This window comes from Ceratotherium simum, chromosome 3 (genome assembly GCF_057802395.1).
Source record: "Ceratotherium simum simum isolate JZ-2026a chromosome 3, ASM5780239v1, whole genome shotgun sequence".
NCBI classification, from domain to species: Eukaryota; Metazoa; Chordata; class Mammalia; order Perissodactyla; family Rhinocerotidae; genus Ceratotherium; species Ceratotherium simum.
In genome coordinates this window covers 14058355-14544605 of record NC_141902.1, presented here as the reverse complement: position 1 = coordinate 14544605, position 486251 = coordinate 14058355, and the positions used below count along the sequence as shown (strand labels likewise).

At 39.8% G+C, this 486251-nt stretch overlaps 7 protein-coding genes and 2 pseudogenes across 12 annotated transcripts; 4 read left to right on the top strand and 5 right to left on the bottom strand.

The window, feature by feature from the left end:
* Window positions 1-45891: 45891 nt before the first annotated feature.
* Window positions 45892-76164, bottom strand: LOC101392197 (uncharacterized). Of its 2 annotated transcripts, XM_087422641.1 has the most exons (9): window positions 75780-75868; window positions 67395-67469; window positions 61264-61385; window positions 59545-59683; window positions 57282-57403; window positions 55456-55566; window positions 51836-51942; window positions 48005-48095; window positions 45892-46192 (listed from the first exon to the last, which is right to left on the bottom strand). In XM_087422641.1, exons 3-9 carry the CDS (start codon window positions 61345-61347, stop codon window positions 46076-46078), a joined length of 771 nt encoding a protein of 256 aa, XP_087278767.1. In that variant the 5' UTR covers window positions 61348-61385; window positions 67395-67469; window positions 75780-75868; the 3' UTR covers window positions 45892-46075. The 2 variants fall into 2 exon arrangements, with proteins under 2 accessions (XP_087278767.1, XP_004436471.2); XM_004436414.3 differs by lacking the exon at window positions 67395-67469 and having other exon boundaries at window positions 75780-76164.
* Window positions 76165-76247: 83 nt separating this feature from the next.
* Window positions 76248-115689, top strand: SRP54 (signal recognition particle 54). Of its 2 annotated transcripts, XM_004436412.3 has the most exons (17): window positions 76248-76470; window positions 81386-81519; window positions 85729-85839; window positions 88223-88314; window positions 89294-89378; window positions 96232-96336; window positions 97076-97142; window positions 97221-97278; window positions 101261-101411; window positions 102488-102636; window positions 102929-103029; window positions 103524-103610; window positions 106698-106771; window positions 106987-107095; window positions 110643-110813; window positions 113916-114011; window positions 115167-115689. In XM_004436412.3, exons 3-17 carry the CDS (start codon window positions 85762-85764, stop codon window positions 115256-115258), a joined length of 1515 nt encoding a protein of 504 aa, XP_004436469.1. In that variant the 5' UTR covers window positions 76248-76470; window positions 81386-81519; window positions 85729-85761; the 3' UTR covers window positions 115259-115689. The 2 variants fall into 2 exon arrangements, with proteins under 2 accessions (XP_004436469.1, XP_004436468.1); XM_004436411.3 differs by lacking the exon at window positions 81386-81519.
* Window positions 115690-122740: 7051 nt separating this feature from the next.
* FAM177A1 (family with sequence similarity 177 member A1) lies at window positions 122741-161627 on the top strand. The gene is made up of 5 exons (XM_004436410.3): window positions 122741-122937; window positions 143535-143708; window positions 156515-156581; window positions 157685-157782; window positions 159592-161627. The coding sequence occupies exons 1-5, from the start codon at window positions 122773-122775 to the stop codon at window positions 159796-159798; spliced, it is 711 nt and encodes a 236-aa protein (XP_004436467.1). The 5' UTR covers window positions 122741-122772; the 3' UTR covers window positions 159799-161627.
* Window positions 161628-162091: 464 nt separating this feature from the next.
* Window positions 162092-186428, bottom strand: PPP2R3C (protein phosphatase 2 regulatory subunit B''gamma). Of its 2 annotated transcripts, none has more exons than XM_087422615.1 (13): window positions 186026-186428; window positions 180664-180791; window positions 177814-177918; window positions 177052-177140; window positions 176299-176396; window positions 175592-175662; window positions 171206-171338; window positions 169929-169984; window positions 169775-169850; window positions 168842-168978; window positions 166722-166859; window positions 164524-164583; window positions 162092-162572 (listed from the first exon to the last, which is right to left on the bottom strand). In XM_087422615.1, the coding sequence occupies exons 1-13, from the start codon at window positions 186081-186083 to the stop codon at window positions 162384-162386; spliced, it is 1338 nt and encodes a 445-aa protein (XP_087278741.1). In that variant the 5' UTR covers window positions 186084-186428; the 3' UTR covers window positions 162092-162383. The 2 variants fall into 2 exon arrangements, with proteins under 2 accessions (XP_087278741.1, XP_014647611.1); XM_014792125.2 differs by having other exon boundaries at window positions 177052-177164; window positions 186026-186413.
* A 163-nt stretch (window positions 186429-186591) lies between these two features.
* On the top strand, window positions 186592-316712 carry PRORP (protein only RNase P catalytic subunit). 2 transcript variants are annotated; one of them, XM_087422605.1, is made up of 8 exons: window positions 186592-186733; window positions 187062-188308; window positions 189894-189941; window positions 190420-190552; window positions 237269-237376; window positions 311217-311365; window positions 314814-315009; window positions 316392-316712. In XM_087422605.1, exons 2-8 carry the CDS (start codon window positions 187320-187322, stop codon window positions 316521-316523), a joined length of 1755 nt encoding a protein of 584 aa, XP_087278731.1. In that variant the 5' UTR covers window positions 186592-186733; window positions 187062-187319; the 3' UTR covers window positions 316524-316712. The 2 variants fall into 2 exon arrangements, with proteins under 2 accessions (XP_087278731.1, XP_004436464.1); XM_004436407.3 differs by lacking the exon at window positions 186592-186733 and adding an exon at window positions 186743-186823.
* Window positions 316713-333276: 16564 nt separating this feature from the next.
* On the top strand, window positions 333277-355302 carry PSMA6 (proteasome 20S subunit alpha 6). 2 transcript variants are annotated; one of them, XM_004436405.3, is made up of 7 exons: window positions 333277-333440; window positions 347017-347111; window positions 347571-347652; window positions 348370-348525; window positions 351502-351680; window positions 353160-353254; window positions 355077-355302. In XM_004436405.3, exons 1-7 carry the CDS (start codon window positions 333365-333367, stop codon window positions 355132-355134), a joined length of 741 nt encoding a protein of 246 aa, XP_004436462.1. In that variant the 5' UTR covers window positions 333277-333364; the 3' UTR covers window positions 355135-355302. The 2 variants fall into 2 exon arrangements, with proteins under 2 accessions (XP_004436462.1, XP_087278719.1); XM_087422593.1 differs by lacking the exon at window positions 333277-333440 and adding an exon at window positions 342398-342502.
* A 31351-nt stretch (window positions 355303-386653) lies between these two features.
* On the bottom strand, window positions 386654-386769 carry LOC147917420 (U2 spliceosomal RNA; annotated as a pseudogene).
* Window positions 386770-415223: 28454 nt separating this feature from the next.
* On the bottom strand, window positions 415224-418497 carry NFKBIA (NFKB inhibitor alpha). The gene is made up of 6 exons (XM_004436404.3): window positions 418143-418497; window positions 417444-417552; window positions 416899-417109; window positions 416544-416632; window positions 416154-416414; window positions 415224-415801 (listed from the first exon to the last, which is right to left on the bottom strand). The coding sequence occupies exons 1-6, from the start codon at window positions 418367-418369 to the stop codon at window positions 415754-415756; spliced, it is 945 nt and encodes a 314-aa protein (XP_004436461.1). The 5' UTR covers window positions 418370-418497; the 3' UTR covers window positions 415224-415753.
* Window positions 418498-437275: 18778 nt separating this feature from the next.
* Window positions 437276-444176, bottom strand: LOC101398543 (ferritin heavy chain pseudogene; annotated as a pseudogene).
* Window positions 444177-486251: the final 42075 nt, after the last annotated feature.

The following is a 486251-nucleotide window of genomic DNA, read 5'->3' as shown; positions in this document are numbered from 1 at the left end:
TGGGTTTTTTGTCTTTAACTGCTGCAGCTCAGTAATTTTTATGACAACCAGAAGACAATGCATCACACACACTTTATGGTAGTTCTGGGGAAAAGTGTTGCTTACAATACGTGATGAAACAGTTTGTCTTTGGCAATATAATTACATATGAAGAATACAAAATGCAAGTATGGATGCCCCCAAAACAACACCATCCCAGTCCCCGAAGTTTGGCTGATTGCGCCTACCTCCCCACTGTTCATTTAGGTAAAACAAACACAACTGAAATCACTTTCGTTCTCCCTTACAAGTCTTTCTTTCTGTTAACGAAATTGGCAATTTCATACAGAGAAACCCAAGAAAAATGGCTTTTGGAAAATTATTGCTCTAGTAAATTAATTTGATCATTAAGTCTATTGGCTAGCAAAGGTCAGCTGACCCTAAGCATTGATAATATATTTCTATCTTTTAATTGCTTGTTTTTATTGAGAAAGTTAATTGTTACCTTTCAGAGAAAGTGCTAAGCATAGTGTCTGCCCATAACAGGCACTTGGTATTATTCTCCCTTTCCCTTAAGCAGTATTCGTATGTATGATAAGAGTGTTTCTACACAGCAGCAAAATCAAAGTAGTCAATGTTTTTATTCACCCTCCCACCAAGAGTGGGACCGATCATGCCTTATCTCTACAACCTGAGAGACCTCTTTTCTACTTTTGGGCTTGGATGTTCATTTTAACTTGATTTTACCTTTTTAAAAATGCTAGGTGGGTGCCCAGTGCAACGCCATCTGGACTCCACACTCTCTATGAACTGTGCTAGCGTCCTCCCCTCAAAGTTACGGCCCGCCCGCACATTTCACCTCTATTCTTTTTTTTTTTTTTTTTGTGAGGAGGACTAGCCCTGAGCTAACATCAGATGCCAATTCTCCCCTTTTTTTTCTTGAGGAAGAGTGGCCCTGGGCTAACATCAGTCCCCATCTTCTACTTTATATGGGACTCCGCCACAGCATGGCTTACCAAGTGGCACCTGGGTGCGCCCCGGGATCTGGACCGGCGAACCCCAGGCCGCCAAAACGGAGCGCGCACACTGAACTGCTTGCACCACCGGGCCGGCTCCTCACCTGTATTCTTATGCTGTTTCTATTCTTCCCCCTGTTCACCAGTAGGCCGCCTGACCTAACTCACTACAAACGCCCCCTCTGATGCTTGTAAGCTACAGCAACAGCAACACTGAAGCAGCACTTGCTTTTCTAGTAAGGTCCCTGGGTCATATGGTGGCTTGATCTCACTCACTCCAAATGTAAGACTCTCTGGGACTTGCTATCTTTGGAGTAGTCTCTGTCTTTTCTAGGATTTAGCTTCCCAACAAAAAGCATATTCTCTCTGTTCTAATAAAGTAGCAAGTTTTGTTTTAGCCTAAATATTTCTTCTCTGGCTTTTGAATGGCTTCAGGCTTACAAATTGTCTAACAGATAACTTTCTATGCATGTCCTCAAGGATAGCCTAAAATTTAATTATGCTGTAACTTTGTTCTTCATAATAATGGGGTTGCACAACTAGGTAGGCCCCTGTATCCTCTGGAATCCACCCTTATTGTGTGCTTGGACCTTGGGAAGAACATTCAGGTGTTAAGATTCGCAAGAGGCAATCAACACACAGGGTTCCCAGCAACTTGCACTTATCTGTTTTTTGCATTATCTGAGTACAGTTTCAAGTTTGAAGCAAAGTAGCAGATCTAATAAAAAGCAAATTTTGAACTGTAGCATTTTGTGCTTTTGTTTGTCTTTAAATTTTACAAACACATTCCAAAGTTGTTGCAACCAGTCTGTTCAAGAACAAAAGCTCATTAGTATGTCTCAGCAGTCAGAGAAAACATAAATTGCAATAAGTAGGGCTAAAATTTCCAAAATAAGCAAGACCCAGGAAAACCTTAAGAAGTCCAAAAGTTCTTGCGTAACTTTAATTGGCCAGAATGAAAACTACTATTGCCCCAAAATTATATTTTGTACAAGTCAGATATAATTATATAGACCAAGCCATTGTTTTGCAAGTACAGGTTAAGAATACATATTATACTAAGCGCATGTCTTCTCAAGGAAGCACTTCCTGTATCCCCCGCCCCTAAACACCCCTAGCACTGAACACTTCTTTCTTGGTGACTTTACTCCCCTACATGGCTCCTATGCCACATGGCACCTATTTGTTTATATGTCAATAACCCTGGGATGGGAGTGGGCAGAGCCAGCTCCTGAGTGAATGAATGAATGAACGAATCACTGCTATGAAGAATCTGGATTGTATTTTTTGCATCTCCATCGTATGAATTTATAGAAATTTGAGATAGAGTTTCTCCTTTCTTGAATCATGAACAAGGTTGTAATAAATACACGTTAAAAGTGAGATGGAAAGACCACCAACGGCAGCCAGAAGATTTTATCTCTGCCATTAACTGTATTCACTAAACTTCTGGTGGTGGGGGGGACTCAGTTTTCTTAGTGGTGGGGTTAACATATCTATAAAATCAGAGGTTTAAATTAGGTGCTTGTCACAGAACAAGCCCATTCATAGATTTTGTGAGGTCCCTCATTATTTCATAGCACAGAAATATATCTTTGTGCTTTAGAAAAATTGGTATTATTAACCCAGTCTTTGGAGTGATTGTTATTAATTATAGTAAGGTCTTTTGCCTTTTTACATGCCATCGTCCTCGTGCATTAGTAGAATAGCACTTTTGTAAACACCTCTGTTATAGCACTTAAGAGTTTGTATTATAATTATTTGCTTCCTTGTTGGTTTCTCTCACTAGACAGCTAGCTCCTCGAGGACAAGAGCCAGCTCTGCCATATCTTAAGTACCATTGTATAACCACCTCTAGCACATGCCTGACGCATAGTGGGCCTCCAAAAATATTTTTTGAAGAATGAATTCATTTTTAATATTTTAGGTTCACCTTGAACTAGTTCAAGCATAAAGTTTCACATATTTCTAAAGGAGCTCTATTTTTAAATTTTGGAGTTTCGTGGTTATTTTAAACTCCTTTGTATTTCTCTGTGGCTTTGCCATCATTGTTATTTAAATTTTTAAATTTCATTTTAAATACCTAAGAGAACATATTAACTAGGAACTGATTCATACATCAAGTGGGTAGATCACAGAATTTAATTACTTATAAACTGTTTGTCAGAGGTGTTGTGAATTTTAATAGCTGTAAAGGCTTTTGCCATGCTGGGATAAAAGACATTCAGGAGTAATGCATCATTATCAACAGTGCAACCACAACCTGTATGCTCAACTTTAAAAGTACATCTGAAATAGTATTTCAAATTTTGTAAGAACTCATGCAAATAGGCCATATAATGGCTACCACCACAATTAGAAATAATTTAGATTTTTACTAACGCTTTTTATAGTTAATTATTTCTACCTAAAGTATTTCATCTTTGTTAATAGAACTTAATCTTGAACCACATTTTAGGACAGTTTTCGTTTTGTTTTATTGTTGTGGTGGTTGTTAAATAATTAGCTCCTAAATTACTTTATCTCTAAAGCATGACTGTATTTCATGGTAAAACCACTTCATTCTCTCTCTCTCTCTTTTTTTTTTTTGTGAGGAAGATGGGCCCTGAGCTAACATCTGCCAATCCTCCTCTTTTTTTGCTGAGGAAGACTGGCCCTGGGCTAACATCCATGCCCATCTTCCTCCACTTTATATGGGACGCGGCCACAGCATGGCTTGACAAGTGGTGCGTCAGTGCGCACCTGGGATCCAAACGAGGGAACCCCAGGCCACCACAGTGGAGCATGCGCACTTAACTGCTTGCGCCACCGGGCCGGTCCCTACTTTATTCTCTCTTAATTTCCATTATCTAATGCATAAAATTCCCTTTTTTCCTTTTGAATGTTACTCAGATCAGCTTAATTTTCCTACTATCACCATCCATATCTAAACCAATCATCTCTTGCCTGAAATAGTACCATAGCCTCTTAATCTACCTGTATTTACTCTTCCTTCTCTCTAGCAGCTCTTCATGCTAGAGTGTTTTGTTTTGTTTTGTTTTCTTGAATAAGATCTAATCATGTCACTTTCAACTTTAAAACCTTCAATGTCTTCCGAATTTTCCTAAAGCCCAAACTCAGCACAGCCTTCAAAACCCTGGACATTCTGGTCCCTCATCTATTCTTCAGGTTCCTTGACAATACACTCCTCTAGATTCCTTCTCCAGCCACACTCACCTTCTTTTGATCCCTGGTTCTCCTGATCCTTCCTGGTGCTGTTTTCTCCATCGGAAATGTTCTCCCCATTGTTTTTGGCTTGTTACCAGTACTCAACCTTCAGAGTTCATCTGTCTCTTCCTCGTGGAAGCCTAGTATGACTTTCTTGACTAGGTTAAATCCCTGTTTGCTATAATCTCCCATAGCACCGTGTGTCTCTCTTTCATAGACCTTACCACAAGTACAACTTTACATTTGTGTAATTATTTGATTATTCTGCTTCTCCCACTAGATTGTATACTCCATGAAGGCACAGACTTGTTTTTGCTCACCATTAGATCCCCAGCATCTAGAACAGTGCTCAGTAAATATTTGTTAATTCTGTTCTATTAATGCTTCATCTAGATTTACATAGGCACTAAAGTAATAAATAAAGATTTAAAAGAGGGAATTTAAAAAGCAGAATGGGGCCAGCCCCATGGCTTAGCGGTTAAGTGCGTGCTCTGCTACTGGCAGCCCAGGTTCGGATCCCTGGTGCGCACTGACGCACCGGTTCTCCAGCCATGCTGAGGCTGGGTGCCACATACAGCAACTGGAAGGATGTGCAACTATGACATACAACTATCTACTGGGGCTTTGGGGGAAGAAGAAAAGGAGGAGGATTGGCAATAGATGTTAGCTCAGAGCCGGTCCTCCTCAGCAAAAAGAGGAGGATTAGCATGGATGTTAGCTCAGGGCTGATCTTCCTCACAAAAAAGAAAGCATAAACAATGAAATCACTATTCAGAAATTATTTTTATTATTGAAATTACTAAATCTGATAATAGAGAATTACATGAGGGCCGGCCCCGTGGCTTAGCAGTTAAGTGCGCGCGCTCCGCTACTGGCAGCCCGGGTTCGGATCTTGGGTGTGCACTGACGCACTGCTTCTCCGGCCATGCTGAGGCCTCGTCCCACATACAGCCACTAGAAGGATGTGCAACTATGACATACAACTATCTACTGGGGCTTTGGGGGGGAAAAAAAAAAGGAGGAGGATTGACAATAGATGTTAGCTCAGAGCCGGTCTTCCTCAGCAAAAAGAGGAGGATTAGCATGGATGTTAGCTCAGGGCTGATCTTCCTCACAAAAAAAAAAAAAGAGAGAGAGAATTACATGAGATCAGAAGATTTATGTTATAAAATTTTTCACCAGCAATAACATTTTTACTAGCATCTATTGATGTCACTCTCTCTTTTGAACTGTTACTATGAAATAATAATAAAAACAACAGATGGCATTTATTGAATGCTTACTATGTGCAGGCACTGTGTGAAGTGCTATGCATGCATTATCTCATTCAATCCTCACAATACCCTTGAGGTAAGTATTATTAAACCCCTTTTACTCATGAGAAAATTGAGGCTCAGAGAATTTAAGTTGACTTGCTAAAAATCATACAACTACTAAGTGGTAGAGACAATATAGCTAATAATCAATCCAGATCTGTCTGACTCTTGACTCCCCTCCCCATCCTTACTTACCCATAATATTCGTATGCTAAGAGATACTAGACTATCATAGGCTTTGATGTTAGACAAGCTCTGAGTTTGAGACCCAGCTCTGGCAGAGACCAGCCATTCAATCTTAGGCAAATTACATTATCATCTCACTCCCACCCCTAAACCTCAGCTTCTGTAAGTATAAAATGGAAATAATAGCACCTATCTTGCAGAGTTGCTGTAAAAATTAGGCATACTATGTATAAAGTGCCTGACACACAGTGGATATTCAATAAATCAATAAATTTTTGTTATTGTTTTATACCATGTCCATTTTTTTCAAATAATTTGTATTTGGCAACATCATGTTTTAGATTGTTCAGGATAGTCCTCATTTCTATGATTCAGAAACACTGTCGCCAAAGATATATTTGTCAGAGCACGTGTCCTAGTTTTTGGTTTAGAAAATAGGATCATCATACACAAATATCATTTAGCCAAGTGCTAAGCTTATAAAAGATACCTAATAAATCCATGTTAAAGAACTGAACGATTATTGTACAGTAAATATATGAAGAATTCACAGGTAAACAGAAAAATCTACTTAAAATGAACCAGAAAGAATAAGCAGAGTTCATAAATTACCTCTGAGTTTTGTCTCTGATTTATTAAGTTCTGAAAATATAGGTCCAATTTAATTTTTACAATTTGATGCAATAATGAAAAAGCAATATCACTGTCTGCACATTTAAGTCTATAGTTACTGATTAGTCAAAAAGTTATGATTCACCGTTCATTCCTATGTGCAAAATAAATGAGAAAATATAGTGTTTGCTAAAATGATGCACAATATTTAATCACTCATAGGAAAATCTAGAAAAATTTTTATTTAATTGAAAGAAATACATATGATTCAAATTGTCCACAAAAGTACTGTAAATTAATTAAACTATCTGAATTATGGAAAACATCCAGGACCTTTCAACATAATTACTGAAAACAATTCTGCTTTCAAAGCTATGCCAATTTTTTCTCCAATTCTAAAACCTCAGTGAGAAGCCCAAATTAGATACTATAGTTTAAAAATAGAATCCATGATATCTGCAACTGAAACAGTCCTTGGGTTACACACTATGTATGAAATGAAAAATTATATCTCAGTTAATATCAATCAGCAGTATTGATTTATAACCTACAATTAGCACTGAGGTAAAGTGCCAATAGTTTTCTTATTTTATTCTGATTTGCTAAGTAGGGAAAAATTTCACACATACAAAAATGAAATTCTACAGCAAATTCATTTTGAGTGTTTTAATACTTCCAAAAGTTTTATCCATCCTGATTTAATATTTAAAAGAATTATTTCTCACACTTTTTAAATTATAAATTTATAATGCTATATTTAGACCTGTGTAATTTTATAAATAAATGGTAATATTGTAGAAAACCACAAGACTGACTTTAATATCATAATTATTATTTACTTGTTTTATATTTATAAACTAAAATAATCATTAATTTCTATGACATTTCTATGAAATATTACATTTTATTCCTATTTAATAATTGACTAATATAAAAAAGCATATAGGATATCCAGTAGCAACAAGGCTAGGAAAAAGATGAGTTTCTGTCACCTGATTTTGGAATTAGTCTCCTAATTCTCACTTTAACTCTGGATGTTAAAAAAAAATTCCCACGTGAGAGACACAATTAAATCTAAGCAGTAGCCCCCTTAAGAAAGAACTATTTTGTATTTAAACAATATAGTCTTTCCAAGTGGACAGTACTTGTCAATTAATTTGATTAGGAACAAGACCACTCTTGGAATAAGCTAATTAATCTGTTGCCCAGGTGGGATTTGAAAGCCACAGGGAGAGGCCTTTCTCAAAGCTCCTCCCCAAATTCCCAAGCAGCTGTCAGCCATTAATATGTTAGTCTGAATTAATCAGTTACCAACCTGTGTAGGACTTGTAGGAAACAGGTGCTCAGCACAGAAAGGGAAAGAAAGGCCCACTGCCAGGCTGGTGAATCTGCAGTGGAGACAGGAGGCGGTTTGGGGAGCAGCAGCAGGACACTGTCCCTGAAAGAATCGAGAATGCAGAAAGATCCACAGAAAAGGAGACAAAGGGTTCACAGAGAAAAACTTCACCTATTTCACAAGTTTTCAAATAATCTGAAATATTTAATTTATGCAGTTAATTCCAAGCAGTAGTCAAACAAAATAGTCCAATTTTAAATACTAAACGCAGTTACAGATAAAAGTTCTAAACAGCTAAGAAATATTTAAACAATTACCTTTTTTTGGTGTTGGAAAGTTATAGGCTGAATTTCATATTGCTGTGAATGTATCCTATTTATTCTACTGGCTTTTTTCCTTCTAGCAGTTAAAAACCAGTAACCTACAGGTAAACAGTAGTATAATCTCAATGTTCTATTAAAGTTGATCATAATCAGTAACTGAGCCAATACTGAAGTGGTAAGTTCATCTATTGTAATTTATAGTGAAGTAAAGATATGCATGTGTGTTTTCAATCTCTTTTATTAGAAAAGATGAGATTACTGAACATTTAAGTTATTGGAGAAAAACATATTCTCCTTCCTCAGTTCTTCTCTGTTCTGACATATGGGCTATAACCAGATGTTGAGTTCAAAATCTGAAAATGTAATACAAGACAAAGTGTTTGGGGGAGGGTCTATTCCATATTTCTGTCTGCTTCAGATATGTGCCCAAGACAGAACAGAAAGCATATATTCAAACAGGCCCTGTGGGCACCACTGAGTCCATGAACCTCTCCTCAAAGAGTAGAGCAGAGGGGCTAGAAAAGGACCATCCTTCCCTTTTTTTGTTTTCATATGTCCCTGAAGGAAAGCCGAGAGTTTTATTAAAAACATACAAACACCACCGCAGACACACAATAGAGATGGAATTAAGAAGAGATGAAATTGCTTAGTCAGCAGCTTCCAAGCAACATTTCAAGTTTGTCTTCAATATCCCACTGACAACTTGAAGGAAGGCGGGAAGGCAAGCTTTCCCCAACAGCGTAGCAGACGATAACAGCAGAAAAGAGAGCACTATGTATGGTGCTTCCTCACTATGCTCCGAAGTCAAGCAGGCTTGGGTTTGAATCCTATCTCTGGCACTTAATAGCTGCAACCAAACAATGTGTGTATGTGTCTGTTTCCTGATCCTGCGCCTACTTCCTGATCTGTAAGGGGAGTTAATAACAGTGCCTACCTCACAGGGTGGTTGTGAGGATCCAACAAGCTAGGTACCTGGCATGGAGTAAATGTTAGCTGTACTGTCAACATCATTAACTCTCTTCCCTACCACTGCTCTGAAGTTGGAAAAGATAGATTTTGAGGCAGATCATAAAATATATTACGAGTGACTTGTTGGTAAATATTTGAGCCAAATCTGCCTTTAGAACTCTGACTAAATGCCCAAAATACCAAATGTTTTTAATCTCTATCTTAATGCAAATTTCTTTCTATATCTTTCACCTGCAGACTTTCTTTAGGAGTTTGTGGGAGGAAATACTTCAAAAAAGAAATAGGCCTACTGCTTGAGAGAAATGGTGTGATTTTAGTAGCTGAAAAAAAGAGAGTTGGGCTACTTGATTACTATATTGCTTCCATCTTCTAAGCAAAAAAAAAATTTCAAGCTAGAAAAAAATCAAAATACTACTTGGAAACTGGTCTCCAGCCCCCCCAAGATAAAATTCTTAACATTATCTACACCCCCAGGACAAGCTTTAAAATCTGCAAATCCATAATATCAGTATTAGAAACTCAGAACTTTAAGACTGGCTACTTCCACACACAGAACTTCATCTACCCCATCCCATGCATTTCATTCACACAAGGGTGTGTATTGGTTGGGGACTTACATACGGCCACCCCCAAATGGAGAGTAAACTCTTTGATTATTCAACTTCATCCGAGTTCAGCACATCATGGTGCTCCATTTATGTGTATTAAATGAACAAACTGAAAGGTGGACTAGAAGCCCACAATCTGTGAAGAAATAAGAAGGATTATCCACTCATTTCAACAGAGTTCAAGACTCCAAGACCCCTGAGAATTACACCTTTAGATGCTGAAAGAATTTGCCCATTGATTTCAGAGTCAGTGTTAGTGCTAGCTCAGAAATAATGTAAAAAAAAAGGGATAGAGGTGAGCAGGTTTCTGGGAGACCGTAGACTGATAACTTGCCAAATTTTCAATAGTATATATTCCAATAATTACACAGTGGAAAGCTTGATTCTGAGATCCTGCAGCATTCTATAGCAGTTTATTAAACATTGGCTTATGAGCATTTATGGAAGTACATAGTGATCATTAAAAGCCAAGATGTGTTCTCTCATACTGTCATTCAAAATGAATCCCCTTTCCTCTTTTGTTAAAAGAGTCCACTTTTCCTCTTTTACTGGGTTGGTATGTCAGGGGAATTCTACAGCCTGCCTTCACTCATCACCATGGCTGAACAGTAAGATGAGCTGACCACTGTGAAGCTATATATGAGTATGGCATTTTAACTGTACAAGGAGTTAAAAATTTCCCAAAGCTGGAACTAGTAGGCAGAGATCAAATCATATCAGGTTCATGAAGAGCAATATTTAAGGCAGTAGGACAGAAACACAGGCAGGAACAAATCTGTGGCTCCTTATTAGACTAAGTAGACAAATCAGAAACCTTTACTGGGTGTCAGAAGAGAAAGACGAAGAAAAAGTGGTTATGTTATCAGGGAGCAAGAGTCATTTATCAAGAAAACTAAAGAGATGGTGAGGGATGGGCCGGCCCCATGTCTTAGCGGTTAAGTGCGTGCGCTCCACTGCTGGCGGCCCGGGTTCGGATCCTGGGTTTGCACTGACGCACCGCTTCTCCGGCCATGCTGAGACCGCGTCCCACGTACAGCAACTAGAAGGATGTGCAACTATGACATACAACTATCTACTGGGGCTTTGGGGGGAAAATAAATAAATAAATAAAAATTTATAAAAAAAAAAAAAAAGAAATGGTGAGGGGAAAAAGCCAAGCCAGGCAGGTGCAACAGCTAGGAAGTTCTGGGGATGCAAGTTGCATAGATAACTCTTTTGGATCATGGTTGTTTTTAAAGATTTTATTTATTTTATTTTTTCCCCCCAAAGCCCCAGTGGATAGTTGTATGTCGTAGCTGCACATCCTTCTAGTTGCTGTATGCGGGACTCGGCCTCAGGATGAACGGAGAAGTGGTGCCTCGATGCGCACCCGGGATCCGAACCCGGGCCACCAGCATCGCAGCGCGCGCGCACTTAACCACCAAGCCACAGGGCCGGCCCTCATGGTTGTTTTTAAATGACATCCCTCAGATGATAGAGGCATCCTTCCTGGTTTTTAAGCAACTGGAACACTAACAATGACAAGCTGTAATTCTAGAGGACTCTTTCTCAATCCTGGCTGCGATTAGGGGTTTTTAAAAGTACTAATGCCAAGGGTCCCAACCTCAGACGAATTAAATCCATCTCTAGGGGCGCAGCCCAGTCCTCAGTATTTTTTAAAAGCCCCCTCAGGTGAATTTAATGTGCAGTGAAGGTTGTGGATTACTATCCTAGACGGAAATCTCTATTGTGCACTGCTCTCAAACTTTTAATGTGCATACAAATCACTTGGAGAACTTTGTTAAAATGCAAATTTTGAATTAGTAAGTCTGGGTTGGGGCCTGAGATTCAGAATTTATAACAAGCTCCCAAGTAATATTGGTGGAGTTGGTCCATAGGCCATGCTTGGACTAATAAGGCTCTAGGACAATATTACAGCACTCTGTTTCTAGCCCTTTTCTGTTGAATTTTATATCGGATTAAGATCTATAGGCATGGTTATTAAATATGATGGTTATACAAAAAGAGAGATAGCAAACAGTTTATCTCAGAATTAAGATTCAAAAATATTTTCACAGGCTAAAATACCTAACATGAAATTTATTCCTTGAGAGGGACCATTTAATGTTTATCATCTAAGCTAATTCTGAAAACAAAGAAGATATTAAAATATATTGTAAAGCAATAATAATTTTACAGTGTGGTAATGGCTTATGAATAGACTAATTAAATTTAATAGTAAGTAGAGAAATACATTTTAAAACAAGAGAATTTGAAGAATAATGAAAGTGGCTATTAAACTTGGAGGAAGATTATTCAATTAATCAAATTGAAATAAAAGAAAAAAATAGCCATCCAGAAAAAAAAAGTAAGATCCATATTTCACACCTTACTCTAGAATAAATTCTGTGTGGATCAAGGATTTAAATGTAAAAAACAAAACCATGAAAGTATGAGCCAAAACCATGGAAGTATTTTTTTTTTCTGCTAATGTCTGAATGAGGAAACCCTTGTTTAACATGATGCAAAGCCAAAAAGCCATAAAAAACTGATAAATTAACAGGAAAAAAATTTGCATGGCAAAAACCTTCATATGGAAAGTCAAAAAACTAAGAACAAGCTGGGGAAAAGCATTTGTCACACGTAGCATAGACAAAGAATTAATTTTCCTAATATTAAAGAGTTCCTACAAAAGAATAAAAAAAGAAAAAGACCCCCAACCACCTAAGAAAAATGGGCAAAGTATATAACCAAACTGTTCACAGAAAATGACGCATAAACACTTCTCATGATTCCTATGCCAGTGTGTTTATTCAACTAAGCCATACTGGTAGCCAACTACTTGTCTATGGATATGCTTTGTATTATCTCTAAAGCTGGCAAATTCCCCTTATGCCTGGTAATTGAGCAGAGTCACAGAAAACGGAGGGAGCGATCAACAGAGTCAGATACTGATGAGAGGTCAAGTATGGAAAGTGCCCATTGGACCCATACATCTTTGGTCAATTGATTTCCACAAGGGTGCCAAGACAATTCAATGGGGAAAGAACAGTCTTCTCAACAAATGGTGTTGGGACAACTGAATATCCACAAGCAAAAAAGTGAATTTAAAGGGCTAGCCCAGTTGTCTAGTGGTTAAGTTCGGCACGTTTTGCTTTGGCAGCCTGGGTTTGGTTCCCAGGTGCAGACCTATACCACGTGTCAGCAGCCATGTGTGGCCGCGTCCCACATACAAAACAGAGGAAGATTGCCACAGATGTTACCTCAGGACAAATCCTCCTCAGCAAAAAAAAAAAAAAAAAAAAAAAAGAATTTGGACACCATATATAAAAATTTACTCAAAATGGATCAAAGACCTAAATGTAACAGCTAAAACTATAAAAGTCTTAGAGCAAACAATAGGTGTAAATCCTCATACAACAGGTGTAAATTTCTCATGACCTTGGATTAGACAATGGTTTCTATGGTATGACACCTAAAACACAAGCACCTAAAGAAAAAATAGATAAATTAGACTTCATTAAAATTAAAAACTTTTACATGTCAAAGGACACTATCAAAAAAGTGAAGAAACCACCCACAGAATGGGAGAAAATATTTGCAAGTCATATATCTGATAATGGTCTAGTATCCAGAATATACTGAGAACTGTTACAACTCAATAATAAAAAGATCACAAAAAAGTGAATTTAAGGGGCTGGCCCAGGGGTGTAGTGGTTAAGTTCACACATTCCACTTCAGTGCCACCTGGGGTTTGCAGGTTCGAATCCTGGGTGCAGACTGACACACTGCTCATCAAGTCATGCTGTGGCGGAGTCCCACATACAAAATAGAGGAAGAAAGGCACAGATGTTAGCTCAGAGCCAATCTTCCTTAGCAGAAAGAGGAAGATTGGCAACAGATGTTAGCTCAGAACCAATCTTCCTCACCAAAAAAAAAGGTAACCCAATTTAAAAATGGGCAAAGGATTTGAATAGATATTTCTCCACAAAAGATGTACAAATGGCCAAAAGAACATGAAAAGATGCTCAACATCATTAGTCACTGGGGAAATGCAAATCAAAACCACAATGAGATACTACTTCATAACCACTAGACAGCTAGACTCAAAAAATCAGATAATAACAAGAGTTAGAGAAATTGGAGCCCTCATATTTTGCTGGTGGGAATGTAAAATGGTGCAGCTGCTTTAGAAAACAGTTTGGCAGTTCCTCAAATAGTTAACCAGTTATCATATGACTCAGTAATTTCACTCATATGTACATATACAAGAGAATTGAAAACTTATGATCACACAAAAACTTGTACATGAATGTTCATAGAAACATTATTCATAATAGACAAAAAGTGGAATCAACACGAATGTCCATTAACTGAATAGATAAACATGAATAGATAAACAAAATGATATATCTATTCTATGGTATATCCATACTACAAATTTATTCAGCAATAAAAAGGAATGAAGTACTGATACATGCTCTAACATGGATGAACCTTGAAAATATTATGCTAAATGAAAAAAGCCAGTCACAAAAAGTCACATATTGTATGATTCCATGCATAGTAACTGTCCGGAATAGGCAAATCCACAGAGACAGAAAGTAGATGAATGGTTGACAAGGGCAACGGGGAAGAGGAAGTAGAAAGTGACTACTAATGGCTATCGGGTTTTTCTTTTGGGATAATGAAAATTTCCTGGAATTAGATAGGGGTAAACCTCGTGAATATACTAAAAATCACTGAATTGTACACTTCAAAATGGTGATTTTCTGGTATGTTAATTATATCTTTACAAAAGCGTTTATTGGATTTTTGAGATTAGGATGTCATTGGTGTCCTTGGCAAGAGTAGTTTTAGAAAGGTTGGTGGTCAAAGACAGATTGCAGTGGACCAAAGAATGAGTGTAAAGTGAGGAAGTACACATAGTGAGTACATGTACCTCTTTCAAGAAGGTTGGGTGAGAAAAGGAGAACAAAGGCAACAGCTGAGAGAGATGAAAGGTCAAAGATTATTTGGTTTTGGTTTTGGTTTTTATGATGGGAGAAGCTTGAGTAGATTAGAATGCTGAAGGAAAGATCTAGTTGAGAAGAAGTAGCTGAATATATTGAGGAGGAGGATGATAAATGATAGAATAATTAAGGGAGCAAAAAAGAGTAGGATGAATTCTAGAGCATAGATAACTATTAAATAGGAGGAAAGACATTGGGGGAAGTGAAATTATGTATACTGAAGTAGTCGAATTTGAGGGAATTAGGTATATTCACAACAGAGAGGCCGAAGTTACGGACCACGAAGAAGGAAGGAAATTAATACTAGCTAAAGATGAGGAATAGTGAGAGAGATGAAAAGACTGGAGACTGTGGTCATAGACTGGAGGATCCAAACCTTCTATTTTAGGAAAGAAGCATTTCCAAATGATGACAAGTACAAGATATGGACATAGGAGTCATTGAGATGAGCTCAAGGAACTGAGAGGCCAGAGTGTCGATGAATTGTCTCTATGGCTACTGATGTTATTCATGAAAATACAAGTTCATAGACATCATTTATACATTTCTCAAAATGTCCAGAAATGGTCACAATACCTCTATTTTTTACTTTTTATTCTTTTGGAGCCACACTTCTGTACTCTCATTCTTCTTTTGGTGTTTTATAAAAAGAAAAACCTAAAATATGCAATACTTTTGCAGCTGTCATACACCTTTTCCTGAAAACACAAAAAATTATTTATTGACTAATTGTATGTGGATGTGCATGTATACAGGCCCTGAATCTAACAAACCTGTTTAGAAAGAGCATATAATTTTCTCCTGGTTTTAGGGCCATGTAAGATTTAATTTAAATGTCCATACTTGACAAAGTGATCATGGTTAGCATGAACAGCATAGTACAGCGATTAAGAGGATGGACACTGGAGCCACACAGCCTGGGTTTAAACCCTAGTTCTGTGTAACTTTATACAAATTATTTATCTAGCTGAGCCTTAATTTCCTTAAATGTAAATGTTTACCAGTAAATAAATATAAAACATGTAAGATAGAAAAAAAAGATCTGTATTGGAATCTGATACTAGTACCAGAAATCCCAGTCATAACCACAAACTAATACTGTTGGCAAAAACAGTAACTTAGTCTCTAGTTCCTGATGATTTAGGTTCAGGGCATTTGATCTGGGCAATTGCCACTCTAATGTATCATTGGGGTTATCCTTAAATTCCAGAAAATCCCTAGGACAGAATAATTCTAGTGAACCCCAAACAACCCAGTTTGGTCCTGTTACTCCTTATGCCTATGCTAACTGGAACCTCCTGGTAGCACACACTTTCTGAAACTGATCAGAACTCCTCGGAGAATCCATAATGTCTCTGCCCTTTTGGGCATAAGATACCTCCACTTCCACTGCCTTGAGTCAGGGACCTCAGACCCATCCAACTCCTACTCTAAAGCCCTGGAACAACCCAGGATCCTGAAAAGATGGCTGGTAGTTTCTCACTAGTTTAGTGAAACTGAGTTGAGCTTCAGGCTTCAACTACTTTCCACTAATGTCTGAGTGGGACTAGGCCACAGGAACATCTTCTTGTAATTAAAATACTTTATTTTATTTCTATGCCTCCATCTTGTGTTAGACGTATATATATATATGCCTATGTCTTCCCCTCTTCACTGTAGTTTGTTTCTGTTTAAAACCATCTTTATAACAAAAATGACCACGATTTATAAATGACTAATACTTTCCAACTTTCCAAAACAATGATAGTGATGATATATTTTAATCACATAAGGGGCACTAGTTTTAATATATGTCTTTACCACTTTATTTAGTGCTTACTAAACAAATTTCCTTTCGCTAAGCATGATGAAATTTTTGTGTAGAATTATTGTTCAGGATCAAAATTCTACAATAAACCTCAGTATATGCCAATACTCACCAGGAACAAAAAATCCAGCTTGCTGATTCTTAAAACATTTAAAGCTAAACCCCAAGGAGGGGGGAAAGGTGGATAGAACATCCATAAAACAATCTGGTGCTGGGGCACTCCTGACCCTGAGGAGGAATTAAATGGGTCACTGGTCATGTGGCTGAGAAGCATTGCTAGTAGGAACTCTGTCAGCTACATTTCTTCCTTCAACCCATCTCCAGGTTAGAAGGTGAAGGAAGTTATTTGCAGCATCACTAGCAATTTCTTTTCTACCTCCCCCTGTGACAACCGAGGCACAGTAGTCTGAAGAAAGGAAGCAAAGAGGCCGTGACGCTTTTGTCAAATTAGTTAGAAGAATCATATTTAATGTAGACGAAACATCTATTGTCTACACACACACACACACACACACACACACACACAATTCCTTAACTAAATTCCCATTTGTTTCTGGTGTTCCCATGCTATAGTGGTTTATCGGTTCCCTCTGTACCAAAAACATGGAGGTCACAAGGGCTTCCAGTAATAAAGCTAAAGACTCACATTTCCTATGTTTTAAAAAATAATTTTTATTGTGGTAAAATACAAATAATATAAAATTTACTTTTTTTTTTCTTGTGAGGAAGATCAGCCCTGAGCTAACATTCATGCCAATCCTCCTCTTCTTGCTGAGGAAGACTGGCCCTGGGCTAACATCCGTGCCCATCTTCCTCCACTTTATGTGGGACGCCGCCACAGCATGGCTTGACAAGTGGTGCATCGGTGCGCGCCTGGGATCTGAACCCTGGCCGCCAGCAGTGGAGTGCGTGCACTTAACCACTACGCCATGGGGCTGGCCCCTAAAATTTACTGTTTTTAAGTATACTATTCAGTGACATTCAGTACATGCACAATGTTGTACAACCACCACCACTATCCATTTCCAGAACTTTTTTCATCATTCCAAACAAAAACTCTGTACCCGTTAAACAATAACTCCCCATTCCTTCCTCCCCCCAGCACCTGGTAACCTCTATTCTACTTTCTGTCTCTATGAATTTGTCTATTCTAGGTACCTCACATAAGTGGGATCATACAATATTTGGTCTTTTGTGTCTGGCATATTGCACTTAGCATGATGTTTTCAAGCTTCATCCATGTTGTGCCACGTATCAGAATTTAATTCATTTTTAGGCCAAATAATATTCCATTGTATGTATACACCACATTTTGTTTATCTATTCATCTATTGATGGTTGTTTCCACCTTTTGGCTATTGTGAATAATGCTGCTATGAAAACTGGTGTACAAGTATCTGTTTGACTTCCTGCTTTCAATTCTTTTAGGTGTATACCCAGAAGTGGAATTGCTGGACCACATGGTAATTCTGTTTCATTTTTTTGAGGAACTGCCATATTGTTTTCCAGTATGCACCATTTTACATTTCCACCAGACATACATGAGGGTTCCGATTTCTCCACATCCTCACCAACACTTATTTCCTTTTTTTTTTCATGATAGCCTTTCTAATGGGTGTGAAGAAGTATCTCATTGTGGTTTTGATTTGCGTTTCCCTAATAACTAGTGATGTTGAGCATCTTTTCATGTGCTTATCGACCATCGTATATCTTCTTTGGAGAAATGCCTATTTAAGTCCTTTGCCCACTTTTTAATTGGGTTGTGTTTTTTTGTTATTGAGTTGTAGGAGTTCTTTACATATCTGGATATTAATCCCTTATCAGATATGTGATTTGCAAATATTTTCTTTCATTTTATGGATTTTCTTTTCACTCTCTTGATAGTATCTTTTGATGTACAAAAGGTTTTAATTTTGATAAAGTCCAATGTATTTTTTTCTTTTGTTGCGCTTTTGCTGTCACATCTAAGACAACCTTGCCAAATCAAATGTCATAAAGATTTATCGCTATGTTTTCTTTTAAGACTTTTATAGTTTTAGCTCTTACATTTAGGGTTTTGACCCATTTTGAGTTAATTTTTGTAACGGTATAAGTTAAAGGCCCAACTTCATTCTTTTGCATGTAGATATTCCTATGCCTTTGGATTATATTAATTTTTCTCATTTATAAACTTAGAATTGTATTAGCTACATCCTATATTTTCTTTAAAAACTTATATATATAGTTATATTATTATTAAGATTCTACACTGTGGGCAATTTAAAAAGTAAATTTAATTCAATAAGACTTTGTTATTGATTGTATTTCATAGGCGCAGTATACTCTATATACTCTATACTGAGTACACTTTATATACACAGGGTTTTAGGGACCTATAAAGAAAGACATCAGGTTTGTGGAAAAGAGAACTGGACTAGGGGCTGCATTTAAAAAACAAAAAACGAGACTGTTAGGAAAAGGAGCCAGCCCTAGAGAGGAGCGCTGTGCTTCAGCAATGGGTTTGGGGAAAACTAGCGTCAAGACGCCTGCCCTGTTATACCGTTAAGGACTTTTTATAATTAGAAACTGAGTCTAGAAGGGCTTCTAATGCTGCTGTGGAATAAAGACATTTCTTGGTAGTTTACAGCAGATCATTTTGGTTTTCTGCCCACGTGAACCCTAGGACCCCGACTGCTCACCCAGGGTAGGCGGCGCGGCCGCCGTCCCGCGGGGCGCGCCCTCACCCCTCGCCTGCTCCCCGGTGCCTGCTGCTCCTCCGCGGGCCTTGCCGCCCTCCCCGCCCTGCCCGGAGCCGGCCGCTCCCCGTGCGCTGCGGGACTGGCGGTCCTCGCCGCCCTCCCTGCAGCCACCCCTCCTCCGCTGAGGCCAGCGGGCCAGCGGGACCCACCCAGGGGCAGTTCGCCGGGATGCACTCTTCCAGCCCCCGCCGGGCGAACCCTCAGGCCTGGGCCCTTGCCCTGGAAGGTGGCGGTGGGCCTGAAGGGACCTTCAGATCTCCTCAGATCACCGTGTGTATTTCAGCACAGGCTTTCTGCGGAAAATACTTTAAGTGCCTCTCGGCAAAAGCAAACCCAAACACTTGGGGGAAGACAGAGGCCTAACTCTGCCTCTCCCCCCAGCAGAGCTTCAGACCGGGGCAAATCGCTGGGTGAGCAAGGGAGGCTGGGCCGGTGCGGGGTTCGGGGTAGGCGGAAGCAGGAAGGACCCGCAAACATTGCACACCCAGCCGCTTGAGAGGTTATGAATCGTGGCATGGTCAGACGGTCATGACCTAGTCAGACAATTACCTGCCCCGTCGCCTACACAATACTGCCTTTGACTGAATGGTACCTTTTCAAAGCAGACGCTCAGGCTGTCTCAGTTAATAGGTACATGTGGGGCAGGTATCATACGTCATACACTTTAGTGAGAAGTAGGCTGATAGTAACTGAAAATTAAAAAGCAGAAAAGAACCTCAAAATGATTATGCCTAAAAGTCTACTAACAGACTGGTTGAAATTATTTAAAACATATCCTCTTCTTGAAGATTCCTAAGGATGGAGATTCTAAAAGCCTATTTAGATATCTAAGTTCTTCTATACATTTAAATGTAGCCCATGGACTAGTGAGGCAGTGTGATATAATGGGAAAAGCCCAGGACTTGGAATCAGGGCAAGGGAAATTGAGTCCTGGTTTTGCCTCTTTTTAAATGTGTAAACCTAACCTAGGGCAAGTTACCTGATCCTTCCCACCCTTAATTTCCTCATCTTTAAAACAGGAATAATAATAGTATCAATGTTATAATACTGTTACAAGGAATAAATAAGGTAGAGTGTATTAAAAAAGCACATGGTAAAGTGCTATATAAATGTTAATTTTTCAACAAACTTGTGTTTTGTACACAACTTGTACAAAAGATCATCCCTTCTATGGCCATTTATTCCCATAGCCATTTATTTCTATTTTTGATCTTTGTAATCAAATTGACACTTTTCCTTTTCTCTATATCATTGTATTGTTTACTGGACACCACTTTAAAATGGCTATTTGTTGTCGTGTTATAGATTTGATGTCAACCTTATGAAAGTGTATTATTTTCTGTGAGCCATTGTATTTACAATTCCAATACCACCAAGTGGATGGTGGTGCCTGGTTTTGGTTGCATGGGCTTACGGTCTAGTCTATTCTCTGATTTGGGTAAGAGAATGTAGATTAGTCCATAACCTAGCCAATTTTTTCAATCATATCTAGCTATTAAAAATAATGGTCCTAAAGTATGACCTATCTAATTACTAATGGTGTATGTTGGACATCATATTCAATCAGATTTAGAGAAGCACAAATGATGGTATACAAAGCACCTCCCTCACTCAATTTCAACTCCTTTTAATAACAACTTGCCAAAACCACGAAAGATTCTTTTGGAGCTTAATCAGAGCTGGAACGTTGCACCTATTAGCACGAGTGAAAGGTGAAGGCAGTAGAGGGCCACTGGAGTGGAGCGTTCCTGCAAGCCCTGAAGAACAGCTGGGTCAAGTCGCCAGGGTAGAGCGGGTAGGGTAGGAACCAGAAAGGAGTTGTGGTATGCTCAGAATTACTCAAGGGGATGTCAGGAAGAATATTGACATCCAGTCAGAACCAAAGTGAGCCAGGAATTAGAAAACCAAAAACAGATGCCTTACCAGGGCAGGAGTTAGGGACTAAGCTGAGTCAGGCTGCCATGGAAAAAGCCAATGTATCCTTGGGTTAAATCTTGTATGCAAACAAATGTCTCCTGGAAACTAGAATCTCCCTTTGGGTTGATGGTCAAGAGCTCTCCATAGTTGTCTTCTTTTTTAAAAATCTGATATTTCTTGAGCATTTGCCGTGTGTCATCACTGTTCTAGGTACTTTGCTTGTATTCTCTCTTTTAATTTTTACAACAACTCTAGGAAGTAGGTAATCTATTTATCTGAATTTTATAGAAGAAACTGAAGCAAAGGAGGTTAACTAGCTTGTCCAAAGTTACTCATCCAATAAATATCAGAGCTGTGGCTTTGATCTGGGCAGCCTGAGTCCAGAGTCTGCACTCAAAACCACTATGGTACATGGCTCCCTGGAGTTTTAACTCATGTTTATCACTTTATTATCTCACTGGGCTCAGCCTAGTCTTGAGAGAGATGGCTGGAGACACGTGGTTCAGGTCCAGATATCATTTACTTTAAGTTTTCTTGTTAAGAACATAATATTTAAGAACATTTTAAAGAAGTACAACTTAAGGGAAAAAATCTTTAACTTTATCCCCTTTGAGGTTAGAAAGCCTCTAGTTTGCCACACAAAAGCACTTGAAATTTTGTCGTCAGAATTCTTCATGGCTAATTTTGCTCAATCTTGGATCTGTTCATTTATAGAAGAGAAATTGGCTTTAATTTCCTCCTTCCACATTTACCTCTCTGCATTCTAAATTCTCACTCCCTGCATCTTTTCTCCTTGAGGGCATATTGGATTTAAAGGGATTTCAGGATGTCCAAGTGAAAATGTCAGCTAATGAGATATGTGGGATTAGAACTCAAGAAAAATTAGGGCTAGAAATACGAATTTGGGTGTTATTCATAAAAAGGTTATAGTTGAAGTTATAAGAAATACTTAATATCTCCAAGAAAAAACATTCAAAAAATGAAAAAAGAGGGCTCAGTCCAGGTGGAAAAGACTTCATAGATCATTCTAGTTCAATCCCTTACACAAATCTCAACTCCTCAGAATAAAATCATCCAGCTTTACTACTGTACCTGTGATGATGGACATTCATTACCTCCTGCATTAGTTTCCTCTTATCACTGTAACAAAGTACCACAAATTTAGTGGTTTAACCAACACAAAAATATAATCTTACGGTTCTGAAGTCAGAAGTCCAAAATGAGTTTCACTGAGCCAAAATCAAGGTGTTGGCAGGGCTGAATTCCCTCCAGAGGCTCTAGGGTAGAATCTGCTTCCTTGCCTTTTCCAGTATGTAGAGGCTGCCTACATTCCCTGGCTTATGACCCCTTTCTCCATCTTCAAAGCTAGCAACATAGCATCGTCATATCTCCCTTTTCTTCCATCATCATGTCTCCTTCTCTGATTCTTCTGCCTCCTTCTTCCATCTTTTAAAGACCATTGCAATTACCCTGGGCTCATCAGGTACTCTCCCTAAATTAAGATCCTTAAATTAATCACATCTACAAAGTCTCTGTTGCCATTTACAGCAACATGTTCAAGGGTTCCAGAGATTAAAACGTGGACATCTTTGAGGAGCCATTGGTCTGTCTACCATATCCCCCAAAGCATCCTACAATCTTAATGGTTAAAAGGTTCTTAGATTGAGCTAAACTTTGTGTGCATGTAGTTTCTATACATCGATCCTGGCTTTGTCCTCTGAAGTCACAGACAATAAGTTTAATATCTGCCACATAACTCTCCTTCAGATATTTGATGATATATGGACCCCCTCTTCCCCAGACAAAACCACTTCTTCAGCAGTTTCATAGGACATAGTTCTAAATTCCTATTATTCTGGTTGGCCTCCTGTGGATTCCTTTGGTTTATCAATGTTTTTCGAAAATGTGATGCGCTCTGATCAAGCGAGAATAGATAGGGCCAATGTTCCTCTGGTTCTAAGCACTGGATTTTAATTGATGAAGCCCAAGATTATAGTTACTAAAATTCTTCTTTCCAGATACTGCCGAAGGACATGTTTATGTGAACTATACTTGTAGAGTCAATTTTTTTTTTTTTAAGATTTTATTTATTTATTTATTTTCCCCCCAAAGCCCCAGTAGATTGTTGTATGTCATAGCTGCACATCCTTCTAGTTGCTGTGTGTGGGACGCGGCCTCAGCATGGCCGGAGAAGCGGTGCGTTGGTGCGCGCCCGGGATCCGAACCCGGGCCGCCAGCAGCGGAGCGCGCACACTTAACTGCTAAGCCACGGGGCCGGCCCTGTAGAGTCAATTTTTAACTGAAATGCTAGCTTTTACAGTTAGGTTTTATCCAATAACTCTTTAGTGTCAGTGAAAAAATTGGTAATCCTTAACTATATGTGGTCTACAAATTTAATTACGTGTGAGTTTCTATTCAAATCATTAATAAAAATGTGCAACGCAGCGCATGACAGACCCCTGCAGCAGAATATTTATCTGCTTCCTTGGTCCAAAGGCAATCAAGCAAGATCTAACTGCATTATAATCTGATCCACAGTTTTTCGTCTCGTCCACGAGGAGTTCAATGTTTTCTATTCTTCATATAGCATTCTCCTTGACTACAAATCTTCCAATATTATCTGAAAAGAAGTCAAGTTAGTGTGGCTTAACCTGTTTTTGATAAGCTCAGGCTGGCCTCAAGTGATCAATATCCTCTCCTTAAGTGCTCTCAAATCACCTATGAAAATCCATTCTTGACTTTTTCCTGGCACTAATGTTAAGTTCATCAGCATACAGTATGCAGAATATATCTCCCTTCCCTTGTTGAAAATCATGTTGTTCTGACTTTATAGTCTTTTCACCCCTCTCTTCTTCCTTGCAATTCTTCGACTATGAATCACTGTGATGTTGTACAGCAGGAGATGACCTCAGGGAAATTCTCTTGGCCCAGTTCTCTGGGGTCATGGAAATTCTCTTGGGTTGTGAGGGAGATTCAACTCTTTACAGACTGACAGCAACAAATGAAAAGAGCAGGTTCAGCATGTGAGAGGAATGGGGCAGGTGGCATATGTGGAAGCTGTAGCCATGATCATCAGGTAAGTACAAAATAAATTTCATTGTCTTCAATTTAGTTGTTTATTTACTTAAGGGCTTCCTGACAAGTCTACAAAGAATTTGGAAGGTGACTGGAGGAACAATAGGAACAGCTGCATAAATATTGTGCACATTTAAGAAAAGAATAGTGCTATGTAAATTTTATATGTGTATAAAATTAGTAAATATTTTTTGGTCTGTAGCCTTCTAAATGCCATTATTGTATTTATAGTTTAGAATTTATATCGTTTAGTTAATCCAGAAATTTGTTCAAGTTAGTCCTTTCGCACGTGTGTGCGCGTGCGTGCATATTTGCTCATGCAGATTTTGTTTTTGCTTTCATGTCAGGATTTCTCATTTGTCTCTGGCAGTCACAGATAATATTACTTCACAGAACCACTTTAGAAGGCAGTTTAGAATAATTACTCAGATTTATGGTCTTATAAAGCTAAATTTGTTTTTTGATAGAAGATATGTAATGTAAACTTTTCTCATTAAAGTCCTCCTAACGATAAAGAAAAGTAAATATTACCTACCCCAACCTTCCACAAAAGATCTGAAAGCCAATGTAGCCCTGAGACATTCACCTTTTTCAAATTCCATTTTTAACTTTAAAAATTCATGGACTATTTTGAGGAAATAGGTATATTCATTATCTTGGTCGTGGTATTGCTACAGGTGTATACATAGTCAAAACACATCAAATTGTACACTTTAAAATGTACAGTTATTGTATGTCGTATAACTTCAATAAAATTGTAAAGAAATTTGAAGCTCATGGAAGAATGAGTGAACAATAATTATATAAAACAACATAGATGGATGCCGCAAACATAATGTTTAGCAAAAGAAGCCAGATACAAAGGAGTACGTGATATATAATTCACTCTTAAGGGAGAACAATGACTGAGAAGGGCTGTAAGGAGGTCTTCTGAGATGTGGTGATTTTGTTTCTTGAACTGGGTTACATGGGTACATTTACTTCATGAAAATTCACTGACCTGTGCGTTTATGCACAGGATCTTTGTGGTGATAGAATAGTTCTGTATCTTGTTTATGGTGGTGGTGAAACAAATCTATAAAGATGTGATAAAATTGCATAGATTTTTATACACACATACAAATAAGCCCGTGTAAAAGTGGTGAAATCTGAATCAAGTCTGAGGATTGGAGCGATGTCAGTTTCCTGGTTTTGGTATTGTACTACAGTTATGTAAGATACTGCCACTGGGGGAAACTGTGTGGAACGTTTCTGTACTAATTTTTCAACTTCCTGTGACTCTATAATTATTTCAAAATTTAAAAAATACTATTGTGTAAAGTGGTATTTTAGTGTGAGATCATCTATTGGATTTTCTACTTATATTCCCTTTCTAGAAATTTTTCTCCTCTCTCTCCTCAGTATTGTGGTGAAAACTGTCATGTTCAATGTAAGTGGTCCCAAACCTCGATGACAGTTGATTAGTTCAGGGGTGGGCGTCTGTCCTAATGTGGGCCAATTAGAGCCTTTTCCTGGAGTATGGCATTTGGACTGAGAGAGAGTTATCTCTCTTCATGTATCTGGACTGTACCTTGTAAATTCAAGAGCTTACAAAGTGTCCCATTTTTCCATCATGTGGTCAGGGGGAGCAGAAGAACCTGGTCTACAGAGAGAAGGTGGAATGAAGCAGACGTACAAGGAGAGAAAGACACAGGAGAGGGAGAGTCTTTCGAACATTCACCTTCCTGGTTCTTCATGCGCAGCTGAATTTCTGTCCTTGAGTTCTGTGAGACACTTCTGTACCTTTGTAATAAATTCTCTTTCTTATCTAAACAAGATCCATTTGGATTTCTATTACTTGCCACCATAAAGAATCCTAAGCAATACATCTAGGATGATGCAATCATATTTATCCTGAGGCTCATACTTAGAATATGTTTTTTAAAATTAAGGAGATTATAAGGGGCTGGCCCAGTGGCATAATGGTTAAGTTCATGTGCTCTGCTTTGGGGGCCTGGGGTTCTCGGGTTCAGATCCCAGGTGTGGACCTACGCACTGCTCATCAAGCCAAGCTGTGGCAGCGTCCCATGTACAAAATAGAGGAAGATTGGCACAGATGTTAGCTCAGGGCCAATCTTCCTCACCAAAAAAAAAAAAAAAATTAAGGAGTATGACTTTATAGTAACAGATAAAGATTTCCATTTCCCCGTAGTACAATCACACAGGACGTACTAAAGATAATTTAACCCACCTCTCTCATTTTCAGGTGAGAAAACTGAAGCTAGGGAGGTTGGAGAACTTAGCCAAAGTCATACAGCCAGTTTCTAGAAGATCCAGAACCACCACCTTGTCACCTCCCTCACTTCAATATTACATGGTATGTCCTGAGGGAAGCACCAGGATGTTCTATTGAGGGTTTTATTTGCTTGTTTGTATGACAATGTATTAGCTGCCTAACTAATGGATCAGAATATGGTTAATAAAGACCTACTTGAGAGATGAAATGAATAAGGAATAGGGAATAGGGACCTAAATAGTGTTATAATTATAGGTACTTAATACTAAAAAAAAACTTTAACTTTTATCATTATTAGTCATAGAGATATTCCATTTGTCACTTAGAACAGATAAACTAGTCTTTTGAGACTCAAACGTAATTTCAGGAAAGATTACTCAAACATTTTAATTCAAATAGTGAGTATCTAGAATTGAGGAAAAAATTTAAGACTATATTAAACAGGATGTCAATACTCAGTTTGACGTAAACTTCCTGAGAGGCGGAGGTTTGCTCTGAAACTTCCTGCTTGGTCATAAAGGGGAACAAGGCAGCTGGAACACATTAGTCTTTTTCGATCTGGTCCTATGTGGTCGATTAAAAATGCTGATTTAGGATTGTTCTTAAAAAAACAAGAGTAGCCAAAGCACAGTCTTGTGTTGACTGTATTTCGGGAGGCACCTGTAAGGTGGGAAAGAAGTATTACCCAGTTTTTAAGTAAAGAGAAGGCTGATAAACACGTGACTTGCTGGAAAGCAAAGCACAGAATAGAAAACGTGTAATTTGCAGCTTTCAGTTTTATGTTCCCTTAATGGCAGTAGCTGCCCTTATCACTGCTAGTGCGTTGGACCCCGAAAGTTGTAGCTGTCTACTTTTTGATGAAAGTTGTCTGCCACTGTTGGCTATGCCCCAGCTCTCTCTGCTGGGGCTATGGACGATAACACAGTCCTGTGTTATGTGTACACGTAACTCTCACTACTCCGGTCCTCACCATCCCCACCAAGCCTGTGGAGTGTCTTATCCTTTTAGTAATTCCTTCTGTGGAGGGGCATCTTAATATTGATTTCCTGGGCATAGGGACCCCAGGTCTCTCACTGCCTCAGGTGCATATGCCATTGTCCTCAGTTTCCTGGAGCTGTGTTCTCCCACAGAGCAGGCACCCACTCGTTCACAGGCTTCAGACTCAAAACCTTTGGGCTAGAGGGAAAGAAAAAAACTTTTTTTCTCTGTACAGCTGCCAAAAAATAAAAAACTAAAAGAAAGCTAAGGGCCGGCCCAGTGGCGTAGTGGTTGAGTTCACACGCTCTGCTTCAGGGGCCCGGGATTCGAGGGTTCGGATCCCGGGCATGGACATACACACCACTCATCAAACCATACTGTGTAGGCATCCCACATACAAAGTGGAGGAGGATTGGCACAGATGTTAGCTCAGGGATAATCTTCCTCAAGCATGAAAAAAAAAGGAAGATTGGCAACAGACGTTAGCTCCGGGCCAATCTTCCTCACCAAAAAAAAAAAAAAAAAAAGAAAAAGAAAGAAAGCTAAAAAAGAAGGAAGAAAGGATGGAAAGAGTTAAAAAGAAAGAAAGAAAGACTTCCCAGTCCCTTAAGGTTTTTCTCTGGCGTAGGTTGGTAAGCAGGGCAGGAAAGGCTTTGTTGGCCCTAATCTCAAGGATATTTGTTCCAGAGTATAGCACAACACTTTCATGTTCAGTTGGCTTCCCAATGTCCCCACTCCTTTCTGGAACATTTTCTGTTTCTTCCTGGCCTGCAGCGTTGTGTCTTCATAATATTGTTTTGCAAAGAAATGTATCATGCCTGTGGCTTTGGTATTAATATTTGGCATAACCTTAATTTATATCCCCTCCAAGGCCCTATTACGTACAGTTCCACCTTGCAGCTCTGTCAGAGGCTAACAGAAGAATAAATATATTTAATTTAATTTAGCAAACACCTGTTAAACGAGAGATGTACTGAGATAAATTGGAAGCTCATAATCCTATAACTGTGAAACTATGATAAACATCAGACATTGACAGTTGATATTATAGAGGTACAGACAATAAATAGACACTCAGAAAGTGATGACAGGAGAGAGTAATTCCAGATGAGAATGATGGGGTTTTAGCAAAGTAGAACTTTGTTTTTAAAAAAAATTACTGTTTTTTTTTCTTTTTCTGAGGAAGTTTTGCCCTGAGCTAACATCTGTTGCCAACCTTCCTCCTTTTTTTTTCTTTTTTTTCTTGAGGAAGATTAGCCCAGAGCTAACATCCATGCCAATCCTCCTCTTTTTGCTGAGGAAGACCAGCTCTGAGCTAACATCTATTGCCAATCCTCCTCCTTTTTCTCCCCAAAGCCCCAGTAGATAGTTGTATGTCATAGTTGCACATCCTTCTACTTGCTGTATGTGGGACGCTGCCTCAGCATGGCCAGACAAGCAGTGCACGCCTGGGATCTGAACCCAGGCTGCCAGTAGCGGAGCGCATGCACTTAACTGCTAAGACACGGGGCCGGCCCCCTTCCTCTACTTTATATGTGGGTCACCACCACGGCATCGATAACAAGTGGTGTATGTCCACATCCAGGATCCGAACCTGCGAACCCCAGGCCACTAAAGTGGAGTGCGTGGAATTCAACCACTACGCTACAGGACCAGCCCCTACTGTTCTTTTCTTTGATGACAAAAGGAATACTGGCTTTTCATTCTTAAAAGTTTGAAAAACACAGAAACGCAGAAAGAAAAAAAAATCCACCCCTGAGATAATCACTGTTAACATTTTGGTATATACCTTTTAACATTTTAATTTATATATACATTTATACACACATATACATATAATTGAGATCTTATTCTATGTAACATCATTTTTTTAACCTAACAATATATATGAATGTTTACTCACATCCTGAAATATTCTCCTCTACCTGATTGTCAAGTCCAGAATAAGGATGCTCTGTACTTAATCAATTCCTGCTACTAGACATTTAGTTAGTTTATAATTTTTAACCATTATAAACCACACTGTAGTGACCTATCAGACATAAATCATTTTGTAAATATCAGACTATTTTCTTAAGTTCCTAGAAATTGGACTGCTTAGTAAAGGTATTTAAACATTTTAAGGCTTTAATGACACTCCTATCAGCAACATATGAGGATCTCCTATTCTGATGGGTAGAACTTTTCTAGAGGTGAGAACATCTCTTATTTGAAAGCTTGATTTGTCTTGAAGATGCAGAAAATTACATAACAGAGGTATTTCTCCCTGGCATGCCGTACCAGGAAAGAGACACAGTGCTCTATCCATTCTACCCTGCCAGCTTGGGGTTTGAGTTGGGAAGGGTAAGTTTAAGGTGGTGTCACACCCTTGTCATGTGAGACACAATATGTAGATCAAAGAAGAGAAAAGTTTTGGGAAGTTCTTTTCATCTCCAGCATTTTTTGCTAAATGCCTTCCACGCAGTATTAAGCAGTCTACTACAGGTGGACAGTATAGGTCTTTCTTACCTTAACCTTCTCTCCTTCAAAGGAGATAACTAATTTCATCATTTTCATTAAATATTCATGGACTGAAAGATCAGGTCTACTCAAAGATAGTTTCTTTTTGTATTTAATTGTAAACTAGATAATTTTTATTCAAAGAAAGAAAAAGAAAACCAAATGTCATCAACTTTGATTCGAGTATACGCGTGATGAGGATTAATCTCTCCGTTTCAATAAGTATGGTATGCAGTGTGTGTATCTCGATTTTTAATGCAGTGCAACCTATCATTGAGAAATTTGAAAGCTGTTATTTAAGATGTTGATTATATAATATAAAGATGTCAAAGGTATGTGGTTTAACCTGTTAAGATACACTTAGAAAAGGGAATATGAGTATGTTGTCACTTTATTACTAACATGTATGAGGAGATATATGGTAATATATAGGTGTATATATAGTGTATATAGTAATCGTTGAATAACAATAGGTCGTATGTTATTGAAAAATGTTATGTCCAGCAAAATTTCCATTGGTAATTTGTTTTACTTGTCTAGCATTCTCCACTCCCACCCCTCCCCCAAGGAGAAAATACACTCCATAAAGACTGCCAACTTGTCTGTCTTGTTCACTGCTGCATTCCTATCCTGAACAGTCCCAGATATGTAGTAAAAGGTCTAAAGATATTTGCTGAATGAATGAAAAATAGAGACGTAATTTAAAAAGAGTAAAAAACAGCATTGAATTTATAAAAACACTATAAACAAAAGTTCTAAAGGCATCCTGTTCTAAAACAAACCAGATTTGTCAACAGAGTGGCAAGTTTAACCTAATTCCAAACTTTTAAGTGGGAGCATGCGTGACTGGTTCGATGAATGATGTTGTAGTTACATTTCAGAATGAGCAGTAAAGGCATAGAGCGGTTCATAATACCAGCGTCACAGGTAGCCCTCAGGGTTCTGACTTCACAGTTGAGAAAGGGCAGAGCATCAGTCCATGTGGGCGGGTGTTTAAGCCTACGGAGGATGAAAAAGGAGGTAATGGCAGGAGCAATTTCTCTCTTTTTGACTTTTGTGGGCTTCTCTTCAACTTTTGTTTTTTCACCCTTTATCATCCAAAACTAAGGGATTAACTAACTCTGGAGGACCTGAGTAACTGATCTTCGGTAAATAGGTAACTTGCACAATTTTAGGAGAATTAATTAAAGCATGTTAAACTTGATGGAAGCTTAGAAAGCACTCTCTTTTTTCAGATGACTACCATATATACCCTTTAAAATTTGAACTTTTAACCAAAGTCTTAAATATCAGAATAAGGCAGAAAGCTTGTTTGATTTTTTAACTTCGTTTTTATTACGAAATGTATCATACACACTGAAAAGTGTATAAAACATAGATATAGATTTTAAAAAACAACTAAAGAAACAGCTACGTGCCCACCAGCTTGAGAATAATTTCTTTAATTAGCTATTTGTGAGAATTGTCAAGTTGATTGTTCTCCAGTTGGGCTTTCACAAAATGATGGCTGTTTAATTAAATAGATAGGTCTATTCAAATCCACAGCTCTGAAAATTTCTACTACAGAATACTTATTCCCAGAATTGACCATAGTTACTACAGAGCTAGGAGTATATTATTTTTCAGAATAGTGGAGAACTAATTAGGTATCTATGGTTTGTAAAAATAGAACCTCATGGTTTTTTAATGGAAAAGTATGACTGGAAACTACAAATCTTTAAGATTAATTTCTAAACTCAGAAGTGACATCATGACACAATCACTTGGCAGGTATCTAAGCTTTTTCTGGGCAATAACCACCTTGACTGGTAAAGAATAAATCTTCTCGGATGCATATTAATTTCTTCTTTAATTGAGTGACATTTGAGTTAGACATAAGTTAATGTTTATCAAATGGAATCTGTATTGTTATCTATTGCTGCATAACGAATTACCACATAGTGGCTTAAAGCAATAAACATTATCCCACAGAGTCTGTGGGTAAGGAGGCTGGACATGGCTTAATTGGGTCTTCTGACTCTGGGACTCTCACAAGGCTGCAATCAAGGTGTTTGCCATTGTTACAGTCTTCTTAATGCTTGACTGGAGGTGGATCCCCTTCTATCTCACTCAGGAGGATGTTGGTAGGATTTAGCTCCTCTCAGGGTGTTGCAATGAGGGCCTCAGTTCCTCACTGGCTATTCACTGGAGGCTGCCCTCTGTTCTTTGCCACCTACACCTATCCATTGGGCAGGTCACAACACGTCAGTCTCCTTCATCAGAATGAGCAACTGAGAGAGCAAAAGAGAGAGAGAGAAAGATGGATGTCACAGTCTTTTGTACTCTAATCGCAGATGTGACATTCTATCACTTTTGCCATATTCTGTTCATTAGAAACAGGTCACTAGGACCAGTCCACACACAACAGGAGGAAATTACACAAGGATGTGAAAGTCAAGAGCTGGGGATCATTGGGAGCCTAAAAAAGGCGCAGAAGATGCTTTATCCTTGGGCGATTAGTGGAGGACAATAACCGCATCCTCAGCCCACTGGCACCCTTACATAGTAACATTTCTCCTGTCCCTTCCTTTCTATCATAGGCAGCCTTCCGGGCTCACTCCATCCATTTGACAGGAATGCTGACAATACAGCTTTTAGGTGATTAGGGTCCAAGAATCCCGCCGGAGAGGTTGCTATATTACAACCCCTTTTCAGTTGCACTACCCTTTACGAAAACCGTGTGTTTGAAACTTTCCACATCTTTCGTTGGCCCAAAGGTGATTATTTTTCTGTTTGGAAAATGTGACATAACTCATCTGAGGTGATTTTTTTTTAATACTCATAGGGGAAAATATATTTATTATTTTCACTTTGAAAGTTTTCTTTTAAAAATAATTTCTTCTGAGTTGCTTTCCCTGCTCTGTCATTCTGTGACTTGTGCTGGAAAATGATCCTACTTGTTGTTGGCTTCATTAGAGTCACAACTGGTCACTTGACAATTAAGTTTTATGCTTAATGTCTTCCATAATTTTAAGCAAATTTCTCAGGTTTTACTTACGAGCAGAATTGCAGTGGAAGGGTGCGTTTTCAAGAAGCTGCTAGTGTCAGGATCTGTTTAATACTCGAAGCTGTAAAATCAAGAAATAAATGATTAAAGGAATTTTTGACATGTTTTTTAAAAGCTTTTGAGGTGTTATTACGTTTCTTAATTATTAGCTAGTACTACATTTTGGCAAAGTATGATTGTTTTTCTCTTTTCTTAATTGTTCGTTTTAGGCTTTTTTTTTCTCTCCCACCTTTTTAGCTTCCTCCATCTTGTGAAATGATTCAAAAACCTTAAATTTGGATTGTTTGTTTGACTAAGAAAATATTAGGAAATAAAAAATTTATGGTGTGAGTTCTCCTACCAGCAAGGATGGGGCCAGAATTAGTCTCTCACCTAAAATAATTTAAAAACTGGACAAAATGCATGAAGTAATAGTTTTCAGATATCAGATAGCCGGCAGTGCAGGACAGTGATTTCTCAGAGAAGGAAACAAACAAGGTGAGTCCTCGATTGCCCCTGGCTGCAGGAGGTTTTCTGGGCTGCAGCACAGGGAGGAGGAACCCAGACAGTGCTCAGTCACCTCTCTGAGTTGGGGAAACAGTCTGAAGATCCGGGAGGCGAAGGCATCAGAATGTGAGAGTGAAAACCAGAGGAAAGAGCTGCACAAATGAAGAGCTCAGCAGACTTCCTCTCGAGTCTTCAGCTGAGTGTGCTCAGTACCTGCATGTGAGAAAACTACAAAGGCTGGAGAAAGAATCACTGGAAAAGAACAAGCAGAACAAAACTTGGAGTCACGCAGGGCCAGGAATAATTTGTGTTCCAATCAAACAGATTGGAAAGACCTCCGAACAGGTAGTGCATTGAGTAGTGTCTTCAAAAGCTTATTGCCTCAGGGCCGGCCCCGTGGCTTAGCGGTTAAGTGCTCGCGCTCCGCTGCTGGCGGCCCGGGTTCGGATCCCGGGCGAGCACCGACGCACCGCTTCTCCGGCCATGCTGAGGCCGAGTCCCGCATACAGCAACTAGAAGGATGTGCAGCTACGACATACAACTATCCACTGGGGCTTTGGGGGGAAAAAATAAAATAAATAAAATCTTTAAAAAAAAAAAAAAAGCTTATTGCCTCAGTCGTTGGGCCAAATAAACCCTAAATTAAAGGCTCTTCTGGACCTGCCCACCAAAGCTTAAAAGTAAGCCTTGAAAGGATCAAACTGTTTCCAAGCAACTTAAATGCGTCCCAGAACAAAGCCCCAAAATATTTAAAGGAATACAAAAAACTCCAGCACAATGGTATCCAATCAAAAATTAGAAGGTATTCAAAAAAAGGAGGAAAATACAATCTGTAATGAGGAAAAAATTAATCAGTAGAGACAGTCCCAGATATGACACAGATGACAGAATTAGTTAAATTAGGGATATTAAAACAGTTATTATAACAATATTCCATATCTTCAAAAAGGTAGAGGAAAGTACGAGCATGATAAGAAGAGATAAGATATAAAAAGATCCAAATCAAACTTCTAGAGATAAAAAAGAATCAATGTCTAAAATGAACAATACTTTGAATGGGATAAACAGCAGATGGGCACTGTTGAAGAAAAGATAAGTAAAATTAAAGACATAGCAATAGAAATTATTCAAAATCAAATAGAGAAAGATAGACTGGGGAATAAAAAAAGCAAAGCATCATTGAACTGTGAGACATCATGCAGCCTAACATATGTGTAGTTAGAGTCTGAAAAGGGGAAGAGAAAGATGGAGAGATGGAATACACATTTGAAGAAATAAGGACCAAAAATTTTCCAAATTTGATGAAAAGTATAAACTCACAGATTCAAGAAGCTCCATAAATCCCCAGCAAAAGAAGCAGGAAATAAAACACACTAATACACGTAAAAATGAAATTGTTGAGGACCAGTCACAAAAACAAAATATTAAAAGAGAAACAAGGGGCCAGCCCAGTGGCGCAAGCAGTTAAGTGCGCGCACTCCACTGCGGTGGCCCGGGGTTCGCCGGTTCGGATCCCTGGCGTGCACCGAGGCACTGCTTTTCAAGCCATGCTGTGGCGGCATCCCATGTAAAGTAGAGGAAGATGGGCACAGATGTTAGCTCAGGGCCAGTCTTCCTCAGAAAAAAGAGGAGGATTGGCATCAGATGTTAGCTCAGGGCTGATCTTCCTCACAAAAAAAAAAAAGAGAGAGAGAGAGAGAGAAACAAGATACAAATACAGGGAAACAAAGATAAGAATCACAGAAGCAGTGCAAGCCAGAGTACATAGAGCAACATTACTGAAAGACAAAACCATCAACCTAGAATTCTAGATCCAGCAAAAACCTTTCAAAAATGAAGTCAAAATAAAGACATTTTCAGACATACAAAAGCTGGGAGATCATCACCAGCAGACCAGTTGAAGAAATGGAAAAGGAAGTTCTTCAGGCACAAGGGAAATGATAACCAGTTGAAAATGTGTATCTACACAAAGAAGTGAAGAGTGCCGGAGATGGTAAATATAAGACTTTTACTTTTAAAATAATGGTCTGTTTAAAAAAAATTAACAACAATGTATTGTGGGGTCTATAATATATGTGGAAGTAAATATGTATGACAACACTAGCACAAAGGCTGGATGAGGCAAAGGGAAGTATATAGTTATAAGTTCTTTATAATATATATGAATTGGTATAATATTACATAAGATAGACTGTGATGAGTTAAAGATGTATACTGTGAACTCTAGAGCAATCATTAAAAAAAACAAAGACATATCACTAATAAACAGATAAAATAAAATCATCAAAAGTATTCTGATTAATCCAAAAGAAGGTAGGACAAGAAAAAAAGCAAAGAACAGATGAGACAAATAGAAAAATGGTAAATTTAAATCATATAATAACCACAGTAAACGTAAATGGTCTAAACACACAATTTAAAGGCAGAAATTGTCAGAGGCAGGCATTAGCCTAACACCGAAACCAGACAAAAACATTTCAAGGAAACAACAACAACAACTGCACTCTACACACCAATATCCCTTATGAACATGGATTCAAGAATTCTAGCAAATCAAACCCAACAATTTACAAAAATGGTAATATGTCATGACCAAGTAGGGTTTATCCCAGGGATGCAACGTTGGTTAACGTTTAAAAATCAAACAACATAGTTCACAATTTTTACAGACTTAAAAAGAAAAATCATGAAATCGTCTCAATAAACGCAGAAAAATAATTTGAAAAAATTCAACATCCACTTATGCTAAAACTCATAGAAAACTAGGAATAGAAAGGATTTTCATTTAACTAATAAAGGGCATGTACAGAAAACTTATAGCTAATATCATACTTAAAGGTAAAGACTAAATGCTTTTTCCCCAAGATTGGAAACAAAACAAGAAGGTTGGTTCTTACCACTTCTGTTTAACATGTTACTGGAAGTCAAAGCTACTGTGACAAGGCAAGTAAAAGAAATATAAGTATATAGATTGGAGGGGAAGAAGTAAAACTTTTTCTGAAGAAATCAATAAGAAACTTACTAGAATTTATAAGTGAATTTAGTAAGATTGCAGAATATAGGTCAATACACAAAAACCAATTGTGTTTCTATATACTAGCAACAAACAATCAGAAATTGAAATTTAAAAATACCATTCATAAGAAACATTAAAAATATGAAATACTTAGGAATAAACTTAACAAAGGAAGTACAAGACTTGTACACTGAAAACTATAAAATATTGCTGACAAAAATTAAAGAAGACCTAAGTAAATGGAAAGATATACCTTGTTCATGGGTCAGAAGACTCAATGTTGTTAAGAAGTCAGTCTTCTCCAAATTGATCTATAGATTCAACGCAATCCCAATGAAAATCCAAGCAGGCTTTTCTATGGAAATTTACAAGAGGATTCTGAAATTTGTGTGGAAATGCAAAGGAGCTAGAATAGGCAAAACAATTTTGAAAGAAAAACGAAGTTGGAAGATCTACAATGCCTTATATCAAAACTTATTATAAAGCTATGGTAATCAAGATAGTGTGGTATTGGCATAAAAATAGAGGAATAGATCAGCAGAACAGAATAGAGTTCAGAATAGACACACATATATGGTGAATTGATTTTTGACAGAGGTTCCAAGGCGATTCAATGGAGGAAGGAATAATTGTCTCAAAAAATGGTATTTAATAATTGGATGTCTATATACAAAAAAAATGAACTAGTTACCTTATACTACGTTTATATGTAAGAGTTAAAAGTATAAAACTTCTAGAAGAAAACATAGGAGAAAATCTTAGTGATGTGGGGTTAGACAAAGACTTTTTAAATAGGAAGGACCACAAAAAACACAAACTGTAAAAGAAAAAATTGGGGGCCGGCCCCGTGGCTTAGCGGTTAAGTGTGTGTGCTCTGCTACTGGCGGCCCTGGTTCGGATCCCGGGCACACACCGATGCACTGCTTGTCCGGCCATGCTGAGGCAGCATCCCACATACAGCAACTAGAAGGATGTGCAACTATGACATACAACTATCTACTGGGGCTTTGGGGGATAAAAAGGAGGAGGATCGGCAATAGATGTTAGCTCAGAGCCGGTCTTCCTCAGCAAAAAGAGGAGGGTTAGCATGGATGTTAGCTCAGGGCTGATCTTCCTCACACACACAAAAATAAATAAAATAAATAAAAATGGGCAAAATATTTGAACAGACACCTCCCCCTAAAAAATATACAGATGGCAAATAAGCACATGAGAAGATGATCTACATCATTAGTCATTAGAGAAATGAAAATTAAAAGCAAAATGAGATATGTATACATATCCATTGGAATGCTTAAAATTAAAAAGACTGGCCATACTAAGAATTGGTCATGATGTGGAAGAATTGGAACTTTCATACACTGTTGTTTACAGTATAAAATGATTCGTTCAGTTTGGAAAGCAGTTTGTCAGTTATTTAAAAACTTAAACATATACTTCTCATATGACCCAGCCATTCTAGTCCTAGGTTTTCACCCAAGAGAAATGAGAGCATATAACCGCACAAAAACTTATATACAAACAATCATAGCAGCTTTATTTGTAATTGCCAAAACTGGAAACACCCAAAGTCCATCAACCGGTGAATGGATAGAAAATGGTAGTATATCCATACCATGGAACACTATTCATCAATAAAAAGGAACAAATTATGTATTGATATGTGAAACAACATGCATGGATATTAAAGTCCTTATGTTGAACGACAAAAGGTAGACAAAGTGTATGCAGTATGATTCCATTTATATAAAACAAATTAATCTCTCATGACAGAAATCAGATCAGTGTTTGCCTGCGGCAGGGGTCAAGAGAGGGATGGATGACAAAGTGAAAAGAGAAAACTCTACAACGGATGGACATGTTTACCATCTTGACTATGGTAATGGTTTCAAAGATGTATACATACGTTATGGTGTACTTACTTCACTTACTGTATGTTGATTATACCTCAATAAAGCTGTATGGTTTGATACCAATATTAACATTAGATGTAGTACTTAGAAGAACTAGTTAGAATTCTAAATGTGTATCTTAACAAAGCCCTGTGAAATGGTTTCTACAAATTGTTTTACCTGCAAAAATTGTAGTCCTTTTGCAGGGATCAAAGATATATTTTATCAGTGCCACATCTTTCCTACCTGAGTCATTCTGACCATTCAGTTTTGAATATATATACATCTCCTAGTCCTGGTACCTATGTTCACTTTCACAGCAAACTCATTCAATACAGAGAAAAAAGGACAGCATACTCCAATGATTTTAGGCCTGCTGCCTCACTGGTTTCAGGCAGCTTGTTTTCTTTTAGACCTTTGTCAGCCAGAGGTGTTCCAGATCTTGTTTCATGTCTACAGTCATTGAATGTAAAAGTTGTCTTTAGGGCTAAAAAATGAATGAAGGCTATGAAAATACTGGATACCCATCTAGGGTCCCCAGGGGACTTGCCTGAGAGGAGGAATAGATGACTACTGGTTTATAGTGTTTTCAGAGTTATAACTTTATGTCCACACATACATAAAATAGTAGGTGATAGTACAGTACTAAAATGATCTCCTTTCTTCTAATGAACCTACTGAGATTATATGTACATATTTTTATATAAAATATTTTTATATAAATATATATTTTTTATTTTGGTAAGGAAGATCAGCCCTGAGCTAACATCTGTTGCCAATCCTCTTTTTGCTAAGATTGGCCCTGAGCTAACATCTGTGCTCATCTTCCTCTACTTTATATGTGGGACGCCTGCCACAGCATGGCCTGAGAAGCGATGCATATTTCTGCGCCCAGGATCCGAACCTGCAAACCCTGGGCATCCAAGGCAGAGTGTGCGAACTTAACCACTATGCCACTGGGCTGGCCCCAAGATTATATAATTTTTAATACAATTATTTGCTTTCTGAAAATCAGGCATGTACATGTTAAACTAAGTACAGGTCATCTTCTCACTTTATGATTTAATGACATGAACACTGCTGTGCTAAATAATTACCCAACTGTTACAAGGATAAAGCCACAGATATTGTTTACAACCTAAGATAACTTTTTCTTCTGCCTCATCTTTTTTTTAAAACGGTTTTATTGAGATGTAATTCACATACCATACAATATACAATTCCAACCACTTAAAGTATGCAATCAGTGGTTCTTAGTATATTCACAGGGTTGTATGACTATCACCACAATCTAATTTGAGGCTATTTTTATCATCCCAAAAAGAAACTTCGTGTCTATTAGTAGTCACTTCCCATCCTCCTCCTGCCTCCCTCCTAGCCCTAAGCAACCACTAATCTACTTTCTGTCTCTATAGATTTGCCTATTCTGGACAGTTCATATAAATAGAATCATACAACATGTGATCTTTTGTGACTGGCTTCCTTCACTTAGCATTATGTTTTCAAGATTCATCCATGGGGTAGCATGTATCAATACTTCATTTCTTTTTATTCCATACAATGGAATTTTGTTTTATTTATCCATTCTTCAGTTAATGGATATTTGTTTCCCCTACTCCAATTTTTGGCTATTATAAATAATGTACTATTAACGTTGGTGGACTAGTTTTTATGTTGGACGTATGTTTTCCTTTGTCTTAGGTATGTATCTAGAAGTACAACTGCTACGTCATATGGTAACTCTATGTTTCACACTTTGGAGAACTACCAAACTATTTTCCAAAGCATCTGCACCATTTTATATTCTTACCAGCAATGTAGGAAGCTTCCAATTTCTCAACATCAACCTAAAGTAATTTTCAAGCTTCATTTTATTCCATAAATTGTAGGTACCATGTGGCCAGAATGCAGATATATTTTAAGGAAGTTGCTTTCTCCAACTTTTCAAAGAAGCTCCAAATGTGATTTTTTTTCCTCTAAGAAAATGGAGTTGAACTAGTTTATCCTAAGGTATCTTCTAACTCTAAAAGTCTATGCTTCTCTGAATTCTCTGTTTTCCAACAGAAAGAATGGCTCTTATTTGCACCTTGTTTATAATAATGCCTGTTTGGCAAGGAAAAATAAGCAAAGCTGGAGTCCAAAAACTGAGTCATTGTTCTATGTAAATCATTTATAGTCTCTACTAGTGTGCCCTTTCTGCCTGCAAGCCAAAATCTTGGCATATTTTCTGTCTTCAGTTGCTTTCGAAAAGTTCAGGTATTATTTTACAATGGATGAACAATTTAGTAAATGGGGGAAAAAATGGAACAGACTGAACCTACTTTCTATAGAGGTAACTTTCAATGTACAAATAGAATCACATGAATAATTTCCATCTAGGATATTATATTCATAGTATTAAGCAATACCAATTATAATATTAGAGTCATGCTGTACTTTTTATTCAAAAGCCACAAATTTTGAACTATGATGTAGTTGTCATCTTTTCTCTTGGCTTCAGCGCCCAACAGATTTATAAGTCACAGCTGTAGCTCATACTTTTGACGATTACTCAAGCAACTCTCATATTCATGAGGAATCCAAAGGGGGCTTCTCCCCATTAGAATCTGTTGATTTTGTGGTTAATATAAGGCTACGAAATTTAAAATATAGAGGCAGCATAACAAAAGAGCACAGGCTTTGGAATTCAGATAGAAAATAGAGTTGATAGCTATCAACTCCTAGGTCTCATACTTTTTTTCTGTATTTTCTGGCTTAAACAAGGATGGAATGTTCTGATCAATTAATCATTGTGTTTATAAAGTCCAAGATAAATAAACCTTCATTACGATAAAAAAATAGAGTTGAATCCTGGCTCTGCCATTCACTAGCCGTACAACTTTTGGAAAGTTTCTTATCTTGACTAAAACTCGGTTTACTCATCTGTTAAATGGGATTAATAGCGCCTACTTCATTGAGTTGTTGTCAGGATCAGTAGCTAATGCATCGTGTACAAAATACGTGTCAATAAATTTTAGGTGTTTTTTTGCCTGAAAGTCTTCCTGGAAGGCTCAGGATTTAAATATGTATCACCTTACTGGTCGAGGAGTCTGTCTTTGATTTAGGTCACTGAGGAAGTGTTTTAATAGAGTCTGCTTAAGAACTGATTTCATAGCTTGTGGTCTTTTCCTCCCATGAGATTCAGTTGAGATTTTTCATACATTTTTTTCTTTCTTAGTCTACAGGATTACATTTTCATTAATCCATATTCAATTTATTCCTAGGAGGTCATCTTGGGCATATTTTTCCTTTCCTCATCTCCCTCAAAGAAAGCAGAAATTTGAGAAAACCAAGAAGTTGCAGAGAATTTCACAGATGATTATTGTTGTTGGCAAAGAGCAACTTGAATTTGAATGCTCTTGGAAATGAGGATCCTTGATACAATTATGATTATTACACCTATCAATTTTCTTGGGACACTTCTTTAGAGAAAGAGACTAAAATCCATTCCAATTTGTATTCTATTTATGTGCAAGGAAATGAGGATCCTTGATACAATTAGGATTATTACAGCTATCAATTTTCTTGGGACACTTCTTTAGAGAAAGAGACTAAAATCCATTCCAGTTTGTATTCTATTTATGTGTGTATCTCAAGGTATTTATCTATCATTCGGTTAATGTATGTAATACTTCTGTGAACTCATGGTCCAAAAACATTAACTTATTTTACAAGTGGGTAAACTGTAGCCTAAAGTTGTTGGGTTGCTTAAGGCATCTGGACAAGTCTAGGGAAGTTAACAGCAGCTCAAGCGCACGACCTGTTTAATTAATATTGTATCCAGGAAGTGAGTTCCTCTTAAAAGCAGGAATCTTTTACTGAGCTAGCATGTCCCCAGTGAAACCCTTAAGGATTTTCTTTCCCTACTAGATTCTTATTTATTTACATGAAAAATGTTTGGAACTCTATGCCCCACCCAAATCCTTCTCTTCAATGTTAATATCTTTGTTTATCGTGTGTGTGTGTGTGTGTGTGTGTGTGTTTCACTCTTGGCAGGTTCCTTTTAAATCTATTGTGTTAATTTTTGCCTCCTTAGCATTCTTTTTTGGCCATATACTTAGTATTTAACTATTTTTATGCTGATAGTATAAGATTCTATTCAGTAGATTTCTTTTTTTTTTTTTTTTGAGGAAGACTGGCCCTGGGCTAACATATCTGTGCCCATCTTCCTCTCCTTTATATGGGAGGCCGCCACAGCATGGCTTAACAAGCGGTGCGTTGGTGCACAACCAGGATTCGAACAGGCGAACCCTGGGCCGCCGCAGCGGAGCGCGAGCACTTAACCGCTTGCACCACCAGGCTGGCCCCTCTTCCTATTATCTTTTGACTTATTTGCTGTAACGCCCCATTGATTTTCTTATGTATCTTCATAAATGTAATTTTTAAAATCTATTCACTTCTGGATTTATGTAGTCCCCAACAAAGTGCTGAGTCCTCCTAAATACCCCTTGACTCCTTTCTTTTCTCTCCATCCCCAGAGTCACTGCCTTAGTTCATTCCTACTGGGTTCACTGGACCACCATGATGGCTTCCTGACTTAGCCCCTTGCCTCTTGTTTTTCCCGATTAATCATCCTAGTGTCTCCAGAATTATATTTCTATAGTTTTATTCTGACCATATCAATATGCTGCTTAAAATCTTTTAATGGCTCATGTTGACTCTCAGAATAAAATGTGGTCTCCTTTGCTTGGCATACTGTGCCCTTCCTCATCTGACATCCGTCTACTTCACCAACCTCATGTAATCACACCCTGGGCTCTAGTCATACTACAACACTCACCATCCCCTATGCCTCTGCACACGCTCTTCCCTCCACCAGGAATATCTTTCCTTACCCTACATCTAAACTGTGTTCTTCTTCCTCCTTAGAGTAAGTTCCTTCAGGGTGGAGCCAAGTGTTCCATTTTCGCATCTGCAGAGGCTGGCAGAGTGCTAGACGTACGGTGTGAGCTGAATGCACTTTCGTGTGATTAGTTAGTACAATTGATAGTTGCATGGCTGTGGAATTCACCATCAATAGAAAATACCTTACAACGTCTACTGATGATGAAATTCTGGACTACTTAAGCTGTAGTATCCCAAAATAGGACCTGGTTGGGACCTCAAGGGCATGTGTGTTAGAGGAGGGGACTGGAGTTTAGATGAGGGAACGAGGTGACAAAACTTGGAGACGCTCTATGAAGTTTGGTAATTATAAAGGAATGCTGACAGAAAAAAGTTCTAAATTTCTAATAAGCAACTTTAGTTTGTTTTCTATCAATTTAACTCTTTCACCAAATTTGTCATGTATTTTGTGAGGTAAAGAGCTAAATAATTTGGACAGTTACTGTAATCTTAATGTTTTTAGGTGTTTGAGCACCAGTAATGCTATATGAAAAAATCATTTTTAGTTTTGTGTATTTTTCATTTGGCTGCTGAAATATGAAAATATCTTAACTCTATTACCCTCCTTTCCTCTGAGCCTTCTGAGACACACTATGTGGACATTAGAGGGTAGAGAGGGAGGCTGAGACTAAGGAGTGACAAACTCCAAGAAGACATGTTTAAAATTAAGTTAAATAATTCCACATACAGAATACTAATACTGGTAGAGGAATGTCTCCTCTATATATCCCATAGTTCCAACATTTGTCTCAGGCATTTATTTAAAAATGTGTTAAACATATATATATATCACAGAATACTTTCCAATATTTTAGACTGCTTATACCTTTTTTCCACTCCATCAACTAAAGATCCATAGTTTAACATATCTAAAATCATAGCAGTAACAACAGTATTTAAACACTTGTGCATTTTTCCTGTAACTTTAATCACATGTCTATGGAAACCACCTATAATCTGTATTGTTGACTATATTCCATTAATGATAGCCAAATACTTATTTTTATTTTACAGATGAGGGGCTCAATGACTTGAAACTAGGTTTACAAATAGACCTCTCCCTTCATGGTCCAGAGAGTTGCTAGTGTTCTCTCTCCTTCTGTCCTGTCCAGGGCATTCTAGAACATGAGTTCTGGCATTGACCCAGGGCCACAGCAGCAGATTTTGCTTTAGAGGTTCATGCTTCTGAGCAGTCAAATAAGCACTAGGGCAACCGGGATTCAGAGTTCAGGAAATATAGTTTCTATAGACATAGCATAAAGTGAAATTCAATAAATGTTATATGATTGTAATTATGTCATATTGCTAATAAACATTTTTTCATGGATGATTACTATTTGTGTCTTATGTATGCTTTCACTATTTGCTACAGTTTTGAAATTTACGTGCCTAAATGTAACTTATTACGATAAACCAATAAATATATTTAATTACATATAACACAATGAATATAAATACGAACAACAGCTACAAGCTATTTTAAAATACTTTTAATTAATTTTTCTCATTTTATAGAAATCTCTTTCCAAAATCGCAGAAAATCGGCACAGCCTCCTGGAAACATCCACCAATTGTTACTGAGAGATGCCATAAGTCGACAGGGACTTCCTAACTGTGCTTCAGCTGCTCTTTGGGTGACTAGCATGGTAAGAATGTTTAATGGGTAATGCCTCTATGGATAAGAAATTATTGGAATTACAGCATTTATTCTGATATTCAATATTATACCAGACCCTAAATATTAAGCTTATTAATGTCAATGGTAAAGTTCCAAACTTATCTTTTTGTTTTTAGCATTTCGTTTAGTCACTCACCAATAACTTCCTTTTAAAAGTTAGAATTGGGGCCGGCCTGTTGGCGCAAGCGGTTAAGTGCAGCGGCCTGGGGTTCGCTGGTTCGGATCCCGGGCGCGCACTGACGCACTGCTTGGCAAGCCATGCTGTGGCAGCGTCCCATATAAAGTGGAGGAAGATAGGCACGGATGTTAGCCCAGGGCCAGTCTTCCTCAGCAAAAAGAGGAGGATTGGCAGATGTTAGCTCAGGGCTGATCTTCCTCACAAACAAACAAAAAAAGTTAGAATTGACTGCCACTGCAAATTATTTTTCATAAGCAGGTAATGACAAAAAGTATAGTAGATAAATCCCTTTTAAAAGACATATCTCCAAAAGGTTCCATAATTCCAAAATGTGGGTTAGTTTGGTTCAAAAAAAGTAATTTAAATATAATGCTAAATAGGTTATTGGAACAAGTTAAGTGTACAAGTTTTGATGTTCCATTGTATTCTTGAAAAAAAAGTTTTGCTTTTCCTGATTTCAAAAAAAATACAGTCATAACAGAAAAAAAATACAAAAAAGCAAAAACAAATCACCAGTGATTGCTCTATCTAGATATAATCTCTATTTATATTTTGGAGGCTATCTTTCTAGCTTTGCTTTTTCCTAGCAACTGCAATTATTTTTTATTTTAGTCCTTGTGCTAGTCTCTTCAGATAAAGCTGTGAACAAGGAATCTTACAGAATAGAGGTCTAATAAACGAGACACAATGTAACCTACCTTTCCTTCCACCCTTCTCTCATGATAGAAGCTACTTCTGGTATTTTTTTGTCATATCTGGATTTTGTATACAGAGTTAGCAACAAAAAAAGACACATATTTATACTTTTAACAGAATAAAAGAAACCAGGGGAAAACCAAAATTTTTCAGATAAATATTTTAATCAAATTATCACACAAAGCTAACAAAGTTGTATATGTACATATATAACTACTTACAAATATGTAAACATAAATATGTGTTAGGGTTTTCGGGTTATGTTTTTTTTTCACTATTTTGCAATATACTCAACAAAACATTACACTGAGGTAGGACTATTTTAGTGCTAGAGAATCTTATATAAATGTATTTGTTCAAGAGCTTCCCTGTCAATATCCTTTTCCGAGTACACATCATAGTTCAGCGGTACCTCTTCAACCCAGGGAGATAACTGTATATTAACCTGGAAAAAAGAAAAGGTTATAAACAAACATGAAAATTGCAGAATGATCCTATTCTCCGGAATTTCAAGAAATTATGACTAAGTAATTGAACACAGATTTTTATTACAATGAGCAAGACTAAGCTCTACATGGTACTACATAAACAACTCTTTGTCACAGTAAATGGCAGGTCTGTGGATTCAGGGACTTAATTACTTTATTTTGATTTTGGAACTGGAAAGAATAAAGAAAATACAGAATAGAGTAATTGTTTTAACCTATCTAGTTTAGTAATTATCATTAAGCTTAAACAATAAAAGACTAAAATAACAACCAGAATACACAGAAAACACAGAAAAACTGTTCGTATATACACAGTGATGGTGCTAAGGGGTTGCATGAGTGGAGCTAATCTCCCTCCATAACCTTCCTCAGGCCTTTGCCTTCACGTTGCAAACTTGAGTCTCCATGACACAGAAATTCTAGGGCCACCAATGGATATTTCTGTTTAAAGAAGTGTCATTAAATAGGAAAGCAACAAAGTTATTCAAGACTTTATGTATAAGGACTCTTCCACAAATATTAATTTCCTGTGGTTATGTAGATAGCTTTGTGTATTTAGTGTGAAAGCTATTATTTTGGTAGTGAAAATCTCTGAATTATTTCAATATATATATAGAAATTATAAATTGGAGACCATATATTTTAAATCTTTTTTTTTTTAAATAACTTTATTTATCTATTTTTCCCCCAAAGCCCCAGCAGATAGTTGCACGTCATAGCTGCACATCCCTCCAGCCGCTGCAGGTGGGACGCGGCCCCAGCATGGCCAGACACGCAGTGCGTCGGCGTGCGCCCGGGATCCAACCTGGGCTGCCAACAGCAGAGCGCGTATACCTAACCACCAAGCCAAGGGGCCGGCCCGAGAGAGACCATATATTTTAAAAGATATGTTTTTATGAGTATGGAAAGTATGGTAGGATCACACCACTCATGGCTGGGGATCTCACGGGGAAGAATTAGGTGGGGGAAACTGGGGCGATTAACACCTTTTCTGTATATATCTCTGGATTATTTCCCTTGTTATGGCAAACATGAATTACTTCTGTAATTTAGATGATTGACAAAAATTTTTTAAGAAGGTATTATCGATGATTGTTTAGTATTTTAAAGGAAGAAATAGATACTTAAATTTGGCAGTGCTTACATGCAGGGAAAGCGCTACTAAAGAAAAGAATACTACTACTCTGTATTAAGAAATACAACAGTATCTTTCATCTAGGGATCTCAAAGAGCTTTACAAATACCAATTAACTCTTATATAAGGGTCAATTTATTTGGCTGAATCTTATTATTAAATATTGGCCTTACTTTATATGGAGAAACTGAGGAACAAAGAAGTGGTTTGTGCAAGATTTCACACTGACCTAGAAGCTAAACTGTGCATAGTATGTGGGCCGCCAATCTACTTATTTGATTCTAGAAGTCTTGAACAACTCTGTTCCTTTTGTTCTAAGGGAAACAGTTATGGTGTGGGTGTTCTAACCTTCTTACAAACATTTAATAGCATTTGTTAACCTAAAACTGTAACCCCACAGCTGCAAAAATTTAGTGGAGAAGCAAAAGAATCTACATCAAGGTAAGAATTACAATTTCAGAGCTCTTGAGGCCAGTGAACAAACCACAAACCAGTTCTTAAGCCATAAGGTCTTGCTATTCTATCATCTGTCACTATATTCAGACAGAACATTTCTAGAATTTTGTAATAGCTATCAGAAAGAACTAGGAGAAAAGTTTTGACAATAAAAATGCTGGGAAAGAGGCTTATTTACCTGAAGACCTGAGAGAGAATCTTCAAGACTTGGTACTGTTACTAATAATGATCCTTGTTTCCTTACATGACGGCTGATATACTCCCAGGCTCTACAACACATTACAAACTTAGATGTTAGGTTTTCCCAGACACTGGAAATCTTGGCAAAATTGTGAAGTTACAGTGTGGAAGAGATTTAACAAGCTGGAGATTCAGGCTACTGGAAGGCCAAAACTCAGTTCTCAGAACCAATACACAAGTCAGAGCTGGATCAGCAGTTAAAGCCCCTGAAATTCTTTATGAAGTGTGACAAAACTGGTTCTGCAGAATGGAACAGGGCTGAGGGGTAGACGTGGGGAAGTCATGGAAAAAGGCCATAGAAGCCAGAAACCAAGCAAAGACTAACAATAAGAGTATAACATGTAGATTAGATCTTTCAAAATAACATCAAGAGTGAAATCATACTTTGGCTGTCGGAAATATTCACTGGAAAGGCTTCTGGACAATATGGCACCTGAGAAGTTTAGTGGGATGAGCCAGGTTAAAGCACAATGGAATGCCATGTGCATGTGTCCAAAGGCAGTGTCTGACCAGTTCTGAGTGAACTTTAGGGTGGTCATGAACTGGATTTCCACACTGTGCATGAGTCTTGATAGGACACCCCACGACTGGGAAGCGATGGTCAAGCAAAGCAGGGATGTGCACCCATGGCAGTGGGGCAGTGGGCAGCATGTCATCTGCACTTATTTTAGTTGTAGCAATGGTTACTAGATTTGGTACATTCTGGAGTTTATTAGGCAAAATGATACAAATGTTCTTTTTCTCAGGCTAGAACTAAAATCATGTAGCAGAGTTTGATAATAAATATCACTGTGTTTGGGTTACAGCTGTTTGTTGTTTTGATACGGTTCCTTAAAAATGACATATTTTACAAGTTTATTTAATAAGCACGGAAGCTGAGTATCTTGGCGTGGCTCTCAAAACAGCACTTGCTGTTTCTGGTAAGCTGTCATTGTAGGAGTTGTATCTGTTTCACCTACTGAAAACACACATGGAGGCACCTTTTAAACTAACAATTACTCTACTAATCCGGGGTGTTAACCTGTGATGAGATCTAACTTATTCTGAAGCCCGAGCCTTTCCTGAGTACACATTTTCTGTGATTATATTTCTGTTTTCTCATACAACCTAACTCTTATAGGAACATTGTTCCACTGGTCCTCAGATTCTGAGTAAGATTACAAGTCTTTGGAGGCTAAAAGCTGTGCCATCTATTCTCTTTTACTTACTACAATATAGAATTAATATAGGTAAAGGATCAGTTTTGTCAGAATGATTCCAGTATTAGAATGCTTTACTATATCTTCTAAACTTTCTCCTGTATCCTGTCATTCATGATGGAGATAAGATAATTAACCGTGAGAGGCTATAACCTATCTATATTTAGAATTCATTGCGCTAGACTAATTTAGGAGAAATGACTGAACTAACACATGTGGCTAATACCTATTCGGTGAATCATGTAGAGTTTGTAAATGAATGTGCCAAGAAAGTTTTTTTTGCTGAGGAAGATTTGCCCCGAGCTAACATCCATGCCAATCTTCCCCTGTTTCATATGTGGGTCGCCGCCACAACATGGCTGCGGATGAGTGGTGTATGTCTGAACCAGGAACCAAACCCGGATGCCCAAGCAGAGTGCACTGAACTTAACCACTAGGCCATGGGCTGGCCCAAGAAAGTTTTTAAAACAACCCAAACATGCAGATTTCCAGTATCAAGTTCACCAGTAGCTTTTATCATTTTTCAGCATTCAAAATCTTTCTATAATAAATCTCCAAAGAGTTAAAGGTGTTTTTCTCTTTTAACTTTTTATACAACCTAAACCTAGTATATTTCATTCTCCAACAATTATGTAATTAACTTAAAAAGGTAAAAAGCTAACCACACTTTGTCCAGGGAAATTGAGCTTAAAGAGGGCACTATGATTAAAACACCTTTGCTCACGTTATGTTTCTGGTCTTTAGCCTGTGACCAAAAATCGTCACCCACTGTGGCTGAGCTTTGACTATGTGATTAGCTTTCTGTTAAACTAGTTTCTTTTCAAACTATTTAAATTGTTAATTCATAGTGACCTTAACCTAATACTAATGGCTACGGGTGTGTGTGTGTGTGAGAAAGTGGGGGAGGAGGGGAGTAGAGAAGGTGAGGGGGTGGCAGGATAGAGGTTTAGCCATTCAGGATTCCACTCAGGATTAACTGTTTATGGTTTGTAATTATATGCATTTTTGTTTCTCCACAGTAGAAACCTTACTGATACACTAGTCCAAACATTTGTGTAATTCCCTTTCACACATATGGAAAGGAGCTTGCCTGCATCTAGAGTACACTGATGCCATTATGATAAATAACTAGTCAGTAAGCCTAACTAGCCAGAAAATCTTCGTCTTAGACTACAGACTACAGGAAATTTCTAATTAGAGGAACCTATAGGTGCTGATGGGTCACAAAGCATCAAATTGTGGCGGAGAAGTCAGAAACGTGATCACAGGGCCGGCCCGTGGCTTAGCGGTTAAGTGCGCATGCTCCGCTACTGGTGGCCCGGGTTCGGATCCCGAGGGTGCACCGACGCACCGCTTCTCCGGCCATGCTGAGGCCGCATCCCACATACAGCAACTAGCAGATGTGCAACTATGACACACAACTATCTACTGGGGCTCTGGGGGAAGAAAAGGAGGAGGATTGGCAATAGATGTTAGCTCAGAGGCAGTCTTCCTCAGCAAAAAGAGGAGGATTAGCATGGATATTAGCTCAGGGCTGATCTTCCTCACAAAAAAAAAAAAAAAAAAAGAAAGAAACATGATCATAGATTTGCTAATTTTTCCATTACTTGAACAGTGGGATAAACTCCAGGAACCTACTGTTACCACCTTAAGAACATCTTTAAAGTTTGATAATTAATCACTATTTTGGTTAATATTCTTATATCTTGTTTTATATTCATTTATAGGCATTAGTTAAGTCCCATCATTTTGTGATAGGATAGCATATGACATGTTTTTTCAATCAAAAGCAAACTGAGACAGAAAAGAAGCACAAAGGCCACTGGGAAGTGACATCTTACTGCATCCCTGATGACTAAGCAAATGCTTGGCTCATGACATCATTTTATATCTGCCCCAAATTAGATGTAATATTTTATAACATTAGACCATCAGGGCCGGCCCTGTGGCTTAGCGGTTAAGCGCGCGAGCTCCGCTGCTGGCGGCCCGGGTTCGGATCCCGGGTGCGCACTGACGCACCACTTCTCCGGCCATGCTGAGGCCGCGTCCCACATGCAGCAGCTAGAAGGATGTGCAGCTATGACATACAACTATCTACTGGGGCTTTGGGAGGAAAAAAAATAAATAAATAGACCTTCAAAGTTTATTTTTATTTTTGTTTTATACATAACACATTTCCTTTTTAATATAATCTCCTCACAGTTGAGGTCATTTTTTTTTTTTTTTGTGAGGAGATCAGCCCTGTGCTAACATCTGCCAATCCTCCTCTTTTTTTGCTGAGGAAGACTGGCCCTGGGCTAACATCCGTAACCATCTTCCTCCACTTTATATGGGACGCCACCACAGCATGGCTTGTCAAGCAGTGCGTTGGTGCGCGCCTGGGATCTGAACCGGCGAACCCCGGGCCACCGCAGCGGAGCGTGGGCACTTAACTGCTTGCACCACCGGCCTGCCCCTGAGGTCATTTTAAAAAAAGTCTAATATGAAAACATTTCTACTTTACCAATCCCTTTTCATACTTTGCTGGATACATTTTAACAAGAGATTTCTTGCTTGAATAAATAACGTACCTGGCCTGTTCTGCCTCATCAAGAAAATATTCGAAGACATTATTCATTATAATCACGTCAGCATTTTGCAGAAGGGAACCCTGGGTACAGATGTCTGCATGAAGCACCTGAAGAAGAATGAGTTCATTTACGAGAACAAAGATACCATATGGGACGACTGCAGAAGAAATAGCTATTGGTTCAGTGATGTTGTGAGGCAACATGAGAAGTTAATGCTTCTTAAAATGGGAGAAAGAACAGCATATTTAATATTACCACCTATGGGAGATACTTAATATCTAATAAAAACTATCAACTTGTGAAAATTCAGTTGTTTTAGATGGAACTATTTATATAGTCATAATTACACTCTTTTGACTCCCAGTTCAGAGCCTTTTCCACTACAACTGTATCACTAGTTGTCAGAGTCAACGGACCTCGGTTTAGATCCTGATTCCATCATCAACTGACTGCATACTTACGCAGTCAGTATCCTCATCAATAAAACGGAATAATATCTGTCCTGATTCACAGAATCAAATGGGACCATATAAAAACATAAAAGTAATTCACAAATTGTAAAATGTTAAAACAATATATTAATTGGCCTTGTCTGACTCTTTACCTAAAATTCACTTGAATATATTATCTATCCAAAAAAGAAAACAATTTATTTAAAAATTATATACCTCAAAAAATTAACGTAGACCACAATCAATAAGTCTTACAGACCACAGGCAAGATAACAAGAGGAAATATTTATTTAGCTCAGGAGCAGAGCAAACAATTTTATTTTAAAAAGAGAAAAAGGTTAACTGCTTTGTATCATATGATTTCTTTCCAAATTAGCACTTGGTCTTACAAATATATAATATACTTATTCAGAATGTTGTGGGGTCTGATTTTTAAAATATTTTCTTCCTTTAAATTGGGTTAGAGCCTCTGAAACACAGCTTTGACATGTTCCTGAACAGAGAAAATAGTTAATCTCTGCAAACTTCCTAAACACATATCTTAGCTATGAAACAGGTATGTAAATTAACCTACTGATACACTATAGCTCTCACACAGTTCCCTCTTTTTCTTTCCCGTCTCTGTTCACTCTCCCCCCACACCCTACAGACAGGGTGAAAAAGAATCAGGTGGATCCATTAATTATGGCAACCAACAGAGGTACTCTAGAGGTCCCAGGGAGACCCCAAGGAACGGCTTTGGACAAACTGGAATGCTAACAATGCAGAGGCCACAAGGCAACCAAATCAATTTAACTAGTTTTTAATGGGCACCTCCCATGTACAAGATACCATGCAGGGAGATATGCCAGGATGAATAAGATACAATATCTGCTCTTAAATACGTTATAATCTAGTAATGGGATGAAACAGCTACGCTGACAACTTTACATAAGTGCTGTCAAAGGAATCAGCAAGATATGAATGAAGGAAAGTTTACCTTTAGCCTGGTGGAAAGGGAAGAAAGAAGAATTTAAATCAATGGGTCTTCCATGTAAAGATAGTGGATAAGACACAAGCACGTACTATTATAATAACTATTACAATAACAATACAGGTTTTTTAAAAAGAAGGTATATACCCACAAGGATGGGGAGAATGGGAAAGAAAATAACAGACATAAAAATTTGTAAGTTAGGAAAAAAAGGGGAAATAATAAGGAATTTAGGAGACCAGAGAAAATTGATTTCTAAGCTAGAAATATAGAAAGCTAAGACCCAAACTTGACTTATACTACAGAATCTCCAAAAGGCTCATAATTGGTTGTACCAGGTATCTCTGGGTGAAAAGCAGTAGGAAGAAATGCTAAAAATAAGGTAATTTGGTTGAAAGTCAGTTTATGAATCAGCTAGATTCCTGAGTACCTTTCTTCTACCCCAGCAAAAGAATTGAGGTTTATTTTCTTGAAAAGGTAAAACAGAAGGTCTCTGGGTCAGGGGACACTAGACCTAGTTGAAGGAAAAGGTAATGCACTGAAAACAAGGGAATTAAGGAAATAAGCAGATGGGATGCTAGAACCCTCTATCTCTCCAATTCTTTTCCTACCACTCAGTTCCCAGGATGTTGCTTGCCATTCAGTAAGGAGATTGGAAGAGTTTTCTCCGTGCAATCAGACCAGCCCAAAAGGAAAAATCTTAAGATACTTCATTAGACATTCCCCAGCTAACTAACTACCCAAGCAAGGTCACTCAACAGTAAGGTGTGCAGTGCTCAGAATCCCCACTCAAGTGCTCAGAACTTCAATCAGCTTTGTTGTTTCTCACTCTTAAGTATGAACAGACAACCAAGGATTCCCAGACTTCTGAGGAAAGCCCTGTTAAAAAGGACCAACAAGAACAAAAACAAAACAAAAATGCAAAAACTGAGCCTTGAAGGTCAGTTAGATTTCAACAGATACTATCAAAAATAATCCTAAAATTCCTTGCTGTTGATCTTATGGCCCCTCAAATCCAACATTTGTCTTTCGCTTCAAGGAAGGAAAGTTAAGGTTGCCGATGAGATGTATAAAAACAGCTTTCTACCACTGGGTTGCTAATGGCCACAGAAGCCACAAGCCAGGAAAGTATGTGGGTGGGCGGGTGTCCACATCTACTCCTTTGAAAAGCAAGGGGTAAAAATCTTTTAAAGTTTATATAAATATATAGTTCATACACCTTTATCATGTTCTTTAAAAAAATATAACAAAAATAACAAAAAAAATAACAAAAATTGGTTATCCATTTATAAACTATGATTCTTAAGAGGTCCTAATTTTTAAATCTCATTTCCAATTAAATCAATATTCCTGTTAGTTATGTGATCTTTTTTATGCAAGAGCGGTGTGTTTCTCTTCCCTAAATATGGAATAGTGAGAAAAACTCACGAATTTATTATGGGACAATGAATTTGCTTTGATCATTTGCCTCTCTATTTCTAAGATGCAAGAGAGGGAGAAAGAAAGGATGGAAGGAGGGAGAGCATTAAAAAATTTCCTTCTATAAAAAAGGGGGAAGGCTAGATCCTTAATCTGAGATATGTCTTTCAACATTAGATTGCACTTAACACCAGAGATCCTTAGATACTCAATATTTCTCTACATTTCCATTAGAAGTGTAGGATTGTTAGGGAAATGATAAAGATTAACAGAAAAATTTCCTTTCCCTTTTTCTGGTTATTTTTCCCCCTACATACAGAAAAAAGAGAAAACTTCTGTCACAGCCCTACCCAAGGCATCATTCCCCCCAATAAACTTCTATTCTGTGGCATCCACAATTCCTCCTGAAAGCTTAGAAAAAGAACATAAAGAACTGAGAGCATTACTTAACCTTTTTGCTTACTTTCAACATTCAGAGTTTAATAAAACACTCTTCTGACCAACATCTGGAGATTTAAAAATGCTGCTACTAAAACTATAGCCGATATGAAAAAAATAGTCTTCTTTCTAATAAAATTGGGGAGGAAGAGAAATATGTGAGTGGAATGTAATTATAATAATTTATCTTTACTAATATTTTAAAATACTAAGTCAATTCAATCCGTTTCTACACAACAGCAAGCAAGAAAAGATTCAAAAAGATTTTCCAACTCCAGAAGAAATTTGGCTAAATTATGCTATCCAGTGGAAAACAGGATATATATTTAAAAGGGTACCTTTATTCTGTCAGTGAACTGGTATTTTTTTATGACCATTTCCTGCAACTGGCAAAAGTCTCCATTCAATTCTACTCCATATAGTTGCAATGCTGAACTGTAAAGATAACCCTAAAAGATGAAGACACATTATGATGCAAATGAATGAACTTTTAATTATGGGTTTATTTCTACTCGAAATTTAAAAAGTCAAACTTTAAAAAATAGAATTCAATAAGGTAAAAATAAAATGAAAGGTAACATCCATCCTATAGTTTATGTAAACTTACAACTTCAAGAACTTAAAGACTCTTATTGATCAAGACTTTGACTGTAGTTTATTAATTTTCATTATTTAAAAGTAATTATATTTTTAAAGACTGATTTATTACTTTTCCTGATAAAACTGTGCATTCAACAAAGTTGGAAATGAGAAAAGTGATCACATACAGATTCTCTGTTTGGTACCCTATTTCTGTAATTTCTTGGGAAGTTACATCCAGGGAAAGAAAGAAAGGAGGTAACCTGTGGGGAATATAATAGAAAATCATGCATAGTCTGACACTACAGGAAGGTGGCCAGAGATGTGTCCTGCTTGGCTTAGGAAAGTCAGCCTGGTGTCTGGCAATCTGCCAAAGATAATCGACCAATTAGTTAACAAAGATAATCAAGAATTGGCTATATTGCTATGTATCTATTTTTGGTTGCAATAACAAAAAAATAATCTGGAATGAGGTCAAATCATATTGTGAAGATCAATTTACATCAACCAGCACCTATGTGCAAACCAAATTTGTATTTATCACTCATCATGGATTTTTAGAATATGTCCAACAGAGCATATGCGGACTCCGAATCAGAACATCATTTTGTTGACTGAATCAGTGACCTAATATGGAGAAAAGTGACAATATGTTTAAATTTATTAATGCTGCCACATACCAGTATAGCCACAATTATTTCAGCTATATACTTTTCTAACAAATCAGAAAACTGACAAGAGTGGACAAAATACGTTAAATGATCATAATCTCTAATGTTCTCCAAACAAAAACCACCTGACAAACTGTGTATTTTCTATTACGGCTCTCTTTCCTAATTGGAATAAAAGTCTTAATACGAAAAATAAATTAAGCATTAAAGAGTTAACTAGTTCTGTTTGGAGCAGGCAGTGATGTTGGGAACTGATAGTGCCTGTTTCTGGCATGAGTCTCTACTGCTGTTGGCCACATGTTTTAACAAGTCTGCTAATGACAACCAGAAACCACATTTCAGTTTTTTGATAAACAATTTAAGTACATTAGAAAGACTCACAATTTGAAATTTTAAAAAAGCCACACTGAAGTGATATTTCAGAAACAAATGTCTACATTCAAACTTTGAATCACAGAAAATTGGAGCAAGATGTATCCTTGGATATCATTTAGTTATCTCGTTTACAGGTGAGGCACTCGAGGCCCAGAAGTGTTAAGTGACTTGCTTATGGCCATATGCAATCTCCTAGGTCAAGTAAATCTGTCAGTTCTAAAGAGCTCTTATGAAAGCTCACTATATTATTTTAGCACAGTTCAATGAAAATGGAGTTAGAAGGTCAAAGTGTTATGAGGCGTCACCTGCTCATGTTTTGTTGATATGCCAGCATTTGTGTCACAGAGACAACCTACCAAAGGAAATCAGAGAGCTGGCCTTTGAAATTTCAAATTCAATACACTATTTTAACCTTGTTACTCTATTACTCTAATAAGTAAAGCCAAGCTGTCACCTTGGATGGTGGCAGGCAAAACTGTTGCTAGCAGGAGAAGAAAGTATTTTCCAAATGTTGAGTATGTCCACAAGCTGGACTTTACCCCATAAAGGACTGTGCCAAGCCTGGAGCCAACGTCAACCAAGACCTTTCCCGACAGATCAGGGAGTACGTGCTGATAAATGAACTTCAATTCCATGAGAGAGAAGGAGTGAGAAATAAATCCTGGAGAATTAGAACACAGTGAACATCAAATTTTGCTTGGGTATTAACAATTCCATTCTGTATTTCTAATTCTTTCATCTGTATTTATAAAGTATATTTCATGTTTTTCTTTTCTTAATCAATGAAAGCCATTCAATGGTTATTTAGAAAAAATTAATGTGATAATTTTGCACTGTGAGCTGTCTTAGAGAATAAATATGAAGTCTCTGACATTTAAAAGGCCTCTAGGGAACAGCTACCCAGCTGCCTGTCCCTATTCCTGTGCCCCTCATGTCCTTCAGGCTGCTGCTTAGGATGTCCTTGGTTTTTCCCTTCTTCTTTTTCTATGACTTGCTGTTCCCTGGGACTGCTTCCTAATGCCCATACCATCTGGCTTTCTTACCTTACCCCAAAGCCAACCACAGAACTGCTATGTATTGCTGCACAGTCTGTAGACTACCAAATGAATGACCATCTCTGGAGCTGCACAACATGGCAGCCTGGCCAACCTAAAACGTGTTCTGGAGTGCAGGAGAGGGATGGTATGGAAGGCGGTTAAGGTACTCCCATAAATTGTTCTTATTTCCCTTAGTTTAAATGCTACAGTTTCTAGCCTCCTGACCCATCTTCTCACTCCATTATTTCTGTAATGAAATATTTGGGAGAGCTTGAGTCTTTTTTTCTGATATGGAGGTAACCCAAAGACTTACTATATTATGTTCTACATAATATAATCGTCAAGGAGGGCAGAAACTTAGGTCACAACTAATAGATGGTGGCAAAGAAAATGGAAGCAGGCAGGCTAATCCCTTGGAAGAAAATATAGGGTGTTGACTAGGCCTCAGAAGTAAGTCTTAGGGGGTGGGCTTTGACAGCATAGTCCTTATCTCCCTAGGATCCCCATTCTCACTACCCTCTTGGCCACATTATGCTTCTGCCCTGAGCTACAGCGTCATCATTAGTGTCTGGCAGCTAGACAAGCCCCTTATCATATAGCGAAGGAGTGTCCCACAGGGTGATAGCCTTTTGAGATTCATAATAGTTATCTGGGCTGGCCTGGGTACCCACTCACTATTTACAATCTGATTTTTATGGGAAAATGCATCCTAATCTTCAAATTTTTATTTGTTGAACATAGCTCTTCTATAAATCAGACCTGATATGGTGTTATACTTATAATTCACTCTTTAGTTTTCCCTCTATTTTTCTAAGTCCTTTTCTATTCTGTGAATTTCAACTACCTCAAATGGAATCCTTAGTACTATCTAAAAACAGAATCTTAAACCAGTAAATCAGAGAAGTTTAATCCCTAATTATAATATAGGTACAATATATTTGTATTAGCAACATCTTACAAATTTGGTAGTAGTTAACTTTTGAGAATGATATTACCTAAGAACAGTAATATGAGCACAAGATTAGTTACCTGGAGGGGTAGCCCATTCTAAGCAATAACTCTAAATCTAAGTGAGCAGGGAGACTGAAATAGCATGTCTAAAGTAATAGCCTAGACATTCATATCCAGTTTGAACAAAGACTATATTAACAGAAGAGCTGACATATTAGCAGCACAGAGTCAGTGTAGCTTCCCATTTGGGACACGGGTACCGCATCTGAGGGGCAGAGATGCAGGAGACTTTCTGTGACTAGAGCTGTTCTCTGTCATGGACCAGAGATGCTCCACTAGGTCATATCGTGGCCTGAATAAACTCTTTCTCAAGATTATCTATCTCTGTTCTCTGAGTCCATGCCCATCCAACAATATCTGAATACATCTGACTTTCTAAGTAGATGTTTTTAGAGGGAGAACATTTCAGCCCCCTTGACGCTTATATTTCTCACTGTAAATAAATCAGCATTATGGTTTATTACAAATCTCTTTTGAGTGTGGAAAGTATAAGTCAGTTTCCCTGTACTCAGTCACTTCTGATTAGTTTCTACGAAAAGCAGAGATACCCTCCAGGGAGACATTAAATGGCTTAGCTTCCCTAGACAATATTTCTATTTAGTTTCCCTAACTGCAGTAAGTGGTAATGGCTATGCTGCAAGTTGGCCTTTTGCCTTCAAAAAACATTGAATGACTTGGTCAAGAATTTGCATACTCACGCCATGGAAGGAAAAGTACACACAAAGCCATCAGGTTTGCGTACTTGAGTGCCTACCTAAAGGTGCCGTCTGGTGTGAGCCACACACCATACAGTAGTTTCTGCTCATTTTTCCTTCCTCACATAATGAATCAATAAAGTCTTCATCATAAAGGAATGCATCAACGTGAACTGTGGGTTCCGGCTGCTGCTGTATCTGGTGGAGAGAAGAAAAACATCAAAAGAAACAAAGTACAAAGAAGTCTCTTTTTACTGCTAAATAAGGCAAAACATCAGTGGTTCATAGGCTAAAATTCTGAGAGCAAATATAAGGCACAGAAAGACAAGTTTCACTTATTGAAGTCAGCAACTCTGCTGTCTTTCGTTTATTTCTGAGACACTAGCAACTTTTTATTTGACCTGTAATGATATAAAACATGGCTATGAGAAATATGTAAAATTTAGTTGAAAAGAGTATTTTGATACCATCTTGTCCAGCCTAAGTAGTATATTTTACAAATAAAGAAACTGATACCGAGATTTCTCCAAGCAAAGGACACTAGTCAGCATGGGGGAAGAGCTGAACCTAATTCCAGGTCTTCTGAGTCCCACGTGTCAGTGACTTACCCATCAAAATACTTAGCAAGTAATCTTTGCCCAGAGGCAAAGTTTTCAAACAATAAAAATGTTAGTAAAACTTCTTGCTTACAAATAATAGCCCTTTATTAATACTGGTGGAACATGATATAATAGAAGCGGCTACAAAGAAAAAAATGCTAATTCCTTCCACCTTAACTATATTAAAGAATCAACCTATGTGCTTGGAAACCTATAAAATTCTATCTATATCTACACACAAAAAATTTGTACTATAAGTATGTAAAATGTATGAATGTGCACAGGGACCAGAAGGAAACAAAGGAATATCAAAATAGTTTGTTAGGATAGGGGATTGTGGGTTGACGATTAACATGCAATGAATACTTTTCCATGATTTGATATATTGTGATATTGATAAGATCTCTTTGATATTGATAAGACTGTTCTATGAATAACATCCAAACTGTACTATAAACATTCCTCTCAGTTTTATACTATCACTGTTTTCCTCCTTTGAGAATCTACATTGAATGACTGGACCTTGACTAAGATTTGCTAAGTGTTCGCGATGTGCACAGCACTGTTAAAAATGTACAGGAGTTAGTTCCTCTGCTCAGGAATTTACACACTGAAAAACCACACGAGGGTTGCTGTTTTCAGATTAGTGGGAGAAGAAATTATTACTATTACTTTGCTTTAGAAACAGTATTCATGGCATATGGATCCCATAAGAGCTGGCATTTGAAGAGACTGGAATGAGGGGTTTGTTCGGAGAAGAAAAATGAGAACTAATTCTAGGAATAAGGGAACAGAAGAATAAGCGAGAATTGTGCAATGCAAAAGCAGGGGCAGGAAACAAAGAGGTGAACTTCACCCTTGATGAAGTGAGGGAAATGGCACAGGGAAGAGAAAACCAGGACCATGATGTAGGCAGGGCCAGATTACCTTTGGGCCTTGATTTTTTGAGGGGTTTGAGTGCTTGGCAAACAGGACACTCTCAAAACAGATTTGTTGACTGAATGGTACTGGAGAGCCACAGGGTTACAGACTCAAAAGAATCGGGGCTGTGGTTGAAGCACCAAATGAAAAACTGTTTAAAGCAGAATTCAGGACTAATTAGACTGAGAGGCTACGGGCTTAGGGAGGAAGAAGAGAATCCTTAAGTAGCAATAAGAGTGATTAATTTAATGTATTTACTTTTTGGAGGGCTAGATGTTCTGAGGAAAGCATGGTGTCTAGAGGTAAGGAATTCCGAAGGTCTTCTGCTATGTTTTTCAACATAATGTCATTATTATCTTGAGTGAATTCATCAAAATCTCCTAGAAAAAGAAAAGGAAAGAAATAGCTTTTATGACTGTAGTCATACCTAGAGTAAATGATTACGATGGACATATTTTCCATCAGATAGCACCCATTTATAACAATAAATAAACCTCTAACCAATGGAATATTCAAATTCTAACAAGTGTCCCATTTAAAACATTGAGTTCTTCCTTTTTCCAAACTGCTTGAAAATATAAAACTTGACTCTTTCAGCCTGTTACAGAAAATAAAGGCATTTAAAAAATATGTAGTGTTTGGCTCTAAAAAAGTATAATTTCTAGGCATCTTGTATGTAATTTTAAATAGAATGTGACTAAACTGGAAGTAAAATGCTCTTAAAGGTAGCTTCTGTCTAGGAGGCCAAATGTAGACTGGAAAGGACTAGTAATGAACATATTTTACCTTTCTCTTAAAAGACTTTCTTATATTGAATTCTTGCTAGAGTGAAAGGACCCCAAGGAGACTGTGTCTTTCTTACAGTTGTAAAATAGTTGTAGAAGGAAAACAAGGAGATCCTGCAGGAAATGTCATCCATCTCCACATCTCCTGCTCCCCTAAATCTTTGGGTGTTTTTAAGTAACCTCATGATTTCCTTCTTAAACATAAAATAATTCTTGTGTTGGTTCTGAATGCTATTTTCGTATCAAATAACAACTGCAATTTGGATAGTATTTCATCATTTACAAAGTTCTTTCACATAGAAACTAGGTCATTTAACTACTATAACATCCATGTGAGGAAGACAAAGCAAGATTACATTCCCCGATTCACAGATGAGGTAACTGAGTCTTCCAAGGTTAAATGACTTGTGAAAAGTTACAAAGCAGGCCAACAGCAGCATAAAGAAATAAACCTAGGTTTTCTGCCTCTAAATAAAGTACTTTCTTTTTCACTATACCACTCTGTTTCCCTACATACAAAGGTTCTTGCTCTGCCTAACTTCCCTTTGAGCAATAGTAGTTAATACGAAGATATACTCTTTGGCTCTCTGAACAGATGTGGGAAGGCCTTTTAGCTCTTTTTTTCTTTCCTCACCTATCTAGTATAATGTTCTAAGCTGTTGCTTCAAATTATTTCTAGGAGGCAGAATATAAATTACAGAGAAACAAAAATACTACTAAGATTCATTCCAAATTGTTTTAGGTGGAACTTAACATCTGTGATGCATTTTTTTTTAAAAACTGGACTTTTTCACTGTATTCTTAAAATCTAATTAAATTTTCTCAAGGTGCTAATTAATACCTAACATCTGCTTAGCTTACCTCCATAGTCAGAACACTGCCTGGAAGCCTCCCGACTCACATTTAATTCTAATAATATCACTCACACCAGTGGTTCTTAGCAAGTTCTCTCAATTTGTCAATAGCATAACTACAAAAGCCAATAAAAACTTCATTATGTTAAACTAAGATATTTCATAGCCCAAATTCTTTGGACTTAGTTCTGTAACATAAACAACCATGTTAATAAAACATAGTTTCCATGTGGGTCTGCCTTATAAAACAAGAGTCTTACAGTGGGAAGGGAACTTACACGATGACCTATTATCAAGCGGCAGAACCCACCTATGCATCTCTGACATGATAGTTGTTCGGTCTTTGCTTGAACACATGCAGGGACATCATTGCTTCCTCATGCTGAGCCGGAATCTGCCTCTCTATAACATTAACTCATTTTTCCAATTTCACCTGGGAGGAGTCGTCATCTTTAATGCTATGCGACATTTATTGAATGAGCACTTAAGGCACGTGAGACTCCGTGCAGTGCTTTTCAAACATTATCATTTAATCCTAAGAATCCAAGAGGTGGTACTATTATCATTTCTATTTTATAACTAAAACAGAATCTGAGGTCAGAAGTTAAGTTACTTGCCTCAGGTCATATTGGCCAGAAAGCGGTGGAGTTGGGATTTGAATGCAGGTCTACCTCTCAACTCTTATCACTACACTACACAGCCTCTCTCAAGTGGCAAAGAAGGCGGCTGGCTAGTAACAGTGCTCCTGTTACTACCTTCATCTTCCTCCTCCCTAGCCCTGACCACGGTTCTTCAGATGATGTGGTAGCCGTATCCTCCGCCATCTGACTGCTTCTTCCGCACTTGTTCAACAGCCCCTTCAAATGTAGCCCTGGAACTGAACACAATTTGGCAATCTAGTTCTCTAATCCATGACTCCCTCAGCTTATTCCCTTTTTCTGTCACTTTGTAGCATCCAAGGCCCGGATCACTACTATTACTGGGTTATTAACAGATTTGGAAGGGATGGTGGTGGCAGTGGAGGCCAAACATCTTAAATAATCATATGTGAAGATCTGGGGAGCCGGAAAAATGAAAGATAGGAATGGCTGCAAGTTCTGAACCATCACAGTGGATTTCCAGTTATCTCCCTAGTCAAATATGTTTACTTGGGAGTCAATCTCCCAATTAATGCAAGCATCACCGGTCAAGATGAGAGATACTATGAAATTGTGTATTGAATCACTCAGTCATTTTTAAAACGCAGTATTAAATGCAGACTGCATTTGTTTTACCTCAATACCAAGGATACCAGGTGAACATGAGAACTGGCACCTATTACCCTGGACAACAAACTCTCATTCAACCACAGTCAAGGGTAAAAAGAAATTTCTTTAGTTACAGCAGGGATTCTTCACCACGGCCCTAGTTAAGAGGATCCACACATGGGCCCAGAAAAGGCCACATAAAGTTGTATGCTTGGTTGTATACTTAAATATGTATACTTTTCTAGGAAGAACGTTCTTAAGAGATCTTTAATATTAATAGCTAATATTTATTGAGTACCATATGTAAGGCACCGTGGAAATTTTTAGCTCAAGAAGGCTAAAATTAGTTTTTTTATGTGTAGTGGTTGGCAAACAACTTCTGAAAAGAAGAGCTAGACATTTTTGCCCTAATAATGGCTGTAAAACAGATCAAAAAGGCATGATAGGATATAACTGAAGAGTGTAAAACTAGAATTCACATTATAAATATTTACTCTGTTATTAAAATTAAATTCCTTAAAACATTATTTTTAAAGGCTGTATAATATTCCATCATGTGTATATTTCTTTAACCATTCACTCCTACTACTACACATTTATAGATAGATATAACTGTGAAAAACCGGGAACACTGCAACTAACATTTTGGCATCCATCATCTCTCTGCATTTCTTATTATTTCCTTACTATAAATTCTTAGAAGTGGTACTTAAACAAAGGCTTTTGCTACATATTGTCAAATTTCTTTCCTGAAAGATACCAATTTACTCTAACACAAAAGAATATGTGTCTTGGTAAACCTGTACAGCATTGAATATTACCATAAAAACAAACTGTGTTGTTTTAATTTAGATTTCTTTAATTACTAGTGAGGCTGAACATCTTTTAACACGTATAATAGCTACTTCAGAATGTGTGGTAACAGTATGTCGCTTCGAAAAAGATTAAAGAAAGGTGTTACTCAGTTGCCTAAGGACAGTAAAGTTTTTCTCAAATTACAAGTGTAGGTGGGAAGGGAGGAGAGGAAGAAGAGCTTCTCTAAAGGGCGAAATTAAGTCTTTAAAAATTTCCTATTTATATTTAATTAAATACATGGGGAAAGAGAAGTCACCAAAGCTGACAGTCTGTGAATCAAACCTCACTTTTTATATCTAGTCAGGTGTCCAGTGCCCCACCACTTTTTCTTTTGAATATTTCTTCCTCTTTATTCCCACTTCAACTACTCACAGCCACAGTCATACCTCACACTTAGAATACCATTACAAACTCAGAAATAGCTCCTCGATAGCTTCTCCCCACTATAAGATACCTTGCACACTTATTTTAAACTAATATGCCTAAGCCTCCCTTTCATGTCACTCCCTCTCCTTACGATTTTTGGATGGTTTTCTATTTTTTAACACGTCAAGTCTCATTCTAGACTTTTTTTTTTTTTTTTTTGTGAGGAAGATCAGCCCTGAGCTAACCTCCGTGCTAATCCTCCTCTTTTTGCTGAGGAAGACTGGCTCTGAGCTAACATCTATTGCCAATCCTCCTCCTTTTTTTTTTCCCCCAAAGCCCCAGTGGATAGTTGTATGTCATAGTTGCACATCCTTCTAGTTGCTGTATGTGGGACGCGGCCTCAGCATGGCCGGAGAAGTCACTCTAGACTTTTAAGGCCTCCTATATCACCACAGTCTAACCATCCTATTTTCTAGTCTAATTACTCCTTACCATAATTTTTGCCCAAGAGAGGCAAATCTCCTTGGTTGTTTTCCATATTCCTTCCTGTTCATCCTGTTCCTTTCAACTGTAAAACCTTGCTTTCTGCAATAAGGCCCTATCCAAGTTACTTTGTCTTCATGAAGTCTTACCCTCGACCTCTAGCCTTCACTCACCCATATCCTTACCTCTAATGACTTACAATGCATAATTAAATATTGGGTTATATATCACCTATTATTCATTCATATCATATATTACTCTGAAGTCCCTATTCAAATTTTAAAATTTTATTGACGGGACTTCTGGTCTCAGACAAGATGGCAACTTCCCTCACTTTCCCCCGCTCCTCCCCTCTAAAAACAACTAAATACCCCAGAAATAACTTAAGGCAATCATAAGGGACTCTGAAAGCTAGCAAGAAGGAGATGAACTGTTTAGGGACTTCAGGGCTTAAGGAAGGTCAGCACGGTGAGTTCCCTGGGTTTTCTTTTTATCTTCCATGGAACCTGGACTGGGCACTGGAGAGGCCTGCATCCCAGAACCACCAACAGGCATAGACAAAAAAAAAAGGACAGAGAAAAGCCTGCTCTCTCTTGCCAAAGACCGGTAAAGGGGAAGAGCAACAGAGACCTACTGGGGAGCCCTAATCCCCAGTCCACAGGCTATCTGGTAACATCAGAGGAGTCTGCTATCTCCAGGCCCTCTACCCAGTGGCATAAGAGGCCCAGGCCTGGCATCTCCCAGCCTTCTGCCCAGTGGCAGAAAGCAAATCAGGCCCTGTATTGTTGACCCCCTACTCCTACCAGTGGAAGGCAGCTCAGTGACACGAGGTGGTCCAGGAAATTGTCTTTCCTCATGCAGGTGACACCAGCATAGATTGAGCGGGAGCCCCAGCAGTGTCAAAGAACAAAGCAGACCTGAATAGTACTGCAAGTGCACTGGAAACTAAATGAACTATAGCCTACAAAACTATAGCCTACAAAAGTAGGCCAGAACCAACAGATTAAACCTGAGCACGGCAAATGCCTGCTATGATAGAAGATTACAATAGGATCAAGAGTCTTAGCAATAATATCCAAAATATCCAGGATACAATTGAAATTATTCTAGCATAATATCCAAAATACCCAGGATACAATAAAAAAAATCACTTACCATACCAAGAACAGGAAAAATCATAATTTGAAACATAATTTGAATCTGGTAATCCAGATGTAATATCCAAATGAACCCAAATTTGGATTATCAGACAAGGATTTTAAAGCAGCCATCATAAAAATGCTTCAATAAGCAATTATGAATTCTCTTGTAACAAATGAAAAAAATAGAAAATCTCAGCAAAAAAATAGAAGTTATAAAAAAAGAATGAAATGGAAATTATAGAACTGAAAAATACAATAATCAGAATAAAACAACTTGTTAGATGGGCTCAAATCAGTGAACTTGAGGACAGATCAATAAAATTTACTCCATCTGAACAACAGAGAGGAAATAGACTGAAAAAAAATTGAACAGAGCCTCAGGGATCTGTGGGACAGCAAGAAAAGATCTAACATTAGTATCAGAGTTCCAGTAGTGGGAGAAAGAATGTGGGGCTGAAAAGTATTTGAAGAAATATAGCTAAAAACTTCCCAAATTTGGTGAAAGACATAAAGCTACAGATTTAAGAAGTTGAGCAAACTCCAAATAGGACAGACGCAAAGAAATCCACACAAGGACATATCATAATTAACCTTCTGAAAACAAAAGACAAAGAACAAATCTTAAAAGCAACCAGAGAGAAATGATTCATTACTTACAGAATACCAATTGGAACAGCAGCAAATTTTCATCTGAAACCATGGGAGTCAGAAGGAGGTTACATTTTTCAAGTGCTGGGAAAAAATGAATGCAAACTGTAAATTTTATATCTGGTGAAATTATCCTTCAGGAATTAAGGAGAAATAAGGACATCCTCAGATGAAGGAAAACTAGGAGAATGTGTTGCTAGCAGACCTATCCTTAAAGAATGGCTATAGGAAGCTCTCCAATAGAAAGGAAATAGCAGACAAAGCCTTGGAACTTCAGAAAGGAAAGAACAATAGAATGGCTAAAAATAGAGCAAATATAATAGACTATCTTTCTCCTCCTTAATTTCTTAAACCATATTTGATGGTTAAATCAAAATTTATTAAACTATCTGATATAGTGCTCAATGCATATAGAGGAAACACATAAAACAGTGATATTTAAAAAGTGGAAGAGGGTAAAGGGACCTAAATGGAACTAAGATTTCAATACTTCACTCAAGTGATAAAACACTGATACCAGTAGATGGTGATAAGTTACATATGTATACTGTATTACTCAGAGCAACCACAAAGAAAACTATACAAAGAGAGACACCCAGAAACCCTATCAACAAGAACAGAATTCTAAAACTGTTCTAGTAACCCACAGGAAGGCAAGAGGAAATAAAAACAGGTTGAGAAATAGAAGGAACAAACAGAAAACAAACAATAAAATGCCAGACTTAAGCTCTAACATACCAATAATTACTTTAAATGTAAATGATCTAAACACATCAATTAAAAGACAGAGACTGGCAAAGTAGATTTAAAATACATAACCCAACTATATGCTGTCAATAGAAACTCACTTCAAACATAATGACATAGCAAGAGCGAATGTAAAAGGATGGAAAAAAACATATTGTGCAAATATTAGTTAAAAAAATAGAAGTGGCTACATTAATATGAGATAAAGTAGACTTTAAAGGAAAGAAAATTATTAGAGACAAAGAGGAATATTATGTTACATAAAGATAAAAGGATCAATCTATCAAGAAGACATAGTGATCCTAAATGTGCATACACCAAACAACAGAGCTTCAAAATACATGAAACAAAAACTGATAGAGCCGAAAAGAGAAATAGACAAATCCACAATTATAGCTGGGAACTTCAACACCCCAGTCTCAGCAACTGATAGAACTACTAGGCAGAAAATCAGCAAAGATGGAGAAGAACTGAAAAATATCATCAACCAACAAGACCCAATAGATACTTATAGAATACTCCACTAAACAAAAGTAGAACACACTGTTTTTCCCAAGTACCCACAGAACATTCACCAAGATAAACCATATCCTGGGTCATAAAACAAATATCAAAAAATTTAAAAGAACTGAAATCATACAGAGTATCTTCTCTGACCATAATGGAGCCAAACTAGAAATCAGTAACAGAAACACAACAGGCAAATCTCCAAACACTTGGAAATTAAACAACACTCTTTAAACAATAATAGCCACAGTAATCAAGACAGTGTGGTACTGGTCAGGGAGAGGTACATAAATCAATGGAATGGAATAGAGGACTCAGAAATAGATGCACACGAAAATGCCCAGCTGATTTTCAAAGCCAAAATCAATTTAAAGGAGAAAGAACAGCCTATTCAACAAATGGTGCTGGAGCAAATGGGCATCTGTAGGGGTAAAAAATAAACTTCAACCTAAACTTCACTCCTTATACAAAAATTAACTTGGATCAAAGAATTAAATGTCAAACATAAAACCACAATTCTTTTAGTAAAAAAAAGGACCTGAAACTAATATAGTTTTGTATAATTTTTAAATAAAGAGAAAAAACATGGGGGAAAATCTTTGGAATATAGGGCTAAACAAAGAGTTCTTAAATTTGACATCAAAAAAGGAAAAATGGTGGCCGGCCCTGTGGCACAGTGATTAAGTGCGCACGCTCCACTGCTGGCGGCCCGGGTTCGGATCCCGGGCGCACACAGACACACACTTGTCAAGCCATGCCGTGGCGGCGTCCCCTTTAAGTGGAGGAAGATGGGCACGGATTTAGCCCAGAGCCAGTCTTCCTCAGCAAAAAAAAAGAGGAGGATTGGCATGGATGTTAGCTCAGGGCTGATCTTCCTCACACACACAAAAAAGGAAAAATGGATAAATTGGGTCTCATAAAAATTAAAAACTTTTGTTCAGCAAAGACTCTGTTAGGAGGATGAACAAATTACAGACTCGGAGAAAATATCTGCAAACCATCTATCTCATAAAGGACTTATATCTACAGTATATAGAGAACTCTCTAAATGACAGCATAAAAAATACAATTAGAGGGGCCGGCCCCGTGGCTTAGTGGTTAAGTGCGTGCGCTCCGCTACTGGCGGCCCGGGTTCGGATCCCGGGCGCGCACCGACGCACCGCTTCTCCGGCCATGCTGAGGCCGCGTCCCACATACAGCAACTAGAAGCATGTGCAACTATGACACACAACTATCCACTGGGGCTTTGGAGAGAAAGAGGGAAAAAAAGGAGGGGGATGGGCAATAGATGTTAGCTCAGAGCCAGTATTCCTCAGCAAAAAGAGGAGGATTAGTACAATGTTAGCTCAGGGCTGATCTTCCTCACAAAAAAAAAAAATAAAGAAGACCAAAAAAAATACAATTAGAAAATGGGCAAAAGACATGAATAGACATTTCATCAAAGAGGATACACAAATGGCAAATAAACACATGAAAAAATGTTCAACATCATTAGCGAAATGGAAATTAAAACCCAATGATTATTACTACACAACTATCAGAATGGCTAAAAAAAATACTGATAATACCAAATATTAGCAAGGATGCAGGGAAACTGGATTACTCATGCATCGCTGGTGAAAATGTAAAATGGTAGAGCTACTCTGGAAAACAGTTTGGCAGTTTCTATAAAATGAAAAATACACTTGACCCAGCAATCACACTCCTGAACATTATCACAGAAAAATGAAAACTTATGTTAACACCAAAATCTGCACATGAATGTCCACAGCAACACTACTTGTCATAAAGGTTTGAGTGGGCTGGATATCTCAGATGGTTTCTTTACTCACAGGTCTGGTGCCTAGGCTAGGATGGCAGGAACAGTTACAGGCTGGCTGGGCACCTTGCTCTCCACAGGCTAGCTGGGGCTTGCTGACAGTATGACAATCTCAGGGTAGTCAGACTATATCCATGATGGCTAGCTTCTTCCAGAGCAAGAAGTCCAAGCAACAGGAAGTAGAAGTTGCCAGCTTCTTAAGTCCTGGGTCTGGAACTGGCATAGTGTCACTTCTGCCATATTCTATTGGCCAAAGCTGTCACAGAACCCACCCAGATTCAAGGGGAGAGACACAGACCTGACCTCTCATGGAAGGAGAGTCAAAGAACTTGTGGCCATTTTTTAAAAACAGCTTTAGAGAGGTAGAATTGACATACAATAAACTGTACATATTTAAAGTGTACAATTATGTAAGTTTTGACATATACATGTATATATATACACATACAGCCATGAAACCATCACTACAATCAAGACAGTGAACATATCTATCATCCCCAAATGTTTCCTCATGCCCATTTGTAATCCTTCCTTCTCTTCCCCCCATGCACAAAGCCCCCAGAGATCTACTTTCTATCCCTATAGATTAGTTTGCATTTTCTAGAGTTTTACATAAATGGAATCATATAGTATGCCGTCTCTTCTTACTATGGCTTCTTTCGCTTAGCATAATTTATCCATGTTGTTGTGCATATAAAACTTCATTCCATTTATTTGCCGGGCAGTATTCCATTATAAAGACATACCACAATTTATCTATTCACCTGTTTCTAATTGAGATGCCTCCCTCTTCCCCTTTTTCTTGCCATATTGTACTGGCCAGAAGCTTTACTATGATGCACAGGAAGAGATGTTGGATATCGTCAAATGCTTGTTTTTATGTCTACTGAGATAATCATATACTTTTTCTTTTTAGTCAAAATGGTGAATTACATTGATTGATTCTCTAATGTTAAACCAGCAGTGCATTCCTGGGATAAACCCACTTATTTATGATGTATATTATTTTTATGTATCAATGGCTATTTGTAACATACAACAAATGCGATAGAGAGAAAAGTACAATTATTTTTATTTGATAGAAAAATTTTGTTTAAGAGGTACCCATTTGCTCAGTACACCTTTTAAGTTTTTGGAAAAACAATCTATTTTTATTACCTTATATACTTGGTAACTTCCACAAATTCATATGGTTTCAATAAAGATTGGAAAATCTTTAAAGTTATATGGATACTTCCTCATACTTCCTGTATGGAAATACAATATAGAACTGGAGCAGTATGCGGTCTGACAAATGTAACGAGATCCCAGGCGTTGCTCTTTAGATTTGTGGGAATTTCAAAAAACCTCTAGTAGCTCTGTAGCTGCTGCTCAGCAACACGTCCAATTCTGCTCAGCGAAGATGTATTTAAAATATAGGATAGGAGCCAGCCCAGTGGTGTGGCGGTTAAGTTCACGAGCTCTGGTTTGGCGGCCCGGGTTCGCAGGTTCGGATCCTGGGCGCAGACTGACGCACTGCTTGTCAAGCCATGCTGTGCCTGCGCCCCATATAAAGTAGAGGAAGATGGGCATGGATGTTAGCCCAGGGCCAATCTTCCTCAGCAAAAAGAGGAGGATTGGCAACGGATGTTAGCTCAGAGCTAATCTTCCTCACACACACACACACACAAACAAATATAGGATACAGAGAAGCTTCTAAAAGCTTCTAGTCACCTACTGTTATCTTCCTTAAGCATTTGAATATTTTCTTGATGGTTTTGTTAATTTTCTTATAGCAAACCCTAATTTTCTATCCTTTGTAACTTGATTTTTAATAGAAACTCTTATGGGCTGCTGGTTTGACTTCCTCATTTGTATTTGCACATCCAGGAAAAATTCAGAGGCTTCAGGATAGTGTTTGTTAACAGCTGTTCCAATGTGTTTTTTCATATGCTTACTGGGGACCCCACCTGCAGTTCTGGCTCTTACCTCCCGTCACTTAACGGACTGCAGTCACTCTCTTCTACTTTGCAATCTAGATCAAGAGCCCACTCTACACACATACAGGAAATAGAAGAGAACAGATGCTCTGCCACAAGATCAGAATCAATGAGCTGAGGTTCTGCTGTATTTTTCACTCCTTTTCTTTTTCTTTTTCTTTTTTTGGGGGGTGGGTTATCTTTGTGTGCTTTGCCCCTCCGACTTGGTTCATCCTTCCTGTCCTGGTGCTCATTTGTTTCCTGGATCGTTGGCCTAAGCTGCACCAAGATAAAATGTAGGCTCCCACCTTTATTTCTTCTATATCTTCAGTTTACACCAGATATTGACATGTGCTTGGCTCTGCCCTGGCCAAGCTTCTGGTTATATTAGCCTGATAATAAATGACCCCAGGTCTTGGTATGATAATATTCCTTCAGAGACCAAGAATATTATTCTTCCTTTTGTATACTTAAAATTATTGTGATTTTAGGGGCTGGCCGGGTGGCTCAAGCGGTTAAGTGTGTGCGCTCCCTTTCAGCGGCCCGGGGTGCACGTGTTCGGATCCCTGGTGTGCACTGACGCACCGCTTGTCACACCATGCTGTCTCAGCGTCCCATATAAAGTAGGGGAAGATGGCCGCGGATGTTAGCTCAGGGCCAATCTTCCTCGGCAAAAAAAGAGGAGGATCAGCATAGGATGTTAGCTCAGGGCTGATCTTCCTCACCAAAAAAAAAAAAAAAAAATTATTGTGATTTTACTTGTTAGCTACATGTAGATATTTTTTAGTTTCAATAAACTCTTCGACATTCAAACCAAAGTCAGACTCAATGCCTATTACTGTCTCTAGCTCTTCCATTAAATGGCATAAAAATTCAAGGAGAGTTATAATTATTAAAAGTCTAAGCAAATGTCATACAAGTAACATATTATGAAAATGATTTAATACTAGAGATAAAAAAATATTTTTTTTTCCTAGAAGAGGGAAATCAATTAGGAAAATGAAAAATAGTTGATTGGAAGAATCTTTTGTGCTATATTTAGAGCCATTTCATAGAAAGGTATAAGAGTTTTAGTTTGGGAAGATGAGAAAGTTCTGGAGATGGATGGTGGTAACGGTTGAACAATGTGAATACTTAATGCCACTGAACTGTACACTTAAAAATGGTTAAAATGGTAAACTTTATGTATATTTTACCACCAAAAAAATGGTATACTATTAAACTACACTACTTTTTTTTGGTGAGAAAGATTAGCCCTGAGCTAACATCTGTTGCCAATCTTCCTCTTTTTGCTGAGGAAGATCGGCCCTGAGCTAACATTTGTGCCCATCTTCCTCTATTTTATGTGGGATGACTGCCAAGCATAGCTTGATAAGCGGTGCGGAGGTCTGCGCCCTGGGAGCCGGGGGCTGCCGAATCGGAGCACGCAAACTTAACCACTATGCCACGGGGCCGGACCCTAAATTACACTACTTTTTAAGATTTATATTAAAAGACACTCCTTCATCTTAAGCAGTGACACTCTCATTTCATAAAATATTCATGTTAATAAACATTCTTCAGAAACTCAGGTTGTTTTCTAAATTGTTTAACAAATTGTTTAAGCTTTTCTGACTACATGGTCTCTTGGAGAAAGACACAGAAAGTGCTTCTTTTTTTAAAATTAATTTTATTTATTTTTCTGGTGAGGAAGACTGTCCCTGAGCTAACATCTGTTGCCATTCTTCCTCTTTTTCCTTGAGGAAGATTGTCCCTGAGCTAACATTTGTGCCCGTCTTCCTCTGTTCTGTATATGGGACACTGCCACAGCATGGCCTGATGAGCGGTGTGTAGGTCCGTATCCGGGGTCTGAACCTGTGAACCCTGGCCCCAAAGTGGAGGTGAACTTAACCACCACACCACTGGGCTGCCCCAGAAAATGCTTTTAAAAAAAGGAAAAATGTATTTTTTAGCCCATGATGCTGGGTATTCTTGTGTACAAAATTATCATCCAAAACATGCTTTCAAGTGTTCCTGATTTTGAAAAATGGAGTCTCAACTGATTCCTCTAAAACTGTACATTTAGATTACAAATGGTTCCACAAAATTGAAATCTTGAGGGCAAGGATGTTTTAGTAATTGTGCAATTGCTAGAACCAGGCAGCAGGTGGCATTTTTGTAGGCACCCGAGGCTTTTGGAATAAAAGATCTTGTCCTTAGGAATATAGGAAACAACAAACAGAAATTAGCACTGTTAATTATAAACAATTGGGATATAAGTAAAATGGTAATACAGAGCTTAAGTGAAGTGACAGGAGACTCAGCATATTTTAGAAATTCCTATGTTGAATCTTACATGTGTGTATAAATATGAAGCTACCTCTCTGATTTTCTCTACTTTCCAGGCCACACCTAGTATCAGATGTCCAAGTTAATTTTACTTTGGCATCTTATCTAAAATGATCCCCCAAAATGTGTAATAATAATAATACCCAAACCTACTGACTGACTCTAACATCACAAAGAGAGAAGTAGTCAGGGTTTGAAGTGTAAAATTGGCAGTCATCAGGAAATAGGAATATTTCAAGTCATGAGTCTGGATGAAAACAAAAATGGGAATCAACGTTTAGAAGTATAGAGGAACACTATGGTTTGGCAGAGTTCTCAAACAAAGAATATCCTATTTTCTCTACTTTCACTAGCCTTCGCTTTGCCAAAACAGATCTATCTCATTCTTCAATAACTACACCTAATTACCACATTTCCTCGATTCTAATTTGTGCTTTTTATTATTACTATTATTAATTTTGTTAACAGTTTAAAATTAAAAAAAAAAAAGACTTTAAAAGTCTTTTTTCCCCCCTTTCTTTCTCCCTCCCCCCACCCTGGAAAAACAGCTATTAAATTGACGGTCCATTTTACAAATGAGAAAATAAATGCACTAGCTGCAGGTGATTTTGCCTGTAGAGTAAAAGCTTCCAGCTCTACAGCCTAAAACTTTTCTCGCAAAGTGCTTTTTCAGGTAGTACCCTACTGGTCGTCACAAGTTAGTGGGAGTAACGGGAGGTGAGGGCTAACCTCTCTCTCCCTTTTTTGTTTTCCCTTCAGAATAGGGGTTAGGCACAAGGAGGCTCTAGCGGTTTTTCTGAAGTCTGCGGCGCGATCACGACAAACAACCCAGAGCGAGAACTTCCTGCACCCAATCCCAAACTGGACTCTGAACCTGCCAAGGTTTGACATGCGCCCGCATCAACCTGCGCCGTAGCAGAGCAGAGAGCAGCAGAGTGACCCCATCGACGGCTTTTGGTCTCATCATAAATTCCCGACGTCAGCCCCACAGCATATCCTTGCCCCAACCGCCTGCCTCTGCCTCTGGTCGCTTACGGGTAGTTCGCATCCACTCGAGCAGCGCTGCGAGGTCCGCCGGAGCCACCCTACGGAGCAGCTGCAGGATTGCTCGCTGCGCGGAGCGGAATTCCATGTTGCAGCACAAAGCAGCGCAGGGCAAGGTTCGCATTGCGCACGCGCAAGCCGAGACGGGCCCCGACACACGAACCGACCCTCGGTGGAACCCGCCTCCCTTGGCTGCAACAGCCCTAAGCCCCGCCCCCTTTTGGAGTTTCCCACGTGCGCCCGGGAAGCCCTACACTCAATCGCACGCCCATCTCTCATCATTCCCATCTTAGCTGGCAGTGCTCAGCAAAGTCACTTTTTCTTAAACTGGCTCCTGGAGGCCGGAATTCTTTCTAAACCCTTTCGGTGAACGCATTGCAGGAACGCGGCAGGTGCCCCGGAAGCGGAAGTGGACTTCTTCGTGGAAGGCTGGGCTACGCCGAGTGGTGACGTTTCCTCATTGGGCGGAAGGTTCGGTGGCAGTCGTCGGTCTTCCAGCTGGTGGGAGTTGGCGTCGCGGAGCTGGGCGCTGGGACCCTAGCTTACATAGTTTGGGAAGCCGGGCTGTGGGGTCGCACCGGTCTGTCTGATCTCTGCTTTCCTTGGTTTCCTCCCACGGCGTGGGGCCTCGCGAAGGAATCCCCGGCCCCTTTGGGCCACGGCGGTAGCGGTGCCTTTTTCGGTAAGTGTCTGCTTTTTCCCGCCCCAGACTACGGACTGGCAGCTAGGGGTAGCCCCAGCTGTGCTCAGCGGGCTGGAGTCCCCGGAGGGAGTCGGCTTCCCTGGCCGCCGGCTGTGGTCACTGAGACTGAGATGCTCTGGCCCTTGTTCATTTCGTGTTCCTCGTCAGAAGTTTTATTAAAAGATGCGCTGTGACCCCTTTAAGTTGTCTTCAGATGTACCCGAGCCAAATTAGATGTAGGCAGTTGCAGGCCTGACTCTTTGTTATGGTCTCCTGATCAAGAATTTAGATGTGGCTACTCTCCCGAAAACCTTTTGACGTGTACCAGATTTTATTTTTCCGTGTTGTGCTTAACACAGTGTCCTGCGTATATTAGGCATTCAATAAATGAGTAAGGGGTATCAGTTCAATGCCAATGATGACTTAAGATACACTGATGGCTCTCTTTGTAGCATTTGACGCTGCTGACTATCCGTTTCTTGAAACTCTTTCCCCTATTGGCTGTCTTGATGTTACTCTTACCTAGTTCTTTCATATGCTTAATTCAACAAAATATTTACTCATTCTTAGCTATAGGAATACAGAAATGAATGACACAATCCCTGTCATTGAGGAGCTAACAGTACAATGAGAGGCACATAAATATACATTATATCAAGATGAGTAATGAGAAACTCTACTAAGGTGTTGTAAAGAGCCATGAGAGTTATGGGAACACGGATGAGAGTTAGTGTGCTTCTTAGGAGATTTGCGACCCTGAACAAGTTGCTGTTCCAATCTAGCCTCAGTTTCCTCATCTACCTGATAAGCTTATTATGAGGATGACGATTAGGTAACATGTTTGGTATGTGTCTAGAACATAGCAGTGGTGATGCCAAGGGGGAGGGGAAAGATTTCTCTTAAACTTTTTTCCCTTGACTTTTTGATATGGTCAATTAGTATTTTCTAACTTAATATAATGTACTATGCAAAAGCATCTTCAAGCCCTCCTTCAAACAGATTACACCCATCTGGAAATTCTGGACCTTCCCCTGGAATATAGTGAGATAACCATAAATGGTAGCTTTTTTTAAAAAAATTGATTTTCTTCTGTATGCCTTTGGAGAGGGAAAGGGAATTAGTAAAAGCTTCTATCCTGTTGATTATTCTCAGTCTTAGTTGACTCTCTCCTTGTAGTTGGCTCTCTGCTATCACTATAATCCAAATGGTCTTCCACAGGCTCTCCTTGAGAGTTCTGACCTAGATCCATGGCTTCCATGGTGTTATTGTTGTATGCCAACCATTTCCAAATCTTTTCTCTAGCTTCTGTCTCACAAGTGATATAGTTCTTTGGTTCCTGCAAATTCAATAGGTCCAAAACCACATTTGCCATCTTCACCTTCCTTTTTTTCCCGTTTTTTCTTTAGTACATATATCGTACATATAAAAATGTATAAAAGCAGTGATTCCCAGTGTGTTTTGAGTTTTGACCCTTTGTTTCTAGTTGAATTTCGTAATATTTGTATGTTCAATTTAAAAAAGGATAATAAAATGCACACCTATATACTCAATATCCAACTTAAGGAGTAGAACATCACAAATAAACCTTTAAAGCCCCTTGAACCTTTTCTCTATTAATTCTTTACCTTTCAAACCAGCTTTTCTTTTTGCCTTCCATTCATTGGTTAATGTCATCACTAGCCATCTGGTTATTCAAACCAGAGACCTTGGAGTCATTTTTGCCTTCTGTTTCTCCTTCATTCTCCCCAGCCATTTGGTCATCCGGTCCTATAGATTCTGCTTTACGGGTAGCCCTTGACTTGAGCCCCTTCTCCCTATTTTGCCTTCTGCTTCCCTAGTTCAAGCCTACCTCTCTCGACTAGACTTTTGGAGTATGATTATTGTGTGTAGTCTCTTTGCTCTCAAGTTTTTCTTCCCCCAGTGTATTTGCTACATTGTCTCTAATTTTTAAATTATAGAACAAATTTTTCATTCCCTTGTTTCCTTTGAGTAGTATTGCTTCATACAGTGATTATTAACCCTGGCTGCACATCAGTATAATCAGTGAAGTTTTTCAAAATATAGATGCCTTGTTTTGCTCTCCTAATCAAGAATTTTGATGAGGCCACTTCCCTGAAAACCTTTCAGTGTTACTATCCCTGGAGATTCTGATTGAGTATTTAATTTTTAGCTGATAGGTGTTAGCTAAATGTCATCAAAATAACCCTTTGCTTGGGCATATGTGTCTTATCCCTGCTCCTCCATATTTTCAGTCTATGTTATTTTCAACTTCAAGGCAAACTATTTCCAAGGAATTCTTTTGACTTTGTATTAATTTTCCTCTTGGTAGCAGTTTACATAAAGATTCTTTTTATGATTGACTTGACAGCCAAAAAGTATCTTAAGAAAGTGAGTCACAGTGTTCTTGAGTTATTACCCTTCTTGCTAATTGAATTTTTGGTATGCCTTTCTGCTATTAAAGTATGAAGTGTTGCAGTGGTTTTATTTTTAATACTAAAATGAGTTTTAAAATTTGAAAACAATTATTTTAATGAAAGAATTTCCTGATACTTCTTGACATAACTGAATATAACCTTTGGTGCAAAATTAAGACAGAGAAGTTCACTGGTGGTATGATGCATAATTTATCTTCTGAAGTTAACGGAGGAGTCTTGTATGTGTTAAATTGATGTAAGTAATTGATTTGGAGTTAGAACTTTTCTCATGCTCTGACAGTTCCTGGAGCACATAGGAAGTGTTTAATGAATGAATAAATGAATACAAGTGGCAAGTCTGTCTCAACCTCTAGTATAATATCACTCTAATTCTCACAAGAAACACTTCAAAAAATAATTAATTTTCCCCTGGCTTAAAAATAATAAATACTCTTAGTCATTACCAAAAATTTGAAAGTCACAAAAAGATATAAATAAGAAAATAAAAATTACTAGTTATTCACCATCCAGAGATGACAAATATTATTATTTTCTAACAGTTTTACTCAAAATTCACATACCATACACTTCATGTAAAGTGTACAATTCGGTGGTTTTCAGTGTATTTACAGAGTTGTGCAACCATCACCACAATCAATTTTAGAACATTTTCATTACTCTTTAAAGAAACCGCATAGCCATTAACAGTCACTCCTCATTTTCCCCCAGCTCCCAAGCTTTAAGCAACTATTAATCCACTTTCTGTCTCTATAGATTTGCCCCTTCTGGACATTTCATATAAATGGAATCATATAATATGTGGTCTTTTGTCACTGGTTTCTTTCATTTAGCATAATGTTTTCAAGATTCATCCATGTTGTAGCATGTATCAGCACTTCATTTCTTTTTATTATCAAATAATATTCCCTTTTATGGGTATGCATTTGACTTATCCACTCATCAGTTGAGGAATATTTGGATTGTCTCTGCTTTTTGGCTAGTATACAAATAGCTGCTAATGACCATTCATGTACAAGTTTTTGTGTGGTTGTGTGTCTTCCTTTCTCTTGGATGTACCTAAGAGAAGAATTGGTGGGTCATATAGTAACTCTGTGTTTTACATTTTGAGTAACTGCCAAGCTATTTTCCAAAGGGCTGCGCCGTTTTACGTTCCCACCAGCCGTGTGTGAGCATCCTGATTTCTCCATATTCTCACCGATGCTTGTTATTATCTGTCTTTTTAGTTATAGCCATCCTAGTGTGTGTGAAGTGGTATCTGATTGTGCCTTTGATTTACATTTCCCTGGTGGCTAATGCCTTTTTTTGATATTTGTTCATAGACAAAATATGGACTATGCAATATATGCAGTTTGTATTTTGCCTTTTGCATTTAAGCATATTTTTAGCATTAACAAGCATATTTAAAAAAGAATTCTCTCATTTCTGCTTCCCTCTTCACTCCCCCCAAAACCGTAATTTTTGTGAAAACCTGCCTAAAATATATGTATAGAAAATAAAATCTATAGGAATGTATGCCAAATTATTAATTGGTGGTTATCAGGGGACAAGAGGGGTTAGGATTAGGAGAATTATATTTTCTATCTTTAATATTTCTGTAATGTTTGAATTTTTACAATGACCACGTATCCTCTTATAATCACAAAACATAAAGGTGAATTATTTCCTTGGAGACTAAGTAGCTTCAGAATGAAAAAATATTCCTAAATTTAAAAATCATAATTAACATTATAATGTTAGTTATTCAAATATATAATTTTATCAAATAAAATACCTATAGGCCACTTTGTTAAATAAGTTTACTTTTCTGTGGTCCTAGACTATGAACACATATGCTATGCAGAATTAAAATATATATATATAGATTTAGTAATATATTCAGGAAAGCAAGTGTTGATTTGGGCTATTGACCAGTTTGTAGAAAAATATATAATGTAGAAGTGGTTTTTCTAAAGATACTTAGTACTGATAATATATTTGTATATTTAGTTCTTTAGTCTAATATTGATCCAATAAGTTAATCACTGACTAGGGCTTGGAAGAACTTTTTTATAGGGATTTTTGTTATAATAGGATTTGAAATCAATAATCATTAGGATTTTTTACGTAATCTCAGATCAGGCGGGGTTCTGGCAGGAATATTTATAATTCTTTATGTAAAGAAAAGTGGTGATTTGGACATTGCAGCTTCTATTGAATAATAACCAAGTACGTGTAATTGGCGCTGAATGTTAAAGATTCCAGGAGTGGCTCCTTTGTAATGGGACAGGCACTTTAGTAGGGTTATTCAAAAAACTTCCAGTTTACTCACACTTCAGATAATATTGTAGGGAGTGCCAGTTGATATCATTCAAGAAAGGAAGTTGGTTAGTAGTTAATACACTAGGCACTTGCAGACAGTTTTATACATATTGTCTCATTTGTTCCTTACAACAGCCCGTCAGGGTAACTACGTTGATAATGGTGTTATCTCCGTTTTGCAGGTGAGGAAAGTGAGGCTCAGAGAGGTTAAGTAACTTGCCCAAAGTAACAGCCAATATGTAACAGAGCTGGGATTTGAATCAAGTCTGTCAGACTCCAAAGCCTATGCTCTTTCCAGTACTTCACACTGCAGCAGGTAAGTGTGATACTGGGCCTGTGCCTGCCTTGCTTAGGGCGCCCCAAACTGGAGCCTGTTTCCATCACCTCACTGCCCGGCTCCTAGTCACACTCCTGTGAGAGGAACGTGCCACTTGGGCCAGCTCAGTCCTTGTACATCCTGATTGCAGTTGTGCTGATCAGTTCTTTCTGAACGTTGCAATTACTCTTCCATGAAGAGGACTGTGCATCTTTGCTTTCAAAATATGATTTCCTCTCTTGTAGTACAGCAGCATAATTTGTCCCTGGAGTTTGCCGGCAGGGGTATTCAACCCTGTTGTTTAAAGCATCATTCATGCTCTAGGACGTGAGGCTCTGTAGCCAAGAGACTGGAAAGTCTTTTTGCTTTTCTTGTAGGGAATGGCTGTTCCGTTCACTAACCTGCTTATGTCATAAAATTGTTGTGAGGGTAGAATGAGATAATAGATGTTAAACTGTGTGAAGTACTATATACAGGAATCCTTACTTTTCCAACAGCCACATCTAAGTAGAGATTTCTCTTCTGTGAAATTCAAGTATACACAGATTTGCTTCTATAAATCTTTTTAGTTAGCCAAGAGAATTTTGAGTGAGCGTGCTTGAATTGTAAATTATTCCAATTTGAGTTATAGGATTAGCTATTAATGTTAAAAAAGATGTTTTGCATTTTAGTGTGCATATTAGAACAAGGTCAAGTTAATTTTTAAAAATCTTGTTGAAATTCTTTTTAGGAAAATTCTGAAAAGTTATAATAAGTAATGGCAAATGAATATTAATTGTACAATATCAGTTACCTAGGTCATTGATTTTATTTTGATTTGTCATGTTATCTCCATTGCTTTATTTTAGTGGTCTTTAAGAGATATTTATAAGGCCTTTCATGGCTTTGCTTCTCTAGTCTTGCTTTTGCCTTATGGTCTTAAGTACATCATTCATTCATAAAGTTGATTTTTACTGAGGCCTTACTATATAAGACTGAGGACAGATAAAGCAGTGAGCTCACAGGGGAGAGCAAAAGAGGAAAAATCCCTGCCCTCAAGCATCTTACATATCAGTTGGGGGATATAGACAATATATAAGTAAATATATAATGTAAGTAAATCATATGTTAGTTGGTAATAGAGCAATGAGAAAAAATAAAGAGAAGGGAGGTTGCAATTTTAAACAAGTGATTAGGGAAGGCCTCATTGAGAAATTGCATCTGGACCGTGATCTAAAGGAGATGAGGGAGGGAGCTGTATTGTCAGCCAGGGGAAGAGCCTGCTCTGCCAGCTGGTCCTAAGGCCCTGAGGTGGAAATGTGCAGCATCAACAGCCAGGAGGTCAGTGTGATTAAAATCAAGTGTGTGTGTGTGTGTGTGTGTGTGTGTGTGTGTGTGTTTGGGAGTGCCTTACCGTCTGTTCTGAGGACTTTACCTCTGCATGAAATGGAAGGTCGTTGAGGTTTTGAGAATTCCAACACCAAAGTTTTCAGAAACACACGCTTGGAAATTGCTGAAGAAACACTGTCTAAATAAAAGATATTAATAGATATTATTATTCCTCTACTGAAGTGCAGGTTTTTATAGTCAGGCAAATATATGTAAAAATATGCTGCCATAAGTACGTACACAAGGAAAAATGTATTGGAATACTTCACAGTTTTTTTTAATTTAAGAGAGCCGGTCAACATGGGAAGAGAAGTTTATTTTTAAGAGAACTAGTATAGCTTTTTAAAATGGAGAATGATCTGTTTATGACATGATCTCTGAAAAAGTTAACTATGGTGTCATAATTAGGATTATATCACTCCTGGTAGCACAGTGGTAAAGGAGATGAATGGAAACATCTGAATCTTGTTTCTTACCTGAAGACTATTTACTTAAGTAATAATAATTCAGTATAATAAGTATGGGACAAGAAATAAAAAGTTCCGGATCTTTTCTATGAAGTAGTTTCTCTTTCAGGTTAAGTAACCATGTATTGTAAAAAATTTTACGGTAAGCACATTTTTTCAATTCCGTCAGTGTTGGTAGTAATTTTTTAGGTTCTAAATTACCAACTTTTACCTGAGTGGAAGTGTAATGTTTAATGTAGAGCTCAGCCTGGAATGTCTCTGCCAGTGATCAGTCCTTGAGTGCATTTCCCTTTCTGCTGCTTTTGGCTCTCCATCTCTCCCACGTTCTCTACGTGGGATGAGTCAGCTCTTTTGTCCTCCTCTTTCTCTTATTTTTAATCTCCTGTATACTCTATAGATAGGATCTAGTCTAGATCATCTTGTTTGACTAATTTAGACTAGATTAGCTTGGAAGAGTTACTAAAAGAGTTGTTTTGAACAATGAACTTTTTTGCCAATATTGCTTATATTGGACAATTGATATTTCTTAACCTGGTTTTCAGAGCCCTTTACAACCTGTATCTGCTTCTAACTATATAGCCCTGTGTCCCAACCAGAATATTTTATTTACTGTCCCCCAAATAATACTCAATAATCTGTAAGTACAATGCATATATGAGGTATAAGTATGTCCCAGGCTTTTCCATGTCTACATTTCTGCTTATGCCATTTCACCTTCTTCAAATTCCCTTTTGTCCTCTTCTCCACCTATCCAAATTCTATCCATGTTTTAGGATCAAATTCGTATTCAACCTTCTCAATAAAGCCTATTCTGTCTACTTAAGCCTGTTTTTTTTTTCCCTTTGAATTTTTACAGAAATAATCATTGGTGGTTGATCATAAACTTTTTTTTGTGTGTGTGTGAGGAAGATCAGCCCTGAGCTAACATCCGTGCTAATCCTCCTCTTTTTGCTGAGGAAGACAGGCTCTGCGCTAACATCTATTGCCAATCCTCCTCCTTTTTTGTTCCCCCAAAGCCCCAGTAGATAGTTGTATGTCATAGCTGCACATCCTTCTAGTTGCTGTATGTGGGACGCGGCCTCAGCATGGCCGGAGAAGCAGTGCGTCGGTGCGTGCCCGGGATCTGAACCCGGGCCGCCAGTAGCGGAGCGCGCGCACTTAACCGCTAAGCCACGGGCCCGGCCCCCAATCATAAACTTTTATTGCTAGCTTTGAACTAGTAATTTACTGGTGTTAGTCAAGGTTCTCCACAGAAACAGAACCAATAAGATGTGTGCATATATATACATATATGCATATATTGGTGTGTGTATACATATATAAAGAGATTTATTATAAGGAATTGGCTCACATGATCATGGAGGCTGACAAGTTCCAAGATGCACAGGGTGAGTCGGCAAGCTGGAGACCCAGGAGAGCCAAGCTGATGGTTTATTTCCAGTCCGAAGGCTGGCAGGCTTGAGACCCAGGAAGAGCTGATGTTTCAGTTTGAGTTTGAAGTCGGGAAAAAGCCGATGTCCCCGTTAGAAGGGAGTTGGACAAGAGGAATTTTTTCTTAATATTTACTCTATTTTGCTGTTCATTCGTGTGCCTCATCTTGCCAGCTAGTAGATAAGCTACTTGAGGGCAGGGGCTATGAGTCATATTTGCTTACTCACCATCCATGAGTCTTTGCATCCTGACTTACATGTAGTAGATACGTCTATATACTTTATAAAACCATAACGTTTTAGAGCTGAAGAGGACCTCTGGGGTTATCTTGTTTAGAGTTGGGGACTCAAGAACAGCTTTAAAATGGGAAGATTAATAACATACCTCTTTCCTTGGTTGTTGGAAGAGTAAAACGAGGTAATGTAATGTGTGTGAAAAGTTAGGTGATTTATTAATTAAAACCTTTTTTTTTTTGCTTAGAGCATGAATCAAAATAGTTTTCAAAGTCCTTTATTATGGTAAATTAGACAGTATTCCTGGGTGGAGATTTCACCTTTTTCTTTCTCTGTTTTCATTTGAAACTGTACATGATACATCAGTCAGTCACTCATATTCACAAGTATGTCCAAAATAAGAACAAGTTAATTTGAGGTCATGTCATCATTTCCTGAAAGCATGTTATCTGATATGTTAAATTTGCTGGTTCATGTAGAATATTCCAATTAGCTATTCAAACATAAGGCATCGTAACCAAGTGGTAGCTTTAGCTTTTGGACCTGGCTGTATTGGAGCTGCAGGTTGAGGCTATAGAAGTTGAAGTTACAGTATCTAAACACTAGAGTACTTTAATTTGAACTTAAATACTCTTCTTTAGAAGTCTTCAATTATGAGAACTGGTATTGATTGTTTTCAGATGTTTTTATTTAATTTTTTTCCTTGCTAGATTTTCTTGTGATCACGTCTTAAAGCCTTCAAGATGGTACTAGCAGACCTTGGACGAAAGATAACATCAGCATTACGCTCATTGAGCAATGCCACCATTATCAATGAAGAGGTATGTAAAATATGTGACATACGTATGATTGCACATCATCACTAGCATTGAGGAGATGGATTATTAGTGATCTCTATGTTTATATTTATTTTAATGTAGATTTAATACCTACATAAAAACCTAAAACTGGATACACTAGATAGTGTTTTTACTGAGAAGTCAACTATCTTACTATTAATTTCAACTTTCTATAAAGAATTAGAAAAAAACAAAGAAAACCCCAAAACCTTACCTTATTTGTAAAAATGACATAAATTTTATATTTTGAAAATGGCTTAGATCTGGAAATATACTTTTGCTTTCTCTCTTGACATAAGCATAAAACTTCTTTCTTCTTGGCTAGGCATGTGCCTATCTGACATTTTCTCCTTGACTTTTGTTAGCATTCTTATAAAAGGCTACTATTTTCATCTTGTGTATTTTGATTCATTTTCTCTGAAATCCTCATTCAGTTTTTTGGAGATTTTGTAAGCTGACTCCTTATGTGATATCTGAAATACTCTTTCTCCTGGCTTTATTGTTTAAGATATTTCTTTCTCCTATTTTTTTCCCACACATTGTATCTTAATGGTTTGTCAGTTGGAAAAAGATGATTATAGTCCACAACTATACTTTATATTTTGTGGTACCCATGGAAAAGTACTGAGTTTGGTTTTAGAAGACCTTGTTTAGTGTCCCCCTTAGTAGCTGTGTGATAGAAATTTGGGCAAGTCAACTTAAGATTCTTCAATGTCGGGCCGGCCCCGTGGCTTAGCGGTTAAGTGCGTGCGCTCCGCTGCCGGCGGCCCGGGTTCGGATCCCGGGTGCGCACCGAGGCACCACTCCTCCAGCCATGCTGAGGCCGCGTCCCACATACAACAACTAGAAGGATGTGCAGCTATGACAGACAACTATGTACTGGGGCTTTGGGGGAAAAATAAATAAATAAAATCTTTAAAAAAAAAAAAAAAAAAAAAGATTCTTCAATGTCTAAAATGAGAAAATAGCATTTACCTTACGAGATGGTTTTAAGAATCAAATAAAATAATAAATAAAAAGTACTTTCTAACTTGGAGGTTTGAAAAAAAATTTTAATATAGAATTTGATATCAACACTTTAATAAGCTAATGGAATTAAATAACTTTGGGACCATCTTTGAGCTCAGCTAGTCCAGCCTCTCATTTAACAGCAAGAGAAAGTCAGTTTCACATGTTTATTGGAAGAACCAGGATTAGAATCTTTTTTCTAATTCCTCATTCAGGGCTTTTTCTAATAATTATAATAAATCATAACTTAAACCATTGTTTAGTCTTTGGAATTCAGAACAAATAAAACAGCAGCTTTCCGAACAGTTTTCCCTGTTGTGTAACCCGTATGCTGTTTGTATTGATAGTAGAGAAAAAAGAAACCAAGGAGAAGAGCTTGGTGGGAAGTAGAGTAACAGCTGTTGTTTGAATTGGCAGCTTCTGTGTTCCTGGTACTTTGCTGCTAGGGAATTAGCAAGGAGAAATCCCTCTAATGAGAAAGATCAGTTCCATTTTTATCAGACCCCTTTAAGGAGGGGTAGAGAAATCTAATAAGTCTCTGTAGGACATATGAAATGAGTTGAAGATGAGAATTCATTCAGGAAGTATTTGACGACCGACATTTTTGCAGACCTTTTTGCTGGCACCAGGGATATAGCAGTGAACAAAACAGGCTAAAATCCCTGCCCTCGTGGAGCTTACATTCTAGTGTGTAAACACTTATTTACATGAGCAGCAAAAGCCTCATCTTTTCTTAAGAATTTATAGTTTATGACCTTTAACCACAGTGCCTTGCAACTCAACAAATATGTGATGAGAGTGAGTTATTAGTGGAGGATAGTTTCTTTTCACCTTTGTTCCTCTGTTCTGAGTGGAAACAGTAAGGCTGCTAGGTCAGACTGGGTCATTTTCTTTTGTTACATTTTCTTCTATGGAAGTCCAATCAAGCAGATATTGTGAATATAAGTGCTGTGTATCAGCAACAGGGGGTGTTCAACAACACAGAAAACTTTAGTGCAACATCTATTGTGTAGTAACTTTCTTTGGCTTGTATAGTGTCTTTACTATTATTACTTTTCACTTGATCTTAGCCAAAAGACTGAGAAGCGATTCCTATTATTACTTTAATATAGGAATAAAATTGTGATAATTAATACTTGGTTGAATAAAACTAAATGGAATGTCTTATTTTGACAAAACAACTAGACATTTAAAAAGATTATCTCTCTAAGGCTAACTGGGAAATGTTCTCCCCCCCCCAATAGTATAGTATTGTTTTTATGAAGCTATGGTAGTGTATGATGACTGATCAACCATTGTTTTTATATGATTGAAATGAAATGCTGGGCATTTTAAATTTTTATTTATTTATTTGCAGGTATTAAATGCTATGCTAAAAGAAGTATGTACAGCATTACTGGAAGCAGATGTTAATATTAAACTAGTGAAGCAGCTAAGAGAAAATGTAAAGTAAGTTAAATTAATCAGGTAAAAACCAGGCAAAACTAAATATAGTTTACTGGGATGAGGAGCTAACTAGAAAAGTCTGCTATATCGTGAAACATTTCTGCTATAGAGCACTGGAAAAGAGTAGAACTCATATGTTGGAAAACTGCACGTATAGTATGTTTCCATAATGATGGTTCAAAGAATAAACTACGTGTGGCTTTCATTTAGTTGTGGATTTCTTTCTGTTTTACTACTGCTTTATTTGGATGCATCCAATCATATACTATGTAGTATTTTAATATAAAAGCCTTTAGCTTTTAGAATTCAGATTCTTCATAGAAAAGAGGTGCCATTTTGTGCTCTTCAGGCATAAGATGACATTAATCAGCCTCCTTCATTATTGGAGAATTGTGTCCTTCTTTGTTCCCCTTTGGTTTTTCTGTCCATATTTGAATGAAGGCATAATGTGTGTGGTTTGAGTTATTGTGTTCTTTGGGAGAGGCACTTACTGGGGCAGGGCACACAGAATAATATAGGCATCTCAGTTAGCTGCCTGAATCCTAGCCCTTGTCATGCTCAGGCCATTCCTTCTTTTTATATTGTTAGACTGGCTAATAAATGTGGAACTACTAGCATTTAAGCACGTAGAACTAGAGAAAGTAGTCCTATTTTCTGCTAGGTATAAAGATGTATAAGATATGTATGGTGCAAGAAAAATACATAGAATTAATACTTTGTAGTGATATATGGCCAAACTAATATTTAGACTTTCAAAAAAAAAAAAGCCTTAAAAAACTAACCAAAGTCTTGCATCTAATTTTTCATGGTAAATTGTTTATGGTATAGACTTATGAATCTATAGTAATTATATTCATGTTAATTAGAAAACTGTTAATATAAATGATTACATATTCTTACATTCTTTGGGGCAGAAACTTCTTTTTTAGAGTGTCTTAACTGGCTTTTATCCCTCCTACCCCCAAATACCATCATCGTGAAGATCTGCTATTGATCTTGAAGAGATGGCATCTGGTCTTAACAAAAGAAAAATGATTCAGCATGCTGTATTTAAAGAACTTGTGAAGGTAAAAGTATATCAAGATTATGCTGTGATTCTCCACAGACTCAATGAGTAAGAACACATTAGCACTGCCTATATAGGAATACTATTTTGGAATACTTTTTTATGCTTTTATAGAATATTCATCTGTATTAAAAATATCAATTGAAGGATTATTAACTTTTCTAAAGTGGCCTATTTTTATTATAGACTTTTCTGAATATAAAATTCTGAGTACAGATGTGAAGGCAAGTACTATTCCTGCAAAAAATGCCAAAGCCAAGTTACAAAAGTAAAACTTCACTGCATATTAATTGATGGAAGGGCTTCGCTGAGTTTATCCTCTTTTAATATCAAGTTTTGCCTATTGAAGGTCCTCGTTTTGTCCAGAAAGTCACTCTTGGCAAGTGCTCTTTTGTACACTGTTCCTTGTGTACAAAATTCCCTTTAAAAAGACCAAATGTCTCAGCTCTTGCCTACATTATGTGCAGTTTTGAATTAGTGAAGTTGTATTTTGCAAGTAGTAAATGTAGCCTATTGCCCTGTCTCACCTCAGAACTGATATTGCTGCTGCTGTGATGAAAAGTGTGGTGAAAATCTTAGAGCTTTAAAAAATATGTGTGGTAGGTATGGTCCAATGGTAGGGGAAAGAAAAAGGAACAAAAAAAATTGTTTTTAGAGCGACAGATGTCTGCTGATAATCTCCTAGTGTTTTTCTCTATATTGTGTGAATTGTTTCATTTACTCCTTTGGTTCCACTAGAGCTCACTGGTACTTTGAAAAAGTTTAGTGTCTCGGATGGTTTTGTCATTTCAGTTTAGTCCTGTAGACTAATTGATAAAAAACGAAATTCAGACCTAAAAGAGGTCAGAGAATTTATCCAGTCGTGCTTCTCAGTTTGCAGTTGAGAAAAGTGAGACAGCTAGTTAGTTGCAGACCCAGGTCTGATCTCCAAACTCCTTATGTAGGACTCCTCGCATTATTTCCAGATTGCTTTTCATCTAGCATGTGAGGTCAGCACAGAGTGAGTGAAAATTTTTGTTTTTAGGGTTGCCATCTATAGGCAATTCTGGAGCATCAAAGTGCTTCGTTAAGAAGCATTTGTGGAGTACCTGCTTTATTCCGGTAGTACGCCAAGTGCTGTGATTACAGAATGAATAAGACTGGTCCTTATACTCAGAAGCTATGATCAGGAGCAGTGGTATACGAAGCAAGGTCAAAACTCTTTTCATAATAATACTGAGACATTATTTGCCTTTTTTGCCCTTTTTACCATGTTAATATTTGCACTGCTAGTTCTAAAGCAATGGTGGGTAAAACTCCCTAGCATGAATCAAGGCAGTGGTACGAAACTATACTAATAGTCCTTGTACTCTTTATGACCACACACTTGCAGTGAAAAAAAACAATGCCAGTTTCACTTACGCATCTTCTTGATGGAGCAGTAGAAATTATTAGTTGAATTAAATCTTGACCCTTGAGTATATGCATCTTTATAAGATTTTGTGTGATGAAATGGGAAGTATGTAAAAGGACCTTTTGCTGCATACTGAAATTTGATGGTTGTCTTGAGGAAAACACGTGTGATTATTTGATTGTAAACTGAGCTAGCCGCTTCTTTCATAGAACACCATTTTTACATGAATAAACAACAGACAGATAATCTGTGGTGATTCAGACTTGGGCATTTGGCAGACGTTTTCTCTAAAGTAAATAAAATGAGCCTGTCACTTTAAGGCAAATAACTAACAATATTGTGGCCAGTGATAAAATTTGACATTTCAGGTGAAAACTAGAAACTTGTATCTCCACCATAAGTGTGACAGTGTCCCAATACTTACTTTTCTGGTGAGATCAGTATTGATATTAATAAATACAATTTTTTGATGTTATATAGTAAAATGTATCAACAATAGGAGATATGTATAACTCAAAAAACCAATATTTTCTAAATGACTGATGTATGATGTTAAAAAATCATGCACCAGTTTAAGATCCGTTCAGAGTACCAGATAGAATAACAGATTTTAATGTAACAGAGTATGAAAGTTTATATGGTTTCAGATTTCACATTGCAACTAACCTTTACAAACTACCGTGTTTATAAAGGAGTCCTGAGACTGAAAAGTTCAGTATTGCTGTTACAGGGTAGAGGAAGAAGAGAAGATAGATTTATAAAATAATTATTCAGTAAAACATATATGTTCCAGATAACAGGTTCATAGAGAGCTGAGTGATTCTGCTGTGAGATATAGAGAATGGAGGTGAATGTAGGGTAGCATCAGTGTTCTGAAAGGATCTAGGAGGAAGGGGAGTGAATGTAGGGTAGGTAGATTTTGCCTATTTCAGAAATTTGCTTAAGGCTAGGCCTATGCCTGGGAAAGAGATAACAAAATGTGTTTTTTACCCTTCCTTCTCTACCACATGGCTTTCCTTGAAATTCAGGTATCATATGCATTATGTGACCTTTATGGTATTGTTTAGCCTGGGCTTGGCAAATTTTTTCTGAAGGACTTGATAGTTTACGCTTTGTGGGCCATTTGGTCTCTGTTACAACTACAGTTATGTGCCACATAACAATGTTTTAGTTGACGATGGACTGCATATATGATGTGGTCCCATAAGATTATAGTGGAGCTGAAAAATTCCTATTGCCTAGTGATGTCATAGCTATCGTAATGTCATAGTGCAACACACTAGTCAAGTGTTTGTGGTGATGCTAGTATAAACAAACGTGCTGCGCTGCCAGTCGTATAAAAGTATAGCACATAAAATTATGTACAGTACATAATACTTGATAATGATGATAAGCGACTGTTACTGTTTATGTATTTATTATACTTTTCATCATTATTTGAGAGTGTACTCTTTCTACTTATATAAAAAAAAGTTTACTGTAGAACAGTATACATGTTACACCAGCAGCAGCCTTGTACATCTCACGTTTACCGAGTCTCTTGATTGCATCATTTTCTCTCGTGCTTGACTTAATCTTTTGTTGTTTTGTTCATCATGGCCCCTAAGAATACAAAATCCACTGCTAGTGTTGCCATTAAGAGCCCACATCAAATAGTTGACCTGGAAATGAAATTAAAAGTGATAAAGGGGTATGAAGATGGGAAGTCAGTGATGGTTATTGCTTATCAGTCAGGCATGTCCGCTTCCACCACAGCTATGATCTTGAAGAACAAGAACAGGGGCCGGCCCCGTGGCTTAGCGGTTAAGTGCGCGCGCTCGGCTACTGGCGGCCCGGGTTCGGATTCCGGGCGTGTATCGACGCACCGCTTCTCTGGCCATGCCAAGCCTGCGTCCCACATACAGCAACTAGAAGGATGTGCAACTATGACATACAACTATCTACTGGGGCTTTGGGGGGAAAAAAAACAAGGAGGAGGATTGGCAATAGATGTTAGCTCAGAGCCGGTCTTCCTCAGTAAAAAAAAAAGAGGAGGATTAGCATGGATGTTAGCTCAGGGCTGATCTTCCTCACACACACACACACAAAAACAAAAAAGAACAAGAACAAAGTGATGGAGGCTGTTGAAGGATCTGCTTCATTGAAGGTAACAAGACAAACAAAAATTTGAGAATTTTATCAGATATGAAGAAACTGCTGATTAACTGGATTGAAGACCAGATGCAGAAGCACGTCCCACTCAGCACCATGACGATCACGGCCAAAGCAAAATGTTTGCGATGTTGAAAGAAAAGGCTGGACCGGACCACGATGTTGAATTTACTGCTAGCTCTAAGTGGTTTAAATGATTCAAGAATGATTGTTCATTACATAAAGTGAAAGTGAGTGGTGAGTATGAGAGTGCTGATGTGAAGGCAGCTGAAGAATTTTTGGAAACTGTAGATAAGCTGATTGTAGAGGAAAATTACTTTCCAGAGCAAATATTCAGTATGGATGAAACTGCCCTATTCTGGAAACGGATGCCTGAAAGGACTTTCATCCATAAGGAGGCAAAGTCACTGCCAGGTTTCAAGACTTTTAAGGACAGGATAACATTGTTGCTTGGGGGCAATGTTGCAGGCTACAAATTGAAACCTTTTGATCTGGCACAGTGAGAACTCCAGGGCCTTCAAGCATTTCAGTAAGCACACACTGCCTGTGTACTGCAGGAGCAATAAGAAGTCCTGGATGACCCAACTCCTCTTCCAAGATGCCCTCCAGAATTGCTGTGCCAGCAAAATGGAGATGTACTGTTTGGAGAATAGCATACCTTTCAAGATTTTGCTTGTTTTTGATAATGCTACTGGACATCCTTCTTTTATTGGTGATCTTCATCCCAATATCAAAGCAGTGTTTCTCCCTCCAAACACCACCTCTTTCATCCAACCAATGGATCAAGGAGTTATAGCAGCTTTTAAGGCCTACTACCTGAGGAAGACCTTTGCCTAGGCTATTGCTGCAACTGAGGAAGACAGAAGACACCGATGCAATTCTGGGAGGATTACAACATCTATGACTGCATCAAGAACCTTGCTTGGGCTTGAGGTGATGTCACCAAGGAGTGTATGAATGGCATCTGGAAGAAGACACTCAAGAGGTTCATCTGTGACTTTGGTGGATTTGCCAAGGGTGAGGAGGTTGCAAAAATCAACAGCGCTGTGGTTGAGATGGCAAACAACTTTAACCTGGGTGTGGATGAGGATGACATGGAGGAGCTCCTAGAGGTGGTTCCTGAGGAATGGACTAATGAAGAGTTGTTGGAACTAGAACAGGAGTACATGGCTGAAGAAGAGGCAAGAAAAAGGGAAAATGCAAGAGAAGAAAAAGAACCCCCAAGAGAATTCACAGTGAAGGGTTTAGCAGAAGCTTTTGCAGACTTCAACAAGCTCCTTAAAAAGTTTGAAAACATGAAACACCAAAAGGTTTTCGTTAATAGAGAGGAATGTTCACTATGATGAAAAAAAGAAACAAACCAAGCAAACCATCATGGACATATTTCTGAAAAGAGTGACAAGCCTCAGGCAGGTCCTTCAGGAGGTATTCCCTAAGAAGGTTATCATTGGAGATGACAGCTCCATGCGTATTATTGCCCCTGAAGACCTTCCAGTGGGACAAAATGTGGAGGTGGGAGACAGTGATATTGATGTTCCTGACGTTGTGTAGGCCTAGGCTAATGTGTATGTTTGTGTCTTAGTTTTTAACAAAAAAGTTTAAAAAGAAAAAAAAATAGAAAATTTAAAAAATAGAAAATAAGGTTATAGAATGAGGATGTAAAGAAAGGAAATATTTTTGTACAACTGTACAATGTGTTTTAAGCTAAGTGTTATTACAAAAGAGTGAAAAGTTAAAAATTAAAAGTTTATAAAATAAAGTTACAGTAAGCTAAGGTTAATTTATTATTGAAGAAAGAAAAATATTTTTTTATAAATTTAGTGTAGCCTAAGTGTACAGTGTTTATAAAGTCTACAGTAGTGTACAGTCATGTCCTAGGCCTTCACACTTACCGCTCACTCACTGACTCACCCAGAGCAGCTTCCCAAAGTTGCTCCATTCATGGTAAATGCCCTATACAGGTGTACTATTTTTTAATCTTTTATACAATATTTTTACTGTACCTTTTCTATGTTTAGATCACAAATACCATTGTGTTACAGTTGCCTACAGTATTCAATACAGTAACATGGAGCTTTATAGCCTAGGAGCAATAGGCTATATACCATGCAGCCTAGGTGTGTAGTAGGCTATACCATCTAGGTTTCTGTAAGTACACTGTGATGTTTGCACAGCAATGAAATCGCCTAATGATGTATTTCTCAGAACATATCCTGGTCTTTAGTGACACATGAGTGTATTCATCTCTGCTGTTGTAGCACAAAAGCAGTAAATGAATGGGTGTGGCTACGTTCCATAAAACCTTATTTACACATAGTTTGGCAACCTCTGGTCTAGGACCTTAACTACTGTTATGGCTTTATTATCATATGGAGATACATGTTTCAAGCTCCAAACAACTGACTCACAAATGAATTATTTTTTTAAATGAACTTTAAAAATGCCTCATGCCTCTTAGTTTGGGGACTGTCCATATATGAACCTTAATTTTCCACTGACTGTCATTATAAAATTGGTGATTATTTTTTACTAGCCGTCTACATATAATAACTTTATAGAATGGTATATCTTTGACATTGCAGAGTTTGACATTTGACTGACCTAGAAAGTCTTTCACATGTAATTTGTAGTTTTGCTCATACATAAACATTTGTCAAATTGAACATGAAGATGTATGCTGTCCCAATTTGGTAGCCTCTAGCCACATGTGGTTATTGAACACTTGTAATGTGGCTAGTCCAAATTGAGATGTACTTTAAATATGAAACGTATGAAACATATTCCAAATTCGAAGACCTAGTATGGGAAAGGGGAATATAAAAATCTCAGTAATTTTTCAATATAAATTACATGTTGAAATGATAATATATCAGGTTAAATAAAGTATTAAGATTAATATCACTTGTTTTAAAATTTTTTAATGTCACTACTAGAAATTTAAAAGTTCATATGTGGTCTGCACATATATTTTTATATTTCTGCAGTGCTGATGCAGATTGCTTCTTTGCCTCAAACTTGGTCTCACATTTTATTCACACCCCAGCTTCTTCTAAAATATGTTTTGAGATTTTTACTCTGAATTGATTTGGGAATATAGGCTTGCTTGTGACTTCACAATGCATTATTTTAAATTCTGAAATTTCAGTATGTGTGTACAAAGGGAAATAGTAGAGTTGGATTAATCTGGTAGGATTATGATTTGCCTTTTATACCAAAACGTCCTTAAATTATTTTTACAATTTAAAAGAGGGGTTTTGAATGTAAGCATATGTTAACCTGATTTTATTTTTATTTTATTTTTGACATGTAGCTTGTGGACCCTGGAGTTAAAGCATGGACACCCACTAAAGGAAAACAGAATGTGATCATGTTTGTTGGCTTGCAAGGGAGTGGTAAAACAACAACATGTTCAAAGGTAAATTATACTTAATTTAAAAAGAACGTCATAGAGAAGATGTTTGTATAAATCAAGTTTTATGCTAAGGCCAAGCTTTATAGTATTTTTGCTTTACAATTTTGTGTTACTTGATGTATCTATTGTGTTTTTGTAATAGCTTTTTGTAGGATAAGAAGAAAGAGTCCCATAGTCTCTGTTGTGATTGCTTTTTGTAAGAATGGTAGACTTCTGTATAACTAGGCTATTCCTTTTACCAAAAAGACTGTTCCTATCCTTTAAGGAGGTGAGGATATGATTTTTGGAGAAGAGAACATGGAAAGTTTACCTTATCTCCTATGGCTCAAGACTGCCTTTTTACAGTGTCCCACCCAGCATAATTTAGATCTTCATTTCGCAGATCCTTATGCTAATTTTTAATTCATTGTACCATCCCTTCCTCCAAAATTGGGTGCCTCAACTTTGTTGCCAGATTATGTGATTGTTTGTTTTTGCTAAATTAACATTAATAGTAGTTCACATTTTTTACTATGGTCATTTGTTGCTTGATCATTTTGTACCCTTTGATTGTGACTGTATGGCAGTTAGAATTTAAACTCTTTAGGAAATTTGTTGTATTGAAAAATTTAATAGTATTATTTTCAGGAGAATATGAGCAATTTTACTTTACTCCTTAAGTAAATAACAAGGGTAAACAAAAAAAAATATGTATAATAATTTGTATTTATTGATACTATATTTTTTAATCTTCCTTTCCCAGTTGGCATATTATTACCAGAGGAAAGGTTGGAAGACCTGTTTGATATGTGCAGACACATTCAGAGCAGGTAACCTGTTGAAATTTGAAAAATTTTCTATAATTCTTATTTTCAAGTTGGAGGACTCATTAACTCATTATATTGTAGGGGCTTTTGACCAACTAAAACAGAATGCTACCAAAGCAAGAATTCCGTTCTATGGAAGGTGAGTTTCTGTTTTTTATTTTGATACTCATGAGCCTTATCTTGTCTGTCTGACTTTTTATGTTATGCTCTCTGGTCACATTTTAATGTAAACTTATAAGCTTAAATCCTTTCTGGAACAAACTGGGGCATAGTTAATAAATTGTTATCTTTTATTATTAAAACATGACTCCTCTGATGTAGCCTGGTAGATTGGAGTGGACATTGTTTAGTTTATAATTCTGCCTGTACTTACCATCCTGCCTTGCATGCTTTTCTACCGCCTTCTGCTTCTCTATTCCTGTTTCTTTTATGACCTGTCTGAAGCATTCCTCGATTAACCACGCACTGGTGAATTCCATACTGTCTGTTTCTTTAGTACTACATCATTTTAAAAAGTTTGTGTTTGATTATCCTAAAATGGCTTATAATCTTTAGTGATTTCAGGTAGAGATTTCTGATTATTGCTATCCTTCATTTGATACATTGCTATTCAGTTAGGTAGTTTGTGTATGTTAGAATGAGTAATTAAAAGAATCAAGTCTAGATTCAATTTAGAAGGACTTATTTGAAGGATTAGCATTTTTCTTAACATTGTTAATGTAAATGGTCTATTGTACCCTCAGGAAGAAAGTTTCAAGAAGCTAAAATTTGAGGTAGTTAAATGCATGATATCATTTTGTTAGTCATTTCCTTCTACTCTTTGGCCAGAAAAACTGGTGAACTTTGGCTATGGTGTGTTCTTTATTTAAAATTTTTTTCTTTTAGTTATTTTTTTATGATAAATTCTAACAGGTAGATTAAAGAATAATGTTAGGAATTTTGTTTATTTATTTTTTAGGTTTTCTGTTTAATTTTATTTTTGTTGGTATCATAATAGTTTGCCACATTGTGAAATTTCAGTTGTACATTTTTATTTGTCAGTCAACATATATATGTGCCCCTTTACTCCCTCTGCCCACCCCCCATCCCTCTTCCCCTCTGGTAACCACTAATCTGTTCTCTTTGTCCGTGTATTTGTTTATCTTCCACATGACTGAAATCATATGGTGTTTGTCTTTCTCTGGCTTATCTCACTTAAGATAATACCTCAAGTTCTATCCATGTTGTTGCAAATGGGACGGTTTTGTCTTTTTTATGGCTGAGTAGTATTCCATTATATATATATATATATATATATATATATATATATATATATATATATACCACATCTTCTTTACCCATTCATTAGTCGATGGGCGCCTGGGTTGCTTCCACATGTTGGCTGTTGGGAATAATGCTGCAGTAAACATAGGGGTGCATAAGTCTCTCTGAATTGTTGATTCAAGTTCTTTGGATAAATACCCAGTGTGGTATAGCTGGGTCATGTGGTATGTCAGTTTTTAGTTTTTTGAGAAATCTCCATACTGTTTTCCATAGTGGCTGAACCAGTTTGCATTCCCACCAACAGTGTATGAGGGTTCCTTTTTCTCCTCATCCTCTCCAACATTTGTTGTTTTTTGTCCTGGTAATTATAGCCATTCTAATAGATGTAAGGTGATATCTCATTATAGTTTTGATTTGCATTTCCCTGATGATTAGTGATGTTGAACATCTTTTCTTGTGCCTGTTGGACATCCATATATCTTCTTTGGAAAAGTGTCTGTTCATATGCTCTGCCCATTTTTTGATCGGGTTGTTTGTTTTTTTGTTGTTGAGTTCTATGAGTTCTTTATATATTTTGGAGATTAACCCCTTGTCAGATATATGATTTGCAAATATTTTCTCCCAATTGGTGGGTTGTCTTTTTGTTTTGTTCATAGTTTCCTTTGCCTTGCAGAAGCTCTTTAGTCTGATGAAGTCCCATTTGTTTATTTTTTCTTTTGTTTCCCTTGCCTGAGTAGATATGGCATTTGAAAAAATCCCTCTAAGACTGATGTCAAAGAGTATACTGCCTATATTTTCTTCTAGGAGTTTTATGGTTTCACCTCTTACCTTCAAGTCTTTAATCCATTTTGAGTTAATTTTTGTGTATTTTTGTGAAACTTTTGAAAAGTTTGTGTAACTTTTGTGAAAGATAATGGTCTACCTTCATTCTTTTGCATGTGGCTGTCCAGTTTTCCCAGCACCATTTATCGAAGAGACTTTCCTTTCTCCATTGTATGTTCTTAGCTCCTTTGTCGAAGATTAGCTGTCTGTATATGTGTGGTTTTATTTCTGAACTTTGAATAAGAACTGTTTCTGATACAGATTTTAAAATCAAAGGATAATGAATAGTTTGTCTTTAGGGATTACAATTTGCAAATGATATAATTTAGGTGATAATTACTTGAACCACCAGCCAAAGCCAAAGTTAGTTTTTAGCCAGTATTCTCAATACCATTTATTAAATAATCTCTCTTTTGCTGATGTAAACTTAGAAAACATATTATGTATGTGGAGTGAAGTATTAGTGATCATTGTTTCCTCTGGGAGAGATGAAGGGAATGGGATTGGGGAGGGACTTGAACTGTAGCTCCAGTGTTAAATTAATTTATGGGAGAACTGATATCTTTACTATATTTGTGTAGTTCCATTTAGAAACTTGCTGTGTCTTTTTTGTTAAAAACTTTTATGTCCCTAAGTATAGTAAATTTCTTCATTTAAATCACACATATATTCTTATTAAGTGTATTCCTACCTGATTTTTGTTAACTTTTATTGATTTGGGGAAAAAACTTTTTTGTTAACATTATATGTCTTTTCATTTGGCAGTATTGATCTGTATAAAAAGTTGCCACTATTCAAAAGAATACAAATTAAAATGCAATCTCATTTCTTGATTTTCAAGTTGAAAAGATTTTTCAGAATTGTGAAAATGTAGTGAAATAGAAATGAAATTAAATTTTTATTGAGGACATTTTCCTTTTAAAAATCAAAAGCCTACTGGGGCCGGCCCGGTGGCTCAAGCGGTTAGGTGCGCGCGCTCCGCTGCGGCGGCCCAGGGTTCGCCGGTTCGGATCCCGGGCATGCACTGACACACCGCTTGTTAGGCCATGCTGTGGCGGTGTCCCATATAAAGTAGAGGAAGATGGACATGGATGTTAGCCCAGGGCCAGTCGTCCTCAGCAAAAGCGAGGATTGGCATTGGATGTTAGCTCAGGGCTGGTCCCTCTCACATGGGAAAAAAAAAAAAAAATCAAAAGCCTAAATGATCAGAGTGTTTGCTCCAAATTCAACTTGTAGGAGTGTGTCATAATAATTTCAAAGAAACAACATTATGTACTGTCCATATTGGCTATATTTTTAATACCAAGAAATTGGAAAAACCTTAAATGGCCAACAGTAGGGCATTTATTTAATAAGTGATAGCATAGCCATCTAATGGAATGCTGTATAGCCTAAAAGTCATGTTTTACAAGACTATTTACTGGTTTTATAAAATGCTTACAAAAGAGTGTTAAATGGAAAAGCATATGTAAAACACTATGTAACTCAAGTTCAATTATTAAAGAAAATGTAAAAAAAATTTGAGGGAAACACAACTCATTCAGAAAAGACATTCAGCAGAATCATACAGGTTTTGTAACTGGAAAACTGGATACTGCTTCATGCTGCTCTAGAATTAGGTTGCTATGTTTGATACTTATTAGATTTTATTCTTCTAAATTGAAATTGTGATCATTATGACTTTCTCTTTTTTTTTTTGTATAATTTTATTTATTTATTTTTCCCCCAAAGCCCCAGTAGATAGTTGCATGTCATAGGTGCACATCCTTCTAGTTGCTGTATGTGGGACGCGGCCTCAGCATGGCCGGACAAGCGGTGCGTCGGTGCGCACCTGGGACCCGAACCCAGGCCGCCAGTAGCGGAGTGCGTGCACCTAACCGCTAAGCCACGGGGCCGGCCCAATTATGACTTTTTCTAGTCATAATGTCTAGTCTAATCTAGAATAGATTGAAGGTACACTAACAGTTTACAAATTATTAGTATTTGGAAGTTTTGCTGTTGTGGTTGTCATTAAACCATTTGTCGTTATTAAATAGCTATACAGAAATGGATCCTGTTATCATTGCCTCGGAAGGAGTGGAGAAATTCAAAAATGAAAATTTTGAAATTATTATTGTTGATACAAGTGGTCGCCATAAACAAGAAGACTCTTTGTTTGAAGAAATGCTTCAAGTTGCTAATGCTATAGTAAGTAGCTTTCAATTTAACATTATAAGGACTTTGGGTAATTTAATTACTAGCCCTGATTGAGTTTTTGATCCATATAAATTATTTTTTGCTTGTAAGACAGATTCCAAGTAATTTAATTCTATTTTTGGCACCTGTGTCTGTATGATAAGGACTGAATCTTCTCTACATTTAATATGAAATTTTCATGAGTAGGTATCAAAAAATATTTCCTTTCTCACTTAATCATCATATTAGGATGTATAAGAAAAAGTAACAAAAAAATAAAGAATTAACCTTTGATACCTGTTGAATTTCCTTTCTGTAAATTATTTAAATTAAATTGGAAACATTTACTTTCGATGAATTTTGAAAGATTTTGAAAATGAAGCATTTAAAAATATCATTTACTATCTCTTTAAAATTGTGATGGAAATAACTTGGGGAGAAGAAGCAGTTTATAGGTAATCTGTAGCAGATATTAAGAACCCATGTTTTGTCATTGGCGTGTTGCCAGTAATTCTTTGGTTAATGGTTAATGCTAATAAATTTCTTTTTAGTTATGCCATTATTTTGACCTAGTTTAGCAGAGCTAAGGGACGTAAGCTCACCTCTGTTTTATTTATTTTGGTTTCAGTACATACTCTTCTACTTTTTGTTTTTCTCTGATTTATTTCTGCTATTCCCTTTGCCTAGAATGTTCCTCCAGATCTTTGCATAACTTTTTCTTCTTTATTCAGACCTCAGCTCAAATGTTACCTCCAGAGAGGCCTTCCCTGACTATGTACCTAAAGAATCCTCCCATGCCTCAAAACTGATACTCTCTACCCCATTTTAATTGTTGTACATCTGTAATGTTTATTTGCCTTTTAGTGTCTGTCTCCTCTGACTAGAATGTAAGTCCCACAAGGACAAGGATTTTCTTATTCATCTCTTGGTCTCAGGACCTAAATGGTGTCTACAACGTAGTACTCCCTCAATAAATATTTAGTGATTGAATGAATAATTACTTATAATATATATTTTTCTACAGTTTCTAATGAGGAAATTTGCTTAAGATCAGTAAAAATATGTGTCTCTCTATTTAAATTTTCTAGCAACCTGATAACATTGTTTATGTGATGGATGCTTCCATTGGGCAGGCTTGTGAAGCTCAGGCTAAGGCTTTTAAAGATAAAGTAGATGTAGCCTCAGTAATAGTGACAAAACTCGATGGCCATGCAAAAGGAGGTGGTGCACTCAGTGCGTAAGTATCATTGGTGCTTTTGTCCTATGCCTTGGTCTTATATGGGGGGGAGTGTGTGTGTATTTATGGATTTCTTATTGATCATTTAAAATATATTCCAATAGTGGACCTAATATGATCTATAAAAGAAGTTTAAATGGAAACAGAATTTTGGAGTCTCTCTGATGTAGTTCTATTTTAACTAGTGGAAAGAAACTTGAGCTATGTACCTTTGTCTGATTAGCTTTGAAATCTGCTAGAAATTTGTTTTCCATTTGGAGGTTATTTTATGTTTTCTTTTTTTTTTTTGCAGAGTTGCTGCCACAAAAAGTCCAATTATTTTCATTGGTACAGGGGAACATATAGATGACTTTGAACCTTTCAAAACACAGCCTTTCATCAGCAAACTTCTTGGTATGTACAGTGGTGGGGATATAGAAAAATCTCCAAGAATTAGCATGGATCTTTAGGACAGATTAGGCTTTTAGTCCTACCCTGTCACTAACTAGTTCAGGAAAATCATTTCCTTCTGTAAAATAGGGATGATGGTTATCTGCTTCCTGTGGTTAGAGTGGTAGAACGAGCTATTAGATGGAAAGTTCTTTGGAAAAGATTTAGAGCACAATACAAAAATGTGTGATTGTAGTAACAGCGGTGGTAGTGGCAGTGAAACTTGCGCAATATCTCCAGGTATTGTAGTTGGAGAGTGTGGAATTTGGCATTTCACCCTGGGCTGGAGTCCCTGCTTTGTCTTAGCCTGTGCAGCTTTGGTTTTCTCACCTGTAAAGTGTAGTAGGAACGCCTGACCTGCCTGTCTCACAGGCTTTTATGTGTGTATGTGTGTATTTTGTATAATGTAAAGCAGGGTATACTCTTAGTTGTTAATTTTTCTTCTTTGGGTCTTCTAGGTATGGGTGACATTGAAGGACTGATAGATAAAGTCAACGAGTTGAAGTTGGATGACAATGAAGCACTTATAGAGAAGTTGAAACATGGTATATGAGAGGCGAAAAGCTTTTGATCTTAGATGTCTTCCCTTGAATTCTTTTTGATAAAGCCACTATTTGTTTTAAATGATAAATGTGTTATTAAAGTCAATTCTTTAAATTTTTATTTTTTTTAATGATTTATATGCAAATCCTTTTAAATCTCAGACATCTGAGCAATTGTAGAATTGAATGTTTTTCTTTCTTTTAATCAAATTGCCTTAAGGTTAAAATTGAGGCTTACATTCGGTTCCTTGAAGTAAAACAGGTTAAAGGTAAATTAGAATGCTCTCTTCTAATCTGTGTTTACTTATGAATTATGTATATACCTAATAAAATATATAAAAAGAAATTTAAAAGAATGAGATTAAATACACACACACACATATTTTTTTCACTCCACATTGAAGACCACTCCTATAGAGAAGTATATCGTTGTGATGAAGACCTCAGCTTCTTAAATCTAACATACCTGAATTTGTACCTGATCTATTTTTATCCATATAACTTTTTCAAATTACTTAACCTCAGTTTCCTTATCTGTAAAAAGTAGATAATACTAAGTATCTTATTCATAGAGTTGTGAAGATGAAATTAGCTGATGTATGTAAAATGTCCAGAATATCAGAAGCATTCAACATATATTATTATTGCCCATTTCTGTTTTTCTCAAAATGGTCTTACTCTTAATTTCCATGGCCACATACTGTCCTGCCTCTTCTTCTCCTCACTCGTCTTGTCAGCTACTGTGTCTTTACCCCTCTCTTAAATGTTGGTGTTTTTCAGGGGTCATTCTAGGCCGTTTTCTTTCTTTGGAGCTTCAAACTCAGATCTTTATGTTTATTAGACTATTCTTGGATGTTTCATAGACACTTCAACATATCCTTATCTTCCCATCCCAACCTCCCACCCCATTGTTATCATCAATGAATGTTAACATCATTTGTCTTGTTGCCAGTCAGAAACTTGGGTGTTGTCATTGACTTTTATCCCTTCCTCACTCTGCCCACCCCTTTTCCCATCAGTCAATTAGTCCTAGTGATTCTACTTCCTAAGTATCTCCATTCCATCCTCTCTCTCCAGCTCCTGCAACCATACAAGTTCATCTCTTGCCTCGATTGTTTATTCTGTCTTTTAACAGCTATTCCAGTTTCTTGGGCTCTTCCCCTTGAATCTATTTTTATACTGCAGCCAAAATGATCTTTAAGAAATGCAAATCTGATCCCGTTACTGCCTTTCTTTAAATCTTTCAGCAGCTTCCCATTACCTTGGAATATTTTTAAATGACTCTACCATTTAGCTCTTATCTTTCGTGTCATGTTTTGACACTGTTCTTAGCATTCCATGTGCCTGTCGTGCTGCATTTCTCTCAGTTTCTCAAATGTACCTGGCCATCTACCACCTCTGGGCCCTTGCTCTTGCTAGTCCCTTTGCCTGTTAGACAGCTATCCCCTCTTCTTCCTACTTCTGCCCTCTTCTCTCCAAGCCAAACTGGCTAACTCTTTCTCCTACTTCAGCTCCTTCCTTAAATGTCCTCCTGCAGGGACATTTTGCGTGATCCCTAGACTAAGTTAGAACCCTCTGCTTCCATGTTTCCATTGCACCCTGTAATTGTTGTATTATTGTATTATTGTAGTGTTATCACAATTACTTGATGTCTGTTTTTCCTGCTTGAAGGTGAAGGTAGGTTTCGTAGCTGTGTTTTTCATCTTTTATGTTCACAGTATCTTGCACAGTTTCTGGCACTGAGTGTGTCTTTAGTAAATATTTGCTGAATGAATGAATCTATCTTTCATTGCCTGCTTCTTTCCCCTGCCTTCCTCTAACTTGAATAGCCCTACCACTACTTCTTCTACCACACTAAAGTAGGTAATATATTCCTAGTCAGTCTGCTTTCTGACTCCTAGGTCTCTCCTTATGTCGCTGCATTTTGCTTCTGCTCCTAACATTCTACTCATTTCTGAGGTCACCATGGGCCTCCTAATTTCCAAATGTGATGATCTTTCTCTTTTTCCTTGGTTCCCAGTATTTAACAGTGTTACCTGCCTTTTCTGTTTTCAAACTCTTCACTTGGGTTCCATGACAGTGGATTTCCTATATTGTCATAGTTTCCGTTGTCACTTCTGAAAAATGGCCAAAGATGTATTTGAGCCTTAACCTTCTTTACCAGTTTAATTCTGCATTTCTAGCCGCCTGCTATATTTCTTTTAAAACATTATAAGGCCACTTCAAATTCAGAATGCCTAAACCCAAATACCTATTCTGTTTATATCTTTTTTTAGGACATAAATAGAAAATGCTTTTTCTCCTTTGTCTTATTCCTTCTCTGTTTTTTTTTCTTTTAATTGAAGTTAATTTACGTATAATGAAATGCTCGGATCCTAAGGATATCATTCCATCAATTTTGACAAACGCGCAGTAACCAGACTCCATCAGGAAACAGAATATTTCCATTACTCTAGAAAGTTTGGTTATTCCCCTTTGGGGTAAATACTTCATATTAGAGGAATCCTAGAGTATGTCCTCTTTTCCCCTACCTGGTTTCTTTGACTCAGCATAATGTGTTTGACATTCACCCATATAGTGGTACTTACCTGTAGCTTGTTCTTTTACTGCTGAGTAGTATTTCATCCACAGTCGATCCATTTTCCAGTTCATGGACAGCTAAGCTGTTTAAGAAACTCCAAATAATCTTCTACAGTGTTGTTGCCATTTTACATTCTCACCAGCAATATATGAGAGTTCTGCTTGCACCGCATCCTCTTTACCTTTTGGTGTTGTCAGGCTTTTTAATTTTAGTCATCCTAGTGGGTATAGTTTGTCTGCTGTGTTTTCAAGTTTCTTGTGTGTTTGTTTCTGTCCTTTCTCTTTGGTAGAAGGTAAGCATCTCTAGGACAGAATCTGTCTGTGTATCTGTATATTCTCTACTGCATGCATCCTGTGACCTTGCACATAGTAACTGCTCAGTGAATATTAATCGATTGGGTATTTGGTAAGTGTGCTTCAAGATGAACCTGTGATTAAGGAAAAGATTAGTTTTATTGAATGGAAATGTACATTCTCTAATATATCTGAATCATTTATGTTGTATTTCAGGTCAGTTTACGTTGCGAGACATGTATGAACAATTTCAAAATATCATGAAAATGGGCCCGTTCAGTCAGATCTTGGTTAGTTATCCTAAAAGGTTTTTTTTCTATCTTCTTTTATTTTTCATTAAAATGTCTAAGAATAGATGCACTTGCTTTAATTATTTTTACTATTTGGGCAAAAATAGATACTTTAAAAACTTAGTGTCATTATTAAAGCCAGTAGTTAAATGTGAACATTCTGAACAGTTAATCGTTAGCTATATTGATTTTATGTTTAAATATGTCTGTTTTAGGGGATGATCCCTGGTTTTGGAACAGATTTTATGAGCAAAGGCAATGAACAGGAGTCAATGGCAAGGCTAAAGAAATTAATGACGATAATGGACAGTATGAATGATCAAGGTAAGATGGCAGATTACTTGACTTGGAGGACAATGTTTTGAGTATCAGCAGGTTAAAAGTTTCACTGTGTTCTCGTGGACAAGATGGGGAATAATTTAGACTGAGGGATTATTGTTAGGTAGATTTGTCGCTGCTTGAAAGCTCTTACTCAAAGGATTGTGATTATTGGATTGACTTTATCATTGAGAGAAATGTCTAGAACAGTGCTTCTCCAAATGAGGTCCATGATAAAAACACTAGTTCCTCATGATGTTGATAGAAATAACTTGAAAGGGGAGTTCTGTAGGCAAATAAATTTGCGGGAATGCTGGGTTAAAAAAACTAATAAGCTTATTTATTCTAAGTCTCCTCAGAGCTCTAATATGCTAATATGAGTTGGGAATCTGTAAGAGGGATAGTTTAAGCAGTGTTTACAAACTTATTGTGCTCTGATGCTTTCAAGGTTTCAGTATTACAGAAGTACACTGCTCTGTCTCTGTAATCCTGTGTTGTCACTACCTCCTATATTTCCAGGTCTGTTATCTGGTCCTTAGTCCATTAGCATTTCTAGTCTCATGACCCCTTTATCTTTCTCCCAGTTTTTTAGCACCCTTTCTGATTCAACCTAGCAAGTGTATGCCAAACATTTATCACCCATTTTTCAGCCTTCTGCTCTGCCACTTGACCTCTGTCCTCATTTACCAAGAAATACAGGCTTTTGGCATAGAATTCCTTCAACCTTTGGCTTTGGCTGACTTAACCTATAAGGTTATGACAGCCACCAACCATTCTTCAAGCTTTTTCAAGGACCTCTCTCCACCAATAAAATCCTTTCCTATATCTCCAGTTTCTCCTTACCTACTGACTTTTTTCGCATCAGCATATAAACATTCTTAAGTTCACATTTTCTGGGCTTTACGTCTCCCTCCTGCTTTTACTCTGTCTCTTTTCAGCTGAGTTTCTTAAAAGAACAGTTTGTATTCTTCTCAAACTACTGCAATCTGACTTCTGTCCCCACCATTACCCTGAAACAGATTATACAGAGATCTCCAGTAACCTTCTGGTCTACTACAGTGGATGCTTTGCAGTCTTTGTCTTACTTCACAATTTTGGATGTTGGTAGTCACCTTTTTTCCTTGGTTTCCATGATGCCATCTCCCCACTTTCACCCTTACCTTTCTTGTTAACTCAGTCTCTTTCTCAGCCCACCTCTTAAGTGAATGTATACTACAGGGGTCTGTCCTCAGTTGGTGTTTCTTCTCATTCTGCTCATTTTCTTCGAATAATTCATCCACATCTGTGCTTTTTCTACTACCTGATTGTTTTTTGTAGTCACTACCTCTTTCCTGAGCTCTAGGAAGAGCTATGAGTTTCGTGTCAACAGCATGTAATTGGGTTATGTTCTTTTCTTTTAATACATTCTGATAATCTCTTTTATCTGATATATTATTGATATATTAGGATTTAGTTCTGCCATTTTATTATTTGTTTCCTCTGATTTTTGTTCTTCTGTTTTCTCTTTCCTATTTTCCTATGGGTTACTTGAACATTACTTAATATTCTATTTTAATGTACCTATAGTGTTTTTTGACTATATCTCTTTGAATAGTTGTCTTAGTGGTTGCTCTAGGTATTACGATATACATACATATTTAACTTACCACAGTCTACTTGTATCAGTATTTTGCTACTTCAAGTGGAATATGGAAACCTTAACATCACCTCAGATTTAGTGAGTTCTACTTCCTAAATATTTCTTGTATCTTCCCGCTTCTCTTCATCCCTATATCCCCTGCATTAGTTCATACACTCATCGTTTCTTACCTGGATTGCTACAGTAGCCTCCTAACATTCCCCTTTCTATTTTTTGACTCCTCTTTTCAATCTGTCTTCCTCACTGCCACAAGAATGGTCTTTCTAAACATAAATAGTTCTGGGATCAAAATCTTTCAGTGGCTCTTTATTGTCATCATGATGAATTCCAAACTCCTAAGCCTGGCACACAAGTTCTGTTATAATCTTGTCCTTACCTACTTTTGCATCCTCTTAAATCTCTCAGCTCTTATCCATGCTTGGTTCCTTCTACGCAAAACTATTTTCATTTATTCTAGGAATTTACATTCTGCTTCCTGGAATGTCCCTTGCTCCTTTCTCTTCTTTACATATCTCATACTTGTCCTTCAGAACTACTCAGTTAAGGAGAAACCACCAGCATGGAGCCTGTCCTGACTTCCTTTTCTCTCTAAATTATGTCTCCCTCTGCTATTTGCTTAATTCCATCATATTGCTTACCATGATGTGCTGTTACTAGCTTATTTTCTTTCTTTCACTCCATTTGAGCTCTTGGAAGGAATACGATACATATTTCCTAAATATTTTGTAGTGAATATGTGGCTTAAAAGCTGTGTTTATGAAATGGATTTAGAGGTTTTAATGGACTGTGAAGTTTATTGTGAGATAATTTGATCTTTATTTGTATTTCATTGGTAATCAAACCTCACCTGGATTTCACTTCACTTCTGGACAATATGCTTAGAGGGCATAGACAAATTAAAAGATGTATTTAGGAAATCAGGTTAATAAATGGGGTTCTAAACCATGTTATAAGAGGAACAGTCAAAAGAATTGGATATTTTTCACCTAGAGAAAATTCCCAGGAGTCATGGTGGCTCTCAAATATTTGAAAGCCTTATTCTTTGTGCCTGGCAAGGAGACATAAGCAAACAGGAACAAGTGCCATGCAAACTTATTTCATTTTTCATTTTAATATGTGAAAAGATTTTCCATAATTACAGGTATAGTAGAATGGCATAGATTGCCTTATTTTAGATAGTGGGTCATCTCTCCTGGGGATATTAAGACTGAGGCTAGATGACCACTTCTTGGGGGATGTTGTAGAGAGATTGCAGACATAATAGAAATTTTGACTAAAGTCCGTCCTGTTCCTGAGATTATATGCAACTAAAGCCAGAAGAAAGGCACCTCATATTCTAAGAGTTATCAAAACACTAGAGGGAATTAACTCCTTCTTTAGGTTACAGAAAGGATTAAAATACTAGTAGTAATTACTTGATTATAGGAAATATAACAATTATTCTGCTGATTATAGATAGAACCTACCTACTTCTGCTTACTTATATGCCTAAATTTATGATTTAAAGGTTAATACTTATTTAGAGCTAAGGTGAGCACTTTTGTTCTTTGAAATATACCTTATACCTCTGGTGTATGCTCTGAGGAGCGGTTGGATATGAGTTATGTAAAAGGTGGACATGGGTTTCAAAGGTTTTCAGAATGTTCTGTTTTACTTAAACTGTAGGATGAGTACATGTGTATTTGTTCTATTGTTTTTATAGCTTATGAATATTATAAATATTCTTTTGAATATATTCCATGTTTAATTTTTAAAAATCATATGGAAACATGGCAGATGATGATAACATTTGTTAAATCTAGTGGTGGTTTGACCATTATATTTGTTTTTCTGTGTGTAAGATATTTGCATATAACTGCTTTGATAATGAATGTTAATTGTATGTAAGTGAAAGTAATTGACCCTTGCCTACAGAACTTGACAGTACCGATGGTGCCAAGGTTTTTAGTAAGCAACCAGGAAGAATCCAAAGAGTAGCAAGAGGATCAGGTGTGTCAACGAGAGATGTTCAAGAACTTTTGACACAATATACCAAGTTTGCACAGATGGTAAAAAAGATGGGAGGTATCAAAGGACTTTTCAAAGGTAAGAAAAAGAGCAAGCTCATCATTAGTTAACACACTGAAAGGGAAGAAAGAAGTTGAGAAACTAAAAATTAAAGCAAGGGAGTACAGCCAGTATTGGAAAATATATTGCTGAATTTCATGTTACATATTCAGGTACTTCCAGGGTTTATAATGTCATTGGTGATTTGTCTGTTTTCAGATTCCAGATAATAAACACTAATAGTTAAAAAAAACATACTTAATGATTTTATTTTTATGAAGATGTAATATATATTAAAGAAAACTTAGAGAATATAAAAAAGTATAAGAAAAACATTCAAAATACACATTACCTTTAGTTGCCAGAGAATCCCTTGGGTCTTATCGCAAATAAAATTTGATACAACTAGTGCTTTCTTCTGATACAGCATGACTATTTTTCCATGTTGTCAAATATTCTTTAAAATATAACTTTTAACTACTGAATGCTATTCCAGTTATGTGGGTATCTTTGTTTAGTGCAGTGCCTCTTCATTGGCTATTTGGGCTGATTCATCTACTTCTATATTGGTATCAGTTCTTGCCTCAGTTTCTGTGCAGTCTTCCATGAAGCCAAGGATTTTGTCTCTTTTGATGAGAAACACAGTAGGTGCTGAATAAATTTTATAATAATTTAATATTTCCAATTTAGTGGTCAAATGATTTTTCAATATATGTTTTTTTAGATTACTATGCAAATTTAACATTTCTTCATACATTTATTGGTTTGAATTTCCTTTATGAATCACCTCTTAGTTTCCTGGTCTGTATGTTCCATTTTTTTCCCCTTATTGCTTTGTAACAACTCTTTAAAATCCTTGGTTTATGTCTGCAAATGTTTTTCAGTTTTTCATTTGCCTTTTATTTTTATTTTTTAATGAACAGAAGTTTTCATTTTTAATATAGTCAAGCCTATTTACCATTTCCTTTGAGTTCTTCTGTGCTCATAAAAGCCTTTCCCGTGTTGATACTATAGTAGTCACCTGTATTTTCTTCTACTTGTTTTGATTTTATTTTTAAGGTTTTTTAATCCCATCTGGAATTTATTTTGCCATGTATTGTATAAAGAAAAAATTGATAATTTTTTTTTTCAAAGAGTTAATTAACTGTCCCAGCCCTCTCTTAAATTTTTTTCTATATTATAAACACTATTAAAGTGAATATATTATTTCAAAAAATATTGATTAGGCAAGTTCCAAAAATGAACAATACCACTGCACAGCTTTCTAAAAAGGATGAATATTTACAGACATTTTTATCACCTTTTGTCTGGGGCACTTTCCTTATTTTCCTTGCTTGCTATATCCTATTTTCTTTTTTGTGACAAAGAAGAAAAGTTAGACAAAAATGTTTAAAATTGGTTGTAATTCCTAACATCACATGCTATTTCAGATAGTGATTAATAAACACATTATGTCAATTTAACATCTTTCTGAAATGACCTGTACTATTCTTTTTTTTTTTTTTTTTTAATTTTTTGGTTTTCTGTTTTTTATTTTATTTTATTTGTTTATTTTTCTGGTGAGGAAGATCAGCCCTGAGCTAACATCCAGGCCAATCCTCCTCTTTTAGCTGAGGAAGACTGGCCCTGGGCTAACATCCATGCCCATCTTCCTCCACTTTATATGGGAAGCGGCCACAGCATGGCCTGACAAGCAGTGCCTCGGTGCACGCCCGGGATCCGAACCCAGGCCACCAGCAGCAGAGCGCGAGCACTTAACCGTTATGCCATGGGGCTGGCCCACCTGTACTATTCTTGATAGAACTGCTGCAGATCCATCAGTCAGATCTTATCTAAACACTGATTACTCAGTAAAGGCACAACCAAGATGAAATGGGCAGTGGGTATGGCACACATCCTTGTCACACCAAACTTACTATTTTTTAGAAGTTTTAAGTCCTCAGAAGCAAACTCTTACAATAAATCACCAATGGATATAGAATGCACATCTTACACATATTTATTAATTATGAAATTTTTCACAGATTTTATCATGTTTTATAAAAACATATCTTCTCCTTCATTCATAGTTTTTTTGTTTTGTTTTGTTTTTATAATTTTATTTATTTTTATTATTTATTTTTCCCCCAAAGCCCCAGTAGATAGTTGTATGTCATAGCTGCACATCCTTCTAGTTGCTGTATGTGGGACGTGGCCTCAGCATGGCCGGAGAAGCGGTGCATTGGTGCACGCTGGGGATCCGAACCCGGGCCGCCAGCAGCGGAGCACGTGCACTCAACCGCTAAGCCACGGGGCCGGCCCTCATTCATAGTTCTTAATTCATATAATTTATTCAGATTAGCCAGCTTTAGCCAGAGAATCAGGGGCAGCTTTGATTTTCATTTTCATAAATGCTCCTGAGAAGTACCAGAGTTAATATTCCTTTGAAATAATTTTGCTGAAGCAACTCTACTTATGCACTGCTGTTGCATTGATGATCTCTTTTGCTTCCTGTCTCTTAAGAGCACAGCAGCTGTTCTCTAAAGGATGCTCTCCTCTCTTTCGTGGGCTGCCTTTTTTACTGTGGAGCTTGGACTAAGTGTGTGGCAAGTCAACTAAGTGTGTGGAAAGTCATTGATAAATGGAGTTGAATTATCTGTCTTTCTGTTCTCTGAAGCCTTTTATTATTTTTAATAGCTTCTTAAATATATACAAATCTTCAGGTTCTCTCAGACTCGTTCTTTCATATTTGTTTACCAGAATCAAGTCTCTTTCCCGATTAACCCATATCTTTAAACTCAGGTTTCTGTTGAGCATTCTCCCATATCACTACTAAACAGCTGTTGTTAAAGCTTACTGTTAATAACCACTGGGTACAGTTTTGCTTTTAGTGGCTCATTCACAGGTATAACTAAAAGTATTAACAAAGATTGTAGCCCTTAAGCAAGTCCCTCAAATGTCCCTTAATATAGAATGTTACTTGTTCTTTCTCAAAAGTATATATATAATTGAGATAAAAGTTAGAAAGGAATATGTACAAATATGTATTAGAGTGATAAAATTATAGGTGGTTTTTTCCCTTTTATTTACTCAATTCCTTAAACTTTCTATGATACCTTGATTATATTACATTCTGTATGGACTCAAAACCTTTTTTTTCAGGTGGTGACATGTCTAAGAATGTGAGCCAGTCGCAGATGGCAAAATTGAATCAACAAATGGCCAAAATGATGGATCCAAGAGTTCTTCATCACATGGGTAAGTACAAAATTGTTGTCAGTTGCTAATACCTAGTTTAATTTATAAGGGTTGAGTTTTAATAAGCCTTCTGTTGTGATATTATGAAAATCTGTTCAAAAGATGTGTGATATGAGGGAAATGGCCATCTGATTTCTAAGTTGAATGGTTGTAGTAGTACTATATAAGCTGAGGTTTTATTCACTCCTCTGCTGCCATCTGTGTGAGTTTTGAGCAAGCTACTTAATCATCTTTTGCTAATGCTTGTTCTGGTGACCTTTTGTCCTAGTGTAGAATGTGGATATTTTCAATGATAAGACTTTGAAATTATATAAAGATTTTGAGGGGACTAGCCCGGTGGTGCAAGCGGTTAAGTGCGCGTGTTCCGCTGCATCAGCCTGGGGTTCACCGGTTCGGATCCCGGGCGCGCACCGATGCACTGCTTGGCAAGCCATGCTGTGGCGGCGTCCCATATAAAGTGGAGGAAGATGGGCACGGATGTTAGCCCAGGGCCAGTCTTCCTCAGCAAAAAAAGAGGAGGATTGGCAGATGTTAGCATAGGGCTGATCTCCTCACAAAAAAAAAACAGATTTTGAAACCCGTTTCCACTTTTACTGTATAACCTATGAAAATTTCCTTAAACTTTCTGAACCTCATTTTCCCCTCCTGTAAAATCACAGATAATATCTCCTCAGGAAATTGTGACAATTAAATGAATTCATATATATGAAAGCATTTAGTACAGTTCTAGGCATATAGTAGATGTTCAATAAATGGTGAATTCTTTTCTTCTGGTAAGTGCTATGAAATAACTCCTCTTCCTCCCCCCAAATTGATTACTATTTACAATAAGACTCTTTTGGACTTCCCAGAAAACAAATTTTTATTTAGATTTATTGACTCCCTACTGTGCAATAGATTCTGTTCTGAGATCTCTTCATGTATTATCTCATTTATTCCTCACAACTTGACAAGGTAGGTTATTCATTCTCTTTTCTAGATGAGGATACTGGTGATAATACAAAATTTTAATTGGTATGTTCTTTAAGGCTGATGACCAACTTGCAGTCAGAACCCAGTATACTTTTTAGAAGTTAAAGTATTTATTAGGCAAAAGTAACAAATGTTTCAAGTTCTACTTAATAATGACCTGATTTTACTCTCCTTTCACTCCAGGTGGTATGGCAGGACTTCAGTCAATGATGAGGCAGTTTCAACAGGGTGCTGCTGGCAATATGAAAGGCATGATGGGATTCAATAATATGTAAAGAAGATGCCTTAATATAAACAGACTCGGTTGATTACATTATTTGCTGAGACCTCAGAGTTTCCCTCCTTTTTGCAAACGGGAAAAAAAAGTATTTTTCTTGCCTGTCTTGCCCTCTTTCTTTCTCTTCAAGAGTCTTTGTTCCCCCCTCCTTTTCTTTTTTCTTCTTTCCTTCTTCTCTCCCTCCCTTTGATATAAGGGAGGAATATACGGTTTTGGTGGAAATCATTACATTTTTGCCTTAGATTTTCTTCTGTTAGTTTTCACTGTTATAACACTTCTTAAGTTAAACAAATCATGATGTAAAATTTTAGTACTTAAAAGTTTTTAATTGTCTCCGAGGCCAAGCATTATATTTGTAAACAGTCCTGGTCAGTAGTTACATGATGTCTCAATAAAAGAGCTGTAAAATAAACTTCAAAGTCATTATAAGTTAAGGGGTTGCTAACTTTCTTTATGGTTTAAAATTATCAGTGTATCACTTTAAAAGGCACACAGAAAAGCCAATAGCTACTTGTCATTTAAAAGTATTCCTAGAGGTATACCATTGATGGGAAATATGGTAGAGTAACTTAACCATTAGTATTAGAAATTTTTGTTTAACTTAGAATAATTAAGATAATTTTGCCATAGACAATCTTAGCTCTGCCATTTAAATTGAAATTGTGAATTTGGTTACAATTGACAATATGATGTTTTATATATAACTTGCATTTTTTTTACCCCATTTTTGAAGCCTTAATGGCAATATTTGATTTTTTTGAAAAGCTAATTTTGTTATATTTCTTACATATCAAAAATCTTCTTGAAGATATTGTTATACTTTGATTATAATAACTAATGTACAGACCTCCTAATGTATAGACCTCCTATTTGCAATGGGATAATTGCAAATAGTAGGCTGTCACTATTACACATTAAAAATAATAAGACCATGACAAGGTTGATCTGGTTGGTTACTTTGGATTGTTGCACAGTTTATTTAGAATAATGGCTTTTAAATAATTTATAGAATTAATTAAAAGTACTAGAATAATTATTATACCTATTCATTATTGACATCATGAAGATCACAGATATGTTGGAGCAGTGTATTTTGAACTAGGATGAACTGATCTTCAGCAAAGGATTGATTTAGTGGGAGAGAGTGAAAGAAATAGCTAGTTTTTATAGTATTAATTTTTTATGACTCAGGTGTTTTAAAAAGATCTTATAAGCCAAAGTGTCTTTAAAAAATAATTACATAAAGAATGCAACTGATTTTCTTGTTTACTTGGGCAAAGATTTTATATCCCACTAAATTATTTTCACCAGCTAAAAACTAGAATATCCCTATAGAACATTGTATACCCTGTAAAAATGACATATCTTGTGTTTTGCAGAAATGTCATTGCAAGGTCCAGGTATAGAAATTTGACAATAGAGAAAATATTGTTCTCCAAATTAGTTTCTAATTAAATTGATGCATACCACCTTTTCTGGGCATGCATTTTTGTGATTTCTATCCTCAGGGTACCACTTGTGCATTTTGACCAAAAAAGAAAGTGAGACACCTGGCCAGACTTTATGGCTTCAGGCATTGTTTTAAGTATTTTTGTGTCTGATGCAAATTATATTTTTCAGAAGCAAAAATAACAATGGCAGAGGACAACTAAAGGTCCAGAACACCTAGTTCAGCTTCCGTTTCTCCTTGCTCTTACGTAAAATGAGGGAATTGGAGATGCTGTCTAAAATTCTGATTCCATTAATTCCTCAACCTGGCATCTTTAGTTACAAAAGCTATCCTTCAGTTCTCACAGTTTTTATCAAGGTACTGCTTTTTGACAGCATAAGTACTATATACTAAAATCAAATCCTTTAATAATTTGAACAGATTTCCTTTTATTTTCACTGTTGTTAAAATTGGTTCCTTAGCTTTTTGTTATCTGTTATATTCCCAACTTAGACCACTAGCTAGATCTAATATTGTACAACATTGGATTCTTCCTGAATTTTATTATGTTACTTAAATATGTACAAACATAAAACTAGGTATAATTCCTTAGGCTTACAATGCTTATGTAATTAGAAAACAAAAACAAACTCAGAAATTAATTATCAACAAACTACAATACCAAGAAAGGGCAAATCAACAATTTAATGTGATGGATATCAATGTTCTCCAGGAAGTATCATATTTACTGGCATATAAGATATAAGGTGTACGTATACACAATGCATTGCAATTTTATGGAGGAGGTTTTTGGAAAAAATTAAGTACTTTTCATCATGTAGTAAGAGTGATTTTAAAGTGTGTTACATAAACCATTATTTTGTTCAAATAATTATAGTACCTTATAATGTGAGATGTGCTAAGTTCTGATATGCAGCAATATTTACTAACCTTGAATAGACGTATACTGTCACATACCTAAAAGGGAATGTAATATTATCAATAAATACTGATACAGAGAAGACAACAAAACCAGGAAATTTACTATGGCTAAAGTCTCATCATGCATAGTAATGTAGGTAAAATTACTATAATATGAATACCTTATGTCAGTGAATGTAGGGTGTCTAAAAAGTAAATCATAATATAAAATAAAGTTGAATGGATTTCTTTTACAGGTAGCTCTAGTGCCTATAAACAAATATTTCAGTAAAAAATGGAACAGTGTTTAAAACAAACGTGAAAGAATTTCAACTAGATGCTTGTGTATGCAGTAAAAGCAAGTATTTTACTATTTGAATACAGAGAGCAACCAGGGAATTTGAATAAGCTCTAATAAAAACTATGTCAGTGAGAACCATGGCTCAATAACAAGTAAATGTAAGTAAATTTTAGTCTTCCTTAAAACTTAATAATTATTAATAAAGCCAAGTAAGTAATCATATCCAAAACTGGAAAGCTGTCATCACAGCTCAAATCTAGATGATTTTGTTCATTGCTGGCATTCACTGGATTAGACACTGAGTCATCTTCAAAGTTCTGCTCTAAATTCCAGTCACCACGTTCTGAACATTAAACTATCAAGGTTGAACCTAATACCTGTTTTGGTTTTGAGCCATAAGTTACAGGAACGATGAATTTACATCTCAGATGTTGGGGGATTAATGTGAATTTTACTGCTAGATCAGTTATGTAGTCTGTGGCTCGTTATTTTTGTCAAGTAGTTAACTGAGGTGATGTGAAACTTTGCCGTTAGGGGTAGGTAACAATTTACTTGTGCTCAGTGTTGAGTACTCTAGGCCCGATCCCTCTCGGCTGACCTCTTCTCTGTAATACGAGCATATTGAGTAGAAGGTAATTTTTGGGTACTTGTAAAGTGAAAATATACCTTGTAAGCTGGTAATTATGGCACATTTCCTTTGATAATATTAATGTGCCACACAAGTTCTTTTGACTTTTGCATGCCTATGCTATTCTTTCATTACTTTTCTCTCTCTTCATTTGAAAACATCATTTGAAGAGCATGTTATATCTTTTAGCTTCACTTAGCTTTAAAAGTTTCTCTCATTAGCCTAAAATAATGCACTTCTCAGTACCAGTTGGATCATAAATGGAAAAACAGTCAAGAAGTTGCACAGCAGTAGCTGCTTATAAAAGGAATAATTCAGATGAGCCTGACACTAAGAAAATCCCCTACCTGGGGCCTGAGATTCCTGTGACACAGCTGCATAAAGGCTTTTCTTTCTTATGGGAAGTGAAAGGAAGCAATATCCTGTGACTGTGGTCTCTTGTTCTTTTTTTTTTTTTTTTTTTTGGTGAGGAAGATCGGCCCTGAGCTAACATCCGACACCAATCTTCCTCTTTTTTCTTGAGAAGGAGTGGCTCTGAGCCAACATCTGTGCTGATCTTCCTCTATTTTGTATGTGGGTTGCCCCCACAGCATGGCTTGATGAGTGGTGTGTAGGTCTGCACCGGGGATCTGAACCTGTGAACTCCAGGCCGTGGAAGTGGAGTGTGTGAACTTAACCACTATGCCACTGGGCTGGCCTCAGTGGTCTCTTTTTTGTTTATACCAAAGTTTTGTGAGCCTCTTTCCAGAAAAAGGTCCTATATCTGCATCAAGTGAGGAGAACATGTAATGTGTGCATATCTGCATGATTTAGGAATCATGCTTGCTTGCTTTTTATGATTTTATTATAGAATGAGGGAAATGTGCTCCTCACTGACCCAAAAGAGGTAAGAGTTGTTATTGGTTATATTCATGGGCCTGTAATTTCTGACTTTGGGAAATCAGTCAAAGGGTTCAGAATTTTGTTTCTGGCAGAAGTGCAAGAAATATCCGCCTGTTTCCTGACACTGCATTTGATGGGAAACACAGGGAGTGTGAGACCCTGCAGTTGACGTGCATCCCTTGTTTTTCTGCAATTTCCTCTTATTGTGTTAAAAGAAACAATGGATCATTTTTCCCTGAGAGGAAAGGCATCCTTAATTGTGGCAATCCTTATTATATCTTTATACTTGTTTTTTGGATTATTATCAGAAGACTCCTAGGATTCTACAGACATTCAGATTAAGGTGTACAGCTCTTCAATTTGAGATTACTGCATTTAGGCATCGCGTACAAAGAAACTAATATTATATGACTAATGCCATATAAAAAATTCTGGTAGTTGAATATCAATAGTATATTCTCATGACATAAAAAAATCTGACCAGGGCCGGCCCCGTGGCTTAGCGGTTAAGGGCATGCGTTCCGATGCAGGCGGCCGGGGTTCGGATCCCGGGCGCGCACAGACGCACTGCTTCTCCGGCCATGCTGAGGCCGCGTCCCACATACAGCAACTAGAAGAATGTGCAACTATGACATACAACTATCTACTGAGGCTTTGGGGGAAAAATAAATAAATAAATAAAATTATAAAAAATCTGACCAAATTTCCATTAAAACCACTGTGTTCACATAGCATCAAATAAAACAAGTTCACTTGGTATTTTCATTTGTTTCTTACATATAAGGCCTTGAAGCTTACGAATGGCTGTATTTTATAAGAGACTTCAAAAAAGATGCACTTGAGTAATTTCCACCCAAATCTTTCCAAATACCACACTCACCTTTGGTCTAGGAATTTTCTGCCCTCCTAATAGCCTATTTTCTGACATTTTCATTCTCAGAGGGGAGATTGGCTACGAGTGTAGGCCATGGAATCAGATTGCCTAGGTTTGAATCTTTGCTCTGCTGCTTGCTTACCAGCTGTGTCCTTCAGCAAGTTACTTAACCTCTCTGAGCTTTTGTTTCCTCATCTGTAAAATGTTGGTAATTATACTAGTACCTCAGAGTTGTGAGGAAGAGTTAATATAAGGAAAGCCCTTAGCACTGCACCTGGTATATCAGGTTCCATAAGTGAAGCCACTACTGCGATTTAACAATTTCTTTATCTTCATGCTTAAAATCAACCTAAAGTGTATTTTAATTTTTACCACCTTATTTTTCCTTGTGCATCATTGATGATGAAAATATATTGAGGGATGGGATAACCTTAAAAAGACTCTCTACCAAAATATATATATGTAGCTATGTTAAAACCATAAGAAAGTCTTGTTTTTTTATTTGATGGACATTCCTGTTTATCGAATTTTATTCAGCTTTGTTTTCCCAGCCTTTCACAGAAATAGGTGGCTCCAAATTTACCTTCTTAGCTCTCTATGGATCATTAAATGATAAATTTAGACTACAGTTATGTTTTCAAGTAGATAAATTATAATAATACCTGGATTTATTTTTTGTCATAGTGACAATACAATTTATACTACAATGTGAAAGAGCGAAAGATTTGGCATGTTGCTTTGTTGCCTACTTTTAGTTGAGCTATGACAGTCCAGAAGTAATGACAAAAATGTAAATCCTCAAAATGAAACCGTTAGAATTTCTATGCTTTTCTGTTGCTATGAGTTGTTCATTTGTAATAGACTGCTCTTCAGTTGCATATTTGTGGTAAAAACTCTTCTGAGGAAATAATTCTAGTTCATGTTGGAATGTGACTTGCATTTTGAATTTTCAGTAAACTAAGAAATATAACACTTGTTAACCATGAAAATAAGTTCTGCTTCAGCAGTGAAAATTGTAATTTGATGTTTAGTTGCCAGTTTTCAAAATAAAATCATGCATTTATAAACACTCCACAAATTTTTAATAATAAAGATTGTTACCCTTCTTGTCAGTAAGAGGAAAGGGATTTTGAATACATGTAATGTTAGAACTGTCTTTGTTTATGAAAGTCAATTCATGAAAGTCTTTAACAATTGGCTCTTTTCTTTCCAATTTATTGCAGAATTTGTTTTTGTTGTTTTGGACTGTCTCAACCCCATGCATGCTAATGCCACTAGACAGCATCAGATAATGTTACTAAAATTTGTTTTCCTCAGCAACAAGCTAATTGGATTTTATTACTGGACTATAGATTATGAATTTCCAACCAATTTTTTAAATGTAGATGGTTTTCAAATGATCAACTTTTGTTTTTCAGGCCCTGATTTGGTTTTTAGGTTGTCATAGTTATATGCAGGATAGAAAGTGTACAGGAAGATTAAGCAGAGAGTAAGGGAAAAGGACTTTTTGCACAGGAGAGAAAGGAATATTTAAAGTTGTAGGGGTGTTGGGCCATGCTGAATAACAGATGTACTAGGCCATAACTTTGGGGAGCATTTCTGAAGTTTGACTTGCATGAAAACGAAATTTAAAGTATCAAATGAAGCCCCCCCGCCCTGGCCAAAATAATGTATTTTACTTTTGACCTCCACAATTCGTGAAAAGTTTCATACTAAAACTACAACAGAATACCATTTACCTGGAAATGCTCCAACTAGTTTGTTCAAGTAATGCAGTAATCATTGCAATCATGACTTTCTAATTTGATCGAACATTGGGAAAAATGGGAATAATCTGGTATGCGCGTGCGCGCACACACCCTTAAAACAGATAATAAATTATTCCTCACATTTGTCGAAATGGAAGCTTGCCGCTGCCCTTTGCTCTCCTTGAGGTCTCACTTAGTTCTTCGGAGATACCTCAAAGTATTTCAGACAAGTGTAAGCAAAATTAACCTTTGAGGCTCTTATTTCAAGGGTATTTTGCCTAAACTGTCATCCATGTTAGAAATGGAATATGTAACCTGAGCCATACATTTTAAAACATATTTTCAGCAACCACATGTCATCACAAGCCTTTGAAGCACAGTACGCAGCTATTCTCGTTTTACAAGTGCAGTAACCAAGGTCTGGGAGGGTGATTGCCCAGGATGCAGCTGGCGAGCGGCTGTGGCGAGAGCGCGAAGCCAAGTTCTGGGCGCAGGTACGAGGCGTGACGTCACGGGTGGTGCCACGCTGCGGCTCCGCGCGCTCCGGCCCCGCCCCGCGGGAGCGGGTGGTTGCACCTCCCAGGCCGCGGGCAGCCGGGCCGGCCCCGCCCCCAGGGCTGCGCGTCCCTCCCGCCGTGGCGTGGCCGGGCGCGGCGCGGGGTGGGCCCTGCCGGTGAGTCCCAGTTCCCGACAGTGGGCTCGGTCCGCGACGGGGCGGGGAGGCGGAGGATGGAAGTGAGCTTATCGGCCATTACGTTCTATCTCGCCAGCGCCAGCAGCCCTGTGGCGGCGACAGCGATGGACCGGGAGCCAGGGAGCCGTGCGGAAGGGGGAGAAGCAGTCGCAAACTCGGGGGCTGCGGCGGCCGCGGTGTTCAGGGAATCGGCGCTGCAGGTAGGGGGGCCGCCCAGGGGAGCAGCGGCGCCGAGGCCGAGGTCGGGGGAGCCCAGCCTCCTCGCCGCCTGTCCGCCGGCTGCCCTTTTGGCCTGCCCGGCCTTCCTCCGAACAGGCCGCCCGCCGGAGGGGCGTTTCGGGGCTCCTCCTCACGGTGTCACCGCTTCTGCCCAGAGACGCCGGCTTGGGGGCAACGGGCGGTCGCCTCTGCCGCCGGGGGCCTCTCACCGACCCCTCCGCTGGCTGCGCCGCCCACTCTGGGCCGCCGCGGGTTTCCAGGGGCGATATGCCAGCTTCGCGTCTGCAAAGGAGAGAAGGAGGGCGTGTCCCCGAGAGGCTGTCCTTAGATAGCTAGAAGCCAGGTGACGCCGGCTTCAGTCTCTTCTCGGCCTCTTGGCGGCTGCCCTTTGGTTAGCTAATAGCAGCTATGTGCGAGCGTTTACAGGCTCATTTTCACTTAATCCTTATAACTTCTGCGCGAGGTGGACGTTATCCCCGTCTCTCCAGGTCAACAAATGAGAAGCATAAACTGCAAGAGAAGCAGAAAGTTTGTTTGAGGTCTCAAGAATTGCAATTTGGGAGACGTAGAGTCCAGTAGAAACTCAAATGTGCTCCAGTTACAAGAGAGGGGCTAGGGATTTTACGGAGAAAAGGGAGGAAGATGAGGTAAGTTGTACTAAGGAAGAGTTCATTGGTGCTAGATGAGGTATGGCTCGGTTTGTGCTTCATAGATTGGCCTGAGATTCGTGCTAGATGAGGTATGGCTCGGTTTGTGCTTCATAGATTGGCCTGAGATTCGTGCTAGATGAGGTATGGCTCGGTTTGTGCTTCATAGATTGGCCTGAGATTCGGTCATCGGGCAAAAGGCAAGACATACCTCATTGGTTAGGTGATTCGGACATCAGCAAAGTCCAGTTTTATGAGACCTTACAAACAAGATATTCTTGTCCTTATTGACTTCTTGGAATGTTGGCGGATTGCTCCGGTTTAGAAGATAAAGAAAACAAAATGTGCAAGGCAATTGCTCAGAAATGGCTGCTGTGGCTCTATTTTAATATTGTTCCCGTCATGTCATCTTTCACATTTCTGCCCTTTGATCAAGATCTTTCTCCGAAAGCATTGCTGATCAAACACTGGAAAGCATTGCTGATTGACTATTGGGAAGGATTGCTGATCAGCCATCAAAACATCTTTGGTCCCTTGTCACCAGGAAGGCTTATTCCCAGTATGTCCTGTCCCATGTGGGGGAGAAATTGGTTTCCTTAGAAACCTGTAGGCGGCACTGGAGCAACAAGAGCACCAGAGCAGAGGAAGGCTCTACCGTCAAGTCGTTTTAAGGGTAAACATCTTTTGCAGTTCCTTTAAGTTGCTCATGTGAAGTTTCAGGTGAAGCCTTAGTAATCATTTCAAAGTGCTGAACAACCATTATCCAGGTGGTGTTTTTATAACGTTGAGCTGTGCAGAGGGGAAAAAGTTTTACAACAACTAGAATTCCTGTAATAACAAACAAACTGCTAAGTCCAAACTGGAGAAGAGACCTGAACCAGGAGTCAGTGCCTGAGGGCACCTAGCGAAAGAGATCAAAGACCCATGGGATGTCAGTGGCCATTGCATTTAACCATTGGCTTGTGCCAGAATTCTGTAGGGTTCTGTCTCTACTTTCCCAGAGGTGTTTATCCAAGTAAAACAAGAGGTATTTACAACAAATACAAATGTTACCTCTTAAATCTCTGGAAATTTGATTGGTTAGGCAAGAAATTCTAGACACTTAGTGCAATGAATTAGGGGAGGAATGGTGGAGAGATTGGTAGTTAAATGTGCTAAAGCATTCTCTAGATTCATGTACAGAATGGGGCTTCTGATGACAAACCCAATAGTCAGAAAGATTTCCACCTTTTGTAATAGATTGGGAGATGTGGATAAGGTTATTGTCTCTACAAGAAAGAGAGAAAATAAGAAGCAAGAGCAGGTAAAAGGTGTACAGGCCTGATCTGGCCATCTTGGGAGAGCTGTCTGCCTCAGATGTTGGCTGCTTCTGTTCCTAGGCAATTTGATTTGCAGGTCTCCAGCGTTTGTACAGGACCAGATGCCAGGTGGAGCCTTCTTTAGCTATGAGTTGTATCTCCAAAGTTCAGTGCCATCTAGTTCTGCAGCAGTGTCAGTGGTTGGGAGCACTTGGTAAGATCCTTTTCGGTGGGGCTCAAAGGCTGTCTTTCTCTGATGATGCTTCCAGAATACCAGGCTCTAGACCATGACTGATAGGATCCTTTAAATTGGAATCTGGGAAAGCACCTTTAACCTGTTATTGATAGACACAAGCATAAGACATTAGAGACTTACAGTAGCTGGTCGTATTAGCATAAGACAACAAGGGATCAGCAGAAGATTATATACCAACAGACACTGATCTGCCAATGACCATCCCATGTGGAGTCAGTTCATGTTTTCCAAAGAGGTTATTGCAAACAGTCAGACCAAAAGCAATACCTTAGGCCAGGAGAGTCCAGTCTATAGGTGTGCAAGAAAACCTCAAAGACAATTAACAGGACTAGAATCCGTTATCTACAAAGGTGCAAACATAATTTTTTCTCTCTACAATTGCCCTCATTTAAAAAAATGTTTTTTTTTTTTGATTAAGAAGCTAAATTTTATTTCTGACTATATTATAGTGATAAAATGTTTCCCAAAGTGTTCATTTTTATCCAGCAATGGCATCATTCTGAGAAAAACTCATTTCTGGTCTTAAGAGTTTGTTGTCGCATTTATGTGAGGCATTGGATCTAGAAACCTATTCAATAGTCTGAAATTCTTCTCCTTAAACAAGGCATATTCTTGTTCCCACCTCCATGAATCATTCCAACGAGATCTGAAAATCTCTTGATGTGTTGTTGTTAATTTTTCTGCTCTTTGGAAAGGTCCAGGGTCCAGGAGAGTACGCTTGTGGAGATTTGGATAAATGTTTTTTTTTTTTTTTTTATTGATGTTTTAATGGTTTCTAACATTGTGAAATTTTGGGTTGTACATTTTTGTTTGTCCATCACCATATATATGACTCCCTTCACCCCTTGTGCCCACCCCCCACCCCCACTGCCCCTGGTAACCACAGTCCAGTTTTCTCTGTCCATGTGTTGGTTTATATTCCACATATGAGTGAGATCATACAGTGTTTGTATTTCTCTTTCTGGCTTATTTCACTTAACATAATACGCTCCAGGCCCATCCATGTTGTTGCAAATGGGATGATTTTGTCTTTTTTTATGGCTGAGTAGTATTCCATTGTATATATATATATACCACATTTTCTTAATCCAGTCGTCTGTCGAGGGACACTTAGGTTGCTTCCACTTCTTGGCTATGGTGAATAATGCTGCAATGAACATGGGGGTGCATAAGCTTCTTTGGATTGTTGATTTCAGGTGCATTGGATAGATTCCCAGTAGTGGGATGGCTGGATCATAGGGCATCTCTATTTTTAATTCTTTGAGGAATCTCCATACCGTTTTCCATAGAGGCTGCACCAATTTGCATTCCCACCAGCTGTGTATGAGGGTTCCTGTTTCTCCACATCCTCTCCAACATTTGTTGTTTTTTGTCTTGGTGATAATAGCCATTCTAACAGGCGTGAGGTGGTATCTTAGTGTTGTTTTGATTTGCATTTCCCTGATGATTAGTGATGTTGAGCATCTTTTCATGTGCCTATTGGCCATCTGTATATCTTCCTTGGAGAAGTGTCTGTTCATTTCCTCTGCCCATTTTTTGATCGGGTTGTTTGATTTTTTGTTGTTCAATTGTGGGAGTTCTTTATATATTATGGAGATCAACCCCTTGTCAGATGTATGTTTTGCAAATATTCTCTCCCAGCTGGTTGGTTGTCTGTTCATCTTGATTCTGGTTTCATTTGTCTTATAAAAGCTCTTTAATCTGATAAAGTCCCACTTGTTTATTTTTTCTTTAGTTTCCCTAGTCTGGGTAGGCATGTCGTCTGAAAAGATTCCTTTAAAACCAATGTCAAATAGTGTGTTGCCTATATTTTCTTCTATGAGTTTTATAGTTTCAGGTCTCACCTTCAGGTCTTTGATCCATTTTGAGTTAATTTTTGTGGATGGCGATAGCACATGGTCCACTTTCATTCTTTTGCATGAGGCTGTCCAGTTTTCCCAATACCATTTATTGAAGAGACTTTCCTTTCTCCATTGCATGTTCTTAGCACCTTTGTCGAAAATTAGCTGTCCGTATATGTGTAGTTTTATTTCTGGGCTTTCAAAGATTACCAAAGATAATCACAGTAAAACTAGTTTATGTTAAAAACTTGGCCTGATTATGTATACAAGTGAAAATAAGAATACTCACTGAGAGTTTCTGAATTCTGGAAGGATCAGGTAGGGAGAAAAAGTAAATGTTTCATTTTCGTTCACAAAAGTATCTTTTACCAAATTGTTGATAGCTTAAGAGAAAAGATTTTTTTTAATTTAGAAAAACAGAACATTAGAGCATCTTCCTCAGTTCATGTAGTCCCATGTAATTTATTATTTCCTCTGCTTGAATCCAGTTTTTCCATTAGTTTTCTCAACTTTGCCTGATGATTGAGAATGATAGGAACAGTGATAATTGCAAGAAGTTTGAAGGGTTTTTGTTAAGGGTTTTTGTTTTGTTTTGTATGATTTGCCCAGTCAAGTGGGTGCCTTGATCACTGGAGACTGTGAAAGGTACACCCCAAGAAGGGAATACATTTTCTAACAGTTTTGTTGTCATTGTGAGGGCATCAGCTTTGTGTCAAGGGAGGGCTTTAACCCATCCGGAAACCATACATACAATAACAATATAATGATAACCCATACTAAGTGACAGTTGAATGAAATTTGGCTGCAGGTGCTTAAAGGACCCAAAGGAAGGAGTTTGAGGCTTCTGGGGACAGAAATAGTTTTTCTTAATGTACCGTGGTGGGTGAAGGAATGTAAAAGTGAAAAATGGGAGCCAGCCCTGATGGCCTAGTGGTTAAAGTTCAGCACGCTCCAGTTTGGCAGCCTGGGTCTGGTTCCCGGGCATGGAACCACACCACTTGTCTGTCAGTAGCCATGCTGTGGCAGCGGCTCACATAGAAGAACTAGAAGGACTTACAGTTAGAATATACAACTGTGTACTGGGGCTTTGGGGAAGAAAAAGAGAGGAAGATTGGCAACAGATGTCAGCTCAGGGCGAATCTTTCCCAGCAAAAAAAAAAAATATATATATAGCAGTGTAGGCCATAGCTTAGTGTTTAAAGAAAAAGAAATGAAAAATGGGGTTTGCCAGGGAGCTGAGAAGAGCCAAGTGGCCATCTTGGATTTCCGATGGCCCTGACTGTTCATTTAATTTACAGCCACTGTTTACCCATCTTAATTCTTCTGATTCAGGAGCAGACTGTTGCAGTGTTACAAGGACATCAGGATGGCAAACGTCTGGCGGTGAGGGGTTAGTTTTTTTTGCAGAAGCAGAATGGACTTCATCCACGTGTCATAACCTTTATAGATTCTGTAGTTGCTGCCTTTGTTTGAAATTCAGCTAAGGCACTTTCCTAATATTTAGTGTGAGCCTCAATTTTGATGACAGACAACATTTTATACCAGGACATATTAGATTTCCAGGAATTTCACATAATTTCTGTAACTCTTATATAAAGACATATCATAAAGAAGGCTTAACGTTTATTTCTTATTTAACAATGCTTCCTATGTAATTTAATGTATCAGATAAGCCTAATTAACTTCATATCCCTCTTTTTATAAGGAGAAAGAACAAATCTTTTGAGATGTTTTGGGGATCCTCTGAAAAATGCCAAAGTTAGAGGTCAAAAAAGACATCATTTAGAATCTGATTTTGGGAAGTTTGTCAAAAAGTTTGTTTAAAACATTTGCCTAAATAGGATCACAGATCATTTTGAAACTTAATATTTAATTATCTAACCAAAGTGACAAAAAGATTTCAAAGACAATATAAAAGGTTGCATAGCCGCAAAACCTTAGCTCTTTTAACAGAAAAGACTCAGCTTTTCTAAGTAATTGAGAAAGATGAAACACAGAGTCTGTTTCCTAGGCAGATAACATTAAAGGTAAAGAAACTTTGTTTATAATTTCTTTTTAAGAGCAGACCAGTAATCTGAGAAGACTTTTTCCTTTAATAAAGAAAAGAACCAAATTCTGATTTTGCCCCAGTATACTTTTGATATTACAACTCATTTAATTAAAATTCATTCCAATCTTAGCCAGGTTGACCATGCGTAAACTCTTTTCTCAGAGTTCCTCTTCCACAAACCTTCTATAACTTTTTTTTTTACATTCAGAATTTGTCCTTTCTTCTTTCCTATAAACAATTTTACTTTAGGACAAATTTACTTTCTTAACAAAAATATCTTCATTCCTTATACCTTTTACTGAAAACATAACATTTTCTCATAGCATAATTGTTTTTTAATGTGGCACAAGACATGTTTGCTAATAGATCCAAACATCTTTTAGTTTTTCTGTAATAAGAGGCCAAAAGTAGGTAAACTTAGACTTGTTTAGCAATTAATGTTTCAGTATTTTATCCTAGTTGAAAATGATCTAGATATTCAATGGATTTTCCATCATTTAATTTCACTTAGTAAAACTCTAAGGTTTCAAGTTACCAAAGAGATTTTGGAAGCTATTTTTAAGTACATATACCAGAACACACAATTATTGTTAAAAAGTTCATCTAAAAACCTTTTTATTTTACTTACATCTATTTAGTTCACTTATTCCCAATAATTATGTTTAGATTACCCGCAAAAACTTCATGAGACATTAGACAAAGTCAGCCATCAGTTTTTTGCTGCCAGATTTTGTGACAGAGATAACATGAATTTGTTTGACTTTTAGTAAACCTGGGTATAACAAAAATTTTATCATGTTAACTTGAAAAACAATTGGGTTAGTTTCTGTTATATTTAGAAATACTTTATATAAGGACTTACTTTAAGTCAATTAAATAGACGTCTTTTAGAAATTATACCATCCAGAGGTCGAAAAATATCACATGTTTACAACATACGTACATATTTATAGACACACGTACATAGAGACCCCGTAGCAGTTGTTCTAAAATTACTGCTATGAATCAGGTACAGTAATACAAACCCACTAGTTATGAAAGAATAATTGGATTCAAATTTTGTTTCTGGCAAGTGGAATAAATTAAGGTTATGTGCTTAGATGGCTAACGCTTTTTCTACTAATATTTCTGGAGAAGACACTTACAAGGCTAGATTTTGGGCAAGGGTGCTTCTGTGGTCGTTTGCCTCTTTTTTCGCTTTTTTTCCTTCAGTGTTAGAAATTGGTGATGATCTAGATAACAGTTGGGTGAGAGGGTACAAGATAAATGGGGGAGGTTTGGGAGATGGGTGGAAGGGAATGGGGGGAATCTGAACTGCCTCTAAACGTGCATTTCCAGTTTTGCAAAGATTTGTAAGATAAAGACAGTGGCTCTCAATTCCTCACAAATTAAATTGTAACTTAAATGACATCATAGGTTGGTTTACCTGTCCAACTACATCATCCCGAATTTGCTTCTTTCCCTCTGAGTACATAGTTTTATTCTAATTTATGGACGAAGGCCTATAAAAAAAGTTCCCATCAGGCTACGAATATCAGCTTCCAATTTGGCCAAATTTCGGATCACAGGTTACTAAATCCTTTCAAATATCTTGTCAGGTTTCAGCCGGGACAAACAGTAAATATTTCTGGCAGTATTAAACAGTTGCATTAATTTTTAATTTTAGTTTCCTCCTGACTGTTTAAGGGAGTAATGTAGCAGTTTGCCAGAAAATCTCTCAGTCTCGTTAACTCTGGGAGGGGCCCATATCAGGCCCTCCTTTGAAAGTAGATATGGTGGTGTCTGTAAAGGCCTTAACTTAATGGACTTTTGTATTGTCTTTTCTTTTAGGTACCTCTTATATCTTAATTTTTCATTAGCTTTTTGCAATGACACTTTCAATAAGGAATTTCAAAGCGTTTACTTTTAAGTACACTTCTTAAATGATCTTATCTAATTGGAACGTTCCTTCTAATGGTCACTGTAACTCCCCTGAGGCTGAGACTGGCGGCAGTTTGGTAGAACCCTAGCTGAAAGTAGAGTCCAACCCACGTTTCTGTCCAGCCATATTTTGGCTCCCAACCTGATACTTACTAAGCCAAGCTCTCAGAACATGACAAGCTTAGTAAGATTTTGCTGTTCTTTGTAAATATTTACAGCTTCCCGGACCATAGGTTTTAAGCACGTGTGCCAGAAGGTGGCATGCTTGAATCTTTAGAAACTAAAGATTGCATTCAATTTGTCTGGTCCCTGGTCCTCAAATCTAGTGCACAAAAAGAAAAGTTTTGAAAGCTCAAAGGAGCCCCAAAGTGGCCACTGTAATTTTAAATCATCTTTAGTATTATCAGTCCACTGGGCAAAAATTTATAAGAGGAAGGACCATAGTTCTTAAACATAAACCCAGCTGGAGTTCCTGAGGGAGGAACTCCTCAGGGACTTTTGTGTGTGTGTGTGTCAGGAAGATTAGCCCTGAGCTAACATTCGATGCCAATCCTCCTCTTTTTGATGAGGAAGATTGGCTCTGGGCTAATATCTGTGCCCATCGTCCTCTACTTTATATGGGACGCCGCCACAGCATGGCTTGACAAGTCGTGTGTAGGTCCGTGCCCCGAATCTGAACCTGCGAACCCCAGGCTGCTGAAGCGGAGGGCGTGAACTTAACTTCTACACCACCGGGCCAGCCCCTCTCAGGAACTTTCAGAAGATCAAATTCCCATGTTAAAGCACAACTGGACAAAGAGACTAAGAGATGCCAGTTGCAAGCCCCTGATTGTTACCTGTGCTTCTGATCCACTGGCTATAGCTGTTTGGACAAACCACGTAAAAAACAGAGTTTGAGGGGCCGGCCTGGTGGTGCAAGCGGTTGGGTGCGCACGCTCTGGTGCGGCGGCCTGGGGTTTGCTGGTTCGGATCCTGGGCGTGCACCGACGCACTGTTTGTCAAGCCATGCTGCGGTGGCATCCCATATAAAGTGGAGGAAAGTGGGCACGGATGTTAGCCTACGACCAGTCTTCCTCAGCAAAAAAAAAGGGGGGGGGATGGGCAGATGTTAGCTCCGGGCTGGTCTTCCTCACAAAAAAAAAAAAAGAGCGTTTGAGCACTCACGAGATCGGGGAGTAAACCCTCAGATGGCAGCAGCTGTAGCTGGCTCCCACAGAGAAGCCCTTCCAGTTGGCAGTAGCTTGGACACAGTTGTCTCCTGGGGCGTTTACATTTTAAAGACATAGTAAAATTTACAACTTCAAAGGACAGAGAGGAAAATGCAATTTTTTTTTTTTCCCCAGAGTTTCAGGTAATTGCAACTTAAAACCTTCCTTCAGTCTTAGGAATTGAATGTGGGTGGAGGAGGAGCAGAGACAGTGACAGTTGCAAAAGAAGTGTCTGCTGACTTTTCTCACTTTGCAGGCCTTTGAGAGACGACTGAATTGGCCTGGTGAGTTGAGCATTAATAGCTTGCAGGGAAGCAACTTTTTCCGCGTTTCATTTAGAGACCTCAAGATACCATTTGAGATAAGCTTCCCATTCAGTTTGTTTGGTTTGATAACATTTTTCCCAATTGAGCACACAAGTAAACCAATTTAGGAATTTCAAAGGACCCCCATTTAGGCCAGTGAAGCCTCAAATCATCCCAGTAATGTGAATCTGGCAGGTCAAAAATCTACATTTAGAAGGCTGTATTCTTTAAACATAAAACCAGCAGGAGTCCCAGAAGGGGGGCTGCTCTTTGGCAGTCTCCTTAGAAAATGTCTTTCCATTTGTAAGTACTTACCAGAGAAACAAAGGCCCAATGAAGCAAGAAAACAAACAGAAGTTCCTTAACAAAGCCAACAACCAAGGGACGGCCAGAACTGGTATCAGAGGACACTCAAATAAAGAGCTTGAACCTCTGTGAGGGGCCGGTCCCAGGAGGACTTACCACCGGGAGCCGGAGCCGCCAGGAGGAGGTGATAGAGCACGAAGGACTTGTTGCAGGTGCCTTACTCATGTCCACACAGCAGCACTGGAATTAGAGGTCAGTCGCTGTGGGTCCCACTTCTGACACTATGTGATGTCAACAAATAAGAAGCATAAACTGCAGAAGTAAAAAGTTATTTGGGGTCTCAAGAATTGCAATTCGGGAGACACAGACACGAGTAGAAACTCAAATGTGCTCCAATTACAGGAGAGGGGCTCAGGGTTTTTATGGGAAAAAGGGAGGAAGATGAGGTAAGTTGTATTAAGGAAGGGTTCATTGGTGCTGGATGAGGTAGGGCTGGGTTTGTACTTCATGGATTGGTTTGAGATTTGGTCATCAGGCAAAAGGCTAGACTTATACTTCACTGATTGGTTAGCAGTTTGGTCATCAGCAAAGTCCGGTTTCATCAGTCCTTACAAACATGATATTCTTGTTCTTACTGACTTCTTGGAATGTTGGCGGAATGTTGGCGGTTTGGTCCAGTGTGGAAGATAAAGAAAATAAGACCTGCAAGGCAATTCCTCTAAAATGACTGCTTTGGCTCTATTTTAGTAGGCTCCACTCATGTCATCGTTCACAGCAGAGAGGTAACTAAGGCTCAGAGCTGCGCTGTCCCATAGAAATATAATTCGAGCTGCATTGTGAATTGTACATTGTCTAGTAGCCACACTAAAAAAGTAAAAAGAAACCAGTGAAATTAATTTTAATATTTTATTAACCCAATTTTTCAAAAACCTTTCAACATGTAATTAATATGAAAGTTATCAATGAAATGTTTTGCATTCTCTCTTTGGTACTAGTCTTTGAAATCCTGTACGTATTTTACACCTACTGCACATCTCAGTTTGAACTAGCCACATTTCAAGTGAGCATTAGCCACATGTGGCTAGTTGTTACTGTGTTGGACAGCATAAGTTCAGCGAGTTAGGTAAGGCTTGGAGGTTTGGATTTGGTAGCTTAAAGTAGTAGTTTAGGATTTGGTAGTTTACAGTAGTAGTTTAGAATCTTTGGCCAAGTAAAACTAGTGAAGAAATTGTTTTAACTGAAACCAGCTCAGGAGTGTGTACAGTTTTGGCCATCAAAAACCTCAAGTTGCTCTTGTGTGGAAATCTTCCAACCCTTAGTGAAAATGAAGCTTTTTCAGTATTTTTGAGACTACCTACCCTAACGTTAGTTAGTAAGACATTTTCCCCCAGACTACAGATTCCTAGAGAATGGTGCCTCAATGTGAGTGTAGCTCTTATAATTTGCCTTAACAAAAACTTTTCCACCTACTGGTCTTTATATGGAATTTCTTGTTTTTTCTCCTACTTAAGAAGGAGGACTTAATGTGCAAGAAGGAATTCAGTGGCAACACTAATTGATTAGGAAGCCACTTTTCATTTTCAGTTGAGTGAGACCTGTTGTTGACAGGTACACTTGAACTGAACCTTTAAGTCCATAGTACTTGACGTGCTTTCCATTTGATTTTTGCTTCTTTTTTTTTTTTTTTTGATGAGGAAGATTAGCCCTGAGCTAACATCCATTGCCAATCCTCCTCTTTTTGCTAAGGAACATTGGCTGTGGGCTAACATCTGTGCCCATCTTCCTGTACTTTATCTGTGGGACGCCTGCCATAGCATGGCTTGATGAGTGGTGCATAGGTCCGTGCCCGGGATCCAAACCTGTGAACCCAGGGCCACCGAAGCGGAGCGTGCGAACTTGACCGATATGCCACCAGGCCAGCCCCAATTTTTCCTTCTTTTGCTATAACTGTTTTCATCACTGCTTGAGCTTTGAATCTCTCTGATAGCAAAGTAAACATACCTGTACTGATTTAACAGATAAATGTTGTTTGAAGAGACGCTCTTTGTTTTGGCTTAGTGATATTAAGTTATTTTCATATTTTTGGTTAAAAAATAATAAAATTATTGAGGATTTTCGCATCGATGTTCATCAGTGATATTGGCCTGTAATTTTCTTTTTTTGTGTTGTCCTTGTCTGGTTTTGGTATCAGGGTAATGTCAGCTTCGTAGAATGAGTTAGGGAGCTTCCCCCCCTCCTCAATTTTTTGGAAGAGTTTGAGAAGGATAGGTATTAAGTCTTCTTTGAATGTTTGGTAGAATTCACCAGGGAAGCCGTCTGGTCCTGGACTTTTATTTTTGGGGAGGTTTTTGATTACTGTTTCGATCTCCTTACTGGTGATTGGTCTATTCAAATTCTCTACTTTTTTTTTTTTTTTTTTTTTGTGAGGAAGATCAGCCCTGTGCTAACATCTGCCAATCCTCCTCTTTTTTTGCTGAGGAAGACTGGCCCTGGGCTAACATCTGTGCCCATCTTCCTCCACTTTATATGGGAGACATCTGTGCCCATCTTCCTCCACTTTATATGGGACGCCGCCACAGCATGACTTGCCAAGCGGTGTGTTGGTGCGCACCCGGGATCCGAACTGGCGAACCCCGGGCTGCTGCAGGGGAGCACACGCACTTAACCACTTGCGCCACCTCTCTACTTCTTCTTGATCCAGTTTTGGAAGGTTGTATGATTCTAAGAATTTATCCATTTCTTCCAGATTGTCGAATTGGTTGGCATATAGCTTTTCATAGTATTCTCTTATAATCTTTTGTATTTCTGAGGTGTCTGTTGTAACCTCTCCTCTTTCATTTCTGATTTTACTTATTCGTGCCTTCTCTCTTTTTTTCTTGGTGAGTCTAGCTAAAGGTTTGTCTATTTTGTTGATCTTTTCAAAGAACCAGCTCTTGGTTTTATTAATTTTTTCCATTTTTTTTTGGTCTCTATTTCATTTATTTCTGCTCTGATTTTTATTATTTCCCTTCTTCTACTGATTTTGGGCTTTGTTTGTTCTTCTTTTTCTAGTTCCTTTAGGTGCATTGTTAGATTGTTTATTTGAGATTTTTCTTGTTAGTTGAGATAGGCCTGTATCGCTATAAACTTCCCTCTTAGAACTGCTTTTGCTGTATCCCATAAATTCTGGCATGTCGTATTTTCATTTTCATTTGTCTCCAGGTATTTTTTGATTTCTTCTTTGATTTCTTCATTAACCCAGTCGTTGTTCAGTAGCATTTTGTTTAATCTCCATGTATTTGTGGCTTTTCTGATTTTCTTCCTATAGTTGATTTCTAGTTTCATACCGTTGTGGTCAGAAAAGATGCTTGGTATTATTTCAATCTTCTTAAATTTATGGAGACTTGTTTTGTGGCCTAATATGTGATCAATCCTGGAGAATGTTCCATGTGCATTTGAAAAGAACGTGTATTCTTCGGTTTTTGGATGGAATGCTCTGTATGTATCTACTAGGTCCATCTGTTGTAGTGTGTCGTTAAAGGCCAATGTTTCCTTATTGATCTTCTGTTTGGATGATCTATCCGTTGGTGTAAGTGGAGTGTTAAAGTCCCCTACTATTATTGTGTTACTGTCTATTTCTCTTTTTATGTCTGTTAATAATTGCTTTATATATTTAGGTGCACCTACATTGGGTGCGTAGATATTTACAAGTGTTAAATCCTCTTGTTGGGTTGTTCCCTTGATCATTATGTAATGCCCTTCTTTGTCTCTTTTTACAGTTTTTGTTTTAAAGTCTATTTTGTCTGATATGAGTACTGCTACCCCAGCTTTCTTTTCATTGCCATTTGCGTGGAGTATCTTTTTCCATCCCTTCACTTTCAGTTTGTGAGTGTCTTTAGGTCTGAAGTGTGTCTCTTGTATGCAGCATATATATGGGTCTTGTTTTTTTATCCAGTCAGCCACCCTATGCCTTTTAATTGGATGCGAAAATCCTCAACAAAATACTAGCAAATCGCCTACAACAATACGTTAAAAAGATTATACACCATGATCAAGTGGGATTTATTCCAGGGATGCAGGGATGGTTTAACATTTGCAAATCAATCAATGTAATACACCACATTAATAAAATGAAGAAAAAAATCACATGATCATCTCAATAGATGCAGAGAAAGCATTTGACAAGATACAGCATCCATTTATGATAAAAACTCTGAATAAAATGGGTATAGAAGGAAAGTACCTCAACATAATAAAGACCATATATGAGAAACCCACAGCTAATATCATCCTCAATGGTGGAAAACTGAAAGCTATCCCTCTAAGAACAGGAACCAGACAAGGATGCCCACTGTCACCACTTCTATTTAACATAGTATTGGAAGTCCTAGCCAGAGCAATCAGGCAAGGGAAAGAAATAAAAGGGATCCAAATTGGAAAGGAAGAAGTGAAACTGTCACTATTTGCAGATGACATGATTTTATATATAGAAAACCCTAAAGAATCCACCAGAAAACTTTTAGAAGTAATAATCGAATATGGGAAAGTTGCAGGATACAAAATCAACATACAAAAATCAGTTGCATTTCTGTACACTAACAACGAAGTAGCAGAAAGAGAAATTAAGAATACCATCCCATTTACAATTGCCAAAAAAAAGAATAAAATACCTAGCAATAAACTTAACCAAAGAGGTGAAAGATCTGTACACCGAAAACTATAAAACATTTCTGAAAGAAATTGAAGAAGACACAAAGAAATGGAAAGCTATTCCGTGCTCTTGGATTGGAAGAATTAACATAGTTAAGATGTCCATACTTCTAAAGCCATCTATAGATTCAGTGCAATCCCTATCAAAGTTCCAACAACATTTTTCACAGAAATAGAACAAAGAATCCTAAAATTTATATGGAACAACAAAAGACCCCGAATAGCTAAAGGAATCCTGAGAAAAAAGAACAAAGCTGGAGGTATCACACTCCCTGATTTCAAAATATAGTACAAAGCTATAGTAACCAAAACAGCATGGTACTGGCACAAAAACAGACACACAGATCAATGGAATAGACTTGAAAGCCCAGAAATAAACCCACACATCTATGGACAGCTAATCTTTGACAAAGGAGCCAAGAACATACAATGGGGAAAACAAAGTCTCTTCAACAAATGGTGTTGGGAAAACTGGATAGCCACATGCAAAAAAATGAAAGTAGACCCTTACCTTACACCATGCACAAAAATTAACTCCAAATGGATTAAAGACTTGAATGTAAGACCTGAAACTATGAAACTTCTAGAAGAAAACATAGGCAGTTCGCTCTTCCACATCGGTCTTAGCAACATCTTTTCAAACACCACATCTGACCAGGCAAGAGAAACAATAGAAAAAATAAACAAATGGGACTACATCAAACTAAAAAGCTTCTGCACAGCAAAGGAAACCATCAACAAAACGAAAAGACTACCTAACAATTGGGAGAAGATATTTGCAAACCATACATCTGATAAGGGCTTAATCTCCAAAATATATAAAGAACTCATGCATCTCAACAACAAAAAAACTACCAACCCAATTAAAAAATGGGCAAAAGACCTGAACAGACATTTCTCCAAAGAAGATATACAGATGGCCAACAGACACATGAAAAGATGTTCAAAATCACTAACTATCAGGGAAATGCAAATCAAAACTACAATGAGATATCACCTCACGCCCGTCAGAATGGCTATAATTAACAAGACAGGAAACAATATGTGTTGGAGAGGATGTGGAGAAAAGGGAACTCTCATACACTGCTGGTGGGAGTGCAAACTGGTGCAGCCACTATGGAAAACAGTATGGAGATTCCTCAAAAAATCAAGGCTAGAACTACCATATGATCCAGCTATTCCACTGCTGGGTATTTATCCAAAGAACTTGAAAACACCAATTTGCAAAGGTACATGCACCCCTGTGTTCATTGCAGCGTTATTCACAATAGCCAAGACTTGGAAGCAACCTAAGTGCCCATCAAGGGACGAATGAATAAAGAAGCTGTGGTATATATACACAATGGAATACTACTCAGCCATAAGAAACGATGAAATCCAGGCATTTGTGACAACATGGATGGACATTGAGGGTATAATGCAAAGTGAAATAAGTCAGAGGGAGAAGGTCAAATACCGTATGATTTCCTTCATTAAGTAGTAGATAATAACAACAATAAACAAACACATAGGGACAGAGAGTGGATTGGTGGTTACCAGAGGGGAAGGGGGGAGGGAGGAGGGTGAAAGGGATAATTTGGCACATGTGTGTGGTGATGGGTTGTAATTAGTATTTTGGTGGTGAACATGATGTAGTCCATGCAGAAATAGAAGTACAATGATGTACACCTGAAATTTTTACAATGTTATAAACCAATGTTACTGCAATAAACAAAAAATTAAAAAAATAAAATAAAATAAAGTAAATTGAACACACACAAAAAAATAATAATAATAATAAAATTAATATTTAAACAGTAAAGAAGACCATAGAGCAAAAAGTGAAAGTCATAGGCATACTCCTATCACCCGTTCCTCATATTCACAATCCGCAAAAGTAACTGTTAAGTTTCTGATGTATTCTTTATGGTATTTCCTATGAATATATAACCTTCCTTGTTAAACACAAGTGGGTTCATGCTATGCAAACTGTTTTCTGACTTTCCCTTTTTGCTCTCTCATGCGCATTCCTGAAGCAGAAACGTCTCTGGGAACTCCAGATCTATGCCTAGGGGTTTGACCACAGTAAAAGGGAAGAGGCCAGTGAAGTGGTGGAAGGAGAGGCTGCCGTTCTATACTCTTTCATCAGTTTGTCAGAACTGAGAAATCCCAAGTGCCATGTAGGGAGAGAGTAAGAGATAGGAGCTTAGGTCTGTGCTTAGAATTAGGCCTCAAACCAGGCCACCCAGCAGCTTCTCTGACTAGACTTTTAAGCAGAATCTCAGCCTCAGTATCATTAAAGGCATTAAAATTTCAGTGCTACTCATTAATTTCTTTATTTAGCACCTCTGCTGCCAGGCAGTTACAATGTGCCAGGAGCTATAGGCTGAAGGGTATAGCAGTGACGGATACACACTCTGCCTCCTCCTGTGTTGCTAACCACCTAGGTGGGGAAGGTGACATAGAATAAATTCCAAGTGTAGTACATGTTTTAAAGAAGTTCTGGGTGCTGTGGGAGTATATAAAAAGAAAATTGCCATTAAAAACAGGCCCTGAGGAACAAAGCAGATTTACAGTCTGGTTAACCATAAAATGAACTGTAATAAAATGTTAATTAGCATTGCATCTCATAATTTCTTGGTGTTAGGAAACTATCTTTTCAGACCTTTGGAATTTGTTAAAATGGAATTTGTATAATTGACAGTGAAAATTTTCTTACTTGCAGGTTTACTTTTTTTTTTTTTTTTTTTTGTGAGGAGATCAGCCCTGTGCTAACATCCACCAATCCTCCTCTTTTTTTGCTGAGGAAGACGGCCCTGGGCTAACATCTGTGCCCATCTTCCTCCACTTTATATGGGACGCCGCCACAGCATGGCTTGACAAGCAGTGCGTCGGTGCGCGCCCGGGATCCGAACCAGCGAACCCCGGGCCGCCGCAGCGGAGCGCGCGCACGTTTTAACCGCTTGCGCCACCGGGCCGGCCCCTGCAGGTTTACTTTTGTCTAGCATAAAAATGAAATGTTTGCAAAATTCAGAGAATAATTTTCGTTTATAATTGTTGGAAATCTTGTACCAAATTATTTTCTAGTTGGTTTTACCCATCAATACTTCCCTTAACTGACTCCCCCTTCTCCCTCTGCAAGTAGAGGTTGGAATCACATGTCATATTGTCTTTCACAGATTTTTTGCTTGCCAATCTGATTCCTTAAGATGAAGTGTTGACAAACTATCGCCTATGGGCCAGATCTCTCCAGCAACTGATTTATATAAAGTTTTATTGGAACACAGCCATGTGCATTCATTATGTACTGTCCATGGCTGCTTTCACAGAGTTCAGTAGTTGTGACAGAGACTATATGGCCCACAAAGCCTAAAATATTTACTATCTGGCCTTTACAGAAAAAGTTTGCTCGTTCCTACTTAAGATGATAAACCTAAAACTTGGGTTTTACTGTGTTAAAAATTAATATCAAGCTTTTTAAAGAAAGCCCTTAAAGTCTCTTTAATAAAAATCTTTATATGAAGTGTGATGATTAGAGCAAATAAAATGCCATTTTTAATTACATATTGTGTATAGAGAATATTACTCAAAGTTCTGTTTATACTTAACTATCTTTGGTATTGGAATGAAAAATATGAATCATGTTACAGCCTTCCCCTTTGTAGATTTTTTCTTAACCTTTTGGAAAGAATATAGCCAGGAGTCAGAGTTAATGGGATAGTAGCTAAGTTTATACTAGTTGTTATGACCCAGCCAGAATATTTTGATTTATTAAAGTCGTCTAAGGAAGATAAAGTAGTTGCGCCAATGAGAGACACCCCTTCTCCTTTGCTTGTGTCTTAGAAAAGAAAAATTAAGCCAATGAGAGATTGCTAGAGGGAGCAATGAGAAGCTACTTCTGCTCTCATGGGGGTGGATGGAGGTGGAATGGGTCAGGGTGATGTACTGTGAAAGGTCTCAGCTCTATCCACTGACTGGGATTATTGCTTTGGCATCGATCCATCCAGTTAGTATGATGACTGGAGATCTAACTCTGCACCTCTGACTTTCCCTTGTCTATAAAGGAATCCAAAAAGTCATGGTCCAGAGGAGACACTGATGTCAGGACAACCATAAACGCAATCTTATATCAAGGAGAAAGATGAGATGGGGTAGGAATGGCTCACCATGTCTAGGGACTGGGGATAAAAGAAAGGTGGCTTAGGTGGACCATTTGTTGGCCATTCTGTTAATGGACACAATAAATGGGCTGGTCTTCCTTTATGAAGGTCTGGGATTTGTTTGGACCCTCAGGACAGGCTAGGGAGAATTATGGTTTTTGTTATTTCAGGTTAATCCATAGATAGTCCATGCTGTCACGGTTTTCATGATCTCAGTTTGCTATACATTAGTTCTAGTTGCTGTCAGTGATGTCCGTGTGTGTCACGGAACCATACGTATGTTCTTTGGGTTGGACATATCTGGATTCAAATACTGGTAATGACTAAACTTACCTTTGGGAAATGAAGGTAATCGAGAAGAACTATTATCTCTTTTCTAAGAAGGCCCTTAGAGGATTAGGAGGATACACTGCATAAAAATAAAGTTACTTAAACTTGCATGACTGGTTAACTCTAGTCCACTTTTTGTCAGTACAATCCCATTTCTGCAAATGCAGTTCAGAGAACTTTTCTAGCGGTAGAACAATAGTCGTGGGTTTAAGTTATGTTTGGTCATATCTACAAGTGTAAGAATCTTTACAGAGGGCAAAATTTTTGAACTCTGGACTATTCTAGAGAATCCCACTGACATGGCCTCTAATCGTGGCAGTCCTATAGTCCTGTTTCATTGTGCTTTGGGTTAGTTTTAAAATTGTACCAGTAATATAGGAACATGTTCTCATCACAAAAACAAAACAAAACAACAATGAAATATAAAAAGGATAAAGCCCCTGTGACCAGTCCCTTACCTGTTCCTCCTCCCGCATCTTCCTCCCTATCCCCAGGGGAAACCACTGTTGCCAGATTTTTCTCACAATTACTTGTACTGTGCCTTTTTGAAATCTTCTAGTAAGCAGATGCAATAAAAGCTTTCTTAGGAGTTTAAACTTGAGGCAAGATGACAGGGAAAAGCTCTTCAACTTCTCTCACAATATGCATTTACTCCAAGTTTGGAACATGGCTATATATATGTATGAGGTAAAATTAGGATTTCCCTAGGATTGAAATTTGGAAATTAGAACTCCATAGACTATGACAGTTTTAAAATTTGTAGAATCTTTTTACTGTCAGGAAAATTCTGTTATCACTTATATATTATTGACTAAGAAATCTGGAAGTTCAGAGAAAGAACCTACAGTGATGGCCTGCTTTCCAGATCTGGCTTACAAATGAGTTTTATTTGGCCTGCACAGTGCTTTAAAATTTTTTTCAATTTAAATGTCTTTAGTTGGGGCATGCTTTCTCCAAACGGTCTGCCCTTTCATCTATAGCTTTGCTCATTTTTGGGACCTGCTTGGCCCTAAGAGACATTTGAATTTGAGACTCCTGTTTTGAGAAAAGGAGAGGTTCAAAGTTAAGCTGAACTGTTTTTGTTTTGCTCACACATGGCTAAGCTCAAATCTGAAGACTTAGGAGAGTTCCCTAATATAAACTATTTTATGTATCTAGCATATGTGTGTGTGCATCTATATGATTTTCCTTTGATTTTATACATTAATCCTTCCATAATTAGGTATTATTCTTTAAAATGATTGATGACCAGCATGTCTTCACATATTATACAGCTTTGAAATTGTTATGACTTGAAGTATGGTGCTTGATTTCTTAGCTCTTGACTTAAAAAGTTTAATTGGTTAAGTTCTATTTTTTAACCTCGGTGGTGAGTATGCAGTTGTTTGCTTTATTATTCATTAAACTCTTCGTATATGCTATTGATACTGTCTTGTGTGTGTAATCTGTTTTATTTTTTTAAAAACTGTTTAAGGATTGGCTTATGTTTCTTTATTCCCTGAAATAAAGCAACCAAAAAATTTTTTTGTCATATGAAAGAAAATTAATCTCACTTAACTCTCATTTTCTTAATTTATTATTGACATTAGGTGAGTAATGAAAGAGGCTTTGAAAATGTAGAACTGGGAGTCATAGGAAAAAAGAAGAAAGTCCCGAGGAGAGTCATCCACTTTGTTAGTGGTGAAACCATGGAAGAATACAGCACAGATGAAGATGAAGTCGATGGCCTGGAGAAGAAAGATGTTTTGCCTACTGTTGATCCCGTAGGTTTGATACTAATGATCCTTTTGCCAATGGGTTTTGTTTTGATTGGTTTTTTCCCCCTTAAATATTGAACGGAAAAGGGGCCTTTGGAGGTTTAAATCAACTATATTCTGATTATAAAATTATGCATTATGGTTTTGTTAGAAAATAATATTTTTACAGAATATGGCTGAAAATATGTCCTGCGTTTCAATAGTTTGAAATAGTTTATTTTTGAGTGTCAGAGTTCTTTGTCAGTGTGGATATGTTTCTTTAAGACTTATCTTACTAAATAGTGCTTGGATTTCAGTCTCTCTTAATTAAGGATTGTATTACCGTTATAGTTTCTCCCCAAACTTAGGAATTGTCAGTTCTTTTTATTTGCCTAAAGTTTTGATTCGAAGATAGGAGTATACAGTTTTTAACTTTATGTGACTCACCAGGTAAATTTAATGATTTCTAAATTATAAAAGATGTGGCTGTAAAATTATAAGATAGCCGTACATTTTTTAAAAAGGAGTGATGCCCTTCTAAGAAGTCATTTTGAGAGTTCAGTTGATCAAATATTTTGACTTTCTAACAGGTATTGTTTTAGGTGCTGGTGGTACGGCAATGGGCAATATAAATTTCTGCTCATATATGCTAGTGGGCAGACAGGCAAAAAACAAATATATACTGTAATTATCAGACTATGAAAAGTGCTATGAAGAAAATAAAGCGAAGTAGCAGGATAGAGAATTATTAATTTATATTTGATTTTAAAAATGTTAGATTACTAGTTTTTCATCAGATTTGACTCTGAATAAATTTAGCTTATTAAAAAAAGAATCAGATCCAGATTCTCTACTATAGAAAATAGTCAAAGGACTGTGCACTGTACTCTGAAGACAATTCCAAATGCATGCAGAATATTGCAGAGCGTTGCATGCAATGGAAGAATTGTTGAAATAAATGTTTTTCTTTTAAATTAATTTGAAGGGGCTCTTATTTGTATAAATTTGTGTTATATATGTATGCTTTTAAAAGTCATCGTCTCAGAAGTTGCTCTCTAATTACATAGAAACTGATAATAAAGGCATTGCATAGAAAAAATACATCCTTCCTACTTCCCTAAAAATTTACTCTTTCTTTAAAGCTTTATTGAGATACAGTTCACCTAGCATACAGTTCACCAATTTAAAGTTTACATTTCTGTGGTTTTTAGTATATTCACTGAAATGCCTAACCATTACCATGGTCAATTTAAGTATTTTTGCATCACCTCAAAAAGAAACTTAGTACCCTCTAGCTATCACTCCCTATCCTCTATCTCCCTAGCCCCTGACAACTGCTAATCTACTTTCTGTCTATAAATTTCCCTGTTATGGACATTTTATATGAATGAACTCATATGTGGTCTTTTGTGATTAGCTTCTTTCACTTAGCACAATGTTTTCAAGGTCCATCCATGTTATACAGCATGTGTCAGAACTTCAGTCCTTTTTGATATGCCACATTTGTCAGTTCATGGGCATTTGGATTGTTTCCACCTTTTGGCTGTTATGAATAATGCTGAACATTTGTGTACAGGTTTCTGTGTGGATATATGTTTTCATTTCTCTTGGGTGTATACCTATGAGTGGAATTGCCAGGTCACATGGTACCTCTATATTTAATCATTTGAGGAACTGCCAAACTATTTTCTGAAATGGGTGCACCATTTTAAATTCCTGACAGCATTATATGAGGGTTCTGATTTCTCCACATCCTCATCAACACTTACTATCTTTTTCATTGTAGCCATCCTAGTGGGTGTGAAGTAGTATCTCATTGTGGTTTTGATTTGCGTTTCCTTGATGGTCAGTGATATTGAGCATATTTTCATGTGTTTATTGGCCATTTTCTATATCATCCTTAGAGAAATGTCTATTCAGATCTTTTGCCCATTTTTAAACTGGGTTATTTATCTTTTTATTATTGAATTGTAAAAGTTCTTTATATATTCTAGGTACAAGTCCTTTATCAAATAGATGACTTGCAAGTATTTTCTCCCATTCTGTGGGTTGTCTTGCACTTTCTTGATAATGCCCTTTGAAATACAAAAGTTTTTAACTTTGATGAAAGTCTAAGTTATCTATATTTTGTTGTTGTTACTTGTGCTTTTAATGTCTTATCTAAAACTCCTTTGCCAAATCTGAGGTTATGAAGATTTATCTCTATGTTTTCTTTTAAGTTTTATAGGTTTAGCTCTTTTTTTTTTTTTTCTTTTTAAAGATTTTATTTATTTATTTTACCCCCAAAGTCCCAGTAGATAGTTGTCTGTCATAGCTGCACATCCTTCTAGTTGCTGTATGTGGGACATGGCCTCAGCATGGCCGGAGGAGCGGTGCGTCAGTGCGCACCCGGGATCCGAACCCGGGCCGCCAGCAGCGGAGCATGCGCACTTAACCGCTAAGCCACAGGGCTGGCCCAATAGTTTTAGCTCTTATGTTTAGGTCTTTGATCATTTTGGATTAATTTTTGTATATCGTGTGAGGTAAGGGTCCAACTTCATTCTTTTGCATGCGGTTTTCCATTTGTCCTATTCTTTTCCTGTTGGATGGTCTTGGCATCCTTGTCAAAAATCATTTGACCATAGAACATGGTTTTATTTCTAGACCTTTAATTCTACTCCACTGATGTATATATATTTATCCTTGTGCCAGTACGACACTATCGTGATTATTGTTGCTTTGTAGTAAATTTTGAGATTGAGAAGTGTGAGTTCCACTTTTTTCTTCTTTTTCAAGATTGTTTTGGCTATTCTGGGCCCCTTGCAATTTCATATGAAACTTAGAATCAGCTTGTCAGTTTCTGCAAAGAAGCCAGCTGGGAATTGTATTGAATCTGTAGATAAATTTGGAAGTATTGCCATGTTAATAATAAGTCTTCTGATTCATGAATCTTTTAATTTATTTAGGTCTCTTTAATTTCCTTCTATAATGTTTTGTGGTTTTCAGAGTATAAATTTTGCATTTCTTTTTAAAATTTATTTGTAAATGTTTTATTCTTTTTGATGCTATTGTAAATGGAATTGTTTTCTTAATTTTATTTTCAGATCGTTCATTGCTAGTACATAGAATTACAATTGCCTTTTATATATTGATATTGTATTCTGCAATCTTGATGAACTTGTTTATTCTAAGAATTTTTTAGTGGATTCCTTAGGATTTTCTATGTGCAAGATCATGTCTTGTGCAAATAGAGGTAGTTTTATTCTTCTCTTTCAGTCTGGATGCCTTTTATTTCATTTTCTTGCCTAATTACCCTAGCTAGAACTCCATTACAATGTTAAATAGAAGTGGTGAGAGTGGACATTTTGTCGTCTTCTAAATCTCAGGGGAAGACTGTTCAGACTTTTACCATTAAGTATGATGTAGCTGTGAGTATTCTGTAGGTGCCCTTTATCAGTTTGAAGAACTTCCGTTCTATTCGTAGGTTGACTTTTCATCAGTTGAGATGATTATGTGGTTTTGGTTCTGTATTCTATTGATATGGTGACATTAGTTAATTTTTGGATATTAAGCCAACCTTGCATTTCTAGGATAAAACCCACTTGATAACAGTATATAATGCTTTTTATATGTTGCTGGATTTGGTTTGCTAGTATTTTGTTGAAGATTTTTGCATCCACATTCATAAGAAATATAGGTCTGTAATTTTTTTGTGATGTGTTCGTATGGTTTTGATACCAGAGTAATACTGGCCTCATAAAATGAGTTGGGAATGTTCCTCCTTCTTCTGTTTTTTTGGGAGAGTTTGTGAAGAATTGCTATAATTCTTCTTTAAATGTTTAGTAGACTTCAGCTGTGAAGCCACCTTTTCTTTGTGCGTAGTATTTTTTTTTTAAGAATCTATTCAATTTATTCTTTTTTTTCTTTTTTTGGTGAGGAAGATCAGCCCTGAGCTAACATCCATGCTAATCCTCCTCTTTTTGCTGAGGAAGACTGGCCCTGACATCTGTTGCCAATCCTTCTCCTTTTTTTTCCCCAAAGCCCCAGTAGATAGTTGTATGTCATAGTTGCACATCCTTCTAGTTGCTGTATGTGGGACACGGCCTCAGCATGGCCGGAGAAGCGGTGTGTTGGTGCATGCCTGGGATCCGAATCCGGGCCGCCAGCAGCAGAGCGCACACACTTAACCGCTAAGCCACGGAGCCGGCCCCTGTGCGTAGTATTTTAATTACTCATTGTCTATTTGTTTCTTGAGTCAGTTTCAGTAGTTTTATGTCTTTCTAGAAATTTGTCTATTTCATGTGTTAACTAATTGATTGGCATGTAATTGGTCATAGTATTCCTTTATAATCCTTTTTATTTTCTTTTTCATTTCTTTTTTTTTTTTTTTAATAATTTTATTTATTTTTTTTCCCCCAAAGCCCCAGTAGATAGTTGTATGTCATAGCTGCACATCCTTCTAGTTGCTGTATGTGGGACACGGCCTCAGCATGGCCGGAGAAGCGGTGCGTCAGTGTGCGCCCGGGATCCGAACTCGGGCCGCCAGCAGCAGAGCGCGCGCACTTAACCGCTAAGCCACCGGGCTGGCCCCACTTTTTCATTTCTGATTCTAGTAATTTGGGTCTTCTTTTTTTTTGGTCAGTCTAGCTAAAGGTTTGTCAATTTTGTTGATCTTTTCTAAGAACCATCTTTTGGTTTCATTGATTTTTCTCTATTGTTTTTCTTTTCTCCATTTCATTAATCTCCACTCTAGTCTTTAATATTTCCTTCCGTTTGCTTTAGGTCTGGTTTACACACCTTTTTGTAGTGTCTTGAGCTGGAAGGTTAGGTTGTCTTTCTTCTTTCATAATTAGCTATGAATTTCCCTTTAAGCACTGCTTTAGTTGCCTCTCATAAGTTTTTGTATATTAGATCTTCCTTTCCATTCATCTCAAGGTATTTTCTCTTTTCTCTTTTAATTTTTTCTTTGACGTATTGGTTATTTAAGAGTATATTGTTTATTTCCCACATATTTGTGAGTTTCTCACATTTTTTTTTTCTGTTATTGATTTCTAACTTCACTCCATTGTGGTTGGAGAACATACTTTATATTATTTCTGTCCTTTTAAATTTACTGAGGTTTGTTTTATGGCCTAGTGTATGGTCTGTCTTGGAGAATGTTCCATGTGTACTTGAAAAGAATGTATATTTTGTTGTTAGGTGGAGTATTCTGTAAATGTCTGTTAGGTCTAGTTGGTTTATAGTGTTGTTCAAGTCTTCTGTTTCCTTGTTGATCTTCTGCTTAGTTGTCCTATTCATTATTGAAAGTGGGGTATTGAGCCAGCCCTGATGGTCTAGTGGTTAAAATTTGGTGCTCTCACCACTTTGGCAGCCTGGGTTCATTTCCCAGTCATGGAACCACACCGCCCGTCTGTCAGTTGCCATGCTGTGGTAGCAGCTCACATAGAAGAACCAGAAGGACTTACAACTAGGATATACAACCATACACTGAGGCTTTGGGGAGGGAAAAAAAAGAAAGATTGGCAACAGATGTTAGTTCAGGGAGAATCTTTCAAAAAAGAACAGAAAGTGGGATATTGAAATCTCCAGCTATTATTATTGAATTGTCTATTTCTCCCTTCATTTCTGTCAATTTTTGTTCTGTTGAACCCCTCCTATTGAATTTTTCATTTCAGTTATTGTGCATTTCAACTCCAGAATTTCCATTTGGTTTTATTTTATAATTTCTGTGTCTTTGTTGATATTCTCTATTTGATGCAACATTGTCATCATACTTTCCTTTATTTCTTTAATTATCCTTTCCTTAATTCTTATAAAAGCCACTTTGAAGTTTTTTCTGTTAAATCCATCATCTGGTCGCTTTCACAAGTAGTTTCTATTGCCTGCTTTTTCTCCCGCTGTATGGGTCGTACTTTCCTGTTTGTTTTTATATCTCATAGTTTTTTTGTTGAAAACTGGACATTTTAGATAATATGTTGTAGCAACTCTAGGCACTTCCCCCTGCGTTCCCCACTCCCCCCAGCGTCTTGATATTGTTATTTGCTTATTTATTTGTTTAGTGACTGCTGGATTATTTTAGTGAAGTCTGTTTCCTTCCCACCTACTGTTTTTTGCTACCAACTAGCTGGCCTATAGTTTAGCCTGTATCTTCAGAGACTCTAGAAATTTCCTCCCAATTACCTTTTACCACAGTCTCCACTGATTTTGGGAGCACCCTAGACTGTTTCACATCTGTTGCAAATAAAGTCAGTTCATTTGGGAAGAGATTAGGAGCTATCTGTTTTATGGCCTGCTTTTCCCCCTGGGCAAAATCTCTTAGCCAGAACTCTGAATGAAGTTGGGGGGTAGGGACAGTGGTGCATTTCTCTCTGAGTGACACTCCTACTTTAGGAGCTGAGCACTCAGTGGAGGTGGGGAGCAGTATCCTTAGGTCTTCTTGGATTGCCTCTTCTGGCATGGAACCACTGCCTTACGAACTGGGGTAAGGGTGATCAGTGCCCCAGTATTCTCAGTGGCACCATGCCAAAGGTAGAGCCTCCATTCTGTGAGTGGGGGCTGATGGAAGAAGGGAGCCCTCACCTGTCAACCGCCCTCACCTGGAAATTAGTCTCTGTAATAAGTAGCTGAGGGGCAGAATGAGAAATGCTGATTGATGTCCTGTTCCTCCTGGGAAGAAAGCCATCCAACTGGAAGCTGGGAGTAGAGGGAGCCCTGTGTTCTTGGCTGTATCAGTCTGGAGTTGAGTTTCCACCGCACTTTGCTTGGAAGGCAGTGGGGGTGGGGAGTGATCTTGGTTCAGTTACCACACACTCTTGGCTTTTCTTATCAAATTTTCATATATTTTCTTGAACAGATGTTTCTTCATATATCATATGCCCTTAGGATCATTTCCAGAGGCTTTAAATGTTTGTTTTTAATAATTTTCACCAGTTTCACTGGGAAGTGGGTCCGCAAAGTTCCTCACACTATTATGCTGGAAGTCCATATCCACTCTTTTTTTTGTGTGTGTGAGGAAGATCAGCCCTGTGCTAACATCTGCCAATCCTCTTTTTTTTGCTGAGGAAGACTGGCCCTGGGCTAACATCCATGCCCATCTTCCTCCACTTTATACGGGACGCCGCCACAGCGTGGCTTGACAAGCAGTGCATCGGTGTGCGCCCAGGATCTGAACCGGCGAACCCCGAGCCACTGTAGCGGAGCGCACACACTTAACCACTTGCGCCACCTTGCCGGCCCCCCCATATCCACTCTTAAAATCTTTAATTACCTTGTATATAGCGTGTTGCGTTAGAATTTATTTGAATTCTCAGGCGTAAACTAACAGGTCACTGGGTAATAAGAAACCTCTCTACATTTCCTTTACTGGAGGCAGCATGGGTAGTCAGAACTTTGGTTTTTAGTTCTGGCTCAGTCCTGTTGTAATCAGTTGCTTTGACAAAGACTTGACTCCTCCCATTGTACTTCAGCTTCCGTGATTATACAAAAAAGGTAACATTTGCCCCATCTACATTCAGAGTTGGTTTTGAAGATTAAATGAGATAATATATATGAAAACTCACTGAAAAATGGCTTAGAACTGTATACCTGTTAGGTTGTATTAGTGAACAAAGCAAATAGTAGATAGCACAAGAAATCTTACTCAAGAGGTCATTGTAGAACTCCATTGGTATTTGAAAACCCCTGCCTAATTTTTAAATTTTCCCTGTAGTTCTTACTCAAGATTCATTTTAGAGTTTATGAAATTAGTCTGATGGCTCCATTCCTGAAATATTCATTCTGAAATTTTAAAGTTATGTTTTCCTTGGTGGTAGTTCATTTCTTCTAGACTACAATCATTTTCAGGCAAATAGAAGCTGCTATTATATTATATATTAATATAATATAACATAATATTATGTATAATATATTATGCTGCTAGTAGGAAACTTATAAACTCAGCCTGAAGCTGAGATCTGACATTTTACTTCTAAATAAAATTTTCACAAAAACAATCTAGTACAATTCTTGAAGAATTTATAAATAGCAAATAGGACTGTCCGTGTTGATGAAGTTAAACAGGACAAAACAATAGCAATTACTTAAATCTTTTTCTAAACAAGATACAATTCATTTTTTTGACATTTTTCTTAGCTGCCTGAACTGCAGATGTCTTTGGCTTATTATTTATGCATGCACATATTCATATTAGTCTGTCACCATTTTTTTTTTTAATGCTGTAGCTTAATATAGACTTCTGGTCATAAAACAAACTTGCAAATAGTTTTTTTCCCCCTAAATAACTTAAGTATTTTTTGGAGGGAAATTTTATTTTATTTTATTTTTTTTTAAAGATTTTATTTATTTTTATTTTTTCCCCCCAAAGCCCCAGTAGATAGTTGTATGTCATAGCTGCACATCCTTCTAGTTGCTGTATGTGGGACGCGGCCTCAGCACGGCCGGAGAAGCGGTGTGTCGGTGCGCACCCGGGATACGAACCCCGGGCCCCCAGCAGCGGAGCGCGCGCACTTAACCGCTAAGCAACAGGGCCGGCCCTGGAGGGAAATTTTAAACGTTAATAGGTTAAAAGCATTATAGTTTAATTCAGCCACTTAAAGGATTTGTCCACTGAATCTTTTTTTTTTTGGCCAGAATTAACTTCCTTTGTGATTTCCATTTCAAAAAAAGATTTTTAAAGTTTATAGCCAACGAAGACTTCCCCCTGCATAGCTTTTTCAATTTTTTTCTGGCAAAATAAGCACATCTTAAATGTCATATTTAACTTTTTTTTAAATCTTCAACAGGCAGAATTTAATTACATGTTGGATTTCAAGAAATCTACCTATAAAATCTCTTTTCCTCTCTTAAACTTCTCTCACAACGTCCATCTTTTTTTAAAAAATTGTGATAACACAACATAAGAGCTACCCTCTTAACAAATTTTTAAGTGTACAATACAGTATTGTTAACTATAGGCACAGTGTGGTACAGCAGATCTCTAGAATTTAATCATCTTGCATAACTGAAACTTTATACCCGTTGAATAACAACTCCTCATTTCCCCCCTCCTCCTAGCCCCTGGCAACCACCATTCTACTCTCTTCTATGTCTTGCATTATTTTAGATACTTCATATAAGTGAAATTCTGCAGTATTTATCTTTCTATGACTGGCTTATTTCACTTAGCATAATGTCTTCAAGGGTCATCCATCTTGTTGCATATGGCAGGATTCCCTTTTTTTTAAAAAGGCTGAATAATATTCCATTGTATGTATATACTACATTTTCTTTATCCATTCATTTGTCCCTGGACATTTCCACATCTTGTCTATTTTGAATAATGCTGCAGTGAACATGGGAGTAGAAATACCTCTTTGAGATACTGATTTCAGTTCTTTTCAATAAGTGGCCAGAAGTAGGATTGCTGGATCATATGATATTTTTAGTTTTAATTTTTTTTTGTTTGTTTGTTTTGTGAGGAAGATCAGCCCTGAGGTAACATCTGTGCTAATCCTCCTCTTTTTGCTGAGGAAGACCGGATCTGAGCTAACATCTATTGCCAATCCTCCTCCTTTTTTTCCCCCAAAGCCCCAGTAGATAGTTGTATGTCATAGTTGCACATCCTTCTAGTTGCTGTATGTGGGACGTGGCCTCAGCATGGCTGGAGAAGCGGTGCATCGGTGCGCGCCCGGGATCCGGACCCGGGCCACCAGTAGTGGAGGGCGCGCACTTAACCGCTAAGCCACGGGGCCGGCCCCATGGTTTTAATTTTTTGAGGAATCTCCATACTGTTTTCTATAACGGCTGCTCTATTTTACATTCCTACCAACAGTGTACAAGGGTTCCAATTTCTCTACATCCTTGCCAACTTGCTATCTTTGTGGGGTTTTGTTTTTTTTTTTTAATAATTAACAGGTGTTAATAACTGTAGACAGACCTGGCTTCAATGTGAAGATCACTTTCCATTTTCTGTTTGCTTCTAATGCATCATAAATCTGATAGGACAAAGGAATTTTGAAAAGATTGTCCTATATTTACATAGTAGATTTGTAAAACAGACCCAATTCAAAAAAAAACCCTGATATTTAAAATAAAGGTTTAAGAATAATACTCCAGGCATATGATACTTGAGAGAAAATAAGAAGTGGAGACCTAGATCTTTTTACAATCTTATGGTAATTATTTCCCTTAGATTTTAGCTTAGATGTGCCTTAAGAGTAAACGTGTTTCCTGTAATTCCTTTAACCGTTGATTTAGTCAATTAAGGTTCCTCAAATATGTGTATATGTGTGTATATAAGCATATATATTTTAAAATTTTGATTTTGCACAATTGTTACCTATATAAATGGACTGATGCCTTTTGTAATATAGTCAGAACTCAAAATTATCTGGACTCATTTTTCACCTGTCAAATTTTAAAAACAGAAAAGGATAGTATACTGTGGTGAGGGTACAAAAAAAATGGACAGTTCTATACATTGCTGCTGAATATTTAGGTAAATTTTGGTGTGAAGTTTTGCAGTGTGAAGGAAGAGCTTTCCAAATGATTATATTTTGGGCCTAGTTATTCCACCTTCAGAAATTTAAGCATTTGGGAAATATGCTTAATATTTCAATATAGTAAATGGCAGAAACAAAAGGATAGAGAAAGTACAACAATGTTCTGAAACACGTACATACTTAGGAAAATAAACTAAGATGTTAATAAGTATGAGTGGTGGAAAAATGAATGACTTAAATTTTCTTTATACTTTGCTCCATTTTTTAAGTGTTCTACAATAAATAAGCATTACTTTTATAATCTAAAAATAAGTTGTTTGAAAACGAAGGTAAAAGATAGCAAGTCTTAATAGTTCGCTATTAAGGACGAGATGGATACTTAATTATTCAGGAAGAAATGATACTTAAATTTTTGGAGAAAAAAATGAATCAACTTGAGTTTGCACCATAAACTGGAAGTCTTGAAGACTCAAGGTCTTATCTCAGTTCTATTACTGGGATGGTGGCAGGGTTCCCATGTAGGCTCTTGAGCCGCCTATCCTTTTGATGCAGTAAGGTCATTGTCTAAACAAAGGGCCCCATAGATTCGTTCTGTATAGTTGTGTGTTGTAGTGATGGATGTTCTTCAGGAGTCCTGATCCAGTTCCTTAGCCGTGGAGCAGGTTTGCCTCTTTGGTAGTCACAGCCTGGATATTAACAATTATTCTTTCTAGAGACAACCCCAGGAGAATTGGTCCATTGAGAAATAGATGTTTTCCTCCAAAAGCATGCTCAGTCCTTTCCTAAGTAGTTCCTTGGCCCTGTCATTTCTCTTGGGTTATAGAAATTGGTTCCATTCCCTGTATTTCTGCATTGTTGCATTTGCTATAAAAACCATAAGGTAAACACTGAGGTCAGAGCATCTTAAACAGAGCCCCTAAAGTAACCCTTATCCCCACATAAGAGACGCCTCCTGTTCTGAATATAGAAGATATAGCAGATCTGATCAGGCAGAGAAATATACAATATTTTCTTAGTTGAATGTATTTGTTTGCTTGGATATTCTTGCGTAAGTGGAGACTAAGGAGTGAGCTTCCTTGTGTGTCTTTTCAGGATGCTGTCACAGAAATTGGCACACCTGCTTTTCATGGGAAGGCTGTGTTTTGTGTCTCCTCCTCTCTACTTTAGCCCATCTGCCCAGTCTTATAGATAGTGTTTTTTTTTAATATTTAAAATATACAACTTTATTTTTAAATTAATTTGAATAAAGAGAAGTTGATAAGACAGACAGTGGCCACTCAAAAGGACTGAAACCCTCAGGTAAAGAATTTTCCCTCTCAACCAAGAAGAAAAGGAAATAACAGTAAAATTGACAACCTCGTCAGCTTTAGATATCAGGAAAGGAAGATACTTCATTTCACCAACAGAGAAGAAAGAGTTGTTGCCAGTGTCTGCAGTTTTCAGTCTTATAGATATTCTTGTATTTGCTTTTTTAATGCCCTTGTTAGCATTACCATATCTTAGCTAAGAAGATTATGGACAAGTTTATCTTTTTCTCCCTTCCCAGAACCAATATTAAAACAATTATTAATGTATTTGCTTGATGGCAGGCTGTGTAGTATGTTTTCTTTTGATAAAACAAAAATATTGGTACAGTGAAGCATGTTTGTATTACTGATTTCATCCACAGAGGCAAACTCATCTATATGGCAAGCTTCACAAAAGTATTCTGTGGAATTACAGCACCAGGATTAACTATGGAGGTATGCAGTATGGACTGCATTCTGCCAGTGGTCCTGGCCTACCAGATATACACGAGCTTGTTTTAGGTTATATGGTCTAATCCCTTTTTAATCCTTAAAGAAACAAAAAACTCATCTTGCCACTTATCGGTTACTTATTTTCCCACCATTAAGAGCTCATTTGATATGCCTCTACTTACCCTGCTTAATTTCTCTGAACCTTAATTTCCCCACTATACCATAAGTATGTTGTACTGTGTGGTTTGTTGAGGTCCCTTTCCGTTGACTGCACACTCTGTCTGATGTGCTTATGAAATGAAGACAAAAAAAGCAGCAAGACAGGAGAAAGGAAGCCTCTGGATTTTCAAATCATAAATAATCAAGACTATGACTTACCAACTCCATTTCAGTGGCAACTCCTTTTTTTGGTTATTCCATGGTCTTAAGGTGGGGGTAGTTATATGAGTGAATGTAAAATGTCTTTGTGGAATTCTATCTATAAAGCTTTTAAATTTTTTTATTGGGTTGTAGTATGTTTGTAGTACTGTCTATAGAATATTCTGTATGCCCCCCAAGTATCTGACTACTTCATTCTGGCCTAAATATATAGAATGAGTTTAGATATGAATGTTGCTAACCTGACTTCTTGTTGCAGACAAAACTTAACTGGGGCCCCTACTTATGGTTTTACATGCTTCGTGCGGCCACATCAACCCTCTCAGGTATTACTTTTCTATTTGAATATTGTATAACTACTATAATGTGTTTGAAGAATAGGAGCTTTGCCAAAGGGAGTGGGAGTGGGGGTGTTTCAAAAAGGAAGGAGAAAAAATAGAGAGTTAACCACTCTTTTCTCAGCAGCTAGCTAGCTAGCTTTGAAGATACTGATCTAACTTGTACTTTACTTAAAACATTCTCCAGCTTCTGATTGTGTTTTTTAAAAAAAAGGAATGAAAAATGGCTATATTAATTTACATATGATTTTCATGTTCTTGAACGTTTTCTCTTAGCAACTATTTTGCCATTTGGTTCCCTACTGATATTGTTCTTATTCTGTTTGACTGCTTATTCTGAAGCCTGTAGTTATAATTCATTTATGTTTTATTTCATTAATATTTCATTTCTTAAATTGAGATGTAACTAAGTCATATTTGAAAGAAATGAATTATCAACTTATGACTTAATCATACTAACTTTATAAATATAGTTTTTAAATCATAAAGCTTTCCTCTGCTTCCAATTTTAACTCTGTCATAGCTTCTATCACTTTCTGCTTTTTGTTGGATCTAAGTTTGAATAGTAATTCATTCAACAAACATTTACTGAGCACTCAATATAAGCTGGATAGTCTGGTGTAGTGAAAAGAACATGAGCTTTACGTTCAGACCTGGGTTTGATTTTGGATCTGCTTTGTCAGCTTGGGCAAGTTCTTCAGCCTGAGTCTAACCTTTCATGGTGCCTGGCATGTGACAGGCACTCAGTAAATGTTGTAGTACAAGCTATTCCTCTCCTCCAGCCCAATGGTATCCCAACCCTCTAAGAGTACACATTTTTCTTGAAGAAATAGACATGTAACAGATAATTATAATACCTGGAGATGTGTTACAATAAGAGGTATGAACAGAGTGTTATTGGGAGCCCAGAAGGAGCCACTAGTGCTTCTTGGGGAAATCAAGGTGGATATAAAGAAGAGATGTACTGAATGTTCATAATCTCCCTGAGGGCAGGGACTGTAACTTTTGTATTTCTACAGTGCCTTGCACATAGAAAGTGCTCAAGAAATGTTTATTGAATTGTGTAAGCCATTTAACTTTTGTATCTTTAGTGTGTGACTTTCTTGGAGAGAAGATTGCCTCTGCTTTGGGCATCAGCACCCCAAAATACCAGTATGCCATTGATGAGTATTACCGGATGAAGAAGGAGGTGTGTCGTCTTTTTATATTTTCTTGATGCGGTTTAGTTTGCTGTGGACTTGACGGGTTACATAATGAACACATGTATTCTCTAACTGCCCAAAGGGTAGCTCCCTTATCCTGGGTATTTCATTCTACAGTCATTAATTTCTTTATTAAATCAGCAAACATTTTAGAATTTTTTAATACTGACATTTCCCTAGGATCTGTGTACAAAACTGAGCTAGATTTCATTGTGCTAGGTGCTATGTAAGGTGCCTTATATATGTTAACTTATTTGACCTTTACATGCCTGTCTTTGGATGATTATTCCAATTTTAAGATGAGGAAACAAGACCTAGTCTCTGTACTTAGGACACATAGACAGGATGGAGGAGAAGTGGAGTGGGTTTGACACACAGAAAATTACACGTACTAGAAATGTGTAAGTGCCAGTGGTTTGGGCACAAAGATGTGAGGCGATTCTGTCTGCAGATGTAGTGACGTCTTAGGGTGGGGTGAAATGAGTTTAGTCTTAAAGAATAAAAAAGCTTTAATGCTTAAGAGCGTGGGCTAAAGAACCAAAGGGTCTGAATTCAAATTCTGGCTCTGCCACTTCCAACTCTGTAACCTTGGGCAAGGTACTTAACCCTTGTAAGCCTCAGTCCCTCAGCTTTCTAATGAGGAGGATTGCAGCAGAGAGTCTGTGCTCTAAGGATTAAGTGAGTTAATATGTAAAATGCCAAGAACAGCACCTAGTGTATATTGGTGAGCATGAAATAAAGATTAGAATCTTTTATTATTCTCCTTCAAGCAAATGAGGAAGGCAGTTCAGGTAAATGCCATGAAGATACATTATGTGTTTGGGGAAAATGACAAGAATAGGACTTTATTGTCACTGGAGCATAGAGTACAATGGGGGAGTGGCTGGAGATGAATCTGGAAAAGTCAGCTGACTTTATGTGGTCTCAAAAATATTTTATGAACAAATGAGTGGTTTTTTTTGTTTTTTTTTTAAACACTATCAGCCTTGTTTAGAGCCTCATTACCTTATCTGGACTATTATAATGCCTCCTAAATGGTCTCTCTTTCTCATTCACTCTCAAACAAGCTCTAGATTAATCTTCCTGACAGGTTACTCACTCTGTACTGACTAGTCCTACTGCAGAGACCAATACAAATGCTACCTCCTCCATCAATTTAGTAGTTCTGAAACTAGAAGTTATTTATTTTTTCTAAATCTCTATAGTGCTCATTCCTTTCTGTCTTAATACTGTTTTTACATGTCTTAACTTCCCTCCTAGATTGTAAACTTCTTGAGGGCGGGCTCTGCCTTATTTGTATACTAGGTGCTTATGAGAACCTAAGCATGCTATACCATCTAGTGAATTGACCACCCTATTCCACTGAATAGGCTGAAACCCTGTAATGGAAATGATATAGTATTAGCTAATTTTTTATTTAGATTAGACTTAATCTGAAGAGATGTAGCCCATTCCAAAGTTAATTCAGGTCTCATCTAAGCTAAGCAGTGCTGTATGATGTTTTAAAAATAACTTCACTTTCCTTAAAATGTCATACAGTAGTTTTCATTTCAATTTGGGAACAGGGGAAAAGGAAGCATGTCTTGTCTTAATTAGACCAAACTGAATTGGACATGACACTAATGTGTTTTTTTTTTTAAATTGAGGTCATATTGGTTTATAACATTACATAAATTTCAGGAGCACTGATATTTTGATTAGGGAAAAAAAAAGCACTAGCAACTGACAGAAGAGAGCAAATACTATTCCTTTTGGACACTTACATTTCAACTATTCTTGATATTTCCTCTTTTTAGGAAGAAGAAGAAGAAGAAGAAAACAGGATGTCTGAAGAAGCAGAAAGAGAATACCAACAGAATAAGCTGCAGGCTGATTCCATTGTTCAGACAGATCAACCAGAAACACTGGTATCCAGTTCATTTGTGAATCTCAATTTTGAAATGGAGGGAGATTGTGAAGTAATTATGGAAAGCAAACAAAATCCAGTCTCTGTCCCACCATAGAATGAAATGACTATCAAACTTCAAACTCTAACGTGGTTTTTATATCAGGAACTTTCACATTCTCTATTCAGTGGGACTTAATACAGTTATTTATATTTTAAATTATTAAGTTATCTGGAAAGGGAAAAATGTGTCTTCATTCTTAGGCTCTATGTAGCAAGAGCCATATCTGAAATGTGAATATTTGTACTATGCTTTTACTGTGTGTCAAATTAGTGCTTTGGTTTTAAAATGATCTTTAAAAAAAGTTAAGGACATTGTAGAGCCCTAACCACCAATTAAGAACTAAATTATGAAGCTTGTCTTTTATTTGTGTTTGTAAGGAAAAAAATAGGTAAGTTGCTGATTAAGGCTGATTGGAGCTGATATTCCTAGTCTCTGATTAAAATGAGGATGTTTTCCCCCTACATTTTCTCACGTTATGTCCTACATTTATATAACCATTAATTTCATACTAAGGATGGTTCACTGAGTGTGTAATAAAAGGAGCAAGATGAAAGCACATTGAATTTTCTTTCCTTGACAATAACTTTATTTTATGGAAAAGTGATTGAGTTTATAAAAACACCAAATTTTAAGATAGGTTTCCATTTTTTAATGCAGGTTATTTACTCTTATATTCTTTTTCAGTAGTTATTCAAATTAAATAACTAGCTTTAAACATAATGTTGAAAACCCTAGACCCTAGTTATGGAATGAATGTATTAGTATTCAAGTGGTAATACCTAGTGATTATCCACATGGCATCCTGGCTCTGTCACTCATTCAGCCCTGAATGCCTCCTATAGGCCAAGTAGTTGCGGGGATGGGGGTGGGACTGGGGGACAGATGAAGACTTAACCCTCAGGGGCTCACTGCTAAATATTGTACAAGGTGCAGTGGTAGCATAATGAAGTTACCTGTCACTCACCACGTCAAAGTAACAACAGTAAAGTGGACAGTTTACTTGACCCAGGTTGGCCATCTCTTTACCCATTGTGCCATAAGCAAACCTCACAGAAGTATAATATGAAAGTAATTTTGAAAATATTCCAAATATGTATTCAGAATCTTGTATGTGTATGACTTGGATTTGTAACTTAATGTAGGTAAGGAAAAATGTGGAGTATTTCAGATATGCTGCTCTTAAAAAGCCTATTCACAAACGTCTAGCTTTTAGATTAATGGTTGTTAATAGCCTTCTAAACAGCATTAAGCTTTCAATCTTAAATATAGATATATCTATATAAAATATGGCTTCAAAGAAACTCACAAGATAGGTACAGTGGGCCTGTAATGGAAATGTTATCAATGAACATGAACATCTGGCCACTAAATTCAATTTGAAGGATTAGGAAAGATAAGTTTCCTCATTAGGAATCTTAGTTACATGGATTCATGGTATGGTGGTTCATGGCATGTGATGGTAATTAGTCATGGGTGTAAACTCTATATAATTTAGTGCTTAAAGCATTAATCTTCAGATTTAATTAATGTCACCATAAATTATAGTTTACCAATAGTTCTAAAACATGCTAACCTGACATTTTAACTTTGTTTGAGATAGTACTTCCAAGACAGATATTTATTTAGTTATCTAGTGAAGGCATCTCTTCCTAGAAGCACTAGATCTAAGAGTTTACCTAGAAGCTTCTGTGATTGTAGTAGCAGGAAGATAATGACTTATGAAGGTTTTACGTTTCTTGAATTTTACTTTCTCTACTTGTCCAACAGTGGCCAGTTTGTAATGTTAATATAGTTATTTACTGTGCCTTAAATTTTTATTCTTTTTATTTATGCAAACTATAAAATTTACCATAAATGCATTAAATGGTTTGTCTTATTTTTAAGCCTCTTTCACTTTTTCTTCCCTTTCAACCCTTTTAATAATTACTATTCCCTCTGGATCATAGTTCATGATATTCTACCCTCTTCTAATCTTTCATCCCATAAAAAATAAACAGTATAATTGAGAACTTTTACAGTGAATTAAAAAATACTCTAACAAAAATCCTTAACAAAATGAAGTTTTGTAAAATGTAACCCTGGTACTGGTTAATAAAGACAAATTTTTTATGATTTTAATTAAAGTAAAATATTAACTTGAATACTTTTTATTGAAACATCCTGTTAAAAGCAGCATCATGTTCAAACATTTCTAACCCAGAAATGAAATGGCTCCACTCTAATGAATGGGGAAGTCTGTAATCATGGATATACATAGTACTTGAGAAGACGACGCAAGGTTAAATGACCACATTATAACTGAAACTGTCCTTCAGGTATTCAAATGTAATGACTAATGTCATAAATGTTCCAAGAAAACTTCCTTTATTTCTAAAGATTATATGGATTTAAAGTGGACTCCTACCTTCACCAAGTCACACTTGCCACATGTGAGCCAAGTGGAACCAGAATTCGCTACCTCCTGATTTGGTCCTATTGCTTCCAAACTATTGCAACAAAAACTCCAATAAACCAGAACATTTGCTGTGTTCTATAGGCATAGGAACTATTTTATTTAGACCATTTCTAAGGATTCTGCCTCAGGTTTTACATGCAGGATTCAAGTTTATCGTAATGAATACAGTCTAGTCTTTGAGAGATCATGTCTCATCAAGGTCTGTAGAGTTTTCACTGTCGTTTGCAACAAGGGCTTCTCTGTTCTCATAAGTCCAGAAGCCATTCAGATCGATTAGAATGGTGGTGACTGTGTCTCCTTGATTACTGTTGATTAAATCCTGAAGAGAGATTTTCAAAGGATCCTTTGGTTTTACCATGTCAAAGATTTCATCCTGCAAGAGAGAAAAAAATACAGTGAAATCTGGTATCTGATTCACTTAATTTCTATCACACAGTGATCTACAATTCAGCACAGGCACATGAGCTTACATAAAATTCTTTGTTCCAGTTTTTTCTTTGCCATTTAACAGATAGGAATCTCCTTTTCACTATGTACAATCACAGAATTTTATTGGAAGATTCCTTAGGTATGTGATAGCTATCCCTCATAGAGGAAGAAACAGACTCAGAGTTTAATCCAAGCTACATAGCTGAGTAGTGGCAAAACTAACACTTAGTTCTTTGAATACATGTTAACTACTTATAATTTTCTGTTGTCTTTTTTTTTTTTGGTGAGGAAGATCAGCCCTGAGCTAACATCTGCCAATCCTCCTCTTTGCTGAGGAAGACTGGCTCTGGGCTAACATCCGTGCCCATCTTCTTCCACTTTATAGACACCGCCACAGCATGGCCTGACAACGGGTGCATCGGTGCGCGCCCAGGATTCGAACCGGGAAACCCGGGCCGCCGCAGTGGAGCGCGAGCACTTAACCGCTTGCGCCACCAGGCCGGCCCCTCTGTTGTCTGCTAATTGGTGGTAAAGCAAGGCCTTGATTTAAGTGCAAACAGCTCAAAGTAAAAACTTAAATGCTTCAGAGCTAAGACAGTGACAAAGTTTCATTTCCAAAAATTGATGTCAACATTTTACTCTGGACCATGGATTGGTGGGTTGGGGGGAGTTCAGTATTAAAAAATTAGTCATCCAGAATGACAATAAACTGCTAAAATTTACTGGAATAGATGAAAGAACCTCTTCTATATTATGAAGTATACTATATGAATACTTATAAGGAGTTACTATGTGTTTTCTAAATTTTTGTAGTAAAATTAGAGTATTTTATAACATTTAAGGAGGCAAATTACATTTTTAAAAGAGTAGAAAAATTCAGGTAAATGAAGCTTATGAAATTTATTTATTTATTTTTTTTTTTGAGGAAGATCAGCCCTGAGCCAACATCATGCTAATCCTCCTCTTTTTGCTGAGGAAGACCGGCTCTGTGATAACATCTATTCCCAATCCTCCTCCTTTTTTCCCCCAAAGCCCCAGTAGATAGTTGTATGTCATAGCTGCACATCCTTCTAGTTGCTGTATGTGGGACGTGGCCTCAGCATGGCTGGAGAAGCAGTGTGTTGGTGCACGCCCGGGATCCGAACCCGGGCCGCCAGTAGTGGAGCGTGCGCACTTAACCGCTAAGCCACGGGGCTCGCCCTGACTTTTATTCTTGTATGTTTGTGAAAGTTCCTTTTCTAGGTTGGTAGCAACTTAAAATTATTAGTTCTTAAGTTGCCTGTTGCATAGTTTCGAATTGGTCTCATTTACATTAAATTAAAATAGCCCTTTATCTTACACTTGGTTAAGGTTAGCTTAGACGTGTTATTTTATTACATTACTCAACCTAAACTTGAATTGATACTGGATGCTCCATGTTTTTCATAGCTGGTAAAAGTCTGATTACTAAAATGCTAACTAGCAGCATCTATTTCAAATAGTGGTAGTTTCCATATTATAGGATTAACGTCTCCTTAATAATACCAAAGCAAGCCAGCCCTCTGAAGTAGCAGACTAAAAAAGTGCCTGAACCTAAACAGTTCCCAAGTTAAAAATTCAGTTTACAGTGAAATAGGCTGCCAAAAGATGCAGGCTATATTGATTCTCTTAATTTTCAATCAAAATGAATGACTGCTTCCAATGAGAACACAAAGCTGACGATGCTAAAATCATAAACTACACAAATTAGCCCAAGTGTAGTCTCAGTTTCTAATGATTTAAATATCAATTCCGAACAAATAACAGCAAATACTTGATTTGGTTCAGTACTTCACTGTTCATAAGCTGCTCTGATATAAAATTTCATTTAATACAAATGATTATCTGGTGTTATGTAAATTAAAGGAAAGAGTAACCTTGACGTCTTGAAATGAAACAGGATCTTGTCCATGGATTTTCATTAGTTCCTGTATGGCCTGTATTTAGTAGAAATAAATCTGTAAATAAAAAATAAAATACACAACAGCCCCCGCCTTCTGTCCCACGGCCCCTTTTTAGTTCCAATTCCTTTCCTATCAGACCACAAGCCTCATCATTTCAGGCACTCTTGCCAATATTCTCAACTTCCTTGACCTTGTCTCACATCTATTCAGCAGAACCTAAACGCTGGATCAATATAACCATCAACCTTTCTAGGCCTACACTTTAATTATTAAGAACTTAAGAAAAAAGTATACAAGACTACAGATTATTGCTACTACAGAGGAATGGCCTCCAACCTCAGATGGGCCTTTAACGTGGCCTAGCAATTATTCCGTTGTGACCTGTTCCTCCCATTTTCCAGAAATGCTGTTCATACCTTCACCATTCTTTGAGACACTCAATCCACCACCTCCTCTCCAACCCTACACTTTGCCTTCTACTTGACAGAAAAAAAATAGAGGTAAACTTCCCCTGAACTCTTTTATAACCTTTAACAAAAAAATACTGACTGAAGAAACTACTGTGATCCAGTTGGACTAATAAATATTTTAGGTGAGAGTCATTCATTGGAAAATGTGAAGCTTACAATTCCTGGTAAATAGTCAACTAAATATTCCAAATACCTACTCTATGTGGTGCCACTGATGGCGTGTGCACAGGGAATGTCTTTGAAGTAGATGAGAATCTCTTGAGTACACTCTCAGCTACTAGAATAGTGGACCTGGATAGGATGATCTAGAGTGCACCATCCAGGGCCAGTTTTATCACTAGGATATTGATGTACAAGGCTCTACGAACAGCCCAGGATTGCAGGGCTCAGCACCAGTAACTTCTTACCTTAGCCCATACAACAAAGCCTAAATAAACTTGGATAAAATAGATGCATGTATGAACTATTTTCGTGTATTTATTAAATAAAATTTAGTATTCTAGGAGTACAAGATACTATAAAGAAATCTTTATGAAAAGGGGTTGAGTGTTTAATTTCTAAAAGATATGTTTACTGTTTTCCTAAAACTGACTTTTCATTTACTAGGTCTGTCTATAGTGGGGGCATCCCTATGATGGAGTGCTATTATCTTCTCGGATTAGCCATTGATTTAAGCCCATGCAGCATTTAATTTTTAAAAAATGCATCCTAATCCAGGAATTGTAATTTATCCTTCTAATATTTTCAGTAATTACTACCGATAAAATCATAAATGGAAAGCTTCTAAGGGAATTTAACATGAAATTATGAAATATATACGATAAAACTCAGAAACCAAAGTTATTTTAAAAGTACCAAAAATTTTTTAAATGGAAAAGAAAAAGCCTCTGGGGGGAAATGGTTTATGACAAAGATGTGAAAATGTCATTTTTATTGTTCTAAAAAACCCCATTTCTTCCTATTATTGATCTTAAACATCTAAAAATCACCTGGTCTTCTAAAAACCAGCTACAGAAATGTAGTGATGGAGTGGGCTACTAACTGTACAAAACTATTCCATCAAGGAGAAAAGTCACCATTCAAATGAAAGAATGATTTGTCTTACAAGGACAGACATTCCTATTTTTACACCTGCTGTATTTGAATGCTTATCAGATACTTCAGAGCTCATCATGTTATTGTCTGAGACCAAATAAGGCATAAAATAAGTACTTCAAAAATCTGTTTCACAATGAAATGCAGCACACAGTTCTAGCCAGTTTTAAAATAACTTTATTTTTTGTAGCACATCAATTAAAAGAATCTACAACTACCAAAGTCTGCAAAACTTCTGTGGAAAGGAGCTACCTTTTCTGAGCTGTTTAAAGCTTCTATAGGATTTTACACACTAGTTTTTGATCACCAAGAGCACAGAATTTCTGATGCATGTTTATGTCTCCACTGGCTAGTATAGCCCAACGTATATTTACACACTTATTTTAGTATTTTACATCTAATCAAATCAGTATTGATTTAGCCCATTTATATTTTTTAATAGAAAAAAAAAAAACTAAAAACAGACTTGATTTCCTTCTGAAATCTGTTATGTAAACCCTTTTGTTAAATTTAAACATCATAAGTTAGATAAAATTGTCAGTGAGTAAACCAAATGCTATAACATAATTTAAGGAACAATGACTCATTTACATACATGAGACTTACCCTAAAGAAATAATTAAGGGAAAAGACATTCAGATATCCCTTGTTCTCAATATCAAGCAATTTGAAGATATACTGCAGAGCTGCAGGTTCTTTTCTGTTTTCTAATGCAAGAACAAAATCCAGGTAGGTCTTATAGTCCTATAGAAAAAAAAGTGACTTTCATTAGACACTTTATTTGGAATTAACTTTTAAAGTAAATATCTGATGATCTGACACTATTTTGCAATCAAAAGTAGCATTTTTGGGGCCGGCCCTGTGGCGTAGCGGTTAAGTGCTCGCGCTCCACTGCTGACGCCCAGGGTGCACCGACGCACCACTTGTCAGGCCATGCTGTGGTGGTGTCCCATATAAAGTAGAGGAAGATGGGCACAGATTAGCCCAGGGCCAGTCTTCCTCAGCAAAAAAAAGAGGAGGATTAGCATGGATGTTAGCTCAGGGCTGATCTTCCTCTCACACACACACAAAAAGTGGCTTTTTTTAATATGAAATGAGAAATCCATTTGTATACTTAACGTTGGTTTCTACAAATTCTGCATAGCATTTAATCTGTTCAGGACAGTTTTGGAGATTTGGCTCATTTTCTTATGAGAGAGATTTGCTATGTTAGACCATAATTTCTTTCCATTATGCTTTTGAAATGGACAAGACAGGAATTAAGCTATCGTACATTGCCAATAAATTTATACCTTCATTTCAGTGTGGTCATTTTGAAAAAAAAGTTTATCTGGAATGAACAGAACAGTATATTTACATAGCTGTTTTGAAATATTGTTTAAAAATTTTAAATCAGATGAGTTCCAATAAGAAGCCACCTTAAAACTGCTAGATGTTCTACAGTGAACGGACACTGTTCTCATCTATAAAAAAAGGCAAAAGAGTATAAATAAAGACTGGAAAGACATGAAAAGAACAGAAAGCTTTCTTTACGAAGAAGGGATAGTCACAGATTACTTTTTTTGCATGGTGAAAAGTAGTAAAATACCTGGGAGATTCTCACTTAGAAAACAATTTTATACTCTTGGAACAGATGTTCTTGGGCTAAGATTAAGAATTACTTTTTGCATAAATTGCAGTATAAAGAGCTGGAGAGCTGCAGCCTCGTTGTGGTCTAACTCCAGCACAGCTGTAGCCTCTGACTTTCTTTATTCCCTAGAAGTCATCAGTAACCACGAGCTCTTCACTGGCCACTGTAGACAGCTGTGGAGTCACGCAGCAGAGTTTCTGCGCCTCTTTCCTCTTTTCCTTTGCAGTTGGCTCACAGTGGTGTTACTTAGAAAACTTACTAAAGCTAAATGATAAAACCTAAAATGCTGATTCTCTTCTGACAATATGACCATTTCTTAAGCATCACTGGTTTGGGAAATTTATCAGATCCATGCTTTTAATAGCAAGAATGGTGATTTTAAAATGCTATTTAGAATTTTCTTAAGTATTTTGCATTGTTGTGATAAAAGGACAGGTACAGGTTAGTCAATCTTTAGCTACTAATACAGCCACTTATAGAGAGTAACACAGCCTGATTCTTAGCTTTAAATTATGGCATATGTGGTACTATCTAGCTGGTAATTTAATGAATGAATCATCTATAGTCATGTGCCACAGAAGATGTTTTGGTCAATGACAGACTGCATATAGCACAGTGGCCCCATAAGATTAGTACCCTAGAGCCTAGGTGTATAGTAGGCTATACCATCCATCTTGGTTTGTGTAAGAACACTCTATGATGTTCACACGACTAAACTGCCTAACGACGCATTTCACAGAACATGTCCCCATCATTAAGCAATGCACGAATGCAAAAAAAATAGTCAACCGGATTTGCCAATTTTTCAGATTTTTTTACTAGTCCACTCTCCTCTACAACAGGTGCACTGAGAATGAAATGAACAAAATATTAAAAATTTGTATTTGCCCTGAGTCCATAAAGGAAGTAATATTTTTAAGCAAATTTACCGTAAGATCAAAGGCTCCAAATCTCAAGTAATTTGATCAGTTCATACTTTTTACAGATACTGTTAATGCACTGATATAAAAATAATGCTGTATCACAACAAGAAAAAGTCTTTTGGAAATGGTGAGAGCCTAAATTTTTAAAACTTATCAGAGATTTAAACTACTACCATTTCTCCATCATAAGTGAGACACTCCTGGAAAACACGGTCTAAGAAGACGTTGGTCATAGTTGCTGTTCCGTAGCGGGAGAGTTCTTCTTTACTGAGCATGCCATTGTGATCCTTATCAAGATTCAAATACTGGCCTTGGGAATAAAGATGATAAAAAGACACTTATGACCAAAATAAAATTCTAATTAAAAGATAAAAGAATAAACACTAACAAAAAGTTCAAACTGGTTAGTATTTTGCTTTTCAAATGAATTATAGTTATGAACTATGTTATAGTGCTCTAACATCAGCTATCCCTGTAACCTCTATCAGAACAACCGTTAAGCCAGAACTGGTCAAAGAAAACCCATTATGAAGGTCATGGCCTTTGGGCTATCTCACTTACATCATTATTTGTTTTCAGTTTGCAACTTTTAGGACTTTCCTAGGTTTCTAAATTAGATGGAGGTAGGGATCAACAAAAACCTCTGAAATGTTGGCACTTGAACGCAGAGGTCAAGGATGCCAAAATGAGTCAGAAGACCACCCAGCAGAACAATGTAACGGACTAATGAAATTCAAGAAAAGAGCAAGCAGGCCCTAGAACACCTCCCTCTGTGAACCCTGAGAGTATCGTTTTATCACAAGGCTCACAATGCAAGACCATAGCTGATGTTCCTAATGATGCTCCAGAGTCAATAAGAAAGGATTGAATTTCATTCTCTATGTTCTACTATAGAGTTAGAAAGTGCAGTCATTTCAAAAGAGTTACAAAAATTTAAAAGGTTGATATTTAAACAAGTAAATTTTAGCAATCTAGAATACTAGCTCTTAAGCTAATTAGAATACTTTGATCTTGAGGTAAATAAGCCTATGTATGAAACTGTCCTTTGAACACCAATTAACTGAGGAACGGATAAGTCAAATTTTAGCATTATGATAGGAACATACCATAAACCCTTAGGGCAGAAGGAGCAGAAAACCAATTTGTTTCTTGACTCTCCTTGGACAGTTCCTCATCCCTTAACTAAATGAACACAGAGATATAATTAAAAGATAGCAAATGTCAAGTGATATAATTAAGTGATTTAAAAAACATATTTACCTCCAATAAATCATCTAGGAAGCTGCATGCTAAAATATCTTGAATTTTTATCTTCCCTTTAAAGAACATAAAGACACACAATTTCATTTTAAAACAAGAGCAACTCAATTTTATAAAGCTATTATTTTAGAACAGCAACCACTCAATTGATATTTTACAGCTTCTTAGCTCTTATGCTCCAAAGTCCTTATTATACAGAAGAGGGAAATCTGCAAAGCACATTTAGTAAAATCTCTAACTCATATCTACTTGTATACCCCCAACCATATAAATCCAATCAATAAATTCTTTCCAAAATTACATTGATATCAGATTCCCAAAAAAGTTACGTTGAGTATTTGTGGATATGGATATAATACTGCAAGTAAGGGAACAAGGAGACTGTCCATTTTTCTTCGGCAGGTTCTCTAATAGGAAGCAATGTAGAGGTTAAGAGGTAGATGAGATAGATGAGAATTTAAATCCACTTCTAGATATGTAATCTAGCTAAGTCTCAGTGGCCTCACACACAAAATGTGGATAATAATAAAGCCTGCCTTTGGAGTTACAAGAAGGAAATGAAAGAATCCATGTAAAATGCTTAGCAGAATAACTGGTATACTATCAACAGTCAAACTGTTGGCTATCATTATTTTGTAAACTTTGAAGGGAAAAGATGTGTAAGTGCCTATAACGGAGGCGTTTAAAACAGACTGTCAGCTACCGTGTACTATGATGGACTCACAGCTGGATTTTCGAGGACAGGAGGAGAATCAAGGACTTTGATTTGGGCCTTCTGTCCCTTCCTCTGCCCCAGTTACATGTATTTAAGTCTAGCAGATTAGAACAGTCAATAAACTGGACTGTAAGTGAGGCCAAATTTACTAATCTGATCCTCATATAGGATAGTTAACTTGAGAAAGAGAAAAACACATCGTGGCTAAATGGTTCTCCTATCTCCCAATTCATATTTTTCATCAATAAGAACAATTCTCCATTACATTACAGATCAGGGATAGCAAATTATATCAGAATAACTGGCTTCTTGGAACTGAAAAGAGCCACAGATTACCCAGTTCATACTTTTATAGATGAAGAAACTGTAAGATGTTAGGTGACATGCCCACTGTCACATAGCTGGTTATAGTCAGTGCAAGTAAATCATAAACAATCTTTATATATTAATGGCAACAACATGGTAGGAAAATAAATAAATGACATTTTCAAGACTTTAGTTATTAAGATTTAGAAGTAATAATATCCTTGTAACATCTAAGTTATATAGGATTTTCTTTTACCTGTTCTTAGAGGGTCTAAAAAGAAGAAGAACTTCCTAACTGCTGTACAAACATAAAAAGAATAAAAAGATTTTTCCAGCCCATCTAATTGTGGCAAAGTCGGGATAAGCTCCAATATGTAGTTTTCTAAATCCTGAAAGAACAAAACAAAATAAAACTTTAAAGTGTTAAAATGTCTGATCTTGTTTCTTCACTACACACTGGAATAGAATTTCAGGCCAAAAAATTATTCAGCATTAATACTCTATTAATGATGAAATAAATTCATAACTATGTTAGTGGTGAAACTATTTTATATTAAATTTGTTTCTACTAATTTACTTCTTTCTAAATTTTAACATTTTTGAATAGGTAATATATTCTACACAGTTCCAAATCCGAAACGAACAAAAAAGTATTCATTGAAAAGTCTCCCTCTCACCTATTTCCTCTCCCCAGAGGTAACCTATATCATCAACTTCTGATGTATCTTTCCAAAGATAATTGATGCACATGCAGGCCAATACATATATACATATTCTCCTCCTCTCTTTACACAGGATGTAGCAGCATACCATGCAAATTCTCCTGTATCTTGCTTTTATCACTTAAGAATATACTCTGCAGTCAATCCACATTAGCTCTCAAAGAGCTTCTACTTTTTTTTAAATAGCTATGTATTATTTCATTGTATGGAAGTACCATAATCTAGCCAGTATTCTACTGATGGACATTTAGGTTTGTTCTAATTCTTTGCTACACTAAAAACAACACTATAGGGGCTAAGCTAATTTTTCATTGATAGCTATTATGGGAGAATATAGGATATAATTTCTGTAAGTGGAATTGCTGGGTCAAACCATATGCACATTTATAATTTTGATAGACATTGGCAAACCTCCCACCTCCCCATAAAGGCCATATCCATTTTACACTCCCACCAGCAACGTGAAGGCTATATCAACACTTCCTAAATTATGCCCCAGAAGTGCTACAGTAAACTTACAGGGGTGCAGCAGGATATTTTATATTTTTGAGGGAAACGTGTGAGACACTGCACGACAGATGTCGCTATGAGCTAGAGCTATGAGCTCAAGGTAGTTCACATTTTCAACATTAGATCGAAATATCTTCCTTTTGATGACATCAATTTTTGCAAAGCTAGGTTTTTGGTGGTTGCTGTGATAAAGGAAGTACCACATGAAAATTAGTGTGGAAGAGGAATTGAGGGTGACTGTGTCCAATCTAATTCCCAGGTCTGAGTAGCTGTACAGTGCCCCATGGGCACACACATTCCGTTAGTAATTGTTATATAAGAATAACATAAAAATATTATTTTCTTTTAATTATGTGTATTACAAATGGCTAATAGGATAATAAGTTTAATGGATACTTTTTAAATTGTTTAGAACTAACTGGTTAATAAATGGAACTATTAACTATTTCCTTTGGCCTTGAGCCACTATGAAAAAATTACTGAGCTAATAAGGGCAATGTGAACTGAAAAAGTTTGGGAAACCTTGGCCTATTAGACATTCTTTCATTAAAAGTATTATCAAACTTTTTTTTTTGCTGAGGAAGATTCACCCTGAGCTAACATTTGTGCCAATCTTCCTCTATTTTGTATGTGGGTCACCACCACAGCATGGCTGCCGACAAGTGGTGTAGGTCTGTGGCTGGGAACTGAACCCAGGCCACTGAAGCAGAGCACACCGAACTTAACCACTAGGCCATGGGGCTGACCCCCCAAACTTTTTGATCTTTGTCAGTCTGGTGGTGTAGATCTATTTGGCATTTCTCTTATTATGTGAACTTAACATTTTTTGTCTGATTAAGAAGCATTTGTATTTTGCTTTCTGCAAACTATTTACATCCTTTGCCCAGTTTTCTATTGGGTTAGCAGCCATTTTCTTCTTCATCTTTAGGAGCTTTTTATACATTAGGATAATTGGCCATTTGTCTGTGACTGCATTCAGTTATTTTTCCTGGCTTGTTGTTTTCTCTTAACTTTGTTTATGATGGTCTTGGCTCTACAGATTTTTTTTTTTAATTTAGCTGAATTTATTCATTGTTTTTCAGACTTCTGAGTTTTGTCATACTTAGAAAGGCTTTCCCTATTCCAAGATTATATATTTAAAAGTCTCATGGTTTCTTATATTTATTTTAACAATTTATTACTTTTGCTTTAGCCATTGTAAAGTATAGTGTTTCCAGTTGATCTGAGATACTTTATAATTTAAGTTGTAGAACAAACAGATGGCATCTCAAACTTGATGTGTCCAAAATGGGAATCTTCCCATCCCCAACCCTGGTCCTCAACCATTTTTCCCTATCCCAGCAGCTGTTCAAAACAAACATTTAAAACTCATCTTTGGTTCCTACCTTAACTTCACTAAGGCCCCTCCTGCTTACCCCCAACAGCTAATTCAGCAGCAAATTTTTGGGGGGCGTGGGTGTCCAAAAGATATTGAATTAATCTATTACTGGCTTTTTCTATAGCCATCAGCCTGATCTGGGCCACTATCATCTCTCACTTGGACTACTGCAGTAGACTCCTAACTATTCCTTCTTTTCTTGTAGGCTCCTTACAATCCATTCTCCACACAACATCCAGAGTGATCTTTTAAAAGGTAGACCATATATCCTGACAGATTCAGCTTAAAACTTCTAATGGCTTCCCATTAATTTCAAAATAAAATCCAAACTCCTTCCCATGGGCTAATAGGCCCTACAGGTGGACCCTGCCTACTTCTCCAACTTCATCTCCTGTCTCTCTAACCTTTGCTCATGTGCTCTAGCTACAATGGCTTCCTTCTGTTCCTAAAACAGGTCAGCTTTAACTTTGCCTTGGGGACACTGAATTGCTGTTCCCTCTATACTACATCTTCACAAGGCTAGCTTCTTTCCTCAAAGAGGCACCCCTTCCATCTTATCTAAAATAGCCCCCGACCCCATCATATGCTTTCCCATTACTCTATTGTCTCCATAGAACCTGTCACTATTTGAAACTATCTTGCTTATAATTTAGTGTCTGCCTCCCCACTCTGCTAGGAAAAAAGCTCCCTGAGAGTAAAGCTCCGAACAGTATCTGGCACAAAGTAAGTATCTGATAAGTGCTTATTTAATAAAACTTAGTAAGCGAATGAAAGTTTGCCTACACTACTCAAATTATTGAAGTTGGCTCTGGAAATCACTTCTTTTCAATAAGGAAGACACAAAGTCTGGTTTCAAAAGGCAAAGTGCCAATGTTAGGAGAAATAACTTCTTTTCTTTGAGAGAAATGTTTTCTTTCATTAAGAGAAAGGAAAACTACTCCATTTGAAACATACTACAGAGATAAACTGTTGCTTTTCTCTCTTCTTCCCCTATCCCTCTTTCAATTTTTGTTCTCATTCATGGAAAGAGGCAAGACAAGCAATAGAGGGGAAGTGTGTTTTGTAAACCAGCTGCTGACAAGAATTCTCAGAGCTATAGACACAGTCCAGTATCTGACCTGAATAAGTATCAACAGGTGGCTAATATGTCTTCCTTGCTAGAGAGAGATGGATACAAGCAAGAACCTTTTACTGTCAAGTTGATCTGAACCTTAAAGGATGAGAATGGTACTCTGTCCCTAGAAAGGTTTTTAAGTGTAAATGTTCAGTATGAGCTAACAGATTCTATCTACAGAAATCTGGATAAAACAGACTGCAACAAATTATAACAAAAAACAAACTATAACAGGGAATTTTCATTTCTTTAAATTACATATTCAAATATTTAAGTGATTAATTAACCTGGTTCATATTTATGCCTAACTCCCTTTCCCATTTCCCCACTACCCTAAAAAGGACTCCATATTTGGGAAAAAAGTGTGTGCTGAAAAGAAGCACATGTATATAATTTAGATATCCACAGTGACAAGAAGCATAGTTATTTGGATCATCAGGCTATAATTCTCTGTTGATAACTTGGCCTAACTACATTAGTACCTAATGGGAAATAAAAAGCCTCTTGGTAACTGGCCTTACAACTCAAACCTACAGGTGGGAATGTAGTCACATTATTTTTCTCTTATATTTCCTAAAAAAGGAAAAATTTCTGGCCCTTACATTTTAAAATAGTCATACATTGATAACACTCATGAATAAGCAAAAGGTTTTCACTATTTCTTCAATGATTTTTAATCCTATTAAACCACTACATTCTTATTTTCTCCTCTAAAAGGCTTTTAAGGTTGGAGAAAAGAATCTAAAAAGGAATTTTTGTGGTCAATATACATTTTAAAAGTTTTTTAGTAAAATGTTATCTGTAAAAACAAACAAAAACAGAGAAACAAAATAAGAATCACTGTAATCCCAACACCCAATGGTAACACTGTTGACATTCTGACATCTACTGTAGTTATGAAAGTAGGGTAATACTTACTGATTCCCGAAGATACCCTTGTCCAGCAACATCATATAAACTGAGTCCTATTCTTGTTTGATGAAGCCAAACTTATAATAAACGAGAAAATAAAATATAAGTATTAAGATCTCTCCTTTAGCATATAAATGGACAAAAGGAGATAAAGAGCTAGATTAGACGGACCAGCTAATCTAATAACTCTATAAACACATTTCTTCTCACACATACTACTTACTCATTAACCCAAAAATTGTTCAAAACAAAACAAACATACCATAGAATTAATGGCACATATCAACAGTTCTACCATGCCTACAGCGACAACGTCGATACCCTCGAGGATATCGTTCTTTACCTATTAAATTTGTGTTCTACCAAACAGGGACAGTGAGTGTAATGTTATGCCTTCATCGAAGCTGCTTTTATTCTACTGAGGTTAATTACTGCAACCAAATATTAGTTAAAGATGGAACACACAGGACTTCACAGATCATTATGGAACTTACAGGAATCATAACTACTCCAAGTTGTTTAAGAAAATCTCAGCTCTAGTACGTTCCAGGAGAGAATCACAATAATAGGAAAACAAATCTTGGTCAAAAGAAATAAATTCTGCTATTCAAACGTACTAAGAGAGCTGTCTGACCTGGAAGGGATACCATAAAAGCATGGACCAAACCCTCCCTGACTCCCAGACAGGAGGAGTGCAAGCACAGTGAAATCACCTTTTCTCATGACATAATTAAAGAACTGCATGATGGAAATTCTTCCGTAAGAATCTGTGTGAAGGAGTTTAGCAAAGACTTTTGCTGTGAAAAATTGCCTAAGGAAAGGAAATAAAGATTAAAATCATTTGTCAACATAATATAAAAATGACTTCTATGAATTAGCAAACAACAGCATAAATTCAAACAATTAAAAATCAAAGTGATAAAAAAACCAAAGTGAGAACTATAGTTCAAAACTTAAAATATTGTCATACATCTTTGCATTCTATTGTCTTAAGAATGGGGCCGGCCCAGCAGCATAGTGGTTAAGTGCTCGCGTTCCACTTTGGTGGCCCGGGGGTCCCAGGTTCAGATCCCGGGCATGCACCAAGGCACCGCTCGTCAAGCCATGCTGTGGCGGTGTCCCATATAAAGTAGAGGAAGATGGGCACGGATGTTAGCCCAGGGCCAATCTTCCTCAGCAAAAAAAAAAAAAAAAAAAAGGATTAGCATCGGATGCTAGCTCAGGGCTTATCTTCCTCAAAAAAACAAAAAAACAAATGAAGGCCTATAGTGTTGTAAATAAACTATTTCTTTTAATAACTTCATACCAATGTAATTTTCTTGACTAAATAATTTTATTAAACTTCATTAGTAACTCAAATTGACTCAAATTGTCATACTATTGACTTAAGTTTTCATTAACATTTATTTGAGGCATTTAAAACGCTTAATGTAACATACTCCTTTGTTAATTATATTTATTCTTACTTGCACTTTGGTCCAGCTTTTTCACCAACCTTCAAAAAATTTTCATAATTAATCATTGCTTCCTCTCCAATCACAGGTGGTGTCTGGTGCTTATCCAACAAAAACCATAAGTTCTTAGAAGAATTGCAGAAATGAAGATGTTATAATTAACAGAATAAAATTTAAAAACGTAGTTAAATGTGTTATTTCCATTAAAATGATAGTCTGATAGCAGAGAGTTAATACTAAGATGAATCTCATCCCCTATTAGCCTTTTGATTACCTAATAAAATAAATAATAAAAATAATAGCTATAATAAATAAAAATAGCTCAATAAAAATAGCTAGCATTTATTGAGTGCTTACTAAGTTCTAAGGTTTTCATATATAGTGCCTCTTGAATCCACATAACTGTATGATGTAGATAGTGTTATCCCTACCTTACAGAGGAGAACTGAAGCACAGAAATGTTAAGTCCATTGCCCAAGAGCACAGAGATTTGAACTGGGATTTGAACCCCTGCAGACTGACCCTACAGTGACGGTTCTCAACTTTGGCCTCACATTAGTATCATCTAGGGACTTAAAAAAAATGAAACAAAACCATCCTTGGGAAACGGGCCCACGCAAGCCCTGCAGCTGGTTCTGGCGGAACCATCGCTCCAGAGCCTGTGCGTTCACCCACTCTGCAGCACTGGCTCCATCAAGGCACCCGGAGATGCTGCATGACGTAAGAGAACTAAGAAACAGCTAACATCATAGCAACCTTTTATTCCATTCTTACCTGTAATTCTTCATTATCCAGCAGTTCTCTGCTTTTCCTTTGCAGGAAGACAGCTCTGGATTCCTCTCTCAATTTCTGCAGTAAGACTTCATCTTCAGCTGGCAGCTAAAAATACACTGTAGAGTTAATTTCTACACTTGAATTCTAGACTATTGGGTTATAGAAAATGTACTTGGCCTCATAAAATAACTATTTACGCCACTGCCTCAAATTACTTTTTGTATCTCAATTTTGCTTAACTTCAAATCATTCATTGAAAAAGCTCATTTAACAAAAAGAGATCCACAGAGAATTCAGTGATCAGTAAGGCCAGATTCTTGCCTGGAAAAAGCTAATAGTCTAGCCCAAGTTTCATTTTATATTCTTAGAGCACTGTTTCCACTGTAACCTAAGATTGATATAGAACTAAATTAGGACTAGCTGAAGATTGACAGTCTTAGCAAAGTATGCCTTTTGAGACTGGATCACCTTACCTCTTGGAGACAGTAAAGCCAGTGTCTATTATGTTGGCCTCCAAGGCAGAGGGTCTGCTCACTGGGGTGATTTCCATAAGCAAGGCTTTAAAATGACTCATTCCAACTCGACTTCAAACAATTTGCTTTGATGATTTCTTCTTCCTTTTTTACATCTTTGTCTCATTAAATGTACCTAAGTAACTTATAGTCCAAATTAGGGGTTATGGTTTTCCCTTTTCATTTCCAAGAACTAAGACACCATCCCTCCCATCAAAAGGAATGGAGAAGGAAGAAGCATTAGGAGGTGAGGCTGGGGCTGAGACTGGGATTGTGCTCCAGTGGCTGGTCAACCAGCTAATCAGCTAAGGAGAGAAGTGGTGGCCAAAGATGACAGGTGGTTTCCCTGAAGCAGTGGAGGGGAAGAGGAAGAAGAGACAAGGGAAAGAATGTCCCCTAAATCCACATCTGCAGACCAGAAACCACCTGGGATCTGGGAGAGGTCACAGAGGGAAGGAAGAGAGAGAAATGTGGGAGAAAGGGATTCCCTCAGGAACCAAAAGGTTGGTACTGGGAATATAAGCAAGTTGAGTCCTAGCCTCAGGAGTGGGGTCACATCCACATCTCAGGGCTGTTCCTGGGTTAGGGAGATACTGTGTTTCATAATCCTGATTAAATGAAATGATGAATACTATCTGAAGTGCTCTTAAGTATGTGGGCACTCAGTAAATGCCAATTCCCTTCCCTCTCCCCAAGACTATCAAAAATCTTCAGTTATCTACTTGCCTCTGTTTAAGAAAGTGTAAAATGCAAAAAAACAGGAAAAGTATGTATGATGTGATCCCATTTTCGTTAAACACACACACGTCTCACAGAAATATGTAGAAGGATTTATGTAAAAATGTTTGTTTACATCTCTGGGCAATGTTATGGGAAAATATCATCTAGTTTAGCTTTTCTCCCCCTTTTCCATGACAAACGTGGACTAGTCATATAATTCTTAAAAGACTGGGAGACATATGGTATTACACAAAGGTTGCCAATAAAAATGGTTCACATGGCGGGCTGGCCCGGTGGCACAGTGGTTGGGTTCATGCGCTCTGCCTTGGCGGCCTGGGGTTCATGGGTTCGGACCTGTGCACTGCTTATCAAGCCATGCTGTGGCAGGCGTCCCATATGTAAAGTAGAGGAAGATGGGCACGGATCTTAGCCCAGGGCCAATCTTCCTCAGCAAAAAGAGGAGGATTGGCAATGGATGTTAGCTCAGGGCTAGTCTTCCTCACCAAAAACAAAAAAAAAATTTAAAAAAAAATGCTTCAGATGAAAAAAGTTTGTACTTGAAGAAATAAGTTACAATTATATAGATAATTCACTTTTTTAATACTTCAGTCCTTAACGCAAGTAAAACAAAATGTTTACTTTCTTTGCAAATAATATTATAATTAACTGAGTTTAGAAGGTAACAGATTTAAGACACAGTCAGCAAAATGTCCAAAGTTAACTTTTCTATAGTGGTTACATTTTACATAATAATAAATTGGTCTTATTCTTTTAGGTAGCCTTCAATTTCAGGTATAAATAGCTTTCTTAAGGTCCTACTGTTTTATCTATAACCCTCTTCAAAGACTTCCTTTTAAAGTTAAGTATAACTCAGGGCCAGCCCCGTGGCTTAGTGGTTAAGGGCATGCGCTCCGCTACTGGCGGCCCGGGGTTCGGATCCTGGGCGTGCACTGACGCACCGCTTCTCCAGCCATGCTGAGGCGGCGTCCCACATGCAGCAACAAGAAGGATGTGCAACTGTGACATACAACTATCTACTGAGGCTTTGGGGAGAAAAAGGAGGAGGACTGGCAATAGATGTTAGCCCAGGGCTGGTCTTCCTCAGCAAAAAGAGGAGGATTGGCATGGATGTTAGCTCAGGGCTGATCTTCCTCACAAAATAAATAAATAAAAAATAAAAAAAATAAAAAATAAAGTTAAGTATAACTCTTCAAATTTTCCATGCTCAATTTTTCAGTTTAGCCCGAAGCAAATGTTTTACACCTTATAACATGAGTAAAAGACAAAGTTAGAAACGGTGATCAGCCAAGTAAAACTAAGTCTTATAAGAGCCTGAGCAATATAAGCCAATAGAATACCTACTACTAATATCCATAATAAAAATGAGGAGAAAGAAAAAGCCTATAGCTTTTCTATAAAGGGGCAATTAACTTTGTGTTCTTATACCAATTACCAGGTCCAAGATAATGATAAGATCAGCTAGAATAAAAGGATAAATATATAAAATTTAACATATAATCCTCAATTTACTTATTTATAAAATATAACATTTTGATCCCCTTCTAAAATTACATTTCATTTATAAACTCTGCAAGACATTTGCTTTGATACCACTTACCCTATAATAAAACCGGGGAATGGTCTTATAGAATTCATTTGTGTTTTTTCTACCTCCTTTCCATTCTGAGTAGTATTTGGTAAATAAATCCATTTCTTCATCTTTTAATTCTTGTTCACTTTTTTTTTCTGTTAAAATAGATTGAGGGGGGAAAGCACTTTTAAAGTCAAACAATACTTTCCTCAGGTCATCTATATACTATAGTCTAATTACAGTGCAAAAAAGGCCTCACAACTGCTTAGACGCTGAACATCTATAGCAACTTTCTTAAAATACCCAGAATCACTATCTTCCACTGAAAGTCTCCCTTACATCTTTAACCTCTTCTCAGCGGCTCCTTCCGCTTTTTTTTATCACTATACTTGTCTCTTCCTCAAGTCACTCCCTCTCTTATAGACCTCTGGCATGTTCCTATTTCAGTCTATCAAAGTCTTTACTGAGCACCTACTGTGGACAGAGCACTGTACTAGACACTGGGGCTAGAGCGATGAGAAATCAGGCACAGCCCTTGACCTCTCGGAGTTTCAGCCTCATAATCACTGTTCCTCTACCTAATGCAAAACCCTTCCATCTGAAGCTCACACCTCAGGGTGCTCTTACCCTCCAATCCCCCTACTGCTGGCATTAGCTGTCTCATTTAGCCATTCCTCCACACTTATTTGAGGACATGGCAACTGGTGCACAGCATTCTGCATCTCAGTGTCCTGCAATCATCAAGGAAGAATAAACATTTATGTGGGTAACTGGGACCCCCTTAACTCTGAAGGCTTTCACCTCTACTCTGTCGCTTGGTTCCATGGCAAGACCACAAATCTTATCTGCTCCTCTTCTGGAATCTTAAACTCTAATATACTCTCAGATAATTTTTCTTTCCTTCTGGTTATTCAAAACCTCATTGCCATAATACCTGCACTTCAGCCTCACTGAGATCTTCAATTCTGTGATCTATTTTCTGAAAAGTTTATTTACCTCTTCCTGGTCTCACTTCCTTCCCAATATGCCTGTAGTTGTTCCCCTAAACTCCTCTCATGCCTGCATTTCTGCTGCATCTGCCATGTTAATTTTTTCTTTCTTTTTTTTGTGAGGAAGATTAGCCCTGAGCTAACATCTGATGCCAATCCTCCTCTTTTTTTGCTGAGGAAGACCGGCGGGGCTAACATCCGTGCCCATCTTCCTCTACTTTATACGGGACGCCGCCACAGCATGGCTTGATAAGTGGTGTGTCGGTCTGTGCCTGGGATCCGAACCTGCGAACACGAGCCACTGAAGCGGAGCATGCGAACTTAACCGCTATGCCACCAGGCCAGCCCCCTGCCATGTTAATTTTTAACCTTGGACCAATCTTATAATCTAATTTGTTTACTATGGCTCAATGCTGTTGGAGAAAATTGCAAAATTTTGCAAATTTTTGGTCCCACAAAGTTTTTTCATGGTTACTAATTAATAAGTCAGCCTCTCAAAAACAATAGTACATATTTTGTTTGCCCTTGATGTTCTCTTCGTGACTGATTACTCCAAACTTGCACTACATTCCTCAAGCCCCCCTCTGTGTTCACACTCAACAGATGACATTCCTTCCTGGTTCACCAAAAACTGAGTCTACTGGGCACGGACACTGATAAACACCTAAGTGGAGTGGGAGGGCAGGAAGGTATCAGATCTGCACCTTACCTTCTTCCTGCCAGATCCAGAGGAAGAGGTATCTCTTCTCTCACCCAAGGCTAACCCCTCATGCTACCTGAGCGCTTAACCTCAGCCTCTCCAATTCTGTTGTGTTCTTTCATCATTTATTCTTTCCTTCTCCCCACCTCCCTCTTCAGTACCTTCAATTTCTTCATCTTTACTGGCTTTTCTTTAACTTACAAATACACTGAGGTCTTTCCCATCACTCCAAAAAACTCCTTCCTTTCTACCTACTGTACACATGACTCCTTTTTTTTATTTTATTTTATTTATTTATTTATTTTTCCCCCCAAAGCTCCAGTAGATAGTTGTATGTCATAGCTGCACATCCTTCTAGTTGCTGTATGTGGGACGCGGCCTCAGTGTGGCCGGACAAGCGGTGCGTCGGTGTGCGCCCGGGATCCGAACCCAGGCCGCCAGCAGCGGAGTGCACACGCTTAACCGCTAAGCCACGGGGCCGGCCCTCATGACTCCTTTCTTTCTCATCCACTTTTTCAAATGAAAAGCCTATACTGGCTATCTTTACTTTCTCACCTCTCACTCTCTCTTCATGCAATTCTATTTCTGCTCTTACCACTCTACAGAAACTGTTCTTGCCAGGGCAACCAAGGACCCAATTGCTCAGTCTAATATACATTCGTGTCCTTGATTTCTCTGTAAAATTTGATACTGTTGATGAGTCTAACCTCTTCTTGGCTTTTATGAGACCACACTCTATTGATTCTATTTTCTGGCCATTTCTTCTTTTTTTGTTAACCCTTCTTCCTCTATCATTTCAACTTTCGTAGTTTAACTTCTAAGTCCCAAACCTATGTCAGTAACCCAGACATTGCTCTTGAACTCTAAACTCATCCATTCAAACAAAATATTTTCATCCTCATGCTGCAACATAGCTGAAATAATTCTCCCCATCCCTCACCTTACTACTCTTCTCTAATTCCATATTTCCATTTCAGTTAATGGTAGCACGATTCATCCAGTCACCCAAGCCCAAATCCCAAAAGTCATGTTCATTGTTTCATTCTCTTTCATTCAACTATTCTAGAGATACACAAGTAAATGTGTGAGTGGCTGTGTGCATGTGTGTCCATACATACATGCAGCTTTCAACAGAGTGTCAGGGAAAGCCTCACTGAGATGAAATTAAAAACTGAGGAAAAGGAGGAAGCACGCTATCCAGATATCCAGGGGGAAGTACATTCCAGGCAAAGGAAATAGCCAGTGCCAAGGCCCTAGGATGAGAGTGTGTCTGGTGTGTGCAGGGAAGAGGGAGGCAGCCAGTGTGACTGCAGCACAAGGAGCCATGGGGAGATTAGGGAGGGCAGACAATGGGGAGCCAGGCCACTAGGTGGTTGGAAAGACCTTGGCTTTTATTCTGGTGAGGGAGAGAGCCATCTGAAGTAATGAGGAGGCTAATGCTAATCCAGGTGACAGACGGTGGTGGCTTGGACCAGGGTGGCTGCAATGGAAGCGGTCAGGAGGAAATATACTCTGTATTTTCTTTTTAGTCCCAGGATTTGCTGACACACTGGATATGGGTATCAGAGAACGAGAGCAGTCAAAGATAACAAAGATATAACTAAAGGTTTTGACCAGAGATGGGGTTGCCAGTACCTAAGATGGGGAAAACTACAAGTGAGCAAGTTAGGAAGGAGAGCAGGAGTTCAGTTCTGGAAAAGTTAAGATTAAGATATCTATCAGATCCAAGTGGCAATGTCAAGTAGGCAATTAGATATATGAATCTGGCATTTGGGAAGAGGTCCAGGCTAGAGATAAAAATTTAGGAGACAATACGAATAGATAATATTTAAAGCCATATGACTGGATAACTTCACCATGAAGGTGAGTGTAGACAGAGAATAGAAGCTGACCACGGACTTAGCCTTGGGCATTTCAACGTTAAGTTGTTGGGTAGAAGAGGAAGAAAAAGCAAAGACTAAGAAGGGATGCAGGTGAGGTAGGAGGAAAACTAAGAGAGTGTGTCTCCCAGAAACCAAGAGAAGAAAGTATGTGTAGGAGGAGAGAGTGAACTACTACGTTCCTGGCAGGGACTGCTGGCAGGTCAAGTAAAATGAGGACTGAAAACTGACCACTGGAACAACATGGAGATCACTGACCTTCTTGACAAACAGGAATTAGAGACGAGTACGGATTTAACCAACAATTCTTCTAACAAGTGTTGCTATAATGGGAGCAGAGAAATGAGGCATAGCTAGAGGCGGAAGTTAAGACAAGACAGTTTCTTTAAGATGGGAGAAATACCACCATATTCACATGCTGATGGGAATGACTGAGAAAGAAAAACTGATGATGCAGAAGAGAGGGGATGACTGGGGGAGCGCATCCTTGAGTAGGCAAAAACGGGATGGAATCTAGCACACTGATGAAGGAAACAGCATTAACCAGAAGTTGTGCAACCAAATGACTCATTTTGTTTATCATCTCTCCCAACACTAAAGCATGATCTACAAGGACAAAGATTTTTGTCTGTTTTGTTTACTGTTATAACCTACAACAGTACCTGACACATAACACATGCAATGGAGTGGCTTTAAGAGTGAAGAGGAGGAGAAGGCACAAGTATAGGTAACTTTTTCGAGACGTTTTCCTATAAGGGGTGCAGAGAAATGCAGCAAAAGCTGGAGGCGGATGTGAGATCAAATGATTTTTTTTTTTAAGATGGGGGATATTACAGCATGTTTGTCACAGCTGATGAAAACGATCCAGTAGAGACACAAAATTTGATGATGCCTGAGAGAGAGGATAAGCTCAGAGTGAAGGCAGTGAATAAAAGAAAGGGAACACGATCTAGTGTTGGAGTGCAGGGACTGTCTCACATAGCAGCTTGGACAGTTCTTCATTTTAACCGTGAAGACAGAGTGTATGCGCACCTATGGGGGGCTGACAATGGTAAATGGGAACACGTGACGTTCTTCTTTGATTGCTTCTACTTTCTCAAATACATATACATACATACGTAAGTCCATCAGCTGACGGTAAGGAATAGGAAGGACATACTGGAGGATCGGAAGTTTGGGAGATGAGAAGAACTGCCTTAGACTGTGGGAGAGTGAATGTCTAGGGAAACACGGAAGGAGTGTAAATGAATGGCTGAAAACACCTACTTTAGGTGAGTGGACGCGAATTAAAAGTGAGACAATTCACCCTGGTTCCTTTTTTCTCCAACCACTTTCAGCTGCTCCGGGTGCAGGTGTGGAATACGAAAGACAGTTTTAACCAGATTGGTTAGCAAGCAAGTGTGAAGGAAGGGCGAAAGGGACAAGGAAGAATGGATTATGAAACCTAAATGTTATCCATTTTAGATGGATAAGGAGGGAAGTGAAAAGTGTGCTGGTAACAAGGCGGTAGGATCAATGGACCATAGGTTCTGGAAGGACCGAAGAGTTGTTGGAGCCGGGGTTCTCAATTTTCCCTCACAGTCTGGGTCAAGACCATGTAAGTGAGAAGCTAAGGAAGCTTTTCATTCCCGCAAATCCTTTCCCCGGGAAGTGTGGGTCACACCTCCCCGGATCCCTAAACCAGTCCACTCTGCCTCCTTTGTCGGGCGGTTCTCGAGGAGCGGAAAGCGCGGCTCGCGTCGCTGCTCCTCCCCGCTCCCCCCCAACCTCTAGGAGTTTAGCGCCGGCCTGGCTCTGCGGGCGGCCCCTCCCAAACTCACTGTTTGGACCGGTGTCGGGCGTCGCTAGCCGCCGGCGAAGAACTTCTTTCCAGTCCATGGCTGACTCCCGCGCAGCGGGTCCTGCATTCGCTGTTTACTGCCCGCTCCACCCCCTCCCAGCTCCGACGTCACACGCCGTCCAGCCCCGCGAAGGTTAGGGAGGCCGCTCAGCCGCCATCTTGGGCACGGGCGGAAGGTGGCTAAAGAGGCAAAAACGATTCCTCTACACTGCAGAGACTACGGCGATCACACTGACAGCGGAGAAACCGACGTGAAAGAGGTGGAAAATGACCCTCCTGAAGGCGGCGTCCCAACTTCACCAAGCCCGATTTTAAAGGCGCAGGATAAGGGAGCCCGCGCTGTTATTTCTTCATCTTGGGCCTTTGGCGCTTGTGCACCACGTGACTCAGGGGTCCTCAAGCTTTTCCGGCTCGAGGGAAGAACTTTCTTCCTTCACAATTTCTTTTCATTGTTCACTGCGGATATATGGATGTCCTAAATGTCCCCTAAACTTAGTAGTCGCCTTCCGCCGCCGCCTCTGCCCCCTTCTGCCACTAAAAGCTTCAGAATCGCCTTTTTCTCGCTGCCAGGCCCGGCGGAACGCCCGCGCCCTGCTCGGTCCCGCCCCCTTGCCCGGGGTCGCCGCGGTGCATTGTGGACGCGGTAGTTTCCGCTGCGTTCATGGTTGCGTTTAGCGTGAGTGCTGCGGTGAGTTGTTGAATGAAGTGGAATTGGTTTGCGTTGGGTCCGTACCCGGTAGGCGGTGCCCTTCGCGGATCTCCCTTCCTTGCCTGTGTGGTAGGCTCGCCCCCCTCCCATTCCCCCCGTTTACGAGTTTGGCGCCTGGGGAGACTGGGATACAGGACCAGGGCCGCTATCCTTGCTGCTGTGGGTCTGGGGTCGTCGGCTCCTGGGCGCGGTTTTCCACTTTACGCCCCTTGTTCAGCAAGGCTCCCATGAGATCTTGCCCCTTTTCAAGGACAGTTGTGATCCACGTGAGTCGAATTGGGCGGTCCTCCTTGTGCTTTCTCTTCAGGTTCACGGACTGGAATATAACAGGCACCGGAGGGTCCCTGCCGAGTCACCTGGGTCTGGGGTTTCCGACGGAGGTTAGATGTCCCATATCGTTGTTTAATGGAGAGAACTCACCAGGCTTCTTTGCTGTTTAATAGCCCCCAAAGCAGAACCTTGATTTGTGTGTGAGAGACTGAAAGTCATCTTTTAAAAAGTTGTGCTGTAAAAGTAGGGCTTGTTGAACATCTCTCTCACTACCTGGTGCTGATCTCACTGCATAATGGCGTTCTGTTTCACCGGTGTTCGAAGCTTTCCTAAGCTTTGGAAGAGCAACCCATACCTTGGGCTAGGCCCAGGACACTCTTACCTCTCTCTCTTTCTCAAAGACTATTATGGCATCAGGAACCAACAGAAGTGGATTTCTCTTAAAACAGTGTCTCCACAAAATACTAAAGCAGTGAATCTGCTCATTGCCAAGGCCAGATATCCCAGGAAAGGGGATGAGGGCAGTAAGAAGCAAGTTTCTTCTGATTCTCCTCATCTTTTTGCAGCTGGAGCGGCTAAGAAGAGATCACAGATGAATCCTCAGAGTAAAGATCATGCCTTGTCACCCGTCAGGGACACTATTCAACTTCCAACAAAACCTTTGAATTCAGAGGAGTGGGATAAACTTAAGGAAGATTTCAAAGGAAAGGCTAATTTTGAAAATTGGATCAGTTCACAAATGACTCATTGCCATAGCTCTGTAGATGTGGCTAAATCTCTGCTAGCCTGGGTAGCTGCAAAAAACAGTGGTGTTATAGGCTATGATTTGCTGGTCAAGTATTTGTATCTTTGTGTCTTTCATAATCAGACATCAGAAGTTATTGACGTCTACGAAATCATGAAAGCCAGATACAAGAGTTTAGAATCTGGAGGGAACACTCTTCTCATCCGGGGATTAATCCATTCAGACAGATGGAGAGAGGCCTTGCTGCTGTTAGAGGACATCAAAAAAGTAATGGTCCCTTCAAAAAAGAACTATCATGACTGTATCCAGGGAGCCCTGCTTCATCAAGATGTGAACATAGCTTGGGATTTGTATCAGGAGTTGTTAGGCCATGGTGTTATTCCTATGTTGGAAACTTTAAAAGCCTTCTTTGATTTTGGAAAAGATGTAAAAGATGATCAGTATTCAAACAAACTACTAGACATTCTTTTGTATCTAAGAAATAATCAGCTGTATCCTGGGGAATCATTTGCACACAGTATAAAAACATGGTTTGAGAGGTAATTTTGATTTTTCTTTGTATGTATGTTTTTATTTTAATACCTATACCTAAAAGAAGCCTCCTCTTTTTTATTAGTTGCTGAGAATTACTCTACTCAGATTATACTTTTTTCCATCTTAGTAAGATTTAAGACAAAATTTTCTTTCTCTTTAAAAAAAATAGTGGCATAAACAAGTTGTGCTAATCTCTTCTCATCACATAAAAGGAAAATTATAGAGCACTTGTAGATTTTATGTGTCTTTTCCTTTTAGAAGGATCATTTATTTGGTTTTCTGAGGTGTCTAGTATTATGTGAGTAGTTACCAATAGCACTGGTGGCTGGAGTTCCTAGCAAGTAAACTGGAGCTGTCTTTGGGTCATTTTAGTATTTTCAGAAGTTCTGAAACCTAGTAACTGGTATAACATGCATACATACTGGTTTAATCTATGCATTTTATCAAATTGATGGGTAGAACAGAATGGACAGGGGATCCTGATCAAACCTGATATGCAGGTGTTAAAATAGAAAATCTTCGTCTTTCCTGTTCATTTGTGATCTTTCCATCATTCGACTGCTCTCTCCAAGGCTTTCTCCTTTGCTTTTAGTTATTGGCTACCTGCCTATTTATTGCTGCAGTCTTTTATTCTCTTATTTCTTCACAACTAATGTGCTTCAGGCTCTTTCCTAAAAATTAATTCCTTTTCTCTTGCTTTTCTACTATATATTATCTTTATAGAGCTTTGAAGTAGCAATCATGCTTAGTTATCTTATTTAATGAATTTATTGAATATCAACGGAGGAGCTAGATTGTGAAAATCTTTGAAGATTTTGGGTTTTATTTTGTTATCAAGAGTGCTCATCCCACAGTGGATTTTTAGAAAGGTACTGCCAAAACAGTGCGAAAAGAAGATTGGAAAGAGATTAAGATTGGAAACAGGGAGATCTGTTTGGAGGGAACTATAGGTTTGAATGAGAGATGATGATATCTTGAATTAAGAACTAGGGAAGGAGAGAAGGCAATAGAATCAATAGGAATTGATGGTAATATGTGTAGGAGGAAAGAAGAAAGGATAAGTTGGTTGAGCAAATAAATCAATAAGTTTTGAATGCCTCCAATTAGGCTAGGCACTGAGAATGTTTTGTGATATAAGAGCTATTATGACAGCATTCATAACCTAAATGGGAATATGATACTTGACCGTTAAATAATAGTGGTGTATAACATGATAGTATAAGAGAAGAAGTTGTTCTGGGCAGGAACAATCTCTGGTAGCTTTATGGAGAGGGTTAGAGTTGAGTTTGATTTAGAGGTTACAGTACTAATAGCTGCTTTCTGTACAAGTCCTGTGAAGGTAGATTTCGAGTTGAAGATGAGGGTCGGATGACTGGAGGAGAAGCAAAGGGAAGGAGATCCAGAGTAGGGTACCATCAGCTCCTTAGTCCCATCGTGGTGTATCAACTACTCTTGTAATTTAACCATTCTTGGGAAGTATCCGGAACTTTTCAGAGCTCTTGCCTACTGTGTTTCTAAATACAATGACTATCTTTCAGTTCAGTAGGCACCTGACCTTCTGATGATTTGATTTTGCAATCTTTTTTGTAGTGTTCCTGGAGAACAATGGAAAGGACAATTCACCACAGTCCAAAAAAGGTAAAGGCCAATATTTAATTTTTAACTTGTTTGATTCAGGTTTAGTAGGTTTTGTTGCTACTGACTTAAAAATTTTTAAGAATATTCTAGAGATAGGATAATTAAGAGTTAGAGTACCCAGGGAAAAAGCCATGTTTTGCATATGGAGAAGTTGCAGTGTTCAAAATGTTTTTTCTATAGGTGCTGTGAGCCTGGTGTGAAGCCTCAGAGATGTTTTGCCCTAGAGATTTGGGACCTAGTTGTGTTTTAGGAATGACTTTAAAAACTTGATCTGGATGCCCAGCAGTGTATTCTTAGGTTTTCTGGCACACTAATGTGTGATACTATCAGGTTTACAAAAAATCAGATGCATGTGATGATCACAAACGTATAATGCTCTTTTTAAATTACCTTTCAATTTCCTCATGTCCTAGGATTATTCATTTTAGAAAAAGTTCTTTTCTAGGACACTATTTAACACAAACAATTGTAATTACAGTGGTCAGTGTTTGGGCTGTGGAAAAACCATAGAGTCTATTCACCTGAGTCCGGAAGAGTATGAATTTCTCAAGGGAAAAATCATGAGGGATGTGATAGATGGAGGTGACCAATACAGAAAGACGACACCTCAGGTGAGTCTGAAACAGGTTTTATTGCATTCTTGGATTGCTTGTTTAGAGCAGGGGTCGGCAATTCGGCATTTTTTTTCTGTAAAAGGCCAGATAGTAAATATTTTAGGCTTTGGGGGCCATACGGTCTCTGTTGCAACTTTTCTACTCTGCTGGAAACAGCCACAGAAAATTCGTGAGCGTGGTTGTGTTCCAGTAAAACTGTATTCATGGAAAGAAGTGGTGGGCTGGATTTAGCCCGCTGGCCATAGTTGTCAACCTTTAGGAGAGATGGCTTTAGAATTTCATGGAGTAATTGGGTTAGACTATCATCCATCTGTTGAAGTCAGTCCTATTTCATCTGGGCACAAGTGCACTTAAGCCAAAAAGATAGATGCTTATTCTTTGTCTAAATGCTCTCGGAAAGCTGTGTTCAGTAAACTCCCATGAAAACATTATGGTTTCTCACAACTTTTCTAGTCAAGAGAGTTTAAGGCAACTTAACAAAATTATTTCCAAGTTTTCTTAGTATTGAATTTGATTCTCTAAGTCATTTTTGCTTTATTTTGCTGATCTTCAGTACTTTATGCTGGTTTACTAAGATTAAGTTGAAGAAGTAAGATGCTTTTACCTTCAGGAGAGGTCATCCTTGGGGAGAGGCTGCCCGTCATCTCACTGAAGGCTTTTTCTTCAAGGTACCAAATAAAAACAGGAAGTGAAAATTGTTCTGCCTTCTCACCTTGGCTTAAGGTGAGACCTTTAATCCTCAAAATAAAGTCAAAATCTGGTCCATAAAAACGTTATCTCCATTTTATGGAATACATTTTAGCTGACTTTATTGATAAAATTATAGTTAACATTTATTGTGATGCTAAGTACTTTACATTCATTCTCTTATATCTTATTTAATCCTTACAACCACCCTCTAAGGTACTATTTTATTTCTGTTTTACAGATAGAGAGATTGAGGCTTTGGGAGATTAAATCCGCCCAAGGACACCTCACTAATAAAATCTAGGTCTGACTGACCCCCAAACCTTTGCCATTACACTGTACTGCCTCCGATGGAATGAAAAGTTATAGTGACAGTTCATAGTTCCATGTTGTGGCAGCCAGCTGGTTGTAGCGGCTCTTAATGCCTTAGGAATTTCTGCCAGCCAAACTATGATTTAAACAAATAAATTTCCTTTTTCTCATCAAACATTGAACACTTATGTGTATCTTCTGAAGTAGGTGTTAAGATAGATATAAGGTTGCATGAATCATGCTGTTTGCTACCAACGACTTACCATTTCTGTTGCGGGCTGATTGAATATTCTTCCTACTTTCCAACTTTTTATTTAATAAAATTTTCAACCTAAAGAAAAAGTGAAAAAATAGCACAATAGACACCTCCATACTCTTCATCTAGAGTAACCAGTTGTTGTTATGTCACATAGGTTTTCTCTCTATATATGTGTTTTTATGAACCATTTAAAAGTAAGTTGTAGACGTGTTATCTTAAATATTTCAGCATGTGTCTTTTAAGAATGAGAAAATTTTATGTAATTAAATACCATTATCACATTTAGGAATCTTAACGTTAATTCAGTGTCATTTAATACAAAGCACATATTCAGATTTTCCCAGTTGTTCCCCCAAAATGTATTTTATAACTTTTTTCCCTCCGATCCAGGATTCAATCAAGGGTCACTCATTGCTTTTGGTTGTTGTGTCTCTCTAAATCCGGAACAGTTCCCCCTGCCTTTTTTTTGTTTTTATGACATTGATTTTTTGAAAAGTCTGGGTGATTTGTCTTGTATAGGGCTTCTCATACTTTGTACCTAGGAATCACTTGAGGATCTGGTTAAAATGCAAATTATGATTCAGTTGTCTGGAGTGAGGCCTGAGATTCTGTATTTTGAACAAGCTCCCTGGTGAAGTGATTCTGGCGTTTGGACCACATTTTGAGTAGCAAGACTGTGGACTAATTGTCTGATTGTTTTCTCTTCGTTAATTTAGTATAAAAGCTTTTTGGTAGACCACGTGGGTGATGCTGTGTGCTTCTTATTGTCTCACACCAGCCACATAGTAGTATCAGGTTGTTCTCACTATTGCTGTTGCTAAGTTTGATCACCTGATTAAGAGGACGACTCCCAGATATTGCCATTGTAAGGGTACGTTTTTTGTTTTGTAATTGAAAATTAAATAATCTGTGGAGTAATACTTCAAGATTATGCAGATATCCTGCCACCCATTAACTCTTCACTCAATGTTTTTTGCAGCATGGAGATGATCTTTAACTCTGGAAGTTGCAAAGTGGTGATTTTCTAGTTATTTCATTCCTTCTACATTTATTAGCTGATATTCTATAAAAATTTTCTCTTTCTCCCTCTTTCTTTTTTTTTTAATTATCTGTGTACATATAAGGACTTTTTAAAAATTAACTACATTGGAATCCATTACCATCATTATTCTTTTTGATGCTCAAATTGTCCGAAATTTGGCCTGTGGGAGCCCCTTCAAACCGACTCCTGTGTCTTTTTGACATCCTCTCCTTGAGTTCCCCCACCTCCCCCCATCAGTTTTTGAGTACTTCTATGCTTTCTGGCACAAGATGTCCCAGGCTCTCACCTTGAAGTGCTCCTGCCCCAGTCATGGAATGGCTAATTGAATATTTTTGTTTAACACTTTTAATGACTAAATATTGCTGTAATTCTTTTGTAGTGAGTATCACTCTAATTCTGAATTAATAGAGGGAAGATTTGTTAGTTTTCTCTACTGAGAAAGACTTAGAACCCAGAGCAAATCTTCCCCTTGGAGAGTGGGAAGTCTGCAAGAGGAGTTCCAGGTTCCAGACTATGGTGAGAATAGCCAAGAGTAGTCATACATTTAATTACCACAATTCACAAAGCAACTGAATAAATCCACAGAAGGATTGGGACATTTTATGGCAAGGGAAATTATTTTCTCCTTTTCTCTTTCCAGGTATCCTTCCCCTTTCCCCCTGCAGCTCCCCAATCCTATATCCCCTTTCTTGTCATCTGCCTTTCACCTTTAAGCTATTAACGTAATGTAACAATTGCTACTATTAATTGAATTATTACTGTATGTCAGGAACTTCTAGGCCTGTTCCACTCACAACAATCTTGCAAGGATATCACCAGTTTGAAGATGGGGGAGCTCAGGATAAGAAATGTATCCATGATTAAAGAGCAGCATAGAGAGGTCTGTGGTTGGATTGGTTCAGGGTTTCGTTTTTGTAGTGTTGGTGAGGCAGAAGGGGCAGGGATTGATCCAGAGCCCTGCTGGTGGGCGGAAGTAGAACCAGCTCTTTTTCTGGGACTAGAGGGAAGGAATTAAGGATAGTGGATAAGTTAAGTGTGTAGGTGCAGCAAAGAGTTTAGAGCATTTATTCAGCCCTCTAGTTTCTCTGAAGACCCCAGGCAAATTGGTCACTTGAAGATGAGAGAAAGTATGATAGCCTGAGGGACCTGGAGGCGAGTTTTAAACCTTGGAAGTTGGGAATATTTGTGAGAGGATTCGGGAAAGTATGGCTGGGTGTTGCTGAAGCCCCAGCTGAGTCACAGAGCCTCTGTTTGTAATGGCATTGATCTCTGAGCCATTTGCCGCAGTCCTGGGCCGTCCAGGTACATGAACAGAGAAGGCAGGTGGATGGGATGGTACAGGATTTTGCTAGTCTGCTACAGTTGAGGGAAAACAGAAGTTGAGGATGTAGGTGAGAGGGTGGCTCAATTAATAGACCATGAGATCAAGGTTGATGGGAAGGAAGTAAAGATGGGTGAGAGCTCATGGATTAGGAGACAGTAGAGATAAAAGTGGACTGAAGGCTCATTGAGGTTGAAGAGCAAGCATAAAGGGACTGAGAGTGACAATGAGGAGGTTTCTTCAGTGTATATTGGAGTTTAGACTTCAGAGATAGAGTGCTCTGGATGATGACAAAGTCCAGGGTATGAGAGTCAAGAATGATGAAGAAACTGAGAGACTAAAGTGCTAGATGGTCATCCACAGAGCTATTGAGAGTGTCCACATGATAATTTTTTAAAACAATAATTACAACCACATTTATGGAATGCTTACCACATGCCAGGCATTGAGCTTTGCCACTTAGGTTGGTGATGAAGACTGTGAGTCAAGTATGAAATTCTTGATAAATGTAGAGGTGCCTAAGATGACACAAGGTGATAGCAAAGAGGAGGAGTCAGCAAACCATGGCCCGCAGTCCAAATCCAGCCCACCGCTTGTTTTTGTTTTTGTTTTATGGACTGGGTACCACTCATTCCTTCTTTTTTTTTTTTGGTGAGGAAGATCAGCCCTGAGCTAACATCCATGCTAATCCTCCTCTTTTTGCTGAGGAAGACCGGCTCTGAGCTAACATCTATTGCCAATCCTCCTCCTTTTTTCCCCCAAAGCCCCAGTAGATAGTTGTATGTCATAGTTGCGCATCCTTCTAGTTGCTGTATGTGGGATGCGGCCTCAGCATGGCCAGAGAAGCGGTGTGTCGGTGTGCCCCTGGGATCCGAACCCCGGGCCGCCAGTAGCGGAGCGCGCGCACTTAACCACTAAGCCACGGGGCCGGCCCCCACCCAACCACTTGTTTTTGTAAATAAAGTTTTATTGGAACAAACACATTATTTATGCATTGTCCATGACTGCTTTTGCCCTGCAGAGTTGTATAGGTACAAAAGAGACCATGTGACCCACAAAACCTAAACTGTTTACCATCTGGCCCTTTATAGAAGAAATTTGCTGACCCCTGGTATAGATGAATATCATAAGCCTCAGTTGAGGTGGGGAGTGGAGAAGTAGTGATTTTGAAGGAGCACTGGGGACTAGGGGGGCCTCTCCTTTCTCCTTGGTCCCATGCCATACTTTGAGAGAATGAGCGGCTACTACTTAAGAATTAAGTAACTAAGAAGTCATTGATGACTTTAGGAAAAGCAGGTTCAACAGTACACTGGGGGCCAAAGCCAGCCTGGTTATAGTTACTGAGTGAGCACACATTGAATGTAAACTCTTTTTTTGAGAAGTTTGGATGAAGATAAGAAGAAAGAAATGGGATGGTGGTGGCTGGAGGATGGTAGAGGTGAGGGAGGGTGTAGGGAGATGGGAGAGCTGTGCATGTTCATAGGATGAAGAAAGTGTGTTGGTAAAGATAACAATATTGAATAAGCAGGAGAAGCAGGAGAGAGAGTGGATGACAGATGAGCGAGGTTCAGTGGTAGGAGGGCTGCCGAAAAGAGCACAAATGGGGAGGTTAGAAATGAGAGAAAGCTCATTTGAGACTGTAGGAAAAGTGAGGGTGGGTGTGGGTATAGGTAAATATGTGGGTAGAAGGAGAGAAGGTTGAGGGAAATGACATCTGCTATGTGAGATGGGATGCAAGGCGAGAGCTGGGAGTCAAGTGGAGGACGAGACGGGGTGAAGAAGGCTTGGAATGGTTCTGGAGAAGAAGGGTGGAGATACTACCTCAAGGCAGAAGGATTGTGTTGGGGGTAGGGGGTGCTGAGATTTGAATCAGTGAATTTGTAGGCATTTCTCTGTGTGAAGGTGTGATTTAATATTTTTCCTGTGACTCACTTAGGGTGGTAGTAGTGAAGACCAAGTGTAGCCTTGGTTCAGATTTTGGGTTTTGTTGGTTAGATGTGGCAACATGATAGGGAGCAGGGGAAGGTAGTTCTGACAGAGTAGTTAACATGGTCACCACAGGGCCCAGACGAGCTAGGGAAGGAAGGCAGGCCAGAGAGCATTGTCTGGAAGGGTTCAAGGGACTAGTAGTCTCAATGTGTAGAGAAAAAGTATAGTAACAGTAGGGGAATGAAAACTGGAAGGCTGAGATCAGAGAGCGGGTGAAATATTTGAGGCTAAGATTTCAGAGGAAGAGCCATTCAGGCCCTGGCCAGATCCGGGGTCAGGCTATCCGGGTTTGGCATGTGCCCAGGGTAAAGTTTAGCTCCAGAGAGTCATTTCCCGAAGATTTTCATCTTGTGTGCTTTTTTGCTCACCGTTTGTATTAATTTGCGAGGGCTGCCACTACAAAATACCACAGACTAGGTGGTTTAAACAACAGAAATTTATTTTCGCACAGTTCTGGAGGCTGGAAGTCCAAGATGAAGGTGTCGGCAGGTTTGGTTTCCCCTGAGCTTGCAGATGGTCCTCCTCTTGCTTTGTCCTCGTAAAGCCTTCCTCTGTGCTTGAACATTCCAGGTGTCTCTCTGTGTGTCCAAATTTTCTTTTTATATGAGGACACCAATCATATTGGATTGTCTTGTCTTATGACCTCATTTTACCTTTATCACCTCTTTAAAGGCCTTATCTCCAAATACAGTCACATTCTGAGGGACTGGGGATTAGGACTTCAACATATGAATTCTAGGGTGGCCACAATTCAGTCCATAACACCATTCATTGCAAATATGTAGTATTAAAACTGTATTGTGTTCAGCATTTTAAATTATTTTGTACTGGGAACAAATAGCTGGAACTGCTTTCAATATTGCTTTCTAAAGCTCGCATGTAATTTGGGAATGTGAAGTATAAAGTGAGGAGTAAGTACTAAATCCATGTTGAGTTTCTTTGTCTACTTAAAAAAAATTGTGATGTCAGCAGACCTCCATAAGCACCTAAAATGAGTGTTACCAAAATTGTTTCAGGCTTATGTGGTTTCACCAAACAGAACTCTTCTGTTCAAAACAAAGTAAATGAGATGGCACCCTCTAATGAAGCGGTTCTCAACCTTGGCTGCTGGTTAGAATACTTTGGAGGATGTTTAAAAATTACTGATACCTGGACCCCACTCCCTAGAGATTTTGGTTTTAAGTGTACAGTTCAGTGGTATTAAATACATTTACATTGTTGTACAACCATCAACACCATCCATCCCCATAACTCTTTTCATCTTCTGAAACTCTATACCCGTTAAACAATAACTCCCCATTTCTCCCTCCTCCCAGCTCCTGGCAACCACCATTATACTGTCTGTCTTTATGATTTTGACTTCTGTAAGTACCTCATATAAAGGGAATCATATGGTATTTGTCTTTTTGACTGGCTTATTTCACTTAGCATGATGTCCTCAAGATTCATCGATGTTGTAGCCTATTGCAGAATTTCCTTCCTTTTTAAGGCTAAGTAATATTCCATTGTATGCATGTACCACATTTTGTTATCATTCATCCATCAATGGACAATTGAGTTGCTTCTATGTTTTAGCTATTGTGAATAATACTGTTATGAACACGGATGTACAGATAACTCCTCAGGACACGGCTTGCAGTTCTTTTGGGTATATATCCAGAAGTGGAATTGCTGGATCACATGCTAAATCTGTTTTTAATTTTTTGAGGAACTGTGTTCCACAGTGGCTGTACCACTTTGCATTCACACCAGTAGTGCTCAAGGGTTCCTGTTTCTCCACTTACTTAACTCTTGTTGTTTTGTTTTTTTCATAGTAGTCATCCTAATGGGTGTGAGGTGGTATCTCATTGTAGTTTTCACTTGCATTTCCCTAATGATTAATGTAATCTTTTCATGTGCTTATTGGCCATTCATATATCTTTTTGGAGAAATGTCTATTCCAGTCCTTTACCCGTTTTTGAATCAAGTTTTTGGTTTTTTTATTTTTCAGTTTTAGGTGTTCTCTATATATTCTGGATATTAATCTTTTATCAGATGTATGATTTGCAAATATTTTCTCCCATTCTGTGGGTTGCCTTTTTACTCTGTTGATAGTGTCTTTTGATGCGCAAAATTTTTTAATTATCATGAAGTCCAATTTGTTTATTTTCTCTTTTGTTACTGTGTGCCTTTGGTGTCATATCCAGGAAAATCATTGCCAAATCCAACATTGTGAAGTTTTTGTTCTGTGTTTTCTTCTAAGAGTTTTATTGTTTTAAGATCCTTGATCCATTTTGAGTTAATTTTGGTATATGGTGTTAGGTAAGGGTCCAACTTAATTTTTCTGCATGTGGAAATCCAGTTTTTCCAACACCATTTGTTGAAAAGACTGTCCTTTCCCCATTGAATGGTCTTGGCACCCTTGTCAAAAATCATTTGACCATATATGAGAAGATATGGGTTTATTTCTATTCCATTGGGCTATATGTCTGTCTCTGTGCCAATACCACACTGTTTTGATTACTGTAGCTTTGTAGTAAGTTTTGAAATCAGGAAGTGTGAGGCTTCTAGTTTTGTTCTTCTTTTTCAAGATTGTTTTGGCTATTCAGGGACCCTCGAGATTCCATATGAATTTTAGGATGGGTTTTCCTATTTTTGCAAAAAATGTCATTGAGATTTTAATAGGGATTGTGTTGAATCTGTAGATTGCTTTGCATAGTATTGACATTTTAACAATATTAAGTCTTCCAATCTGTGAACATGGGATATGTTTCCATTTACTTATATCTTTAATTTCTTTCAGCAACATTTCATAGTTTTCATTGTACAAGTTTTTCACCTCCTTGGTTAAGTTAATTCCTAAGTATTTCATTCTTTTTGATTCTATTGTAAATAGAATTGTTTTTGTAATGTGCTTTTTAGATTGTTCATTGTTAGTTTTTAGAAGTGCAACTGATTTTTGTGTGTTGACTTTGTATCCTGCTGCTTTGAATTGATTTAGTAGATCTAACAGTTTTTGTGGAATCTTTAGGATTTTCTGCATATAAGATCATATTATCTGCAAACAAAGATAAATTTACCTCTTCCTTTCCAATTTGGATTCCTTTTATTTCTTTTTCTTGCTTAATTGCTCTGGCTAGAACTTCAGTACTATATTAAATAGAAGTGATGAAAGTAGACATCTTTGCCTTGGTCCTGATCTTACAGGAAAAGCTTTTAGTCTTTCATCATTGAGTATGATGTTTGCTGTGGGTTTTTCATATATGGCTTTTACGTTGAGGTAGTTTTCCTCTATTTCTTGGGTGTTTTTATCATGAAAGTGTGTTGAATTTTGTCACATGCTTTTTCTGCATCAGTTAGATGATCATGTGTTTTTTTCCCTTCATTCTGTTGATGCGGCATATTACATCGATTGGTTTTCATATGCTAAACCTTCCTTGCATTCCAGGAGTAAATTCCACTTGGTCGTGGTGTATAACCTTTTTAATATGCTGCTAAATTCTGCTTGCTAGTATTTTGTTGAGGATTTTTGCATCGGTGTTCATAAGAGATATTGGTCTATAGTTTTCTTGTAGTATCTTTTTCTGACTTTGGTATCAGGGTAATGCTGGCCTCATAGAATGAGTTGGGAAGTGTTCCCTCCTGTTCAATTTTTTGGAAGTTTGAGAAGGGTTGGTATTAATTCTTCTTTAAACGTTTAGTAGAATTTGCCAGTGAGCCATCAGATCTGGGACTTGTTTTTGTTGGGAGATTTTTGATTACTGATTCAATCTCCTTACTAGGTATAGGTGTATTCAGATTTTCTTTTTCTTCATGATTATGCATCTTTTCACCTGTGTGATCAAAAGCAGCAATCAGCAATCAGAGCACAGATCTCTGATATTTGGAGAACAGGGTCCTTTTATCCACTCTGGCTCTTGTAAGCTGTGTGTGGGCTGCTCCAGGAACATGTGTACAGCTGCCTGCCATGTGGCTTCAGGTGAACAATAGGTAGCTGCTGTGCTTAGAGTTGAAACTGACTGAAATTAACCACAATTTATCATCCAAGGCTTTCCCTGGAAGTTGCAAATCTTCAACAGAAGCCAGAGTTCCGAAATAGTTACATCAGGCAGATTCTTTCAGTGCGATTGTTGTCTAGGTGGGAAGACAGATTCCTAGTGCTTCCTTTTCCGCCATCTTCCCCTCAACTTGGTGAGTTTTAACACTTGTATACACCTGTGGAACTGTCACCACAGTCAAGGTAATGAATATACCTATCATCCCCTGAATTTTCCTCTTGCCATTTTGTAATGACTCCCTCCTGTATCCCCCCTCACTTCTGTCCCCCCAGATAAACACCATGGAATTGTACAACATGTAGTCGTTTTTTGTCTGGCTACTTTTATTCAGCATAATTATTGTGAGATTTCATCCATGTTTTGTGTCTCAATCATACATTCATTTTTATTGCTGAGTAGTATTCTATCATGTGGATATACCACAATTTGTAAATTCATTCACCTGTTGTTGGACATTTGGGTTATTTCCAGTTTGAGGCTATTACAAATAAAGCTAATAAGAACATTCTTGTACAAGTCTTTGTATTCTGTGCTTTTGCGTTTGTTTCCTAGGGGTGCTATAATGAATTACTGCAAACTGGGTGGCTTAAAATGACAGCTATTTATTCTCTCACGGTTCTGGAAGCTAGAAGTCTGAAATCAAGATGTTGGCAGAGCCACGCTCCTTCTGAAGGCTTTAGGGAAGAATCCTTCTTTTCCTTTTCCTAGCTTCAGAAGCTCCTGGCTCCTGGCAATTCTTGGTGTTTCTTGGCTTTTAACTGCATCACTCCACTCTCTGCCTCCTCTTCTCTGTGCATCATCTCTTCTTCTTATAAGGACATCAGTCATTGGATTTAGGGCCTACCTTATTCCAGTATGGTTTCATCTTAACTAGTTACATCTGCATCCAGATAAGGTCACGTTCTGGTGGACATGAATTTTAGAGGGGATACTATTCAACCCACTACAACTTTTCTTTCTGTTGGGTATATATCTAGGAGTGGAATGACTGGATCTTATGGTGGGTGTGTGTAGCTTTTTAAGAAACTGCCAAATTGTTTTTCAAAGTGGTTGTCCCATTTTACATTTCTACCAGCGGTGTATGAGGAGTAGTGTCCAGTTGCTTCACATCCTAGTCAACACTTAATATGGTCGGTCTCTTTACTTTAGCCGTTCTAATGGATGTGAGGTAGTATCTCTTTGTGGTCTTAATTTACATTTTCCTAATGACTGATAATGTTGAGCATCTTTTTATATGTGATTAATTGCCATCCATGTATCTCCTTTGGTGAAGTGCCCGTTCAGATCTTTTGTCCATTTTTAAAATTCAGTTGTTTTCTTATTATTGAGGTATAAGAGTTGTTTATATATTCTAGGTACAAGTCCTGTGTCAGAAATATCTTTTGCAAATATTTTCTCTTAGTCTGTTGCCTGCCTTTCATTTTTTATAAAATAGAGATTCTGATTTAATTGCTCTGGTTTGGGGCCCAGGCATCAGGATTTTCAAAAGCTCCCAGATGATTTCCTAGGGTTGAGAACCACTGCTTCTAATGTGAGATTTTGAAGAACCCTAATGTATATATGACAGCTTCTTTTCTACAGGATAATTTTGGGAAAAAACCTCAGTCATAGGTAAATTTTTAGCTTTTCAATTCTAAACCTTTGTTTACTGTACTTAGACATCACAGCCAGAAGATGGCAATAGTGTGACATGTAAAAATTTTTCTAGGTTATATAGCCAGGTCAATTAGGTTAAAGGATCTGGTGAGCTGCTTTTATTATTAAATTGAAAGATAGCTATGTCATTTTTGTTTGTCAGGTTAGTGATAGTAGGTACAGATGGGAGCTGTATTTTAAGTGAACAAAGTGATTTTAAGTGATTTTAAGTGAACAAAGCAGAACTGCAAATAATATGCGTGTACTACTGATTTAACTATGTGAAACCAATTGAGAGCACATCAGTGAAGATCAAAACGTGAATTTGGAACCATGTGGACAGTGTTAGTTTAATATCAATAAGTTTTTTCCCTCTTATTTTCCTTCATTCTTAACAATAACATTAAATTACAGTCAGTTTTTTTTTTGTTTTCCATTTTCAACTGCTCAGGTATGACTTCAATTTTTTATTTAATCTTTTTATTAGGGAAAATTTCAAACATATGCAAAAGTGGGAGACTAGTCTAATAACCCCCTAGCTCAGTGATTCTTAACTCATGGCTGTTCTTGTTTCATTTATACTACCACCCATCATTCTCTTGCCCCTCAGATTATTGTGAAGCCAGTCTGAGCTTCATCATTTGTCCTGTAAATTATAAATTCCCTTTTAAGCAGCTTTATTTCTCTTGTCTTAAAAAATACTCCTTTGTAAAGTGATATTTTTCTTATAGAGTAAATAATACTTTAGAACAGCAATTCTCAAACTTTTTGGTCTCAAGACCCTTTTATGTTCTTAAAAATTAAGAACTCCTGAGAGGGTCTGGCCCCATGGCATAGCGGTTAAGTGCCCACGCTCTGCTGCTGGCGGCCGGGGTCCGGATCCCGGGCGCACACTGACACACCGCTTGTCAGGCCATGCTGTCTCGGCGTCCCATATAAAGTAGAGGAAGATGGGCAGGGATGTTAGCCCAGCGCCAGTCTTCCTCAGCAAAAAGAGGAGGATTGGCATGGATGTTAGCTCAGGGCTGATCATCTTCTTCAAAAAAGAACTCCTGAGATCTTTTGTTTATGTGGGATTATATCTATTAGTAATTACTGGATTAGAAATCAAAACTGAGAACTTTTAAAAATATGTATTAATTTATTTAAAATAACAACATAAAAACTGTTACATGTTAACATAAATAACATATCTTTTCTCAATAATAACTCTATCATCCAAAACAAAAAACAATATGTGAGAAGAGAGGCATTGTCTTACATATTTGTAAACCTCTCTAATTGTATGGTTTAATAGAAGACAGCTGAATTTTTATATCTGCTTCTGTATTCAATCTGTTGTGGTATGTTATTTTGGTTGAAGCATATGAAGAAAATGGAGGCTCATAGAGATATGTAGTTGGAAAAGAGAAGAGTATCTTACTGGTATTTTCAGATAATTGTGGTTATTCTTCTTTGATATGCCAAAATTCCGCTGCATGGTTGTAAGCAAATGCGAGTGAAAAGGGCTGATAACATCTTAGTATTATTATAAAAATAGTTTTTAACCTTACAGATTCCCTGAAAGGGTCCTAGGGATGCCCAAGCTTCCTTGAACCACAGTTTAAGAACGACTGTTCTAGAAATACTCTGCTTTAGATGGAGTTTCCTTTTTCTTTCCATTTGAAAAATTTAAGTAAAATTTATTTCCCTCAATTTTTTTTTTTTTTTGTGTGAGGAAGATCAGCCCTGTGCTAACATCTGCCAATCCTCCTCTTTTTTTGCTGAGGAAGACTGGCCCTGGCTAACATCCGTGCCCATCTTCCTCCACTTTATATGGGACGCCGCCACAGCATGGCTTGCCAAGCAGTGCATCTGTGCGGGCCCAGGATCCGAACCGGGGAACCCCGTCCCGCCGCAGCGGAGCGTGCGCTCTTAACCGCTTGTGCCGCCGGGCAGGCCCTCTCTCAATTTTATTATACAGACATATTAACAAAGGAAGTTAAAGCAGAACAAAGACAACAGTCTCTTTTCAGCATGTCTTCTAGTTTTTTCTATGCTCTTTTAGTTCTTATTGAGACTTATTTCATCATCTTTTTTCACTTTCAAAAATGGAAGTGTTTTTTTTTCTGATCATAAAAATGATATTTATTAATTATAAAAAAAGTCAGTGAAAATAGACAAAAGAAGAAAATAATAGCCCCTGTAGTCCTCTCATTTTGAACTTTGAATGAAACTTTTTTTGAACTTTTAATGAAACTTTAATCACAATAGCAGTCTCCCATAATCCTGTGGTTTAGAACTTCTTAAATAAAACTTTAATGACTTGGGATTCTGTTTTCTAAAATAGAAGTTGGAGGAACGCAGATTTCCTGTAGCACATTTAATTGAGTTTTTAGGGTTAAGTTTAAATCACACCATTTGTTCTGCTTGATAATATTTCTTCAGTTAATTGACAGAAGGGAGGCCTTCTGGTCTTCCTCTAACTACAGATTTAAGACCGCACATGTGACCCAGTGAAATGTCAGCATAAGAACTGATCTAATGTAGGTTTGTTTGTGTTTTTCTTAATTTGAGAGTGGCAGCTGCGAATTATGAAAGATGTGAACTAACTGAGCTCTTCATCACAGTCTGAGAACCTTCACTCTCCTCTCCTGTGGGTTTGAAGATCTGCTTATCTCTAAGATGAACTATGAGGTTTTTCTCCAGATTTAAAAAAAATGTTGAGTGGTAAATGGCAAACTTTGGGGGTTTGGTAGTTTAAAGAAAAAAAAAAACCTAAAAAAGAAATTTAATTGTCTGCGAAGTATAGTTTTAAAACCATGTGTTTTGAAGTCTATTTATAAAAGCCCGTTAATGAATAAATAGTCCTCAGCTTATGAATATATTGCCCAGTGCATACTTAATTAATCACTAATGCTGTTCCCCATTCCCTCTTCTTCAGCTCCACAATTAAAAACTGGAAAAAGGGCATGTGAGCTCTGGATCACCCAGGTGTGTTGGTGCAAGAACTGTGATAAAAAATGTGAAACTTCTAGGAAAATCAATGAGTTCAGAAGTACAGGAAGGGTAAAAACGTAAACATGAAGCAGGCTGACTCCTTGCAGTGGCCTTTTCAACATCAGATATTTCCCTTGTTTCTTCATTTGTCTTCATTTTCTCTTACATAGCACTTGCTGAAATTCTACCAACCACTTTCATGAGAATTAGCTTGAAGCTGTGCATTTCCTCATGATGCCTTGCTGACTTTGTTTGACAAGGGAATGAGGATTGGGTATGGCTGTGGGTGTTTGGTTGCTGCTGTTTTAGAGCTGGGGCGATTTTTAGACATGGAGAACGTTTTGGGAGGCCGATCTGCGGAGGATGCTAGAGTGGGAGGTTTCATGTAGATTACAGTGTAGAGGCAGAGGGATAAAGGCACCTTTAGTTTAGGAGGTTCAAATAAGGTGGGAATGTGCAAAGGAGAAACTTGACTGATTTTTTTCTTAGGCCAAGGGCAAGAAAGTCTGGTCTTTCTTACACCCGGTGATCTTTTCTCCCTCAGATTCAGGCTGGTACTATTATTGTTATAATGTAGCCCCATTATGTAGTTTGGCATCAAAAGCAAGTCATTTTTTATAAATTTGTATTTATGGGAAAAGTACTGTGAGTTCTAAATAGTCGTTTTATAAGTGATTTTTTAGAAGCAGTGTGTTGGAAGTGAGGCACTACCTAAAGTGACTACCTTTTAGTTTTCTTTTGCTTAGAAAATGCCGCCTCAGATTTCTGATTCCGTTTTTCTTTTGCTGTGGACTAAATGTATCGATTTTTATTGCCTTTTCCTTTGGTCTCCTTAGAGAACAGAATAGTGTAAATAAGATAGTGGATTAGAAACAGTACCCCACTGGTGCTCAAGACTGAGAGCTTACTTCTGAGGGAAGAGAAAACTACTAGTGTGAAAGGGCAGAGGCCCCTTCCGTTCTCCATAGCACCAAACTCCCGATCTTTATACAGATACCCCCTGCAGTCTTTACTTGAATAAATATAGCTTTCTCCTTCTGGTTATTCAGATATCAAAAATGTCAGTTGTCCTTGACTCCCCTCTTTCCTTCATACCCCACCTCTGATCTATCAGGAAATCCTGTTAATTTCCTTCAGAGTCTATCTGACCACTTCTCCTCACCTTCACTACTACCACATTTTGATCCAAGCCACCATCATCTCTAGACTAGACAGCTGCATTTGCCTGCCAACTAGTCTCCGTGTTTCCCAACACCCACATCTGTTTTCAGCCAGGGTGATCCTTTTAAATCCATGTCAGATCACATCACTCTTCTGCTTAAAACTCTCCAATAGCTTTCCATCTCACTCAGGCTGGAACTCAGAGTCTTTACAGTGACCTGGAAGGCCCTTTGCAATCTGGCTCCCCTTAGCCTCTCAGATCTTACTGCATTCCAGCCATACTGGACTCCTTGGTGTTTCTCGATCCTACCAGGTGTGCTGCTGCCTCAGGACCTTTGCACTTGCTATTTCCTCTTCCTCCAGATATCTGTATGATTATTCATCCACCTCTTTCAGCTCTTTTCTTAAATGTCTCCTTCTTAGAATAGTTCTTCTTGACCACCTATTTTAAATTGCATGTATACCCTCACCCTCACCCAAGCACTCCTATCTTCTGTCTCTGCTTTATTTTTCTCTGTAGCACTTATCACCATCTGATATACTATATACTTTATTTGCTTTTATTATCTATCTTTTCTCCATATTAGACTAGAAGTTCCATGAGAGTAGGAGTTTTTGTCTGTTTGAACTCTGGTATCCCTATACCTTAGAACAGTGCTTGGCATAAAGATGCTCAATTTGTTGAATTAATGAATAATAGTTGCCATTTACAAAATGCTTACTATGTGTCAGGCACTGTGCTAGGATCTTTGTTGTCTTTAATCCTTGTGATCATTCTGTAAGGAAGGCAGCATCTGTTTTTTGCCATGCCTCAGAGCGGTTAAATGACTTTGCCAAGCCAAGTTTGTTAGTGGCAGAGCTAAGATTAGAACCCAAGTCTGTCTCCAAAGTCTGAGTTCTGTTCATTATGCTTCCCTGTGTTCATCATGAAATACTGGGTCACTAAGGAATTTAATAAGATATTGTTTGGTATTCTTCATTTGATAAAAGAAAGTATGCAATGCATGTATAACAACAGTTTCCATCTTGGACTATCTTGACTTTAAAAGATTAAAATGGAATAAAATTGGATGTTTAAAGGAGCATGCCTCAGTTATCTGGAATGTTTACTTATATGTAGACAACACTGTTCCTCCAAAATGCAAAGTAGAAGGGAGTATGGTCTGTATTTTTATTGTTTTTTTTGCTGAGGAAGATTCACCCTGAGCTAACATCTGTGCCAGTCTTCCTCTATTTTGTATGTGGGTCACTGCCACAGCATGGCCGCTGATGAGTGCTATAGGTCCGAGTTTCCAGCTCAGAAACTGAACCCAGACTGCCAAAGCGGAGCATGCCCAACTTAACCACTAGGCCATGGGGCTGGCCCCTTGTTTGTATTCTTGAAGAAATCAAGATCTTTCAAATACTAATTCTGCTTTTTTTTTTCCCTGGTGGGGAAGAGTGGCCCAGAGCTAACATCTGATGCCAATCTTCCTCTTTTTGCTTGAGGAAGATTGTCCCTGAGCTAACATCTGTGCCAGTCTTCCTCTACTTTATATGCCACACCACCACAGCATGGCTTGATGAGCAGTGTGTAGGTCTGTGCCCAGGATCCGAACCTGCAAACCCTGAGCCGCCAAAGCAGAGTGTGCGAACTTAACCACTATGACACTGGGCTAGCCCCCTAGTTCTGCTTTTTAATTAGTTTTAACTGTGCTTTTTTAAAAAAGCAAACATTTATATAGGCTCATTATATGCTAGTCACTATTATGAGTACTTTACAACTATTACCTCGTTTAACATCATCTTTATAGTAACTGTGGGAAAGTTACTTCATTACTGTTGTTCTCTGTTTCCTGATGTTTAAGCAGAGAAGATTGGACTACATGATCTCCAGGGCCCTTTCCAGCTCTGAAATACTAAGATTTTCCAACTGTTACTAGGCAACCTAGTTCTGTGTTAAGATTAAGGTCATCTTTTCCTAGTGGGAGCAGATATGAGGGTGGAGCTCTGAAGACAGTGCAGAGAAGAGGAAGCTGTGATTTAGATGAATATAAGTGCAGAATCTGTAGCTAGCACAGTGTCAGTCTAGGAAGGAAGAAAGGGGGTGTCAAATCATTATTGAGGTTTTGCTGGTGTGAAGCTCGGTAGACTGCTTCACTGCCTTTCCTTAATGTCTTACGGTAGAAACTCGAAGTTGTCTTGAGCGGAGCACATGACACCTGCTTATTAGCCAGCACTACCTTTTAGCTATAGGTTGAAGCTTGGCCAGTGGTTCTTCTCCTGCAAGCTTTCAAGAAATAGGAAATAGAAGAGTTTAGAACTTGGTACATAAAAATATTAAACTTGAATCTGATCAATATTCTAGAGCCAACTACTAGAGCCAACTACTAATTTACAGGAAATGTAGGGGACTTATTATACCTCAAGGATACAATCACCAAATCCAGTCCATGGGAAACTATAAGACAAACAATCCATCTTCTTCTAGTAAATCAATTGCAAAGAGAGAGAGAGAGAACCTATAGATCAAAAGCAATTTGTGATATATCAACAATTTGCACTGTATGGTCTGTACTGGGCCTTTAATTCCTGATTTGAAAAATCAAAGAAATCTGAAGACCAATTGTTGGAGATATTAAGAAATTATTGTTGATCTTTTTCAGGTACAGTAATGCTGGTGAGTTGTATTTTAAAACTCTTTATATTTTAGAGCTACACACTGAAATATTTATAGATGAAATGATGTGATGTCTGAGATATGCTTCAAAAATAACCAGGAAAGAGGATAGAGTAGGTGGGGTTACATATAAAACAAGATTTGCCATGAGTTGGTAAAGTTAGTTTATGGGTTCCTTGGGATTTATTATATTATTCTATCTACTTTTGTATATTTGAAATTTCCATTGTAAAAATCTTTTTTAAAAAACTGGCATATTAAATAAAAACACATGCTTTCAGGATAGAAGCTGTGAAGAGGGAGATTTTAAAACAATGCATCTTTAGTGAATTTCATGCAGAGGCAACAAACATCTTGTAGTATTTTTCCCCAAACATATATTCGCTATAAAAGATGAAAGTAGTTCAGAAATGTCACTACAGAAAGTGAAAGTCCCCTTCCTTAATCAAATAATATTTTTAATATACTGAAAATTGTCATGTCATTTGCACATGGTAAGGACTATGGTAAGATAGTCCTTTTTCCATTTATGAAATGCATGAAGTGAAATTTAGATCAAGAGCTGGAGATTTCCTACTGAACCACATTGCTTTTGCTTTGCAAAAGGGTTTTTAATGTTTGTTCTGAAGTCTTAAAAAAAATCCTGTACAAGTTAATCCATTATGTAGTGAAAACTATAGCTAAGTGGCAATCTGGAATGCTCCAGTGCGAGTCTACCCCTGCCTTTAATGCAGGTGGCAACTACAGATTGATTCTGGTGTGGTTAGGCCTTCCATGCAGAGAAATTCGCACCTGAGAGCTTACGTCTTCTTCGGTGCTAATTGGGAGATGTGGAGTAAGGGGATTTCCACTCTTTGTTAATAAGATCTCCAGGCGCATTTCCTCTTTGTTTTTGCATTTTCCTCAGCTGTGAAGCAGCTGCAGGAAGTAAAATGTGATTTCCTCCGCTTAGGACTGCTGGCTTTTCTTCTGGAGGTGTATAATTGGAAGAGTGGAATGTGTATGGATTGAGCTACCTACACAGCTGATTTAAACACTAGTTTGTTTTTCTTCTAATTAGTTCGCTGCATTTGTGCCAGTGGTAGATTTGCTCAGATGATTTGAATTAGCAGATAACTCAGGTTGTCTCAAAGGCAGGCATCCCTCCTGACGGGCCACTGCTTTAATTAACAGTGTGATTCTTTGCAACCTGACTGAAAAACCGTGAATGGCAAAATTGCATTCTGCCGTATTAATAAAAACAGTATATTTCCTTTGCAGAATCATACTGTATAAATGCTTGTCTTTTTGGTTGAACTGATTATTTATTAAAATTCTCCAAAATGAAAAAAATGGACAGAAGGTATTTTTCAGGAAAATAGGGTAAGGCCATATCAAGTACTGTGTGAGGTGCACTGTCACTGGGAAGTGAAAAGAGCTTAGTAGAGTAGATGCTTAGGACCTGTTAAACATTAGGTGAAAGGTGAAGGGCCTTATCATAAATTAATACCTTTTCTGCAGTCATTGTCAATATCTCATGTCCTAATAACTTTGGTTCATTTTTTCAAAATATATTTAGGGGCCTGTACTATATCTAAACATGGGCCAGACCTTTGGAGATAGAAATTTTTGAAGTGAACTCTTCCCAAGTTGCTCACTATTGGGTTGATGGTACAAGGCTTCTGTGCCTGCAATCACAGAAAGCAATTATTATTAGAAATGATTATTTGAAAACAAGATTATTATTAGAAATATCATATCATAAGAAATATCATATGATTATTAGAAAACAAGAACAGATTATTATTGTTATTTTTAAATGTTTATGATTTTACTTTTCCAGTTTTATTGAGATAATTGATATATAACATTGTATTAGCTTAACATTGATATAATAACATTGTATTACGACATAATGATTTGATATATGTAAGGAACTTACTAAGTACCAAATAACCCAACAGATCATTTCCAAAACTAGCAGAGCTAAATGATCAGATCCAAAGCACAGCATTCTTTCTCCCTGAGTGTCAGCTGAGTTACTAGGGAAGCGAAACTACTGTCTAAATCCAAATGTTTACTTTTAATTTATTATTATTGTGTTGGAGTAAAACTTTTAGAGTAGAATACCCCTATAAGTAAAGGAATGATAATGGATTTTCGGGGGAGAGGAAAGGACCATAACTCTTCCTGGTGGTTTTCGGGTTCCATGGGATTCTGAACCCCCAGAAATTTTGGTAAAATTTTGTGTAAATATGTGTGCAGTGTTTCGGGACGGTTATAGACTAGTAGGTAGACACCACACGTACATCCACAGTAAAATCAGATTAAATTCCCAGTTTATATACCTAAGGACACGGAAATTTATCAGAAAGCGGCCGGGTAGAGAAGAAGCAGGTGCAGTGTATTTCAGCATAGTTTCCCCAGACCCCTGGCGTCCCTGATGGGGCTGAGCAGCCAGTGGCAGTGTCCACCCAAGGTGGGATCTCCCCATCTTAATTCACCTTGCATCACAGACCTTTTATTCCTAGGCTGACGCCACCATTCACAAAGATTTACACCCCAATCCGCGTGCTCATTTAGGAGGACTGTTATGAATATTGGTCTTTCCTGGACTCCGTGTCCTCTCATGAGAGGAGAAAACCCACGAGGGCTGCAGTAAGGGCGTGTGTTTTTCTCCTGGAAGAGGTTCCAGCCTTTATCAGTGTCCCTGATGGGATTTTTTCCTCAGCTTTAGTTCTGTCTCGTCCAAGTGACTCCCGAATTCTTTTCTTTAGTCCTGCTTACTCTTAAGTGCCAGGTCAATATAACCAGCTGCTTGTGAGATACTTCTGTGTGAGTATGCCATTACAAATTCAAATTTAACGTGTCAAAAATCAAAGTCTTCAGGGGCCAGCCTGGTGGCACAAGGGGTTAAGTGCGCGCGCTCCACTGCGGCAGCCCGGGGTTCACAGGTTCGGATCCCGGGCACGCACCGGCGCACCGCTTGTCAAGCCATGCTGTGGCGGTGTCCCATATAAAGTAGAGGAAGATGGGCACGGATGTTAGCCCAGGGCCAGTCTTCCTCAGCAAAAAGAGGAGGATTGGCAGATGTTAGCTCAGGGCCGATCCTCCTCAAAAAAAAAAAAAAAATCAAAGTCTTCATAAATGCTTCTTCCTTTCTAGCCTCTGATCCCACCATTGGGTTTCCTTTTGTGACTTTACTCTGCCACCCAGACGGAAGAGGTGAAAACTGATTTTGACTCTTGTCTTTCCCCTTTGTGTCTAATCAGTCACAAATCCTCTGTGCACATTTCTGTTATCTGCTTCTGCTACCTCCTTTCCACCACTTCCATCTTGTCTAGGCCTTGAGCATTTCAACCTCAACTTCCCTGTTACCTCTGAACTGGTTTTCCTGTGTCTTCACTTTCCTTCTTCCCTCTTTTTTTCACACTATTGCCAGACCGATCTTTCCAAACGCTGATTTAATCATATTCTTCCCTTGCCCCAAATCCTTCTGCAGTTTCCCATTCTTACCTTGAAAGCAACTCCTTCTCCACCATTTGGTTGCAAACTACTTTTCTTTTTTTAATATATATATATTTTTATTGATGTCATAATAGTTTGTAACATTGTGAACTTTTAGTTGTACATTATTGTTTGTCAGTCACCATATGAATGCATCCTTTCACCCCTTGTGCCCACCCCCCAACCCGCTTCCTCCTGGTAACCACTGAACTGTTCTCTCTGTCTGTGTGTTAGTTTATCTTCCACATATGAGTGAAATCATGCAGTGTTTGTCTTTCTCTGTCTGGCTTATTTCGCTTAACATAATACCCTCCAGGTCCATCCATGTTGTCGCAAAGGGGACGATTTTGTATTTTTTATGGCTGAGTAGTATTCCATTGTACGTATGTATACCACATCTTCTTTATCCAGTCATCAGTAGATGGACACTTAGGCTGCTTCCACTTCTTGTCTATAGTGAATAATGCTGCAATGAACATAGGGGTGCATAAGCCTCTTTGGATTGTTGATTTCAGGTTCTTTGGATAGATACCCAGTAGTGGGATAGCTGGATCGTAAGGTATTTCTATTTTTAATTTTTTGAGGAATCTACATACTATTTTCCATTGAGGCTGCACCAGTTTGCATTCCCACCAGCAGTGAATGAGGGTTCCTTTTTCTCACAACCTCTCCAACATTTGTTATTTTTTGTCTTGGTGATTATAGTCATTCTAACAGATGTAAGGTGATATCTTAGTGTTGTTTTGATTTGCATTTCCCTGATGATTAGTGATGTTGAACATCTTTTCATATGCCTATTGGCCATCTGTATATCTTCCTTGGAAAGATGTCTGTTTATATCCTCTGCCCATTTTTTAATTGGGTTGTTTGTTTTTTTGTTGTTCAGTTGTGTGAGTTCTTTATATATTATGGAGATTAACCCCTTGTCAGATATATGCTTTGCAAATACTTTCTCCCAGCTGGTGGGTTGTCTTTTCATTTTGATTCTGGTTTCATTTGCCTTGCAGAAACTCTTTAGTCTGATGAAGTCCCACTTGTTTATTTTTTCTTTTGTTTCCCTTGTCCATATAGACATGGAATTCAAAAAGATCCCTCTATGACCAATGTCAAAGAATGTACTGCCCGTATTTTCTTCCAGGAGTTTTATAGTTTCGGGTCTTACCTTCAAGTCTCTGATCCATTTTGAGTTAGTTTTTGTGTATGGCGAAAGTAGATGGTCTACTTTCATTCTTTTGCACGTGGCTGTCCAGTTTTCCCAGCACCATTTATTGAAGAGACTTTCCTTTCTCCACTGTTTGTTCTTAGCTCCTTTGTCAAAGATTAGCTGTCCATAGATGTGTGGTTTTATTTCTGGGCTTTCAGTTCTGTTCCATTGATCCGTGTGTCTGTTTTTGTACCAGTACCATGCTGTTTTAATTGTTATAGCTTTGTAGTATATTTTGAAGTCAGGGATTGTGATGCCTCCAGCTTTGTTCTTTTTTCTCAGGATTGCTTTGGCTATTTGGGGTCTTTTGTTGCCCCATATGAGTTTTGGTATTCTTTGTTCTATTTCCGTGAAGAATGTCATTGGGATTCTGATTGGGATTGCCTTGAATCTGTAGATTGGTTTAGGTAGTATAGTCATTTTAACCATGTTTATTCTTCCAATCCATGTCCGTGGGATGTCTTTCCATTTCTTTATGTCATCGTCGATTTCTTTCAATAATGTCTTATAGTTTTGATTGTATAGGTCTTTCACCTCCTTGGTTAAATATATTCCTAGATATTTTATTCTTTTTGTTGTGATTGTAAATGGGATTGTCTTCTTGAGTTCTCTTTCTGTTAGTTCATTATTAGAGTGTAGAAATGCAACTGATTTTTGTAAGTTGATTTTGTACCCTGCAACTTGGTGTAGTTGTTGATTATTTCTAATAGTTTTCTGGTGGATTCTTTCGGGTTTTCTATATATAGAATCACGTTGTCCACAAACAGTGAGAGTTTTACTTCTTCCTTCCCAATTTGGATCCCTTTTATTTCTTTTTATTGCCTAATTGCTCCAGCCAAAACCTCAAGCATTCTGTTGAATAAGAGTGGAGATAGTGGGCACCCTTGTCTTTTTCCTGTTCTCAGAGGGATGGCTTTCTGTTTTTCACCATTGAGTATGACGTTGGTCGTCACTTTGTCATTTATGGCCTTCATTATGTTGAAGTACTTTCCTTTCATACCCATTTTATTGAGGGTTTTTATCATAAATTGATGTTGGATCTTGTCAAATGCTTTCTCTGCATCTATTGAAATGATCATGTGATTTTTATTCCTCATTTTGCTAATGTGATTTATCACATTGATTGATTTGTAGATATTGAACCATCCCAGCGTCCCTGGTCTAAACCCCACTTGATCATGGTGTATGATTCTTTTAATGTATTGCTGTATTCGATTTGGCAATATTTTGTTGAGGATTTTTGCATCTATGTTCATCAGTGATATTGGCCTTCATTCTGTTGTCCTTGCCTGCTTTTGGTATCAGAGTAATGTTGGCTTCATGTAATGAGTTAGGAAGCATTCCATCTTCTTCATTTTTTGGAATAGTTTGAGAAGGATAGGTATTAAATCTTCTCTGAATGTTAGGTAGAATTCTTCAGAGAAGCCATCTTTCCTGGACTTTTGTCTTTGGGGAGGTTTTTGATCGCTGTTTCAATCTCTTTACTTGTGATTGGTCTATTCAGATTCTCTATTTCTTCTTGATTCAGTTTTGGGAGGTCGTATGAGTCTGAGAATTTATCCATTCCTCCTAGATTATCCAGTTTGTTGGCATATAGTTTTTCATAGTATTCTCTTATAATCCTTTGTATTTCTGTGGTATCCATTGTAATTTTTCCTCTCTCATTTCTCAAATGCCTTCTCTCCTTTTTTCTTGGTGAGTCTGGCTAAGGGTTTGTCAACCTTATTTATCTTCTCAAAGATCCAGCTTTTAGTTTCACTGATCCTTTCTATTGTTTTTTTAGTCTCTATTTCATTTATTTCTGCTGTAATTTTTATTATTTTCCTCTGGCTACTGACTTTGGGCTTTGCTTGTTTTTCTTTTTCTACTTCTGTTAGGTATAGTTTAAGATTACTTATTTGATATTTTTCTTCTTTGTTGGAGTAGGCCTGTATTGCTATGAATTTCTCTCTAAGCATTGCTTTTGCTGCATCCCATAAGAGTTGGTATGTTGTGTTTTCATTTTCATTTGTCTAGGTATTTTTTTTAAAGTTTTAACCTTTTATCTCTTTTTATTATTTATTTATTTATTTATTTATTTTGAGGAAGATTGGCCCTGTGCTAACATCTGTTGCCAATCTTCCTCTTTTTTTCTTTTTTTTCCTCCCCAAAGCCCCAGTACATAGTTGTATATCATAGTTGTAGAGTTGTAGCTCTTCTGTGTGGGACACCGCCTCAGCATGGCTTGATGAGCAGTGAGTAGGTCAGCGCCCAGGATCCGAACCAGCGAACCCTGGGCTGCCAAAGCAGAATGTGCGAACTTAACTGCTATGCCACCGGGCTGGCCCCTAGGTATTTTTTGATTTCTCCTTTGATTTCTTCATTGATCCAATGGTTGTTCAGTAGCATGTTGTTTAATCTCCACATATTTGTGAATTTCCTAGCCTTTTTGTTGTTGCTGATTTCTAGTTTCATAGCACTGTTGTCAGAAAAGATGCTTGATATGATTTCAGTCTTCTTAAATTTATTGAGACTTGCCTTGTTTCCCAATATATGGTGTATCTTTGAGAATGTTCCATGTGTACCTGAGAAGAATGTGTATTCTGCTGTTTTTGGATAGTATGTTCTGTATATATCTATTAAGTCCATCTGGTCTAGTATTTCATTTAAGGCCACTGTTTCCTTGTTGACTTTCTGTCTGGATGATTTATCCATTAATGTAAGTGGGGTGTTGACATCCCCTACTATTATTGTGTTGCTGTCAATTTCTCCCTTTAGATCTGTTAATAATTACTTTATATACTTTGGTGCTCCTATGTTAGGTGCATATATATTCATAAGTGTTATGTCCTCTGGTGGAATATCCTGTTTATCATTATATATTGCCCCTCATTATATATTGCCTCTCTTTGTCTTGCAGTGTCTTTTTTATCTTGAAGTCTGCTTTGTCTGATATAGGTATGGCAAAACTTGCTTTCTTTTGCTTGCCCCATTTGCTTGGAGTATCATCTTCCATCCCTTTACTCTGAGCCTATGTTTATCTTTAGAGCTGAGATTTGTTTCCTAGAGGCAGCATATTGTTGGGTCTTGTTTTTAATCCATCCAGCCACTCTGTGTCTTTTGATTGGAGAATTCAATCCATTTACATTCAGAGTGATTATTGATTTATGAGAGCTTAATACTTCCATTTTATCTCTTGTTTTCCAGTTGGTTTATATTTCCATTGCTTCTTTTCCCTTGTATTTCTGACTGCCATTTCAGCTTTGTGGTTTTCTGTGATGGTTTTCTCAGTTTTCTCTTTATGATTTGTGTCTCTGCTCTGATTTTTTGTTTACTCATCACCATGAGGTTTGTATAAAAGATCTCATAGATGAGATAATCCATTTTCTGATGACCTCTTATCTCCATTAGCCTAAGCAGGTTCCATCCCTTTCCCCTTCCCCTTTTGAGTTATTGTTGTCACAAATTGTTCTTTTCTGTGTTGTGAGTTTGTGACTAAATTGAAGTGTTTTTAGTTATTTTTGATGCTTTCTTTCCCTTTGTCTTTTATGTTATAATTAAAATGTTTACTAACCTATTCTGATATAGAGATGCAATATTCTGATTCTGTCTGTCTATTTATCTCCTTGCTCAAGGTTTTGTAAACTTTTGCTTTTTAGTTTCAGATGAGAGGGCTCCTTTTAATGTTTCTTGTAAGGCAGACCTAGTGGCGATGAACTCCCTCAGCTTTTGTTTATCGGCGAAAGTTTTTATTTCTCCATGGTATCTGAAGGATAATTTCACTGGATAGAGTATTCTTGGCTGAAAGTTTTTGTCTTTCAGTATTTTAAATATATCATTCCATTCTCTCCTAGCCTGTAAGGTTTCTGCTGAGAAATCCACTGAAAGCCTGATAGGGGTTTCGTTGTAGGTTATTTTCTTCTGCCTTGCTGTCCTTCATATTTTTTCTTTGTCATTGAGTTTTGCCATTTGCATTGATGTAATTAGGAGTTATATTGGCTTCATGTACTTGTAAGTCCAGTTCCTTCCCCAGGTTTGGGAAGTTCTCAGTATTATTTCCTTGAACAAGCTCTCTGCTCCTTTCTCCCTCTCTTCTCCCTCTTGATTACATATAATTCTTATGTTGCTTTTTGTAATTGAGTTGGATACTTCTTGAAGAATTTCTTCATTTTTAAAAAAATCTTAGTTCTCTGTCCTCCTCCACTTGAAGCATTTCTATATTTCTACCCTCTAAATCATTAATTCTGTCCTTCATAGTGTCAGCTCTATTTTTTATGGATTCTAGATTATTTTTATCTCATTAGTTGTGTTCTTCATATCCAGAATTTCTGTTTTTTTTTTTTTTTTAAGTTTCAGTCTCTTTGGTGAAGTATGCTTTCTGCTCATTAACTTTATTCCTGAGCTCATTGAACTGTCTTTATGAGTTTTCTTGTAATTCATTGAGTTTCTTTATGACAACTATTTTGAATTCTCTGTCATTTAGATTGTAAATTTCTGTGACTTCTAGATTGTGTTCTGGAGACTTGTCATTTTCCTTCTGCTCTGAAGTATTAATGTAGTTTTTCACGGTATTTGATGAATTGATCCTTTGCCGGCACATTTGTGGTAGTATCAGGTCACAGATTCCATCTGCCACAGCTGGGAGGAGCTAGGAGCTGTGTTTAATGATGCTGCCCAATCTGCTGGAAGTTGTGCCGGTAGGGCTGCTCTGTGGTTGCATTCTGGCTGCAGCTGCTTGGCAGGTCACACACGCATGTGCAGATGTAGCCTGTATCCTCTGCCGGCAGGTCACTCTGGTGCTGGTCTGCTGCGCTCAGCAGAGGACCAGCCTAGCTGGTGTGCTAGGCAGGAGGGGAGCGGCACTTTCTTTAGCATGTGTGCAGGCCAGCTCTGTGCTCATGGGCAGTTCGGCTGAGCTGCTGCCCTTGGTGGGGTTCCTTTCACGGGGGCTGAGCCATGCCACTCAGTGGGGAGTATTCCCATGGGCAGGGCCTCTGTGGCACAGTGGGCACTCCCGCAGGCTGGGCTACCATTCCAGAAGTTTTCACACGCAGGCCAGGCTGCCCCCGCCTCGACTTACTGTTGTGTGGCTGCTGTGTGAGGACCTGCGACCTAGATCGCTGCCACTGGGGCAGGGGAGCAGGAGGGGCCCACTCATCTAGTTCCTCTGCTTCCTGGGGATCCAGTCCTCCCACCTTCAGATGTATGGCTATGTGGATCTCTCAGACATCCTGTTGTGCTGTGTAGGGAATCCCCTGTTGTTTAATAAATGTCTGTTTAGTTGTAACTTAGAGGAGAGAGACAAAGGGAACAACTCACTCTTCCCTGATGCTAACGTCATTCCTGCAACCTACTTTTCAAGCCTCATCACTTGTTACTTTCTTCTACAAACTCCTGTTTCAGCCAGAGCCGGCTGCTCACTGCTTTGCTGTTTTCTCTCTCTGCTTTTTCCCTTCATCTCTAAATGTACCCCTATCTCCAAATCCTGTTTTTCCTTCAAGGCTTATCTCAAGTCCCTTTTGTGTACGAAGCCTTTCCTGACCTCTATAATCTGTATTCATCTTTTCTTCCTTTGAACTTGTAGCATGTATTAACTCTGGCACACATTTGGCTATTAATCCTATACCATGTGTTCTTGTTTTAGTGCTTAGTTTTTCACATCAGTATCTGTAGTCTTTTCAACCACATTATAAACTCTTTGAGGAAGAGGGCACCCTTCTTTGTATTCTCCACAATGCTTGGCATCTAGTAGGCATGCAATAAATATTGCTGTTTATACATTGTCATCCAGTATTTACATTCCTTATATCATAGCTACCATTTATTTAATTATATCGTTTAATCTTTACCATAACTTTGAGGAAAGGAGTATTTTGTATACTTTACAAGTGAGGAAACTGAGGCTCAGAGAAGTTCATGAACTTGCCAAAGCTACACAGTTTAAGTCATGAAGCCAGGATCCAAACCCAGATCTTTGGATTTAGTTACACACACTGTTTGCACTTTTTAGTAACTCTACCTCCTTATTAGTCTGATGTATGTTTTTGAGGGTGGAAGAGTGCTTAATACTTAACTTGCTATTACTTGCTGAATTAATGGCAGCAGAAGAAAAGGTGTGCAAACACAGAGTAGTGGTAATTGCTAGCGGGAATAATAAAACAGATGCAAACTGTGTCAGAGTTCACAGGAAAATAGAATTTCCCTTAATCTCGTTGATTACCGGTGGGATGACTCATCTTCCAGTTGTACATTGCTCTTAAGTTATTCAATATTGGTATAAGTTAGACCTGGGAGGGAAAACCACTGATGAGATGTACAAGACACGTCATTTGAGCCAGTGAGTGTTCCTGGGATATCCCCCAGATTTCTACCTGAGTAGTCTTGCCTCTCCCATTTACTATTTGACTCTTTCACCTTTTGGGTTTCTTTCAGAGTAAAATCACTTCCCATTTCCTTTCTGCCATTCACATGGACAGCTTCCTTAGGCTACTTTGTTACTGCTGCAATTCACTGTATGCCTATTTAACATTAGTTGGATTTAGTGTCATTTAACTGAGGAACTAGAAATTCCAGGAATTTAAAATTTTCCCTTCTCTAGTCTTGATTTTTTTCTTTAAAAGAGGACAACCCAAACTATTTTCTTTTTTAATTAGCAATAAAATTGAGTATAGATGATAGTGTATTCTGCGTCATACTGTGAGAAAATTTTAAACTTTTATGGCTTTGGCAGATATAACTGATAAATTTGTTGTTTCTGCTTTATAAACAAAAGAAATAGCTCATTCAGCTCTAAAGTAATGAGTTAAGTAGGAGTCAGAAATAGAGGTTCTGTATTTTTCATGTAGTTATTAACTTGGTCTTTTTTCCCTCGACCTGTCAGTTTTCTCCTAGGATTGTTTTGAGGATAGAATCAGAAAATACATGCACATTGTAAAGCATCAAGTAATCTACAAGAATGCACTACAGGCAATCTCCAGCAGAGAACACTTGATTTATGAATCATCTATACATGGGTACTGCAAGGGCAGTGAATGTAGTCGCAATCTAGAGCCCTTCTTAAGGGGATAGGCTGAATGGTCTCTTTGGCCTCTAAATCAGAACGCCTGGGAACAAATGAAACGTAGACATGCTTTTCTTATGCCTGTGGAGGCAGTTAGGTTACTGGTACTTACAGGGATCCATCTACTCTATGGCCATATGCAGACAGGAGCCCATTTCTGAGTCAGGAACAGGAAGCAGGGAAAGTTACTTTCCTGGTATCCTGTATTAAAATCCAAAGAGTTATAAATGGTGACAAACCATTGGTAAAACTTGTACAGTACGTTACCTAAAGCACATATAGAGGTAATATAGACCTTTTATAGTCAAATCGTTTCATTTTATTGAGTCCTGACAATAGCCTTCTGAAGTAGTTAGCCCCAGTTTATAGTTGAGGAACCTGAGGCCCAGAAAAGTGAAGTGACTTGACCAAAGTCTTATAAGCTAATGGCTGGCCTAGCTGAGAAGGTGCAAACCCAGGTTGGCTTATCACTAGTCCAGGCTCCTTCAGCACCCTCACAGCTCCTCTGAGGGCTTGTGCATGTAACTGAAGAGGATAATAATAATATGATATACAAACTTATTGTTAAAGGAAGCATTTTGATTTTGGTCACTTTTTCAGAGTGAACAATGAAAAATCTATAAGACTCTTAAAAAGAGCCTCGGGCAACTCCCTGTGTAATTGCTTTTCTCTGGAAATTCTTTTTGAGTTCTCATAGTTAAGTTCTATCTACATATAGTGCTCAATTTTTATTCAAGCCATTTCTCTCCCTTATTTGAAAAATGTGTTTACTTTCTGATTTCTTTTTAAAAAGTTTTTCAGTGAGTCTTATCTCTGCAACATTTTTATTTTGTTTTGTTTGCGGATCACCCAGTGAAAAGACTTAAATATTCTTCATGTTTGCTTCCAAGGAAGCAGGGAAGTTCAGCCCCACGTTGGTGCTTTAGAGCGGGTTCCTGGTTGGTTGTGCAGCAGAGGGGATTTCCAGGGTGTGTAAGCGTGGATGAACTCCTTGAACTGAAAGCAGAATTAAAAAAAAAAAAGTGGTTAACAGCATTTCTGGATTTGTAGGATCCAAGCCAGTTATTGCCTTTCCATGCCTCATTCGTTCATTCCTTTCTAATTTGGGAGCAAGATTCTGCGATGAAAAATACATTGTCTTTTTGCCTTTCTTTTAGCTATTCTCTGTAAGTCTGTTAGAATATGATATGAAAGGGAAGAAGAGTGGGATTAAAAAGAATATAGCTTTTTGTTCTGCCTAGAAATTTGATTTCTAAACTGTCTTTACCTGAATAAGAGCTATTTCCCAAAGCCCAGGCAAGAATTAAGAAATAACTTTATACTTGTGAGTAAATTCCATTCTGTCTGGGGTATTTAGTAGAAAAATCTGCTTGGAAATATACTTAGCTGCTAGAGAACATGTGTCTTTAACTCTTGATTCTAGATGGTTGAGAATTCTTTAGTGAAACCTTTTTAGTCCTTTATGTAATTGATAGTGGGCTATCACTTTGTATTTCAAGACAAAAAAATAGATTAACTTCTTCCTTCTTCCCACCACTCCTCTTCCTCCTCTCTTTTTTTCATTGTGTAGAATGACCATAATTTAGTTACTTAGTTAGCCTTCTCTTAATGAATATTTAGGTTATTTTAAGTCTTTTACTATTAAAAAAATGCCACAATGAATCATCTTACACATTCGTAATTTCTCACATATTCTAATATAGCTGTAAGATAGCTTCCTGCAAATTGAATTGCTGGGGCAATGGGGACGTACCAATTTTGATTGGCCTTCATGGAAATTTTATCAGTATACATGCATACTAAGCAACAGAGTGTGAGAATTCTTGTTTCTCCACACCTTTGTGTTCTGGTGTGCCGTCACACGTTTTGATCTCTGCCTATCTGAAGTGAAAATGGAATCTCAGTATAGGGTTAATTTACATTTTTCTTAATAAGTAAGTCGAGTATCTTTTCATGGGCTTAAAAGCCACTTGTATTTCTTTTCTGCAAACTGCTTGTTCTGTCCTCTGTCCTGCCCATTTTTTACTTGAATTATTGAGGGTTTTTTATTGATTTGGAGGGTCTCTTTATTTGAAAAATTGTTATTTGAATTATAATTTTTTGAGGCCTTTTTTTTTACTTGCAATTTTTTTTCCATGCACATTTTAATTTTTTTTATTTTTATTGTTATTTTTTTTGTGAGGAAGATTAGCCCTGAGCTAACATCCAATGCCAATACTCCTCTTTTTGCTGAGGAAGATTGGCCCTGGGCTAACATCCATGCCCATCTTCCTCTACTTTATATGTGACGCCGCCACAGCATGGCTTCACAAGCGCTGTGTCGGTGTGCGCCCAGGATCCCAACCTTCGAACCCCGAGCCACCAAAGCAGAGTGTGTGCGCTTAACCGCTATGCCACCAGGCTGGCCCCTCCATGCACATTTTTAAATAGTTAAATTTATCAAACTTTTCTTTTATGGCTCCTGAGTTTCATATTTAGAAAGGCCTTTTCCATTACAAGATTATGTGAGAACAAACAACAAAGACAAACAAAAAACCTCCTTTTCCCCCCTACTACTTGTTTTTCCTTTAAATTTTTGATCTATTTGGAATTTTTCTGGTGTAAATGAGGTATAGTTCCAACTTGATTTTTTTCCCAGCTAATTACCCAATTGTGTCAACACCTTTTATCTAAAAACCCATCTTTTCCCCCACTAGGTTGGAATGCCACTTTTAGCATATATTAAATTCCCATATATTTGGGTCTGTTTCTGGATTTTCTGTTCTGATTCATTAATCTGTGTGCATGACCACACCATTTTGGTTATTGTGGTTTTATAATATGTCTTACTATATAGAAGAGCTAATGTGTAGATCTGGGTTTTGGCCCTTTCTTTAATAAACTTTCAAGGGGCAAATATTATAGATCTATGATAAAATATATTAATAATGTTCCCTGGGGCAAAATCGTGTTTTGTATATGTGACAGAGTCCCATTACCAATGGCTTTTAAAAATTTTTAATCACAACTCAAGTACAAAATACATTTTATGTAACAACCCATTTTCTAACTGAAAAAAAAATTTTTACATACAAAAAATTACGTACCCTTGCTACGTGTTGCATTCTATTTTAATTGTTTACTTCCCCCCAAAATTCTGGTTGCAGCCTGTTAAATTGATTTCACAACCCAGTGGGTTGTAACCTACAGTTGAAAAATACCTCATTAGACTTCTATTCAGGTGAAATCCCATTCGTCCTTATTAGTCTTTTTTGGGGTGGGGAATGAGAGAAGGAGGGATCTCTCTCCCTAAATAAACTAGGGAGACCACATCAAAGCAAGCAGGATTTCTGAATAAAAGATCTCATGAAGGACATTTGCATTTCTCTTTCATTGTTTGCAAGTACCTTACAGGGGATGGCAGTAGTCTTGATTGGCATGCCTTGCTAAAGAACATAGGCCACAACTTAATAATATGTACTGTCCAGGAAGAAGGAAAAACTGTTACAAGGCAGATGCCAGGAGGCTCAGGCCCATGTAGGGACTACTCCACTAACTTCAAACAGTTGTTTTGTTGTCTTCTTGCTTTTGGGGTTCCCAGCTTGATTTTCGTTGCTCTGAGATGTAATAGAACAGATGAGAGCATGGACTTCTAGGTTTTGAATCCCACATCCACCACTTAGTAGTTATGTGACCTACTTAACTTCTCTGTGCTTTAGTCTCCTAATCTCTTAAGTGGGGAAAATGGTAATACCTATCTCATACCATTGGTAGAAAAACAAGAGAGTTAATAGATGGAAATCACGTAGAATTCTTGTTTTTGTATATTTTTGTGATCTACATGGCACATGGAAAGCTCTGTAAAAGTCTTGTGTTATTATTATTATTTGGCCTGGATATATATATATAGGATTTTTTTCTTCAACCCCAAAATTAAAAATTTTATGGGAAGAAAACTAGGTAAATTTTATCAAGTTTCCCTGAATCTCATGAGTCCTTAAAAACTTAGATATTTTTTAATCTTAGGAAAGATTTTTTTCTTTAATGATTAGTTCTCATCTTTTTGTTCTGATTTATTCCTTGGGAACACCCTTGTGAGGCTTAAGTTGGATCTCTACTCTCTGTCCTTCATATCTATAATGTTCTTTCTCTTAACATTCTCTTTTTGTTCTTTTCTTCTGCATTCTAGTAGAATTTCTCAGAGTTTGTGCTGCATTTCACAAAATCCATGTTCTAGTATATTACTTCCAATCTTTACAGCTTTCAGTGAAGACTTTAATTCTGCTCTTGCATTTCTATTTTATTTTTGCCAGATCTCTTTGTATCTCTTGCTGTTCTCCCCTGAAAGCTCATTGCTCTTTCTTCATAGATGCAACCAAGTTTGTCTTCTTATTTATTAAGAGGACAATAATAAAATATGTTCTCTGCCTATTGCCTAAGTTTTTGGTGTTTCCCAGGGCTCTGGTTTCCCAGGGCTTCCTTCCTCTTTTCCTACTCTACCCACTCTCCTCGTTCGTTTTCACCCACTTCTCTGGTGTTCTCTACCCCCTGTATGCCAGGGACTCACAGATGTGTATAGCTCCAGCCCTCGCATTCTCACAGAACCCCAAACTTCCTGCTGGACATTTTCCTGAATAATATTCTTTCAGTGACAGGCTAAGAGTGGTAAATTATTTTAGTCTTTCTCTGAAAATACCTACTTGAATCATAGTTTAACTATATAGAATTCAGTATTTTTCCTCAACACTTTGAAGATACAGGCCAGAAAACAATATAATACTATTTTAGTTACTATTGAGAAATTTGCTTTCGGTCCAATTTTTGTTCCATTTTAGATCTTCTCCCTTGTCCTCATTGCTCTGAAGATTTTTTTCTTCATTCTGCTGTTTCACTATGTTGTGTATGTATGGTTGCATTTATTTTTCCTTCTTGGGATTCACTGAGCTTCGTGAATCTCAGGTTTCAAGTCTTGAATCAATTCTGAATAATTCTCAGGCCTTATATCTTCAAATATTGCTTCTCCTGAAATTCCTATTAGACTTTTGTTGGACTCTTTCCCTCTCTCCTTCATGTCTCTTACTCCCTCTTTCATATATTTCATCTCTTTATCTCTGTGAATTGCATTCCGGGTAACTTCTTCAGATCTATTTTCTAGTTCACTATTTCTCACTTCAGATCTGTCTGTTCTTCTCTCTACTCATTCATTTAGGGGTTTTTCCCCTAATGTTGCAGTAATTTACGGACCATAACATTGACCCATTTTAAGTGTACAGTTCAATGATTTTGAGTAAATTTATACACTTGTGTGACATCACCCCAATTCAGTTTTCAAATACTTCTATCACCCCTAAAAGTTTCATCATGCCCTTTTGAGGTCACTTCCTGCTCCTGCTCCTAGCCCCAGCAACCACTGACCTGCTCTCTGTCTCTGTAGTTTTGCCTTCACTAAAAATTTCATATAATTTTTTGTTTTTCTTTCACTTAATATAATGTTGTTTGTTTTTACAATATATTAGATTTCATTTTAAATATAATTTTTTGAGTTTATTTTGTTACATGTATCAGTAGTTCCTTTTCATTGCCAAGTATGTTTCAGTGTCTGAATACACCACAATTTGTTTATTCACCAGCTGATGGATATTTGGATTTTACCCCATCCATTTAGTTTCAATTATTTTAGAATTTTAACTTTAGAACTTCTCTTTCAAATTCTCGTCTTCATTTTTTATAGTTTTTGTCTTTTTTTACAGTTCTGATTCTTCTTTTATGTTTTAATTATTTTTACATACTTATTTAATATTGTCTCAGAGTTTTCTATTATCCTTTATCCTGAGTTCTTTGGGCTCTAATCCTTCTGTTGTGTCAAGGGCTCTCACTCATGGTGGATTGTTTACTCTTGTGTTTTACAATTTTAAATTGGTGACTGCTGTTTTAGAAGGGCTTGCTCTTTCTATGAGAATCCCTTTGTTGCCTGGATTGTTGATAGTGTCTCTTCAGAGAGGTTTTGTGTTTGCTTCTGCCAAGAGCCCAAGGGGTATTACTAGACTAGAATCAGTCGTTATGTAATTTCTCAATGGAGCATGATGATTTTGTATCACACAGTTTGTCTGAATTTGTACTCCAGGCCTATTTAAGACATAAACCTGGAGTTTATTTTTCTTGAGATTTTTTTTCTTACTTATACCCCTGGTAGAGATAGAGAAGCTGGTGTATTCTGTTTTGACATCAATGTGTTCATTTGTAAAGGTTCCTCATTTATTCAGGAGTTTACTTGCAATCTCTCCCCTCATTTGGGCCCAACGTTTGATAGACCCTCAGTTCCCATGGCGGGTATCAAAAGCCAAGCCTTGTTTGCTAATACCCATCCCATTTTTCCTCATTACTTCTCTCCTGAACTGTATTAGCATCAACTCTTAGCTTTACCATTCTGATTTTCAGATCTGGCTTTATCTCTGGCACTTGGAGATTGATTACTCTTTCTTTTTTGCAAGTTCAACCATGCATTAAGTATTTTTGTTGTATTTTATCCAGCCTTTTTAGGTATTTGTAGCAAGAAGTTTTTTTATTTTTTGTTTATTTGTTTGTTTGTTTTTTCATCTTACTGAAATCAGAAAACTCAGTTGAGGTTATAAGTATTTTTAAATAGGATACTGCACTATAGTACTTATAACTATAATTACCAAATGAAAAACATCTCCTAAAATATAACTTGCTATTAAATGAGTATAAACTTTCTAAGATTATTAGTTGTTAGATTGCAGTGACATTTTTCAGACATGTGACTTCATTTTTCCCTGGCTATATTAAGGCAGTCATGTTCATGTTCTTTTTAATTAGGATTTATTTGGATCCCATGGTTTAAAGAAGGCACGCGAAGAAATTTGGCCATTAGATGCAGAGATGCATTTTTATTGTTGTTCCCATGTTAAGAGCGGTGCTTCCAACCAAAATAGCTGGTATTCCCCTATTTTTCCATATCCACGGTGACTAAAGCCAGTTGTTTTAATATTCCCTTCCTTCTGATCTTTGGAAAACATTATGCAGTAATTGGATATAATTAACATGTTAAGATCACTGCTTCTTTTATAATGTAAAGTTTTGAATATAATGTTATTGTAGTCCTCCTGTTTCTCCTTAGTTGGTATTCTAGAGTAGGAATTAACTAAATAAAATAAATGAGAGAGATCTATTTTGAATTTCCTGGTGAGACTTGTATCAAAGTCTCAGAATAGGTGTAAACCATCATAAACAAATGATCCATCATTCCAGAAAATTGAAGAGTTTTAACCTCTTCTAAGTGGAAAGGTACAAGTTTTAGCATCTCTTTGCATATCATTTGTTGAGAAAAATCAGTTGCTTAACCTGTTTGCTTTCTCATTCATAATGTAGGAGGAGTAATAAATAGAAGAGTCAAGTTCTTTCTTGCTGCACATCTTTGGATCATTTTGCTACTCATTTGTGATTAGGTTAACAACCACACAACAACAAATATCAGTTCTGCTTCATTGTTTCTAATAAGAGGTTAATAAATAAGATAGAGAATTTAAAACTTTTGATTAACTGTTTTAGAGTTGTTTTTACTTTTATTTACTCTTTCCCTTATTATACTCATAAGCAAGAGTTGATTTTTTAAAATTTAAACTCAAAGCATAATTACATAAAGACTTTATAAATTATTCTTTGAGCTTCCCAATTGCCTGGTTGTTAATCCTCAAACATGCAAAGCTCTTTGGTCTTTAGTAAGGGCCTTGGCAGTTCTTTCCTCAGCCTAGAAGGCTCTTCCCCCAGAGGGAGTGTGGTTTACTCCCTCACTACCTTCAGGTCTTTGTTCAAATATCACCTCATTAGAAAGGCCTTTCCCTTTCACCATATCTAAAATAGAGAGGGGCTAGAGAGAGTGGTGCCAACACCCGACCCTGCTTAATTTTCCTTCAAGGCACTTCTCTCTACCTGAAATTAAATATCTGTTACCTTGTATTGCTTGTCTCCTCCACTAATATATAAACTCCTTGAGGGCAGGACTTTTGTTCACCTTCTGTTCCTAGGAATTAGAACAGTATTTGGCACATCATAGGTGCTTAATGAAACTCTGTAGACTGACCAAGTGAATGTATTATAAACTTGTGGCCTGAGTGCGGAATCGAGCCCATATATGTTTTTTGTTTGAGCTTCTTTGTGTTTTACTCTTTAAAAAAGTTATTTGACATATTTCAAAATGCCAGATTTTTTTTTATTGATGCCATAATAGTTTATAACATTGTGAGATTCCAGTTGTACATTATTATTTGCCAGTCACCGTATAAATGCACCCCTTCACCCATTGTGCCCACCCGCCACCTCCCTTCCCCTGGTAACCACCAAACTGTTCTCTCTGTCCATGTGTTAGTTTATATTCCACATATGAGTGAAGTCATACAGTGTTTGTCTTTCTCTGTCTGGTTTATTTCACTTAACATAATACTCTCCAGGTCCATCCATGTTGTCGCAAATGGGACATCAAAATGCCAGATTTTTACTTTTCTTGAAAAATCAGATCTGCGAACCCTGGGTCTTTATTTTTGTGTAGCACCAATTAGTTGGACTGAGCACTAGGCTGCTTCCTTTTTAAGGCACCTGCGTTCTCCAGTTTGCCACAATCTTCACCTCTTTCTGTTGAATCTTAGACAATGAGACTTACTGCCATTTGCTGTTTATCATTTTGCCTGCTCCGTTATGTTTTCTTAGACTTGCCGCATTTTACTTATTTATGCTACCTGCCTGGTCCCTATAGGCAGTTAGTTAACAACCTCTGTTGCAAGTCATAGCATTTACAATTTCTGTGATGTTACACTTTTCAAATTTAAACTTAAAAGTATAAAGTGAGGAAAGATAATAGAAGTTGTGACTATTATTGAAGGAGATATACATTGAATTTATGAAGCCTATATGTCACAAAAATGAAGAACTCCCCTTAGGCCAATGAGCACATGAAAAGATGCTCAACATGATTAGTCATTAGGGAAGTGTACATCAAGACCACAATGAGATACCACTTCAAACCCATAAGCATGGCTCTAATCAGAAAGACAGATAATAAAAAGTGTTGGTGAGGATGGGGAGAAATTGGAAGCCTCATTCATTGCAGTTGGGAGTGTAAAATGGTGCAGCCACTTTGGAAAACATTCTGGTAGTTACTCAAAAAGTTAAACATAGAGTTACCATACAACCTGACAATTCCACTCTATTCCTATATACCTCTTCCACTAGGTATATACCCAAGAGAAATGAAAACAGACTTCCATGCAAAACTTGTACACAAATGTTCATAGCAGCATTATTCATAATAGCCAAAAAGTGGAAATAACCCAAATGTCTATCAACTGATAAATGGATAAATAAATGTGGTATATCCTTACAATAGAATATTATTCAGCAATAAAAAGGAATGAAAAACTGATTCATGCTACAACAGGGATGAACCTTGGAAACGTTATGCTGAGTGAAAGAAGTCAATCACAGAAGACCACGTATTTGTATGATTCAGTTTATGTGAAATGTCCAGAATAGGACGTTTAGATTAGGTAAATCTATAGATTTACCTAGACAGAAAGTAGATTAGTGGTTGCTGTGTGGTAGGGTGGGGATTGACTGCTGATGAGTACAGAGTTTCTTCTAGGAGGAACAAGAATGTTCTAAAATTAGATTGTGGTGATGTTGCACAACCTGTGAATTGAATTGTATACTTCAAACTAGTGAATTGCATGGTATGTGAATTATATCTCAATAAAATTTTTATAAAAAAAGAACTTCTTTTATTAATACTCAAGAAACAAATAATCAAAAGATTGGTGGATTTTCGTATACCAGATCATTAGCCAGTCTGTGATCAAGTACAATCACAGCAGTAGCCATAGAGAGAAATAATTGTTTTTCATTTAAATTTACCCTCCATTAAAACAGTTAAGCTTGCAGACCTGTAATGCCCTTTGCCATAGTTAGTGTGCTATCTCAGTAGGTCAGCTCTTGGTTGTGCCTTATCAGCATGGTCTACTCAGTGGCTTTTGTGTGCAATGACATAAATTTGTTTAGTTTGAAAAGTAAGATCTTGGGGGCCCATCAGAAGTATTACTAATCCCTGACTAGTAACACACTTAGTAAACAGAGCTTTAGTAATGGGGGAAAAAACCCAACCTGACATCTTGGATTTTTCTGTCTGTCTGTTAGAAGAGGTGGATGAGGAGGATCATCTTTGGAGGGGATTTTATTACACATCCTGTGATTGCACAGAGGCTCCTGAGACTCACCTTTCAAACAAACCATCTCAAGCATACCCTTTTCCATTCTGTGATTTTAAGGGATTTCCAGGTCTTGTTAACATAGAATATCAGAACTGGAAGGGGATTTTATAAGTTATCTAGTTTAACTCATGGTTTTTACAGATGTCCATTTTGCCAGTCATACTGAACTACCTTAGTTTGTCATTACTCCTGAGGTGAATATAATGTAGTACTAAGGGCAGCATCAAAATGGTAAATTGGAAGTGTAGTGGGAAATCGTTTCCATGTTAATTATTAGTGAACCTGAAATTTAGATATTTAATGCACTTGTTTTGTTTTCCTTGATTCATTCAGACTGAAACAAAAATGGTCATATTATGTGTAAACTGTTTTAATTCTCCTTGATAGCTTTATTTTCATTTATAAAAAATAGTCTCCCTGTTCCAACCAATATTTAGTTAATTTTGATATTAATCGGAACTTTGTAAACACTTTGTAGGAAATATATTTGAACAGAGAAATTTTAAAACAAAGTGTTTTGCTGAGTAGAAAGGAAAGAGGATGGTGCCACACAACTGTAGTTGGTGGGGATAGACAAGCTAAAGAAGTCAAATGAGAAATGAAAGCATGCATATGGATCAATGGTTATTTTAAAGATGAGATATATTATGTATAGTATTAGGATTTTCTCTTTTGTTTTTAAATCAGTTTTATTAAGGTATAGTTTACATATACTAAAATTTGCTAATGAATAATTCAGTGAGTTTTGACAAATGCATGCAGTTATGTAATAACCTCCATAATCAACATATGGGACATTTACATCACCTGCCAAAAGTTCCCTAGTGTTCTTTGCAGGCACTTCCCTCTCCCCACTCCCTAGAACCATTAATCTGCTTTCTCTTGGTATAGTTTTGCCTTAAATTTCATATAAATGGAATCAGACAGTATGTAAGTAGTCTTTGATCTCTACATTTTTTTCATTTAGAATAAAACTTTTGAGAATCATTCATGTTATTGTGTGTATCAACAGTATCTTTTTATTGATAATAGTATTCCATTGTCTGGGTATACCACATTTTTTCCATTCACTCACCAGTTAATGGACATTTGAATTGTTTCCAGTTTTTGGCAATTAGGAATAAAGTCATTATTAGCATTCAGGTATAAGTCTGTGTGGATGTAGGTTTTCATTTTTCTTCTATAAATATAAAGGTGGGATTGCTGAGTTGTACGTTAAATGTATGCTTAACTTTGTAAGAAACTTGCCAAATTGTTTTCCAAAAATGGTTGTACCATTTTGCATTCCCACCAGCAATGTTTGAAAGTTCCAGTTGCTCCACATACTTTCTATGGTCAGTCTTTTTAATTTTAGCCATTCTAGTGAGTGTATAATGATATCTCACTGTGGTTTTAAATTTGCATTTCCCTAATGATGAATTATGTTGAGTATCTTTTCATGTGCTTATTGGCCTAAAGAAAGTTCTTCATCTTTGTAACATTGATACAATAAAATTATTGATACTCAGGTTTTATTACTTGTCCCAATAATGTCCTTTATAAGCTTTTCCATCCCCAAACCCAATCTAGGATCACCCATTGGGTTTAGTTGTCATGTTTCCTTGGTCTCTTTTAACCCACAACAAAAATCTAAGTTTTCTTTGTCTTGCTTGGACTTCGACTTTTTTGAAAAAACTATAGGCCTATTATTTTGTAGAATGTCATTCATTTTGGGTTTATCTGATGTTTCCTTATGATTAGATTCAGGTTATGCATTTTTGACAAGCATATCACAAAAATGCTGCGGTATTCTTCTCAGAGGCATCATATCAAGAGGCACACTATGTGATGACTTTTGTGTTGCCCAAGAAATTCTTGCTCATCCTTATTGTGCAGATTCTATTTTCTTCTAGAATTTTCATAGTTTTGGCTTTTGGTTTATATTTATGACCTATTTCAAAATATTTTTAAGAGTGATGTGAGATAGGGATTGAGGTTGATCTTTTTCCCCCAACTTTTTCCCTTGTTAATTTTCTTGGTTTTTTTTTTTTTTTGAAGATTTTATTTATTTATTTATTTATTTTACCCCAAAGCCCCAGTAGATAGTTGTATGTCATAGCTGCACATCCTTCTAGTTGCTGTATGTGGGATGCGGCCTCAGCATGGCTGGAGAAGCGGTGCATCGGTGCGCGCCTGGGATCCGAACCTGGGCCGCCAGCAGCGGAGCACGCGCACTTAACCGCTAAGCCACAGGGCCGGCCCTAATTTTCTTGTTTTTCTCTTTTTTATTTCTTTGATTCTGTGCTTTATTATTCTACTTTCTTTGAAATTTAATTTGCTCTTTTTTTCCTAGCTTAAGGTGAAAACTTAGATTAATGATTTATTTAGACCTTTCTTCTTTTCATATAAGTGTTTAAAGCTATACATTTCTCTCTAGTATTGCTCTAATGCATCCCACGAATTTTGATATTTAATATTTTATCACTTAATTCAAAATATTTTCTAATTTCCTGTGTAATTCCTTTTTTGACCCATGGGTCATTTAGAAATATTTGGGACTTTTATAGACATCTTTCTGCTGTTGTTTTTTTATTTAATTGTGTGTGTGTGATCAGCAAACATACTCTTTCAGATTTTAATATTTTGAAATATATTAAGACTTGTTTTATGGCCTAGAGCTTGTGGGCTGTCTTGGTGTTCCATGTATACTTGAAAAGAGTAAATATTCTGCCACTGTTGGGTGTAATGTCCTTTCAAGTCAAAGTAGTTAATAGTGTAGTTTATGTCTTCTCCTTACTGATTTTTATCTACTTGTTCTATTATTATGGAGAGAGGTGTATTGAAATCTCCATCTATAATTATAGACTTATCTGTTCTTCCTTTCAGTTCTGTCAAGTTTTCTTCATGGATTTCAAAGCGCTCTTCTTATTTATGAGTATGACTTCCTGATATAATGATCTTGTCATTGTAACGTGTCCCTTTTTATTTTTTGTAATAGTCTTTTTCTTGAAGTCTATTTTGTCTACCATTAATGCTGCCACTCCAACTTTCTTAAGCTTACTGATGCATGGTATATATTTTCTCCCTGCTTTTCACTTTCAGCTTATCTGTATCTTTATATTTAAAGTACATCTATTATAAACAGTATTTTCGATAGGGTCAGATTTCAATATTTTATTTTGCTATTTGTTTTCTATTTAGCCAGTCTTTTTTTCTTTTTTTCTTTTTGGTCCCTCTGTTCCTTCTTTCATGTTTTTTTGGGTTAATGAAAATTTTTTTGGTATTTCATTTAATTCTTCTGCTGGCTTTTTGTCTATACCTTTTCTGCATTATTTTTTAATGTGTGACTTGGGATTACAACATGAATCCTTAACTTAATCCAGTTTGCTTAGAGTTTAGGTTGTACCGTTTCACAAAAAATGTAGGAACTTTGCAGCAGTAGAATTCCACTTACTGCTTCCTGGTCTTCATGCTATTATTGTTGTATATACCACATCTGCATATGTTTTAAACCCCGTAATACAGTGCTATGGTAATTTTTGCTTTAAGCAATCATGTCGTTCAAAGAAATTAAAAGAAGAAAAAAATATTCTTTTTAATAATTACCCATATATTTACCATTTCTGATGTTTTTAATTTCTTCTTCTACATCCTGGTTTCCATGTGATATTACTTCCCTTCAGCCTGAAGAAATTGCCTCAGGGTTTCTTATGATGCAGGCTTGCTGATGATGAATTCTCTTGGTTTTCGTTTACCTGAAAATATCTTTATTTCACCTTACTTTTTTACCTGAGTTTTTGAAGGATTTTTTGCTAGACATAGAATTCTGGGTTGACAGAGGTTTTTTGTTTGTTTCCTTTTGTCATCACTTCCTCTCATTGTCTTCTGGCCCCATTGTGTCTGATGAGAATTCAGCTGTCATTTGTATCATTTTTCTCTTGTATGTAGTGTATCTTTTTTTCTGACTGCTTTTAAGATTTTCTCTTTATCTTTGATTTTCAGCAGTTTTACTATGATGTGCCTAGTTCTGGTTTTAGTTATGGTTTTCTTTGCATTTATCCTGCTTTGAGTTTGCTCTGTTTCTTGGGTCTTTAAGGTATGTTTTTCACCAAATTTGGGGAAATGTTGGCCATAATTTAAACATTTTTTTCTACCTTTTCCTTTCTCTCCTCTTCTTCTGGAGTCTGATGACACATATGTTAGTCTGTTTGACATTGTTCCACATGTTACTGAGGCTCTATCCATCTTTTTCTTTCAATCTTTTTTTTCTTCAGATGGATAATTTCTGTTACTCTGCCATTCATGTTCACTCACTCACTTCTGCCATCTCCAATCTGCAGTTAAGTCCACCCTGTGAATATTTTATTTCATATGTGCTTTTTGGTTCTAGAATGTTCATTTTCATAGTTTCTATTTGTCTGTATTTTCCCTTCTTTGCGTTCATTTTAACTATTTTCCTTTAAATTCTTGGATGTATTTACAATAGCTGCTTTAAAGTTCTTCCCTGTTAATTCCAGCATTTGGACCTTAGATTAATATCTATTGACTTCCTTTTCTCTTGACTATGGGTCACATTTTCCTATTTCTTCTCATGTTAATTTTTTAATTGTATATTGGATATCATGAAGGACACATTGCAAAGGCTCTGGATTCTGTTATTTTTCTCTGGAGATTATTGATTTTTTGCGTTAGCAGGCTGTTAAACTTGGATAGACTCAGACTCTAGACTCTTGTCCCCTTTGCAGTGGATAGTAGCTGAAATCTCTGCTGAGGTCTTTCAAGTCTTTTGTCTGTTGCTTTTTTGCTGGCCTCGTTGGAGTCTCCTCCGTGCATGTACAGATCAAGTTAGCCAAGGATTTGGGCATATTTATGCACTGATTTTTGTGGTTCCCTCCTTTCTAGCATTCCCTCTCTTCTTTTCTTTTTTTTTTTTTTTTTAAGATTTTATTTATTTATTTTTTTCCCTCCAAAGCCCCAGTACATAGTTGTATGTCATAGCTGCACATCCTTCTAGTTGCTGTATGTGGGACGCGGCCCCAGCATGGGGGGAGAAGCAGTGCATCGGTGCGCGCCCGGGATCCGAACCCGGGCCGCCGGCAGCGGAGCACACGCACTTAACTGCTAAGCCACGGGGCCGGCCCTCCTCTCTTATTTTCTAGCCTTTGTAGCAGCCCCGAACTCTGTCTTCTGATTTCTCAAACCAGAGATAAGTCTGTAGCTTTCTGCTTGATTTCCAGCTGCGCCTGCCAACCATGCTGACTGGAGAATGCCCTCTGGCAAAAAGCCATTTACAGACAAATTTCACGTAGTGCAGTTCCCTTCTTTTCTGATTATCTATAGTTAGATGACAAACTACACCAAATGTAGTGGCATTAAGCAGAAGCAGTCATTTTTTACTATTATTATTATTATCTCTCATGGTTCTAGGGCTTCACTAGACTCGATTGGCTGGTTCTTGCTTGGGTCTCCCACTGTTGTAATCAAATGGGGGCTGAAGTCATCTTGAAATCTCCCTCTGTCTCATAGGTCTCGTGGTTGATCCTGGCTATTGCCTGGGGCTCAGGTGCACGGTGTCAGATGGAATACCTATATGTGGCCTCTGCGTGGGCTTTTTCATGATGGCTGGGTTCCAAGAGCAGGAATCCTAAGAAGGCGAACCAAGTGGAAGCTGTGTTGCTTTTTATTACCTAGCCTCGGAAGTCACATAGCGTCACTTCTGCCACATTCTGTTCATTGAGGCAGTCGCAAAAAAGAGCCCATATTCACGTGGAGGGGATTAGACTCCACTTTTTGAGGGGGGAGGAGTGTCAAAGAATTTTCAGACATGTTTTGAAACCACCAAACCTTCTTTCAAATTTTGTATTCCCTCCGATTTTTGCCTGCCTTTGGTCATTCTCTAGTGCCTTCAAATAGTTGTTTTTTATATAGAATTTATGTTATCATCTGGTAGTCCAATACAAACTACTCCATCATTACCAGAAGTGGAACTCCTTCTCCTTTTCTTTCCTCCATAGCACTCATCACACTTGACATTTAATATAATTTACTTATTTATTTGGTTTATTTTGTGTCTCCTCCCACTAAAATGCAAGCTCCATTAAGTTAGGGATTTTTGTCTCTTTGGTATCTGCTAGGCGCATTGTAGCTGCTCAACAAATATTTGTTGAATGCATGGATGAATCTTCAACTCTTCAAAACAGCCATAAGTAAACAAAAGCCTCTTAATGACAAAAGAGGAGCTACACATTAGAGAGCCTTCTTCTTTCAACACAGTTGCACTGGTAGTCTGGCGTATCTGAGGTTTACTTCTTCTTGGCTTACGGAACAGGACATAGAGATTTTGACATTTCATTCTCATCATGACTATCACGTGTGTCAATTAAGCAGACTAGATAGCTGGTTACAGATCAAATGAACTAGCATGGGAAAGTGCTTTGTGCAGTGTAAAGCACTATGAGATTATAAGGGGTATCAGATTGTTATATGTAGTTCCATCTATTAGGCTGGCTTTTTCAGATTTTATTTTCCAAGTATGTTTGTGTGTGTGTGTATGTTTAAAGGACGCATATTTTGAATTACCAAAACAATAATAGAAGTCCTAGCAGTGTGTTTATAATAAAGTCCTTACTAAGTTCTTATTAATATTTCGTCTGACTTTTTTTTTTTAGGAACTTAAGAGATTTCAGGACTTTGTGAAACACTGTCCTCCTTTTGATATTGTCATTGATGGGCTCAATGTTGCCAAAATGTTTCCTAAAGCTCGTGAATCTCAAGTTGTAAGTACAAGTTTTATTTTGCTATTCCAAATCTCTAGAAATATTTATTGTACCCATTTGTGATCTTCCTTGGGTCTCTTACCTCCCCATCTTTCCTTCCTCTAAAAATAAGCTCCTAAGGTGCCACAGTGACCAACTGCTCATCTAAGATTCACTGTTTTCATCTCGGGAAAGTAAGTGGCTCTTATAGGTGGGCAAGAATGAGAGATTAAAAAGTCCGTGTAAGAAAGGGCCAGGTCAGCCCTTTTTGTATAACCTCTGGCTGACTTTCTCTCTAGGTCTCTATTCTCTCTTTGGGGTTACTCTGTCATTTCCCTGTGGGTCACATCCCTCTATTTGAAAACTATCAACATCCACTATATCAAGAGATATTCATTGCTCACATTTGTTTTTTCCAAATATAGTATGTTCATAAACTAATTTAAAGTTATTTTTTTTGCAAGATAATCATTTGTTCTATCAATTTATAAATGCCCTAGTAGTTTCTGATAGGAATATCATGATTTTTTATAGCAGCAGTGTGCAATTATTTTAATCCCCATTTTACAAATTAGAAAATTGAGGTGAATTTTGTACAGTAAATCCTTAGAAAGCAGTCATAACATCAAAATTAGATTGTAGAGAGCTCTCCTGGGTTTCAGGCTTGTGGCTCTTATCCCTGGCAATCTATGGCCATTCATCTGTAGTTAAACTCTATTCTTTCTTAAAAATTGATGCCAACTTGGAAGGTTTTTCCTCAGAAAAACCTTTTTCCTTTGGCCATTTATACTCAGAAAAGCTTACAAGTACTAACAAAGGACAAGGTTGATTTACAGAAATTTATATATGCCTTTCCTTATGTTTGTGTCTACATTTTTATGGTCAAGTATGTACTTTTTTAATCCTTTATTTAAAAAAAAAAATCACGAAAGCAAGTTGAAAATATTTTGTCTCTTAGGTACGTGAAGGGGCCTTTGAGGCAGTAATACTGACAAAGGCAAAGCCAGAAAAGGAAGCATGACATTATTATGACTAATGCTGGGTAGAGCTCAGAATCAGAAGAGCTCGTTCTGAAAAGTTCTCCATCTAATCTGTGACGAAGAAAAAGTTCCGTATTTGTTTACCTTTTGTTTGACTTTCAGCTTCATGCAAAGCACTAAAAATTGGTTTGCCAGAAGTATACATCCCAAACTGGGCTAACTTTTTTTGGGAAAGTAACGTTGAAGATGATATAGTGGACACATCCCCCCAGTATTATGGGAGAAAAATGTGCACATTTTGAAAGATTTTAGCAGAGTTTGGCAAACCGAGAGGCAAAGAACAAAAGATCCACCAGGGAAATCATAGGCATTTGCCACTACAGTTAGCTTTTACTCTTAAAAGAATTTAATGTTAGCAACAGTTTATGTGACAAGTAATTGTTATTATCCAGCTCTTCAGAGCACTGTTATCTTGGGGCAATGCACTGGCATTAGATTTGGGAAACAGCTTGGGGACTCAGCTTAGAGACACCACCTGAGTAAGTAAGGAAAGAGAAAAAGAACTTCCTCCTGAAGTTTTTTCTCAAATCTCTGAAGCTAGAGGCTTGTGAAAAATAAATGGCATATCACATTTCCCATAGGCCGCTCTTTTTTTATTTTTTGGATAAATCTCACTCTCAGGCCCTTTTGTGGCTTAGTTCCATTCTTACACACTTACTAGGTTGTCAGAAGTAGCTTCCCAGTTTTTCTGTTACTCTTGTAAATAGCATTTTAGTTTAGAAGTTAAGAACAGGGACTCTGGAGCCAGACTCTTTGAATTCCAATCCTGGCTTTGCTACTTCATAGCTTCCATAGTTTGAGCAAGTGACTTAACCTCTCTGTGCCTTAGTTTCCCAGTCTGTAAAATGGAGATAATAATGTCTCATAAAGATGTTGTGAAGAATAATTGAGTTAATATGTGTCAGCACTTGGCACGTAGTGAGTACCTAATAGGTGTAACTGTTATTGTGATTACTGTTCAAATTTGCTTCCCAAATAGAACCATCAGTCTTGCTTTCAGCAGACCCTTATTTGGCAATTTAAGATTTTCTCCTGTCATGTCATCCGTATCAGTGGAGTTGAAAGAAAATACAAGGTTCTGCCTCAGTGTTAGACTCCATCTAGTCAGGAGCTCAAATAACACTTGATTGAGAATTGAAGCCAGTACCATCAAAAACTTAAGAAAAATTTTAAATATGTTGATTTTAAGAAATTTTGTTTTCTTCTGATTATCAAAGTAGTGCATGTTCATTGTAGAAAATTTGGAAATTACAGGAAAGAAAATTATATATAATCCTACCATTCAACAATAATCACTCAATATTTTATTTCCTTGCAGTATTTTTTGATTTTTTTACCTAGTTGAGCTCCAACTGTGTAAATAATTATATATCTACGTTTTAATTTACAGTTGTTGAAAGCTCTCAATAAAAATGAAATTATAAAAGGTGTAGAAGAAAACATATACTCTTTTAAATATTTGAGATGGAAGGACCTTCGAGGCATATGTAAAATACAGGAGCCGTAATGGTAAGAATAGAGAAATTTTCTAGGCAGTAAGAAACACTATAAACACTGTTAAAAGATAACAACAAACTGAAAAAATTGTTTACAACTCATGTAACAAAAGGCTAATTTCCTGAATATACCAAGGACTCTTATGCCTATAAGAAAAAGATGAATTATGAAGTAGAAAAGTGGATTAACCTTATTCATAATTACAGATATGCAAATTAAAATATTTATCTTCTGGATTGGCAGAGATTTTAAAGTTAGTAGTATTTAGTATTTTGAATGGTTTGGAGAGGTGGAGAGGGGGGTATCGTACAGTGTTTTTGGTGGGTGATTTGGCTATAACTTTGAACACCTAAAATGTTGAAATTCTACTTGTAGGGACTGATGTATTCACACTAGTACATAAAGTTATGTCTAAGTATTTTAGTTATACTATTGTTTATAAGCAGAAAAACTAATCAATCTAAATATCTATCAGTCAAGGACCTGATATATAGTGAAACATCCATCTAAAATGAATGAGATAGGTCTATATGTGCTAATATAGAACAACAGCCAAAATAAGTGTAAGAGGCAAGTTGAAGAACAGCATGCTTAATATGGCCCCACATATGTGTTAAAAACAAAACAAAAGATTACGCATATATAAATGTTTCTTAGATAAGTTTCTATATGCCTAAAAAATTTCTAGAAGTTACATGTATGTAAAAACTTAGCAACAGTTAACTTTAAGAATTGGGATAGAATATAAGAGAATGAAAGGATTTCAGGTTTTCATTTTTATTTTTTGAATTTTTTTTTTTTTTTTACAATGAGCATATATTACTTTAAAATAAAAAAAATACCACCAGGAAAAGAACAAAGCGAAAAGACATTCTTGATAAATATTCTACAATAACTATATAATACTCTGATCTTATAGATGTACTACAATTTTTTAATCCTTTCTCTGTTGGTGGGCTTTTTCAGTTGTTTCCATTTTTTACTATGGTAAGTAATGCTTGGAAGATCTTTGTGCATGTTTTCAGATGATTTCTTTAGAAGAGATTCCCAGAAATAGAACTCTGGAGTCAAAGGGTATGGATATTTTTAAAGGTCTCACTACATATTGCCAAATTGCTTTCCAAAATGATTGTAGCAATGTATACTCCCAACAGTGTATAAAAGTGCCCAAATAGAACACGTTTCTTTAAGGTTGCTTATTACATGATGGCTTCGACTGTTTAGTTACATTTGTGCCATGAATCTGCTAAGTGAAAAGAGCTGGACAGTTTTTCCCCCCATTTTTTAGGTCGAACATTTTTTAAATTTGTAAGTGAAGTTTAATAAAATAGCCCAGAAAGGAAATATTCTTGACTGTCTTATTTCGCCTCTTTCTGTCTCTCTTAAAACAATTGCCTGTAAGTGTACATAAAGGAAAGATTAGGAATCCTAATTCTGTGAGGCTTGAGTTTTTTCATCTTTGTGTGAAGTTTCCAGATCTTTTTCTGTAGAATAATGTACAGATCATTTATGTTCTTCCCATGAACTCTGCATAATATGTTACAAATTCTTCTTGGTCCTTTTCCATTAATGGTTACTTAGATGTCCAAAGTTGTTCTCTGTAAGCTCATGAATGAGAAAAGACCGTTTTTGTATTCATTATTTAGGGAGTAGCACCATGATCACATGTCTTGAGCTCAGAGCCTACAGCTTAGAGGTGACAGAGATTAAGAAGCTAAAAATAAGTTCTGGCCGTGAATTTATTTTATTTTCCTAATTTTCGTATGCATATTTTTTTATATATTACTTTTTTTGAAGCCAGAGTGTGTCTTATAATTGACGTCAGCAGAAACTTGCCAGCTACCATGTAGAGCTGAGACTTGGTGGTGGTCATTGTCTGGGTAGGCACAAATTGAGCTGTACACAGCGTATGTCTATTCATCCACTTGTCACCTCAGTTAAGTCAGTTGTATTGGCAGCTCCACATGCTGTTTAACCTAAATCTTAACTTTAAATATTTGTTGAAGGTTTTCTAACAAGGCAGTAAAAGGCAGTGGTAAGTAACGCATTTCTCAGACTAAAGTACAGATTTTAAAGCAAGGAGAGATTGTTGTAATTGATTTTTGCATTTTGAAAAGCTGTCACTCAGGCAGCAAACTTCTGTCTGCCGAAAGCTTCCCATCAACATTCAAGAGAAGTTGATTAATTTACAGAATGACATAGTTCACCTGAAAGAAAAAGCAATAATTGAATGCAAAATACAGGAAACACCCAGTATTCTTCAATCTGTCTTTGCTGTTGGTCCTAAAAATGATACAAAAGGAAAGCTGAAGAACATAGGTTCTAAGGAGAGTGGTACGTAACCTGTCACCACGAGGATGTACAGAGCTGCTATGGCCAAAAGTGATTCAGAAGAGCCTTAACCCAGATATGAAGGTGTAATATGGAACTGTATGGATTAATATATAATTTTGTTGGTTACTGAAAAAGAAAACTTATTTCGTTCATTTTTTGCTTAAAAGTTATTACTAAATCAGTGGTTCATCTTATAATTTCTGGTGTCTTAATACGATTACAGGATATTCTAAATGGAACTGGAGACTATAAAGTCCTTGACTAGGTTTCACTTTTGGCATAATGTAGGGTCTTGACCAAGTCATATCTCAGTTCTTTAGTATCTGCATTTGTTTTCTTTTTGTTTTATTGAGATATAATTTATAAACCATAACATTCACCCTTTTAACCTGTACAGTTCAGTGGTTTTTAGTATATTTACAAAGTTTCACAACCGTTACCACTATCTAATTCTAGAACATTTTAATTCCCCCCAAAGTAACCCCATACCCATTAGTAGTCACTCCCAATTCCTTCCTTCACTTAGTCCCTGGCAACCACTAATCTACTTTCTGTCTTTATGGATTTTCCTATTCTGGACATTTCATATTTTCACTTAGCATAATGTTTCCATAGTTTATCTGTATTATAGAATGAATCAGTGCCTTGTTACTTTTTATTGCCAAATAATATTCCATTGTATGGATATACTGAATTTTATTTATCCACTCATTAGTTCGTGGACATTTGAGTTTTTTCCACTTTTTGGCTATTAAGAATAATGCTGCTATGAACATTTCGTTTGTAAGTTTTTGTTTGGACATGTTTTCAGTTTTCTGGGGTATATACCTAGGAGTGGAATTGCCAGGTCATATGGTAACTCTTTGTTTAACCCTTTGAGGAAATTCCAAACTTCCAAAGCAGCTGCGCATTTTCCATTCCCATCAGCAGTGTATAAAAGTTCCAATTTCTCCGTATCCTCACTAACGCTTGTTCTTCTCAGTCTTATTGATTATAGCCATCCTAGTGGGTATGAAGTGGTATAGCATTGTCATTTTGATTTGCGTTTCTTTATGGTGCATGATGTTGAACATCTTTTCATGTGCTTATTGACCTTTTGTATATCTGCTTCAGAAAATGTCTATTCAAATCCTTTGCCCATTTTTTAATAGGGTTACTTGTCTTTTTATTGTTGAGTTGGAATTTTTTATGTATTCTGAATACTAGACCTTTATCAGATATATGATTTACAAATATTTTCTCCCATTTGGATTGTCTTTTCAATTTCTTGATGGTATCCTTTGAAGCACAAAAATTTTTAATTTTGATGAAGTCCAACTTATCTATCTTTTTTCTTTTGTTACCTGTCATTGTTGGTGTCATGTCTAAAGAATCATTGCCTAATCCAAGGTCATGAAGATTTATGTGTGTGTTTTCTTCTAAGTTTTATAGTTTTAGTTCTTGCACTTATAGTGTCTGCATTTTTAGGGAAACAGTTTTGGGTAGATGTCTAACCAACATAGTTTAGAGTATAGTAAGATTCAGATGGGACTAGCCTTGGCCCTTTCTAATTCTTTTATTTAACCTTCTGTAAATCTGGGCAAAATAAGACTTGCTACTGTCGCAGATCAAAATTGACCACCCTGAAATATGTCTCTTTACCTTGACTATTTTCTCTGACAGACATTTGACCTCCCCCAAACTGCCTAAAGAATTTAGCATAGAAGACCTGTTTCAGGAAGGAGCCAATACCATATGATGGCTGTAATATAATGTAAAATAGATGTTACAATAGGAAAGGCACCAACAAGCCCATCTTATCAAAAATTCTGTCTCTCCCAGGCCACATTCTCTAGGTGGCCCTGCAAAGAGTTGCCCGACAAACATTTACATTTATAAGGGAAATCTCCATTTGTAAAGGTATCTCCCTCTCTGTATTGGGAAGGGGGGGGATGGCCTTATCTGTGGAAACTCTTATCACATGGAAGGAGAGGACTTAAATCTGCATACCCTTGATTATTGCAATTTCTGGCTCCCTTCTGTCTCCCCCCACCACCATCAAGATCCTCCTTTGTCTTTAGCTGAAGATAGTATTTAAGAAGAGAATCTCTGCCATTTTTGTTGAGAAACTCAGTTTCTCTGGTTTCTCCCATGTATACATGTTGTTAAACTTGGTATTATTTTCTCCTGCTAAACCTGTCTTTTAATTATTTGGCCAGCCATAAGAACCTTAAGGAAAAGGGCAAAGGAGGATTCTCCCTCTTCCCCAACACTACCTACCTTGTAGATGTTTTTCAAGTGTACAGTGTATCCTGCTTAAAAAAATATTTATTTGGTTTCAAATTTTCAGAAGAAGAAAGGTTTTGGTTTGTATTTTTCTTTTTAGAAGAGGGAAGGGTTCTGAGTGACTAGCAGATTAATTATATAGCCTCCATTTTGAGGACAGTTAGAGCATCTTAGCATAGAATTATGATGTAGATTCAGTTACTGTTTATTCAGCACCTATTCCATGCCAAATACTTTTTTAAGAAGTGAGGCTATGGTTATAGGCCAACAATGGGAATGCTAGGAACATGATTAGGCTAATGGTTATGCTATCTAAACAAATTCTTAGTATATTGTGCATCTTGTTATCTGTTAACAATGATTCTTGTGTTTGTGTATGACTCTTTTCTTAGAAATTTACTTGGAATGTCAGAATGAAGAATGATATTTACCCAAAATACATGGGATAAGCATTTTTTTAAAAATAAGTATTGCAAAAACAGTTTTATAACATTCTCCAGAAAATCCCCCAGAAAGTGTTGTCATTTGGGAGAAACAATGACTAAATTAAAAAGTGTTAGGTATGAACCTTTGTAGAGCACTTGAGTCAGCCTTTATGTAGCACTTGATTGACACGTCTTTGTCATTCAGCACCTCCTGTAAGACATAGTGTTTTGGATTTTCTTGGATTGGATTTCTTTTCTTTTTTTTAATTTAATAAACTTCATTTTTTTAGAGCAGTTTTAAGTTCATGGATTTCTTTTTATGAATAGCAGTACTCTGAAAACATATTATTTTGACTCTAACAAGTACTTCTGGGGAAAAGCATTGAGTAGATAAGTGGAGGTAGAAATTAAATTGTATTCATTTTTTCAAGCTTAAGTGAGTGGGTAATTGGCACCACCATTCACCTAATTGCTCAAGCTAAAAACCAAGGATTCTAGCCACAATTACTCTTTTTCACTAGACCCACATCAAGTTGACTGACAAGTATTATAGGTCATAATCCCCAAATATATCCTGTAATCTAATTGCTACTTCTTTCCATATCCATTAACATTGTCTCTCACTTAAACTCCTAAGTAGTCTCCTTGCTTTTTCCCCCTTGCCTCAATGACTTTTCCATTATACTTAGAATAAAATCCAAGTTCCTTATCATGGAATATAGAACCTTTCAACGTCTGATCTTTACCTCTCTTTTCAGCCTCATCTCTGTTTTTTTAGCTTTGTCTTTCACTGATTTATAGACACACTAGAATGTTTCCTCTTCCTCAGACATACTGAACTTGTTCCTGCTTCAAGATCTATGTACTTGCTATTTTTTCAGCCTTTAATGTGCCATCTTCAAATGGCTGGATCATTATCAGCACCTCAGAGGTCTTCCCTGATTCTTCTCAAGTAACCCCATTCTGCTCACCCACCCTCTGCCTGTATTTTCGGTTACATCAACCTTAGTTGTTTCTGTGGTGGATTAAAAATGGCTGCAGATTCTTCGCAGTTACTCTCATCAGGAGATGGAGTCTATTTCCCCATCTCTTGAATCTGGTCTCGCATTATGACTTGCTTTGAACAGTAGAATGTGGCAGATGTGACATTGTGGGACTTTCAAGCAACGACTGAAGAGGCTATACAGCTTATACTATCACTGTTTAGGAACTACCACCTTGTGAATAAGCTCACGTTAGTCTCTTTAGGATGAGATCACATAGCGAGAGAGAGAGAGAGAGAGAGTGAGTGTGAGTAAGCGCACAGGCATCCCAACTAAGGCTCCATACTTGTGAATAAGGTCATCTGGGACCAGACAGCCTTTAGGCAGCCTGCCAACTAATTATGAACACATGAATGAGGCTAGCCAATTCTGTGTGGAACAGAATAACTGTCCAGTTGAGCCCAACCCAAATTGCCAACCCACTGTGTTGTGATAAAATAGTGCTTATTTTAACCCAAGTCTTGGAGTGGTTTATTACACAACAATAGATAACTGATTTAATTCCTACACAGCACTTAGTATCTACAGTTGCCTATGTATTTCTGTGTTTACTTGTCAGTCTCCTCCATTAGAATGTAAATGCCCTGAGATTGAAGACCGTATGTGTCTTGCTCACTGTTAGATCCTCAGGACTGAGAAAAGAGCCTTGAACATGATAAATACTCCGGAGATACCTAGTGCCTGAATGACAGAATGAACAAATGGGTGTACATTCAATTATATAACATGTTAGAGATAACAGCTGCTTGTCAGGCTTAGCTTTGAAAGACTTCTTGTGTTTTACTCTTGGCAAGTTACTTCCCTTGCTAGCTATGTGACCTAGGCTAAGTCACCTAACCTCTTGATGACTTATGTGAAGATTAAATGAGATACTCCTTGAAAAGCACTTATTGCAGTGCCTGGCATGCAGTCCAATAAATTTAAAAGGAAAAACAAAAACAACCTTGTGTGTGCATTTAGTTGCCCATGGTCTTAACTTTGAAGAAACAAAAGCATGGTAGTTTTTAAAGATGTGTTTAGTCTCCTGATTTAAATAACTGACAATCACTGTTAATTTTTTCAGTTTTGGGTCTTGATTCTTTTTGAACTGATGCTTAGAATATAACTTTGAGTCTCTAAATTAATCGCCAACTTCTCTGTAAAGTAACTGAATAAGAAATATATCAGCAGTATAGAGAAAATAAAAGACTGATTGTTTTAGTCAAGATAGGCTAGGTTATGCTGCAGTGATAAACCCAAAATTTCAATGGCTTAAAACCACAAATTATTTCTTGTTCATGCTACATGTCCATTGTAGGTCATCTGTGTCATCATCATCCTCATTCCAGGACTCAGAACAACTTTCTGAAATACTGCCAGTCACTGTGACAGAGGGAGAAGAGAAAGTGGTGAAGCACTCACTGGCTTGTAAAGCTTCTGCTCAGATGTGATACCCGTCACTTCTGCTCACATTTTATTAGCTAATACAAGTTACATAGCTACAGCTGAGTTCAGCAGGACAGAAAGGCAATCCTACCATGTGCAAGAGAATTAGTATTTTTGAATAGCTCTAATGACTGGGATTGGTCTTGCTTGTTACAATGGTCAAGTCTAGCCCAGGAGCTAGAAATGAGTTTCATCATGGCGATGCAAACTGTCTTTGCCTGGATTCTTTTTTTCAATATCACTTTCCTTCACTATAGTTTTATGTAGAAAGAGCTGTTGTTTTTGTTGATCATTTTTCCTAGAATGATCAGGTAGGAATTCTAAAGTCTCCATGACTCATACTTTACACATACTTTCACAACTTTCATTTTAAGATGGGTTTTTCTTTTGAGCCACCAAGTCATCATTAATAATTGTTGATGTGAGATCGCCTTGAGGGGACAGGGACAACATACTAACTTTTCACCTAGAAAACAAAAGGGTATAAAGTGGAAAGCTTCTTATCCTGCATTTTCTCTCTTGTTACCTCCCTTCCCTCCCCCTTCGAACACACCCACCCATGATTCAGTCCTAATGTTTTTGTTCCTTGCCCCTTTTGCAGCTTGCGTTTTGGATTTTCAGTTGTTCATAAGCTCCTCTAGTAGAGGGTGTATAGGGGGAAAAGTACATCATTTCAGTTAATCTTGCTAGCTATTCAAAACTCTGCTCTCTGTAGATAACGGAGAATTGGTTAAAATGGCTTCAACAGAATGACAATTTATGATGTAATTTAAAAAATTATGGCCAGACGTCAGCACTGAATGCTTTCACTCTTACAGCATGCTTGCGGCGTTGAATAGAAAATAGTTTGGCAGAAACACTGCAGAATTTGTTTTGATTACCATCTTAGTTGGGTTTACTACAGTGAGAGAAAAATGGCGGTAAGGGTGTTAGCCATTAAAGATCATGTGGCAGTAGCATTTACTTGGCAGTGAGTTCTCATTTTTTTCTGCCACCCAAGTTATTTTATTTCTTTCTGTTGATTTACATAACCTCTTGTAAATGTTTCAATACCATAAAGAACCTAAGATAGAATAAACTATGCTCAGTGTTTTTGTGTGTATATAATCCTGGACATATTTTTTTGCCTAAATTGTAGAAATTTTGTGGAGTTGGACACCAACTATGCTTGAAATTATGTTTCAATAATGTTAAAGTAGCAAGGTTAAAAGTGTAATGTAAAAGCAATGTTAAAGTGTAAATACCTCATTGTGTTTGCAATGGCAGATGTTAGATTAAGTATTGAAGTGGAATTTTTATTATACCTCCTTAACTTTTAAACACTCTTCTCCATATAGTTGTTCCTCCTGCTTGAAGACTAGCTCTTAAGGGCTGGCTTTAGAGGTAGAAGGCCTTGTTCCTTGGGTCTTTAAACTTGAGTGTCATGCTGCTGCTACTGCCGTCAAAGAACATACTGCCCCCATGTCTGCTCTGAGCAAGTGTTTGAGTAATTTTTTGCTAAATTGAAATCTAGAATCGAAAACTTGTCATTTTTCCCAGTTTACTTTCATAAGTTTTGTTGATTACTAATGATTGGAAATGATAAGTGATTGGAGATTACTTCTAAACATTTTCTTAATTTTAGTCAACTAGTTACCAATAGTTTCTTTCCAATGGAATTTAAAAAGTGGTTGGTTCTTTTAGTGTTTTTAAGGCTAGGAGTTACAGGAACAATTATTAATCCAGTTATTTCTGAGTTAAACTCCAATCCAGGAAGGGCCTTCACTTTTTACTTTATACAATTATATATTTTTACAAGTACTTTTTACATTTCTTTTTAAAAGCTCACATATTTTTAAAGATCAGAAACTTTAAAATAAAATTTTAAATTATAAACTTATCCACTGATGTTTCTGCTATATTGTAGAATACTGATTCTCAAACCTTAGTGCATCAGAATCACCTGGAGGGTTTGCTAAAACAGGATTGCTGGCCCTATACCCAGAGTTCCTCACTGAGAAAGTGTGGGGTGGGGCTGAGAGTTTACATTTCTAAAAAGTTCCTAGGTAATGCTGATGCTGCTGGTTTGGGGCACATTTTAAGAACAACTATTACATAAAAACAGTTTGTTAGAAGTACACTCATACTGCTTTACAAAAACAAGCAATTATAAAAGTCAAATACTCAAAATCATTAGAAGTCTTAATGAGTCTTAGATTGGAAATCTACTTTTTTAACTAAATATATGAAACTCATTTTAAGGTACTGAAACTTGGTCCTAAGAATAATATACTTCTTCCACTTTCAAAATAGAAGTTTGTCATGTTTCCATAACCAACAGTTATGTTTTCAAGTAGTTATATTAGCATTATGATGATGTATGTTACCTAGAGTATGATTTTTTAAAAAATATGTTAAGTAGCCCAAGGAGAAGGTGCTAATTGGGGAAAATTATAATTCCATAATTATGTGGAATATCAAACCAATGGAATTGCATGTTTTTCTCGAGGGCATCTGAAATAATCACCCAAATAAGTTACTGTTAGTAAGTATTCATAAACCTAAGATTAAAAAAAAAAGAAGCAGTAGAAAGCATAAACTTGGACTGTGACTCTTAAGGCAGCTAATCTGGTAGCAGCATTTAAGTCCTAGTTCAATAGGGTTTAAGAAGGGCTCTAATCTATAAACTTATTACATGCGGGAAACAAGTAGATCTAACCTTGACTCCTTATTTTTAAAATAGTTACATCTGGCTAGTCAAGGGTGATCTAAGTAACTTGGGGAAATAAATAGGCATTAATAGATGCCAATCCAGAATTCACTGAAGAACACAAAAAATGGTTCTTGGTTTTTTTCATACTATTCATCTCTCACGACCTCATAACTCAGGGCAGTCACATTGCCCTAGGTCAAATAAGGCCGGTCTGACTAGGTACTTCCTTCCGTCCGTGCGCCGTTCCACCCACTCCACCTGCTTGACACATGCAAGAGTTCTGTTTTGTCATGTGACTGCTGAAATAGTCTACACCACTCAGAATTATTCTTCCTTGTACCATCTGCTAATGAAGTGAATGATCAACTGTCAGATAGGTGGGTTTTAAGTGAAGTCATGAAGGAAATAAGTAGCAAGATGAATGAAGCCAGGCAAAGTTTCTATAATGAATTTGGCCTCATATCCCTTTTTTCCAAATATTCAAAAAAGGTATACTTTACATGGTGTTTGAAACAAAATTTCCCCAACTGCGTTAGTCAAGTGCTCGGGTATCTTAGAACAGCGCTGTTAGGAACACAGTGTTGCCAAGCTCCCATATCTGATTTCTCTCTGGCAAAATCATAATGGCAAGTTGATTCTCCTCTTGATGTGTCACAGATAATGTTTGTGTGATAACTATTTGGGGTGTGGTGAGATTGTCTTTATGAATCATTGTTGTGTGTACCTTGCTTCTATGACAGAATTTTAAAACACACTTCTCAGGAATGTGGTAGGTAGAGGCTTCCTATAAAAATAAAATATTCACTTTAACCAAAAAAATTTAAAATATTTATTAAATCTGTAAGATAAGCAGCAATTCCAGAGTGAGTAGTAAATTTACTTAACACATTTTTTTTTTTTTTTTTGTGAGGAGGACCAGCCCTGAGCTAACATCCAATGCCAATCCTCCTCTTTTTTGCTGAGGAAGACTGGCCCTGGGCTAACATCCATGCCCATCTTCCTCTACTTTTTATATGGGACGCCACCACAGCATGGCTTAACAAGCGGTGCGTCGGTGCGCACCCGGGATCCGAACCGGCAAACCCCGGGCCGCTGCAGCGGAACGTGCGCACTTAACCGCTTGCGCCACCGGGCTGGCCCCTTAACACATTTTTTAATCTATATAAATTATTCTTACCTAGTTATTATTTCAGTGGTAACACTTTATTAATCATTAATTTTGTGTTAATGTATTTATTTCAAGATAACTATTTTTTTCCTTTTAAAATAGTTTCTATTTCAGACTTTTCACTGTTGTAAAGGCTGATTTTTCTCCCAAATACAGTTAAGATCAATTAATTCAGATCTTAGGTTTTATTGCAGTGTTTCATTTAGACATGGGTTTTTCTAAATAGTGTTAGGAGGATATATAGTTCCTTCAAGTATTCATCCCCCCCAATGGATATTATTTATTTATAGATTATTTCTGCCCCACTTTGTTCTATAAGAGATATAAGATGGTTATAATAATGTACACAACGCAGAAAATAAAATAAACTTAAAATAAGTTAAAATAAAATAAAGTTTTAAAATAAGAAAAGAACACAAAGGGAAAATAAGCTTAGGAAAAATAAGAGGTTTGAGGTTGCTACAAAAATGCATACCATGGGGCCGGCCCCATGGCTTAGCGGTTAAGTGCGCGCACTCCACTACTGGCGGCCTGGGTTCGTATCCCGGGCGCGCACCGACGCACTGCTTGTCCGGCCATGCTGAGGTCGCGTCCCACGTACAGCAACTAGAAGGATGTGCAGCCATGACATACAACTATCTACTGGGGCTTTGGGGGGAAAAAAAGGAGGAGGATTGGCAATAGATGTTAGCTCAGAGCCAGTCTTCCTCAGCAAAAAAAGAGGAGGATTAGCACGGATGTTAGCTCAGGGCTGATCTTCCTCAAAAAAAAAAAAAAATGCATACCATGAAGTGCTCTATTAATTTGGCTGCCGACAAACTTGAGGATGAAAATATGATTGCCGAAGAGCAGGGGTTCATCTTTTTGTCTGCCTGCGCATCATTCATAAGCATCCTACACTCCTATTATAAACTTCTCTCCTTACCTAAAGAGATTCTCAGAGGAGCTGGGATGGAGGTGGGGAGAGTGGAGCAATATCGGCAAGTGGGGAAGTTGGAAAACATCCAGTTCTGGTGTACCTTCCAAGGAAGTTATTGCCCCTGTAAGATTCATTGATTTGGAGTATTCGCATAATTCATAAGATCAAATGGAAACAGATTTTTCAGGGAAAGTACCATTACTCATAATATTTAAACCAAAGAGATTTCTCTTGTGGGCCCTCGTGGTGCAGGGCCATCTGGGCACTCTGAGTGCTATTCACAACATCCTTCTTATGACCAGGCAAGTGGATTTTGTAAGCATCAGCAGTAAAGGAGTCAGAAGAACAGTGTATGAGCTGGAGAGAGGCCTCTCATGGTACTGAACAGGCTTCAACTCAGTATCACTAATGCTATCTCAACTTGGTCAGAAGGCCTGGTAGCAGGACTCATGCTTCTTGACCTCTTTGGAAAATGGGTAAGCTGATTTTTCACTTCAGATCCGCAGTAATCCACAACAGTACTAGACCTTGTTTTAAAAATTTATAATTTCACTGCAGTTCTTAAAAATCTGGTCAGAAAGCATATATCCCTAATATACCTCCTATGTAGTAGGCACTCTAAGATTTGAAGGTAGGTTAGAGTATCAGATTTGCCTTTGGTGTTTAAGTAATTATAGCAAGTACCCTTTCTTTAATGTGAAAAAAGAAGCTTGCAAACTTAACCTGACATCATTTAGTTTAATCAGCAGAGCTTTTTCTCAGTCTTGTCTAAACCATAAATGCCTAGAAATTACTTGTATATATAAAGTTATAGACTTAATCTAAATTGAAGCTTTCCAATTATAATATATCTCCCTCTCCAGAAAAAGATCTCCACATGTTATGGTATGAATGGCAAGAAAACCTCTTGAAAAATTTCTTATCTGTTTAGGAAAGAGATAATAGATAGGCCATCTTACTGGGTTTAAGTTTGGAACATAAATGAAAACCGCAGTTGCTCTTCAAATGGACCAAAATAACCCTGCAAAATATACGTAAAGTGTTTTATCAATATCAGTCTTTCACCAAAATAAGAACTTGAAAGTGAAAATCACAAAGCCACATAGTTCCATGGTTGTGAAAACATTTAAGTATACCAAATTCTTAATTACTTTCCAATATTTTGTTTTATCAATTCCATTTCAATGTCCATTACCTGGTTATCACTCTGACATGTCATCAGAGGGAAAAAATGACATATGGACATCATAACATTTGGTTCCTTACTCTTAGATTTCTAATTAAGTCCTAGCTTAAGTGAGTCACTTTGTGAAGGATGCCAGGCTGTGGGCATTAGCCAGATCCTCCTCAACCCCTACACACACACACACACACACACACACACTCGCACACACACTTGCACACTCACATACTCACTCAACCCCTACACACACACACACACATACTCTCACACACTCACGCACTCACTCAGTCTCATACTGTAGTGTCTTTTTTTTTTTTTTTTTTTTTTGAGGAAGATCAGCCCTGAGCTAACATCCATGCTAATTCTCCTCTTTTTGCTGAGGAAGACCAGCTCTGAGCTAACATCTATTGCCAATCCTCCTCCTTTTTTTTTTCCCCAAAGCCCCAGTAGATAGTTGTATGTCATAGTTGCACATCCTTCTAGTTACTGTATGTGGGACGTGGCCTCAGCATGGCCAGAGAAGCAGTGTGTCGGTGCACGCCCGGGATCTGAACCTGGGCCACCAGTAGCCGAGCGCGCACACTTAACCACTAAGTCATGGGGCCGGCCCTGTAGTGTCTTTAATCACAGGTTCTGTTCATGGTTTTAACCTGGTCATGGTTTAACATTGACTGTGGAGGTGAGAACCACGGGAGGGGGCAGCTAACATATTTTGAATTCTTTCTATGTGCTAAGAATTTTATTTGCATTATTTCACGTAATCTGCACAACTCCATAAGATAGGTACTATGATTATTTCCATTTTACAGTGAGGAAACTAAGGGCAAGAGAGATTGTTAGTTTGTCACATTGCTAATTAGTTGTGGGGTTAGTATTCATACTAGGCAGTCTGTTCCACAGCCTGCACTTATTCTGACTCTACTGTACTGCCATCCTGACTTGAGATCCAGCTTGGATCTCAAGCTACTAGATAATTCTGTTTAATGTATATTTTGAAAATGAAGAAATCGGTTACATAGCCTATTGGGAAGCTTAAGCTTATTGGGTGATAGAAAGTAAGAGTAGGTTATAGAAAATAGAAAAAATAAAGATTGGCTGTTTATTCATTCAACTCAGAAATATAGCACTGTCTTATATCTTATTTAAATAATGTACTTTTTGTTGGTATTACATTATTTTTATAGATAATATTTTATAGATATTAAATATATAAATAATAATATAACTATAAATATAAATATATTAAAAATAATATTATTCATATATCTATAAATAATAGATAATATTTTATAGAAAGAATTGACATTTTATGATATTTATTCTCTCTACCCAAGAAAATTATGTACTTTTCCTTTTTTGGATTTTTTAGTTTTTTTAAATAAAGTTTTATTTTAGAGTAGTTTTAGATTTACAGAATAGTTGCAAAGATAGTACAGAGAGTTCCTGCATACCCCATATCTCATTTTTCTGTCACTAACATCTTCCATTAGTATGGTACATTTGTCACAATTAATGAACCAATATGGATACATTATTATTCCCCAAAGTCCATAATTTATTCAGATTTCCTTAGTTTTTACCTACTGTCCTTTTTCTGTCCTGGGATTCCATCCAGGACACCACATTGCTTTTAGTCATCATGTCTCATTAGACTCCTCTTGGCTGTGACAGTTTCTCAGACCTTCTTTGACTTTGATGACCTTGACAGTTTTAAGGTACACTGGTCAGGTATTATGTAGGATGTCCCTCAGTTGGGATTTGTGTGATGTTTTTCTCATGATTAGACTGAGGTGTTGGCTTTTTGGGAGGAAGACCACAGAAGTAAAGTGCTGTTCCCATCACATCATATTAAAAGTACATCCTATCAACATGACTTATCACTGTTGATGTTAACTTTGATTACCTGGCTAAAGAAGCCTTTGTGAAGTTTCTCCACTGTGAAGTTATTCATTTTTCCCCCTTTCATACTGTGATCTTTGGAAGGAAGTCACTGTGTGCAGCCCACACTTAAAGAGGGGGAGTTGTGCTCCACCTCCTTGGGGGCAGAGTATTTACATAAATTATTTGGAACTCTTCTGCACGGGAAATTTGTCTATTCTCCCCCATATTTTTATTTATTTAATCCCTTATTTATAGCAGTATGGACTCATGGATATTTATTTTATACTTAAAGGGGTTATAATCTAATATTACTTTATTTTGATGCTGAAATTATTCTAGCTTTGGCCATTGCAAGCTTTTTGTTGGCTCCTGTGTCCCTGTGACATACCCCATCATTGTGGGGGTTTTCGAGTACTTCTTTACTTTCTGGCACTACAAAATGCCTCACTTGTCCAACATTCTTTTTTAAAAGCTACAAAACATAGATAATTAGGTAGGCTGCTTCAGTCTTCTTTGAAGGGAAAAATGCTATTGCCTTTTTGGATTATTAAGGACAATAAAAAGGAAAGGTTAGTATTTTTTCTACTTTTACTCCATTTTTCAAAATCAGTAATATTTGTTTCTGCCACTTAGTGTAACAATTTTGCCCAGTCACCTTTGATTTTTTTTTTTTTCTTTTTTTAGAAGCTAACTTGTTTGTGGTTGCCTGTTTTGGAGGATCAGCATGTATTTTGGATTTTCTTTTTCCTTTTCTGTTTCCTTTGCAGTGGAGTAGGAAGGGTAGAGGTAAAAGGAGAAATTGAAATAATTAGTATAAACTTGTTCAGAGCAGCTCCCCTATTACTGTCTCAAGTAGTCAAAAAGTGGTTGTTACCCAACTGATAACAAAAGCTACCTCCAAAGAGAAGAGTTATATAGAACACTGGTTTTCTATATTATGTATTTGTGTAGTGTTAGAATTGTTTTAGTAATGAGCTTATATTTCTTTTATAATCTGGAAAATAATACAGGTTTATTTTTAGAGTCAATGGAAATGCAAAGAAAAGAACTTACCCTTTCTGTGGTTTGAAATGCTTTAGAACTTGAGAACTTTTTTCCACACTTGATGCACTCAAAACTTTTGGTTATTTTGCATTAATTTTTTCTAGCTGTACCTGTGTTTTTCAGTAGTTTAGCTATACTAGTGGAATTGCCACATCTACCCAATTATTTTATGTAATTGCAGTGATCACTTTAGCATTTGAAGATTACTTGGGATTCCCTGACAATTGCTTCAAGTGTGTAAGACTTCTCTTTAACAAGGTTATAAATACATTGTAGGTAGAGACCACTTTTGTGTATTTCTCATAAAAAGACATACAGTTGTTTTGGTGTGTTGCTGTAGAAGGAATCAGTAGGAATCTTTCCCACTGTTTCTTTGTTCTGCTCCTTTTTCCATGCCGTCCTGAGACTTGATTGCTTTTTTTCCTTATATCCATTGGGTTTTCTGTTCTCTACCCACTGAGCCCAACACCCTGAGATTACTTATCTTTGTGTCCTTTCTCTCTCCTTTAACCCACTAAGTTGGACCTGCAACCCAAGGAAACCCCTCTCCAGATTTTCCCTGGTAGGTAGCATGGTCTCAAATGAGAGTGCCACTGTGGCCACTAACCTGTGTGTCCTCTAGCTCCAGTGGGAACAGCTCCGCTCTCTTTATTGCCCCACCGCCACTTCCCTCCACCCCCACCCAAAGAACCCCTAAAAGTTTAAGCTCCCAATCTTGCTATCCCGTTTAGAAATTAAGGATATTCTAAGATGTAATAGCAGAAGGAATAAATAAAACACTGATAGAGCTTTATTTACATTTCTTTGTGCTACTTTAGAAACCATAAAATATGTCCTTTTGTCCTCTCCATGTGTTCTTATTTTTTAGTACAACACACACAAAACAACCAAACATTGGTTTTATATAACTCAAAACCAAAAAGGTTTGGTTTTACTATAACATTGTGTTTGATGGGTTTAAATACAGCATAGTCACTTTCTAATAAAATCGATATCTTCTATAAATCAACAAAGATAAGTTTAATTATCTGTGCCCAAATTCAGTTCAACAAATATTAAATGAGTATTATGTGGTTCTGGAAATGGCCATATGGCCTTTGCCCTCAAGAAACTTACAACCTAGAAGAAGTGATAAGACATAAAAATAAGGGAGGAAACATACTAATACCATAAATGAGGTGCAGATAAGGAGATTAGGGAAAGGCTTTATGAACAAGGTGACATTTGAGATGAATTTCATCAAGCAGAGTTAGTGGGGAGGCTATTCTAAGCAGAGGTAATGATTTGAGCCATGAATGTTTGGAGACAGAACATAAAGGCAAATTTGAAGAACAGTGAGTAGACCACTAGTAGCTGGAGCATCGCTTACTTGTTTGGTAGTAGTGGGAGATGAGGTTGAAAGGGTTGGTTGTGGCCATGTTTTAGAGTACCTTAAATCTGTGTTGGAGGGTTAGAATTTTCTTTCAGTCGTTTGGCAGCTAGGTTGAGGATACAATGGTAAATAAAAATAGACATGATCATTGCCCCCATGGAGCTTATAGCCTGACATTAATATAATAATCATAGAAATACATATAAAATTGCAATTATATAAAATTAATTATAAGTGGTAACAAGCAGCAAACAAAAAAAGGTTCATGGTGCTATGAAGGCATTTAAGAAAAACAAGCTTGAGCTAGACAAGGAGATCAGGGAAGGTTTCCTTGAAGAAATGGCAAGTAGGTTGAGATCAGAGGGATGAGTAGGAATTAACTAAGTAAAGAAGGATAGAAAGAGTGTTTTAGGTAGAGAGAGTAGCATGTGTAGAGACCCTTGGGAGCGGGGGGAGAAACATGACAAGTATGAGGAACTGAAAGAAGGCCAGGGCAGTAGGAGCAGAAAGGGACCAGACCTTGTAGACTTCAAGGACTTGTGTCTTTATCCTAAGAGTGATAGGAAGCAGGGAATTGACATAATCAGATTTTCATTTTGAAAGTATAATTCTGGTTATAGTGTAAAAGTGGATCAGTGATTTCCAGTCAGAATGGTTCCATAAATTCATACTTTGATATACCACCTCTGCACCAAACATGTATCAATGATAGATGCAATATAGAAACAGAAAACCAAAAAGATATTGCCAAGCTCAAAAACAAATCAAAACATTAGAAACATAAAATCTTGAGTGGGGGCTGAAACCACAAGCCTACTTAGCTGAGTCCAAGAACAGGCATGGAGGCAGAGAATGCAACTCCTTTGGATTAGTAGAGACTAAAAGTGTGCCACGTGAGATGGGGGCAAAGCCATATTTATTGCTTAAAGCTGGGGCAAGAGTGAGGCTCCTTAAAGTGGCAGAGGAGGCTGGGGTAAGGAAAAAAACTTTTAATTACCATTTGAAGTTACAGCCTTTAAGAAGCTATAAGCCCCAGGAATGAAGACACAAGAAATAGCCTCGCAACCCACCAGTGACTGGATCTGTGATATTCCCAATCTTAACACAGGACTTAGGAACTAGGGAGGCAAGTAATTCCAAAACTTTTAGACAGGGATAGGATCAGCATAGAGCAAGTTAAGAAGAGAGAGAATACAGGGCTGCCCGGTAGCACAAGCTGTTAAGTGTGCATGCTCTGCTGCAGTGGCCAGGGGTTCGCCGGGTTGGGACCCCAGCTGCGCACCGACACACCGCTTGTCAAGCCATGCTGTGGCGGCGTCCGGTATAAAGTGGAGGAAGATGGGCACGGATGTTAGCCCAGGGCCAGTCTCCCTCAGCAAAAAAGAGGAGGATTGGCAGATGTTAGCACAGGCCTGATCTTCCTCACAAAAAAATAAGAGAGAATATGAAAGAGAGAAAGAACAAACAAAAACTCTAACTTGAAATGAAAATGAGTCTGCAAATCAAAATTCCAAAATGTGAAGAAATTTAACGCTAAGAAAGACAACAAAATCAACAATTAACACATAAATTTACAGGTGAAATTAGTTCTATGATGGTTTTAAAATTTTACAATAAGTATGTTTAATATGCTTAGATACAAATGAATATATTTCATTTAAGATGAGCAAGAAAATGTGAAACAAAATGGGCAGAAATGAAGCAGGAACAGATGGGTGTTTAAAAGAATCAGTTAGAAATCTTGAATAAAAAGTAGTCATTGAGATAATGAGATAATGAATTCAATAGACATGATAAACTCTAGACTGGCCACAGTAAAAGAGAGAATTTATAAATTGGAAGTTAGTACTGAGAAATTCACCCTGAATGCAGCACAGAAAGGCAGATTTAGAGAGGGAGAGACAAGTAGGAAGTGGATGAATCTTCTAATATTTAGGAAATAAAACAGAGAATTTGGTAATGAATTAGATGGGGATGTGTCATTTAGAGAAAGTGGCCAAGGATGACACCAAGTTATGGGTTTGTTTAACTGGTTGGACAGTGATGCCATTTACTTAGAGTGGCTGGAAGAGGTTTGGAGGGAAAATCATGAGTCTGGCTTTAAATGTGTTGAGTTTGACGCCTTTGGAAATCCAAAAGGAGATGTCTAATATGTAGTTGAGCATATAGGCCTGGAGTTCTGAAGAGGAGTCTGCGCAGAAAATAGAAATTTTTAATTCAAATGCCTATAGGTGATCATTGAAACTGTATGGAATGAGAAAAGAGAAATTCTAGGACCAAGCTTTAAGGAACTCCAATATATAAATCATGTATAGAAGAGGATAAGCTTGCAAAGGAGATGGAGTGGCTGCAGAGATTGAAGGTAAACTAGAAGAGTATGTTATTATGGTAGCCAAGGGAAGAGAGTGTTTCAAAAGGGAGGCAGAGGTTAATACTGTGAAATATTGCAGAACTATCTGTTATGAGAGGTTCGGGGATTCGATCGGAGACGTAAAAGACACTTTCCACTCCAAACAAATGGACTGACGGTATATTTTATTATATAGAGGATAGTAAAGGCGACAGTCTGCAAACTGATCCAAATAGGTCAAATATTAAGAGGGAAAAAACATCAGCCCGACTGGAAAGGGAAAACACCCACATCGGCTGAAGAGAAATGACACAAATCAACCGGAAAGAGAAACACCAGGTTGACCGAAAAGAGAACACATCAAATCAATTACTTCATATCAAATCAATTACTTCACATCAAATCAGTTACTCACAACATCCACGCCCCACTGCCGGGAGAGCCCTGTCAATCGACGCGGCTGGGCAAGGATCACACATCCTGGGCAAGGTGTCCCTTCCACAGGTGGAACTCGCACCGGGTCTCAGTTTCCAGCAGTTTTTATACCATCAGTGATTTTCAGAGTAAGCAATTACAGAGTTTGCAGAGCAAGCATTTAGTGTTTCCATGCACAAAATGGTTATCAGTGGCGTATGTGCACTGAGCCCCCTGGCTAACGTCCCAGCCCAGTAGTTGTGTACGTGCATTATTCTCTTTGGTTATCGTCCTAGCCCGGCACAGATGGCCAGTCCATCCCGTGCTACGGCGCTCCAAGAGCCTTGAAATGTTACAACTTGCAACTCTCTCTGTGGGGGAAGGGCCAGTTCCCACCACACAGAAAGCAGCTTGGTATTTCTGTTTGTGCTGGTGGCTGTAGGTCAATGGAGCGGCCAAACATGGCTGTACTCATGTCAAGACACTATCATGGGGAATGAGGATCAGGAAATGTCACTGGACATTGTGATGTGGAGATCATTGATGATCAGAGAGTGAGCTTTAGAGGTAGAGGGAAGGGACCAGCAGCCAGAATGGAGTGTATAGGAAAAACGCACTCCTGTGTGTCTCTCCTTTACTACTCATGCAGAACACTACACACTTCACTTCACTTCACTTCTGACAGCAGATATGTGGGTTTTTCACACATCAACCTGTTCTCTGTAACACCAGCTGGATGTCATACAATTGAATTCAGAACTGACACTAACCGGAATTAGTGCAGACCCCACAAGTTAAAGGCTCAGTCCCAGAAGACTCCTCATCCTCCTCAGATACCAGTTGCAAGTGCAGTTGTCACCTGTACTTACGACTGACCAGCTATAAATTGGAGGTTTCCGTGACTCCTCCTAGAGTTCCATCATTTGCTAGAATGGCTCACAGAACTCAGGGAAGTACTTAACTTATGACTATTGGTTTACTATACAATAAAGGATATGATAAAGGATCCAAATGAACAGCCAGATGAAGAGGTATGTAGGGCGAGGTCTGGAAGGGGCCTGAGTGCAGGGGCTTCCATCCCTGTGGAGTTGAGGTTTGGTACCCTCCTGGCATGTAGATGTGTTCACTAACCCTGAAGTGAACCCCATACTTTTAGGATTTTTATGGAGGCTTCATCACATGGGCATGATCAATCATTAACTCTATTTCTAGCCCCTCTTCCCTTCCTGGAGCATGGGGGGGTGGGGCTGAAAGATCCGAACTTCTAATCATGACTTGGTCTTTCTGGTGACCAGCCCCCATCTTGAAATTATCCAGGAGCCTACCAAGAGTTGCTACTTTAGAACAAAAGCCACTCCTATCACCCAGGAATTTCCAAGGGATTTAGGAGCTCAGTGTTAGGAATCGGGGTCAAAGACCGAATATGAGAACAAAAGATGCTCCTAGTGCTCTTATCACTTAGGAAATTCCAAAAGTTTTAGGAGCTCTGTGCCAGGAACCAGTGGCAGAGACCAATCTATATACTTTCTATTATTTCACAGGAAGTAAAGGAAATTGAGACAGTGAAGCCACGCAGATAGAAATAGGGCCACATCTGAAGGAGGATGAGGTATGTGGTCAAGTGAGAGAACATCCACCTGAGGCGTTGAAGCTGACTATGTAAGAGAAAAGGAGTGAATGATAGTGTAGAGTATCTGAGAAGCTGGAAAGCCATAGGATCCAAAGCATTAAGTGGAGGAATCAGCCAAAACAGGAGGTATGGAGGGAAGGAGAATGTGAGGTATGCAGATATTTTCCAAGAGAGGAGGTGTTATTTGACTATGGAACTTTTTTCACAGAGCATCTTGAAGGACATATTAGTTCCTCAAAATACCCTTGGGGAAATAGTGCCTATAAGCATAACTGTCTTCTGAACTAAGTCGTCAGAAACTGCATATTCACTTGTTACATGAGAAGCCATAACAGAAATTCAAAATTAATTGGGGTTTTTTTTAGTGATTTTTAACCCTGAATTCCTTTTAGAATAAATTAAAAGTAATTTTAGATAGTAAAATGCTCTTTGTACTTTCTTAAGATTAGTCTACAAGAGCAAAGAAATTATACAGTCGTGCGTTGCTTAACAATGTGATACATTCTGAGAAATGTGTCATTAGGAGATTTTGTCGTTGTGCGAACATCATAGAGTGTACTTACGCAAACCTAGATGGTATATATAGCCTATTACACACCTAGGCTATATGGTACCAGTCTTATGGGACCACTGTCATATATGCAGTCCATCGTTGACTGCAACACCATTATGCAGCACATGACTGTATATTAATGTAGATTTAAATCTTATTCATGCTTGATCTTGCCACTAATAACACCCAGACTTTAGTATAAGGGTGTTCTTTTGATAAAATTGATCATTTTGTTATTGTGCTGAGGCAAAAAAAAAAAAAAAATCTGCCTTGAAAATCAAGCAAGAACATCCTAAGGTTTTTTGTTGAATTGGTTCATTAAATTCTGAACCACTGAATATGTACACCTTATGTAGTTGTCTTGAGCTTTGTATTTCACAAATGCTATCTGTTATCTCTTTTAATCTGGCAACCACAAAAAACTTCCTGCAGAGCAACAGCTTGTATTTTTAGGTAATATTCTGCTTACTTACCTTTCTCCTTTTTAATTTTTTTTCTTCCACTTTAAGACTTGGTTGAAGGTGATACTTGTGTCACGTGGTCATGTTACTGGAAAGTAATGTTGGGAGAAAATTTGTGAGAGAAATGAGAAAAAAGTTTTTTCTGCTGAAAAAGAAATGGGTCAATGAGACCACAAGACCTAACATTTAATTTTGTGTGCTCAAATTGAAGGCGTATGTCAAGATTCCTGCCTACCTAGTCATAAAGTTATCTCTTAAGAAGAATACTGTTCAATTTCTTTAATAAATCCCATTTTAATCACTTTATGATTTTAGTATATTTTTGAGAGATATTGCTATGGTACAAAGATACCAAATTTATTTAGTCTCTTTCCACTGACCCCAACTACATTGATTGGAATGTTTTAATCATTTTATTCATCTGATATTTTCTGAGGGCCTTTTGCTGAGTGTATCAAAAGTACAAAGGCAAAAGGAGCATAGTCTCTACTCTCAAGGATTTTATCATCTCTTAGGAGAAATAAGAAAAAAAGATAACTGTCTACAATAGAACACAGAATATGATCAACATATTAATTGTACCAGTAACTCTGCACAGGAACTACAAGTAACATTTCTTAGATTTCTTATATTTTCCTGTAGTTCAAACTAGTCTTTCTGTCCAGTTGCTCAGAAATATTAAACGTTTATGGTGTTTCCAGTTAATTTCTTCATAGTGGCCCCAGCATCTTTTGTTTTTCTTAGTTTTAGCTAACATTTATTAAGAATTTCCCATGTGCCAGGGACTGTCCTGAGAACCTTATTTACATTATCCCGTTCTTACAACTGTCTTATAAGGTGTTATTTTTATTTTACAGATACAGAAACTGAGGATTAGAGAAGTCAAAAAATTTGCCCCTGATAAATTTACAGCTTTTAAGTAAATATCAGAATTGAGATTCAAACCGAGGCTCTCTGACACCAGAGGCTAAGCTTAATGATACTTTATTATATTCTCTCTCTCTATGGACTTTGCCAACTTGCATACATCTGCTTTATTAACAGGGAAAAGCAGCTTCAGAAGTGAAAGGAAAGCCATCAAAGGTGTTTGTGTTTGTCACAATTAGGTATTGACATGATCTTGATATAGAAAACACTCACGGTCTACCAAACAGTTCAAGCTTGTATTATCACCATAGTTTTGTGCCTTTGTACACGCAGCTTCTTTAGTATGGCTAATTTTTTCTTGACCTTCAGGGCTCAGCTTGGGAATCCTCTCTAGGAATTCTTCCCTAACTTCCTGCCCCACATTCCCCAGCCCGCCACAACCCCCCAGTCTTCTTCTGTCTGGGCAGTTGGCCCCTTCTGTGAGCTCTCCCAGCAGCCTACTCTCATCTCTGTTGTAGCACAGAGTGCTACACGACTGCAATTACCTAAGCTCCTTGGCAGCGGGGATCATTCTTCATTTTAGAACTCTCCATGTCCAGCACAGCGTCTGACATGTGGTAGGCATAGAAAAATGTAGAATGAACGTTTGGAAGTGTATTTTTAGACTTGCGGAATGTTTGGTGACTTTAGTCTGTGTTCTTGCTCTAGAAGCTACCACACATCGCTGTGATAGTGGTGATTATGATGGACAACGTACCTTTTGGTTCTCCATCTTTCTGGTGAATAAGGAGTGTTTTTCATATCCCTGAAGCCTTGAGGTCATCAGATGGGAGAGGAGCGAGGGAGTGCTATCAGTGAATTCCACGAGTCGGGTAGAGGACACTGGCGTAATGCTTCCTTCCCTCCCCTCTGAGAGAAGGGCCAAGCTTTAGAGTTAGGGGGAAGGTAGTGGCACTAACATGGAACCTCAGATCTATCAGTAGCTCACTGTGTAATGTTTGGGAACTCTGATTTAAGTACCTGCCAGGACTGCACTGTTCAGGCCCATAGCTATTTTATACAACTTTGTATTCCCACCAACCAGCATCAGGTTTAAGCTTTATAACTCAGAGTGATAGATCGTTTCTAAGTGTTGACCCCTAACCTGAAACCTGAAACCTTCTTCTCCATCCGAAGTCTATAGCTAGCAACACCATGGTATATCCGATGGCGGGAGAACTGCACCCCACCACCACCACTGTTTATTGACTGAGTGACCTTAGGTAAGAGAGTGAGCTTCTCTGCCTCAGTCATCTCTTTTCTAGAGTGGGAGTTGTAAGTTTTTATGTTCCTGAGACCATGGAACTAAGCCAGATTTTTTTTCAAGGTCCGATCCATTTCCCTTTTTTTTTTTTTTTGTGAGGAAGATGACCCCTAAGCTAACATCCATGCTAATCCTCCTCTTTTTACTGAGGAAGACCGGCTCTGGGCTAACATCTATTGCCAATCCTCCTCCTTTTTTCCCCCAAAGCCCCAGTAGATAGTTGTATGTCATAGTTGCACATCCTCCTAGTTGCTGTATGTGGGACGGGGCCTCAGCATGGCCGGAGAAGCGGTGCGTGGGTGCGCGCCCGGGATCCGAACCCGGGTCGCCAGTAGCGGAGCACGTGCACTTAACCGCTAAGCCACGGGGCTGGCCCCCATTTCCATTTTAAGATGTGTAATTTATATGAATTATTTACAGTGTCCCAGTGCTCATTGAGAAGGTGGATTAGGAGATTTCTTCTCTGCAGAGGTTATACATTTGTCATTTGTTTGTCATTTAGCAGGGTTGAAATTCTAACACATGAACTTATTGCATTCAATGTGTTGATTTTTTTTTTTTTTTTTTTAAAGATTTTATTTATTTTATTTTTTCCCCCCAAAGCCCCAGTAGATAGTTGTATGTCATAGCTGCACATCCTTCCAGTTGCTGTATGTGGGACTCGGCCTCAGGATGGACGGAGAAGTGGTGCCTTGATGTGCACCCGGGATCCGAACCTGGGCCACCAGCATTGCAGAGCGCGCACTTAACCACCAAGCCACAGGGCCGGCCCCAATGTGTTGATTTTTAATCCCTAAAATTTCCTGGTGTTAGGATTATTAGTGTCATGTGGAGGCCTCTCTTTTTGAATTTCTCTTCTCAAGGTGGTGTGTTTCTTTTAGTTTTTTCTTTAGGGGTAACAGCCTAATATGCTAAACAGATGTATACTGTAAGGCCATTTACCTAAGGGCGCCAGAGCCTTTTGGGCATGTGCATACATTTATATCAGTACATGAGATAAACGCTGAAATGTTTTTGCCTAGGCCCTTTGACTCTCTACTCTCAAAAGAAAGTTCTTGAATATAAAATAAAAGACCTTATAATTCTGCTTTATTAAAAGCGTTACTTCGTGAAGGCAGAAATCAGATAAAAAAAATTAAGAACTGTAGTAGTCAGAAAAAAGTATCTTCTTTGGGATTGCTACGAATACATTAATAGTTCATTACCGTGTTCTCCACCAAGAAACTGCAATATATACAACGTTTCAACAGTGAGGGTTTCTGTAACAGGCCTCCTAAATCCCCAGTTCAATCCTTATTCTGCTATTCCATGCTGCAACCTTCCTGTCTCCCTTTTTTTCCACATCTTATTATGAAAAATCTCAAAAGTACAGCAGTTTAAGAATTTTACAGTGAACAGCTGTACACCTATTTCCTAGATTGTACCATTAACATTGTACTCTGCTTGCTTCATCAGATATCTATTTCTCTCTCTCTCTCTTTCTATTCATTAATTCTTGTGGATTTTTTTATGTATTTCAAAGTGGATTGCAGAGATCAGTATCTATTCTCTTTCTATCAATGTTTATTTTTCTGCCAAAACTGACTGAACTCAAGTGTGCGGGCACAACACTCCTGACTGACTCATGCAGGGCTTAACCCAAATCACCAGCCTTGTTAGCACAGTGCGTCAGCCTGTACGGAGTGGTTTTCACAGAGTAGACCAGTGACATTCTAGATCAGCACTGTCCAATAAAATATCATGTTATTTTAAATCTTCCAGTAGCCACATTAAATAAGTTAAAAGAAATAGGTGAAATAGCTTTAGATTTTATTTAACCCAACATATCCAAAATGTCGTCCTTTTAACATGTAACTAATATTTTCAAAATTATTAATGAAATATTTTACATTCTATGTAAATAGTAATTTTCAAGGAAATCCAGTACATCTTAATTCTAATTAGTTATATTTCAAGTGCTCAGTAGTAACATGTAGCTAGTGGCTACCATATTGGACAGTGCAGTTCTAGACCTTCAAACTTAAGGAGGATATTCCTCCTCATAAATTTCCAATGTCTGAGTATACTGACTTAGCAGTCAAATTTCCTAACAAATGCTGAAGAAGTAGTGGTATTCATCACAGGAAACCCTGATTATACCCTTTCATGTTGAAGTCATTTTTATTCTTAGTTCCCTTGTCAGAAACTTCTTAGGTTTTTTTTTTCTTTCCTTTAATAATTTCTCTTGATTTCTTGGCATCTATACTCAGAGTTGAATTACATTCCCTATAGAAATATTGAGCGTATTTTATTACTTTTTGGCTGCCCTCCTTCTGGTCTCATGCTCCATCAGTTTATCTTCTCCCATTTTTGCTAGAGCACCCTCTCTAAAACAGATAAGATCTTTACATTTCAATTATAGAAATAAAAAATGCATGCTAGTGTTAAAATATTAACCAGCACAGAATTATAAAAATTAAAAATTAATTAATGGTGAAATTGTTCTGTATCCTGATTGTGGTGTTGATTAAAACTCAAAGAACTGCATGAGTGCACACACATACACACACACACACGTACTCACAAATGGAAAAAAAGAAGTTGATTAGGTGTTATGAATTGAAGTTTTTACTTTATTGACTAGAAGAAAGTTATTTAGTTATTTGGCTGAACAACTAGAAAAATGTTCCTGTTTATAAAGTATAGATGGATTCTCCCTTAATTATCTGTCAAAAGACATCTATATTCTTTCTTTCTCCACCAACAAAATGTTTGTTTAATTTTGGATCATGAGGATGCTTCATCTCAGTCTCTGCTTTCAACTGGTGTATTTCATCCAGAAAATGAATAAGGAAAAGACAGAAGTCGTATAAAATATATCTGATTTCAGATACATCTCCGTGGTTTTTATTTTTAACTATTAGCTTGTAGTGATGAATCATCACTAGCCCTTGGAGAAGACTTAGACTGGGAAGTCAGCAGGTATGGCAAGAATAGCTAAGATTCTGACAGTGGTGGAATTTTGCAAGAACAGGCTTGTGTTGATAAGTATCAATTATCTTGAAAATCGACACGTGACTAGATAGAAATACCTGAAATGTTGCCTAATTTAGATATTGGGTAAATAAATTAATTTAGATATCTGGAATACTAAGATATTCCTGCTGAGCTTCTGGAAAAAAGAACAAAACAGTTCACGTCCTCCGGTGTCTTTAGTAGAACAAGTCACTGTAGGCTTCATGCCCACCTCACATGGCATCGTAATGGACAATGATATATATATACATATATATATATATATATAGGATTGACTGGGATGCCACAGTGGAACTGATGAACATTTTTTTTATTGGGTATGTAACACTGTAAAGATTATTTTTAAGGTTTTTCTTAGATGAGGTTTTTCTTTTATTGTCTTCACACTTCACAATCACCTTGTTCATTTATTGGTTTTTGTTTACTGACAATTTCCCACCTCCCAAGAGTGTAAGTTCTATGAGAGCAGAGACCTTGCCTCTTTTAGTCACTGCTATATTCCCAGCACCTAAAACCATGCCTTGCAGATAATGGCTGCTCAGTAAATATTTGTCAAAAGAATGAATGATTCTTATCTTTACAGATTCATCAATAGATAACTATCAGCCAAGAATGAGCCCCAGTGCTTCTGTTCAGCATACTTTAAAAACTGTTAATCCTGATGATAAAAGCTGCACATTATTCTTTACTCATCACTTGTCAAAATGTCCATGTGTTTTGTTTTATCAGTCGTCCTTCAAATAAGAGGAAAACACAGGGTGTTCTTTCAAGAATACTATCTGTCAGGGCAGCAGGAGTACTACTCAGTTCTAGGAGTAGGAGAATGATAAAAGCAGAGATGGCAGTCTCTATGTTATTTTATATTTTTGGAAAAGAGTTATGTACTATTTCTTTCCTTTTATGAATAGCCATTCATAAATCAGCCTAAATAATGAAATTGTAGGACTTTACTCCAGAATAATATCCCAGGACGTTAGGTGAATTATTTGGTGACAGATTTTCTGAGTCTCTTCTCATTAAGATTTTGTTTTCTGGGGCCGGCCCAGTGGCGCAAGCGGTTAAGTGCGCGCGCTCCGCTGTGGCGGCCCAGGGTTCGCCGGTTCGGATCCCCAGCGCGCACCAACGCATGGCTTGTTAAGCCATGCTGTGGCAGTGTCCCATATAAAGTAGAGGAAAATGGGCACGGATGTTAGCCCAGGACCAGTCTTCCTCAGCAAAAAAGAGGTCCTCCTCACAAAAAAAAAAAAAAAGATTTTGTTTTCTAAAATTAAACAATGATTTTACTCTCTCATCTCTTGTTGCTTCTTTTTAAAGAAGGATGTGTTATTAATAGAGAAATGCAGAGGTTGCGAGGTTTTATAAATTCTTATTCTGATTAGTGTCAACCAACAGGCAAGAATAGACATGTCTTTCTAGAATAATACTTTCAAATGGCTGGATGCCTAGAGTGCCTTTTGAGTATAGGCCTTCATACTTACTAAAGATTGGAAGAGTGTTATTTTTTTAATCCTTAAAATATTTATTGAATAAAGAATGGGAAGATCAGAAAAAGTAAACTCTGGTTAGGATCTGCCGTGGGGCTCCATTCCCAGCTCCCGTGCTTCCTCCCTTTATGATCTTGGGTGGTCTCTTCTTTTTGAACCCCAATTTCCTTATTTATAAAATGAGGAGACCAGGCTTAATAATCTTTAAAGACTCTTTCAGCTCTAAAAACAGTGATTCCAGCAGGTTCCCTGTGAAGAACAATGCATTTCTTCCAAAAGAGGGTGCTGTGGTATTTCTGAGTGCTTTAGCATTTTCTTGAAAGGAACTGAATAGAGGTAGAACCTCAGCTTAATTTTGTCTCTTCAGACTCCTAACCTTTGAGAAATAGTGTCTGATTCTTTAAATTTATTTAGATGAGGTGATATAAACCAATTCTTGATGTTATTGATACTTTTAAAAGCTTTTTTTTTTTTTGGTGCCTGTTTATTTTAGAAAATCTGGCAAATAAGAAAGTTTCAAAGAAAAAAATAAAAAATACACATAATCTTACCACTCAGTATTAGCATTCTGGTGTATTTCTATTCTTTTTTCTTTTTTTGTTTCATTCAATTTTTTCCCATAAAGTATATATATATAGAGATAGAGAGAGAGATTGATTTTGATTGTTTTATTTTTGTCTTCTCACATCTGGTGAGACTTTTCTTATAGAATTAAATGTGTTTTGGAAACTATCATTTTTAATAATTACATAGCCATTTTCCTATTATTCAATATTTAGATTATTCCCATATTTTTAATATTAAAAATAATTCTGTGAAGAATATCTTGTATGTAAATCTATTACATAATATGTTCAGATTTCTGAGTCAAAAGCTATAAACATTTTAAGGTTCTTGATACATTTTATCAGATTGCTTTCCGGAAATATACCTGTTCTGATCAAATTGTGTATGGATGGAATGATGCAATATGCGGCTTTCTGTGTGTGGCTTCTTTTTTTTTTAATTGTGGTATAATTGACATATAACACTATATTAGTTTCAGGTGCACAACATAATGATTCGACACTTGTATATATTGCAAAATGATCACCACAATTGGTTTCTTTCAGTTAGCATAATGTTTTTGATGTTCATCCATGTTGTAGCATGTATCAGTACTTCATTTCTTTTTGTCACCAAATAATATTCCATTGAATGGATATACCACATTTGAGTTATCCATTCATCAGTTGGATTGTTTCCACTTTTTGGCTTTTATGAATAATGCCACTGTGAACATTCGTGTGCAAATTTTTTTGTGGACATATGTTTTTGTTTCTCTGGGGTATATACCTAGAATCAGAATTGCTGAGTCAAATGGTAACTCTTTGTTTAACCTTTTGAGGAACTACCAGACTGTTTTCCAAAGTGGAGAATTTCCAATTTCTCCATATCCTCACTCACACTTGTTATTATCTGTCTTTTTTATTATAGCCAGCTTAGTGGGTGTAAGTTATCTCACTGTGGCTTTGATTTACATTTCCCTGATGGCTAATGATGTTGATCACTTTTAATATGCTTATTAGCCATTTGTATATCTTCTTTGAAGAAATGGCCGTTCAGATCCTTTGCCCATTTTTATTTTTTTTATTTTTTTTTTTAAAGATTTTATTTCTTTTATTTTTTCCCCCCAAAGCCCCAGTAGATAGTTGTATGTCATAGCTGCACATCCTTCTAGTTGCTGTATGTGGGACTCGGCCTCAGGATGGACGGAGAAGTGGTGCCTCGATGCGCACCCGGGATCCGAACCCGGGCCACCAGCATTGCAGCGCGCGCACTTAACCACCAAGCCACAGGGCCGGCCCCCTTTGCCCATTTTTAAATTGGGTTAATTTCATTATAGAATTTTAAGAGTTTGGATACTGGACCTTTATTAGATACATGATTTGCAAAAATTTTCTTCCATTCTGTGGTTCTTTTTATTTTCTTGATGGTGTCCTTTGAAGCACAAAAGATTTTAGTGATGTCCAATTTATCAGTTTTTTTCTTTTGTTACTTTTGCTTTTGGTTTCATACCTTAAGAAACCATTGCCTAATCCAAGGTCACAAAGATTCACACCTTTTGTTTTCTAAGACTCTTACAATTTTAATTCTTACATTTACATCTTTGATCTATTTACGTTGATTTTTATATATGGTATAAGGTACGGGTCTAACTTCATTCTTTAGTGTATAGATATCTAGTTGTTTGGCACAATTTGTTGAAAAGACTATTATTTCCTCAATTGAATTGTCTTGGCATGCTTGTTAAAAATTAATAGACTGTAAATGTGAGGGTTTATTTCTGGACCCTTAGTTCTATTCCATTGATCTATATGTTTATCCTTCTGCCAATACCACACAGTCTTGATTACTGTAGCATCGTAGTAAGTTTTAAAATTAGAAAATGTGAGTCCTCCAACTTTGTTTTTCTTTTTCAGGATTATTTGGCTGTTCCAAGTCCCTTGAATTTCCATGTAAATTTTAGGATCAGCTTGTCAATTTCTACAAAGAAGTCAGCTGAGATTTTCATAGAGATTGCATTGAATCTAGGGTAGATTGTTTTTATTTCCATTTTCAAATAAGTAGTGAGACTGATATTTTTCACGTATTTGTTAACAGTTTCGATTTCTTCTGTGAATTCATGGCATTTCTGTAAGTTCATGTTTATGTTTTTTTCTGTTGGACTTAATATTTATTTTGTTTGCATTCTTTAAGTAGTAAGTATATTGGCCCTTATTATATTTATTGCAAATATTTTCCCAGTTTGCCTTTTACTGTTGTTTATGATCTTTGGTATACAGAAGTTTTGAGTTTTTGAGTGGCCAAATTATTTTTTTTCTTTGCTTTTTTTATTTGGAAAATCTTGCCCCTTACTAAATTCATTCTTCTTAGGAAATCAGATGAACCTTGGCCACCTTGGTCCAGAAAGTCAGGTTAGGTAAATTTAATTTAGAGGTAGATTTACTAAATTGTGTAAACTCATTCATTATTAAAATACATACAACAAAACTTGCATTAGTCCTAAAACAATTTTTTTAAATACTTTACAATACTTATATCACAGATATTCTCAGTCTATGTTAGTCCCTTGGTTGTTTTTTTGTTTGATTTTTTTGTTTTTTTTTTCACACTCCTCAGCAAAATACCTTGCTATAATTTGCTAGATTTACTTAGCATTAAAGACCTTTCCATGAATGTGCACGTCACCAGGTATTCAGTAGAACTGTGTTCCTTGTAGAACTTTAAGTTCCTTACATCTAGCCTCCTTTAGGAAGAGTTGTCTTGATTCCCCTGTTTCTACTTTTAATTCTGAGAAAGACTTTCATTTGCCTTCCTATGCTCTCTGTTCTTACCTCTTTCCATGTATCAGAAACTGTAAAAGAGTGGCTATTCTTTCTTTTTCTTTTCTTTCTTTCTTTCTTTCTTTCTTTCTTTTTTTTTAATGTTTCTCATTCTAATTAGCCAGCTTCAGGCTACAGAGTATCTTCTTCTCTGCTGAATTCTTCTCATCCTCTACCCCTTTCATCTTCTTTCTGAGTCACTCTCTGAAGTATAACATTCCTGGTTCTACCTTAACCAGGAGTGTTGAGACCAGATAGAATAGCCCATAGGTTCTTAATCTTGGCACTATTGACATTTTAGGCCAGATAATTGTTTGTTGTGGGGTTATGTTGTTCATTGTAGGATGTTTAGCAGGATCCCTGGCCTCTACCCACTTAGATGCCAGTAGCACTCCCTCCCCCCTTCCCCAGCTGTGAAAATCAAAAATGTCTCTAGGCATTGCCAGATGTCATGGGGGCAAAATCATCCCTGAGTTAAGAACCCTAGAACTGACAAAGACAAACCAACTATTCTAGTTCTAGGATGTAAAATTCCTATCCCAACCCTGTCTTCTTCGCTGCCTTTTTCGTCTCTACTCCCGAACCTAGAATCAAATAAAATTCTTCCTTTCCACCCACTGGATCTATAGCTTGATGCCATTTGAGAAGCATCCCTCATATTATCCGTAGCATATATTTTGGCATTATGTGCTATACCATGAGCCGTCATTTATTAATTGAGTGACCTTACATCTCTCTGATTACTTCATCTATAAAAGGAAGATAAATACCTACCCACTGGATTTTAGTGAGAATTAAATAAAAGAATGTGTTTTAAATGTTGACCACATCCTAAATGCTCAATTAAGAGTTGATGTTATATCATCATCATCATTGCCACTCCATTGCTCACCTCGTCTGTTGAGCTGACTCTGAGATATCACATAGGCACATCTCAAAAATCTTCCCTGGTTCCACCACTCTACTCTTATTTCAAGCTAAAAGTAGTCTCTTCCTCCTGGGAATTCCTATAATATTTTGTCTCTACTTTTCTTGTAGCACTTGCCACTCTTTACCTTACGTTATAGTTATTTATGTACACATCTTTTCTTCCCTCCTTGTCACTCTACTCCTTACTGTTCTCTGTGTGTTTTTCACTTTTGTAGTCCAACACGTTTTCACATCGTATACTTTTATTAAATGTTTTGAACAACTAAATAAATTTAGAAACTAGGGGACGAGCTCAGGGTAGCCTATTAACACCAATAAAATAATAACTTGGGAGACAGTATGACAGACTGGTTAAGAGCTTGGGAGCAAGGTGTCTGGGTTTGGAACTACCACTTATTATCTGTGTGCAACCCAAATCCATCACCCTTTGTGATCGTCAAGTAAAACTTTAACTGGAGGAGAAAAATCTTCCTTTTTTATTCAAAGTATTTTGTCTTATAAAAATAATTTAGAGATGTAAAAAAACACTGTGTGATACCATATATAGTCATGTGCCACATAACAACGCTTCAGTCAATGACAGACTGAATATCCGACGGTGATCCTATAAGATTAGTATCGTATAGCCTAGGTGTGTAGTAGGCTACACCATCCAGGTTTGTGTAAGTACACTCGGTGATGTTCACACAAAGATGAAATCGCCTAACGACAAATTTCTCAGAACACATCCCCATCGTTAAGCAACATGTGACTGTAGTCAAAATATATTCTTTTGTTTTAGTTGTACTATCCCCCTTTTCAATTAACAACAGCAACAACAAAAAGGTGTGAAGTTAGAACATCATTTTTTTGGGTATTCACATTTTCTTTAAAAGCTTATAAAGTACTCACAGATTTTCTAAGCCCATTTTATAAATTAATAGCAAGTTAAGTGTAGAGTGAGATGGACTTATGGAGACATTTTTTCTACAAAGGGACATACAGCACTTATGAAAGCTGGTGGCCTACATATGACAGTGTTTAGGCACTGAGGACTTGGAAAATATTTGGTAGCCACTCAAAAGAGCATGCCTTGCCTCTTACCTGCATACTTTAGATTAGCTGTCATTCCCTCAGTGACCATGACATCTGAATGGAGTCCACACCTAATGGCATTCTACGTCTTAGACACAGCTCCAATGCGTTTGTTCGAGGTAGGCTGGTGCTGTGAACTTTATAACATCACCAGTTGGTATGCCTACTTGCTTGTATCAAAATACATCTCCTCTTCTCTATTGCCTGGAGAATAGAGGTATCAGTTTCTGAAAACAGTTTCTGGAAACATTGCAGAAAAACTTTCCTAAGTGGTAGCTTTCCACATGGACTCTGTTATTTTTTTTCCACTAGGCAGGAAATGACTAGAAACAGAGATTCTTAGATTTAGAAGTTCTTACAAGTCTACTTATATAAATTCCCCCTGCCTTCATCTTCACGTGGCCACCTTCTCTGGGTCTCGTGGCTTCTCTCCTTCTGTCTTATATCTTGCAAGGTCGTTGGATTTAGGACTCAGTTGGGTAATCAGGGATGATCTCCTCTCGGAGATCCTTAACTTGATTACATCTGAAAAGACCCTTTTCTCTAATAAGGTCACTTTCACAGGTTCCAGGTGTTAGGACATGGATATATCTTTTTGAGGTTCACTGTTCACCACCACACCCCCAATCTCACTCCACTTTCTACCAGGTTCTCTTTGCAACACCCTGACAAGAAGTTGCAGGGTTTGTGGTCATGGCACATTCGTTATTTCACATGTCTACCCACTCTGTTTATGAACAGCTCTAAAGGTTAAAAATTCTTCGTTATATTGAGCCAAAACCTATCATAGGGATAATATTTAACAATGGGGTCTAGGTCTGTTCTGCAAAGCTATAGGGGATAAGAAAGACTGCTCCCCTAATTCTCAGGTTGAGAGAATAACACATGCACTGCTTCCCCACCATTCTGATACAGTATTCTCGGAGGTATGAGATCCTCTCCGGCATATGGACCACCACTACTCCCCCAGAAGTCCCAGACTTAATGAATAGTTAATGCCATTGTGAACCGGTTGTGATGGAAATGTAATGAATCCCCTCAGAGAGGGATGGGAGTGGACAAAAGATTGAGAAACAGCAATCTCAGCCCTCTTTCTCATGAAAGCCATTCAGATAGACGAGGACAGCTATTTATATTTCCCTGAGTCTGTTCTTTTCCAAGATCAACACTTTTAATTTCAGTTTTTCCCCTATGACGTGGCTTTCATGCCATTCATTCAGCAAATATTTATTGAAGGCTTAATATGTGCCAGGCACTCTGTTAATAGTGGTTAATTAGAGTGATGCAGGGACGAATATCCTAGAAACCATGTCATCTAAGATTGTAGTCTGGGGAGGATATAAACAAATAAATTGCAAAACACTGTGATTAGTATTTTGATAAGCTTAAGTATAGGATGCTAAGGGAGCTTGAGGAGGAATACCTAAACCAGTATTGAAGAAGTGATGTCTAACCCAAGACCTAAATATCAGGCAAGACAGATTTATGTTCCAGGCAGAGGGAGCAAGTAGATACAAATGCCCACAAGTTTGTAGTGAATATTGCTGGCTTCCAGGCCTGCACGCTCACTTCTTGGTTTAAAGCCATACCTCTCATGGAGGGGAATCAAAGATGGCTCCAGACAGTCCCTCTGGTTGCTCACGGGCAACTAGAGTGAGGAGAATGAGGCACTCACCTCAGCTGCAACATTTAAGGGAGTGCCAGAAACTCAGTAATTAAGATGAATATTTTAGTGCAATATTTTTTTAAAAATCACAATGGAAAAAAAATCCACGGTGAACAAAATATCAAAATTTTAAAGAAAGACAGGGTCAGTATTATTGATTTTCCCTTTTGCCTCAGGCTCCAATATAGCTTGGCTGGGCACTGTTATTGAGCCTTTCTTTAAATTTTGTTATGTTGTTCATCATGGATTTTTTTGGATTAATTTTGATTTTTAAAAATATTGCATTAAAATACTGTTTATCTTGATTAGTGAGTTTTTTGGCGCTCTTTTAAATTTTGGGCCCAAGGTGAGTGCCTTAGTCTCTTTACCGTGGTCCCAGCCCTGTAACTATGACTTACAAGATCCGTGCTCAGCCAGTTGGGCTCTCCCTCCTGGGGCTTTTACTCCGGAGGGTGTAAAGACACCGATGTGGTTAGAGACATTTCACAGTGACAGCAGTGGAGGTCAGTATCCTACCCTACTGTGACTGTTGGGGGTGTGTGTGTGTGTGTGTGTGTGTGTGTGTGTGTGTGTGTGAGTGAGTGTGTGGTGCCTGAGGGTCCAGTGGCAGGCCTCAGAAGCAGTGTCTAACTAGCTACTCCTGTGGCACGACCTTGGACATATACCTACTCTCTGGCCTCCCTTGGTCTTGCTCCTTTTCTGAGCTGGTGTTCTGATATTTAAGATCCATATTTCCTTCCTTTTTGAAAATCAGAGTCATGTTTGTTTATCTCTAGACTTCCATTCTCCGTTCTTTAGAGATAACCAGTAATGGTTGTATGATTATATATGCAAGTTTTCTTAGTATCTTAGGATGAAATTCATGCAGGCCTAGAAAAATGAACTAATTTGAAGTAACTTTTTTTCAGTCACCTCTCTTGTCTTGTGCTTCTTTTCTCATTCAATCTTTTGTCTGGCATTTCCAACTCAAAAATAATTTGAACATTTATTTTAATTATTTCTTAATATTACGCTAACTGCTCCAAACATAAATGATGAGACGTTTTTGTTGTCCATACCTTAAAAAATAGTACTATTACTAATAATAACCATAACTAGTCACTGGACCTGGACATGTGAACAGCAGAGATTGAAGGATGCCAGACTCAGAGGGTCTCACTAAAGGCAAGTGCCAGAGGCACCCATGGAGGAAATGAACCATGTTTACCAAAAAGCAGCTGGAGGATTTAGAGACACGGTTCAATCAGAACCCATGCCCAAACTCCAGTCTTGGGAAGAATGGCCGCAAAAATTGGCAATATATCCAACAGTACTACAGACTTGGTTCAACAATCTCAGAGCAAAACTCAAAAAACAAAAATGTAAGTATATTCAATGAAAGCAACAAGAAGCTCACCAAAAACAATTACCTGAGGGAGAAGTCAAGAAAAATATGAGCACACCACCCAGATCCACTGATGGGGCCAGTCTTCCCAATTTCTATAGATCATCTGGCGCTCTCAGTCCAAGTAGGATGTCCCAGTTTTAAGGGCCCTGCAGACCATTCTGTTGGCCATCAAATAGCCTATTTTGACTATTGCCGAGCCCCTAATATATACTGCCTGTTCCCCGTTAAGGACTCCCAAGTTCTTTTCCAGGCTGAGGTTCTAATTCTTTGGTCTCTCCACTCCTTGGTAGAACTTAACTAGGAGTTCTGACCTACAAAAGGAAAAAAAAAAAAAAGGTCAATGTGAGTAGGAAAAAAATATTTACCTCATTCTGGACGTTAACTTTCCTGATATTATAGTGAATTTGTACTACTCTTTGTATTCATCCTTGATTAAACACGTGTCTAGCTGTTTGGGTTTTTCTTTTCAGTTTCTTTCCTCCTTTTTTCCTCATCAGAGTCAATAATATTATACAGTTACGTGCCACATAATGACGGTGGTCCCATGAGACAGACTGCATATACGACGGTGGTCCCGTAAGATTAGTACCATATAGCCTAGGTGTGTTGTAGGCTATACCATCTAGGTTTGTGTAAGTACACTCTATGACGTGCACACAATAACGAAATCACCTAACGACCAATTTCTCAGAACATATCCCTGTTGTTAAGCGACACATGACTGTAATTTTGTTTTTAAAGCCTTACCTTCCATTTGTCTTAGGTTACACTCCCTGTTAGAGTTTCTGCCCTGGAATTACCCCCACCCTATCTCTGAACACTTTGAAATTTACTCTCTTAGGGTCTAGGGACCTCCCATGCGAAAAGTTCCTTCCTTTGCTATTACAAAGTCCAAGCTCGCAAGCGCTGTCTCTTCTTTTAAAGCTCCTGTCACTCCTGTGTCACCTACAGTTTCCTCCTTGTCAGTCAATACAGTCCTGAATAACCGTTCTCTTTGTTGTTTCCTCTACTTTCTGAGAAATGAAATCGTCACATGGTATCAATTTATCAGGTGCTCTACTTTCACCAGAATGAAACCTCTCTCCGATGCAGAGACAGGCGACGTTTCCCGTTACTACTGTATGTTGTGTCTGTATCTGTTTTGTAATCTGTGTTAGGAAAGTGTCACTGTGCATCGATCACAACAGCATCGTTAGAGTAGAACGTACCTTTCCAGTGGTGTGAGTCTCAGTGACACTTGCCTCCTCGTGTTAACCTTCCAGGTTACTTTTCTCATTATTCACGTTACGGAGAGTGTTATTAAGGATGAGGCCTTTAGTTTGCTCTTTATCTACTTGATTTTTCACTGATAAAGTATTGGAAGGCTGTACTCTATAATTTTTGGGTATCATACCAGCACTTCTATGTGGGAACTCTTCTCGATTTTGCATAATCTTAATGAGACTTCAAACTCCACCCCACCGTTGGCTTTAATGCTTACTGTCATATATCTAATAAGGGAAATGATACATTCCTCTTTTTCCCTCTCATTTCTTTAGGGGCATGGCAGATTTGGAGGAAATGAACACTTCTAAGAACCCTGAACAAGAGGGGTACTGTTTCCTGGATAACTGTCTTTTAATTGGCATTATAGAGGCAGAGTTAGAAACCATAGGGGAAAAAGGACAGAAAATAAAGTCAAAGCAGGGCTTCTTCAAACATAGAAAACCTTTTTTTTTTAAGTTCCACCTAGTGTCATCATAATATATACATCTGGAGATCTTCTCAATCATGGGAACCAAACTTTTTCATAAATCAGATGAACATCTAAACTGTTGAGGACAGATTTTATTTAGCAAAATATGTCCAAAGTGCTTTATAAACAATAAATTCATTTATTAATCATTTCTTCCTCATAACAAACAAAACCTCCTATCAGGTAGGAACTAGTGTTAGTTCCCATTTTACAGATGAGGAAACTGAGGCTTAGAGAGGTTAAGTAACATCCCTAAGGTCACACAACTAGTAAGTGAGAGAGCTGGAGTTTGAATTCAAGAAATCTGGCTGGAGGCTATGCCCTAAACACTATATTATGCAGCCTCTCCAATTTATTTTCTTCCTAAAGTTCCATTGGAGAAAAATGTTACAACCTATACCACAAAATACCTAATGAGTGTGAAACATTATTAAAAAAAGAAAAATAACTAATTAAGGACTTTGTCAGCTGTGTAGCACCTTGACCTTAGATATAACTTTCCCCAAAGCTGCCTAATTAAATTTGTTCCCTCCATGTTATTAATTATCTGCTTGGTTCTCCCACCCATTTCCCAGCTTTCAAATTACATGATTCGTACCTCGCTCTTGTTTGTGTATCTTTGGCCACAAGCTCCTTTTTGTTGGTTGTTGGATTGTGGAAAGTTTATTGATTGTGACCAGGGTTAGACTAATGAGGCCCTTTCATCTGTTTTTCTTTTAGCTTAATTTTAATTATTGCCTGCTAATCATTTCTCTGTGTCCATGTTCACATCCAATCTTCTCTTCCATGTAGGTTTTGCTAATATAAGAAATTAATTCTGGGGCCGGCCGGGTGGTGTAGTGGTTAAGTTCATGAGCTCTGCTTCGGCGGCCCGGGGTTCACAGGTTCGGATGCCAGGCACAGACTGACACACCGCTTGTCAAGCCATGCTATAGTGGAGTCCCATATAAAGTAGAGGGAAGATGGGCACGGATGTTAGCCCAGGGCCAATCTTCCTCAGCAAAAAAAGGGGAGGATTGGCAACAGATGGTAGCTCAGGGCTAATCTTCCTCACAAAAAAAAAAAAAAAGAAAGAAAGAAATTAATTCTTTTCCATGTCTCTGTGCTTCCTTTCTAAATGTATTGATCTTAATTGTTTTAATAGTGACTCTGTTGTAGTTAATTTCGTATAATATAGCATACCACATACATAAACTTACTAGGGACACTGAATAAATATACCAAGGGCTTGAATACTTGAATACTTTGGTAGGGCATTTTTCTACTGTAATGAAGGGAGCCCCAAGAAACTAAATCAGTAAACAAAGTTAAGGATTCTGTTTAATACCTGCCTTTCTTCTCAACATTTGGTATGTTTAAAATTTGTTTATACTTTCCTTTTTGGTAGTTATGACATCTCCCTGGGAACAGTACAACCTGTCTAATCTATAAACTACAGTAACAATTAGAAAAGAGCTTAAGAAGTTTAGCTTCTTGTAAGTCACATGCCTCTAGCCTAACCAAAGCTCTAAGAAGCTGTAACATTAAGTTGTCACTAGACTGCTGGTGACTTAATGACACTAATTATTACTCGCATAAAAACCATGAGCTGGGGCTGGCCCAGTGGCGTAGTAGTTAAGTTCGTGCGCTCCACTTCAGCGGCCTGGGGTTCGCAGGTTCGGATCCCGGGCATGGACCTGTGCACTGCTTATCAAGCCAAGCTGTGGCGGCGTCCCACATACAAAATACAGGAGGATGGGCACGGATGTTAGCTCAGGGCCAATCTTCCTCAGCAAAAACAGGAAGACTGGCAATAGACGTTAGCTCAGGGCCAGTCTTCCTCACAAAAGAACCATGAGCTGAAGTATGTATATTTTGCTGTAGTTGCCATAGATTCTAGCTTTCCTTGCCTAAGAAATATTTAACAAAGAGTCTTCTGTTGTTGATCTTTGTGCCATGCTGTTTCTCAGAAAAACTATTTGGTTTACTGAGTGACATGTAAACTTATAGATGTAAACATACGTTATTCATTAAATCTTGATTGACTTCCTACCCTGTGCCAGGCACTGTGCTATATACTACAGCAAATGCAAAGGTGAATAAAATGCAGTTCCTCTCTTTGTCAAGGAGTTTATAATCCTGTAAATACTTAAATTGTTAGTATGTAGAATATTTATAGGGGCCCTAACAAATGTTTAAGAAGGAGATAAAAAAATTTCATAGGCTAAGGAAAACTACTTCTAGCTAAGGAGGAATCAAAGAATTCTTTATGGAGACATCGACATCTAATTTGGGTCTTGACGAGTAGGTTAGGTTTTGATAACTAGAGGTGGGAGGTGGGAAAGAAGAGCTGCTGATTCCATATCCAGACGACACTGTTCAGATAGCATCATGTAGCAAAATAGTGCTTTGGAGGTAGGGAGTGAAGAGTGGGGGAAAGGTAATAAATATCGCCTAACTTTTTTTTTTCTTATTAAACATATGGCAACCTCAATGTGATGAGGTTTGGGAAGATGCAATTTAATACCCAGTTGAGAATAGTTTGTTAAACAAAACAGAAAAATTTTCATTGTCATCTTAATATTATTGATTATCTTTGGTTATCTCCAAAATAAAATTTCTTTTTTTTAATTCTAAAAAATAGTTTTAATAGATTCCACTTATTTACCTTAAAAGCATGTTATGACAACACAACACATTGATATAATGTCCTCTTGGGAGCGTGAAAATCATCTGCGGTCTAGGATACCTTCACTCAGGCTTTTCCAGCTTGCACCTATAAATCTGAGTCAGTGTGTTCGCTGTGATGTTCCTCCTCCTCTTCCATCCTGAATATCGCTAGGCTAACCCATTGGTTGGTAAAGAGGAATCTCACCAAAAATAAGAGATTCTTTTTACTTCTTACATGAACTCTCTGCTTCTTCTTGGAGAGTCCCAATTTGTTTCTTACAGCAAAATGAAATAAATGGGAATTGGGGCATATTAAAAACATTTCTTATAATTCTAGTTCAAAATTATAAATTATTTTTTCTTCATTGTTCATAGTTACATAACACGTAATTTAAAGACTTTAAATTGTAAGTTCTAGCTTTACAATATTAACTTTTAAAAGATAATAACCAGGCCGGCTCCGTGGCTTAGCGGTTAAGTGCGCGCGCTCTGATGCTGGCGGCCCAGGTTCGGATCCCGGGAGCGCCCCGAGGCACCACTTCTCCGTCCAACGCGAGGCCGAGTCCCACGTACAGCAACTAGAAGGATGTGAACCTATGACATACAACTATATACTGGGGCTTTGGGGGGAAAAACTGAATAAATAAAATCTTTAAAAAAAAAAAAAAAAGATAATAACCAGCCCATTGAGTATTATTGCCTTTCCTTATATGTGATAAAGAGAAAACATACTATGTAACTTTGATAAATGCATGCATTTAAAAGGGCATGAAGGCATTAGCCTATAATATGCCAGGCTTCTCATTTCAGTCATTTCCCCGCTGAAAAATACCTTGATTCCTTACATGTACTGTAGATGGCAGTACTTATATGGAAAATATAAGTTTATACAAGAGATTTGAGAATGATTAGCAGGTGGAGTCTTAAATGAGTAAGGTTCAATTGAAATGTTCTTTGTTAATTTTTCTCATTAACTGGATTTTTTTAAACAATCATAAACTTTCTTTTTCACTCATGATGTTTCCATTCAGTTTTCTTCCACCATCACCTGACCTCCCTCCCCAACCTACTTTTGTTTCAGAAATCACATGTTATACAACCATTTTCTCTTTAGATGGCAGTGATTGGAAACTAGGTGATTATGCACATGATAGGTTCCTGTGTGAAGTTCTGTGTAAGTATTTTCTCTCAAGCAGGTTGAGTGCCAGATGGCATTGCTGTAAGTTCTGATAGGGACAGAGAAAACGCTGTCATATATGTTTCAAATACACCTTCATTACAAATCTACAGTTCCAGGGTCGATCAAGTCTATCTTTGCCTGGAGGGAAGTAGCTCACTCAGACATACGAAAAGCTCTCTCGTTCTCCCTAGACATTGGGAATTTTGCTGTGGGATTCATTCAGTAAGTGTTTGTTGAATGCTAATTATATGTTAGACACTGTGCTGGGCAGGTACCCTGCATTATGTATGTGAAAGGATATGCTACCTACCCTTAGACACCCCTTCCCAAGTCTAATAAAGTGTGGTAATTCCTATAATAGAGGCATGTAGAAGATACAGGACAACATAGACCAGGAATAGATGGCTGTAGCAGATGTTACAAAACAATCACAACATTCCTTCTAAGTCTGCTGGCCTCAGACTCCTTCACAACACAGCACTTGAGGAAGCTGCTATTGTTCTATCAGAAGAGACATACAAGAAGCCTATTTCCTATCCATGGCATAGTGGGAGAAGTGCCTAAGAGTCTGCCTACAAGTGGAATACATTATGCCACCAATTGTATAAAGCAGGGGAAAGAAAACACACACACACTTGCTTGTTCATATTTCTCTAGAAGGCTACCCAAGAAATGGATAATAATGGTTGTCTCTGAGGAGAGGAGCTAGGTGGCTGGGGTAGGGTGGGAGAGAAACTTTTCACTGAATACCCTTTCGTTTCTTTTGGAGTTTGAACTATGTGAATTTATTACCCATGCAAAAATAAAGTTAAAGTAAAGCTTTATTTCCTTGGTTCATCACATTACCACGTCTGAGAAGAATATATACCAGTTGTCTTTTATTTGGTGGATTGTGTAACCTACTAAACCCTAAACATGTACTAGATAGGAGAAAAGGATGGCTAAGGATCACTTAAGTATCTGTAACACTTTTTGTTTTGGTTGCAGAGAACTTCCCACTCTATTTTTCACACCTCTCAACTATATATATCCTGATAAACCTCGAGTGGCTGTGAGTGGGAGTGGTTCCTCCCAAACAAGCCACCTATATATTTTTTTATATGATGAAGAGCTATGTGTTTTTGTTTTGGTTTGGTTTGTTTGGTTGTTTTAATGGAAATTACAGATGGTGTGTCCCAAAAAACTCTAAACAGAAAAAATATGGTTCAGTAAATCCCTTTGTATTGCTCAGAATTTGGAGCGACTCAGCAGATTTCCATGGCAAGATGAATTGTTTGTGATATGCCATTGGAGAAGTCATAATAGGTTATATAGAGGAGGCATCAACTCTCTTGAAATAAATTTTTGTAGCTGAAATAAAAAAAAATACTGGGAATGTGAAAAGAACCTTCATAGATCAGCCATAGCCCATGTCCTTAGGAATTCTATATATATTTATGGATGATGTAAAGATGATGTTGAGGGTTGTAAAGAAACAGAATTTTAGGTCTAGTTGAAACCTGATAAGTAGAACAGAATTAAAATCAAGTATACACAAAGAATAGTTAAGTTACCTGTTTTATATACATGCATATACATGAAAGCGCAAAATATGGTCAGTGGGCATAATTGGCTGGCTAATCTTTATGAACTCTGTTTCTATTAATTGGATAATAAAAACAGCTAGCATTATGGTAGCATATAACAGTTTACAGATCACTTCTGCAGTGTTTATCTCACTTGATCATGTGTTCAAGAATTTATTTTGGGGGGGTTCGTAATGAAAATCATATCTTTTTTCCACCTCCCTATATGGTTATGGCCATGTAGAAAAAAAGCAATTAAGTGAACTTTTCTTGACTCACTTAACTTGCTAACTAAGAAGAAAATCTCCCATCCATGTAACATGGTCTTTCCACCCCTCTTTATTGTGTAACCTGAGCTCACCCAATAAGTCCATGCCAGAGCACAGTAAAACCTGGCAAGACAGTCCTAACTGGTCCTATCACCCCTTCCTCCTCCTCTTTCATTACAGGTGGGAATTCCATTTCAAGGTTCTGGATTTTTTGACTCACTCAATCTCTTCCAGTAAGGAATCCTGCTCTAAGATACACTTCATTTCTCTTCTCTGCCCTCAGACTTCAGTTTTCCCTTTTTCTTTCGTTCATTAATTCATTCACCCATCCAAAAATATTTATTGATCATCTTACTCACCAGGCCCTACTCTTTGTACCAGGGACCCAGCAGTGAACAAAACAGAGAAAACTCCCTGCCCTCATGGAGCTCACCTTGTTTTTAATACGTGCCTGCCATCAGGGCTGCTGCAGTGCATAACACCACAGGGCGCCTCTCACCTGATAGTCCATGTCAATATTGCCCCTAGAGTTGTGCAGTGCACAGCCAGCTCAGCTCCACACAGCGGTCCTGTCTACTATGCTTAATTTAGATGTTTGTCAAAATTAATTTCATGTAGTAAAGTCAGTCAGTTGCAATGTTTCAGGATTAGCCAGAGCACAACCCCTTCCTTTCAGGAAAGTGTGCAGTCCCCTCCCATGGGGTTGAAGAGGATTTTGTGGAGAAACCAACCTTTGTCTTTCCTCAGACTCCCTCTGTTAAGCCACTCTAAAATTCACGTATTGCTTCTTTCTTTACCTTCAGTAGTAATTGAGGGATTTTTTTCTTTGCCTTTGAAAAGTTCTCTAATTTCTTTTTTTTTTTCCCTTGGCACAGCAAAACATGGGGTGTTTTTTCCAGTTTCTTTTCCCTCACAGTGATCACAGCATCATTTTTTTCTGAACTGTGCAGTGGTTCTTCCACCTTGATTTGTGGTCAGTTAAATGTGCAGTTGGTAAGAAGTCTGTGCCGTGTATTTTGAAGACAAAGTTGCATTTCATGTATTTATTAGGAAGAGAGATTTGGGAAAAGGATAGCATTGGATTCCATTATATCGTTATCTTGGCTTGTGATTCTGCTCAGTTCTAAATTCTTTAAAGCTCAGGTTTTCCTTGTGATCAAAATATGGAGCTGAAAACACTTATTAATAATACATCCCCCCCCAACGGCAATCTGGAAAATAACTTCGAATTTATCTAAGGAAGGTATCATGTCAAGTCTCATTATTAGAATGAAATGTGTGTTTGAAGAGAGTAATTCTTTGTGCATGTAAGGTTGGAAAAATTGAGAAGTATGTTTACTTGCACATCATTATAGTTAAAATCAGATGGAAAGGTTTAGAGATTGTGCAATTAGGGAATGTTTTCTGCCCACAAATTCCCTAGCTGTGTGCTTCGCATTCATTAACAATTAGGTCCAAGGATACTTGGATTCAGATCTGCTTTGGAAACTAATTTCCCCAAATATTGTGTTTCCTACATCTTTACTGAAATGATCAACAACGTCAGGCATCAGCTCCACCAACAACTTTCCTCCCTGAGGTGGCCTTGTTTGTCTTTTGATCTTTTCCATGTCCAGCCTCTTAAAACTTGATCTCTGTCGCAAATCTCATCCTTTATAGACCAATGAGGGACTTCTATTTCAAATAATTTGGGGGCGTATGCTAATCATATACAAGACATGAGGGCTCCTGCTCCCGTAGCCTTGCTTCCCTCTTGACACTTCACTTGCTTCACTCTTTTAGACTTCAGGCATGGTTAATTCTCTCAAACCCTTTCCTCTTTCAATTCTTATTCCCTATTTTTAGTATTTCATAACTGAATACCTTAACCCTGCACAACTTAACATACATCTTCACTGCTTAATTGAAATGAGACTCTTCAGTGTTACCAGTGTCTTCTGAGGGAAAACAGGAGCTATTATTTGTTGAGTACTTGCTGTGGACCAAGCAGAAGGTGCCTATGCTAGGCACTTTTATATGCAACATCTCATTTAATTCTCACAACAGTTACATAGGTAGTGGTATTCTCTTTTTAAAGATGAGGAAACTATGGCTCAGAAAGGGTTAAGTAACTTATCTCATATCTAGTAAGTGGCAAAGTCACAGGATTAGACATATCTCATTCCAAAATCCATGTTCTTCCTTCTATAACACACTGTTTTATCTTTATATTTCTACTTATTGATCTATTGATCTCCTCTTTCTTGAAATACCACTCTGGGCTCTCTGTGACATGCTTTTTTGATTCTCTGGTCTCTTGGGGCTCCATTGCTTTATTCATTAACTCTTTTTTTTTTTTTTTTTAAAGATTTTATTTATTCAGTTTTTTCCCCCCAAAGCCCCAGTAGATAGTTGTATGTCATAGGTTCACATCCTTCTAGTTGCTGTACGTGGGACTCGACCTCGCGTTGGACGGAGAAGTGGTGCCTCGGGGCGCTCCCGGGATCCGAACCCGGGCCGCCAGCATCAGAGCGCGTGCACCCAACCGCCAAGCCACGGAGCCGGCCCCTCATTAACTCTTAAACAGCTAGCTTGCTCTAGTCTCTCTCCTCCTTATCTAAACTTCCCAGAAGACTGGTATACAATTTCTTTCTTGCTACCCATTTATTCACTAACCCTACTGGGGTCTGGCTTAGCCTCCATCACTGCACTGAAACTGCTCTTGCTAAGGCCATCAGTAATTTCCTAATTGCCAATTCCAATGGACCTATTTTAGTTCTTGTCTTAGTCTGTCTGGGTTGCTGTAACAAGAATACCATAAACAACAAACATTTATTTCTCACAGTTCTGGAGGCTGGGAAGTCCAAGATCATGGTGCCACAGATTCAGTGTCTGGTGAGGGCTCGATCCTTCATTTATAGATGGCCATCTTTTCACTGTAACCACACGTGGCAGAAGGGGTGAGAGAGCTCACTTGGGCCTCTGTTATAAGGGCACTAACTCCATTCATGGGTGGGAGGTGGTCTGCCCTCATGACCTAATCACCTCCTAAAGGCCCCACCTTTTTACCATCACATACCACAGGTTTCAACATATGAATTTTGGGGTGACAAACATTCAGACCTTTTCTCTGCGTTTAATAACATTATTCTTCTTGAAACTATGTCTTTGAATTCTGAGTCTACACTCTTACCCTTCTCATTATGTTTTCTAACCATTCCTTGTCATCTCTGTCTTATTTTTGAGCTCTCCTTCCTCCTCTTCCCCTTAAATGTTGGTATTCCCTGAGGCTATGTCTCAGGCCCCATCTTGGTTGACCTCACCCTTTTATATGGTGTCAAGTTCCATTCTACAGCTCTACCCTATACATGTACTTCAAGCTAAGTATGTCCAAAACTGAACTCAACGTCTTTCTCCCAGATCTCTACACCCACAGATGGAACCACCATTTTTCCAGTCATCCAATCTAGAAACCTGAGAGTGATCTGTGACTCCTCCTTCTCCATAACCCACGTATCCAGTCATTCACCAAGTCTTGCCAATTTTACCTCCTAATTATTTCCCAAATCAATTCTCTTCTCTCCCTCTGTTCTGTAGCCTTCTCATCAGATTGTGCTTAGCATCTGCCTAAATACTTACTATACCCTCCTCACTGATTTCTCATCTCCAGTTTTGTTTCTTTCAAATCTATCCTCTTCCACAGGCAAAAATAACCACATAACTCTCCAACGTAAGTAGATTTACAGTTCAGCTGTAGATTTACATTTCACGTTTTGACCAGGGAGATATCTGAATATATTAAAAGATTTATTTTGGCAACTGATGTGAGTTTTTTGTTAAATAATTCCCCTTTCTAATTTAGTTATTTTATCTTCTTGAACTTTAAAATTAGATATAATATCTGCTTGTTAAGTGGAGCAAACAAAACTCTAAACATACAATGCACATAACCATTTTATTTTTATTAATACATCTTATTTTTCTATCTGTTTTGTGTGAAGGGACAGAAACTAAAATGTATTGTTTACTCTGTTAAAGGTAGACGCTGTGCTTAAGCAGCCCCATGAGTAAGCAATAAAATTCCCGTTTTACAAATGAGGAACCTGAGATGCAATTAAGTCACTTTTCAGCGAACATAAATACGAGTAACAGATCCAGAATTCGAATACCAATCTGACTCCAAATTCTGTGGTCTTCCCACCATGCCACACTACCATGCCCTGTAGTATAAAGTTGTTATTCCCAAACCCACATATCTAGCCCTGCCCTCACCAGGTAGTTCTCTGGATTTGTTTACGCCTGCAGGTTAGGACAGTTTACCAATCCCAGAAATTGGGATGATAAGGGAAATGACATGAAGAAAGCAACATTATAAGAAAAGTAACCATGGTCCAGGAGAAACCTGGACCAGTCCTCTGGATGGAAGACCAATCAGGAGACCTAATGACATCTTTAACTAAAGTGATGACAGTGGAACTAAGAAAGAAGAAATGGATGTGCATAAGGCAAGGAATTAAAGAATCTTTCGAGATATATATCAACTCAGTTTTCATGAAAACTTCTTAATTCTCTAAATTTTAATCTTTTAGAGTATATCAAAACTATATATAAATGTACCACATTTTTGTGCTTTCATAGCCTAACAATAATGATGTGTAGTCTTTTACAGCTTACTGAGCCTTTCATAGATATTATCTGATTTTATACTGACATATCCCTATGGAGTAAGTAGTTGTATTTTTGTCATTTTAGTAAAAAGTGAAAGATTTATACGATCTGAAGAGAAACCAGAGTATTTATTTTTGTCATTTTACATATGAGGGAACTGGCTCAGAAGCTAAGTAACTTGCCTAGAGGTAACAGCTCTCTAGTACTACACTAAATCCACATCCTGTGCTTTTTTCAGAGATGTTCTGCTTCCCTGAAAACAAACAGTATTTTTTCAAGGCAAATGATCACATTGGAGCCCCTTTTCTTCTCAGTATTTGAATACCAACTTGGCAGCATACTATGAGTTGGTTAGATCAGGCAGTGAATGGATGAAGAACAAGAAAAGACTATATGATTCATGCTATGGACTGAACTGTGTACCCCCTAAATTCATATGTTGAAGCCCTAACTCCCAATGTGATGGTATTTGGAATGGGGCCTTTGGGAGATGATTAGGTTTAGATGAGGTCATGAGGGTGGGGCACTCATGATGGGATTAGTGTCTTTATAAGAAAAGGAAGAGACATAGAGCTCTCTCTGTCATGTGAGGACCTATCGAGAAGGCAGCCATCTGTGAGCCAGGAAGAGAGCTCTCATCAGAACCCGACCATGTTGGCACCTTGATCTCAGACTTCCAGCCTCCAGAACTATGAGAAATAAATTTCTGTTGTTTAAGCCACTCAGTCTATGATATTTTGTTATGGCAGCCTGAGCTAAGACAGTCGGTAAAATTATTTTCTTATAACTCCCAAGTGCAATATATTCTAGAATTAGATCCTGGTCTACGTCTTACAAACAGGATTCTTGTCCCTTTTTTACAGGTGACAGATACAAGACACATTATTTCTTCTGCATTTCATACATTGCCTATTAGCAGTATGTACATAAAGCCATACCAGAGTCACGCCATCTTATTGGCATGTCACGTGGAAACAAGTCCCCACTCACATGAATTGCCCTACTAAAGAAAACCAAGGGTCTTCTGCTCTGGCCTCTATAAAAAAAGTTAGAAAAGTTTTTGAAACAGAGTGCTTGATAGGATTGTTGTATGGACTGGCATAGAGTTGGTGGTTCATAAATCATTTCCCTACTGCCAAAGTTATTACTTGAACAATTTCTTTGTGTTTTGCACACACACATTCTAATTTTAGCATGTGTGGCTATTGCTTCCTGGGTAGCGGTCAGCTTTTAAGCCATTCTTTTCTTTGTTTTAAAACTTCCCCAGGCGGGTTTTCTCGGTTTACCTGTTTCTATTTTGGAAAATCATTCCTTTGAAAACAGGTTATTTTCTTTGCTTGTTTATTCCCATTCATAGATACTTTTGTGTGCGTGTGTGCATGTGTGTGTGTAATCACAGCCATTTCTAGGGCAACCAATTGTGTTTTGAGACAGAAAATAATCTTAGGGACAGCTGTGATGCCACTCACCTTTTAGAGGTATCATTTTTCCTATTCCATATTACACATACAGGTGTTAGAGGAGAAACCAAAATTTAGTTCAAGTAAACATGCTTGAACTAGCATATAGAATCAGACCGGATCCCCTCACTTTTTAACTCTTCAACATATCAGAAGGTCTTAGTAATTTACTGACTATTAGATTATTCTTAGAAATTAATATCTTCACTTAGGGTATGGATATAATTTTTTTTTAATTTTATTTATTTTATTCCCCCAAAGCCCCAGTGGATAGTTGTATGTCATAGCTGCACATCCTTCTAGTTGCTGTATGTGGGACACGGCCTCAGCATGGCCGGAGAAGCAGTGCGTCGGTGCACGCCCGGGATCCGAACCTGGGCCGCCAGCAGGGGAGCTCGGGCACTTAACCGCTAAGCCACGGGGCCAGCCCAGGGTATGGATATAATTTTGATGAAATCTTAAAATCCCACTTCTTCCAAGCTAAGTGTTTATTTACAAAATAGTAAAGTGCCTTGAAAAGTGTATTTTTATATTAGATTTTTAAAATTAGAAACATTTCAAAAAATCTCTTATTTTCTTCTTCAAAAATATTGAAAATTATGGCTGTGCTATTAATGTGAAAAATTATTAATTTGGAGATGGAATGTACAGCTTCACATACTTGGATTTTTAAATTTTGTTTGTTGATGCATGTCAGTATGAAGGTATGAAAATAAAGGAAGACTTTGACCTTCTATGCCTCATCTTTCTTTTTGTTAAATCCCCACTCAGAGGAATCTTTAGGAAAGGCTTGGCATCAAAGAGATCTGGATCAAAATTCTGGCTCTGTCACATACTAGCTAGGTCATCTTGGGCAAATAACTTCATGCTCAGGCATTTCAAAGTTAACACTCAAAAACCAAACTTTCTGTCTCCTCCTTCCTCTTCCTTCAGACCTATTCTTCTTTCTATATCCTCTATTTGGTTTGCTGGTACCACTCTCCAGCCAGTTACCCAAGCCAGCAATTCCAGATATTTCTACCTCCTTATTCTCCACATTCACTAAGTCAACAAATCCTGCTAATATTGCCTCCTAAATCAATCCCTGTAGTCCTGCACTGTCTAATATGGTAGCCACTAGCCAGTGGGGCTGTTGAGCACTTGAAATGTGGCTAACCAAATTGATATGTACTGCAAGTGTGAAATACACACCAAATTTCAAAGACTTAGTATAAAAAAGGGATAGAAACTATCTCATTAATAATGTTTATATTAATTTCATGTTGAAATAATATCTTGATACAGTAGGTTAAATAAAATATATTATTAATATTTATTTCGTGTGTTTCTTTTTTATTTTCTTAATGTGGTCACCAAACTTATAGTCAACATTTGTGGCTCTCATTATATTTCACTTGGGCTGTACTGCTCCAGTCCGTCTTTTCCTCTCTGTCCTAATAAGACTCTCTTCATCTCTCACTATTGCTGAAGTCTGATAATTGACCTCCCTACGTTCGGAACCTCAGTGAGAATGCCCTTTCTGAAATGGACATCTGCAGTGTCACTACCCTGCCTCAGCCTTCAGAGGCTTCTCGTTACGTAAACCCAAGGTCCTGTGTGCAGTGCACAGTCTTGATTATTTGACCCCAATGTACCTTTTGGCCTGTCTCTCAACTTCTCAGCTTTTTCTTCCTCCCCCCTTGCACTGTACACTCCATGATCCTAAAATTCCTGTTTCCCCCTAAACATACCATGCTGTGTCATTCATCTGTGTCATCTGTGCCTTTGCATTTGCAGATTCTTTAATCTAGAATGCTCTCACCCTCCCCTATCTGACTGGGAGTTCCATTTTAGCTTTCAAAACTTTCCATAGGCCCCTCTTTTGTCTCTTCCTTATAGAGGTTCTACCAACACCTTGTATCTACTCTCACTGGGCTCTAAGCTCCTGAAGGGCAGGGAACATGTCTTGTTCACCTTTATGTCCACCTGTGCTTAGGACAGTACCTGGAGCAGAACAGGTACATTCATTTGGTAAATTTTTGTATTAGTTGTATTGCATTAGAATCATATATCTCACAGTGGTTTGTTTATATGTCTGTCTCCTATGGAATGAACTCTTTTAAGAAAAGAAGTGTCTTATTGATATAAGGATCTAAATATCCCACCCAGCACCTCAAGTAGTACCTGTCATAGAGTGGACGCCAAAATAAATATTTGTTGAGTTGAGTTGAATAAATTCAGGCAGAACCTACTCTGCATGGTTCTGCCAATTTTCAGAATGACTTTTAAGCTCAATCATTCAGTGAGTTACTGACTTGGAAGATCTCTAGGAATCCTTTTTTATCTTTGGTTTTTGGCATTACTGTGTGTTGTTGTTGTTGGGTTTTTTCCCCCAGTTTTATTGATATATAAATGACATATAACATTGTATAACTGAGGGGTACAACATAATTATTTTATATACGTATATACAGTCATGAGCCACATAATGACGTTTCCGTCAATGACAGACCACATATATCAGAGGTCCCAAAAGATTAGTACCATATAGCCAAGGTGTGTAGTAGGCTATACCATCTAGGTTTGTGTAGATACACTCTGTGATGTTCACACAATGATGAAATTGCCTAATGACGCATTTCTCAGAATGTATCCAGGTCGTTAAGCAACGTATGACTATATCGCAAAATGATTGCCACACTAAGTTTAGTTAGCACATCCATCACCTCACATAGTTACAATTTTTTTCTTGTGATGAGAACTTTTAAGATCTACTCTCTTAGCAACATTCAAATATACAATACAGTATTATTAATTATAGTCACCATGCTGTACATTACGTCCCCAGAACTTATTTATAACTGCAAGTTTGAACCTTTTGACCACTTTCACCCATTTCCCCTACCCTGTTGTTGCTGTTTTTTAACCTTTAGATGTTTTTCTTGCTTTACAAAGGTAGTGTACGTGTTTATTGGGAAAAAAGGCAGTAGCAAGTGATGGAAATTGAAAGTTCTCTCAGTCCTACTCACCAGAGGAAACCACTGATAACAGTTTAGTGTGTACCTTTCGAGACTGTTTTCACATATACATCCATAATTACTTTGTACAGAAATGCCATCGTTAAACATGTTGTTCTAAAATTTGCATTTTCCTTAACATATATATATCTCCAAATGCAGAGTTTTGGAAGGCCTTTGACCAGTCAGATTAGGGCCATGTTCCGTCTTGTGACTTTGTTCCTGGGCTGGGTGGAGTGCAGTGCTCAGCTGACTTACTGTACAATCCGGTGGTCAATCCTCACACTCCTTGCAGAGGAGAAAGAGCTCCTTTCCTCAAAGGTTGGAAGGTATGACTCTGCAAGTACAAAACGTCTTTGGAGTCTTATTTGTTTTATTTTAAAAGTTAGTACAGATCTTGCATTTGAAGATATCACAGCATCTCTATGTTTTCAAATTAAAAACAAGGAGATTCTCCCAAAAAATAAAACCTGAAGTAAAATTGTCACTCCAGGAGGATGTGCCTTGTTTATCGTATGGCTTCAAGGACCCCCAACATACTGCCAAGTACTACTTGTGTATACCCGTAGTGAGAAATATAGTGTTAGGCTTCCAAACAAAAGTCCCTAGGGATTTCCAACAACTCACTTAGGAAGGATGGGGCAGTAGATGCTACTGGAAAAATCATAGTCACAGTTAGCTGTAGAATAAGGGGCAGGATTAAGAAGGGAACATTTTGAAAAGAAAGGAGTTAGGATCAAGAGTTACAAAGTATAGGAAGAAGGTTACTGATGAAGAGCATGGGTTGAGGTTAGAATTACCTAGGTTTTAAACCCAGCTCTGCTGTTTACTGGCCTGTGACCTTGAGCTAGTTTCTTCATCTCACTGAGCCTCAGTTACCTCATATGTAAAAGGCATTAGGAGCAGGGTGGTAATAATGGTACCAAATTCATAGGGCATCTGTGAGGATGAAGTGATGATGTATATAAAAACGTTTAAAGTGCTTCTGACACATCATAATCGGAGAAAATTAGGAAGGAGAAAATTAGAAAAGATTCTTCTGTTTGGTTTACGTGAATTTTTAATCTATGTACCTGAAAAAAGAGCCTCAAAACAGCTCTTCTACCGAGAACCAAGTCAGTCCACTCATGTCTCTGCCTTGATTAGAGAAGAATGGTGAATACACTTATCTCATTTTATATCTAATTCCTCCTCTCACACCTCTCCCTCAAAACACATCCCCATTATTGCTTCCTGTCATTTCCAGTTTCTGTGTCCCCATTTCTGCTAAGAAAAGCAGAAGTGAGGGAAATGTGAGGGTTTGGGGATTTCTAAAAACTGTTCCTAAGTCCTCATTGTTACGTTATATTGAACTATAGTTATATGAATATAATATTTGCCAGATCCTTTCTCTGGGAAACACAAAGGAATTTCCCCATTAAAGTCTTACATTTTAACTTTTTAGAGGACAGAAATTATTGTATTGAGCATACACAATATGAGAGTTAACACAGTTATGAGTGTTCATTACGTTTAAGAAATCCTCTGCTGTTTTTTTTACTCCACATTTTGCATATGGGGAAACTTAGGCTCTTAACTTGCCTCAAGGGCACAAGGTACATTGCTGAGGCTGAACTAGATTTAAACATATGAAGTTGCTATTTTTGTACCTCAAAAATGGTAGTCTTGGCAACTTCATATGGTTCGCAATACAAAGCGTGTGTGTGTGTGTGTGTGTGTGTGTGTAAACCGTGTCATGTATAAAGAAGACTTTAAGTGTAAATATATAATGTAAAGAGTAATAATAAAACTAACACCTCTGTACCCACCACTTGGGTTAAGAAGCTCCCTATGTGCCCCATCTAACCTCTTCTCCTTTCCCCTCCTAACCTCTTCCTCCCCCTACCCCCATCCCCAGCCAGGTAACATCAACGTGACTATAGTGTAAATAATTTTCTTGCCTTTCATTGTTTAGGTTTGAAAAACTGAGTAGCAAGCTCAACCCCAGCTGTGTGAGAAAAGGGCAGTATTGTCACTATTAGATGACAGCTCCCTGGAGAAGGTGAACAGAGCCTTTGGTTCATGATCTGGCATTGACAACTCTGAGAGCTTATAAGAGCCCCTTCTGGAGAAGTCAGGGTTCAAGATCGTACTTGAGTCTTACGAAACAGAGGGTTAACCACAGTGAGGGCATCTGGCAGAGCTGTAGTTTGGACCAGGTACGTGACGTGCCACAGAAATACGGTTAACAGAATAGGCTCCTGTTTTCGTCCTCCAGAGTCACCATGGTTTTCCTTCAGCTTTCAGGAGTAGATCACAGCAAAAAATTTTTGCATTCTCAGTAAAATGCAAGTCTTCACTGATCCAGGCAGCAGGGCATGGAGGGGAGTATAGTAACTCCAGCCTGTCGTTAAGACAAGCCAAGTACAAGCTCACACAGGCATTCTATGCTTAGGTTAAAATAATGGTGTGCTGGCAGCGGGGATTATGATGCTGACTGTCCCCAGTGTGGCTATCTCTGGAGTCACTTTCCAATCTGGCCTGATTGCCGTCTGTGTCTAATTCATAGCCATCATCCTGGGATCTCTCTTCACCATCCTCCTGCAATTCCCATTGCCTCTCTCCTGTATTGGTTCTCCTGTTTCCTGTCCTCTTCTTTCTTGGGTTAGTCTCTTTAGTGTAAAACATTCTCCGGGAGCTTCTTAAGGAAGGGTGCATGGGACGTAAAATTTTTGAGAGCCTTCATGGCTGAGGATGTCTTTATGATAGAGTGGCTGAAAATAGATCTCTAGGTTAGAAATACTGTTCTTTCAGAATTTTGAAGACAATGCTTCATGTTTCCATGAAGTTGAAGTCTAAAGATATTCTGACTCCTGATCTTTCCTATATCTTCTGCTTTTTTCTCTCCGGAAGCTTTTGGAATTGTCTCTTTGTCTCTAGTGTTCTAAAATTTTACGGTAGTGTGACTTCATATGGTCTGTTTGCCATCCATTGAGTTGTATATGCAATGGACTGTTTCATTCTAGAAACTCGTATCTTTCTGTTTGGGGAAATGTTCTTTGGTTATTTTGTTTATGACTCCTTCCTCTCTGTTTTCCCTGTTCTCTCTCTCTCTGTTATTCAGTTGTCAGATCTCCCAGACTGGCCTTCTAAATTTCTTGTTTTTTATCTCTTTTCCTGGGAGGCTTCTTCAGTGTTCTTTTCCCGCCCTTCAATTGATTTTTTAAATTCATGGTTGCAGTCATGTTTTAATTCCCAAGAGCTCTTCTTTATTTTCTTACTTTAAAAAAAAATCTGCTTCACGAATGCATTATGTTATCTCATAGGATTTTAGTGAGAGGTTTTTGTGGGATTTTTGCTTCTCCCTTTACAGTCTTTGTTTTTTCAGTTTTTTGTTTTCCTTGTTTGTTTTGGACTCTTCCATTTCACAGGCTCTCCACAGCTGTCTGATCATTCTTTGCTATCTGCTTATGATTAAACATGATCTAAAGAGCAGATTGGAAGCTCTGAGTGTGTACGTGGGGCTTGTTGACTGTTGACTTTACAGTGGGGTGATCTGAGTGGGCCATTTGTTGGGGAATTCCCAGTAATCAGAATCTTTAGGGTTTTTTCCTCTTTTGCTGGTCAGATTCCCCAAAGGAGAGTTTCCAGTCTCTTGACTGCAGAGTAAAGGCCTTACTGCCGGTGTTCTGAGAGCCAAGTAGGGGAAGATGTTTGGGTTTCTCTGCATTCAATATGCACAAATTCACATAATCCGTATTCTAAATATGGTACTCACGCTGTCAAATGTGCTTGGTACTCCAGTCTAGAGACCCTCTGATTTACCACGTCCAAGTAATGAACCTTCAGACTTCCCTCCCCCACCCCAAAAGAAGCAATATGGATGGGTTGGAGGGGCGGGCTCAAATCCTGGAATCAGACGTTTCTTAAACGTCTTTCAACAGCTTCAGCTGAATCCTGTTAATTCCCCCTAGTTAAGCCACACACCTCCACACACTACTTTCAGTTCTGGAGTCTTTTGAGAAATTGGGTTGGTTCTTAGCTTACTCCTCTTCAAATTTGACTTTATTGGATCTGCAAGGTCAGTTACCACTTGTCCATCTGCTTTCCAGCTTCCAAATTTATTGCTGTTGTCTCCTTTCTTGTTCTCCAAGTTTTTGTGGGTTTGTCATTTTAGAAAGACTCTGTATTATGGTTTTAGTGAGATTCCAAGTGGGATTAAGATTAGATGCATGTGTTCCTTTTGCCTTCTTAACCTGAAAGCTTATGTTCTACTCTTAACAAGTGCTGACAGAGAGATTAACACAAAAATCATCCAAGTCTGTGATAATGCCAAAAGAATCTCTCTTTTCTTTTTCTTTTTTTGGCAGGGGCTGGGGGCGTTGGGAATACAGTGGGGCTTGGAGGTCTAAATTTACTGATACAGCTGTCTAATAATAGCTAATATTTATTTAGTACTTTTCTATGTGCTTTGTATCTACATGCATCTAAATTAATCCTCATAATAACCCAATTTGTATCTCCATTTTACCAATGATGAAACAGAGGCCCAAAGAGGAAATGTAACTTTCCCAAGGTCACACAGCTCTAACAGAGTGGAACCAGAATTTAAACCCAGGCAGCCTGACGCCAAAGCTTCTGCTCTTAATTACTATTACTATACTATTAAATAATAGATATAAATTGGAAAAGTCTCCTTTATGTCTCTGTCAGTTTCATTTACTGTGTAAGCCCTTCCACTGCAGAACTGTTTAGAAGGCTTGGAACATTAACTGGGGATATCCAAAGTATCTTTTTATATACCTAGGTCTTTTATATCTTTTGAGCTGATAAGATTGTTCCAAAAAACAAAATCAGTAGCCATAGTGTACAGTCGTGTATGGCTCTGTACCAAGACAAAAGCTATGAGAATCACTACAGCCATGGGGAGGTGACACAAATTTTCAAGCCTCCAGAGCCCTGCTCACCATATTCGTTCTCTTCTAGTCATTAAATGGTGCCTTATGAGCCTGAAGGTGTTTACTTACTTTCCCAGTGTGAGCAAATTATTCCCTGATCATTGACTGGATCTAGAACCCTGGGGGGGATTTTTAATAAACTTTTGAAGTGGAAATTAAAATTCATCAGAATAAGTTAATCTTCCTGAAATTAGTTTTCAGTCTTCAAAATACTGTCCTTTCCTGCCTCATAATGATAAAGGAAACACAAATATCTCACAGAGAAACTACAAAGACCAAAGAATGCATGTGAATGTTTGGAGAAAAGTCACACTATGAGTCAGGAGCCAAATCTTCTGTCTTCTAGACAGCTCTGACTCTCAGCTAGCTGGGAAAATCCATCCAAGCCAACAATGTAATCGTTTTCTAAAAGGCTGGATAACTGTGTGGGTGCTAATGGCATGGGAGAAGACCTGGTACACAGAAAACACATCCCACACTTGACAGGATGTTCCCAAGGCAGGAAGGGCATTTCTCTTCCTCAGTAGAATTGTTTCATTGACTAAAGACAACATGAGATCATTGAAATCTCCCGAAAATACCAAAGACTGTCAGAAGCAGGATATAGGACATAGTGAGTCTAATATAATAAACCAGGGGGGTCATTTATGATATCATAATAAAGTAATAGTATTTTGTGTATGTATATACTTTCTTCCAGGAGATTCAAAGAGCTTTATAGAATCAGTCAGTCATGAAAGTTTTAAATCTTCTGTGCCCCAAGCACCTGGTCCCAGAGATGGGAGCAGGACCCTGGCTCAGTCTCAGCCTTTCCTCTCTGCAGCTACACCACCAGGCTCATGAAGCTTCCGCTCCTGGAATACCACCCAGTGAAAGCTTCCCTCTTGCTTCTCAACCCAGCTTCTGCTGCTTCTCTAAGACACTTCCTTTTCTCATCTTCTTCCATCTCTCATTTTCATCAAGTGCTAATCTGTATCCTACATGGTATATAGCTCTTGAACAGTTCCAGCGAGGAAATATCATTAATCTTCCTTTAAATAAGTGATCTCTCTCTTGCTCTGCAAGCAGCAGCAGCTCTCAAAGGTAGAACTGATGCTGAGACAGCACCATGAGTAGCAGGCAAATGAAAACATGATGAGAAGCCTCGAGCCACAACCTTGGTGGGTTTCCTGCAGTCTCGTCCTTGGTGGTGTTTTCAGAGGTACACAGGAAAATGTTGAATATGTGTTTGTGATCTTCCAAGTCCGAGAACACTGCCTCCAGAGACTTCATCAGTCATTGACTGTGTCCGTGAAGTGGTTTCATGTTCTCTTAGTTTGTGGGAAATAATTTTCAAAATTAATTAATGCACATGAAAGAAAAGGATCCAAAGAATCTTTATTTACTTTTCTGGCTTTCTCTTGTCTGCTTTTGACTTAATTAACGCCATCATATCCTGAAATCCAGCCAGACTCAAAGAGGAAAACCCCCCCCATTCATCCCTGTTTCAGCCCCAAGTTACTGTGAGGTTGTGTTTAGTGAAGCTATAGCCTAAAAAGTGGACATGTACTTCCTGGCTTAGTCTCCCAAACAATTTGTGTAACCAGTATTAGAAATTGGTATTCTTTTATAGTGGAACAGTAGGCAGGCTATTTGTGGTTATTTTAAGAATTTCTCTTCTGTTTTTTTTGGAATTTTAAGTCTCTCCACTTATAAATAACTATACAAATAACTACAAATATTCTCTTTCACATCAACACTCTGTTTAAAATTAACCCGCTTTCCTTTTGCAGCTCAGATGCTGAACACTACAGCAGTGTGTATGTGTAAAGAGGAGGCAGGTCCAAGATGAAATCACTTCATGTCCTCCCTGGTGTGAGCACTTGCCTGGTTTATCTGAGAAAAGCGAGGCCTCCAAAAGCTTAGAGCCACCAAGTGCATGATGCCGTGCTCCTCAGCCACCTGCCCGCTCACAGTATGCACCTGTAACAGCTGCTGACCATTTTCAGAGAGACCAGTTTCTACTTTAATCAAGCTCCCCTCCTACATCAGATCCTTTAAAGAAACGATCCACAGCTGAGTGCAGGAATCTTTGAACTTTCTGTGGTTCCCGAAGAGCTGTTTACACCCATTCATTTCTCACATCGAATAACAGCGTCAGCAGCTGCCAGGGAATGACACCGGTGCATGATCCACGGAGTACTGGGCTCTAACTAGCGGAGTAGAATGGGGGCCTGCTCCTAACCAAGGCTAAGACAAGTACAGCTTCTCCTCACCATTCCCTCGTTGACTCATTACAGGTGGAAGGAAACGTACTTCAGCACTAACATGCGGCCTCCTGGGACCACCTTATCAAATAGGCCCCTAGTTGTGTTTCCTCAAGTCATGACCAAGGAGGAGACGTTGCCAGAAACAGCTTGCCCTGAAAGCCAGGTGGTTTTGAGATGCTTTCTCCAAAGATCTTTTCATATAGAAATTGTGTGTGAGTGATGACATTTTACATTTTTGTTGATGATGACTTGATAAATGATAACAGTTAAGGATGTGTGTGGGGGGGGCACCTTATTCACATTTTATAGATAAAGAGATCCGAGCAAATAAATAGGAATTTGGAATTCCTGACTCAGGTCAGAACCCAAAAGCATAGATCCTATAGTGATCTAAATATAAATTTGGAATATCTTTAATAGTAAATAGATAGGGAGAGTAATATTAGATGACTGATGGTTCGATTATGGTTCCACCTGAAATTGCCTTTTGACCAAATGTTAGCCTGAGCTAGGGGCGATTATTATCCGCACTGACTGTCTCACTGCATGCAGCCAGGATGCTGAGTGCTGTAAATCTCTCCATTGTGCCTGCTGCTGCTGCCTCTAGGCACTCCTGGCTCACACGTCTGCGGTGGGCTCCCACTCCTGTGTCTCATCTGCACTGCTGCCCTCAAGCCTCCTGCTCCACCCCCTCTGCCACCCCCCTGCCAGTGACTCACTTCCCATTGCACACAAAATAGAAGATATCACGAGGAACAACCTCACATGTCAACATATACACCACACACACTCATGCACCAACCACATAACCCAACCAACTTGTCTGTGCTTAGACCTGTCTCAGAGCAAGAGGTGTTCTCTCCATGTGTTCTCTCGATTCCCTCTGCCTGCTTTCTCAGAACCTTGTGCCACCACTTATCCCCTCCATGCCTGTATCTTCAGCCTCTGCCTTGCTACTGGCTTTTTCTGATCAGAATATAAATATTCTCAGGTGTCTTCCCTCTTTAAAAAAAACAAAACCAAAAACCTCTTCTCTTTACAGTGAAGCTTCTGGGAGGTTGGAGGTTTGGAAGAGGCCACACCACTCAGTATCTGAAATAAGCGTAATTGATTGTTATTTTTCATAAGCAAAATAGAGCCACGCTTGTAAGACAGTCTCTCTGGACAAAGCAAACTGCAGCCTTATTTAGAGTTTAGGGAACTGACTGAAATCTCACTCCTGCCCCCCAGGGCATCCTCCAAATGACTCCTCCGGGTTGCAGGCCACATTTTGGTGTGTCTGTGGCACTGACAGCCTCTCCTTCCTTCTTGAAATGTGCCTTGTAGTCTTTCTGAGGGGCCACTGTCTCTTGGTTTTTCTTCTCTCTCTCTGGCCATTCCTCAGCTTCCGTTAAAGTCTTGTCTTATCACTCTACCCTTTAAATAATAGTGTTCCTGAGGTTCCATCCTTGGCTTTCTTCCCTTCTAAGTCTGTATCCTAAGCTGTTCTACCTCATCTACTCGCTGACGGCTGCTGCCGCCCTGTGTTCCCTGATGACTCCACATCTTTATCTCCAGCCCAAAGCCCTCTCCTAAATGGTCAAGTCTCATAACTGGCTGCCCGCTGGACATCTCCCACCTAGGGGTGTCATGAGCTCCTCCTCTGATAGACCCTGTCTTGCTACCATCCGCTATCCAGTTGTCCAAATCTTCCTTGATTTATCCCGCTCCATATTTCCAATCAATGACTAAGTCTGGTAAGTTCTGCTTTGCTGTCAGAGGGCTCTCTCTCCTCTCCATCTTTACTGCCAATGCCTCAGTTCTGATTCTCTCTTACCTGAATTACTGCAGAAGCCCCCTGCTTGCTCTCCTTATTCGAGGCCCGTCTTCTTGCAACCCACAATTTTGACCTGTCTAAATTGGTAGTCATGTCACGCTCCTGTTTTAAATCCTTTGTTTTTCCCCCATTGCTTTCAGGGGGTAAAAGACTCCTTATCACGGCTTACCAGGCCCCTGTGATCTGACCCCTACATTCATTTCCCGCCTTATTTCTGGCACTCCCATCTCATCCTCCCACACGTATGCTTGAGCCACAGTTGACAATTTGCAGTTCCTTGAATTCAGCATGCTAATAGAGAGCCCTCACCTTCAACATGCTGCTCCTTGTCCTTGGAAACTCCCATTCTTTGCCTGGATAATTCATCTGCAGACTCAGCTCAGCTGTCATTTCCTCTGTGGAGACTTCCCTGACCACCCTTCCCACCAGTCTGATATAAGTGCCCATCCTTTGTGCTCCCTCTTGGCACTTATTACATTATATTACAGTCATTTGACTGCAAACTCCTGGAGGTTAGGGATAAATGTGTCTTTATATCTGTATCCCCTGTACCCCCTGCCTAGCAACTGACAGAGAAGGTTCTCATTAATGTTTGATGAATGAACTGGCCTTTTTACTTTACCAGGGCTGCAATTTTAAATATACACACGCAAACACGAGCACACACACACGCATCGTACATACAGATCAAAAAAACCCTTGAATCCGATCAAGTCTCTAGATCCACCTACCAATTTATAGGAAACATAGAGGACTGGAAAATACGTTACATGATACTATAGGGATGCTGTTAGCAAAATCTAAATGTGGGAAATTCCATAAGACAAACAGCCACGTTTCTTTAAGTACAGTCAAGCAGTTGCAATGTATGGAGCTTTTTTAGATCCCGATTTCTTTTCTCATCTTTACAAACTGAAACTCTGTACCCATTAAACAATAACTTCTCATTCTCCTCTCCCCAGGCCCTTGGCAACCGCCATTCTGTTTTCTATCTCTATGAATTTGACTACTCTAGGTACCTTGTGTAAATGGAATCATACAATATTTGTCCTTTTGTGTCTGGCTCATTTCACTTAATGTCTTTAATAAAGGTTCATCCATGTTGTAGCATGTATGAGAATTTTATTCCTTTTTAAGGCTGAATAATATTCCATCGTATGTATATAACACATTTTATTTATGTATTCATCTGTTGATGACTTTGGGTTTTTTCCAAAACTTTCTTCCCTGAAGGTATTCTATAATAAGTATTCTTATATATGAAGTATATTGATTATAGCTATCTTGCTGAATAACTGGCACAGAACTTCTAATATCTGTAGACATCAGATCCCAAAGGCTTTAGAGTTGTTGAAGATCTACAGTCCACACAACCCAGGAAGTGCCAGAGACTGCAGAGGGGGAGGTAAAAAGTTAAGAATAGAGAAAGGAAGTTACACTGCTGTTTAGGATTACTCAGAAAAGCTCTTGCTCTCCTTGGCCTCGTCCACCTCCCAGGCAGCGTTTCTGCTTCCTGAGCATCCCTACGCAGTTATTTCTAACACGTGTAGCCCTGCCAAATGTATTTTTACCCTAAGCTCAGGAACTCCCTTTAGCAATTTTATGCCAAAAGTAAGTGTGTCACTTAGGAGTGAAAAAAAAAAACCTCTTATCTGTTCCTACAGGAGATAAACCAAATTAGAATGGAAGCCAAACCAGAAAATGTTTGCACCAAATATTACGCTGAAATTTGTTCTTACTCTTCTGGGTTTTGGAGAATTATCCTTTAGACATCTTAAGGAGCAATGTGGGAGGACAGGGGAGGGGGAGTGAGATCTGATCCCAGGTTAACCTTGAGGTACTGGGCGCCTGGAGTTCTGGAATCAACTTGGAATTTTAGATATTCTCTAGAATGAGTTGTACTGATTATTTTGCTCCGCTATGTGGCCCAGATTCCATACCCTTTAGGCAAATCCAGAATTGTCCCCACCATCTCTGAGTTCTCCAGGTTGAGGACAGCCCAGAGTGGATCTCGTCTTCTCTGGTCAGGACTGCCCTGAGCTCAAGGATACTCTTCCCCACTCTCTCATTTAAACCTAATCCGTGTTTATAGTCTCAAGGAGAGGATTGTCTTTTGTGGGATATTGACCATTCTGTACACATTGGATATTTGTCACACACCCCTTTATCCTTCCTGTGAAGGCCCAGTTTGGTTTTGGTTTGAGGTTTTCTGGTTTGGGGGTGGTTTTTTTTTTTTTTTTTTTTTTGGCTCTTCTGTTTGTTTACTGTTTATTTTGAGATATTTATAGATTCATATGCAGAGGTAAGAAATAATAGAGAGATCCCATGTATCGTTCACCTAATTTCCCCCAATAATAACATCTTGCCAAACAATATTATAATATCACAACTAGGATATCGATATTGATATTGATATAGTCAAGATAGAGAGCATTTCTGTCACATGAATCCCTCATGTTGCCTTCTTATAGCCACACACACTTCCCTCCTGGCCCCATGCTTCCTTAACCCCTGGCCACCACTAATCTGTTCTCAGTCTTTATAATTTTCTCATTTCAGGAATGTTATATGACAGGAATCATACCTTTGATATATATAACCTTTGGTGTTTGGCTCTTTTCACTCAGTACAGTTCTGTGGAGATAATCTAAGTTGTTGCAATATCAATAGTTTGTTCCTTTTTGTTGTTGATTAATATTCTATGGTCTGGATGTACCAATTGTTTAACTGTTCACATGTTGAAGGACATCTGGATTGTTTGTAGTTTTTAGCTATTATGAATAAACCTAAGTAGGTAAACATTTGTGTACAAGTTTTTATGTGAACATAAGTCTTCATTTCTCTCTGATAAATGCCCAGAAGTGCAGTAACTCAATGGTGCGGTAGTTGCATGTTTCATTTCATAAGAAACTGCCAAACTGTTTTCCAGAGTGGCTGTACCATTTTAAATCCCACTAGCAACATATGAGTGATTTAGTTTCCCCACATCCTCATCAGCATTTGATATTATCACTATTTTTTATTTTAGTGAGACTGATAGGTATGTAGTGATACCTCATTGGGTTATAATTTGCTTTTCCCTGATGGCTAATAATGTTGGACATCTTTTCATGTGCTTATTTATCATCTGTATGTCTTCTTCGGTTATCATTTGTATATCTTCTTCAGTGAAAGATCTTTGCTCATGTTCCATTTGGATTGTTCGCTTTTTTTAACTGTTGAGTTTTGAGGGTTCTTTATATGTTCTAGATACTAGTTCTTTGTTGAATATGTGGTTTGAAAATATTTTCTCCCAGTCTGTAACTTGTCTTTTCATCCTTTTAACAGGGCCTTTCACAGAGCAAACATTTTTAAATTTAATGAAATCCATTTTATCAATTTTTCCTTTTATGGACTTTATTTTAGGTGTCAAGTCTAAGAACTCTGTCTAGCTCTGTGTCATGAAGATTTTTCTCCTAGTTTTTTTTTTCCTAAAACTTTATAGTTTACATTTTACATTTAAGTCCACGATCCATTTTGATTTAATTTTTTCTATAAGGTGTGAGATTTAGGTAGAGTTTCATTTTTTACTTATGGATGTTCAATTGCTCCAGCAACATTTATTGAAAAGGCTATCTTTCCTTGGCATATTTGTGTGGGTTTATTTCTGGATCATCTGTTCTGTTGACCTATATGTCTATCCCCCCACCAGTATCATAGAATTTAGATTACTGTATCTGTATAATAAGGCTTAAAATGAGGTAGACTGATTTTTCCCACTGTATTCTTCTTTTTCAAAATTGTTTTAGCTATTCTTATTCTTTTGCCTTTCCATATAGTTTTGGAATAATCTTGTCTGTATCTACAAAAAAATCTTGCTGGGATTTTGATAGGAATTGCATTAAATGCTTATGTCAATTTGGGGAGAACTGACACCTCGACTATTTTGAGTCTTCGAGTCCATGAACATGGATGGTGCTGTTGAGTTCTTCTATATACTTGCTAATTTTCTGTCTAATTCTTCTCTCAGTTATTGATAGAGGAGTGTTGAAGTCTTCAGTTATAATTGTGGATTTGTCTATTTCGAAATCCTTTCAGTTCTATCAGTTTTTGCTTCACATATTTTGAAACTCTATTGTTTGGTGCACACACATCTAGGATAGCTGTGTCTTCTTGGTGGAGTGACCCTTTTATCATTATATAATGTCCCTCTGTGTCTCTGGTAATTTTCTTTGCTCTGAAATCTATTTCATTTAATATTAATGTAGCCACTCCAGCTTTCCTTTGATGAATGTTTGCATGATATAATTTTTTCCATCCTTTTACTTTCCACCAGCTTATATTGTTATATTTGAAGTGAGTTGCTTTTTAGTAGCATATAGTAGTTGGGTCATGTTTTTTAATCCACTCTGCCAACCTCTGTCTCTTAATTAATGTATTAAAACCCTTTATATTTTGTGTTATTACTGATATGTTAGGGCTTATGCCTACCATTTTATTTTTTATTTTCCGCCATCTCTGTTTTTTTTTTCTCTGTTTTATTTTCCCTGCTTTCTTGTGGGCTACTTGAACCTTTTTTAGAATTTCATTTTTATGTATCTATAGTGGTTTTTTTGTTTTGTTTTATTTTTTAATCTATAGTATCTTTGAGTGTATCTCTTTGTATAGCGTTTTTAATGGTGCTCTAGGTATTACATATATATATAACATCACAGTCTGCTGGAATCATCATTTTAACGAGTTTTCTGTCTTGCTGGACAGCCTCTTTCCTGTTCCTTTGGCTAGAGAGAATAGGCCTTTGTTGGTCTTTTTTTGTCTACGTCCATTGGCATTTCCAGGTTGCTGGCTTCTTCAGTTCCAAGTCTAGGATATATGAGGCAAAAAGAAAATTGAAAGAACTCACCAATTTGTCATTCCTCATGTCCCAAGGGCCCTAGCCAGTCTGGCTTTTTCTTTCTACCTTTCAAGGTCTTCTTATGTTTGGTTTATATATCCTGTCTGGGGGGTTTTGTTGTACTTAGTGGGAGAGATAGGGAAAAGTACATCTACCCCATCTTCCCAGAAGTGGAAATTCCTCCCAGTTTTCATTTTTGATCTAACATAGAATTAAGGTGAATTTTCTTTTTCTTTACTATTTTGACTATACCTATGATTCTGACCCAGCCCACTGGATCTAGCCTTAGAATTTACCCCAGAGGAAGTGCGCTCATAGCTAGACCGTCACAGAGTTTCAGGCCAGTGCCTTTATTCTGTACACTCATCAGTCTCTCCTGTGTCTTTCCTTTATTCTCCTTTGTTTGCACCATTTTCAGAGAGCTGCTGCTAGTAGAGACTTCTCAGCCACAAGATGGTGCCCCAGAGTAGTTCAAGCTAAGCCTTTTCTGCCCTTCCTTGGGCCACTATCTTTAACTTAAATTAGTAAACTCAAGGCCATTTATCTAAACCAGGATATAGATATGAAGACCCAATTGTGTTTTTCTTTAAGCCGTGTCTTCCCAGTTGCATGGAAACTTAAGTAATCAGTATCAAAAATTGTTTTTGTTTGAAATTTTTTTTTGTATCTTTACAGTAGCTTTGTGGGAATTCATTGGAAATTTAAAAAAGTAATTGTCATTCCTCTTAATGAATCCAGTTGCCATTTTGTATCTGGGCTCATTGAAAATAATCTGTAATCTCAGCATAATTTTAACAAAGGAATGTTGTTATAAGTGCATTCTGAAGGAGATGCACTCTCAATGTCTTTTGAGGTGTTTTAATCCATGAACCAAACTGTCTTAGTGTAGATGTTTGCTTTGATTACTAGCCTAACTTTTAAAATAATAGCTTATGAGATTATATAAACATGCATAGACTAAAAAGACGTAAATACATGTTAACAATCTTCGGGTAGTGAGGTATGAGTGGTTTCTTCTTTCGTCTTTCTTCTTGTCTGTATTTTTCAAGTTTTCCATAATAGCTACTTTTATGATGGATAAAAATAGATGTGGACATATTCTTCAGCTAATCAGAAAATGTTTATTAACCATCCAGTATATGTAGAGCCAGCGTATATGTTTTCGTAGGCTTGATAGTTGGGTAAGAAAATTATTAGGCACTCCCTCACTAAAGGCAGGGACGATGTGTTTTAAAATTTTGTGGGCTGTGATACATACCATGTGCCTTATACATGGAGAGGCCTGAGAAATAACTGTTGAATAAACACAGAAGCCATTATTTCTAGCTTTGAAGGAAAGAATTATATTTTCCTGGTTGTAAAGCTTTGGGTTTAGAATCCTCACGCTGTTCTTGGTATACTTCTCTGCTTGAGTATTAGCTCACATTCAGTAGGCAAGTTGTGTCCATTCTGTGTCTTAATTCTAGAACTAATAATTAAGGATAATAAAACGAACAACTGTTTCCTAAAATAAGAAGATTAGTAATGGAGTGGAATGGATAAAAATATATATATATAAATCCAAAGCATTAAACAGTAATTAAAAAATTCAGCCCTTGCTAATTCATTATTAGATTGTCAGAGAGTCTACATGTATATTAGACATAACAGGTGCTAAAGCAATATTTGACAACTAACCAAATGAATGAAATTTTATTGATTAAAGAATTTTAAATAATATCCTGAAAATCTACATGGGAAGAAATCATGAGTAAGGGCAAGCTAGACTAAAATCAGTGCCTTTTCCAACCAAGACCCAAGAAAATTAAGGATCTCTTGAATGACTTTCAACTTGTGATTTTTGTAGTCCCAGCAATTCTTATAAATTAAAGAACTTTTATATTTCTGATACACTATTATATAACATAAATTTTAATTGGCTTTTTTTTTACTTAATATATCCATTTATAGCTTAGTTTAATAGGTTGTACATGAAAGTAATATGGACTTTTCCTTATGAAAGATTGAATGTAGGCAAGCTCACCAAAGTACTAGATTTACTAAAAATCCAAGTCTAGACTTTTGAGAGGAGTTCCTGTGCACACAAGACGTGGGAAGTGGAGAGAATGGGAGTAAATTCACTGATGAAATAGGCTACAGGATGGATAGTGACAGACCTTAGGGAGGAAAAAGTTCAATGAAGGGTAGCAGTATCAGCAGAATCATGACATGGAAAAGTTGGCCAAAAAGTCACTCTCTAGTCAGCGATTTACAAACTTTTTTAAAAAAAGAAGTAGAACGCTTTATTCAAATGAAAACTTATGCAGAATACCAGTATATAAATATATAAAAGCTGAGCTGTTTTGGTTGAAACCAGATTGGGAGTGTATAGAACCAAACCCCATACTCCTTAGCCTCCCTGTGTCTATCCCAGTGGGCTCTAGGGAACACAGTTTAAAAACAACTCATCTAGTCTATGCTTAGAAAACCCTTCTGGATCCAGAGTATCCTGACCAGTGGGCAGGTGTCACGCATTAATTTGAAATAAGGAAGCATTTTCCTCAGGCTTACAAAGATGGAAAATTATTTTAAGGAATGTTTTCTCACCTCTTACCAGAAAAAGAGTGTTTCACCATTGAGATTACCAGCTGCAAGAATCACTCCACTGACCTGAGGTTCTTCCCTTGACGCTCTTGGGGGCTGGCTTTGTGTTTTTTAGCTCTTGGGTGTGGTCTCTCAATTAGCCAAGCAGAATCTGCGACTACTGGTCCTGGGCCGGAAGCACATGCTAAGGCAGGGTTCCCGGTGGAGAAGGGATGAGATGGAAAAGCTGCAAAAGCAAGCCAGCTGTTTCTTTGCTGACAACATGTGAGTACTGAAGGTAATAGGTAAATTACACTAGGCTCCAGTCATCTGCTTGTTAGTACCTATTTTTACCATTTTTTAAATTGAATTATTTTATTGAGGTCATATTGGTTTATAACATTGTGTAATTGCAGGTGTACATTATTATATATCAGTTTCTGTGTAGACTACATCATGCTCACCACCAATAGTCTAGTTTTTATCCATCACCATACATGTGTGCCCCTTACCCCTTTTGCCCTCCCTGCCCCCTTCCCCTCTGGTAACCACTAATCTGTTCTCCTTATCCATGTGTTTATCTTCCACATATGAGTAAAATCATATGGTGTTTGTCTTTGTCTGGTTTATTTTCACCATTTTTAAAGTGCATGTGTATGTATGTATAGATACTCAGCCTCATTAAAAAAAATAAAAAGACTTGAGGCAGTTTACAAAAATACAGTTTCTACAGCAGGATAAACTTAAATAGATGAGGTTCAAGGAGAAATGAGGGGGAAGACGAAGTCAGAAGTGAGATTATATACGGAATGCATGTCATAAGGTCCTGAATAGATGATTTAACAAATACTTTACAGATATGAGCACCTTCTGTGTTCTTGGAGAGACAGCAGTAAACAAAAGCAAGTCCCTGCCCTCTCGGGACTGAAAATAAACAGGTAAACAAACGCACAGGTAGTGTAATTCCAGGCAGTGATCAGTGCTCTGAAGACAGCAAAGCTGAGCGAGTAGACAGAAAGGGATTAGGCAGGGGTGGGTCAGAGGGTAGTGGGTGGAGTGGTCAGGAATGGCCTTTGGGAGGGGGCAGATCTGAAGGGAAGGAGTGAGGCGTTTGAGAAAGGGGGAGAGGTGGTGAGAAGAACATACGAGGTAGGGGGAACAGCAAGTAGCAAGTGTTCAAAAAGCCCTGAGGCAGAAATGAGCTTGGCGTGTTTGAGGAAAGCAAGCGGGCCAGTGTAGGTGGGCTGTAGCAGCAAGAAGGAAAGTAGTAGCTTCTGAGGCAGAGGAAAGGCAGGAACCACATTACTGAGGCCCTCATAGGCTCTGGTGGGCAAGCAACGGGCCTGGATTTTATTCTAAATATAAACGGAATGGTGCTATGAACTACAGCTTCCCAGGGAGCCAAAGGAACATGGAAAACATGATCAGTGACAAATGTACAGTGTCTGTAAAGTAAGACGAAAGCAGCTAATCAGGAGGAGCACAGACCCGCAGCAGCACATATAAACAGGCATTTCGTTTTTCATGCTATTCCCCCCGCCCCCAAAGCCCCAGTAGATAGTTGTACGTCATAGCTGCACATCCTTCTAGTTGCTGTATGTGGGACGCGGCCTCAGCATGGCCGGAGAAGCGGTGTGTCGGTGCGTGCCCGGGATCCGAACCCGGGCCGCCAGCAGCAGAGCGCGCCCACTTAACCGCTAAGCCATGGGGCCGGCCCTTCATGCTATTTATGCTGACAAAAGTTTATTTCCCACTTTGCGTGGATAGTGTGTATGCCTCAGCCCCAAGTCTAGGTTTCATTAGGCTGAATGTGATAACTTGAAGATTTGTCAGTATTCCCCAAGTCATTTATTCTTTTTTTTTTTTTTTTTGTGAGGAAGATCAGCACTGAGCGAACATCCATGCCAATCCTCCTCTTTTTGCTGAGGAAGGCTGGCCCTGAGCCAACATCTATTGCCAATCCTCCTCCTTTTTTTTTTTTCCCCTTTTCTCCCCAGAGCTCCAGTAGATAGTTATATGTCATAGTTGCACATCCTTCTAGTTGCTGTATGTGGGACGCGGCCTCAGCATGGCCGGACAAGCAGTGCGTCAGTGCGCACCTGGGATCCGAACCCGGGCCGCCAGTAGCGGAGCGCGCGCACTTAACCGCTAAGCCACGGGGCCGGCCCCCAAGTCATTTATTCTTAAAAAGGTAAAATGGCTCTCGATGCATGAAGCAGAAGGCTAACCCCTCATTCAGATCCCAGACCAAATCCCTTTTTTGTTTAAGTCCATTTATTTATTCACGGGAGGGGGTGCTTCCATGTGTCCAAGAGTAGAAGACAATAATAATGCTCTTCACGCAATCACCTTAGACAACGTGCGGTAGACATTAGGAGCGCAAGCTTGGGAATTAGTCTACCCAGGTTGAGATCATGGCCCAGCCACTTTCTATCTAGGAAGGCGTTTCCCTTCTCTGCATCTTCTTTTCTTCATGCATAATCTTCATGGGGTTGTTGTGAAGATTAAATGAAATAATACCTGTAAATAATACATGTAAAACTCTTGGCACAGCACCAAGTACATGGAAAGCTTATATGTTAGTTGCTGTCATCATCATTGTTATTTTTCTTAGGTAGGAGAATTGGATAAATGCAAAGTGTTATAACCAAGAAGCCTGTTGGAAATTGATCTCATGCTTGGTTTGGGGCCTGTATTTATTGCATCCACTGACGTTCCAAACCTAGTTGTAAAGATTGATTCAGTGACCTTCTCTGGCTTTGGATTTGAATATTTAAATTTAACGTTAACTCTGTTTTCCACTAACGTGCCAAAGAAGCCACTTCAAACATACATTAGATAGAATAGTATAGTGAATCCCCATGTAACTGTCATCCAGTGACAACAATTACCATCGTTTTGCTAATCTTGTTCCATATAACCCCCCACATTTTTTCTTTTTTTCTTTCTCTCTCTTTTTCCTGGAGACTTTTAAGGTAGATTCTAGTCATTTTATCATTTCACTTGAAATACTCCAGTATAAGGTAAACTTTAAATGGTCCTACTTTGGGTCACTTGGATCAAGGCCTAAGGCCTATCACATGTTGCAGTCTGAATCTCCTGAGCCAGGGGAGCTACTGCCACTTTTACAGAACATGTACTCAAGTGGTGAGTGCTGATGTTGAGGGTCTATTGGAGACTCTGAGTCACTGGCTCTTCTCAAAGCAGGAGATGCCTTCAGGTGCTCATCGGTGTGACTTCCAGGAGCTGCTTTGAGATACCAGTTTCGACTTTGAGAGCAGCCCGTTATTTCTGGTGGCTTGCAAGAAAAGTGTCGTCCTGCCCTATTAGTATTATGAGTGTGTCTTGAATTTGAGTGAGGAAAAGGGAGACAATGTGTGCTATCTGGTATAAGAGGCAAATAGGAAAAATGCCCTGGGAACACAAAACCAACTTTAGAGTGTGAAGAGAGAATTATTTTTAGAATTTTTCATTCTAGTGGGAGAGCCTAGTTAAGCCGTTAAGAGTTAGCATTAGCATTTCCTTCCCCTTAGCTTTCCATCTGTGTTCTAGATAGTGTTGCCCACCAGCTAAGGGCTTGCAGGTGGTTCATAAGAATCGCTGAGATCATGTCGGTTAAGAATGTAGAGCACCTCTGAGGAAAGTAGACTGGAAGTGAAAAGCATGGTGACGAATGCTATCCTCTGCCTCCTGGGGGTGTGCTTGATGGTGTCCTTTCTTCTGCCTGGCTCAGCTCAGAGGATGATCCGTTCCTTCTGTATGCCGCACTGCACTCGGGGAACCACTGCAAGTTTATCACAAAAGACCTGATGCGGGATCACAAGGCCTGTCTACCGGATGCCAAGACCCAACGCCTGTTTTTTAAGTGGCAGCAGGGACACCAGCTGGCAATTATTAATTGGCTTCCAGGATCAAAAATAACCTTTCAGGTATGTTACCTGTTCTCTACATAATGTCAACAGAGTCAAGTATATAGTAAGAATATGGCATAGTCAAAGAATGTTGCAACTAATTGAAGGTTCTAAATGTTTGTTTTTCTCAGTTTTAGTTTGGTATTTGGAATTAGCCAGTTCCTGGAAACAGAAAGTCTGCCAGAGGAAAAGTTTTCATAGGCCAACCCCACATTAATTGACACATTGAAAACACCTAGGATGTCATCAATTGTGACTTCAATTATGTCATCAATTACAACTCTTCATACGTGTTTTTTATTTTCCTATTTATTTGCAGTAGCTAAAAATTCCTTATCCCTGATGGTTTGTCATACTTCTACTTCTGCTAAGTTACTCCATTTTCCTGTTTATTCCACTTCTATGGCACAGTCTCCTTTGACTCTAGTTTAGACACCTATAAATACAAGGAAGCCTCTTGTATGAAAGCAAGGGGAGAAACTCCAAAGGCAAGTTATTACAGAAAAATACACTAGCCAATGGTAGATATGGTCCAATGATCAAAAAATATACAAAACAATAAGTTTATAGGAAATATGGTATCAAATGATACTACAGAGATGCTGTCAGTAAAATCAAGACTGTGGGAAATGATACAGGGCAACTGACCTGGGTTCCTCAACAACAAGAAAATTGTAAGAAAAATAGAGATGGAAAGGGAAGCTCTAGATTAAAAGAGAGTTAAGAGGTAATTCAATTAGTCACAATGTAATAATAACCTTATTTCAATTCCTATTCAAACAAATAAACTGTAAAAGATATGTACACCCAATTAATAAGTAGAGAAATGTAAACAGTAGAAAATTGATAGTGTTAAGCAATTATTAATTCTTAAGTGTAATAATGGTATTGATCTTGTATTTACAAAATAGGTCCTTATCTTTTAGAGATACATACTGAATATTACAGAAGAAATGATATAATATCTGAGATTTGCTTCAGAATAATCTTGGCGATGGGAGGGCTGGGGAGAGGAAGTGGGTGGGGTATGGATGAAATAAGATTAGCCATGAGTTGATAATGATTGAAGCAGCGGGTACACAGGAGTTCATTATACTGTTTCTCTACTTTTCTCTCTCACATAAAAACCGATAAAGGCAACAAAAGAAATACTGTATCCTATAAATGTGATGCTCTTGTAGAGAATCTTTAACCTGAAAAATGAAACCCCTCAAAAAAGGAACTCCTAATACTAGGGTTTATCTTTGTAGAGCTAGCTGCTCTTTGAAAAAAATCCATTGTTAAGTAAGATAGAGAATACTCCTCTGAAGCAAAATGAGACATTGTCGAAAAAGAAAGGGAAATGGCCAGGTAACCGTTTAGTGTTGTTCTCAGTGTTTGGTTCCTTTTTAATTCAACAGCATATTCTCAGCCATGATACAGTGGTGCAAACAACTGGAGATTCGTGGCACATACCATATGATGAAGACCTGGTGGAAAGGTATTCCTATGAAGTACCAACCAAATGGCTTTGCCTTCACCGAAAGGCATAAAGACTCTTACCCCCAAGCTAAATTTGTGTTTGGGTGCCTTCCTGGTTGACATCAGAGCTCTTAAGTCTATGCTTGTTTAGAGCATTGCTTCATCCTGTTTGATCCAGTTTGTCCTGTTTGGTCCAGTTGGTTTGTATGTCAACAAATTGATTTTTTAATTAAATATGATATAATATCTTTTCATAACCAGTTGCATTTTTCCCCCTAACATTTGTTTTTGGAGGCTTATCCAGAGTTGGGGAACTCAGTGCAGAGGAAAGCCTACATTTCTCCTGTTGGGCCAGCCATTCCCCTTAGTTGGGCGACAGGTACTTCTGATATCCATTTTGCTACTCCTGACCTCACCTTCCAGGTCTACCAATAGCGGAACCAATCCATCTGGCCCTGGCCCCTGGGTTGTTTCTAACCTCCTTCTCCCATTTCTGATATCATCTCATCCTCTGCATATTATCTCCTACCCACACTGAATCAGTTATGGTCCTCTGTGATAAACCGGCCAAGATATCAAAGGCTTATTGTCAACTTTTACTTTTCACCCAATGATTTGGGTTGGAGGAAAGGGGGCAATTCTTTCTCTTTAGACTATGATTGTTTCTTCTTCATTCTATAATGGCTTTTCCAAATTGGTTCAACATTTTGTGAACACTATTAATTCCATCACTTGGTATGAGGGCTTTCTAAAGTATACAGATTTTTTCATTTAATCAAGTTTGACTTAGTTTAACAAAGTAATTAAGTTTTAATAGTTCCCTCTCTGTTTTACCCCCTTGCTAGACAGCTTACACCTCACCGGGCCTTGATTTTAGCTGAAAATATGCTTGTCTGCAACACTTTATGATAGTTCTTTCCTTACTTGTACATACTTTATGACTTAATATTCAAGAACAGGCAAAACCAATCTGTGGTGATAAAAATCAGAATAGTAGTTGCCTGAGGAAAGGGGCACAAGAGAACTTGCTGGGGATAATGGAAAGTTCTGGCTGATGCTAACATAGGGGTATGTATATATTAGTCAGAATTCATCACACTAAACAATTAAAATTGATGCATTTACAACAGTGTACCTCAAAAAAGTATGTTAGCATAAAACAAATGTTGGAGAGGATGTGGAGAAAAGGGAACTCTCATTCACTGCTGGTGGGAACACAAACTGGTGCAGCCTCTATGGAAAACAGTATGGAGATTCCTCAAAAAATTAAAAATATTTTTTGAGGAATATTTTTTGGCCGGCCCCATGGCTTAGTGGTTAAGTGCGCGCGCTCTGCTGCTGGCGGCCCGGGTTCAGATCCCGGGCGTGCACTGACGCACCGCTTCTCCAGCCATGCTGAGGCCGTGTCCCACATACAGCAACTAGAAGGATGTGCAACTATGACATACAACTATCTACTGGGGCTTTGGGGAAAAATAAATAAATAAATAAAAATTATAAAAAAAAAAAAAGAAATACCTTATGATCCAGCTATGCCACTTCTGGGTATTTATCCAAAGAACTTGAAATCAACAATCCAAAGAGGCATATGCCCCGCCCATGTTCATTCACTATATGCCCCGCAGCATTATTCACTATAGCCAAGAAGTGGAAGCAACCCAAGTGTCCATCAACAGATGATTGGATAAAGATGTCCATCGACAGATGGTTGGATAAAGAAGATGTGTTTGTGTGTGTGTGTGTATATATATATATACACACACACACTGGACTACTACTTAGCCATAAAAAAAGACAAAATCATCCCATTTGCAACAACATGGATGGACCTGGCGGGTATTATGTTAAGTGAAATAAACCAGACAGAGAAAGACAAATACTGTATGACTTCACTCATATGTGGAATATAAACTAACACACAGACAGAGAGAACCGTTTGGTGGTTACCAGGGGGAAGGGAGTTGGGGGGTGGGCACAAGGGGTGAAGGGGCGCATTTATATGGTGACTGACAAATAATGTACAACTAGAATCTCACAATGTTATAAACTATTATGACATCAATAAAAAAAAGTATGTTAGCATAAAAAAACAGTTATTTACATGAAACAAACAATGATCTCATTTACATAAAACCATATACATGGATGTAAGTAGAGTGCATACTACGCATAGAGACATAATCCAGGAAAAAGAGAGGAGGGGGTGTTTCCTCCCCTTATCCATTTACTGGATTCAAAACTGCTGCATGCCCAGATGAAAGAGGTCTCCAGGAAAGTGTTTAATAAATTGAGAACATTGAAAGATGCTGAGAATCAGAAAGTTCTCATAAATCCAATCTGCTTATTTTCTAAATTTCATAAACTACACACTTAGAAAACTGTGCTTTCAGTGAGCTATACTTTTTTTTTTTTAAGAACTATCCTATTTTTAAGAAAATTTTAAGAAAGAAAAAAGCATTTGTTAATCTTGTCTAAAAGCCTGATGCAAATTCCTCACAAGTTGCACATAGAGATAGGGGAGAATACAAAAAAAGAATACAAAAAGAATCCTAGAATTTTAGAGCAGGAGTGAACCTTGAAGAACATAAAGTCCAACAGTAGCATTTTACAGAGGAAGAACAGACCCTGAAAGATGAAATGGCTTCCCTGGATCCCACAGCTAGTTAGTGGAGACGTTTCAACCATAACCCACCTCTTCTGATTCCCAGCCACGTAGTCTTTCTTCTACTCTACCCTGATGGAGTCGTTCATCAAAACTCAGACAGACTGAATGGAAGAGCATTTGGTATTTAGATTTAGAAACTTTGTGATCCATTTAAGAGAAATGGGGGAGAAGGAGAGGAAAGGAACAAGGGAGTACCTCTTAGAGGGCCCACATTTCCAGAATGGCTCCTCAGCAAAGAAAATTGTGGTAGGGAAATTACCTTATTTTTGAACTCTTTAATACCAGTGAAAAACAAAACCCTAAAATTTCTGCTAATATAAATTGAGGTGCATCTGTCCTTTGTCCAGGAGCAGGGGAACCATTCTAGGACTGCTCAGAGTAAATCGCTCTGACACAGGACCCTGGGGAGTGCTGGTGCCAAACACTTAGGTTGACCTTTTGTCTTCTGATCACCTGAGTGAAACAGCTACCTGTCAAGCAAGGTCCAGGACACAATGAGAAGGAATTCTTTAAAAAGCTACTCTTGTGATTGATATTGACTTTCAAGTCAGCCATGAACAATGAAGGCTTTGAAAGGGCATTGACTCTGCCACTGAAAAATATTTCTAAAGAGCTGTGTGCTTCCCTCTGGCATGCTCCTGAATTTATACTGTCTTTTCTTCCTGCTGTCCTCAGACCCAATAAAGAGAAAATCTCACAGGAGAAGCCTGAGTTCATTCTCTCAGGGCTCCGTTGGGACTACCTCACCTCATGTGCCTTGTTCTTCACATTAAATTAATTTTTCTCTTCAAGTTTGTGCTTAAATATAATTACTGCTTCCTAGGTCCTCTAGCAAATTTCTCACTTTTTTAAGTGTCCCAAGGCACTATAAAATTAATCCTGTGTGTTCACATTAGATTTCTTTTTTCCTGATAGCTTCATTCTAAAAGAAGAATGGAAAGGAAGGGTGTGTTATGTAGGTCCCTGAATTCTGGTCCATCGTGGTCACTCTTATTTTCATTTGCTACAAATCAAAATTATCGGGGTCATTGAGGGCAAAGCTAAATGGAATCCAGAGCTGGTATTTGTCCACCTTCAGCGATTCGAAATTCACAGTGAAAAGCGTCTAACAGGGCCCTTGCGGGAACAACTGGGAGAACAGCAACATAGAGGACTGTGATGAAATGGTGGTATTTAGATTTGGGTATTCTCTCCGGGCTGGAACTTAAGCAGACAGCGTCTTAGGAAGAGGGACCAGGCAGCTGCTGGAGCCTCTCGTAGCCCACAGAGTGAGAGTAGGGTTGCCAGATGAAACACAGGACTCCTGGGTACATTTGAATTTCAGATAAATAACAATTTTTAGTATAAATATGTCCCAAGTATTGCAGGGGCATACTTACACTAAAAATATTCATTGTCTATCTGAAATTCACATGTAACAAGGCATCTTGTATTTCTACTTACTAAAGCCCAAAGCTCTAGGTGGGGATTATATGGGAGGGTGAGGGGTAGTAGGAAATGAGGCATTTATGTACAGCCCTGCAGCCCTACAGGAGGCAGAGGGGAACAAGGATAAGAAAGGAAGTGAGTAAAAGACACCTGGGAGGGGAAAGGAAGGCAAGAAGACCAGCTTTTCCCTGCCTTGTCCCAGCCAATGACAAGCAGTCTGCTTGAGTCTATACCATATAAACAAAAGGAGTTCCATTCCGAGATTTACTTACAAGAAGCTGTAGAAACCAGTGGGATGAAAGAAAATACAAGAGATAGGAACACCAATGAGTAAGTGCAGTAAATTTTGGAAAATGATTTTTAATTTTCTCTTATCATGTCTATTTTGTGGTGGTTCAAGATTCCCTGAAGCCTTCTCTCCCAAGTTTGTTCTTTGTTGGCAATATTTGATCTGACAGTACTTGCAGAGATTCTACATACACAACTTGCTTTCATCTGGGAATTGAAATAAATGACTGGGAATTGAAATAAACAGGAAGACAATTATCTAGTCAGTGATGGCAGCTAAAAATAGTTTGTTTTGCTACCCAGAGTACTCTCAGAAGTAGACTCTTATCAAATGGATTAAATTATTAAGATAACCATGATGATTTGTTTTAAATAGAGGTCTGAAGGTTTTTTGGTAGCCTCTGACAGGAAATTTGATAGAGAGTTCATTTCAACCACATTAAAATGACTACCCCAGTCATCTCTTTGGTGTTAGTTAAAATCCAGCCTAGAAGCAAGCAATACTTAAGAAATCATTGGTAGGGGCTTTAATTTCTAATATGGTAGAGACATACATTTGTTTTAAAGAGACCAGGTCAGATTGCCCTCTGTCTCAGCTGGACTGGAACATTACTAGGTATCAAGTTTAGTTCACATCTAAATGTTTCAAGTCCACTATTAAAACAGGTTTCTTGTGCTTTCTTTGACTGTATCAGAACAGAGAATGTCAGTGTCCTGATACATGCCAATAGAATTCCCTGACAATTCTGCTGTTCATTTGGCTCTCTGGGGCAGAGTGCTGTCCTGGCCTGGGAGCATAGAATGGGGCCTTCACCTCCATGAAACAAGTTCCTTTAGAAGTGGTTATGGCAGGTCTTCCAAAAGGTAAGTCCCTCACCCAGACTTGTTGCTTGAGAGGTATTGTATTACTAATTCTTTAAAAATAAAGCATTCTTGTATTTTCTTCCTCTTTTCAGTGACCTTGTTCTAGAGTCCAAAGCTGCATTTTTTTCTATCCTCTGCTCCAAGGCTGAGCAGTCTATGGCTATTAAGTTTTTATACATATATATGCCTATTATATATTTTTTTTAAAAGAAAAAGGATCATTCTGTGTAAACTCTTTTGTAACATTTTTTTTACCTGACAGAAAATGAAAACTTTTCCTTGTCCTTATAGTCTTCTACCACTTCTTCCTCATGTACTCTAATTATAATAATGTAAATTCATAAAGAGAGGCAGCCAGGTTAAGCTAGGGCATTGCTGTGTACCGTAAAATACTACTCAGCTGTATACAGTCATGTGTTGTTTAACAACGGGAATATGTTCTGAGAAATTCGTCATTAGGTGATTTCGTTGTGCAAACATCATCGAGTGTACTTAACACAAACCTAGATGGGATAGCCTACTACACACCTGGGCTATATGGTACTAATCTTACAGGACCACCATCCTATGTGCAATCCTTCACTGACTGAAACGTCGTCATGTGGCACGTGACTGTACTCATAAACTATTCCTCAAGGCTTCCTTGTGTTCAGAAGGAAATGTGTGAGAACAGGGAGCTGTCACCCTGATAATAGCTGTTGGCTCAAATTAATGGTCATGTCCTTTGGCATTTAGTCCTATTCTGGCAGGAGTAGTGAAATCCTTGAAGAAATGGGTCTTTTCCAAGTCAGGCCCTCTGATCTCCAACTCCTAAAGAAATAAACTCTGGTCAGACCAAGTTTTTGAAGAGAAGGTCTGAGGAAGGATTGCCGCTTTACACAGATAAAGAGCTTTTTATTTTCTAAAGCAAATCATGTGGCTCCTTTTGTTTGTTGACACACCAAGGGAAGTTTACTTGAGGAAATCAGTAGTGAACAGTTTGTGCCTTATAAATGTCTTAGATTTGTTTTTCCTCCCATTCCCACTGCCATTATCCCTAGAGCTTTCAACACTGTCCATATTTTGGTCTCATTGTTTCTTAACTTGTTAAACTCTGATTTTTGGCCCCTGTGAGATGGCCAACCTGGACCTTTTAAATTACTTAAAAGTGCCCCAGTTTCAGGATTTCAGACTTTCAAGTTCTTCCTTTTGACCACAACCTCCTTATCTGCCCCACTCCCTCATCCCAGCCACCAATTCCTTGGCCTGTTCTTAGGCCTATCCCTTCCTCACCTAGAGACCTCTGTTGTCCATCCCCATCTGGCTTCACTTGCTTCCTCCTCACACCACCCCACTCTTAAAGCATTCATCTCAGGGGTGGTTTCAGTAACACTACACATTCTTTCATTCATTTCCCCTGCTATTGTGTCCATCTTACCAATTCTAAACCTAATTTGGGGTAGTCCCAGACCATTCCACTTCCTCCACTCCTGTACACCATAGTATTGCTAGAAAAGTCGTGAAATTATTCTGTTGGAATTTCACTCCCATTTGAAGGTCCTTTCTTTCATCTTTCATTGAATTCCCATTAATTTCCTGAACCTTCCCAAGCTTTGCAGTCTTAACTTGAAAAACAGCTCATCTCCTGGAGCCTCCATTTCCTTTTCTGTAAAGTGGGGAAGATGGGCTACAGCTATTCTTCTCAAATTTTAATGGACAGAATCACCTGGCATCTTGTTTAAAATGCTGATTCTGATTCAGGCCTGGTGTGCCTGATGATGCCAGTGCTGCAGACCATATTTTGAGTAGTATTTTGAGTAGCCTCAGATGAGCTCCAAGGTTATTAAAAAATAATAATAATAATACAACAGTCATGACTCTAAGTCCTGAGTCACACCCTTGCCATTCCCACTCTCAGCAGATCACTTTACCAGGAACTAAAAGCCACCTGTTATAAGCCTCTTCAGCAATTTTTGCCCTTTCCAATAACTTTCTTATCCTGACCCTTTTCTCCTTTTTCTTTTCTAGTTTACTTTTTCTACCTGCCTCCATACTGTCCCTTCTTGCTCACTTGGGACCTTGTTCTCTTAATTAATCCCTGTCCACTAGCTCTTTTCCCATCTAACTACAAATACCTCAAGCTTCTAGCCTGACAAAACCGTGCTTCCTTTGGGATAGTTGAATAGCCAGACTTCTCAAAGGAAGGAGCCATCTCCACCGCTGGTTTCTTTCCAGTTCCACATTTGCAGTTGAGCATTTCCACCTGGGTAGTCTGTGGACCCTCAAACTCAACCACTTTGAAAACAACTCATCTTCACCCCAACAAAGCAACTTACTTTATTTTTTCCTGCTCATTGCCCACTCCTTGCATACCTAATCGATTAGCAAATCAGGTTGATTTTACCTTCAAAATGTCTGCTGCAGGCAAGTTATTCAACTCTTGACTACCTTTTCAGAGGAAATAATCCTTTTTAAAAAAGATTTGTACGTGAAGATATTTATAATAGTGTTATTGGTAATAAAATTGGAAATTAAATGTTCAAAACAAGGGAAGGAGGAAGTAAATAAAATTTTAAATGTTACAGTGATTAAAATGATACTTTGTGTGTCATAGATTAAAGCATCTACAAAATGGTATGTCTAGAATGATCCCATTTTTTAAATACGAAGGAAGGAAGGAAAGAGATCCTTGGAAATAACAGATACTGAAAGAAATAACGTTTTGTTGATTCCAAAATGTTAATAGGTATCTCTGGGTGTTGGGATTGTGGATGATTTTTACTTTCTTCTTTTCATCTTCTGCACAGTCTGAAATTGTTACGATATGTGTAGCAGAATGTTAGAATAGGACTCTTCCTGCCTCCATTTCCACTGAGGCACAAGTACCATAGATACCAAGATTCCCAGGTGAGTGTGAGGCAGACACCTCATATGCAGAATTTACAAAAAGCATACAGGAGAGTTGGCCTCACAACTCCTGGCCCCTCAGCCAGGCCAAAGATATAAAAGAGTCAGAAGAAGGAAAAGATAAAAGTGTTTCTTTGGAGGCAGCCATTGCCAGGCTCCCAGTCCCTTGGGTACCCTCTGACCCAGGACCCCAGGAAGACACCTCAAGAGGAGGACTTGGAGCTCCCCCTGTAGTATGGGGGACCCAGAGTGCAGGTGTATGAGAAAGCTGAAGCCTCTGTGGACAGGGCCTACTCTGCCTGCAAATCTAGAGAACGACAGAAGGGCTGACAGGGGGCATTGGAAAGAGAGCCAGAGACGGCTGCTGCCTTGGAATTGGCCTGCACTGCAGGGTCCCTGAGGGCCAGGTGGGAGCCAGACTGGTGGGGAGAGATCTGCCTTAGAGTTGTCTTGGGCTGGAGGGGAACTTCTGGATGCCCAGGGATTGAGGAAAGAGCTGTAAGTGGCCACCTACATGTAAAGATAGATGGGCCCAGCAGAGAACCACTGAAGAGCCTAGAAAAGTGGCCAGGAGGGGAAGCAGCAGCTTTACCCATCTGCCAGGCTCACCAGAGACACCAGCTTTGAACATCCACTAGGCCTAGAAAGCAGAAAGCCACCTACCCTTACCTCTCCTCCCCGTCCTAGCCCTCTACTGCCCGGCCTCCACTTTGGTGGGAGAGGGGGAGAATTGAGCCAGGAGTGATCAGGGAGAAAAAGCCAACCATGCGCCCGCCTTTCCACTGGAGGCTTCAGTCCGAAACCAACCTCAGCTGGCCCAGTAAAAATGATGCAATGCTGTTTGGAATTTTTATTGTTGTAGAACTGGATATTCTAATTTCTGAACTGAGGCTGCATGTGTTCCGTAAAGTGACCATAGCACTGCCTCTAGAGGCAGGAAAGATTAAAGGAAGAGGAGGAGAACAAAAACCAAATTGTAGTTTTATCACCATATGTTTGTCATGCTTGTTACCAGAACCCAGATGCCCCCTTGTGCCCACTTCCATCATTTCTTGCCCCCCCCAGAGGTAACCACTATCTAGTCTTCTAACAGTATAGATTTGTTTTGCCTGTTTTTGTACTTTATATAAATGGAATCATTCAGGATGTGCTCTTTTGTGGCTGGCTTCTTTCATTCAATATTATGTGAGGTTCATCCATATTGTTACATGTCATCGTATCTCATTCATTTTCATAATTACTTATGTTCTATGGTGTGATAATACCACAATTTTATCCATTCTACTGTCGAGAGGCATTTGGATGGCTTCTAGTTGTCTGCCTATCACAAATAGTGCTGCTATGAGAGGTGTATTACTTTTAATAATGAGGAGAGAGCTATTAAAAAATTTCTTGCAGATATTCTTTCATTTCCATTCCCATTACTACTGCCCCAGTTTAGGCCTTCAAAAACTTTCACTTGGACTATTAGCAATAGCCTCCTGATTGACATCCCCATCTATAGTTCATCATAAATACTGCCACCAGGTTTATCTTCCCAGAGCATAATTCTAATCATGCCACTTCCCTTACTCAAAAACATTCAATGTCTAAGTGCCTTCCAACCAGAGCATAAGGTCCTTAGGTTGGCATTCAAGGCCTCCTCCTTGCATTTTTATCCTAATCCAGAACAGCTTTGTGTCCTAGTCAAGCTAGGCCATTGCCATGCCCTAAACACAGGCTCTGTTTTTCCTTCCCCTGCTTCTCTGTTCGTGCCACTCCCACTCCATGTTGCCTCGTGGGGCCACCCACACTGCTCCTAACAACTAACACCCCTGTCAGAGTTCTTGTCCTCCCAAGCCGAGCTCAGATATACTTCCTCCAGCAGGCGGCTTATGTTCCCCATGGCCCGAGGTAATTTCCCATCTGCAGTGCTTTGTTGGACTCTCTCTCATGTATCCTGAGCTGCCTGGTGTCAGCGTTGCTTTCATTCATGTTTCCTCACCCCCACTGAACCCTGGTGTGGACCCCATCTGGTTCATCTGTGTGTCTCCAAGAGCACGCAGCCCAGCTTCTCACCCTTAGAAAGGGCTCAGTCAGTTTATGTTGAATTACTTTGGAGAAGTTGTTTGAAAATGTCTTCCTGATTTTTACCTCTGATTCCCACTTCTCCTTTGAGTGAATTCTCCTCTTGCTCCTTGGTATTTGTGTGTGAGCTGGCTAGCTCAGGAACATAGTCTTTGGTGTCTGATGCTTCAGCTGGCCCTCAAGAAATAATTCCTCAATGCCACCCTCTGTAACCATATCATTTAACCCCCCATGTCTTAAATAAATTAAATATTTATTTATTCAGCATCTACTATGTACATGGCACTGTGGTAACTCAAATAAAATTTGCTATGCACCTGTACGACATCATTTCAGAATTTTTAATCTGGAAATGTTTTAGAACTGTTGTCTGTGGTTGATTTTTGAAACTTGCCGTTGTTTCACCACTCTGGATGAAATGCACTCTGGGTGAAGTTCAAGGAACTCAGCTGAGGCCCGTCAATTCCTTGCAAAGCAAGTAGAAAATAAGACTGGAGCACTCTCTTGCTTTCCCATCTATAACTGGTTTCTCAAGAACTAGTTCCTAAATTAGTGACTGAAAATATTGGTTATAATGATCAGAAACCTCATTCATTTGCTCTCTCTCCCATTATCCCAAGAGAACTTGGCTCATTCTGAGCATCAGAGATGACTTAATTTTGTGGTAAGAAAATAGGAATTAGAGGAAGCCAATTAGGAAACCTCAAGGAAGAGGAAGTGTCTCTAGGCTGAAGGGCAGGCTGTTGAGTCTGATTTCCTCTCTGTTCTTGACTCATTCTCTTGGTGCCTAGCCAACCTCTGCACCTCCCTTTCCCCCAGACCAGAGGACTAGAGTGGGGGTGGGAGTAAGGGTGGGAGTGGTGAGCATAGTGAATAATAACATTGATAAAAACCCCAAGATAGAGAGAAGGACCATGGACGTGAAAATCTTCTCAGTGAACTGACTGATGCCTACAGTTCCCATCCCCCTGTCCACAGTCCTGGGGGAGGCTGCAGGTGTGTGGGACAAGGTAGGTAAGAATTGGCTGCTCTCCCAAGTTAAGAAAACAGACTGAGTTTCACTTCTGAACAACAGCAGAGTGCAGTGCACGTCGGCGCAGTACTTGGTTTCCTTCTGTACCAGGGATGGATCAAAGCAAGAGAGCCAACAATCCAGGTCTTATTCTCCAGTGCCCCCTCCTTTCACAAAGAGAGAAGCTGAGTCCAAGTCTACTAGTAGGTGGCTTATTTTCACTATAGTGGTTAACATTTCTTTCCTCTATGCTTTTCAGGTGGGTACAGCATGCTTACCCGTTTGAGAGAAGAAACCGAGGTCATGGTCACCAGGTAGTCTATGGCAAGGCTCAGATTCAAATCCAGTGCTTCTGACACTCAGAGCAGAGCCTGACCGTGTTTGAGATTCAGGCCCCTCCCTTCCCCATCTTATTTTTTGCTGGAACATTTGCTGTTCTCTCAAGCTCTGAAGGGCTTCCTGTGTTATCATGCCTAAGGGGAAGTTGCATGTTAAAAACCACCAACGGTTAAGCCCAAGCCAGCTGGGGTCTTCCACTGCTTCTTCCACTATTCTGGGGAGACCCATGAGAATTCTGTTTCTCAAAGTCCTTGGCTTCCAGAAACAAGAGATCAGTCAAGCCTTGGGTCTTGATTTAAGGGGAAATTTGGGAAAATGAGAGAAACACCAAAAGTTGTAAGAGGATAATACTGAAATTGTTATAACTAAAAATCAAGGGTGACCTGAAAGCTAAAGGTTTTGGCTCTATAGAAGGGGTTCCTGGATAGTTTCAGTAAATGTCCTTTGAGTTGAGCTGATACGTGTATTCCCTTTTAGATCAAAGGACAGCATTATCATTACTGGGGATGCCTGATAGAACCCAGGCACAGAATTATATTGGCTGGCAAGGAAAGGATGGAGCAGAAGGAAAATGACAGCTCTGTGACTGCTGTGTTGATAGACACCGTACTGTACCCACCTTTGTTATTGGAGGGTGAGAGACCCACAGTAGACGTATGGACAAGGCAGCCGGGGAGTGTTGCTTTACTGGAACCAGGTCAAGTGAGGGGTTTGAAGGGCTTTGGAGTAGCAGCATAACCAAGTGCCTCATGTAGGTCACAGAAGCACACTCCACCCCACATTTGGTGCCCCACTTATCCCTCTCCTTTGCCCGTAAATTATAGAACTGGAGTACAGAGAAATCACCCTTTTCCCCTTCTCCAAGACTCAGCCAGAATGACAACTCCTAGGGCACCAACCTGCTGGGGTGCAGGAAGAACTGCAGGACTGAGATTGGTGTGAGAAAGATACAAATAGAGCCAAGGTCTTGCCCTCAGTCTCCTGAGGAAGCACCTAATTGGTGAAAGTCTGGCTGGGGAGCTGGGCAGAGCTCTGTCTCCCTCCTGCTGGTCACCCAGGGCTGCGACATCCCTAGCTCGGTCCTGGCCACAGTTGCCCTTTGGGGCCTCTTAACATCGGGGAATCCTAACTCTCCAAAGATACTCTGTTACCAGTGTTCATGGCCAAATCGCAGGGCATGGTGTTTCAACACCTGCTAACATCACATGGAAACACAGATAAGCTTCATCTTTATATGCCCTGGCTCACTGAAACTGCCAGCACAGTATCTTCAACTAAGGGCTAACTTCTCATCTTGCCTTTAAACGCCATGTGATTCAGCATGTCTGCAGTCACGGGGAATCTACGCTGCCACTTTTTACCTTTGCCTTGTGGGTAACCCCTGCCTTCCACCTACCTCCACCCCCAGGGGAGAATGTGGGCCTTGCCAAATGGAGGCCCCCAGGAGATTTTCCAAGACTCACGAGATGTCAAGTCATCTCTAAAATTTTTCAAAAAACCAGAAAGTCATTTCAAAATTCTAACTTGGTGGCCCCGCAGAGAGGAAGATCAAACTTTCCACACAGACATAGCAAGTCTGCCCCCATAGGCCTGTGTTAAAGCTGCAGGAGCAGTGGTACCCAGACCTTGGTGAAAGCTCCCCAACCCAGGGGGAAGTCCACCTGGGTGGGTAGGTTAGCTGCTGCTTGGCACCCAGTGGCACATATTCAAGAAGTCTGCTTCCAGGGGATTTCCCTTAGCAATGGAATTGGCAAGGGGTTTGTCTTTCTGAAAGATTTCCCAGAGGAATTCATTTGTCTATGTAGAAAAATCTCAAATTCTAATATAAAATTTCTGACCTTTGAGGTTTTTGAGATTTAGATTTCTCGTTTATTCACAAATCTCTTTAAATAAGGAAAAACAGTTAAACATGATAGAAAACGCAAATAGTGAGAATGCATATTCAGTGAATGATCTGCTTGCTTATTTCTTGCTAGGCACTGTTTGGCATTGAGGATAGAGTGGGGAGCAAAACAGATGTGGCCACTGCCCTCAGGAGCCTGATGTTCTAATTCTAGCTTTCAGTTTGGGTTTGTATTGAAAATGAGGTCCATTCCTTCCAGGAAGTATCCTTAAGAGTATTAAATGTATATACCATCCAAAATCCTATGCCTCTTTCAGGGCCCAGCTCAAATGCAACCTCAAGAGGGGATCAGGATTTGTTTGAATGTGTGAAATAATTCTCACGGCCCGCAGTGTGTGGGATTTTAAAGATCCCATTGCTGCATGGCAGTGAATACCCAGAGGTGCTTTACAGCAGTCATGTCTATGTGGAAAGGAAAGGATTGCAGCCATGAAAACATTTCTCACTTGTTCCCTTTCTTTCTACAGTTTTCAGTTCAATTTAAAACAGTCATTTATTGAACTTTTATGAGCCGAGCCCCATGCCAGGGCTGGTAGAGGATACAGAGATGAAAAGTACCCAGCCTCTGCCCTGCTCATCTTTGGTGAAGCCCAGACACACAATTCTTTAAGTTAAACCATATAATTACCAATATTTACCCTTTTTTTTTTTTTTTAAAGATTTTATTTATTCAGTTTTTTTCCCCCCAAAGCCCCAGTAGATAGTTGCATGTCATAGATTCACATCTTTCTAGCTGCTGTACGTGGGACTCGGCCTCGCGTTGGACGGAGAAGCGGTGCCTCGGGGCGCTCCCGGGATCCGAACCCGGGTCGCCAGCATCAGAGCGCGCGCACTTAACCGCTAAGCCACAGAGCCGGCCCATTATATTTACCCTTCTGATCTACAAAAATGGCCATTTCATTTGGTTCAGGCTAATAATAGATTCCAATTACATGCACTAGGCATATAGGAGGAAAAGAGACAGATTGGTGGATTTGAGCTTCTTAGGAGAGGAGACGGGAATGAGTGGTGCTTACAGGAGGAATAGAGGTGTGGGAGGTGGAGAGCAGTGCTGTGGAGTGTAGCCCTGGAATAGAATCAAGTGGAAGAGAAGGCTGAAAAGATCGATACAGGTCAACTTGTAGAAAACTCGAACACTAAGCTGAAGACTGAATTTTAATCAGTAGCCCGAAGAAATCTAGGCAGAGAAGCAACCCAATGAGCTCTTGCTCAAGAAAAATGATTCCAAGAGTATGGATCAACAAGAAGAGACTCTACTGTGCCAGACCAGCAAACTGTAAAAAGAGTCTAAATTCAGAAGTGGCAGTGGGAATGAAAAGCAGACAGTCATCCCATAGGAATAAGCAACAGGCTTTGCTAACTGACCAGAAAGGAAGGCAATGATAACCGCTACGGCTTAGAGTGCTCATTATGTGCTAGGTTCTTTGTTCAGCACCTTACTTGCTTTCTCTCTTTTAATCCTCATAATAGCCCCCATTAAGTGGATCTTACCCAAATTTAACAGATAAGGGAATCCAGCTTTAGAGAGGTTGCATAAGGTCACATATCTAGTAAATCTCACAAATGGGATTTAAATTCAGGTTTAAATAGAAAGGGATGCACTTCTAACCCCTATGCTGTACAGGATTCATAATTCAACTAATATTTATTGAGCTATACTAGTGAACAAAACAAAGATTCTTGCCCTCACGGAGTTTAGACTGGGGGAGGGGAGACGATAAACAGTGAATAAAATTATGAATTATATAACAGAAAAAAGGAGAGCAGAATAAGAAGAATCAGGATTATATGGGGACAGAGGAGGAAGTTTTGGGAAAAGTTTTAGCTCTGAGGACTTGGAAAGTGTGGTATGAGGGGCAGGAATTGGTTTGGAAGGGAAGAGATGAGATGAAGAATTCTGTTTTAAACATGTTGGGTTTTGTGAAAAATATCCCATAGGCAATTCGACAAGACTCAGCACTAGAAAAGGGTCCAGCTAGAAACCTAGGTTTGGGAGATAGCAGCAGAGAGGGGGCTGCTGAGGCTGTGGGACTAAATGAGTTAGCCTTCCTAGCAGCCTTACAGAGAACTCTTTTTATCTATGACCATTCAGGCAAACTGGAGCAATTACAGTACACAAGGTTCGCTCAGAGTCTGAGAAAAAAAAAAGTAATCAAAAGATAGGAGGAGTTGGTTCTGAGGGTAGGGACCGGAACCAGAAACAAGGGACAACTGTTACAGTACACTTGGGAATTAGAGCTGGAAAGTACCCTGTGTGCCAGAGATGCTGTTTGCATGTTTCAGTTTTGGATTTTCTTTTTCAGGTTAATAAAACAGAAGTTTATTGTTAAAAAAAACATTCTTGAGAAATTGGAGCTTCCTTAAGAAACTCCTTAAGAGGTTCTTACAAATTTTTTTCTTTTAAATGGAAAGGGAGGTTAGGAGAAAATACATTAAAGAGCTAAGAATCTCTACTTAAGTATTACTTACAGCAGGCATTAAAGTGCCAGAAACCTGGGTGTATCTGGCCTTCCTGGTGCACAAACTATCTTTGGGGGGAGGTGGCGACACTAGCCTAACATCATGTTTTGCATTTTATATTCATTTAATAGGAGTGTGCCTTGAGGTAAAGGCAAAATAAGCACAATTTTACAATTTGAAAAGCCACCTGCTGTTCTCCCGGAGCTACCTCGCGGGCTTGGAATTACTCTCAGGCCATCCAACACCAGCCTGCTTTGAGCCCTGTCCCGCCTGTTCTTGTTCATTATCAATCACGGCCAGTTAACCTCATAATTCCTCCGTTACACCTATACTTCAACGTCAGTTCCACGTTCAAGACGAAACTCTCGGGGCTGCTGGCCACAGGAAGATCTTGTCTGGCCAGAAGAAAATTCTGCTCTGGCCAGTGGCTACCAGAACCCGCTCCCTCCTCTACCCAAAATTAACAGCTGCCACCGCAGCAAGTGCAACCCATTGCTCCCCGTAGCAGGAAGGAAAGTGGGTGGGTAAAGAGGTTAGGAAGAACGCCAGCAATCCAGACACAGGCTGGACATACAGCTGCCAAAACGAATGAGAGACTTGTTAAATACACGATCCATTTAGGTCACGCTGATAGGCAAATCACTATTCCGGGCCCCCAGAAACCTTTTCCGTTCTTGCTACAGTCAATTCATCCTCCAGTTGAAAGCTCTAAACCGCCACAACCCGAGTTTCACCTGGCATCTTCAAGCCGCTCAGAGGAGGGGCTGGCGCAAGCGCACACCGAAGATTTCCCTCCGCTCTCCCCACCCCTCACAGGGGCGGGGCCTCGGAGCTCTCCCCGCGCTCCAACTGTCGCTGGAGTCGTGAGTTCGGCGCGCAAGAGCGGATGAAGCCGGCTGGTGCCCCGGAAGCAGTCGCTGCAACTTCCGGAGGGGCTTGTGCGCTTGGTGTGGGAGCTACGGAGTTGGGCGGCTGTGCTTGAAGTAGTGGGAGCACCAACATGTCCCGAGGTTCCAGCGCTGGTTTTGACCGCCACATTACCATTTTTTCACCCGAGGGCCGGCTCTACCAAGTAGGTGAGTGAACCGGGTCCACCTTTGGGCCATCCGAATTGCTCTGTCATGCTACGGCCTGGAGCGGGCAGGAGCGGCCGGAGTTCAGTCTGGGGCTGAAGCATGGCGGGAGCTGGGACCAGAGAAGGGCCGGGGCCGGGTTGAGTCGCATGGTGTTCCCACCTCTATCTGGAGGGGGATCGGGGGCCCGCAGGCTGAAGCCCTCGGGCTGCAGGGTGAGCGGCCGCACCGCCTGGCCACAGTAAAGAGTAAAGGAAGGTAGGACCGTCATGCCTCACTTCGGCTTCCTGACGCCTCTGCACTTGTTACGTTTTGGCCTGAGCGAGCTCAACGTCTGTACTTTTCTGAAGGGTAATTGGTTCCTTAACCTCCCAATTAAAACGTCCCCTCTCCATTTTCCTTTGCAGCATGGACTTCCTTGTCCTGTGGTTAATTCCACACAGGCATTCAGAGCCTGCTATGTGCCAGACGCTGTGCTGGTCCTAGGGGATGCAAAGATATCACACCCTCTGTATACTGAAGCTCCAAGGGAGTGACAGATACGTAAACAAATGCATAAAAAGAAAAAGTACCAAATTACAAGTATCTACAGAGTTCAGGATATCTTTGGAAAACGGGTAGATAGAATGGGCTGTCAATTCTAGAGCTGTTCTTGAAACTAGCAGTCCCTTTTAACCCACATGTGTTTGAATGCTCCTATAATTTCAAAGCTGGTTCTGAATTGTAGATGAGATATGGTGAACTAGCTGTTTACTGAAGAACAGCTATAATGGAAATAAACCCTAAACTAGTTATCAGTTATTCAGTGTCACAATATATTTTGTTGGATTGAAATGGTGTCAGGATTTAGGTTATGATTATAACCCAGACCCTTAACCTCTTGCTGTAGAGAATTTAGTATCAGGAGAGCCTGATACATATTTGGTCTGTGATGGGTTCATTTTTGAGTGAGTTGAGCACTTCAGTGCCTTGGAGAGGACAGTAATATCATCTGTACTTGGAAATAATGAGAGTGTTAGCCTATAAATGAGGTTCTCTTCACCTGTAAATTTTAGAAATACTTAGAGTTAAAGATAACTTGGAATGAAACCAGTTCACTATATGGTTACATACTGTATATAATGTAGCAAGAAACAGCATCATACTGGGTAATTCAGTAACCCTTTTAACTCATCCCAGATAGAAAAATATGATCAAAGATAGAACTGAGAGATGATAACTGTATCCTCATGGAAGTTTCATTTTTAAAGTTTCATTCCTGCGTTTTAAAGAATTTTTCTATATTGGACTACTGCTTTGAATGTTGTATTTTGTGGTTTTTAATACGTGAACAGGATAAGTCACTTAGACCTATGCTTTGCTCTTGTATACTATGTTGTGAAATCCAGCCATAAAACATAGTCTTTAATTCTTCCCAGATTTGGTGAACAGAAAGGCTGAATATAGTGTCATTTTAATAGTTTAAAAAGATTTGGAGTAGAACATATTGTTCAAAACAAGTTTAATATCTAGACAGAATGATTTTAAGTTCTGCCTTGTTGAATAACACACTCCCTCTGCTATTCAGGGCACTAATTAGACATTGTTAGGAAAAGGAAAGTGAAAGAGTAGTTAGTATGAGCAAGCAGTATAGTGGTGAAGAGTCCAGGCCCTGGAGCCGTACCTGGACTCAGATCCCTGCTCTGCTCTATACTAGCCGACCTAAGCAAGTGATGTAACTTTAGCCTTAGTTTGGCTTTGCAAAGTTGGGCTGATAATTCCTTTCTTATGTGGTTGTTTTGAGGATTAAATAAGGTGATGTATGTAGAGTGCTTAGTACAGTATTAAGTGCTCAGTAAATATTGTTAGCTGCCTGTTTGATTCTTTGGCTCATTTTTTTAGTCTATTAGCTTAGTAGCTCTGTAGACATGGAATATTTCCCTTTTTATGGTCCATTCATGCTTGGTTCTCTAGTGAAATATATGTATATTGTAATACTGTAACTACTGTTTATTGGTTTTAAACTGTATAATCTACCTAAGATAAAACATATACGAATGATAGAGTACAAATTGTTAATCTTGATAGTGGAAAAATAATATAACAAAAATGGGGAGATGACAAGGGAAGGAAAGATTCATGCAAAGGTGTGTATGCTCCTCATCTTCCATAGTTGGGGCTCAAAAGATAAATGTTGTCGAAAGTTGATAAATCAAACGTTAGAGGTATAAATTTAAAGTTATAATGCTAGCCATAATTATAAACAAACTGTTGACAGTGTTTGTTCCCAGGGAGTTGGGAGAAAGATTTTTGATTATCATTTGTACCCTTTGGTAACTACTGAAAAGTTTCTCTTAACGGTGTATTCAGGGTGAGTGTGTGTGTAGGGGTGTGTGTGTGTTAAGAAAAACTGTAGAGCTGTATACAGAGCACCTAGCTTTGAAAACTAATTTCAGGAATTCTCCAAATGATCAGTAGGGAAATTAAGGCACAGATGGGGCAAAATAAGCCTGACTACTTTCAAGGCCTCCCTCTTCTGCTTGCTGATCCTTTGCTGGATAGGTCTGGCAAGGCAGGAGAGGAGCATTTGCTTGAATTTGCCTGCCAGGTGGATGTGAGCACTGCCTGGTTGCTTCTAAGAAGGGAGCATGCTGATAAGGACAGGAAAGAAGTGGACTAGTGGAGACAGACTAGAGAGGACAGTTTTCTGATCTAGATGTGGCATTATATTGAAGGCAGGATTCCTGGCTTCAAGTCCTTGCTCCACACTAACTATGAGAACTTTCTTCATGTGTAAAATAGAGATAATAATTCCACCTACCGGATAGGGCTCTAAAGGAGTTGATGAGTTAATAGATGTAAAGTACTTAGAACAGTGTCTGTCACATAGTAAGTGCTCAGTAAATGTTTCTATGAGGGATGTTGTCAGGAAGTAACAAGTGGCTGATTAAAATGGAATCAGGAGTTTCACAAATAAATGGACTGAGAAGTACTTACTGTTTGCCTCTTTTGCTGTTAAAAAAATATTCTTGTTTTAAAGTGGTGTTTCTCAACCCAGACTTCTCATGCTGCCCTTGAATCTGAATTAAATATATGTTTGTATGCATACATACATATGTGTATATATATAAATACATACATATTATAACTGCACAAATAAGTAATGAGATCAAACACTGCTATGTTTCCAAACTTCATATTCCCCCTCCCGCCACATGAATGCCAAAATTTCTAATGACGCCACCCACTTGAAGATCACCGTTTTAAAGAGTGTAATATTTGGAAGCACTATGAAGTGAGACACGCTCTGTTTAGGTTACAAGGTTAGGGAAAGATAGAATGAACAGTTTCAAAAAACATTAACAAAAAGTCCAGTCACACAGCACTGAAATTGAATATAAACATATCTTGCAGAACACCTGCCTTGCCCCAGTAGAATATCCCTTGTTTTTTTAATAACCAAACTTCATAGAATGTATGGATCTCTTAATTCATTTTTATTTTTCCAGCCCATGTTTATATGGAAAAAAAATGCTATGTATCTCCCAAAATTCGGTACAGCGTTTTAAACAAAATTATGCGTGGGAAAAATCTTGAGTTACATTCCTGTAGTTGGCAGAACCTCAGGATCACCTGTAGATGCTTTGCAAAGCTGATGAGTGTCCATAAAGGGGGTGTGCACCTCTGCTGCTGCTAGCATTGCACTGAGCAGGTCATCTGTGAGCCATTGCCACATTGTGGCATCTTGTGGTTGTCCTGAACATTTTGTCACAGTACCTTTTATATTTAGCCCATTTTTTCCTAGTATTATACAGATGAGTCCCAGAAAAGTTGGGAAAGTGTTGGGGAAAATTGTAGGGAAAGAGGCCAAGTGAATAAGAGACTACTGTGGAAAAGAGGTCTCTGTATACAAACCAGCTGTTCATTAACCATTTTGTTTGTGATCAAGGAAGCAATACATTCTAAACCTAATGGTTTGTTGTTAAGTTGAACCGTATGAAACTGCTGGTGTTGGACTGTTTTTTACTGATAAAAATGCCTGTTTCATGTGGTTCAACCTAATACTAATACTTATATATAGGTATTTACTATGTATTAAAGTTACAGTTTGAGAAATTGGGGGCTTGGGGTTGAGTGTAATCCATTATAATTTCTCCCATTTAAAAAATAGGGAATGAGCTGTCAGTTACCATTTTCCTGAATAAACTTGGACATTCAAGAACAGATTATTAAGATTAATGTAATAGTTTGCTAGTTTTGTAAGTTTCTGAAATATCCAAAAAACAAAATCTTTAGTGATGGAAATACAGTGTTTAAGTATTGTTTCTGACATGTGAATTCTGGCTTTAAAAAATAAATATGCCATGGGGGCCGGCCTGGTGGCGTAGTGGTTAAGTTCGTGTGCTCCGCTTCAGTGGCCCAGGGTTCACGGGTTCAGATCCCGGGCATGGACCTATGCACTGCTTATCAAGCCATGCTGCGGCAGGCATCCCATGTATGCAGTAAGGAAGATGGGCACGGATGTTAGCCCAGGGCCAATCTTCCTCAGCAAAAAGAGGAGGATTGGCAACGGATGTTAGCTCAGGGCTAATCTTCCTCACCAAAAAATAAAAAAATAAATATGCCTTGTAAATGCTGCCCATAAACTATTCTATTTTTTCTTAATTGGCCTTCATGCTCGCCTCTGCTGTAAATTGTGATATTACTTTTTACCCTACCAGTGTTTCATTTTTGTTGTTGTGGAGGAAGCTTGGCCCTGAGCTAACATCTATTGGCCAGTCTTCCTCCTTTTTTCCTTTTTGATCCCCAAAGCCCCAGTAGATAGTTGGATGTCATAATTGTACATCCTTCTAGTTGCTCTGTGTGGGACACCGCCTCAGCATGGCTTGATGAGCGGTGCGTAGGGCTGCACCCAGCATCCCAACTGGCGAACCCCGGGCCTGCAAAGAGAAGTGGGCAAACTTAACCGCCACAGGACTGGGCCAGCCCCCCTACCGGTGTTTCTTTAGAAGATACTCTTTAGTTATTAAGTTGTCTCTAGATTCTTTATTCTGGCAGTTTCCATTTTTCTGGAAATTATTATAAAAAATATATTTTATGGTGGTAGTGTTTGTAATGGGGATTCATTTATACAAAATTTTATTGAAAAATTACAATGCAGCATGGTGAGTACTAAAATAACAGTACACATAAGGGTACTTTTGGAAGTGACACTGCCAGGGAGAGCCAGGAAAGATTCCTCAAAGAAGATGAATTGATCTAGATGGAGGGTAGGTAAGGAAATTTGGGGGACCAGTGCATAGGTCAGTCAGTGTGGCTGGAGCATAGACAGTGACAACTGGAGGAGTAGACTGTAGCAAGATTTTGAAGAGATTTGAGTGCCATGCTAGGGGTTGGACTTTGTCCCGTGGGTTTTGGACATAGCTGGCAGAAGTCTTTAAGAATGACGAGATTATTAAGATAGCAGGAGACTTGAGTGTAGAATTAGAATTAGAGTGGACCCTTTGCTTAGCTTCATGAGTTGTCAGCATTTTGTCAATCTTGTTTTCTCTTTATCCCCTTTCCCATACACTTTCCCCCTCTCTGCTAGAGTGTTTTAAAGCAAATCATAGATATGTGTGGAAATTTCTCTGATGAGAAAGAAGAGGTGAAGAGTCAAGGATAGTACCCAGGTTTGTAGCTTGACAAACTGAGAGGTTGGTAATACCATTACTTGAGGGGGGTACTGTAAGATAAGAAGCAGGTTGTAGAGAAGAGGAGTTTATTTTCACACATGCCTGTGGGAGAAATAGGCATTTGCAAGTATGGGTTCAGAGCTAAAGATGACAGTTAATAGTGGTTATATAGGATAAAATCATCCAGGGATAGGGAGAAATGGTAGAATCCTGGGGAATACTCATATTTAAGGAACTGGCTGAGGAGATGGAAGCAGTGAATGAAACTGGGAAGGGAAGTTCAGAGAAGTAGGAGATGAATAGAGGGAATGATATTCTTAACTAAGAAATTTAAATTAAATAAAAAATTCAGTTCCTTAGTTGCATTAGCCACATTTCAGGTGCTCAATAGCCACAGGTAGCTAATGGCTTTTTATTGGACAGCACAAATATAGAACATTGCCATCATCATAGAAAGTTCTGTTGGACAGCACTTGTCTATGTAGAGAGAGAGAGAGAGAGAGGAGGAGGACCCCTTCGATGAATCCCAGCAAATTTACAGGTGCATTCTCTATTGCAAACCCTTTTTTTTTTTCTTGAGGAAGATTGGCCCTGAGCTAACATCTGTTGCCAATCTTCCCCTTTTTCTTTTTTCTCCCCATAGCCGCAGTACGTAGTTTTACATCCTAGTTGTAGGTCCTTCTAGTTCTTCTGTGTTGGGCACCGCCTCAGGATGGCTTGACGAGTGGTGCATAGGTCCGAGCCCAAGATCCGAGGGCCGCCAAAGCAGAACGCATGAACTTCACCACCACGCCACCAGGCCGGCACCAAGAAGCATTTTTTGTATGTAAAATATTTTTTATTTTGTGGGATGGAATTTTACTGAGTGGGGGGCAACTCTGTCTTTTGTGGGTTTTGTCTTTTGTATTATTTTGGCAGACCAGGTGTGTAATGCAAATGAGTGAAACAGACTGGGTGAGATATGACGAGGAGTGGTAGAAACTGTGGAAAACTGTAAAATGCATGCCAGCCCTAGTGATTTTTGCTGTGCAGGACAGTTGCTATGTGGGAATGAGGGTCAAGTGTTACCAGAATTTTTTTTCCCTAAGAAAACCTCATTTTATTTTATCTGACTTTTAGTTAATTAGAATCTTTCTAGAAAACCAACATTCTAAACCAACTTGAGTAAGCTGATTGGGCCCATGGCCAACCTTTGATTTAATAGCTACTGGTTGCAAATGTAATTTTAAATTTTCTTGCTTCCTACTTTCTTTGACTATTCAGTGTGGATATGGAGGGGTCCTTGAACACTTGAAAATGCTGCAGTTATGGGGCCAGCCCAGTGGCGCAAGCGGTTGAGTGCACGCACTCCGCTGCGGCGACCCGGGGTTCGCTGGTTCGGATGCGGGCGCGCACTGACGTACCACTTGTCAAGTCAAGCTGTGGTGGCGTCCCATATAAAGTAGAGGAAGATGAGCATGGATGTTAGCCCAGGGCCAGTCTTGCTCAGCAAAAAAAAAAAAAAAGAGGAGGATTGGCAGATGTTAGCTCAGGGCCGATCTTCCTCACAAAAATAAATAAATAAATAAATAAATAAATAGATAAGATAAGATAAGATATGAACTATTTGGGGCCGGCCCTGTGGCTTAGTGGTTGAGTGCATGCGCTCCGCTGCTGGCGGCCCGGGTTCACATCCCAGGCATGCACCAATGCAGCGCTTCTCCAGCCATGCTGAGGCCGCGTCCCACACACAGCAACTAGAAGGATGTGCAGCTATGACATACAACTATCTACTGGGGCTTTGGGGGGAAAATAAATAAATAAAATTAAAAAAAAAAAAGAAAATGCTGCAGTTAGTGGTGAAATAGGAAATGCTATGGGAATTCAGAGAAACAGTTGAAGAATGCCATTTGGGACAAAGAAAGAAAGTGTCTGTGGGAAATGGAAGAGGGTTGAGGAGGAAGGACAGGCTTTGGCTAGGTGGAGATAAGAGTGAGAGGGCAATCCAGGCAAGACCTGAAGAAGCAAAGACATAGGTATGGGAAAGATCAGGGTGTGTAAACAAAAGTGTAATGTTAAGAGGAGAGTTGGTAAATACTGCAAACTAATAGCCCTCTATAACCATAGGTGGAATATTTTTTAGGCCAAAATTGTGTTCTGAGCAATCGGGTAATAACAGACAGCAAGCAACTGAAAATGTGGTATTGAAATTAGGCAAGACCAAGCATAGTGACCCAGGTATTAGAATGATCTGTATAGAAGTGATTGTTCCTAATAGTTCCTTATCTGTAAGGATATATCACTGTAATATCTATAGCGATAACCCCCTTTTTATTCCTGATACTGGTAATTTATATTCTCTTATTTTCTTGGTTAGTCTAGCTAGGGGTTGGTATTAGTTTCCTGTGGCTGTTGTAACAAATTAACATAAACTTGATGTCTTAAAACAACAGAGATTTATACTTGCACAGTTCTGGAGGCCGGAAGTCCAAAATTAGTATCACTGGACCAAAATCAAGGTGTCAGGCAGGGCCATACTCTCTCTGGAAGCTCTAGGGGAGAATTCCTTGCCTCTTCCACTTCTAGAGGCTGCCAGCATTCCTTGGCTTGTGGCTGCATCACTCTAATCTTCAAGACCAGAATCTTCAAATCTCTCTCTGCTACCTCTTCATAGCACCTTCTCTTCTGTGTGTATAAAATCTCCCCCGCCTCTCTTTTGTAAGGATACATTTGGTCTTATTTAGGGCCCTCCAGGATAATCTCCTCATCTCGAGATCTTTAACTTAATCTCATCGGCAAAGATCCATTTTGGGGCCATGTAAGGTGATATCCACAGGTTCCAGGGATTAGGACATGGATATCATTTTGGGGCCATTTTTCAGCATACTAAAGGGTTTATAATTTTGTTGGGGTTTTTTGGTCAAAGAATATATTTTTGACTTTGCTGCTGTTTTTTCTTTGTCTATTTCATTGATTTCTGATTTGTATTATTTCTTTTCTTCTAATATGGGTTTACTTTGCCCTTTTCTAGCTTCTTAGGTTGTTGATTTTTAGACCTTTTCTGATATAAACAATTAAGGCTATTGTATTAGTTTGCTACGCTGCATAAAAATTACTACAAACTTAGCAGCTTAAAATAACATATTTATTATCTTACAGTTTCTGTAAGTCCAGTAGTCTGGGCAAAACTTAACTGGGTCCTCTGCTTAGGATCTCAAAATGCTGCAATCGTGGCGTTGTCCAGTCTCTCTTCTCATCTAGGGGCTCAACTGAGGAAGAATCTGCTTCCAAGCTTACTGCGGTTGTTGGCAGAATTCATTTCCTTGCAGTGTAGGACTGAGGACCCCAGCTACTTGCCGGCTGTTCGTGGGGGCCACCCGTGGTTCTTTGCCATCCTAGCCACTTACCAGGCCAGCAAGAAGAATCTCTAGAGTGAGTCTGCTAGCAAGACAGAGCCTTATATAATGTAATGTAATCAAGAGTGACACCCCATCACCCTCACCATATTCAGTTTGTTAGAAGCAAGTTACAGTCCCGCCCACATTCAAGGAGAGGGGATTGCACAAAGGTGGGAACACCAAGAGGCAGGGATTGTAGAGGGAAGGCCACCTGAGGGTGTTTCCATCATAGCCATAAAATTCCTTCTGAACACTGTTTTAGCTGCATCCTATAAATTTTGATATATTTTCATTACCATGCAGTTCAAAATATTTTAAAATTTCTCTCATGGTTACTTCTTTGACCCATATATTATTTGGAAGTATGTTTTTAAATTTTCAAATATTTAGGGATTTCAGTACTTTAAAATTTCCTGAGACTTGTTTTATGGCCTAACATATGATCTGTCTTGGTAAATGTACCATGTGCATTTGTACTATACCATTATATCATATGCATTTTTCAGTTGTTGCCAATAGTGTTCTATAGATACCAACTAGGTCAAGGTGGTTGATAGTGTGGTTCGTGTCATGTATGTCTACTTTTTTTGTGTATGTGTGTTGCTAGCAGTTGCTGGATGGCAATGTTAAAATCTTTAACTGAGTGGGATTGGCCATTCTGTATTTAATTTTGTCAATTTACCTTTCATGTGTTTTGAAGTACTCTTATAAGGTATGTATACACTTAGGACTGTTATGTCTGCTTGTGAATTCTTCTACCATTTTGAAACGTTCCTCTTTATCTCTGACAATGCTTTTTGTCTTGAAGTCTACTTTGTCTGATATTAATATAGTCCTGCCAACTTTCTGATGCTTACTGCTTATATGATAAAGTTTTTTTCATTCATTTATTAAAGTGTGTCTCTGGTAGACAGCATATATTTGAGTCTTGCTTTTTTATCCATTCTGACAATTTCTGCTTTTAATTGGAGTGTTTTGTTGATTAACATTTAATGCAGTTGTTGTCATGGTTAGATTTAAGTTTACCGTTTTATTATTATTTATTTCTGTTTGTCTTTGTTTTGTTTGTTTGCTTGTTCATTCCTCTGTACCTCCTTTCTTGCCTTTGGATTTTTTGAATAGTTTTTAGAATTTGATTTTAATCTCTTAGCTTTTTGGCTACATCTCTGCTTTTTTTCGTTTAGTGGTTGCTCTAAGGATTGTAATATGCAAGCTTAACTTCTAGTCTTCTTAGAGTTAATATTTACCACTTCACATAAAAGTACAAATCCCAAAACCTTATAGGTACATTTACTCCCTTTCTTTTTTATAAGTAATATATCTACATATTTTATAAACTCCAAAAAGTTATAATTTTTGTTATTTTTAAAGAATTAAAGAGGATAAAATAATCTTTCCTGTTTACCCAGATAGTCATCATTTTTGATGTTCCTCATTTCCAAAGATCAGGGTTTTCATTTAGAATCATTTTCCTTTAGCCCAGAGAACTTCCTTTAGCATTTCTTGTTGCAGTTCTGAAATCATCTTTATTTTGCCTTCATTCTTAAAGGATATTTGTGTTGGATATAGAATTCTGAATTGATGGTTTTTCTTTCCACACTTTAAGGATGTTCCACTGCCTTCAGGTAAAGTCTGCAGAATTCAAGTGATTGTTCTCTTGTATATAATCTGTTCTTTTTCTCTGTTTTCAAAATTTTCCCTATTTTTAGTTTTCAGAAAGTTGTCTGTAATGAGCGTAGGTATGGTTTTCTTTGTATTTATCCTGCTTGGAGTTTGCTTGATCTTTAGTCTGAAATTTTATGTCTTTTGCCATATTTGGAACATTTTTAGCTATTATTTCTTCAGATATTTTTTTGCTTCGTTCTTTCCTCTCATTATAGGACTCCAGTTATGTGTGTGTTACACCTTTGATGTTGACCCACAGACTCATTGTCTTTTTTAATCTGTTTTCTCTCTCTTCTTTAGAGTGGATAATTTGACTCATTTACATATTGACTCACCCTTTCCTTTATCATTTCTATTCTGGGGTTAAGTCCATTTGATGAATTTTTCTTAATTCCAAGTATTGTATTTTTTTCAATTCTACACTTTCTGTTTGGTTCTTTTTCACCTTATCTGCAGAGATTTCCTATCTCATTTCATTTTGAGAATATTTTCCATTATGTCATGAGCATAGTTTTAATAAGTTTGCCTGCTAATACGACATCTGGGTCATCTCAGGGTTGGTCTCTTGCACATGGATCACTTTTTCCTGTTTTTGGTTTGGTTTTGGTTTGTTAGTTTGTTTTGGTTTGTTTTCTTTTTTGGTATGTTGAGTAATTCTGGGTTGTATCCTGGACATTTGTGAATGTTAGCTTGTGAAGACTGGATTCTGTTATATTCCTCCAAAGGGTGTTGATTTGTTCTAGCGGGCAGTTAATTTGGGTGGCAGCTCAAATCTCACTTTAGTTCTTTTATCCTTAGCTTGGCTGCTTGGAGTCTGTCTTCTGCATGTGTGGTTGTTATGGCATCAGCCAGAGATTTGGGCAACATTTATATGTAGAAGTTGGGGCTCTCCCTCTCTGGCTTTCTCCTTTCTCTACCTCAATTTCCAGCAGCTGTGGTTATCTCCAGACTGTTCTCTAGTTCTTCAGGCCAAAAGGGCTGAGCTTTCTATGGGTGCTTAGCCCTGACTGAGGTCTGCATTCAGGCTATAAGCCATGAAAAAGGGAACCTCTACCCCATGCCGTTCTCTTCTTCCAAGCATTGACTCCCACTCTAAAATCTGCCTATTTGGGTCTGGTGTCTTCAGGTAGTTATTGTTTTGTCTAGAGTTTATAGTTTTTTATCTATGGAAGGTTGATCTGATAGAATCTTTATTGGCCATATGAGAAACAGAATTGAGCAACATTTTGAAATGTTATGTTTTAGAAGTTATTTGTGATGTAATGGGATGGTAAAAATAAACTATTATAATTAGCCAATTAAATCTAAGCTAGATTTAAGGATTTCCTTAAAGATGATTTTTCTAGAATCTTTTTCCTCTTTTGTTCTGTCTTCAATATATAGCCATTTAGAAATATTTGATAAGGGATTTTTATTACAACTCTTGTAAAAGGAAATTCTTTGGCGTTATAGGTAGTATCTTCCTCAGCTGGTGCTCATCACCAGTGGCCTTTTGAAGGAATGAGACTGGGCCTCAAACCCAGTGCCCGGAGTAATACTTGATAGAATTTTTAAAGCATCTATTATATGTCAGAACGTAGATAATGATTGAAGTTATGAGTAATTTTTTTCTTTTACATTATCTTCTATATTTTCTACAGTGAGCATATATTAGTTTCTGTTGCTATTTTCCTAATTACAAAATATGTTTATATTAAATTTAAATATTACAGAAATACATAACATAGAGATAGTCTTATCTGTAATTCTGCTCTCCAAAGGCAGTCATTCTCAACTAAACTGCGTGATGCCAAAGTAGTTTGGTTTTGTGTGTGTGTGTGTGTGTGTGTGTGAGGAAGATCAGCCCTGAGCTAATATCCAATGCCAATCCTCCTCTTTTTTTTTTTTTGCTGAGGAAGATTGTCCCTGAGCTAACATCCGTACCCATCTTCCTCCACTTTATATGGGATGTGGCCACAGCATGGCTTGACAAGTGGTGCGTCGGTGCACGCCCGGGATCCGAACGTGCGAAACCCGGGCCACCGAAGCGGAGCGCATGCATTTAACCACTTGCGCCACCAGGCGACTTGTGCCACCAGGCCAGTCCCCAAAGTAGTTTGTTTTTATGCTACCACTTTTTTTTTTTTTTTTTTTTTTTTTTTTTTTGCTGAGGAACATTTGCCCTGAGCTAACATCTGTGCCAATCTTCCTCTGTTTTGTATGTGGGTTGCTGCCTCAGCATAGCTGCTGACAAGTGGTGTAGGCCTGCGCCCAGGAACCAAACCCAGGCCGCTGAATATGCTACCACTTTGAGCTAGCTATTTTAACATGGGGAATGGTTTGAGAACAGCTAGAAGTGCACAAGCTGAAGCTTGTTCAGACAAACTAAAGAATCCTACGTTGTAGGTAACGTGAAAATTGCAAAAAACACGATCCAGAAAAATTTAACTTGGAGAAAAAAAAATGCAAAATAACAGCAGTTAAAGCTGCATATGGTCAAATTAGTTATTGACCAAAGTTAACAAAAATAGTAAATCTTGAGAAAATTTAGAGCAACTAAATTTGACCCAGGAAAACCAGACGTGGTAGAAATAATGGCCACAAAACAAACTTTTAAAATGATAAAACATAATTGATAAAGATTTGATATAAAAATTAATTAAATCTTTAGAAATTTGGTACTTAAGCCTGCTGAAAATGGTTTCAGTAAAATTAAAATGGAAAGACATAGGGTTGGTTTAACTGATTTATTATCATTATTATTATTTTGACTTTGCACATCTTAGATGGCATTCCGTGTTAGTTCATTTAGGTCTGTCTCTTTGTAATGACTGCTTATTATCCTACTGCATGAATCTATGATAATTTATTCTGCCTTTTAAAAAAAACTATTCTGTTTTCCAGAATATGCTTTTAAGGCTATTAACCAGGGTGGCCTTACATCAGTAGCTGTCAGAGGGAAAGACTGTGCAGTAATTGTCACACAGAAGAAAGTACCTGTAAGTAATACTGCCCAGATCGCCAGTTGTTACAGAATATAATGCAAGAATTTTTCACAAGTTTGTACAAAGGTATATTATTACCTATTTACGTTAACATTATTCTTGCTTTGACTCTGCTGTCTGTCATTTAAGAAGTAGTTCTGAGCAGCAGTGGACAGTTTAGCTGAGTAGACAGAATTAACATGTTAACTTTGTGGTGTGATTATAAGCACTATGGGATTTCTAGGTCTTTTATCTTCAGGGACCTTGAAACACACTTTGGTGAGCTATAGTTCTTGCCCACAAGAAATAAAAAAAGAAAACAGATCCCCCCCATGCTCTTTAATTGGTTTTAACTGTAAAATGAACAGAAAACATTTATTATATAGTTTATCGTTATAATTCCATAGTATTTTTTATCACTACACAGAGACCTGTGATTTTTTTTCAATGATCTTGATTTATTTTGTTCTTTAGGACAAATTATTGGATTCCAGCACAGTGACTCACTTATTCAAGGTAACCGAAAACATTGGCTGTGTGATGACAGGAATGACAGGTAATTGGCTTGATGTCTGCTTACGTTTGTTATTTTCTTCAAATTATTTTTGAGTTATATTAATTTTAAAAGGCTGCCTCATTGCCTGATTTTCAGGTGATATGAGTAGATTTGCAGTCTTCCAGGGCTAATGTCAGTATCTTCAGAGTATTGTGAGCTTTTTTGAAATCATAAGTGTAATAGATCTCTATGTTCCCGTCAGGGAAACTGGGCTGAGGCCCCACTCATGGATGATTTATTTCAGATATAGTTAATTGTTTAAGGGGACGTAAGTCAGTATATCTCAAACCTGGTAATAATGACACTGGTTAGAAGTAGGTGAGAATTATAAAAATTACTTTGCATTTCTGTTTTCTGAAATCAAGGGAACATTCAAGCCTACAAAAAATGGTTAAGAGAAACATTATTCTCTCTCCTTAAAACTTTTTCTTTTGGGAGTTGTTAGATACCTGAGAAACTTTTGACAGCTGATGTCAGCTGACAGCTCAGCATAAAAGGGCAGTGCTGCGTATAGAACTCCCATCTCTTAAAAGTTTTCCTTTTTGTCATGTACTTTTGCTGAGTCATTCACTATTCATTGGTGGGAGAAAAAGCCATAGTGGACCACTTCTGCTTTCCTTTAGTCATAATGGAGAGAGAGATATACAGGGAAAATTTTCTGGCTTTGAGGTTTATTCTTGCCTTCTAAAGAAGTAAACCTTTGTTTTTTATGCTCAGCTGACAGCAGATCCCAGGTACAGAGGGCACGCTATGAGGCAGCTAATTGGAAATACAAGTATGGCTATGAGATTCCTGTGGACATGCTGTGTAAAAGAATTGCTGATATTTCTCAGGTCTACACACAGAATGCTGAAATGAGGCCTCTTGGGTGTTGTAAGTATGCTAAAACGTCTCCCAAATAATTGATGAATTACATATATATGTGTCTGTGGGGGTTTTTTGGTGAGGAAGATTAACCCTGAGCTAACATCCATTGCCAATCCTCCTCTTTTTCCTGAGGAAGATTGGCCCTGAGCTACCATCTATGCCCATCTTCTTGTGTTTTATACGTGGAACACCTGCATGGCTTGATAAGCAATGGATAGGTCCGAGCCCAGGATCCAAACCCGAGAACCCCTGGCTGCCAAAGCAGAGTGCGTGAACTTAACCACTACGCCACCGGGCCAGTCCCTGAATTACAATTTTTTAAAGCAAGTTATTTCAGTAACACTTGGGTTCTGAACATGTGGTTTGGAAATTATATAAGGTGGGAAAATCTTTATAATAAATCAGCAATGAAGGATTGGTTTCGCAACAGTATTTTAGGCGTTATCTTTAAGCTTTAGATACTATTAGACTTTTTGTCAAAATATTTCTGTTTAGGGTGTGTGGTTTGAAAGATCCAAGTTGCTGTAATATTAAGCTGTTGTATTGGGAGTTCTGCAGCAATTCCAGATTACTAGTTCTACAGCAATGCCTAAATTAAGCATCTTTTTTTTTTTTTTAAATATAGTTTCACTCCATTTACATATATTTTATAATTTTATTTATTTATTTATTTTTCCCCCAAAGCCCCAGTAGATATTGTATGTCATAGTTGCACATCCTTCTAGTTGCTGTATGTGGGGCGTGGTCTCAGCATGGACGGAGAAGCGGTGCGTCGGTGCGTGCCCGGGATCCAAACCCGGGCCGCCAGCAGAGGAGTGTGCGCACTTAACTGCTAAGCCATGGGGCCAGCCCCTAAATTAAGCATCTTAATGTAGCTTTTTCTTTTGACCACCCTAAGGAATCAGGCCCACGCACATATTCCTGTGATTGGTATTTTTAGGATAAAAAAATTTTTTTTAAACAAGTAAAATTTTATTGGAAAAGGGATAAGATTTACTGATTTTAGATTTAATGTAATAAAGTAGCCTGAAAAATTCAACACATGTTTGTTTCTGACATTGTCCCATTCATTTATGAGAATTAAAGCAGTGAGTGTAATGATTTCTCTTTTTGGCATCTGACCCTATTTTTTGACCTCTCACTTAAAAATTCTCCCTTGATTTCTTCAGTGATACTCTCCTTAACGCATCCTCTTCTGCTGGTCCCTTAAATGTTGTTGCTCACCAGGTTTCTCTCCTTGGTCTTTCTCTCCCTCTTTGTTCTGTCTGGGTGATCTCACCCACTTGCATGTCTTCATTTACTGCCTGTATGCCAGTCACTCCCACATTCGCTTTAGCCCAAGCCCTTCCTCCATGTCTCGCAGATACTTCAAATTTGAAATCATTGCTGTTTTCCTACTTGATCCTCAACTTCTCTTTTCTACTCCCACCCCACCTTCCCTGGTCATCTGATTAGTCAGCAAGCGTTGCCTCAGAATATCTGTTCCTTCTTCATCTCCTCTGTCACTTCTTCATCGTCTGTTGCCTTAGCCACCTAATTTATCTGTTTCTTCTCTCTATTCTCACTCTTTCCTAGTCTGTCTTCCATATGCTGCATGAGTTATCATTTTAAAATCCAATTGTGATTGTTGCTCCCTTGGCAAAACTGACTCCTCATTGGCTATGGTATAAATTCCAAAACTCCTTAATATGATGTGCAAGGCCCCTTAAGTTTACTCCTGAGTAGCCTCTTTCTTGTACTGCTTTCTGTCCTCCCTCACCTGAAGCCCCTGTAGTACATGGATCTTTTTGTCATTCCCTGGGTGTACCCTGACCTTTCATGTCTCAGTGCCTCTGTGCATATTGTTCCTTTTGCCTTGATTGCCCTTCATGTCCTTATCACTTGTTAAACCCTGTTCCTCTTGCAGGACCCTGGAGTAAAGTGTTTCTTGTTTCCCCCCGGGCAGTAGGTGCATATCTCTTTTGTGTTGCCCTTGTATATATCAAATATAAAATGTAAAGAAAATTATAGGGTGACATAACATTCGAATAAAGCACATGTCTGATCACTGTCATAATGTTTGTCCATAAAATAAGGTTGAAAATTCCTCATTAGTAGACTCTACAAAACATCTATAAATGTGAATACGGTTATTGGTTAATACTGAATCTTATAATAGGCCACTATGTAAAAGAAGTTCAAATCTAGAATATAAGAAAGCAAGAATTAAGCCATTCTTTAAATGCTCTGTTGAGTAGAAAGAAGTTTGGTGGTGGTGTTTATTTTAATTGCATGTCATTGTAATAACATGATTAGATTTGCAATAACAAAGTTATTATGTACAGAATTTAGAATTTGGTTTATACTGACTACTAGGGGAATGTATACAAGCAATACCAAAGATGGGCAGTGTAAAGGTAGGCAAGTAGCCCCTAGGTGTATTTCACTTTGTGCCAGCATTCCCCAGGTGCGTTCCATACTTTTTTAGTTCCCTGGAACCTAAGTAGATAGTTCTTAAATTTTAAAAAAGGAAAGGGTATTCCTTGGACAAATAAATTTAAGAACTACTGAGTTAAAGTAGGTCTATCTACAACAGAACATTTTAGAACATTTAATATGTTATTGTTATTATTTTCTCTAAAAGAAGTATATGAAAAGTTTATTTTTCAAATTTATTTATCCAGGTAATATCTTGAGGGGTTAGGGTTCAAAAGAACATACTTTGGGTAATAGCAAGGATTAGAAAATTGTTTGTAAATTACATTGGTGATGATTCAAACTTTTTAAAAATCTGTGATAAAACCTTTTACAGACTAGAAATTTTCTGTTACTTAACTTACCTGTGGGGATAACCTGTATTTTATCAGTTTTCTCAAAGCAAAACACGTATCCTAAAATAGATGGCCAGAGTAATGATGAACAACAGCTATGTGACAATACCAAGAGAGAAGAAATTTTGTTGTATAAAGATATAAGATATTTAATGAGGGTCTTTCTTTTTAGGTATGATTTTAATTGGTATAGATGAAGAACAAGGCCCTCAGGTGTACAAGTGTGATCCTGCAGGTTACTACTGTGGGTTTAAAGCCACTGCAGCAGGAGTTAAACAAACTGAGTCAACCAGCTTCCTTGAAAAAAAAGTGAAGAAGAAATTTGATTGGACATTTGAACAAACAGTGGAAGTAAGTTAGCCAAAAGGAGCTGACTTTTTTTTATGCTATATAGAATAGTGAAGAGCATTGCATAATTGACAAGCTATACAGATTATTCCTGGGTTATATCTTGTAATTTTATTTATTTATTTATTTTTCCCCAAAAGCCCCAGTAGATAGTTGTATGTCATAGTTGCACATCCTTCTAGTTGCTGCATGTGGGACTCGGCCTCCGCATGGCCAGAGAAATGGTGCGTCGGTGCGCGCCCGGGATCCGAACCCGGGCCGCCAGCAGCGGAGCGCAAGCACTTAACTGCTAAGCCACCGGGCCGGCCCTCTGGGTTATATCTTGAGATCCAAGTTTTGTCAGCTTAATAGTAGAATTGGTGTCATTAAGCTGACATGGAAACCTTGAGGACTGCTTTTGTTTACCTCATTCCCTATCTCATTTCGTAATATATTTGAAACTGCTTTCAACAAAACACATGTAAAATGGGAAAACATAACTAATAGGAATCAAGCCAGGCCCAAAGACCTGTATGGTTGTGACTCAAATAGGCTTAAGCTTCCTGGTAGCAAGGTGAAAAAGTTGAGTCAGTGACGTTGCTCTTTTGGTCCTGAGGGAGAAACGACCACACACCAAATTCTCAGGGAAGCAAACATCTTCCGAGTAAAAGGATAAGCTCACAGGAAGACTTGGCAAAGAAATTATCTGGGGTGCAAAAGTAGAGCTAGCTTTATTCAGGGTTCTTGGGACTATTCATTATGGTTGGGAACTTTTAGATTGACAGGACGAACAAAAATTCTTATACAAATATTTAGTAACCTTAGATCAGAGAACCCTCTTACTGCCAATAGGTTAAAAACAAAGATTTTAGTAGATTTTAGAAATGAAAGTCTGGGATTCAGCCATTCTAAAGACTAACAACATGATTCTGATAAATGATAAAGGAAAAATTACCATCTAATACTTCATGTTTGGTTGGCAGTATTATTTATATTACCAGGAGATACAAACCTAGTTCTTTTCTAGGAGATACTGTGCCCTGTTTAAATGTTTCTTAAAGGTTTTTTTTTTTATTGCAATTCATAATTACCTAAGTAATCACATCAGATACAAAGCCACTTAGAACATTCTTAAATTGTTATTACTGTAAATTCCTTGAAGGAAGACGGTATTGTTCATCTTTATCCTCTCCCCATCTCACCCCAAGTGCTAAGCATAGTACCTGGCGTGTAGTGGTCATCAAGCAAATAGACTGTTTTGTGTCAATCATCCTGTTTGTTTGATGGACCCCTTTAATTTATGGCTCAACTTGGTATAAACAAGTTCGTCATTGGCAGGTGACATATTAAACAATCTGTTAGTAACGTGGCTGTAAAACTACATCACTGAAACACGGAGCAGAAACAAAGAGCTTATGGTTAACTCATGATTTAAGTAAGCTTGGAATGAGAAAATCTTGGAATCTGAAAAAAACTATATTTTAATGTTGATACTTTTTTCAGACTGCAATTACATGCCTGTCTACTGTTCTGTCAATTGATTTCAAACCTTCAGAAATAGAAGTTGGAGTAGTTACAGTTGAAAATCCTAAATTCAGGTGAGTTATGTCATCAGCCAGGTACTTACAGAAGTTTCCCAAGTGAAAAATTCTAGCCTAGAAGGCTAGAGGTGTGTGGGTCCATTTGTCCTATAACTTGGGGGAAAAAACATTTTTCTGAACTACAATTACAGATTTTTTCCTCAGCACCTGAGAGATCTGTTTTAAAACTTATTGGGTGTCTCTTTAAGACATGCGTAACTGTTTTTCTCATTTCAGAATGATTTTATATCTAATACCACAGGTGACATAAAATAACCTCCTTTATGTAAGGAGTAAAGTAAGCATAAGTATTTTCTTTTTTGGCTTAAGGCCAGTAGAAATTCAACTCCCAAAGTAGTAGTTTTCAGGTTTTTCAGGTGGAGTTTTGATTATTTCATGGTTAAGTGGAGCTTTGAAGAGCAATATGAAGTACTGATATATATCAGACCCTATCTGGAGATCTTTGGAAACCCCGAATTTTGAATATAGCTAATTGAATTGCAGATGCTGGATGCTTGTCTGCTCTTACTCACTAGGTGACTAACTCCCACAGATCAAACTTACAGCTTCCATGAGTCAAATCTATACTGGGTGCTTAACATATATCAGCCACTTAATCCCCCCAGCAACCCCATGAGGTGGTTTACTTACCATCAACCTGGATGCTCTTGTGAAGAGTGAAAAAGACCTCAGTTAATCCACAGATGCAAGGAACTGCTCTAAGACATGTTAACTGTAATATATATCTACCTTTAAGTCACAATTATAGGACACATGGTCATGTTTAGGGATAGGAAAAAAGCTTAACCAGGCCTTAAAGAGTTTTTTATTAGTATGCATTTTTTTTCTAATTTGTTTTTTTGTTGTTGTTGCCTGCAGTTAAGTGATATAAAAATGAAGGATTTAAGAAAAATTTATAAAATTAAAAAAAAATTGAATCTATCTTCTAGATAGGTTCCATTTTTTTTTTTCCAGTAGGAAACTGTTATCTTTTTTTTTTTTTTTTAAGCAGTAAAATTCCAGCAGGAGCAATTTACAAATCTCTCTAAAGGACCTACAGTTAGTTCTTGTTTTCTTTTCTATTCTGAGACCCTCCTATAACCTTTAAAATTTTTATTTTCATCTATTAGTTAAATAAATAAGAAACCAAAGATCTTGTGTCTTTTTGTGTCTTCAAAAAGCCCTTGTATCATTTATGAATGCTGTGATAGTAAGTATACTTAAATAACTAGACTGTATAACATGAGCATCAACAACTATACAAACTGCTTACATTGCCCCAATTTGCACTAAAAAAATGTCACTTTGACAAATTTCACTTTTTACAAGTCCAGCAGTAATAGGTCACATTAAAGGTTGCCAAGCAATTGATTTCTTTGGGGCAAACATCAGTTAGAAAATATATGTTCAACATGGAGTACCTTCTTCCCTCTCAAACTTGAATTATACTAGGTATAAAGGCATTTTGACATAGGAGCTAAAATAGAATATATTATGTATAGTTTAGCTTTATATTTAATTTAAGTATTTTCTATCACAGCTGCAACTAAAAGAGTTTTCTTTTCAAAAGACTTAATTCTGGATCTGATGGCAAAGAAGTAAACAGTTTTGTGTATAGTCAAAGTTGGTATGATGTCTAGGAATTTCTTCAAAATAATCTGAAGGGATGAGTGTATAGATTTTGAAAAGATTAGCTATAAATTGATAATTGTTGAAGTTGGGTGATAGATACACAGGAGTTATTACTGTCTATTCTACTTTTGTGTGGGTTTGGAATTTGCAAAATAAAAAGTTTTCAAAAAGTAAATAGTTGTGGGATTTTTTTCCCTTTGCCTTCCAGGATTCTCACAGAAGCAGAGATTGATGCTCACCTGGTTGCTCTAGCAGAGAGAGACTAAACATCCTAGTTAGTTTACCACATCCGTGACGCCACTTGCCTGTGTGTTTGGTAACAACAGACCAACATTTTGGAGGCCCCTGGATTGAAAAAGGAACCTCTCCCACTCCTTCTGCCACTGAAGTGGTTGGGACTCTATATAAATAAAAACAGTGCTTTTGGAAAATAATCGCATCCTGTCTTTTTTACCTCCAGTTTTAAGTATTAAGCCTTTAGTACATGCAGACTGTTAAATGTTCACCATCCTCATATTGTAACAAGCTTTATTGTTGACGAAGATGCAAGTTACTTTGGCTTAAGGAATAGCCAGAAACTTAAACTATAGCTATCTGCCATAATTAAGAAATAGCAGGGCCGGCCCTGTGGCTTGGTGGTTAAGTGCGCGCGCTGCGATGCTGGTGGCCCGGGTTCGGATCCCGGGTGCGCATCAAGGCACCACTTCTCCGTTCATCCTGAGGCCGAGTCCCACATACAGCAACTAGAAGGATGTGCAGCTACGACACGCAACTATCCACTGGGGCTTTGGGGGGAAAAATAAAATAAATAAAATCTTTAAAAAAAAAAAAAAAAAAAGAAATAGCAAACTAAAAACCTGGTTTCAAAACTCGGCTCTGGCTGTAAGTTGGCATGTGAGGCAAGGCCTTGGTGGGGTTTTTTTGTTTGTTTTTCTTTTTGAGGAAGATTAGCCCTGAGCTAACATCTGTTTCCAATCCTCCTCTTTTTTGCTGAGGAAGATTGGCCCTGGTGTAACATCCGTGCCCATCTTCCTCTACTTTATATGGGACACTGCCACAGCATGGCTTGATAAGCACTGTATAGGTCCGCATCCGGGATCCAAACCTGCAAACCCTGGGCTGCCGAAGCAGAGCACGTGAACTTAACTGCTATGCCACCCGGCCGGCCCCAAGGCCTTTGTTTTATAATTCCTCATTCATTCAAACGAGATATTCCTGAACCTGGACTCCAACTTCTGTTGGAGATTTTAACTATAGTAAAAAGATTAGCATTATTGCTTTTAAGTAGTTTTGAGATATACATTTATTCTATAGTCAGAACCAATATTTGTGTGTGTGTGTGTGTGTAAGATTAGCCCTGAGCTAACATCTGTCACCAATCCTCCTCTTTTTGCTGAGGAAGATTGGCCCTCAGCTAACATCCGTGCCCATCTTTCTCCACTTTATATGGGACGCTGCCACAGCATGGCTTGACAAGCGTCAAGTGCGTCCGTGCGCGCCCGGGATCCGAACCCTGGGCCACTGCAATGGAGCGCACGCCCTTAACTGCTGTGCCACTGGGCTGGCCCCAAGAACCAGTATTTTTAAGAGCAGAAATTGTAGTTACCTTTGAGAAACAATAGGGCTAGAAAAGTTGTAGCGTATGTGTATTTTCTATGCTGCCTTAAGATTAATTGTTTAAAGCAGACATTAAGGAGTTGGTCTGTAGTTAAGTAGAGATACCATCATAAACAATGTTAAGGGAAAAAGAAGAGCAAACTGTATATTCAGAATAATCGTTTGGTTTTTTTTCATGTACAATTAAGTTTTTAAAATTCCCAGAGTGAGTCCCTGGTGACCTGAACCACTAATTGTTGTAGATGATCCAAAAATCTTGGAATGTCTGAGGCCAATACATTTCACTTGCACATTTGCGCTGGGTGAGACTAGTGCTGTTACTTCATGCAGGTGAGCGTGGCTGCTGTTCTAATACCAATCCTCAGAGTCAGTTGCCCCTGTTTCTGCAACCACTAGGCCCACAAAAGGGGAGGCAATGTGAACTTGTGACCACGAGAAGCAGGAAACTTCACCCACCACATCCTCTTCAGAGCTGAGTCATGAGTTGTAAAGCATCCTAAAAGGGAAGCAGGGTTCTTCCAGTTCAGGGGCTGCTGCTCTGGGATTGCCCATCCAAATCCATGAGGTCCTGTAAAGGTGCTGCCATCATTTTGAAAGTGGGGTCTGTGTAGAAGGGCTACTCCCCTGAACAGACTCTGAACTTCTGTACCCCTAGAGCCTTGACTGACTTCACCCTTCTGGAATCATGGATGAGAGACTAGCAAATAACTCAGGTTTTCTGTAAGAAAATACCTTCTAGTGATAGAAAATGAAAATTCTCTTACAAAAATAGATTTTTACATTATAACGTAAAATCTAGACGAATTAGAAGTTAAGTATAAAATAGTTTTAAGTAAGTATATTAGATGGGTTAAATTATTTTTGCTTGAATTGGAAGAAGTAGAAAAGATCAGGGGCAGGCCCAGTGGCGCAAGCGGTTAAGCGCATGCGCTCCGCTGCGGTGGCCCCGGGTTCACAGGTTCGCATCCCGGGTGCGCACCGATACACAGCTTCTCAAGCCATGCTCTGGCGGCGTCCCATATAAAGTAGAGTAAGATGGGCACGGATGTTACCCCAGGGCCAATTTTCCTCAACAAAAAGAGGAGGATTGGCATTGGATGTTAGCTCAGGGCTGGTCTTCCTCACACACACACAAAAAAGATCAATTTAAGTTTGTGAACATTAAATACTGTTTTGGGTTTGTTGTTTTAACACAGTCTAGAATGGATACAGTTAATGCAGAAATCTTATGCAAATGCTAAGAAAAATATCTTAAAACTTTAAATATCTTCACCCAAAGGGCATTTTGATAAACTCCTAGTAAGAAATATAAGAATACAGTTGAACATTGGCATTCAGAGGGGTATGTCCAGACATTCATGAATGTGAAACTGGATGGACATCTGGCTTTCCTTCTCTTGGCACCCATTTTCATGAAGAAACAGCTTGTACCATTTAGGTTATAAGTGAACAACAAACCAGGTACTCGTCTCCCTCACTAGCCCCCAAATCCAAGATTCAGATTTGTGCTACAGCCAAATTACTACATTAAGGATCTTCAAGATATCCCTTAAAGAGTTAGAAATGCTGAGGTTAAATATGTTTCAACCATCTGCTGCATTTCCAAAATACAAGAAAAAAATCTTAACAGCTAACATCATAATGGTGAGTAGTGGTAAGCACTTCTATTGAAATCAGGAATGATCCCAGGATGACTGTTATCTCCGTTTATTTTACATTCCGGAAAATCTAGCTAATACAATAAAAAATGACGTGAATTAAGAGTTGTCGGAAGCGAACTATAATCTGCTGTTTAGATGGTTCACCTAAAAAAAGAAGAATCAGCTAATAAAGTATTAGCATTTGTTGGGACAGGCCCTACCTTATGTACAATACCGTTTAAACTGTTTAAAGGTTTCAATTCAGGCCTCCAATCTTTCTATAGTTCCAAAATTCAGGAAGCTCTTAAAACTCATTTAGCCTCAAAATCTGGCCTGAATTGTGAAGCCACTTATACTCAGTATTTATATCCCTTTATCTCTGCAGAAATTACACATTAAACACATTAACTGCTCTTAGACTCCAGTGGGAGAGTTATGTAATATATTACCATATTACCTCTCTAAATCCAAAATATATTAAATTTCAAATGAATCTGGCTTAAGGCTTTTGGATAAAGGATCACAGACCTATATTATTAATAGTCCCCTACTGCAGGTGAGAAAACAGCTCAGTAAATTAAGTAATTTGGCCTGGATCACACAACTAACAAGTGTCAATGACAGGAGTAGAACCCATAACTGACCCCAAGACACATCTTTGTCAGGGGATTATGAAATCGACAAGTCACTTGAGTCAAGTTCCCCCTCCCCACCATCATCAGGCAGCTAGATTCAAAATTCTGAAAGATACCATTCACTATACCAAGAAAACTGCTTCAAAAATAGAATAAACGTATACAGAGAGAGAGTGTGTGTTACAGCCACAATAGAAACAAAAAATATAAAATCCCTAGGAATAGTTCTCACTGGAAGTATTGACCTATGTGAAAGAAACTAAAAAACTTGACTGCAAGACATCCTGCTCCTGAATGGGAGTACTGAGTGTTGTCAAGTCAATTCTTTTCTAAAGTAATGTATAGGCTTAAAATAATTCGAGTCAAAATAGGAGAGGCAAGTTTTTTCAAACTTGTAGTTGCCCAGAAACAGACTTTAGTATATATAAGAATTTAATATATGATAAAATTAGCACCACAAATTAATGGGGAAACATTCTCCAAATGGTAAGCATTTTCTGAACAGAAACAGTAGCTAAAATCATGAAGGGAAAAAATCTATGTATTTCACTACATAAAAATGTAAAATTTTGCTAACAACAAAACATCCACCATAAACAAAGTTCAAGTAGTAAGAAAATAACAACACCAATTGAAAAATGTACTAACAACATAGGTCATGAAAATTTTCTAGTCAATAGACTTGAAAAAATGGTTAATCTCAATAGTTTTAAATGCAAATTACCAGACACCATACTTTCTATCAAGTTAGTGAAACATTTCAATTAAAACTATAATACTAATGTACTTGGTACATTGCAAGTACTCAATATTTGTTGTATGAAGGAATGATGAGGTACATTAGAAGTTAGCTACTCATTCTGCTGGTGGAAGGATAAACATTCACACTTTCTGGAAGGCAATTTGGGAATATATGGAAAACAACAAAAAAAGGTAATTCTACTTGTAAGAGTTTATCCTAGGGACGTAATTAGAGATGCAGAATTATTTCACAGTAATTTTTATGTTCAACAATAAATTACATTACATCCAATATTGTGCAATATTGTGCAGCCATTGAAATCACTGTTTTGAAGAATGTTTAATGGAAAATATTTACAATGTAATACTATGTAAGACATGGGATACAAAATATACAGTGTGATCCCTGCTGCAGACGCTTTTGGTACCCGTTTCATCCCCTCTGCCTAGACAGTTCCTGACTCTTGCCAACAGTTTCCCACCTTTAGTGCTCCATGTGTTTTTTTGCTTCCCTGTCTCAGGGGCTTTTCTGAAGCCTCAGGTCTTCTCTCAAGTCAGGAAAGCCTGCTCAGTGTGTGGAAGCCTAACACAACTGGAAGTGTGGTGGAAATAATGCCAACTGAATCTGGTAGGTAAATGTCCCAGCCTCTTGTGGGACATTTCTGGGATGGGCCATGGAAGTCCCTAGAACTCTGAATCTATGCAAAATTTAATGCATATCTTAATTTCTTGGGAAAGACCCAGAGCTTTCATCAGATATTCAAAGAAGTCTATTTCCCAAGAAAGGAGAACCGCTGGCAGAAAGGAAACAGTAGAAGGAAAACAATAGAATGTGAAGTGGTTATTTCTGGTGGAAATTATTCTGGTTATTTATGGTGGAATTATGAGCACATTTCATTTTTTTCCTTGTACTTTTCTGTATTTTTAATTAGGAATATTCATGAAGTTAAAGATGGATGTGTTAACTGTGTTAACTAATCATAGCTCAATAAAATATTTGCTGCCATTAAAAATGTTTTAAAAGAATTTAAAGTGACATTGAAAAATGCTTATGACATAATTGAGAGAAAAAATAGGATATAAGATTGTTTACACAGTCTATGACCTCAACAATGTAAACAATGCATACGGAAAAAAACACCTGGAACTAAGTGTTTATAGGAAGGTGGAAGGATACAGATTAATATACAAAAGTCAATTGCTTTCCTATATACTAGCAATGAATAATTAGAATTTGAAATTAAAAACTCAACAATACCACTTACATTAGCACCAAAAAAAATGAAATACTCAGGTATAAATTTAACAAAATGTGTACTAGATCTATGTGAGGAAAACTATAAAACTCTGATGACAGAAATCAAAGATCTAAATAAATGGATACATAGTCCGTGTTCACAGATAGGAAGAGTCAATATTATCAAGATGTCAGTTCTTCCCAACTAAATCTATAGATTCCATACAATTCCACTCAAAATCCCAGCAAGTTATTTTGTGGATATTGGCAGACTGATTCTAAAGTTTGGCAAAAGACCCAGAATACTCAACACAATACAGAAGAAGAAAAACAATGGTAGAGGACTGGTCCCTGACTTCAAGACTTACTACAGACCTACAGTAGTCAAGACAATATGGTATTGATGAAAGAATAGATATAGTGATAGAACAGAGTAGAGATCCTAGAAATAGAGCCACACAAGTATAATCAACCGATCTTTGAAAAAAAGAGCAACAGCAATTCAATGGAGAAAGAATAGTCTTTTTTGACAAGTGGTGCTGTAACAACTGGACATCTACATGCAAAAAGATGACTCTAGACACAGATATTCACCTATCATATAAAGTAACTGAAAATGGATCATAGACGTAATGTAAAACACCAAACTATAAAACTTCTAGACAATAACATAAAAGAAAATCCAGGTGACCTTGAGTTTGGCAATGAGCTTCTTAGATACAATACCAAAACACAATCTATGAGGAAAGAAGTTGAAGAAAAAACTAGAATTTATTAAAATTGACAACTTCTGGGGGCCGGCCCGGTGGTGCAAGCGGTTAAGTGCGTGCACTCCACTGAGGTGGCCCGGGGTTCGCCGGTTCGGATCCCGGGGATGCACCGACACAGCGCTTGTCAGGCCATGCTGTGGCGGCGTCCCATATAAAGTGGAGGAAGGTGGGCATGGATGTTAGCCCAGGGCCAGTCTTCCTCAGCCAAAAAAGAGGAGGATTGGCAGATGTTAGCTCAGGGCCAATCTTCTTCACACACACACAAAAAAATTGACAACTTGTGCTCTGTGAAGACACTTCAGAGAATGAAAAGACAAGCCACAGACTGGGAGAAAAATATTTGCAAACACATATATGATAAAGGACCAGTATCCAAAAATAGATAAAGAATTCTTAAAACTCAACAATGAGAAAACAAATACAAAACATTAGCAAAAGATCTTAACATACACCTCACTGAAGATGATATACAGATGGCAAATAAGCATATGAAAAGATGTCCATCATATGTCATCAGGAATTGCAAATTAAAACAACAAAGAGATACCACTACACATCTATTAGAATCGCTAAAATAAAAAAATCGACAATACGAAATGCTGATGAGAATGCGAAATGCTACAACCACTTTGAAAGACAGTTTGACAGTATCTTACAAAGGTAAACACAGTCTTACTGTAAGGTCCAGCTTATGGCCACACAAAAATCTGGGTACAAATCTTTGTAGCAGCTTTATTCATAATTTTGGAAGCAACCAAGATGTCCTTCAATAAGTGAATGGAAAACAAACTGTGGTACATCCAGACAATGGAATATTATCCAGCGATAAGAAGAAATGCGCTATCAAGCCACAAAAAGACATGAAGGAGCCTTAAATGCATATTGTAAGTGAAAGAAGCCAGTGTGGAACAGCCACATATTGTATGATTCCAACTATAAAACATTCTGGAGGAGGCAAAACTATAGAAACAGTAAAAAGATTAATGGTTGCCAGGAGTTTGGGACAGGAGTGAGGGAGAGTGGGGGAGGGTGGGGAGTGATGACTAGTGAAGCACAGGTTTAGGGCAGTGAAATCATTGTTTGATACTCTAGTGGTGGGTACACCACACTACACATTTGTCAAAACCCATAGAAATGCACAACACAAATGGTGGACCTTAATATAAACTATGGACTTTAGTTCATAATAATCTATCAATATTAGTTCATTCATTGTAACAAATGTACCACACTAATGCAAGATATTGGTAACAGGGAAAACTGATGTGTGTGGGGGAGGGTCTTATATGGGAACTCTCAGTACAATCTGCTCAATTTTTCTATAAATCTAAAACTGCTTAAAAAATTGCCCATTGGGGCTAGCCCAGTGGTGTAGCGGTTAAGTTTGTGCGCTCCGCTTCCGTGGCCTGGGGTTTGCAGGTTCGGATCCTGGACGAAGACTGATGCACCGCTTGTCAAGCCATGCTATGGCGGCGTCCCATATAAAGTAGAGGAAGATGGGCACGGATGTTAGCCCAGGGCCAGTCTTCCTCAGCAAAAAGAGGTGGATTGGCAACAGATGTTAGCTCACGGCTAATCTTCCTCAAAAAAAAGAGAAATTGCCTATTAATTTTTTAAATGCATGGGGAAAATTCAAGAGATAATCCAAAATGTTCATACTGGTTATGAATAATTTTTCTCATTTCTTATATTTTAACATATTTTCCAAATGTTGTTCAATGGATCAGGTATTAACTACTTAGAGAATCAGACAAAAATTAAGTCCTGAATTCCAAAAACCTACATTGAAAAGTGTGGAATTTTTTTAACCTGATTTAAGTTTTCAGTCTTTTTCTGAGCAAATAGGCCCAAATTTTCCCACTAAAATACCAAAAGTGAAGGCACGGATATTCTTACCCTCTTTTGAAGTGTTTGCACATCCTATGGTAGATTACCTGGAAAGGAGCCTTGCTCATCTGGTCACGTGCTTGTCAAGACCCCCCCTTCAAATCCTGAGGAGGGGCTTGCTTTGGTCAGTTCGGGACCACACACAAGCCCTAACCCAGGTGGCACAAACTCTGCGTGTGCATGAAGTGCGTTCACATTTCCCAGGGCAAAGCATCACCGCCACACACAGCACAAGTGCCCCGGAACGGGAAAGCAGCCTGCAACGTTCCCTGGTGCCGTCTCACGCAGCTCACCTGTCATCCATCTGATTGACCTCAGGTGTGAGCGGCTTCACCTCCAGCCCAGGAAGGGCCCCGCCTTAGCTGTAGATGAAAGCACGCCATCAGGTGCTATGCTTGCTTCTGACTCAAAGAGAGCCTCCTGGGTAGCGAAAAGCACTATTTGCCTGCTGACCCCTCTATGCAAGAAGGAAATCACTGAGCTCAGTGTGGTTTGAAATTCTCTGTAATACCACTTTTCTATGCCCAAATCTCGTGAGGGTAAGCAGTGAAGACTTTCAGACTGAAATGTGCTCGTTTAGTGGTTCTTCGCCAGGGTTTCACATCAGAACCACCAGGGGAAGTTTTTCTTATACAAGCCTGGCCCCCAGCCTTGATCTATCGACTCAGTGGCTCCCTGGATGCTGCTCTGGGCATGTGTAATTTTGAGGGCACTCCCCTGTCAGGTCTGGTGTTTGCTGCTGGTTAGGAAACATGGTGGGAGGTAACTGCAGGTGCATGATCATAGTCATGTGTACTGGGGGCTCATCCCACCTCTACTCCTCTACTGCTCGGTGGGCTGCTTACCAGTGTGCTGAGGAGTCAAGCGGGTTTCCAGGAAGTGACCTCTGTGCATTAGGTTCATGTCATCTGTGCCTTTGCTGACCCCATCGTTGACTTCTAAAGCTAGTCATGGGGACAAAAAATGCAAATGTCTAACAATAATTAACCCGTCTCAGCAGCCCAGCTCGTAGCAACCTCATCCTGATGCTCTGGGCTCCAGGCAGATCCACCGGGGCTTTCTGCAGACCCCTCTCAACAAGAGACCTCTCCCAAGTCCAGAGGGACATGAGGGAATACGGGGAAATACGCATTTAGGAGAAGGGAATGCAGCGTTGTCCCAGAAGGCGAGTGGTGTTGCAGAAACTTGAGTGAAGCTCTTGATGCCCCTTGTGAGCAGTTACCACAAGAAGATTGTCTGCATTAGAGGCATTTCACACAGAAATCATCATCTGACCTTACCGTAGGAGGTGACCTGCAAACCTCAAGGATAACCCGTTGTGTAGGTTTCACCGAGCTGTGGTGACTACGCCTCCACTGGTGACTGGAATGAGGATGGAAAGGAGAAGCAGAAGGAGAACAGGAAAGGCCTGGTTTCCCTGGGCAGAGCAGGGATGAACTGGGGGGAGCCCCAGCGAGCAGCTGCAGAGTGCCTGGCCTAGTGGGGGTTTTCCAGGGATGGAGGCCGAGGGCAGCACCTCAGTTATCAACTGGATCTAGCTGTCTAGTTGATAACCACCATCAGAGCCATGCTGGCCTGGGTCGGGGTAACTGGCGCCACTCCAGGGGCCTGGCGGGCAAATGTTTCGGGAGCTTATATAAGTTCTCACCAAGAGGGAAGGCAAAAGAAGCTTCCGTGAAGATGGCCACCCTGACATTTCTTTTTTGTGTGTGTGAGGAAGTTTGGTCCTGAGCTAACATCTGCCAATCCTCCTCTTTTTTTGCTGAAGAAGACTGGCCCTGGGCTAACTTTTCCTCCACTTTATATGGGACGCCTGCCACGGCATGGCCTGATAAGTGATGCGTCGGTGCGCGCCCAGGATCCGAACTGGCGAACCCCAGGCCGCCGCAGTGGAGGGTGCGCACTTAACCACTTGCGCCACCGGGTGGGCCCCCATGCTGACATTTCTTAAGTGGTAGTGGTCAAGCTCTAAGTTTTGGATAGACACAACATGGGACAAAATCATACCCTCCAAAAGAGTAGCTCACTGATCCTAATAGAATGGCTGTGGAGACCGTCACAGGGTGACCTGGAGTGGGCCACCCCCCTCTCTGTGCCTGTGTCCGGCAGCCACCTGAGAAAATGTGCTTCAAGAGAGATGCAGGGAGGAGAGCTGTTGTGCAGGGGCCCTGTTATTGCACGATCTCCTGTCAGCGTAGGAAAAGTTCTCTTAGTTCTTCTTATTGTCAGCAAATACTTTTGAGCCTCTCCTACAAGTCAGACCCGGCTTTTGGGCCTGGGGACCCAGTGATGCACAAGCAGCCTGGGCTAACTCTCTCTGGGGCCTGAGAATTTCGGCACTTGCGTCTCTTGCAGAGTTATCTCCCCCAAGTGAGCTGACACAGGGATATTTGTGGCAACTTCACATCCTCTCTGCATCGGCAGGGTGGGGGTTTGCCCCTTGGCAGAAGCAGACTGGGCATGAAGGCATCTTGTGCAAAACCAGCCTTCAGGCCTCCTTCCAGACGGGCTGTGTGAGGGGCACCCCCAAGGCCCGGCAGCGACCTGGCCGTGATCATTGAGAAGAGGCGTCTGACAACTCTGCAAATTAATACTCGTAGTACGTGCCTTTCCTGCCACAAACTATGTGGAGATCCCTGCTGAAGGGGTGGGGTTCTTTTCTTTTTTTTCTCTCTGTGTTCTTAAAAAACAAACCGTCATTGTAACACAGGGTATTGTGCAGTTTCTTTTGAAGCAGGAAGGGCTGCAGGTGCTCACAGCTGATTTCACGTTTCTGAAAAACCCCAGTCCCAGATGTCCCTTCCCTCACAAAATGAGGGGGAGCTAATGGCCTTGGAGGGAGGGGCTTTCCATGGAGGGGCGTAAATGGTCACGTGAACCCCTGTCCAGGCACTGGGACACCAGACAACACAGCAAAACAGGGCTTGGGGTGAACTCTGCTGAGAAGGTCATGGCCAACATCTCCTGATGGCTGCACACCCAGCACCCAAGTCCCAGCCCTGCATTTGCTCCATTTCACACTGGCCCTCAAGGAGACCCAGGCGACAGAGGGGCTGAGTGGGGAGGTGAGGACAGGGGCACTTGCACCTCCAGGCTGTCATCTCCTGGACTCAGAGCTAGGGACTTCAATCCTCCAACAGAGGGCCTCTGAACTCTCAATCCACAGCTGAGTACTTCATAGCCTCGGTTTTCTCTTCTGTAAAATGACGTAATCATAGGATCCATCTCAAAGGGATGCTATGAGAATTAAACAACATAGTGCATTTAAAGTGCTGAAAAGAAGAGTATATACTGTCTATCAACAGGGCATGGTGTAGCTCTTCCAGACGGCTCTTACATGCTTTCAAGTTTCTAAAGCCTCCTGATCTTCCAAAATATGATTTCCTGCGAAGACTTTCACTCAAGCAGTGGAGTCAGCAAGGCAGAAGCCAGCCTGCAGTTAAAAAGCCTTCCTCCCCAGCCAGGGTCCAGCAGGTGTGGCCCTGTGTAACCCGCACAAGGCTTGCGGTTCAGCCTGGGAGCCAACTTCCCGCTTCTTTCCTGGTGAAGAGGTTCCTTCCTGCGCCCTCCATCACTTGCTTGCTTACGACACCCACAGGCTGCAACTTTTCCCCATTGGGGTCCCTGGCCTTTCGGGCAAATCCTGCCCTGGCTAGAGCCTTTTCTTCCTGGATGAGCACACAAGATGGCCTCAGGAAGCAAGCTGCTTCCTATCCTCCCATGAACTGAAACAGTCTCCTGGAGCTCTGAGGGGAACGTGGGCTCAGGGCTCAGGTCCCACGTCCCCCTGCCCCTCTCCGCCCAGGGCCTACAGAGTCCGCAAGAGCCCTGGTTCAGCTGGACGTCAGCACAGAGCTATGAGGCCCTGGCCTGCACCCCGAGCCTGCCTTCCCAGGGGCTCCTCCCCCTGGGTGTCCTGGGGATGGGGCGGAGCAGATGGAGGGAGCCAGAGGGCAGGGGCCTCACCTAAGGAGTGTGTGAGTCAAGGCCAGCTGGGAGGGAGGGGCAGAAGTGGAGGGGCCCTAGGAGGCACAAGAAAGGGGAGGGGAGATGGGAAACTTCTTCTGTGCTATAAGCTCCTCTCTGTAGCTCTGGGCCAAGCCAGGGGGCCCTGAAGTGAGTCAGCCTCTCTGGAACATCCAGGACTCTTCTACCTTTTCTTCCTCTCCTTGTCAAAAGAGTGTGGCCTCCTGAAGCCTACTTGTGCAGCAGGAATTTTGCAACCTCATAGTGGCTTTTGTCACCTGTGGAAAACTACAGGTCAGCTAACAAACCAGCCTGCTTATCAGGTGATTGGAGCCAGGAAGACTGCAGGCCTTAGGATGGGGAAACCCTATCTTGCATGGCTTCCTTCCTTCCTCCCTCTGACTGGGCCCCACAGGGCGGGGGAGGACTTCCTGGGCTCGGCCGCCAGGCGGCTGGGCTCCCAGCCAAGTGTCCAGAGGACACTCCTCCTGATACCTGGATCCTTCTCGTCTTCCTGGGGCACAGAGACCGTGAGGCTCCTGCTCTGTAGACCGACTAAATGGAAAACACCTGCATTTCCAGGGCCTGGAAACAGCCTGCTCTAGCCTGGCTTCCTGGGAGAAACTGAGGAAGAACACTGGTCAGGAGCATTTCTGTCTTGCTTTGTATGCACCGCAATACATACAAAGGGGCTCTTACCAACCCAGGGTTGAACGAGGGGGTCTGTGTGAACCTGCCAGCACACAGCAGGTGCCCCCTGGACGTTCTTCCTCAAGGTCCCAGGCCCAGCAAAGTACTGCAGTGGGCCCTCCTCGTGCTGGGGTTCCACATCGGTGGATTCAACCAACCGAGAATCGTGTACTAAGTTTACGGAGGGCTGACTAAGGGACTTAAGCAGCCTGGATTTTGGTGGGGTGGGGTCCTGGAACCAATCCCCCGCAGACACTGAGGGACAATGGTATATTCATCAATATTGGTTGAACCTTAGAATGTCTGCACGTTTAAGAGCTTTAATAGTGATGTAAATTTAAAATCTTGATACACTTGTGGAATGCCGCTTGATTTGTATAAACCAACACGGCCCATTTTTTTCAGATCTCAGCCTATTTTGGAGGGTTGTTGGACCTTCTTTATACGCAGAAAGCAGGTCTCTCTTCTCTCATTTCCTAATGGCCTCCCCATCCCCGCCCAACACACACACCCACTAAGCCCATAGTCAGGCCAGTTCCCAAGACAAGTACAGAGAGAAAGGTCAAAGGCCAGGTCTCCATTCCCCTCCCCTTGAAGTTGTTCAGCTTCTGTTACCTCCAGTGTCGGCCCCGCCACCCCCTGAGGTGCCCCCCCCCGCCCCCCACAGTCAGGGCCTGAGTGGAGCACGTGCCCGTGTCCCCACCCCAGGTGCAGCCTCAGGTGCAGGAGCAACGTGGGAATTTTCCATCTTGCGCTGCAGCCTGGTCGGCCTCCTTAGATCATCATCGTGCTGCTGACACAGGCCTGGGCTGGGCAAGCTTTCCTGCAGGTCGGTGCGGGCGAGGGCAGCGCCTGGGCCTGCTGGGGACTTGGCTTCCCCCTGTGCAGCTCAGAAGGGCGGAGGAGGGGTGCAGGCTCCAGATATCCCTCAGCCCAGAGCCTCAGGCCAAGGCCGCCTTTCCTCCCCCTGGCCTCTGCCCAGACCTGTTTCCTCCAGCTTTCCTTCTGGGTGGCTCCCAGCTCTTCCAAAACCCCCCTCCAGGAAATTTGCTTATTGCCTCAAAATAATGTAAATGTGCTCCTGGGACTGCCCAGGCAGCGAGCAGTCTCTGTCTCTGGGAGACCCAGAAAGGAAGGGTGAGGCAGGCTTGCGTCCCTGAGTGCCCCCTCTGCAGCCCCCGCGACGGGGCAAGAACAAGCCACATCCACAGCAGGCCGAGGGGACCAGACAAAGCCTCAGCACATTGTGTCTGAGGGAACCCCGTTCAACCCAGAGAAAGGCCACACAAAACCCTCAGATGCTCCGAGGTCCTTTTCGTCTGTTTAATATACAAATACAGCTTGCATAAAGTTTCTGTTCATGTTTAGCATTTATCTCTGTTTATCTAATTTAAACTCCTTGCCCTGTCTGGTGCAGAAATTTGTCACCTGGACAAACCCCTCCAGCCCCACAGTCCAGGGTAGTGACAAATGCAGGGACACAAAGGAGGGCAGTAAATCCTGGCCGTGTGGCGGCCGGGCCCTGGCCTACGTCCCTCGGTCATAGCGGCCTGAGACCCTGGAACAAGGAGCTTGTGACCAGAGAAAGATCAAATGCAGCGCCCAGCTGGCTGCACCCTGCTGTGCCTCAGCGGCCCAGGGCAGGAGGTAGGGGTGAGGGTGAGATCCCCGAAGGTGGGCCGGAGGACTGCCATATCCAGAGGAGAATGGGGTCAGGGGACAGTGTAAACAGTGACCGACCCAGGCAGAACGGATTGATGCCCCAAACCCCTCGGCCATCTGATCCCTACAGCTCCTCCAACCCGTCCCGTCAGCACCACGCGTGGTCCCTGGGCTGAGGGTCTGATGAGAATGTCACTGGCTCCCCAGCTCTCCTCCTCTCTTGCTGCCGCTGCTGCCTCAATGATGGGGCCATGATTGCTCAGGAGAGGAATGGAATCCCCGGGGCTCTTGCTCCTCATTAAGTAGAGGTGGCAGGAGCACGCACTGACCGTCTACTTTGTACCTGGGATCAGTGCTTAAAATAAACACTACCTCTGTTGACTCTCTCAATAGCTATCCTGTGAGGCAGATATTTTCATGCCTATTTGACAGATGGGATTCTGAGGCTCAGAGAGATTAGTGACTCGTCCAAGATCACACAGATGGTGGGTGGTGATTCAAAGTCAAGTCTGTTTGGAGTTCAGTGGCCATGGAGTCTTTCCCGGTTACAGGGTTACTGTCGACCAGAACATGCAGCCCTCACTTTGTGCAATCCAGCACAGTTCATCCCCAGTCTCACTCAACTCAAGTCTCACAGCATCTTTGACCTACAAAAGGGAGCCCAGAGACTCCCTTGAGGCCCCTAGAAAACCCTCTAAATCCAGCTCAGCTTTCTGGATTGGCCTGGGAACCGACACTGACAGACAAGAAAGAGCAGGCGAAGCTTTCCTGTTTCACACTGAGCCCTCCAAATTAGGATGTCGACCAAATGAGGTATAACGCCTGATAAGAAGCAAGCCAAAGTAACTTTGCCTTATGACTTCAAAACAGAATTTGCTTCATGTTGGGTGGTGTTATCCAACTAAGTCTATTCATTTGGCCGGCTCTGTGGATCTCACCAGCCAGAAGCCAGGGAGGGTTCAGGGCTCTGGGGTCAAGCCTGTGGGCCCGTCTCGCACTGAGGCAGGGCAGCCCCTCCTAAACCCCCAAGGCAGCTCTTGTGAGAGGAAAGGCCATAGACCAGAGCTACGAATGGGTCTGGAAAGGGGAGAGAATTATCAGGGCAGAATCTCCGCCTCCCACAAAGGGTGTTGAAATACTGGTGCAGTTTGGCAGGTCCTAACACAGGCCTCCTTCTGCCCAGCCCCTCAGCGAGAGCCTTGGGGCAGCCCCACAGACGGGGCAACCCCATCCCACCCCTGGGCTGCAGTTCAGGACCTAGGAGACAGCAGGCTAGAGGTGAGAACGAATCTTAATTGAGGACTGAAAGCTTGTGCAATGAGGCCCATCTAACCCCAGACAAGTACTGTGCGCCTCTGCTCAGCCAGCCTTGACCCTGGAAAGAGATGGCAGGCTGAGGGCCACATCCCTGACCTGCCTGAGGTCCCCCTTGGGCCTCTCCATCCCCTTCTTTTTTTTTTTTTTTTTCTTTTTTTGTGAGAGAGGTCAGCCCTGAGCTAATATCCATGCTAATCCTCCTCTTTTTGCTGAGGAAGACCGGCTCTGAGCTAACGTCTATTGCCAATCCTCCTCCTTTTTTTTTCCTTCCCCAAAGCCCCAGTAGATAGTTGGATGTCATAGCTGCACATCCTTCTAGTTGCTGTATGTGGGATGCAGCCTCAGCATGGCCGGAGAAGTGGTGCATCGGTGCGCGCCTGGGATCCGAACCCGGGCCGCCAGTAGCGGAGCACGCGCACTTAACCCCTAAGCCACCGGGCCGGCCCCTCCATCCCCTTCTGACCTTCATCACCAAGCAGGATGTTTACCCCAGCCTGCCACATGTGTAGCCTAACAGCTGTGGGGGTGGGCAAAGAAGTTATGCCTTGATGCCTCCAGGTTCCTGGCAGCTGTGAGCTCCCTCTGTTGCTTGGTGGTTTCAAGCCTTTCTTCTGGAATGTTCATCTTTGTCCACTGACAACATCACCGTCAGCTGTGTGTGTTGAGGGACCGAGGACTGACATATAGGAGAAACACATTTCAGCCTTGGATCCCCAGACCCCAGGCCCCCACAAATCTTCACATCTGCTTTGTTCGGGCTGTGTTTTTGGTGGAAAAAACGTGATTCAAAGTATGGGGGAGGAGGCTCTCAAGACTCTAGTGTAGCCTTTGTCTGTCTGTTGGAGCACAGACGGAACAGGTGGGGATGCCAGTGAGAAGAAGACCCCCTCTGAGACCTTGTGGCAGAGCAGCAGGGTGGGGGGACCAAAGAAAAACTCCTGGGGTCTCTGGTGCTGCCATGCCCCACAGTGAGCCACCAGTTCCCAGCCTCCCTGGGGGCTTCTGTGCCACACAGCCCCGATTTCCAGGGCTCTGGACCCACCGGCCACCTGCATCAGAATCACCTGGGTGCTTGTTAAAATTGCATGTTCCTGGGTCCCATCCTAGACATCCTGATCTCAGAGGAGAGAAATGAAGGACAGGGAGTCTTCACGCTAACAGGCTCCTCTGCCCCCAGGTGACTCTTGTCCCCTCAGGTTTGAGAACCACTGTCCTGCCCACTCAGCCAGACCTAGACCAGGGGCAGCTCTATGCAAAGAGCCTGCTTCCTCTTCCCAGCCAGCTCCCCCACCCCTGAAATTCTGTGTTAATGGCCAGACATTCAGCAAGAGCAGCGTTTCTCAGGATCCTGGTGCTCTCTGCAGAGGAACGAGAGGCCAGGCTGAGGAGGAGCAGCCTGTCTTCCCAGGGCCCCCTCTCCAGAGCCCTCCTCCCCCATCACGCCAACAGGCCCTTGCCCTGGGGGACTCTGGCCAGGCTGACAGCATGGGAAAACCCCCTGGGAGCTGCAGAGGCGGGTGGGGGAGGTGCCACAGAGGGCTGGGAACCGGCCCACCTGGGGTGCTGTCTGAACCCCGGGCAGAGTCCTCAGGCACCCCATTCTAGCGCACCCACCTCCGCCTGTTCCCTCCCCTGCACTCCTGTGCCAGGTAGGCCTCCCCCTTGCCAGCCTGCAAATTTGGATTCACGCTTCAATACCAACCTCAGCTCCCTCACTTTTTCTATGAATCCTTCCTGCTACCATGACAGAGAACCCATCTCTCCCTCCTGCAGCGCCTGAGAGGTGGCACGTCCCTCACGTCCGTGGGCCCTCCCATCAGCAGGCAAAGCCTCCCGCAGGCCTCTCCTCTGGGAGCAGCGGCCGCTCAGAGTAGGTGTGCGGGGAAGTTGTTTCTTCATTTGGCTCTGTGGTCTGGAGGGCGTCAAGGCACATTTTTCCTCTGGTCATGACTTGGGTGGGTTTTCCATTATCTTATTTCAGAAGTGAAGCAAGACCAGCTCAGCCACACCTTCAACGCTTCAAGCAGGCCCATCTCTCTCTATTTTGGCATGCTATTTCCTCTCTCAAGCTTACTGCAATTTGCAATTTTTTTGTTTGCTTTCTTGGCTTTTTGGTCTGTTTTGCCCCCTAGAATGTGAGCGAGGACATGGTGCACTTGCTTCCCTGCTGGGTCTTCAGAGACGATGCTGAGTGAGACCCCGGTGGTCAATACAAGTTTGCTGGCTGAGTGAATAGGGCTTCAAGATTAGCTTTTGTAAATCTAAACATTCTTGTGAATTATGTAAGGATAGGGCTGAAATTAGATCATTGATCCTGTACCAATATACTCATTTGACATGTAATTTAGCCTCCTGGTCTATATTTTTCAGATCAAATGCAGGTACCGCGCTGACTCCTGGACTTGACTTCCTCAGGCTCAGGCCTCATTCTGATTCTGCCACTCAAGCCACATGGGATGAAATGTGATTGATCTAGAGGTGACCCTGCTACAGTGGCAGAGGTTAGTACACAGGCAGAGAAGGATGTGGAAGCAAATAGCCTAGGGAGAGGAAAGCTGTCTGGGCTTTCTCAGCCAGGAGCCCCAGGCTACTCTGCAAACCTGCTGGTCACCTCTGCAGGCTGAGAACTCAGCCCAGGAGCCTGAGGCACTGATGCACCACGTCACATGTGCTGTCCTGAAAGTGTCACCCCTTCCTCTGGAGAAGGAGTCCCCAGGCCAAAAGCTTCTCCACTGCACAGGGCTCATCTCTGATGAGCAACCCCCCCGAGCCCAGCCTGGTGGGCACTAGGTCCCGACTTGCACAGGGCCTTTCTGTGATTTGGAAAAAGTGACCCATCGTCCAGACAGATGTAGCCCAACACAGCTGGGTTAGCCCCCACTCACGCCTCAGCCCACACCTGCTTGGCTGTCCGCAGCAGCCCTGACCCCAGGAAAGTCCCCAAGATTTGTAGGAAAAGGAAAGGCGGACATAATACATTCTCCACCAGGCCCCTTCTCCGGGCCTTCCCCAAGCATTCCGTTCCATTCTGGCTCCACCATATCCCAGCTGGACGAATCTTGGGCCACTCACCCCCCTCAGTAGGACGCTAGACCCTGGACTCTGGACCCCGGACCCTGGAGGGGGCTGGACCTTGCCTCACATCCAGGGATTCAAAGTCAAGTTCCTAGCTGGAGCCAGGGATTGGCCGGGCTGCCCTACCTGGCTCCTGTTCAAGGCCCCTGCCCTCTGTCCCCACACCTCCCCACAGTGTTGACCACACAGAAGGAGGCCGGGTGAGCGGGCTGGGAAACTCCCTGCCGCACTGCTGCCAGCGGAGGATAATTAGCCCCCGCTCCCACAGAGGCGACTCTGTGTGCCTGCCAAGTCCCTGCCCTCTACTGCTTGTTGGCAGCTCCCAGGCTGCCTTCACTGGGGGAAAAGTGAGAGCAGAGAACAGAAGGAGAAGAGGGGAACAGAGCCAAGACGGGGAAGCCTGAGCTCGGGGCGGGCCGGAGCCCAGCAGAGGCCTTGGCATGGCCGTCTCCCCAGAGTCGCCTCCTAGTCCCTCAGCCCCCAAGCCCCTTGCCCTCAGCCGGCCTGGGCCCTGTGCAGGAGTGGGGGTGGGGAGATGCATCCCTGGGCATCTCCGGCCCCTGGCTGTCCTTTCTGGCCGGGGGTTTCTACCACAGAACCTCCTGGACTGTGGGGGGCTGGCCACAGGGGCCCAGCTGTCCCACATCATATGGTTCAAGTGGTTTTGCTTTTGAGGAACCTGCTGCCCAAGACTTCAAGGACCTCCCCGCCCCATGCACGTCCCAAGGCCTCCACTGGCCACAGCCCCGTTCCCCACACCCCCCTGGCTCCCACCCACTTGCTGCTGGTCCAGGGCTCCCATGGCTGAGGAGAGCTGGGCGGACATTGGCAGATGCACCGCCCTTGCCCCTGGAGTGATTCCAGGCTCTGCTGAAACTCTGAAGGCAGATGGAGCCAAGGGTCACTCTGAGGCCCTAGCCTCCGGCAACAGCCTGTCTCCCCAGCAGTGACCCACAACCTCCAGAGGCCCCCAGTGCACACCTCCCCACGTGTCCCCCCAAGGACCGTGCCCTGCTTAGAGAAACGCTGGCCCAACACTTCCTGGCTCCAACTAGGATCTTGACTAGCTTGTGACTTTGGGGCCTAAGCAGAAGGGAACAGGAGCAAACCCCTCTCACTGTTGGGGCAGCTGGGGACGGGCACGGGGTCCGTCTTGCTTCCAGCCGGGTTCTCTCCTCACATAGCCAGAGAAACCCACCCAGGAAGAATTGTCAAACCCCTGGAGGTAGGAGGAGTCACCACCATCCTCTTTCTCCTCTGGGGGCTCACAAGCCTCCCATTCCCCACCATCCAGCCTGAAAGTGAAGGCCCGTTGGAGGGCTGGGCTTGGCCACTCTTGACCTGGGAGCACTGTAAACCCTCAACAGTGTGTTGTTTCCTGCAGGGTTTCATTTAGAAACTTTAGTGCTAGAGGTCTAGACAGTTCTCACAGCTCACGAATGTCTCTTTTATATTCCCTGAACAAGCCCAGCTACGTCCCACCTCAGGGCCTTTGTACTTTCTGTTCCCCTACCTTCCTGGGTCATTACCTGGCTGGTGCCTTCGTCTCCTTCAGGTAAAATGCTGAGTCCTTGCCCATCATTTCTAGAGGACTCTCTGCACTCTATCATGACACCCTCTTCATTTCTCTCATTGCACACACCGCCATTTCAAATTACCGTAGATGTTTGCTTAGCAGGTCTCTTCTACCACTAGAATGTAAGTCCCATAAGGGTGGAGACCTTTTCTGTTCTGCTCACTGTTATTCCCCCACCCAGCACAATGCATGGCGCATAACAGGAGCTCCATAAATATGTGTTGAATGAATGAAATGCCAACGTGTCTTCAAGCCCATGGCTAGCCCTGTCTTCTCACCAGGAACAGGCATGGATCACTTGATCACTCCAGGAGGTTCATTTCAAAATTTGAAAATAGCCATTTGATTCCAGCGAGGGTCTTCTGACCATGGAGGCTGCTTCAGGCGAGGGACTTAACCCCTGCTCCCTCCTTTCACCGAGGTGTGAGGAGCAGCCTGGGGCTCACAGACATCATAAATCATCCATGTGACGCTGGAAGGGGCTGCTGACCCCTTGATCTATGTTCTTGCTAATAAAGATCCCACCTGCCCAGCACTGACCTGGCAGACAAGAATCAGAAGCTTCCGGTCTGTGGCCCCTTGGCCTCTTTCCCAGTATGCCTTTCTGTGTGCGTAAATGGGAGGGGCAGCCACTTCCTTTATGGTTTGGGTTACTTCTTCCTTAAGTCCAGTTCATTTCGAACTTTGACATTCAAGGCAGGACTGGAGAGAGCAAGGGAGAGATGATCTGGAATCTTCTGTTCTTAGTGCTATTTCAGCCCCTCAGGATTCAGCACAACAGGATGGTCCCAGGTGAGGTTATCCACTGGGTATCCTGGAAATACACTAAGGGATACAAAAACATGTCTGGATGAATCTTCTGGCCAGGGTCTCTCTGCTTGGGAGAAGTCTTGGGGACTGTAAGGAAGGACCTGATATCTCCCATCAGCCACTCGAGAGGGGACAGAACCTCGCCCTGGAAACAGGGCCAGAATCAGAGGCAGCGGTGGTGCTGTGGCCTTGGTGTCCTCCACTCTGGGGAACCGGGGAGACGTCCAGACTCAGACACAGGTCCTGACCTGAGAATGAATCTCAACACCTCCCCTGCCAGTGGGAGGCAGGTGGCATATCCACAACGCAGAGAAAAAAGGCTTCCTCCCCACGGCCAACTGCAAAAGGGCTTATCCCCAGCCCCTCCCTCTCCTGGGCCCCCAACTCGGGCACCTGCCAGCTCCCTTTACCACCTCTCAGGCTTCCTTGCCTTCCTTCCAGGCCCTCCTAAAGATACTGTCACCTCGAGCCCCCAAATGGTGACCCTGACGCCAGTCCTTTCTCTAACCTCTCCTCACCCCTTGGTGAGGTAAATCTTCCTTAAAGCCGGGGTTTCCTCACATCACTTTCCCGTCCAAAACCCCAGTGGGCACTGTACCACCTCTTGGGCAAAATCCTCTCTTCAGTCTTGTGTCAGAGCCTTTCCCATGTCACCTAAACTGTCTGCCCATCCTCGTTACCTGCGCCTCTCTACATTGGCCTGTTTGTCCTTCAGATACACCATTTGTCCATCCACGCATTCATTCACTCATCTTTACCCTGAACAGAGACTGATAGGGGTGAAAATCATCTTTCCTTCCGTGAAGAGGCAGGGACAGGAAGCGAGAAGGTGACCCATATACCCGTTGACAGGGGCTGACATGTGCGGTGGCCTTGGACTTTTAAAAAACTTTAAGTACTTATTAACTAAGAAATTGATTTTATTATATTAGTGGGCTTATAAAATAATGTGTTTAAAAACTATTTTCAAAAATAAAACCATTTTAAAAGATAACATGTACATTAAAGCAAATAAAAGCTTATTTATATTGATTATCCCAATATTTAAAAATAACAAAAGAAAATTATTATTCTTGGTACTTTAATCACTTTAATATTATTCTGTACTTATATCACTTTCTTAACCATATCTGTGTCTAAATACCATGCCACTGGTATTTTTCTGAAAAATACGTTACTTCCAACATAGGCTTAGCATATTTAATTTTTCATAAAATTGCCTGCAATCCCCTTTAAAGTTGTATTTTAAAGTTCATAAATTTGACATTTTTGACACTTTTAATTGACTCTTCTCCGTTTACTGTAGTATTTTTTTGTGTGTGTGTGTGAGGAGGATCAGCCCTGTGCTAACATCTGCCAATCCTCCTCTTTTTTTGCTGAGGAAGACTGGCCCTGGGCTAACATCCGTGCCCATCTTCCTGCACTTTATATGTGACGCCCCACAGCATGGCCTGACAAGCGGTGCTTCGGTGCGCGCCCGGGATCTGAACTGGCGAACCCCGGGCCGCCGCAGCAGAGCGCGCGCGCTTAACTGGTTGCGCCACCGGGCCAGCCCCCCACTGTAATATTTTTAAACGAGAATTTACCCTCTGCATAAGTGCTGAAGTACTTGGTAAGCTCAGAGAAAGTCTGTAAATAAAGGCTATTCTCAATTCTGATATCTTATATTGCAATTTGTAAATCCTTCACAGGCTCTGGGTTTCTAGAGGAACCCTCAGCAGCTGGGAGGGGTGTAGCAGTGAGAGCTCCGGTTAGGATAAGCCTTTTGCAGCCGTGTGGCCTTGGGCAGAGGCCTCCCCCTCTGAGCTTTAGTCTTCTCTCTGTAAGGTGCAAAGATCCCACCCAGCTGGCATCTGTGGTGAGGGTTACATGACAATGGACACAACAGGCCCAGCACAGCGCTGACACTTCGAGGTGCTCCGTTAACAGGTATTATTGTTGTTCCTAGGTGCCAGCCTCACCTGGACTCTCACTGCTGGTTCCCCCTCCTCCCTCTCAGCCTGGGCCTGCTCCTTTGCATCCTGCCCCGGAGAAGCCGTGGAAAGCTTCAGGTCTCACACAGCAGGCTATAATCAATAACAGTCATCGCTCTCGTGTCTAGTGTTTACCATGTGCCCAGCCCTGTTCTAAGCACTGTACGTGGATGTTAACAAATTTAATTCTCATAGCAGCCTCTAGGATAGGCACCCTGTGTTAGAGATCATGGTGCCCAAGGTGCCCAGGTAGCAAGTGGTGGACCTGGCTACCCGCCCAGGCATGCTGGCTCCTTGCCTTGCAAACTGTCTCAGAGATTGTCCCTTGGTCTCTTCAGTTCCTCTCTCCACCCTTTTCCACCCTGCGCAGTGTCCGGAGGAGGCCCACCCCTGTAACTGATCCGCACGGACCAGCGCCCTTGTCCTCTGGCTGCCTTTTGGCATTGGCCAATGGGGAGCCCAGGAGAAATCAAAGGGAGGGAAGAGGTGGAAGTCTGTCTTAATTCCTCTGACGCCCTCCCTGAAAGGTCACCCAGGCTGGCTGCGACCCTGGAAGGAAAGTCACAGCCTCTGTCAGGCAGCCTCTTCCACAGATTCTCTCCTCTGGGTTCCAGTAAGTAGCATGAGGCTGCGGCCACTGACCCCAGGGTGCTGCGCCCCCGCAGTGCCCTCCCTCCTGCTTTACATCTTTGTAAATGAACCAGCGCCACTGTGTGCTGCCTGCCAGCCGTCCACCCGCAAGGCTTAGCTAGTCCTCGGGCCTTATCAGTTTGCTGTTTTTTTTATTTTTCATTTTCCATACTTATTTTTTGAAAAGATTTCAATGGGTACAAAAGCATGTGCAGTAAAAAGTCTCCCTTCCTCTCTTTCTCGAACACCCAGTCAGCCAATGAAATGTTTTGGGGTTTTTTATTGTGGTTAAATATATATAATATAAAATTTACCATTTTAATCATTTTTAAGGGTACAGTTCTGTGGCAGTAACTATATTTACACTGTTACGCAACCATTACCACCATCCATCTCCAGAACTTTTTCATCTTCCCGAACTGAAACTTTGTCCCCATTAAACACAAACTCCCTGAAATGGTTTTCTGTGAATCCTTCCAGATATATTTTATGCATATTCAACCAAATATATATAAATAAAAACACAAATGATAGCCTATTTTATATACTGTATGCATCTTGCTTTTTTCATTTAATACATCTTGGATATTTCACATCGATACATATTACAATTTCTCATCCTTCTGCTCAGCCTTCTCTTGTATGGATACGCCCTAAATATTTAGGCCTCCCCACATGGGTGGAAACTGAAGGTGTTTTCAATCTTTTGCTGTACAGATCGCTATGGTTTGCTTCTAACCTCCTGTTTCCTCTCCTGGCTCATGACCCTGCATCTCCCAAGGCGCCTCCCTATGAGGGAGACCAACCATCACTGTGACTTCAGGGCCTTCTGGTCCTCTGGGTTCCCGACTTGCTGTCCCCTCTCAGGAGACTACCTGCCCCTTCACCCCTGGCTCGGCAGTGACCCTAGCCCATGTCTCCCTGGGACCCTGACTCCTGGGCCCAGTACCCTCCCTAGTGGCCTGTGTTTCAGATGTGAGAAACCACAGTGACATAAAGCGATTGAAGAGGGCATCGATAGCCTCATGGTGTCCATGGGTGGGGTTGCCTTCTAACACAAGCTCTTGGGGAGCGCCCACACGCACCTGCTGGGGCGTGAGGAGCTCGGCTTCCAAATTTTATTCAGTCCCAGCTGAATTTGCTGGCACCTGCTCTGGGACATAGGGCCGCCAGTAGCCTGGTTATGTTTCCATCCACCCCCTATACTGTTTTCCTCCCTAACACTGCCATCACCATCTCCACCTTCCAATTAAAAAAAGAAATGTAGAAAAAAGAGAAAGAAAATGGGAGAGAAAAGACCCCTTCCCCTCCAAAAAAATCTAAGTCTCAAGATTTATGCTAGATGGAGCAGGATCAATTGCAATGGAAGATGCTTTTCACATTATACACTACTAATAGATGGCACGTGTTTTATAAATACACACATGACGCCTGTGGAGCCCACTCCACCCTGCAAGGTACATACTGCTTGTTTCACCACTTTACTGATAAAGAAAGAGGCTCAGGGAATCGAGGGACCAGCCAGTCAATGCCAGAGGTGGGGCTGGACCCTCCTCCTGACTACAAATCTCCACGGATGCATAAATTTATTTCCCAGATGAGTCTGGCCTGCAGCCTGAGACAAGCCTCCTGGTGGATGGTGTTGCTCAGAGATGCTACTGAGAAGAGATTAATTAACATAAAAGACCTAAAGGCAGCAAGGCCCTGGGGTAACCAGCACAGATGTGGGGTAACGGGGCCAGCAAAACGAGGTCAGGTTGCAGGCTGAGCTCATGGAGGATGCTGGCAGGGATGACTAGAAATGGCTGGAGGGCTGGATACCAGCTCAAGATAGGTTTGTGCTGGCCTGAGAGCTGGCCCTGCCCAGGAAAGAGCAAGAGGGGCAGGCAGAGGGAGTCCTGAGTGGGGAGGACCCTCTCAGTGTGCAGGTGGCTGGATTATATTGCAATCTCCACTCCCAGGAAATGTGAGGTCTCGTAGAAAGGACCTTGTCCCTCACAACCAAAGGCTTAGAGGTGGAGCTTTGATTCAGCTGGAGGCAAAGTCAAGATGGGACCAGAGGTGCAGTAGGGATGGGGTGAAAACGTCATGAGGAACGAACTCAGTTGTGTTCAAACACGGAACCCACCCCCCCACCCCCCTTCCTGAGGTCGTTTTGTACCGTCCAGCCCCCTGGCCTGAAGACACACCAGCAAAGCGGGGCTGGGGGCTGGGGGAGACAAACAGGTGGGGAGGCCTCACCCACAGACAGTGCTCTCTGGAGAAGACCATTTTCCCCAGTTCCTTGCAGGTCAGCCGAGGAAAGCCTTCAGGAGAAACCCACAGTCCCCCTTCCCCGATGCCCCACCCTTCTTGGAGAGCGCCGAGGACACGGACAGTCTGGCTTGTTAAAACCAGCAGGTGCTTCAACGCCACACTCCCGACTGAGTGCCCAGATGTGCCAGGCCCATGGGCTAGGTGCCACAGAGGATAGCAGCCCCTGCCCACGGAGGCTTCCAGGGAAGGGGGCACCAGCAAGCAGGCAAACCGCAGCAGATGGCGTCAGACCGGGGCCTGAGGCAGCACAGCCTGGGCCAGCGAGGGCTGCGGCTGAGAGCTGTTGGAGAGGCCGTGGAAGCGCACAGGGTCTCGCGCCTGTCTGCTTTCCTCCTGGTGGCTCCTGATGAGCTTTGGCCTTGCCTCTCCCCAGAAACTGCACATGCGTGCATACACACACACACACACACACACAAACATTTGTGGCCACTCTGCGTGCACTGCCTCAGGGAAGGGATGTGACGACAGAAAGAGGAGAAAAAGTATAAAAAGAAAGTCTTCCTGACCTCTGAGAATTCCAACTCCTTAGAGGAAGGTAAGACACAGGCACGGATTTGGAAACCGCTTCATGAGGAACAGTGAAGCTTGCCAGCCTCTCCCACTAGACAGAGTCCCTGGGATTGGGCAGAGGGCAGAGTTGGGGGTGTCATGAGATGTACATAGAAGTGGGTGGCCCTGAGAAAGGGGCCCTGCCCAAGTTTCCTGGGATGAGCCCAGAGGAGGTGGCATAGGTCCAGGTTAGAAACAGCCATGTGGTGTCAGGCAGATGGGCTTCTGCATCACTGCGGGCGACAGAAAGAATCCTGTGTACTCGGTAATGCAGGGGCCTGGAGGAGAGAGCAGCCAAGGAGAGCCCTTGTGGACAAGAAGTGACAGCCCAGAAGTGACCAGATAGGGGATTCCAGGGGATGCCATATGGATGGCTGGCCTGGAGGATCAAATGAGCTCCAGCCTCCTCCTCTGTACTGAGTAAGCCCACCTGGACTCAGGACCATCCCAGGAACTTTGGGGGGACAAGGGGACCAGCTAGTCTCTGGATTGACAAGACGCAGTATCTGCCACCTCAGGGAAATAGGGACTGAAATACAGAAATGAGGATGAGGTACGAACATCAATTCTTGCACACCCAAACGTGTGTATTGAAATTCTAACCTGTTGTAAGATAGAAAACCAGAATCTATAAGGGCAACATCTATATGATAAAAGCCTACAAACAAAGACAAACAATAAACTGGGGGAAATTATTACACCCTACATAACAAAAATACTAAGTCCCTTCTTATATGAAGAACTCTTATAAATGAATAAGATAAAGACTGACAAGCAATAGGACAGTTCATAAAGGATATAAATAGGGTTCACAGAAGAAATACAAATGACTTCTTACCATTTGAAACATATTCCTCAGCCATAATTAGAGAAAATTAAGATTATAATGAGATACCATTTTTCCCCTATCACATGGGAGAAGGTTTGCACGTTTAACAAAGCCTGATGCTAGTGAGAGGACGGACAGGGAAACAGCCTCTCCCCATGACCGGTGATGGGAAGGTAAACCAGCAAGGCTTCTTTGGAGAGCACGTTGGCAACGTCTATCAAAATTAAAGTACACGTTTCCTTTGACCCTGTCGTTCCAGTCCTAGGAATTTACCCTGCAGGGACATTCCTACATGTCCACAAGGATGTTCACAGTAGCAGTGCTTGTAGTGGCAAAAAAATGGATACAACCTAAATGTCTATTAACAGGGAACTGGAGAAATAAATAAATAATGACATGTCAACGGAGTACCATGTGGCCATTCAAAATGAAGTAGATCTGCCTATGTTGACATGGAGAGATCTCAGAGATACATTGTTAATTTAAAAAAAAAATAGCAAGTTGCAGAACACAACATACAGCTGTCTGCCATTTGCAGTTTTAAAAACGAATCTATATGCAAATATATGCATGTTTATGCATGGACATTTCAAAAGAGGCACAGAGGTTAAACAAATGTCCACATATTCTCACGGGATAATTTTGTACTGTTTGAATGGTTCAGCATCTGTGGATTTTTTCTTTTTGTAAGAGCATTATGAGTCAAAGGGGAGAGCAGGAGCAAAGGAGCAGTGGCAGGAAGACGCAGAGAGTCCTCTGTTGGCCTAGGGCCAAGGGGGGTTGTGCACAGGGAATTAGTGGTTTCCACGTGGACAGCCTCAGATGCAGGGACAGGGGCTGAGTCACAACCATCCTGGACGCTGTGACAAAAGTCCACAAATTTCCAAAGGCAAGCATGCTGACGTGTTCCAGAACAGTTTATCCTTGAGGAAGGAGCACTGGAGGGGCTCCATGTGGGGCTAGGAAGGACTGAGGGGGGGTCTGCAGGGAGAGACGGAAAATTAGCCCTCTTGTCCCTGCTGGGCTGTGGTCACTCTGCCAAAACAGCTCCTGTTTCTCAGTGAAATCTACCTAGGCTCAAAGGTGAGATCGACAAAAAGTTTGAAAGAATTATTTTAGATTATTATTAGGAAAGATGCAAATGTTTGCACAAGATAAAAGAAGAAATTCAAAGCATAATAACGGATAAGCAATGAGGGAACTAGAAACATAAATTCAGACAAAGTCAATTCAAATTCAAACAGGGAGACCCCATTTTCATCCATCAGATTCGTAAAAATGTTGATTGCTGCCGTTCAGTGTTGATGAGGGTGTGGGAAAACAGGCCGCCTCAACTGGACAGAGTGAAGATCATCCCAATCTTTTCGGAGAATTAGGCAGTAGCAACATGTTAAATGTGGATTCACTCTGATCCAGAAATTCCTCTGATGGGAATCCACACTCTGGTATTCTCACACAAGGCATATACAAGGATGTTCACCACAGCATTGTTTATCTAGCAACATGTTGGAAACAACCTAAATGGCCATCAGTCAGAGACTGAATAAACAACTTACGGTACATCTATACCATGGAATCCTTAAAAGACTGAGGCAGATTTACATACGCTGACATGGAATGATCTCCAAGGCACATTGACAAGTGAAACTAGCAAGTCAAAAGTATGGCACGTTTAGTATAATATTTTTATTTAAAGTCCCTCCAAATCCTAATGTCACCGACTAGGTGCCTCAGGAAACTCAAAGGTGGATTTGGAAGCAATTAACTGTTTTTCCAGGTTGTTTCTTTTCCTTTTGTGTGTTAAGGAGGTGTACCCCAGCAGCCATCCTGAAACTGACCAAGCCTCACCTCAAGAGCTATGCCCATGACCTTTGCCTTATTTTTAATGCAAAGATCTCTCCAGGAGGAGCTTAGGCCTCATTATGTTGCTTCTCATATGGAGAAGCATGTTCTCCAACTGAGCCTGTGCAAGCAAATACCCGACTCTCCCTTTTGAATATTCATTCCTCAACCAAATAAAATTTCCTGCTTTCCTGTGTTCCAGGACACCATGACTTTGGAAATGATTCCCCATGGCCTCCTATTTGCTTTGCAAATACACTTTACTTCGTGAGACAACTTCCACTGGTGTGGAGTCTTGTTTAACTCACCAGGAGGCAAGCCCACTTGGTTCGGTAACACTAAGACTATCTCATACATAGAAGCAGGTCTAGAAGGATGTACACACACTATGCAGAGTGGTTACTTCTAGGGAGGAAAGGGGAATTGGTAGAGCAGTGACGAAGAGGGACTGTAAGTTTTACTACATACGTTTCTGTGTTGTTAGATTTTTATTTCTTTATTTTTAGACAATGACCCTGCACTAATGTATTACTTAGCAGCGGTATGCACAGCCACGTTTTGTGTAGACCCTGGCTTCGTTAGTTACCAGCTGTGTAAGAGGCAAAAAAACTAAACCTCGATGAGCCTCACTTTTTTTTTCTATAAAAACAGGGCTACCAGTAGGCTTGTTGGAAGGATTAAATAAGTTCATAAAAGCAAAATGCTTGGAAAAGAGCCCTACCCATGGGAAGAGCTCCAATTATTATTACTTGTGTAATTAAACATGAACTTGGTTTCACAAGTAGGCTGTGCCTGCGTGGATGGAGAATCCCACGCCAACAAGGCCGACTCACCTGAGTGTGGGCTTGAGCAGGGAGGGAGATGCCTGCTGTGTATGTTTGTGTTGAAAGGAGGCTCATGTCTCCTGGAGGGTGGGAAGCCAGATTAAGAAGACACAGAAGAGTCAACCATACTTCAATTAAAAAAAAAGAACACAGAAGACCCGTGTGCTGAGCAGCAGCGGGCTGGTGTGGACAGTTCTTCCTGTGGGACATCATCACGCTGGCTTGATTTGGTTTGAGATCACCAGGGTCATTGACCAAAGCAGGGGCAGCCCATCTGGTCCAAGACATGAGCTCTTCTAGGGAACCACTGAGGACATGTGACTTTGGAGGATGGACAGTGGTGTTCAGGATCCTCCCGTAGGTGCTGGTTAGGAGCTGCTGGCACTCTGCCAGCAGGGAGCTGCTGGGAGCAAAGTCACCCCGGGCCTCGGACCAGGAAAGTCATTTATGTAGCCCTTGTACTTTGGAGACTCATGCAGATTGCTATGTTTCCATCAGCAACAAATTCCACTGATAACTTTAAGGACATTTTAAATTTTTTGCAAATTGATGACGTTTTCCTCTCTCTGTTGATAGAAATTAGGCACAACTTTTTTTTCCCCTTCACAAACAATATACTTCTGAAAAGGAAATTCTTCAACAGGGGTGATCAGCCTTCCCTGGAATGAGAACTTAAAAATGCATGCCGAGTTGTAGTAAGAAGATAAGCAAAGCTAGAATGATCCATGTGGTACTGGATTAGCGCTGGAGGCATCAGTAAGAACGCATGTTTCACTTAGTATAGAAACAGATGGTTACATATAGAAATAGTTACACTGTAGGTGTGGATATATACATGTAGGCTAGTAAACACACATATATCTTTGCTCTGTCACCTGAGGGCCTGAGACATGACACCCTAGTTGACACCCAGATCTTGGTTTCTGGAACCATTCTCCAATAATAGAAACCAGGGCTCCTTGTAGAACAGACTGATTCTAGGACTGCAGTCGGAAATATACAAGATGAGCCTGGAGCATCTTGCAGTGCCAGAAGGTAAGGAAGTGCTCACAATACAAACACAGTGATGGAGTATGTCAAAGGGCACAGGAGCCGACTGAAAGAGCTCCCAATGGCCTGAGCTGGAACATTTTGAGCAATAAAGTAACGTAGAACTGGATTACAACCCAGAGTATAAATGAGTCCATATTGATATAAATAAATGATTGAATACATTAATAAATGGAGAGGAAGAGACATATCTTTGGTGCAGAACAATTTAAACTGATAAGAACAGATACTACACCTGATCTTAGCCAAAAGGCCGAGAAGCAATTGGCCGAGAATAATTTAAAAACAGAAATGCATGCAAAGTCCAGAAATGCTCAAGATAATGTCTTGGCATTTTCAGAAAAAGATATATATATTTGTGTTACTTGTCTATAAATATTTTGCTTGGAAAAGCTTCAAAAATCTCAGAGAGGTGCCATTTTTTAGAGCATTTAATTATGCAAATATAAATATGTATGTACATATATACAATATATGCTGTAAAATATACATTTAAATGCTATAAAATATATATATTATATATACATATACATGCTGTAACACCTCAATCCTGGCAAAGTTGCAAGAAACCTAGCACGTGCATCCCTTGCTGTGAGCAAGGTAAGTTCCTACACGCCTTTTGGACAGCACCTTGTTACTACCTATCAAGAACTAGAAAAACATTCAGGGGCGGGCCCCGTGGCTTAGCGGTTAAGTGCACGCGCTCCGCTACTGGCCGCCCGGGTTCGGATCCCGGGCGTGCACCGACGCACCGCTTCTCCGGCCATGCTGAGGCTGCGTCCCACATACAGCAACTAGAAGGATGTGCAACTATGACGTACAACTATCTACTGGGGCTTTGGGCCAAGGAGGAGGATTGGTAATAGATGTTAGCTCAGAGCCGGTCTTCCTCAGCAAAAAGAGGAGGATTAGCATGGATATTAGCTCAGGGCTGATCTTCCTCACACACACACACAAAAAAAACGAAAAACATTCATACCCTTGAACACAGGAGTTTCTTTCTTTTCTGAGAATTAATCATAAGGAAATATAAATCCAAAAGAAAAGACAGCAAAAAAAGCAAATTGCATTTTTGCTGCTATCTTATTTAAATGAGCAAAACTGGAAACTAAATGTTCCACAGAAGGTTACAAAATGACACAGTCACTTGGTGTAATATTACTTAATTACTAAAAAGGAGGATATGAGGACTATATAGGAACATGGAAAATGCTTATGAGCATTTATGAGAAGGAAGTATAGAGCAAAACATGTAACTATACTATAATATGACTTTATAAAAAGTACGCATACATGGCTGGAGGCCTGGGAAACTGAGCGGTTGACCGTGGACTTGACCGTGGACACCTGGACCCCGGTTGACCGTGGACTTGACCGTGGACACCTGGACCCTTCTCCACCGCCCCGGATGCCCAGCCTCTCCTCCCTCCTCCAGGGCCCATAGCTGCCTGCTGAATTCATCACCTGGTGTACTCCTGGGGAGCTTAATGCATATTTTTGAAAGAAATGTTTTGTTAGTGATGTTCTGATGGTCTGTGATGTTCTAAAAATTCTCCTAAATATTTACTGGCGAACCTGGATTCACATTTGAACAGTGTCTGCCAATGCCTAGTCCCACTGAGGCTAAACCAAAACCTCCCACGACTCACACATCCTATTCAAAGTTTCCGTTACTATCACACAGCCACCTACCAGCTCTCTCCAACGAGTGCAAGAAAGCCCCTGCTCGCCCTCATAGGAAGCAGAGGATTGTAAAAGGTCAAGCAGCACTCAAAAAAGAGCTGCTTAAAATGCGACAGGGCTTTCCAGGCTTCAATCTTATCTGAGAATCTAAGAATCAAGACACTCCATACCTGCCTGGGTTACTACAGTCCAGGGAAAGGGGCGGAGCTAAAGACCTCCAGGGTTTGGTGGGACCTAGAAGCGGGGCTGGGACCGGGGGCTGCACTGGCCACCCAGGGGCAACTACGTAAAGCAGTGAGCAGAGCTGCGTAGAAATGGAGTGCAGACCACAGATGTAATCATACATGTCCTAGGAGCCACATTAAAAAGAGTAAAAAATAGGTGACATTAATTTTAATATAGTTTGTTTAATCCAAAATCTCCAAAATATTATCATTTCAACATGTAATTGATAAAAATTATTGTTATTTAGTTTGCATTCTTTTTTTCATACTGAATCTTAGAAATCCAGCATGTTTTGTACTTGCAGCAGATCTCAATTCAGATCAGCTGTATTTCAAGCGCTCAGTAGTCCCATGTGAGCAGAAGCTACCATATCAAACAGCACACACCTAGAACTTGTATCCGTTTCCTTTTCTTTTCTTCTCCCATTCCTTCCTCTCCTCCTCTCTCTCTCCTCCCTCCCTTCCTTCCTTTGCTTAAAACAGATCGTTCTTTAGAAACTGAGACATATAGGGCTGGCCCCGTGACTTAGTGGTTAAGTGCGCGCGCTCCGCTGCTGGCAGCCCGGGTTCGGATCCCGGGCGCGCACTAACGCACCACTTCTCCGGCCATGCTGAGGCCGCGTCCCACATACAGCAACTAGAAGGCTGGGCAACTATGACATACAACTATCTACTGGGGCTTTGGGGGGAAAAATAAATAAATAAATAACATTAAAAAAAAAAAAGAATATCACGCCAGAAACAAATAAAAAAAAAAAAATAGAAACTGAGACATATGTCTACCTGCCTACAAAATTCATCCAGGCAGAGAATCCTGGGAAACCTCATTTTCCAGAATTCTCAGCTGTCCAGCGGCTGTTCTTCCTTGAGTGCTGCAGCACGCACGTGAGCAGACACCTTCTTTGGGCTTCTCGCAGCCCCCTGGTTAGACTCCCCTGGGCACCTCCAGCCCCCACCCACTCATCCTCCACGGTTGTAGGTAACCAAGATGAGCTGTCTCCCTCCTCGGAGTGATGGGGGCAGGCTTATGCAGGCCCTTCATTCTTTTCTGGCAGAGTCTTCAGTATTTGGCAAGACTCGCCACATCTTTTTCGTGACTGGAGTTGCACTTTGCATTGGAAGTTGGCTGGTGGCCAGAAGGCTCTTCTAGCCTGGAGCGTCCCTGCCTCCTCCTGCCGGAGGAAAACTTTGAGTGCCAAAGTAGGGGTCTTGCAGAATTAATTACAGATACTGTCGCATGCCCCTTAACAGTCCTGGAAAACTGCTCAGGGAAATAAGCTCCTGGAGACAGATCTTGAGAGGAGGACTTTTGAGGGGATGGGAGGGATAGGGAGTAGGAAGTCATCTTCTCAGCGTAATTTTACCAGAAGTCATTACTTCTTTATTTGCATTTCCTTTCATTATCAAAGTTAAAAAAAAAGCACACAATTGCAGTTATGCAACGGTTTCTGCAGTGGCTGTGCGCCCGAAAGCCCTCACTCGGCTGTGTGTGAGTCGGCACATCCCTGGCTTCCCGCACTCAGGGCAACAGGAGGCACTGGGAATTTCTCAAATGTTCACAAGAATGTTGAGAGGGAGTTCTGAGTAATCACAATTCCCTTGAACTTCTTGTGGGAAAATGCAGTCCCGATTTCCTTTTAGAGACAAAGGTCTTTGAAAGCTGCTTGCCATGAGCGTTTTTATTTGTTTATGCTGCAGGGAACGGTAAGAATGCACTTCTGTCGAAGGCCTGGCAAGTGAAAAATCCTGCAAGTGAAAAATCCTGCCACGGGGACGTCACGGCCCTGAGCACAGAGTCAACTCAAAATCTCCAGGCACCAACACCTGCTGTATTTCTGATCCACTCAGCTCTGGTGGCTTGGTTGTTAAAGTGATCAGCCAAATAAAACTGTCCATGTCCTTGTTACCTTTTCTCATAGGGACCCAACCCTTTACGTCTCCCCCCACCTCTGTTCTCTCCTGCCCTGTAGGTGTCTCCCGCTCAGAACCTCAGAAACCAAGTGTCCAGGGAGACAAGCAGGACCTGCCTACTGTGTGGGCAGCCAAGGAGCCGCACCTCGCCCAGCCCTGGCTGCAGAGCTCTCACCTCAATTGGAGTCTCTGTCCTGTGCTGCGTCCTCTCTGGCTTCCCATCCCCACCTGCCACATTGACAATTAGATTAAATAAGGAGAAGGCAAAGAAAGAAAAGGAAAGGAAAGGAAAAAAAGAAGCCAACCCAAGCCAAGATACCCAGGTCCCCTTTCTGCAGTGGGGGATAGCTCTGGTGGCAGCTGCTGTCTGACCCACAGGCGCAACTGAAGGTGGGGATTTGGAGACAAGAAGATGCTGTGGGGCTGATGGAGCCTGCAGTGTGGGAAGCGGTTCCACTCTGTTGAGGCAGCCTGACCAAGGCCCACAAGTGGCTGCTCACTCCTCCCAGCCTGGCCATGCTGGTCTAGCCTGAGCTCTCAGCACCTGTCACCAGGCTGTTGTTTTTTTTAAGGAGCACAATAATAAACTCTTTTGAGGGTCTCGGCCAACATAAACTTTATAATTCCGAAATAGCCCAGGTGCAGAGTGGCCTTATTCCCTCAAAGGGTTCTGGGCCAACTCCTACCTTTCCGGAGTGGTGCAGAGGGAGGGCCAGCCCATGGGGCGCATGGACCTCTTTGCCCCCAGCTGGCCGTCAGCTCACTCTGTGGTGGTCCAGGCTCCCTGTGGGGACCACATAAGCATCACTCCTCTTTGCTAAGAAGCAAGACTCCAGGGAACACCTACGTGGGAAAGCATGGGCTGTAAGTTTTTGCACCAGCTTCACTAAAGTTTTTCTGTTGTTCCTTCAGTCATCTAATCGACATTTACAGAAAGTCTAGGGGCTAGGGACATGGAACTGAACACCTTGCGGTCCTGGCTTTGAGGGGCCCCAACTGGACAGCTGGAAAGGCCCACCTCCTGCGTATCCCTGGTTTTCCCTCCCGGAGATGGAGAGACCGCACTGTGAAAAGTGCCTACAGAGCAGTTTCATCCCTCTGTGAATGAGCTTTGGCAAGCACTGGTCTGAGTCACAGTCTTGGTGACACAGAGCACGTGGCTTTAAATTGCCCAGAAATATGACTGGCACCCTAGCCCGTGCCTCCCCACCCTGAGGGGTTCTGAGTGAGCCACTGGCAGCTCAGAACAAGACATCCGAAGATTATCCTTCTTGATTTCTGAAAGCCAGCTGTTGAGTTTCAAGGCCTTGTCCGTACATGGTGAATTCCTTGAAGGCAGTTGAAGTAACCACTGATTTTTTTTTTTTTTTAACTCCCTAAGCTAAGCGTCTTTTTCTGAGAGGAGCAAATTCCCCTGCAGGTCTTCTGAGCTTGAGGGGAAGGTGGAGAATGTTCTTACTTGGAAGTTGTGTGGGACCCAGTTCAAACAGGTTTCTGGTGACACCTTGATTCCTGACCCTGGAAACTCATGGGGGCTGGCCGAGGGTCTGCCTCAGTCATGGTTCACTGCAGCCACACCCCAGAACTGGTCCCTGCTCCTGACCTGCTCTGGGTCTGGTGTGACCCACAGGGTATGTCTGCCTGACCATCCCTGGAGCCGCCCCACCTCTCCTAAGCAGGACAGAACAGAGATGGGAGAAGGCAGTGGGCAGCCACTCTGGTGTCCACCAAGCTGGCTGGAAGCCAGGCAGCTGGTGGCTTGTTAGCTACAGGCTGAGGCCTGACTCATGGCCCCGTCACAGCCCTTGGTGGAGGACTGACCTATAGAGGAAATTACACAGCACTCTGTGGCCCATGGTAGAGACAGGGGCTTTTCCAACTGCATCAACTGGGAAGCAGCCTTCACCCACGCCGGAATCTAAGGCTTGGGGACCCTCGCTAACTTCAGTCCTGGTGACTACGGGAAGGGGGTGGCCTATGCAAACCCCTTGCACAGTACCCCATTGGCTAGCAGGGCAATCACAACCCCCAACCATCTGTGACCGAGCTGCCATTCTCACCACGCCAGCCTTCCACACACAGTCCAGTCATAGCCATTCACGCAGAATCCACACAGGCCCCGGGAGCTCGCTGAGGGACCCTCAGTCAGAAAAGACAGCGCCTCCAATGGAGCCAAAGGGCCACTCTTCCTCTCAGGTAGCTGTTTGACCCTGAGCAACTAAATTAAACTTGCTGTATCTCAGTTTCCTTATCTGTAAAATGGGTCTAGAACCTCCCTCATAAAGTTGTGGTGAGGGTTAGGTGAGAATGTATGCAAACGGCCTGACACAGAGCCGGGCACATAATGGGTGCTGGATATACGTTCCTTGTTCTAAGCCGGCTCTGACGCAAAATTTAAATTGCACCAGCCCCCAGGGCTCAACTCTCAGTTATCTGTCTCCTTCCCCCCTATCCAGTCCCCCAACTCTTCATGCAAATGTGTGGCTGGAGGGGGAGACAAGCTCCCTCATCATAACCGAGGAGTTGGTTCCTCTGGGTGAAGGGTTGGCCTAGCTTGAGACGCCCACCCAAGGGGCAGACCACTGAGAAGGATCCTTTTCCACCCTCCCCTTGCACAACCCAGGGCCATCCTGCAGGAAGCAAGAGGTAGAGGGGACTGGCCACCTGCCCCCAAAGGTGGGGGAGAAGAGTGCCTGGAGCACGGGAGGGAAGACGTGATGGGTGGCACCCCAGGCCCCACACCTGGAGTTGGTCCTAGGAGCCGCCTCTAGGAGAACCTTCACCCCATGAGGACTCTGTGATGAGTTAGAATGTTCTGGAATCCAGAGGGCAGGGCTCTTTTGTAGATTCTTCCAGCCCACCTGTGCTGTCATCTGGGGCAAGGGCTGTACTGCAATCCCCTCCCATGACGGGGGCCCCATGCTGGGCTGACCTTGTGCAGTTATGGGGAGGCCTGAAGGGTGGCAAGGCCTGCAGGGTGGGGAGGCCAAGGTCCTGCCTCTCCAGGAAGTGCCAAGGAAATAGATCAAGAAAGTGGGTAACAAGGAAATACTGCCTGAGGACCCTCCCTCCGCCAAACTCTCGCTCCACAGTCATCCTGAAGCTCCCGCACCTCCTGCTGTGCCTGCTGTTCCCTCAGCCTGGAGACCAATGCACCAGCACCCCCAGCTCCGGATCCCCTCCTCAGGGCTCCTGTTAGGGCTCTGGTCCCCTCCTGGGCTCCAGTCTGTCTCAACCACCAGCCTGGGAGCTCCCAGAGGTCGAGGCCAGCTCTTGGGCCTGGTCCCCTGAACCTTGCACAACGCCCCGCAGATAGTAGGTCCTTGGTATTTGCAGAAAGTCTGTGGTGAAGCTGAATGCAGTTGTGCATAAGGGGAACAAATCCACTGTGCACCTACTATGTGCCAGGCCAGTGCTAGGCCGGCACTCAATGCTATCTCATTTAATCACTGTAGTTTGTGTGGTTGCTTCTGTGTAATTCCAGGGTGGCTTTTTTTGCAGACATTCTTCAGCTGCGGTGGGGGTGGGGAGAGCTCTGTTTCTATTTTTATCTCCCCCATTGAAGGGTGCTCTGTTCACAAGTCCCCTTAGCTCCCCTGGTACTTTCCCCTACATTCGGCTGCAACTAGAAGCTTCAGGTTTGCAAAAGGAACTTGTGGCTTCACCTCCAGCCACCTCACCCCCTCCCTCTGAGCCCTGTGGGCCCCAGGACCTGGGTCACCTCTTCCAGAAGGCTCCATCCCGGGCTGGATGGGGGCAGGATCCCTGCTTCCTCCTGGAACCTGGAAACCACCTGGGATGGGACATCTGCTCCCATCATTCCCTGTCCCCAGCAGTTCAAGGGTTCACTTGGGCCCCCCCCCAGCAGCAGCCTGGCAACGGGGGCAGACCAGGACTCTGCATGGCTAAGGAGCTCCCCTTGCACACCCACTGAGATTGGTTTATTTTAATCCATTCCATTCCCTGCTGAGCTTTAGAAAGAGAAGTTTGGGGTTGGAGGGGCAGTGGACACTCTGCGTTGTGACATTACATCTAAGAAGAGCTCGTAGTTACTCTGAATTTGATCATTACGACGACCCTGCATGTGGGTAGGGGGGTAGGGCAATTATTATCTCTAATTTACACATGGGAACCCTGAGGCCCAGAGACGAAGATCACTCGGCTGCTATACTGTCTTTTGAATCCCAACTCAGGGCCACTTTCCACCATCTAGTGCCTCGAAGCTGCAGTCTCCTGGGGTGGAAAACAGAGACTGTGCACCTATTCTGAGCTGGCATATAATAACAGCTGATAGTGAAGTGACACTTAGGTATCACTCTACTGTGCATCAGACACTGTTCAAGTTTTTTCCAGAGATGGACTCTTTAATCCTCACAAAACCCTAAAAGGCAGTATGATTATTCCCATTTTACAGATAAATAGATGGAGGCACTGAGAGGTTAAGAACTTGTCCAAGGTTACATCGCTAGGAAGTATCCAATAAATGTTACTTTTCTTCAACTCTTTTTAGACTATTAACTCTTTCTGGGCAGAAAATGAGACTGGTCCTTAAAGCTGTGCCCTGCACATGAGATCAAGTGTCCCCAATGTTTCTTCATTGCTCTGCTTACAAACAAAGGTGCACTTTTGCTTGCGAGGTACAGTCGTGGATGGTTTATTGGATTTTGTAAAAGCAATATTCCTTTCAACATTTTATGTTGTTGGGATACGAAGAATGTTTGTTTTCATTTTTAAGTAATATGCAGCCACGGGTGCTTTCCTTCAGCTGGCACTCTGCACAAGAGTGGGCCACAGAAGGGGCAGTGACTGAGCAACTCGAGTTTTGAATTGGTCCCCAGGATGGAACGAGGGATTCGGGGGCTTTTCTGGACAGACAGCCCGACCTGCTCTGCTCGGGCTTGCCGGTGGCAGCGACCATGGGGCCACCGCAGGGGACTGGCCACTGATCTGGTGGGAGGGAAGCCCACTCCTCCTCCACGAACAGGAGGCCGGGCGTTTGGGGGTGACTGTTTGACTCTTGAGACATCTGGATGCAGCTATTTTTATACGGTTTTCTCTAAACTGCAAAGACAAAACAAAACCAACTAACATTCGCTGGCAGTGCTGGACATCTGTCCCTCCGGCTCCTCTCGCCCTCCCGTGGGGACAGCGGCACTCCAGGCTGGGCTCAGCGCGGGCACGTGGCGGAGCTGGGCGGTGGGAGGCAGGGCGAGGCCGGCTGTTCCCTCGCCTCCCTGGGCTCGGCCCCCTGCGCCCTCTCGCCCGCCAGGCCTCGGGGGTCACGGCCGCTGCTGGAGCCTGGGGCCCTGCCCCTCACCATTCTACACAGTCCCTTTATTAAACTCTCCAAATTACGCCCTGTGCGGTGACAGCTGGTTCCCGCCTGTTCCCAGTGATGTGCACGACAGATAGTTGAGGCCCTCATCCAGGCCTCACTCCCACCGTATCCAGCCAAAACAGCCTCCACAAACGCCACCCTCCATCCTGGGGGCCCAGAGCCTGGAAGATCTCAGCTCCCCATATTTAAAGGAAATGAGGGGCCTGGTGTCTGGAAGCGTGAATACATCCTGGGGGGAGGTCCCTTAGGAAACTGACAGATGGATGTGCCGAGCACATTCCTCCCAAAGAGGTACCTCTGGAGGCACAGGGGTCGGTCCGGCCATCCACGGATCCCACCGAGACCCTCTCCGTGTCAGGGCCTGTGCTGTTGGCACCAGGGCGCACAGGACTCTCCAGGAGCTTCCAGGCTGCGAACTAATCCATCCTTCCCCCCACCAGCTCCACCAATGCGAGGGCAGGGACGAGCCTCCCAGCTCCTCTGGCAGTTTCCAGCAGCGGCACGAAGGCCACGCCCAGCGCTGTGAGGAACCGGGAGGCCGGAGCTGGGGGCCCTCAACAGTTGCTGGCCTCGGCTTGCGCTGCTCCTGGGATACTGATGGCGGTCAGCTTTCGCAGAAACAGGAAGCGCTCCCAGGCTGGTCCACCCTTCGCACTCAGGGTTTTTTCCAGGTCCAGAGAGCAATATGAAATAGGTCCTGTTCCTGTAACATGAGTCAGCTGAATCCTGTTGGGGCTTCTTCCCCAGGTGCACAGATGTATGGCTGGAGGGTGGGGGCAGGGACTGGAGAGCAAAAAGAGGGGAGGTTGGGGAGCTTCTGACCACCTAATCACCCTAATTACACAACAAGGAAGGGGCCTGGGTTGCAGAGGCAGGCTAGAACCCAGGAATCCCAGCTCGGAGTAGCACCCAACCCTGCTCTTCTCTTGCACTGAGCTGTTTTCTGAGCACTTTTTCTAAACCCCTTGCCAAAGACATAGAGGCTCAGGTCAGACACGTTGTTGAAAACTGGTTGTTCAGAAGCTGGGGAGGGACCATCCTGGCATGTTAAGGAAAGAAAGCCCACCTCCTGAAGCCTTTCCTGATGAGCCCTGTTGGAGTGATCGCTCTCTTCTCTGAAATCCTGTCTCCCAGGATCTCCCACAGTAGACTGTAAAGGTTAATGTTCATCTGTATCAACCCACGTGTCCCATGTGATGTCTGTGCTCCCTCCTCCTGCACCATCCTTTCTTCTCTGTAAGCAATTTTACACCTGAGGAGTGTGTGTTGAATTTGGATGGGCAGTCATTCTAGGAGAGAAGCCACAGAAATCCAAGGACCGGGACTGAAGAAGGTCTAAATGCAGCGCCTTCTGCAGCCCAGGCAGGGGTGAGGTCTGGGGTGGGGATGGGAGTTGGTGCCCGATTAACAGGGGCAGTTGCAACTGTTTTCTGAAGCAGCACAGATAAAAATACTTCCTATTCTCCCCACTACCCTACAACTAATATTAATGGGTGTGTTATTGAGAGCTTACCGTGCGTTAGGCATTTGGATTGCTTCTTTCAACCCTACAGGTAGGAACTATTGAAACCTCCAATTTAAAGATGAGAAAACTGAGGCACAGAAAGGTTAAGTGACATGCTCAAGGCCTCATGGCTGGCAAGTGGTGAGGCGAGGAGGCCGTCCTTAACCGCTATGCTCTACTGCCCGCTCTCTCTGAAGTGATTGGTGGTGGCCCCCTTGCCCTTGATGGGGTGTTGAGGGATCCTCTGAGCAGAGTCACAATGGCTGCCCAAGCAAGCTGTGTTCCAAGATCAAGGAGCTTTTTGTTGTCACCGTGAGGATTCCAACAGTTCCACAACCCCTGAGCTGTGAGAAGTCCTTGCCAGCCTACCCCCTTGGGTGCCCAGTGGGCGTTTGAGGTGAAAAGTGGGAATTAAGAGGACTCCATGAGGAATGCGTTCAGCCCAAGCCAGGCCCCACCCCTGGCACTGCCTACTAGGGGGTGGGTCACTGAACCCTCACCAGAGAGCCTGTTTATTCAGACAGTGATAAGGCTGGAAACCAAGCCAAGATGCAGGGCTAGGAAGCCAGAAAAAATAGGAAAGCTGCCTTCCCTTATCAAGACCACAGAGGCCCAGTTCACTGAGCAGCTGGAACAAAAGGTTCCAATGAAAATTCAAAGTAGCCATTGAAGGAGACAATTTGGAAGGAAAGTCAACACTGTGTAGCCAGTCCACTCCTTCCCAGGGCCAGGGCCAGGCCATCTTTGCTGCATCTGTGAGTGGAGCCCTCAGCAAACAGAAAGGGCACATTCCGTTTAGAACTCACTGAACCTGAAGCTGTCCTGGCTGTCAACACCGGTGTCTGTCTACCTTCAGTGACATTTACTAGGCTACTCATTGCACTAATTTCTTAATCAAGGAAAAATGAAATAAAAAAGGCTTGGGAAATCTAGGAAGCTCATCGCAGGAATACCTCATAAAGGTGACTCAGCACGTCTTCATTTCACAAAGAGGTTTCGCAAACACAATGTCATTCCCTCTAAATAAGTGGATCGATCAGGATCCTGACTCCTAAGCTTTTTGCTGAAGGCCCCGGCTCAGTTACAAGACTCTTGGTTGGCAGGAATGGCGCTCTTACCCTTTCGGAAATGGTTGAGTCCAGAAGGGCTGAGTGCGCCAGTGTGCTTCTGCAGAGGACCACAGACGGGTCTGGGTCCTGTAGCCAGGGTGTTCTTCTGAAACGCCAGGACATGTTGAACTATTAATCCATCTCATGAACCGGAAGCAACAGTGCCCGCAGAAAGTCTGCTTATGATTAGGACATGAGATCACAAGAGCAGGTCTCCAAAAAAGCTTTCCCTCACAGAATGAAGAATGGGTTCCCAGTTTTTTCATTAATATCCGTTTGCTCTTATAAACGTATCCTGTAAAACATATATGGAAATCAACTATAATTAGTCAAGAAATTGGAAGGATGGAAATAAAGTTTTACATTTTTGTGGTAGCCTCTTTTGCAAAATTCCTTAAGTGGTTTATTTGTAAAAAGTACTTTCCCACATGTCATTGCCTCCTTACCAATTCTGTGATTTTCCTAATTTCGCACAGGCCTCACATATGGTGTATTTCAGCCAACAAGGGTTCAATCACCTTTAGAACATCCCAGCTGTACAGGTTGCATCATGTCACCCACTTGCTGATGGCAACCACAGCGTGCTTTGGCCTGGAGCTGACTGGAAGAGTTGAGAGAGTTCAAGACTTGTCAGTGAGTCCCAAGAAGGTCCCTGAACCTGGGGACTGAGCCCAGCACTGCCCCAACCCCGGGGGCTCAGGACTGGGGGAGTTTTCTGAGGCTGGATTACTTCTTGCTTGTGTGTAAGTGCACACACATACACACGCACACATACACAATCATTTTGTTTCATAGTGGAGCCTCTTACTGAGAGCCACCTTTCTACGAAGAGAGGATATCAGTCGCTTCTCCAGGAAGCCACACTGGTGTTTTGCTGGCCCCAGAACGTCTCCCATTTGGCCAGTCCCTCTCTGGGCTGGGAGTCACAAGCATTGTTCCCAAGAGCTGCCTGGCTCTACTTTTCCCAAGGACTGGAAGTTCTTGAGAACAGGAGCCACAATAGAATTTTCGAAATTCCTTATGGCATTTTCAAGGAAATATATACTTAAAAAGTAACCTAATGAGTAGCAAACACTTTCTATCATTTTAAAGTGGCTTCTAATCCTGGTGTGTGGTATAGGCATGCACTCTTACATAGACTCGATTGATCACTGTGTGTTTCTTTTGTGTCTTACTTTCTGTTTTAACATCCTACAGTATATACTGCATATACATTTCCATGTGTTTCAGTGATACCGTGTTACAAACTACCCCCAAATTTAGTGGCTTAAAATGACCTTGATTTATTATTTCTCATGATCCTGTGGGTTGGCTGGGAAGTTTTTCTGCTCCATACGATATTACTCACGTGGCTGCATTCAGCTGGGCACCTCTGTTCTTCTCTATGAGCGGTCTCATTCTCCCCGGCATCTCCACGCTCCAGCTGGCTAGCCAGGACTTCTTTAAAGCACGGCAGCTGGGTTCTAAGAGGGAGTGTTCCAAGAGGACAGACCTAAAGCACAAGCACTTAGCAAGGCTGCTCTTGTGTCATGCCTCCTTAAAGTCCCATTGGCTGAAGCCCGGCACATGGCCAAGGCCAAAGCCCGTGTGGGCGGGAGGACACAGGGCATGGATTCTAGGAGGCGTGCTTCCTGGGCGGGCACAGTCTACTACAGTGTAACAGTCTACCACAACTTCCTTCTTGTTCCAGAACACTAGTAATAGTCATGGATTTGACATTTTCAGGCTCAACTATTTGAGAGCAAACCTGATGTCGGGATTGTGATTTTGCAAGGGTGACGTTAGGTCAATGCTAAAGTGGGAATCACTCACTGGTGAGTGAGCCTGGCTGTCTGCCCAGCACCTGACTCCTATCAAGGGTTGGATGGCCTCCACTCGTCTTGGTACAGGGTGGCTCTTATAAAGTGGGGGGCAGAAATCAACACTTTTTCTTTGTGGAAAAAAAGAGGACATCATGTGATAGATAAAGCTAATGATGGTTGAAAAGATACAAGAACAAGCAGAAGACACATAGGGGCTCTCTGTGAAGACATGGTTCAGGGGGTGAGGAGCTGGATGTTTCCCTATGTGTAAATTTGGAGATTGGCAATGGTCTTGAAACACATCCATTGCAAATGTCAGGTGACTACTGTATTAATATAATGTCTTTTGCTGATAGTAATAGAATTTAAATAGAAAGGGAAAATAACTCACCCAGGGGCATGCCTCCCATCTGCAGATCCCCTTTCTGAACACCTTTGAAGGAAGGGACACACAGCCAGGGGCCACCCACCTGCCCAGCAGCAGTCAGTAATTTATTCATAAGCCTGCCACTTGTGTCTTTTTCCCAGGCTGTGGTCATATGCCTGCATGACTTAACGTAAGCGTAAGCACAGAGTAGGTACATTTTGTATTCTTTTTAAAATTCATCGTACACTCCTTTCTTTTTCCTATTGTGTGCCACAGTTTGCTTCACTCTTCCTCTGCAGGTAGATATCTGGGCTTTCTACACTGTTGCTGTCATAAATAGTGCTGCTATGAACATCTCTGCCCATCTTTCATTTGCATTATTTCCTTGCAGGTATAACTGTAGAGTGGGTCAGCAAGTATAAATATAGCTCTTGTTGCATATTTCCAAACTGTTCCTAGATCCACCAAAATAAATTCCAGATGGATTGGCGTTAGATATTAAAAATAAACAAACAAAAACCATAAAATCCGAAGGAAAACAAAAGAGAACAAGTATATAATCGTTGGAGATGAAGAGACTAAGTTTAAAACAGAAATAATCATATAAGAAAAGATTGATAGATTTGATTAAAAAACATTTTAAGCCACACTCAGCTCAGCTGAGTAAAGACTATTTCCTATGGCAATGAGGGACAACACCTCTAAGCAAAGGCTGATGGCCTCTGCATCCCATTAAAATGTAGGCAATGAAATTCTGTCCCAGGAATATGAGAAGTAGCATGTACTATGTGGGACCAAATATACTCTGCTTGGAAAATAGCCTGAGAAAACACGTGGTATGCCTGAAAGGCAACAACAAGCCTAAACATTTCAACTCAGTCTAAAACTGTGATTATAAAGTTTTTAAAACTTAAAAGAAAATCTGGGGGCCGGCCGGGTGGCGTAGCGGTTAAGTTCAGTTAAGTTTATGCGCTCGGCTTCGGCGGCCTGGGGTTCGTAGGTTTGGATCCTGGGCGCCGACCGATGCACCACTTGTCAAGCCATGCTGTGGTGGCGTCCCATATAAAGTAGAGGAAGATGGGCACAGGTGTTAGCCCAGGGCCAGTCGTCCTCAGCAAAAAGAGGAGGATTGGCGTCGGATGTTAGCTCGGGGCTAATCTGCCTCACAAAAAAATAAATTAAAAAATTTAAAAAAGCAGAAAATCTGATAAAAGATATTGATAGACAAGGTGACAAAGTATTACAATTCTTACTGTATCATTAAATGGAAGAGAAAAATAATATTACTCCAAGAGAAATAAAAGATATGAGTAGACAAATCACAAATAAAGCACAATTGATTTTTAAGTAATTAAAAAAGGTAGAATAATCAAAGAGATGCACATTTAATATAGGATATATTTTCCATCTATCGAATTAGCCGACTTTGAAAATGTATAACATCAGAGTTAGAAAAAGTGCTGTTGTAGAACAAGTATTCTTACTCACCCACTGCTGCCAGGAGGGAGGCTGGTTCTCTGCTGGTGCTCTGATTTAGCAATGTGTGTTAGGAGCCTCAGCAAGCTCATGCCCTTTGGCCCAATACACACTCTTATGAAACACCATCCTAAGGCTATAACCTTATATACATAAGCAGCTCTATATTCAACATTATTTCTACTACTAAAAAAAAAAAATGGAAATAAACTAAATATCTAATATTAGAGAAGTGATTAGGTAAATTAGTCTTCACTTGGATACTTATTATGCAACCATTAGGACTTACGCTTAAATAACTTTTATAATATGGAAACTACTTATAATGTTACATTTTAAAATAGATTACAAAATTATACATACATGACTGTATAAAGAAAAAATTGCGTAAAGTCAGGAAAGAAATCATTCAAAATAGTAATTTTGAGAGCTACCTTATAGCTGAGTTTGCATTTGGGTAAGGACAGTCAAGTCGAGTTAGTTGAGTTTTTTCTACTTTTTTTTATTTAAGAAACATGCATTTTCTTTATAAAGAAAAAGAAGTGAACGTATAAAAAGGAAAACATTTGCAGCAGCACCAGGAAGGCCTCCTGGGCCCTCCCTCTCCATTGCTGGCATTTGGTCATCTGATTCATTCCTGCTGGCTGAGAGGGGTCATTTGTAGTCATTTGATTTTGTATTTCTCAAGATTTTGTTCAAATGTTCTCCAAAAGATCAACAGAACTGAAGATGTTGGATGGGGAATTAGGCGGGTGCAGGGAGTGGGTGCAGCGGCAGGATCAAGGCAGATTTAAAACTTAGAACCAAGAGAAGGTAGAGCTTGGTGGAGCCGGCAAGATGGGAAAGGAAGCAGCTGCTGTGACCTTACATTCTCAGTGGAATTAATGAAAATACCTCTTGAGCCATGTTTGAATATTCATATATTCACTCAAAAATATGTAGTGAGCACCTAATTGGGAATACAGAGTGGAAAAGGCCCAGGCTCTGTCCTCCAAGAAGGGAGACAAAGGGGTGGGAGGAAAATGGTTAGGACACAGTCTGCTGATTGCCATGACGACGTGAGTAGGAGGAGTGAAGACACGGAGTAACGCGAGCGGAGCGTGAGGACACTTACGTGAATGAGAATAAAGTCAACACCGCCAACGACCAACACCGAGCGCTGCTTATGGGTAAAGTAAGTATACAAAAGTATTCAAAATGGATCGGAAGGCTACCTAGCCAGTTCAGGAAAGTGTTACCCCTACGGAGAGGGGAGGAGAGAGGGGAATGAAGAGCTATTAGTTAAGGGGAATTTTTGTCTTACGTCCAAAGTCCCATTTCTTTCTGAAAGACAAAAAGTATTACAAGTAAACATCACAAAATGTGATATTTCTGGGAGGAAAATGCTTTGGTAGAGATATGTACCAATGTGGTGGGATCAAAGGAGGAGTGTTTAGGAATCCTGGGGAAGGCGGGGAAGGGGTTCTGCAGGCTGAAGAGGAGTTGGCCAGCCCCAGCCAGAAGTGTGGGCTGGTGAGTAGGGCTCAGAGGCCTTTCGGGCAGAGGGACCAGCAGAAGCAAGGGTGTACGGAGAGAATGTGGCAAGTGCGCATGGCAGACTGGGAGGTTGGGCAGGCAGGGCCAGCTCATAAACGGCCTCGTGTGCCACCAAAGGACCTTAAGCTTCATCACAAGGATGCTGGAAGGCTCGCTCTGGGGCTGTATGAAGGTGAACTGGGGGAGCCTAAGGAGCCAAGGACCATTCTGAGGAGTCCTGGAAGCCACGTGGTCAGCCCACCACTCACCCACCTGCCCACCAGCAGACGCTCCCCATCACCCGCAGGAGCATCAGAGGCAGCCCGGAAGTCACGGAGCACAGAGACACCGGAGAGGCCCTTATGGGAGCGGTGATCTTGGAAAGCAGTTTCAGGAGAGGAACAGTGCTGGTCAGAGGTCTCAGCAAGCTGGGGAATCAGTGCGATGGAAACAAGGGCCAGGTGGAGGCTAGCTGTTGTTTTGGGGGCGTCCAGCGGCCAATCCTAAGAGCACTCGGACCTCCTTTGGGCAGATCGCCTCATCCCTACTTCCCTCAAAGACAGGCAAGGGGGCCAAATCCTTCCCGCTCCACCCCTGCCCCACCCAGTCGGGACAGGAACGTGGCTTCCACCTGGCCGATTGGACGTTCTTGCCTAGGGCTTCGGATCCCGACAAGTGAGCGAGGACAGTGGGCGGTTAGAGGTCGTTGACACAAGCAGGTGCGGGCGGTGTGCTGCAGCCTCAGCGTCCTGCATGTGACCTCCTTCTGGCTCTCTAGGGCCCTCGGTTCCTATCTTTCCCAACCTGGTCTCCAGGATCTCTTGTCATTCTGTGAGCTCTCCAGCTCCCGTGGGCTTCCGTGACATTCTCCTTTACTTAAAACTAGCTGGAGCTGGTTTACAGCTCATGGACACAAGCAGTGGGCCTGAGTCAACCACTCATCTGACAAGTTGGCGGTGGGGAGCCAGTCGGAGTGGCCCCTACTTTTTTCCTCACAGTACGTCTTGTACCTAGTTCATCCCCCGTGACCTCCATCCAGGTCTGCATTTTCTCACTGCTGGGCACCTGCCGCAGCTTCCCAGCCAGGCTCCCTTACAGCTCACTGCATCCTAAACTCTGCTACCTGTCACCGTTGCCCTTTTCCACGTGACTTCCCTGCTCAAGAACTTAGTGTGGCTCCCTATTGCCCGTAGGTCAAGTCCAGATGTGCATAGCCTTCTGTACTCTGGTCCCGCCCCTGCCATCTGACTGTAGGAGCCCTGCATTCTCCTTGAGGGGCTCAGGTGGAAACCCACCGTGACATCTTCCCCTGCTGGAAAGCCTTGTGCCTTCTTGTCTGTCCAAACCCTGGCAAGAATCTGGGGCTGGGAGTTGGCTCCCTGGATCTGGTTCAGTGCTCCCAGGAGCTTGCTGTGGTTTGGGACAGTCACTGACTCTCCCTGGGGGCTGCTGCTGTCATCTACAGAAGGCCTGGGGTGAGTCAGGTGGTCGTTGGGGGTTCCTTATAGTTGAACCAATACTATGCAAAGCCCTCTGCCCCACTTTTGTTCACCCCTTTCCTTTGTGAGGCCCCAGCCCTGGCAGAGGTCATGGAGGTCTGTCCAAAGGCCCCCCTTTCTTTGCCTCCTTCCTTTGTCACTACGATCCTGTGAGCTGGGTGGGTGCAGTACGGCTTGCACTGTATGACCACAGAAAAAAGGAGACAGACATTGATCCCAGGTCCACAGAGGCACAGAGTTCACTGTCGGCTCCAGCCGCGTGGACTAAGGCCTGTCCAGTGTGCAGAGTCCGGGATTCAGTGATGCTGGAGTCCACAGGACTTTCCCCTGTGGGAGCTGTGGCCCAGGCCACCACCTGACCCCACCTCATGCTGCTCCGTGTGGCTTTCTAACTGTTGTCCGCACCCGGGACTTCTCCCCGAAACCAAGCTCTCTGCCGGCATAGACCCTGTGAGGTGGGCACCTGCTGGGCTGGCTTTCCAGCTCGCACTGACCCTCCTGCTGCTCACTGTCTTTGCGGTGCCCAGACCCATCCAGGGATGCAGTGCAGGCTCTCAAGGGCTAGCCAGGTCTTAAATGTGCCCCACTCTGGGATATAGTTAGACTGGTCTCAGTCCTCTCCCTGGGAGTGTGTGTGTGTATGTGTGTGTGTGAGCTAGAGAAAGGGCCAGGTTGCTGGAGGGGTTGGCCTGTCTCCGTTCTGTGCCTGTCACCCGTGAGCTTGGCAGCCACAGCCTGGCTCTCCTTCCGTGTGACAGGACACCCAGAGAGAAACAAGAAAGCGCGTCCCTAGAGAGGAGCAGAGATGGCGGCCCAGGTCATGTGTGGGGACCTGCAGCCTCACCTGTCCACTGTCCTCAGCTTCGGGGAGCCTCCGGAGCCCTTGCTCCAGGGGCTTCTGTTACTTGTGACCCAAACCATGCCCACTGTCACCCTGGGTTACGCTTCTGTGTCCCCTGACTGGCCTTTCTCCTCAGGACTGGGTTGGTGGGGCATGCTCGACTGTGAGGTAATGTTTTTGAGAACCAATTAAAAACGGGAATAGCTTTTATTTTTTTTCCTGATAATTAAAGTAATAGAGAAATGCACAAAGAAGAGAGTAAAGGAAATCTCTCTGAATTATTGTTAATTAGTTTTCTTTAGGGGTGATAATGGCATTAAAGTTATACGTTTAAAACATAGCCTTATCTGTTCTAGATAAGTACTAAGATATTTAAGGATGAACTTATAGGGCCGGCCCTGTGGCTTAGCGGTTAAGTGCACGCGCTCCACTACTGGCGGCCTGGGTTCGGATCCGGGGCGCGCGCTGACGCACCGCTTCTCCGGCCATGCTGAGGCTGCGTCCCACATACAGCAACTAGAAGGATGTGCAACTATGACATACAACTATCTACTGGGGCTTTGGGGGGAAAAAAAAGGAGAAGGATTGGCAGTAGATGTTAGCTCAGAGCCGGTATTCCTCAGCAAAAAGAGGAAGATTAGCATGGATGTTAGCTCAGGGCTGATCTTCCTCACAAAAAAAAAAAAAAAGGATGAACGTATACAATATGATGACTGGTGTTTACCTCGATATAAGCTGGGGGGAAGGGGTGGATGGAGGTGTAAAGGAAACAAAATTGCCCATGAGCTGATAACTGAAGCTGGAGATGGGGGTTCATTTTAATATTTTTTTCTACATTTGTATATGTTTGAAATTCTCCATAAATTACAAAAAAAAAACAAACAAAATACCCACCCTTTAATCCAACCACCCAGAGATAACCACTATTACATCTTAGGACATTTGTCACTCAAATTTGTCATCTGAATCCACTTCTTATGTTTGAGGGAAGCCCTAACTTGAAGCAAAAGTGCCAGCACTCGTGTTCCCAGGCTCCCTTGATCCGGCACATGAGCAAAGCTCTAGCAATCACACCCTCTGACCCGACCTTGAATCAGAGGCTAATAATGGCAAGGACTGTGTGGCATCCGATCCGGCCACAGTGGGTCATCCAGGCTGCAGGGAGGAGCTCAGCAGCTCTTCTCTCTGGCTCTCCAGCCCCCCTGGAGATTCTGAGGGCTCCCCAAAATCCTCCTCACAAATCTCTTTCTGCCTAAATTATCCGCAATTAGTTTCTTTCCCTCATAACTGAGAATCCTGGCAGGCAGAACATTTCAGTGTACTTTTTTGTTCATTATACTATGCAGACTGCTCTGTGAGGTGCTTTTTTTCCCCCACTTAACAGCATGTGGAGGGTGTCTGTGGGTATACAGACCTCCTCCTTCCTCCATTCTCTCAACTACAGTTAATGCTGCTGCAGGAGTGCAGGCTCTCTCCGCCCCTGCATTCCCATAGGCGGGCTGGTGGAAGGAAAGGAAGGGTCTCCATATAGAAGTTCACTTTCCTCATCATGAAGCAGGATGAGGGGCCTGGGCCGCCCGAGGGCGTGCCTGACCAGCTGCCCCCTAACAGTGGGCTCCTGGCAAGGCCCCGGGAGAGGGGTGTTCCTCACACTCTATAAGCAGGTTGTGCTTCTCCACCGAGACTCGTCTGCTGAGCGGCCTGCAGCCTGGCCCACTGCTGACCACAGGAGCAGAGGTTCACCTTCCACGGCTTCACGGGGCTGGTAGAGGGCAGGAGCCCCCAGGCCTGCACCCGGGCCGGGCCCATAACAACCTTCAGTTTCCCACCCTTGGTCCAGCGCCTCATGGATCCTGTCTCCTTGTCCAGCCCCATGGCAGCTCCTGCCGGTGGGGTCTGCACAAAACAGGCTCCCCCAACCATCTGGTCCCCCCATCAGGGGGCCACGCCTGGAGGACAAGATGGGCTGGGTGAGGGTGGAGCCCTGGGGCAAGGGACAAGGGCAGGGAGGGCACCAGGGAAGACCGGCTGCCCCAGTTTGTCCCCAGACGATCTGGTTCCTCAGGTCCTGGGCGACTCCGAGAGGTGGAAGAAGGAGTGCTGGTCGGAGGGGACGACGTGCCAAAGGAAGGGTTGTCGGATGCCTCTTAATGTCACTAAGAGGAATAATCCGAACAGCAGGAGCTGTCATGTACGGAGCCCCTGCTGTGTGGGGGGCACTTTGCTAGAGCTTCGCAGACACCATTCGTTAAGCATCACGGCAACTCCGCAAGGCAGCTGCACCGCCCCGCTTACAGATGAGAAGCAGAGAGGTTGAGCAACAAGCCCCGGGTCACACGATGTACAGATGAGGGCCCAGAGTGGGACCCAGGTTGGTCTGAACCTCAGATGGCTGGGCAGTCACTCCAGAGGTGCCTCTGGAGTGACAGCCAGCAGGAGTGGTGCCTGCTGGTCCTTTGAAAAGTGCCCCTTGAAGCGGCCTCCCCCAGGCCCCAGGATCCGCCACAGAGGGTCAGCGGAAATGTGGTCTAAACTTCATCACGAATTACCTTGAACAGGGTTTCCCCTCGGGCTCAGAGGAAGCGGAGTTTTCTCTCTCCTTTGCTGGTGGGTTCCTACCATTTGCTCTCAAAAACCCTTCCGGGACAGCCCCCGAGCTGGGACCAGAGGTATCTGGAGATTCTCTGTGGGTGGCCTCTCACCCACTGAAGCCCAGCGTCCAGGGCTGTGCTGTGCGGTGAGTCTCCTGTGCACTTACAGCAACTCGGTGAACTCCTACAAGGCACCTTTCCAACTTTTCCAAGAAGGAAATTTTATAAAATAGAAGTAGTAGCGAATGGCTTCTCAGAGTAAAATGGGTTTACATGGCACCCGAGCTCCTGAAGGTTCACACCAGCAGCAGTGGAAAATGGCAGTGGTTGAAGAGCTTCAAAAATCTTCAGCTAGGGCCGGCCCGGTGGTGCAAGCGGTTAAGTGCCTGCGCTCCGCTGCAGCGGCCTGGGGTTTGTTGGTTTGGATCGCGGGCTGGCACCCGACGCACTGTTTGTCAAGCCATGCGCACCCACGCACTGTCGAGCCATGGTGTGGTGGCGTCCCATATAAAGTAGAGGAAGATGGGCACAGATGTTAGCTCTGTTAGCTCAGGGCCAGTGTTCCTCAGGAAAAAAAAAATCTTCAGCAAATGAGGAGGCTCACTCTGCCAGCCTGATGAGAAAGAGCTTTGGAGGCAGAAGGGGGATGGTTTGAATCCCAGCTCTGCCACCTATCTTGGCTGTAGCACCTTAGACAAGTTACTAAACCTGTCTGAGCCTCAGTTTCCTCATCTGCAAAATGGGGATAATAATGCCTCCCCCACCCCATAGTGATCACATATGTAAAATGCCTGGCATACAAGCCACTGTTTGAGAAATGATACCTACTGTTATTATTCACCAGTAGCTAGATTAAATGAGTATTTTGCAGTGTGAATTTGCAATGTGAACTAATTAATGACAGAGATTGTAGCTAAGGCTTGTCAATTACTGAAATTATTCAACAGTAAAATTATTGAACAGGGTGAAATTATAGAACAGGTAAAATTTGGTTTTTGATCCCCCCTCACTTTCTCTGTGCTACCTGTGTACAGCTTTCTCTGTAAACTTCCAGTTAGTCCACCCCAACCCCGCACCCTCATTGTTTATGCGTTCATGTCCTGAATTTTTAATCTTTTTAATTTATCAAAATGTGCCTGTCATGTGTCCTCAAGTTCCTCAGGACCTTACTCTAGCCCTGATGACTAATCAGATTGAGGCTAAAACTACTCCCTCCTGCCCCCTGGTTTACTGTCTACACACATGACTTTGTTCTTCCATTGTTCATTACGATACCTTTACTATTACAAGACACTCTTGCCCAGGCAAATAACTTGATAGTTCATTGCAGGAATTTCCCGAAAGACCCATCAACTCTGTAATAGGAAGCATCAACAGACCGTTCACGCCTGGGACGCTTCAAACCCCTCGCCTTAAAATCCCCACCTGGCTTTTTCCAGCCCCAAACTGCTGCACCGTGAAATTTCCCCAATCCCAATCAAGTCCCTGCTTTGAAAGACCGGCTTTAAACCAAACTTGAAATTCTCATTGAAATTTGACCTTGCCTCTCCTCCCTCGGGGTGCCGTGGGGACAGCTGGTGGAGGGCCGTGAGCACAGAGCCCCTGGTGACCATCGCTGCTGCGTGCATTTCAAACCTGGGAGGTTCTGCATATACCCAAGACAGACCCTTCTGTGGTGAATCTGCCGGTGCTACGGTTATTCCCAGTTCTAGCCTCAAAAAGGTGAAAGTCTCTACTGAATTTGACTTGTAAATTACATGATATTTACATATCTATGGTTTAGGCCTCTCCTTCAAACCAGAGTTTACTCGGTGTTTTGTGGAAGAGAACAACTGAGTGAAGTGCAAATGCACATAAAGGTTTATGGAGCCCCGGCTGCCCTCTTGGCTAGGCCACCCACAGTGGGCCACGTGGCTGGGTCCTGCCCTGGGAGGTTGCCACCTGATGATGGGGGTGGGAAAGCATTCGAAGGAGAACTTTAAAAACCAACTTAAAACTGAATCAACACTAGAACATTCCACCTGAAAGAGGCTCTTTCATTAGTCCTTCAAAGTCGCATTTGCTTGTTTGTTTTGGGCTTCCCCGGAGATGAATATTAACAAACTGCAAAGTTTTAAGAAGTCTGACCAAAATGTTTAATGTGGTGACTTTGGGTAGATCTTGCCTCAATCAGAAGCAAACACAGACCACACAACTGGAAACTCCTGGAAGGAGAGATGTGCCTCATTTCCTTTTATTTAGAACCAGATGAAACTTGATGCTAAACATTCAGAGGAGATGAACTAGGATTCGGTCCAGCTCTGCCTGAGTCCCACACTGTCGTTCAGTTCACTGAGGTTTCCTAAGATCTTACGTCTTGCATTCTCTGCATTACTATATAGTTTCTACGAGACACTCCTCCGTTAAGATGACACATCAGAAATGCAAACCATCCTTAGGAATATTTACTCGATTTTGGTAGGATATCAGTAACAAATGTGTAAGAAACAGATTCAGAATGGATGCCCTGAAATCCTCTTGGTTAGTGGAATTCCCAGGCACACGTAGAGGCTGCTTCATACCACAAGCTGGGAACGTGGACCTGGAGCCCACCCCAGCCGGGCACTGCCACCCACCTAGCCTGAGAGTTTCTTAACTGGGCTGAGTTCAGCTTCCTTATAAAAAATATGAAAATAATAATAGTACCTACCTCACAGGGTAGTTTGAGGACCACAGGAGTCAATATTTGTAAACCACTTAGAATAGAGTCTGGCACATAGTAAGCACTATGTATGTGTTTAATAAATAAAAGGTAAATTTATTCTGTTATTTTATCCCATGACATATGTTATCATAGATCAGTTAAATAACATTTTGAATAAAATATTGTACAAAATGAAAATATGGCAACAAAAGTGTTTTGAAAACTTACCTTTCAGTAGCTGAATGGACTCAATAAATTTTTTAAATTAGGAAATATGAAATGATGGCAACATTTAAGGGGAAGTTATTCTTTACTTAAAGTTTTCCCTGTGCATTTTAGTGAAGTGCGTATTCAGGCTTCCCATATTCTGATAAGGATGCAGTGGGGACTTTGTCCTACGGAAGCGGCTCCCTCTCTCCTCCTTCCAGGTCGAGGCCTGGTCAGGGCCCCTCCCACAGGTCACAGCAGCCCCATACAAAGGTACAAATAAGCTCATTTTAAAACCAGCTTTTCATCTTCTTAATTAGCAAATGACCCTTCATGTGCAATTCCGTCGTGATTTTTGTTCCCTTCTTGGACCTCAGATGATTAAGCCTTTGGCCTTATACTGTGTCAGCTGCTTCCCTTGTTACACATACATGGTTTGATGGCAGGTTTGTGGGCCATGGCCCTATTCTGATGTCAGTGCTCAGGATCCAGCCCGGCTTTCCGAAGACTCAGGTTGCTTGATGCGGAATCACCCTTGTGAGCGGCTGCAGAAGGTCTTGTCCTGATTTGCAGTGGCGTCAAGGTGGGCGGCAGAGAGCGCTGGCTTTAAATAAATAAATCAAATAACATTTTATTTAAAATGTTGTTCAAAATGCTCTTCAAAGTGTGGTCCCCGGGACCAGCAGCACAGGTCTTGTCTGGGAACTTGTTAGAAATGCAAGTGTCAGGCCAGCCCTGGACCAACTGAATCGGAAACTACATTTCAACGAGATCTCTAGGCCATTTGAGCGCACATTGAGTTTGAGAAGCTCTGGCCTAAGGCATGCACGTCATTTGTCTTTAATTCAAAGACTAGCGGCAAACTGCTTTCAGGCTCAGGTCTGGAACCTAGGATCACACACAGATGCAAAAATGAACAGCGTAGCCTGCTGGGGATGGTAGATTGAATCCCAGCCCGGAAGTTAGTTTTGTTCCTAGCACAACTTCATTTCCTGCCACTTGTCAAAAGGGTGCCACTGGTCACTGGGGACATGGGATAAGAGAATAGATAGTACTGTCCTGGGGGCACATAGCTAATGAGTGGGTGGTCTCTTGATCCTCTCCCCCTTGCATTCCTGTTGGGGCCTTTGGTCTGAGCTCACAGCACGCTCGGTGCTTCATCTTACCGTCCTGTCCTGTATGTGCTCTTGGTCTCCCTCTCCACCTAAGCAGGGGCTCTTTGAGGCAGAGGCCATGACTGGTTCCTCTGTGTCTCTAGCCCCTGGCACAGGGCCTGGAGAGTAATAGTGCTTTATAATGTGAATGAATGGATGAGACTGAGTCCCACTTCTTTGGTAGGGAAACACACATGGGATATCCAGTTTCAGTTTCTGTAATGCTCCCTTAAAATGCGGAAACGACCTGGGATCTTCTTGTCCAAGAACCAGAGGGTGAGACATGCTTCTTGGGCATGTTTCTGACTGGAGTTCTGCTCTGACCTTTCTTGCCAAATGAAACTTCAACTACACCTAAGGCAAGTTGATGAAAATCGGGAGGAAAGGGGGCGCAGGAAGAACCCATCTCACTGAGTCAGTTCTAACTGTCACCACTTAATCACTTCCAGTAGTAATCGAAATTTCGATGCAAATACCCCCAAGCACCCAGCCTCTGGCATTTCCAGGCCCCACTTGAAGGTCTTCAGATTGCTCAGACTGGAGTGTGTTCCCTCTTTAAAGAAAAACCCTTCCTTCTCAAGGGAGGTGGTACATGTGACCTATAAAGGAAATTTATCCTGAGGATGAGGCAGGCAGAAGGAATCAAGGAACTAAATTCGAGGAAGTTGCTGACGTGACTTTTTATTTCCCCTTCGGGTCGCTTCCCTCTTTCCCAAGGCTCCCTTACTTCTATCTGTCCGGACAGGACCTTTAGCTTCTGGAGAAAATCAAGGGCATAAAAGGCTCTCAGTCTGCTGAACTGTTTTCTTTGAAAACTTTTGTTCTTGTTTGCTTAGAAATTTGAGGAAGACTTTCCACAAATTTGAGGAAGATTAGAATGTTCTAAAATTTTTCTTTAGGGAACTCCAGGCTCCAGCCACCCAACCAATGGCATGAAGGAAAGAAAGCAGGTTCAAAATAATAAAAAAGGAGATGGAGAAACCAGAAGAAGACCTGGAGAATAAGAAACTGGGGCCAACTTCGGTCCTTGACTAGGCCCAGCTACTTCGAGATTTCTGCAGATGATGGACTCCACTCTGAGGGTGGGGGTCCTGAAGAGCAGAAAAGCTGAAGCCTAGAAAGGTGGGAGGCTGGGTCAGAAAAGGCCCCTCCCAGCTGTGACCACGGAAGGTGATATCTCTACACAAATGCTGGTCACCAAGGAGGCTGAGGAAGAGTGGGCCTCATTCCTTTGTCCAGCCCTCTAGCACAGAACTGGAGGGACAAGGCACAAATTCAGCACCATCACAGGGGGAGAAAAGAGGCACGTCTGACTGGGAAGCATGCTAAGGGCGTCATTCCAAAATTGGGAGCCAAGTTTCCAAACAACCTTTGTTCTTTTGGATATGAGGTGACTATCCCTCCCCCTACCCCTCTTACCTCTTCTACTTATCAGCTGAGAGAGCTGAACCTAATCAACATTCATGCACCAGACCTTCTAACACCTGTGTTCAAGTGCTCTGGGAGGGACAAGGAATTTCAGTGATGGGCATGGAGCTCTTTGAGAGAAGACTGGTAGAGGGGCCACCACAGTGCTCAGCTCTAGACGACTTAAGCCGTAGGAAGGGGACAGAGCTGGCTTTGACCAGTCAGTGTGGTCTAGAGTAATACTCTTTCTATATAAAAGACCTACTAAACGTTGGCTCCTTTTTGGTCTGAGAGGCAGGTGATCATCATATTAACTTGCCTTGGACATCATTTGTGGATCAGGAAAGGGATAATGTAATGTCCTATTGTTTTCTTAGATGCAAGCCAAAGTACATGAATGGTGCATGTATTTATGCACTGTTCTGCATTTTCTAGAATGCCCTAAAATTTTCCTTTACTCCTCTTTCCACCTGGGCAAGAGATGCATTTTAGGGATGAAAATATTGATACAGAGCACCTAAACCCAAATTTCACAAGTTATTGATTTGTTGTGAAATCTTCTGTTTCTGTAGAATCATTCAGTAGTAGACTGACTGAGCTGATGAAGACCCTTCAAACCTTTCTTATCACTTTTATACCACAGCTGGTAACAAAATAGGTTGATTTAGAGGTGGAATGCATTTAAGCTGTTAACCACCTGAAAACAAGAGTATATTAAATAAGTTAGCCACCTGCCTGTCCTGCAGGTGACCCTGGACAGGACATTCTCTCTGGACTTGTTTCTTCCTGTGTGAAATACAGGATGTTATGCAATAGCTTGTATTTTTCTTTTGCACTATGTGCCTGGCACTCTGCTATGCTTTTTACATGGATTGTCGTGTAATCTTCCCAACAGCCCAGTTTATAAATGAGGAAATGAAGGCTCAGAGGTGGGCACCTGCTAACGAATATTAGTGCAGTCCCATTCCAGAGCCCATGTCCTCAGGAACTTCCAGTATTATAGGTTTCCAGCTAAATAAAACGTGAATTCAGCATACTCCTCTTGGCCAAAATAACTTCCTAGAGTGGAAGTAAGGGTCCTGGAATAGTTTAAGCCAAGAGGATGAGTCAATGACAATGGAGAGCCTTCCAGGTGTGGGGTGGCAGCAAGCCGCTCGCCCTAAGCCTGAGACTGGTGTTTCCTCTCATCTAGCAACAGCCTCCCCTCCCACGCACGGGGCCCTGGGGCTGCCTGCAAAGCCTGCTGGGGAGGCTGGTGTCTACAGTGTGAGAAGCTGCTCTCTGAAAGGGTTCCGTGGCTGGCTGTGGTAAGTGCTCCCACACAACTCTCCACCTCTACCTCCACCTGAGGATCGAATGACTCTCAGAAAAGGAGTCCCACGCAGCCTGAAGAAAATGATCAGGATAGTTCTGTTTGTAAAAATCTGTTTAATAAATATACATCTTAGAAGTACCAAAATAATTAGCAACAAAATACACTATGTACACCATTTACAGGAGGTGTTTACACAAACTTGGACAGGTAGTGGCTTTTAACCCGATACCACCAAAAGGTTCAACCATACACCTGATTGTTACATGTCACAGGAGACAACTGGGCTCAGCCACTGAATCCAGGTGGTTCAATCAAGAAGCACAATAAATAAAATGTATTCCTTTCATCAAATTTTGGACCACGTTCTCTAAAAGCCCCACAAAGGTGAGGTTTAAAAGGGGTTTTCTTGGGATTCCAGTGATCTTGCTTGTCCCCCTTCCAAAGTTCACAAAAATAACCAAATGAGAGCTGATCCACCACAGTAAAATGTTTCAGGCCAGGCAGTGTGGTTATAAGTAGTACACTCTTTTGATTTTTTTCTTTTTTCTTTTTTTTTTAGAAAAATAAAACTCTCTTTTTGTACAAATATACAAGTCCATGTTCTTTTAGACACTTCCTGAAGCTCATAACGTCAGGCGCTGGCCTCCAAGCACACAGTCATCATAGGGCAGCTAAAAACAAGAGGAAAAAAGGCACGTTAAACTTCAGAGCTTTGCCAAGGGGGCTGGGATGATGGTGGGTGGTGCTAGTGGGAATAACTCAGGTATTCTTGGACTGCATTCTCTATAACCCAAATATAAATTAACTTGACGGACTGAGGGAGTTTTCCTTTAATGCTCCTCTCCTTAAAAAGGGGCAAAAGAGAAAAGACACACTCGTGGGATACTAGTTATGCACAGGCAAGTTTGAGAACTTCACTATGTTGAGACCTTAGGGAAGAGTAGCTCTAGGGGCCTGGGAGGGTGCAGGGAGAATGGCCACTCTAACTGCTTTTTGCAGAGTGACAAAGAAGTTGAGATTCACCTCGTCCTCTGTGAACTCAGACTCCGTGTCGTAGCTCTCCTCATCCTCACTCTCTGGCAGCATCTGAAGGTTTTCTAGGGTCAGCTGGCCCAGCTGCTGCTGTATCCGGGTGCTTGGGCGGCCCCAGGTGAGCTGATAGGGGGAGTAGCCCTGGTAGGTGACCCTGTTGACGTCAGCCCCACACTTCAACAAGAGGGACACCAGGTCGGGATTCTGCAGGTCCACTGCGAGATGGAGGGCAGTTCGGCCATTACAGGGCTCCTGAAACCAAAAGGCATTTGAGATGTTTAGATGAGTCTGGAATTTCTGCTTGCAACAAGAGCACATAAAGTCTTGCTGAGGTGGGCCCTGGAGCCTGATGCACTCCACCTGGAGGCAGGAAGCACTCACCTGAGCATTGACATCAGCACCCAAGGACACCAAAAGCTCCACGATACCCAGGTAGCCATGGATAGAGGCTAGGTGCAGACACGTGTGGCCTGGAAGGACAAAATGAAAAAAGTATAACTATTTGTTTCAACTCGCACATCTCAAGCAGAACCTTTCACCTATTCCTTTAAGGGACAAACTTGAAGAAGCCAGGGTTCTGAACGAACTTTGTAAAGGCATCAGACAGGCCTTTTGCATACATATTAGCTCAACCTTTACGTGGTGATAATTTAAGCTCTTGCCTAGACTCCTTCAGTTGCCTGTCCCCCCTTCTCCATGTCACCTGCCCTCTGATGAGGAGGGCAGCCAGACGTACCATTGTAGTTGGTGGCCTGCAGGATGGAATGGAGGTGTTGGGCCCCGTAGGACTGAGTCAGGACTCCCACGCTGGCCAGGCAGCCCTGCTCACAGGCAAGGTGTAGGGGGGTATTTCCTCGAAAGTCTCGGAGCTCAGGATCACAGCCAGCTTCCAGAAGTGCCTTAGCAATTTCTGGCTGGTTGGTGATCACAGCCAAGTGGAGTGGAGTCTACAGACAGAAGAGGGAACACAAAGAGAATAAGCCACGGGCTAAACCCACAGTCTGAGTTCCCTTGAACCCCAGAGAAGTCCTGCTTGTGGGTGCTGCTCCTCCCAGACAGGTACAAGGGACAAAGCAAATAAACACCAGAGCCCCCAGGTGGGCTTCATAAAGGCCTCACCAAATCAATGAATTCTTTACTCTAGGATGTTGGCAGATTCCAACGTAAAAGGTCAGGGCAGACAATGACCAGTGACTGTTCATTTATAAAGGCTTGGGAGCAAGTGTGCTAGATCCAGCTCCCCCACGGGGTCAGAGGCACTGGGCTGAGCAAGGGGCGCACCTGCTGCAGGTTGTTCTGGAAGTTGAGGAAGGCCAGGTCTCCCTTCACTTGGCGGACCACTTCCATGGTCAAGGCCTTCTCTTCATGGATGATAGCCAAGTGCAGGAACCTGAGGGAAGAGAGGGAAAACCCCCCAGGGCTGGTGAGCGCATTGCGTGGGGCGCGGGGAGGCGCGGGCTGCGGGGGATTGCGCAAGGCCGGGGTTTCTGGAGGCCGCGGCCGCGGTGTTTTCCGCGAGGTTATTATGAGCTGAGTGTTCCTGGCAGGCGCCCAGGGACTTTCCGGGCCCCCCCGCGCCGGGCGCCGGCCAGCCCGCCCCGCCCTCCCGCCGGCCCGGAACGCCCTGTACTTCCCCTCCCGGCCGCGCGGCGCCCGCCAGCGGGCCAGGAACGCCCGCCCCCCTTATGCAAGCGGGGACTTCGCGTCCCCGCCGCCGCCCCGCCCCCGGCCCGAGGACAGGGACGGGGGGGGGGGGGTGGGGGGGTGTGCGCGGCTGCAAGGCAGAGCTGCGGAACCCCGGCCCCGGGAGCGACCCCCTAACCTTCTGCACCCCCCCTCCCCACCGGAGCCCTGCAGCTCTGCACCGTCTCGGGGACGGTGCATAAACCCCGGGTCCGAGGCCCCATCGCGGGCCCAGCGACTCGGGCTGCAGGCCCTTCGCCCCCACCCGGCCCCGCCACCCAGGCCTGCGACACTTACGAGTCTCCGTCCTCGGTGAGCTGCTGTTTCCAGGGCTCGGCGCCGCGCGGCGCCTCCTGCGGCTCCAGGCGGATCTCGCGCAGCTCCTTCACCATCTGCTCGTACTCCTCGTCCTTCATGGAGTCCAGGCCGCTGTCGTGGCGGTCGTCCAGCAGCCGCTCCTTCTTGAGCGCGTCCCGGGGCCCCTCCATGGCCCACTCCTGGCCGTGCTCGGCGGGCTGAAACATGGCGCGGAAAGGCTCGGCGCGGCTCCCCTGGTGCGCTCGGCCGCGGGCAGCGCTCGCTCTCTCGCAGCGTCGAGCGCGGGCGGGCGGGCGGGCGGACGGCGCGGCGGCTCCGGACTGTTGTGGGCTCGGCAGCGCCGCCGCGCCGCCCTATAAGCGCTGGCAGGGGATTTCTCCGGGGCGGGGTCAGGCGCGGGGAATTTCCAAGCCAGTCAGACCAGAAAAGAGAACTGGCCTCGTCCTCTGCTAGGGGAAAAAGAACTCTAAACCCTGAGCCGGAGTTCAGCAGAGAAACTCCCTGCGATGAGCCACTGGGGTCATGTACAGGGAACTTTTTGATGAAGGCTGAGTGGCTGGAAAGTCCTCCCGACCGGGCCCCCTCCCCCGGTACTTCCCTGCAGCCTGCACTCAGTAATCCTGTCCGTCTGCAAGAATCCTTCTTTCCCTGGGGTTTCCCACGATCGATTTGATTAGGGGTCCTCGGCTGCTGAGATTCCAAGGACGTCGACCTGCTGGGCGGTTCCTCTTTAGGGTTTGCCAACCTAACGGTCCTTTCCGATTTTTGATCTTTTGAAAACTCGAGTGGAAATGATGGCTCGGTGTAGGGATTCGCTTCCCTAAACGTCTGTCTGCCGAGAAGGACGCACTGGCGGTTAGAAGGTGGAGTGCGGGCTGCCTCTGTGTTCCTGCCAGCGCCAGGCTCTCGGCAGTGCAGGGAATGTGGCACCCCCCAGCCCCTCGCGTTAAAAGTGGAAATGCTTGGAGAACCCTCAAATCATTTCCTCGGGATTAACAATCTTGGTGACTGGGGGAGGGACAAGCACTGGGCCAGTATGCAGGAAAATGCTGAATATGACTGTATTTTTTTTTTTTTCAAGCAGAGCAAGGTGTTAATCTTGTCGTAGAAGTTGTAGATACCTTGCAGTAATGAAGTCATCACTGAGGTCGTGTTCTCTGATTTGCACTGTGCTGCTGCAAAGAATGGATCCTGAGCCTACCTCTGGCTGCCCAGCTGGGTGACTTTCCAGAAGCATTTGGAGAAGAAGGCTGAAGAATGGGTTGAGTAGTGTCTTATCCAGGATTGGGCCTTATGGATGGCTGGGAAAGTAACTGCTAGGCCACTGCAAGGCAGCCAGCCCTAACATTGCCCCCTCCTGCCCCTGCCTCCTCCTTGCTCTCCTGCGCTGGGGGAGGCAGTGGTGGAACCTATCGGTGCAAACGTGGGTAGTCGCTCCAGGCTCCCCATCCCCTGGTTTCACCTGCAGAGATAGAACTTATGCTCCCCACCCTACCCCCACCTCTTAGGCAACAAGCCACGGACTGAGTTCATCTACTTCTAGAATTGGTCCAGGCAAAATAAAGCAACTTTGGTCTAAGTTCTGCAGAATTAGCCCCAGGAGGCCTCTATAGTTTTGCAGAGATTTCTGCAATCATCTTTAACTTGATTGGCCGTGGACTAACCAACCTTTCTCTTCTCATCTCCCCCGCCCCCGATACCTGAATGTAGGGAACCTGGGTCCATGGGGGTGTGAGACAAAAGATGCGGAGGAAAGGTAAAATCAGGAAATAAAACCTTCGGGGTAGTGATGATCACATGTTAAAATGAAAACTTCCCAGGGATAGACCCCTTTGTATCTGCAGGCATATGATATTCAAATGTACGATTACCGGGGCAAGGTGGGAGAGCAACTACAGGCAGGAGATCTCCATTCCAGGCTCTACCTCGAATCAACTGCCTATTAAGTTGGAGAGATCAGTTAACTTTGCTGTGATATACCTGTTTTTATAATAATAAGATTGGACTTAATGCTATTTAGAGTTTTTTTCCAGCTTAAAAATTGGATTACTTGGTCACAAATGCATTTATAACTCTGCTTAAGGGGGCCATGTCTCTTGGAACTATCAGTGTAAATGTTTGGAAGAACTCCAGCACTTTATGTAGCACATTGTTAGTTCCCGAACTCATCTCGTAAGATAGGTATTACTCCTGCTTTCCTAAGAAGAAACTGAAATGCGGAGAAATTTAGCTAGGCACCCCGTGGCAGGTTATCTAATTTCTATTCCAACATATTAATCATTTGGCCAAAGCAGTCATAGTATTAACACTGTGAAAGCATATTGTGAAAATGAGAAAATAATTTGGAAGACATTCAAAGTGCTTTCTACTCCAATTGTTAGACAAAATGGAGGGTTGATGGCCTCCTATCTGGGGATAATCACGTCTGTAAAAAACATACACAAGCGTCGAACTCGGAATGCCTCACTTAGAAAGGATACTTTAGAAGAGAATTTTTAGCTGCAGGTTTACAAATGATCATTAAAAAGAAAATCATGCATAAGTAAAACGTTTCTCAGGAATAAGTGTCTTTGCACCTCCTTTTTTTGTTTTGTTTTTGTGTTCCTGAGGCTTTCAGGACCTGGTGGTGTTTATTCCTGGTTGTTTAGTGTGACACCTAGTGGTGAGATGCAGGCCCAGGCAGCCCAGATTTGTCACCTGCTATTGGAAATTTGGGGAGGTGCTGAGCCTTGATGACCTGTCCCCGTGGTGGGGATTCCCAAGGAGGTGCCTTTTGTTTCTCTGCAACCTGGGAGACAGTTTTGAGTAATGTAATCCAACAGGTTTTCTCTCTACCGTAAATAGCTCTGTTTGGTTTAGATCAACAAACATTACAACTTGGCCCATAAAGAACATACCTGGAAATCAGAGAGCATAAGCAGATGGGGCAGGAGAAGACGCCAAAACTGATTTTTGGTTTAGAAAGAACTTTATGGACTCAGAGACTTAGAATTCTCCCCACCTCATTGTCAAACATTTTAGCTAATCTTGACCATTTTAAAGATGTTAAAAAACTCATTTTTAGTGTCTTTTGGCATTTTTCTTTTTAATGCAAGAGGCAAAAGAATGAATAAGTTCACCTTGAAGCTGCTTTGTGTTTTAGCCCAGGATGCGGCCGTAGGGGATGACAGGATGGCCAGTGATGCTCACGCTCTTCTTGGCTGGGAAATGCCCAGTGTGGACCGAACCTACTGCCTGAAATGCCCAGTGGCCTGGCAGCGTGGGGGAGATTTTTCTGTAAGTTCAGCCAGCTGGTCCAACATACTTGGCTTTTCTTAACGTCATGGGCAGGGTGTCCTGTGCCAGTTGCCCTGGCCAATTAAACCAAAATTATTTTAGCCCCAGCAAACTGAACTCCTGAAAAAGGCTACCCATTGCTCAGTGCAGCCGGGCCTGGAGAGAGAGGGGCCATGACAGAGTCCTGAAGGGCAAGCAAGTCAGGCACACTGCTCATGGACAGCCCCACTGTGGAATTCTGAATTTATATCCTGCTTCCAATCCCAGGCTCAGTCTTCTTTCCTCCTGTGGTGGTTAGCAACCGCCTCCATTCATTCCCCTCGGAATGTAGAGCTCCCAAGCTCTGGATCTTTCTGCACAGAAAAACAGCTGTCAGGACCTTCATTTGTAGTGACTTAAAAATAAAACTGTCAAAGCCATCACGTGTTTCTTTTGCTACAAATTCTGCAATTTAATGGGGATCAAAGCTTTAAAGGGTCTAACTCAAATACTTAACCCATCAGGGCTGGACAGGTTTCACAGATGAGTGACGCCGGCCATGTGAGTCCAAGGGGAAGTGGTGGCGCCTCTCACAGTGTAGACCTGAGAGAACATGTCCCTCACACTCAGCTCAGATGAGTTTTTCCAGGTGGCACTTTGAGTACAGTACTCATATTCCATTGTTAACGAAAAAATCAGAAAATGGATTTTTTTTTTTTTTTGGTGAGGGAGATCAGCCCTGAGCTAACATTTATTGCCAATCCTCCTCCTTTTTTTTTTTCTTTTTCTTCCCCAAAGCCCCAGTAGATAGTTGTATGTCATAGTTGCACATCCTTCTAGTTGCTGTATGTGGCGGCCTCAGCATGGCCAGAGAAGCGGTGTGTCGGTGTGCGCCCGGGATCCGAACTCGGGCTGCCAGTAGTGGAGCGCGTGCACTTAACCGCTAAGCCACGGGGCCCGCCCAGAAAATGGATTTTGATGTGAAATTTTTCAACTTTTAAAACGTGTGAAAATCAGACAAGAATGCATTTCTGCATCTTTTGGTTAAATCAAAAGATTTAGGCCCTGAGTTTACAACCTCTTTTTCAGCTAAAGTATGATGTCTTCATGGTGCCTGGGGGAAGGCACCCACTTTCAGCTCCCTGGCATCGTGGGGTCTCGGCTCCTCCGGGTGACTGGAGGCTGGGGGTAGAGTGTGTCTGTCCAGGAAGGTCGGTCTGTCTCTGGCAGGCAGGGTTGGAATCAGAGGCTCTAAGCCCTGAAAAGAGAGTTATCCCTCCTCCAAAGGACTTTTAAACACTACACTGTAAAATAAGTGTAAGTAGCTCAACAGAGTTCTGATTTATCTCACAAGGACCACTTAGGTGTTTTTTTTTAACTCATTCTTTCAATAAACACCTCTTTGAGGTGTACCTGCTCTGCTGGTGCCCCAACCATGTGCCCAGTCTGCCTGTTGGGTAACCTGCTGCCAGGGAAGGAGAGGCCTGCAAGTGTCACCCCCGGCCAGAATTCCTGGCTCTCTCTTTCCACTGTTTGTTGGCAGTAACCAAGTCATATCTGTAGGTGTGTAGGGTTGATCATGTTCTGTTGTGTTCAGGGAGGAGCAGTTGGATCAGGAAGGGGGTGGAGGCTTAACAGCACATTGCTTCCTCTGCATACCAGTATATTTGCTATTTTCGGTGGGAGGGTGTAAATTCATTCTGAGTGTAGTCAGGGTATGAGGATACTTAGCACTGGCGCATTTCCACACAAAGGTCTGGTACTCCGCAGATATGGGACATAAATGATAGGAGGACCCTGCTCTTGGGCACCATAATCAGGTCAGGGGCTCATGATCCCTCAGCATCAGAGGCAAAATCTGCCACCAGAAACTATATGGGGCTGTGGACCATTTTTTTCCCTCTATGGTCTAAGGTCTTGGGAATGGTTTAGGACAAAGGTAAACAGAATCATAGCTGCTGAAAGATTTGCTTCAGATCACAAATAGAGTGAAGATTTAGGAACCTTCATCCTCAGCCCTTTCTCGTAATCACTGTGATAACGTCTTTCCCAAACCTCCTTTTAGAGTGCAGCTTACTTGGATTGGTATTAGAGATTGAGATGTGTCTTGGATTCTTATCTCTGAGGCTGTTAATGGGGGATACCAATAAAAAATTGATTCTGAAATTATTCTTAGGCTGATTTTTAAATACTGAAAGCAAATGACAGAGAAAGAAGGGTCGCAAACAGAAGCCATGAGCAGGGAGAAAGGGGGAGATTGGCCTGGAACATTTTTCCTTTGTTACCAGGTCTCAGCTGTCAGAGTCCAGTCCCATGACTGTGACATATTCCCTCTGGATAAGTCACTCAGCTCAGCTCAGGAATGCTCATCATTTCCTATATCCTAGGGCTGTTCATAGGCTACAGTTGAGGGATTATTTTACCAAGAACACGATTTTCAGAAAGTGAGGTAGATTAATGCATCACCAAATCCTTAGATGCTAATATTTGAAAATTGGTCCAATTTAGAAGAGAAGTCAAAGGGCGTGGGAGATAGCGAATGGGTTGCCCCTACATTCATTGATGGAAACTCAAGAGGCGAGGGGGATGCGGGCCAGGGTGACATGAGTATAATCTTGGTAATTAATCCATCTGAGCATGACGATGGAGAGAGAGCAGGGAAGCACACGTACAACCTATCACAACGTTGGCTCTGCTGCCTTGAGGGCTCAGATCCACGCCCAAGTGGCCAGGGCATCAGGGCAGGGAGGTAGAGGGAAGGATGACGATTCACAGGAGAAAGAGGCGGCTAAGTACAGGAAACGAGCATGCAGGAGGGGGAGTTAGGTAGGGAGCCGCAGTGGACTTATTCCTTCACAAACGGCAGAATCTAGACACCAAGATGAGGAGCACAGTATGGATGGTGCTGTCTGCAGCGACATCTTCAGGCCGTCTGTGGAATAACTGTTCTCCGAGGAATCACGTTTTCTTAAGGAGATTTCAGGAAAGTTGGGTTGAGGATGTGCCCCGACACTGGGTGTTGAGGTGTGATTGCAGTGCATCGTTTATCACAGTCCCGGGGGAGCTGGGAGTGTTCCCTCTCCTGAAGTCCCTCTTAGCCAATCAGTTCAGTTCATCCTGCTTTTGAAAGGACTCCAGCCCATCCCCTTCCCAGCTGCACTGTGCCCACATTAGTGCAGACCCTATTTTACTAGAGCAGCCTCGAAATTTGTTCTTTATACGTTTATTGAACAATTACCAGGGCCAGTGCTTGATAGGCTTTATCCTATTTAATCTTCACAACCATTCTGTTGGGCGGTATCATTATCTCTGTTTTAAAGGAATCTGAGGCTCAGACAGGTTCAGTCACTCAGAAGGCAGAAGCCAGCCTTCAAACCCACCGTGCTGCCCCTCCCAGTGTTCCTCTCCACACTACAACGCACGATGTGGCTTGACTGCTCCTAGCGTAGAAATTTTCAAAAGTATTGGCACAAATTATATGTTATATTTTCTATAGTATTAAAAATTAGTTGTTTTTCAATTGAAACATAATACTTGCATGTGGTTAAAAAATTCAAGTATGTTGTATAAAAGGATTACAATTATACAATTAAGTCTCCTTTCACTACTGTTTCTAACACGTTTTTGTCATGTCGTTTCCTGTAACAGACAGTCTAGTGACGTACCCTGGCCTGTAGGACAGAGTCTGAATTCCTCAGGCAGCACTAAAGCCCTCCAGAGTCAGCCTCCGCCCCGCTCGGCCACTCCTAGTCCCCATTTCTCCCCAGCACCAACGCTCTGCTCCAGCGGCCCTGGCCTTCTCCGGGGGGCGCCCTTTGCTCCCCCTCCCTGTCCAAGGACCAGCTTCTTTCCACTTCCTTGCCAGGACCCACCCTTTCCAAGAGTCCTTCCCCGTCTTCCTCTCCCTGGAAAGCTCTGCCCTCTTCTGAATCCTTCTAATTCGTGTGGTCTGTCTTGCACACTGGGCCTGTGGTCACACGTGGCCTTGTACTTGCTCATGCCCCCTTGTGACTCTAGTCAGACATGTAAGGATGTAGGATGGAATGGACACCGCTGGGTGGGGAAGAGAACGTTCATTTCTTCTGCATCTCCCTTTTCCAGTCCATGGTTTAAGGCACGAGGATCCTCTTTTTGTCAGACCTATCATAACTGTTCTTTGACTCTTCTTCTCTGTTAATACCTCACTCTCCATCCACTCAACTTTTCTTCTCTGTCTGGAAATTATCTCAAGAGCTCATCTGCTCCCACTTCTGCATGGAGTGAGTAAGGTGTTATCATTCCCATTTTACAAAAGAAGCCAGCATTGTGGAATAAAGGCTGTTAGGAGGGCAGGAGGGCAAATGGAGCCACCACAGGACTCAGCCCATCCGGGGATTGGAGCATTAGTAGGAGGCATGAAGAGAGTATAAACAGACCTAGATCATGCCCCCTTCTCTTCTTTCCTCTTCTGCTGCCTGAGATTAACCTCTAGGGTGGGGCCCAGGGAGAGGAAACCTCTCCTTCAGTACGGCAGTAGACGAGGTCCTGGAGGCTTGCCTATAGCTTAGTCCAGCTCCTAGGACAAGAGATCAAAAAGGAAATTGGGGCACAAGCTCTACTTTAGAGGAATAGATTAGCATTTGCTTAAGAGTATCGCGTGTGCCAAAAATCCTTTGAGGACATGGAATGAAGAGAAGAAGGCTGAATGAGAATCGGTCTGGTTGGTTGAGAGGTTGGCCGGCAGGACGATGCATCATCAGAACCCCCATCAATGGACTGCAAGTCTGAAGGCCATGGACACGGGACTGGCTGGACTGGCTGGACCCAGGGGAGGTGTAGCTGTTAAGGCCCAGCAGCTGCCTTCCAGGGTGATCTTTGATGGCTTTCAGAAGCAGCAGCATTTCCAACACAAAATATCATAGCTCAAGAGCTTGACCTAGTTTGACAAAGCGTACATACGCTAACCTAATCAGTATTTACATGAAAAGCCTACTGGTGTACCAAGAATGATGTGTGGTTTGTCATCTATCTGACTCTATCTATCTAGCGCAATTCATTTCCCAGGTAAGTGTCCCTTAAAGAGGACATCCTGGGGAGGAGGTTAGATTATCCAGTGTAGGCTCCACATCTTGGACTCTGATCACAGAGAACTTCATTCATAACCTTACATATGAAAGTAGCACAGGGAGGCTGTTAGATGTATGAGATGTCAGGGCATCTTTGCAACTTTCCACTGTTAAAGGCTTTACCTTCTCACTTCAGGTCTTTATTCTCACTTCAGGTCTAGCAATTTGTCAGGCCAGCGCTGGGTGATTCATCTTGGCAAACGCAAGATTGAAAATTAACACAGAGGTAGATGGAGGGCTGCTGTCTGCGGGGTGTTGAACTGAAGCTAAAAATAGGTGGGGGTTCCTGGGGCAGCCTCCTTCGTGGCCACAAGCCCCACAAAAGGAAAACTCACCGGGGAACTCTGCCCACAAGAGAGGACAAAAGCCCCCGCCTCTGTCACCCCTTTTGTCCCACTGAAAAAGCTCAAGGTGACAGTGAATTTGCTGCTTTCAAAATGTCATGGCTCCCACAGACAGGCTCTCGCTCGTTCCACCCCAGACCTCCGATCAGAGGCTTCCCCTCTGGGTAAGTTCACCTTCTTAATCCCTGCTCCACGATCAAGCACAGATGTCTCCCCTCACCACCTGTAGCTGTGTTTAGTCAAAGGACTGGTTAAGATGGAGAAAATGTGAAATATTGACACACATGGCTAATATGAAAAAGGAAATCTCTAAATAAAAAAGGTATTATATCTAAAGAAGAAATAAATGTTAGTTTGTCAAGCGTTTATTAAGCACTTATTTTGTGCCGGACGCTGTGCTGGGGTCTGGAGGTACAAAGAAGATAAAACAGAGCTCCTGCTCACAAGGAGCTTGTAGGCTGGGGGGAGATAGTCAGGAGAACGACTGATTCTAGTATGGAGGGAGGAGGGCTGTGGCTGAGGGGAGGACCAAGTGCTCTGGGAGCTGGAACAGGCAGCTCAGTCAGACTGGGAGGGTTGGTCAAGGATGGCTTGTAAGGGACAGGGAGGAGTCAGTTAGAAAGGGGGAAGAAGGACGTGCCAGGAGAAGGTCGAGTCTGGTGAAGTGCGGAGGAGCGAAACAAGCAGTGGCACGTGGCCTGGTGTGTGGTGGAGGGAGATGAGAGTGTCAGGCAGGAAGGGGATGGTGCACGGCCGTGTGACTGAGCAGAGAGGCTGGAACAGCCTCCTGAGAGCCACAGAGAGCCCCCGAGGAATGTTACAGGGTGGCTCTCATCAGTGAGGGTGTTAGAACTCAGGGGGGCAGATAGACTGGAGTGGGTGAGGCATGAAGCTGGTGACCAGTTAAAGGCAGTGACTGGAGAGTGAAGAAGAGAGATGGCTAAAGAGAGTCCGAGAGCAAGGGGCTGCAGGTCTCGGTTCTCGGTGATTGGATGAGAAGGAAGAAGAGAGGGCAGCATCTGGGAGCTTGCAGTTTCTGACTTGGGCTACTTAATGGGAAGACAGGAGGAAGAGTGGGTTGGGGGACAGACGAGGAGTTCTGTCTTGGACATGTTAATTTGAGGGGCCTGGTGGATGTAACAGGGGATTTAATGTGGGGAGTTCTAAGAGAATGAAACATTTGGAGGTCATCAGCTTATTTGAGAAATAGCTAAAGTCAGGGTGAGGACAAAGCCACCCAGGAATTGTGTGTAGAGTTCCAGGGACCAAGATGGGAAGGACAGCATTTAAGGAGTGCGCTGAGGCTGAGAAGCCAGCAAAGGAAGCTGAGAAAGAACATCTGAAGAGACAGGAGGGAACCCAGGAGATAGGGCCGTCTCAGAAGCTGAAAAGGTGGGAGGTAGCAGAAGACAGTCATTGTCAAAGTGTCAAGGACGGCAAGATTGTGTGTCTGTATGAATTGCTCACGAATTCAGGCGAACTTGAGAAGAAAAGGCCAGGCTGAGAGAAAAGACAGTTTTACCTAAGATATGCTGCTTCATGACTTGCAAACATACAATTACAAGGCTAACTCAAGGGGTCCTTCAGGGCTGTGATGGAGAGACTTCCCATGAGTCCATTAAAAGCATATCATAAAAATTTAGCATCTCTTTTATTTTGTAAGTGAACAGATAGAGGAAGCTGAGATTAAGGCATGTACCCAAGGTCACACCACTAAATAGATCAGGACCAGAATCCAGATCTCTGGATATTGAGCCCACTGCTCTTTCCTCTGCATCAGTGTTTGCTTTTCAGACTTCGGCTTGCATTAGAGTCACCTGGTGGACTCTTAAAACACAGATTGGTGAGCCCCATCCCCAGAAACTTAATTCACTGGGTCTGGGGTGGGCTTGAGCATGCATTTCTTACGAGTTCCGGGTTCGCTCTTCGTTCTATCCTGGGACCACACTCTGAGAAACATTGCTCTATACGCTTCTTTATCTCTAACGCCTTTTAGGACTTGAGGATTCTAGAAATCAGTTAGGTCTCCCAGGTTAATCATTCTCTAAGAAACCTTTATAGTATTAATTTGCTTAGAATATTTTCTTGATGTGAATTGGCATGTCCTTGTGGAAAGTATGAATATGGAACTGAACTGTATTCATTCAAAACTCTATTTCAGGCACTCGTACTGTTCTAGACACTCTTCCAGGCATTGGAGATATGGTCAAAACTCTGTGCTCAGGGAGCTGACACAAATATACTAGGTAAATGAATAAGATATATAATATGTTAGAGTGCTAAGGATAAAAATTAATCAGGGAAAAGGGATAGAAATGTCAGGGCAGGAGGACACATTGAAATTTTAAGTAGGGTGGCTGGGAAGACGAGAGGGCAACATTGAAGGGAAGATCTGAAGGAAGGGAGAGTGAGCTGTGCAGACATCCAGGGGAAGAAGGTGGGGCAGTATTCAGGGAGTGCAAAGGCCCTGCGGTGGGAGCACTCTTTGAGGAACAGCAGGGAGTCCTCGTGGGCGAAGTGGAGTGAATCGGGGAAGAGTAATAGGAAATGAAGTCAGAGATAACAGAAAGCCAGATCAATGCTGGGATCTTAAGAATTGATTTTTACAACATTTAGGAAATTCTTCCATAAAATGTCACTCCTTTTCTCTTGTCCTAAAATGTGCTATTTACTTCTGAGGAACGTTATGTCCCCAACTTGAGCTGGGGATCTCCCGACACTGAAGTGTTATAGACGTTCCCTCCACAGAGTGCCTGATGAGTCGGCTCAGCTGCTCATTTTCCCAAAATGATTGAAGACAGACTGGTGTGGAGAGACAGCTATAGAAGGAAATGTGTTTCTGCGGCCACCTTTTACGTCTACATGTGTACTACCTCATCACCCTCCTGATCCACACCCCATCCTCCCCACCCCCGCCTTCTTCACTAAATTCCAAGAGAATCGCCCTGGCAATGTCGGCCACATTTTTTCTGTATTACAAGTTACATTGTCTGCACTTCTGGGAAAAATTGACCCCACCCCTGTGAGTCGTGGGCGGTGGCTCAGACCTTCAGTTTGTCAGCCTACGTTCTTTCTATGGTCAGGCCTTTTGGGTCTTGGCCCACCCCACAACGACCTGTACTGGGGGAAAAAAAGACTCATTAATGCATTAAAGGACAGACTAGGATGATTGTCTTTCTGGAAGGTTACTGAATTTATATTCAAGCATATAGAAATCTTGAAAGTAACAGTTGCGCCACAGTCAAAGGCCAGCTACTAGGCTGGGCGGATCATTGTTTTCAGAAAGCTTTGCATTTTCTTCTGTTCTCAAGTGAACAATCTGACCTGGACTAGAATGGGGTCTATGGCAGAGTGAAGTGCCTCACAGTTGTCTGTGGAGCCTGGGGCTAGGTCCTGCACAAAAACCTAGGATGAAAAAGATACAGTCCTGGACTCTAAGAGGTTATGTCGTGGACTCTAAGAGGTTATGTCGTAGGCATCTGAGAATGTAGGGGTATTTATGAGGATTAATCTTTTTCACACTGGTACACAAGAAATATTTTCCAGCAGAACAAAAGAGAATTCTAAGCTTCCCTCACAACTTGGTTTTGCGTCTTTAGAGACCACATTTCTTTTCCTTGAACAGAATATAGTTTTCAAGCCATATTGTCAAGTTATCTGTGGGTAAAAATTATAAAGTATTGGTTTTAAAAGCACATGAGTTCTCCCTGATGACTTTTTTTCTTTCCAGACTTGAGTTAGCTCTCAGTGGCCCCATAGAATAGAGGGTGACTGTCTGTAGGTGAAGTTCTCCGCCTTTGTGTATTTTTCCGCCCAGAAAAATGCACCACAGGTGGGCAGCTCTGAGACCCTCGGCACCTGGTCCTGCTCCTAGGGTCCGAGGCCTCTTTGGGGCAGGGACGTTTGTTGTGGATCCCTAGAATCTTAGCCGGTAGGAGCTGAAGTGACCTTTAAGGTCATTTAATCCATACTCCTTTTATGCTTAAAGCATATCTCAATATCTTTACCAAGTGGTCTAGCAACTTTGGTAAAACACCTCTGCAGGAGGTGAGTTCTGATGGGGTTAATCCGTTCAAGTGAAATTCAGTTCCATTAAAAGAGAGGAAAAGGAGACGTGGCTAATGCCTCGTTTCTTTTGCCAAATGAAACAATACTGTGGCTGGAGAATCAAGAATATCTTTTCAGAAAACAGCTAAATGGCAAGCACCCTATGCTCGAATTTCCCTCCTAAGGAAAAAACAATCCTGAAGGCCAGACCACAATAGCAAAATGCTTAATAGTGCCCTGACCTCAATGAGCCGTAGTTCCTTGTCTCCACCAACAAAAACAAATGCTACGGCCTGGTCTTTACGTGAATCGCTCCGTGAAAATGATAGCAAATGTAATGACCCAGACAGCTGCAATTATCTAAATGTCTCCCTATTAGCCATTTGAATGGCTAAAGCCTTCTAATTAAATCAGAGTGAATGTTAATTGAAATCTAATAGAGCTTGCATCCGTGGGATTAGGTATCAAGATTCGATTCCAATATTGTTAAATTACAGACAAGGCCCATCAAGTCACAAGAAAAATAAATATTGTAACCTCAATGGCAAAAGGAGATGAATTCTTTCAATAAACAGGCGTCAAACTGGAACTGGTTTGTATGGTGTCACCGCCACCTGCTGGGACTTAGTGGAACTGCAGAGACAATCTTTGGAAGCGGGGTGCAGCTATTTGTTTGCCTAACCCAAGAAGTTTCTTGACAATCAAGCAAGAGAAACTGCCCAAATTTGTATATGGTTAAATATGATTATTGATCATGGAGAATACTAATAATGATCATTTCTGGAAGAAGCAGCCAAGAAGATTACAGCTGGGAGGGCATATGTGAGCAAGAACTAGAGATGAAATTGGATGGGCCCGTTGGGACCAGACAATGGAGCGATGCTGAGTGAGTGGCTGGAGAAATGAGCCATAACGCTCCCCACGTCCCAGGTGACTTCATCCCTCCCTAGTCTCTGCTACGGGAGATTCATTTACTGTTTGTAATACCTCTAGAATACATAATATTTGTTGAATCTCTACTACAGGATGGACACGGTCTCAAGATCCTGTTGAGTAATAAAAGTATAAAATGTGGCCCCTTCCTCAGGGAGTAAATAATCAGTTCTGTGGAGGAATTTGAGAAAAATATAAGATACCTTATGCTAGTAATTAAGGAATGACTTTTGTCACATACAGTCATGCCCCACATAACGACGTTTTGATCAACAATGGACCGCATATACTGTGGTGGTCCCATAGGATTATAATGGAGCTCAAAAATTCCTATTGCCTAGGGGCCGGCCCCATGGCCTAGTGGTTAAGTTCAGTCTGCTCTGCTTTGGCGGCCTGGGTTTTGTTCCCGGGCGGGGACTAAACACCACTCATTGGCGGCCATGCTGTGGCAGTGTCCCACATATAAAATAGAGGAAGATTGGCACAGATGTTAGCTCAGGGGAAATCTTCCTCAGCAAAAAAAAAATAAATTCTATTGCCTAATGATATTGTAGCTGTCATAACATTGTAGTGTAACCCATTACTCGTGTGTTTGTGGTGATGCTGGTGTGCTGCCAGGCGTATAAAAGCATAGCACATATAATTATGTACACTACATAATACTTGATAATGATCATAAACGACTGTTACTAATTTATGCACTTATTATACTATACTTTTTATCATTGTTTTAGCATGTACTCTTTCTACTTGTTAAAAAAAGTTTACAGTAAAACAGTATGCCATGTTACACTGGCAGCAGCCTCATGCATCTTACGTTTACCGTGTCTCTTTTTTTTTTTTTAAGACTTTATTTATTTATTTTTTTCCCCAAAGCCCCAGTAGATAGTTGTATGTCATAGCTGCACATCCCTCTAGTTGCTGTATGTGGGACACGGCCTCAGCACGGCCGGAGAAGCGGTGCGTCGGCACACGCCCGGGATCCGGGCCTGGGCCTCCAGCAGCGGAACGCGTGCACTTAACCGCTAAGCCACAGGGCCGGCCCTACCGTGTCTCTTGATTGCATCATTTTCTCTTGTGCTTGATTTAATCTCATGTTGTTTTGTTCATCATGGCCCCTAAGTGTACAAAATCCACTGCTAATGTTGCCAGTAAGAGGCCACATCAAGAGATTGACCTGGAAACAAAATTAAAAGTGATTAAGGACTACAAAAGTGGAAAATCAGTGATGATTGTTGCTCATCAGTAGTGCTTGTCCCCTTCCACTGTAGCTACGATCTTGAAGATCAAGAAAAAAAGGGATGGGAGCTATTAAAGAATCTGCTTCATTGAAGGCAACAAGACTAACAAAAGTTCGAGAAGGGCCTATATCAGACGTGGAAAAACTTCTAATGACCTCGATTGAAGACCAGACACAGAAACATATCCTGCTTGGCACCATGACAATCATGGCCAAAGCAAAAAGTTATTTGCGATATTGAAAGAAAAGGCTGGACCTGACTACGATGTTGAGTTTACTGCTAGCTCTGGGTGGTTTAAACAAGTCAGGAATGATTATTCGTTACATAAGGTGAAAGTGAGTGGTGAGGGCCGGCCCCATGGCTTAGCAGTTAAGTGTGCGCGCTCCGCTGCTGGCGGATCCCAGGCGCGCACTGGTTCGGATCCCAGGCGCGCACTGACGCTTCTCCGGCCATGCTGAGGCCGTGTCCCACATACAGCAACTAGAAGGATGTGCAACTATGACATACAACTATCTACTGGGGCTTTGGGGAAAAAAAGGAGGAGGATTGGCAATAGATGTTAGCTCAGAGCCGGTCTTCCTCAGCAAAAAGAGGAGGATTAGCATGGATGTTAGCTCAGGGCTGATCTTCCTCACAAAAAAAAAAAAAAAGAAAGAAAGTGAGTGGTGAGTCTGCAAGTGCTGATGTGAAGGCAGCTGAAGAATTTTTGGAAACTCTAGATAATCTGATTGTGGAGGAAAATTACTTGCCAGAGCAAATATTCAATGTGGATGAAACCTCCCTATTCTGGAAATGGATGCCTGAAAGGACTTTCATCCATAAGGAGGCAAAATCAATGCCAGATTTCAAGGCTTTTAAGGACAGGATAATGGTGTTGCTTGGGGGCCATGTTGCAGGCTACAAATTGAAACCCTTTGTGATCTGGCACAGTGAGAACCCCAGGGCCTTCAAGCATTTCAGTAAGCACACACTGCCAGTGTACTGCAGGAGCAATAGGAAGTCATGGATGACCCAGCTCCTCTTCCAAGATGCCCTCCTGAAATGCTGTGCCAGCAAAATGGAGATGTACTGTTTGGAGAATAACATGCCATTTAAGATTTCACTTATTGTTGATAATGCTCCCACACATCTTCCTTTTAGTGGTGATCTTCATCCCGATATCAAAGTGATGTTTCTCCCCCCAAACACCACCTCTTCAATCCAACCAATGGATCAAGGAGTTATAGCAGTTTTTAAGGCCTACTACCTGAGAAGGACCTTTGCCTGGGCTACTGCTACAACTGAGGAAGACACTGATGCAATTCTGGGAGGATTATAACATCTATGACAGCATCAAGAACCTTGCTTGGGCTTGGGGTGATATCATCAAGGAGTGTATGAATGGCATTGGAAGAAAACACTCAAGAGGTTCATCCATGACGTCAAAGGATTTGCCAAGGATGAGGAGGTTGCAAAAATCAACAGGGCTGTGGTTGAGATGGCAAACAACTTTAACCTGGGTGTGGATGAGGATGACATTGAGGAGCTCCTAGAGGTGGTTCCTGAGGAATGGACTAATGAGGCATCGTTGGAACTGGAACAGGCATGCAGAGCTGAAGAAGAGGCAAGAGAAAAGGAAACTGCAGGAGAAGGAAAAGAAGAACCCTCAAGAAAATTCACAGTGAAGAGTTTAGCAGGTTTTGTAGATCCCAACAAGCTCCTTAAAAAGTCTGAAAACATGGACTCCAACACTAAAAGGTTTTCATTAGTAAAGAGGAGTGTTTATGGTATATTATCTGCTTACAAGCAAATCTATGATGGAAAAAACAAAAAAGCAAATCACCATGGACATATTGCTGAAAAGAGCAACAACTCCTCAAAGAAGAGCCTCAGGTAGGTCCTTCTAGGTATTCTAGAAGAAGGCATTGTTATCATAGGAGATGACGGTTCCAGGCATGTTATTGCCCTGAAGACCTTCCAGTGGGACAAGAGGTGGAGGAGGAAGACGGTGATATTGATGATCCTGACCCTGTGTAGGCCTAGGCTAATGTGTGTGTTTGTCTCTTAGTTTTTAACAAAAAACTTAAAAAGAAAAAAATAAAAAAATTTAAAAGTAGAAAAAAGTTATAGAATAAGGATGTAAAGAAAAAATATTTTTGTACAGCTGTACAATGTGTTTGTGTTTTAAACTAAATGTTAATCTAAAGAGTCAAAAAGTTAGAAAAAAAGAAAAAGTTGATAAAGTAAAAAGTTACAGCAAGCTAAGATTAATTTATTATTGAAGAAATAAAAATATTTTTTAGAAATTTAGTGTGTCCTAAGTGTACAGTGTTTATCAAGTCTACAGTAGTGTACAGGAATGCCCTAGGCCTTCACATTCACTCACCACTCACTCACTGACTCTCCCAGAGCAAATTCCAGCCCTGCAAGCTCCATTCATGGTAAGTGCCCTATACAAGTGTACCATTTTTTATCTTTACACTGTATTTTTGCTGTACCTTTTCTATGTTTAGATATGTTTAGATACACAAATACTTACCGTTGTGTTGCAGTTGCCCACAGTATTCAGTACAGTAACTTGCTGTACAGGTTTGTAGCCTAGGAGCAATGGGCTATACCATATAGCCTAGGTGGGTAGTACCATCTAGATTTGTGTAAGTACCCTCTAATATTCACACAATTATGCAATCGTCTAACGACTCATTTCTCAGCATGTGTCCCCACTATAAAGTGATGCATGACTGTAGTGGTCTCCTAGAAAGAATGCTTGGGATGTAAATTTTATGAGCGCTTGCATGAATGACAAAAGGTTTATTTTACACTCATGCTGGAGACAGTTTGGCTAGATAAAGTATAATTTTCTCTCACTTGTTGAATGCATAGGGAAGCTTGACTGTAAAATATATGCCCCCGGAATGTCAGAGGTAGTAGAGAGGAGAGTAAGTCAAATTTGTTGCTTAATTTGCTAACTACATAGAAACGTAAGGTCTACATATCTGCCTACTGGATTTGGCCTGAATTGGTCCTGATTTTTTTTTCCAATTTTTTAAATTGTAAAATACACATAACAAATATTACCATCTTAACCAAGTTTAAGTATACAGTTCAGTGGTATTAATTACATTCCTATTGTTGAGCAACCATCATCATCCATCTCCAGAACTCTTTTCATCTTGCACTAACTGAAACTCTAGACCCATTAAGCAATAACTCCTTATTCTCTCTGGCCCCCAGCCCCTGGCAACCACCATTTTATTTTCTGTCTCTATGATTTTGACTACTCTAGGTACATCATATAAATGGAATCATACAGTATTAGTATTTTTGTGACTGGTTTATTTCACTTAGCATAATATCCTCAAGGTTCATCCATGTTGTAGCATATGTCAGAATTTCCTTCCTTTTCAAGGCTGAATAATATTCCATTATATGTATATACATACATTTTGTTTATCCACTTATCTGTTCATGGACCTTTGGGTTGCTTCTATGATTTAGCTATTGTGAATAATGCTGCTATGAACATGGGTGTACAAATATATCTTTGAGACCCTGTGTCAATTCTTTTGGGTATATAACCAGAAGTGGAATTGCTGGATCATATGCTAAATCTATTTTTAATTTTTTGGGGAACCGCCTTACTCTTTCCCACAGTGGCTGTACCATTTTACATTCACGTCAACGGTGCACAAGGGTTCCAATTTCTCCACATCCTTGCCAACACATTATTTTGGATTTTTTTGATCGTAGCCATCCTAATGGATATGAAGTGGTATCTCGTTGTGGTTGTGATTTGCATTTCCCTGACGATTAGTGATGTTCAGCAACTTCTCATGTGCTTATTGGCCATTTGAATATCTTCCCTGAAGAAATGTCTATTTCAAATCTTTTGACCATTTTGAATTGGGTTATTTGCAATTTAGTTTTAGGAGTTCTCTATATATTCTGGATATTAATTCCTTATCAGATATATGATTTGCAAATATTTTCTCCCATTCTGTGGGTTGCCTTTCCCCTCCAATGAAAATGTCCTTTTTTTGGGAGGGGGGTGTACCAAATTGCTTTATTTGAAGGACTGGTACAAATGAAAGAAATTAAGTATATGTTTTGGTACAACCTATAGAAAAGGTAAATTAACCCCAACATGTATGCACTGCCTTGGTGACCAGGGAAGTCACTCCCGTGGCTATGGGAAGCCAGCCTAAGGCTTAGCTCTCATTGTCACTGTATCCCAGCATGTGCTTGTCAAAGAGAAAATACTGTGTCATGCCAGATTCTGGGGCCCCCATCTTGTGCGTTGGTTATGTGGTCACCCAATTCTTTGATAGATCTCCCCTGCTCATTCAGGTAATGAGTCTCAATGGAGTCACATGGTGGGGGTTGTTTTTGTCAGTGGCCAGATTGTGAAGTTTCAGTAGTGATTGGTTCACACTTTCCAAGTGTAACACACACTCCTTTACACTCAGCCCGTTCTCCCAGTCCTCACAGTCTGGTTTCTTGATATCCTGAAGGAAGACTCAGTCACCCCGTTGGTCCTTCAGTTTCACTGGTTTCTCAGCATCTTCCCTCTCCTCATGAAATTGGTGAAGAAAATATTTGGCAAAGCTCTTCAAAGCCACATCTTTGTGGTCAAAGTTGTAAGCCATGGTTAGGTAGATGTAGGAGGCATAGAGCTCCAGGTTGATCTGGCAGTTGATGGTGGCCTCTGAGTCCTGGTGGTAGTCCTGGCCCACCAGTGAGTGGCACGCAGTTGTTATGGTGGGCGGCTGAGGGGAGGTGGTGGTGGCTGCCTAGAGCTTGATGGCAGCAGGGGCCTCAGGGCTGTCCGAGAGCCCTGTGAGGAGGTGGCCGAGGGCTGGCTCAGAGTGGCCAGCCAGCCAGGGGATTAGTGCCTGTTCTGTCCTAGCACTGTTGAAGCAGGAAACCATGGTGACTCTTGGAAAAGACTGTTGAAAGCATCCTTTGATGCACAAAAGCTTCTAATTATTGTGAAGTCCAGCTTGTCTCTTTTTTCTTTTGTTGCCTGCGCCTTTGATATCAGATCCAAGAAATCATTGCTAAATTCAATGTCCTGAAGCCTTTGCTATATATTTTCTTCTAAGAGTTTTATGTTTTAGATTTTATGTGTAGGTCTGTAATCCATTTTGAGTTAATTTTTGTATATGGTGTTATATGAGGGTCCAACTTCATTCTTTTGAATGTGGCTATCCAGTTTTCCCAGCACCATTTGTTGAAAAGACTGTCCTTTCCCCATTGAATGGTCTTGGTACCCTTGGTGAAAATCAATTGACTAGATACGTGAGGGTTTATTTCTGGGATCTCTATTCTACTCCATTGGTCTATATGTCTATCTTCATGCCTGTACCACACTGTTTTGATTACTATAGCTTTGTAGTAAGTTCTGAAATCAGAAACTATGAGACCTCCAACTTTGTTTGTCTTTTTCAAGATTGTTTTGACTATTCTGGGTCCCTTGAAATTCCATATGAATTTTAGGCTGGATTTTTCTATTTCTGCAAAAAATGTCATTGAGATTTTGATAGGGTTTGCATTGAATCTGTAGATTGTTTTGAGTAGTATGGACATTTTAACAATATAAATCTTTTAATTCATGAACATGGAATGTATTTCCATTTATTTATGTCTTTAATTTCTTTCAGCAATGTTTTTTTTTTTAATTTTATTTATTTATTTATTTTCCCCCAAATCCCCAGTAGATAGTTGTATGTCATAGCTGCACATCCTTCTAGTTGCTGTACGTGAGACGCGGCCTCAGCAAGGCCGGAGAAGCAGTGCGTCAGTGCGCGCCCGGGATCTGAACCTGGGCCGCCGGCAGCCGAGTGCATGCACTTAACCAATAAGCCACGGGGCTGGCCCTCAGCAGTGTTTTATGATTTTCATTGTATAAGTCTTTCACCTCCTTAGATAAGTTAATTTCTCCATATTTTATTCTTTTTGATGCTACTGTAAGTGGAACTGTTTTTAAAATTTCCTTTTCAGTTTGTTCATTATTAGTGTATAGAAATGCAACTGATTTTTGTGTGTTGACTTCGTATCCTGCTGCTTTGCTGAATTTGTTTATTAGTACCAAAGGTTTTTTGTATGTGGAATATTTAAGATTTTCTACATATAAGATCATATCATCTGTGAACAGAGATAATTTTACTTCTTCCTTTCCAATTTGGATGCCTTTTATTTGTTTTCTTTTCTTTTTTCTTTTTTGCCTGATTGTTCTGCCTAGGGCTTCTAGTACTAGATTGAATAGAAGTGGTGAAAGCAAGCGTCATTCCCTTGTTCCTAATCTTAGAGGAAAAGCTTTCAGTCTTTCACCATTGAGTATAATGTTCACTGTGGGTTTTTCATACATGGCATTTGTTATGTTGGGGTAGTTTCCTTCTACTCCTAGTTTTTTGAGGGTTTCTTTTATCGTGAAAGGGTGTTGAGTTTTGTCAAATGCTTTTTCTGTATCAACTGAGGTGATCATGAAGGTTTTTTCCCTTTATTCTGTTAATGTAGTTGATTAATATTGATCGATTTTTGTATGGTGAGCCCTCCTTGCATTCCAGGAATAAATCCCACTTGGTCATGATGTATGATCCTTTCAATATGCTCCTCAGTTTGGTTTGCTAGTATTTTGTTGAGGATTTTTGAATCAATGTTCACAACGGATATTGTTCTGTAGTTTTCTTTTCTTGCAGTGTCTTTGTCTGGCTTTGGTATTAGAGCAATGCTGATCTCGTAGAATGAGTTTGGAAGTGTTCTCTCCTCTTCAATTTTTTGGAAGAGTTTGAGAAGGATTGGTATTAGTTCTTCTTTAAATGTCTGGTAGAATTTCCCACTGAGCCTTCAAGTCTAGGGCTTTTATTTGTTGGGAGATTTTTGACTACTGATTCAATCTCCTTACTAGTTATAGGTATATTCAGATTTTCTGTGTCTTTATGATTCCAACTTCATAGGTTTTGTGTTTCTAGGAATTTTTTCCCTTTCATCTAGGTTATCCAATTTGTTGGCATACAATTGTTCATAGTACTTTCCTATAATCCTTTTTATTTCTGTAGATTCAGTTGTAATGTCCCCACATTCATTTATTTTAGTAAAATAAATTCTCTCTTTTTTCCTAGTCAATCTAGCTAAAGGTTTGTCAATTTGGTTCATGTTTTCAAAGAACCAACTTGTGGTTTCACTAATTTTCTCTGTCATTTTTCTATCCTCTATTGCATTTATCTCTGCTCTAATCTTTATTATTTCCTTTTTTCTGTTAGTGTCATGTTTATTTGTTTCTTCTTTTTCTAGTTTCTTAAGTTGTAAAGTTAGGTTGTTGATTTTTCTTGTTTTTTAATGTAAGCATTTATAGCTGTAAATTTCCCCCTTAGCACTGCTTTTGCTGCATCCCATAAGTTTTGACATGTTGTATTTTTGTTTTCATTAGTTTCTAAGTATTTTCTAATGTCCCTTGTGGTTTCTTCTATAATTCATTGGTTATTTAAGAATGTGTTGTTTAATTTCTACAAATTTACTAATTTTCCAGTTTTCCTTCTGTTATTGATTTCTAACTTCATCTTATTATAGTAAGAGAAGATATTTTGTATGATATCTATCTTTTTAAATCTATTTTGTGGCCTAACATATGGTTTATCCTGGTAATGTCCCATGTGCACTTGAGAAGAATGCATATGCTGTTGTTGTTGGGTAGAGTGTTCTGTATATGTCTCTTAGGTCTAGTTGGTTTATAGTGTTGTTCAAGTCCTCTCCTTACTTATCTTCTGTCTATTTATTCTATCCATTTTTAAGACTGGGTTATTGAAGTCTCCAACCATTAGTGTGCAACTGTTTATTTTTCCCTTCAATTCTGTCAGTTTTTGCTTCATATATTTTGATGGTCTGTTATTAGGTGCATAAATGTTTGTAATTAGTATATCTTTTTGCTCTATTCCACCACTAATTAATATATAATGTCTTTCTTTGACTCTTGCAAATTTGTTTGATTTAAAGTCTGTTTTGTCTGATGTTAGGCACCTCTGCTCTCTTTTGATTACTATTTGCATGGAATGTCTTTTTCCATCCTTTCACTTTCAACTCATTTGTGTCTTTGGATCTCAAGTGAGTCTCTTGTAGACAGCATACAGTTGGATCATTATTTTAAATCCATTCTGCCAATCTCTGTCATTTGATTAGAGAGTTTAATATATTTACATTTAAAGTAATTGATAAAGAGGGACATTTGTCATTTTAATATTTGTTTTCTATATGCCTTAGCTTTTTTTGTCCTTCATTTCCTGCATCGCTGTCTTCTTTTGTGTTTACTTGATTTTTTTGTAGTAAAAGTCTTAATCCCTTTCTCATTTCCTTTTATGAATATTCTGTAACTATTTTCTTTACTGTTACCATGGGGATTACATTTGACATCCTAAAGCTATAACATTCTAATTTGAATTCATACCAGCTTAAGTGCAATAACATACAGAAACTCTGCTCTTATACAGCTCTATCCCCATTTGTTTCAATTATTTTAAATTTTTTTAGGAGAAACTATTCTGTGTGCTTTTTTTTTTATTGAGGTAACTTTGGTTTATAACAATATGTAAATTTCAGATGTACATCATTATATTTCTACTTCTGTATACACTACATGGTGTTCACCACCAAAAAGTCTGGTTTCTGTTTAAATCATACAAATGTCCCCCGTTGCCCCTTTTGCCCTCCCCGCACCTCCTTTCTCTTCTGGTAACCACCAATCTGTTCCTGTATCTATGTGTTTGTTTGTTGTTGTTGTTGTTTTCCTATCTGCCACATCTGAGTAGAATCATATGGTATTTGTCTTTCTCTGTCTGACTTATTTTGCTGAGCATAATACCCACAAGGTCTATCTGTGTTGTTGCAAATGGCAATATTTCATCATTTTTTATGGCTGAGTAGTATTCCATTGTATATATATACCAGTCATTCATTCATTGATGGGCACTTAGATCATTTCCATGTCTTGGCTATTGTAAATAATGCTACAGTGAACATAACTGTGCATAAATCTTTTCAAATTCATGTTTTCATATTCTTTGGATAAATACTCAGAAGTGGAATAGCTGGATCAATGTAGTTCTATTTTTAATTTTTTGAGAAATCTCCATACTGTTTTCCATAGTGGCTGAACCAATTTACATTCTCACCAGTAGTATAGGAGGGTTCCCTTTTCTCCACCTCCTCTCCAACACTTGTTATTTCTTGTATTTTTAATAATAGCCATTCTGACAGGCTTGAGGTGATATCTCATTGTGGTTTTGGTTTGCATTTCCCTAATAATTAGTGATGCCGGACATCTTTTCATGTGCCTGTTGGCCATTTGTATATCTTCTTTGAAAAAAATATCTGTTCATCCTCTGACTAATTTTTAGTCAGGTTGTTTGTTTTTTTGTTGTTGAGTTGTATGAGTTCTTTGTGTATTTTGGATATTAATTCATTATCAGATATATGATTTGCAAATATCTTCTCCCTGTTGGTAGATTGTCTTTTCATTTTGTTGGTTTCCTTTGCTGTGCAGAAGCTTTTTGGTTTGGTGTAATCCCATTTGTTTATTTTTCCTTTTGTTTCCCTTGCCTGAGGAGACATATTCAAAAAGATACTGCTAAGGCCAATGTCAAAGAGTATACTGCTTATGTTTTCTTCTAGGAGCTTTATGGTTTCAGGTCTTACATTCAAGTCTTTCATCCATTTTGAGTTAATTTTTGTGTATGATGTAAGATAGTGGTTTAGTTTTGTTCTTTTGCATGTGGCTGTTTTCCCAACACCATTTATTGAAGAGACTGTCCTTTCTCCATTGTATGTTCTTGGCTCCTTTGTGAAAAATTAGTTGCCCATAGATGTGTGGGTTTACTTCTGATTTCTCAATTTTTTTCCATTGATCTGTGTGTCTTTTTCTGCCAGTACCATGCAGTTTTGATTACTATAGCTTGATAGTATACTTTGAAATGAGAGAGTGTGGTAACTCCAGCTTTGTTCTTTTTTCTCAGGATTTCTTTGACTATTTGGGGTCTTTTGTTGTTCCACATAAATTTTTGGATTCTTTGTTCTATTTCCGTGAAAAATGTCATTGGGCTTTTGATAGAGATTGCACTGAATCTGTAGATTGCTTTAGGTAATACGGACATTTTAGATATGTTAATTCTTCCAATCCATGGGCACAAAATATCTTTCCATTTCTTTGTGTTTTTGATTTCTTTAAAAAATGTCTTATAGTTTTCAGTGTACAGGTTTTTCACCTCTTTGAATAAATTTATTCCTAGGTATTTTATTTTTTTTGTTGTGATTTTAAATGGGATTGTTTTGTTGATTTCTCTTTCTGCTACTTAGTTGTTAATGTATAGAAACACAACTGATTTTTGTATGTTGATTTTGTACCCTGCAACTTTACTGTATTTGTTTATTATTTCTAATAGTTTTTTGGTGGATTTTTTAGAGTTTTCTATATATAAAATCATGTCATCCACGGATAGTGACAGTTTTACTTCTTCCTTTCCAATTTAGATACTTTTTATTTCTTTTTCTTGCCTAATTGCTCTGGCTCTATTTCCAGTGCTTTCTAATGCATTCTTCATCTTATTTATTGAGTTCTTCAGCTCCAGAATTTCTGTTTGGTTCTTTTTTAGAGTTTCACTCTCTTTGGTAAAGTATCTTTCTGTTCATTTATTTATTCCTGAGCTCATTGAACCACCTGTCTGAGTTTTCTTGTAGCTCATTGAGTTTCTTCATGACAGCTATTTCAAATTCTTTTATCAGTTAGATCACACTCTTCCATGACTTTATGTTTGGTTTATGAATCATTTTCTTTTGGTCATGCCCTGTTACTGTGGTTTTTCGTCATGCTTGCTGAGTTATTCCTCTGCTGGTGCATTTGTTGTAGTGAACACTTTTCTTATTCAGGCATAGCTTTGTTTGCTTTAATTCTAACTATTCAACTGGTTGGAGATTAGAGGCCTTTTGTTTTTCAGTAGGTGGCGCTATAGCACTAGTTTTTGGTTTCTCTTCCTGAGTTGCCTCTAGCTGTACTTGAAGATAGACTGTTCCACCCTCCACCGCCTCTATTAGGGGTGTTGCCAGTACTTTCATGGTCCCCATGTGCACCTCCAGGAGTCACTGATGCCTTGCTGTTGCCAACGTTGCTGCAGTTGCTGGCTTCGCCACTGGGGCTACAGGGATGGCTGATGCCTCCACTGTGTCTGAGATCACCTGGGTCATAAGCTCTGACAATATGGCAGCAGGGGGTGGAGATGGGAGATGAGGAGAGGAGCTGGGGTGGGGGTGCTCCACCTCTGCTGTTGCCTATTTCCTTGTGGCCCCAGGTGCTGCTGCGGTTGGGAAATTAGAGTTGTGTGCTCACCTCTGCTGCTGCTACCAGCCTCTGAGCATGGCCAGGGGGCCTGAGATCATAGAGTTCCACCTCCACTGCTGTTACACTCCCTATGGCTGCAGGTGCTGCCCCAGCTGGGAGGCTGGAGTTGCACACATGCCTCCACTGCTGCCCACCATGTTCTCTGGGGTTGGGGGTGGTTGGTTCAGCTGCTGTGGCTGGAAAGCCAGGATTCTAGGCACTGCCTCCACTATTCCCCTTGTTGGTCTCCTGTATGTGCTCCAATCCACCCACCTTTGTATGTAGCAATGTGTGGATCTCTGGCATCCTGGGTGTTGGGCAATGTAGCTTTTGTTGGATTATGGATGCTTTACTTGCTGTAGATTGAAAGGGAAAGACAAAGGGATCCTCTCATGCTGCCATGATGATGACATCTCTCCTTTCAGTTATTGATGTCACACAATTACATCTTTATACATTATGTGCCCAAAACCATAAAATAATAACTGTTACTTGTATTGCAGTGGTCACTTAAATTGTGTACAAAACAAAATGTAGAGTTACAAACCAAAGTTATAATAATACTAGCTTTTAGACTAATAATTGTTTTTTAAAAAATATATTACTCTCTGAAATCGTGTAGAAAACCAAAAGTAGTGTTACAAACCATTTTTACAATAATACTGGCTTTTGTAGTTGTCCATATGTTTACATTTACTGAAATCTTTATTTTTCCATATTACTTTGGGTTATAGTCTAGTGTCCTTTCATTTCAACCTGTAAGACTTTCTGTAGCATTTTCTTCAGCGCAGGTCTAGTGGTAACAAACTCCCTCAGCTTTTATTTATCTGAGAATGTCTTAATTTCTCTCTCACTTTTAAAGGACTGTTTTACCAGATATAGGATTCCTGGTTGACAGTTTTACTTTTAGCGCTTTGAATATATCAGTCCACTGCCTTCTGGCCTTCAAGGTTTCTGATGAGAAATCTGCAGGTGATCTTACTGAGGATCCCTTGTATGTGAGGTGTTGCTTCTCTATAGCTGCTTTCAAGATTCTCTCTTTGTCTTTCAACAGTTTGATCACAATGTGTCTTGGTGTGAGTCTCTGAGTTCATCCTACTTGGAATTCGTTGAGCTTCTTGGATGTTTATATTCACATCTGTCATCAAATGGGAAGTTTTCAGCTATCATTTCTTCAAATAATCTCTTCCTCTTTCGAGACTCACAATGTGTATGGTAGTTTGCTTGATGGTGTCCCACAGTTCCCTTAGGCTCTGTTGACTTTTCTTTAATCTTTTTTCTTTTTGTTCCTCAGACTTGATAATTTCCATTATCCTATCTTCAAGTTCACTGATTCTCTCTTCTGCCTGCTCAAATCTGCTTTTGAAATTTTCATTTTAGTTAGTGTACTTTTCAGCTCTAGAATTTCTTTTTGATTTCTTTTTTTTTTTAATGTTTTGTTTATTGTAGTAACATTGGTTTTTTTTTTTTTTGATTTCTTTTTAGGTTTTCTTTCTACTTATTGATATTTCCACTTTGTTCATATGTTGTTTTCTTGAAATTGTCTACATTTTCTTTTAGTTCTTTGAACATCTTTAAGACAGTTTTTAAAAAGTCTCTGTGTAGTAGGTCTGCCATTTGGTCTTTCTCTGGGACAGTTCTATTGATGTGTTTTTTTTCCCTTTGAATGGGCTAGATATTCCTAGTTCTTTGTATGACTTGTTATTTTTTGCTGAAAACATGAATCTTTGAATCTAATGATATGGTAACTCTGGAAATCAGATTCTCTCCCTTCCTCAAGGTTTGCTGGCTTTTGGTTTTGTTTCGTTTTACTTTTTACAAAGTTGTTGTGGGCTGTCTATGCCGAGGATCAGCCTGAGATGTAGACTTAAGGTCTTCTAGGGTCATTTTCGAGCTTCTGCATTTTCCTGGGCATGTGTGGCGACATCCTAATTTCCCCCATATATACAGTTGCTTTTGAATGTCCTAGTGTTTAATGTCTGCCTCCCAAAAAGGGGAAAAGAGAAGAAGAGGGGGAAGGAAGCTAGCCTCTTAAATCTCATAGAAGTTTCTTGAGTCAGACAAGGAGAGGCTTACAACAACATGGGGGAGGGGGCAATGCAACAATGGCTGCTTGTCTCATTGTCTGCATGACCATGATCAGACACAGAGCACAGTGCCCCAATTGGGCACAGAGCCCCAATATTTGGAGGACAGGATCCTTATTGCCAACCCTGGTTCCCACAAGCTGTGTGCAAGCTGCTCCAGGAATGCATGCACAGCTACCTGCCATGGGGCTGGGGGTGGGTGGGGGATGCGTAACTGCTGCTGAGCTGAGAGTTGAAATTGACCAAGATTAATCCCAATTTGCCATCCAGGCATTCCCCTGGAAGTTGCAAACCTTCAATAGACTGCAGAGTTCCAAAATAGTTGCATCAGATTCTGCCTGGGCAATTGTTGTCCAGGTGGGGAGACAGATTCTTGGTGCTTTTTATCTTCTATCTTCCCAGAATCCTCTCTTCAGCCTTGATTTTTTTAATTGTAATTTTCTATACCCTAGTACATATTCCTAAGATACACCAAATTGTTAAGAACAAGGTAGGAATATAAACATATGAATGAAAAAGTTTAGAATTGATAGGAAAAAAACCTGTCATCTTAAGTGATAAATAAAAAGATTATTTCAATGCCAACATTATGGCTTGTGGTAGGCAGAACAATGCTCTCCCCTCCCCCAAGATGTCCATGTCCTAATTCCCAGATCCCATGAAAATGTGAGGTGACATGGTAAAGGGGAATTAAGGTTGCACGTGGAATTAGTGTTGCTAATCAGATGACCTTGATTTGGGGAGATTATCCTGGATTATCTAGGTGGGCACAATGTAATGTAATCGCAAGGTGGGCAAATGGAAGAGGGAGGCAGAAGGTAGAGAACCAGATAGACGGCAACATGAAAAGACTTGGCCTGATGTTGCTGGCTTTGAAGATAGATGGATGAGGCCACAAGCCAAGGAGTACAGGCAGCCTCTAGAAGCTGAAGAGAGTTGAGGAAGTGGATTCTCCTCTAGGGCCTCCAGACGGAACACAGCCCTGCCAACACCTTGATTGCAGCCCAGTAGGACTTATTTTGGACTTCTGACTTTCAGAATTGTTAGATAATATATTTGTATTGTTTATGCCACTAAGTTTGTAGTAATTTATTATGGCAACAATAGAAAAACAAATACATGGATTGACAGGAAGGGAAGTGAGGAGGCAAGTAAAGATCAAGGCACTGTTATGTCAGGGCAAAAGCAGTAGACACATGAATCAGATGACCAGTTGAGGTCCCCAGTTCTGCCAATTACTACCTGTGTGACCCAGATCAAGTTACTTAACCTCTCTGAGTCTCAGTAGCTTCATGTGTAAAAAACAATAATAATACCTCCTCACATGGCTGTTGTGAGGATGAAATAAGGCAATCTATGAAGCCCTCAGCACAGTGCCTTTGGTGAGCCCTCATCTGTGTGAGCTGCTGTTGCTGCTGACACTGCTATCACCACTGCCTCAGCTTTTATATGGGTTTTCTTTTTATTCAGTGATTAGGTGTTTATTTACAAAATTACCTGTAAAACATACACATAGTTAGCCAAAATTCACTTTCCATGTGAAGTAATAGAGATTAAAATTACATTAGAATTTTGTATATAATAAGGTTTTTAAGAGAACATTCGATTAAACCCACCCCCTTCTAATCACATTTCAGGCTCAGTGACTCCTGCACAGCAGATGGCAGGGCTTGCCTTCCAGAGAGTAAAAACAGACCATTTCAGTGGAAGAGGTTATTCGTGAAACTCTGATTGGTAACTATAGCTCCAGGTTAGTAAAAGTAAATTTGTTTATTATTAATCACGATTATCAGGTACCAATTTAGAGCGTCACTCTTTCATTAAGTTTTTGGAATAATTCAGAATATGTAGATTTATAGAATATTAAATATGGCTCTAATGTGGGCAATTGAGGATCTTCCCAATGTAAATTTTTTATTTGATAGCCCTTCGAATTAAAAGTCAACCATTTTGTGTTGTATATGAAGCTCGTACAATTATATATAATTTAAACTTTTTATTTTGAAATAATTTTGTATTCACAAAAGTTGCAAAAATAGTATAGAGTTCTTGTGTGTTCTTCACTCAGCCTCCTCCAACAATCCATTATCAAAACCAGCAAATCGACGCTGGTACAATGCTAACAATAACTAACTCCAGATTTTATCCAGATTCCACAGTTCTTACATGGACTGGTTTTCTGTTTTCTGCTATACAGTTCTATGAAATTTTATCTACTGCATAGATTAATGTAACCGCTACCGCAATCAGGATACAGAACTGTTCCATTGCCACAAAGAAACTCCCTGTACTACCCTGACAGTCCCCCTCCCCCTGTCACCAGCCCCTGGCAATGACTGATCTCTTCTCCATCACTATAATTTTGTCATTTCGAGAATGTTATATAAATGGAATTATACAATATGTAAACCTTTGCAATTGGCTTTTTATTTATTTATTTATTTTTGTGAGGAAGATCGGCCCTGAGCTAACATCCATGCCAATCCTCCTCTTTTTTGCTGAGGAAGACTGGCCCTGGGCTAACATCCGTGCCCATCTTCTTCCACTTTATATGGGACACCGCCACAGCATGGCTTGCCAAGCAGTGTGTCGGTGCGTGCCTGGGATCCCAACGGGTGAACCCTGGGCAGTTGCAGTGGAGCGCGCGCACTTAACCGCTGGCGCCACTGGGCCGGCCCCAGAAATTGGCTTTTTAAATTCAGTATAATGCCCTTGAGACCCATCCAGGTCGTGCATGTGTTAATAGTTTGTTCCTTTTTGTTAATGAGTAGTATTCCATTTATATGGGTGTACCATAGTTTATTCATCCACCTGTTGAAGGGTATTTGGGTTCTTTCCTGTCTTTAGCTCTAACACATAAAACTGCTATAAGCATTCATGTACAGGTTTTTATGAACATAAGCTTCATTTCTCTAAGATAAATACCCAGTTTTGTAAGGTTCTAAGGGTTAAGTAAGATCTTTAATGTTAAAATACTTTGTAAATGGCAATGCTCAATTTAAATTTAAGATACATTATTCCAGGTTATATTAATAATAATAAACAGTGACAAAAGGCTGAAAAAAATTATAGGAAAAGAAGTGGTAAGAGTTGGTGGCAGATGGGATGTGAAGAGGAGACCTAATTTTGAGTTTTTTCTTCTGGAGAAAAAAAATGACTTTTCCTAGGTAACAGAGGGTGTGAGATTCTGGGGCAGCCTTTCATACAGTAGAAATGTGGTGTTGAATTAAAAACAAAAGATTGAAATATCTTGGTACATTGGCAGTGCACCAGCCTCTGGAGGATATCCCCAATTAGTAGAGAGAATATTAATAGGAGAAAAGAGGAACAGAGACAGAAGGAAGGCAGACTCATTCATTCATACATCCAGCAAATATTTACTGGGCCCACACTGTTTGCCATGCTTTATTCTAGGCTCTATATACACCAGTGATGTTCACTACCAGACAAGGTCCCTACATTATGAGGCTTATATGCTATAGAGAGAGACAAAAAACAAGTTAATATACAAGACAATGTCAGGTAGTGGTAAATACTATGAACAAATGTAAAGCAGGAAAAGGAATTGGAGGGAGATCGGAGATGCTATTTTAGAACGTATACAGTAGTTTCGCCTTATCTGTGGTTTCACTTTCCACGGTTTCAGTTACCCACGGTCAACGACAGTCTGAAAATATTAAATGGAAAATTAATTTAAAAGGAAGGTAAGAGTTATGTTAACAAGGTCTGTTTGTACAGAATTCTCTTGGTCTCAACTTCTCATCCTTGATGATAAGAATGTGCCTTTCTTTTTAGGGAGGACATCTTTCATATAGGAATTTCATCTCCTGCTTGTAAGAAAAAGAAAGAAGGGACCTCCCTGGTGGCTTGGCGGTTAAGTGCACGTGCTCTGCTACTGGCGGCCCGGGTTCGGATCCCGGGCGCGCACCAACGCACCGATGCTCCAGCCATGTTGAGGCTGTGTCCCACATACAGCAACTAGAAGGATGTGCAGCTATGACATACAACTATCTATTGGGGCTTTGGGGGTTAAAAAAAAGGAGAAGGATTGGCAATAGATGTTAGCTCAGAGCCGGTCTTCTTCAGCAAAAAGAGGAGGATTAGTGTGGATGTTAGCTCAGGGCTGATCTTCCTCACAAAAAAAAAAAAAGAAAAAGAAAGAAGGTCAGAGTCTTTTTCCTATATTCGCTGTTTTTCAGGTGACTTTAACTCAAAATAGTCAATATGCCAAAGCAGTATATTTTGGGATAACATGCTATGAACTCCCTCACATTCAAAGGAAGAAGGAAACTTTTTTTTTTTTTTGGTCAGAGCCCAAACCTGTGGTAGTCATTTCAAGGTGCGCTGCGTTTCTCTTACTTTATGTAACTGTCTTTCTGTTTTCTACTCCCAGTGGAACAGCTTGAAAGTGGAAAAGTACCATGGAAATATAAGTTGGTGTCATTATTAATGATTTTGTGGCTCCTACTGCGCCTCTCACACACCATGGTGATAAAATACATCCATTCTCTAAAGAGCGGCACAGTCCTTCTAACAAGTGCTGGTGTGAGTCTTTCTTTTTCTTTTCTATGGACCATCTCACTTTGTCACTGCCCTCTCTCTTTTCTGGGGTGGGGAGGAGGGAATTGCAAAGAAGTGAGCTCAGGGTCAACTTTAAAGAAACAAAATATACCAGATACAATTGAAGCTCCTTTTGAATCCCTTCTCAATCTCAATTCCCTTAATCCTTCGCTAATACGTATCCTTCCTATCCGTGTTTTCATACTTTGGGTACATATGAATGTTTCCCTAAACAATAGAAACGGTGTTAACATTTACGTAAATGCTATATTGAATGTATTCTTTTGCAACTTGCTTTTTCACTCACCATTTTGATTTGAGATTTATTCATATTGATATATGTTCTTCATTCATTTAAGTGCATTGCTTGAATATTCTACATTTATTTATCTGTTTCCTTATTGGAGGTTTCCAGTTTTTCACAATTGCAGACAATATTATGGCGAACATTTTTTTTTTTTTTTTGGTGAGGAAGATCAGCCCTGTGCTAACATCTTTGTTTGCTGAGAGGACTGGCCCTGGGCTAACATCCGTGCCCATCTTTCTCCACTTTATATGGGACGCCACCACAGCATGGTTTGCCAAGTGGTGCATCAGTGCGCGCCCGGGATCCGAACCGGCGAACCCTGGGCCACTGCAGCGGAACGCGCGCACTTAACCACTTGCGCCACTGGCTGGCCCCCTGTGGCGAACATTTTTATATGTGTCCCCTTAGGTACTTGTATGATGGTTTCTCTAGGGCAGTGACTCTCAAAATGTAATGCCTGAATCAGCAGCAGCAGCTTCAGTATCACCTGGAACTTGCTGGAAATGCAAATTCTAGGGCCTCACCTCAGGCTCACTAAACCAGAAACTTGGGGTGGGGCCCAGCAAACTGTATTTTAACAAGCTCTCCAGTGATTCTGATGCAAGCTACTGTAGAATTGCTGGGTTATAGGATATGTGTATTTCCAAATTTATGAGATTTAGACAAATCGCCTTGAAAGTAACTGTGCTAATTTACACTCCTAAATTTCATCTCGCAGTCTGTAGCTTTTCTTAACCTTTCGGTTAATGGTAACTATTGTCATTTAGAAACTTTATACTTTAAAGTAGTTGAATTTATAATACTTTTATGTTCTGTGTTTTGGGTCTTATTTGTGTCTGGATGTCAAAGAGTCCCCTAAATGGTCTTCTAATCATTTAAAATATTTACTTTTCCCATTTAGGTCTTTAAACCATCTGAAATTAATTCAAATATAGTAGTGCTTTTTTGTGACTTGTGCTTACGAAAGAGATAAGGCTCTTGACAACTTTCAAAACCTGAATATTTCCCTAAAAGATAAAACTGTCATTATAGGTACAGATTTGGTGGGAGTAGGGTGGAGGGTAGTAATGGAGAATATATGTATGTGGTAAAAAAAAAAAAATTAAAAAAGCCAAAGGGTTTGCCATAATGAAAAACACAAATTTATTTGAATTTACAATTACTGGGGGAGAAGTGGGCAGTGTATTTTTTACGATTGTTTTGTTTATAGTGCTGTGGATTTTGTGAGCTTAATTGTTATTATTTTTTTTGTGTGTGAGGAAGATCAGCCCTGAGCTAACATCCATGCCAATCCTCCTCTTTTTGCTGAGGAAGACTGGCCCTGGGCTAACATCCGTGCCCGTCTTCCTCCACTTTATATGGGATGCTACCACAGCATGGCTTGACAAACGGTGCGTCGGTGTGCGCCCGGGATCCGAACCCTGGGCCGCCACAGTGGAGCGCGTGCACTCAACTGCTACGCCACTCAACCGGGCCGGCCCCTGTGAGCTTAGTTATTTTAGTGCATCAAGGATGCCATTGCATATGGGTCCTGTTAAACACGCACACATGCTATGAAAATTGCGCTGTTTTAAAATACATTGCTTTCTGTCTGTATCTGGATACTTATGCCCTCAAATAACCCCCTAAATTAGTCAGCACAAATTACTAATTAACCATGTACTTGGTATCATGTTTTCTTTGATATGAGGTTCTTAATACAAATTCCAAATGGGGTTAATTTGTAGTTCATTGGGAAACAGCCTTCCGGTACTGTTAGCTGACCCCAGACGACTCCCCATTATAATCTCAGTGCCTGGAACCATGCCCAGCACATAGTAAGTGCTTTATAAATGTTGATTCACAGATTATTTATAGAGAGTGCTGAACTAGCCAAACTTTCTGTCTCTTTCTGTCTTCTACCTAGAAGTGCTAGTCCTGCAGAAGAAAAGCCTAGATCACAGTGTTCAGAGGTACCACAGAGCAACAAGTTATGGAGTCTGCTCACCTGCCATTTTAAGTATTTAAAAATTCCAACAAATCTGGTGCTTTGGAAAGATTTATTAGTGTATGATTTGTATATTAATATTGTTAGGCCCGGCCTAGATTTTAATATAAATTACTTTGTGTTAAGTTGAGTTCAAAAAATATTTTTGTGAACTTACTGTGTGCTGCACTAACCTCTAAGGGCATAATGATGAGTATGACACCGTCCCTGCCTTAACTTATTCAAGATGATGTCCCTTCGCTGTACTATAAATACGGCAAACCAAGTCTGTCTAATCTTAGTCCAACGCTACTATCTTTGGGGCTGGAGAAAATACCTTGCAAAATACGTTAGATTTAAAGAGGTAAAGTCCTCAATCATATGTCTAAGCTGACGACACGTAATTTCCTAGCAGGCCTAGAATTGGGTAAATGATTCAACAGGAGGCAAGCAATGCTTCAGAGGACAGAAATGAGCTGTGTGTTGGTTGGTGGTAGGAAATGGTGGGAAGCAATTATCACTCTAACTACACCATTCACATTCCGAAGCCTGGAAGAATTTCCTGACTAGAGAGCGGTGCAGGGCTCTCCTATCTACTGGTAATTGAGATGTGTTTAGGGTGGTCCATTGCCCTCTTTCCACTCCAGTGTGCACCAGCATCTGTCTGCCCACCAGGTCTCTATGTACTCTGTTTTGCTTTGTTTGGCTCAATTCAGGGCCTTGCAATATAATGCCTAGAGGTTCAGTTTTCTCACTGTAGAAATCAAATGAGCCTAGAGGTTATTTGGTTTTAATTATCATTCATTAAAACAATCAATGTAGAGGATTTAGTCATTCAAATGGTTAATGGTGGAACATTTAGGTAATTACAACTGCTGAATGTTCTCTCTTCTGGTAATTGTTTTTATTGAACAAGATTTATATCTAGGTCTTGAAAAGAAGTGATTGAAGCTGTGAGCATCACAGGCCAAAGTGGTGGAGGGAGATGTCCTGGGTCCTAAGCCTGATTCACTCTATATAGACTCTGCTTCAATCTCTTCGTATTCCAAAGACTAGATGTACAGTAAATAATCCCTTGAGGCTCAGGGAAAAGACCTAAGTCAGTTTCTCTCTATATTTGGGTACCTCAAGTGGCCCCCTAAATTAATCAGCAGTAGTTAATAATTAATCCATGTACTTAATACCATGTTTTCTTTGATAAACGGCCTAGCTTATATGTAGCTCTCCCTTTCTCAACTATTCTTCTCCATCCTTTCTAGCAATCCAGATCTTACCCTTTCTTCACAGGCTGATTTCAAAACCATTCATTCAAATTCATTCACTCTTTAGTCATTCATTCAAATTTATTATTTCAACCAACCAACCATGGACCAGGTCCTGTAGATGGCCCTGCAGATTACAAGATTGAGAAATTGAAAACAATTTTTAATTTGTTTCCTGACACTTCCTATGCTTTTGTTTATTGTGAAAAATTCTTCATGATACTAGTGTTATTGTCTTATTATGGTTGAATATTACCTGGCCTTTGTCTACAGTTATCAAACATAAAATGATGATAACAATGCCCAAATAAATCCTTACAAGTACTAAATGATAATAGCTGAGATTAGAAGTAGAATAAATTAAATATGAAATGTGGCTGAGATACTGATAGGAATTAACTCACAGAGACTATGCTGAAAGACCTGAAAAGACTGACCATTTTAAAGTCTCTTTTGTTTCCATGTGGTATTAAGTCCAGGTTTGGTCTTATAGACATTGAAACAGGCAAACAGTTAGCCATTGATGATTAGGCAGCTAGTAACTATGGGGCATCGGAATTGGCCACCTCAAAATATATCTTTGCCTGAAAGACACTTTGACTCCCACCCCCACTAACTGACCAAGAGTTTGGGATGGGAGGCCTGCCCCCAGAACAGGCCATCACCATAGACATCTCTGGGTATCTGGGAGGGTCCTTGCTAAGCCCATTCTTAGTTCTGGTTACCCTTTGTAAGAGACATTTACATTTGTAAAGGAAATCTCCATTTGTAAAGGTATCTTCTTCCCTGTACCAGGAAGAAGGGGTGGATGGCCTTACCTAGGAACTTATGAGAATGGAAGGCAAGGACTTAAATCTGCATGATAAACTTACCCATTGTTAACTGTGCTGTTTAGGCGATATGCTGTCTGACTCCTACTAGGTTCCTATAGGTAACATCTCCCTGGAGCTGGGGTCACCATGGTAGTGGGTATTTGAGCTGTTTTTTTCAGGAATTGGAACCTCTTGTCCACCTCAGGCCAGTTGAGACCACCCACACATTAACTGGGCCAATGCAGACGTATGTCCGATAAGTGACCTTTTGACGTCAAGAGGTTAAAACTCCACCCTCAGGGCATGCTAACACTGCCATTCTGTGAACATGCATCTTACGAAGAGGCGTGAAGCCTGACTGTGCTTGCACAGATCATCAATTACCTCATCTCTCCTTGCCTCCAGTCATTTCAGACCACCTTGCCCCCTACCCCATAAATATCCCAGAGTCCCTATTTTTGGGGAAGCAGATTTGAGATTCATTCTCCTGTTTCCTCACTTGGCTGCCTTGTGATTAATAAACTCACTCTCTGCTGCAATCTCATTGTCTTGGTGTTTGTCTTTCTGGGCAGCAGACAAAAACGAACCTGGTGCGATAACAACATATTCTTAGTTGTTATTCTAGACTCTATTTCCTTGATCACCATATCTCTGTATTACCATATCAGCAAGTCTCATCAATTCTACTACGTAATTATTTTTTGGAAAGAGCTCATCTCTCTTTTCCCTTCTTGGGGAGACTTCCTGGAGTGCCCCACTTTACTTCCCAAAAAACAATCTGGCTAATTTAGGTGGTCCAGTAAATCCTTGAACTTGTCTCTATCACACCCTATTGTAAATGTTTTGCCATTGATAGCCTTTATTAATCTGTGAGTTCCTTAAGAGTGGGCATCATGTCTTATTTATGTTTGTGTTCTCATCACCAGCCGAGTGCCTGGTACAAGATGAGTACTTAATAAAAGTTTGCTGAATTAACAAATGAATTTAATAAACCAAGGAACAGTTTCCTTAAAACTCACAAGGGGGCAGCAAGGAATACAATTCTTTTCTATTGTCTGCAAAATCACACATCTTTAGAACTAGAAGAAACACTCGATTAGTAGAATGAACTTTTCTTCTTCTTAGAAGGTTCAAACATTTCTTTAGAGAAGGACTTCACTGCGCTCGCAGGAACTCTGATAATGTCCTCTAAGCATAGTCTGTTGGCCGTCCTCACAAACAAGTATATTTGGCCACAGCTCTATGCTTAGTTGTAAACTCTCAAGATTGTATAAAATGATATGCACTGCCCTAAATGGAATTTTCTGAGTGTAGTATTTGTTTGGCTTTTTCTTTTAAAATTGTTTATTGAGGTCACATTGGTTTATAGCATTGTGTACGTTTCAGGTGTACTTCATCATATTTCGATTTGTTTGGCTTCTTGATGTTTTACATAATCTCATAATTTTACCACTCTAAGTTTTTAGCACCATCTCTCCATTGAGATGAAGAAATGGAGGCCTGAGGTTAAAGGATTGGCCTTTGTTCACACAGCAAATTAATGGGGGAACTGGAACCAGAATGCTGATCTTCTGACCCTGAGTCTGATACTTCCTGCTATTGTCTGAAGGTCAGGCCCCGGCAGATGCTTTGGTTGGAAACAGAGGCATAATTCAGGGCACTCAGACTTGAGTACCCAATTCCTTCTAGACAAGGAGTGTTTACATTTCAGTCCCAATGAAGGTTGGATTTTAGCATCTAACTATAGTGAACAAGGATTTGTACATGTTCTCCTTTGAATAAGGAAGTGCAAAACAAAAAATAAAATCTTTATAATCTCACAATTCTGAAATAATACGATTCCTGCTATAGGGGAGCAAAGAAGGAAGACCCTCTCAGGGTCCCTTGCTGAGTCTGAAAATTAAATTGACAGAGAGATTGACAGGAGAAAAGCATACAAGTTTTATTGAATTTTTACATATACGTGGGAGCCTTCACAAGAGAACGAAGACCCAAAGAAGTGACCAGAGCAGGAAGCTTTTCTACTTTTTGGACAATGAAACAATACATTTGTGAAGAATTGATAAGACAAAGAGTTCTGGGCTAGGGGTGAGTAAATGGTGAAGAAGTAACTAGGAAGATAAGGTTAGTTTAACAAAGTTTGTTTATACAGCCTGCTTAGCCCCAAATTCCCTGTCTCTGGTGATAAAATTGTCTTCTTTTCTCCTGGCACAGGGAGGGTCCCTTTTGCATGGGAGTTTTAGGACCTGTTTCAGGGGAGATGGTGGGAGAGGACATCAGAGTAACAACCTTCCTGCTTCTGCTGTTTTTTAAAAATTCCTTCAGCTTAAGATATTTAATATGCCAAGGTGCTGTATTTTGAGCCCCAACATCACTGAAATAGATATTTTGAAATATCTTTGAGGAAAGGAATTTTTTATTGTTCCCAAATAATCAAAACTTTGTTCTCTAGAAAAGGGTATACTTTTCAAGTGATTTAATATATATTTTTTCCAAATATTAAAGTTACAAATGCTCTTCTTCTAAAAATTCAAACATTAGAGACATATGCAACATGGATATTGACAATAGACCATGTCTGTCACCCTCAGAGATGATCACTATCAATTATTTGGTATCTCTCTCTCCAGGTTTTTTTCTGTGTACATGCTGATAGACATTACTGTTTTTCTCACAAAAAATGGGATTATGTTATTCATACTGTGTTTTTAAACTGAGGTAAAATTCATATAATGTAAATTCACCATTTTAACCATTTTAAATTGAACAATTTAGTGGTTTTTAGTACACTCACAGTGTTGTGCAATCATCACTACGATCTAATTCCAGAATATTTGCATCACTCCATAAAGAAACCCTGTACACTATTCATACTGTTTTGCATCTTGCTTTCTTACTTAATGCAGGCTATTATGTAAAGGTATGTCTCCTTCTTTATAATAGGTTTATCGTATTCCATTATAAGTACCATAGTTATTTACCAACTTCAAATAATGGACAGTTGGGTTGTTCTAGAATTTTAAAGTATTATAAACAATGCTATATTTAACAGCCTTGAACACTTGCACACTTCTGTGAGACAAATGATTAGAAAAAGAAATGTTGAGTCAAAGGAGACGAACATTAAAAGTATAATAAAATTGCTATATTTTCCTCCAAAAGAGTTGTACTAATTAACAATTCCAACAAGAGTATTTCCTCATTGTTACTTTCCTACCCTCTTGTCAACACTAAATATCATCAATTTTTAAATCTTTACCAATATGATTTGTTGAAATAATCACATTGTTTTAATTTTTATTTGATTAAGTATAAGGGAAGTGAAGCATCTTTTAATGTTTATTAGCAATTTTTTTGTACGTATGACTTGCCTGTTCATGTCTTTGCCTGTAGTTCTATTGAAGTGTTTTTCTTTTCTTGTTGATTTTTCGGTAGTCAGTATGAAATTTTTGGAAAGATCTTTTGCGTTCTCATTTTTGAATAAACTTTTTTCCTTCCCTGCCCTGGAAACACGTCCTCTCTGGTTCATCTGTGTTAAGAGCTTCCAGGCCATTTAGTTAATGTAACCTCTTCCTGCTGAAGAGGGCTTGGTCTGTGATCATCAAAAGGATGATAATACTTTATGTCCGTTTCCTTTAGAGCCACTGTCCTCTTTTTCTCTCACATTAATTGCTTTGCGTTCTCCCTGCTTGATGCATTTGACCTTAGGTTTTTCATGGAGTTCTTTCTTGCTAATACCCAGCTGCATTATATCAAAGGAAAATGAATTCCTTTGGAGTTTTGAGTACATTGTATAAGGAAACTTCATTGCGTTAGTATTCCTTTCAAGATGTGTCAAATTTTGGTCTCAACCAAAGAGTACCCTTTGACTTAAATGTTATTCTTTGGAGCCCACCTGTTCTAAATGCTTTTTGAACTTCCAGGGCAAGGACCTCACCTCAAAGCCAACGACGGCCATGATTTCTTTGTCCGGGTGAGAGTGCCTGACTATGTCCCAGGTTAACTGGTCACACGCAGTGTTCCTGAGCTCCCTGTAATGGGAATGCTCTTCTGTGTCTTAATTCCAGTGGCTGTCCTGGGTTTCGGGGTGCTCTCAGGTAGTGCTTTGCCCCAAAGCAGCAGCAGTGACCTCTGGGGCTAGCTTGAGACATTAATGAGGCGTTGAGGGGTCCTTTGCAAGAAGAGTTGGCGTAAACGGAGGTGTGTTCTATATGTTTCTCAGGGGAGTTGAAACACACCAAGGATGGAAAAATGCTGCCACAGCTGCTATCGCCTGTGAGTAATGTGAGGGTGAAGTGTTGACAACACACAGATCCCCAGAGAAAACCAGGGGGTGAGACAGTCACAATCCTGCAATGCTTTTCTCATGGTCTTAGCATTGATTTTCAAATAACGCATTCACTTTAAGCCCAGCCTGACCACCGTGTGATGTGGGATGGATTGGTTATGCGAGGCCCACAGCAGCTTGATCATCTCCACCACTGAGCATCAGTGGGGGAACAAAGCAGGGATTCTCCATCCTTTTCCGCTCCAAGCTCATAAATAAGCTTTATTTGAAGATGGGCTGAAAGAGGCAAGCCAAGAAGAATTTTCCCTTCTGTGTTTTTGACTATGAATAGAATGAAGTTTTGTTTCTATGAGTAAGCACAGTATTACTCAGTCAATTTTCTCTACTACCCCCCACCCACTTTCCAAAGGGAGAGCTCGTGTAATCACCTAGGTGGTAAAACATTAGCGCCCACCATTTATGGCTTCCTGAATGTTACTAAGGTCTTTAATTGGCATAATCTATTTCTCAAGGTCTTACAGTTATTTATTATATAACTAACTTTTCCTCAATTATATATATTATACATGTTGCTGATAAAAAATATAGCAAAGTATAAAAAAGAAAATTAAAATCAAACATTTTTATTATTAAAGATAACCACTATTAATATCTTGACGTATATCCTTCCATGTTGTATATACATGTACAGTTCTCGTTATTTGTGGTAGTTACATTCTATAAAGTCACTGCAAACAATGAATTAGTGAATACTGAATCACTGATCTTCGGAGAAGTACAGGGTTAGGTTCCTGTGAGCCTCTGGTCACAACATTTTCATCAGTTGGTCAATACATAACGTTTGTTTATGTGTGTTTCAGTTTGAAGACAGTTTATTTAAGATATGTTGTTGATTCATTGACACTGAACTCCTGGCCAACAGCACTAAGACTCATGCCTGAATGAACCTCATCTAACACGTGTATTTTCTCTGTAAGGCACATCATAGCCTTCTTGTGCTTAGGAACTCTAGACAGCACTTCAGCACCATGCTTGGGGGCCATAGTAAACATTTTAAACCACCAACAAAAAGCACAAAAATGTGAAATATATGGCAGCAAATAGACTGTAAAAAGGACACTTGTTTACAGTCTGAGAGCTGAAATGGGAAGGCGGAGTGTTGTTCAACCTTGTAGGAACGTGCTTGTCAGGAGACTCAAATTTTTTGCCACTTTGTGAAAGTCCACAAATGACCACAAAAGCATTGCCATTATTGACTTTTGGGGTTACAAATACATTTTCGAGAATAGGTGAGTTTGTGAATGCAGAATCCATGAATAATGAGCATTGATTATATATTGCAACATGTTTTTTTCACTTAACAATATCTGGATGTTAATAGATATAGTAGTGCAAAGGATGACTGTACCATGATTTATTTGACCATTTTCCTAGTCTTGGACATTAGTTTGTTTTCAAATTTTTGCGCTTTTACTCTCATCCTCGAATGTAGATCTTTATTCATACCTGTTATTTACTTGGATATATTCCTATAAGAGGAATTATGATTCTAGTCTTTAAAGACAGAGTATTACATAGTTATGTTTTCCATAGATAATCTAGTATATAGTCCATATTTTTATGTGCATGTGCAGTGAAGGGTTAACTCAGCAGGCTTAGGTGTCCAATTCCTGCGTATTCCAGAGGTCTTTAGGACTGACATTTGACAAGCTCCTGGGAGATATTTTAAGCCCTTGGAATATCCTGCTTGATAAGACCGTCTTTGTATAGTGACCCTAGGCCATGCCAGGTAGTTTATGTTAACAATGTGATTTATGGTGAACACCTGTTTTGGTTCACCTGGGGCCCTGGGCCACGGTATCAGTTAGACTTCTGGGGGGCTGGAGACTGACTAAGGTCAGCTTCATGTCTATGTGATTGACTCCCAATAAAAACCTTGGACACCAAGACTCAGGTGATTTTCCCTGGTTGGCAATACTTGGTACGTGTTGTCACACGTTGTTGCTGGGGAAATTAAACACTGTCTGTGTGACTTTGCTGAGAGAGGACAACTCGAAGCTCATGCTTGGTTTCTCCTGGATTCTGCTCTATAAAACTTTTCCTTTGCTGTAATAAACCATAACCACAAGTGTAACAGCTTTTCTGAGTTCTGAGTCCCCCTAGTGAATCACTGAAACTGAGGGTGGTCTTGGGGACACCCCCAACACAATCCATTATGTATTTGGATTCTTTCTACCAAATCATGTATACTGTATTTCATGGGAGAGTTAAGAAGTTTTCAAGAGTAATTGGCTATACTGTACTTGATTTTCACCTTTCGTTCTATTTTTAGAAATCAATCCTTATCAGCTGCAATTCCACTATTGAACATCTTTTCAAATGCTTATTGGCCATTTGAATTTCTCTCTCTGTGAATTGTCTATTCAGATTCTTTTTCTTGGCTGAGCTGTTCTTGAATTTAGAAAAGAGTAAGCACATTCACATATACACAAAAGAAATCAGATTTTATTTTCCTATTGGTGCATGAAGCTTGGTGCTTTCTATATAGTTAGTGACTTGCTTTATCTAAATAATCCCTAAAATTGCTTACCCCTCAGGAATACCAGCTTTCTCCAATATCTAGTTTTCTTACGCCCTGCCTCTATTTTTAAGTCATGTCACTCCCACCGGCAATCTCTCTTAGGCCTTCTTTTTCTCTGGGTAAAACTTTTATGCACTGAATTTGGTGATTTTTTTTCCCCAATGCCTTTAAAATATGCATCTTTCTTTACATTACCACCTTGCAAGTTTAGACTTTTAAACTCTCTTACATGATTATTTCAATACCCTTCCCATGAATTAAGCAACTTTTACCTTCAAACCCATCCTGCAGATGCCATATTAACTCTCTTAAAGCTCAGATTTCTTTGTACCACACTCTTGTTCAAAATCTCCCAAGACTTTCTTCAGTTCCCTTATTAGATGTTGAAACTTCTGGATGTGCTGAGCCTGCCCATTGGGTTTACTCGTGGAATCAACTTCCAAGAGAAAGGTCCTGAAATAGACAGAGGTCTGTTTCTGTGTGGTTGGTCTAGACTTACTGAGCCAGGAAGAAGGTAAGTTGTGACTGGGGACGCTGAAGTGGTGGGAGATTTCAAAGCCATTAAGGTGGTTAAAGCACCTTATGCTTAAGAATTATGCTATTTACTGGTAGAATCAAGCTTGAAACAGACTGAAAAGAGTGTGATCCATGATAACAGGATTGTATGTAGATGCCAGGTCCTAATTTTAGTCTGTCTTTACGTTTGGCCTTTGCTTCCAGAGGTGTCATTCCTGTTGTCTTTTACTCTTCCCTGTGAATTGTGGTGGACTCCAGGTTTCTGCAAGTTCTTTCAAGGGAAGCCTGCCAAAGGATTAGGAATATGGGTGAGGCCGGCTACAGGTCCTCTAGGCACTACCCTCAGGGATCTACTTATTCCTGTCTGTCTATATTTCACCTGGCACACATGTATAGACCCTGCAATGGCTGGAATGTTGTGGAATATGTAGGAATAATTCTTTTGCTGGAAGAACTAGTGGGCCAACTGTGCCCCCATTACCCTAGTCCAGACTTGACTCTGGACTTTAATGGTTAGGACATAAAAAACAATGTTGCTGCTTTAGGAGGCCTTAACGGCCCACAGAATCATATCAGACAAAGTGGCTGGAGAAGGCTGCGGGATGAATGCCCGCAGAACCAGATGGGGCCACGTTCCTGTGAAATCCCCAGCTGAGGTGATGCAGGTGCTGGGATCCCTGATATTCTGTTCTATAATCCACTTCTGGGTGAGGACCTATTTGCCTGACTGACTGTTTCCTTCAGAAAAAGATTTGAGACTGCATTAGACATAGATCCCTTGAAGAACAGAGCCAACTATGTCTGTTTTGACTCAACTTGCTGGAAGCCCAAATTCAGTGGAGATGTCTCAGATGTCATGGGTGCCAGGCCTCTCCCAGGTAGTGTTGAGGGCAGCCATCACTGTAGGAGCTCTTTTGCCCAAATGAGCTGGGCTTAGGGGTTAGACAAGAGATGCATTTACAGGAGAAGTATGTTTCGGCTATAAGAGCATTTGTCTAGAGCAGATTACCAGATCTCTTCCCGGAAATTATAATTGTTGATCTAGGTTTGGGCACAGAAATATGAGATTCTTACATTAAGGGAGGCTTGGAAAGCACTGGCCTAGAATTCATTTGTGAAAAAATAGCCCTGATTGAGGCTGGAAGTGTTGGCCTCTTCCAGGAACAGGCATTGTATGTTGGAAGGAGGTTAGCATTGTAGCATGGATGAAGTCCCTTTAATTTGCTGAATAGCTTGGATTTATCCATCCAGGCACTGGGTAAATCATAGCCCTCCTTTAATAGATTCATTCATCAATAGATTTCATCACTGATGAAATGTGGATGAACCCAAGGAACATCCTTGATGGTTGGGGAGATGGATGCCACTTTAGGGCTGTGGAGATTTTTGTTGGGATCAATCATCTAAACTTCTTGGGTTAGGAGACAATAAGCCCTAAGAACTTGCTCTCAAGTGTATTCCTAGAAGGAACAATCCTGGGTGGTGTCAACTGAGGGTTTGTATAAGATCACATCTGGAGAGTAAATGTGTCATCCAGAGGGGACAGGCAAGGCTGTGTTTGTATAAAAAAGCTTCACAAGTGATTTTGATGTTCTGGTTAAGAATTCTTGCTTTAGAGGAATCTGTGGCCTCAATTTGGGATTTATTATATCCTGGCTACTGACTCAGCCTTGCCTGGCTGCCTCATAATAGTTCTCTTTCTTTATCACTCTGACTTCCCGAGTGCTTTAGCAGTCTGGCATCTGGGCTGAATAAATTTCCTGACTCATGTCCTTCATCCACTATGACTTGCATGGGCCCTTCTGATCTTCCATTACTTTGGCTTGGCCTGGCAATCCTGCTAGGACTTGCTCTGAAACAAACTTGTCTGGAGCAGTTCAGCATCCTAGGCTTCTCCCGATTCTATTCTAGTGCCTAGAGGGTTAAATTGTCATTCAACGCCTTCATCAGGTCCTAGTTTCCCTTTCCGAGTTTCTCTCCCACCAACCTCTCGGGAGAACTCTTGGTATCAGCCAGATTGGCTCAGTGACTGCACCCAGACTACGTCTAGCCTATGGTGCTGTATTAAAGCTATGTTCCCTCCATCCCTTTGCTCCATATACTTGGAATGTTCCCTCCCTGTTTCTTAATCTATCTGACCTCCTCTGGTTTTTAGAGTAACTTTTTTTCTGATTATGAAGTTAATACATGTTTATTGTAGATAATTTGAAAAACATGGTAAATTATGAAGGGAAAAATAATCCACAGAAAAGATAACCCACTGCTGTTTCTTCTAACCTCTCTTTTCTTATGTGCACGAGTGCACACGTGGGATAACAGTTATTGATAATAGAAATAGCTTTGTATTTATGTCTTCTATTTGCTTTTCTTTTTTTTTTTTAAAGATTTTATTTATTTATTTTTTCCCCCCAAAGCCCCAGTAGATAGTTGCATGTCATAACTGCACATCCTTCTAGTTGCTGTATGTGGGACGCAGCCTCAGCATGGCCGGAGAAGTGGTGTGTCGGTGTGCGCCCGGGATCTGAACCCGGGCCGCCAGCAGCGGAGCACGCGCACTCAACCGCCAAGCCACAGGGCCGGCCCTGCTTTTCTACTTAATAGAAATTCCCTCTCTAGAACAACAAATTCCTCACTCAGTCTCATGCAAGGCATTTTACCTCTTTCCCTAGAACGCTGGGGGCCCCATCTTCCACTTCAAATACTTTGCAAAGAAAGTTTGTGTTTAAAAAAATTGTGATGCTAGCTCTTAAGAGAATAATAAACTTTACCTTGTAATAAGAGTACGGATGAGAAAAGTGATGCATGTATTTAAGAATATTTTTGATTATAGAATAATTGTATATTCATTAGGATCAACAATCAATGTTTTAATGTTGAGGAGAAGAAAAGGAAGAAAAAATCTATAAATGATCAAAATTTTGAAACTGTAGAAAAGTTTATACTGCATCTAATCCAAGAATCCAGGAATGTTGTTAATGTTTTGTATATATTCTGTGGTCTTTTTTGTATACATTTAAAAAATAGAATTGGAATTTTATCGCACAGTTTATATCCTTTTTTATTACTATTGTATCACTAACAAATAGTCTTTAAAAATGTAATTTTCATATATATGTAATTTAAGTCCTAAATATAATTAAATCATACAAATCAAGATGGATTTCTAACAATTTAACAACATCTGAATAAGCCATTTATTCTCTCCTCACCTCTGGCTTCTTAACAGTTCATCTCTCCAAGATCGTTTCTTCCCCATTCTGTTTTTGATGATGTACAGGTTGTATTTATCGAATGCAAGTATATATGGTTGAATGATACAAAATTGCAGATGCTTGACCATTTTTGACTACAAAGATGGCAATTTCACACCCACACGCAGAGAAGTCTTCAGTGTTTATCCTGGGTCATGCACTCTGAAGGCTCTCCCAGATAAGCAGTCTTCATTTGCTCCTCAGCCTGTGCCTCACCAATTATTTTTTACGCGATGTGACTGCTACCCCTCCTGTCACATGGTGCCCCCCTGGCACTCTCTGGGAACCGTGTCATCGTGAACTCAGCTCTTCATGGTGGTGGGGCTGCGGGGGGGGCGGTGTGTGTGTGTGGGGGAGGCAGAGGCGGAGCGAATCATGAGGGGAGCAGGATAAACTTCCTGAACCAGGCAGCCTTTGTGCTGTGGTCTGCTGTCACTCTGCGTTTGCTCACTCGAGTTTTCTGATGATAACCCCGACTGGCTTAGAAATGTCAGAGGCAGATGTGGTTGAATCAGACTGAATAGTGAGGGCCCTCTCAATGGCCTCTTTCTTGTTTTCCTCTGGGGAGACACACTTTAAATGTGCCTGAATTACGTTTTTTGGCAGATTGTTACAGTAGAATATTGACTCTCTGATCTGAAGCCAGGATTGTCTGCTTTTCTGAGAGCTAATAATGAGAATTGATCAATGGTGGTGGTGGCGGGGGGAGGTGGAGGGAGGAAGAAGAACAAACCCTGATCACTGTTCAGAGAACACCGAATCTGAAGCTGTTTGGCAGTTTATCTCTATTATTTTTCATTATTTTTTCTCATCAGAAATGAAGCAAGTTTTTAATAGACGTTTTATAACTGGACTAAAGCAAAGTAAAGCAAGCAAAGCAAATCTAAATGCTGTCCTTTTCTTTCTGTTAATTTCCCTGTTCTTTAGTTCTCATCACCACCATGTCCATGCAGGTCAAGTCTGTTACCACTAACCCCCTGGGGAATTACATCATTTTCAATGTAATGGAATTTCATTATTGCAATAGGAAGCCTGGGAGGGTGGAGGATTGGGTTCCAGTTCACCCCCTGGGGGCAGAAAGATAAATACCTACCCTTCTGATTAATCTTTATTCCTTGTCCTCAAAACAAACAGCCAAAGGAAATCCATCTGCATGAGGGGGGACAGGGTGGTGGAGACACAAGCCAATAATGATTTCTTTAAGTTGAAACTTCCTATTTTTTTGATAAGTGATCTCTTTCCTCTGATAGTTTGTCCAGTTTTACTTCATTTTAAAGCAATATTTTTCTACTTCTTGTCCACTTCAAGCCCCTTTGTTAAAGGTAACTGTCTGGTCCCATCTCTCCTGCTGCCCACCCCCCCAAATTCTGATGTGCCTCTTTAAAGTGGCACGTCCCCTGCTGGGCAGCACTGTATCCTCTGTGTCACCCCCAGGCAAGATAATTTCCTTGAGCTTTACTTTCTTTGTTTGCACTATGTGAACAATATGTTGTTTTCTTCCAGATGTAAAATGATATTATAATATTGTTGATTCAGTGTTTTTTCAGATTAGGTGTGCTTCTCTCCCTTGCTATCCCTCCGCACCCTAAAATGATGATAAGCCCTCCAAAATGCTTCTCAGAGGAAAATACTGACTTGAGAAAACTTTTTTCTTGTTTTTGAGTGTGTCTGTATGTGTATGACTCATAGACTAAGTTTCTGTTTTTATATTCCTTTATTTTTTGGTGAGGAAGCTTCAACCTGAGCCAACATCTGTTGCCAGTCTTCCTCTTTTTTTGCTTGAGGAAGATCAGCCCTGAGCTAACATCTGTGCCAGTTCTCCTACATTTTTTATGTGGGACACCGCCACAGCACGGCTTGACGAGTGGTGTAGGTCCGCACCCGGGATCCGAACCCACTAACCCGGGCCACTAAAGTGGAGTGCGCTGGACGTAACCCAGCCACGGGGCTGGCCCCTTTATATACCTTTTTTTCTTTTTAATGTTTTTAATTGAGATGTAAATTGACATTTAACATTATATTAGTTTCAGATGTACAACATAATGATTCAATATTTGTATATATTGTGAAATGATTTCCACGATAAGTCTAGTTAACATCCATAACCACACATAGTTACAAATTTCTTTTTCTTGTGATGAGAACTTTTAAGATTTACTCTCTTAGCAACTTTCAAATATACAATACAGTATTATTAACTATAGTCACTGTGCTGTACATTACATCCCCAGGATTTATTTATTTTATAACTGGAAGTTTGTACCTTTTGACCCCCTTCACCCATTTTGCCTCCCCCAGCCCCTCCCTACCTATCCACTGCTACCACCCCCCGCCCCGGCCTCTGGTAACCACTGATCTGTTCTGTGTATCTATGAATTCAGCTTTTTGTTTGTTTGTATTTAAGATTCCACATATAAGTGAGATTATACAGTATTTGTCTTTCTCTGTCTGACTTATTTCACTTAGCATAATGACTGCAAGGTTCATCCATATTGTCAAAAATGGCAGGATTTCCTTTTTTTATGGCTGAATAATATTCCATTGTATATATATACACCACATTTTCTTTATCCATGCATCAATTGATGGACACATAGGTTGCTTCCATATGTTGGCTGTTGTAAATAATGTTGCAATGAACATGGGAGTGCAGATATCTTTTTGAGTTAGTGTTTTCGCTTCCTTTGGAGATGTATATGGATATCTCCAGAAGTGGGATTGCTGGATCATATGGTAGTTCTATTTTTAATTTTTTGAGGAACGTCCATGCTGTTTTCCATAGTAGCTATACCAATTTACATTCCACCAACAGTGCACAAGTGTTCCCTTTTCTCCACATTCTTGCCAACACGTATTTCTTGTCTTTTTAATAATAGCCATTCTAACAGGAGTGATATCTCATTGTGGTTGTGATTTGCATTTCCCTGGTGATTAGTGATGTTGAGCACATTTTCATGTACCTGTTGGCCATCTGTATATCTTCTTTGGAAAAATGTCTGTTTAGATCTTCTGCATTTTTTTTTTTTTTTAATTTATTTTTTCCCCCAAAGCCCCAGCAGATAGCTGTACGTCATAGCTGCACATCCCTCTAGTTGCTGTATGTGGGACGCGGCCTCAGCATGGCCGGAGAAGCGGCGCGTCGGTGCACACCCGGGATCCGAACCCGGGCCGCCAGCAGCGGAGCGCGCGCACCCAACCGCTAAGCCACCGGGCCGGCCCTTCTGCATTTTTTAACCAGATTTTTTTTTCTTCTGCTATTGAGTTATATGAGTTCTTTATATATTTCGGATGTTAACCCCTTATCAGACATGTGATTTGCAAATATTTTCTCCCATTTGGTAGGTTGCTGTTTCATTTTGTTGATGGTTTCCTTTGCTGTGCAGAAGCTTTTTAGTTTGATGCAGTCCCACTTGTTTATTTTTGTTTTTATTTCCTTTGCTTTTGGTGTCAAATCCAAAAAATCATTGCCAAGACTGATGTCAAGGAGCTTACTGCCTATATTCTCTCCTAAGATTTTTATGGTTTCAGGTATAGTGTTTAAGTCTTTAATCCATTCTGAGCTAATTTTTGTGGATGGTGTAAGATAGTGGTCCAGTTTCATTCTTTCACATGTGAGTCCCCAGTTTTCCCAACACCACTTATTGAAGAGACTGTCCTTGCTCCGTTGTGTATTCTTGGCTCCTTTGTCATACATTAATTGACCATATATGTGTGGGTTTATTTCTGTGCTCTCTATTCTGTTCCATTGATCTATGTGTCTGTTTTTATGCCAATACCACATGATTACTATAGCTTTGTGATATGGTCTGAAACCAGGAGGCATGATGCCTCCAGCTTTGTTCTTCTTTCTCAGGATTGCTTTGGCTATTTGGGATCTTTTTTGGTTCCATACAAATTTTAGGAATGTTTGTTCTATTTCTGTAAAATTTGCCATTGTGTTCTTATATTCTTCCTTGGAGTCTATGCCAGAAAATCAAGTGGCATTTTTTCCCCTTTTTGTATATATATCCATCTATAATGATAATATTCAAAGCTTTTGGGGCACTTTCTATGTGCAGGCACTGAATGATTTAATTCTCAGAACCATCCTAGGGAGTAGGTACGATTATTATTATCCCCATCTTAAGATGAAGAAACAGAGCAGTCAGAAGTGAAGTCACTTACCTGAGATCGCACAGTTAGTGAGTGGTGAAGTCAGGACCTGAACCAGATTGCCTGAGCCTAGAGCCCGTGGTTTTGACCTCCCCGCTAGGGTACGTGATCCAAGACTGGGGAAAAATACATTGTGCTGACACTAATTGATATGGATCAAATCCAGTAGCACAAATAATATTAAAACAAAAATTTCTTTCTGATCAAATATTTCAAGCAATTATAATTACATACTACCGGTACAGAAAATATAATAAAATAGCTAGAAGTCTCTTGGAATTTCTTGTAATGGAATTTGGCTGTATGAATTATATTGTAACAATATTTATAAAAAGAAAAGCTTATCTGTTCTCTAATAAACTTTTTTTGAAGATCTGAGTATAGTAAAATTGTCTGTACTCATTTTAAAAAAGACCAAACTGTTCAGCATTATGGTATTCACTCTACTGGTATTTTTTTTTTATAAAAAACACAGTTGTTTAAGCCTAGAAACCTTAAAAATTTGAAAGATGAACAATTATTTTGGATTTAAATTTTTAAAATTTTATTAAAATTTTTAATTTTAATTATTTATTAATTAAATTTATTAATAAATTATCCATTTATTAAAAATGGATAAAATGATCATCAGAATTCATTGTAATTTATAACTTATAGTTAAGTGGTAGAAAGGATCACAGAAAGCATACGTATATATGGCTGAAGATTAAAAGGTACACATTAAAGAGTCACATTACGTATAGAGATGTAAATACACTTCTGAAATCTGGCCCCATCTGCCTGGTTCCCACCCCCACCATAATCACTGTTGTTAGTTTCCTCTGAATCTTTCCAGAGTTTCTACATACACAAGTAGTTATGAATATATATCCCCCCTTCTTTTTTTACAAAAAAAATAGCATTATTGTACACTTAAAAAACATCCTTCATGTATCTGGAGATTTTTTTCCCATGTCAATATACAGAGCTTTCTCACTTGTTTTCATATATCTGCAAAATAGTCCAACATATAGATGTAGCATAATTTAGTTAGCTAATTCTTAGTTGCTAGACACTTAGATTGTTTTCCAATCTTTTGCTATTACCATGTTTCAGTGAATAACCTATGCAACTATATCTATAGGGTACATTTCCAGCAATGGATTTGCTCAGTCAAGGACATAGACATTTGTAATTTGGGTAGATATTGCAAATTGCCTTCCATAGGAGCTGTGTTAATTTACACTTCCACCAGTAATGTATGAAAGTGCCTGTTTCCCCACGGCTTTGCCAACCAGTGTGCATTTCAGACTTTTGGATTTTTGCCAATTTAATAGCTGAGAAATGATATCGCAGTGTAGTTTTAATTTACATTTCTCTTGTCGTAAGTGAGGTTAGGTATCTTTTCTTGTGTTCAAAAAATATTTTTATTTCCTTTTCTGTGAACTGTTCCTACCTTTAGCTCATTTTACTGTTGAATTGGGTTGATGGTCTCTTTCCTTTTGTTTATAGGAGCTCCTTCTAGATGAGGGAGATTTGCCTTTTGTCTGTGGAAAGAATTACAAGCAATCCCTCCAATTTGTAATTTGTCTTTTGATATCACATATAGTTTTTTTTGCCATGTTGAATTAAAAAAATATTTTTATGTAGTTACATTTATCCATATTTTCTTTAATGACATCTAGATTTCAAGTCATAGTTAGAAAGGCCCTTCCCTATGCCAAGGTTATAAAGGAATTCTCCTTTCTTTTCATACTTTTATGGCTGGTTCTTTCTTTCTTTTCTGTCTTTTCTTACTTTCCTGTATGTTTTTTCTTTCTTCTTATCTTTTCCTTCCCCTTCTCTACTTCCTCCCTTCCTTCTTTCTTTCCTTCCTTCCTTTCTTCATTTAGCACTGAAATCTATGTGGAATATTCCTAGTCTATGGTATGAGGTATGGATAATATTTTGTGATATTGACTTGTTTTCATATCCATGTATTTTCTTTTTTACTTCCTCCATTTAAAGTAAATAGCTCGCTCAGGGTCTGTATGGGGCAGAAATCAGAGGTTTTATGCAAGACTTTTTGGCTTTTGTTTCCAAAAGCTTAAGCTCGTGGGAAAATTTAGAGAGTTTGTGGAGAAGGAAAAAGGGAGAAGGAGATTTTCAGGTCGAGATAGAATGTCCTGGAGAAGTGGGGTAGAAAGTGGGGCTTCTCCAGAACTCTAGGCATCCGAGATTTAGTTTTGAGGAAGATTCGAAGTATCAAATACGTTGAAGAGGTAGAAGAGAACCTCTGCTATTGAAGCCACCATCTACACAAGCCCGTGGAAGACTCAGTGGAAACCTGTGTACAGAGGGGATTGAGTGCAGGAACCAGTTCCACCCTAAAATGTAAAAGACCAGAATCTTGACACAACTCAGAAGCGATGAGAGAAAGGCTTTGAAAATAACTAATCTTAATTTTTCCACTAGCCCAGGAGATCAGAGGGGCTGGAGTCAGAAATTAAGTTTTTATATAAAATAAAGTGATATTTCTTGCTGCCTGAAATTTTGATCATACCTGCTATCTATGCATTAATTTAGGTATACACTCTTTGTTATATCTTATGCCTTATACCTTATAACTCACTAAACCTGCCAAAATTTCAAATAAAAGATTAGAGAATTCCAACTTTTGAGAAGTCATGACCTTAGTTCTAGCCTTGTAGAACTACCTGTACCAAGGTGTCCTTGAATGTAACTGGGCCACAGGTTTTCGTTTTGTTTTGTTCTGTTTCTGGTGGGGGTGGGGCTCAGGTGCACAGAATTGACTTTATCAGATTTCTCAGTTCTTGGCACACAATTATTATCCTGTGCAAAGTTGCTCTCCTGTTTTATTTGATTTCCCCCCTTCATTCTCTATCTCACTGCCATTCTCTTCAGAGGCACCCAATCTAGAGGCTTTTCCTGGGGTCGCCCAGAGAGGTTTGGAACAGCCCAAGTCTCTCTTACAAAACCAATTCCTATTGACCAATATAGGTTATTGTAGAATGAGCAACAACGACTAACAAGCACGTTGCGAAACGAGTATGACTGGAGTTGGATAATATTCTAGTGAGCTTTCTTCACCTGTAAAAATAAGCTTAATAATAAAAATATAAAATTAATAAGCTTAAAAAGCCTGCTCCATATCTAACATAAAAATACACAATAGAGAAAAATAAAATGTGATTATGTAATGTTTATGATTTTGAAGAAAAAAGTTATATAAGTATTAGAGAGCTTTCAGATATTGAATAAGCTAAATAAAGAAGCAGCAGAAATCTTTGAGTACTAATGGGGAAGCTCAGAAGTCTTTATTTATTGGTATGTCAACTACTCTAAGATTGTGAGGGTAACTCAGTGACCCGAAAAAACACATTTTAAACCAGTGTGAGATGTGGCTAATTGACTAATCAGAGGAAGAAAGACCCAGATGACTTTTTAGAATAATTCAGATCAGAGTGGATATTGACAGTGCAGATGGTGAATGGCACTGAAAGGCAAATTTAACTTATTTACTCCTTGTTTTCTAGTTTCTGTAATTTTAATTAAACTGAGTAAAAACAAAATCTTGTCTAAGCACTTTTTCTTCCCAATGTGAAAGGTGTTGACACATCACATCATCAAGTTGGGAAGATAAAGACAAGGGAAAGGATTGGAATTTGGTGTGAATTAACATATCACAGGGCTCTTGTGTCTGTAAAAGGTGAGGAAACAAGCCCATGTGTTAATGTGACTCTGACTGTAAAGGAAGGCTGTCAAGGCATGTGTGTGTGCTTGGCCACACACTGTTGATTTCAGAAATGTAATTTCATTTGATGGATTTTATTGTAATTAACACAGGGAGTTGCACCAACTCAGAACTCTTAACTTTATTGTCTTGGGAGAAGAATTATGAAATGTGTGCACTTACAAAATAGGATTCATATTTTGCAGAGGGTTTTTATAATGCTAATGGGTCTTGGGAACCTTCTGGGATTATATCCTCAAGCTTGCAATTAGGGTTTCTGCTTTGCAATCTCAAGTGTGGAGCATTTACCTGGAGCATTTCATCTTCAATGGTGTTTAATCGGACTTGGGAGCTCTTAAGGGCAGGGACTTGGATTTCGTTGTTGTTGTGACCTATTGAAAAGCACTAAGTTCACTGCTGGAGAAAACTAGCAGTCACTTTTCATGTGTACAATTGGTTCTTCTTTTAAATCTGATAGTAAATAATTCACAAAAGCATAAAGTTTACATGAGTACATTAATAGTGTGTGTGTGTGTAGAGGGTTTGCCATATATTTTAATAATTAAGCAAACATCTTTGAGACTTGTATGAAGATAAAGGAGGAAGGATAAACAAAAGGAAAACTCATTCATGGATTTCTTCAAATAGCGGATAGGGACATCTCATTTCCTGAGGTGTGTCTGGAAGAAAAGCTTAGATCTGGAAAAGAACTACCTGGAAATATTAAAGTTCAAGCTTTAGGATGAGATTTACCTGCAGATCTGGCTCAGCTAACAACTTGGATACTGTCAAAGCAGAGTCTGCCCTTTCAAACCTCTCCTTGGGAAACTAATTAGCAGAATAATAAAAAGGCAAGATCAGCTCTTGTCTTCCTTGTTTGGGATATAAAAAAACAGTAGTTCTAATTAGCAATAATTAAAATTTAATTAAGAAGCTCTTTGCAATCTTCCTCCCCACTCCCTCAACCGGTGCTTGCCAGCTCTTGGTTGTGGAGCTGTTTTTATCCCTGTGGTGCTGAATCACAGCTTAATCACAGAGCCTTAGATCACAGCTTACCCAGCCCCGAGCACTAATCACCACTGCCTTCCAAGAGTGACAAGTACATATTCTAGATTTTAATAACATGAGCAATTACTTTCTACAATTTTATAACCATAAATTGTGATTCTTCTTTCTTCTTTATCAGCTGATTACAGAGGCCATGGCTTTTTTTTTTTTAACTTATCTTTGCATTTGTTCCCCCAGTTCTACCCCTTGTTGAGACAAGACGACAATAGGAGATCCCCAAGAACATTAAACATTTGAACCCAAATGTCAACTTCTGTGCTTTCAGCAGAAAACTGGCTTAAGAATAAAAGATTAAAACAATGGTGAAACCACACATTTAAAAAATAAAAGTATTTGATTATTGAAAAATAAAAGAGCACACTGTAGGTGAGGTTTAAGGAAAGCAAATATAGTACTTGATGCTCATCATAAGCTTTATGGAGTCATCGAAGTATGACTTTGATTTAGAATATTTCAAATTGTAAAAAGGAACTCCTCTGAAGAGTATGCTTTAATATGGTTACAATGGTTAATTTTATGTTATGTGAATTTTATCTCAATAGAAAAAGGAACTCAAACTCTGACTTTGCCCTAGTTTTGGGTATGAATATTAATTACAGTTTACAGAGAGAGAAAAAAACTCCCCAAGATTTGATAGATCATCATGAGCAAAAGAAAAAGGAAATAATCAAGAACAGAGGAAAATTAGTTTTTTAAAAGCCTTCGGACTAAGAAATATAACCCCAGTTCTTTAATTATTAAGGGAAGGGCTCTGAATCTGCTCCATTATCTTAATTATGTTTCTGGAGCAAACATTATTTCAATGTGATAAAAGATGACATGACACTAAAGGTAAAGCCAGAGCAGATGTTACATGAGTAACAAGCCAATAGGCCCACTTTCTGGTAATTTCTTCCCCACTAGACATGTTCTCATTAATCTGTGATTAATAGGATTTGAGTATAGTAAATGATGATGATCTATTGTCTGTCTTTGTCAAGCACCATGGAGAGAGTAATTTGTCAGCTCAGCTTTTGTGTGACTATTTAATAGCAAAGAGGGAGAGAGAAAAGACGCTAATCTTCTAATTGGCATCTATAGAGAAGGTCTAGCAGAAGACGGCCTGTATGGAAATAGCCCCATATAATTCCTATGCCTGAGGGAAGCAAATGTGGACTGTATGTATCTTTTATGTAATTGTGCGTTCTACAGAAAAAAAGGCAAGAGTGGGGATAAAGAAAAAACAGCCACGAAAAATTCTTAAGAAATCATAAGCTAACATTTACTAACCTATTTATGAACCTTTTTCAACTGTAGTGACTTGCTAAAAAGTGTACAAAAATTTTTAAAAAATCTCTTTTGGTTAAAAAATAGTTGCCCAGATGGACCAAAAAACAATATATAAAATAAAAGCCACCGTCATCATTACTGCCACCACCACCAACACAGAACACTCTGAAGTTGGGATTGTAAAAATTTTAATAAATCAAACAATCAGATATTTTGAACTAAAATTATTTGATGATTAGTCCTATCAAATCTGTTGTGGAACCTTCTTCAAATGCCTATACCTTAGTCAGAACAAAGTGTGAAATTGCTCTCTCCCTCTCTCTCTTTTTATTTTTAAAAACCTTCTGTGCTTTTTTCTATGTTTTACACCCTTCCAAGTGTTCTTCTGGTTGCTGGAAATGAATAAGACAAGGTCTCACTGGGAGAAGATATTTACAATGCGTAAAAGCAACAAACGATTAGTATATGCAGACTATGTGAAGAACTACTACTGATCAACCTTTGAGAGAAATTGGCAAAGAATTAAGAACATACAATTGATGAAAGAGGAAATCCAATATAGGCAATGAACATATGAATAGATGCTCAATAGAACTAGTAATCAGGGAAATTTAACTCAAAATAGTAAGATCCCATCCATACTCATCAGACTCCCAAAATTACAACGTTTGATTACACTAAATGGGGACTCGAACTCTGGTGGGAGTAAAAATTGGGCAACCATTTTAGAGAGCAATTTGTCAACATCTGGTAATTCAATTTCAATTCGTCAATGTTTATAGCAATTCTACTTCTAGAGCTAGACCCCAAAGAAACCCTTGCACGTGTGCACAAAGACACATGTAGAAGAAAATTCATTGCAGCGTTGTCGATAGTAGTAAAAATAGTAGTAGTGTAGTAGTTTTGGCATTTTTTGGCAAAAGGACAAAGACTAGATTCCAGCTTCTAAGAACAGTGCTAAAATCATTAGACAGACTTCTTGTCTCTCTAACTTTATTGTTTTCCTGAACTTGAGAAGTTACTTTAATTTTTTTGTGCCTCTGTTTCTTCATCTGTAAAATAAAGAGGTTGGATAGAGAATCTTGTTAAGGTGTCTTCCAGTTGTAAAATTTTAGGATTCTATTTTTATTCTGAAACACTAATTCCGATTTGTATGAAACCAAAGCAGATGAGCAAGTTTTCCAAGATTTTTCCCCAAGTTAGTAATAAAAGTGCATTTATTCGTGAAATGTTATGGCTGTTATCAAAACGCAAAGGAAAGCTTTTTATTATGAAATTGGAAGCAAACCATTCTTAAGGTGAGCTCAAAGAAACAGGTTATTGGGCATGATTAGATTTGGAGAAGGAGATTTAGATTGGGGAATATATATGTATGTACACATATAGTCAAGTGCCACATAACGATCTTTCAGTCAATGATGTATGCGTGTGTGTGTGTGTGTATATATATATATATATATACACACACACGCATACATATATATGTACACATATAGTCACGTGCCACATAATGATCTCTTGGTCAATGATGGACTGCATATACGACGATGGTCCCATAAGATTATAATGGAGTTTAAAACTTCCTATTGCCTAGTGACATCGTAGCCATCCTAACGTTGTAGCTCAATGCGTTACTCACGTGTTTGTGGTGATGCTGGTGTGCTGCCAGTTGTATAAAAGTATAGCACATACAGTTATGTACAGTACATAATACTTGATAATGATCATAAACAACTATGTTACTGGCTTATGTATTTACTCTACTGTACTTGTTATCATTATTTTAGAGTGTACTCTTTCTACTTACAAAAAAGTTTACTGTAAAACAGTATGCTGTGTTACACTGGCAGCAGCCTCATACATCTCCTGTTTACTGCATCTCTTGATTGCCTCATTTTCTTCTGTGCTCGACTTAAGTACACTCTATGATGTTCGCACAACGATGAAATTATCTAATGGCACTTTTCTCAGAGCATATCCCCGTCGTTAAGCAATGCATGACTGCATATATATACATTCTTTCTTCAAAGAGGACATGGGAAGAGAGAGTTGGAGAGAGTTGAATCAGATTTTAGACAGTAAGATCTACAGATGTAAGTTTTTACTATAGGGACTTCTGAGATAAGTAGGAACATTTTGTCTTATATATTAAATTTCTGAACCCAACAGGATTCTGCATCAAAGGTGATTATTTTCAGATCAGGCAATGAGTTAAACTTCTTTGGTCCCACATACTGAGCTGCAAATACACTAGTGACTTCCTATTACACAAGTTATTCTGCAAAGTATTCTCCTCCTTTCCTATAATATTAACCCTGAGTACAACAGGAAGGGACCAGAAAGCAAAAATGTAGCTGCTTGTCATAATAATTGTAAGCCTCTGCTCAGTGATAATAATCTATTTGGTATTAACTCTTTGATAGCCGCCAATCCTGACTTTGTAGGATGTTGATTCCTAGTTGAAAAACTAATTCTCCTGGAGGACAGTGAGTTAGAGAAAGGCAGAGAATCTTCTCTTTATATTCTTCCTGCCGTCAGGTTCAACAAATCAGACATTAATGTATAACACCTCTGAAATCTCCTCAAACTGTGTTTGCTTTTGTTTGTTACAACCTAGAGAATCCTTCCTTATTTCCTTTATTCCAAAAGCCTTTTCCATTTTGGTTGGAATGGATTATAATGTTAAGAAAATACTGTGGATTATTTGAGTTTAGTTGGAAGAAGAGACTCTTCACCATACATTTCTTCTTCTTTTTTTTTAATGAGGTATAATTGACATAAACATTATATTAGTTTCGGGTATAAATACAATGATTCGATATTCATATATATTGCAAAATGATCACCACAGTAAGTCTAGTTAACATCCAACACCATACATAGTTACAAAATTTTTTTCTCTTGTGATGAGAACTTTTAAGAACTACTCTCTTAGCAACCTTCAAATAGGCAATACAGTATTATTAACTAGAGCTGTACATTACATCCCCATGACTTACTTATTTCATAACTGGAAGTTTGTACCTTTTGACTGCCTTCACTCATTTTGCCACCTCCTACCCGATGCCTCTGGCAACCCCACCAATCTGTTCTCTGTATCTATGAGCTTGGGTTTTTTTTTTTTTTTTTTGATTCTGCATATAAGTAAGATCATACAGGATTTATCTTTCTCTGTCTGACAATTCACTTAGCATAATGCCCTCAAGGCCCATACATGTTGTCACAAATGGCAAATTTTCATTATTTTTTATGGCCAAATAATATTCCATTGTGTATAGCATTTCCTTCTTTAATCTCTTATTTTTCAGCTTTTCTCTCTACCACTCCACAGAAAATATTCTAAAATTAACTTCTCCTGGCTTGCAAAACATATATCTAATAAGGGGTTAATACCCAAAATATACAAGGAATTCATACACTTAATAGCAAAAAACAAATAACCCAATTTAAAAATGGACAGAGGACCTGAATAGACATTTTTCTAGAGAAGACATATAAATGGCCAACAGGTACATGAAAGGTGCTCAGCATCACTAATCATTAGGGAAATGCAAATCAAAACCAGAATGAGCTATCACCTCACACCTGTTAGAATGGCCATCATCAAAAAGACAACAGATAACTGTTGGTGAGGATGTAGAGAAAGGGGAACCCTTGTGCACAGTTGGTGGGAATGTCAATTTGTGCCACGACTGTGGAAAACAGTATGGAGGTTCCTCAACAAATTAAAAATAGAACTACCATATTATCTAGTGATCCCACTTCTGGGTATATATCCAAAGGAAGTGAAATCACTATCCTGAAGAGATATGTGTACTCTCATGTTTATAGCAGCATTATTCACAATAGCCAAGGTATGGAAACAACATAAGTGTCCGTAAACGGATGAATGAATAAAGAAAATGTGGTATATAAACACAATGAAATATTATTCAGCCTTAAAAAAGAAGGAAACTCTGTCATTTGCAACGACATGGATGAAACTGGAGGGCATTACGCTAAGTGAACTAAGCCAGACAGAGAAAGACAAATACCACATGGTATCAATTATATGTGGAATCTTAAAAAAAAGTTAAACTCATAGAAACAGAGAGTAGAAAAGTAGTTGCCAGGGGCTGAGGGTTGGGGGAAATAAGGATTGGGTTGGTAAAAAAACTTCCAGTTACAAGACGCATAAGGTCTGAGGATCTGGTGTATAACATGGTGACTATAGTTGATAAGACTGAATTGTATATAGCTGAAATTTGCTAAGAAAGTAGAACTTAAATGTTCTCACCCCCCCTCCAAAGGTAAATATGTGAGGTGATGGAAGTGTTAATTAACTTGATGGTTGGAATCCTTTCACAATGTATATGTATATCAAATCATCACACTGTACACTTTAAATATCTTAAAGCTGAGTTTGTTAATTATACTTCAATAAAGCCAGAAAAATATTAACTACTCCCGGCGAAACCTAAGTCTCTTTTTTCTTGGCACAGCTTTTTTTTTCACTTTATTTTGAAATAATTATAGATTCACAGGAAGTTGCAAAAAATGGTAGAGTCCCATGTGCCTTTCACCCAGTTTTCCTCCAATATCATCTTATATAATAAACTCTTATATCGTCTTGTGTAATGAAATTGAGATTTCACCAGTTTTATAGCAGTCATTTGTGTGTGTGCATGTGTGTGTATATAGTTCTATGCAATTTTATCACGTGTGTAGGTTTGTGTCAGCACAACCACAATCAAGATACCGCACTGTTCCATCATCACGAAGATCGCTTCTGTTACCCCTTTATAGTTATTTCTACCTCCTTCACTTTTCATAACCCCTGGTAACCACTAATATGTTCCCTATCTCCATAATTTTATCATTTTGAGAATGTTATGTAAATGTAATAATATAAATATGTAACCTTTTGAGACTCACTTTAGTCACTCAGCATAATTCTCTGAGATTCTTCCAGGTTGTCGCATGTATCTCTAGTTCATTCCTTTTTATTGCTGAGTAACATTCCATGGTATGAATGTACCACAGACTGTTTACCCGTTCACCCATTGATGGACATTTGGGTTGTTTCCAGTTTGGGGCTATTATGAATAAAGCTGCTATGGGCTTTCATGCACAGGTTTTTGTATGATGAAGAGTCTCTTAAAATCTTGAACTTCTCTTCTGCTTTCACCATTCTTAAAAACAACAACAAAAGACCCTCATTTGGATGCTTATATTTGTTAATGGCTGTTTCTCTAGTTCTCATGCCGCCTGACCTGCATCTGTGGTTCTCTGAAACTCAGACTTTGGGCCTCACAGGGCAGCTAATTTCTAGGAAAGGTCATGTGCTCTCATAGCTTCAAATGCCATTTTTTGTTCCTTGTAGTTCTATATGTGTGGACAACTAGCTGTCCATATACTATCTCTACTTGTATGTTATGCCAGCATCAAAATGTTTGTCAAAAACTGAATTTTTTCCTATTGTTTACATCCTGAGAGCCTTCCTGTCTCACCATTCTGCTGGCCACCCAGGATAGAGTCCTGTAATTGTTTTTGACTCATCCTTTTCCTTGGCTTCCCACATTCAATCATGCACCAAATTCTGATTATTCTTTCTTTGTGTCTTACATTTTATTCTCTTTCTTTTTCCTTATTCTTTTTCAATTCTCAAGCTATCATTCTCATCCTTAGTGTCTCTTATATTATATCTGTCTTATTACCTTAGACTCTGTGGCTAGTCCTTTTGCTTTTTATTCCTGTCTATTCTAATCCTTCATCTATGTCCCTCTCGGAAGGGTCTGCCTCTCCTACAGCATCATCATGATTCTCCTGTTGAAGAATCTACACTAGTCCACCATTTTCTATCATCTATACTTCTCAGCTGTATCGTCCTTCTGCTTCAGTCCTGCTATCTTCTACCTTCTGCACATGGATAATTTTCTTTCTTATCTCCATGGTCATACAGTGTTTCCAAAGGAATTTCCCTTATGTGTCCTCTTTACATGTTTTAAAATAGTTTTTAATTATAAATGTAAAACATGATCCATATTCATTATAGAAAATTTACAAAATTTGTAAAAACAGAGAGAAAAATTTATCCCATAATACCACCCCCTAAAGTAGTGGTATGCTATATTATATACAGAATAGAGTAATAATTATCTTTTTTCTCTGTTTCCACCTTTTTGTATTTTTTAAAGTTTATTTATATTTTTTGTTGAGGTCACATTGGTTTATAACATTATATAAATTTCAGGTGTACATCATATTTTGATTTCTTTTTTTACTTTTTTTTTTTTGTGTGAGGAAGATCAGCCCTGAGCTAACATCCATGCTAATCCTCCTCTTTTTGCTGAGGAAGACTGGCCCTGAGCTAACATCTATTGCCAATCCTCTTCCTTTTTTTTTTTTCTCCCCCAAAGCCCCAGTAGATAGTTGTATGTCATAGTTGCACATCCTTCTAGTTGCTGTATGTGGGACGCAGCCTCAGCATGGCCGGAGAAGCAGTGCGTCGGTGCGCGCCCGGATCCGAACCTGGGCCGCCAATAGCAGAGCACACGTACTTAACCGCTAAGCCATGGGGCCGGCCCCCATCATATTTTGATTTCTGTGTAGACTGCATCATGTTCACCACCCAAAGACTAATTGCCATCTGTCATCACACACACGTGCCCTTTTACTCCTTTCGCCCTCCGCATCCCCCAGAATAATGATACTCTTGTTTTATGTTCTTCAAGTCATTATTTTTAAGGGCTTAAGATACACGCCTTTGCATTTCCTTAGTACTTTAAGTAGCTTTGTGTGTGTGTGTGTGTGTGTGTGTGTGTTTACTACCTAATTTTATGTGTGGAGTTTTGCCTCCCAAAGAAGAGCATAAATGCATCAGGAACACTGAGAGGAATTCTGCGGCATCCTGCCAGTCAAATTTTAGGGGCTACTTCCTGAGTTCTGGGTCAGTTGTCCGTTCATCCCTTCTCTCCTACATAGTCCGTTGATGTGGTCTAGAGTTTGAATTACACCACATTCAATCCCAGAAGAATTCCTCTTGCTATCAAGAGTGCTGTGAGGCAGGATAAAGTTTTCTAAACTTTCCTCCAATGGGCTGTTTAGAGGTTACACACAAATTCCCTTTTATTTTCAAGTTTAAAAAAATTATTTATTAAAAAAATTTTTTTTCTTTCGTTATAAACTGTTAATAACTTTATAGAACCAAACAGGCAGCAATAACAGTGCTAACAAACTACATTCCTTTCCCTCAAACATTTTGGGCAAAGTAAAGTCACAAAAAATATTAAAAAACAATAGTAGTTGTACTTCATTTTCATTGAGATATAGTTGAATATTGTCTGTCTTCCCAGACTCAAGTGAAATTTGTTAAAATCTCAGAGAAAACCCCCTACTCTCCACACTCTTGTTTCCAATTTCAATGTTCTTACCTAACATATAGAACAACAATCCAAGATACCCCTTGAGAATCTGTGTGTGACTCTGGAGTCAGATAGAATGGTTTTAAAGATTTTATTTATTTATTTTTTCCCCCAAAGCCCCAGCGGATAGTTGTATGTCATAGCTGCACATCCTTCTAGTTGCTGCATGTGGGACATGGCCTCAGCATGGCCAGAGAAGCGGTGTGTCGGTGCACGCCCGGGATCCGAACCCGGGCCGCCAGCAGCGGAGCGCGTGCACTTAACCGCTAAGCCACCGGGCCGGCCCTAGAATGGTTTTAAATCTGAGCTCTGTTACTTACTAACTGGCGGTCCTTGGGCAACTGACCTAATTTCTATGAGCCTTAGCTTTTTCCTCTGTAAAATATAGATAGCAAAACTTAGCTCCTAGGGTTATTGAAATAATTAAGTGAGATATTGCAGATAAGGGGCCTACCCTGGAGCCTGGCACAGTAGAACTTCAACAAATATTAGTTTACTCTCTCCCTCCCTTTCTTCTTAGAGTCCCTTGAATATTACTTCTGCACATATGAGGACACTTAATTGCTTGCTAAATGAATGTATGAAGATTTTCTTCACTCTTGAATAGAAATTTCTTTCCCCCCTATTTCTTCCTTTCTTTAATAATGACTTAAATGCAACACAATATGTCTGATAACTTCCATTAAATCCTTGTTTTAAATAAATAGTAGTTTGCATATTATTGTACACCCCTGGAAGATTGGGAAGCCATATTATGAAAAATGATAGAGTACAATAGACCCAGTGTTTATAGTTACAGTGAATGAATCAAAGGAAGGGTATAGGATTGGAAAAACATCATTAAAATACCCCTAAAAAAGGCAGAAAAGTTTAGACAGGTATAAAATTATATTAAGTTCAGATAGGCTTAAAATTATATTAAGATAGACTTCTGGCTATAGACAAGTGAAAAGGTTGACAAATCTTCCACCCAAAAAAAACAACCATAAAACTCTACAAAATTTTCAAAACCCATCATTTCAAGGCTCAGGGAATCTGTAGAACTCAGGCAAACAACAAATTTAAAACAGTATATTCATTAAAAACTGCTGAAGAATGGGAGTCTTCAACTGAAGAGTGTCCTTGCTTGGTGCTGCCTCCATCTGCTACCTTAGTTTGTTGGGGCTGTTGTTCTATTAGGGTGGTGCTGGCTGAAGAAAAACAGTAGCTTTGCTGCTGGAGGAGGCTAACTTGATTTGGAGTAGAGGGTAGAAAACCCACAACAAGCAGACAGGAAAAGCCTGCAGCTCTCTTAGACTTAGGTCTCGGTTGGGACAAAAGGCAGACTGGAGGACTATCTGGAAATTTAACAGAGAGATCCTAGCAATAAGATAAATCTTTTTTTCCCCAGTTTTTTTGAGATATAATTGACATACATCACTGTATAAGTCTAAGGTGTACAGCATAATGATTTGACTTACATATATTATGAAATGATTACTGCAGTAAGTTTAGTTAGCATCCATCATCTCATAAAAATACAATAAAAAGAAAAATCAAAAATGAAACAAGTTTTTTTCTTTGTGATGAAAACTCTTAGGATGTACTCTTTTAACAACTTTCGTATGTATCATACAGCAGTGTTAACTATAGCCGTCATGTTGTACATTCCATCATTAGTACTTATTTATCTTATAACCAGAAGTTTGTACATTTTGACCACCTTCCTTCAATTCCCCCTCCCCCCATCCCCCACCTCTGCTAAAAGCACATTTGATCTCTTTTTCTATGAGTTTTTTTTTTAAAGATTCCACATATAAGTGAGATCATACAGTATTTGTCTTTCTGTCTGACTGACTTCACTTAGCAAAGTGCCCTCAAGGTCCATCCATGTTGTCCCAAATAGCAGAATTTCTTCATTTTGTATGGCCGAATAATATTCCATTGTATATGTATATACCACAACTTCTTTATCCATTCATCTGTCAAGGAACACTAAGGTTATTTCCATGTCTTGGCTGTTGTACAAAATGGCAATAAGATAAATCTTGATGTGAATGCCACACATCTCTGGCTGTCTGGGAGCCCATAGGCACATGCAATGGAGACCTAAGAGAGCCCCCAGTGGAAGTGAAAGTGTGGCCATACTTGAAAATTGCCCAAACTTGAAATGCATCACTAAAGCAAGCATAGACCCACCAGCAGAGAATGGAAGTATTGAGAGTTCAAGGTGTTTGAATATTTCAGACTAATCATTGCCTCACCACTGAGCTATGTGACCATGTGGATAATTGCTAGGAAATCAGGCTGAAATATAAAAATGAGAATTAAAAAACCGAGCAGTGACATCAGTGGCCACATACATTGGAGGTAACAGATTCTTCAGTTTAACTCCAAACAAGTTACTTAAAACAACAACAACAAAAAACCAAAAACACCAATAAAACCACCACAACAAAAATCTTCAGAGGGAAAAAGAAGAAAATCAGAATCCAAAATTGCTATAATATATTACCTAAAATATTCAGATTTTTAAAAAAATTACAAGACATGCAAAAAATATATATATAGGAAAGTATGATACATACTCAGGGAAAAAAAAAGTAGTC

Coding starts and splice junctions, on each gene's coding strand:
- PSMA6 (XM_004436405.3), top strand. CDS start 333,365: ATGTCCCGAGGTTCCAGCGCTGGTTTTGACCGCCACATTACCATTTTT. Junction 333,441..347,016: donor GGGCCGGCTCTACCAAGTAG/GTGAGTGAACCG, acceptor TCTGTTTTCCAG/AATATGCTTTTAAGGCTATT. Junction 347,112..347,570: donor TCACACAGAAGAAAGTACCT/GTAAGTAATACT, acceptor TTTGTTCTTTAG/GACAAATTATTGGATTCCAG.
- PPP2R3C (XM_014792125.2), bottom strand. CDS start 186,083: ATGGACTGGAAAGAAGTTCTTCGCCGGCGGCTAGCGACGCCCGACACC. Junction 177,165..177,813: donor TGGATAATGAAGAATTACAG/GTAAGAATGGAA, acceptor AATTCTTCTAAG/AACTTATGGTTTTTGTTGGA. Junction 166,860..168,841: donor TCACTTATGATGGAGAAATG/GTAGTAGTTTAA, acceptor TTTTTTCTATAG/GACTATAAGACCTACCTGGA.
- SRP54 (XM_004436411.3), top strand. CDS start 85,762: ATGGTACTAGCAGACCTTGGACGAAAGATAACATCAGCATTACGCTCA. Junction 96,337..97,075: donor AAACAACAACATGTTCAAAG/GTAAATTATACT, acceptor TTCCTTTCCCAG/TTGGCATATTATTACCAGAG. Junction 106,772..106,986: donor GCCCGTTCAGTCAGATCTTG/GTTAGTTATCCT, acceptor TGTCTGTTTTAG/GGGATGATCCCTGGTTTTGG.
- LOC101392197 (XM_004436414.3), bottom strand. CDS start 75,912: ATGCGAACCTTGCCCTGCGCTGCTTTGTGCTGCAACATGGAATTCCGC. Junction 51,943..55,455: donor AGTTCACTGACAGAATAAAG/GTACCCTTTTAA, acceptor ATTCTTCTTCAG/GTGCTTCATGCAGACATCTG. Junction 46,193..48,004: donor ATTCTCTCTCAGGTCTTCAG/GTAAATAAGCCT, acceptor TCTTTTTTCCAG/GTTAATATACAGTTATCTCC.
- NFKBIA (XM_004436404.3), bottom strand. CDS start 418,369: ATGTTTCAGCCCGCCGAGCACGGCCAGGAGTGGGCCATGGAGGGGCCC. Junction 416,633..416,898: donor GCAGGCCACCAACTACAATG/GTACGTCTGGCT, acceptor TTGTCCTTCCAG/GCCACACGTGTCTGCACCTA. Junction 415,802..416,153: donor CTGAGTTCACAGAGGACGAG/GTGAATCTCAAC, acceptor TCTTGTTTTTAG/CTGCCCTATGATGACTGTGT.
- FAM177A1 (XM_004436410.3), top strand. CDS start 122,773: ATGGAAGTGAGCTTATCGGCCATTACGTTCTATCTCGCCAGCGCCAGC. Junction 122,938..143,534: donor TCAGGGAATCGGCGCTGCAG/GTAGGGGGGCCG, acceptor TATTGACATTAG/GTGAGTAATGAAAGAGGCTT. Junction 157,783..159,591: donor ATTACCGGATGAAGAAGGAG/GTGTGTCGTCTT, acceptor TCCTCTTTTTAG/GAAGAAGAAGAAGAAGAAGA.
- PRORP (XM_087422605.1), top strand. CDS start 187,320: ATGGCGTTCTGTTTCACCGGTGTTCGAAGCTTTCCTAAGCTTTGGAAG. Junction 237,377..311,216: donor AAGCTCGTGAATCTCAAGTT/GTAAGTACAAGT, acceptor TGTGTTTTTTAG/CTCTTGGGTGTGGTCTCTCA. Junction 315,010..316,391: donor GATCAAAAATAACCTTTCAG/GTATGTTACCTG, acceptor TTAATTCAACAG/CATATTCTCAGCCATGATAC.